Below are 506,218 nucleotides of genomic sequence, written 5' to 3'. Positions count from 1 at the left end.
TATAAGTCAATGATAGGTAGATAGATGGCATTGACCATGTGACAAAGGCTGTCTAAGCAGATTACATGCATCCTCACCATGACCCAAATAGAGGTGGAACTATAACTTTCCCACTTTGCAGATAGTGGAACCAAGGAGCAGAGAGGTTAAATAACTTGCCCAAGGTGACACAGCTAGTAAATAGCAATGCTGGGACTCAAACCACGTGGTCTGGCTCCAGAACCTGAGCTATCGGCCACATGTTACTATACTGCCACGAGTTCTTAACATCTTGGCATTTGAACACTGCTTGCCTTGTCAGATTTGCATTTTTAGATAACTTCTGGCAGGGAGCCCAGCTAATCAATGATCAAATGTCGTCCACTGTCTCCTTAATAGTTCCTGAAGCTGTCCACTTCTCTCCGTCCTCATTGTCACTGCTTTGGTTCAAGCCACCATCATTTCTCTGCTACATTATTGCAGTAGCTTCCTTAGTGACCTTCCCGCCTCTGGCTACAATTGAAGATGAAGATGAAAAGCCAAAACAGAAATGTAAAAGGGTGCCAAGCTCACCAAAGAATACAAATTCACCAGCCCCCACATTTTCTAGAAGCAAGAGCTGGAGAGAAAGAGCAGTTTCAAACTCAGATCCTAACAAATCTAGAGAAAGATGAAAGCAGAGCCAGTATGAAGACATTCAATAAAACCACGTCCTAAAGAGCAAGCTGCCTGGATCTGCCCTCGGGGACTGCGGGCCACAGAAGCAGCTGTCGACAAACATCCTCTGCTCCCCTCCCTACCTCCTCCAGCCTCCCTGGGGCTTGGGGCTCCTGATCAGAGAAGCTTGGCTGGTTCCAACCACCCTCCCTCCTGTGCTGGCCTTGCTGAGATGTGCCCTGGGCAGGGCATTGGGCAGGAAGGAGAGTCCTCACATGATCCAGCTTAATCCTTTTCTCCCTTCCCAAAGCTGCAGGCTGCAGTAAGAACACAGCAGAAATGCAGACAAAAGGGAGCCCGAGGTGGGCCAGAAGGGCTCTGCTGCTTGGCGCCCTCTGGGCCACTGCACACCTACCTCCCCCAGGTGCCTCCCTGCCCCAGCCTCTCCCAAGGGCCACAGGTAGGTGGACTCTGGGGTCAGCTACCCCTGCTGCTGCTGCTATATACAGATGAAGGGACAAAGAGAAGGACATTGTCACTTGACTCGCTTTTGCTTATGCTTCCTGCTATTTTTGCTCTGATTTTTAGCATTTGGAAGGATATCAAACACTTTTCCATCCCTTGAAGATAGCTTTGAAAGAATTCAGACATCATGAAGCAGGCCAGTCTCCGGTTTTTATTGCTGGAGACTTCATCATGGAAAAAAAACTTCTTTCATCCTAGAGACTCTGTCTGCTACAGTAGATGATTCTGTGCAGGCCTGTGGACAACTAGGGCTCTGAAATGAGAAAATGAAATTGTACAGACATTAGAAATCTTTATCATCAGAGATCTAGCTTCTCCTTGAGGAGGAAGAGGGTTTCAGAATTCCCTTTTAGAAATAAAGCAGACAATGCTTAATTTCATTAAAGCACCTCTTTCGGGCCCCAAAGACTAATTTTTTTAAGGCTCTAGAGCTACAGCATATTCAAAAATGCTTTATACATTTTCACCAGGGTTCTTAAAATTCCCCCCAGATATCCTACACTTAGAGTTTTCTCAAGGAATCTCTCTTTGTGGCCTTGGAATGTGTGACTCCAACATCCTTCAAACTTTCACCTCCTTTTTCTTACCAGGAAATAGCACCCAGTGTGTTATGTCTTCATCATCGGAGTTTCCTGAAGGGTTTTTCACGAAACAGGAGCGCGCAGAGGGAGGCATTGTCATCTACTTCCTAATTATCCTTTACATGTTCCTGGCCGTGTCTATTGTCTGTGACGAGTACTTCCTACCCTCCCTGGAAATCATCAGTGAATGTAAGTGTCTGGAAATCTCCCCTATAACTTTCCAGAAAGGTTGTGCCACACATATGTGTCTGTCTTTAAAACAGCTCAGCAACAATTCTGTCCATCTCGATTGCGGAGCACTGGCCTCTGCGTTGTGGGGTCCTGTGTGTCAACGAAGTGGCCTGTGTGTGGTTTTCAATCTTTAATTATCCTGCCTAGTCTAGCTCAAGAAACTTATGGTTTGTCTACTGCACTGCCTGGCTGTTAGTAAACTCTTTCGAGTTTTCACATATATAAACTTGGTATGTACTCCTAATACAACGGACTCCTAATATTTGCCATTTTATACTTTAAAAAACTTTTTCATTTTCACTCTAAAATCACTATAACTTTTTTTAAAAGGTAGATGATAAACAAATGCCATTAAGGACCACCCTCCACACTCTTCCTTTCCCAGCCTCCTGCCAGTAAGGAAACTAACTGATGCTTATGAGCCAATAAACAAATAAATAAGCCCTACATTCTAGGTAAGGTGACTTCAGGCATCAGATAATTATAAATTCGGTTGTTAAAAATTAAGCTCAGTTCCTGGTTTCTGAAAATAAGATCTGCCAGTCCAAGCCCCTCCATCCTACTCCTTCAGCCATGTACATTGTGCAGAATTCTGAGCATAGGTCTGTCTTTCAGTGGTGCGCTGGTCCCTAAAATCAGGGTATCAGTGATCTTCTATGCCAAATAAGCAAGAGTGCCAGTGTTTCCGGTGTTTGTCTCCTGCTTGGTTAGTTTAACTGGGTGAGCATGCTCTCTTCAGAGAAGGTCAAAGTTAAGGGTTAGGTTTCCTACTGCATATGCACAGGACTGCGCAGAAACAGCATCCTCTCCTGCTACCACACGCACACACACACACACACACGCACTGCTAGCATTTCTTCACAAAGGGAACGAGCAAGAAAGTAAACGCTCCCTTTACCCCTGGCCCCACCCCCCCCCCACCTCTGCTGAAATGCCAGTCAAGTTATTTTCTCTCCTGTTCACTGCAGGATAGCAGTATCCTAGGATCTAAAACAGGATCTGGCAATAGCGGAGGCACTCCACACATATTTGTTTAATGAAAAGAATTTACAGTATAGGTCAGCATATATTTATTGTAATTATTATTACTTACTTAAGTAGATGTAAATATATATTTTCTTACATTGACATTACATTTTACATTGACATTGCTATTTTTCCTTAATAGAGATTACATTACTTTAACATAGATTTAACATAGACTAATTGCTTTAGCATTTAACATAGTAGTTTTACTCAGATTGATGAAATACAAGAAAAATGGAATAAAAAAGTAAAATCACCTACATTTCCATCACCCAGAGATCCCCACAGTTACCATTTGGTGTGTTTCCTTTCAGTCTTTTGGAGCTTGCCATAGAGGCACTTTGAATGTTATCCTCATATTTTATTGTGCACATTTTCCTTTATCATTAAATAGTCTTCAAAAACGTGATTTTTAACGGTAGCCTGATAGTTCATGCTTCTGTAAAGGATTTGAACACCTAACACTGGTTTTTATACATAGTAGTTACCCAGGAGAAATTTACCATAATCTTAAAAATTATTAATCTCATTAAACATTTGATTTTTAAATGTTTTTGGTCTAAATAATGTTATGCCCTACTTTTGCAAAATCTTTGCAAACTTCTCTGATCATTTCCTGATAGAGATGCAGAGGTCTGCATGTTTTTAAGATTTATCTTCTACATTGCCGAAAGCACTTTGCAAAGGATGTGCCAACGTAAACCCCCAGAACGTGCGGTAACTTCCATTCCAGAAAACCACGAGTAACATCACTTTCAATGTCTTTGCTAATTGCTTTAAAATGGAACTTCACTTTATAGTATTTGCATTTATCTTGTTATTTGTGAGGTTGAACATTTTATATGTTTACTGAAATTTGTGGTTTTGCTTTTGTGCTTGTGTTCGATGGGGGGATAATTGTCTTTTTTATTGATTTCAAAGACTTTTTTTAATGTGAAGCATACGACCCCTTTTTCTAATACAAATTTTACATCATATGCTTTTTCAAGTTTTGTTGTATCCTATTGTATTTTGTGTGTTTATCACATTGAAGTTTAGATATTTTTTAATAAATTTATAAATATTTTCTTTTATTATTTCCTTTTGGTTTTATACTTAGAAAGACCTTTTTATCCCTAGGTGGGAAAAACTGTCATATTTTCTTTTACTTATAGTTTCTTTTTTTTTTTACATTTATTCATTTCTTCCACTAAGAATTTGTTTTGCTATAGAATACAATGCTATTTTTTCCAAAAGTTAATCAATTTTCATATATTAAATTCTTATATATGTGTGGATCTCTTTCTATACTCTCACCTCTGTTGTAATAATCTATTTGTTCATCCTTGTGTCAGTACCACACTTTTAATTAGAAAAACTAAATAGATCATGTCAATTATATAAAACTAAGACGTTTAAAATTCAAGGTACTACATCCTACCTAAAATCTCTCTTCCTGGAAAATAAAATCACTTTCTTTCTTTCTTGCTTTCACATTTCTAGTGATTTGACTGAAAGAATAAATCCATCAAGAATTTTATTTATAAAAAATTGTCTTGGGAGTGTAAATTAATAACTTTTCTAGCCCTGCAGAAGAAACGACCGCATTAAAATTTAGGTTGTTACTTCAGAAAAATCTTTATTAAGTGACTTCATAGAATATCTATAATAATGACTTCCACATGCCACTGGTGGAATTACTTTGAAACATCATCAGCAAACATGCATTTCTCAAGTGGATCGCTCTTTGCTCTGCAATTACGGCAGCTATTATGGATGTGGGATTGATGGATGCCCGCACCACTGCCAAATCTTCAGCTGCTAAGAATTGACCACGGTCTTGAGTGTTGAAAATACTGGCAACAAAATGAGATAGAAATAGTGCTAGCTTGATTCATTTTTAAATGCCTATAAATTAATTCTGTCATTTCTCTTTTCAAGGTCTAGCATAGTCTCATCCAAATGAGGACATCAGCAATAAAAAACAATTTCCCTGGAATTTGTTTACATCCATGGAAACTGGCTTCAGAAAAGACTGCAAATGCTTCACGTTGCCCCATAGTTCTTTGATGAGCATTGAGTTATTATAGTTCTACCCATTTTGCCAACTAATAATTATTGATATCATCCTCAAAACAGTTTACTGGGACATCTCACAATGTACTGGAGTGTTGTTATTTATTAGTTAGTTATCATAAAACAATTATGGAAGACCAAGCATGGTTCTAACTTGGAAATATGCATGATTTCTTTTAGTCTTCACAAAAACACTACAAAGTAGAGACTACTGGGTTGGTTTTACTGATGAGAAAATTGAGGCTGAGAGGATAGGTAATTTCTCAAAACTACAGAGCCAGTATATGGTGAGCCCCAGTCCTTAATGGCAAAACCCAAGAATGTTCTCAACGGCTGTGTAAAATAATTTTACATGTCCTTGTTATGGCAGACATTAGCCACCATAACATGGTTGTTTCAGAAGAACTGTTCTATTTGAACAATCTTAAGAGGTGTTTTCCTTCCAAGGACACCGGAAATTTAACCAAATAATATGTCAAGTACCCATCGTAACTATGGAGGAAGTATACTACAAAATAAAGAGAATCCAATGACGTACTTTAAAAAATCAGTTTAGACTTTTGGCAATCCATGGGGGTTGTAAATTAATGTTATAAACACTTACAATAATTAGACTCTGAGGTCTAAATATTTTGTCTAAGGTACACATGAGATCATAGTAGAGTACTGTGGGACCCAGTCATCATGTATGATGCAATGACTTTCTGTGGGGGACATGTTGGGAGTGCCAACCTAGAGTACCATGGTAGAATTGGGAAGCCTCTGGCCCACCCCTGCCCTGTCACCCCATTACCCCCTCCTCAAATTGCCAGCAGAGGTTCATTTGGTCCACAGAAGGGTCTTCAGCAAGGTGAAGAAGAGGCTCAGGACTGGAGACTCTGGGCGGAAGATGAGCTGGAGGTGGGGGAGGGCAGAGCCTCTTGCTGACACTCTGGCCAGGCCCCAGCTCAGCTAAGCAAGTGTGCTTTCTCTTTCTGTAGCTAAATATGTTGGTCTGGCAATTTCCTCTAGACCTGCCACCACATGAGGCTTCCAGCAAGGATCTTTCCCTTCCACTTGCTTTGCTTGTGATCATAAATGTCACACAACCTCTCTTGCCCCCTCAACACGGGGAAAGCAAGCACACACCTCTATGAGATAACCTGAGACATTTGCTGTCATCTTAACTGTGTAGAAGCAATACAAGAAAATGCTGTTGCTGTACTCCCTTCCTCTAATCCTATCCTCCTTTTTATCCATTTAGATTTTATAAGAAAAGAGGCTAATGATGATTCTTTGACCACAGAGGGCTGAAGTGAGATTAATCCATGTTATAGAGGGAATAGAAAATCACATCTTGAAGTCCAGGGCATTTTACCTTTGGAGATAAGACCTGGATTCTTTGGTGGGAAAGAGAACGAGGATTCAAGGGAAGAGGTTAAAAGATGTCAACAGAGGGTGAAAATTATCTGAGACCAAGTTACAGCTAAGGGAGCTAGAGGTAATGGGACAAGAATAAACCAAGGGGGAGCCCCCCCCCCCACCAGTTGTGCCACTCTAGACCTATACTGAGTGGACACTCTAAGCTCTGTGTGTGTGTCTGTGAGACAGAGACAGAGACAGAGGATTCCAAATGATGACAAGGAAGAAAGGGAGCTTCTATGGTGCGTGGTCTTTCATGTAAGCCTGACTTGAGCCTTTGTCTAAAATTCCCATGCTTAGTTTGTAAAGATAGTCACTTGACCTTGTAGTCATATCCGGTATTGTTTGCTTGGGACTTTTTCCACCTTGTTGTACATCTCTACAATATGGTTGCTGAATGGTATACCACAATGTTGAGAACCCTTGGAGGTGCTAGGAGGGAGAATGCTGTTATATGCTATAGTGCCATTCTACTATAGAGAGATGGTTGAAAGCGTCCACATGGAGGCAGACACAGCCTAGGTTCACATCCTAGCCCCATCATTTACTAGCTTGGACACAGTGCTGGACTTCTCTCTGCTCCAGCTGTCTCAGCTGTGCAACAAGGGTAGTTAGAGTTCTTAGTTCACAGAGCTGCGTGCCAAGTACATGAGGAAATACAAGAGAACTGCTTACACAAAGACCTAGCACATAGTAAACATTCACTAAATGTTCACTATTACATACGAACAGACTGCAGAGATTAGAATCCTTTATTCAGGAAAGGTGAACTTGGAGAAGGTGAATGATCAAGGTCAATAGGAGTATGACTGAGGCAAAGCTAGGGCACATCTGCCGGAGCTTGAGGACCAAGTTAAAGGCAAATAAAAGCAAGTACTACTTCACAAGGTAGGAAGTAAGTTCAGGAAATCCATTATTTTATTTGATCTAATAATCCATGCAGTAACTTTAAACTATACCTTAAATATCTCTGGAATATTCTGCTTAGAGTTCCTTCCATTTGTTTTACATAAAATCCCATACCATATTATTCCATCATTAGCAAACTTTTATTGTTTAAAAAGTTATATCTTTAAACTATATTTAATTTAACTATAAATTTAAAATACAATACAAACTATATTAATTTATAGCCCAAGTGAAACTATTATCTCTCATCTCTATAAGCAGGTCATTTTTGGAAACACAAAAGTTCAGTATACAACCAAAACAAATTTTTTCTACATGTCCTTCTGAGATGTAATGAGGATCTCCTAGTTATTTAATCACTGCGTGGAGCTGCTTTCTTTACCTTTTTCCAAGTTAACTACCTAGAAAAGTGAGACCCTCTTAAGATTGGTCACTTGCTAGAGTCCACAGTCAACAATGAGCTAGCTACCAAGCTTTTCTTTTCACATGTTACACTAATGTACTATTCAGTAAGAAATTCCAATCCCTCCACCATGCTGATCCTTTGAGAGATAACACGTCTTAAGTAAAAATGTTCTTAATAAGGTTTGGGGGAAACATAAAAACATTTTTATTTTTTATTAAAAATTATTTTTACTCACTCTGCTTTGAACTAATATTTGCCCGCGTTCTACTTTATATTTCAGGAACAGACAATAAGAAAGAAACGTAAGTTTGAATTCCAGGTAGAATTTGTTCTAAATTGATAAAATTGAATGGGAGCTGAGTAATTCTGTGAGCGCCGCATTTGGAGAGCCTACAGTTTCAGGGGCTTGTTTGATTCTTAATCCTCATGAAATTTACAGAGGCAGAGCCTTCCCAAAGAACAAAGAACCTAAGAATAGTGCTTCCTTTCTGCCACACGGCACTCATCCTCCTCTTAAGAGCATTTTCATCTTCTTTGTTTTTCTTTTCTCTCTGATCTAAATTGTGGACCCCTTGGATTGCATCTAAAGCTACCTCAGGCATATAGATCTAAACAAGTGCCAAGATGCTACTGCAGGAACGAGCATTGACAATCATAATCGTCATAAAGCTATGTAGTAATCTTTTCTCTTTACCTACATGGATAATGGATAATGGAAAGAGCAGTTTTTTGAAGTCAAAGAGATCTAGGTGCCCATCCCATCTCTGAAATTACCTCCTATGTGACCTTGGGCAAGTTATGGAGCCAAAACTCAGGTAATTGGGAGGTTTGGAGATAAAATGTCTTGCATATGCTTTATATGATAGGCTTAGGGAAGATGGCAGTGCACTGTCATGTTATAGCTGTTAGAGTGGCGGTGGGAGGAGTCCTTCTTTTTCCGTGGAATCAGGCCTTTAAAAGTGTGATACAGTGTTTCAGAATTTATTCCATCGTAGCTCAGACAAAATATGACGTGGTAACTATAAAGTACGCAGATTGGTTCTATTTATTGTTAAAAACATCACAGAGCATATCATACAGTTGTGCATTGAGAGGCTAGGCATTTATTCCAACGATGTTGAATCTACTCAAAATATTTCTAGAAATGTATTTGAAATTAATGTCAGAACCAGTTTTGCAAATCACAAAAAAAAACCTCGGTTTGCTGTCACACTTCATTTTGGACCCTGGAAGAATTACTCAGCCTGACTATCCAGCCTAGTTGCTAGAGTTGGGTCTGAATGACTTTTGATTGCTTGTAAAACTCTAATCCATTCACAAAGCATGAAAATTTCCCATCTTTGAGGACTTTTTAAAATTGTGCCACAGGATACCAAACTGCATATAGCCTATGGCTGTAACTCTATCAAAATGTGCATTGTGAAAAGGACTGGAAATACATTAAAATGACAGCAGTAGTTAAAATATAATGGTAAAGCGTAAGTGACTCTTCCTCTATTTTCCCCTCTGCCTTCTAAATTTTTAATAATGCAGTTTTTTATTATTATGAAAGGAATTTAACAATAAAAGGTGATATAGAGTCTTAAGGCATAGAATTCATATTCTACATTTTGAGTAAATGTTGTTAAAACTAGAAGATACCTTAAAGATTGTGTAGTCCAACCCTCCATTTTACAGATGACAAAATACAAGGTTTGTCTAAATGACTAGTCTAAAGTCTCATAGTAAGTTACTGGCAGGGCCAGAATCCAGGTCCCCATTTTAGTTTAAAACTCATCCTACTACATTATATTTCCAGAAGGGAATTTTCAAAACTGTTATAAACTTCCCAACATGGCATTAAAGAACACGCTTAAGAAAAAGCCTGATGAGTCTTAGTAAACAGTTCATTATCATAAAGTTGCACTTTACATAAACAATGTAATGCTATCTCAACCTATAAAGAAAACTCACCTTGCCCGTTTCTACTGTCTCCTGAAGGAAATGTGATTATTCCTGTAGAGTAATGGGCGGGGTGGGGGTCGGGGAGACTGAGGAGGAATAGCTCTGGGGAAGGAAAAAACCAGAACAATTTATCCTTAATCATAAACTATAGCAGAGAGAAATGCTACCTAAAGGTCAGCGAAGACAAAGCCAGTCTATTCTAAAGTTCAAAGGTATAAACCATTTTACAAAATATGCTTAGAAGCTTAAGATGTAACTTGTTAAAATTTCTTTGAAGTTGTATACATCGATCTACACAGAATCTTCCCTTTCATTACTCAGAGCCCAGTGAATAGCAACAAGCTTCATTGTTACCGCCTTTTGATAGTGGAAGTGTTCGAAAGGGCCACCTATTTTCTTACCTTGCAAAAGCCCAGTAGGTCACCTTTTCTCTCTGGGGATTGAACTTTTCTAATGAAGCATTCTTAGGCCAGCATTAAACGAAGATTGGTCATTCACTCTCCAGCTGCACCAAGGTTGGGCAGTTACTTCAAGATAAAGCATTTTGTTCTTGTTCAATTTCCTGCACATATTGTCTAGCCCTGATTTGATTTGAGAAGAGAATTCATGATAATATCCAATTTCACTAAATTTATACATTCTCTGGAATATGTTGGGAAATTTCCAAAGTATTCCTGACTCCTAGTAACTATTTTTTCCCCTAAGAAGAAATGGAACCAGGGTAGTCACATGCCAGTGCCATGAGGCAGGGAAGAAAGAACTCCACCACCCACCATGTTATCATTGGCCTGCCTAAGCGCCATTCTTATATTGGTTCTCTGTGAGAGGGAAACAGCACTGGGCTTAAACCAGTGGACTCAGGGTTTATGCCCTAACTCCTCACGTTTAAGATCCTTACTATCCGTGTGACTTTGAGTTACTTAACCTCCTGGACCTGTTTCTGTATCTGAAAAATGGAAATACCACCACTCACATCTGAGGATAGTTGAGATTATTAAATTACACATACAAAAGCGAATTGCTTACCATGAATGTAAGATATTATTTACTTCATTCCTAAAGTGAAAAAAGTCAATCATGGTGCAATATGCTTTATCTTGTTCTGTGTTAAATTTTATGGCAAATTGGCCAATTAGATCACAGAGTAGTAAGAGTTAGAGTGTAAGAGTTAGAATGTATATCACTCTAACCAGTAAATCTCACTCTAACCAGAAATCCAAGTCTAACCAGTAAAAGGAATGCTATGAAATATGTTACACAAAACATTACTTCTCTCCATTAGTCACTGCAGGTAGATGTTCATCAAGCAACATGACCAAGAGCAAACAGTGAGGCATGGAGAGCCTGGAGTGGGTCATTCCAACTACCCTGAGAGACAGCAGGAGTTGTGGAGGCGTAAGAGGTGGCAAAACAACTCAGACTAGAGCTGGTTGGGCCTCTGAGACCAAATAACCCCACGATAAAAAAGATGCCCGGGGTTGGTATCCTCAGCAGGCAGGATGTGGATGAATTTCCAAGCCTTTTGCATGGCTTTCAGAATAAAAGTCAAAATCTGTACTAGGATCCGCAAGGTCTTACATGATCTGGCCACCCATTACCTTTGACCTTATCACCTACTGCTATTCCTTCACACACTTTATTCCAGACACACTGGCCTTTTTCTGTTTCTTGAACACACAGGCTAGCTGCCACCTCACAAACTTTGCTTGCTCTCCTTCTGCCTAGAATCCTCTTGGCCCAGGTGTCTGTGCAGTAGCTCCCTCACTTTCAAGTCTTTAGTTAGGTTACCTTCTCTGTGAAGTGTTTTATGGTTAACCCATCTAATATGACAATCCTTCCTCCACAATATTTTACATCCCCCTCCTTGCTTTTGCTCCCTGCTCCTTCCCGCTGACATAACATGTATTTTGTTTATCTTGCCTGTTTCCTCTCACTAGAATTAAAGCTCCAAGAGAGCAGAAACATTTGTCTTGTTTTTTCTGGCCCTGATGGTCTAGTGGTTAAATTTCGGTGCCCTCTGCTTCCACGCTTTGCTTGCTCCCAGGCGCAGAACCACACCACTCATCTGTCAGTAGCTATGCTGTGGTGGCAGCTCACATAGAAGAACTAGGACTTACAACTAAAATATACAGCTACATACTGGTGCTTTGTAGAGGGAAAAAATATAGAGAGGAAGACTAGCAACTGATGTTAGCTCAGGGAGAATCTTTCCCAGCAAAAAAAAGCATTCCCTCCCTCACATGTCTGGTGCCTGGGATGGGAAGATTCGAAAGTCAGGGGCTGAAACAGTAGGGGTTCCACAGGCGTCTCTGTTTCTATATGGGCTCTTCATGAGGTGTCTCTAGTCTGGGAGTTTCAAGGTAGCCAGAGTTTTTGTGTACTCTCTTAGGGCTCTAAAGCAAAGGTCCCTAGGGAGAGAACCATGAGAAAGTTTTGTCACCTTTTGTCCTAGCCTTGGAAATATTATGGCTCTGCCATACTCTGATTGTCAAAGCAGTCACAAAGGCTCATCTACAAAGGCTCATCTAGACTCAGGAGGAAACATAAACTCCGCCTTTTATTTTATGATAGGGAATAATAAGATTCTGGAAAAATATGTAAACATAAATATTGTGGACATTTTTGTAAAATACAATCCACCAAACCAAGAAAGAAAAAGGAATGAGTAAGGTCAAAGGCAGATGTCCCTCCCAGCAGAGAAGTAGAACTTGGGGTGGCCTGGAGAGAGAGCAACAGGTAGTGGTCTCCACAGGCAGGCAGTAATAAGGAAATATTGAGCACAGGTGACAGGGACTCAACCGAGCACACCAGAGTTTGAGGGCCCAGGAAGACTGGGAGTATCAAGAATCAAGAGGTATGGTAAACAATGAACATCACCCAAGGGTTGCTATCAAGAGCCCTGGAAACCGGAATTTTAGGCCCAACTTTGACACTAACTTTGCGACCTAGGGTAAATAATTTAATGCCCAGCACGCTACTTCTATTGGCTATTTTTCAGTCTACCAGCAAAGCCCGTTTGGGGATTTCTGATGCAACCTTGTCTCAGCCTTCCCAGAGCAAGGTAGTTTCTTCAACGTGGCTTTCTCTTTGCCTTCCATAGACAGTCCCTTAGCTCTAAAATTGAAAGGCCCAAAATTTCTTAAGACTCTCAGCCTGTCAATCACTGAGGATAATGGATTTGCATGCTTGTGAGTTTGGGGGATATACACAAACTATTTGAATAGTATTTTCTTATATTTGTTACTCTAGAGCAACGTTTTAATGGTTCCACGTTTTAAATCGATAGACTATAATTATACAATAGTAAATCTATTTGGTTTTTAGTTAACTAATTTCCTCTCATTTGTATTTAGACAAGGTAGACATTGCCAATTTGTGAATAAGCTCCTTAATTCAACTTCATTTACAGATTATAAAAACTACCAATATTCACTTTTTCTCCTCTTTCAATTTCGATTAGGACTCCTGAATTACCTTATTTCCTCAGGTCCTATCGGAGCACTGTTGACAGTGTAATTTTAAAGAAGTCGTGTTGTTGCTACACACTTACAAGCCCTACAGCTGGAAAGCAATCTTTTCTGGGTCCCAAAACAGCCTGAATCTTGGCACTTAGGATACTGAGCTGCAGCATAGCTCTAATGGTCTCCTGACCGTCTCTTTCTACAGAAGCATTAAGTAACGAATTCATAAAGACAGCAGACACTGGACATCTCTAGTTTTTAACCTGTATGGGTTTTTTTTTTCAGTTGAAGCCAATATTAGTGCTTTTCTGTGACACTGTAGCTTTGATAACTACTGTAGTCATAAAGACACACTCTTTCATTTGTCACTTTACCAGGCATAACATAATTTCATTTGTCTTCAGCCCTTGGATTGTCTCAGGATGTTGCAGGTGCAACTTTTATGGCAGCCGGTAGCTCAGCTCCTGAATTAGTTACTGCTTTCCTAGGTAAATATTGCTCCTTATATTTTTTGCTTACTTAATGTGATTTTATCTTCAAGTCAACACTAACTTAGCTACTATCTTGCTCATAGGTGTATTTATCACAAAGGGAGATATTGGTATTAGCACCATTCTTGGATCTGCAATTTATAATCTCCTTGGCATCTGTGCAGCCTGTGGCTTGCTATCTAGTGTGGTATGTAAGTTTATACAACAAAATATATTGTCTTGACAAATTATAAGAACTGTTTATAGTCTACAATAAACAAGGCACTACTATTGTGTTCAATCAAATTTATTAATCTGTAGAAAAACTACATATATTCAATTCAAAGTTAACCCACAAATAGCTCTTGGTCAAATTTATGAAAATCAGAGTAGGTTTAGAAACACAACTTTTCTTAAAATTCCTTTTTCTCTTAGCAATATGCAAAACATAACAATATTTCGCTACAAATATACAAACAATTTCAGTATTACGCTAAGCATATACTTGAAGTTACAGTGTGATGGACACACAAAATTAACTATTTCACAGGTTTCACCGATATCGTGTTGGCCCCTGTTGAGAGACTGTGCGGCATATGCAATCAGCGTAGCAGCAGTTCTTGGCATAATATACGACAACCAGGTTTACTGGTAAGCTTGAAATAACCATTACTCTTATGTAAAACACGTACAGAGAGGATTTTGTGAAATTCTGATGGTTTAGTAACATTTTTTTCAGAAATGTTTCAGTCACTTCTCAATTATGTGCCACTTACGCACCATTTTCCAGTGGGTCTCTGAGCTAACTTTGTCATCACAACTGCTAGGTGGGTTCTTCTCCCTTCTTTGCAATTTCTTTTTAGTCATGTCAGTCTCCTTTTTTGTCTCACTAACCACTGGATATTACCTCCCTTCCTTCTTCTTGCTTACTACCTGTTCAGAAGGTCTCCCAAATTTTGTCGTCCCTTAAAGCCCCAACAGTTGGCTTTTTCATCTACTGGGTTATTGTTTACCTTGCCTCAGCTAGAAGTGGTTATGGTCACAAGACTGGAGAAAGAGGATGATGGAGGAAGTAAAAGAAGTCCCTTTGAATTCCTCCAACTTTCTCTCTGACGTTCATTTAGCAAAAGGAACTGTAGCCGCCCTCCTCTAAGAACCAACAAAGTTTAGCCTTCAATATTAAAAACTGTTTGCTTTCCTTATCATCTCCCTGTGCCTTGTTGTTCCAAGAAATGAAAAGGGGGTCACGTAGTGGACAAATAACTTTTTCAGCTAATAAACACCCATGTATCTATTAGGTGTTTATCACTATGCTAGGAATCACAATGGATCAAGAAATGTAAAACACACAGCCGCAGAGGTTGTGCATTGCACAATACCAGAGGACATCAAAAAATAGAAAACAATGTAAATGGCACCCTCTGGAGTACTACAACTTAGCAGCCTTGCTTAATACTGGCCATCAAGAAACAAAATCTAGCAGGGAGCAAAATTTCTAAATGAATCATCCTGAAATCTAGTCTGTTTCCCAAAGAAACACTGTTGGTTATAGCAGGGATCCTTCTGGGATTCAGCAGTTGTCTGCAAGGAGACAATGACTGGCCAAGTATGTAAGCTAATACTCCCTCCATTAGGGAAATCAAGAAGTCTGTGCTTTCAGCTGTGGCAGCTTCAATGGCTATAAAATAAGGGGTAAATGCAAGGTTCAAATGTGATGGCAATAGCTAATCAAAATTCTTTAAATAGGAAAGCAGAGTACAGGGAAACAGTTCTCAGTGTCTAAGGTAATAATTTTACTTTTGAGAATATCCGTGTTTTCTTGTGAATGCAAGCCCAATTCAGTTATTAACATCACCAAAAAATCTCTGCATTATCAAACTGAAAAGCCCCAGCAAAAGCCTAACATATTCTGAGTATTTTACACAAAATTCCTATACCAGAAAATTACATTCTTTTCTAATTATTACATATGTGGGGGAATGTATTCTGCCAATGAACTGAGGTGGGGGATGTCCGTTACTACTCATTAGTTTCACTTTTATTTTGAAATCTACAATTATTTTTATTTTCAAAGCATTGTTTATTCCAACCATTTGGAAGGAATCTACAAATGAAGACAATGAGTTTATCATCCTTTTGTTTTTTTCGGGGTTTTTTTTTTTTAAATATAGAAATTTTGAAATATTAGGCTTTATTAATAAGTTTATAATAATGCTGTAACCAAGTTTTGACACATCTATAAAATCAAAATATATCTAGAAATGTTGCCTTGATTGTTCTATTGCTGTATTAGAAAATTATTAAGATAGAGCCCAAAAACTATTAATTCTAAAAGAACTTGCATTTTTAATTTAAAAACACACAAATTTCTCTAATTTATAGGTATGAAGGAACTTTACTGCTTTTGATATACGGATTATATGTTTTGGTGCTGTGTTTTGATATTAAAATTAACCAATACATTATAAAGAAATGCAGTCCTTGCTGCACCTGTCTTGCCAAGGCTATGGAGGAGAGAAGTGAACAGCAGCCACTGATGGGATGGGAAGACGAGGGTCAACCATTCATCCGTCGGCAATCGAGAACTGACAGTGGAATATTTCATGAAGATTCTGGCTACTCCCAGCTTTCTCTAAGTTTGCACGGTCTTAGTCAGGTTTCTGAAGGTAATAACCACATCGTGCCCACTATTCAGTCTATTCACCAGAAAAACTTAAGAATTTCATTTCAATTCAGCAAACACTATATATTTATTATGTAAAAGACACTGGAGATTCAGAGATGATGAAGAGGCAGTCCTTATCCTAAGGAAGCTTCCAATACTGTAGGAAAAAAACAAAACAGCTAAAACATAAAGGTTGAAGCACTATAAAGAAAAAAAGTGTAACTGTGGTTCCTAAATAGGTGAGATTGTATAAAATTTGAAGATGGTTAGACAGGAAAGATTATCAGAGAGGGAAGCATTTAAACTGAGCCTTGTAGAACAGGTCACATTTTAACTGATGATCTGACTTATGACCAACCAGTAAGTAACAGCTACTGAAGTCTTTATTACGTAAATTATGCAGAGATAAGAATAAAGTATATTCTATGGATTGATGGCAAGGAATTAATATAAGCAAAAGGCCTGTTGAAGCACTAGCATAACTGGAGCACAGAACATGGATAGTAAGGGAGTAGAGGAAAGGTGGAAAGAAAGGAATAGGATATGAAGAGTCCTAAATGCTAGTGTAAGAGTCTTTGCAGGTTTGGAAGCAGAGAAATTATTAGAACTGAATTACGAGATAAAGACAAGAGGTCTGTAAGAGGCTACGAAAACAGCTGATGTGTTTGGTAGACGCCTAGACAGAGCGAAGGCAGTGGGAACGGAAGAGAACAGATGTGAGACAGTGCAGACAAAGTATCACTAAGACTAGGCAACTGAAGGGCTACATGGGGCCAGAAAAGGGAGCAGAGACAATTCTAAAGCTTTGATCATGATTAACTGAGAAAATGGGAATACTGCTTACAAAAACTAGGAATTGAGGTAAACGGGCTAGTATGGGGAAAAAGAAGGAAACAGCTGAGTTTTAAATATGTCATTTGAGCAGCAGCAAAACACAGTTAATACATTTAGTAGGAAGTCAAATTCAGCTATGGCCAGAAATATAAATTTATGGGTTACTGTTTTATAAAGTGGTTGTATGAAACAGATTCTAAATTTAATTAGGTATATTAGGAAGGGAACTCATTCTAATTTGCTACCTAAAAAAAAATTAAAACATGACATTTCCCCTTCTTACAAAAATTATAGCTTCTTGTCTTACAGGTACGAAAGGTATACATCTCTAAGTTAAATTTTACAAGAAACTCAAAAGAACAAGTCCAAATTTTTTTATTACACAATTTAAAATTATATCCAATATTACTTAATGGCCTTAATCACATCAGCTGAGGATTGGAAATTTTTTTTATGAATTATTTTACTAGCATTAGTTATAATGTGATTTGATCCAAGATATGGGCACATTATTTTGTAAATGCCATATAAACCTTAAAAACTTTTAAAGTGAATTCCCATTTTTATCCAATATATTGTCTTCCACTAACTTAATAAAGGAAATTGAATAAAGAAACATCTGTTTCATAAGCTACATTGGAGATTGTATACTAGTTCCTATTTTCTTAAAGGTTCTTTCTAAGAATTGTGGTGAATTCTGAATTTAGTAAATTAATGAAAGAAAATAATGAAACAAGCCCCTAAAAGTCACTTACAATGAGAATTAGAATGAAATATTCAACTTAATCGAAAGATTATGCTATAATTATTGTATACTCCCTAAGTATGCATTATCTGACACGCATGGCAGGCTAGACGAACATCAATATTGGGAAGTGGAGAGCACTAAGTAGCTAAGGTAGAAGCCAGATTACGCCCATAAGCAGAAAGTTTCTGAAGACCAACCACATTGTACAAAACCAAGAGAAGTCCAACTGACACTTCATAAACATTATTTCTAACACATTTAGCAAATGACCCAAGATATTTGATGGATTTAAGGCCCCAAATCAAGAAATGCTGAGTATCACATTTTACACTGTCTACTCTAAAGTCTCAAGTAGTTTCTTTTTGCCAGCAATATCAGTAATGAAGTATTCCAATGTTTTAAATGGCCTCTTAAAAACAGATACAGCCAATTTATTTCAATATAGCTTCTAAATGGACATTTCGAACTTAATAGGCCATTTGAGAAAATTCAAAATCGTTTAATTTTTTCTCAACAGATCCACCAAGTGTTTTCAACATGCCTGAAGCAGACTTAAAAAGAATTTTTTGGGTACTATCCCTTCCTATAATTACATTACTTTTTCTAACCACACCAGATTGTAGAAGAAAGTTTTGGAAAAATTATTTTGTGATAACTTTTTTCATGTCGGCACTATGGATATCTGCATTTACATATATCCTGGTTTGGATGGTCACAATAACTGGTACGTATCTTAAGTACAAAAGCACAATTTAAAAAGAAAACAATCAGTTTCATATAAGAACAAACTGCATATAGCTACCAAAAGTAGTCTAGCTAAGGAGCAAATTTCTTTTTCATCAAAGACTAAAGATTAGCACTATTTACAAAAAGATTAAATATTAAGATACAAACAAGATATTCAGGTTTTGTGAGTTGCATATTACGTATCAACCATATTCTCTCTATTATACAGCCCAGAGGTAAAGTCAAGGGATCAGATCATCTTATAAATGAAATCAAATGCATGGGATACCTTTCTATTATGCTACTAGATAAATCACATTGCATAGGGTCCACAATACACTCTTTATATTCAGTTCCATTTCATAATGAAAAATATAGCAAGGCGCCAGTGTTTTGGGAAAATGATCGGTGCTCACTGCTTAACTAGATTATATTTCATTTTGCTTTTTAATATGGCAATATAAATGTACTATGAAATGAGTGAAAAGGGTATAAAATAAGTTTCATTTCAGGTTTCTACTACCTTTATAATTAAGATTTAACTATTACTACTTGACCGTAATCAGCTCTAGTCCCACAGAACTCCTGGCCCAGAAGGAAGAACTGAATATAAACATAGAAAAAAAAATCAGGGATTTCTTCCAAAAAGGTTAACTTGAATGGACTTATATCAGAGGTAAGCAAACCACCTGTGTGAAGTTTGAATAGTCACATCCATCCATTTACATATTATCTATGGATGCTTTCACACTACATGGGCAGAGCTGAATAACCGCAACAGAGAGCATACAGCTTGCAAAGCCTAAAATAATTACTATCTGGTCCTTTACAAAGAAAGTTTGCTGATCTCTGACTTTTCCCAAATTAATAAGTGGCTTGGACTAGTATGCTAGCAAAAAGAAGAGTATTTCTTTCTTTTTTTTAATGAGGAAGAAGAAAAAGTCCAATTAGCTTGTATATTAAATCTCTCCAAATTTTCTCAGCCAGAACATATTTGACATTAGGAAAACATGAAAAGAGCAAAATCAAGTAATAGATCATAGAACAGCCCCCAAAATGATAAATATTAGTGTTATTTATGTATATATGAACTCTAGCAAACAGTAACAAAAATTAAAAACCAATTCCAATTCCAATATCAATATATAAGCATGCAATAAATATGCTTCTTAAAGTTCTTTTAATAGACATTTTAAGAAAAAAAGAAGAAAGAAAAAGGATTCTAAAGCAGGTTTCCAATTACAACATTAAAAGAGCAATCACACATACTTTTTTTTTAACTTCCCTCTGATTCTGTTTCCCGGAATAAATACATTTCTGAAAAATGTTGAACAGACACTAAATTTAACAGAAGCATTAATAAACTGGGACCATAATGTTAGAAAGACTCAAGCAGAACCCTATGTTGTTTTCCTCAGATCTATGGCCCTTTCCCAAAGAAAAGACTAAATTAAGGTATATCACTAAAGCAGGACGTAAAAAATATTTATACGATGTTAACAAACTTACAACTCTAAAATCGCTACAAATAATTTGCTTAGCTCTGACCACTTTAAGAAAATATTTTTAAAAAGAAAAGGAGAAAATGATCAATCTTATTAGCATCTATTAAGCAACAGCCTTGATGAGATAAGAGTGGACATCCAAAACTTCTGTACACATACCAGGGAGGGGAATTACTCCTTGGTAGAATTTTGTCTATTAAATATCTTTAGATACCTGTTATTAAAAATCTGTACTACCCAGGTTACCCAATTTATCAATCTTATTCAAATATTTTGCTAGAGAAAATCTAACTAAGCACATATGGTTCTGTAATCTAAACGTGCCTATTTTCTTTTTGTTCAGGAAGAAAATATCCGAAATATCTGCAGGGAACGGTTAGTGAATCTCTAAGATTTGCAACTTGTAATATCTATGTTTATTACAGGGGAAACATTAGACATTCCAGATACAGTAATGGGACTTACTTTATTAGCAGCAGGAACAAGCATACCAGACACAATTGCAAGTGTGTTGGTTGCAAGAAAAGGTAAGAACTAGCTCCCTCAAGCTGCAATGCCCATTCTTCAAGCCTGGCTGAAAATACACTGAGCAAAGGTAACTTTAAAAATATTTATTTCCTCAGTAACATACTTTGAACAAAAATAAAGAGTGACTCAAGAGGAAGGATTTACTATTTAATAGCAGATTAATTTTACTAAATCTAATCCCCCAAATAATATTCATCTGAAATGTGCATTAAATCGTAATTAACCACATTAAATTAGAATGAAAAGCAACAAGTAATCTACATACCTTAATGAAAAATGGTTTAATAAATAAAGATAATTATTAGATAAATAAATGTTAAGACTTTAAATACTAACCCCCCAAAATTACAAAATACAAATTCAGTAAGACTTTTGCTCTAATACAACAATTTTCCAAAACCAACAAACAAAAAAAGTATCCAGTGTTCTTTTTCACAAAGCTTATTAATAAAATACAATATTGGTATGCACATTTTAACAACATGCTTTTTCTTTTGCAGGCAAAGGAGATATGGCTATGTCTAACATTGTGGGATCCAACGTGTTTGATATGCTGTGCCTAGGTGTTCCATGGTTTATTAAAACTGCATTTATAAATGCATCAGCTCCTATAGAAGTGAACAGCAGAGGACTAACTTACATAACCATCTCTCTCAACATTTCAATTATTTTTCTTCTTTTAGCAGTTCACTTCAATGGCTGGAAACTAGACAGAAAGTTGGGAGTAGTCTGCCTATTATTATACTTGGGGCTTGCTACATTATCGGTTCTATATGAACTCGGAATTATTGGAAATAATAAAATACGGGGCTGTGGAGGTTAATATTAATAGTGTTACATGGAAAGTGTGAATGACGGGGAGGGGCAGAGAAGGAAAACTCCATTTCTTCATTTAAGTCAAATAAAAAATATCCTGAACTTTAGAATCTAAAGCTTACTTACAGTAATTCTTTATCACCAAAGAAAGGAATTTAAAACCAACTAAAATCACATCCTAATTTGTCTGAGCCATTTCTTCTCAAGGACAATTACATATATAAACCATAAGTTTTGAAAAAATCACCTATGTTTTACCTTACAATAAGTAGGTAACAGCTGAGGAAACTTGAACAAACTAATCTCACTATGCAGTACTGAAAACAACAACAAGAAAATGGCTTATTTCATTAAAAACAGTATAACCATTCATTTAAACTGAATGACCAGACTTGCTGTCTTTAAAAACCCAAACTTGAGATTAACAAAAATCACAGTATATTTAACACTATACTGTTAAAAGCTGGTGGGAGTTTTAAAAGTTCATTTTTACAGCTTTTGTAAGCATACAGTATTACTAAAAAAATGACTTTTACTAGGAGATTCAGCAAAACAGACGTAAGACTGTTCCAACCGTGGTTTGAAATTATGCATTACGATCCAATCGAACATCTATTTCTCTGCCACTGATTTTTATGCCATTCATTATTCTGCAGGCTTTTTCAGCTGATTCTGGGGAGTCAAATCTGACCGTTCCACAGCCTTTTGACTTTCCATTCTCCATTTTTATTTCTGCAAACATTACATGACCTGTAAAAGAAAAATTATAGGCTTACTTGTCAGTTTAAAGGGGTTCCATTTCACTACACAGGTTTGAAATTCCTCATAGCCAACGAAGTGATAAGTAACTTGGCTAAAAATGTTAACATTAATGATTTAAAAATAACACATCATATAAGCATTATTCTCATCATTTTACATTCTGAATATAATGCAATTCATTTAAAGTAATGAATATATGAATGTTAGAATATACAGAATTAGAAACATGATAAATTTCCTTAGGATTTAAAGTTTTCCAAAAAAAAAAAACATTTTACTTTTGATGTTAAATTCTTAGTTTCTCAAGTGAATTTTACAGCAATAAGGCAAGCCAGACAAAATGCCAGAGTCACCACGCATAATAAAAAACTTACAAATTTAAACAAAATTATTTTTAGGAAACATTGTTGCTTTCTGCCCAATCTCCCTAATCTCTCTTCCTCCCCTTTTATCCTCCATGTCACTCCTTCATCCCTGCAAATGGTAGCCACTACCTAGAAATTTAATGTTTACCAAGCCACAAAAGGCCCCACTAATTCTGCTTTTCAACCACAGTGCCAATCATTTATTCAATATCACAATTTGAACTCCAAATGTAAGAGAGGTATCAAATATGGAAATAGGCAAGGAAGAGACATTGTAGATTTAAATCAATATAGGTAAAAACAGTGATAATAAGAGCACAAAGAACATCAAAGAAGCTTCTAGAAGGAGGAGGAAAACCAGACAATTGTTCCGTATACAGTTAATATCATTGCTGACTCTAGAGACTGGTATTTGAAATAAATCAGTATCATTTATCCAACTACAAAGTGGTCATAAAAACCCATTATCCAAACCAGAACACTTTAGAGAGTAAAAGGGAAAGTTGTTAATAATTACACACAAACAACAGATGTAAAGTGAGACTTTACAGACAACTGGAATGTATGATCATCCATTCCACACAGATTCAGGTGTGAGATGTGTGACTACTTACCATAGTATTTCCCTCCCCTTGAATATTATAGTTGCCAAATCACTATGGGCTAATTTTAGTCTGGCAACAAAATCAGAGAGCCATACATATTTAGTTCTATGAAGGGAGAGAAAAGGAAGGGGAAGGTATAAGCAGAGGGCTTATCAAAACCTGCATAAGCCCTTTCCAGCTGATGGGATCAACTTTTCATCTTGATGCACGACTAAGATTTTTTTTTCCGGTTAAATTTTGATCTGAACGATTTCTTATCTACAACACCCTAGACTACTTGTTTACTTTTGTTTTTTCATTCATCTCCTGCCCCCCATTACTGCATTTTTAAAATCAACTGGTAGTCAATTAATCAGCCACTCAATACTAATTAAACGGTCCAAGTTAATAAATATAATGCTGAGCCAAAACCATGACCTTGTAACCCAGGCCAGGCAGTCTTTAACTATGTTCTAAAAGTCACGAAACAGACTAATCCCCAGAGAAATTATAATGATTAAAATAGATCCAAATAATATGCAACCTACAACTGGTGAAAAAAAACACACACAAGAATCACATTTTCTAACAAGCATCATAAAACGAAACTAGAGAATGTATCTATAAAAAAAAAGACTTTAAAGACAGATGCAGAGCAATTTCCAGAGTCCTCTTAACATCTTGAATGCTCGGACCTGAAAAAGAGCAAGTTTAATTAAAGAAGCATACCTTGGTAAATGACAGCAATTTACAGTGATTTTAAAGAGGCCTGTGGAGAATTTTCAAGGGCTTTTAAGATTGAAGGTTCTTCCTTATTCTAATTTCACCTAAAAACTTAGGGTTTTTCTTAACATAAGTATCCCATCATAGGGTTATTAGCAATAGCAAGGACAATATTCACTGATCTTGTGCGATTCCAAAAAAAACAAAAATAGGACTGTTATTTTAACAATAGTATAGGACAAAATAGTACGCAATGAGAAAACGGTACCATAGAATAACCAAACATATTGCTGTTTCATATACTAGTTACAAAAATGACTTAACCTGCAGTAAAAGAATGCTTTCCACCTTATTTAACCCAGCCTATTAACATCTTGTGTGGCATTCTTTGGGAAATGCTGATATAAAGGTGTATTTAAAAACAGACCAAATTAAAGCATAAATAATAAATAATTCAATAAAATCTACTTCCAAAGTGAAACTGTAATATAACCATAGGAGAAAAAACCAAAATCGGGTATCCTACAAGAAATAATTACATGAGGCACAAAAAACAAGGTTTTAGTGTTTCTTTACAAAGACAGTGATTCTATCAATGAACGTTTTTCATACATTACTTTTACTGCTGCACTGTTTTTACTAAGTTGTTCTAGAGTTAAAGTCCACTATGCATGTTCAAAGCAGCATGTGCTTTTTTGTAAATAAAATCTCAACAAGTCTCCACTTCTATGCAGTTAACAAGCACACTGATGTAGAAAACCAGAAAATGGAAATCTGTGGAACAAAGTTACATTTGTTTACACAGTTTATACAGAAATTATCAAGAATGGGCTTTCCATGCACTGCAGTACTAAAATGTCATGGTCCTGTGTCATACTAAGCCAGAAGGCTAAAGTGTATAGACAATGTGGGATTAAGTCTGAAAGATTATGCCTACGTGACCTCATTAGCACAACCTGAACTAACGCAAGGTACAACTCTGAATGGGTCAGTTAATTTATTTATACTTAGCCTTCTTAAAAATGCACATTACTAAGCAATCACATAGAGCAGGATAAGAAGAGATCTATTTTATTATATTCTCTTACTTCTCACCTTGTTATATTTGAGGATATCTGAACACCTTTTTTCCTGAATTATAAAGGCTGAGGAAATGTTGTATTGAGGGTCATATTACTCATAATACAACATTTCCTCAGCCTTTGTAATTGTGCCATTAAGGACAGTTAACCACTATAGACATTTAATAAGCAGAAGGCTTGCTGGTGTGCCATTTACTGGCAGATATTATCTGGGGAAGATGCATGGGGTATCACTAGACTCTTTTACTAAAACAACCAAGAGAATATACCTACTTACCTTGGGCTCAGGGGAAAAAAACAACAACAAAAAACTGCCTTTTACTGCAAAAGAGGCCATAACTGGCTCGAAGCAGGTTAAAAAGAAACTTCCCATACTAAGAAAGAAAAATTCTACAATTTAAAAATAAATAAATAAAACGATGTAACACAAAAATGGATGGTTCAGTTCATACAGGCCAGATAATTTCCATAGTAGTCAATCGCTCAACACTTAATCCTACATTATCATAACTTGTTTTCTTTCCCATCAATGCAGTTCAAGGTAAAAACAGGAAGACGGTAGGGAATTTTTTAAGTATGGTATTATCTTAATACAAACCTAAAAGTCAGAAGCTTTTACAACTAGAATTGAGAAGAAAAACAAAAATCATTATCTCATGATATAACTATAGACTGATCAAAAAGAAACATAAGAATAGAGTTTAACACAAAAAAATGGTAATTTAACTATTTTATTTTATTGGCTAAAATGTTGTACAAAATTTTTAAACATAGATTTGGATACTATTTTCTCCTTTCAGGAAATGTCTGAATTGCTGATGTCTTTCTGTCAAAACAATGCCACTCCAACAAGAAGCCCACTAAAAGACCTCAAGTTTGCCGCAAGCCTTGCTCATATCTGACCTCAAAAGGAAATCTGCCTACATAGGATAAAGAACAGTTAGTCAATATTGGTCACATTTTCATCAATGTCATTTGCTTGCCCCACTTTGTCCTTTATCCTGTTTCATTTCTACTTTTTAAAATAATATCATATCTCATTTGGAGACTTTTTTTTCCCACTGAAACAAAAGGGATTATCTATACTTGCTGCCACGCTCCTCATCCGACATGTTTCACTACGGCACCAATATATCCATTCCTCCATAAGTCTACGGGATTCATGGCCAAATGCTCATTCTGATAGATCTTATTCCTACAAAGACTACCATAGATAATAGTATCCACATTGATCACTATCACTTTGTGATAGTGGCCACAAAGGCTACTTCTGTGGGAGAATACTAAACTTATCCCCTTCAGGATCTCAAAAAATTAAAGATATATTCCCAATACTCTTAACTTTACATTAACTCTCAAAGGCTGAATGTACCACTTTATCCTTTTTTCATTATTATACGTCACCTATATAGCTTACTATTGTGATTATAGTCTCTAGGATACTATGCAGTAGCAGAAAAACACTTGCAGGAAATCTGTTACTTTGTTCCACTCACACTAATTCTTTCATCATCACAAAAAAGGCCCTCTTTCAAAAGTAATAAACCACCTAATCTTCTACAGACCTAATGAACATATTAAGGTGGTATAGGTAGTATCCTTATAGCCAAGAACAGTTCATAAAAGAATCAGAAGGGCCCCCAGAATGTACCTGTCTAAGGCATTCCTGGCAGTGGGTTCTATGCTATCAGCTAAGTTTCCTGTGTTGGACAGGCAATAGAGTGTACAGAATGCGTCCCATCTATTAACTCCATATCGTTTGGATGTCAGTATTTCATTGGGTCATGTTGACAGTGCACTGCACTACATTATAAAAAAGGAAATAAATATACCATTCATTAATATTTCCCACAGAAAAAAAATCTTTTTAAATGCAAGCAATGAAAATACATGAACTTGTTAACAATCATGTATTAAAAGAAGCCCTTTCTTTATCCATAGGAGACAATGACAGGCTCTACTTCAAATCTTATTTAGTAGTACTTTGCACTTCTCTAAGTTAGACAATAGCAAAGTAATTCATTTATCTGAAATGAAATTAGACCAATCATACTATCCAGGAACAAGCATCTGAACAGGTCAAAGTCTAAACACAGTGTTTAAAAGTTTAAAATCAATTTTTCCTCCATAATCAGTATCAACATATCTGCAGTCATTGGCATACTTACCACACTGACTGAATTTCTCTTTTAGTTTCTGCCAAGTCAAGTCAAAAGGCAGCTAGAATGAAAAAAGGTATTAGTAACAGATATATAAGGAAAAAAATAATTTTAAGTATACTTTGCATTTAGTTGCTTACATTTCTGACAAAGATCTGGTTGCCTTTGGAGCCTATTCTCTCTCTCATTCCACTTCCCATTGGGCCTGTTAGAAATCCTCGGTCCATATCGATGCTCCTCTCCAGGATAGCTCCTATACCTGGTCCCATTCTATCAAAGCTGGAACTCATCCGATCCAGTCCCATGCCCATTCCTCCAGTCACACTGTTCATGCCACCCATTCCACCACCTGGATTTTCAGGAAAGGGAGCGAGGGTTTGGGAGTTTTTGTTTTAAAAACAGACGGAAAAGGAGTAGGAAGAAGAAGGAGAGAAAGAGGAGGGAAGAGAATCATTTTTGAAAAAGAAAGGAGAAGAAAAATTAATTCATTTATGTAATTAGAACATATATAAACATAAAATTATTTTCACACATACAATATAACAATCTTCCAAGGAACAGAATTTAATTTGGTATACATCCGGTTAGTTGAATGTTAATGGCTAAGTGAATCTGTTAATTCTAGTCACTATGTAAATACATTATACATATACATTTCTATAAAATTATATTCTGATCCTAAAACACATCATATAAATTATATAAACTTTCTATTAATTACTTTATACATTAATGTCATAGTAGCTTTTATCCTCATTCTTACTTTTTAATAATTCCAGCTTAATAACTGCTAGAACAAAGATATATGAAGTCAATTCAAATTATTACAACTCCGAGAAATCAACTGTTGCTCTTATCATAATATTCTTTTCCTAGCTTACTTTCACCTCAGTATCTTCTGTTTCACATACAATTTCTCTTTTCATATCAACTCAATTTTCAATAACAGAAAAACCTAACTTTAATCTCAATATTATACAGAACTTGTGGAGATAACAAGAAAAAATGGAATCACATCCCTTTAGCCAGAGCTTGAGAATTTAGCTTACAGCACATACCCACTGCAATCTTATGCAGTGAGTCCCCGTTATTTCAATTCTACTCATTCTCAAAACTTATCCTTTTTTATCATACCTAATATCCCCAGACATAGAAATTCTAAAAATTAACATCACCCTCAAATTGGCTCTCTTTGAATAACAACTATAAAATTAGGGAAACAGAAGTGTTAATACTGAGGTGAAAAAGGAAGGTAGGGAAGTTATGACTAACAGGAAAATGGCCAAGGCTGAAAAGATGATGAAGAGAAGAAATAAAATGACAAGCAAGGTACAATGCAAGTAAGTATCTTTAGCTGACAGGATTTTTGAATTCATTCTTAGAATAGTTCAAGTAGGCTGTGTTTCCTATTTGTGAGATTTCAATCAGTTAAAGGAAATTAATAAAGCATGGAGAACTCAGAGAGACAAGGCTCTGTATTGAGGTCAAAGGCTTAATATAAGGCCCAAAATGTGCAAGTGGCAAAACATGGGAGATCTGGCAACTACTCGATTCTATCACAGAAAAGGTTTAGGAGGAAAGGAAATAAGCACCTCTTTCAACCTTAGCCCTCAATCTCAGGGGGTCTCCAGAAGTGTGGTGCCTGGGGCAATTCACCTGTGTCCACCAAAAGACACAAGATGTTCACAGATGAAATAAGCTAGTCACCAATAGCAGTTGTAGAGAATAAGCAGGGAAACAAAGTTGGTGCTAAAGCAAGAGTTATTCCTGACACATGGTCAGAGAAATTCCCAGATTCCTCAGTTGGAAAGGAGGTTCTTGAATTGGCTGACAGTTAACATACTCTGCTGTTAGTTTACAAATGTCAGAGAAGTAAAATTTAAAGTTAGTTCAGAAATTTCAAACAGTGATCAAACAGAAAAGCTCAATAACTATCAAAGTTTCTCTAAATTATGACAAGATACATTAACATATAAGAACAGAGTATTAACTATACTACAATAACTACTCTTGCAGAGTCTTTTGCAAGCACTCAAATATTACTGAATAAATTCTAGTAAAATTTAAACCTACTTATTCCAGATCCTACTGGACCCATGTTAGAAGCTCCTATTCTTCCTGCAAACCCTCCAATCATTGCACTGCCTAAACAAGGATGGAAAGATAATATACTAATTAATTTAAATAATCACACTTTAAAATTCCCAAGATACTATGCTCTCATATGATGTACAGTAACTGAAAAGTATAAAGTCTTCTAGAAAGAGGGTTTGAATATGTAAGATAATGAAAAAGCGAGCTAGTACATTAAAATCCCTGAAGTGTTTTCTTTCAAGTAATAAATTGTGTGAAACATGATAAATTTCCAATTTTTCAGCAAAAAAGAGAGAGAAACAAAAGGTTACGAAAAATATATTTGAAAAATAAATTTGAAAAATATAACCTGCAAAAAGAAAAGGAAAAGTATGCAGCCAGCCCTACCAAGTCTACCAAAGGACTCTCCAAAGCCTCGATTTAGTCCAATATCACCACGTCCAAAATCTCTCTCCATGCTACTAGTCATTGCACCACGGTACAGCTCTGAAAAGATCATGCAAAAAATTAACCCTTTTCAAGTACATTAATACATGGTAATCCATTTAGGAACATACTGAAACTAAAGTGAAAAGACAGCAAAAGTCAAAAATACAAAAGATATCTGTGATTTACCCAACTTACCTCACACGCCACATAGATCCCCAGTCCCACCGTGCCTGGTCCTATTCCCCAGTGCCCGTATGCCCTCTAAAGACACCTAGTACCCATTCCTTAGTGAAGTGGGAAATTTTAACAATAGGGAAAACTAAATGTAGAATACACATCCTACTGTATACATTTACCTACCTCCCATTCGGCCAACTCCTCCAAATCCTCCCATGCTATTCATTGCTTCCAGACCACCAAACCCAATTCCTATGAAATAAACATTAATTTTGAGATGATTGTCAGTTGTACAGTTTAAAGGTACATCTTGTGAATGTTAAGTCTCACCAGAAAGCTCTCCATCCACCCTACCTTCTGTAGCTGCTTCTTAACACATCACCTTCCATATCCCTTAAGTATGTACCAGGCTCAATTTCTGCTAGCAGCCTTTAGGACACGAGCCAACAATAAACCACGACTTTTTTTTCCCTTGAAATTCTCAACGCAGTTTCTAATTTACTAAAAATGGTGATGGGTACATCATACAAAAAAACAAATGCTTATACATACCTCCTCCAATTCTATTCATTCCTCCAAAACCTGGACCATCCATTCCCATACCTCAAATAAAATATACAGTATATACTTTCAGTAAATCTTATTTTTATGACTAAAGAATGACATAATGCAATACAGCAAAATAGATACCACTGGTCTAGTCACAATGGAACACAAGAGAAGCAATGAGGCACAGGTGGGACGGTTTACAGTGCTATGCCATAGTAGTTGTCTGATCATGAGCCTTCAAAAAACTCTCTTTGAATATTCATTAGACAAGACAACAAAATTCACTGGGCACACTCACATTCAGTTAGAGAATATTCAAGACTAGGTAATCATTCATTTTTTTTTTAGCACAGATACACAAATATCACTATAGCAGATTTAGAGATCAGGTCAGAAAGGAAGGACTCCTCTAAATATGGCAGCTAAGAGAGCAGTAAAAAATCAAAGAATAAAACTAGCATGTGTTTAGGAGGGTGGAAGGTCTAAGAGTAAGGGAGAAAATTTCCATCTGTTTGGCTCAAAGTGGTTACCATAACAACCCTCAAAATTTAAAGTGGCTATAACATCTCAACAAAAATAGGAATCTGATAGCATTTACTAGTCCATCAATTAAAACAGCAGTTCTCAAAGTATGGTCTCAGGATCCTTGACAGTCCAATAGGTCAAAACTATTTCATTCATCAGATAATACTATTTTATTTAACTGTTTTACTTTCATTCTCTTGTTAGTATAAGGTGGGATTTTCCAGAAACTACATGATGTATGATATCATAAACTGAATGCAGAAGCATTAAGCCAAACATTAAAGACATCTACAAAAAAGGTAAAACAATGCCACTCTTTTCACTAAGTTTTTTGTATTGGAAAATACAATTTATTTTCTTAAAAATTATATTTACGTTAACAGATAATGGGTTTATTATTGGTATTTTAAATAAATATGTAAATATTTTTTAAATTTCTAAGTTTTAATTTTTAATACAGTAAATATTGACAAATACAAACAAAAGCCCTTTGGGGTTCTCAACAAATTTTAAGAGTATAAAAGGGTTCTGAAACCAAAAAATTTAAAAACCAATCTTCAAAGATAAACTCTAAGTTAGCAGAGACAAAGAGCCAAATAGCTATCTGAAAAGCTACCTTCCCAGCTAGATATACAAATTTAAATTGCTTATGATAAGGTAGCATTTCAGCCATTCCACAAATACTGTAGATCCATGATACATAAGGCGCTATGTTGAACATTCTCCCTCTGCCTCAAAGACGTTTTAAAATCCAAAATACTAAAAGGCTAGCTACAACACAGCTGGCCTCACAGGAACCGTCCTGACCTTTGCCCATCTTCTTTCATGTTCTCTGCTACCAAGGTTTCATTCCTTTTTCAGACTGAAGTAACATCCTAAATATTCAACTATAAAATAGAGTCCTTTAAACATTATTACAAACTAGTAAATGTAAGCTTTATAATCTAGCAAATGTATCACTTACAAAGAAATAAGCCAGCTAGAATACTCACCACTGGGACCTAAATTTCCCATTACCCCTCCTATGTTCAGCTGGCTGGCACTAATAGGCTGTCCACCTGGACCAAGTCCCATTCCAATGCCTCCAAGACCACCTAAAATACAAAGAAGAAGAATATTACCAACTCATAGATGATAAACTGGCCCTAATTCTTTTTAAAAGCTGTATGGCTGTAGTGGTATTTCTACAATGTGTCAGATTTGTAAATAAGAGCACTGGTTCTTGTTTTCAATGGAATGCAGCACACTGAAGCCTCACTATAATATTCCTTATTAAGGAGAAGTGTTTTATGAAGCAGGTCTATCTTATATCCCAGTTAAAGGGATATTGAAAAGGACTAATGAAATCACAAGAGGATTTTGAAAAACACTCTATCACTTTATAAATGGTATACATATCTGAAAACGAGAATCTTACTTAAATTTGCAGAACCACTTAAAATCTAAGAATTACTTTTAAGATGGTTCAAATCAAACTAAAAAGTCAACGAGCATGAAAATATAACAAATATAGCAAATGTTACATTAACCAGTTTGATCATTTAGACATCTATTTACATTTATATGGCACCTTAAGTGTTTTCAAATCTATTATCCATCATGGGAAATTCTTGAGACCTTAAGTTACCTGTCCGATGCCATTTAGCTATGTGATTAAGCTATGGCTAGAGTTTAAGTCTTCTGTCTCTAAATCCAGTATTCTTTTTACTACCTCTCTTAAAATAAACTAAATTCATTGAAAATAGACTTTTAGAAGATAATTTGATGACCCTAAGACAGTAGAACTAATTAACATTTGAATGGGAACTGTTTTATTCTGCTAAATCGGAGTATGGTTTTAAAGTTCTTGGTAGTCAATGTAGCATTTAATAAGTGACAGGGGGTGAGAAAATGAAATACTTTTCTTTCTTTTTTAAGATAGAGTACAGAAGCATGTTGTGTTAAATTGGAAAGATCAACGTGATCTAGTAAAAAAAAAAAAGGATACCTTTTTTCAGCTTAGTCCCTAAAAATGGTCCAACTGAAAGCAACAGCACATTTTACTATCAGCAATGCTCATGTCCACACCTAGCACTCATATTTTCATTTTTAATATCATTCTTTACTAAAAGGAACCAGGACTCCTTGAAAGTAGGCCAATCTCATGTCTTAAAACAAGAAAAATCTTCATGGATCTGGGAAATCCTGTTTTTACCAAAAAGTAAGAATATCAGAGGCACAGAAAATGAGGAGGCTCCCATTTGCCAAGTTATATCAATTTGAGCAAAGAAAGGGAGGGAAAAAGGGAGAAAGAAAAAGTGGGGAGGTTAATAATGATTAACTTAACTAAAACAACAAACTGATTCCGTCAAAGTATTAGAGTTCATATCATACCTTAATAGAGATGAGCATATAAAATTGTAAATCTCAAAAAGAACAGATACAAAAGAAGTATAAATATAACAGAGATATATTTTTATTTAAATAAATAGAAGAGTATTATTAATAGTAGAAAAGGAAATTGGAAGTCCATACACAAAGCCGGGACCTTGAAAGATGACACCCTGAGTGATAAGGTAAACTTGGTGGAGGCGGTAAAGGACTGCCCTATAAAGGGAGAAAGGGCAATATTTAAAGACACATGAGCTGAGAATTTTCCAAAATTTATTTTGAAAAACTGAATTCTCAAACTGCAAAACCCCTAACAGAATCCACACATACACTGCAGTAAAACGGCATCTCCAAGACAAAGATCTTAAAAATCAGTGACATGGAAAGCACAGCTCATCTATAAGGAAAGAAAATTCAAGTGATAGCTAACTTAACGGCAAAAATGGAAGCCAGAAGACTGTGGAATATTTTCAAAACACTGAAAGAAAATAACTATTGATCTCAAACTAACCAGGAAAACTATCTTTGAAGACATTTATGGCCAAACCAAAATTGAGAGAATTTACTAACAACAGATCCTCGTTGAAAGAGCTTTCAACATATATGCTTTAGGAGAAAAAATTAGTGCCAGGGTCTGTAAAATCAGAGAAAAGATGAGACACAAAAATGGTAAGTAATACTAATGCCTAACTTGTGGGATTAAAAAAACAATACAGAACTAAAACACTGAGCAATAAAAGCATACAACTGAATAGGAGATTAGAATTAAAGCACTCAAAGGTCACTATACTACAGACTGAAAAAATAACTATATTGGGCCAGCCCCATGGAAAAGTGCTTAAGTTCAGCGCTCTCTACTCCGGTGGCCTGGGTTTGGATCCTGGGCATGAACCTACAAGCTCATCAGCCATGCTGTGGCAGTGACCCACATATAGGGTGAAGACAGACTGGCACAGATGTTAGCTCAGGGCTAATCCTCCTCAAGCAAAAAAAGATAACAGATGTTAGCACAGGGCTAATTTTCTTCAATAACAAAAAAGGAAAAATAACAATTACATTAACTTCAGACTTTATATAAACATATAAAAAATATCCATGATAACCACTAAAAGAGAAAGCAAGAGAGAAGAAAAATAAACATTTGTAAAAAGTAGAAAAACAGAAGACAAAATAAGATAATTAGAATTAATCCAAATAAATCAAGGAATGTGAATAAACAAAACAAAGCTATTGTATCTACATTAATATTACACAAAAGACTTAAAGGTGGTTACTAAAAATAAAATCACTCTATAATGATAACATTTTGATTCACTAGGAAAATATATCCGTTCCAAAAACTTGGATGCACTTAGTAAATTAGATTCAAAATATTTAAAGAAAAAACAGACAAACCCACCATTCTAGTGAGAGATTTTACCTTATATATTTCTCAGTAATTGATAGCACAAGCAGAGAAAATTATTAGTAGATCCATGAGACAATTTAGATGACTAATAAATTTGATTTAATGGACTTATAAAGAACACTGCACTCAGCAAACACACCTGGAATATTTATAAAAACATGCCACATTTTAGGCCATAATGCAAAGTCCAAATTAATTCCAAAGAACCACCATCATATAGACCGTCTTCTCTGACCACACTGCTGAGTTAGAAATAAGGAAAAAAGTACAGGCGGAAATTCAAAAATACATGGCTTAAGAAAAAAATCATAATGGTAATTTAATAAAAACTAAATCACAATAAAAATACTCCATAGTAAATCCTGTATACAGCAGCTAAATTTATAGTCATAACTACTTATAGTAGAAAAGAGAGTATGCAAATTAGTGAGGTAAACTTTCCACTTAGGGAGTTAGGACAGAAATAAGAGACTGAACCCAAAGAAACAGAGAGAAGAAAATAACAAAGCAAAGAGCAGAAATTAAAACAGAGAAAACAAAATTCACTTCTTTGGAAGTACTAATAAAACTGACAAATCTCTAACCAAAACTGACCAAGAAAGAAAGAGAAATTGCAAATCTTCAGAATTTAAAAGAAAACAGAACTACAGATGTGGTAAAAATTTAAGAGAGATTACTTTATGTTAATAAATCTGAAAATGGACAGAAACAGTAAAATTTTTAGAAAAATAGAAATTACCAAAACTGACTCAAGAATCAACAGAAAATACGAACAATCAGTAGTTAAAAATCTTGCCCCAAACAATACACCCAGGTCAGACAGTTTTACAAGTAATTTCTAGCAAACATTGAGAGAAGAGGTCATTCCAATAGAAAAAGAATACTCCCCAACTTAGTGTTCTTCCTAGTAACAAAAAATTAGAATAACTTAAAAAACAAGAAAATATATAAAATATGGTATTAGCAGTTAAAATGAAGGAACTAGAGCCACATCTATCAACATAAATGAATCTCGAAAAGAGCAAGTTGCAGACTACTATATACAATATGATGTCACTCACACCAAATTTTAAATCCAGCAAAACAATTCCAGATAATGTTTATGGATATATAAATTGTAGTCAGATTATTAAAACATAAATGTATTCATAAGTTGTTTTATCTGGGTAAGGCATCTGGTGGGAGGTGGGCAGGGGGTGGGAGAATCTCAATATTAACTGTAAGATTTTATTTTAAAGAAAAATCACCTAAAACAAATATGGCCTATAACAGCTACATGAGTAATTTTATTTTTGTCTGTGTATTTAAAATAGTTTATGATTAAAAAACTTTAATGATAACCAGAGAAGGTAGACTAAAATAGTAAGAACAAGAGCTAGCATTTATTGAATGTTTACATTATACCAGAACTGTTCTAAGTGCTGTATATATATTAATTCACGCAATACTCATGCCAACCCCATGAAGTAGGTACTATTATCATCCTCATTTTGCAGATGCGGCATTGAGACACAGATGTTAAGTACATTACATTGTTGTTTTACAATCCTTTGGAAAACAATTTGATAATACTGATCAATGAACACACCTGAGAATCCACAAATCTACTTCAGGATATCTACCTGAAGGGAATAACCAAAAGCATAACAAAGATTTGTATAAAAAAGACATGAATTGTTCCGTTGGTGATTAAAGGAAAAAAAGTTAAAACACCTAAATATACATAACAGTGAAGTAGTTATGGAACACCCATATGATAGACTATTATACAGCCAATAAAAATACTTGGTGGGGCTGGCCCCATCGCCAAGTGGTTAAGTTCGTGCACTCCGCTTCGGCGGCCCACGGTTTCGCTGGTTCAGATCCTGGGTGCAGACATGGCACCACTCGTCAGGCCACACTGAGGTGGCGAACCCACACGCCACAACCAGGAGGACCCACAACTAAATACACAACTATGTATTGGGAGAATTTAGGGAGGAAAAGCAGGAAAAAAAAGAAGGTTGGCAACAGTTGTTAGCTCAGGTGCCAATCTTTTAAAAAATAAAAAACTTAGAAAGAATTTTCAACATGGAATAATGCTTATACTCTAATGTTAAAAAAATACAAAATTATTTATATGGTAGTGCTCAACTACATAAAAAATATACACAGAAGACTAGAAGAAAAAAACAAAAATATTACAATGGCGGTTACTCGTGGGTGCTAAAATTATAAGGACTTTTCTCCTCCCTCTGTGCGTGAATGCACCAAAGTTTTTAGTATATACTGCTTTTATAATCAGGAAAAACTACCAAAAAGGGAAAAAATGGGACATATTTATCTTCTCAGTCTTCCTAAACAATCATGCCAAACTATCCCCACAATTTCAAACTAACCCTAAACTGTGGGCAACCTGGGATGTAGGCACAAAAATAAAGAGTTTTGCTTAGCATATAATGCAATTGAAAAAGAAGTCTAACAACAGCTTTTACTTACGGGGTAATTGTGGTGTTTTACTATCATGTGAACGGTAGTCTTCATGAGGGACAGACTTGTCATCCTAATTGCAAAAAAGTTTATTATATGGTTAATATATAAGTAAAAAGAGCTGTAACATAGAGGAGAGCAGATAAAAGATTTGAAGGTTGGAGGGTTGAAGTGATATGTAGGAACTCACCATTTTCACATGCATAGGTCTATCAAACAAAAACTGCCCATTGAACATAGCTGTTGGTTCAGTCAAGGAAAGCCAGTTAACGTGACTATAAAATTATGCTTGAACACAACACATTTTTAATAATCTTATTTAGAGTCAGGCTAACTCCAATATTTTAATCAATATCTTTAATATTTTACTTATTCGTATTAGTCTCTTCCATATACTCAAAGAAAAATCTTCAATTCTTTGCTTTATATTTTTATTTTATAAATAAAACACAACCTTTTAATTCAACCATTGAAACAAGAAAATTAACAAGGCTTCTTTTAAAGCAATTGCTTTAATGTACAATGGATTACATAACTGTCAACAGCATGTATACATACAATTAGTTGCGGTAGGGAGAGAAAGTAGAAAATGTTCATATCAGGCCTGTACAACACAGCTAATTCAAGTTTTAAGAGTGACTTTAGTACTTGGACATAGTAAAGGTTTTATGTGCTGGAGACTAAAGTCTAACACACATTTCTAAGCCATCCTTAAATTCCATGACCCCCACAACATGGTATCAACCTTCTTCAACCTCATTAAATAATGCTCAAGTGTAAATCAGGATACAAATTGCTTGAACTGCTTCAATTGCTTGTTCAAAAGTGACTGTGCCCATTCCTCTGCTCTTGCCATCTTTGTCTTCTTTAATATCTGCCCGCTTTACAGTTCCAGCTATGCTGAACACTTCCTTTAGCTTCTTCCAACCAACTTTGAAGTCAAGCTTAACATAAAATTATATAGTTACATACCTAATAAACCCCTTCCCCATTTATAAATAATACAAACAAATCTTTTCTAAACTCTCAACACTATAAAAAACTATAAGTCTTGTTAAACAGTGTATCAAGAGCATTCAACTAAAAACATCTTAAGCTGTTTAAAATCAGTTAAGCTACAATCCACATTGTTCCTCATCCTTAATTTTTTTTAATTCCCAAAACAGTCTGTCAACTGCTCAATCCTGCTTGGCACATTTGAAACTTGCACGTTTATTTTTACTGAAATTCAGATTTTGGAAAGTATGGTTGATATTACTGACTTTTGGAAGCTTAGAACAAATAAACCAACTACGACGTGCACATTCACAAATATCAAAGCTAAAGAAAGAACTCCATTTACCAATATAAACAAAAATCACACACAATAAAAGTAAGTGATTTCAAGAACTGCTTAAGTGTTTATAAAATCCACAGCTCTCTTTTAAAAAATCGTAACAACTTGTATTTACACTCTAACCTTATATATACAGACTTAAATTGGGGTTTTTACAATAATTACTGTTTTGCTTACTTTAGTTAAAAATAAGCAAAACGTTCTATAAATCTATAACCCATTCATCTAATTAAATAATCTCACAATTAGAACTAAATATCTGAATGATAAAAATTCAAACTAAAGCTTAAACTTACATTAGCAACAAAAATTGTGGAACCAAGTCTACCAGCCTGCAAATTACTGATAACCTCAGGAGGAATGTTTGGATTATTGAGAATGGAAGGTGGTAAATTCATCAACCCTGATCCCATATCAGGTACATGTCCTCCTGGAAATGATCCTCCTGTTCGTTGCAATGCCCTACGAGCATTTTCTCCATCAGGATCCTACAACACACATTGAACATTAAATGCCACCAGATACATCAGTAAGTCTATATCATTAAAACAACAACTTCAAATTCTACAGTAGCTATCCCATCTGGCTCAAATTATTGGCCCTCTTGAAGGGTGAACTTTTTTTTCTCATCCAGAGAATTCCGTCCCATAAAAACCTGCAGACAGACAAAAGATTTCAGTCTCCAGGGATGTCAATTAAACACCTCTTTCCAATCACTAAAGTCACTTAAGAACTTGAAATTAGTTTACTTTTGCCCTCACACTAGTGTACAAGTATATGGCACACCAACATAAATATACATATACATCAAAGAGGAACAAAATACTTACTGTGACTTGTCTTTTCAAAATGCAGTAATGGTGAATTTTCACCAGCAGATGCCCAATGCAATGCCAAATTCAGACTAATTGAAAGCTTTTCAACGTGAAGAGACTGTTATAAGACCCAGGAATACTGGGGTACAGGGGAACTATTATAAATGTATAAATTATGTTCCTGAACAAAATACAATTATCCACCTTCTAACCTCTTTCCTCCCTCAATAGCGATTATGATCTGAGACGGAGGGAGAGGGGAGATAAAGAAAGCTAAGTGTCCAAGTAAAGAATGAGACTAAACATTGCATTTTTAGTTCATTAACTTTACAAGAGAAATATTCTACCTTTAAACAAAACCAAAAAAGCAAGTTTAAACGTATTTCTCACTATCTTATTACACGGAATGGAAAAAACAAACAAAAAACCATGTAACACACTTATACACTATCATCTGCAATACCAAATGATTACGATAAGCGTAACCATCAACTCTATTTGCTGGCCTCAGTCTGGGAATACTAACAAAAATAAAGGTCGATGACTTTAACAAATTCTCTAGGAAGGCTGGGAGAACAAAAGGTGAAAGAGTGAGGGCAAGAATAAAGGTATTCTGGCTTCCAATGTATTTCTTGACCATGAAGGAAAAAAAGAACCACAGAAGAAAAGAAATGTTTTGAAGAATGCTATAAAACCTTTAAGTCAATAAATAATATATGCTTCGGGTCCAAGGTTTCAAAAACTTACACAAACACAAAATTTAGGATAGTGGTTACCTATGGAGGAAGGAGGAAGACACAGAAGGGGAGATGCTTCATGAACTATTAAGATAATTACGTTGTTTGTCCTTAACAGTCTTAACATTAAGAAAGCATACTGCTATGTTTTGATTTGTCGTTTTATGGGTATGAAAAATATATATAAATATATATACACAAAAAATATACATACACATATACATATAGAATATATAAAGCATATATAAAATACAATTTATATAAAACAAATTACCTACTACGTAACATGGTTTTTATTCCTCTTTTCCCCTTGGATGTCAGCCTGCCAGTGACTACGTGCTATTGCTATTGGAGAGCCTATAATAAGTTTACAACTGCTACTAATCCCCATTTAATTAAATGAAAAAATGCAATTCTAATACCTGTTAAGAAACACTGGAAATATATTTTTCTTTAGACTCTAACTAATAGTTCTCAGCATTAACCTCAGCCACTCATTTGTAAATCAGATATTCCCAGAAAAGGGACCTTTATGATATTAATCCAAAGAAGTTAATTGAATAAGGAACATCATTTAGCTAGGCCAAACTCAACCATTTTTTTCTTTTAAAAAAGTTAAAAATGGAAGTATCCTATATCACCTTGGATCACATAAGTCTATTCTAGGGTCTCCTAATTATTACTAAGGATCTATAAAGTACTAAAACTTAGAAGAACACAAAAAACATGGGCATGGCCTTTAGCATCCAATAAACGTTTTTTACAATTTAAAAAAAAAAAAAAGACAATGAGAATCTAGAATACTTGTTTTTTGAAGAGGAACAGGAAATATAAAACAGAAAATCATAATCCTTAAAATAATAATTTCCCAAAATGGTGGCTGTTCTACAAATGTCACCCTTATAGGAAATTATTAGGATATCAACACATTCCTGGAACACTGGTCCTGGCTTATGCATAAAAACTACCAATAAATGGCTGGCACAGACCACAACACTCTAAACTTTCTCTACTAATTCTCACTTTCTCGTCAAAATATTTAAAATAAGTAAACAAATCCTAAGGCTCAAGCAGAACTAGAGGAATTCAGAAGCTGACTCCAATAAATGGTTTGGGGATAGTTTATTTGTTGGTAGCATTGCCTCTATTTTAAGCTATTGTCACCTCATACGCAGGAACAAAAGATGAACAACCAGTAACATTCCCACCTTGGACAGGAAACAACAATCACAATTATTATTACAGCTACTATTTATTATGTGGTTATAATATTTTGAGCACTATGCTATGTGCTTTATATAATAGTATCACAATTACAACAAATAGCTAACATTTATTAAATGTTTTACCTCTATTAACTCTGAGTCCTTAAAACATTATCAGATAGATTCTAGTAGTATTCCCATTTTAGTGATTAGGAAACAAGGAAATAGAGAGGTTAAGTAATTTGTCCTGGGTCACACAGATTCTCTGATTTCAGAGCCTGAGTCCTTTACCATGTACCTCATTTAATCCTCATAAAAACTCTACTGGATGAGTGTTATCAGTAGTAATATTATAATTACTGAGGTTTAAAGAATAAGTCACACAGCTAGAAAGTGATAGAGCCTAGATTCAAATCACTATCATCACTAAGTTATATGTGACTGACAGTGCTGCTCTACTACCAATGATTTGCACCCACGTTGGTGAAGACTCTTCTGGGTCCCAAAGTTACATCCTCTAACCTTTTTTAACACCAGCTTTAGCAAGGATATATGCAAAAGTGATCTGTGATCAAACTATTCAGATAAGATTAACAACATGAACTAAAAGAAGACATGAAAATGGCTACTATTTAAGCTAATCATTTCCAAAGTCAATTACATTTAACTGTAAATAATTCTTTTATGTATCTTCTGATTATTCTTTTGTCAACATATTTATACTACTACAATTCCATACAAAGGAAACATCTCCATTTTAGGGGTTTCCAAGTTCCACTTATATATTTTACTAACAGATTTATAACTTTTCTTTCTTTTGTTTTTGAGGAAGATTAACCCTGAGCTAACTGCTGCCAATCCTCCTCTTTTTGCTGAGGAAGACTGGCCCTAAGCTAACATCCGTGCTCAACCTCCTCTAGTTTATATATGGGACGCCTACCACAGCATGGCTTGCCAAGCGGTGCCATGTCCGCACCCGGGATCTGAACCAGTGAACCCCAGGCCGCCGAAGCGGAACATGTGAACTTAACCACTGTGCCACTGGGCCAGCCCCATAACTTTTCTTAAATTCATTCTGGCACAGTTTCAGGTAAATTTTATTAAAAGTGAGTATCAATTTTATTCAAATCCCTAAGGTATTTGTATTATTAAGCAACCTTTAATTATCAAATACAAGAATATCCACTATATTTCTCAAATTAAACATAATCTAAAAACTGGAAATGTCTATACCAAATAAAATCAGCACCTAAAGTGTGTCATCTTTAAATTTCTGTGTCCTGAAAGTTTTTTAAATCATGTACCTCTGCTTATAATAACTTGGAACAAATCAAATATATAGGATAACTGTTTAAGGGCAAATAGGAAATCATGTACAAGCAAAACTACCATCATTATATAATGCTTTAATAAGCATCTATGCTAAAAAAAAAAAAAAAAATGTTGTTGTTAGATAAATACATTACCAAAGATGAAAATCCAAAGAAAACATGTTGTTATATTCAAATGTTTAAATTATTCCAATATAAGAAATCTTACCTCTTTAATATTCAGGGGTCTTCCACTAAGATCATATTTGTTCATAGTTTCTAATGCTTTCTTTACAAATTCTTCATCTTTAAATTCCACCACACTTAATGGGGAAAAAATTTATAGGAAATGTTTATGTACTAAGATTTCTTTTTTTCCAATCAGAAGTTTAAATTTGACTTAAGATACTTAAAAAAAATTCTTACCCACAACCCTATATCCAGGTAGATTTTGTCAATATATGCAAAAGAAAAAAAGTTTTAGATCAGTAGACAAAGTTAATGGTAGATTCTAACATTTAAGTCATCAAAAGCAATCAATAATACAATCATTTTTTGTCTTTATATCTCCAGAACATAACAGGCAAGTGACCACAAATTTTCTGTAAATTTTTAAATCTATGTATTTAAGATAGTAGAATCCAGCATTTAACAAGCTTGGAGCACATTTTTACTTTTAGATGACTCTTCTTTAAGTTAAAACTAAAGTAATGTAATTGCAAAAATTCAATCAAAAGTAATTCAAGGAAATAATTGAAGGCTACACTATACCTATCCTTACATTGTTACAAACATTGCTGAAAGCTGTATTATTATGCACAAATAGTTTTTAATGTATATTTTAATCTTATTAAAAGCAAAATAGGAAACATTAACCTCATTTTTAACAAAGTTCTCTGTTAGAGAAAACTGGCTGCACACAATTTAACAGCATCCAGCTTTAAGTATGTAAAAAAACCACCTATGCTAGAGAAACAAATCTGTAGAATCATTTTTTAAACAATTCTTTTTCATTATTCCTGTTCAAAGTGCTATTTGAATGTAATGACAAAAGTTTTTATTTTTCATACATCCAACTGGTTTTTGCTAATATAATTAAACACTGTTAAAAGCCTTCCATTGCATTCTTCAGTACATTGCTTTCTTGTTAAAAATCAGTATCTACTATCAACCAATTCCTTCTATGTCGATTTAATCATCAATGTCCTTCGTACCAATTGGGCAGAGCACTGCCTCTTATGTGGTCCTGCAGCCTACCAAATTAAGCTCGTCAGCGTAAGTTTCAAACATACATTCTGAATTAACACCTTTAAGCTATAGGCCTCTCATAGAACTCTTAGGGAATATTGTCAATTCAGAGACTTTTAAAATATCCTTGAAGACATCAAAACACAACAAAAAAATCCTATATTAAAATCTATTGGCTAAGAAGAAGCATTACCTTAGAGCATTAGAAAAGTGAATGCCTTTTATGAGCATTTACAAAACCCATCCCTTCCAGGTAGCTGGTTTGGTTTGAATAAGTGTCAGACTTGCTAGTATAAAGCCTCAAATCTTGCATAATAAAGTAAAACAAAATGAAACTTAAGTTTCCAAAAACTGGTACAAGTATTATACAAAAAGTAAACTGCTGAGGAACTTTTAAACCTCAAGCAGATTATCGCCCACAGCACTTACCCTTGATTTTCCTTCCGCATCCTTAAAGAGCTCCACGTATGTAACCTCACCAACTACATAAGACATACAAAAGGAAGATACCAAGAAACAATACATTTAAACACCAATATCTTGCTTTACTGCACACCTGTGCACAACTCTACAGAAAAGCACCTATTATTCACCAACAATCAAAACCAGACCAACATACCTCCTGTCAATGGCTATGTAAATTTAACTAATTTTCAGAAATGTACATCATCCACATTCTCTAAAAAAGCTAACAACCATATTAACCTAATTCATACTACAGATCATATTTTGGCCAGCATGATATAGTTGGTGAACAAATGCACATATACATACAAATGGTCCCTTAGCCTATCATATTAAAAACATCAACATTAACACTTTTCAAATAACTTTAGTCGCCTACACACAACAGCTGTTTTAAGGTGACTTTCTACCTGAATGTCTTCAATCATGTTTGCCATCAGTAAACTAAATTTACAAGTCATGCTTCACAGCAAGCCACACACTTTCTAAATAGAGTCAATGAATAAAACCAATCAAATAGTTGTCACCTTACAACAGATACACCAAGGCAATTTTTTTTATTTATTAGAAAGAATCAGCCTCAAAGCCAAGTACATAGTTTGCAGGACTGTTGAAACTCAATTTTTCAAGAGATAACAAAACTAACTTTTACAAGATCAAATATTGAAATTATTTTTCCCCAAAACCAACCATGAATATAAAATAAGGGTTTTCAGGTTATTCTGAAAACAAAACTGCAACAGCAGTGACGCAATTTTAATATAGAACTGCAGAGACAGCATCATGGCATTCATGACAATGCAAACAAAATGAATTCCACAGCCGGATTCCAGACTCCACCAAGATAATAACAAAACAGCTTTTGGAAAAAAAATAATCAGACCTTATTATTCATACTTTAACACACTAAATGTATTGCTTAACTAATGCAACAGTCCTATATAAAAATCTATAAAAACTTCAACTAGGCAAAGCAATCACTTTAAACAAAATTCTTGGTGGCATGCACATGCTGGCTCGCTACTATCCCACTAAAATGGCAAAAAAAAACCACTTCATTTATCCATACTACCTTGTAAGGAAATGGTGTCAAGTGAAAGAAGAGGAAAAGATTAATTCATGTGTCAAGAAACAAAACAAAAATCCATTTTTTGAGGCTGTGTGGCTCAGAGGAATAAAAGTTTGCTTAGCTCCCCCCAGCCCCTCTACATGAAGATTATCCAACAGTGGGTTTATCAGAGCTGGTTACCTTTTTCTCTCATTAGATCTTTAATAGCTTGCCATTTCATGTCATAGGGAATGTTGCTAATAAAAACTCTGTTACGATTTGGACCCTTCTTTTCTCCAGTGCCCGAATTCTTGTCTTTTGAATAAGGATGAAATCTATTAGCCTTCTTATTTCCTGTAGACTTTTCTTTTAATTCAGATTTCTCTTCTTTCACTGATTCATTATTCTCTCTATGAATTAAAAACAAAACAACAAAAAGAAAACCTCAGTCATGCTTCTAACAATGGAAGTCTACATTAAATATTTCATATTTACCACCTTATTTTACAAAACTCTCCACTAAGTTAGACCTCGGCAAAGCAGCTGGAGAGTCAGCCGCTGGCTCTGAAATTATCCAATGCCATTTCAAAGCAAGGATTTGGGCTTATGACCAACTTCTCACTTAACAGCCCTCCATTTTTTCCATATTAAATAGCTGCAGCATCCAAATAATCACCCAGTTTTTCCCATCACAATACTTAATAAATGTTATTAGAACCCAACAAGACGGGAAAACCAGCAATTTTATTCCTACAGTATGTAAAACTGCCACCTTTAATGGAGAATTAACTTTCTGGGCCCCATTCAGAACTCTAAAAAACCTAATTTACAAAATGATACCCTGAAAAAGTTTATCTCAAACATTAATGGTTTCTTTCCAGAACTTTTCTCCTCCACTGCTTAAAAACATAATTAAAATACATAGTAGTAGCTATTTATGTATACACTCCCATACGACTCTCGTAAGTTTTTTCTATTCCCAATTTTGATAAACAGAAAACTGATATAGTATCCTACTATTTTCATGCTCAACATTTTCTGCGTTTTAAGCTATAAGCTAGGATAGAGTACTTCATAGAGTCATGCCATTATATTAGTGCCTATTACCTATAAAGGAGGGGTGAGGTGAAGGGGGGAAGCAGTACTTAAACGTACTGTGAACCAGGATTTTATAAATCTACTTTTTAATGAGGCCCTAACTAGAAAAATATTTAATTTGTAAGACTGTAAGCACAATGCAAGTATATGATGCTATCCACTAACCACCCATAAAATCTAAGCATATACTTAAAGTAAATCCCATAAATAAAAATCTCGATATCTATTTTAAAATACAATTTACTTGTCAAAAGGAACCTTTTTTTACAGAAGTAACAATAGGTTTATTTTAAATCACTAATTACTCTAGTGAATTAACAACTAATTAAAACTTTGATCTTAAGGCAATTTTTCACAGACATATAGTAACAAAAAGCTCTGGGAATGACATTCAGGAATTCAAACCTTTTAAAGCTTCCTGGATTATTCTGACAACCAACTAGGTTTCCTTATCCAGGCTCTAAATTATCTTCTGAGCCAAGCGACTGTGGGAATCTCCACATTGCAGCGCACCACATACACCTCTTGCTGTAGTCACTCGTTCCAGGATATACTGAACTTTTTAGACACTACTTTTCTGCACAGGTAACAACACAGCCATAAACACAGTATGTAAAACTCTGTAAGAACAAAAACTATCTGTGTTGCTATCAGCAGCATCTCACATGATAACCGCACATGACATGCTCTCCATAAATATTAATTTTTGAATGAACGGTCAATTAAGAACCCATACTCATCTGAGCACAGATGGTGCTGCTGTCTGCCAGAAAAACTGCTAAAATCAAGACAGAGACATTAGGGCCAAACTTGCTTTACCACCTTTTCAGACCTTGACAGGGACACCTTCACTGCCAAACATCTTCCCTCATCAGAAATGGCACAGCCTGGAAGTGATCTCTCAAGAACCTACCTGTCTGAACAGAGTGGCAGCGAGCACTGAAAATGGCAACAAGGAGCCAAAAGGCACAGAGGCCTTTTCTCTGGTTTCTGGGTATAGTAGATACAAGAATAAACCCTTCTTTTTAATCCCCAAGAGAACCCATTGACATAGAAGGCTGAATTCAATGAATGTTTTTAAAATAACTAAGTCTCTGTTCAGGTGAGAAGACCTCTATATGGGCTCTAGCTAAATACCCTTTTCCCCTGCCTATTTTCTTCCTGGATGAAACCAGGCGTCAAAATTGCCCAAAGGTCTGAAGTAATCGCTATGTCCCTCTCTTCTTACACAGATGTTGTAAGCATTTGCTTACAACCATCTGACAATTCCATTAAAAAGCAGTAATATTATGTAGGATACCCTCTTTAAAATATTTACTCAAAGGATGACCAGAAAGAGCAATTTTTTCCAGCTTTCCCCAATTAGTGGCATCTTAAAGATAAACTGCTCACGTACAATGCATAAATTATCTATGGAAGGCAGATCAGTTTAGTGGTTAGAGGTATGGTCTGACTATTAAGAAACTATAATTACTCAATTTCTGAACTCTTTCTATGTCATAAATACACTGTGGAAGAGACAGTAAAAATACACATGAAAACCCTTAGGGAAATGATGCTACATAACATTAAAATACTGACACTATATCTAGAATTCCATGTAATAATTCCCAAACCATTCATTTAGGAAAACCACCCTGTTAATGCACTTGAAATACTGTGACTATTCTAATTCACAAAAACATTACCTACTCAAGACTAAATTATGTCTACCCAAATAACATATATTTCTGAAACATCAATATCCAACATCAAATGAGTAAACATAATTTATCACTTAAAAAAGCATAATGTTACAGAATGAGATCCAAAATTAAGCCCAGTTTCATTCTTTACTCCTAATATGCTTAAAAAAAACACTATTCTACTTCAACCACCTCACCTTGCGCCAATGCTTAATATTTTATACAAGTACCCTAATGTCATGTACTCCAAGATGTTACTATACCACATATGAATAAGGAAGAGCTATAAAAAATACTGCTATTTTTCCCGCTATCCACTTAAGAAAAGGAGTTAGTATACCATTTTGGCATAAAGGACTAGACCTAGGGAAAAATCTTTAATTTCTTGTCAAAGGATGTGAACATGCCAACTAAATCCTCTGTATATGAGTTTCATGATCCTAAAAGTTCACTTCTGCATTTCTTAAACAAATATTTACTGGGCCTCTTTAAGTATAAGGCATTGGGCATACAAAGATAAGACATGGTAGTCTCCATCCTGAACGACTATGGATTAACCTCAACACAAGTCACTTCAATCCTGATAACAAGTGGCACTGTGTTGACTTCTAAGCAATATATGTTTTAAGGCAATATTTGGTAATTTTTATCATGTCTATGAATTCTTATCATTAAAAACATATGGTAATCAACTCAAGGTTTACATTTTGGGTTGTTAACTATTCCAGTTGGTTCACAGGATCAAAAGAAGGTTGTTAGGGTGAGAGAGGTAAATGTACCTAGTTATTCAGTGAGTGGCCTGTGCTGGACCATTATGTGTTCTTACAGAACAGATAGTACAAAAAACCCCTGTGAGTAAATTGGCCTCTTAACTTCTGAGAAAAGAAGAGGGAGAGAGACAAATTGTAAGCAATATGAAAAGAATCTGCATTTGTATTTACTAGTAACATTTCTTAATTTCTTCACCTTTTATTTTCCTCTCCCTCAATTAGAAACGAAAGAAATTCTTTTCCCACCTCTGTCTTCTCCATCTAGCTAAACCACAAAGAGACTTTAAAAGGGATTAGAGACTTTTAGACCTGATGGAGACTTTTAGATACCAGCTTCACCTGTAAAGACACTACATTATTACACTAATCATACCCAAGTATAGTAGGGCTTCTCTCTGTAATTCAAGGCTGTACTATTTGTTCGGGAGAAAAGGGTGCAGACTCACGTTTAGACATAAATAAAAAGCACATATTTTAAGTTTATCAATCCAGTGGTTTTCATTCGTATCTATGATGCTAAATCCCTGAAAGCCCACATTTTGGTGGGCACGGCAGAAAGTGCTTCGCTCACTTTCTGGTTCCTCAGTTACCGAAGTGCATCACTTTCCACCCAGGAGCACAGTCCACTGAGATCGAATCTCATAAACCTGCACCTCTATTCTGCCTGGAAGATGCTGCCTATTCTACTCAAACCCAATTAAGAGCAAGAGTGTCATAAACCAGCTGGGAGAGCCACCTTATCTGCAATCAACTCTCACATAGACTGGTCCAGGTCTTACCATCCTTTTACAAACATTTTTATACAAAAGTAAGAATGATATTTCCCTTTCCTATTTTAATGTGAGCATATGTTCACTGATTTCTACTCTGAGGCATAATTGAGTGAAGGAAAAGGATATTTTCACTAAATTATTAACCTACTTTCAACTTCAGGTTTAAAGAGCTGGGCATATGAAAATAAATGCCTGACTGCATATCCCCCCCATAACAGAACAAAGGACAGCATAACATTTCCTTACACTAGAAATTATTAGGAATTCGAGTCGACTAGATTCTTTATAGGCACTGATAGCCGCAATCTTAAAAGTAGTGGATTTCTTTAATTAAAAAAAATCTTATTTTATCATGATACTAAAATTAAGAACCTACCATCATACTGCGTTTTTTAAAAATAGCCTGCATGGCTGACAAACATTGGGGGGGGGGGGGGGGCGGTTAGGCACCACGCATATTTCCCTTTTATTAAAGTACCTCGCCAATTCGAGAGGAACACAATGGCTTCGGTCTAACAGCACATTATTAAACTTCCGCCTGGTATATATCAGTTGGGAAATGATTATCTACTTTAGAAAACAACCACAAAACACTGAACTTGTAAAGCTCAGAAGGAGGCCGGGAGCTGGGAGGACCTTCCTCTCCGATCCGTTCTGGGTGCTTAAGGAGGAAATGTCCGATGATGTCATCCCTAGATACTCCCTAGTGATGGACACTAACTACTGGTCTTTCACAGCGGGACCATCTTATCGTAAACCGTGGCGGCCGCCGAGCTTTGCTCAAACGTTCTCCAGCCGAAGCCAGGGGAGAGGGGGTACCCCGGCGTTCTCGGGCTGGAAGTCGGGGAGGGGACCCCCGGCCCGCACCCCGGTTCCGCGGGCCCAGGAGCGGCCCGGCTGCACCTGCTCCTGCCGCCGCCACGGCCCGGGGGCGGTGACCCTTCCCCGAGGCCCGGCCCGGCCTCGCCCCCAGGCCGACTCCCCGCCCTCCGCCTCCCCCGGGCCCCCGAGGAAAAGACAATACATTTTAACGCCATTGGAGCTGCTGCTGTGCGGCGGCGGCTGCTTCTCCGGCTCCGGGGGGTGCGGTTCTCGCCGCGGCTCGCCCGGCGGCTCGGCGGGCTGCTGATGCGGGCTGTCGTCGCCAGCGGCCCGGAGCACCTCGGGCTTCTCGGCGTCCGCCATCCCGCCGCCGCTGCCTGCGCCTCGGCCGCCTGCGCTGAGGGGCTCCGAGCGCGACAATGGCGGCGGCCGGGGAAGCGGTAACGGATCCCGATTTGAAAAGGCCCCGAGCGCTCAGTTGCCCGGATCTCGCGAGAACCGGTCGGGGCTGGGAGACTGGGAGACTGTACGAGCAGGGTGTGGAGGGGTGGGAGTGCGGGGGGGAGGGGACAGGAGGGGAGCGAAGGGGTGGCGGGTCAGGGCTGCCATTGCCGCCGTCGGCCCTGCTCCAGCCCGGGAGGGCCTGAATTGCCCAGAAGTCCCTGGTGGAGCCATGTTCTGACCACCGGCCCGCTGGTCGCATGGCACCCAATGGGGTCTTCGCTTACAAAAGTCGTCTCTGGGTGTTAGAAACCCCTAGAGCTCTGAAACTCACTATTCAACTCCTTCCATGTAGGGGCAGTTTAAATTAGAGAGGCACGCAACACTTTGCGTCTTTAAAGACATCTACAAATCCTTAGATTTCCATTAGAAATCCTTTGAATAATACAAATAAATGACTTGCCACTTCAATGCCTAGGCACCCTGTGGACATTCAATAAATAGTTATTGATGACTGGTTGCAATTCACCAAAATGAATGGCTTTGAATTTCTTTGAGTTCTGGTTGTTCTTGAGAATGAGGCTTAGCTTAGAACTCAGCTATCAGCTTGCAAAAGGAAGACTAAAGTTTTTTAATTCTCCAGGCAACAATCAATGAGCAGAATCTATAATTTTCATAAAAAATCTTCTGCTAGATTGGCTAATAATGGACATTTTGGGTTTTGGTTGTGTTTATTATATGCTGAGGGAAATTATATTTGAAGCAGTTATAGGCTCTCAAACAAATTTAATTACCTATGGAGTTTTAAAATGTAGTCATAGATGTTTCCCCTAAGTATGAAAAAGAAACCCATTAAACTTTATCAACTCCCAACTCTTGAGTACAATAATGTTTAACATTGAAATAACCTTTTTTGGTTGAAAAGTTCAAAGACCTTCTCAAATGTTTCTTTTCATTTGAAACTAATAACATAATTTCCTCAATTTCCCCATTCTTTGATATTTCAATATGTAGGTTTCTGCCCTCAACAAAAAAATACCATAAAATATGCGATCCTGTGCCGGAAGAGTTGAGCTACTTCATCAAACACACACATACAAAAGTCAGAGCAGTTGTAATCAGGATGAATACACTTAGTAAAATACTGTGGTTTAGGGTGCTACTGACATTGTTTCATAAACACAACACATGCTATTGTAGTTGCTGCATAAATTGTTTCTCCTCAGTCAATCCCAAGACTTGGTGTTTGGAGTAGCAGAAAGGGCACTGGATTTCCACACAGAAAAGCTGGGTTAGAGCCCCAGCTCTGGCACTTTCTGCCTGTAAGTCCGTGGGCAAGTCACTTAACTTCTTAATCCTTCCATAATAAATAAGGATAATAATACCTACCTTTCAGGATTAAGGAGGATTAAAAGAAAGCACTTTATGTAGGGCAAAGTGCTATATGAATATAAAGTAATGTTACAATTCCCTCTCTCCGGGCTGGGCAGGGTTTCAGTCAAAGAGAAGTCAGATGATTTTCTCATAGAACTGAATTATAAGATCTTTCACAACATTTGTCACTCTCTTGTTATGCTTTTGCTATAGTTGAATTTAATGATGAAAATTTAACCCTGCAGTCCTTAGTACAGTATATTCTTGCAAAATCCTTCAATAGACTCAGTTTAATGTTTTTTAAGAGCCCTTTATGCTTAAAACAGAATAGTGGGTGAATACGAAAATGAATATGGCCCTGTTGGGAGAGAACATTTATGAAAAACATATTTGAGTGCTGTTATAGAGATAAATGTGAAGTGTGATTAAAAATTTATTTACAAAAATAGGAGCCTGGCCTGCATGCTGTATTGTGCTCATTAAAATATACATCTTGATGACTGAGTTTTTTGGCACCCCTTTAAATGTTGACTAAGACAAACAAGTCCCTCACTCTCCCTTAGTCTTGGTGCTGACGAATACATGAAGGGCAGAAGTTAACTCCTACAGAGGGATCAGTGAGAGCTTCACAGAAGAGCTGGCTCTTAAAACACGGAGAGAGTTGGGGCAGCTTCTGAAGAGAAAATGATTAATCCTCAGTACTCCATCTGAATGCTCTATAGACCGATCTTTTCTCCCTCTCTTACTATTAATATTGTACTTAGCTAAATCTGCAAAAACATAAAAAATAGTTACAAATATCCTATTGCTACATTCCTTTTCTATATTTTCCTTCCTTCTTCTCTCTCTTTTTTTTTTTTCAAGTCCATATCTACACACTGAAATATTCTTGAGTAACGCTTTAGTTTTTATCTTCTCATAACCTCCACTGCAAATGTTATCCTTTGCAATTGCACATGTTGTATTACTGGTACAACTTCAAATAACCACTTAGTTTTCTTTCTTACAAATTGTAATGTGTGTGTGTGAGAGAGAGAGAGAGATTAAGATTAAGAGGCCATTATACATATTTGGAAATTTAACCCTAATATTCCAAAATATTTTCAAGTAATGCTTTCATACATGTATCATTTAGGAATTGTATTCACCTTCTAGTAACAGAAACTAGAAACAATAGTGTCTTAAACAAGATAAAAGTCGTTACCCTCTTAAGTAAACGCAGTGCGGAGGGAAGATCCCAGAGCAGGTTTAGTAGCTCTACGGTCATCATGGACTCAGGTTCCTTGTATCTTAATCTTTCACCATCCTAGTGTGTGCCTTCCATTGTTAAGGTATCCATGTGGGCCAAGATGACTGCTGGACTTCTAGGTATCTTGTTTGCGTTGGAGGCCAGAAGCAGTCCAAAAAAGAAGGATCCTATCCAGAAGTCTCACTTGACACTTCCACTCATGGGCCAGAACTTGGTCACATGACACATCCAGCTGTAGGGGACATTGGCATGTAATTTTTCAGCCGGGTTCTCTGCCCAGGTTCTGCTACCAAAGAAGAGAATGGAATGACAACCAGGATGTGGTCATCCTTTTAATTTGCCTTTAAGAATTGAAGGCAAAGACCAACAATAGAAAGTCAAACAAAAAGTACAGTAAGATTTTTAAGTCAATTTGCTTGGCTTTATAAAATGAAATTGCTGTATTTGGAGCCACTAAGTTTTGAAATTTTAGAGAACTGAAACTTAAAAAGGAATTTATGACTTTAAAAAATACCGTGAGTTATACTTGAAATCTACATATAGTTCCCTTTTTTGTTAAAGAAGTTCATTCTATAATTAAAAAGTGGATGTTGGTTATTGTCACTAGAAAAAAAGGTATAGATTATTCTGACAATCAACTACTTACTATTTCTTCTCTCTCTTCCCTTCCTTCTATTGTGCTGCTTAATTTAGGAGTCTATTTTTTAGCATTTAACATTCTAAAAATACATCCTGAAGAAAGGTTTCTACCAGCCAAGTGAAGATTAGAATTAAGGCAATTATCTGAATAATCCAGGCAGAAATTCCACTTTCACCACAATTATTCAAATAATTCAGGTAATACCAAGGGTTTTGCTTGAATTCCTTAGATAATTGTTTCATTTTTCAACTTTTCAATACTAGGATCATTGCCCAATAACAGATTTACTTTTGATTTTTGTAAGCAATATTAGGGCATATTTTTTTTTCTTTGAGGACTAAAGACTCCTGTAATTCCTAGATATATCCTTGAGTCTCAATTTTTTTCACTTCCTAATTTCTTAAATTAAATCGCCCTGCCTTTTCCTCCATCTCATCCCAGTAACTGCATTAAAAGGTGGATCAGAAGAGCAAATTCCCCTACTTCCCTTCCTATAGACATAGTTACTCCCTCCTCTTAATAATTCCATGAACTGGGCTTCCTCAGTCCAAAGCCATGGATATCATATGGTAATATTTTTAACTATTCTGAGTTTGGTATCCTAACCCAAAAAGTACTAATAAAAAGAGTTACTTTATAGCAAACATTGTTTTTCCTTTAAATAATTACCCTTTTTAGCAATATCATTCCAAGTTTCCAGTTACAATATTTGGAAGAGAAAATAGGTTTCTTAACAGTGATTAATTACAAAGTTCAATCCACGTACTATCCTGCGTATTTGAAGAGAATTCTATAAATGGGCATGATAGAGATAAGAACTAACACAATCCATATTCCTTTTCTTCTTTGATAATAGAAATTTAATTTAAGGTGACTCTGTATATTGCCAGAAGTCCAAATTTCCTAGCCTCTCTTGCAGCTATGCACAGCCACATGACTGTGTTCTGATCAGTAAGATAGAAGCAGAGATGCGAGGACCAAGTAGGCGGTTCTTTAGAAGGAACTGACTTAATTGGAAGAATGGCCCTTTTGCTCTCTCTTGCTTCCTTCTGCTACTGGCTTGGAATGGAGAAATGATGTCTGTAGCAATAGCAACCATGTTGGAACATGAAGGAACCTTGTGATTGGAAGCTAAGTGCTGAGGATGGAAGAAGAGGAAAATAGAATCAGGGTCTCTTATGATACCATGAAGCCACAGTAACAACCCTCACATTCCCCCCCCAAAGTTGCTTTCAAGAGGAGGAAATAAATTTCTATCCTGACTAAATTGCTTCTATTTGGAGTCTTTCTATTATACACAACTGAACTTAATCCTGATGCTCATTGTTTTTTATTGAAAGTTGATTTGCTTCAATAGTTTCTTCTACACTATGGTCACACAAACTTTAAAAATATTTTTTTCTGAAGACATCATTTATATTTGTTTTTGTTTGTTCCTTTGCTTTATGCTATAGAACACTACAAGTTTCCTATCAGATAACCATTCTCCCTTTTTTCCTTAGTAACAGAACCACAATTTTGTTTAGATAGCAACGTGCCCAGCTAAAATACTGGGAATGGCCACAGAACAAAATTTTCTCCAAGAAGTTGTAAGGAAAAATATGCTAGGGAGTCTAGAAGGGTCATTCCTAATAAGTTCTTTGCCGCCTTCTTTCCTGTGAGGTTAGGGGATGCAGTATCCCTCTAGAAACCATGCGGCAACAGGTAGAGGACAAAAGTCACAAGCTAAGGATGATAGATCAGAAAATTAGGAGACTGAAACACTGAAGACCTCGCAGAGCCATTGTGTAAGCCCTAGACTGCTTATGTCCAAACTTCTTGTTTGGGGAGAAAAATAACTTTCATTGCCTTTAGATATTGCTGTTGGATTTCTGTTAACTCAGTTTCATGAAACTGAACAGAATTTTAAAATTCTACCATTTTGCAACCCTTTTTAACAAGGATCACACCACTCCTAATGGCTGCTCACGAGCCTAATTTGTTGGAAGCAATGGTTTTTAGTAGTATACAAATGTAATACATTATTTCAGGGTGTATTGCAGAGTGATATGCTGAAGTCATTTCATGTCATTATATTTCAATTCACAAACTATTTCAATGTGTTAAAAATATATATATATGTGCACATGTATATACATATATATGTATATAAACAAAATTGATTAGATATATTTCCATTTGTTACTTTATTCAGTAGTCAGTTAGGAAAAGAGAGAAAGCTTTTGACCCAGCCCAACACTGTAGATATTTCATGTAGGATTTAATGCACGAAGACTTAGAGGTTTACACAATAATTAGTAGGGCTTGGGGAGCAAAGGTCTAGGAGCTATTGCTAGGACTTGAAAAATTAGGAAGAGCAGGAGTCATGGAGAACTGTAACTAATGATCTTTGTTGCCTGTGGCAGCAGCATGAGTTTTAGAACTTCCTTACACCCGGAAGCTGCTGGGATAACACCTCATCTGCCATTTGCTGATACCCACAAGGTTACTGCTGCTGAGATTAATGGTGTCTTCTTCTTCTCCTTCTCTTAAATTTTACACCAGTGTCTCTCATGGGTAGAATTTAGGTTGGAATATCACTGGTAACAGAGTCTGAGAAATGTCTCATATGAGAGAGCTTAGAAAGGTTAGGATGATTCTGAGTATCAATAGGGTAATGTTTGGCACAGTGTCTAAGCCATTTGGCATACGTTCTGAGGTACCCCAAAACAAAGGAGAGAATCACTATATTCATTTGTGCATTCATTCATTCATCCATTGTGTCTGTTAGATTTAGGAATGCCTACACCTCAAAATAAGATTAAATATGCAAAAATACTTGTAACTTAGGTTATTCTCTTGACTCTGTTAACAAATCTCAACTGTTAAGTTCCTTGAGATAGCCTTCAGACTAGTAAGCAGACTGCATGGTAGTGTTCGGACACATGTTCTGACAATCTTAAAGTGATTGAGGAAATATATGCTTGCATAAGTGTCCATTTACTTCAACCTATATTTCTTTTTTTTTTTTAAGATTTTATTTTTCCTTTTTCTCCCAAAGGTGCCTGGTAGATAGCTGTGTATTTTTAGTTGTGGGTTCTTCTAGTTGTAGCATGTGGGATGCCACCTCAGCATGGCTTGATGAGCAGTGCCATGTCCGCGCCCAGGATTCAAAATGGCGAAACCCTGGGCCACCAAAGCAGAGTGCACAAACTTAACCACTCTGCCACAGGGCCAGCCCCCAACCTAGATTTCTTCATCTGGACTCCTAATATTTCTGGAAACTAGTGTCGAAAACACTTCTGAAATATCAGACCTTATTCTTCCCAACTGTTTGTTGCTTTGAGCATCACCTAAAGTCCTGGGACAGTCATATAAGAACTGCTGTGTATCTAGAATACTATGAAAAATTATTAAAATTAATCAGTCCTCAAAACATTAGGTTTACACTTTCTCCTTAAAATCTTCGCATTCTAAGTATTCTTTTATACAATAGCCACTAACTTCAACTTATTTTATACTGACTTTTAGGCAGAATTAAAAGATAAGGCCCCTTCATAGGCATTTTCAATTGTGTTCTGTAATTGCCTAAAGTGACTTTGTACCTTCCTAAACACTCATTTGGTTTAGTTTTGCTTAAAATATGAGACGTATGACTTTATTTGGCTAGCTTAGTTTTAGAAATCTGATATGAAGTATACAAGTGTTTCTTCTTTAACAAGGTACTCGTTCCTGTAAAAAAACTCACGTTCTACAAAATCATGCACTAAAATTAACTGACAACTTAAGAAAATGAAAAGACAAGTTCAGATAGGGATAAAATCTTTGCAAAACACATATCTGATAAAGGACATATATCCAAAATATACAGAAAACTCTTAAAACTCAATGATAAGAAAACAAACCATCCAATTAAAAAGTGGGAAAAGATCTGAACAGACCCCTCACCAAAGAAGAGATACAGATGAAAAATAAGCATAAGATGTTCAACATCTTATGTCATTAGAGAATTGAAAGTGAAAACAACAATGAGATATCACTACATAGCTATTAGGATAGCTGATTAGAAAACACTGACAACACCAAATGCTGATAAGGAATGTGAAGGAACAGGAACTCTCATGCCTCGCTGGTGGGAACGCAAAACGGTACAGCCACTTTGAAAGACAATATGGCAGTTTCTTACCAAGCTAAAAGTAATCTTAGCATACAATCTGGCAATCGCCCTTTTAGTTATTTACCAAAATGAGTTGAAAACTTATGTTTACACAAAAACCTGCACATGAATGTTCATAGCATCTTTATTCATAATTTCCAAAACTTGGAAGCAACCAACATGTGCTTTGATTGGTGAATGGCTAAACAAACTGTGGTGTATCCATGCAGTGGAATGTTATTAAGCAATAAAAAGAAATGAACTATCAAGCCATGAAAAGTCATGAAGGAACCTTAAATGCATATTGCTAAGTGAAAAAAGCCAAACTGAAAAGGTAACAAAGTCTGTATGATGCTATACATAAATTCTGGAAAAGACAAAACTATAGAAACAGTAAAAAATTCAGTGGTTTCCAGGGCCTCATGAGGGGTTTGGGAGGAAGGGGAGCAATGAATAAGAGGAGCACAGGTGATATTTAGAGAAGAGAAACTATTCTGTTATGATATTATAATGGTGGATACATAATATTACACATTCGCCAAAACCCATATCACTGAACAATAGAAAGCGTGAACTCTAATGTAAACTATGGACTGTAGTTAATACTAATATATCAATACTGGTGCATTGATTGTGATTAGTGCACCATACTAAAGCAAGATGTTAATAATAGATGAAACCGTGGGGGAAAGGGGAAGGATGTATATGAGAATTTTTTACACTTTCTGTTCAATTTTCTGTAATCCTAAAACTGCCATAAAAAATAAAGTCCATTCAACTTAAAAAAATAACTGGTAAGATTTAGGGAAAAAATAATGTTGGGGGAAACCCATGTAAAACCTATGCAACTTCATAACCAGATCACTACAAAAACATTTACAAATCTAATGAAAATACTAGCACAGTTAAAAATGCAAGTTAAAAATATACATTACAATATATCTAGAACTTCACAAAAAATTTAGTTAAGAAAGAATGATGAAAAAGTGTAAGGAAATTATTTGAATTAAATTGAATTATGAAAACAAGGAAAAATGCACAAAGATCAGGAAGAACTGTTCAGTATGCATTTTCAAGACAGAGCGTGTGGCCAAATTGAGTCAAGAGAAAGAAGGAGAAGTGAATGGGCACTGTGTATGGGACTGCTTTTCCCCAAAACTGACTGCATTCAGCTGTGTTAGCGGACTTAGGGTTAAACTGTTTTTACTTAATAGTCAAACACTAATGTATTGAGGAAAATCGTGTATAAACCAATTGATTTCCACACTCTATTAACATCCCTCTTTGCCAATTACGTATTAACAGATTCATACTACAGAAACATACACTGTAGCAGAATAAACTGCTTTTGTTTCTCTGTTTCTTTAACCCAGCAAAATAACTTACGCCAATTAAATATATTATACTGTGGTTATGGCTCACACATTCATGGCAATTGTGCCCAAGGTACCCTATCATATTCATTAGATTCAACAGTAAATATAGTAGAGGCTTGAAGTACACTTTAAATGAAACAATTTAAGTCTTATGGGCGGTAAAATTAAAGCCAATTAAATGAAACTTCATTTAAATAGATCACTATGAACTGAAACATTTAGTGCATTTTTTCTTTGCAGAAAAGTTTACCAGCAAAACATAACATCTCATTTTCAATGAGACTCATCAAATAGGCCACCACTAGATCGTTATCTACACTGAAGTGTCATCATGCTCAATTCACTTATGAGTCCACTTACTTAGATAATTTCTTTATTGTTGACAAAAATCCCACAGTCATTTTCTAATCAGATCTAATCATCCCATTACTGAGCTCTCTAATCCTATTTCAGCATATTCAGCATTGACCACTCTCTAGAGATCAGATGGTAAAATGACCTAGAGGAAGAACTCTAAGGAAAGAAAATAGAAAACTGATAGGGTGGTTAAAAAACATACAGGACTTTAAGCCAGTCAATATTTAGTTGCAATACTGAGAATGAGACCTTGGACCATTCATTTATAGCAGAAATTTTTAAATCAATCCTTGGATTACTTTGGGATTATAGAAATAGATTTTCAAGGGTCCATGAATTCCCTGAGTTGTGAGCGAAATTATCTACATGTATGTATTTTTAGGGAGAGAGTATATATTTTTTATTGGAATTTCAAAATCATTCTTGTTTCTCCAATAAGATCAAAACTACCTATGTAGCAGAAAAGGCATGGGTAGCTAAAAATAATACTCAAAATAGGTAGGAATGCAATTTTAAAAACTAAACAGGTGACTTTTGGATATAGCTAATTATTACTACCATCTAAAGAGAAGTAAACGTTGGATTAATTTTTTAAAACATTTATGACAGAAGTAATTTATATTTGTCTTTAAGATTTTTCTAAAAAGTCTTGCATTTGAAAGTTGTAATATCCAATATTTGAATAAATAGCAACATTTCAAATAAAAAGGCACAGCTACATTAAAACATTTTAGCTCAGAAAGAATAATGAAACTTTGGCCAGACAAGGTGTAGTTTCCACGAAAAGCTGAAGGTAACATGTTGGCCTAATAAATTCAAGAGATGATCTCACTGTAGAAAAATCTGGGAGCAAGAAGTCACCTGGAGCCAGAGTGGCAAGAATTCATAGCAAGCAAAATTTTCCTCTGAAGAGAATCCTGAGCTGGCTTGTTAGAGGAAATTTTTGCTTTCAGCTCGTTTGTGACACCCTCAGTCTACAATACATTCATTAGAGGGGGACTGTCCTGCTCTTTAAATTGCCATAGTTTCTGTGTCTTCTAACAAGACAGATAATTAACACTTTTTTTTTTTCTGAGCAAGATTAGCCCTGAGTAACATCTATGCCAACCCTCCCCTATGTTTTTGTATGTGGGACACCTCCACAGCCTGGCAGGTGAGTGAGTAGCTCTGTGCCCAGGATCCAAACCGGTGAACTTACACTGCCAAAGCACAGCATGCAGATCTTTACCATTTGGCCACAGGGCCAGGCTTGATAATTAACATAACACTTTTGTTCTCTGACATGACAAAAATCCCTAATCAAATAAGTGAGATTATTTAGAGAATAGAAAGAGAAACAGGGAAACAAAGTGTTTTGAAATAAAGCTGATCTATAGTTATATAAATTGAAATTTTGTTCTGCTAGCTTAACATTTATTGTTTCATCATAATAAATTAGGTTTTTATCTTCATAGCTAACTATATGATCGCTTTTTCCCATATTTTAGTATCTTGTTAAAAACAAATTTATAAAACAACCATACATATACACCCAGTAGTCAACATTTTTGGTCAAAAAGTATATTAATTAATTAAGTAATTAATTAACTTACTTTTTATTTATGTACTCCATTTCTGACTTTATGAGCACATTTATATGAGGACACACTTAAAACAGATGATTAAAAGAAAACAATACACCAATACCTGAAAAAACAAAATTGCAGTAGTCAAGGACTAGAGAAAGAACAGAAATATAAAGGCCTTAAAGTCTTGTATAGTTACTGTTTTTTAGCTATTAATTTGACTCTTACTATCCCTGGTAACTATAAGAAAAGGCAAGTGTGATCAGCTACAATGACATACATTGAATACAAGAAGAGAACCCACCACTTACCTTGGGATGGTTTAAGTGAGGAGGAAGGGTGTGAGAGTTCAATTCATGAACTTGATATTGAAAGAAATGTTTTTGCAAGGATGTCATATAAGAAATAGCAAGTGATGTGTTAGGCAAGTATTTAGTAACAACGCTATAGTAGACATAGAGCAGATTGTGGGAGCTGCGTATAGGGTTGTTTTATATAGAATGATTGTACATAAGCTGAATGTGTAATGTCAAAGCATAAAAAAGGCAACTCTGTTTGGAGGAGGTGTTAACAATGCCACTCAAATATTTACCTTTCTAATAATTTGTATTGCTCTGAAAATAAATCATAGACTATCGAGAAGTATAGGTTAACTATGTGTGCTTTAGAAGAGAATTCATATATTTCATATCTTTCAACAATTTTTTAATAGTAGTTGGCAGAAAACATGGACAAGGACCTGAAATACAGGTATTCTGGGTTTTATCTATTTTTCCATTCTTCATCACTTCTTTGGCAATGGAAAATAAAATATAAATTATTAATCTCTGTGCTTCTATAGATCTCTGCAGAACTTGTCATGTTGTTTTGCCATGTATCTCATCAAAAGCAGAAGCCAAATCTAATCTATCTTTGTATCCTAGCATCCAGGAAAGGAAGTGGAACATAATAGATTAAAAATCCATTATGCTTTTCTGAATAAGCCACTTGGCAGACTTACAGACATCACCACTGTCCACATAGCTTGAAAAAGGTCAAGGTCATATACCAACACCAAGGAACCTAATTTATAGTTAAAACTTTCCCTTGGCATCAATTCAAAAGCATTAACTGGAAGCACTGTATCAACTGATGTAAGGATGGATTTTTTAAAAGACTGGAAAACTGTCCAAAGGAACCTTCAAAATCTAAGTATATGTGTATTATGTCAATGACATGATGGATCAGCATACACTCAAATGAGCTATGAAACAATGACTCTATCCCACCTTCTAAACTGGGTGAAAATTAGATCTGTAACATTCAGGTTTTTTAAATCAGCATCATGAGAATTTACTATGGAGCCATATTTAAAGTCACAAAATGACAAATCGGTCTCCAACCATGACAACAAACTCCTAGAGTGGAGCCCATATATCAGCAGAAGAATCACATAACTTAGTTCTGCTTCCTTGAGCTGGGCTTGCAAAGAGAATGGGTGACTGCAGATCATACTATGGAAATATAGAGTGGAGTGAACTGTAGCATGTGTCCAGACAATGACAAAATCAAAATCAAAAGATCAAATTCATAAGCAGTTTGTTAACATTGTGCAAATAAAATAGTCAACCTCTGAATTTATTTTAATAGAATATTAAAAGAAGAATATTCTTCTTGCAACAGTCTAGAAACATATAGAGAATAAAAATAGAAGAAAATATTCTCCTTTCCCATACTCTAGGAATGACTGCATTGTCAGAATACGGTATCTCTAGACCCTAACTACTTGAAGCATGGTCCTGAGACCAGCAACCTCTGGCATTACCTGGGATATTGTTGGAAATGAAGAATCTGAGATGCAACCTCACACTTACTGAATGAGAACCTGCATTTTAGCAACATCCCCAGGGATCCCCAGCACATTAAATTTCAAGAAGCACTGCTCTAGCACGCAGTACAAAAAAAGGATGTGGCCCTTTGTGAGCTTAAAAAAAGAGTCAATAAAACTATGCCTAGGAACATGTTACTGGAGGAAGATACTTCTGCCACTCTCTTCCTTGATGAACAATTATTTCTCCTATATAATGGGGTTTAATAGTTTTAAATGAAAAATAATAACATTTTTTAGTTTAGTCTTGTATGAACTCCCAGACATACGTTGCCCAGTTTTTGTAAAACCATGAAATTTCCTAAATTAGTGAATACTCTTTACTTTATTATTGAACTATAACACACCTTTACATTATGTTTTCAGCATTTTTTACATGAACGATGACCCAGTTCTGCACCTACGTTTTCCAAAACCGTTGACAATTTAATAATTAGTAAGGTCAATAGTTAAGTTTCTGGGGAATCTACAGGTGTTTGCAACTTGTAGGTTCTGGATATAGTATCCAAACATGAATGGAATTGGAACCTTATAACTGAGTTTGAAGAACGACAAAACCCCTAAGTAAGGATGAAGAGACAGGTTTTTTGTTGTTGTTTTGCTTTCAGTTCTGTTTAGGTTTGAATTCTATATATTCAGCACTGTTTAGAAGACTTGCCTCACAACTGTGTATGGGCTTTATCAGAGCGTTCCTCGCTTGGTGGCTTCTAGCTCGTTTATGGGAGCGAGGTAGTACTACGCAATGTTTCAGCACTACGGACAGCGCCTAGGCGCCTACTCCTGAGAAGGGGAGAGGATCCGGTTGGGTTCAAGTAGAAGAGAAAAAGCGAAGAATAGGGGAAAATGACTCCAAATGACGCATGCAGTCCCCAGTTAAACCAATACACCTTTCAGTCCCGTCTTCCCCTTATCGGAAGAGAAGAAAGACGTAAGAATTTAGCGCCTGCTCTTCAACTGAGACTGCGGTTACCGAGTACAGCAAAACGCCCGCGGCACAGCCACTGATGCAGCGAGGAGAGGAAAACAAGGATTTTCACAACAAATTAATTAAACCCCTACTGCCAGAGAAAGCCAAATGATGATGAACTCCGATTGCTAACATACAGAGTGTGATATGAGTAAAAAGGAGCTCCTATTTTTTTTTCTTTTTAACAGAACTGAGGACTAGATCGAGCCTGTTGCTGCCGTGGTGGGTTCCCTTCCCCCTCTCGTTTACCCACCTCTTCTCGGTCACACATACACACACGATCAGACGCTCCCACATACACAAGCGCACTAGCGCAAATATTTACACACTGCCACATGGAAGAAATTCATGCACATTTTCCTGCAAATACACTCGCGCACGCACACGTACTTCGCGGGCGCTCACGTCCCCTATCGCTCACCGACAGATACAGACATTTACACACGTAGGCCAGGAAAGCGCTAATCCTGTGACTCCACGCAGGTTCCCAGGACACGCCTTTTACGTTGTTGCTGAACCGATCAGCGAACACAGACAAACCTGCCAACTTAAGTCTACTCGCTGGATTTCATCTCCATGGCAACAAGCATGGAAGGTGAGACATCGCTGCCTGCGAAGTAACTTTCTCCCCGTACCCTCCGCATTAGCTGACAGGATTCCAGTGCAGGTCCAGATGAAAAGCATGTCCTCTTGTATTTCTGAAGCCAGGGAGCGGGAAAGAAGGTGGGGGGGAAGGAGCCTGCTGGTCTGGTGAGTTCAAATTCTAAAGGAGAAAGAGCCCTAATGTTTCTGTTGCGGCGGCTGCTGCTGCTGCCAAAAAGAAAAAATAAAAAGAGGATGTGTTGTGTGTGTGTAGTCCGCTTGCTGATGCTTCTCCTATAATGTTTTGTAAGAGGTTTCCATGCTTCTTCGGTTTAATATGTCCAAAGAGAACTGGGGACAAACAAGACAGAATGATAATGACATCTAGGTTTCTCTAGTGAGACATTTTGAGAATTTTCAGACCAGGTTTCCAGTGCTTTGAAAGAAAGGAATGTCACAGTCCTCGGGGAGCCATCCAAAGACTCTATTAAGAGGAAAATTCCCTTAAGGTTGAAATCTGAAGAGTTGGGGGGTGGATTCTGGCAGACCCTAAGGTTTTGGATCCCTGGGAAGGCCTGCAATTTATGCACTTCATCATGATGAACACATCTGGGTTTGTAATTTAAGATTTTCCTTGGATTCCAACACATTCCATTCCTAACGGTTAACTAGCTCTGTGCAGATGTGGCCTCAGTAGTGCTTCTTTCTCCCCTTGACTTTTAATGGGATTTAATAACCTTGTTATTTGGTGGGGCGTGTGTATGGGAGAATTCATTATATTTTAAGCTTGGGTTTTTGTATATGTCTCATTTCATGAAATTATGAGTGTTCATATCATTATCATTAGACATTATTATATCTAATGACCAGTATCAAAATACTTTTCACACAGAACACCATATTCCACTATAATAGTTGTTATTTCAGATTTATTGTTTGGAATATCACTAATAGATAAATAAACAGAAGAAAAAAATCCTGTTGATTAAAATAAAATACAGGAGATACAGGGAGGTTCTTGTTTTTTAATGGGCACATACTTTTCAATATTGGTTTCTGCAATTGCACATTGTTGCATGCAAATTAAATAGCTACATGTTTCTGTATAGTGAATTTTTATATCTCCAAGCGGTAAACTTATTTCACAGAAGAAACAAATCACACACAACCTTCATGTACATGAAAGGCTATATATCAGGTAAAAATACTGTTATCTTTGCTTGACTACTGACAATGGTATGATTGTATGACCAATCATAGAAAGACCTTGTTTATTTATGGGTTACTAACTCAGTGAGATTTGGGCCTTTGCTCTCTCAAGGTATAGACTTGGCCCAATTCTATGACTCATCAGGACTTAGAAATCTCAGTTCCTGACAATTGCTATGAAGGAAATGATGTATTTTCAACTCCATTGCTCATTTCTAAAGTATCTAAATATTTATTCCAGTGAATATGGCTTGAGGTAATATTTTATCATTTGCCATAGTATTACGAAAGTGTACTTCAATACTTTAATCATAATATATATAGACACTGATATTTAAACTGTACAATGTTGACAATTTTACCCATTTTTTGGTAGTGTAGTATATTTAAAATAACTTTTACCACAAAATTTTACATTCTACTCTTTTTTTGAAAATTCATTTCTTTTTTCTCAACTATTTTTTTCTCACAAGACTTTATTTATTCATAGTCCTGTAACTTCATGGTCTAAATTTCTCTTATATTTCTTTCGGTTTTGGTTCCCGGTAAACAAGATAGTAAGATGATGTTTTCCTTCCGAGGTACACATTAAAATGTCTGTCATGCAGAACCTGCTGATTTTTTTTTGCTTTCCCATTTCTTCCAGGGAGAAGAGAAGGTGAAAAAGTATCTTTTACCTACAGTTATTGAGTAATTTTGGTTACCTTATTAATTTTGAAGAAATCAAAGTTGTAATTGAACTATTCATCCTTTTCAATATTTTGTTATTAACAATCCTTGTATTATGCTCTATATCAATAGAAAGGTACTAAAGTCAGCACACAGCAGTACATTCTCAAAAACTTTAGACTTGGTGTTGAAATGAGACAAATTGCTCATTTCACAGAGCAAGTAAAATGGAAAGTTTGTGCAAATATTTGAAAAATTTAGACCTGAAAATACTGGTATTTCAGCTGCTGCAAACATGGCTTAAATTACCAAGAGCAACTAATTGCTGAACATATTATTAGGCAATTGCTTAACTTTTTATTTATTTGCTTGTGTAGACAGAGCCTGCAGCAATGGCCAGACTTTTTTTCACCCTTTGAATATCACCCTTTCAGTTGCTCTCCTTGACCTCTGCTTTGTTTTCATCTTTAGTATAAGGTAGAATTTTAAGATGAATATAAATGTCTAAATTCTTCCTTATAAGATGTTATTAAACAGCTGTTTCTTCTCAGTCCAATTTTTTTGTTAAAAATAGAAATTTCATAGTTTTTTGAACTGCAAGTGAATTTACTTGGTTCTATTTTTTAAAATGGAATATATAGCACTGTCCTTATTATTGGAGAAAATTAGTCTAATGACCTAAACTTCTGCACTTCTAACTTTTGTGCAGGGAAAACTTTTCTGCCAAGTTTCCTTTCCTACCTGACTCCATTTTCTCATTACTCATCACTCTTAAACCCTCTTCAATGAAGTGCCCCTCCTGGACATTCAACTGAAATTTTTAAAATGATGAAAACATTCTGAATGCCAAACCCAAGAGCCTGTTTTTCAGTGCTTAGTTTTTATCACCCTTGCAGAATTTGACACTGTTTACCACCACCTTTTAGAAACACTAGGCTCCTTTGTTCCAGGTGAACTTCCCGCCACAGACTGACTGATGACTCTCATCACTCCTCATCCAACTCTCCTAGCAAATCCTGTTTTCTCTTTGTAAAGGAGGCATTCTTTGAGGCTCATTGCTAGCCTTCTTCCATCTCCAATCCTTTCTGGTAACTGCAAATAGAACCTTAATGGAATTACAACAAAATTGCCCTCTGGATCAATTCAGAACAAGTTAATCTGGCTTTCTACAGGAGAACACTTCAAATATTTGAATGCAGCTCTTGTCTTCCTTGGTCCTTCCCTTTCTAGGCAAAACTCAGCAATTCTTTCCTTCTCTTAAGTTTAGATCTGCAAATGCTTCTATGTACTGAACTCTCTCCATCCTGGATGCATTCTTCTATACAAACTTTGCTTGACAATAATACCCTTAAGATATTCTCCCCACAAGATGGACAAAATGATCTGGATTAATTTATGTAAAACTGCCCATTGAGTGTCTACTATGTGCCAGGTGTGAGTACCACAAATTCACTAAGTACAGAACTAAACTCATTTACTTTCTAAATTTACACTTTGCTTGAACTTTCTTTCTGTTAGTTAATGAAAGCACCATCTTTACACTTGTCCAGGTTTAATAGAGTGGAATTATCTTTCTCTCCATGGCCCACTACTTTCCATCAGTTGCTAAATCCTATCCCTCATATCTTTATAAATAGCTTTCAAACTGATGCCCTCTTCCACACATCTACTCCCTAGTCCAGGCCCTCATTGCTTCTCTGGACCATTTCTTTCCCACAATGTTCCCTCCTTGAAATCTATGTCTACTTCAGTCTCGTCATCAAGCCACTCGGCCTAAAGGCAAATAAATTTCAAACTCTTAGCCTGAGAGTTAAGATATTTCACATTTTGGCTTCAACCCACCTTTCCAATGTTTCATTTCCCATACTCCATTTGCTTGGGCCAAAATGCTCACTGTATTCTGAACAAATCTAGCACTTTCCTGCCTTCATATTTATTGTCATGCCATTTCCTTCTCCACATATCTAAACCCTCTGTCTTTCAAGACTTAGCTCAAATACAATCTTTTACAAGAAAAACTTTCCTGATTCCTAAATGTGTGAAGTCTCTATTCCATCTAAATTTGTTTTTCCTCTTTGAATCTCTTTTTTCATCAAGATGTTGAAAATAATAATATCAATCTTGTATGGTTGTTATGGGAATAAAATAAAATAACATGTAAATCAGTGTTTGGTACACAGTAGACGTTAAATACAAATTTATTTCCTCTTCCCTTTTATTGCCTTTGCAGAAGCCTACATTGTTTTATTCTTGTTTGTGCATAGATTCTCTCCCTTACAAGTTAGAATCTCTTTGAGTAGAGGAGTTCATGTTTACTAGAATGTAGTATCAACTCAATAAATATTTTTAGGTGAAAATATATTATTTTACATATATGGCCTGACTAATGCATAATAATAATGTTATTACTTTCTATCATTTGCACTCTACTCAATCTTAGACTTAGACAGCATTTGATTTTTCAAGAAAACACCTTACATCTTTGGCTCATACTGATTTTTGGTTAATTGCAGCTTGTAGATTTATTTCACATGAACTTCCAAGTCAATTCTCCTTCACCTGGGGCTGGTGCATCTCCCTCCCACTTAAACACAGGACTTCAGAAGTGTTTCTATTAGATTTTATGTTCTGGTTTCAATCAGGAATTCCAGTCATCAGAATTGTCTTGAATCTTGATTCTGTGAGCTATCATATAGTTTTCAGCCTAGCTTTGTGTCAAATTTAATAATCATCACTTCAATGTCTTCAACCTAGTAACTGTTCAAAAACACTGAAGAGGATGCAGATAGAGTCAGATCTTTGTGATACTATCCTGGAGAGCTGTCTCTATGATTACAGAACCCAATATTTATTAGGGCATTGCAGTGAACTGTGAATCTACATAAAAATGCTATTATACAGACATACTCAAGCAGAAGATATCATGGGAGACTGTTAAATGCATTGCCCAAATCACCAAACCATGACCATGCTATTTCCCTGATTGTCCATGTTAGTAGGACACTTTCAAAAAAGGAAGTGAATTTGGCATTACTTCTTCTCAAACTCATATTAACTTTTAGTGACTTCTTAAATGCCGACAAATTACCTTCAAATAATTAACTATGGTCTTGTAACAAAGATGAATTCTAAGTTACTCATATATAATTTTCATAGTTCCCGTTACCCTTTCTGAAAATTGAGACATTTGTCTGTCCAAATCCATACTTCTGGCAGCATTCTCATGGTCAGGTATTTCTCAAAGGCTTTGAAAGTTTTTTGCAGATGCAGGTTACAAATCATCCTATCCTGGGAGTTTTAACTCACCTAATGTGGCTAAACATTATTCTACTACATTCTTGTCCCCTTTTATTGTTTGATTTTTTTGTCATTTCTAAAGACCCTTCTACATTGATTAAAAAGACAGAAGTAGATCAAGTACTTCTGCTTTTCTTTGTCATCTGATTAAACTGTCTTGTGCAGTAGGACATTTAATCCTTAATTGGTCAATTTGTGTGTGTGCGTGTTTTAGGAAGATTGGCCCTGAGCTAACATCTGTTGCCAATCTACCTCTTTTTGCTTGAGGAAGATTGTCGCTGAGCTAACACCTGTGTCAATCTTCTTCTATTTTATGTGGGATGCCACCACAGCATGGCTTGATGACCACTGGTGCTAAGTCCGCACCTGGGATCCAAACTCTTGAACCTTGGGCTGCCTGAAGTGGAGCACATGAACTTAACCACTATGCCACTGGGCCAGTCCTTATTGGTCAATTTCTTGACCTGAACATACTATTTATGAAATCTTCCCACCTCAAAGCCTTTGCAATGACTGTTTCCTCAAACTTCAGTGCTCTTCCTCCAGATATTTTCACGGGTCCCTTCTTGACAACATTCAGACTTCGTGTCAAATCTTGTCTCCCTAGGGAGGCCTTTGCTGACTTCTTTAATTTAAAAAGTACCTTTATCCACCATCGTTCTTTTTTGTCTTAACTTGCTTTGCTTTCTTTCATAGCATTTATGACTACCTGACATAATATATAGAAATAGATGATAGATAGACATTTTAAAAAGAATTGTGTCAGTCTCCTCCATAGGGGTGCAACACTCATTATGGCAGCTGCACATTGTTGTCCAGTTCACCACTATACTCTAGCATCAAGACAGTGGTAACACATAGGAGATATTCAATACATACCTGTTCAACGAATAATTAAAATAGTATTGTTGTATTCATTGTAATGTATTACCCTAAGATCATTCCCCTGTTTAGACTTCCTGACGGTGTGCTTAAACTCTTTGGTCACTTCTCAACATTTGTCCTAGTTACACTGCATTTCTATATTTGTACTGACAGCAGAGAGCCAAATAAGTTATAAATTATGTTTAAATCCTTGACATAGCCATTTATCCATTCCTGCAAGATAGTATAAAAAATAGTGACTTTATTCACTTACTAACAGAGGCTATGTGTATCCATTCATTATTTGTGCCCCCACCTGATTCCAAAAGCCTTTGAGATACCCTAGCTTAGCATCTTTGAAGTATCTCACCCCTCTTAGCTAAGGATAACTGGAGCAGACAAGTAATAAAGAGGACAGGGGCAGAGGAAGAAGGGAAAATTATACAGTACCAGAAATTTTAAGCTAACCGAAGTTACTACGATTGAGTACAGAATTTAACTCTGTAGTTCCTGGGAGTCAATGACAAAATAATATGATGGCTACATACCTTTCCTTAGACAATAAAAGGAAACTCACAATGTTGTTAGGAAAGATCCACTTTCTCTACCTTTGAATTCTACAAATCTTGTGAGTCTTTCTGGGAATGCTATATTAATCATTCCAATAGAACAGAATGGAAACACTGAACTCTGAGATGCTGAATTTTGCTATTTATCCCTAAGGCTAAGTTTTGAAATTAAGTAAAAGTTTTCCTGTTCACTTCATTTTAACTAAATACACTTTCATGTTTTCTGGAAGTTTAAAAATTATATTTTTTTAAATCAGAACTTTATTCATCAAAAATTATATTCTTCAATAAATTTAGTTTAACTCAATTTAAATATTTATTGAATACCTACAGTGTGCCAGTAACTCTGGTCGCTACCTGAGAAGTAGGTATTTTTCCATTAAAAATGATAAGTAACTCATTAATTTACAGATTGTCTAAGATTCTAAGAACAAAGCATTATTTGTATATCTTAGATAACTTGTACTATAAAATATAAGGTATTTTGTATCTCTTACTAGGCATATACCTTGTTTTAATTTAATAGTGAAAAGTGAGTTGAGTATTTTATTGCTAAAGCTAGAAAATTCCTCTTTTTGTTTGTCAGGAAGTCTAAAGAACTGAATGAGCCTAAAGTAATATCATAAGGTACATATATAATATAAATATATATAAAATATATATATTTATCCTTCTACAAGATAAATATTACAACAAGAAATCGATCTTCAGAAAAATAACTGCGAACCACTTAAGTGATCCTTAATTTAAAAAAAATTTATATTCACCATACTGTACTTATTAGGGCAGAAAAATGATCTGGTGAAAAGAAATTCAACAGAAGAGCTTGAAACAATATTTTTTTCCTTTTATTAAACAAAAAAAGTCAAATAATCAGCATACCCTAGAATGTATTGAATATTCTTGACACTTAAGGTTTGAAAAAAGAGCTCTTTTGAAATCCAAAGCATTATAAAATAAAATACTATTTGATATTAACTGGCGTATTAGTTGGTGAATAATTTTGAAAGCTACAAGGCTTTTTCTTATTAATACTCCCTTTCTCCACTCCTTATCTCCCATCCCTTGTTCTGTCTCAGTCGTTTTCTGAAAATTGAATCCAAAAAAATCTGAGGGTCAGTCATTTTAATAAATATAATTCTTAGAAATTATCAGGAGAAGCAACGACAAAAACAAAAACACCAACAGTCTATCATTCTCAGTTATTGGATGACAAGCTACTTGGTGCCAGTCCTCTTAAGAAGGGTAGCTGTGGGTTAGTAATCATTTGATTTAATTAAGAGATTCTAATTTTTAACTGGGTTAGTAATCATTTGATTTAATTAAGAGATTCTAATTTTTAATTTTCTCATTTAATTAGCATTAAGATATCAAATGGGAAAAAAACTATTTTGTTTCAATTCAACATACACTTTCTGAACACTTTTATTGTAGTTTTAGAATCTCAATGTACTAGGAATTCAGAAATGGGAACCTCTTTGGGAAGGAGACTGGGGAGCTCATCTTTAAGCTGAACTTGCATAGAAAATATACTGTTTAACTAGTATTTTTGTGTTTTTTAGGGATGTTCTGAAAGCTAATGGTGACAGTAAGGAGGTGGCAAATGACCCACAGCTACTGCTGCTTGTTACTTGCAAGCTGCTATGTTGTGTACTGCTTTTATTAACTTAATTTTTAAAATACAATTTCTCTCTTTAAGAAATTGACATTTAGTGTGTGGAGTGTTAGTGAAAAATAAAATACAATTACATAAGTGTAAAAGCTAAGGGAGTGAAAAAGAGAGAGGATGTTACACCTGTTTAAAAGGATCGTATTCTGTATTAGATAAAATGGCGCTGGAGATAGACTTTGAAATATGAACTTTAGAGAGCTTGACTAGCTCACATCCTATGATTATTTATGGCATTAACTACATGTGCAAAAATGAAATGAAAACTAGATGACAATTCAGGTCAAAGAATCAGTGACTTAACCATCTCAAAATGAATCAAAAGCTTTTAAGGTTATTTGAATATTCACTTTCTTCCTTGATTTTCTACTTAGAGTATGTAAGTACAGTTTTATGTGTCCTTGAAGGCAATTCTTTAATTACTAAGTAGAAGTAGCATCTCCAATGATAATTTGATTCTGATCCGTATATGATGGTGCTTTCAAACATCTTTTGTGAGTTTGTGAGAGTTTGAAAAATGCCAGATTTTGTAAAACAATTACCTGCCCAATACCATACGTGGATAAAACTAAACAGAGTCCAATTTTGTATCTAGGCCAAGAGGCGACTCCAGCAGGAATTCTGAAGAGCCACAATGATGTGACAGTGAATAATGAGTAGTACCTACTGTGGCAACTCCTCGGCTAAGATGAGTGTCAACGAAGTATCATCTTTCTCATTGACTCTGGAGCAAAAAACTGGCTTTGCTTTTGTTGGGATTTTGTGTATCTTCTTGGGACTTCTTATTATCAGATGCTTCAAAATCCTCTTGGACCCATACAGTAGCATGCCTTCCTCTACATGGGAAGATGAAGTTGAAGAGTTTGATAAAGGGACTTTTGAATATGCACTTGCATGAGAGTACCAGCTTTATGATTTTTAGGGTTATGCCATTGGGACATGTGGTGAACACAATTGTAATTACCTTGAGTGTACTGGAGAGTGTCATTTCACTCATTGAATTCAATAAATGTGTGTGGTTAAGTTAACCACTATGCTGTATGATAAGCTGTTGTTGGGGTTCTTCACTTTCCTCTGTCCCCATATCGAGGTTTCTAATGAATAGAGCGTAAGGATTGCTCCAGCCATATATAACATCTCTATTCTTATCTCGAACATCTGCCTTGAATTTCTGCTTCCTTTTTGTGCCAATGAACTGCAATAGAGACTCCCAGCTTCCTCCCTTCTGCCCCTCTGCAATGCCCAGATACCCTTCCACATTCCTGACCTTGGTCCCCCAGCTTTAGTAAATCAGTTGTCTTAAACATAAGGGAACTTCAGTCCAAAGAACAAACAGAACATGATTTTCCTAGTAATAGCCATTGATCGAAAATGTTCACAGATGAAAGACATCTCGAAAAACTAACACACAAACCCTACAAGTAGGCACAGGCCCTAAAGTTGCCCAAATCTCTCAACTTGACCCTTCTCATTCTCCTGCTTCTAGGATCTCTTGCGATAAAATTCCCTAGCTTGGGGTCCATACCAGACTTGCTTCATACTAATACTCACTCCTCCTTCCCTTTTATAAGCAGCATTAGAAAGGGAGTGGAAAGGGTGCTCTACCAGAGTCAAGAAGTCCAGTCTCCACTCTGTCACTGTTAGAGCTTTGCAACCTTGGGCAAGTCATCTAATCTCTGTGGACTTCAGTGAGGAAGTTAGTCAGAGGATTTTAAAGTTCCTTTTTTTTTTTTAAGATTTTATTTTTTTCCTTTTTCTCCCCAAAGCCCCCCGGTGCATAGTTGTATATTCTTCGTTGTGATTCCTTCTAGTTGTGGCATGTGGGACGCTGCCTCAGCGTGGTTTGATGAGCAGTCTGTGCCCAGGATTCGAACCAACGAAACACTGGGCTGCCTGCAGCAGAGCACGCAAACTTAACCACTCAGCCACGGGGCCAGCCCCCAAAGCTCCTTTTAATTCTGTGTCCTATGAACTCTACAAACATATTTGTAAACCCAAAGATCTGGGATAAATGAGGATTTAAGAAGTCATGAAAAGTTTTTCAATCGAGGAGACTCAGAGATTTAAATTCTCATGTTGGCCTAACCAAGAACCAGCGTTATGACCTAGAAAGTAACCTAAGGGAACTTATTCTCCTCATCTGCAAAACAAGGATAAAGAAACCCACCCTGCTTATCTTGCAGGAATTGTTGAGAGGACCAAGTGACATGTAATGAATGTGAAAGCAATTTGAAAACCATCGAACACTGTAAACATACTTTGCTATCATTATTTCTTCTCCTCGTTGGTAACCGTAATAGAGATTCTCACACCTTAAGAAGCAACGGCTTAGTGTAAGTAATTCAGCCTCCCCAGTCTTCATTCTCTTCACTTGATAAGTGAAAAGATAGTATTATATAATTCTAAAATTCTTTCCAGCTACAAAATTCTGACTGTCCATTATCACTGATTGGAGGAATATAGCAGGAGATAAATTAAAACAAAAATATTTGCATTGTTTGAAAACACAGAACTGCCAAACATACCAAAAAGGAATGACTAATATTTACTGAGAGTTAGCACTAAATTAGATGTTTTCCATTTATTATGTGATTTGATACTCTTATCAATCCTTCAAGTTCAATACTATTATTTCCATTTTATTATCTCGACAATAAATGAAGAAGTCAAGGTGAGAGAGATTAAGTAACTTCCCAAGGTCACCAAGCTGGGGAGTGGTTGTCTCAGGGATTGAACTTGGGCAGTCGAACGTCAAAGTCCTGTTTTGTTTTTTTTTTTTAAAGATTGGCACCTGAGCTAACAACTGTTGCCAATCTTCTTTTTTTTTCCTGCTTTTTTTTTCTCCCCAAATCCCCCCAGTACATAGTTGTATATTTTAGTTGTGGGTCCTTCTAGTTGTGGCATGTGGGATGCCGCCTCAACATGGTCTAATGAGCAGTGCCATGTCCATGCCCAGGATCCGAACCCTGGGTCGCCGAAACGGAGCACACGAACTTAATCACTCGACCATGGGGCCGGCCCCATAAAGTCCTTGTTTTTAAACATCCTGCTGTACTCCCAGACACTATCCTCAGTGCTTTTACATATCTTACAAATATGATTGCTGCTCAGGTCTATGGCACTCCAAAACCAGCTGTCTCAGTGAAATTCCCTGATGCTTTCCATCTCCTAGTAGATTTAGAACTCTTAGTAGGCTATGGATTTTCTGGACCAAACCCATACCACAAGGAGGCTCTTTAAACCCCAGTAGGTACAGGAGTGTTGGCCTGGGACATCTCGTAGCCAGTTAGCAACTTGCCCCAAGAGCATCTCATTGAGCCAAGTCAGCTGGACACACTGAAAGTTGTATATGCTCAGGACACTAGGTACCTCCTCTATGACCCAGTCTTTTAAAGTCTTCGCTAAGATATACGTTCAAGTACCAGATGCTCCATTTGTCTCCTAGAGAAGACATCCAACAAGACCCTCCATTTTGGGGACTAGAATACAACAAGGCCAGATCTTTATTTCAAAAAGAAAAAAAGGCTCCCAAAACTGAAAGATAAGAAACTTTTATGAAATATGAGTATTGTTTCTGAAAGTTCAACACCCACAAGCTTCTCAGATGTCACCAACTCCACCATAATGTTATTTCCAATCCCAGTAAAGAGAAATTATTTTAACCCAAAGTGTCTTCATTCATGACATTTATTCATGGCCTATTGTGCATCTTAGACTTTTTTAGGGGGAAGAGGAGTTTTTGTTTCTGTATTTTCAGAAACAGAAACAATATAAAAGATACAAAGGACAGTTATAGTACAGATACAACATGGAAGTTTCATTAAGTGCTTATCCTTCTAGGAATAGATGTCCAATGTCATAGCCAGGTCAACCCCCAGCTGCTCCTTCCCAAGAGCCCTGTCAGGGAGGACAAGAGCAAAGGTAAAGGAGGAGTATACCTCCACACGGTTTCCCCCTCTTACCTTCTTCTCCTGTCTCAAAGGCCTAAATCAGGTTTACCTTTCAAGGTTGGCTTTATGGATGGTGCAATTTGCTCCATCTCCCAAAACCATCTCCCATCTGCCCCAGAATGTGTGAATCCCCTTAATAGACCAGAGACTTTCATTTCACAGTTAGAGATAAAAGGCTTAGAATGAAAAAGTCTGGTTGATGTAAGACCAGGACTAAAACTAATTCACACTACACCTCAGTCAGGCAGTCAGTCAGCAAGGAAAAAGGAAATTGACTGCTCTCAGAGGCAGGCATCCACAGTCTTTGGTCGAGGAAAAAGGTAAAAGAATAAATAGGTGGGCTCCTGAAAGGGGGCTGGGGTTCAGGGACTGATTCAAAAGGGGAGACTAGAGATGGCAGAAATAACTGCAAGCGAAATTCACAGTTGTTGGCCAGGGCTGGTGAATGGGACTTCTTTGGGGCCACAGCCCCCTCGTAGCTGGTTTGAATAACCAGCCTCACCCAGTTGAATCTAAAATGTGACTAATTCCTATGCCTGACCACTTTCTATATGGAGAGTCAGAAGCCTTTTTCAAACAAATGCCTTTTATCAGTGGCCATTAAGAGCAGAATGAGTTACGGTCACATACTGTAATTCTGTCTCTATTTCTGATACAGCCTCATGACATTAGCCTGACTGATTAGCATGGCATTTACCTAAGAGCATCAAAGGGGTTTTACTCAGGTACCGCCAGATCCCTTTCTACAATCCAGTATCTGTTCACCAACCAAACTTCCTCCCCATTTTAATAGGCATAGTACCTATTCCAATCTCTAATAATTCACCCAAGAATCATGGATATGTCTAAGTAAAAGTCACTAGTCAGTTGCAAACATTGCCAAAATAGTAAAAGCAAATGTTAAGTACAAACTGGTGCTATTCTAAATCCTATCCACAAATTAACTCATTTAATCCTCACGATAACTCTACAACAAGATAGGTAATGTTATTACCCACAACTGCACTGCACAAATGAGAAAGTTAAGACACAGAAAGTCTGAGTAACTTGTCAGACTTCACACAGATGGGAAGTGAAAGGGCTGGGCTGCGAATGGAGATTCCTGACTCCAGGGACTTGCTCCTACCCTCTCTATGATCCCACAACCGTGCTGCTCAAGCAACTGGAACTCACTTGGATAGTTTCTTATAAAACAGAAGGAGGACTCATTCAATCATCCTGACTGAAAACCAATGACAGAACCTGCACGCAGGAATTGTTTGTGCTGCCTTAATAATCACCACCACACAGATATGAGCAAAACCTTTCCCTCAACAAAACTCAAAAATTGGGTTGGATAAAAACGTTTTGCCAGGTGGAGAGGAACAGGTCATTTAGCAGTGCCGCTGGGAAACTTCCCCACAGCTGGAGTCCTGCTTGAAACATTTTCCTTCTAGGTAGAAATATTTTTAATAAGTCACTGATTCTACTCTCAATCTACTCACCTCCCAAGCAGAGAAGAGTCAAGGTAATATCTACTATAAGCAAGGTAAAATCATCTCAAATACCTTTTTCTAGTTACAAAGCATAGCAATCATCTCTGGAGGACTATGTTTTGCTGCACATACTGAACAATAGGAGATCACTAGGAATCACGTGAAATGAGATGATGGAATTCAATTTATTTATCCCCAAACAACTGAAGTGCCGCTCCTATTTTGTGGGATGATTGCTGTTGAGCAATCCAACTTCCCTTATGAATTAAAGAAACTTTATTTTACTTTCTGTCTAAAAGGATTAATGGTTTACTACTAGTTACTAGTTGATTTAGTACCTAAGGTTTCTCAGGGCTAATAACTGGGTGGAGCCTACAATATTATTCCAAGCCAATCATTGATCAGTGATCTCTCTCAAGGAAGATTCTAACCAATAAGAGGAAATCTAAGGCTCTAGGCTGAAAGCTAAGGGCCACATATATGCCTGGGTGATGCTGAAGCAGGTTACGCTTTCTGGGAAGGCTCCTGAGCGGTAAGTTAAACATTTCTGGGAAGGATAAAAATCACACTTAGTATTATGTCATAAAGTTGATTCTAAGGTGTGCAGTAAAGGCAAAGATGTCAAGGACTACAAAGCGAAGTGGGATGTTCTGTAAAAACTAGAGAGAGAACAGCTTCGCTTACGATTTCCCCAGGAAAGTTTATTTGAGAGTTGAAGTTGAGATTTTTTTTTTTAATTCAAAGAAATAGCTTTAATAACTACAAGAGAGAGGCAAGTTTTTGTTTGCGTTTATCTATCTTTCTAGAACTTTCCTTGAAAAGCCAAATTCTAAGGTATCAGTAAAGAGATATTATTCTAATGAAATACTGTTCTAAGGTGGGCTCATAATGTATATCATGAAAATGGTTATGTAGTCTGTTTATCTCACAGTCAAATGTAAACCTCTCAATGCATATTGAGAATATTTCATTAAAAGGAATCAGAAGAGCATGATTATTTTACTTAAATATAGCTTCATTAAGGGCTGTGACTTATTCCCTTACTCTGAATTCTCAAACTTCGTTTAAAGGTTCCATAACATCATTTGTAAAACGAACAAATGTATGAGCAAATGAAACATTTTGAAGGCTGGCAAAAGATCCAGGAATTTACAAAGACATCTTCTTGCCAGGACATATTTTTATAAACTAACAAGAACGTATTTTTAAAAAATATTTTTATTTTATTCATCATATAATATATTGACATTTATCATAAAATTCTTTGCAGTTTCAACATTTAGTACTGTTGATGAACTGTGTTTTAGGCTAAGAAAATTCTCCTCAGCTCTTACTCTACTCAATTAGTAGCTATATCTTTTCTAAAGTCATATTGACTCCAACTGCACTGAGTCCAGGCAAAGACTACAAACTCAGGCAACCTTTTAATGACTCCATTGGAAACTCTGTTTGCTGAAGCAGGTTCCCAGTTATTTATTATGGGATTTAATTGCTCAGGTGACTTAGGTTCTTAGACAGGTAATTTTTAATGAAATGAATTTAAATCGCACGTCTTGTGAAAGAAAACTGTTCCTCACATCCCCACCCCTACTTAAGTCTATTTATTTTACTTGAAACAAGTTTAATTTTCCTTTTCAATGACAGCTTTGAAGAACAATCTGAAGATTGTATAGGAGACAATACATCAAGAATCTATTGAGTTCTTCTAGAACAAAAGCTAGGAGAAAAATACATTAGTGTTTATTCTGAGGAGAAAATAGATTTTTTTTTCAAAAAAAAGAAGCATAAAGTAGAAAGCTTAGTAAAAAAAAATCCATTTTGGAAGATGTCACTGAACAACTCTTCCAGTGTATTTCCGGATTCAGTGCCCAGTAATACCAATCGCTTTCAAGTTAATGTCATAAATGAGAGCCATGAAAGCAGTGCGGCCGCGGAGGACAACGCCGACCCTCCACATTACGAGGAGACCTCCTTTGGGGATGCAGCCCAGAACAGATTCAGAGTCAGCTTTAGGCCTGGGAACCAGGAGTGCTATGACAATTTCCTCCACAATGGAGAAACTGCTAAAACAGATACCAGTTTTCACGCTTATGATTCTCACACAAACACATACTACCTGCAAACCTTTGGCCACAACACGGTGGATGCCATTCCCAAGATCGAGTACTATCGCAACACTGGCAGCGTCAGTGGGCCCAAGGTCAGCCGACCCAGCCTGCTGGAGATTCATGAGCAATTTGCAAAGGTAAGCTTAAGGCACAGGCAAGTATCTTCTCTTACTCCTTCAGGTGAGTTCCTGCTCTTTAGTAACACCATGAATGTACAAGCATCCAGTGAATAGGTCTATTCCAAATGGCTCATCTTAATTACACGACAATCTCTAGTTCCCAATAAACAGAAAATACACAAAAAGCATTCCACAGATGTCTACTGACTGAGCACAGGAAACTAAAGAATTAACTCTAAAAGTTAGGCAATATGTTGTATCTTCTTTACAATTATAGTCTATTCAATTCATGCTTGGTTAAAGATGTCAAACTGAATACTAAGCTGGTTTCCCCTTAGTGTTAATGCCTCCACAACAGTGGTAAAAAAAAAAAAAAAAAATCACTGTTGCTTACATCATTAATACTTGGTGCCAGCCTTTAGAGCACATGGGTATTTTTTATATTCTTTAAAGCAAGAGAAGAGATTTATAAGATTCAGCATTTTATCCCTTCCCTTTCAAAACTTTGCCTGTGGTTCCTGAATGCACTTAACCATATAAAAGTAACAAATTAAATTTAAGTACAGAAGCAGCAGAAGTGGCTAAACTTTTCATTATTTAAGGAATATAGCCAGGGTTCCCAAATGAGCTAGAAGCGTGAGGCAGCACTTTTTCCAATCATGTGGCAAATCATTTATGAGCTAAGTAGATTTCTTCTTCCATAACTTGCTCTAAAATACATTGATGCACTTTATCTTCCTGCTCTTCTGGAACACCGTTTGGAATGAATATCATTCTTTATAGAATATAATTACTTACTGAGAAGAATAATTAGCTGTCACATATCCAAATGTAGTTTACTCTTGTCCAAGTTTTGAGGTAAGAAAAAAAATGGATTGGAGCAATTTCTTTCATATTCGTTCGTTCATTCAACACATTTATTATTAAATAATTGCTCACCCTGGGGATCCTAGGAATACCGCTCTAACAAAAGATGCTAATAAAGGTGAAAATCTCTCGTTAGTTTCTGCTCATCCTTCTTTCCACAGGGAAACCCGTCTCCAAAGCTTACAGCCCTTGGCTGCTCAGGGTGCTTGTCTCTGGGTCCTACCACCAGAGATTGAGTGACTTCCTGAGGAGAAGCCCAGGCTCTGTTCCCTTATCTTCTCTCCCCACCAAGTTACTTGTCCTAGGTACTATATAGGCAACACTGTTAAATGGCTGGTTTCTTTATAGGCATAAGATTTAGACTTTTTCTGGATATTTGGTGCTTTAACCGAAAGAAGTTAGCAATGCGGTGATTTCAGACACAGTGGCAGCTCCCATGAAGATTTTTGAGAAGGGGGCCCATTTGAAGCTCCTGAAATCAGACTGAGGTGTCGCTTTCCTTTTCTGTGTAAGGGGAGAGGAAAGGAGAAGCAAGAAAAGGAAGAGGGGAAAAAGAAGGTTGAGAGAAGGGGGCACAAGGAGCTTCCCAGATGTAGGAAAGGCAGAAGGAGAGATTTAGGGTTTTATGAAGAGATTTCCATTTATTCTGAAGAAGGGAAAGGAACCCAAGTCTTCTAAAAAAAGACCTGAAATTCGATCCCACCATACTCTACCTCATTACACATGGTAATTTTTAAAGCTATATCCTTTGTTAAAATTGTGATCAAAACAAATATTCTCTCCCTCTCTCAACTTACAAGAAAGGAAAATAAAATTTTAACTCCTTTAAAAAGGAAATGGAGTAAACTCACATTGTTCTTAGGACTGATATTCTAGAGAGAGAAAAGTAGCTGACATAATTTCTAAAGCCATGACTTCTATAAATCTTTATGTAAGGGGAGAAAAGCTCTGTGGGCCCTATGTGAGGAAGCCATCTGAATATCCACACAGTAGGAATGCAATAGCAGCATTTGACAGATTTGACAGCTGTTTGCAATATCATATTATTTTTGAAAAGATAAAATGCGATTAAGGACTTAACCCAGATTTAAAGCATTTTTTTTTTCTCAGATACAAAGGAACGGCAAATTAAATAGATTGAAAATTAGGTTTAGGCTCAATTCCCTGAATAATCATTCTGAATGAGCATAGTAATAAGTTACTCTTTTTTTTATGAACTGGACCCTTACTTACCTAGGATACTTCATCTTGATTAAATCATACAGATGTATCCACACGGCCAAATTGGGAGCAGAATTCAAATACGACCACGGAATCTACAATGGGCACATTCCTACAGCCAGGACCATTCGGTGTCACTAAAGTTGTAGGGACCAATCCATCACATGTTCTACGTCTGTGCCATCCTTCAGGCATTCACAGTCCGGACCATGTTCAGTTCGCTTCTTTCTTCCTTCCTAGTGAATTTGATACTGCTGTTCCTCCTGCTTTCCCCCCCCAAATAAAAGATGAAAACCTTTAATGTGAGGTAGCTATGCTGCCACCTCCTTGTGGCCCTTGACACATTACGGTAGTTCCTCAAATCACAACTAGAAATGATCAGTAGAACAAACATTGTATTTGGACACATCACAGATTTTGGATACAAAAAAATTATAAATAACAGTGTTTACTTAATTTAAAAGTAGAAAGTAATTGACATAGTACAGGTTAGGCGATATTTTTTGTACCCCTGATTATAATGCTTTAAAAACCATATAAAAATGATACATTCATACTAAATGACAGAACATATTTGTCAGAAAGCAGTTGGATTTTGTGCAAATCCTGGTTATAACTTCAAAGACAGAAAAAAAATTACATGACAAGGTTGTCCTAATAGGTAAAATGAAAAATAGGTTTGAAAGACATTATTTTAAATCTTTACCTTAAATGAAACTCTAGGAGTGATGGATATTGACAGAATTTGTAATCTCAATGATTTGAGATCATAGTTGAAGAAATCCTTTTCATTTTCTATGTAGTAAAGAGCTAAATGCCTATACTAGTGACTATGAATTACAGATTTCTGAAGACTCTAGTTAAAAGCAGAAAAAAGTGACACCATCCCTTACATGCTCTGCAATGTTGTACAAGCTATATAACTTTGACTGATTTTGCGGGATGCTTGTGAATATTAGAGTTTATATTATAATGTCTAGCACATTGCCTGCAATGGGTAGGAGCTCAATAAATGGTTGTTGATGATGATGATGGTAATATTTATGCTAGCTAATTTTTGTTTAAAAAGTAAAATATACACTGATAAAATATTTAACAAGTGCTAAAAATGTTTATAAGGAAATGTCTCTTACCTAACATAAATTTTCAGTTATTCCCTCTGGGGCAATGTTACTGACAGTTTCTTATAAATCCTTCCAGAAGTTTTCTATGCCTATACAAACATACATGTACTTCTATAAATATCTATATTTCTATCTGTCTAACTTTTTGTTTGTATCCTTTTTCAAACACATATTGGGACGTGTTTTACAATGTTGCTCTGCACTCTACTGTTTTCACTAAACAATATGCGTTAGAGATCTTTCTATATCAAAACATGTATAATGATTATTAGACATCTGGCAAAAATGAATCTAGTATTTTTACTTTGTAAAAATAATTCTACTTTTAGTATCCAGCCTAGTTCTTGTGGCTACCTTTTTATACACAATTCCTAACTACAGGGCTAACCAAAATGGAACTCCTTTTCAGCCTTGCTAACTACCATTGTTGCTAGCATTTCAGAAAAATGTAATTACAAAGGAATCAGGAAAATATATAGCCTTTCTATCAAAGTCAGTGTTCTGATGTCATTGAAATAAACTGTCTATGAAAAGTATTGAATGCTAAAAAAATTAAGATGCAAATATGATTCTTAAAGAAGTCAACTGTTTAGAAACTGATCCAAAACAAAATAAAGAAATGACTTCATATTTGGGTCTTTAGCCTGTTAGCAACTAAAAATAATTTGTAAATAAGAACATTAGGAGTGACTGTGATATAATAAAAACTTTTTATTGAGAATTTTTTATGTGTCAGACACAGTGCTCACACCTGACAAATTCTCATTCAATCCTTATAACAGTCCTTCAGGGTAGGTACTGTTACCATTGCTGTTTTATTGATGGCGAAAGTTTTGTAAAATCCTATGGATCATTTAGAAGAGAAAATAATGACTTAGAGAAGTCAATAAACTTCCAAGGCCAAGAAGCCCAGGTCACATGGCTAATAAGTTGAGCCCATGTCTGCTTGACTCCAGAGTCCATGTTCTTTATCACTATTTTCCATTCTCAGCCTACTCTCCCACAGCACTTTGCCTCAGTTTGTTCAACCATTATAGAAAATGGTAAGAAATGGCACCCCCGTCACAAGGCACTGAGCAGGAGATCCCAATTCCTTTCTTGTTTTGGGGACTGTGCCAAGAGATCATGTTGCTTCTCCTACAGAATTAATTGTAGGTCTCAATTATTTTCATTGTCGTCATCAAAAGAATTTATTAGCCATTTATTTACAAGAGCTACCATATAAAGTGAATTAAAGAGATTTGACCTCTACTCTCTAGAATTTTATATTGTAAGTCAAATGTCATTGTTATGGGTAGAGCTAAAGAACATGTCGTCAAGTTAACAAACATTAAACCACATAGATCAATGTATAAATGCTTACCTTCTGTAAAAAGATAACCAAAAATTTACAAATGCGTTCTCTAGAAAATAATCCTTTCTAAATAGTTTCAAAGCTCAAATTTGGAACTTTAGCACTCAAATTGGGGATATCCAAAATTAGAAACAGTCACCAAGCTAAATAAAATAGACATTAAAATTGAGGCAAGAAATGCTTTGAAGACCATTGATGATCAGAAGCCACGCCTAAAATATTGGTTGTAGTGAAACTCTGCAGCTAGAGGGACATTCTAGTGATTGTTAGAGTTTTTAGCACCCAAGGCCACATCTGGGAGCTCATACTATTAAAATAATCTGTAGAAACAAGACAAAAAACAAAAGAAAGATTAATTTTTCATTATAAATAGTTCAGAGATAGATGGTGAGTAGAGTGAGATTTCCCTTAAAGTATGACTTCGAAAATATTAAGAATCTTTTAGTTTTATAGTCTTAATGCTGGTTTATTACACATAGCTACCTTTTGGCCTAAGTTATCCAAAATATAAGCCAACTTGCATGTGAGCTATATGTTTTCAGATATAGTGAGAATACTGCAATTATAAACTGTGACCGTTCGTAGTGATTGAGAGGCACGGTTTACAGTAACTTTTAAAACAAGAAAAAAAAATCCTCTCTTTTTCATTATTTAAAATACTCCCCCTTATAACAAAGGGTTAAAAATGTGTGAACGTTGATCAACAAGAAAGACAAAGATGATTAGAATCATATGTTTTTCATTCTGAAATGAACCTTAGGAATTATCAGGTTCTGACTGGGACTGGCTTTAAGATAATCCAGTGGCATGGGTGTGAGAGGATTAAGTGGAATACTTTTGACCCATATGTTGCTAATTGTTGAAGCTGAGTGATGGGTACATGAAATATATTTTTCTCCCTATTGTTACAACTATTTAAATATTTCAATAATAAAAGAAAGTTTAAAACAATGAGGAAGGGATCATCTAGACCTAAATATTTATGGAACTATGTCTTAATGATGGTCTAAGATTTCTACCATGTTGAGATTAAAGGCTGAAAACTTGAAAACATGTATAGTAGCAAGTATCATCTAGTTGGAACTTAAAAAATAAGTACATTTCTTTTCTTCTGCTTTGATGATAGCTAGAAAGGCATTTGTTATTTTTCTGGGATTTGAAAAATCATATATTTTATGTTAAATAAAATAATTATCTTTCATTATCTAGAAAAACCCATTAGGAATTTACCCCTTAAGCCTTTCTTTTTCTTCCTTCCTTCCTTTCTTTCTCTTTCTTTCTTCCTTCCTTCCTTTCTTTCTCTCTCTCTCTCTTTCTTGCTCTCTCTTTCTTTCTTTTAAAATGCACTTTATTTTAGCTTCTCTGAATGCTTAATGCACAGGTGAAACTCTTGGTAAATAAATAGCCATTCCCTAAAGGTATGAAATTTAAAATGCATTTATGAAAGGTTGTGGGTCATCATTTATGGTAATAGAGTGTGTACCAACAAATTAATTCAAAGTGGGAATGAAAAAACTGGTTTCAGGCAGCAATCATAAAACTTTTAGTCTTTAAGACTTTGGTCCCAAGAACATGCATCAGCCAGGAGTCTGCCAGCCGCTGGTTATAGCTCACAGCCATCGAATCACCACAAACTCTCAACCCAAAGTCTTGTTCAGTACTTTGATGATAAGTTGGCTTTATAATTGCTGTTTGGGCTTACAAAGGAGGCATTTATTAAAGAGTGAAATCAAGTTTTGCTTTGCCTTGTTAGAAGAGGAAGATGGCAAACATAGAAAAATGATTTTGCCTTAGAGTAAACTGCTTCAAAGGAAGATTTTCAGAAAACCTATGGGATTTATTCTCATTGGCAGTATCCAGGGAAGCTTAAGTCATTTGTTGCAGGACACATCCTGAACTAATTGCATAGCCAAAACTAGAGTCCAAGACTCCTAGTTTATGTCGTGTAGCAATTCTTCACATCCCGACGAGAGTATGCAATAGAAACAGATTTGTACTTGTAAATTTACTATCAGACCTATATAGTCAACAGAAGAAATATACATTCACGAGTTTTTTCCCTCTATGATATAAATATATTTAAATTTTTGAAACTGTATCAGGTTGAACATATTTACCTAAGGGAGAGTTGAACATTAGACATGGACTCTATTTTTGAATAATTTAGAAAATTATTGCCTTACTAATTTCCATGTATAATGATTTCCCTGACATGCCCTCATAGAATATTCTTTTTTGCTTCATATTGTGATGTCCTGGTGATAAATTGAAGAATTGTGAAACCGTGACCACAAGGGCATTCATCAGATAGAAATGTTGATTTAAGGAGAAATTTTAAATATCCTATTCATCCTTTAGCCAACTGTGTAAGATGTTTTTTACAGTCATTGGTATTCTCATTCATCTAGATCTAAGGGTCACAGTTACCATCAGAGTTCATCAGAGGGCAGATCAATTTCCTGGACCAAACCCTCAAGTTCAGGTTTAATCAGAAAACATAGATTTTATTCCCAAGACTGCTTTTAAAAAGCAAGTGACTAAGGCTCTGTCTCACGAGATCCCCAATTAATTCAGGAAAAGGAAATTGCCTTCTCCCTGAATGAGTAGCTACTGATGGCCGTGGGATGTTGATTAACTAGAACATTGTTTTTTACAAATTACAAAGTTTTTCTCAAAGCAGGTCAAATAAATGAATCTCCTAACAAAATAATCTCTTCAACATTCATGGACATTTTAACACTTCCCTACTCTCACTGTTTTTCAGTTATGGAAAATGAAAGTTCCATTTGACCCACTCAGCTGCCTTATGTGTGTAGAATCCTTTCAAACAAAAGTAGAATTTTTAATTGATTGGAGAACGACCTCAAATGTTTCACCCATCTGTAATTGGCTGTATCGTGTAATATGTACCATCCAGTATGGTAGCCACCAGTCACATGTGGCTACTGAGCACTTGAAACATGGCTAGTCCAAACTGAGATTTGATGTCAGTGTAAAATACACACTGGATTTCAAAGACATAGTATGAAAAAAAGAAAGTAAAATATCTCATTAATATTTTTATAGTGATCATGTGTTGAAATGATAATATTTTATATACTTAAGTAAAATATATTATTAAAACAGTCATGATTCAGGTCCCTCTTACAAGATGGGGTACCGTTACTGTTAATGAATATTTACATTGCAAATATTAGAAATACGACATTCTACAAAAATTTAATATATGTTCAACATTTAAGGGTCTATATCTGTACCCAAGTTATTTCACTAGCTTCTTTTTACTTTTTTTAAAGTAACTACTGGAAAATTTTGAATTATATACATGATTTGCATTTGCGGCTGGTATAGATGGCCACTTTCTGCCCTGCTAGTTCAGCTTAAATTTCTATGGACTTTGTTTGTCCATATCATACATTGATATGAATATGTGATGTCAGCTTTCAATTATCTGTGCAAATAGGGACTGACGATGCGTAAGATTAAGATATTCCGCAGGTAATTCAAAACTAAATTTTAACTATTAATTTCAGTTTCCTTTGTCATTCAGTTTTTTCCCCAATGCTGTTAGAAAATAATAAGATGATCTGGGTTGGGATTCCTTCTCTTCCTTTCTCTTTTTTAATGTGGGCTGCATAGAGGAAACAATGAGAAAAAGAATACAAAATAAGGAAGGGAGGGAAAAGAAATAGGAGGCAAGAATGGATAAGAAACTAGGTCATCTGCCCCTAAGTGGTATTAATCAGGTGGCCTTCAAGTCCACTTTATGGATTTAATGTCGATTATCAATGACCTGCTGCATGGCAGGCCCTTGGTTGGCATTGAAAAGTAACTTACACCCCTGTCTTCCTCCAATTCAGCTGTCATACTAGGACTCTTTTCACACTATATTACATTGGTTACCCAAGTGTCACACTGTTACTTCACAAAATTGGGGTTTTCTGCCCGAAGCACGTAAACAAGTCAATTACAATGGGCGTGCTAATAGTACACCAAAGCCCAAAGAAGCAAGAGTCCTTCAGTGTGGCAAGGGCAAGAACTTAGACCCTCCCCAAATAAAGTCCTTATAATAAATACCGAATATTTATTTTATACCAGTTTCATTTTAGAGGGGAAAAAAAAATGCCTTGCCCAAGACCTCTTACCCTAGTAACATCAGAACATCTCATTCTAGGCTTAAACCAATGCAGTCCACTTAAGAAAAAGTTGTTCTTTAACAGTGATAATTGAATGCTGAATCTAAGAGACTTCCCCAATGGTTTCAAAACCCTTACTGGAAAAGATGGCTTTGGGGGAGCTCAATGGGGTGGAGTCTAACCATTGACGAGTCACATTGGTGCCAGATAGGCTAAATTAAGTGGGTACTCCTGAAATTATCCAAAGTCATATCTAAAAGAGAAATTAGAGAATTGTTCTTAACTTGAGAGAAACAGCTATTTCCTCCCCCATTGAATTCAGAGACTATCTCACTGAGAGGAAAAGGAGGCTACAGAAAAAACTAAATAAACATTTTAACCAATTTTTAATACTGCTTAATTCTTTCTACTCTGCCTATCTTTCTAGTGGTCAGTCATAACACTTACTCCCTTCTCTACAATACTACTAGCACATCCAACAACTCTCAGGCAAATTCAAAACTTTTTGAATCTGAAAGAAACTTCCCCTACAGGAAGGCACTTCTGTAGCCACGCAATGCCTTTAAACCTTTTTAGAATACTTTAAACTTTTTTTTTTTTGAAGAAAACGCTTCTACATGATCCTTCTTAAAGATACTCTGAGGTGAGTAGAGAAGTTTTATCATCATTATTTTAGATGAAGAAAATGAACACCAGGGAGGTTAATGGAAAGAAGACTAGACACTCTGCGTTAGTGAGGAAGGTTAACTTTCTGGACCACTTATCTGCCTTCTAAAAGACCCTCATTCACTCTTGACAGGCTTTCCTCCCTACCTTGCACCCCTTCTTTTCTCTTTTGTTCCCTTTGTGTTCTACACTTATCCAAATCCGACCATTTTCCCCTAAGGTAATATTCTCATGCTGGAAGGATTGACCAAGCTCCTTCATCACCCCTGCAGTCTTAGCAGTGCCTAAAATTACTCACAACACAAACCCATCGGCTCTCAGGGCAAGAAGTACTATCTTATTAAAGTGACTAGAACATGCTTTCTTTTTTTGTCTAAAGTTTTATGTCAATTGTTTTGATTTGCCTTTAAAAGTTTTATGGAACCATGTGTTTGTTGACCAAGTACTGTGCTTTTTTTGCTCTCTGTGAAAATGCAGAGTGTGGCAGTGGCCCCGGGTTCAGCCGACAGGGTTGCTAACGGTGATGGGATGCCTGGAGATGAACAAGCTGAAAACAAGGAAGAAGAAAATAAAGGCGGTGCCGTGAAGTTCGGATGGGTGAAAGGTGTGCTGGTAAGAAAGCTCCTGTGTTTACCAATGAGAACTATTCATTCAATGTTCTGGTGAACTAAGTGTTAGCAAGGCCTGAACACCAGAGTTACAAAGACAGCTGGGTTTTGCCCCATTGTCACTTCTCATGCCCCTTTCCATGATCCTTTACTCCACAGGTAAGATGCATGCTGAATATCTGGGGTGTCATGCTCTTCATTCGCCTCTCCTGGATTGTTGGAGAAGCTGGAATCGGTGAGCATTTTTTCCCTCCTATATAACTTTCGAAGGAAACTCAATAGGCAGCTCATTTTCACCATTAATGCTGAATGTGAGATGAAGGTCACAGAAATGGTCTGCACTGAGGCTCTTTTACTTGGCCTCTTGACAATGTTTGTCAGAGAGTAAAGGTGAAGCGTTAGCTCCCAGGAGACTGGAATTTTCCAGCTTGCCAACCAGAGGCAAGCTCAAGTAAATATTTCTCTCTTTTCATAGAGTTGTACATGTACAAGTATATAGAGACATGTTCATTTTAAATAATAGTATTCATATTTTGGGACATACTGACATTTATCAGAGTATCTCCCTTATGATTATCGGCAAAGCTTCACTAAACAAAAATAACTTGTGGGAAAACTAGTGAAAATGTGACCTGACTGCTAAAAATGCTGAATGGTTGAACATTTTCCAAAGAAAATAACTGTGTTACTTTCAGGTATCGGCACTAAGAAAACAAAGGATAATAAAGTATTGCCAGATAGACGCTTAAAATGATAGATAAGATGACTAAGATAATTTTTCTAAATGGAAAATGGATGATGTTGAAATTATTTTGAGCAGTTATTTAATGTTTTTAGATAGTATATTCCATTTAAAGTATTATTTCCTGTGGCAAATCTTTGTTGTTAAGAGTATATTAGTAAAATTTGTATGAAAGATTTATTTGAATTTTATCAATGATCTTGATTTGGTGTGATAAAAATGAATGATGTAGTGCTCGATCTATGGAAAATACAGTATAGATTCACTTTTAGGGAAGACATATAAATCATTAGAATCAAGAACGGAGATTCAGATATGCCAGAATGTATTTCAATTCACACTGAAAAGGTACTTGGCCATTATTTACTGCCTTCGTTCCTAAACACATTCAGAATCACTAGAAGACTAACTCGCAAAAATAAAGGGCTGAGTTGTAAATTGAAAATCTGGAACCAGTTCCCATAGTTTTTCCATGTTTCGTGTTTGGCAACTGCTGGGTTCCTGACAAAGGGCTGCTTGCCGGCTTTATGGTGCATAGCAAATGAGTGCTCACAGCCGCAGGGGCCAAAATAAGTATATGCTGTTCCGTGGAAAACCTGCAGCTTAATATTGCCAAGTTTTAGCTCCAGGGTTTCATGCAAAATTAGGTTTTTAAGGGCAGTTTAGTAACTTATTGAGATCATCAAGAAACATTACTTTGTTTGGAGGTGTGAGCATAGCCAAGGGCAAGAGTAATTCTTTTTAATGCAACTTATTTAACATCCATATGTTTGGGCAATAATCTGAAGTTTAATCAGATCCTACATTACTCTTCACAGTCAATCCACTTTCATGTTTATTGCAAAATTGTGAAATATGAAGAATCCTGTCTTCTGCTACAGTGTTTATTGAACGTTCAGAGATCAGTATTGTTTTAATAAGGTCCTTTTATTTAAGCAGTCAAATCCTACTTTAGAAGGGTATAGAGTTCTACCTAAATGAGTGTCCAGTGGGTTTCCTTTGAATGGAGATATTTGTTGTTGTTTTTTAAATCTCAGAAAATAAACTTTAGTGAGTAGTAGAAACTTGCTACCACCCTCACTCGGTTTTACTGGCCTTGGCTGTGAACTTAAAGCTAAATGAGTTGACTGAGTTGCCATCTGGGTCTCGTTTGGGTTCTCTTATTAGGTAAGAAAAGAAACAAATACAAATAGCTTCTTCTTGCTTTGGGGCTAGTTTGGGGAAGAAAGCTGAATACACTTTCCAGCCCAGACCCTGGAAACAAAGCCAGAAGGAAGCTGGAGCCAGGAGTAAACAGTAAATAGTAAATGGTCACAGCCCTTGAGTAACCATTCTGAGGCCATGGGTTTTGGTTGTCTTGTCCCCAAAAGCAAATGGTAGAATGAATCGATAATGCCGTCTAGTTGTTCTTCTCTGTCTTGGAGCAAAAAGGTTTCCAATAAACTTACTCATCAGACAGGGATGAAGGGTACGAAAAGCAGGTATGGCCTGAAGTAAGTCATTTATGCTCCGTGAGTTTCACTTTCTCATCTGAAAATGAGGGGGCTGGATTGTTTCCCAACCAATTCTCTGAAGATAAATCTAAAGAACCTTGCTGAACAGGCAGGCACAAACTGAGACAGGCTGAGAGCAGCACAATAGTCTTCACACTGTGGGGTGCATAAGAATTATCTGGGAAGTTAGGTTATGACACTGCAGAATCCTGGGATTCACTTGGAAAGATCCAAACTCAGTAGGTCTGGGCATTTTTAAAAAAGACCCCAGGCCTTTCCCGAAGCAGGTGGTTCGAGGACCAAACTTTGAGAAAACTATGCAGTGAATGTTCTCTAAGCTGCCTTTCACCCCGGGAGTTTATGTTTGGTTGTGAGAGTGAAGCAAATCCCTTGCTATTTAAATGTATAAAACTTTGTTCCAGGATTTCAAATGGTTTACAAAGATGTATACAATGCAGAAGGATAAACTAAGAATTACTGGGAAAATAGAGGCAAAGGGAAAATAAGGGTGGGGAAATAATAAAGTCAGAGTAGGTTTGATGTCCTGAAATGCAAACTAAATGATTCTGTACAGTTGCTGGAGTGAGCTAAACATTTGATATCAAACTTCTTCAAAAGAAAGTCAAGAACAAAATAGTGTGCAAAAAGTAAAAAGAAATCACCTTTAGGGGTACAAAGAACTGAGGCCACGTGGTAATGTAGAGGTGATGCTCACAACAGGAGCCCTGCAATAGATAAGAAGAATTTACGGCAACTATTTCTTACAACACCAAACTTTTAAGAGTCCATAGGGGCCAAAGCAATGTGGTCCAAGTTTGCACCTTGTGTCCACAGTAAGCTTCTTCCTAATTGTGAACTTCCCTGCACTTTAACCTATAAAATAGCCTAGAGATTTCCTCTAGAGCCAAGATATAGCTGGAAGCAGCCAAAGAGCCAGCCTCTGGTACCTCGTTCCCATTTCTGTCCTTAATCTCCCTCCACTTTGCCTTCATTCAGGGGATGGCCAGAGAGATCACAGCCTCTCCTGGCCAATTACCCTTCTAATCATCCTTTGGATGAGAAGCCTACCAATAACAGTTATGAAGCATCCACTTTATGTAGGAGAGCATACCAAACAGGCCCAGGCAAGAGCATTCCGGCTGGAGCCAGGGTGATTTCAGTGCCTGTGACCCCACAACTTCTCCCTGAATTCTGGGTCAGCCTCCATTGAGGAAGCTATTGTAGGAGAGGTAAAACTGTTTTCTTTCTACCCATATTAGGCTCATTGGCTAAGGCCCCATGAATTAGACTGACAGAAGACAGATTAGCAAAAGAAAAACAGTCAGAAGTTTATTAACATGTGCATCATGCCTACACATGGGAAGACTGCAATAAGTAACTCAGAGTGGTTATTAGAACTTGGGCCTGTATAGCATCTTAACAAGATAACAATGCATTTTTAGAGAAGTGCAAGGCAGAGGAAAAGGACTGAGATTCTAGGGCGACAAACCCTGGGAAGGCAAATAGATGGGAGAACTAATGGAAGATAAGTAACGTTCGTTACGTAGGTTCCTCTGGTGCTGTCTCCAGCTGATAAGGGTCTAGAATTGTCTCTGGTGACTAACTTCTGTTCTTCCTGGTATAGGGAAAAGGGAGACACCTTTATAAATTTATGCCCTGTTTTTAGGCAAATAGGGGGAGGTATCTACTTCTTTTCAATTCCCTTTAACTTAAAATAATCTTTATGCTAAGGTGGCATATTTTGGGGTGGTATATTCTTCTGCCCCTCACTATCCTCCTGGCTGTGTATTTCTTGAAGCTAAAAGCAGCCTTGCCCACCTCTGAATTCTGGCTTACCACTTTCTCCCTCCCTCTCACAATCACTGACTTTCTACACATAAGATCGTTGAGGGCAGCTTTTAAAATTTCATTTTGTCTGTTCCTTGCATTTCTCATACTACCTAAACACATAGCTGGATATGTAGTAGGCTTTTAATAAACAATAGCTGTTATGACTATTGTGGATATGATAAAAAAAAAAAAAAAGCAGTGCCACTGATAATGTACTGTGTTTTATCCGCCACGCTAGCCACTTTACACATTTTCTTTCTAATTTCATTGCCAGTTTTGGCTCAGAAAATAAGTAACTTGCCAGAGGTCACATAGCCAATAAGTGAATGTAGTTCAATTTGATTCTTTCCACTTGAACGATGAACAATTTGCTATATTGTATGTCATTTTCCACTCCTACACAACCAAATGTACATAAAAAGATAGTTACCTGGAAGGATGAACATTTACTCTCTAGTTATATTAACAGCTTGGAATTCTATAGCCTAATTATTATGTTTATAGGTGTCTAGAACTTCATCAAAAATAGGGGGTTCGAATTAAATTTTGACCAGCCATAGTTGCCCAGTTGTGTGCAGCTTTGCACTGCACATCTTAGCCCTTGAGTTTCTAGGATCTCTGATTCTAAGGGTAGAAAACTTCGAAGCTGAGCATTTAACTCTATGGTGATTTCCAGGCCATCTTGTTAACTGAAATGTGGCCCTTTGGTGATTACCTTAGACTTGCTGGCTTTGATGTAAACCACCTAATGGATTGTTCCACTGTTTAATTGCCTTTATTTTTCCTCTCTCAACTGAGGTCTTGGTGTGATTATCATCGGCTTAGCTGTGACAGTGACGGGTATCACTGGTTTATCCACCTCTGCTATTGCCACAAATGGATATGTCAGAGGAGGTAATTAAACTTGGGACCCGCACAATCATTTGTAAGGTAAAGGCAACACAGGCTCAAATAGTTCACCATTGACCTTTCTGGAGTGTTTTCAAAGGTAATCCAAGTTGGTTCCTTTTTTTCCTCCCCAGGCAAGAGAGATGCAAGAGAAATGGGGAAGGATTTAACCTTTGTCAAACCCTCAACTTTCTTATTCAGGTTCCTCTCAAGCAAGAGAGAAGGTCAAATGCCATGTTTTCTCTTTTCACAGCCAGGGTATTTTCTCTCCCAGGACACCAGCACAAGTCAACTTTTCCTTTCCAGGGCTGCATTTCAGATTGTGTTTACTTTTGGAAACCATCCTTCATCATAATGAGCAGTTCTCTGACTTGATCTTTATGCCAGGCACGCCAGTTTCTCCTTAGCACAAAGGAACTCTGTGGGGACCCAAGGCATGGACGTGAAAACTTAAATTAAAGGCAGTATAGTTTACAGCAGTAGGGAATCCAAAGAAGAAAAGTAAAACATAATATCTTCTATCTTTCATTACCAACAGGTCTTGGAGTTCTCATAATTCTTCTTTCCACCATGGTAACTTCTATTACTGGGTTGTCAACTTCTGCAATAGCAACTAACGGGTTTGTTCGTGGAGGTAAAATTTCTAAGATATCTAATGCTCTCATCACTTGCTACGGGTAGGCAAAAACTTTTTATATATTTCTTTTTTGATTGGAACAAGAAAGTAGCCCAATGTTTGAAGCCTGGCTAACTATTTGGATGAGCTGGATGCAAAAGGAAGCATAAGGTACTGTGAGTGTGGTCCTGGTCTACTCTGGTCAGATATGGTCTCTTTTGTAATGGACCTTTCTGGCACGTTGCAGGTCATGGTTTCAAGATGCTCAAATTCCTTGGGTAAATGTTTTATTTTTCAGGCTAGTCTGCACACCTCTTGCTCGTGTTTCCTGGAAAATGATTCCTGGACATGGCTTTAATTTTACAGTTCAGTACATTTCAGGTGCTTCCTAGACCTTCACGGAATGAGATCTTATAGAACATTTCAGGTTTTTCGTGGGGAGCCTGATCTTTCTATGACAAGATTCAGACTGCTGCCTCCTGAATTACTGGTGACTTCTTGAAGTATTGGAGCCAAACACCTTTCTTGGGGGATTTTGCAGGTCTTGGATTCGTCATCATTGGACTGAGTGTGGTAGTGACAACACTCACAGGTATTTCTATGTCTGCTATTTGCACAAATGGAGTAGTAAGAGGAGGTAAGCCAATTCATTTACTTATGACCACAAGCTTTGATTATGTGATAATGTCTAGAGTTGGTTTAACATTGAAAGTAAAAGTTTTATATTGATAATTACTCCCCAAAACCTGAAAATAGAATAAAATAACCCAAAATTTAGACAGCAAGGCAAAATTCTTCTCAATGAAAATTGAGATCTCCAAAAAGGACTTCTTTGATCCATTTCCTGTGATTCAACACGTTTATAAAGTAGAGAGGAAGGAATGTGTCTAGAAGGAAGGCATAGAGTATTACAGTAACATAAATGGTTTCTTTGTGCCTTGGACGGGCCCCATTGGCTCTCTCCCAGGCCCCTCAGCATGGGTCTTCTCAGTGCCCCGGCTGACACTGCTGACACTTCTACTCAGCAACCCTCAGACTTCACCCCAACACTGTGGTCCCGGTGGCCAACAAGCAGGAGAAGATCCTTAAAAAGAAAATAAAAATAGACAAAACAAAGAGTTCCTTTCAGATCATCCAGGAACAAACAGGACTAGGCAGAAAATGAAGTGGCTGAAGTTAATTATTGTTCTAACTTCCTTTCTTCCCCCTTGCATTCTGCTTTGGCTCCTCAAGTCTCTACTTGGGTTACCTTATCCAGGTCTCCCTGCCCTGGGCCTTCTAAAACACCAGCCTGCCTACAACATATGCCTCTCACAGCGTCTGCCTGGCTCTTCTTTTGACCAAGCCTGAGTGACTGGCTAACTAATTTGTTGAATGTAATCTGGACAGAGGAAATAATGGGATATGCCCCACCCAAACAATAGGTTACATTGTTAGAGAGGGCTTTGACCCTTTAACCCAAAGGCATGTCTATAGTGGAGGAAATTCGTTTTCAGTAAAAGATAGTTCTGTTTTGTTTTCAGGTATTTTTACAGTGTCATTTGCCTACCAACTCTGTCCACCTCTAAGACTAGCTCAGTATAGAAAGTCGTTAATTTACTATGGTCTGTGATGACATCTAGCTATCCAGGCCTCTCAACTTCTAGTCGTTTTTACCTTCAGTAACCTGCTCAGTCCACTCTAGGCAGTTAACGAGCCCAGCTCAGTCTTTCATGTGCACAGAAGCACACAGCCATGTATAGAACGGCCTTTTCAAGGTCCAAGGGAGAAGCAACTGTTCCAAGCCCTCCCCACCTTTCTTCTATTTGCCACCCCCATACGCGTATGGGTATTTGGCAATAATCATGCTTTCTTGAACTAAAAACATAGAAAACCAAATGTGATTTATAGGATGGATAATACAAAGCACTATACAGATACCCTTTATATGTAGCTAATATATACTAGACAATTACACCAGAAAAGAAGTTAGAAGAACAATGATAAACTTCACCTGCTGCATTTTTTACCTAGGCCTGCCTGTTCCTGGAAATTTCAGAAATAAAATTTTATTTCAGTTACTGTATTGATTTGAACTCTTCAATGAATTTTTTTAAAGACAAAGCATTTTTGGGGTAAAGTTTGCTGTATTCTTATTTGTAGCATTTGTGCTCAATTAAATTTCAAAAACTTGGATTTTATTAAGTTAGGATCGTTCTATTGCAGATTATATATAGAGTACAAGGAAGGGCTAAGTTATTTATTCAGGTGACACAAGATTCCTAAAATTATTAGGAAATTATAATAGAAATATTAGAATAGTTAATATTTCAAATGTTCTCAAATGTTCAAAGTTATCTGATCATATAAACTAAATCCCTTGGCAGTTCCTCCCTGTAAAACATGTCCATTTCTTGTTTCAGGTGGGGCCTACTATCTAATTTCCAGAAGCTTAGGGCCCGAGTTTGGTGGGTCTATAGGCTTGATCTTTGCTTTTGCCAATGCAGTGGCTGTTGCTATGTATGTGGTGGGATTTGCTGAGACTGTGGTAGACCTTCTTAAGGTAATTGAAAGCTTTTCTTTTCTTCAGCCAAGCAAGATAATTTGGGTCAACTTGCTTTTTCAGGGCACTAGGGGATATCGTTATGACAAGATGAGAGGAAATAGATTTATTCTGCAGAATGTGGAAGTTGAATACAGTTGAAGGAGCCCTAGGCTTGACATCAGAACTGACTTGGAATCCTGACTCTCAAATTTGCCAACTGAGAGGTTTTGGACCAGTCCCTCTATTCATCTGAATCTTGTTTTCCAAATCTCTAATATGGGCTCATAATACTGTTCCACATATTTCATGGAAATGTGGTGCAAATCAAATGAAACAATGTACATGAAATACTGCATAAAATATGAAACAAAAGAGAAATAATGGGCATTATTATCAGCAGCAATATTACTATTATGGTTATAGATTTCCAAAGGGAAGGAAAGTTCAAATATTAGAATAACTCACTGCAGAAAACTAGGTGTTTCTTAGTTTATGTGCCCCGGCTAGATGGTATACATGTGAGCACATTAACTGACTGGTATATGAACTACCTTCTAGTCCTCTTCTCCTGGTAGTGATAGCATTCGCTGAATTCTATTGGTAACAGTACCTCTATTAGAAAGTTAGGTGAATAAATGAGTGGATTGTGTAGTTCATAAGGTATGTTATCTTCAAGACATTCATTATCTGGTTTGTATAGTTTGTTCTTTAGTTGGATGGCACTTATTTTCCAATGTTCACATTGGAAACCACTCATTTGTGTTTCTCTGGGATTCCTCTTGACACACAAAAATACCTAGTCATTCTTCTGAAACAAAACATGATATGTGTATGTACACATACTTTTACTTAGTGCTACAGTAGCTTCAAAAGCTGTGACTAGAATGAATCTCTAAAATTTCCAACTCATAATCATGGCTATCAATGGCCTATTATCACAGTAGAAAGTAATGCTAGCTCCTTATCTTCTCAAATTTATGAGCACTTTATTTTTCTATTATCCTGTATGGTCCCAGATGTTAGTAAACAATATCTCTTCTTACTGTTAAATGCTATAATAAGACATATAGGCATAAAAGCTCCATCTCTAACTATTGTAGTAATTTTTTGTTCCAGGAGACTGATTCAATGATGGTGGATCCAACCAATGACATTCGGATAATAGGTTCCATCACAGTGGTGATTCTTTTAGGAATTTCAGTAGCTGGAATGGAATGGGAAGCTAAGGTAAATTTCTCAAAATGATGTTACCAACAACTGCTGGTCAGGTCCTGAACAAATTGCAGGAATAGAAAGAACCCTATATTCGGAAAGAATTGCTGTTATTACTTGCTATAGTAAAAGTTGCAGGTTAGTGCTAGGTAGGACATCAAGCCCTCAAAGCATGAGGTCCAGGCAGTCATGACTCACAGCTCATGTGTCACATGATCAGGCCTGTGCTTTGTCTTTCTTTTGCTACCATCACAGTGACACAGCCACCAAGGTTGCTGCCATATTCACTCACAGACCCCTATGATGAGCACATGCTGGAAGCCTGTGTCTCTCAGTCACATCCCTGTATCCCCTGTCAAGTTGGCTGTGGGTGCTGAAGCCCAAAAGAACTGACAAGTGTGTTGGGAGAAGGTAATAGAGGCAGGAACTATCCTTCTCCTCTGAAACCCAGTACTTCAGCAACAAATTTGAGGCCATATCATAGGCCCTGGAACTAGAGAATATCTGGATTTAGCTAGTAGTAATACCGTCAGTAAATTTCTGAGGGATGGGGAGCATGTCTTCTGCTGGCTTTGTAGTTCTCTACAGTGACTCGTGCAATTGAAACTGGTCATATGTGCCTGGAGATGCGGTGACTAGACCTAAGTGGTCACCAGAAATGGAAAGATGGGCGAAGGCTCCCACCTGTGTAAGGCGATAGGAAACATTCCTACATGGCACTTATTTGTGGATTATGCATTCACACATTAAACAAAAATTGATGACGTGCTTATCATGTGCTGGGCATTCTGCCAGACGCTGCATATTCAGCTGTGACGAAAATAGGCCAATCCCTGTCCTAGTTGAGCATATGGTCTATGTGGATATGAGTAGTAATCAAGTACATAAACTAGTAAATATAAAATGGTAAATTGTAAAGGAAATAAACAGAGCACTGAGATAGAAAATAACGGGGAACCTAGTTTTGGTGACTTTATTTCCTTAGGGAGAAAAGGTCGTTTCATGGCAGTAGGGGGTAAAGTTTAAAGCTCCAGGTTTGTTGTTAGAGAGCCTGGATTTGAAGATGGTTTATATCCATATGACCTTCAGTAAATTGGTTAACCTTTCTGTGCCTCAGTTTCTTTATCTTTAAAATGATGATAATCATATTACCTAATGCCTGTGGTTATTGGTGGTATTATTTATCTGAAAGAATACAGTAGTTCCCCTTTATCCACGATTTCACTTTCTGTGATTTCAGTTAAGGGTTCTGTGGTTCCTTGGTCAACAATGGTCTGAAAATATTAAATTGGAAATTCTAGAAATAAAGAATTCATTACTTTAAACTTGGGCACTGTTCTGAATACTGTGATGAGATCTCTCGAGGTTCTGCCCCATCCCACCCAGGATGTGAATCATCCCTTTGTCCAGCATATCCACGCTGTATATGCTAGCTGCCCACCCGCCCATTAGTCACTTAGAATCCCCTGTGAATAAGGAAACTACTGCACTGCTGAAGTTAAATCTGCATCTGTCATATTGTAAGCCCTCAGCGAACATTAGTTGCTATTATTTAAATTCAGAGGTCAGGAAAGGACTCTCTGAGGAGATAACTAAGACTTAAAGGATGAGAAGGAGATAGTTATGCAAAGAGAAGGGAGAAGAGCGTTCCCAGCAGAGAGAACGGCATATGGCAAGGCCAAGCCATTAAACTCCATGAAATGTAGGAGGGACTAAAAAAAGATGATCTGGCTGGTCAGCCTTGCAGACTGCTTGTGCTGGGCACACATTGGTAACCCAACATCTGATGCACTAGGCATCATGGGAATTCTATGAATCGTTCTGTGTTCTTGTACTCCTTCTGCAGTTAGCACTTAGAAGAGGAGGAATCCATAGATGCTTTGCCTAGAAAAGAAATAAACTCTATTAGTGTTGAAACTTTTGGCTTCATTTATATTCCTGAGGACACTGCAGTAGGTTACCCACCTAGTACTTGGAGTGTTCTTGAAATGTCACCTTCAAGTGCCCAACCACATGCTCTCATTGAAAATGTAACATCTACTCTCAGGTCAAGTAAAGCTTATTAAGACGCCATTCTATAAGGTTACACTTACTACCTACTCTGGATAGTAGAATCTTAACTAGAATAATCGGGTAAAGTCTTTCTCCAGTGGACATATAACTTTTATAATTATATAAAAAGTAGTTAAAGAAATCTAATTTGGCCTCCTTTTACTTTGCCATTCCAGGCCCAGGTGATTCTTCTGATCATTCTTCTCATTGCTATTGCAAACTTCTTCATTGGAACAGTCATTCCATCCAACAATGAGAAGAAGTCCAGAGGTTTCTTTAATTACCAAGGTATGTACGACAAATTAGTTGCAATAAATGATTCTCCATTGTCTGCCTCCATTACCACCCCTGTGACCCCCATTCTAGCCACTGGAATCCCAGTGTGGTCCAGGGAATAGCCTCCATTGGTGTCAGGAGATCCAGAATGAGTCTAAACCCTGATGCTCATCAGCTAGATGGGTCACCTAACACGTTTGGGGCTCAGATTTTCCTGCTAAAGTGTGGGTGATAATAATTACTTCCTGAGGGGATTTTTGAGAAGTAAATAAGATAGTGGATGTAAAAGTGCTTTGAAAACCTTGAAGTCCTGGACAAATTGTTGTCACTGTCAAATAGTAGAAGTAGAGTGCACCTGCAAGGAAAGAGAACACAGCTCAGACAATTTGTTCAACCATTGACAGCACTAAAGTCAAACACAGTCATTTTTTTTCCTGCTAGGCCTTTTTGCACCTTGCTTTCCTGTAGCATCACCTAGTTAAGCATCACTGTCAGGTTTTCAAGCATAAAAGATCATAGGAGTTACTTAGTGTAGCATCCTGTGATAACATCACTAAGCATGAAATCTGACTTCTCTCGCCCATTCTCCTCCGCCTATCCACTCTTTCCTAGCTTTCCACTCTAGCTTACCCAGAATCCACTGCTGAGATTTTTTTATATTTCTCTTCACTATTTAGTCAGTTGTGAGTATTTCTTTCCTTTTTATATCACATCGCCTCTTTCTTCAATTCTTTTTCTTTGTAAAGATTGTCTTTTTTGCTTTGCATGTTAACATCCTTTTCCTTTCTATTCTTTTCCCTCCTTCCAGCTCCTGTTGTATTTTTTCTGATAATTTAAATTTTCTTTCCCTATTTTTGCATCATCCTACATTCTTTTGATCACATTTTTCTTCCTTCCTCTTCTTTCCTTCTTCTTTTCCCTTTCTGTTTTTCGTCTAGATTATTTCCTCTTAATTTAAGTAATTTGATGACAGCCTGTGGGATAGTATTATCTTATGACCAAAGCTTCTCAGGATATTAGTCTCTCAGACGTAAGACATTGGTATAAGGATTTAAGATCCAGTCTCTGGAAATGAGGGGCGAGGAGGTTAGAACGTTAGTAGCAAAACTCACCCATGAGGTTCTCCACCGATCAAAAAAAAAAAAAAAGCATAGAAAAGCAGTGTGTTGAAAGCAGGTATTTATGCATGTGAATATGTAGTTGTATGTGTGTAGGGCAATTATGTGTGTGGTATTTTTATAAGTATGCCAACATGGTCATGAGAAAATTCTCCATTTCCTTCTTTTTGAATCTTCTAGATTTGAAGAAGTCAGGCAGCCTGGGTCTCTGTTGGCACAAAAGTAACTGAATTTTCAGAGCTATGTCCTAGAGATCTAAAACCTTGTGATACATGTTTTTGACTCTTGGCAAATATTAACATGAGATTCATCGGGAGTACACCAACATCTTCAAGTTCTTTCCATTTAGAATATAGGGACACATTTGCATTTGGGGCTATAGAAGCCAAAGGTAACTTTATCTCTTACTCTGTAAAGAAAGTCTACATGATAATTTTCTCATTATTTGTGTTGCAGCATCAATATTTGCCGAAAACTTTGGGCCAAGCTTCACGAAAGGCGAAGGCTTCTTCTCTGTCTTTGCCATTTTCTTCCCAGCAGCTACTGGGATTCTCGCAGGTGCCAATATCTCAGGAGATCTGGAGGTATGTTGTTTTCTCTGCATTTGTATTAATAAACATATCCATAAAGGACCTTCTGTGTGTCCAAGGCACTCTGGGAGGTGGTGGTATGGTTGGTGAGCAGCACACGGAGCAGAAATATTGCTTCTGTTAGGATCGATTCCAAATCCCTTGATTTCCTCAAGGAAGGAACTTTTGAGCATGACCTTAAAGCAAAAGCTAGATGCTGCCAATTGGTCAGGAACTGGAAGAGCATTCCAGGCAGAGAAGACAAAAGTCTCTCACGGTTTAACTGGAAAAGGCCTGAATGAGGCTGGATAACCTTATAAGGCAAAGGGAAACAGCCGTTGGAGGGAGCTGAACGAGAGGTGCTTGTCCTGGATTATCACCCTCTGAAAGAGGGGACTATGCCTTTGGCTTCGTTTGTTGCTGTATCCTTGGAGGTAGCAAGGCTTCAATCCATATTTATTGAGCGAATGTATAAAGGCATTTAGATTTGTTATATTAAGGACCATAGTGCCATGGCAAATTCTTGAGCAGAGATATGGCATAAAAAAGATTATTCTGAGGCTCAGAAAAATTAAGCAACTTGTTCAAAATGATTCAAGTGGTAAGTATTACTGCTTAATGAAATTTAGCTATAGACGTTGAGCTTCCAGTTTCTCAGATTTGGAAATGTATCAGGGGTCATTGATTTAAATTTCTGCAAACTGTAAGCACACATTTAAATAAAGAATATTGTACTTTCCTTAGACTCCTTACAAACAAGTTTTTATTATTAGGCGCCTCGTAGTCAGTTCAGCTCAGCCAATACTTACTACTGACACCAGGCACTAGAGAAGCAAGGAAGAGCTCGATCCTTCCTTCAAGGAGCTCATGGTCTAAGAGGGAGACAGACTAACCCCATATGAGTCATAAGCAGCAAGAACAGAATCATGTGCAAGGGAGAGAGGAAACAGTAATTGGCTGTCCCCAGAGAAGTAAGAGAAGGCTTTCAGAGGAGGGGAAACTCAGTCTAGATTTCAAGGGGTGAATAGAAGTTCATCAGCAGAACAAAGAAGAGAGGGACATCTGGAACAGAAGGCGTGGAATGTAAAAAGTCACAGAGAAAGATGCTCATGATGGAAATTATTTTACATGTGGTGTGGGGTATGCAAATCTTTTCATCACTGTATTAATAAACATATTTAGAAAGGATCCTCTATGTGTCCAAGGCACTCTGGGAGTAAGCAAAGAACTAGAAGATATTCCTATCTAAAAAGACAAGACTTAAATTTCCTTTCTTCCAAGGTAAATGCTGACCTACTTTAGGGTTGCTATATCAGTAAAGAATTTTATTTTATCTATCAATTAGTACTGAGACATCTCTGATTCTGAGTTTACACGTCAAAAAAATGCAGAATGTGTCCTGTAATGATTTTCAGGGCACATGTGCTCATAGAGTTATTGTAAAAAGTTACACTCTTTCTATCTAGAAATACTCTGGTGATTTTGCAATTAAGCTTAACTTTTAGCACCTACACTTCTATACTATTGAAAAGAACTCAGAGATCCTTTAAACTATAGACAATGGAGTTTGAATATTACCCCAAAACTAGCCAGAGACACTAAGGAGGTGAGATCAGGGAGTACCAAGATGAGATATGTGTTTTAGAGAGAGCCTGCCAGCAGCTTGTGAAGGATGGATTAGAGGGTGCAGGGTGATAGGTAGGGAGACTGGAGGCAGAAGGATCAGTTAGAAGATATCACAGTAGTCTGGGCAAGAAATGACATGAGCCTGAATTAAGGCCATGGCAGGGGACATGAATCAAAGCGATCAGCTTCTGTTACAGTTAGGAGAGGAAATGGAAGGCATGTTTTTTATTATGCTCTGCAGTAAGAAAACATCATACATCACAACCGAGTGAACACATACAAAATTTTCCCCAAATAGTTCTTTACTTTATTACAAACGATGTCTTGTGATATTTTCACATCAGTTCTATTCCATTGTATTCTTTGAATGCTGGTTGCAACCTCCTGAATTGATTGCATGGTGTAGTAGATGAGGAAAAGGAAGCTTGGATTTGGCCATTGAGGTTGAAATGGCAGAACGACATCAGAGTGGAGATGTCTAGTGGGTAGCTAGATTTGTGAGTCTGGAGCTCTGGAAAGGAACTAGGGCAGGACTAGAAGGCATGGCATGGATGAGTTTATCCAGGTCTATGCAAGAGGGAGGAGTGAAGAGGACTGAGGCAGTAACCATGGAAAAGATATTCAAATATTAATGGTAGAAAAGGAGTCTAGAAAGAAGAAAGAGAAAGAGCTCTCTAAGAGATAGGGGAAACCAAGAGAGAGTGGGATCATGAGAGTCAAGAAAGGAGACTGCTTTGGGAAGTAATAATTAACATGATTGAAAGCCAGAGTGGTCAAGCACGTTGAGGACTGAGAGGTGACCACATATTGGGAAGTGACAAGGAAGCTTCAGTATTTATGGATATTATTTCTCTCTGAGAGTGAAACTAGCAATAATCAAAACATAATTGATTCAGTTCAACTTAGCAAACATTTATTGTTTACATACTAGGGATATGCAAGGTGCTACCTCTGCTCACCACCTCAGAATCCTTCCCAAGAGGGCACTTCAGGTTGCCAGTGACAGTCGATGAGGGTTGGCACAAGGGGGTGCTGCAAAATTCCTGAACCTTCTGTTTGTTAGCACATCAATTGATGATCTGTAAACATGTGCCTGGGAAAAGATTTGGGAGATACCCAAGTCTAATCAAGAGAGTCAAGATGCAGTTTCAGGGATGCAAGATTAGGACGTGATTGACATGAAAAAGCAGCAATCTAATAGGTTGCTTATGAAATCAATCTTAAGAAAAAAATATAATATTTAGTGAAGAAAGATGAAAGAAAGTTAGATTGTGTGTTACTGCTGGGGAGATGGAAACTAATATTTAGAGTAAAAACGAAGACTTTGTCAAAGTCCTGAGCTCTGTCTAGGGGAGACATAGCCAGACTAGACAACGTGAAGATATGATCATACAGTAAGATATTGGCATCTCAATTTATGTTGGGTCAAATTAGGCCCTCATGTGTGTTCTAAAAAAGTAATTTTAGAGCTTGCAGCAGATAGTTGTAAATAAAAATGAAGTTTTTGTGTTTTAGGTACAAGACTGCCTTCCTTCTTATATTGCTTATCTTTATATATATTTCCTTTCTTCCCACTTAAATGAGTTCTTCATATTTCACTCAGATCCCAAGAAACCCTTAATCAATAAAATAAAATTTGAAACATATCATGAATTGGGAGATTGAGCGGACTTCATTGCAGCCTCGATTGCCTTCTTTTTCCTTCTATGTGCTGCTCAATTGCACACTTTCAGAGACAATAGTTTGGAAGGAACAGGCTGGGCATGTATGTATCAGAACAAACCCCGTGTGCAGGTATTCCTAAAAGAGTGGGAAGGAATTAATGATCACACAGTGGCTCCACAGGGCTGGCTTACTCCCACGTGAGGGCAGATTCGCTTGGTTTAGTTATCATTTCTAGCTGTCAGGTTGAATCTACATTCAGCATGATTTGACCTTTCTGGTGGATTTGAGCAGCAGATTTAAATTAAAAAAAAAGAAGGTTCAAGCTTTGTTTGACTGCATTGATTGCTTCTTTGTATTGATGAGTCTCATGTTCTCTGGTGGGGGAACTAATGCCTACTGAGATTGTGCTTCCCTCAATACAATATTTATTGACTCCTACTGTATGCCAGGCACTGTCCCGTATAAGCAATGAATACATTAAAATCTCTATTTAATAATCCCCATTAAGTTAACTTCAGTTATTCAGAAGTTATGCTCCTTGGAAATTGATTATGATACCATTTAGCCCCCAAGATAGGATATAAAATGATATATTATATATGATATGAGCTCAGTTCAGTGAATTTATATATATTTATAAGCAAGAGAAAAACCCATTTTCTGGTATAACCTTAAATTTGCCTCTTTCTTTATGCCTGTTTATGGAAATTAAAAAGATCCCATTGCAGTTATTCCTGAACCGGATCTCAAATGGGAAATTTGAGGGATTGGAGAATTTAGTAGGTCATCCTTTTTGCTCAGTCAAAAGTGATTTTTTTGTAAAGGCAAGCGTAAGCTTAGTAGAAAACAAATGTGTACACACAGATATCGTCAATGTGCTGGGTATGTTGGTATATTTCCCCTAATACTTTCAGGTCTGACATATCTGCATGAAATTCACAGGAGATAAAGGGAAGGGAGAGAGGTTAGTGAGTGAACTAATTCATATATTTTTCTATAAAACCTCCCTCCTGGACAGTTAGAGATCTCTTCTATTCAGTGCCAAGTTCTACAGATTTGTTTATTCACTTTAAACACCTTGTCTTTGTCCAAAAAGAATTCAAGCTCACCACTGTCATTTGCTTCTTTTCTTTAGAACTTGCCTCAGGAAGGGTAGCCTAAAAATTTGAAAATATGGAAATAACTCCAAGTAATCTCTGTTTCTTATCCTACCCTGTCTCCTTGTTCCTCCACATTATTTTTTTCAAAGGATCCCCAAGACGCCATCCCCAGAGGAACCATGCTGGCTATTTTCATCACCACTGTCGCCTACTTAGGAGTTGCCATTTGTGTAGGTGAGTTGTATGTGTCCTGGTGTCAAAATGCCAGAATTATAAGAGGTGCAGCTGTTTTTTATGTCCAGTGGGCTTTCAATGGAACAAAAGTAGAAAGTATTTTAAAAGGCAACAATTTTAATTCCCTTCTTGGATGCTCTACGTGTTTGAATGCAATAAAGCTGTAACACAGATGTCTCTGGATCTGGGCTAGGGTAGCACTAATCAGATTGTCATTGTACCTGAACACAAAGAGGGTCCCATTTTGCTACTCTGGGTGATAAATCCACCGCTAAGGAAGCCACCATTTCCAGCACCCGCCTCCCTTGCCCTGGGAGACAGGTGGAAAACAGAACAACAGGAAAAAAAGCCCAAAACAAACAAAAACAACCAAAAAAGCCCTAGGAAAGTATGAAAGATGTAGAATTGATGACTGTGCCTCCTCCTTGCACTGCTGTCCCTAATATGGAAATGTCACTGCCACCAATTGGCAAGAAATCAGAACAAGAACCAGCTGCCAGCATTGTGGGCGGCCAGCCCCCACATTGCTCAGTGAGCAGAAAATAGAAGGATTTGCCTGCTGTTCCTAAGCTGACTTTTTTTCCACCTGCTGCCTGCAGCCACACCTCCTCCTAGTTGGGGGTCACCTCTTGCTTATGCATTATAGGAGAAAAATAAATGTGGAACATTCAGACAAGAAAACTTCTTTCTGTGCACACTAGGGAATACAGCTCCAGGCTGGACCACCACAGAAACCCGGATGACCATTTTACCAAAGGGCACATCCCAGTGGTCCTCATCTTACTCTGAAGGAAATTGGGAAAGTACATATATCTTGAGTTGGTTTCTAGAGAAAAAAGCAAAACAATTAACTTAGATTCTCACTTCTCTCACTGCTTCTTATTTGAGGAAATTGGATAATGTTGTTAACTGTATTGTTATGCATTTCCAAGTTGAGCTACAAGTAAAGAGATTTTATTTCAATGCTTTAGGAAATCAACACGTTTTTAAATGACATTGAAATCACCTAAAGTTAAATTCCCCAAATGGTTTTCTTTCTCGCAAAAAGTAAAAATGAAGGAATAGGTAAAGTTATAGGCTGACTTCAGAGATTCTTCTAGTTTTTGCCCCTGATGGGTGCCAATAATGGCTTCATGGGAATTTGGGGAGTTCTATTATGCAGAAGTCAAAATACATAGTTTAGAAAACTCAGCTCACCGTGAATCAAGAATGCAAAAAGGTAAAATCTGGAATGGATAGTTTTGCTTGGTAACCAACATCTATAATTTCTAGTGTTTAAGCAGAGGCTTGCCGACCACGTCTCAGGGCTATATGAAAAGGATTCTTGCACTGATTATTTTAAATGATTCTTTCAACTCGAAGATTCTATGATTTTTAGGTCTTCCCAAGGTTCAAAGAATATGAATTCCATAGCTAAAGTTGAGGGTCCCTTTAGTACTTGTCGCTGGGACCTCTCTTAAAGTTGTCAGCAAGAAATGAGAACTCACCCTGGCTGGAGTTTGAAAAGCAAAATAAACGGTTTTATTGGTTGGCATTTAGTTTGTAAAGTATTTATCCTTCAGGTAGTTCAGAAAATTTCGTATACATTTCACACTTATATTCATATATTTCAATAATCTTATCAAATACATAATAGCAGAGATTGCAGTTAGAAAAATTCATAAGGAATGTCAGTGATTAAAATATATATCAGATCTTTAAAAAGTTCATAACTCCATTTCTGGGAATCTATCCCAGAGAAATACTTTGAAATACAAAAGAAAAATTTTATGTACAAACATTTCATAGAATGCCTATAATAGGAAAATAACAGAAATACCCAAATGTATAAAAATAATGGAATAAACTGAGATAAATATTTGATAGAATATTATTTGACCATTAATGTTACCTAGGAAATCTTAATATTTTATCCCAAAATATTTTCTGTAGTATTTAAACCATTAAAATGTTATGTAAAGTGGAATTATAACTGTTTAAAAAATTATGCAAGGAATATCATTAGTTGTAAACAAGCATTCAGTTCTCTTAATTGCTAGAACTTAATAATGCTATCTCGTTGTTCTTTCATAGATGAGAAAATAAATTATTCTACTTGAAAAACACCCAGTCAGTAGCGCTAAGCCAGAAATATGAATTGAGTATGTATTATGTGCAAAGCGCTGAAATGTGTATTTGAAGAGATCAGAAAGTAAGAGGGTCCCAACCCCCAAGTGTCTTACAGAGGCAGGCAAGAGTTGGGACCGAAACCACCCAAGGCAGCAGAAGTGGCAGCCTCTTAGAGACAGGGGGCACTCCCAGGCCTCAGAAGATAGGAATCTCCAGGTACCACATCCCAGGAAGTGTTAAGAGTGAAGACACAATAGGCAGCGGACCTGCCCAGACTCAAAGTAAACCCTAAGGGAGCAGAATCCTTCCTATAAAGAAATGACAAGCCATTGTTATTTCCCCAGGAGCCTGTGTGGTCCGCGATGCTACTGGGAACCTGAATGACACCATCATTTCTGGGATTAACTGCAATGGTTCAGCAGCCTGCGTGTTGGGCTACGACTTCTCAAGATGTCGACATGAACCATGTCAGTACGGGCTGATGAACAATTTCCAGGTTCGAACTGCAAAAAATATAAATATATAATGTTTATTGCTGTTGTTTCATTTTTAGAACATCATATATAATGAAACTTCTGACTTGGCAACTGATTGATTATTAATGGATTTGAATTCAGCAAGGGGTGATTCCCGTGGGAGGGAAGGGAATCATTCAGGCATTATGTGGTAGCACATCCTGTGGTTGCATTTACTGTGATGGGGAGAGAATAGGCAGTTGTATGAATTGCATCACCAGGGAAAGATTACTGCCCCACATTATGTAACTTCCAATCAGTTGTCCAAGATTTCATGGTGGGAGGAAGGAGAGACTTAGATCCATTAGCACTTGGAATGCATTTCGAGCTCGGGCTTCAGCTTAGGAAAAGCCTGAGTGGTGGTCCTGGAGCTCCTATAAGGCCAGGCCAAGAGGGAAACTGTGAGCGGTAGAGGGGGAGGTAAATGAAGGGGAAGGAACAAGGGAAGTTGGGAAAACTGTAGGACTTGAAACATATTAATTTGTCTGAATGATTGGTGAGCAGAAGGAGAAGCAAATTTATGTGAAGGCTTCATTCATCTATTTTAACAACCAACAAAGAGAAATTAACTCAGCTGAAGTCATTACTCCAAAATATGACTTAAATTGATAGAATCTCATCATGGCTCAGATCTAAAATTGTGTTTAATGAGCACAGAAAAAGTAAAGCTTTGAAAAGCCTCTGTGTGCAGGAAGAACCAGAAAGGCTAACGCCTTCAAAAAGATTAGTAAACAGCTGAGTCCCTCCTCAAACCTTATTAAAATAACACTTTCTGCTGGATAGAATTTCCCATAATCAAAGAAACATATGCCACAAAGGACAGAGGGGGAAAATGTTGTCAGAATCCTTGAAACCATTTCCTTCTTTATTCTTTCCAGAATCTTCTGGATGTATTGTGGTGAGCATTTATTATTTTTATAAACAACAATAACAAAAAGGCCATTTCCATTTTGAAGAAACAAACATTAAGAATTTGAGAATGAAACAGGGGGAAAAAATCTGGTTTGAAGCGAATTGCTTATAAAGGAGATTCCAAATCACAGGAAGTGGAAAGGGAAACATTTGCATAAAAATTTGGCTGAACTTTTTTTTTTAATCATCTGTTGGATGGGTCTTCTTACTTGAACCTCTCTTCTCAAGGTCATGAGCATGGTGTCAGGGTTTGGCCCCCTCATCACTGCTGGCATCTTTTCTGCAACGCTCTCCTCGGCCCTGGCCTCCCTCGTCAGCGCACCCAAGGTGTTCCAGGTGATGCAGCCACAAGAGCGTGCGCTCTCCCCACTGCCGTTGCCGCTGAACAGCCATCAAGCTGAAATACTCATTCTCACCGGCAATCATTTTCCATCATTTTCTGAAACAGTTTAATGTTTGCATCTGGCTCAAATGCTATGTCTGCCACATAGTCAAGATCGATTCGAATGATCAAAGAGTGATGCACTGCGGTATTAAGTTGTGCCTCACATTGTGTATCACTTCATCTTTGCCCAGATCTTCTCGTTTGAATCACCTAGAGAAAATGACTATGCATAGACAGAAATGACGAATCTCTCCTCTTCTTTTCCATTAGGCGCTGTGCAAGGACAACATCTATAAAGCTCTCCAGTTCTTTGCAAAGGGCTATGGGAAGAACAATGAACCCCTGAGGGGATATATCCTCACCTTCGTCATAGCCATGGCCTTCATTCTTATTGGTTCGTCGTTGTCTTGTTCTTACTGAAAGCCAAAGAATTCTTCTGATTACTCATAGGCTTTTTCTTTTAGCTTAAGAAATTACCTGTTTTATGTTTAATGTGCCATTGGGGAATATTGGAGTCTGTCTAAGAAGGAAATGAGAAATCCTGGTGTGTAGAGGGCCTTTGAGGACTCAAGGTAGTCTTCGAATCTGAATCTTGGAAATCCATCCAACCAAATGCAACTGAATCCTTCCTCCAGCCTACCTGATATTGTCTAATAGCAGAGTACCCCTTAGCTGCCACCTGTCTTTACATCTCCTGGCCTGGCAGCCAGCAGGAGAATTGAAGTGTCCGTTCTCAGAATGTGGTCCGTTGACCAAATGTGTCAGAATTCATATCACCTGCAGGCCTGTTAAAGTGCAGATTTTTCAAGCCTAACCCCAGAATTAGAATTAGAATCTCTGGGGATAAGGAATCCACATTTTTACAGGTTCCTTGAGAGTTTCATAGACCACTAATGTTGGAGAAACACCTACCTAGACTATAATCTCAGGCTCCTCTCCCCAAGCAGTATAGAAACTGCTACATAATCTTGGAGAGGCACCTTTATCAACTTTAGCCTGCACATTCCTTACTTCTCCCTAAGGTACCACCTTTGTTGGTGAGCATAGCAGAGGAAAAGAAGCAATAGGCAAGGACGATGGGTTGGTAATTACGCACAGGCAAGCAGAGCCTTCCCCAGCCCGGTGGTGCCAAACAATGAGGACTCCTCCTCATCACATACATTCAGGAAGTGATGCTAATTCATGAATCCTCATGAAATTTCTACAAGGTTGAAGAGGGAAAAACATGACTCCCTATGTTTGTTAGATTTTTAAGAGATGATTATGTACAGATAAGTTTCAATTATGTAATTAAAGCTTTAAGACTTCAAGTCATTGCCCCATACTGCATTTAAGTAATCAAATAGCCCAAGTTTCAAAAGTTTTATAAAATAAATAATATCCTTAAAAAAAATCACTCTTTCACAACAACACAGATTAGCTTCACGGCACCAGCTTTGTGGCAGCTATTTTTGCCTACGTCCTTGCTGGCATCCATGTTCTAGAATCACACCCAGCTGCCATCTATCTGCATTTGCATCACTGAGGTTAATAGACGTCTGACCTTCAGATAAATAGGAAGGTCTCTAAATCATTTCTTATATCGCAAAATAAATAATCCAACTGGGATTAAATCATCCTGGATATTTAGCTCCTGAGCTAAAACTTTCTTGGCAAATGTTGAGAGGTAGAACTCTCTAGAGATGTAGAAAAGTGTAAATGACTAACAAGAGTTCTGAAAGTCAGAGAGAGCAAGTTGTTACATGCAGAGAGATTTCCAAGCAGGTGTTCCTGGTGCACCAGTATTTAATGTGTTGCCCTCCAGAGCCTTTTGCTTGTATACATAGTAGATGAAGAACACAGCATTTGGTGCCTCTGGAATAGCCATAAGGGAATTTATCGTCTGCTCAGTCCCCAAACCCTCTACCCACTCCACTAGAATTTTTTGTAGGTAGAGCTCTTGTCTATTTTCTGATTGGTAGGTTCTCTTGCTTCTCACCTTATTGAAAAGAAACTCTGGCTAAGAATATATTTTTTAAATGAATGCATCCCCAAAGAAAAATCACTAATTTCTTAAACTTTAATAGATGCTAGCTGTTTTTAATTTCCAAATAAAGTCAGGTTTCCAGGCTGTAACAGCTGTTCAGCCCCTAGTCTCCTCACTCATATCTGCATGCTCAATTCTGCTTTGTTCACAGCGGAACTGAACACCATTGCGCCCATCATCTCCAACTTTTTCCTGGCCTCATACGCACTTATTAATTTCTCTTGCTTCCATGCTTCTTATGCCAAATCTCCAGGTAAGTTGACTTTTCAAAACTAAAGTAAGCCTAAGCAAACAGTTACTTTGTCTCAATGAAATGAAAGAAGTCCGTCAAAAAGTGATCAATCTGTGTTTATTGTTTCCTTATATCCTCGTGGGCAGTGTAATCCACTTTATTTTGGTGAGTTGGGGGGGTGACTTCTGAAATAGAAAAAGAATCATTTGAGCAATGGCCTTTTTGACCAACCGTAAAGTCAATTTTCTCCTGCGGCAATAAATTATTCATTGCAAGAGAAACCACATTTATTTCAGCAGTAGAAAAACACCTCTATTTATTTCCAGGGTGAAAGTGACCACAGAAGTGGAATAAATGTATGTATTTGAAACTTCCTTACTATCAATTTGTTTTCTGTCCGTGGTGCAGAAGAGAAGGATGAGTAGTTCCCATAATTACCTGCTGAGTGTAGTCGATGCAGATTCACATTGAAGCTGGCGGCATTCCTGCACTCTCAGGCTGTGGTTTCAAGTGGTGCAAAATTTCACACCAAAGAACCTTCACCTGTCTGGTCACCCCCACCTCTTCTTTGCTTCCATTGGCCAATAGAATTTCTTCTGCCTTTTCACCAGAATAGAGACTTGTCATTATCGACCTTCAGAAAGTTCTTCACCATGAGGACTTTTATCAGGGATGGAAACGTTGCCACTCTTTGAGGGCCTGCCGTGATCTCGAGCTTCCTTTGGAAAACCTGCTGCCAATAAGGCAAATACAAATGGAAGGGAAGCCTTTGTTCACCCAAGGTCACTAGGCTCCAGAAGATACTGAGGACTTTTTGTTTCTGTTTTGTTGTCTTGTTTTAAGCAGAGAACAGAAAGTTCTAGTTGGAGAATACAACAGATCATAGAAATGTGTGCCTCCATGCCATGTTATGTTCACTTTTTAAAAACAAGGTGAAGTGATAAAGTGGGCAGAGGAAAGAGTGAAAAGGAAGACAGGAAGAGAAAAAGAGAGAGGAAAGATAGAACAACACACAGAGGGAGACACACAGATACACAGACTCAGAAGATGACTCTCGCTCTCTTTCACACACACAAACAGAGAAAGACTCAGATTAAAATACGGGCATTTCCACTGATGTTCTCGAAATGCTGTTTCCATCTTGTGGCCATTTAGGAAACTGCTCTTAAAGATTCTGAAAGCTCTGTTGTGTTTTGGCAACTCCAGTTTAAAACGTACTTCCCCCACAGACCAAACGTGCCCTTTAAATCAGACCCTCCCCATCCTGACCGTACTGTCTCCCAGCTTCTTTCATTTCGGGGAACTAATAGGACACGGAAACCCCCAGGCATATATGAACCTTGAGAGAAATATTTTCATTGCAAAATGCATGACATATTAATGCATCAGATTTAAGAAGCCATTGCTGAAAATTGTCTCCCTCTTTTCACATAGATTATTATTTCTGAAAGGGCAGGCACTATGCTCTAAGGGTAAAGGAAGAGCCAGCAGGAGGTCAGTGGATGGACTTTTGATGACTGTGATGACCACTCTGCCTCCTCCATGGGAACATAAGCCCGTCGTCTTAACCTTCTCTTTCTTGGGACACCAAGGAGTTCTTTCCACCCCTCCCTGCTAGACCCCACTCTTTCCATCCCTCCTGCCTCCTTTCAACTCCTGATGGCATAGGTATCAGATGCTTAAGTTTTCATAGTTTGAGAAGACCACCAGGGGCAGGCAGGAAGTGTGGAGGGGCCACGAGTGACACATTTTCTATATTTCTCAGCATAATTATTTGGTATAATTACAGCTTCATAGGCCAGGGGCCCAAGATCACAGAAAACTAATAACAGAGTTAGAAACTTGACCTAAAAGTTCTGATTTTTATGCTAGAAAAAAACATACTGCCTGCATTCTAATAATATGCAATGATATGATAGTGGTAGTGTGGAAGTTTTCCTGTGCACACAGTATTTTTTTGTTTTTTGGGTTTTTTTTCCCTTCAGGATGGAGACCTGCGTATGGAGTTTACAATATGTGGGTGTCTCTCTTTGGAGCTGTTTTGTGCTGTGCGGTCATGTTTGTCATCAACTGGTGGGCAGCTGTCATCACCTATGTCATTGAGTTCTTCCTCTATGTCTATGTGACTTATAAGAAGCCAGGTAAGATAAGAAGGACTGTATAGGAAGGGGCTTCCAAAGCACTCCAGCCACCTGTTCATTCAACAACCATTTATTGAGCAGCTTCTGTGTGCTTAGGTATGACATGTGGGTGGAGGATAGTAATAATATAATGTCATATAACAATAACAATAGTTAACCTTGTTGAGCACCTATTATATAGCATGCACTCATTTAATCCTCACATTAATGCTGTATATTAAGTGCTATTAGTCCCATTTTACAGATGAAGAAACTGGAGTTCGAAGAGTTGACCACTTGCTGAGGTAACAGTCAGGATGTGACTGAGCCAACATTTTAGTTAGAGTGTGTATGATACCAAACCCCACAAGCTTTCCAATATATCACCTTCTAAAGTCTTATAAATGAGATATCATCCCTGTCCTCAAGGAGTTCCCAGACCCACACAGAAGCAGCTAACTATAATACAATATGGTAAGCACCACGAGAGTGACATGAATGAATTACTGAAAAAAGGAGAGGGCGTGATTAACTCTGATTAGAGTTGTCCGAGAAAACTTTCCTGGCTCATGGCTTGTCCCTGGGCCACACACTCAGTCAGAACTTAATAAATATGTTTTGAACAAACAAATAAGCTATTTAAAAAAAAAAATAAGGCAAGAGGCTAGGGTTGGTTAATTGGATAGAGCAGGGAAGGTTATTCTAGGCAAAAGGAAAAGCATGAGTGAAATTAGGAAGCATGCAAGTGCATGACATATTTAGGAAGCTTCAAGGCCTTTAGCATGGAAAGAGTTCTTGAGTGCTAAGGACAATGGGCAGGAGGTGAGCCTGGAAGGGTAGGTTGGGGCCAAATAAGAAATTTAAATGACATGCTAAAGAAGGAAGAGTTGGTGTATATATATATATACACAATGGAATACTAGTCAGCCATGAAAGACACAAAATTGTCCCATTTTCAACAACACGGATGGATCTTGAGGGTATTACGTTAAGCGAATGAGCCAGACAGAGAAAGACAAACATGTATGATCTCACTCATATGTGGAAGATAAACAAACACAGATAAAGAGAATAGATTAGCAGTTACCATAGGGGAAAGGGGTTAGGGTGGGCAAAAGGGGTAAAGGGATCCATATACATGGTGACGGATAAAAATTAGACTATTGGTGGTGAGCACAATGCAGTTTATACAGAAACTGATAAATAATAATGTACACACATGAAATTACACAATATTATAAACCATTATGACCTCAATAAAATAATTGAAAAAAAAATCAAATCTGCTAGAACTAGTAAGTTAATTTAGCATAGTCAAAGCATACAATGTCAATATATAAAAATCAATTGTATTTCCATATGTGAGCAGTGAATAATGGAAAATTAAAATCTAAAAAACATAACATTTATAATAGCAAAAGAAAATGCTCATCATAAGAAAAAAAATTTGTAACTGTGTATAGTGACAGACGTTAACTAGACTTACCGTGGTAATCATTTTGCAATATATACAAATATCAAATCATTATGTTCTACACCTGAAACTAATATAATGTTGTATGTCAATTATACCTTAATAAAAAAATGGTAGTATAAAAAATATATATATATTGGTGATGGTAATAACAAAAAAAGATTCTGGATATTGTGAGCAACAGAGAGCTGCCATAGATTATTCAACTGGATCTGAACTTTGAATGTTAGCTTTAGAATCAGTGATAAGGATGGATGGAAGCTGGGAGGGGCTAGAGACCACAGAGTGTAGCACAGAGAGGTCCAGTCTCAGGAGCCAGACAGGTGCCGAGCCACCCTCCCTCTCCTCTTGCGTGTAGTCTGCAAGTAAAGTAGAGAAGGCACTAACTACCTCAAAGTGGCTTCATTGTTGTTTTTCTTTATCACTTTATGCATTTTTAACATCAGGCACAATTTGCGTATGGTAAAATTCACTCCCTTTATGTGTACTATCTCTAAGTTTTGACAAACTTACGCAGTCTTGTAACCACTTGTAATCAAGATAGAGGACATTTCCATCATCGCTAAAAGTTCCTATGTAGTCAACCTCTTTCCCCAACTTAGCCCCCAGCAACCACTTTTCTGATTTCTGTCCCTATAGCTTTGCCTTTTCCAGAATTTTATATAGAATCATATAGTATGTAGCCTTTGTGTGTGCTTCCTTTCACTTAGCATGATGCTTTTAGATTCATCCGTGTTGTTGCATGTATAAGTCGTTTGTTCTGTATTGTAGTGGAGTAGTATTCCATTGTATGAATATATCTCAAATTTCTTAAAAATATCTTCACCAGTTGATTGACATTTGGGTTGTTTCCAGCTTGGGGTGATTACATATAAAGCTGCTGTAAACATTGACACACAGGACTTTATGTGGACCTGTGTTTTCATTTCTCTAGAAGTGGGATTTCTGATTATATAATAAGTATATATATATATATATATATATATATATATATATATATATAAACCTTATAAGAAACTGCCAAACTGTTTTCCACAGTAGCAGTATTGTTTTCCATTCCTACCAGCAATGAATGAAAGTCCTAGTTGCTTCACTTCCTTGTCAGCACTTAGTATTGTCAGTTGATTTTTTTAAAAACATTGTAATAGATGTAGAGTACTATCTTACTGTGGTTTGGTTTACATTCTCCCAATAACTAATGATGTTGAACATCTTATTTGCCATCCATATAGCTTCTTTAGTCAAGTATCTGTTTAAATGTTTTGCCTATTTTTTGAGTTGTCTGTTTTCTTATTATTCGGCTGTGAAAGTTCCTTATACATTCTGGTTGCAAATCCTTTAGCAGTACATGTTTTGCAAATATTTTCTGCAGCTCTATGACTTGTCCTTTCATTTTCCTTACAGTTTTTTTGAAGAGCAGACATCCTTAATTTCCATAAAGTCTAATTTATCATTTTTTGTCTTTCTTTAATCCAAGGTCACAAACTTCTTGTAGAAGTTTCAATGCTTTAGATTTTAAATTGATGTCTATTATCCCCCATTCTGAGTTAATTTTTGTGTATGCTATGAGGAGTGGTTCAAAATTTATGTTTGACACGTAAATATCCAATTGACTGGTAGGATTTTTTTAAGAATAAAACAACTTAAAGTATGCTAAATGCCTCCTACATAGTCAGCACTTAATCAATATTAATCTTCTTTATCTCCAGATCATTATCCCACATCATTTCCCTGACTCTTCTAAGCAAGACTGGGGAGATGGCTCTGGCTGCCATCTGGGATGAATCTGCACATTCCCACTGGGGACTTTCTCTTAGAAGATTTAGAGGATCCATCTAATATTTAATTTGTTTTAAAAAATGGCAGAGAATGATAGTGCTTCCCTTCCTTATTATGAAGATTAAGTTCTAAAAGATGGACTAAAATGCTTACTAAAGATTGACCCTCTTCATGGACATCCAGAAATAAGAATTCCTGAGCTATTCAGTTTTACTATTGAAAATACTGCACACTATCTGTGTATGCAGAAATGCGTCTTTTCTTTTCAGATTAGGTATTTGTGAAGACCCCTTGAATTTATTCAGGGGCTGACCATTTTCCCCAAGTCTGTCTGCCTGCGATGTCGTTATCACACAGCCTCTCTCCACAGGCTAGATTTCTAGAGCTGCAGCTTTATAATCCTTAGCTGGAAGGAGAGGTCTCACTTCCAAGAATTCACGAAGTGTCCGTAGAAGGACACACACAATGCTCTTTCCAGGAAATACTACATTATGTTTTCTCTAATTCGGGCACTTGTCACTGCTGACATAGCCAAGAAAAATCGTGGAAGGGAATGGCTTATAAAAATTATTCACAGTATACAGAAGGAAGGTCAATGCTTTTTATGCCAAATTCCTCCTTCATCCACAGATGTGAACTGGGGCTCCTCCACACAGGCTCTTTCCTACGTGAGCGCTTTAGACAACGCTCTGGAATTAACTACAGTGGAAGACCATGTGAAAAATTTCAGGTAAAATTGGCTTCTCAAGCATCCTGTGGTGTTCCACATTAGAAGTGGCTTTCCTTTATGGGACACAAATGCATTAGAGTAGTTATATGCTTTATGAGTATCTTCTAAGAATAAGCAGTCATACAAAACTGCCACATTTTCATGATGAGTACTTCCTTGCTTCCACTCTGAGCTATGCCCACCCCAACTACAAACCCTCATAGTGCTGGCAGTCACGTTCCATGCACAGAGATAGAGAGGTGATCTAAGTGACATGATGTCAGGGTGATGTCCCCAAATCCCCACACACCTTAATCATCATTGCTGTCTCCATTCAGCTTTAGCTTGGTGGTTTATTGAATTCTCTCGGGAGAAGTTACGCTTTAAGCTCTTCATTAGTTATATCTCATTTTTTAATGGAAGCTCAAAACACAAGATCTTCAAGAAGGATAAAGGAAAATAACATAAAAATACTGGTTGGAGAAGGACAGGTTGTGTTGGGGATTTGGGATAGGGTAGTGTCCAGAGAACAAAATACAGGGAACTACCTTTTCCTTCACATTTTTGTCATCACCAACTAAACTAAGAATACAAAGATGGACAGGCAAGATGATTCAAGACTTCTGGTGAGAAACCCAAGAAATATTTAGGGGAGAATTTGTCTCATTTTGCACAACTTTCTGTGCCATTTACATGGGGTGGTTTTAGGCTCATAGGCTTCTTGCGATAGCCAGTTCTCACATCTTTTCTCCCCTTCCAGGCCCCAGTGCATTGTCTTAACAGGGGGGCCCATGACAAGACCTGCTCTCTTGGACATAACTCATGCCTTTACCAAAAACAGTGGCCTTTGCATCTGCTGTGAAGTCTTCGTGGTAAGAGCCTCTTCCTCCCAGTCAGGTGCTTTTTCCTCCCTGCTCACCTTGTGTTGTTTTACGTGAGCCAAGCAGCTGCATGTAGTGATAGGAGACCGGCAAGGGAGTGTGGACAAGAGCGCTTTTCCTTGATTCATACAGCAAAGACTAGCAAGAGCCCGTGATCCTGAATTTAAACGAGTGGATAAAATGTGTTTCAGATTTCACAGGAGACCAACTAAAAGTGATAAATATTTCCAAATGATGGTCTTTGAGTCAAGAAAAAGAGAACTGGCTCAGAAATAAAATGAAGGCATTTGGGGTGATAACCGTCTACAGAAAGATAAAAGGATGGGCTGAATCAGAAAGCACTATTATATGGATTAACTGATGAGGAGTGAACTAGACATAATGGCCTTAAATGACAGCACGTAAAATTTAGATTAAATATTTGGATAACCTTGATGACACTACAGATATCTAGGTAATTCAACCAAGTTTTCCTTGCCTTAGATAAACATCCAGAGCTGAATGAGTTCCTTTTTGTTCAGGAAATATGTGGTAGACTTTTAATAACTTATTGGTGGTTTTCCCAGGAGGTATTCAAAATAGATGCTAAAAATTTAACCATAATTTAGTTGACCAATCTCTAAAGTCAGGAGAAAGTACTAAAATTATAACAAAACAATAAGTCTGAGTCCTCTACACCAGCCTACCTCTACTTATATTCCCATAACTTTCCGTCTGTCTCTCTCATACACACACACCCCACTCAAAATCCTCAGCTACTTAGATGTCTTTTTAGAGTACTTAGCTATTCTTCAAAGCATTTTCTTACAGTTTGTCTTAGTTGATCTATGTAAACAGCCTAGTGAGGCAGAAGGGAAAAAGAAATCCTGTTCTCAATTTACTGATTGGAAACGTGAGATTCAGGAAAATTAAATTATTGCAAAGGGTCACATGACAAGAAGGTGCCAGAACCAGGATGTCGGTCCAGGTCACCCAATTGTGCTGTGTTAAATCATAAGGAGAAACCCTTAGCAGACTCATAGCCCTGGAAGCGCTGTTAGAATGGGGTGCCACTACCTAAACTTCTAATACACACCAGGGAATAGGGCTGTGAGGGAGCTGTGTAACCACGGGGCCAGGCAACTGTGCCATGATGAAAGGACTAATTTACTACATGTCATCATGACCAGCGCTTAAGCATCTTTTACACTTGGCAACACTCTAAATGCTATATGAGGCAAGTTGGTCATATTCTCTTTCCTCTCAGTGCTTATATGATAGTTACGCAGACGACATAACTCAATGCAATTATCTGATAGGAGGTGGCGGGAATCCTACTGACTACATAAGATTGACAGGTTAAGTAATAACCAACTATGACTCCAGAGAATTTTTTAAAATCTTATCAAGCACCCTTCCTTCGTATTATCAACTTTGGTGCCCTGGATTAGTGGATTTCATTTTGGCCAATATAATACAGGAGCGAGTTTTGATGGAATAAGCAGTTTGGGGTGTTTTTCTTCTCTAGCAATTTAGAGAAAACTTAGTTTAGCAGGCAATAAAATATCTTTAGGACAGGAGAAATGAGTCAGGAGTATAAACAGTCATATACTGGCAAAGGAGAAAAGGTCTTTTTATAGAGACAGGAGATATTGCTTTTAATTAACCCTTGGCTGCTTTAACTATAATAAAAGAGTATGATTCTGGAATATCATTTCGTGTGAAGTAGGTACTTAAATCTGTGCCTCCAATGGCCTGGTTATTTGACATGTATATTGACCTGTTATATAGCACTGTGCTGGTCTCCCCAAATAAGGCCCAAGAGTCTTTCTCCCAGGCGCCGAGGTTCTCTTGGGGGCAGAGAATAGTTACTGCATCAGTTAACGACTTTCCAGTTAGTTCCTTTCCGTGAGCTCCCAGGGCTGCAGATGCTGTCAGCATTTTTCACCTCCATGCTCAGTCGTCAATCATCTTTGCAAAGAAACAGATGGAAGGGGATGTGGGGAAAGTTGACATCCCATTAGAAAATGTTTTCCAAAAGCACAGTAGTTGGTGGTTAGGCCAACCTGGTGGAAAAGGTTAAATAGTAACTATGGTGTTAAGAGACGGCAATTTAATTTTCAACTCTAGGGAGCTGGTGCTCATGGGCTTTCAAGACACACAGTCAAGTTCTGAATCAGTTTTGCCACCTATCAGCTATGAGTCCCTTAGGCACATAATTTAGTTTCCCTATGCCTCACTTTTCTCAGTTATAAAATGGGAATAATAATTATAATAATAGCACCTATGTTACAGAGTTGTTGTGAGAATTCCTTAAGGTAAGCTTGCTAGTGCTCAGCTCAGTGTCTGTCAAATAGTAAACACTCAACTAATTTTAGTTGTTATTTTTGATATTGCTATTATCATTATCATTATTTTTGGTATTCCCTAGTTGCCATTTTCATTCCAAAAATATATCCCCTTCAACAGAACCCTAAAGCACCCTCTCTTAGAGAAACCAGGTCCAGACAGTGGATCTTGGACTTTTTAGGTATCCAACAGCTTGATCATGATGGAGCAGTGAGATAGGCACTCCTGTGCGAGTAATCACAGGGCAGCAGGCTCTGTGCTCTGGCCCTCCGCTGGCCTTTAGTTATCTGAAGTGTGAGCTTGCAGTGCTGTTACACTTAGAAGGAACGAGCAAAACTCAGAGCTCACTGGCATTTCAATGCTAGTGGGTAGATGAAAAACATGGGGCTACAGCTGCCACCTCCTGCAACAGAGGTCTAAAGGACTAGATATCATGGCCCTCAAAGTTGTTGAAATTGAAACTGAGTTATTCTTTCTGCTTGGCCTCCAGCCCACACTGCAGCCTGCCGGCTATCCAACGAACTCTTACCCTCACCCATCAGAGACTCTTCCTCCCTCTTGCCTTTTTCCTACTCAGCCTAAAGATTTCAAATGAGGAACCCTTTATCAAGACAAATTTGGGAATCCTTTTTAAGGAATCCAGTGTGGTAACTTAAAATAATGTCTATTCTTCTCCTTTGAATTACCCTATAATAAGTCAATGACACATACTTATATCCCAAGAGGCTGTACGTTCACCACCTAAGTAATTTTCTTCTTCTTTTGTGCCTCGTTCCCACCATCGTAGGAAGACTAGAGGGAGGAGGACTCTACCTTCTGGTACCCTCTCATATTTCCAAGCACAGCCAAATTCAGTGTGTTCAGCAAAAGGCATGTATTAAGGGTTGCAGTCTCCACCAATTCTTATCCTGTGTACCATGGCATAAAAAAACACTGCCTTTCTTTGTCAATCAGTTTCCAAATTTATTCATAGCAGTTGGAAAGATAGTAAAACCAATCATTGCAGATAACTTAGTTTGGATTTATGTCCTCTTAATTCTCTGAGTACACTGGGTTCTGTTCTAAAATCTCATGGGGCCAGTTCATACTTATCTTTCTCAATAGTCACTCTCTCATATACTTCTCAACTTTTTGTTTGAAGGCAGGGTATTTTTTATTTAAAACAAATCAAAAACAAGTGTGCTTTAAAGATGGAAAGTTGGTCCAGTTGATCTGGGATTTAGAATGCAAATTAGATAAAGCCATCATTGACAGAAATGCAACACATACCTCTTTTCTAAATTTGGTTTGTCCTAAAATTGCAAAAGGCTTTCAAGTTTATAGCGTCATCTTTTATTAAGTACATTGTGTTGTGCTGGTGGCTAAAAAATAAAGGTTTTTTTTAGATTGCTTCTCTTGTTTATTTTGAAACATTAAGAAGAACATGAGGCTGAAATTTATACTTTTGTAGGTCAAAAACTATTGAACACTGGCAATTTCATGTGATCAAATTAAATCAAATAAAATGACACCCATATTCTACTTCTCCTAAATAATAACTGTTAATATTTTTGTCATAGTGGCTTCCACTCACTTTTTAAATGAAATAAACCATTACAGATCAAGCTAACGTCTCCTTTATAACCACCTAGCTCCATGGCACTCTCTCTCTCCAAAGGCAATGTTATCTGAGTTTTATTGGGAGTACAGTCATTTCACATACATGTACCAAGATGTAGATCTGTCCTGATTAATGTTTTCCTGCTCTTTTGTTCTTTAAATCTTGATTGTCCTGTCCTCTCCTCTTGTTGTAAAGGAGGAAAGGGGATAGCTTTTGATCATCTTCCTCCTTTTAACAAAATTTCACCCTTACTGTTTTCCTCTCTCTTTTCCTGAAAATTTATAAAGTATCTTATAAAACCTAAACCTTCTTTGAATACAAAGAAGCTCTAACTCCTAACTCTATGGCGCAATGGAGGGCAGTTCAAGCAGAAACAACCCAGAGAAAATGAAAATTCTCATTTTTTTCTTTTATCTTCAACCTCCTCTTTTCTTTTGTTTGTTTGTTTCGAGGAAGATTAGCCCTGAGCTAACTACTGCCAATCCTCCTCTTTTTGCTAAGGACGACTGGCCCTGAGCTAGCATCCGTACCCCATCTTCCTCCAGTTTATATGTGGGACGCCTACCACAGCATGGCTTGCCAAGCGGTGCCATGTCCGCACCCGGGATCTGAACCGACAAAACCCAGGCCTCTGGGAAGCAGAACTGCAAACTTAACCGCTGCGCCACTGGATGGGCCCCCAACCTCCTCTTAATCTCGACTTTTGTGTCTACCAAAAGGAAAATGCATTTTCTTTTAGATGCATCTCTTCTTCTTTAGTCAGTGAGTCTCTGTCATGATGTTAATAAAATAGTGACATGACCAAATACAGGAAGAATGAAATGAAATGGGCACTAGGATGCCTAGTGAGACCAACTCAGAAAGGCAAAAATTCTCTTTCCCACAGTTCCAACCAGAACGGCAATGAAAGCAAAGACAGAGTCTTAGAAAGCAAAGACAGAGCAGTAAGACTCAATGTTTTGAAGAATAAAAGTTGGAAAGAACACTGTCCTTGGCCCAAATTCCTGTATTTGATCCTAATGATTATTGGAAGTCCTTTGCAAATTCTTTTTCATAAGATTCATTTATTTGAAGTAGCATCATATCAACTTCTTCCCCAGACTAAATAATTAGAATTTCTTTACCCCACTCTCAATCAATGTCAAAGTTATAATATATACAAGATTTTAGAGCTTCTTTGTTCAAATCCTGAATTAATTTATGTACTCATATTTTGAATCTTAACTGAGCTAATCTCTACAATATTTTAATTGAGTGGTAAAGTCCAGTGTTGTGACTATGGCTACTTGAGTGTTGAATAATTATATTCCAGTATGCATCCCTTCTTTGTTAGTTTACTTTTTTCTTACCACATTTGTATTGCAGCCTTGCTCACATTAATAAATGTGCTATAAGGATATTATAATGGCTTTTAGCAAAGAGAGATTCTGCATGAAATATTTTTATGACTTCTCAATATGGCAAATTTAGGCATTAAAGTAAATCTCTGTCACAATTAATGTTTAATCTGGATTTTTGTAATACTAATAAACATACATTAGACTGTATTTATTTATATAAATGCCACTTTTCCTAGGGTTTACAGTCAGTGTGGTACAACTCAATGTACTGACAGTCCTATACCTTTCCTAACTGTTGGTTATTCTTCTGTCTCCTGGCTGTTGTTCCCATTGAGCTTCCTTGAACAAAATACTCCATCTTTCTGTTGCAGTTGATGAAGTCTAGAATGCTCAACAATGACTAATGGTTCAAAATGCATTGACGGTCTAGAACCCTGAGCAAAATTTGATCCATAATGATGTATCTTTCTTCAGGCTAGATCTGCTGGTTTAATAACTACTGTCTCTGTAACTTTACCTTCTCCATCTTCATTGAAGGTTCTTGTTTTTTAACTTTAATGTAAGTCATCCAAACTGTTTTGAAAAACCTGCAGGCTCTAGAAAATGTACTGGTAAAAATAAGTGCATAAAGAATATGATCCAATTTAAATATAACATTAAAATAAAAAGATCTCATACAGCATCTAGTATTGTGTAATAGAAATATAATATGTGCCACATATGTAATTTAAAATTTTATAGTAGCCAATTTAAAAAAGAAATAGGTAAAGTTAATTTTAATAATATATTTTATTTAATGCAGTGAATCCAAAATATTATTTCAATATGCAATCAATATAAAAATATTAATGAGATATTTTACATTATTTTTTCCATACTAAGGCTTTGAAATCCAGTGTGAATTTTGCTTTTCCAGCATATCTCGATGTGGATCAGCCACCGTTCAAATGCTCAATAGCAATATGTGGGTAAGGGCTGTCATAGTGGGCAGTGATGACCTAGACAATTTCCTTATTCTTATAAATGTAGAACCTACATCAAGAGAGGACAAATGACCCTGGGTATTAGCTGATCAATGCCAGAGCTGGATCTAAACTCAATACTCTGGCTCCAGTCAGCGTTCTTTTAGCTCTGTTGTAGAACAAACACAGTGGGAGAATTAGGTCAGGGGCTTCACTGAGATTGTGAGCATTCATTTAAGATGACAAAAATTGGGGCTGACCTGGTTATATAGTGGTTAAGTTTGTGTACTCTGCTTCAGTGGCCCGGGGTTTGCTGGTTTGGATCCTGGGTGTGGACCTACACACCACTCAACAAGACACGCTGTGGCAGCGTCCCACATACAAAACGGAAGAAGATTGGCACAGATGTTAGCTCAGGGACAATGTTCCTCACCAAAACAATAATAAAAATCAACTTTGGATCACTACCTATTCCAGATACCGAATTCAGCACTTTCTTATGACTACTTAAAACAGCCTTCCAGGAGAGAGATTTTTATCCTGTTTTCAGAATAACATATCAAACCTCAGAGATAATCAATTACCTCCAAAGTGGCCAAGCTTAGATTTGAAACCAGTTTGACATCTTTTCTCTTCAGTCCAACATCCTCTAAGACTGCAACTCCAAGCTTGGTTGGCAACCAGCAGCATCCATGTCACCTGGGAGTTTGTTAGAAATGCAAAATCTTGAGCCTTATTCCAGACCTACACACTGCATTTTATCAAGATCCCAAGCAGTTTGTAAGAAATCTAAGACAATGCAACAAAATACCAAATCTTCCATGAATTGAAAGAATTTCCCAGGAAAATAGTAGATTTGTGCCTGACAGGTACATGGTAGATAATCAGAAATACCTCTTGGATTGATTTGAAATAAACAAAGAAAAGAGCTAGATTGGACCTTTAAAGAAAGAGAGAAACGAACGGAATTTTTAGTTAAAATTGAGTTTCCGGAACTCAAATCTTGAAATTATAAAACGTGTCATCTAACACCACAACACCTGCCTCCTTCTCTCTTAACCTCTTCTGTTCTTCCTGCGCCATAGGTATATGAACTTTTGTTCCCACCAAATGAGTGAAAGGGAAATGTTAATTTATTTGAATGGGAATATGTCAACCTTATACAACAAAAAGTGGTGCAAGGGTATTTTGACCACACACAAAAAGCAAGGAATGGGCCTAATAGAATTATCAAGATGTGGTAGTTCATGGCACGATTTGCAGCTCTCCAGGATGTGGTTCCCAAGAGTGCTGTCCATTTCTTGAAATTGGGCTCTAGATTAGAGTTCCTTGGTCATCCTAAAGGTAACTCTCGCCGTTGAGTGAAAGGTTGATTGTGTATTTATCCTGAACTTTTTCAATCACATTTTCAGTATTTTCCTCATGTGCCATGATGCCCTCAGCTCTTTCTTTCATTCAGCATAAGGCAGTTCATTAAGCAGGTGTTAACACACCTAGACATTCTGTGTAGAAAGTGAATAATGTGAGCAGCACAGGTCCCCTCCAAAAGGTTGAATCTGCATGAACCCTGTTTAGTGAGGTGTGTTTCCCTCTTTCCCAGTTCTTAACCCAGTGGGGCATTGCTGGCTATTTGTGTCCTTTAGAAAACAACAGCAGTGCGATGTATAATAGCAGGGCATCTAACCAATATTTCATTGTGCTGTACAGGGACCACGCAAGCTGTGTGTTAAAGAGATGAACAGTGGCATGGCAAAAAAGCAGGCCTGGCTTATAAAGAACAAAATTAAGGCTTTTTATGCTGCAGTGGCAGCAGATTGTTTCCGAGATGGTGTCCGAAGTCTCCTTCAGGTAAGGCTGGCATTGAGGGAATGAGTACGGAGGCAAAGGCAATTAGCACTCCATGTTAATAAAGCTCCCGAAGTGAACGGCTCTAGTTAGGCAGTCCAGCGTCAGAGATCAATGCAGATGATTAAGGGATTCATTTTGAATTCCTAGGAATCAGGCAAAGCTAAAACAAGAGCGGAAAGGTTCTATTACAATGAACTGTGAGTGATACACTGAAAATGGAAAATAAAGTTGCCTTTGGCCACCAGCATACATTCTGTCCCCGTACTTATTGAAATGCAAATTTGTTCTGATGGTTGGCGACATTCAGGATCCTATTAAAACCTCAAACTATTTTTGCATCTCATATTGCACATGGCAATGCTCAAGTCAGGCATTCTTTTCCTTTTTTCTTTTGCAAATGGTGTGAGGGCGGCTGCAAGACTCGACTCAATAAACCTGTGATTATCTGGGCGACAAATGCCCATCCTCCTAAATTACTTCCAGAATGTTAAATATAATGTAATAATCTCTGTGGTTCAACATGAAAGCCCACAGTTCTCCCATCTTTTCTCCCTTCTTCGTTCCTTCTTCCTCCCCTTCTATAGTAAGCACACAGAATCCTTCCCTAGTTCTGATCTTCGTAATTTAGAGTGCCCGAGAATTCTTAAAACAATCCAGGAGACCCTCAGAAATTGTAGGGCTTGGCTTTGTAATCATTTGGCTTTAATATGGTTGAGAAGTCCTGATTCTATGTACTACACCGGATGATGCATTTAGCTTTCACAGTTGCTATATACAGGTTATGTAAAAATTCAGGACTGCATCCAAGTAACTCTGATGTTTATGTAGGTGGGAAAGGAAAAATATTGATTAAGCTGTAATATTTTGGAGATTAAGAGTATTTGATTCATTACTGTCTCTAATATCCCCAAAGAACACTATCAAAGTAGCTGCACACGCAGAGAAATCATTTCTGAAAGACCTATTACCTCCAATGAGCCTCTTTTCATCTGTCATTAATTTTCTAAACCATGGAAATACATGTCATTGCAAGATGCTGATTTTTCTTTCAGTAGTCAGTTACTTTTCAGTAGCTCTTTGGTTAAATACGTTGGGAAGATTACAAGTTTAATGTAAAATTATCATGGGACATTGGTAAAATAATAAAATTTTCAACTAGGAATGGGAGGACAGATATAGAATAAGAGCAGGGAGAGAAAAGACATAGGTATAGAAAACAATTCTTATATTAATCCAAAAGAAATTGTAAAAAAAATTTGACAACGCATGAAGCTTGAATTTCTCCAAAGAAAAGTGGAGGACAGGAGTGTCATGGCAAAAGGGCAGGACAGAGTGGTCTTAAAGGGAAGCATTGACAGTTGCACCATTTTGGATAAAGGCTTCTTTGCATCTAAGAAGTTATGGTATGAATGACCACATCCTCAAACCGTAGTCATAGGAAAGACTGCATCCACACTGCCGTGTATCTGCCGACAGCAAAATGACAGCTCTAAAGAGCTGTTTTCTGCTATCTGTGCACTTCTAAGAGCAATACACCAAATGTAGTGGAAGCAAAGTTTATTTCAGGAACCCTCCATCAATACCTGTCTCCTACTTGCTACTGTCCCCTCTAAAATGTCTGACTCTGGTCATTTGTTTCACTATTCCTATGACCCAGGATATCTTTCCTTCACTCCCACTGCTCTCCTTATCTTTACTTGTCAACATCTAACCAACCTGAAAGATCCAGAACAAATGCCACTTCTCCCATGAAGCTGTCCATGAATCCTCATCTGAAATTCAAGTTTTCTTCCTTTATGCTTTCATATGAGCTCCTACTGCATTTGTACTTTAATTATAATTATTTGTGTATATTTTGTCTCCTTTGCCTTATTCTAAGCTCCCTAAGGCCAGAGAATACGCCTCACTACTCTCCCACAGCACCTAACATAGCACCTTGCAATCAATAGGTGCTCGATAATATTGCCGAATTAAATTTAATTAACTGGAAGCCATATTCTGTCATCTAATGGGGATGGGGGCATGAAACTTCTGACATGGAAGATGGCTATTAATGATACTGTCATGTAGGATTAGGTTCTGGAAACATAGCTCAGTTACTCTTCAATAAATAATATAAGGAGAAGTTCCAGTGATCCTTGTATGTAAGAATTTTCCAAACATGGATTTTATTGCTAATGACATTATGGATATAACAGGTGGAAATGAGCTCTGAACCGCTAAGTTACAACATGTATGCCAACAGTTAAACCAACCCTCACTTGATTTTAAATTATTGAACCATTTTAATGAGTATGTCAGAAGAAATGCAAATGACTGCTAATTTAGAAAAGCTACATTTCTGTCATCTAAAATCCATTTATGGCTGAGATGATTTAGAACTAATCTTTCTATTTTATGCTTGGGTACGGGCATGAAGGACATGCACGAAAATGTAATCTAATCTTCAGGAGCTTCAGAACATTACTTCAGTGCTCTTCTGGACATTATTTCTCATTTGCAGTGGTGGTTTCCCGGTATGGTAAGGATTGCCTGTGTGTTTCTCTCCTCTGTTTAGGCCTCGGGCTTAGGACGAATGAAACCAAACACTCTGGTGATTGGATATAAAAAAAACTGGAGGAAAGCTCCCTTGACAGAGATTGAAAACTACGTGGGAATCATACAGTAAGTGACGGCTTTCAAGACGTGTTTGTGTTTATAAAGCATTAACCAGGGCAGTACATAACTGACACTGCTGTACCAGATTAAATTGCCTGGATAGAGGACATTCCCCTGTACTCTGAATTCTAACAAAGTGAAAAAACACTGCCAGTAATAGAACTTGAGGGAATCAGAGTGTCGGGGGGTTGGGGAGGCGGACAACTTGGTGTCAGAGAAAGAGGGGTAAATATTAAGAGTTCAACCTTAAAACCTATCTATAAGATTAAAAGCAGATGACAGCTGGGTAAGGAAGGAATTGTTCTTTCAAAACATGTGGAATCTTGGGTTGGCTGGTATGCCCAATTCAGTCATTGTCATCTCCTGAGCCTTGGCTAACGTGGTCGCTAGCCCAGAGCCTCAAATCTCCCTTTGCTGGTATGAGGATCCCATATTCCAGGTGCCTCTGACATGTAGCAGTGTTGATTTATGCACAGAAAGTGAGTTTTAAGTGGTACATGACATCTAATAGCTAAATATTGGAAAAGTCTTGGGATGGGATAATAATGGTAGTCTTTAAAGGACTCGTAGGCACCAGGCTAACATCCTTAAGGTGAATTATCCCATTTAATTCTCCCATTTAAAGAAGGCTTTGGAGTGAGTGCTATTGCTGTTCCCAATTTACAAGACACAGATATTAAAAACTAAGTAACATGCAGAAAACGACAGAGTTTTGTAAGTGACGGAGCTGGAATTCCCAGGACCATCCAAATTCAAAGTTTGAACTTCTGACCACAATGCTATGCTGCCTCCAAAAGCACATACATACCCAAAGTATTACCTGCCTTGAGTCCTTCTGAATAAGAGGAAATAAATTCTACGCTCTCGGAGAGGCACAGAGTATCCTTAGTGATCATTTTAGAAAATGGAGCATTTCTTCCAGGCTTGAAAATACTTAACCAGAATTGTCTCAAGGGGAGCAATGTTAGCTAAGTCCATTTGGGGGAGATTTAGGGAACATAACGAAAGCATTCTAATATTACTTCTATTGATTGAAAAGAAGCATAAGAAAATAATCTTTTCATCTTCTGAAATTATATACATTACTGAACAAACAGAAATTCACTTAACAGTCTTCCCAGCGTAGGAAACCTATATGTTAAGTGCATTCTCCTGAATTGTGCTCCCCAGAGCCTGGATGCCACATGCTGCCATCTGGCTCCTGCTGTGCTTTCAGTTCAGGAGGTGAAGGCTAAACCAGGTGATCTGGGTCAGAATTTTGCCAAGCTCAGCAGACAGCGTTTTAATATATTTAGAATCACAGTCAGCTGCTGACCAGACCTTCTTGGAAATGGATTAGATTTGCTGTCTCTTATTCAGATTCTTCAGTAAAATTTCATCTTTACCTTTGGGGAAAAAAGAGGTGGAGGGGGAAAAAATTCACCTTCACCTTTGGGAAAAAATAGGGGTGGTGCAAATAGAAAGAAATATGTAACTCTTCAGAGAGTCCATTATTTGGCACAAAATTACCTAGGATCGTCTCCCAACCTCCCCACCATCCCAAACATTCTAGAAATCCAAAGAGACCAAGATAATCAAACTCAGTAACATGGATCTGAGGAGACTTCTGGCTTTTATACCAAATTGATAATTGGTCTTCTTGGTAATAAATTTCAATGTTAAGGTGGCTCAAATTTGTACTAGTATAAAACTTAGCTGGCTTGGTAAAGTTAAATGACTTTCCTGCCATAACGATGGGGTCAATACAGAAGGAAGACAGTCATAACAACTGTACTGTATTTCTCTTTCTGAATTTTTTGTTTTGTTTTGTTTTATGACTTAAAGCAAAGCACAGTATTATTGTTAATGTAGGGGTGTTATTACAATGGTATAGTATTTACCATTTTCCTTTGAATAAAATATTTTAGGGGTTGGCCCTGTGGCGCAGCAGTTAAGTTCGCACGTTCTGCTTCGGCGGCCCGGGGTTCGCTGGTTTGGATCCCGGGTGCGGACATGGTACTGCTTGGCATGCCATGCTGTGGTAGGCATCCCACATACAAAGTAGAGGAAGATGAGCATGGATGTTAGCTCAGGGCCAGTCTTCCTCAACAAAAAAGAGGAGGACTGGCAGTAGTTAGCTCAGGGCTAATCTTCCTCAAAAAAAAAAAAAATTTACGTATCTGTAATATTCTTGAGTATGGTTTAATTTTAATTAGAATCTGTATTAGTTTTGCTGGCTGCCATAACAAATTACCTCAAAGTTAGTGGCTTAAAACAACACAAATTTATTAGCTTGCAGTTATGTGGGTTAAAAGTCTGACACCAACTCACTGGGCTAAAATCAAGGTGTGGGTTTGGCTGTATTTCCTTCTGGAGGCCTGGGGAGAGAATTCTGGCCTCACTTTTGCTAGGTTCCAGAGGCTGTCCACTGCTCATGGACCCCTTCCTCCATCTCAAAGCCCCTGATTGATCAAGCTCTTCTCACATCACCTTACTCTGATCTCCTCTCCTTCCTCCCAATTTCACTCTTAAGGACCCTGGTAATTACACTAGGCCCAGGGGGATAATCCAGGATAATCTCCATAATCCCAAGGTCCTACCTAATCATATGCACAGAGTCCCCTTTGTCATATAAAGTAGCATATTCACATGTTGCATGGAATAGAACGTGGATGTCTTTGGAGGTCCATTATTCTGCCCGATACAGAATCCAGATATTTTTTTTGTGGAACACATTGTCTACATTTTATATTCAAGGACAATTAGAAACAAGATTTATCAGGAATTTACTTGGTGGTAACTTTTACGACAATGCATCTATTTTGTTAAATGAAGATCACTATGGTTTGAATTTTGAATAGATATTCATATAACATTGAACTTATTTAAATCGTTATTTGAAAATCCAGGTTTACTTTGGCTACTGGAAATGTGTCTGTTGATGATATATGATGAGACAATCACAAACTGCATTGTTTCTGGGGGAAGGTCACCACCCAACGGAAAGGGGTCTGGGCTTTAGGTCCATGGAAGATTAAACAGAGGAACTCCCAAGAAGAAAATTTTAAATGAACTCAAAGTATTAATTGATTTGGTTCCATACTTAGGGCCAGAGAAAAAATATTCTACAAGAACAGAGATAAAAGAGAGGCTTTCTCTCCCTTCCAGATAATCTAATTCCATTGGGTTGGGTGTGGAGAAGGCACAGCACCCAACTTCAACTGCTTAGGGTTGCCCTGAAACAGTGTTGCCTGAAAGGGTCTGTCCACAGTCAGTGGCGAAAGTTCCCTGGAGGAGCTGGGGACATTTTTAAATGGGAACTTATCTCAAAAATGTTGTAGGATTTCTCCTCAAATCATGGGGAATTTGGCTGATAATTTCAAAGGGTCTTTGCAGCCTGGAAACTCTCTGTTCTAAATATTTCAGTGACTGTTTTGTTTACATAAGAAAAGAAGCAATTATTTTAAAATTATGTAACAAGCTCTTAATCAAAATTCTAGTTGATAGTATTATTTGAATAAATTGCTTCCAGAGTAAATGAGCTAGTTACCTTTACCCAGAAAATGTTTTTAACAGGTGTAAAGGGAGAACAAACAAACTAACAGAAAAGGCATCAGTTCTTGGCTATATTCTGAAGTGAATTTTTATCATTTAATTACATTAAAATCCTAGAAGCAATTTAATATTAGTCCAAAGCTTGAGGATTAAAGAAGTCATTTAATCACTAACCACTTTTCTTCCACTTTCAGTGATGCCTTTGATTTTGAGATTGGTGTGGTCATAGTCAGAATCAGCCAAGGGTTTGACATCTCTCAAGTTCTTCAGGTGCAAGGTATGTACTTTCTTTATTCAACCAACAAATATTTACTGAGCACCTGCTGCATGCCTGGCATTGTTCTAAAGGGGGGGGGGGGAATGGAGCAGTGCACAGTGCAGACCAAGCCCCGTAACGATAGAGCTTCTGTTCTTTTGCTGACCTGAGGTGTGCACCCTCCCCCAGTGTTGTCCCCGTTGCTAACACAAGTGGCCTTTGTCCTCCTAATCAGAAATATAGAATGATCCAGGGCAGTCATCAGTTATTCTTCTTATCACAAAAACACAAAGCCAGCATCACTGAAAAGAAACAGCTTTGGTAAACTGAACTGCTGAATTAATTTCTGCAAGATGTTTCAGAAAATGAAGATTAATTCTTTCCTTGGAAAACTATGTATTTTGCTTTTAAGAGACTATGATCTGGTTTGCAGCTAACGTGGAAATGAGTCTGAATTATCATGCTGTGAATCACTAATCTAAGTCGGAGGCAGAAACACTAATTCAGATGAGTGGCTGTGTTTTTTCCCTATAGAGGATTTAGTATACTTGTTTAGTCTTAGAGTTGAAACACACCCTCTTGTGTATAAAATAAAAGACACATCTAAAGAGTCACTGATATACTAGGACAGGACTTATGGCTTTAGCTGAACTTCACAATAGAGTCCACTGACAACATGACACTAGAACAAAAGGATAATTGGGTACGTCTTATGTACCAGGCATGGCATAGGTGTCAATGCCGGATAGACGATGACTAATAAGAGTCGGTCTGTATCCTCAAGAGACTCACAGCCTAGTAATGGAAATGGGCATATTATTAGTGTAATAATAGGTATATCAATAGGGCCTCATGGGAATGAGAGAAGGGGCATTGAACTCCAAGAAGCTTTCCTGGAGGAAATGATCTTTGGTTTGAGATCTAGTGGATGAGTAGGAGTTAACTAGGCAATGTTGGGGGAGAGAAGAATGAGAGAGTTTGGGGAACAGCATTCCTGGCAAAGAGGAGAGCGTTAGCAAAGATGTGAAGACATGGGAATACAGAGGAATGGGATGTAGGGGCAACCAACACTAATGTGAAATTAGTGTTACTGAAGTGAAAGGTATGAAGCAGACAGTTGTGAAATACGAGGCTGCTGATATAACAGCCTGATTTTAAAAGTCTCATTTGTCATGTTAAAAAGTGTAGACCATATTCTATAGACAATGAGGAGCCAATGAAGAGATTTAAATGAGGGAGTAATATGGTCGTATTTGGGTTTTAGATCTTATACTCTTTCAGTTACACAGGGCATGGACTCAAAGAGGACCAGAATGGAAATAGAGAGACAAATCAATAAGATTTTATAATAATCAAAGCAAGAGAAGGTGACAGCCTGAACTAGAGCTAGGGATGGAGAGAAAAGGACAGAAGTAATTTGGAGGTAGGAAGAGCAGCATTTGGGGGTTGGTTGGATGTGTGGAATATGGGAGAGGGAGGAGTCAGCCCTTGGCTGGCTAAATGAATGGTGGGGCTACCAATGGAAATGGGAAGCAGGAGAGGAAGAGTAGGTTTAATGAAGAGATGCCTGGTTCAGTTTTGAACAATCTCCTGTGAGAAATCCTACAGGGAATGTCCAGTAGGCAGTTAGACAGTTCCGGTCTTAAAGAAGAAATGTGAGCTGGTGATGTAGATTTAGGAGACGTTATGGGTCAAATTGTATCCCCCTAAAATTCATATGCTGAAGTCCTAACTTCCAAAGGTGTTTGGAGAGAGGGTTTTTAAAGAAGTAAGTAAGGTAAAATGAGATCACTAGTGTGGGCCCTAATCCAATGTGACTGGTGTCCTTATAAAAAGAGATCAAGACACAGACAAGCACAGAGGAAAGGGAGAAGATGGCCATCTACAAGCCAAGGAGACAGGCCTCAGAATGAACCAACCCTGCCAACACCTTGATCTTGGACTTCTAGTCTCCAGAACTCTGAGAAAATAAGTTTCTGTTGTTTAAGCCACCCAGTCTGTGATATATGTTCTGGCCGCCCTACCAAACTAATACAGGAGGAATCATGGTTAAGGCGAAAATTGGAACCATGACGCTGGAAAATATAACCCAAAGAGTGTGTGTAGTCAAGAGCCTCAAGGCACAGGAATAGGGCCCCAAAGAAGGAGCAGGGAGGGAGTGGTCGGAAAGGAAAAGGAACCAGGAGTCTGTGGTGTCGTGGAGGCCGTGGGAGCAGAGTGCTCAAAATGAGAAGAATTATCAACAGTATCAAATACAGCAGAGAATACCAGTAAGCTTGTGAATGACATGTAATTGACATGGCACAGACAGTCTTAGTGAGAATGATTTCTGTTGAGCAGTATTGACAGAATCCAGATTGCAGTAGGTTGAGGAAAGAATAGAGATGATGAAGCAGAGAATGTGGATGTGGCCAACTATTATGAGAAGTCTGGATGCCAAGGAGAGGAATGAAATTGAGGAGATTTACTATATGGAGAGCTATAGACCTTGAAAAGGGAGAGAGAGGCTTGTTTCTGCACTGAGGAAATGGGCCCAAGAGAGTGGGAAGGACTGAAGATGAAGGTAACCATGGAGTAAGATCCTGGAGGAACAAGAAGAACCAAGGTAAGGGCAGGGATGGGAGAGTTGGCCTGAAACAGAAGAAAAATGCTTCATCTTCTGAAATTAGAGCAAAGGAAGTGAGGATTGATGATGAGGTCTGTGGACTTGTAAACGTGGAGCCGTAAACTGAGGCAGATCAGGCACAATAGTCTCAATCCTCTCTCTGAAGTTGGAGCAGTTTCTCTAGTTGTCCAGTTTTTCTTTAGAGGCACTTGGTCTCCAGGGTAGAGGAAGACCAGTGTTTTCTGGGTGAGTTCAGCAGAAAGGAAGGGCCTGCGAGGGATTTGAGAGTAAGATGCCCGATAGGTCCAGGTTCTGTTTCAGCTTGAAGAGATCTACATAACATACAGAGCAAATGTGTGATCGAAAGACAATTGGTATTTTATGTTCTCATTTTTTAGATGGAAAACATTACAGCACAAAAGGCAGAAAAAATTAAGGTAAACTGTAGAAAGTTAGCAACAGAAGAGGTTTCTTGATTGTTTCCATCATAAGAGAAGGGAACATGAGTGTATTAGGAGGATTTTCTGATGCACCCATTCTGGTGTGTTGAAAAGGAGGAGAAAGAAGAAACTAGAGATCAAGCATTGGCATAGGATAGAGAACCACTATCTGATACAAATACTCTGTGATTATGTATGAAGAACTTTAAAAAGTAAAACTGAGAGTAGAACCCATCCTATGCAAAATTGTAGCATAAAGGTTAGTTTTGGTGCTTTCAGCCTTCCTTTTTTATGCCCCCTTTCTCTTTTATTTGACCTTTTATATCTCCCGATCAGATATACTAATTCCCACTTGGTATTAATGGTTAATTTGTATTCCTTCCTGGTATAACATAATACATTAATAGTAACAATAGCTAACATCTTTGAGCACTTATTATGTGCCATGTATTAAGCTTCATGTTCACATTATGACATTTATCATCCCAACTACCCTGTGAGGAAGGTACTGTCATTATCCCCATTTTACAGGTAATAAAATGGAAGCTTACCCAAGATTCACAAGGCTAGTAATTGGTAGAGCTGAGATTCAAACCTGTGTCTGTTTGAAGCCACTCTTCTACCATTTAAAAAGGAGAGCTTGAGAGGACAATGACTTGCATAATGAAAGGCAATGGTGAAATCTGAGATATGGGAATGAAACAGGCTATTTTTATCCATTCCTTTAAAAACTCAACATACGGCCTGCCCGTCTACAGTATAGATGTGACACTGAGACAATGACAAGAACCTCGTATTAAGAAACCTGTTCTGTTGCTAACTTTCCACATTTTGCTTTAACTTCTTTTGCCTTTTGTGCTGTAATGTTTTTCCATCTCAAAAATGAGAATACAAAATATAATTTGTATTTAGATTACACATTTGCTTTGTACGTTGTGTTGATCTCTTCAAGATGAAGGATGTGATGTGGCTGAGAACTATTATTTCCACCCCTCGCTGCCCCATCCGCCAAATGCACCATCAATTTAGTTCTATAAAGCAATGCAGCAAGCAAATTCTGTGTTATTTCTGAAAGAATCCTGGCAGTGAACTGCATCCCCTTTTAATTTCCCAAGGGATGTATCCAATTTATATCAACTTTGATGTTTGAAATATTTCTGCCTCTTCGTCAAGAAAGGGAAAATACAGTGGGATGCTAATAAAATAATTGTAAGTACCAATTATCTAGAGTAAACAGAAAACAATATTGCACAAATACATGAAAACATGCAGAAAAACAACAGCGTGATGATAGAAATTAACTTTCCGCCACATTCCCATGCATTGTTTTGAAGTTCATGTAATTTATGACACAACCCTCATATTAGATTTTGAATTGGAAGAAATAAGCTTCTGTTTCATTATATTATACTGTAATATGGAGCTTAATAAGAGCCAGATAAATCTTAAGCATTGCATTACAACTGTGTTAATGATTATCATCACAGCTTTTCCAACACAGGCACCACAGTGTCATCACAGATTATAATGTAAAGGAAATATTAGCAATTCAGAGTGCCCATATACTGTAGTTAATAAAGCAGTGAATAGAAATCAGCTTTATAGGTAATTTACCAGCTAAGGACAATTATTTCTATACTGTGTCACAGGCTTATGTGAGGAGAATAACTTTTTATATAAAGAAGATCGATGCTCATAACATTCTAACTTGTATACTGCAGCAATTCATCCAATATTGACGGCTGATAGTTTCTCTTAATAAATTAATTTATTGCCTGACAACACAAAAGACGCAGTATTTCATATTGTTGACTTCCCAGGGGTATTTAGCAAGTTTGCCAACTACAATAAAGAGTCCAAATTGTACTGGTAGGAAATAAAGCAATGAAACGTGATTCGCAATATATTGCGGTCAAGTGTTCCGTGTAAGTACTGCGCGATTTATGACCATCTCAGAGCACAGGGATTCTGCTGTGTCTGGTGGAGTGGCTTAGCAAAATAAAGACAGATGGCAGTGTAGTAAATAATTACTTGATTGGAAGGCGACCACTGCAGGCTTGCTTCCTGCCTTCAATTCAACTAGACTTCACCTGGGGTTCAGCACATTGATTCATGTGAGCATTTACAGCTTTGAGTTGATTGACCAAGGAAAGAATCATAATTTAATAATTAATAAAGAAAAAGGATGCTGTGAAATGGGAGGGGATGCGAGTCCTCAATGGGTTCCCTCGCTCTCCCTTCTGTTGTCAGATAATCGACTACCCTCTATCGTTAAGATTCAAAGGGAATTGTAATGTGTAGACTCCTACCTATTTCTAAAAGACATCTTAAAAAAAAAAAAGGTTGGGGTAGAACATTGGAGGCAATCTTGACAACTAAATTGAATTTCAAAATATAGTCACTCCTGTCAGTTACCATACAACCAGTTTATAAAGCACTTGAAAGTGGAGTAACTACCGTTCAAGTAGTTTTGGCATTTACATGAAGATACAGCTCAGGATTCACTCTTTGTTCTTATTATGAGAACTCTTGGGGGATACGTATGAAGAATTGGTTAGAAATCCACTCAGCTGAGAGAACCTAAAGGTCTAAGCTTTTTTCTTCCATCATTAGAACCTCAGGGATTCTCTTAATCTTGGGACGTGAGAAGGGCAGGCTTTTACTCTCTCTCTAGCATTGTGGCTTCGTAAATCATGACAGACTATGGAATTATCTAACACGGAAGACATGGATTCGCACCTAATGCCCAGGTGGTGGCCCTTTCCAGGGAAAGGACCCCTCTCTTTGCCTCTCATTCTTCTGTTAATCCTGCCTGTCCTACCTTCTGTCACATTCCAGCCTGGTTTATACCATCAACCCCTCTTTTTTTAACTCTAGGTACAGCATTAACTCCACTCCTTGCAAACATTGTCTTTTGCACCTAGCCCCACACACATACTTGACACACCCCCATCCCTGACAACGATTCACTTGTTTTTCTTCCTTCGTAGAGATAATACTCTCAAATGCATTGAACAGCATTGACCTGTTCTTTTATTTCAACAAACTCCTCTTGAGCGCTTATTATGGTGGGAGGCAAAGCAGGCAGGTGTGGGCACAACTAAGGCTGGGAGAGGGAGTATGTGAAGTGCCAGCACAGGCTTTGGAATCAGACAGACCTGGGTTCAAATTCCACCTTGACACTTTTTGGCTATGTGACCTTAATCAAATTACTCATCCTCTCTGTGTTTCACTTTTCGCATTTTTGAGTGGAATAATTCTAGTACCTGCCTCACAGATGTATTGATTTGGATGAAAGGATATGATGGCTGCAAAGTGTTTAGCATTGTACTTTGCACAGAATAACCTCTCAATCAATGGTAGCAATGAAATATGACAGAAGCTACTCTCCAGGAATTTGCAGTCTGGTGGGGATAAAATAGACATGTATCTTAAAGCTCTATTCTGTGTCACACAGTTATAGTTACTGGGATACAGGTTGAAGTAGAATATTACAGAAGTGTAAAATATTATGGAAATTTCTCTGATTGAGAAATTTGGGGATGGTTTCTTCAAAAAATGCAGACTGGGTATTCCTTCAACAGGCAGATGTAGGCAGGCAGAGCACAGCACTGAAGAAGTGGGGTGAAGAGGGAGGAAGACAAGATTTGGAATCAGAAGACTTGGGTCGCCAGCTGTGCAACCTTGGACAAATCGTTTGAACTGTCTGAACCCTAGTTTCCTTCACAGGAAAATGGGGAGAACACTACTAGTTCTGCCTGCATCCCAGTATTGGTGTTGGGATCAAACAAGATACTATGTGGAAAGGGCTTTATGAATCCTGAACATCACAAACGTGGTGGTGGTGGTGATGGTGGTGGTGGTGGCCGTGATGGAATGAGTAATTTTTAATCTCAGCCTCGTGGAAATCAGTTTATATCTATCCATTCATCCCCCTTGGCTCACCCTCCTGGCAGCTAAGGGTACACGTTTGCAAGTCAGCTAGCCAGTCCTCCTGTTGAAAGAAACGTTTTGACAAAGTCTACTTTTGATTGCACGTGGAAACAGAGGCGAGCAGTACGCCAGACAGATAATTCAGAAGAACAGATAATCAAAACATCGCTTCTACTTAGCACTGAAATGAGGAAAGGAGAGATGCACAAAAGGAGGCCCTAGATCACCCACAAAGGGAATAATTAAGAATTAACTCTACTAAGAATTTGCAAAATCTCTGTGCAAGTGATCATACCACTATGTGGATCTGAAAATCCGAGGTGGCCGTGCAAGCTGCTGTTGGCCTTTACAATGGAGTCTGTCTGCGGCCTGTCTCCGCCGTCTTGGAGGGAACTGCTGAGTCTGACTCATTCCAGCACAGTCTGGTTTTGTCTCTCAGGCCTGAGATTTTGCAGTTTGCTCTGTCTGGGACAGACTGTGTACATACCTTCAAGCAAATTGTTGGAGTAGCTCCCGGTTGACTCAGCCAGCTGACTCTCTTACAAAGGAGGATTTATCTTTTTTCCTCCTTTGTCCAAACTGGAAGACAAAGAAGATGGCAGCTCATGGGTAATCACAGGGTGTGCTGGAGCCTGCCAGAAAAGGAAGAGCAGAGAACTCCCTCCCCAGCGCAGCCCTTGCGGTGGCCCCCAAGAAGCTCACAAATAATGTACTTTCCACAAGACTGCAAAGTGCAGGACACTCCACAGCTGACCCCTGCAGCACCCCAAAAAGTGGATGCTTCCGATGCTGTTGCTCTGGGGCAGCCTGCTTCACGTACCTGTATCTTTAGGGTTCTCCCTTTAAAATGACGTGTTTGAGGGGCCATGGTTTGGGGGAATTAACTTGGCATTATATCAGGTGCCATGTTTAGGTTCATCTGATGATGAAGAGTTGGAGCTTAATAAAACAACTCTGAAATAAGAGTAATAAGCCAAAAGCAAAAGGGCTTCAGGGGCCAGCCTGGTGGTGCAGCTGTTAAGTTCACATGTTCCACTTCAGTGGCCTGGGGTTCGCCAGTTCAAATCCGGGGTGCAGACCTAGCACTGCTTATCAAGCCATGCTGTGGCAGGTGTCCCTCATATAAAGTAGAGGAGGATGGACATGGATGTTAGCTCAGGGCCAGGCTTCCTCAGCAAAAAGAGATGTTAGCTCAGCAGATGTTAGCTCAGGGGGCTAATCTTCCTCAGGAAAAAAAAAGTCTTCATAGTGGGGAGCATACAGGATTTGAAGTTGAGCAAACCTCTTTACATTTGAACGCTGTTATTTGCTGGGTGACATCAGACAAGTTACTTAACCTTTCTGAGCCTCAGTTTCTTCGTCTACAAAATGAGGATAATAATAGTAACCATTTCAGAGTTATTTGGGAAGGAATAATGTGCAGCACAGTCCCTTGCACCCAAAGAGTGTGCAATCCATAGTAACCACTAAGATCACTCCCAGGCTTCTCAAAATACTCAATTTCCTTTGCATGACTAAGCCCATTTCCAGACGTTGCATAAATACACTGCCTATAGAATGCACTCCTTGCTTTCTCCTTTAAGAAGCTCCAAAGCACTTTGCAGGAACTGTTGTTTATTCTTTTTGCAAAGCTAGGAGGGTGGGAAAGGGGAAGGGTTACCATTTCCATTTCACAGATAGGAAATCAGAGGCGTAGAAAAAGTAAATGACTTGCCTAATGTCACATAAAGCCAGTGGCAGAGCTATAATCGGTCATGACCCACCGTGCGATGCAGCTTATGTTCACCTTTCGAAAGTCAGGGATAGGCAACTCCCGTCCGAGCTTTAAGACCATCAGTCTAATTTCTCAGATTTTCTATAGCTGCTGATCTTGAGAACCTTTGAAGCTTTGGGGAAATCACATGGGTGATTTGACCTTAAATCTCATGCCACTGGCAAAAGATTAATTGCTAAGACCTGGAAAGGGGCCAGACAATTCTGTGTAGCTGAGTAACAGCCCCGTCTAGGGATGTGACTGTCCTGACAGATTTAGTTAGTACATAATTGATAAGTCTAGGGTTTGTATAGCTCCGCTTCTCAGATAGATAAGGCAACAGCCTTGGAGGGTTGACATTTACAGAAGCCCTACCAGTGTTTTCTAACAGTGAATCTAGCTTTTCTACTCTCTTCCTCAGAACACTGTTCATTTTCTAAGGCTCAATTCTCAGCAGGCAATAAGATAAGAGGAGCTGACAAGAGTGCCACCTTGCCTACTGTAAGCAGGAATGCCCATCATTCTGTAGCACTGTCATACGACTGCTTTTAAAGTCTTATTTACCCGTGCAGGTTGAGGTCAGAGAGGAACATGAGGCATTAGGTAGCAGCTGGGAATTTTTCATCACTATCAGAATCCAAAAAAGATGAAAAGCAGCCAGATGCAACCCCAAAGCTTGGATGGTGGGTCTACACCCTGGACAGGAAATTTCGCACCGCTTGACTCTTGTCCCAGATTCCAGTGTCGTGAAACCCTTTTTAGCACTTTGCGCTTTGACAGGCACGCTCAGAAATGGCAGGCACACAGAAATCTCGGCTTTTGTTTCCTTTGCTTTGGTCACTCACTCCAGAAAATATTTTGCTTCTCAGAAGGAATTGTTGGTGGATATTTTTCACGGTAATTTGTATTCGGAGCCCATAAAGTTTTTTAGAAGATTTGGTTATCTTTCCTTAATTCTTGCTCTCTAGTTTTATGTCTCAATTCAGGAGGCATGGTTGTGTGTCTGATACATACCCATATACTTCTGTAATTTTGTCCCTTATCCTTGTAAAATATCTGACCCAGTAGCTTAGGTCAGTAAGTCACTGGTTTACAGTGTAAGATCTTATGTACGGTGGATCTGCCTTTTTGTTTTTTTGCCAAAAGTAAATAAAGATGGCATTACATATCCCCCTTTGCCCTCACAAATAAAAACCCAGTGACTTCATGGATTACAACAACACATAGAGCTATTTTCCTGAGCTAGTTATTACTTTCTGAATACAAATCCTGGCATACGTTACTTTTAATAATCACTCAGAAAAATCCTATTACAAATAACGATTTTATGGCATATACACCATTTTTAGCATTAAAATAGTTTATGGGGGCCAGCCTGGTGGCGCAGTGGTTAAGTCCACATGTTCCACTTCAGTGGCCCGGGGTTCACTGGTTTGGATCCTAGGTGCAGACCTATGCTTGTCAAGCCACCCTGTGGCAGGCGTCGCACACAAAACAGAGGAAGATGGACATGGATGTTAGCTCAGGGCCAGTCTTCCTCAGCAAAAAAAATAAGAGGAGGATTGGCAGCAGCACATGTTAGCTCAGGGCTAATCTTCCTCAAAAAAAAGAGGAAAAGAATAGTTTATGAGAGTGTTCTTAAAAACCTTGTCACTCTGAGTTAAGTGATTTTGTCTTCTTTCATCAGATGAATTAGAGAAATTAGAACAGGAAAGGCTGGCTTTGGAAGCCACTATCAAAGATAACGAATGTGAAGAAGGAAGTGGAGGCATCCGAGGCTTATTTAAAAAAGCTGGCAAGTTGGCCATTACGAAACCAACTCCTAAAAAAGGTAAGTAATTTTAAAATTTTCAAGAAATATTGAGAGATGAGCCATTACTTGAGTATCTAGGGGTCAGAAGTCAGCATCTGAGATGTCAGGGGCACTGAGCGTGGGTAAGGACTGGAAGACATTTCCCTTGAGAAGGTGATATGGGTAAAAGCTAGAAGCTATTGTCATTTATCAACAATGTTAAACCCTTTGTACCATCTTATGGTAAAAACTTTATTTTGAAGTATAATATTTGGTTTGGGAGCAGATTGAGTGCCATAAAATACAAATTTCTTAGTTTCTATAAGGAAAGGGATAGAATTTTAAGATTACCCAAACTAATTTATCTACACACACACCATACATATATACCTTGCAGACATTTCAGGAGATTGAAAGTAGACAAGTACATGTAAATGAGGGATCCAGCTATAATTCTTATTTCAAAAATGCATCTTTATCACAAACCAGAGTTCTGGACTTGGCACTTCATCCATACTAGTTACCTGTAGATTTTGGCTGAGTGATACACTTTTCTCTGAATGTCTCGGTACATCCAGGGAATGGAGACCTAGAGAATGAGAAAGCTTCTTATAAGTTTTATAAACAGGTGATTCAAAAATCTGATTTTCTTATTTTTGAAAATCGCTTTCTTTCCAAAACACTGCAGGTTTGAGTTTAATGAGGTCCACAGCGACCTCTGCTGGTGGAAAGTTGGAATGTTAACATGCATTTCCTTCATGTGCAAATAATCCTATAGTTACTGAAGTCATTCGCTGGTGTGAGGCTCAAGAAACATCATTTCTCTGGGAGGGTCTCCAAGTCAAATAGCAAGATCCAAATCGAGACGTAGTAGGCTCCTGGTCTAGGCTGACAGAATCCAGTCTTTTAAAGAAGCTGTCTGCTACCCTGGAGAAGGTTTGGTGCTGTTTGCTTATTTTCCAGCTATAGACCAAGGATGAAATTTCACGTGTGATATACTATTTTTATATATTTACATAGAATGATGGATACTCCAAACATTTCCCCCCTTCAAATACGAAAGATGCCCTCAGGTACCTGGAATATTCCATGGGCTATAGGAGAGACTGCTATGTATTACCACCCTTAAAATGACATTTTCTAGGAAAATGATATGTTTGAATCTGAAGTTGGAGGTACCTCAGGAATTTCAGGGTGTAAACATTAGAATAAGACCAGAATAAAACCATCTGTGTGCTAACTACTATTTTCTTTCCTTTCTTTCCTTTTTATTTGTTTTATTCGTGAGAAGAGTTAACTATTCATTGAATTTGCTCTCTTCACTGGTACAGTCTGGAAAAGCAATGGAAAATGCAGAAGTCATAGCCCAATACTATGTTCTAGCTGATGGGGAGGAGGGAAGCATTAATGTCCTTGCTAATGAAAGGAGGACTTGTTATTTATTCTGGAAGCCTGTTTTGCGTCATAATACTTTTGGCAAAAATGTACTCCTCTGAAAGTCAATATGTTTCATTATTCAGAAAAACAAAATAATGCTGTTTTATTTCCAACACCTTAAGTTTCAAACACAGCTCTAAAGTAGGGCCATTTACTGCTCTGGGCTTATCGTGGGTTGACAACTTTTGAGTTCTAGGTCAGGACCGACTCTGCCTCAGGCACTCATACACAGTCCTCTCGATGCTTTGGTTTGCATGTAAGTGGGGGCAGGGTTTGGTCCATTTCCTAAATGTATTTACTTTCTACCTCAGCAGTCCTATGGAGCTAGAAACAATATAAGATAATTGCTTCAGAATTAACAGACCTAAAACATGGAAACAGGGAAAGACAGAACAAAGCATCTTTAGAACCTCTTAGATCAGAGAGGAAGCTCTGAGGAGGCTGTCAGCTCTGCTCTAAGCACTATGATAACACCATTTCTTTGAAATAGAGCAATGAAGTCACTACTTTCAAAGACGTGGAAATGAGAAATAACATATATAGTGTAGCAAAGAAACCCCTACTGACAAATGGGAGTAAGGGTCCAATTCAAACACTGGCATAGTTCCCTAGAACACTTTCATTGTGTCATGTTAGGGTGGAAATTGCATTAAAAAAATCTTTTTTAAATATTTTATGTGTGCCCTTAATTATAACTCAAGTAAAGGAATTTTGTCCTTCCATGTTTCCTGGCTTTTTCATCTCATTCACCAAGATTGAAATCGCTCAAATGGCTTTTCTTAGCTTCACAAGATTCCTTAAAAAGAAAACAGGAGTAAGCCAGGCCGACATTAGGACCACAGAGAGTGAAGATGTATATGGTCCTTGGCAACCTTTATAATCTAGACATTCATGGAATTGACACCAAAATTGTGCTCAAGTGAATGAATTGTCTATCAAAGGAATATTTCTGATTCTATTGCTTTTCTCTAGAAAACTGATCACCACATGTACCACTTTCAAGTAAATCTGAAAATATGATTAAGTTGAGTTATATCTGAAATTTGGAAAAATTGGGACATTTTGACTATTGTATCAGATAATTTTGCATTGTTACTTTGTCTAAATATTCATTTCACTGAAGAGAGAGATTACTAAGGACCTGAGGAAAGCTGTAATCATAAAACCAATCTCAAATTTCTTTGAACTATTGAAGGTCATCTAGATTACTGTGGGGTTCCACCTTTATCTCCCCTTTTTGGAGAATAGAGCTCGCTATTTACCTTTAAGTATTAAAAACTTTACAAGTTCATGACCCTTCCTCTATTTTCCCAAATAGATTTATTGGAAAGTTGTTTTGTTTCTTTCCTCAAAAGACAGATATACTACTTTCTCTCTCCTTACAGACAGCAGCATTAACACGATCCAGTCGATGCATGTCGGGGAGTTCAACCAGAAGCTGGTGGAAGCCAGCAACCAATTCAAAAAGAAGCAAGGAAAAGGCACAATTGATGTTTGGTGGTTGTTTGATGATGGAGGTAAAAAATTCCAGAATATACACTAGGGAGCAGAATTTCTATGTTGATAAATCTAACAAACTGCTTGGGAAGGTATATGAAAATGATACCAGTTAAAGAGTAACATTTCTGTGCTCTCCAAAGATTTTAAATTATTTAGGAGCTATGAATGTGGGAATGAATAAAGATGTAAAGCCATTCATTTCCTTTCAGTCAGATATACTTATCCTTTCAGTCATAATTTATTCTTCTTTCAGGGTTAACACTCCTTATTCCCTATATCTTGACTCTCAGAAAAAAATGGAAAGACTGCAAATTAAGAATCTATGTTGGAGGGAAGATCAACCGCATTGAAGAAGAAAAAATTGCGTAAGTAACTTATCACTCATGTGTTGGAACATTTTGGATGTCTGCTGTTTTCATGCTTTTATTTTAAAAATTCTAGGTGTCTTTGAGGCACAATAGATTTAAAGACAAAGTCACCGTGGTCGGCCTCATGTGTACTTGGTTTTCTGGTCAATAAATTATCTGCATAATTTTTCTAATCACTGCTTCAAGTCTTGTACCCCCTGCCACAAATGCTTTCAAAAAGGGATCTGGCATTGAAGCTTGACCTGACATCTTGAATGAGAGTAGCCATATCTTGTATAACGTTTATTTTGTTCTGACTAGTAAATGTGTCCAAGAAAGGAAAAGCCTTAAGGAGTTTGTGTCCAATAGTTTCTTCTGGGAGATTCAAACCTGTTAACATGCAGCAGCCCCTTGAACATGCACACTTAACAGGGAACTGAGAGGCTGTGGGGACCAGGTCCTAGTCCCAGCCCTGCCACCAACGAGCTGCAGGAGTTAGCAACAGTCCCCACACACTTCTGGGTCCCCAGTTTCTCATCTGTAGTTGAAAGAGTTTAAATGGATGGCTGTTGAGAAAACTTCCAGTTTGAAAAATTAAACTAAAAAGTCCCACAGTGTAGGTGCGTATCTTTTTTATTAATTTAGTCGTGGAAAGCTGGACACACATGGAGAGTGTGTAGTTGTGAGAGCAAAAAGCATGCTGAGAATGTGGTGCCTCCGAAGGTCTCTGGTGGAAATCTGGAGAACAACCTTCGGCGGCCCTTGGTCCCCCATGGCACGCCTAAGTTCTGAGCCCTTCCTGGAACCACTGCTTCCGGAAATCACAAAATAACAACAGGCTTTTATTCAGTAATTTTTCACATTTTTCTCCCCCCTCTTAGGAGGATATTATATATTGTCAATTCCATTTAAAGAGTCAGATTAAAATGGAAACTAACATGATGTCTATAAGAATTTATATTTTCTTAAAGTGTCCAGTATCTTATTGGGACATGTGATAAAATTTTAAAATGGTTGGTGGATTAAATGATAGTATGGCATCAGTGTTAAGTTTCCTGATTTCAAAAATTGTGCTCTGGGGGCTGGCCCAGTGGTGTAGTGGTTAAGTTCGTGTGCTCCACTTCAGCGGCCTAGGGTTCACAGGTTTGGATCCCGGGAGCGGATCTAGCACCGCTCATGCTGTGGCGGCGTCCCATATGAAAAATAGAGGAATACTGGCACAGATGTTAGCTCAGCAACAATCTTCCTCAAGCAAAAGGAGGAAGATTGGCAATGATGTCTGTGTATAGAAAACAATGTCTTTGTTCTTAGGAAATATCCACCGAAGTATTTAGAGGTAAAGGGGCATTATATCTGAAACTTACTTAAAATGGAAGCTAGGTAGGTAGGTAGGCAGGTAAGTAAGTAGAAAAAAGAAAGCAAATAAGCAAGAAAGCAAGCAAGAAACAAAAAAGGAAAGAAAGATGTGCATAGATAGATGAAGATATATATAGATAGATGAAGTTATATATAAAGAGAGAGAATGATAAATCAAATGGGGCAAAATATAAGCAGTCGGTGAATGTGGAATTTCTCTGCACTATCCTTGCAACTTTTCTGTAATTTTGAAATTGTATCAAAATTTTCAGTTGCCAGGGAGAAAACCTCCAAAATATAATCTATAATAATTATTAATTTGTCAGTAACACTATAAAAATTATCAGCAAGGTAATAATCAATCAGTACTAAAACTTGTTCTCTCTTTTTCAAATGATGAGCATGAACAGCTCTGCATTACCTCCCCTGAAACCTGAATGCAGAGCTGGGTTTGCTGTTTTCAGTGTCTGCACCTACAGGAATCACTCTTTGCCTTCAGTGGAATAGCGTGGTCTACACTCAGCGAATCCATCAAGTGCGATGATGAAAATCAAACAGCAACCAAAGCCTTTGTCTGAAAGCTAAGCTGAAATAAGACAGGATTGCTTTCAATATCTTAAACCCAAAACTGAAAATAGTTAGATATGCGATGATCAGGTGTTTCTCTCTTGTTTTCAGAATGGCTTCTCTTCTGAGCAAATTTAGGATAAAGTTTGCAGACATCCATATCATTGGTGACATCAACATGAAGCCAAACAAAGAAAGGTACGAAACATTTAACAAGATCCATTGTTTACCTGTGGTACTCATTCTCTTTTGTGTTGATTATTAAAGGGTAAAAATGGTATGTATTTACTGCAGTGGCTTTCTGATAAGATATAATAAAAAGGGACTTCAATTAATCATGACATACAGCTATCAAGCATGTTCTAATGGAAGGAAAAGTTTTTACAGTGAAGAGGAGCTTGCGAGGGAGAATTGTGGAAACACAGGTTAGTTACCACTTCAGAATTGTGCTTCAATGTTCTTGGCTTCTGTGGTAGTAAGAGTAGCAGGTTCAGATGACTCTGACGTGAGTGATAAGGGCAAGTTTTCATCATTTAAAGTTACTGGGAGGGGCATCCTGGATGGGGAGCTCTGATGGAGAAGATGTGGAAACAGCTTGCGTCTTCTCAGCACAATGACAGAACCGACCCTCCATGGCCATTTTAGCTTTGGGGCACTAAGGACCCAACACTTAGAGCCTATAAACTTTTCATGGGTGTCTAAAACTATCTGAATCCTGGCAAGGAAATGTATTCGCTCCAAAATTTTTAAATGGCAAAATGGAAATAATCGTTTATAAATGTCTTTAAATCATGACATCATTTTAACCCTCACTAATTGTTAAATTTGTCAAGTTCATGATATTTGGAAACAATTTATAGATTAGAGATTCAAAGGAGTTCTCAAAGGTATAAGGAGATTGTCTGGAAATTCTAGCCAACTGTAAATTAAATTAACTACTTAGAGCTATAGTTTAGCAATTATAAAATGTTTTCAATTGTTTACAGTTCAAAATCATATTTACTGTTGCATCTGGATGCAATTTAATGCATTTGGCTTGGTGTGCAGTGGGGCTTCCAAGGGTGAGAGTACAGAGGGACACAAGGGTCTCAGAACGGCTTAGGTCCTCGCTGTCCCATTGGACGTCTTCTCATTTCTGTTTAAGATGCGTTCTTACTGACCGAACAACCACCTCAAATTTCCTGTCGTTTGAGGGTATTCATGATTCCTGCAGGGCTGTGTTAAAAATGGCTTTACAAAACACCTTAACTGTGACAAGAAAGCTATTATCGAAAGAGTTGAGCTGGGTTGGGTTATTACCATGTGATATTTCCTCAAATCACATATACCACTAATCCCTTGCATTCCCATATTTCTACAGTTATAAATATTTCAGAAAATTAAGAACAGATTTCTAATTCTCCTTGCTAAGTGGAATTAGCACTCTGTTATGAGCTGGGTTGTCATGTAATGATCTCTGGTAGCCTTCCACGTTTCATTTAAAGAAGTTTAATTCCTAAGTTGGTGCCTCTTGGCATTTGTAGGGATGTGAGCAAACAGGCTCATCTTCTGACTGTAATTGGTGGACATGCATTCTCTTTCAAAACACAGCAGATCCAATGCTTTCCTAGGATGTGCCACTTAGCAACAGGCCAGAGCCTGCCAGTGCTCTGCAAGTAGAGGGCCATTTACTCTTGTCTAGAGGGTAGTTATGGTGTCCCCTACTACTTTGGATTTTCTGTAAGTCCTGGCTCAATGCCGGGCACACATTAGTCACCTACTTCTTGTAATAGAATTCATCTTGCTGTTGTTTGTCTTCTCAGCAATTAAGGACTGTCTGTGCTTGCTGATTAATCTGTTCCTTTATCCTTTGCCTCTTCATCCATCAATCTGATTTTCTGTCCCCAAGTCCTTGTTCCTTCCCTTTCTTTCATGCTAGTCTCTGCCCAGCTGCCAGGGTCACCCCCTGGATCTCCATCCTTCCTATCACCACGGGTGTCAACGGACCTCTTCCGCTAACCATTCTCTTTATTCTTGAGTGCCTATCATGGTCTAGACACTCATCTTACTACTCCTGACCTTTGTGCCATGGTGTCCCCCTTTCAGGGAACAAATTCTATGGACAGTAGTTAAGAAATGAAGGACCAGGCATTTTTGCTTTTGTCCTGGTATCTAAGTTTGATTTTAGACACCATCTTAATTTGATGTTTCTTGCATATCTTCATGATCCTGCAATGAGAAGTTCTACTTTCTCAGGAAAAAAATGAATTACTTCTCACAGTTTCGAAGATTTTCTCTCTGATAGTTCAAGGTCTTGAGGAAGATGTAGAAAAAAAAAAATCCATTCTTACTGGAATAAAAGAACCCTTGCAGTTACTGTACCCTGGTGTGAAGACAAAAGGCCACAAAGAAGGGGTGTGCTGAAGTGCCATACTCCTCTCTTCAGCCTTCTGCTATAAGTGATGCCGTGTTACCTAATAAAACAGTCACATTTCGAATGTTGGCAATGGCTGTTCCAATATATGAAGGTAAATTTTAGAACAGAGGATGGTCATTCAGTAAATCTCACAGATGGCCACTGGTAGCACATCTGGCACCTTTGTGATGATTTTAAAAAGGCAACTCCTCTGAGCGGTTCAATTAGAGAAAGAGAACTCTTCCTCTGGGCTGTTGCAGCCCCAGGCCCAGGGCCCAAAGCTCAGAGTGCTGGCTCAATTTCGGCTCCCACATGGGCCTGCTTGGCCAGACAGCCCTTATCTACCATTAACAACTATCTCCTGATCACTGTTCTTTCTTGGTGGCCAAGTGACATTATGTGGAAAATAGTTTGTCAATGATTTCCATGTTGGAGGCTAATGTTAGATGCCCTTAAATTGCCTTTAATAAATCTTTCAACTACCCATAAAACATTAGTAAGTCTTGATGGAAACATTTTCTCATAGAAGCATTATCTATAAAGATGGTGGGCCAAGGGTGAAAGGGAGTACAAAAGCAAAGTTAATGAGAAAATAATTGAGCTAGGAGAAACTAACAAGCTCTTATGGTTAAATTTCATTTTTTATTATATAGACTGAATTAAAAGTCATAGGCCAAAAAGACAACAATCTTTATACCGAAATCAAAGAGAAACTAGAAGCAATTAACTAGATAATTTATCTTAAAGATGCTGGAGTGGTCACAAAAACAACTAGTACGTTAATCTGAGAGAAGAAATCTTACATGAACTTAGGGGGAAAATTTTATGCAATGAAAAAATTTTTAATCTTTATTAGTATGAGGAACAAGGATGGGGAAGGCAGGGCAGCTAAAGTTAATTTTTTAAATTGAATTAATTCTCATTTATATTCAATAGCATGTAATGCTTGGCCTATTCTAGAGTCAATTAAAAAATGTAAGAAAAATCAGATTTAATGAGAATCAAAATAGAAATCTTGAGTTACCTTTGGGTCACCTAGTTAGGAGAATGGAAAATGGCCAGCTCAAGGATGAGCCTTAGGATGAAGAAATCAAAGATGAACAAGGAGCAGTAAGAGTTCAGAGAAAATAAATGGGTAAATACAGCCTCATCAGAACCTACTGTGTCACCTAGCACGTTTCAATTGCAAGTAAAAGGAAAATTAACTGAGAGTGACTTAAATAATGGAAATTATTATCAAACATAACTGAAAAATCCAAGTGTATTTTGGCTTTCAGGCAAAGATTGAAGGTTAAATTTGTAATTAAGGACTAATTCTCTTTCAGTCTCTCTACTCTACCTTCCATTACAAAATCAGCAATCAAAGTTGATTTAGCTTATAAAAACAAGATGGTTGCCAATAGCAACTAAAACTACATAGTTGCTCATTTATGTTTGGTTGAGAGAAATTTTTCTCTTAGTCTTGAACTCAGGTTCTGGGCTCCATTCAGGTTGCACAACCTGAGCCATTCATTGTGATCAGTGGAACACTAGCTGCCTGTTGACCTACAGGTTGACACTAGGTGTTGACCAAGCTTGCCTGGGTTATGTTCCCATCCTGGCCAATCACTCTAGCAGAAGGAATAGAATTGTGCTGATTGGCTGATGCTGGGGATGGAGTCATTCCACCAAATTACAGTGGGGTAGCATAGGTTGGATGCCAGGGAGACAACCAACAACCTTCACTCCACCTTCTATTTCTTAGGAAACTATTTTTTGAACTGGTCTTTCTAATAAGCACCTGGGCTGAGATGCAAAGAACTCTTGTCCTGATCAAAATAATATACGTAGAGCTTACACAGATAGCCTCTCAATTGCTAACCTTACTCCTGTGGCTGTTCAGTAAAATGAATGCCTTGTTTTACAGGGCACTGCACACTTTTCAGAGCACTGTTACCCAAATCATCATACTGACCCTCACACCAATCCCCACACCAGCTCTGAACAGCCATCATTGCCCCCTTTTATGGGCAAGGTCATCCAGGTCAAGAAAGACAATGTATGAGCTGGAGCGAGAACCCAGGTTCTCCTCTCCTAAGTCAGCACCTTTGCACTGATTACCACCAAAGGTCTCTGAAGGCATGGCACTGTTGGAAGGAATAGCAAATAAATGTACTGTGTGGTTGGAAGCAGAATAGGGCATATCAGTCTTATTCCCTGCCTATCATTGTCCACCGTTCTAAATAAGTCAATGCCTCAGAAATCTACTGCATTAAGTATCTCTTCATGCCTTAACAAAGGCACAGTGGTAGGGACACCCTGCTCCTTTGTAATCTCTGCATTTTGATCTGCAAATCCTAAATCAGGCCAACTGATGAAATCATTGAACTCATCGCATCGTATTTTAATTTCTTAACCTAACAGCACATTGTTTCTAATTATCGCTCTTTCCAAAGCTACTAAATTATAAGTAAACTACATTATATAAAACCAAAGACAATTGTTCATATTTGACATTATCTTATAGTAGCATTCCGAAGACAACTAATCTCATAAATTATAAGCCTTGTTTGTACTTTCATTTTAAAAATAAATCTTATGAGAGTCTTATGAAAGACAAGAATGAGATTTCTCAGCAATTTTCAAAATGTTTCACAACTCTGAGATACTGCTGCTAGTTTTCTACTCAATGATTTCTTCTTAATTGCTCTAAAATGGCCTCCGATTTTTAGACATTAAAATAGTAATGATTTTTATTCCTCCTCTAACGTGCACCTTAACAGTATTCACTGAAAATCTCAAGCAGCAATAGCAGACACCAGAAGGACAAAGGCTGCATTATTTGCAGCAAACATCCAAATTGTTCTATAGCCATTAGACTTGCTGTTCTCCTTCTCCCTGCGCACAGCCTCCTGCTATAAGTAGGAGCTGTCGTGTGGACTAAAGGGGAGGAGGGCAGCCCTAGCCAATTCCCAAGGAGCCTAGTTCATCTCCCACGTTCAGTCACGAATGTCTCCCTTAAAGTCTGTACAGTAGGCAGATGGAAACTCATCTCAGCAAATGGAAACTCATTTATGGGCTAAAGTGTCTACATTACAACTGTGTCTTTGACTACACTATGCAGAAAATGCATTTGCAGAATGATTACTATCTATACGTTTGTGTGTTTATATTGAGGATGTAATACCTAATAAGCTGACAAGGCCTCAAATGTGTTAAAGCCTTTCTTTGGCAGGGGGGCAGTCCTGTAGCCATGGTTTTACTCACAGTAAGTCCCCAGCGAAGATAATTCTTAAAAGATTTGCATGACATTCAGCTCTGATTCTGCAGCCAGCAGTGCCAGTCATACCTGGAGTATCTGTGAAATAATGAGTTAGTTTCCCACTGTGAAGCTCCTTTATAATTCCAATTTCAGCTGGAAAGTCTTTGAAGAAATGATTGAACCATATCGTCTCCATGAAAGCTGCAAAGATTTAACGACTGCTGAGAAATTAAAGAGAGAAACTCCGTGGAAAATTACAGATGCAGAACTGGAAGCAGTCAAGGAAAAGGTAAGGACTTGTCCTCCTTAATTTTTACACTTTTCTCTCTAACTAGCTGAAAAAGAAAACAGTGGTTGATTTAAAGATCAAGAGGTAATGTTCTATTACAGAATTTCATTATTCAAGACCCAGGATTTCTGCATTTTTCAAGTGCTTTTCAATCATATTACTGGATATGAAGATTTAGAAAACTTTTCATTTTTTTAAGATAAAATCGATTCTTTTTTAAAAGGTAAGAAAAACAGGTTATTGATACATATTGTGAAGTCTCCTTTTAAATTTAATTTTATAGAACAGGAGACAGACCCATCAGTCTAAAATAATTTAAGTCAAGTCAATATGTGTGCAAAGTAAATAAAGGTAGATTGACTCATGATTTAACCCAAAACAAAGAATTTTAGCCTGGTGAAGATAGCTATGAACACTAACGAAGAGATCTGAGAAACTAAGTAAATGGGACAATGAACATGAAAGTTGGATGGACACACTGTAGGACGGATGTAAAATGGTGTGCTTTTCACGAGAGCCCGTAAGATGGGAGTTACCCTATTCTGGCCTGAGCCGAATGAAGTTGTGATAGTGAGGATAATGAAAGGGGCAGGGACACAAGAATTAGACAGAAGAATTGACGTCTGAATTGGATTGGACATTCAAGGAAAAGGACCTCAAGAACCCCTGTGGGGGCCTGGAATTGGCGACCCCAAGATGTGTCTCTTTGGCATGAGGATTGTTTGGGGCTGGTTACTTTTAATAAACTGCAGACAGGAAAGCAACTGAAAAGTAGAATTTACTTACCCTTTGTTAAGAGACATTTACATTTGTAAGGGAAATCTCCATCTGTAAAAGTGTCTCCCTCTCTGTACCAGGAAGAAGGGGGATGACCTTATCTCTAGAAACTCTTATCAATGCCAAAGGCAAGGACTTAAATCTGCATCTTTTTTTACTGTACTTGTCTGATAAACTCCTGTAACTGACTCCCCCCACTGCCAACATCTTCCTGTGTCTTTAGCTGAGGAGGATATTTAAGGCGGTGGCCTCAGCCATTTTGGCGAGTTACCCAGGTTGCCTGAGCCTCTCCCATGTATACATGTTATAAAGATTTGTTTCATTTTCTCCTGTTATTCTGTCTCATGTGAATTTAATTCATTCTCCAGCCAGAAGAACCCACAGTGGGTAGAGGAAATGTCTTCCTCCCCTACACCCCTAAATTACAAAATTTAAATAAACTCCATTAGGAGCTGAACTTGGAGCAAGAGATGCTAAAAGCCCTTCAAATTTAGTGGAAAAAATACTGAGCTAAGAATCATAAACTCTGTGTGTTATAAACTGCCCAGTTCTAACAAAGATTTTTCATGTAATTGAGCAAATCACACATCTGAGCCTTGGTTTCTGAACCACTGAAATATAATAATAAATATTACTCTCATCACAGCAAAATAGTTAATGTAGTTATTTTTCCAAGTGAGTCTTTCGGTGACTTTTTAGTCGAAACCAGTCCCTGTGCACATAAAATATTCAAAAAGCTTAAAGAAAGGTAGACTAGGATATGATCTATGTTCTTAGAATATCAAATTGGTGTCAAGATGAGGTTAGTTTTCTTCAGCTACAAACCTGTTCCCCAGAACTGGACATTCTCATTTTTTTACTGCTATCCATGTTGTTTACTTGTTTTTTCCCCTAGAATTAATAAACCACCATAGCCCAATGACAATCTGGTCTTATTCTTTACACTTCCAAAACTTCTTCTGTGGGGCCAGCCTGGTGGCATAGTGGTTAAGTTCACGTGCTCTGCTTCAGCAGCCTAGGGTTCACGGGTTCCAATCCTGGGCATGGACCTACACACATCAAGCCATGCTGTGGCAGCATCCCACATACAAAATAGAAGAAGACTGGCACAGATGTTAGCTCAGGGACAATCTTCATCAAGCAAAAAAGCGGAAGGTTGGCAACAGATGTTAGCCCAGGGCCAATCCTCCTCACCAAAGAAAATAAATAAATAAAATTTCTTACGAATTTTTAAAGTACTGTAAATTTACAAACCTGAATGAAATAATTGTCATTTTGTTTAAAAAGTGAGGTTTTTCTACTTGCTCATAATTTGAGGGAAGATAAATTGTCCTTCATAATTCTGGGAGAACCACCCTCAACAAAATCTGAATGTCCTCCACAGAGTTATCGCCAAGTTCGACTAAATGAACTCCTACAGGAGCACTCAAGAGCTGCTAATCTCATTGTCCTGTAAGTATCATTGCAGACATTTAAGAACGTTACAAAGAAATCTTCGGTGAGTAAGTTAATCAATTTAAAAGCTCACAACTATTCAGGTGGAAGATTTTAAAAATTTAGAAGATGTGGGATTTTAGACAGTGAAGGAAAATAAATATCACCCTCAGATTCTGACGACTGGGGCCCAGGGGCGTTAGAGGGCATCATTTGGACTTTCCTCTAAGTGTGCCCCACCCACAGAGCCAGGCACATGTGCCCACCTAGAACCCCAACTCCCCTATGAGCGTGGAACCTCACGCTCCAGGAACCTGACTCTTGAATTCACTGCCTAACAAGCCCCATGCTGGCCACCAAGAGGCTCATGGGCCCCTTCCCCAGGTGGCTGCTCCTGAGGTATGAAGTTCATAGCACATTCATGAGGGTCCTTACCACGTGGGAAGAGGTCTAGGTGGGAGAAAAATTCAGTGGGCTTTTCCATTTCCACTCTTTGCCCTCCATTCCACAAATATTAGGGGTGCACCTCCTGAAAATATTAATGTTTGTTTACCCAAAGATTGATAGGTAAGCATGAAAACCTCCAACCATTTCACACTTATTCTCATGACCTGCCTCCTAGGTATGAAGGTAAACATGCCTTTAGCCGGGTCTAGACTGGAGGACTATCCAAGACGTAGAAAGCTCTCCTGAACCGGGTGCTAGGATTCAAATAGCTGTTTTCTGAGCTTTCTCCCAAATATAACAGCTTTAAACTATTGGGGAAAATAATTTCTGCCAAAAAAGTGGGGAGAGGTATTGGTTGATCAAATTTTCTATTTAAAGAGGAGTGAACGTTTATAGTTGTGTTTTATCTCTACTCTATAGTGTCTAAGTCTGTTTTTCTGGTTTATAGATATTTGCATTATCTGAGAAATACATCAGTTTAATATCTGTTTCAAAATAATTTCAGTACTTTCATTTTGGGGGAAGGGGTATAAAAGTTTCAGACCACTGGTTATTAAATAGCCCAGATGTTAGTGATGTCAGTGCCTGTAGTCACTTTCGTTTTTTGTTTTTCTTCCATGCTGTCAGGAGCCTTCCAGTGGCAAGAAAAGGATCTATATCTGATTGGCTGTACATGGCTTGGCTGGAAATCCTCACGAAGAACCTCCCTCCTGTCTTGCTAGTTAGAGGAAATCACAAAAACGTCCTGACATTTTACTCTTAGAGCATGAAAAACTGGAACACATATTAACTTAACATGTGGATAATTAAGAAATATGTTCCAGTACTGTTAAAAAACAAAATATTCCACTGAGTAAATCTGAAGATCTCATTGGCTTTATTCAACCATCTATGAAATGGGCAGCATCCCCTCTAGCAAACAGCAGTGCACCCTGAGGAACTGTACAAAATGGAAGGTTTTCATAGGAAGGAGGGTGGGGCAAGGAAGTTATTAGCAAAAGAAAGGTTAGTTTCAGGCTAGGTCATTCCATTTGGCAGGGAAGCAACTGGGGGCGGGGAGGGGTTGGATTTTGTCATGCAGATTGCCTCACTACTGCTAATCAGGAAATTTCAAGTTGACTGTTTTAAAGATTACATTTCTGGGAGGGGTCGAAACTGCAATTAAGTCTTGGTTTGCTGTTGTGGGGGCAAATGACTCCGTTTTGGGCCTGCTGCCTCTTTTTAAACTGTACTTTATGCTGTAAATCTGATCTATGCATATGCAAACCTCTGGAGACTATCCTACAGGATTCCACATAAACTTTCACTTTTTTTTTTATTAGTTAACGGATGCTTTTTTCCCTATCAGCTTAAGGGGGTGTCAAAGCCAATGCTAGCACTAGAAAAACATTTTTGTCATTACTGTTAATAAACAGGAAAATTAAGCAAACCCATGCCGGCTTCTGCTCATGAAAACTACCAACTTGATTGTAAGCTTCTCCAGGCAAACCTAATCTTTTGTTTGCTTCCAGGCCCTGGTACAGGTCTCAGCCCCACAGCAGGTTCTCATTAATGCTTATTGACGGGCTGGTATAGTCACCAGGGGCGGTCATCAAAGGAAAAGACCAGCTGGGCTGGAAACGTGATTATGCTTGGCCTTCTGAGAGGCTTATACCTACAAAGAAGATTTGAAAATCAATAACTGAAAACTTTAAGAAGTACTTGAGTCTACAAAATGTTTAAAGCAGTTACCTAAATAAGGTAATTTAATGTAACACAGATTATATACTTAGACTGATCTGTGCGATCATTGATAATGTACAGCTTTAATTTGTTGTGGACTGAAAACTATATCAGTTGGATTAGAAGGTGACATATATTCCAACTAAATGAAATATATTCCACTCTTAATATATAAACTTTAATTGTCCGTCCCACTAAATATTTTGAAATTTCCATCATGGTATTACTTTACATATTTTTTCTAATTAAGCGGTTAGCACAGATGAAATCTTCGTAGGCGTCTAATTGAAAACTGAGTACCACAAATTTTCAAACTATTATATATCCTGAATCATATACTTAGTGACTTTATATGGTGATCATATGGATTTAAAAGAATAATTAAAATGTGAAGTGGAGAAACTTGCAAAATTGGGAATATGCAAGTATTGATTTTTTTCATCTTTGTTAGTATTCCTATAATGCTTAATCACATTGAAAAACCAACAAAATTTTTTTCTGATGGATGGTTTGATTTTTTTTTCCTGCTATGTTTTGACTGTTTATTCTAACTGATAAAATATAAGAGAAACAATAAACCTAAAATAAAAGCATTCTTTAAATTTGTTTGCTTTGGCCTAGTTTGTACTTTCTTCACTTTTCTGTCACCCAAATCACAGTGCGATGGTACAGCAGATGTGAGCCTGAAAATTTCAATTAGTTACCTCATCTTCAGGTTGTCTAAAACTGGGATTCAAAATTAGGACTTCCAAGCACAGACTCAGCTCAGAAGGATGACTAGGGAGTAAAAGGGCAACAGTCAGCAAAGTTTAAGCAGCTGGCTGTCCCTAGTCCAAATCCTGGCCCATTTCACTCATCTCAGCCCTGGATTAAACCGTCTCTCTTGAGCCCTATGTACCTGAAATCCAAATGACTAGACACCATCCTGGTGACCAGGGGAAGGAGCACCCAGCTTCATCTGGGCCTGACATTTCTCTCCTTGAGGGGGTTTCTGGGAAATATGGGAAGTAATATGACTTCTGTCAGAGGAAAGTCTGGCTCTTCTTTCTCTGAGAGGCTGTTGCAGGTTGGGTTCCCTAGGAAACAGACCCAGAGAGAGAATTTAGCGTGGAGCAGAGTTATTAGGGAGTTCCCTTGGGGTCAACACCTGTGGAAGGGAGGGGCCAGAAGCAGGAAGGGTGAAGGAAAAGGTGAGCTGTGATGCAAGCCCAAGGACAGCCTCAGCCGACCCAACAGGGCGCTCTGGATATAGAAAGTCCCTTCAGAGTAGTCCCAGGCAAGGCCAAGAGGGCCAGGCCTTTATACTCCTGCACTGATCCATCATTGGATGCTGGCTGCCCAGGAAGGGGTGGGAACTTGGGTGAGGCAGCTCTCTGCAGCTGAGGCATCCCTGAAGGGCCTGAGTGTGCACATCTGTCTGCTGACAGCACTCCCAGCTGCTGGAGCAGGAAGTCCTTCATTAAACAGGGTCTGGGGGGAACATCACCATGTCAATCTTACATGGTAGTGGTAAAATAACACCTCAGACTGGCCTGAGTTCAGATCTTGGTCTCACCATTTATTACTGGTTTGACCTTAAACTAGTTACTTAATTTTCTGAGGGCTACTGGCAAGAGAGTGACTGAAGCGATGTCCCTTGGGTTCAGGTTAACAAAGGAGGAGAACATGGACTGAGAGAAAAGGGATAGGTGGCAATAAGGGACTGGAGATTCTGATGTCAAGAGCAGCTGTATTGGGAATCGGTTAGGGTTGCAGAAAATTGAAAGGATAGGGGCTACGGTCTGATACAGCCAATTTTTGTGGCCCTCAGTGTCCTGCCCTTGTCATTTGCTTCACCCAACTCCATTAACCAACTTCCTACCATCTCCGTGTCTGCACTCATCTTTCTGAGCAAGAAGGAGAAAGTACATTGGTGTCCAACTTTCTTTGTCCCCTCACTCTGTGCACATTTCTCATCAGCATCCCCACCCTTTCCTCACAACGACTTCAAAATCTTCATCACTTTTTCAGTTGATGACTGTAGGGGAGGAAGACATTTCCTCTATCGTCTCTGGGTTCATCTGGCCGGAGAACGAATTAAATTCACATGAGACAGAATAGCAGGAGAAAATTAAACAAAGCTTTATCTAAAATCTGAGGACCATGGTCCGGGGCCTTCCTTCCCAAAGGAAGAAAGGGTACCGAAGAAGTGGGGTGCACAGAGTGGTTATATACCCCCAAACAGGGTGTTTCACATATGATTGAAATGTCCCTCCCACAATAGTCACAAGATTGCCCTGTTGGCACAGCACTTGATGGACACAGCAGGTAGGGGGTCTGCTATCTCGGAGGGTGTAACAGGAGGCAAGTCTATTGTCTCAAACTGGGTGGTCACAGGTGAGCGCAGCAATCAGTTCCTAGCCTAAGGAAAGATGCTTAATCCTTAAGGAAATGCCAGGAGGGAAGTTGCACCTTTATCTCAAGGGCCTTTGTTCTTGCCATAGTAAATGTTTTAAAGCAGATATACAATGTGTGCCCAATGGCCACAGTCAGGCCCTTTTGGAAAAATAGCAAAGTCAGGCCAAATTAGGTTTGCACCAAATGGCTTCCTCATGTACTCCAATATATCCTGTTGCTTGCCATTTCTATTTGTTGATGTATAGATGGGAGTTGCTCAGGCAAGCTGAGCAACTCGCCAAAAGGGCTGAAATCACCACAGCTGAAATATCATATCCAGCTGAAGACAAAGGAGGATGTTGGGGGTGGGGGGAGTCAGTTACAGGAGGTTACCAGACAAGCACAATAAACAAATGCAGATTTAAGTCCTTGCCTTCCCCATTGATTAAGAATTTCTAGAGATAAAGTCAAAGAGACATATCTTGGGGTGGCCAATTCCAGGCTCCCACATGACCCTTCCTCCATCCCTACAACATATCCATGTACATTTCTCTATAAATAGGACCATGCTGGGAGTATTGTCTTAAAAGTTCTTCCCTTAATACTCAATTTTAGAAATCTTTCAATAGAAGCTTTTTAAAAAGGTTGTAGATTCTTGGAAATTAGCATAGGCCTACTAAATTAGAATCTCTGGGAGAGACTGATGAGCCGCAAGGTTTTGGAACTACTGCTCTGGGTGATCTCGCCTGTTACTGTGAGTTGACTTTCACCACATGCTGATGTCTCCCAAATTTATATTTCTAACTCAGATCTTCCCTAAGTCTCAGGTCTATATATTCAATCACTAATTTTCAGAGTGGTTAAGTTCGCGTGCTCCTCTGCAGGCGGCCCAGTGTTTCGTTGGTTCGAATCCTGGGCGCGGACATGGCACTGCTCATCACACCACGCTGAGGCAGCGTCCCACATGCCACAACTAGAAGAACCCACAATGAAGAATATACAACTATGTACCGGGGGGATTTGGGGAGAAAAAGGAAAAAAAATAAAATCTTTAAAATAAATAAATAAATAAAAAATAAAGTCAAATTCTATTTTATCTGCTGGCATCATATTCTAAATTATATATTAAAAAGTTTAAAAGCAAGGGGCTGGCCCCGTGGCCAAGTGGTTAAGTTCGCGCACTCCGCTGCAGGCGGCCCACTGTTTCGTTGGTTCGAATCCTGGGCGCAGACATGGCACTGCTCATCAAACCACGCTGAGGCAGCGTCCCACGTGCCGCAACTAGAAGGACCCACAACAAAGAATATACAACTATGTACCTGGGGGCTTTAGGGAGAAAAAGGAAAAAATAAAATCTTCTAAAAAAAAAAAAGTTTAAAAGCAAAAGAATAAACAAAATATACAGAAACATTCAAACAAAAGAATAGAGTTGGCAATATTAATGTCAAAGTTTGAGACTAAAAGAATCAGGAAGGACAGGAGAGTATCATTTTATATTTATAAAATATATATAGCTATAATAATGGAACTTTATGTAAACAAATAGCATAGTATTGACACAAATAATACAAGAATTGTTAGACACAAAAGGAGAGAGTCACAGAAAGTCCATTTTCTTGGGAAACAGCTCACCTACCTCACCACTTGTGACAGAGCAAGTATAGGAGAATTCAAACTACGTTAAAAAAAAATGGGTTTAGTAGGTATAATAGTACTCACCCACGGAGAATACACTGTCTTTTAGAAATCTATAGAATGTTTACAAAAGCAAAGTATATATTAGGTAACTCAAGAAATTCTTTTTTTTTTTTAAAGATTGGCTAAGCTAACAACTGTTGCCAATCTTTTTTTCTTCTTTCTGCTTTTGCTCCCCAAATCCCCCCAGTATATCGTTGTATATTTTAGTTGTGAGTCCTTCTAGTTGTTGTACATGGGACACCGCCTCAACGTGGCCTGATGAGTGGTGCCATGTCCGTGCCCAGGATCCGAACCAGCGAAACCCTGGGCCACTGTAGCAGAGCGCGTGAGCTTAACCACTCGGCCACAGGGCTGGCCCCTCAATAAATTCTAAAACGTAGAAACAGTAAATATCACATTGTCATCACAATAAACTAACATCATTTACGAATATATAAACAAGAGCATCAAAATAACTCAGGTCACAAAAGAAAGAAAGAATGCAATTTTAGACTATTTAGCAAAAATGACACCGAGAACTTCACATAACAAAATGTATTTCATGCTGATAAAGAAGGACTCAGAGGTAGAGTTACAGAATAACTTCATTATTTATTATTATCCAAATAAGAAGACAAACGAAAGTTAACATTCCACTCAAGAAGTTAGAAACTGTGCAAAGTAACTACAGGAAAACGTGAAGAAGAAACTAAGGGAAAAAAAGCAGAAAAGTACAATTAAAAGCTGAGGTTCTAGAGTCAGAGAGAAAGATGGTGAGTCTGTTTCCCTGCTGACTAGCGGAGGGCTCATTACCCAGCCTCCTGAAGAATCTATTTTCTCCTATCTGACATGAGGATTATTAAGAGGATCTCCCCGTGAGGGCTGTTGCATGGAAATGAGCTCATGTGTATTAATAGCTGAGCACAGTACCTGGCTGAGCACTTTATGGTAAATACTTAACTCAGAGTTAGACATTATTATTTTCAGAAAAGACAACAACAGTACAGCTGATAAACTCAAGTGCTGTTTGCTGCTATTGCTTAAAAAAAACATAGAAAAAGGAACATCAAAGGATAAAATATAAATCCTCAAATTTACAAATGAGCAAGGAACTATCGTACAACTTTGGAGAACAACGCCCTTTAAAACTCTAGACTGGTAAATTTTTAAATTCCAATGAAATATATCAATTTCTAGTAAAATACAAATGACTAAAATTAACACAAGAAATAGAATACCTGATAAAATCTAATACTTCAGAATAAAACGCAAAGATTGTCAAAATAAAACCCAAAGAATTTTTTCTAGGTGACTTCTTTTAAATTTTCAAAGAAAAGATAATTACTATTCTATTTAAGCTATCGCTAATCAGAGCAAGATAAAACACTTTCTTTTTCTTCTTTAGTTATTCTGCAAAACTAGAATAAGTTCAATACCAAAACATGACAGACCAAAACACTGAAAAGTACAAATCACTTTCTTGTATGAATAAACATGGAAAAATCCAAAATAAAATACTAGCAACTCAATAATATCAATATATTCACACAATAATCCACCGTAATCAGGAATTCAGATATTTCAGAAATACACATGTATCTTATTATTAGAAAATCAGTCAATCTAATTAATCACATTTAACTCACAGGTGTATGAGAGAGAGAGATTTAATTTTTCCTAAATACCAATAATAATTACTCAAAAATATTTTTAAAATTAAATCCATAAATAAATAAACTCCTAGTCTCATAGGGTGTTTTTAATCATTAACTCATGTTTGAAGTGACATATATTGTCAAGGTCATATGTAACAACTTTTAAAGTTTTATAAAGTGCTCAAAAATATAAGATATCATACCATTATTATATTCTGTTGCACTTATTTGTAAAATAAGTACAATATCTCTGTTAAAAAAAAGGTGATCCCATCACACACCCACTGGTAAGTTTAGTTTTGCTTTTTCAAACATGAGATTTTTTTTTTTTTTAACATATGATTCCCCCCTGAATGAAAAAAGTGATAAAGAAGAGAAACGTTGAGTTGGATTTACCACTACAGCCCTGCATATTTTGTTTGCTGAAGCTCAGAAATGGACAGGTATAATCTTAATAGGCTCTGGGGTTTTATTTCCTGGGCTGAATAAAACTCAGAATTGATATTATCCATAGCAGGATAGGGTAATCGTAATCAAGTTATTAAGTTTGTGTGAACCCATGCATTGCAAGTGCAGTATGCTCTTTCACCCTTTTACATACAAAATCCAAATAGGATGCTCTATTAATTTTCTATCCCTGTACAACAAACTAGCACAAACTGATCAGCTTAAATAATACCCATGTATTATCTCACAGTTTCCATGGGTCAAGAACACAGACATAGCTTAACTGGGTACTCTGCTCCGGGTTTCACAACACTGTAGTCAAGGTCCTGGCCAGGGCTGTGGTCTCTTCTGGGGCTCAGGGTCCTCTTCCAAGTTCACGTGGTTGTTGGCCAAATTAATTCAGTTGCTGCTATAGAACTCACGGCAGCTCGCTTCTTCAAGGCCAGCAGGAGAGAAAACCTCTTACCTCTAGGCCCTCTTTTAAAGGTCTCTCCTGATTAAATCAGGCCTGCCTGGGTCAACCTCCCTTTTGATTAACTTAAAGTCAACTGATTAGGGTCTTTAATTACATATTCAAATACCTTCACCTTTGCAAACGTGTAAGGTAACCTAATCATTGGAATGGCATCCCATCATACTCATAGGTCCTGCCCAGACTCAAGGGGAGGAGATTTCATGGGTATGAACATGAGGAGGAGGGAGGCATGGGGGCTATCTTAGAATTCTGCCGACCACAAACGCTATCTCACATTTCTGAAGATCACATATCAGCTACTAAGAGGCAAGTGGGGAATCAGATAATAAGTTACAAAACGGTCTGTGAAGCACCCAAATAAAAGCCCATTATCTATGCACAATAAATCACGCCCATTTTTCAGAAAATCTAGAACCATAAAAACAAGTTAAAGCTGAAAAAGACCTCAGAGATCCTCTAGCACTAAAGCAGGGCTCTCAGACCATATATTTAACAATTCTGGTTACACGGTTTTTCAGCCAGTGTTTTCCGGCATGTTAAATGAGCAGTAACTAGTGATAAATGACCATAGGGATGATGGAGCAAAACATCAAAAACACTTTTTAAAAGGATACACTAGCCTCAAGAACAGTCTGAGGTCATAAGTGTAGGAGGCATAGACTCTACATACCTCACTAGAGCCTGAGAACATCACCACTGTGAGAAGACAGCCTAACGGCAGAAAAGTTCAATTCTGTTCTATGTACTCTGGTTAAGAAAGCAAGAGTATGTTCAGCTCATCCTCGGAAAAATTCTCCTTCACATGGTTGACATCAAAGGACAGCTGAGCTTCAGTTATCTGGAAAATTAATTTACGTGGAATGATTCCGCCGTGAAGCAGAGTGTATGGCGCTCTTGCGTGAGACTTAAAGAGTATTTTCAGGTCGGGTGGTTCAAGTGAGGAATATGGAAGGAGAATGCAGAGGTTGGGGCTAAGATCCACAGTATGAATGTCATTGCTTCAGAGAAGGTGACAAGCAATGACATGTGGAGCAAGGAGACTCTGCTTGCCTTCTCTGCCTGCACTCTCTCTCAGCAGAGGGCTGTTTGCAGCTGAAGCCACGGAGTCGACTTTTGAGAGAAAGACATGGGTAACTGCCACCCTGTGGACTCAGCTGCAGAGCCCCGAGGCCCAAAGCACGGGCCTCTGTTCTGATATGCAGCTCTTCTCCCAAAGCTGGTGGCTTTCCCGAGCTTCTGAATGCAGTTCATCTGCTCTTTGAGATGCCCAAGAGATCAGGAAAAGGAAATAATTCACATACGGACTTCTCTATTATTTTTTCCAAAGCAATTGTGTACTTAGATTTTCTAATTTTCCTGTTGAACTTCTCCCAAAAAAGAAGTGGTAGAAATATTCTCAAATAAGGTGAGAAGCAAGCTGTAACAGGTCTTGAAAGATGTTAAACTACTCTGGCCGCTAATAAAACCAGCACATTGGAGAGATGATCACCAGTTCTATGATTTCCTAACGCTCACAGGTACATTTAAAAGATGAATTCTATTTAAAAAAAAGCATTACCTGTGCACTTTGGACTTAACGTGTCCAAACTGAGCTCTTGATCTTCCTTCCCAAAGCTGCTCTTTTAGTGCTCTTCCAAACCTCGGTAAATGGATAATCCTGGCCATAAATCTAGGACTCATCCTTGACTTCTCTCCCTCACCTCACATCTGACCCATCAGCAAATCCTACTGACTTCTGAATATGTCCAGACTAACCCCTTCCCACGCTCTCCCCTACTACCTCCCCGATTTGCTCTACCACCATCATTTCTCAGCTGGATCCCTGAGTAGCCTCTTAAAGGGTCTTCCTACGTTGGACCTTGATCCTTTTCTGTCTCATTTCAGCCCAGTAGCCCAAGCAATCCTGTTAAATGAAATAGAGCATGTCACTCTTCCTACCAAAATCTTCCAATGGCTTCCCATTTCACTCAGTGCAAAAGCCACTTTCCTTACAAATACTTACAAGGACCTACAACTACAACTCCCTCCTCCACTTCAGTGACCTGATCGCCTACAACCGTACACCCTCTCTGTCACTGTGTTCAGACCAGCCTGGCCTTCTGACAGGTGAGTTTGCACCTTGGGACCTAAGTGTTTGCTGTGCCTTTTCCCTGAAATGCCCTTTCCCAAGATGTCACTTCCTTCAAATTGGGTTAAAGGCCTCTGCCCCTGTATTCAGGAGGGGAACGGCCGAGGGCTGGACCACGGGGCTCCGGAGTTGAAAACAGATGCGCGGAGCCCATAGCAGTGTAGACATGCTTTATTCTCTTCGGTCAACAGCAGGAGGGAGCCCCTGGTGGCTTCTCTGGCTGCTTTTATATGACTTCCACACAAAAGTGGAACACTGCCAGTAGGCAGGTTACATAAGATATGTTTACATACATGGTTCAGCACAAGCGCTGCCTGCAGCAGACATGCTGAGTCATATCTGCCCAGAAACTGCTTTGGTCTTATTGTCCATAGTGTCTCCATTTCCCTTCAGCCCCCCGTCCCCACACCCGGCAGAGAGCATCTTCTCACTGAGGCCTTCCCTGGCCATTATCTATAAACAAGCCTACATTCCACATCTCACACTCTCCTGCTTTGTTTTTCTCCTTAACCCTCAGCACTACTTGTTTTGATCACTTCTTCTATTTCCTGACTTATTTTTGTCTGTTCTGTTCTCTGCTATGTCCCCAAATTCTAGACCAGTGTCTGGCATATGGAATGCATCCAACAGATATATGTTGAAAGGACTAAAGAACGCAGGCCACTGAGGGGAATAGGACTTATAAAGCCCAGTCTCCTTTGGGGTCTGGTCTCTGGCTCACTGTGGAGCCTCACCCCACCCCTCTCAGAACCCATCCCACACCAGCCATGCCCCACATTCCACACACACTTCTGTGCGTCTCTTAACATGTGGGTCCTCCTGCCTGGGATTTCTGACTCTCTTTTGTTTATCTCACTGTTATTTGTCTCCTCGTTTATTTCAATACCAATGAGGTAATTACTAAACAGTTTCTCATGAGTTTATTGGCCATCTGGTATTCCTTTTTTTGTCAATTCAGCAAATATGTACCAGGCTCTAAAGATATATTGTTCCAAGCTCTTAAGATAAATAACCACCATATTCCCTGACCTCAAAAAGCTTATGGTTTAGATAGACAAGCAAACAAGTACACAAAATAATTATGGATTATGAAAAATACTGTGAAGGAAATAAAGAGGAAACAATGACAGAGAATGATGGAAAGGGTGGCGCTCAGATAGGGTATTCAGGGAGGGCATCTATGAAAACATATTTCAGGATGAGAAGGTACTGACAATGCTGAACTTTACCTGAGCCCTATGCTCCTGGAAAACAGCAATGGTTAAGAAATCTCTCCAACTTCTTTTCCAAATCCCACAGCCTCTTGTAATCTACAAAAAGGCTAACTGCAATCACCCACGATTCCCCACATGACTTAGACAACACTTGCTGTCCACTCTTTCTCATGACTCCCATAAGACGTGTAGACAACTCCAGTGTTTACCTGCAATAAGGCCAAACCCAGACTGTTCCCTTTTTATCTGAATCTGCTGACAAGGCCAGACATAGACCCTCCACCTTTGTTCTTTGTCTCATGAATGATTAGCTGAGATTAGAATTGTTGGTCTCCCTGAAACTAGCTAGACACAGAAATAAACATTTCCTATTCCACTGAAACTTCCTTCGATTGAAAAACAATCCCAACTGCATATTATCCCACCTGTAGTTTGTCTACCCTCCCTATACAAATCTAAGGCAAAACCACCCTGCTAAGACACACTATAGTAGGCTGAATAATGGCCCCTAAGAGATATCCAGGTGCTAATCCCTGGAATCTAAGAATCTTATCTTATATGGAAAAAGGGCTTTTGCAGATGTGATTAAGGAGCTTGAGACGGGGCAATTATCCTGGATTATCTGGGTAGACTCTAAATATAATCACAAGTATCCTTGGAAGAGGGAAGCAGAAGGAGAAGACTACAGACAGGAGAAAAGGCGGCCATGCGATGGAAGCAGAGAGAAGCAGAGTCAGAAAGAAGATGCTACAACACTGGTTTTGAAGATAGAGGAAGGGACCAGGAGCCAAGGAATTCATCTCTAGTTGTGGGAAAAAAACAAGGAAACAGATTCTGTTCTAGAGTGTCCAGAGGCAGTGAAGCCCTGCTGACACCTCACTTTTAGCCACTTAAGACTCATTCCAGACTCCTGGCCTCCAGAACTATAAGAGGATAAACTGTTGTTTTAAGTCATTAATGTTGTGGTAATTTGTTACAGCACCCATAGGGAACTAACACACACTCCAACCTTCAGAGCCAGAGTGCTTTCCCTATTGCAATAGCTTGAATAAAGTCTATCTCCTTACTGAATTGGTTTTTGTCTTTGACAGTGCTAACCATATGAAGAGTGGGTAGCAGAGCAGTCCAGGCAGAGTGAACAACATGGACAAAGTTCCTCAAGCGAAAAAGAACTTGGTGTGTTCTAGAACCTAGGAGATGATATGATTCAAGATGACGTTGAACAATGATAAGAGCCTGCTCATACAGGGCCTTGGGCCATGGGAGGGAATTTGGATTTTATTATCTTTGTGATGGGAAACCCTTAGGAGATTTTGAGCTATAAAGAGAGGAAGTAGGGAGATTAGTTAGTACTCCTGTAAGAGATGACAGTGTCCCCAGAATGCGGGGAGAATTTAGATATAGGACGGGATGAACCAGATTCTATCTCTGTACGGGTTGTAATATGAAACAGAGGACAGTCACATTAGGATAATTTGAGGAGAGTTTACTAAAGGAGCTATTTATAGAGGTGTGGGCAAAATAAAGGGAAACCAAAACCACAAAGGAGAGTGCAGTACCCTGAAACCAATAACGGTGCCAAGTTACTTCCTTCCCCAGGCCTGAGGGGAAAGGAGGAGAAACTAGTTTCAGAGCCTGGAAAAAAGGCCGATCTTGACGTAGAGCAGTGGCTTTTAGTGGAGGTACATAGTCAGCTAGAGGGGCCCCTGACCTTACCCTCCCCTCTCCCTCTGACCTCCTGCTGGGGCTGTCCATTGTCCAAACCCAAATGCAAGCCAGAGGACAAGAGAGCTCATCAGTGAGGTCCATACAGGTCAGCCTACTGGGGCAGACAACATGGCAAAGAGGGATGGAAAGTGGGTCTGGAGGGAAAAAAGAAAGATTTGTAGTAGAGACGTTCGAATTAGTCCAATTTATTAAAAGTAAACATAGAGACTTGACTTTTCTACATTATTTCCTGAATACTCAATTTCACTAGCCAAGGCCTATAGGCACAAAAAGAATGGCCTTTCACCCTCCTGACTTTTCTCTGAACATTTACAACTGCTCTTTTGTGCTAAAGGTAATCAGGGAAGACAGTGATTAAAACACTTATGAGGACTATTAATGCTATCTTCAAAGTTCAATAAAAACCCTCTTTTGGTAAAATTGTAAAATTTGAGGAAACGTTGCTACATGAAAACTGGGTAATATCCACTTGATACTGAAGAGAATCGGGTTCATGCAGGCTAGTACAACAAGGTTGCTTCAGAGGGGCAGAATATTGAATCACAATCACCTGAAACCACAGCGAGCCTAATTCACACATCTCTCTGCATGGATACCCATATTTTACCATTGTTTCGCTTTTCCCTTTTTTTGTTATTACTCGGGAAGATAATTCCATTTGCATTGCACATTTCCCCACAGAAACTTTGAATCCTATGAATATAAAAACCATGGACTTGGCCCAATTTTATTTTAATCAGTTTTTCTGTTTCCTAATTCAGGATTAACTTCCCAGGATATATGCAGAGATTTAGTAGCAAAAGTGACAGTGTGCACATTAAAATATGGAGAGTTTCAGCAGCAATTTGAGTTATGGTAATTACTGGGTTTGTTTACACAGACAGAGATGAAAAGCATAACCTTTTTGTTCCTGTCTTTTTTTTTTTTTTAATTTGGAAAAACTGTGTGCTACCAACAGAAAAAGTCATACAACAGTTGTTAATGTCATGGAGGAAATCAGGTGCAACCAATGAGACTGAGAAATAAAGAGATCAAAGCTGTCTGAGGTAGTGTCTTAACTAGGCATTCTTTCTCCCGGAGCCACCCCCGATGGTATAGAAAGGCTCTCATGCTCACATTCTGCTCAGAATGACTGCCCCAACGTTCGCCTGCACCCAAATCAACTACCCAGTGAGCGTCCACTCACATACCAATTACAGTGTGGCTCCAACACTGGCTTCTGCTGCCGCAATCATTCTCCCTACCTGCTTCCTGGCTCCATTTGCTCATCCAGGAAGTGAGCCTGACTGAGACAGGGCCCATATCGGGGAAGAAGAGCAGAAGGAGGCAGATGGTCCCTGGTAACTGGGAGCCATGGGAGAGGCACCAGTGCTGTCAGGGAAGGCGAGAAAATAAGCCTATCCATGGGAACATTCAGGAACAGACCAGGCCTGCTTTTGTAAGGTTTGTTGGTCCCAGATCTAGAAGCTTCCCCAAGAAATGCATGGTTTTGTGACTACAAGGTTTTTCCTCTTAAAGGCAGCAGGCAGACAAAACTTCATGTATCTTAGAATGGTTGAAAAGGAGTAAAAGCACCCAAATGACTAATGCATGATCTCAATATCTTCTTCTACCTCTTTGACCCCATTTCCACACCAAATTGACTTTATGGACCGTCAACCCAGCTCAAAGGGAGGTCCTATTAATTGCTTAAAATATCTATTCTAGGTGTTTATGCTGGACATAGCAATAGCCCCCAAAGACATCCACACCTTATCCCTGGGACCTGTGACTACATTACCTTATATAGCAAAAGGGATTTCGCAGAGGTGATTAAGATTCCTGACCTTGAGACAGAGAGATTATCCTGGATTATCTGGGTGGGACCAATCTAATCACAGGAATCACAGAGAACCCTTCCCAGCTGTGATCAGAGACCCAGAGAGACAGCAGCCTAAGGACTCAACCTGCTGTTGCTATCTTTGAAGATGGAGGATGGAGTCACAAGGCAGGGAATGTGGTCAGCCTCTAGAGGCTGCAAAAGGCAAGGAACCGAGTTCTCTCTTAGAGCCTCTAGAAAGGATTGTAGCCTTGCCAACATCTTGATTTTAGCTCAGTGAGACCTGTGTCATGCTTCTGACCTAAAGAACTGTAAAATAATAAATTCGTATTGTTTTAGCACTAAGGTAATTTGCTGTGGTCATTCGTTACAGCAGCAATAGAAAACTTATAGTCTTCATCACCTCAAGCTTGGATTAGCACAATAAAAAGTTTCTAATTTCTCCAGCCTGTCCAGTCTCTGGGTCACCTTAGAAACTCTTATTCCACCAAACTCTTGTCAACTGTCTCTCTACTCATTTGACTCCCCTATTCAAGGGCCTGCAAACGGCAGTTTTTTCAAACTAAGCTCCTCCGACCATCAGAAAATCTGAGGTGCCTCCTCTGGACTGGCCAAAGGTCAGGCTGGAAAGTTAGTGAATATTGCTGATGACCTGAAAAGATTCCTTGGAGACTGGTCAACAGAATTTTCCAGGTGTTTCATCAACAAACATGTTTAACAATAGGAATACACTGGACGGTTTATGAAGTCTTGCGGTGTTTGCCAGTTACACTGCCCGACTGATAAAAACAGTCGGTGTGCTGGAGTGAAACCAGTTCTGCCACTCTGGTCACAGTGGGTCACACAATCTCTGAAACAGGGATTAGTCAGTGCACATGGTTACACTAAAATAAATTATATGGCTAATTTTCAGTCCAGTCGGATGCTTCTCAAAGATGAAAGAGGGAGACATGATTTGAAAGCGGTCATGTGAGCCAGTAGAGATGGTGGAAGTCAAGAGCTGATTAGTTCTTGAACAGCTTTCCAGTTTAGTCCATATAATCCCCCTCTCTCTAATCCTTTTACTTTTGTATAGTCTTGCAATGAAATCTGTCAAATATATCAAGTTTCTTATTGCTCCAAATTTCACTTATGCTCTGCAGTAAGTTTCAGCCTAACTGTTGGCGGGACCACATTTTGTGACTTGCTTTAATTGTCTCCATTTGGCTTAACCAAGACATAAGCAGATATTGTGAATGCGGCCCCGTCTGCAATTATTCTTAGTAAATTTATATTACGAATGTATTGCTAAGAACAGAGGCCCTGGATGCCTCTATATTTAAGGTAATGGAGTCCAGAGTATAGTGGCTTTGGTAAAGCTGGTAATATTGGTTAAATGTAAAAGAATTCTTTCCAGCTTGTCTTGACGCCAGCAGCTTCTCTAGAAATAAACCCCCTAAAGCAGTGGTCCTTAACCAGTGTGGGCAATAAAAACCACCCTGGAGAGTCCGAGCAGTCAGTTTGAAGGGGGGTTTGGACATGTGCATTTAACCAAGCTTTCTCTGTGATTCTCATGTACTCTGGCTCTGAAGCCATCTGCTTTTATTTTCTTCCTGAAAACTCAATGATTCTTTAAAAAGAAATAACAATGGCCCTTCTCTAGATTGTAATTACAGAAATTTCACCTCCTGGTACTCCTACACACTGGCATAATTCAGTCAGCTTTTCACTATGACTATGTTAGTTAAGAGACTGGATATTCAGTGCATTAGTGAGAACTGTAGTCCTGAGTTTGTATGTTAACTATTCCGATCCCCTTGACCTTCTGTAGTATGATATGGCAGTAATTTGTGAGTTAGTCCAAAGTAGTTTTGTAGCAATAAATGCTTGTTTTGTTGACTGTTTGCTAGCTCCTTACCTGTTTAACTGCTACTCAACTTAGTGTCAATCTCCTGAGCTACCTGTCTGGTTTACGATACACGTGCTGCTCAGAGGAAATTGAAAGGCCACACATATTTCTCGGATCTTTGTGTTATTTCCAAAAGCCTGGGAGGAACATTCTGCGGGTTTCCCAAGTTGTATGCTACTTTAGTGTTTTCAAATTGGCCTACAGATACTCCTGGGGAAACAGAAGACATTTCAGGAGGTATCCTGATGGTATTCTGGACTAAACGACTTTTAAAAAATGAACTTTCAACATGCATATATACTTTTTACTGAAATTGATCTGGCTGTGTGGTAGTCCTCCTTTTCTATCTTTTATTTCAATTGCCCTTTTACAAAAGATGGATATACTTCTCATCCATCCTCAGTCTTATTCTGGTGCTTTGTCCATGGTGTAAAAAACTCTGGGCTTGAAACAAAGGAGAACTTCTCAATTTTTACGTCAGAACTCAAAGTATGGCTTCTGTCTTTCCTTGGCTTACACATATATCCGGTAAAGGTAAACTCTGGCATGATAAATGAGGCAGTTTGGCCCATGCTGGAAGGTTCTGAATTTAGATACAGTACAACCATGCAGTTATGGGGAATTATGATAGTTTTCCATCAATGGTCTCACCTCTTCCATACTTGAATGATTGTCAAAGAATGCACACCCCCTGAGGAAAACCTCAAGAGTTTTGTTCAAACTGACAAAAACTGAGAAAGTTCACCTACTGGAGAACCTCTCCATAGGAAGTCTGGGCAAAAGGACAGCGTTCCCAGATATAAGTTTGAGTTGCAGAAAGAAAAGCAAAGAAAATGACAAAAGTCTGGGTAAACATTTTCAAAAGTGACTGCAAAAAGTAGTGATAATAAAACTGCTTATTGAGATTCAAAGAAAAGATACACTTAAATACCAGACAGTAACTGCGTATATAGCAAAAGGTTCATGGACTTAAAGGATTCTAAGGTCCTACATTATCCAGGAGAAAGACAATAATCTTGTTTTAGATTTTAGATACTGATAAATTCAGCATGCATGTTTCAATTTATCTAAAACAATAGAATCAGAGAGTAAAACTTCTAAGTTAACTGAGGGAAAAGTGAAATAAGATAATTAATTTAAAATAATAAAATTTAAAAGAAGGCAAGAAAAGGTAGAAAGAAATGCAGAACATCTGAAAAGAACCCAAATAAGACAGATTTAAGTCCATCATGGAGCTTATGTGCTAGTGGAGGAAACATAAAACTAACAACTGAAACCAGTAAGTGGTTTCATGCAGCAGTTCGTGCTGTGAAGAAAATCAAGTAGGGTAAAGTATTAGGTGGTGCCCAGGAAAAGAGTGTTTTCAAATAAGGGAAGATTTGAGGGAAAGAGAGAGGAAGTAAGACTCCAAGGTTTTCATCCTGAGCAAGTAGAGGTTGAGAAGGGAAGAGGAAACTAGAAGAGACAGCCAGTGAGGCGGGAGGAAAACCAGAGCGTGGCCTGGTGGAGATGGATTTCACAGACGGCGTGATCAACTGTGAAACTAAGAAAGCCTGGTTAATTTACTACAAACATTTTTCCTAGACCTGAAGGACACCGCCAGCAGCAGGCTCAGTCTTAAGAACAGTTATCACAGTCTCAATAGACACATATAAACCTACAGAGTAGAGTGGCTAAGTGCAAGGACTCTGAAGCCAAATTACCTGAAGTTGAGTGCTGGCTCCATCTCTTTCTAGCTGTGAATTGTGTGATCTTGGACAAATTATTTAACTTCTCTGTGCTTTGGTTTCCCCATGTGTAAAATGGGGATATTTGGCACTTGTTCCCTCTGGCTGTTGTGATTAAATGTGTCAGTATTTATAAAGCACTTAGACTATACCTGGCATAAAGTAATCAGCACGTCTTTGTTAAAAGGAGAGAGAAAAGTCCCTATAATGGCAAAGGTAGGAAGGACAACTTTGCTTGTAAAGTACCAACTTGAATTCTTAGCAGGTGCAAACTGGCACTAGACTTACGTAACTGAACTAATCAGCACGACTGATAGCATAACTATATTCTGATAGAGAAACAGCATGAAATAAACTATGGGTGGAACATGTCTAGTTCTTTCTTACTATAGTATCTTGAATTTAAGGTGTATTCTTAAATCAGATTATATTTCAATTATCATAAGGAATCTCCTATTAAATGCTTACTGGTTCAGAACTCTAACCTTATACTCTTTTTTATTTTATTTATTTTTTTTTTTTAAAGATTTTATTTTTTCCTTTTTATCCCCAAAGCCCCCCGGTACATAGTTGTGTATTCTTCGTTGTGGGTTCTTCTAGTTGTGGCATGTGGGACGCTGCCTCAGCGTGGTCTGATGAGCAGTGCCATGTCCGCGCCCAGGATTCGAACTAACGAAACACTGCGCCGCCTGCAGCGGAGCGCGCAAACTTAACCACTCGGCCACGGGGCCAGCCCCTCTTTTTTTTTTTTTTTTAAGGAAGATTAGCCCTGAGCTAACATCTGCTGCCAATCCTCCTCCTTTTTTGCTGAGGAAGACTGGCCCTGAGCTAACATCCGTGCCCATCTTCCTCTACTTTATATGTGGGACGCCTACCACAGCATGGCTTGCCAACCGGTGCCATGTCCACACCCAGGATCCAAACTGGCGAACCCCAGGCCATCAAAGCAGAAAGTGCACACTTAACCGCTGTGCCACCAGGCTGGCCCCATAACCTCCTACTCTTTTCCAGTTGGATTACGCCCTTTTCTCTTTTTCATGTAAAATAACCTCAGATGAAAAACAATAATAAACACTTTCTGTATTCACCTTAACAGAAGAAATAGCTGAACACTTCCTTGGTGTTAGATATTATATGGAGCCAAATGCATACTCTTTGTATAAAACACTAAATAAAATGCTTTGAAGCCGTCATAAAAGTTTATGACTCACTAACATGAAAGATAAAATGTGTACACATGAGCCGATTACACAATGGGAGTATATGGCTAACGAATGATACGGTAAGTGTTATGAGAGATAAGGCAGAGCTCATTACTGGTTGTAAAGAAGTTTCATGAACAAAGTGAGAATTTTTATCTGGGTCTAGGTAAAGGGAGTCATTATTGTCATTCCACTTTAAGATATGCAAGGACTCAAAACAATTTATAATATCAACTTATAAGGAAATTACTAGAGAAAGCACTTCAGCAAAATGAGGGCGTAAACTAAGCAGAAGACACTAGATCCATAAAACCAGGATTCCAATACAAGAGAGCGGCAGAGGGAAGTCCCAGGATGACAGCTATCTGGCAGGACTGCAGGGTCACCGCACAGATTGGAGCAAGAGGCTAGAGGAGGGAGGGAGAGGAAAGACGGAACTGATGCGGGATTTGACGTCTTTCATTTGATGTAAGAGAGGTATTGGGTCCACTGGAGGAAGTGAAAAAAGCAAGCAATAGATGAATTAAAAACACCAGTACTAAGACAAAGACAAAAACAGGGCAATTATTAACTTGAGGGGGACAGGTGTAAAAAATAATCACATCACACTACTTTTCCCAGCAGTGAATGGTATTTACAGTCATGATAAAGTAAATACTAACTGCTAACTTATCCGAAAACCATTACAAACCTATTTGCAGAATGGGGTAGACAGAGGGGTAAGAGACTTAACCCCCAACTACTCTAACTCAGAAGATAATTTCTATGCCACGTAAAAAAACAACATATAACGTAGAAACAGGGAGGTAAATTCCAGCTGAAAGAGCCAAAGAAAGCTGGAAGTATTGCCCGAGGAGTGAGACTTAGGGGAGGCTGGGATGGTGGACAAGGAGGGCACGGACTGCTGCATTTCACTGTAGGTCTTGAATAAGCACTATACGGAGAAAGCTTTTGATTAAAAATTAAAAGAGTGGACGGAAATATCAAAAGACTTTGCGAAGTGATATATACAGGGGCAGGATGGAATGGACGAGAAGTCTATCATTCATTCCTATAACAAATAGCTATCAAGCACCGTTCCATTTCCCAGCTAGGCACTAAGCTAGGCCCCAGGAATACAATGGTGAACGAAGACATACACGGTCCCTACTCTCAGGGAACCAATGCCTACTTGAGCAAATAGACAATGAACAAGAAAATAAACACATAAAAGCAGCACAGATTGTAGTAATAAGTGGTGTGAACAGAAAAAAATTAATTACTGTGATAGAAAATGGTGCTGAGGGGAAGACAGGGCAGCTACTTAGGGAAGGCCTTTCTGCGAAGAGTTGAGACTAGAAACACAAGAAGGGTAAACCAAGAAACGATGTGTATAGACTCATAGGCAGGAAAGTCTGGTGAGTCTAGAAACTGTTAAATGATGGCTCTCGGTGAGGCTGGAGAAGTACCAGGGATCCTGTTGTTAGAGGTATCAATATGGGGAGGCCTTAGGGCATACATATTTAAAGCCATGGGAAGACAGTGTAAATAGAGCATAACCCATAACCTCCTCTAGAGGAATTCCAACATTTCACAGGAGCCAGTAAAGGACACTGAAAAGGTAGGGCCTGAAAAAGAAAGGCACAGCAAGGAAGTCCAAAGACTTCCCAACAACTCCCTAACATTTTTATGTGTCATTTTTCTAAAACTGCCCTATAGTGTGTATTTAAACAAAGCGCATTACAATTTGGTTTCCAGATTTTGCTTCAGTTCTGGAGATATCTGTATCCCGGAAAAATCCAATTACAATTAACTAGAAGGTTACTCCCCCCGACTCTAAGTTATATCAGCGTGGCCCAGGATGTTTCTTCGCATCACAGCCACAGGGGTCCCCTCTGTGCTTCCGGGGGGTCATCCGAAACAGTGCTAGGATTGCAACTGAGTTGTCATGGCGACTATGCCGAAGACCCTGCCCCCCGCGCCGCTTTAAAAGGAAACAATGCACCGTCTCACGCTCTCGGCGTGGTAAGGAAATCGAACACGCTGCCGTGCCTAGGGCGGAGCACGGAGCGCAGGAACCGTCGCCGGTAGCGACTGTCACCGGCAGCGTAAGTCGGTTCCGTTGCTTTGAGGCCGCTGAGACTAGAACCTGGGGCGTCATGGCGGCGGGCGGCGCGGCCCCAGGTAAATCAGCTGAGGGGCAGGGCCGGGGCCGCGAGCCTCGCCGACAGTCTCGGAAAACGCGCGCCAAAGCAAAGATGAGAGTCTCGGGAGGGATGGAGGGATGCAGAGGCGGCCGCGGCGGCGGCATTCAGGACGCAGGGCGCCGCGCTCCGACGCCCCAGGCCTGCGCCGGGGGGAGGGCGGCCTCTGCGCGCCCCTGAGCGTCCGGCGGCTGCCGGGACTGCTTCCGAGGTCACCGTCCCGGACGCGGCTGCAGAGCGCAGGCCCGCTGCGCGCCTGCAGGAGGGGACGAGCCCACCGGCGCTCAAACCTCGGGGCCCATGCCTCCCCTCCGCCCTGCTCCCGCACTCGGCCGTCTCCTTCCGTCTCTGCTCCGTTCCGTGTTTCCAGACGCGCCCGGCGCCCGGCCGAGGGCCCACGCCGCGGGGCTCTTCCGGCCAGGCCCGCCCCTCGCCCCAGCTGCTAGAGGCCCTGCGCTGTTCCGGGCGCTCCGGCAGCCGTCCAGCGCGCGCAGCCGGAGCCGAGGCTGCCACGGCGCCAGTAACGTCGGGGCCCGGGCTGGAGGACACTCTTCCCAGGGCATGGGCAAGCGGGGAGGCCGGCCGGGGTCCGCGCGCCCGCCCGAGGCCTGGGACGAGACGAGCGCAACAGGCGGTCCCCAGGAAGCCGCGCGGCGTGTGGGACGTGGGGATGCGAGAGGGCGCGCAGCCCCTATGGCGCGGGAGCGAGTCCATTTGGGCTCCCTCGTTGGGGGGAGGGAGCACGGTGGCTTTCTGTTGTATGAGGGGGAGGCCACCGAAGCTGCCCCCCTACATTAGACCCGTGCGCTGAGTTTGGAAAGGGTAGAAAGTCTCAGTAGTTTGCCACCGCAAATCTGCTTTCTGAGAACGATTTCCAGCCCCAAATTTGAATCCTGCCTCCCCTTTCAACCACAGCTGTGGGCTCGTCCAGGAGGGGGTGGTGGGGCGGGAAGTTGCTGGCGGGAAATTTAAAATTCGTTGAGATTCTGAACCCACGCTCACTCTGCGCTCTCTTGTTCCCTCGCTCTCGCCTCGGCTCCCGTCGGGTTCTGCCATGCCCTGCTCTGAAGAGGCCCCCGCCATCTCCCCCAGCAAGCGGGCCCGGCCCGCCGAGGGCAGCGGCATGCGGCTCCGCTTTACCCGGCTGTCGGAGCACGCCACCGCCCCGACCAAGGGGTCCGCGCGCGCCGCGGGCTACGACCTGTACAGGTGAGTGGGGACCACCGGCTGCCTGCGCCTCTGCTATCTCGGTCCCCCGCTGAGAAAGCCCAGTTCCCTAGTTCTAGAGCTCTCAGCCCTGGTAGCTTACATTCAGGCCCTCTGCAGCCACGGTTTGAAACGTTCTCTTCAAAGATCACAGAAACAAACGCTTTTTGATATATATAGGATTTCTGCCCTTTTTGGTGTTGGAAATTTTAGCATTCCTTTTTAGCATAATTCAATAGGGATTTGGGCAAAGAGTGTAGACCGGTAGCTAAATATCAATAAATGTGCACTGAGACGTGGTTAGTTTTGCAGCATGCATTGTCCCCTTTCCACGCGGAAGGCGGAGATGAGTAAGGCCCGCCTTGGCCTTCAGGGAGTGGCCAGAGGGTGATCCTGTGCTCAGTAGAAAGAAAAGCCACGAGTAGGAAAATACCTCAGCTGCTTCTGGCTTCAAGGATTAGTAGGATTTCTCTATATGTCCATATTCAAGTTTATCCCAAGGACTGGGAATTTCAAGGGATCTGACAATGAAAATCGGAGATGTTGATAATACCACCACACCCTTTCATTTGTACGGCACTTTTTACGTGTACTCAAAACTGTCCCATATAGTCTTTAGTTTAATCCTCGCAACAATCCTGAAGAAGATGAGTGTTACTTTTTACAGATGAGGGAGTTTGTGAAGAGTTGAATTGGTTGCCCAAGGCTGGAAGGTAATAGAATTTTTGACCCTGAATTCAGTGCTTTTTCCTCTTGGCTACTGTGCCCAGTTCTTAGAACCTTTAACGTAGGTGAAAAGTGATAATGGAGAGAGAAAGTGTTTATTACATGACTAAATCCTGAGCCTTAGGATGTATTTTAAAGCATGTCAGGTAATGCTAATGTGAGAACTACCGGTCTAAGTCAGAAGAAGGAGAAAGGAGTGTGTGATGATAGTAAGGGAGACAAGAAAGAAAAACAAAATTGAGCTAAAGGCTATTGTGGCTGAAAGGGGTATAGTTCAGTGCTGTAACTTTCATGGATAAACGTAGAGTGATGGAATTTTACTACACCATATCTGAACACTGTTGTGAGTCTTAGGAGAGTCTTTGATTTAATGTGCTTTAAGGATCCTCCTAAAAACACAGGTGCCTTTCTGCATACTGAAATAAACATGATAATAACCGGTCTTTTTAATAAGTTAGGATCTAGCTATTTGAAGAGAGGAAATTCTAACGAAATAAGTAAAAATATAGTACCCCTTTACTAGTCTTAATTAAGGTCTCCAAAGTAACTTCGAGTCCTGCCTTTTGTGAAATCTCGTACGTTTCTATCAAGGAGGGGCCTACAGTAATAGCACTGGTAGCAGCATTTGCTGGGTGGACCTTAGAGAATCAGTTCCTCAGCAGTGTCCGTCTCCAGGGGTTCACAGAGACCCACCCTTCCTCAGCCAGTGAAGTTCATGGCCACAGCATGGTAAGCTTGGTAAACTACAAAGACCAGCAGAGTAGACGCAACACGCTTCTCCCTCCCCTTGTGTTGTCCACTCATTTTCCCCTTTCCTTCTGCAGTTTTTCCCTAATCGCTTAGAGGATTGTTGTGAGAATGAAATGAGTTATATAAAGCAGTTAGAACTATGCCTGGCACATGGTAAGGGCTTAATGTTAGCTATTATTAGCAATTATTTCCCCTTCTTTCTTGGTTCTTTCTTTATCTTCCTCTTTTCATACCATGTTAGTGAAGCATGCACCCTTTAAAAGTCTGCCTCTCTGCCCCCTCCTGCAAGATTATTACCTCCATTTCCCAACAAAATTTTGTGCAAGGGAGAATACATTTACATGTTGACACCTTGTTCACCCCCAAATTCACAAAGAATTAACTATATCTAACTACCAATTATTTTCTTCCACTGTCTTCCTAGTGCCTATGATTACACGGTACCGCCTATGGAGAAAGCCCTTGTGAAAACCGACATTCAGATAGCTCTTCCGTCTGGATGCTATGGAAGAGTAGGTAAGTGATTTAAGATACAGGTAACTATGTGTCAGGCTCTTCCTTTGTGATATATTCCTTCAGCTTAGTTTCATTTCTGCTATAAAGGAAGGAAGGGATATGACCCTGCCTGTGTCCTAAAATAAAGAGGTGTCATCTGTGATGGCAAATGCAGCCATCTGAAAACTTTCATTTATGTGTTTGCTTTTGCTTCTCTTTGCTTTTTTTCCTTCTGATTACTTACTTGAGCTTTCAGGAGGCTCACATTGGCCCAGGAGGTTGTTCTCATAACTCCTCGCTGTGAGAAAAACTGCAAATATAAATAGGTGATTTTTAACTGGAGCTTTTTCCAGTGTTAACCACTAACTTTCCCTTCAAGAATCAGATTGCATAAGAAGTCAAATTTCTTTGTGAAGATGGTGATGAGAATGGCTAATGTTTGTTATATGAGACTATAGAGGGCCCCTCCCCATGGCTGAGTGGTTAAAGTTCCATGTGCTCTGCTTCGGCCAGGTTCACCAGTTCAGATCCCAGGCACAGACCTATGCCCCCACTCATCAAGCCATGCTGTGGCAGCATCCCCCATACGAAATAGAGGAAGATTTGGCACAGATGTTAGCTCAGGGCTAATCTTCCTCAGCAAAAAAAAAAGAATAGACACAGGCTTAGGATAATGGCACATGGCATTATGTATCACAAGAGTAAAACTTCTAACTGCTGTGGGTCCTCCCTGGGGTGTTGGGGAAGGGAGACTCTTCAGTGTGCTAGCTCCCTCAGAGTGGGAGTGGCCAGGACAAAACGGAGTGCACCTCAGTAGGTTTGACTTTTCTGGAGCGAGTCAGTTGTCTCTGGCGAGAGTGTTTAGAACTTCTTTTCAAGGGTGTAGTTTCTAGCTAACTTCAGAGTAAACGTAAAGGAGCAAATGGAACTGTGAGCCGTGGGGGTGGGGGTGCGGCTAGACTACCACTGTCTTGTTAGCCCCGAGGGCGAGAACTGCTGATACTTTGGCCTTTAGAGACACAAGATGAGCTCTCTCTTCGTATCTCTTTGGCAGCGTTGACCGAGTTTTTAGTGTCTCTTGCCGGGGGTAATCAGAAGATGGAGTGAAATAAAAGTAAAGGCAGGAAGGGGCAGCATTTATTGACAAAGTGCCTCATTTAAGTTATCCCGTAATAAAATACTAGAAGTTAGGATAATTAATGGTAGGCCCAATGCTCAAGTCAGCAAGTATCAGTTATAGATTTAGCTTTTTATTTTTTTCATTTTAAGAATAAAAAGCATAGTGGAATTGGGGCTAGCCTGGTGGCGTAGTGAAGTTCATGTGCCCTGCTTAAGGTGGCCCAGGGTTTGCAGGTTGGGATTCCAGGTGTGGACTTGGCACCACTCAGTCAAGCCACACTGTGGGGGTATCCCACATAAAATAGAGGAAGACGGGCACAGATGTTAGCTCAGGGCCAATTTTCCTCACCAAAAGAAAAAGTCATAGTGGAATTGGGTGTTTAAAGTTGAGTTTTTGGCATTTTGCTTGACTGCTTTTAGGCCTTTTCTCTTCTGCTTCATTTGTTTCCTATAGACATGTCTTTTGGCGTCTGAATCATGAGTAGGGGTCCCAAGTTCTAGGCTAACCTCGTGGTTGGGTTTGTGCCTGACTGTCTCTGACTTCTTCCCATCTACAGTGCAACATGCTCAGAACTCCCATCTCAGAACAAAAGTCCTCTTCCTCAGTCCTGTGTCCCTGCCAGCCACAGTCCTCCCTTTGTGGCCAGCCTTCTGGACAAAGCTGCCTAGGCTTGTCCTCCCTTGCTCACCTTTCAGTTCATTCCAGAGTCCACGGCTGCACCACCTTAGATCCTCCATCGACTACAGCCATGGGGGAGTGATTTAAGTTCCTTTTGAATTAAACCTTGTCAATATTTTCTAAACTGTCTTCTACTTTGATGATAGATTGTGATAAATACATTCTTTAATTTGGAACCACCTGCTAAAGTTAAGAAGAAGACATAGGTGTTACAGGAGATGAGAGTGACACGCTTAAATTGTCTCATTTGGATCCAATATCACCATTCCCCCTTAAGAGCCAATTTCTCCTTTTTGTTTTTCAGCTCCACGTTCTGGCTTGGCTGCAAAACACTTCATAGATGTAGGAGGTAATACATTTACATTTTTATTCTGGAAATATTTGTAAGTATTTACTTTATCTTTGCTTAAGAGGTAGTAATCAAGTGACAAACTTTATTTTTATTTTCAGAAAAAGGAAATGATTTTGTTGTATCTTAGCTTTTAGAAATTTCCATCTCTGAAGTAAGACAATTATGATAGAGTTTTAAATGCTATTTGGTTATGTCTAAATTTTAAGTGACCATTATGTGACATGCATGTTATTTTACTGATAGGCTAACTAGACACTATTCGATGGGTAAGATTTTTAGTCTAGTGATAATCTGCATTTAGTCCAAAAATGACTATTCATGGAAGAAAGTTGTTATTGTAAGGGAAGAAAAAGCTTTTATGTCATTATTTAAGCAATTGTGTTTTCCTTAAGTAATTATTAATAATAGTAATTAATTATTAAGTAATTAAGCAAAAGGTTCTAGGAAATGCAGATTTATGTTGTAAGAATTTTCTTAACTCTAAGAAAGCCAGCCATGTTTGTCAAAATATAAAAGGAGAATCTTTCCATAAAGTCAGGAGAGAAAACTGTGCTTCCCTATCTACATTTCTTTTTTTTGTTTTTTTTCTTGAAGAAGGTTAGCTCTGAGCTAACATCTGTGCCAGTCTTCCTCTATTTTGTACGTGGGACGCCTCCACAGCATGGCTGATGAGTGGAGTAGGTCTGCGCCCACGATCCGAACGTGCAAATCTGGGCCACTGAACCAGAGTGCGTGGAACTTGAACCACTCGGCCACTGGGCAGCCCCCATCTCCATTTCTTGCTGAGCAAGTCCTCAGTGGCTCTTATTTCCCTTATAACAAGCCTTTCTCCTGTCTTCCAGAGTTTACTACTTCCTCACGGGGTCTCTTTCCTGAAGGAGTCCCAGCCTCCTCTGCTAGCCACCCTTGCTGCAGGATCTTGAACTGCCCTTACTGTAGCGAAATGCTCACCTTCCTCATATGGCTTCCTTGCTTCGGATCCCCTCCTTACTGGAGTGTAGACCCCACTGATGGGGTCCCCGTGTCCTGACGCTTCTTTATCCTCATTGATGGCAAGTGCTTCACTAGCAAAACGTCTTGGCCCTCAGATAAGTGGCTATGCTAGATTCTCTGCCTGCCGCTGTTTTTACAAAGCTATTTTTTAGCAAATGAGGAAACTGGCTGAGAAATGAGCCCAAGTTGACAAGTTAAAAACTGGAATCTCCATGCATATGATTCCAGCCCCCTGGGTCTTTGCATTGCAGTTGAGGGCTGTGGATCACCCTGTCCTTTGGCTCCAGCAGTCAAGCACTGTCCTCAGTTAGCTCCCTGTAACCTGCACTGCAGGGATTAAGCACAGGCTCAGGCCTGTCCTGGGCTGTCTCCAGCCTGCCCTTCAGTCCCCCTATGATGTCACTAGGTGGTGCTATGGGGCAAGACAGGAGGCCAAAAGTAGTTCTTAGGGGCTGAAGAGGGGCTGAGTTTGACCCAGCAGGGATGGTCAGCCCGCTTGGGTTGAGCATCGCCAGGGCTCAGTTATGCTTGATATTCAAAAACACTTTTACAAGGTCAAGTATGGTAATTTAGGACTATAACTTAAGGATATAAATGATTGTATATATTTTTAAAGAAATTTCAGAGTTGTAAAAGGAACATGGACTTTGGAGTAACAACTGGATTGGAGTCCCAGCTTTGTCACCAACTAGCTAGTTATTACTTAACTTTTCTGAGTCTCACTTTCCTCCTCTGTAAAATGAAAATTAGCCTGCTTGTCTCTGAAGGGCAGGAGGGTTAAATGATAATGTGGAGCATCTAACACGGCTTGACACATAGTAGACCCTGTAAGTTGTATTTGCTGTCCCCTAGGGACTTCATGGATTTTTTTTAATGTGGAAACTTTTTTTCTGACCTTGTTACTAATTTTTGCTCTAAAACAACGCTCTGCAAAAAATTCATGTAAAATACATGGAAAGTTAGTTTGCCTGGTGGTTGGTGTGGTATTATTCATAAAATCGCCCTGTGGTGTGTTCTTGGATGCAGAGTATCTTAAAAATGTCTCTTACGCACAAGTTTATCATAGTTGGCCCCAGTTTTTATTTCAGAAGAGAGAGGTTAGGAATCCCAGGCTGTAAATAAGGGTCAAAGGGAAAAGTTGAGTATGCAGGATTCTGTTCAGAATTCACATCTGGTAGGTGTGGATGGATTTCACTAAAGAAGGTTTCCAACAAGTGACATGCCAAAGTCTTGACACAGTAAAACTTTTGCCTGAAGTCAGTTAATCACTCTGCCAGTTCCAATGCATGATTTTTCCAGTGATAACTTCAAAATACTTTCTGCTTTCTCATGAAGAGAAATATCCCTGACGCTTATGCCCCTTACATAGAAAAAGAATAAGCCTTGGGTTTTTCTGGAAGGTCAAAGCACCTTTGAGTAATAAATGAACTTGGAACTATTGGATTTTTTATACTATTGGCATTCATGCTAAAAAAAAAAAAGTGTTAATTGAGGGCCTTTTTTTCTGCCATACATTTTAACTGACTTCAAATGACTTCGTTTCTTTTGGTTAAAAGTTTTTCACCTTTCTGTGTGCCAAGCATAAAATCTTGGTAGATCACCTGGCTTTGCAGAATTCAAGACACTCACCCATTTGAGTACTCCGGATAGGACTGCTTTACAGATTTATAGCAAAGGTCTCTACAGAAAGGGAGTGTTTTTGTGTGGTAGAAGATACCATAAAGTGAAAAAATAAACACTTGCAGTCATGAAAAAGAGTCAAATACCCAAAGAGATTTAAAAAAACATAAAATCTAGAAGAGGACATGCAAATGTGCAACAAATGTATGGAGGGAAAAAGTCCAGCCTCACTAGTCATCAGGGAAATGCAAAGTAAAGCCGTGAGATGCCCTTTTTCCCTCATCACATTGGCCAGAATTAAAAAGATCACTACCACCTGGTGCTGGCAAGGACTTGGGAAATGGGCATTCTTAAATATCGCTGATAGAAATGTGAATTGCTACCCCATTTTTGCAAAGTTATCTAGCAATGTCCATTAAAATTTAAAATCTACATACCCTCTGACCCAGCAAAGTGATCTTTGGAACCTATTTGATGAGAATAAAAAGCACTGATACACAAGGACATAGGTAAAGGGCTGCTTTGTTTATGATAGCAAAACGTGAAAGCAACCCAAGTGTCTGATAATATGTAAGAGAAGACGTACACGGAAATGTTGGTACTGTGTTTCCACATCTTGCATCTAAAAAGAATGAGTAAGATTTACATGTAGTAATCTCAAAAGGTGTTTATGATAATTAAGTGAGGAAAGAAAGAAACATCATTAGCTTTTACTTTACGTGTATTTCCACTATTTGGATAATCTAACATTTTTCTAATAAAGTAGAAAAAGAAGAGCTCAGAAGTCAGTCTTCCTCTAACACATTCCCGGTAAATGAGTACTAGCTGTGCTTCCGCTCTCCCAGCATGGAGAGTCCATGTCTTCTGTGCGTTTGTTCCAGCATAGAGTTACGTGTTCTGCTGAGGGCTTTCTTCCTTGAATCTGCAGCCAGAACTTTCTCCATATAGATAATGTAGAAACCGCTGGTCTCTTCTTTATATCAATTCTTTGAGTAAATACGAGGGACTAATTTAATGGTCAGTGGGCAGTAGGGAAAGGAACCAGGCTTCAGTATTCTTTGATCGGGAAAGTGTTGTTGCTCTGCAACTGGAAAAGAATAGACAGTTTCCTTCAGTCTAGACGTGACAGGAACCACCTCTGCTGCCCTTCAGCCGCTTCCATACTTGCCCTTCTCACTGGGAAAAAGTTATTTATCTTTTTTTTTTTTTTTTTTTTTTTTTTAAAGATTTTATTTTTTCCTTTTTCTCCCCAAAGCCCCCCAGTACATAGTTGTGTATTCTTCGTTGTGGGTTCTTCTAGTTGTGGCATGTGGGACGCTGCCTCAGCGTGGTCTGATGAGCAGTGCCATGTCCGCGCCCAGGATTCGAACCGACGAAACACTGGGCCGCCTGCAGCGGAGCGCGCGAACTTAACCACTCGGCCACGGGGCCAGCCCCAAAAAGTTATTTATCTTTAACTCAAACTCTTAGCTATGTGTCAGGAACCTTTTAAGAAGTGCATACATTCAATTTCACTTATCCCTAGTAATTCATTCATAAAGCACAGGTGTCCCTTTAAACTTCTACTGTAGTCCACTGGAAAAAATCTGAAATGATGGCTTTTCTGAGTATTTTTCCCCACGATAGACCTTTTTTTAAAATTTGCTTTTTTTCCCTATATGAGAAAATTGAAAGGGAGTACTTACCCTTGTTCTGTAAAAAGAAAAAATTTTCTTTTCACTTGACCTTCAAATATGAGTCTGGCCGACTAGCATTAGTACCGGTTGAGCTAAATTCCTGATTGTTTTTATTTCCTTCTTTTTTTTTTTTTAAAGATTGGCACCTGAGTTAACATCTGTTGCCAAGCTTTTCTTTTTTCCTTCTTCTCCCCAAAGCCCCCCAGTACACAGTTGTATATTCTAGTAGTGAGTGCCTCTGCTTGTGCTGTGTGGGACACCGCCTCAGCACGGCCTGATGAGCAGTGCCATGGCCATGCCGGGGATCTGAACCGGCAAAACCCAGGGCTGCCAAAGCAGAGCGCACAAACTTAACCATTTGGCCACAGGGCCGGCCCCCGCTTTTTTTTGATAAGGGTTTTTTTTAGGAAATGGGGTGTTAATAAGAAGATGTAACATGAAGCTACATTTACTTAGTTTCACGTGAATCCTATCCAGCATTTTACAAACTGAGAGAAAAGCATTGACATGTATGAAAGGAAATTGGCAGTGGAGGAGAGGGGCATGAGGAGTGACCCCTAATAGGTAGAGGGGTTCTTTCCGGGGTAATGAAAATGTAAAATTGGTTGCACAACTCTGAATACACTTCCGTTGAATTGTGAATTATGTCTCAATATTAAAAGAAATGAGAAGCCCTGGTGCACCTCTATTATCTGTGCTTCTGTTTATGGAAACATTTTAAATTCTTAGCACAAAGGAAAATGCTAACAAGTCTGGTAAACATACCTCGCTGGGCCAAGGCAGGGCCCTGGCTCCAGTTTCTCTCCTGCAAAGAAGTGCTGCCCTTGTGTTTATAAACTCAAGCAGGTACTAATAACACGCAGTTCTATAAGTGCACTTGTTATTAAGCTTTGTGCTAATGTCTTCTGAGAGATCATGCTCTAAGAAGGGATAGTGGCTCAGATTAAAAGGAGGGGAAGAATGTGAACTGAAAAGTTCAGTTCCATCTTGATTATAAAAATGAGCGTTGTGATACTCGCCAGACTGCTGCTTAACAGTGTCAGCGTTGACTTATTCCAATGCAGATCTCTGGTCTTCGGCAGGTGCGCAACAGATAGACAGTAGGTTTAGAGAGAGCAATTTGGGGCAACCGTCCAAGATGAGAAGTGCCTGCTCTGGGTTTAGGGTAGGAAATGGTCACCATGTGTAAGAATGACAGGTTGGAAAATTAGGACCATTTTCTAAATTCTTATTTGCATTTTAGTAATAACATTTCTTAGCTTTGAGACTTTACATAGTACAAGAGCAAGATTCGCTTATTCAGTTGTAAGGATGAAAATCTTAGATAAGAATGATTTTGAGGTAATCTTACACCGTCAGTGTTTTGGTAGCATAAATCAAACTAATATTTTTCTTTTCCCCAGCTGGTGTCATAGATGAAGATTATAGAGGAAATGTTGGTGTTGTACTGTTTAATTTTGGCAAAGAAAAGTTTGAAGGTATGTTAAATACGTACAGTCATGTAAACACTGAGTTTTCTGGGTTGTGTATCTGTAGACCACACATACTGACTCCTAATTCTCATTGCACAAAGCAGAATACAGAGAATGCATCAATGAAGTGTCACTAATAAACTGTTTGGTTTTTTTTTCCTTTCAAGTCAAAAAGGGTGATCGAATTGCACAGCTCATTTGTGAACGGATTTTTTATCCAGAAATAGAGGAAGTTCAAGTAAGTATCTTAAAGCTGAGTAGGGAATGAACCACGCAACGTCTTAAGGGAAGAGAAAAGTATAATTTTGAGGATTTATATGCTGTATGTAAGTAAATAGTAGTGTATAGGACTAGTCCTATTTTAAGCAAAATTAAAATCTTAGTTTTAGAATTTCTTGAAATGTTTTTCATAGCTATTGTATAGTATTACTTTGGATAATCATTTATACTGTGAAATTGTAGGATTTCCCTGGCTTCTTTGAAAATTATCCAGTATTTTAATTTCTGGAGCTTTTTAAAAATTTAATTTTCTTTTTGTAATCTCCTTTTTGAAAAGATGATAGCAATAGTAAAAGTCTTACAAATTAGGCCCTGGGGAGAACTGCAAGAGGGTCTGGAATTAACTCTATGGCTTACCACCTTTATGTCTTTTCAGGTTCTGGATGTCACTGAAAGGGGGTCAGGAGGTTTTGGTTCCACTGGAAAAAATTAAAATTCCAAGAACAGAAAATGAGAAAACGTACTTTTTTCTTAAAGCGTTTTTGGTGTTTTGTACTTCTGTAGACTTAATAGCTTTAACTTCTAAAGATATTTGTTCTCTTCTTTTCAGGGAAGGGGCACCTCTGTTGGAATCACAGAGAAACTTACTTTCTTGTGTTTTTCTGCATTTGGTTGTTGTATGAATCTCTGTGGCGACCTAATGCAGACAGTTTTGTTAATCAGATGTACATTATTTACACATCCAAAAAAGACTGTCTGATTTAACTCAACTGAATGCTACCCCTTCACTTCAGCAAGCTATTTTATTTCAATTGCTTTATAAATCATAAGCAGTGCCTTTCATTCAACAAATTTGATTTCTTTCACAGATGCAAATTATTGCATAAACTGAACTAAAAGATGACAAAAAGAAGTTAAAGTTATTCTTTGTTTTTCTCTTCATTGGTCTAAAACAATTTTTGTTATGTATTTAAGATGCTTTGTGAAGGTGGGAGGAAGAGAATCCTCAGTGTATTTTTTTAGTGTTCTCTTTGTTTTTTTTAATCTTCCTTTCGGTGGACCCCGGGTTGACTGGTGGAGAGGTGTGTTTGTGAAAGGAAATGTAGTTTGGGAATTTGCGGTTGGTTTGTTCCTCTGAATTTCATTCCATCAAGTAAATTGTACAAGTTGTAGTTGTATGAGTTTCCTTCACTGAAGTAACGATAATAGGCTGTATCCAAGAAAATATTGAATTAGGGATTGAATAGGGATAAAATACATGTAATGATAGATGTTTAGGCCACTAGGTATGTCGAGGCCAGCTACTTTTGAGTAAATATGTCTAAGCAGCATTTCATTGTGGATAGGGGCTGATTCCCTGGATTAGCTTGATTAACATCTGTTATCACCTTCCAGGTGTGCTTTCCTCTCCTGTATTTCCCAGACCCCTTTGCATGGGGCTTTGGGCATCACTAAGGCTTTGTCAATCAGATGCTCTAGTGTGAGACTCCTGAAGCATCATTTTGCTAGTGTGGGTCATGAAGACTCTACTTCTGGAGCTGGCAGCTCACTTGGCCACCCAGTTCCTAGAAGCACAGGCTGGAGTTAGTGTCTTCTGTGCTTCCAGTGATTCTTGGGCCATTTAATATCCTGCAATGTAGTATTTTCCATCTGTGGGTCACAATTCATTAGTGAGTCATGAAGTCAACTCAGTGGGTCATAACTAGCATTTAAAAAAATTGAATAGAAAAAGCAGAAACATGTCAGATGGGTAAATACTGTGAAGATTGTTTGAATTAAACATTTATGTGTGCCCGTGTGTACTGTCATGATGTAAATTATTTCTGAAATCAATAAAATTTAAATAAATTCTTTTCTGCTAAACTAGCCAGAATGATTCTATTCCCTGAACCCTGACCAATACATGTTAACAAATGAGTAAGAACAAATAGTCTGATCAACTACCGAGAGATACTGCCTTAGCTTACTCTCTTAGTGTTAGTTACCACTATTGAAAGTCGACTACCTTAAGCACTTTTACAACCTGCTTATTTCTTTCTCATAGTATACCTGTGGGAGAACAGATAAAACACTTGTTTTATAGATGACAAAAATGGGCTCAGAGACATTTGGTAACTTGCTTCACATTTCAGTTAATGATGGTCACTATTAAAACTCGGATCCCATGGCTTCAAAGCCCATTGTATTTGTGGTATCTTCAGTTTTCCAAGTGGTAGAGTGAATACAGAATGGAAGTGATGGTTAATGAAAGTCCTCTTTTGTTCATACTTGGAATATATTTCCATCTGGGCACCATACTTAAAGGAGGATGCTCTGAAGCTACTCTGAAAGAGGCTTGGAACCACATCCCTGGGGGATAGATGAGAGACCTGGATGGGGTTTGGGGGGGGGGGGATGTTTGGAGAAGTGTGTGCGTTGGGAATCCAAGGAATATGGAGGAAGGGGTGGCTAGAGAAGGTCCCTGGGATATGACAGATGTTCTTAGATATTAAAAATCTGACTCGGAATTGTCATTGTCATTTGTGACCTGAGGGACTGGAACTAGGATCCTCGGGTTTAATCAACCAAGATGGTGGCAGTGAGAATAGAAAATAATGTAATGATCTCTGCCCCTTGTTCCTGGCACAGCTCCTAAAGCCCCTGTATTTCCTTAAGTAAGTGACGAGCACGAGGACGATCTCTTGTTCTAATATTGGTCGTTGACCTCTGTTCTGACACAGAGCTCCTGAAACCCTTGTAATTTCCTGGACGATGGGAGTGTTGTCCTAATGTGGTGACTAGGTGGGTTCCCGGTTGGCTCCTGGATGAGGACTGTTTACCAGAAAGATCAAGCCATGATTAGAACCTTGGAATTTTCAGCCCTGGCCCCATTTTCCTTGAGAAGGGAGGAGGTCTGAAAATGGAATTGATGATCATGCCTACATAATGAAACCTCCATAAAATTTCAGAAGTACAGGGTTCGGAGAGCTTCCCGGTCTGAATGCATGGAGGTGCTGGGAGAGAGGTGCACCCACAGTGCACAGAAGCTCTGCGCCCCTTCCCACCTACCTTGCCCTACTCATCTCTTCCATCTGGATGTCTAAGTGTATCCTTTATCATGTCCTTTAATAAACTTGTAAGTAAGTTTCCGAGTTCTGTGAGCTGCTCTAGCAAATTAACCAAACACAAGGAGAGGGTGTTTGGAATCTCCGATCGATAGCCGGTTGGTCAGAAGCACAGGTGACAATCTGGACTTGGCAGCTGGCATCTGAAGTGGGGAAGGGAACAGTCTAGGACTGAGCCCTTAACCTTTGGGATCTGACGCTATCTCTGATAGATAGTGTCAGAACTAAGTGAAATCATAGGACACCCAACTTGTGTTGCAGAAAATTGTTTGGTGTGGAGAAAGCCTCCACACATTTGGTGATCAGAAGTGAAATGTTTTATATGAGTAGTATAGGAGATTCACAGGGAAGAAAGACATAGTAGGGAAGAATTGGGTTTTTCTCTACAAAGGAAGGAAAAAAGCTGAGTTTTTCCTTTACAGTGGCATAAGGACAGACTCATGGTTCTCTAAAACAGCAAATTCAATGAAGAAAAGCAAGACTATGCCATATGGAAGAGAACAATACAGTCTGCTGGAGTGCGATTGTTGGAAACTATCTTCTATGTTATATATGCAAAGTTTGAATATTTTATAGTAGTTTTACTCGTTTTATTGGGAAATATAACATTTAGGAAAGTATGATGTAGTGAATAACTACAAAAATAGAAGCACCTAGGGGCCTGCCTAGTGGTGCAGCAGTTAAGTTCGCACGCTCCACTTCAGTGGCCCGGGGTTCATCAGTTCAGATCCTGGGTGCAGACCTATCACCATTCGTCAAGCCATCCCACATAGAAGAACTAGAAGGCTGTACAACTAGGATATACAGCTATGTCCTGGGGCTTTGGAGAGAAAAAAAGGAAAGAGAGGAAGATTGGCAACAGACGTTAGCTAGGGGGCAAGCTTCCTCAAAAAAGAAAAAAAAGACACACCTAAATAGTGCTCTAGTTTGGTTTGCCAGGAGACGAAAGCCTTACGCTGATAAGCTTTGTTTTCTTCCAGTCCGCTGGAATCAGTTGGTGGTAAAGGGAAACCAGGGAGCATCCCTATACAAGGGCAAGTTCTTCCTCCCCATGAGAAAGGAAAACAAAATTGTTTACCGATGGCCAAAGAGAAGCATCATTTTCACATGTAGGCTGCACCTCATGATTTCCAGATTAACTACAAATTGAATAGCAATTACCACTCTATCAGTTTAGTAACCTCCCAGGCAGAAACCAGGCAGTTTTCCTGTTCCTTGACAGTTCTGCCTCACTCGCTAATGATGCCCACTGTCCACTCCTGTCCTTGCTACTGTGTACATCAGAAGAGAAATAATCAGGGAGACTCCTACAAACTAGCCTGGTGCTCCATCAGTTAATTTAGCTTGGTGGCTATCTGCAGAGGAAGTCACATACTAACCCTTGGCCTAGGTGGATGGGGGGCCTGGGTGCCTTCCCTGCATGGTACTTCATGCCACATGGCTTCTCCATCCCACCTGGCAGGAGATATCAAATGATAATTTCCTCAAATTCATTTTCCATTTTATGAATGGCAGAATGGCAGCAGGCTGGAGGGCTAATCTCTGCAGGCACTTGGAGTTTTGTGAAGTGAATATATCAGAGTTTCGGGTCAAGGGGCCTTGCACTGTTGGCATAAGTACATGAGTACTGAGTCCAAGTTATCACATAGAACGTTCTCAGGAAGGCTCGAACCCCAGTGCTCTTGCTTTGACTATCCCCAGATCTCCCTCGGTCCTGTTTCTCTTTGCACTTCTTTTCCTCTGCATCTTCAACTCCAGCGGCGGCTCCAGTTAGGAGAGTACCAATAGTCTGTACTTACCTCCGCCTGCCACTTCCTTTCCCTGCTGCTAACGTCTGCTGCATGCTCTGAGGTAATGGTGACAGACTGTCGGTCACAAGGACGGCAGCTTGCAGAGGAGGATCGAAATCACATGGGCCGAAATTCAATGATAAACATTCATCGTAATATTTATAGTCAGAGAGTATCCCTGGAGATGGAGAAAGCTGTTCATGCAAACCCCATGCTTAGAGGGATACAATCATTCTGGTAACGATAATAGTGTGGTCTTTGATCAGGCATTTAAAGCCATTTTAGCTTCTCTTCAGTAGGGTAAAATATGCTATTTTATATAACTGACCTGATCCTTTTAGCTGAGAAATACCCGCTATATTGTATAATCATCCTAAGAAGAAAGGTGAGATTGGCAGGAATAACTTCTCAAAGGTGAAAATAAAATTTCTCTTGCTGAAAAACCGCATTTCCATTTGGAGATGGATTATGTACACAGTGTTTTGACATTGCTCTTTTCCTTATTGAAAGGAGAACGAGAAAAATATATATAAATGAAACTAAAATTTCCACTGAGGAAATAGTCTCAAGAAGTATATGAAGAAAAGATAAAGAAGTATATTAAAAATGATTCCCCTTATTAGCAACTAAGCATGGTTAAATTGGGAGAATTTTAAAAGATCCAGAAGGGCTCCTAAACAAAATATCTAATTACTATTTATGAAAGTAAATTATAGAGAAAATTTAAGATTAACAAGTTGCTAAATTATGTCTTGGTTTGATCGTAATTTTTAAAAATGGGTCTAGCAGATGAGTAAAGAAACCTCTGAGAGAATATATGCCAAAATAATGATTATGTCTGGCTGTTGGAATTACTGGTAATTTTTTCCTTTTTGCATTATCTATAACATTTTTTAACATGAAAACTATATTACTAGGTTAAAAAAAAAGCTTAAAATTTTATGATAAAATGTTTGTTTAATTTTGATCACATTCACTATCTTAATAAGTATTTTTAATATTGGAAATATGTGGGAAAATTATTACTATAAATTATAAATTTTGAAGAAAACATATGCACATTGGTATTATGGAAAAGCACTAGCTTTGGGAATTTTAGACCTGAGTTGAAATTCTGTTCTTTTACTAACTAAAAGATCTTGAATAAATAAAATAACCTTACAGAGCCTCAATTTTCTTAAAATAAGGAGAGCACATCAGATAATCTCCAGGGTCTTTTCCTGCTCTTCTGTTCTGTTTTGTGAATTTTAAGATCAGACTTTATGGCTGTAGCAAACTACTGCCACCTAGCGGCAGTTATCTAACATGAGGGGACTGTATTTGCGGTCTAAAATCGTCATTTATTCATTCATGTTTATATTTGCCTAAATCTATATGCTGGGTAAGTGCCAGCATCATCATTCATTCAGTTTAGTGTTTTTCTACATGATAGAGGTGAAAACAAATAAGATGTGAGCTGTCACATGCTAGTTGCGTGACCTTGAGGACATCGTTTAGTCACTTTTGAGTCTCTGTCTTCCCATCTGAAAAACAATATCCATCTTACATTATTGGAAAATCTAGAGATGGTGGATGTAAAGTATCTCACACAGTCCATGGCAAAGAACATTTGGTCAATAAATGGTAGCAGTTATCTTCAGGAAAGTTACCATCCAGTAGGGGAAATAAGACAAATACAGAAATCTGTGCAGTTTGTGATATGCCTTGAAAATACAAACAAGGCACAAGCATGTTCAGAAAATGGCAAAACCAAAGTTCCAACAAACTGGAGTATAAAAGACATATGTTTTTAGGAAGTTGCTGGTAATTATTCTGGAATGGTAGGTTGCAGGTCCACTCTGGAGGGTCCTAAATACCAGGGAAGCAATGGCCGACCTTAGACGAGTTTGGGGCAAAGAGTAACATCACCAGAGCTGACCTTCGGGAAGATTGATATTAATCTAGTGTCTGTGCCAATGAGGTTAAGAGACCACCATCAAAACAGCCAGGTAATGAGCACAGAAGATGGCAAAGGAAAGATGCGTGGAAATGACACTGAGAAATGCAAAAATGAAGCTGAGAATGCATCTAAGATGACTTAAGACATTGTTAGATTACAAATGAACTACCTGAGACAAAGGGAGATGAAGATGTGCTTGGTGTCATGAACACAACCAACCACAGCAGTTGCAGGACTGGACTCTAGGGTTCCTGAGTCAGGGTTTAATACGTCTTCTCCACCCAGGCAACGTGTTAGCCTAAGTTTCCACTCAGGTATGAACCCTGAACCAAATATGAGATTGGCTTTCTCATCACTCCATACAAGTACATAGGCAAGAAAAACTTTTTGTGACTATTTTCTAATGTGCCAGGGGCTAGAGGGGACATTTTATGACAATCCACTCTTCTACAAGTCCACTCACTTTGAGTGTTAGAAACTGCATTTTACTTAGAGGAAAATAAAATCCCAAGGGTGCCCCATTTTGAAATCCCCATGGGATTTATAATGGCTTAACTTTTAGTTGACATAAATATTTTTTTTCTGGCATCTTAGAGAAGCAGGCAATTTCAGAGGTGATGTTTTGACAAATAGTAGCATAGATCAGGACAAATGACAAGAAGCTCTCATAAAACATACTTTGACTAGAGCAAAGGCAAATAATGATATAATCCCCTGCAGCTCTATGTTTGGAATGGAAACATTATATTGTTGGGGATGATAGGAAAATAATATCAGAAAAAGACTAATGCTGTACAGGGGTCCTGTCTGATCGGGGAGAGTAAGATAATTCCATGATAAGAAGAATAATACGGTGCAGAAAAAAGAAGGTGCCTGCTGACTGAAACTGTGTTTGGTTATCACAGGAGAGATGAAACACTTTTTCATAGTCAGAAAAATCAATATACAGCCAAAGAAGAGAAGCTGTTTGATGATAAGGCAATAAAAACTTCAAAGGGTAACTTAAAAATGTTTCCTGATTCATTTCAGCCTAAACTGATCCCCGTGCCCGTCTCACGCTGTCCGCCAGCTCTTTCACTGGAATATGTTACCCAGTCTCCTTGGAATCATTACCGGGTCTCCTTGGAATGGAAACTGTGTCAGACTCCGGGGGTGAGTGGGAGGGAAAATGGCGCTGGCAGAAAGAGAGGAAGTGTTTTTTCAATTTAGAGCCAGAAGTAAGCGCTGACATCTTCTCACATGTGTTTGGGGACAATGGCACATGCCAATGGTAACACGTCCACTTTTCCGAGTCCCTTGCTCAGAGGCATTTGGCAAGTGGCTGCAGAAGCCACAGCTACTACTCCCGCCCCATCCCCAAATCTCTGAATCCTTTTTCCTCACTCTTGGGAACATGAAAAGGGGACAACAGGCGCAGTTTCCACCTTTGTTTTATTAGCATAATCATCCAGAGAGAATTCTCTTATTCTTCCTGCACTTGTATTTTGAAGTGAAAAACCTTTTTCCTTACATAACTTCACTTCCTCTCCTCTTAAGCACACATTTTAGGGGGTTTGAACATTAACATCAGCTGACTTGAGAGCAGCGCTCGCTAAGCCTGCATTTTCTAGGCCAAAGTAGACAAAGTCAAGTTAAAGGAGCGGTTGCCAGTTGATGCTGACTGAGATAGGAGCGAGGCGGCTTAATCACACTGGGCTGCGTGCCCGAGGGCCTCCCGCTCCCCGCTCCCCTCTCCCCAAGTTCATAGTGTTGGCGGGGTGGGGAGTGTGACTCCTCAGACTCCCAGCGCACCTCCTCCGATGAGCCAGCTGTGACAGCTGCCGGCCCTTGGCTACTGCAGTACGGTTGAGTAGCAGAGAGAAACCTATATGTTTATTTTTAAAGATACTTTTATTTATGTATGACACAATGTCTACATGGAACATCTTTTGTTTAAAAGGCAAATGTAACCACCTGTTTGCCACATTTTGCTTGTGCTTTCTCCCCGACTTGTTTGTAGGCATAGAATATCATCTTTTAAACTGCTTTGCCCTGAGATAATTATCTGTGTCAAATTTTGTTAGAAGCGAGTGTCAGAACTGCAATTAGCATACAAATAGTCGGAGGAGGAGAACTAACCTGTTGAAATGCTCTCTACTCAGGGTGCTATGCTAGTTGTGTTGTTTTTGCCTTGACAGAATATTTTGTAAAGCTGGGGCAGAATCCCTCTTGGGGAGAAAACTAGTTTCTTTTTTAGGGAGGCAGCCAGCCATTCTGATGGGCTACTCAAGAATTAGAGGGGGCCCCAGAGCTCAAGGCTTGCTTGGGCAGCCTGAGAACAAGGAGAGGCAGGGCGACGCAGAAGTTGTGGGAAGGGGTCCCAAAATGTGGTAGGAGGCTCCTCCGAGAAGGGATGAGAGCCAGTGAGGAATTTCCTGCGTCAGGGATCGCCAAGGAACTTATTCTTTTAAATATTTATTATGCAAATTCCAATCATGTATGAAAGTCGAATGCGTAAATGACGAACCCCATGTGCTCATCACTCAGCTTCAACAATGATAAAATTCATAGCTGATTTTGTTTCTTCTATATCCCCACCTCCTCCCCCATCCCCAACCCCCCAATGAATTATCCTGAAACAAATCCCAGACATTGTATCACTGCATAGATTACATTTTAATCTCTTTAGTGAGCCATCTGTGCTGTAGCTTCCCTCCTATTACCCGAACTTCAAAAAAGTTGATGACACACACTGCTTTAGTGTCAGTGGTACTTTGGAGGGGGACTAAAAGCAAAAAAGTTTGCATTTGGGCCAAAGTGGGTAAGAACAAGACAGTAGTATGAAGCTTGATGCAGAGCTGAGATTAAGAATGAGCAGAGCTCCCAAGAATTCTTGAAATGATTGGGGGAATGGAGAAGGAGAGGATGTTAGATTTTCTTTCTCTTTATCTCTCTCTCTCTTTTTTTTTTTCACCGAGGAAGATTTGCACTGAGCTGACATCTGTTGCCAACCTTCCTCTTTGTTTTGAGGAAGATTAGCCCTAAGCTAGTATCTGTGACAATCTTCCTCTGTTTTATATGTGGTTTGCTGCCACAGCATGGCTGATGAGCGGTGTAGGTCCATGCCCGAGATCCGAACCCACGAACCTGGTCTGCTGAAGTGAAGCACGCCAAACTTAACTACTATGCAACGAGGCTGGCCCCAGATGTTAGATTTTCTACAGGATGTTGGAGGAGGGCTCATGCAGGGCTGTGTGTGTGTGTGTGTGTGTGTGTGTGTGTGTGTGTTTTATTATTAAAATGAAGAGTGACTCTAAAAGACTGGAAGACTTGGGGACAGCCAGACAGCTGGCATTTGGGTTACAGTTGCATATTCCAAGTTTCCTTTCCTTGAAAGGGAAGAAAATACTAAATTTAAACACCATCTTTCAATTTCTCAGTAATTTCCCTTTCTGTCTTTTTGACAAATGCAGTCTCGACACATCAGTGCCTCCAAGACACATGGAATCGCTGGAGAGGCGTTGTTATGCAATCCCAGTCCCAATTAAGTTTTCAACTCTTTCTGAGTAGCCCTGGTTAAGTCACTGTTCTTTAATAACTTGTGGTGAACCAGCAAAAATGACCAAAGGTCATGGTAATTGGACCTAGATAGTTGCACAATTCTCCCACAGCATTTCCAAGGGAAATTGGGACATAGTTGGACTAAATATAGATTCATCAAATTAATAATGCTCTTTAAGTTTATAGATAAACAGAGGAATTTGGGACTTGAAATGTCATCTTCTCTTAAGAACCATCCGCACACTTGATAATTGCTCAAATATTTCCAATGTTAGATGTACTATGAGCTTTTTTGCACGTTTATGAGTTACAAGTGAGTTATTTCCAAGATACTTTATCTTGAGAATTGTTATTCATATGCTAATGAAAGAGATTTTTTCCCTTGAGAACAGAAAATGACACCTTTCCTGTGTGTCTGATAGGATAACTTGTCTTTCTATCTGCGGAAAAGGCAGAGACACTATCTGGGAAACAAAAATTGTCAGCAATCTTACGACAATATATTGTTGAGAACGTTGCTATTCAGAGGCCTTAGAAAATAATATCCAGACATCCACTAGATGTCACTTGATGTTTGCTTTTTTGTAAAGGTAACATATTTCTTTCTTTTTTTTTTTTTTAAAAAGGTTTATCTGCAATTATGAATCCACAACTCCCAGTGGGTCCAAACTGGCAGAAAACAAGATGCAACAATATTTGAGTGAAAGCAGGCAAAAGTCATTAAATGGGAACAATGATTATAACTTTAAATAAGATTTGGGTGGTTTCGGGGTTTGCATAATCCCTCCTGGCATTTGCAAGGATGAAGAGAAGCCAGCAGCTTTGCCCTCCCGCTGTGTTTAAACAAAAAATGGAAAATTGTAATGAACAGCTAGATTTTTCCTATCTTCCATTTTCTTTTTTCTTCTTTCTTGCTCCCCATTTTTAGGAGAATGCAAATTTAAAATGATTGCCCTTTTAATGAAGTTATTTTGCAGCATTCTAAGACCAATTTTTCTTTGTTCAACTATCTACCCACAATTAAAATTGTTTTCATCCACATTATCTCTGTGGAAGGCATGTAACAAAAGGAAATGGGGAAGATGTCTAGAAATTTTGTGAGGGTTCTTGGGGGTTATCCACTTCCTGTAGTTGCTAAAAATCTAATAATCAGTTCCAGTAGAGAGCATATATCCTGGGGTTTTGTTTTGTGGAACAGCCATTTGTTTATTTTTTTTAACTGTCATTGTATTTTGGCTTCACGATGGTTAAATGCGTCTCAGTATTAAGTAAACTTCTCTGACCTGCCTATTTCCTGTCTTGTCAAACCTCTCCTTGTAAGAATAACAGTGTTCTTTTATTTGGTAGTGTGCGGAGTGATGTTTTTGGCATGCTCAACATTTTTGACTTGCAAAAATTTGTGACCTCAAGTGTGAGAGAAGTGAATGCTTGCTTTACTGCCTCATAGGGTCCCAATCTTGAAAAGGGTCCTACTGCATACATGTTAGCATTGCGAAAGAATTAGCAGCATGTTCGTTCCCCAAATGTCACAAATAATAAACTGGAAGAGATTTTTTACTAAGTTACTAAAATTATTAAACAGGTGAATACTTGGTGACCATTTTGCTTCTACTAAACTTACATAATTTCTCAAACTGACCTAGCCATACAAAGACGTATGTGCTTTTATTTACTGTGTTCTATCTAAATAATTCATATTTTAAAAAACATATTTTCAAACTAACGCACATTATGTGGCAGAGATGGTGTTGCTATGGCAAGTAAAAGAAGAGAAGAAATATCTGTTGCCTAATCTTTACATGTCCAGATCTAAATGGTTGTCAAACGATTCTGCAACATAAGAACCACCAAAATAAAAAATCTCAAGCAAGGGTCCCCTTTTTTTCCAAAAAGATGGCTATTTGATGGCATTTTCTCTGTCTTTTGGTTTAACTTCTATTTTTCCATAATGTATTTTTCAATTATGAGAATAAAAACCTCGCTGAACATCTCTTGCTTTTAAAGATCGACAACTGCTAAATATTTATCTTGAAATTTGAGAATAGGAACCCGAAGAGAGTAGATCGGGTTGATTTGAAGATGTCGTAGAATAAATTTTTATAATCTCAGAGCACTAATTTTGGTAATTTTCTGAAAGTCTCAGCTAATGAAAATTTTCTAAATATCTGGAGTAGACGGAATTTGATAAAAATACTACCATCAAGTAGTTCTCTGTTCTTTTTCTTTAGTCTAGAAACATTGTTCTAATAAAGAGCCTGTGATAGGCAGTAACAAAGAAAAAATTGGGGACTGAAAAGACGCATTCATCACCCTGATCTGGAATACTTTTTCTCTAAAGGTCTGAAACACACAGCTATAAACTCAGTTTAACATGGTTATCAAACTTCCCCCTATTGCCCATTGTCGTGAGATATTCCTTCTTTTCCAGGGTGGAATCTAAAGAGATTTAAATAGCATTATCAAGATTTATTGCATTTATATCACACACATGTTCTTTCCTATACTGTAGTCCAAAACGCTATTTTACTGTCTTCCTTTTACAGAAATAAAAATGAAGTACAGTAATACTAGAAACTGATTTACCACCCTTTCCACTTTTTAATATAAAGCTATAATACAATATAATAAAATGAAAAGTATTAAAAAATTAAAAGCCAGCATGTTTTAAAGAAACACCCTTCAAATGAAAAAGATGAAACTCAGAATAAAACCCATAAGTTATGGCAGTCTTGGCTCTATTGTAGAGTAGTTGTACGTATGAGCTTTGAGTTCAGACTGCCTGGTTCAAACCTTAGCTCCCTCACTTACTAGTTGTGTATTTGGGTAAGTTAATTAGCCTCTCTGTGCTTCAGTATCCTCTTCTGGTAAAATGGAGGAAATTATATAGCTTCTGTTACTTTTTTTGGAAGAGTAAATAAATCCTCTTTGCAAAATTCTTAGCACAGGGCCTAGTCCCTGGTAAGCGTTTAATAGGATCTACTATCATAATCATCATTATGAAACCAGACAATTATTTCCTTAAAATCTTTGGCCATTTTTATATCATCTGTCATATTTATCTGATGAGAACTTTGCAAAGAATTGAATATTTGGGGTTGATTTGCTATGTCACTAAAGCACCTGAAAATATATCTTGAATTTAGTCTGTGATTAGTCCTATCACCTTAATACAAACCCGAGAATCAATGAACTTGCTTGTTATAAATTCTTCATATTTGTAATAGGTATAAAAATATTTTAAAATTTCTTTAGAATATCTATTAATCTAGAGGATATTTTGCAAAACAATTGTTAAGCATTTGCCCATTTAAGAGAGACTACAAGGGGATATTGGGCAAAATGAAATGTATTCACTTGCCATTTGTTCTCTCCTTTTTAAAAATTAGTCTAAAATATCCCCATTATTTTGTAAAGCATTGACTAGTGATAAATGCAACATACTCCCAGGACAGCCTTGTTCATTGCTACCATATTTGAGATTGCCTAGCAGTCTTAATGCTAATGGGTTAAAAGGTCATGTGATTAATATAAATAATCTGATTAATAGTAGGGCAAATTAAGTGCTATGGTTCTACTGCAGCAAGAGGCCAGCCTAAACAACAGGGGTACTAGCCAAACACTCAGTGGCAGTATATACGACAAACACATTCACCAAAGTAGTGCAAACCAAATAAAAATGACAAAATTCAGACATCTTAAAATGATCACTCAATCTCTCTTGAACACATATGCACACCAGAATAGTGTTTTTTCGTGTTTGTTCAAATTATCGAATCCTTCTGTGTTTTTCCTCCACTGTGTGACATTTTCCATCACCCATTGATTTGAGTTTGTCAGGCCAGTGTTATAGATATGATTTATTTCCTGCTGGGACTAGGGTTGAAATTCCAGTGGACCTCGGATAGATGCAGTCGTGCCCCTTGAAATAGTGTGTCAATGTCTACACAGGCAGGCCTGCCTCAGGAGTGATAAAAGGAGTCAAAGGTGGTATAATTTTACGCTCAGTTACACAATTTTACATTTCAAGTGCCTCATACTTACAGCTAAGTATAACATTTATCAGACTTCCTACTATATAAAAAATAGAGAGAGATCCTAAACTACGAACTTAGCTTTTTCAATCTTCAACAGTTATTCATATTCTCCTCATACCTACTCCTCATACATACTTAAAACAAATAATATCTGTTTTAATCCTCATGACCACTATGTACGCTGGACATTATTATCCCTTTTTTTTTAATATAAATAACTCAACCTAGGAATCTCAGAATCCAATCCTACATCTTTTGACCTTTTGAACAAACTGTTTCGATTGTGCCATAACTACTCTTAAGTTATGGCTTGATATGCATGGTTTTCCCCCAGGCTGAGTTGATTTAGGGACTTTCTTAGGGTTTGCCTATTATTCTGAGATCACTAGATCTAATAAGAAAAACCCAAAGCCTTTGTTTTACCATAGCATTACATTATCCTTGTATTTATTTGAGTATGAAAGACACGCTCTTCCCTACACACAGCTTATCATGAGAAAGTCCCCATTTGCCCTTCCAAACATTTTGCTCTTCTTGACTTTCTCTTCAAGTTTCAACAAGAATTTTAAAAATAAGAATTTTGAGGTAGCGATATATGGCCTACATGGCAATCTTAAGACAGTCCATTTGCAACTGCCAACACATCCTGAGCTTCCTTCCCTTTTTAAGTACCTTTGGAGACATTTATGGTTTTTCCTCCATCTCACCCCTCCTTCTCTCCCAACAGCTCTTGCTTTCCATTGCACATCAACGTGGCTCTAGGGAGGTTGAGTCCACCTGGCACTCCAGTGCATTTCATCTCTTGGCCAATGATTGGTTCAACAGTAGGCACGTGACCAAATCTTGTCCAACGCAAGCAAATTTGAGACTTCTGCAGGGAATTATCAAAGATGCTCACTCTTTCCCAATGGACTTAAACAAAGAAGCATCAGCCCCAGCAGAGAGTAGCAGCCATCTTAAAACCAAGAGAGGTGCCAGGCTAGGATGGCGCTGACGCTGTGGCATGTGAAGCAAAAAGTAAGAGAAGGAAATTGGATGCTTGGTGACGTCCTTGATGAAGCCTTGTCTGGTATCTATCTCTGAGCATTTTAGGTGAATGATTACTCTTTTTTTATTGTTTAAGCCACTCTGAGTTGAGTTTTTTGGTTACTCGCTACTCTTAGCCTCTTAACTAACACAGTACCTATTTTTTTCCACATTGGCGCCTCTAATAGGCCCGCAGAAGTTGCAAGACTAGCTCCTTCTAGGTATAGGTTGCCTTGTTTTAGAGGGACCACGCTCCCTTTAACAGAACCTATTTTTTTTAAAGCACATTTAAATTGCACAGTCAGGATTTCAAATAGAGATGAAAAGTGATTATGTCCCAAAATTCTAAAACCTGGTACAATATTATCATACTGTTAGCTGTGACAGAGCCGATAGCCAACAGAACTTATTTTTTTCTGATGACCTTGTTTTCTTTGAAGTAAATACCTGGCATTGATAGAGTTTGATGTCCCAGCTTTTTGGATCCTTAAAGGGATTACATCACCATTTTACAACTTCTCACAAACCCCTCCTCTACCAATGAAAATTACTAGGGACTATAAATGTGTCTTTAAAAAAATTAATTGGAATCAAAATGTGCTTGGAAATGAATTATTTTATTTTAGATTTCTTAGTGTTTTCTGAGAGTCTTTTAATTGCTTCAGCATGGTGCTGAAATACTTTATGATGTGGCTTTAGAAGTCAATGATCTAACAAGGTGCGCGATGAAAAGTAGCAGTCCTCTGCCTACCCCGTCCATCTTGAGTTAAAGCACTTTCAACTGTGTATGATTTTCTTTGCTTTCATGTTTCTAAGTAATATGCATGTGCAGCTATTTCCTTACTTTTTTCTTCAAATTTAGGCCCTCTCTGCTGGTTTTCTTCTGCAGCTGATCGGAATTCAGCTTTCTCACCATATCCGTTTACCACACACTCTTCCCAAACCACTTTCCTTCTTCCCATCTTCCCGAAGCAATTGTGTAACAATATTTTGGCTAAATGTATAGCTCAGCCATATCATATACTATGGTAAAATGTTTCTGTAACTTTTTTCATTAATAATAGCTTCTTTTTTTGTTGTTGCTTAGTTTTTCATGTGTTTATCATTAATTCCTTCCCAAATTCTTTGATAGAATAGTAACACTCTCTTGAATAGAGTTGAACACTAAGATAATCTATCAGTTTCTTTTCTCTTTCCTTTTTTCTAGACATTTCTCTCTGATTCTTCTGCCTCCAACTCCAATTGTGACTGACTGCTGTCCGGCCTCCTGTGCAGCTGCCATCCTGGGAGTCACCATCTTCTTAGGAATTCCTTTCATCTCGGTCCTCTGGGGGATTTCCTATTGCCTGGATCTCATGCTTTCCTACTTATGGCTTATATCCTCATTTTGGTGAATCACAGAATCCAGTAGTTTTTTGGTTTCCATTGAGGTATAAAAAACATTTAGTAAAATGTACTAAACTTAAGTGTCCAGGCCAACACATTTTTGTATACATATACATTCATGTAAGCACCATCCAGATCTAGATATTGACGATCTCGAGCACTCCACAGGGCTCCCTCATGCCTCCTCCCAGTCAATACCCTCCACCATCCACCACCGCCAACAAGGTAATCACTGTTCTGACTTCTATCTCCATCCGTTAGTTTTGCCTGTTCTTGAACTTCATATAAAAGAAACATAAAGTATGTAGTCTGTTATATCTGGCTTTCTTTTACTCTTCATCATGCTTAGGAGAGTCATCCACGCCGTTGTATGCACCAGTAGTTTATTCGTTTGTTTGTTTTTTGCTATAGTGTGTGTATGAATGTAAAGTATTTAGATATGAGATACATAACTGCTGCCAGGAGTCTTGTACCTGTCTTCTCTTGGACATGTGTACTCATATATCATCTATGAGTAGAATTGCTGGGTTATAGGGTAGCCATTTCTTCTTGAGAAAGGGTGCAGTCAGAAGTATTTTTGGTGGGTTGTGTATTAGGTTAGGCTAAACTATGCTATGGTAACAAACAAGCCTGGCATCTTAATGGTTTAATATGTCAAGTCTCTTTTGGTTCACACAGGTCTGCTGGAGGTCGGGTAACTCTCCAAGGCAGCTGTCTTTCATGTGGCGATTCAGTGACCCAAATTGCTTCAATCCTGTGGCTCCACCATCTCAACATGAGACCTCTGCAGAAAGCTCATAACTCTCTCTTCAATGCTTCTGTGCACCAGGAAGGAAAGCAAAAACAAATACTGGTGAGCGTAAGTAATGTCTACCACACTTGACATATCTGACGATACCTCTATTCTAATGTCATGGAATCTCAAAGTCATTTCTCTGTTGTCTTTTAGGAGACAGTGGGACTTACTGACTGGTGAACCTCTCTGTAGTGTGATGAGGTAGGACCCAAGCATTTTTCTGGGTGACTCCCATGTCAATATTGGTAGGAGTTTTATTTTGAGGCTGATCACTTTCTGCAAAGAAGACCTTCCTGTCTCCTCCATGGGGAGTATAAGCTTGGATGTCAACATTCATGGAGCTAAGGGAAGCTTTCCAAATCTCACTCTGCAGAATGTGGACTTTCACTTAATCCTGTTTCTGTCTGGCTCCCCCATATCACTGAGTTTAGAACCCTTATGGTTCAACATCTCCAGAGAGCAAACATCTTGCTTTCTACCAGGGCAAGGGGGAGACACCCACCCAGCTGTCGGGCAGAGGGAAGGGTCTATAACTATGCAGACTTTCAACAAATTCTTTGTTTTCTGCTCCAGCCATTCCCTTCATCTTCACAAGCACCAGGGACCATCAATTCTTGACCTTTCCAAAGTTCTTTAGAGCAACACATCTTGCTGCTTCTTGGCTTCCCCTTCTTAGATTTTATTAGGCTTTTAGCTTTTATTAGCTTTCTCTCCTCTGCTCAGTCAGCTACTCCTCTTCTCTCAGCTTCCCATCTTCCAAAATGCCGTTGACAATTCTTGTCTGCTGTCTCCTCTACAGCTCTTTTTGTCCTTGGGTTTACACCTTTATTAATTCTCTCCCTGTCCTTTTCAGTAGGTCGTATCGAGAGTTAATATAAATGCCTATTTTTAATTTTTCATGTTTAATTAGAATCATAATTGTTTGCTGAAGCTAAAATATAATCATATCACTCCCTTTTCTAAAATCTGTTCATAGAACCACACCACCTACAGCATTAATTCTAACCTTCTGTTAGCGCACCAAATTTTTCACGATTTGACTCTTGGTAACTTTTCTAATCTCAACCCAACTCAATGATGATAATTCATCATATGAGGTTATTTGCTATTTTTCAAACATACCTGCTCTTTCTTGTTTTCAAAGCCATGCATAGACTATTTCTGTTATTTAGAATCTACTTTTCTTCTTCCTATGAAACATTGACTTATTCTTTGCCTCCCCTATGAAGCATTCTTTGCCTCCTCCAGACCAAAGTCATTCTCTTCCTGTGTGTTCACATAGCACTTAATACACTTGTATAAAATCATTTCTACTTTCCCAGTCCTACCATGGAGAATTTAGATGTGGTATTTCTCAGTCTCATAATAGAGGACTACTGTACATAATATCCGCCCTCAAAGGCTACGATTTCGTCCTCTTCTTTGAACTTTTTAGCACTTGGCATAATGTCTTCCATATCCCAGACATATATGTGACCAACGAAAGAATAAGGAAGAGATCATGCAAGACCCCTTGGGTGTTATAAGCAAGTGCATCAAAGCACAAAACATTCACCTGGGAGTCAGAATTTCCAGGTCCTGGCTTTTGCCTGACTTGGGCTTGCAATATATAATCTAGCATAACTCACTCCCATCTTTCTGCTCTCAATTTGCTGCCTTGTAGCGTAGGGCTATCTCACAGAATGTTATCATTTTTTGGAGAGGGGTTAAAAAACTGCTTTGAGCTGTAAAGCCTCTTGACCAGCTATGATAAATCCATGGGCATCTGTGTCTCCAACTCTGTAGCTGAATTGTTTTCCTAATTGTGCTAGATAACATCCGCCCTTTCAAATGCCTAGAAAGGAAGGACACCTCCACTGATGAATGTCCTACATCCGGACACTGTAAGCTACCCACCACCGAGGCTGTGCTGTTCTCATTGGCAGTTTCCTCTTTTGCTAAATATCACCAAGGCTTTTTACAAGATGCCTCCTTTTTGCCTGATCTTGTTTGCTCAATTCTGACCTCAGATGAGGCTACATGCAAGTCCCACCCCACAGCTGTCTCTCTTGGTAATCATGTCCCAGGCCAGGATTTGTTTTGTAAAAGATCCAGCTGTGTGAAAAGTCCCAACAATTGCGAACACTCCATCAACTAGAATCCTCAACTCTTTGTTGCCAAGACTTTCAGGTGGGAAAACCTGCTAACGATCAGTCCCTCCCAGGGTACTTTATCTCAATATGCTTGAGCCTTTTCAGACAGTTGCCCGATTGGAGACTGTTAAGACAAACACGTTTTTCCTCCAGAGCGTTCCTTCAGAGCATCAGCTCTGGAGCCAGCCAGACATGGGATTTTGTTCCTTTTTGCTTTCCAACTTTGGCAGGTTACTTAAGTATTTTGAATTGTTGTCTGCAATCCTATAAAATAGGACTGGTTATGAAAATCTAACAAGATAATGTGCATAAAGCAACCAGCACACAGTAGGTATTCCTTTTGGCATTTCTCCTCTCAGAAAGAATGTCGGAGTTCTCTCCAGTTATTTTCTTTTACTGTTCACTCTTTTAAAAAATTTCAGTCTTTTCCTGTTCTACTCTTCTGTCCTCTTTTATTCTTCCTTTTTTTTTAAGGGGGGACATTTTTTAGTTTAAATTGTAACTTTAGAAGTTTAAATTTAACAAAATTTAGTTAAGTTTTGGTCAGATCTCTTACGGCTAGTTTATGATTACTTCCTTCTTTTTCACTTATATTTCTTTTCTTCTTTTTTTGGCTCTTTGTATTTCTCTCAGTTTGGTGGCTTTAAAGGTAATCCCAGACAGTGTTTGAGAGATATTTTTTCAGGCATTCGTCTGCGTGGTTGGAAGGAATAGAGAGCAGGGCAAGCCCGCTCACAGAGGTGGTGGTAGTTTGGAAGGAGAGTTGTTGGGAGTGGTGGCAGGGAAGCGTGATGATAGGAAACAAAGAGTTCCAGGAACTGACAAATAAGAAAGGAAGTAGTGCAAGAACTCATGGCCTAGAATGTTACTGGAAACCCAATCCACTCTTTTTAGGAGTATTCTCCTCTCCTCTCTCTCCCCTCCCCTTCCCTTTCTCTACATCTGTTTTATTCTCATTTAGCACATGCCCCATAATGGACATCCAAGCCCCCCATTCTACATGACCTTCTTATAGCTAGGAAGTCAATATCTCAGTTTCCCAAGTCCAAAAATCTCAAGAAAGGAATCTAATGGGACCAGTACCTCTTTTCTCACCAGACCATAGGTCACTGGGCTGCCTGTGGCTGAGCTGTCCTTAATCAGAGTCCATGCTGGTCCAACTGGACAGTGGCAGGGAGTGCCGCACCACTTGGAACTTCTGTGGCTTCCTGGGCCTGCCACTACCAACTAAAGGATACATCTCTTAGGAGGCAGGTAGACCAGGGTTTATAGCTCCAAACTCAGCAGCACACTGGGTTTGATAAAAAAATATAAATATTGGGATGCTTATTTTAAATGAGAAATTTAAAAAAATACAACTAATATGTCCGAAAAAGATAATATTCTATGATATAAAGTGTTCTTGGAAATTTCCTCTAGTGAAAATTTGGGTACCTGAGTGATCACTCTCATTCCTTGGGAAATTTTCCTGTATGTGATAGCTGTTGGCAAATAATTCTGAAGTGACGTCATCCCAAACTTTAAAATCTCTCCTCTGGAAGCTCCTAAGATATGGCAGCACAGTTGTTTCCCCAGCTCATTTAAGAGGGAGCTGCCAAGGGTCACGTGCCACAATGGAGCCATCTTACCAGTATATAGAGTTTGATGAGCAGCAAGCTTCAGGCGTGTCACCTGCATACACCCCACACACAGGCACAATCATGCTTGACAAGGGAGCTCCCAAGGAAAGTAGACCAAGACAGGTCTTGCCCTCTATTCCAGGGATCGGGCATTTCCTCATCTGTGTGACCAAGCCAAATTATTGACAGAAACATTAAACATATTGTCTGAAATTATCTTTTCTCAGATTGTGTGTCTCATGTTTCAAATCATGCCTAAAATTCTACACATATCCAGAAGAGAGAGAGTAAAATCTCTCAAGCTTTTCTGAGTTCTTCCCCTCCAATTCTCTCAGCAATTCTCTCTCATCATCTCTCCACTCTCCTTTCCTCCTCTTCCCCAAGCTCCCACTTCCACTTGGTCATGGTAAATCCATGTTCTCTAACTCCCCAAGCATGGCTTCAGGAGTCACCTTCCTGGAGCCAGATCTCCATAAATCATCAGAGTCCTCCCTCTGGGAACATGAAAGTACAACTTGTAAGACCCAAATTGACAATGTGGCTGCCGCTGGGATGAGACATCCAATTTCTCCTTTTCCTTCTCTTTCTAAGTATCGAATGACAAGTCCCTCAGGTTGAATAATGAAGATGCTCTACTACGCTTCTTCTCCCTTCTTTCGTGTTTTTTTTTGAAGCCAGCTTTTGTAAAGAGTAGATGACTAGGCACAGGGAATTTGGTTCTTATCACAAGCATGAAAACTGGGACTTAAACCTTCGTTACTTTTCCCCGCCCATTTTCATTATTAAATCTGAAATGTTACACTTAGCCTTCCTATCAGGTTCAATGGGTTCTTTAAGAATCAAGAGTTCAAAGTACCACTAGCGTCGATGACAGAGAATTATTTTACTACACTTTAATTTATAAAAAAATAATTTACCCAAAAGGACAGTATTTAAACAAACTACGTGACAAATGTCAGACCCAAAAGAGAGTTATTTATTCTTTTCAGCAACTTTTCTCTTTTTTGGCAAGAATGCTTTGAAAGAAATGAGTCAGTTTCACGCTGCTATTGAAAAACATCCCAAAGCTGGTGTTAGAGTTTTAGTCTGTTTTCTACAGAAAGAGTGTTTCGTGAAAGACCCGCCCGAACAGCACAAGACCAGAGCTTGGGAACCTCAATCTGTTCCAGGAACCAGAGTTCCCACAAAACTACATAATGTGCTGCTATCAGGTTACCGGCTTGCCACAATTGCCTAATGTAACAGTGAGTTCCGGGCGCTGCCGTGGGGAGGTGTAATTACCAGGGGGATGACTTAGGCTGAGTGGTTGCAGTACTTGGGGATTAACATGCAGAACTCATGGGCAGACCAGGGCTCCACCTCAGTATTCAACCCCAGGCCAAGGATACCCAGGATTGAACTTTCCAAGGTCTTTTCCTCCTCTCCGAGGTAATATTGTATATCAGCTGTTGCTTCTGTAATACAAGGGTCAAGGAAAGGATAGCATTTAATTACTCTGCTGGTCTTGTTTTCAAACATCTTCATTTCAGAATCCCCAAAATGATTTCTGACAAGATCTCTGATTTTTCCTTTGCAGTGAGAATAATTATTTGTGGACTTGCTATAACAGGTTCAGGATGGTGATGATGAGGGCTTATGATTAAATTTAGTCATTTTTATATCAAATTTCAACCTGTATCCATTCTTGTTCCCAATTCTTCACCCAGTCCCGGATCCTGACTAAAATGAGCCAGGCTTACTAGTAGAATTTAAGGAGTTCAGCAAGTCTAGCTGGATGACAGGGTCGAATGTTGATTTCACACATTTATGGAAGTGATGGGTAAAAGTAGAATGCGTAGAAGACAAGACCCAATTCTATTTAATGTGCTTGGTGGTGTTTCCCATTGAACTTAGCGCACTGAAGCCCAACCTGGATCATAGAAACTAGTAGAACTCTGGAGGAGATATGAGAAAAACCTGGAATCTGATCCCCTACATCCATTTTTCAGTTCCTATTTGCACCAACACTGTCCCCAATGTCATCCTACTCAGTTCAGATTTCCCACCATCAGAGCCTCGGTGGGCCACCTCCTCTGGCCCTGGATGACTACGTCTCTTTCGCTTCTAATCCTACGTCTTAGCCTGATCATCACCCCAGCTCCTAGCTCCCTCTGTGTCAGTTTAGGTTACAATTTACCTCTTTTAATGGCAAATTCCATGGCTGAAAATTTTCCAGATGTCCTGAAGAACTGAACGGGCAAAAGGTTAAATAGCCCTGTACAGTGATGATTTTCAAAGACTTTTCCTAAGGAGCAGAATGTTTTTTCTTCAAATTGAATCTTATGCAGATGCCCAATATGTAAAGCAGATGAACATGGCACTTTGGAGATGTTCCACCATGCTGTCATGTTAACCCTGAGGACCCTTCACTAACTCAAAGACTCCTCAGGACATGGATTGGAAACTACTAACACACAGGATTCGGAAAGGGAAGAGGAAGCCAAAACGTTTGTGGCTCATTTCAACAGCTGTTTCACTCAGTAATTATAGCTTTATTCCCATGACCTGCCTCTGAACCCAAGCTTTCTGGATCCCATTCAGAGCAAGGGCTGGGGGTGACCTATAGTAAAGCTAGCTGCCCATCCCCTTACTCAAATTCTTCTCTAAGTTTTTCACCAACTTCCTGCTCTTGTAAATTCTGTGGGCCTCTAGTCAAAGGATGTAGATTCCAATTCCAGGTCTGCTTGTCTCCAGCTGTGTGGGAGGATCATTCGAACTCCCTAGGACTTGATTTCTTCCTGAGTTGATAGAGATAATAATACCTACCTTGCCTGCTGTGAGGATGAAAACCAAAATACACTGATTGTATAAAAGAATTGTGTAAAGTATGTCAACTACGCATTCTATATACTTTTTAACTTATTACTAATTTGTACACTAGAGTGCTGGAGACAAGAGATATCTCACCAAAGAAGTTTGGCTGGACTATAATCATCATCCTTAAAGCCTTCATGGCTCTGGAGGCACACAGAGAGGGTACAAATTTAGGAAGAACATGACTGCTTTTTTTCAGCACCTTCCCAGTGCTATGGATGCAGAGTTGACTGTAACCTATGGTCACGAATCTCAGCATATGGCAGAAGGAAACTTAAGAAAGACAGACATCTCCACCGGTAATGTGCCACAGAGCAGAGGATGGTCACCAAACTCAGGTCTCTGGAAGCACTGGGAAAGAGTGAATTTCTGGACAACCAGTGTAGCACATTTGACTGAGCACCTAGATGAGGCTGCAGACAGCCAGGCAATTTTCAGCATCTCTCCCGGGGCCGCAGTGTGAAAGTTGCCATAGAGCCCATGGCTGCTTCAGTGAATTTAAGCAGAAGCTCTTAAGATCCTGGAAAGAAGGGTGATGAGGACTGGCACTGGCAAAAAAGGACACCTGTTAGGACAGTTATTGAATGCAGGTCACTGCTGAAATCGCTCATACATTATTAGAGTATTCAAAGAAAAACAAGAGAGAATTTAGAGATTATTTGCTGCAGAAGTCCGAAACCCACAGTGCCTATGCTGCCTCTAACTTTTCTCAAGATCATGGCAGGCACCACCAATCAAGATTTTCTGTGATTACCTTTATCTACAAAATGGGATAATAATGAGGCAACTCATGTAAATCACTCAGAACGGCGACTTTCACAGCATACTCAAAAAATTGCTCTTATTCCCACTGAGCCATATTAGCACTTTCTCACTTGGCTGTGATCTAGTCTCAGAATCTCTTTCACCACAGCACTATAGGAAAATACTTCCAAGATGTGAGAAGAAACTTCTGAGCCATTTCTGACCTAGTTCAATATCTACTGCCATGCTAGCCCAATCGTCCTTCTGTAAGGAAACTGAAACTGAGGGAGAAGGAGAGGTTCCTGTCCCCTGAACTGTGCTGCCTTTGAAGACTTGTCATGACTGGAAACAATGCTCATAACATCTACTTTCCCGAGTGTTACTGTATAGTGTCTCACCTCCCTTTTAAGTAGTCCTTCAAAGGCAGGGATAGCATCCTCCAAGATTTTGGTAAGCTCACCCTACCCCTGCTCAAGTCATTGGCCACTTAGTCAATTACTATGAGGTAAGGTGAGGTGAAGTGAAGGGGGCCAGCCCTGGTGTCTAGTGGTTAAGATTCCATGCTCTTGGGGCTGGCCCCATGGTGTAGTGGTTAAGTGCAGCACACTCTGCTTCAGCAGCCTGGGTTCACGGGTTGGGATGCCAGCCACAGACCTACATAACTCATCAAGCCATGCTGTGGCAGTGACCCACATACAAAATAGAGGAATACTGGCACAAATGTCAGCTCAGGGCTCATCTTCTTCACCAAAAATAAAATAAAATAAAGTTCCATGCTCTTAGCATTGTGTCCTGGGTTCATTTCCAGTCAGGGAATGACACCATCCATCCATTGGTTGTCATACTGTGGCTGCTGTGTGTTGCTGTGATGCTGAAGGCTGTGTCCCCCGTATTTCAAATACCAGGGTCACGCACAGTGGACAGGTTTCAGTGGAGCTTACAGACTAACATGAACTAAGAATAAGGACCTGGCCACCCATTTCAAAACAAAGGTGGCCATGAAAACCAAATGAATAGCACTGGAGCACTTTCTGATATAGTGCTGGAAGGTGAGAGGATGACACAAGAAGATGAGGTGGGTTCCCTTCTGCTGTCCACAGGGTTGCTAGGAGTTGGAATCAACTGGACAGCACTAACAACAAAGGTGAAGGGAGGATCCAATTCCATGGAGAGCAGTATTAAAGAAGGGAAACAGCAAGGCTTTAGAGGGGAAGAAAAAAAGAATGACTTAACAGACTGTGTGAGTTGTCAGTAACAAGATGGACTCCACAGGGCTGAACAGTGACTATCATAGCATTAATCATACAAAGTTGGCAACAATTGCTGGCTCTACCCTTAATATTTTTGAGAACTTCTAAATTTGCTAAGCTTCTTGATGATCTCAAGTAGTTGTACAATCCAGGGACTGGGCAGCAAGTCTCCTGCATGAGGGACCGTGAGTCACTGCTCAGAGGTTCCCCGTGTGAGGCCATCTGGACTTGCTCCATCCTTTCTTGTCTCCCAAATCTCTCCCTAGATGGACTGTGAAGTCCCTTAGGTTGGTCCACTCCCTGCCTGTCCCCACTCTTGTGATTGCTTCACCTTCCCCAGGCTGCCATTATCTGTGTTGACCCGCCCTTTCGGTGTCTCCTCCCCTCTCCACCCAGCATCGCTTTTCTGTTCCTAGGCCTCTTTGTTCTCACTCCCACTGCCTTTCCCGTAACCATTTTTTCCCACTCTCCTTGTTTCCTGAGTTCCACCCTCCCTTAGTCATCTCAGTTCTTGTCTTTGATGTTTATTCCTCTAGCCATCCTTCCCTTTTTAAAAATCACAATGCTGAGATCTACTTTCAAAGGAAAGTGTCTCTTCTCTATACTGCCCTTCAGAGCAGATCTTCTCAAGGGGCTGGAATCTCTCATCAGGAGCTGCATGGGAACTACTCATTCTCTCTGGTCCACTGATAGACTTTCTTCAATATCATGTAGCTATAAAGGCTAATCTATTTTTTTTCTTTTTCTTTTACCGGAGGAGGGCAGGAGGAGGAAAGAACAGTGAGCACACGAATCTCGAACCTGTTTTACTGGATGATCTCTGTCATTCCCATGAGCTGCATTTTACTTCACCATTTGAATTCATATCTCTTCACATTATTCCTATGAATATACTCACTCCTTTGTGCATAGAAAACCTGATTTGGAGTAGAGAGAGGGTGGTTTCCCTAACGAAAATCTTGGGCAAGTTACTTTTTGTTTATTAAATGAGGGGAAGTAAAGGGACTGGGATAAAAAGGAGTGGAAATAGTATAATCTCTTTTTCTGTCTTTCTCTTCTAGCGATCTGCAAAATGAGGAGCTGGAAGGTGAGCTATGGAAGTTGGACCAGCTTTCTGGTCTGGTTTTCAAAGGTTGAGTTGAATTGGGTCTCTTGATGGCACATCACTTGTTAGCAGAGAGGGCCTTTTAAAAACTGTAAGGTGGCAATTTGTTTTCTCTGCCTTGTCAGCTTGACTTCATTGATCCATAGGTCTCCCCAAGCTGTAGGTCCAGAGCCAAGCTAACAATCATGAGCCCTATTTCAAGTGTCTGTGCCTCATGTGCATGAAGGGGGGCCTCAGCCTCTCCCAGGTATTTCTGGGTATCTCCAGGGGTACCTCACATGTTCTCACACTGAATTCTGAGCCCCATCACGGGTATTTGCCACTGAATGGGGTACCTTACCGTGGCCCAGGCCTCTGTGAGAATCCCTCTGTATAGCGCCAGTTCCCTCCCCAAGGTGCTGTTTCCTGGTGCACCCAAAGCTAGAACCCGGAAGGTGCTAGGATGACAGCAGGTTCCTCTGGATCCTGTCTGCACTGGGACATTTTGTGTTCCCAGCAGGTAGGGTAGAAGACTCGGGTATCTGTCATCTGTCATCCAGGCCCTGAAGCCTCTCAGTTCAAGGAGCAAAGAAAAGGAACTGAAGCACCTGGAGCTCTCAATGCCCTGCCTGCCCCCAGGTGCTCTTGTCCAAACAGCACACTCTGTCGAGCGCTCCCTTCCCCTCACCCACACCCTCCTTCTGAAAGTCAGCGTGTTCATGGCCTTGAGGGTGGTCACGCTTTGATGGGTGCATATTTATCCCCAAACACATGGAGTTGTGCACATTAAATATGGGCAGCTTTTTGCATGTCAATCATACTTCAATAAAATGATTTTAAAAATATTAGCTTAATTAGCTCATAGATAGGCAGAACTCTCTGCTTTTCTTTCTGAATATTGATATAATTCTCTCTGAATAGTGATATAAATGTGTTAATCAAAGTCACAAAGGGAGCCATTAGAAGAACCAAAAGTAGTAATATAATTATTAAAGATCTGGAGGATAGGAGGGAGGGAAGAGAATATTCTTTCCGAATACTTCCTCTCTTCTTCCCCTCATTTCTTCTCTGCCTCCTCCCACACGCCCAAGGTGCTACCCTTCCTCTGGCCCTCACTTGGCTCCTGTTTTCTTGTTGTCCTTCTCTCCCATCCCAGTCTAAATGTCTAATTCCTGAGTGTTTGCAATTCCCGCATGTTGGAAAGTACCTGGGCATTCCAAGTCAGCGGGACAGTTTCAAGGGTGGGAGGGAAACTGTCCACCGTTAGGCCCACAGGTGGAAGAGAGCTTGTTAGATGACACCGTTACCTGTGGTCTCGGAGCAAACACTTTCTGTGAATGGGCAGAGGCAGAAGTCAGAATCACAAGGAGGTTTTTTTGAAACTGCACTTTTTCATTTTTGATGAAACTCTGGGGAAGTAGGCTTATGAGAGTATACTCATAACTCTGCCTATGAAAATGTTTCGAGGCTGAGGATTTTGAATCTTGAATTCAGACAAATTATCCAGTAAGCGTGAGGTCAAAATAAAGGTCTTTCCAGACAAGCAAGGGCATCCTTGCTTGAAGTTGTTTAAGGATGCATGTTAGAAAAAAATTAGAAAGAAAACCAAGGAAGAGGCAATATGGGTTCAGGACCATATTCAGAAGCTCTATCCCATGAGTTCAGTCAGACAGCGGTCTCAGATGTCAGTCATGAAACCAGAGGATGCACTGCTTGGAGAGGCAGCCTTGCAATCAACAGCATGACTGAGGGATGAAAAAACTGGAGGAAATTGTAAAAGCACCTTATTCTATTGTCAATAGGAAAAAAAGCAAAAGCTGTTAGAATTTCCAGGCAAAACAGAAATCCAGACGAGAAAGTCTTGCCCAAACATGACAAAAATAATAAAGAAGCATGATTTTAAGCAATTGATAATGCGTAAGAAAAGAAAATCCTTTTGGCCTTGGTGGTAAAACTATTTCCTGCTACACAGCTAGGGAGACCTGCTGAGAAGAAAATATAATCCTCGTATGCTACTTGGTTCAGTGGTGAGCAATATTTACTCACTCACAGGATAAATGCTATGCATTTACTTTCATCTTTTGAAATTAATCAATAGACAGCACACATGTGCCTGGCACCAGAGGATAAATAAATGTTAACAGCTTTGGTAATGCAAAGCTGATGTCTATAGTTGTAATTTATTTTACGAAAAAAGAAATTAAAATGTCAACTAAGGTTGATGGAGGATAAAATAGTGATATAAATGTGTTATTTAAAGTCACAAACAAGGCCAATGAAAGAACTGAAATTAGTAATACAATTATTAAAGATCAGAAGGATGGGGAAAGGGAAGGTGAAGCATAATATAAAAGAGCTAAATTGTCATTTTAAGAGTAAATTAGGGGGCTGGCCCAGTGGCCTAGTGGTTAAGTTCAGTTCTGTGCACTCTGCTTCAGCAGCCTGGGTTCGGTTCCCGGATGTGGACATATACCACTCGTCTGCAGCCATGCTGTGGCAGTGATCCACATACCCAAAATAGAGAAAGATTGGCAGAGATGTTAGTTCAGGGCAAATCTTCCTCAGCAAAAAAAAAAAAAAAGGTAAATTAGTATCATTTAGAATTGATAAATCAAGAAATAGAAATCTATGCTTATTACCCAGGATTATGGATGTTGGAGTGGTTGCTTCTGGGGCATGACATGGGGGTAAGTTGAGAAGGGTGTAGAGGAAGACTATTGCTTTAAAGCTCTTCTCTATTTTTTTAAACTATGCTTATTCTTATTTTAATTAAACATGAAATTAAAATGAAATCATGCCCCATTTTATAAATTTGTGCTTATTCAGGAAAGAGAGCACTTGGAACCACTAGGGATTCACTTTCTCACTTACATTTACCACATGCTACACATTCATTTCCCTTTTCCTTATCCCCATTGCCCTCGGATTAAAATGGCTGAGGTGGTGAGTTATGGCACTAGAATGTCATTTCTTGGAAAATAAACATAATGGTTTCCAAGTTGGGATTGTGTGACCAACTAGAAGAGCAGTTTATTTACCAGGTCCAGTGTGGCTGAAATTGGACAAGAGGGCCAGGAAGCATGGTCCCAAGTGCCCACATGCCTTCGTTTTCTTTTCTTGGGTGATGACACTGAGAACGTTCTGTTTTCACAGCTGGCCTCCTTGCTGAAATGTGGAAGGAAAACTGTAAACAGCAACTCACAACCTGTTGACCTGTGTTTTTCTGTGCCCTAGTACCCTTGCATGCCTGTCCGCCTGCAGGAGAATATGGAAGCAAGGGTGATGGCTCCCCTCTTCTCACTCCCAGGCACCAACTTGGAAGGGTGTGAGGTGAGACTTTCACACTGGCCAGGGAGTGCTGGCCTCAGTTCAGGTGCTTGGAAACCATGGAGGAGTATCAGAGAGCCTGGCCACCCTCCCAAGCTACTGAAGTTCACGGATAACCACATAGTGTAACATCTCCCTGTTGGGTATGTCCACAGCCCAAGTACTGACAGCCACCTAACCCATTCAACCAAAGCAGTAAGGTGAACTGTGGGCATAGGCAGAGCCTTAGGAAGCCAGGGGACAGGCAGAGGACAGGCAGGCACTTTCCGAAACTCTGAAACAAAGATTTAGTCATTAGTGTCCTAGTAGCTCCTAAGTGTTAACATTGCTTCCACAGATCCCTAACTTCCTCTAAAGGAATCCTTTCTACACTTAGTTCAATATTTCACAAACCACAAATGAGAAGCGCAGATTAAGTAAACTGATCTTGTCTCCTTTGAAGCCATCACAAACTTCTGGGTCACCTCATGTTGATGTGTACCTGTTGGCCAAAGAACTTAGAATGCCGTAGACTGCATTTCATATCAAATGATTTCAGACTTTGATAGTTAAACCCATTCTTAGAGGAGAGGAGAAATGAGTCTGGTTAAAAAAACAAATTGTGAGGAAAACAACTACAGAACCACAGACCCAAATAGGAATCTAGTTTCTGAATATTAAATAGAATTGAAGTCCCAAAATAGTATCTGGTTATGGGAACTCCTAGGGGCAGGGGGAAATGGGCAGCAAGTTGAAACACAGTGCAGTGGAGCTCCTGCCCATCCAGGGGCTGCTTGGAGGAAAAGCAGCCGGGGTGAGAGCTCGGCCAGAGAACAGGACAAGCCTGAAGAGCAAGAGGAGGGCAATTCTGCTTCAGCGGCTCCTCCACGGCCAAATGGCAGTCTGACCATAGTACTGGCTTCTTCACCCCATAATTTAATTAGCAAGCGTAATTCATGTCTCCCTAGAGACTGTCACTAGGGTACTATGGGACACTGAGCAATGTGCAGTGTTCAGACTCTAGAAAAGTACTCCCCTAGCATTTCTGGGAAACCTCAAGAGGTATCTTGAATTGCTTCCACTGAGTGACAGGATTCTGCTGCTTGTCACTGACTAGATGCCTTGGCATCACCAGGGGCCTGTAAGTGCCCACTATACCACCAGGGTCTCTGTGTGTCATGTTATGAGAATTTCTATTGATGTCCACTGAAGCTGGTTTCTCTGCTACCACCGGTGTTGGAGCTGGCCTTGTGTCTTAGTTCGTTTGGCTGCTATAACAGAATACCATAGACTGGATGGCTTATAAACAGCTAACGTTTATTTCTCACAGTTCTGGAGACTGGGAAGTCTAACATCAAGACACTGGCAGATTCAGTGTCTAGTGTGGCTGCACTTCCTGGATCTTACATGGCCATCTTCTCTTTCTATCCTCACATGGTCAAAGGGGCAAGGCAGCTCCCGAGGTGTCTTTTATAAGGGCACTAATCCCATTCGTGAGGGCTCTGCCCTCATGACCTAATCACCTCTCAAAGTCCCGACCTACACATACCATCACACTGGGGTTAGGTTTCAACATGTGGATTTGAGGGGGACAAAAACATTCAGTCTGTTGCATCTTGAATATGGCTTCTTCTCCTTGCCCTTCCAAAGCTGCACTGTGCCAGGGTGCACTTTCCCAAGGCAGCCCCCCTTACAGAGCTGCCTGATGTTCTCAGCCCCTTACAGGTACTTTGTGCTTAGATTCCCCTTGTTTTATGTTAACGGAGGCATGTTCACTAGACAGAGCTTGTGTGCCCGACCTGCCCTCTTAGGATGGTTCTTTCCTGGAAGACTCATCCTGGCAGGACACCAGACATGCTCAGAAAGACCTAATTCCAGCAGTGAACCTGGCTTAGGTTCCAACAAAAACCACCTTGCTGATGGTGTTTATTATGGGCCTTGTGTGTGCCCAGAACTGTACCTAGTTCTGTGACAGAAAATAAGTGGAGTACATTACTCTTGCCCTTGAGAAGCTTAAAAACATGTTGGGAAAACAAGCTATGCACATAAAATGGTTAAGTAACAAAGCCAAGAGAGATAGGGGTAAATACTTGAATGGACAACGTAGAAACTAAAGGAGTAAAAGATTGTGAATTGCACTGTATTGTGTATTGGAGTGGGGGAACACTTATAGAGGAAAGACTTGAGCTTGATCCTAACTAATGCTGTATTAGTCAGGTGTCTTGGTTGTAAGCGACAGAAACCTAATTCAAATTCCCTTAAAAAAGGAAGTGTATGTCCAGAGATCATCTATCTTCAGGTATAGCTAGACGCAGTCATCAGAATTTAGTCTTTACTTTTGTTTTATGTTTAAACAAAGGCAGATTAGTGAAGATTTTCCTCAACAGGACCAAAGCATCATGTTAGTACATTTCCTTTGTGAACAGCATATTAGATAACAATAACTATGATTTATTGAGTCTTTACTAGGCGTCAGACACATTCATTTTGTAGATAAAGAAACCAAGCATCAGAAGGATTGTGTTACCTCCCTAAATTACCTTAGGGAGGTAATGCAACCCCTCTGACAGAGCTAGCAAGGGGCAGGGCTGACAGTGAAGTCTGACACTGTAGTGCTCTAACTCCTGAGCTTATGCTTTTAACAACTGTGCTCTTTTCAGCAAACGCACTGTTGTGTCTTGTCCACCTTCATAGCCTCACTAATGTCTGTCAATGCCAGGAATGGCCATCTGAGAGCTAGATATCCACTGAGTGGGCCCCTTGTTGGCCCCACCCTGTTCTGAGACTCTCCCCAACTCATAGCTCAGGCAACTTCTGGGGCGTGTGAGGTGTCCATCAAGAACTTGTGTTGCTATTGTACCCCATCTTCCTCCATCAGGCACCACAAGTAGCGGATCCCAGTGCAGCAACAACCTAATGACAGCGCCAGTAGAATGCAGAAAGGGCAGCATTGTACCTTCTCTCTCTGACCTTCTCAGTCGAGTGGACTGAGACCACTGGGGAGTTGCACCATGGTGACTACATATAACCCAATTTCTTGGTTTCTCTGAATGTCAGGGTCCCGGTACAAAAGAGCACATGAGACAGAGCAGAGTGACATGGTGAGCTCAGAATGGATGAGATATGGTCTTGAATTGGAAGAATAAAAGAAAAAACCTATCTAAAATGGTTCTCATAGTGCCACACGCAAAGTAGGTTCTCATAATTGTAAGACAGTATTGGCATTACTACTATTTTTCCTACTCCTCCTCTCCTCCTCCTTCTGCTATTATGATTTTACTTTTTATAAAACAGCATAATGATGTGTATTATGAAATATTGCTTAATGATAACATCAATCAGGATGCTTTTGACAGTAAGTAACGAAAGACCTACCCAACTCCAAATGGATTCAGTCATAAAGAGATTTATTATCTCACATAAGAAGTCTAGTGGTGAGGCAGTTCCTGGACCAATCCATTCAGCCTCTCAGCCATGTAATAAAGAACGTAGTTCTTTCCATCTTTTCTGACCTGTCAGGCTAACTGTGTTCATTTTTATCCTCATGCATATCCTCTAATGGTGAGGGATGGCTGAGGCAGCTCTAAGCATCATATTCTCATACATCCATATTTAAGGCTGAAAGAAAGAGCTCTCCTTCCCTGCATCCCTCTTTAAGAGTGAGAAAAAAATTTCCCAGAAACTTCTCTGCAGATTTCACCTTCATCTCAGTGGCCAGAATTATATTACATGATCACTTCCAAACCAATGACTGGCAGAGGAAAACGTAATTCCCATAACTGGTCTGAGGGAAGGGGCCTGGACTCCCAGGAGCACATGTATTTCTGATACCTGAACACAGTCAGGGTTTAGTTGACAGGAAAGGAGTTGGGGGGCTGGCCATTGGGTGTACAACCAGCAGCCTCAGGCACAATGACATTGCTAGAGCTGTCTCTCAGTGTCAACAACCTGATTTCAGCCTAAATTTTTCACAAATCTATGCTTCAGACTCTTTGAGAACAGTAATAAACTCTTATTTATCACTAGATTCCCCAAAAAGTGCTCAAAATGGAATGATTTTGTATTTGAATACAGTGAAGCAATCATACATTTTTTTCCATAGTATGTCTTGTTTTCATTGCAGGAACTGAGATCTCACTGAGTTAATGAAAATAAGATCTCCAGTGGTTACTGGTTCCCCAGTGACTTTTTTTTACCTCTACACTAAGTTAAGAAAGCCTGGAACTGTCTCATTAGGGTTGAACATTATTGTGAGAATACAGGGTAGAGAGCCAAGAAAAGCATGTCATCAGAAATGTCTTCTTTCCAGTCTTTAAATATATTCTTATCAGAGTTTCAAATGTCAGGGAAGTAGTAGGAAGAGCGAAAACCTTTGTTTGATGGAATCAAAACACAAAAAACAATTTTTAATAGAACTGGCTATTGGACCAAAAGATTAAAACTAATTTGCATGAGAAAAACAAATATAAGTCCCTGAATCAAACCCCAAAACAAATTATTAAAATACAAAAAGGTGGTGTAGGGGCATGCGTGGGGTGGTAAATCTGATTCTACTTATTAAAAAATAACTTATACATTGAGTCAGGAAAGTTTAGTTTATATTGCAATAACAAATAACCCCCAAATCTTGTGCATAATGCAACAAAAGTTTATTTTTTACTCAACCAAAGTGTGTTGTATGTCCAGGCAATGTGCCAGGGTATCTGTCCTCCGTGTGTTGGCTCAGCATTCCAGCTTGATTCAATTCATGACACTTCCTAACCAATACATGCGTTGACAATTGCTAACATGGGAAAAAGTGGGCTGAAAAGTTGAGAATGAGTACTTAAATGCCTCAACCCTGAACTGACACATGAGACCTCTGCTCATTTTTCATTGGCCAAAGCTGGTCACATGACCATAGCTTAACTTGAAGGGCTGGGGACACATACTCCTTCCTCGGGAATAGAGAATAACTGGCGACTGATGACCAGAAGTATCATTAATTTGCCTATCACACAAATTTTATTGGGAAGTAAACTCATGAATCCAAAATACCATAAGGTTATTAGAAACATGGACATATGAGGCTACATTAATGAAAGTAAAGTCTCAGAATGATGGAGCTAATAAGGTTGTTATTTCCCATCCCTGGACGGAATATTCATTGAGGGTTGTGCTCGTTTGAGGGACTATACTTTAAGAGGTCCTCTGGAGGCATTCACAACAGAAGAGCTAAATGCAGTATGATCAAGAACTTTTTATGTTTATACTGGAGAAATCTTCTGAGGACGAAATAGCCATTCATCCTCAAAAATAGGAATATTTGCCTTGCTTTAAGAGACTGTGGGCGGTAATTTATAGGGAGAAAGATTTTTGTTCAATTTAAGAGTATTCTGCAGTCAAAATATATGGATTGCCCCAAGGTAAGGGGAGTTCCTTCTCAAGGGTGGGGTCTGAGCATGAGCTGAACTTCTTTGGCACAAGGGTTGGGGGAAAAGGAGAATTCAAGCATCATTGGCTCATTGGACTAGATGACTCTTAAAGATGCCTCCAGCCCCAAATTTGATAATTGGATGGTTCCTAAGTTGCCCACAATTCCCATTGGTGTGATTGCCCCTGGACCTCCAAAACCACTGACACTTTTCTGACTTCCTTCCAGGGTCCTGGAGCCATACATTTTGGGAATCTGGCTACACAAATAAGAAACTGATGACTTATATCCCAAAGGTGAAGAGGAGGGGGTGTGGTTCTGAGCCCTGGGTTGCTGTCCTTTATCCAGAATAGTATTCACAAGGCCGCTCCAAGTCATTCCAGAGCTGGCTGTGGAAACAAACAAGAAGCCACACACTCTATTGTCTTCCTGTAATGAAGCTGGAGTGAACTAATGCAAACCAAATTTGATTTAAGCAAAAATATCAAGAAATTCTTGTTAAGTGGAGCCTTTTTATGTTGTTTTATCCTTGAGTGAATTGTTACAGCTGAGTTGGAAACTGGGATGAAATAGGGATTAGAACTTCTCTGCCCACTCCTGATGTCCATCTTAGCCAGGGCGTGTGCACGGCCTATCCAGAGCTGCCCTGCTCCCCACCAGGGGTTAACTGCCTTCTTCGCTCAGCAACAATTTCCTGACACTCTCCTGACGACACACTCACACACACACACTTTTGTTTTTCTTTTTTCAATTCATGAGTTGCACTTTCTTCGTTACTATGGCTGCAAATTGTTGATACTGGATTCATAGACAGGTTTTTATTCCTTTTTGTCATTTTTTCCCATGAACTAATGAGCCACAGTGGAGTTAAAAGTGCGAGTAAATGTGAACCTTACACAAAGCATTTTTATGTTCTATTGCCATTCCCTTCTTACCCTGAAGCATTTAGAGTTAACATAAGAAAATGAAATCTTCAGCCTGCTCCTTTCCTCCCCTCCTCTTCCCTCTCATTTCCCAAGTTTTAGAGGGGGAAGAACCATCAGCCATTTCCCATCAGGGCTGTTTGTAGAGTAACACGTGTCCTCAATTACTGGGATCAGAAACTGAAGCCACGTTTTGTGTTGGTGATGGATGACTGGTTGGCATCTGCTGTCTGTTGGATATGCACCACCATGGACGCCACAGTGAGAATGGCTTAGCAGACTAACATTTTTCTCTCCTGTGATTCAGGCAGCTTTTGTCCTGGGCCATAGACCTAGTTCTCAGTGGGTGTGAGCCCAGTCTTCTTAGCTTGTGTGTGAGCCACTGGGCAGGAGAATCCAAGCTCAGAGCTCATCTCATGGCGAAAAGATCTCAGACTGAATCAGGAGGAGAGATACATAAAGAATAACCTTTTATACGGCAAGAGAATAGATTCTAGAGTAAGATTGCCTAGGTTTGAAACTTGCATTTGCCACTTGCCAGTTGTGTGACTTTTTGCCAAGCCATGTAACTTCTCTCAGCCTCCTTTTTTTCCTCTGGGAAAGGGAGATTAAATATAATAGTCCCTATTGGAGCCGGCCCGGTGGCGTAGCAGTTAAGTTTGGGCACTCCATTTCGGCGTCCTGGGGTTCGCCAGATCGGATCCCAGGCATGGACATATGCATTGCTTATCAAGTCAGGCTGTGGCAGGCGTCCAACATACAAAGTAGAGGAAGATGGGCACTGATGTTAGCTCAGGGCCAATCTTCCTCAGCAAAAAGAGGAGGATTGGTGGCAGATGTTAGTTCAGGGTTAATCTTCCTCCAAAATAATAATAATAATAATTAATAATAATAACAATTAGCCCTATCTCATGGAGTTGTCATGAGGGTTAAATGAGATAATCTAAGAAAAGGACTTAGCACACTGCATGGCACTAAGTGTTCAATAAGAGTTAGCAACTGTACTAGTCTAGAACCTTTTGGTAGCAATGGACCAAAAAACAGTTCAAAACAATTTAAGTACAGAAAGACATTTGTTGATTCATATAAGACCTGATGTTCCAGGGGCTCAAACAGTGTCAATAAGATTGAATCTCCCTCTCCCTGATTAATTGATTCTGCCGTTGTGGTAGCCAGCCTCCCAGCTGGACCCAGTGATCTCTGCCTTCTGGTAATACCCTTGTGTGGTGCCCCACTATATTGTATCAGAGTTGGTCTGTGTGACCAAAAGAACATGGCGGAAGAGATTGTATATTGCTTCCAAGTTTAGGTTATAAAAGACACTGTGGCTTCCATCTTAATGTCTCTCTCTCTCTCTTTGTCCCTCTCTCCCTCCTATCAGTCACTCTGGCGGAAGCCTGCTGCTATGCTGTGGACAGCACTGGGGTGGGGCCCACATCGTAATGATTTGAAGTCTCTTGACAATAGCCTCATGAGTGCACCATTTTGGAAGTGGATCCTCCAGTCCCAGTCAAGCCTTCAGATGACTGCTAGTTGTCCCTGATGACAACTTGACTGCAGCCTCATAAGAGATCTTGAGCCAGAGCTACCCAGTGAAGCCGCTCTTAGATGCCTGACCCTCAGAAACTGTGTGAGGTAATATTTGTTGTGTTCAGCTGTTAAGTTTGGGGGTATTTTTTGAATGTAGCAATAGATGGCTAATGCAACTGTCTCCTGTGACGGATTCACTTGTAGGCAGGTCTCTCTGATGCAGCTCTCGGCAGTCTCAGACTTACCCCATCCTCCCAGCTAGTAATTCTGTAGAAATCTTCCTCTTCCCCCAAATTATAACAAACTCACTGGGCTGAGTCTCATTGGATGGATTTGGCTAAGTCTTCTTCCCTTAACTAGTATTTTCCACAAAGTAAAAAAAAGGTCTTATTACCAGAAGAAGGAGGAGTTTTCCTGGGCAGCAAACACAATAGCCGTCTGCTGTTATTATTGCTAATCACAATACAATCATTTTCTCTTATGTAGGGAAATATGTTTCGTAGTAACAACATTGGCTAAACTTTCCTGAGTGCTTGCTGCGGGGCAGACATTGTTCTAAGAATTTTGTTTCACTCATTTAATCCTTGCTACAAGTCTACGAACTGGGTGCTCTTATTATTTCTATCTTCTGAAGAGGAGAGGCACAGAAAGTTTAACTTTCCCAAAGTCCCACAGCTAGCAAGTGGTCAAGCTGGGATTTGAACTAAGACAGTTTAGTTTTAGGACTCATGCTCATAAACCACTCTGCTAAGACACCAACACCATGAAGTGTCATGACCTTGTTCAGTTTTGATTTCAGGTGTTTTGTCCTCTTAGGTCTCGATTTTTCGTTTATAGAACATGTCACCACTGAAATGGAAATGGGAATGACTCAGCCTTAACCCTGAAGTAACAGATGGACACAGTTTAATGCCTGATCTTATGTGGGGGAAATGCGCACACACTTTCTAGTGTCGTGCAGTGTTCTGCAGCAAGGCCTCCTCACTGAGAAACCATTCATACAAAGGGAACCCCTCTTTCCCACCATTGACGGAAAAGCGGATATTAAAAAAAAAGGGATCTTTGGAGTGAATATTTGGGTAGAGAGGTGAGTGGGGGAAATGTCACTAGAGCAACCCTTTTAACCAATTTAGGTGCACATCTGTCCCCTACATTTTTATTTGTTCCAATTAATTATTTGACAGCTTTCCCCACCCGCCCATATTAGTGGGAAATTTAGTGTTTCCGTCTGAAGACTTTGCCCATAACTTGAAATGTACAGAAGTTTGAGGGACCTGTTCAGTCTAAATGGGTTGGTTCAAATTTCAAACTACAGATTGTTTGTGCTGCTTCTGCCCTGCTGTGGTTTGCAGACTGTGCTGTGTTCCTGTCCACTGTGGTGAAGGGGAGCCTCATGAACCCTGCGCTGGCTCTGGGTACACCTCACCCTTGGGCTTCAAGGTTTGGGTTCTCTTTGGTTATATGCAGAGAATCAGCTATTACTTCCCAAACACAGCAACCATGCAAGGGTGGCTGGTCTGGGAGGAGCAAGTAAGATAGTAACCCCAGCTATACTCCTGAAACTAGCTTTTTCTACCAAACAGTAGCCCTGTTCACTGATCCAGACTCCTCCTTCCTGCACGGGGAGTTCCTCTCTGGAGCTCTTGACGTCCCAGTGAACCTCTAAGAGGACCATCTCTATCCATCGGAAAGCCTGAATCCTGCCAAACTCCACAAGCATCTCAATGGTTCTGAGACTGGAGTGTGTAACACACCCTTCTCCCTGGAGAGTGGCCAAGTCCACTTAAATGACACCATTCAAATGTGACAGGGAAACATCAAGGGTAATCTGTCCCAGGGTGACTTTTTGCATCTACTTAGGCACAAAAACTCTTGGCAGCTTTTCTTGCTAAAAATGTATTCAACTTATGCTTCACTGGACACCCTGCTAGAGAAATATGACGACTTCTTAGGGTATCAGAACCTGGGGCAGACTCGCAGGTGGAGCCAGCCTTTCTGTGTCAACAAGATCTACATGGTTAGAGAAGTGGAGAAGCAGTTGCCCAAAGAGAGGGCATGGCTATTCCTGGAAAAAGAGAGAGCAACTAGGCAGGCTGATGAAAGGTGACCAACACATTTAAAATTGTGTCTGTGGCTGGTTAGTTCTGGGCTTGCAAGAGGGAAAAAATAATCTTTTCAACTCCAGCTGGTCCTGTTCCCACTGCAGAAAACTAGGTATTGCCCACCCTTTATGTCATTTTTTTTTTTTTAAGATTGGCACCTATGCTAACATAAGTTGCCAATCTTTTTTCTTCTTCTTTTCCCCAAAGTCCCCCAGTACATAGTTGTATATTCTAGTTGTGAGTGCCTCTGGCTGTGCTATGTGGGACGCTCCCTCAACATGACCTGATGAGCGGCGCCATGTCCGCACCCAGGATCTGAACCTGCAAAACCCTGGGCCACTGAAGCAAAGCGTGAACTTAACCACTTGGCCATGGGGCCAGCCCCACTGTCATTTTTTTTATAGGAAAATTAATTTTAAGCTGGATGAAATTTGAGACAACTATATGGATTCAGAGTTAGGCGGAAGATAGGAAGTTACTAAACAGATTGGTGTCACTGTCTCAGCATCTCAAAACTCTTAAGTACTCAATCTCTATACCCACTTCCACTGGGAATAGAGGGCATCAATCCCATCAGTTAAGAATATACAGGTGATTTACATAGTGGGCAGTGTCATCTGAGAAATAAGAGGGCACGAAATAAAGCACCAGGAAATGCCAAAATTATTTGGATGACCAGAGCTGAGAAGAGAGAACTCACCATCTCTTGTCTCCTCTTTTCTCCTCTTTGCCTTCCCCACCTCCCTGCTTTGAGTGAACAAGTTGCTAAGGATTAAGAATGTTTGACAAAATCATTTCCCTTTGGAGCTGGGGGAAGTTAATAATTTTTTGGAGGGGGTCGAGAATTGGAGGAGGTGCAAGTATGAAGCCAGGTGTCGATGATTTGCCTGCAAATATGAGAATTTCTAATTAAAAGCTGGCAGCTGCACCAAACAGCTTGCATCCTGTGGGAAAGCAAGGACTAAGAGGTTGGGTGGGATGAGGAGGCCTGATGTAATCACATTCCACTGAGTGCAAATCCTTTCCTGTGGGTAGATATTGTCCTGGGATCTCGTGCTCTGTTCCTAATAAATTTCAACAGGCAAAGACATAGACATATCACCTAAAAAAGGTCTTCAAATGACAACAGTTTCTGCAAGCCAGGAAATAGAGCTGATTTCCCATTAAAGTAGGTCTGTCTGTTCAGCAGGGTTCCCAGGTCGCTGTCATGGAGAAATTATTTGCTGACTCATCTTGAAATTGGAGAATTTTCAATTTTCCATTGTACACAGTTCTGTCTCTTTCCAGATGAGTATTTTTTTAAAATAATTTTATGTAACATATGTGAACTACGTTTCACTGTTTTACATTCTAACAAGAAATGTTACTTGTTCCTAATTCCAATAAAGGGGGAAAAACACAGTTTTTTGAACCCTTCTCAATTCAGAGTATAAGAAAGCATGAGCCATGGACAATTAGTGGCCTAGTTTTTTGAGACAAGCTACTGAAAAATGCATCTTTTCTTTAAGCCTTGACAAATGTTAGTAATACATTTTTTTCTTTTGCACTTAAGAGGTTTAGATTCTGTTTTTTTGTCACTCGCTTGAAGCTGATTTACCTCTGCAACCAGAGAAATGTTTCCAAAAAAATTACCTTTTTTTCAGTAAGAAAGAAAATGGCTTCCGACAACTCTTCAGTTACTTTTAAACAATTTCTTTCTCTTCAGATATGGGGTTCCACTCTTCCTGTCTTGAGTCCTGGCTTTGGTCAGGTGACTGAATCTCAGGATTTGGGGAGAGGAAAGAACTTTAGAGGCCCTCTCTTCCAGATCACGACCAGTGAAGGATCCTGTCTACACCCTCATCCCTCCAATTTGTCATGAGGCCTCTGCTTGGACACCCAGTGGTGTCTATATTTGTGAGGCTATTTTCTGGAGAAGATGGGCTTATTTTTTTATTTTTTATTTTTATTAATGTGATGATAGATTACAACCTTGTGAGATTTCAGTTGTACATTTTTGTTAGTCATGTTGTGGGTACACCACTTCCCCCTTTGTGCCCTCCCCCCACCCCCCCTTTTCCCCGGTAACCACCGATCAGATCACCTTGTCAATATACTAACTTCCACCTATGAGTGGAGTCATATAGAGTTTGTCTTTCTCTGACTGGCTTATTTCGCTTAACATAATACCCTCGAGGTCTATCCACGTTGCTGTGAATGGGCCAATTTTGTCTTTTTTTATGGCTGAGTAGTATTCCATTGTGTATATATACCACATCTTCTTTATCCAATCATCAGTTTCTGGGCATGTAGGTTGGTTCCACGTCTTGGCTATTGTAAATAATGCTGCGATGAACATAGGGGTGCAAGGGACTCTTGGGATTTCTGATTTCAGGTTCTTAGGATAGATACCCAGTAATGGGATGGCTGGGTCATAGGGTATTTCTATTTTTAACTTTTTGAGAAATCTCCATACTGTTTTCCATAGTGGCTGTACCAGTTTGCATTCCCACCAACAGTGTATGAGGGTTCCTTTTTCTCCACAACCTCTCCAACATTTGTAGCTGTTGGTTTGGGATGTTTTTGCCAATCTAACGGGTGTAAGGTGATATCTTAGTGTAGTTTTGATTTGCATTTCCCTGATGATTAGCGATGATGAACATCTTTTCATGTGTCTATTGGCCATATTCATATCTTCTTTAGAGAAATGTCTGTTCATGTCCTCTGCCCATTTTTTGATCGGGTTGTTTGTTTTTTGTTGTTAAGCTGTGTGAGTTCTTTGTATATTACGGAGATTAACCCTTTGTCGGATAAGTGGCTTGTAAATATTTTTTCCCAATTAGTGAGCTGTTTTTTTGTTTCAGTCCTGTTTTCCCTTGCCTTAAAGAAGCTCTTTAGTCTGATGAAGTCCCATTTGTTTATTCTTTCTATTGTTTCCCTCAACTGAGGAGTTATAGTGTCCAAAAAGATTCTTTTGAAACTGATGTCAAATAGTGTACTGCCCCTATTCTCTTCCAGAAGACTTATTGTTTCAGGCCTAATCTTTAGGTCTTTGATCCATTTTGAGTTTATTTTGGTGTGTGGTGAAAAAGAATGGTCAATTTTCAATCTTTTGCATGTGGCTGTCCAGTTTTCCCAGCACCATTTGTTGAAGAGACTTTCTTTTCTCCATTGTAGGCCCTCTGCTCCTTTGTTGAAGATTAGCTGTCCATAGATGTGTGGTTTTATCTCTGGGCTTCCAATTCTGTTCCATTGATCTGTGGACCTGTTTTTGTACCAGTACCATGCTGTTTTGATCACTGTAGCTTTGTAGTATGTTTTGAAATCGGGGATTGTGATTCTGCAGGCTTTATTTTTCTTGCTCAGGATTGCTTTAGAAATTCGCGGTCTTTTGTTGCCCCAAATGAATTTTAGGATTCTTTGTTCAATTTCTGTGGAGAATGTTCTTGGGATTCTGGTTGGGATAGCATTGAATCTGTAGATTGCTTTAGGTAGTATGGACATTTTAACTATGTTTATTCTTCCAATCCATGTGCATGGAATGTCTTTCCATCTCTTTATGTCGTCGTCAATTTCTTTCAAGAAAGTCTTGTAGTTTTCATTGTATAGATCCTTCACTTCCTTGGTTAAGTTTATCCCAAGGTATTTTATTCTTTTCGTTGTGATTGTGAATGGGATTGAGTTCTTGAGTTCTTTTTCTGTTAGTTCATTGTTAGTGTATAGAAATGCTACTGATTTATGTATGTTGATTTTATACCCTGCTACTTTGCTGTAGTTGTTGATTATTTCTAATAGTTTTTCTATGGATTCTTTGGGGTTTTCTATATATAAGATCATGTAGTCTGCAAACAGCAAGAGTTTTACTTCTTCGTTACCTATTTGGATTCCTTTTATTTCTTTTACCTGCCAAATTGCTCTGGCCAAAACCTCCAGTACTATGTTGAATAGGAGTGGTGAAAGTGGGCACACTTGTCTTGTTCCTGTCCTCAGAGGGATGGCTTTCAGTTTTTGTCCATTGAGTATGATGTTGGCTGTGGGTCTGTCATATATGGCCTTTATTATGTTGAGGTACTTTCCTTCTATACCCATTTTATTGAGGGTTTTTATCATAAATGGGTGTTGGATCTTGTTGAATGCTTTCTCTGCATCTATTGAGATGATCATGTGGTTTTTGTTTTTCATTTTGTTGATGTAGTGTATCACGTTGATTGACTTGTGGATGTTGAAACATCCCTGTGTCCCTGGTATAAATCCCACTTGATCATGGTGTATAATCTTTTTGATGTATTGCTGTATTTGGTTTGCCAAAATTTTGTTGAGGATTTTTGCATCTATGTTCATCCGTGATATCGGCCTGTAGTTCTCCTTCTTTGTGTTGTCCTTGTCAGGTTTGGGGATCAGAGTGATGTTGGCTTCATAGAATGTGTTAGGGAGTACTCCATCTTTCTCAATTTTCTGGAACAGTTTGAGAAGAATAGGTATTAAGTCTTCTTTGAATGTTTGGTAGAATTCTCCAGAGAAGCCGTCTGGTCCTGGACTCTTATTTTTGGGGAGGTTTTTGATTACCATTTCTATTTCCTTACTTGTGATTGGCCTATTCAGACTCTCCATTTCTTCCTGATTCAGTTTGGGGGGATTGTAGGAGTCTAGGAATTTGTCCATTTCTTCCAGGTTGTTCAATTTGTTGGCATATAGTTTTTCATAGAATTCTCTTATGATCCCTTGTATTTCATTGGTATCTGTTGTGATTTCTCCTCTCTCATTCCTAATTTTATTTATTTGCGATTTCTCTCTTCTTTTCTTGGTGAGTCTAGCTAAAAGTTTGTCGATTTTGTTAATTTTTTCAAAGAACCAACTCTTTGTTTCATTGATCCTTTCTATTGTCTTTTTTGTTTCAATATCATTTATTTCTGCTCTTATTTTTATTATTTCCCTCCTTCTACTGACTCTGGGCTTTGTTTGTTCTTCTTTTTCTAGTTCTGTTAGGTGTCGTTTGAGGTTGCTTATGTGAGCTTTTTCTTGTTTAGTGAGGTGAGCCTGTATTGAGATGAATTTCCCTCTTAGGACTGCTTTTGCTGCATCCCAAATGATTTGGTATGTCGTGTTCTCATTTTCATTTGTCTCCAGATAATATTTGATTTCTTCTTTAATTTCTTCAATGATCCATTGTTTGTTTAGAAGCGTGTTGTTTAGTCTCCACATTTTCGCACCTTTCACTGCTTTTTTCTTGTAGTTGATTTCTAGTTTCATAGCGTTATGATCAGAAAAGATGCTTGATATTATTTCAACTCTCTTGTATTTATTGATGTTTGCTTTGTTTCCCAAAATATGGTCAATCCTTGAGAATGTTCCGTGTGCACTTGAGAAGAATGTGTAACCTGCTGTTTTTGGATGAAGTGTTCTATATATATCTATTAAGTCCATCTGGTCTAATTTTTCATTTAATTCTATTATTTCCTTGTTGATTTTCTGTCTGGATGTTCTGTCCATTGGTGTTAATGGTGTGTTGAGGTCCCCTACTATTATTGTATTGTTGTTGATGTCTTCTTTTAGTTCTATTAAGAGTTGCTTTACAAATTTTGGTGCTCCTGTGTTGGGTGCGTATATATTTATAAGTGTTATGTCTTCTTGGTGGAGAGTCCCTTTTATCATTATATACTGTCCCTCTCTGTCTTTCTTTATCTGTTTTGCTTTGAAGTCTACCTTGTCTGATATTAGTATAGCGACACCTGCTTTCTTTTGTTCATTATTAGCTTGGAGTATTGTTCTCCATCCCTTCACTCTGAGTCTGTGTTTGTCTTTGGGGCTGAGGTGTGTTTCCTGGAGGCAGCATATTGTTGGGTCTTGTTCTTTGATCCATCCTGCCACTCTGTGTCTTTTGATTGGGCAGTTCAATCCATTTACATTTAGAGTGATTATTGAGACGTGGGGGCCTACCACTACCATTTTGTGTCTTGTTTTCCGGTTTTCTTCAGTTTCCTTTGTTTCTCGTCCCATGGTTTAATCTGTTCTGATGAGGAGCTGCTACTCTCTGTTGTTGTCCTTCTACTTATCTCCTCTGCTCTTGGTTTTGTAGCCCCTTTCCTTTTTTTGATTTTTCAGGAATGAGGGTTTTCCTGAGGATTTCCTGAAGAGGAGATTTTGTGGCAATGAACTCCCTTAATTTTTGTTTATCTGGGAAAGTTTTTATTTCTCCATCGTATTTGAAGGATATTTTTGCTGGGTAGAGAATTCTCGGCTGTAGGTTTTTGTCCTTCAGATTTTTGAATATATCCTTCCACTCTCTTCTAGCCTGTAAAGTTTCTGCTGAGAAATCTGCTGATAGCCTGATGGGGGTTCCTTTGTAGGTTAGTTTCTTTTGCCTGGCTGTCCTTAGTATTTTCTCCTTGTCGTTGACTTTTGCTAGCTTCACTACTATATGCCGTGGGGTTGGTCTTCTTGCATTGAAAAAGTTTAGAGATCTATTGGCTTCTATCACCTGAAGATGAAGATGGGCTTATTTTTAAAGATGGGCAGGACAGACAGACTGGATACAAAGTCATCTGTTCATTCATGCATTCACTCAATCCTTTGACAAGTATTTTTTGAGTACCTTCTTCATGCCAGGCAGGCTTTGTGTTGGCTCTGAGGACAGAGGTCAACAGAATGGATGTGGTCTCTGCCCTCATGGAGCTCCCGGTAGGGGAAATAGACATTAAACAAGTGAACTCTTACAATGATGACAAATGGCATGAAGGACAAGTAGAAAGGGTAACAAGGGAAATCTAATAGTAGGGTGACATAACCTAGACTGGGGGTCAGTGGGAACCTTTAACTAAGACTCTCTTCATTTTTCTCCCATCATCTAAATGAAGCCTGGGTATGAAAAAAAGGGTTAAAATGTCTTAAAATAACTACTTAGTAAAAGAGACAAGTGTCATAAATGGCAGAGTATTGATGCAGCCCAGATGTTCTCAATAAGGGAATAATTAAGTGTCTACAACATATATACTATTTGGCCATGTTATATAGCCTTAAAACCAACTTAGAAAAGAGTTTTTATTGATCTCAGAAAATCTCGATGTTCTAATGATAAGTGAGAAAAGTTGCAAATGGAGAAATAATGTAATATAATTATCAAATAATGTAAAATAGTTCTCTATACATATGCGTATGCCTATAAAATGTGTAAAAATCGTACCAAAATATTTTCCTTTCTATTTTTATCATTAAATACTTCATAAATATGCAGATAAAATATATTTTTAGTGGATGTGTATAAAGCAAACATCTATAACCACAGGCAGATAAAGGAATAGAATGTTGCCAGTACCCAAAGCCCCCATTTCCCCTGCCCCCTCCCCTCACATGGTGCGTATCATAATCCTCTCTCTCTCTTCTCTAGAGGTAAACACTATCCTGACTTTTATGATAATCATTTTGGGTTTTTATTTTTTAATATGTAGTTTTATCACCTGTGTGTATTCCTAAGAAAAATAAATTAGTTTTTCCCAATTTTGAAATTTACATGCATGGAATCAGGCTTTTCCTGCTTCTTTTGCTCAACATTCTGCTTGTGAAATTCATCCTTGCCATTTTGTACAGCTGTGGTTAATTCATTTCCTTGCTTCAGTATTCCTTTGTAGGAACGAATATAGCCCAGTTCCTTTATCCATTCTACCATGGATGGGTCTGAGGAGTCTCCAGTTTGGGTCTACTACAGAGAATGGTGCCACTATCTTTCTTGTACATACATATTGTACACAGTGTATCGAGCGTCTTTACAATGTAAACCTCTAGGTACACTTGCTGGGTCAAGGGAGGTTCTGGTTATTTTGTTTCTACCTTCCCACTCCTGTTCTAGTTTTATTTTTCTCTGCCTTGTGCTGTGTCCCTTTATGAATCATAGTACCAGACTGCCTTGCCTCCAGCTTTTAGTTAGGTTCAGCGGGTGGGAGGCAACAGTGTGAGCTTGGAGGGTGGGAAAGGAGAAGGTCTGGAGTCTTAATTCCCCTGACTTCCTCTCTGCCTCCCCACGGTTCTGGCAGCAGCTGCATTGCATTGCCTCTTCAGTTCTAGCTCTCATAACACCCTGGGAAGCCTCTCCTCCTCTAGCTGCTTCAGGCCCAGCAGTGGTGAAGGCCTCCCATTGTTAGGTCCCCGTGGTTTACCATCCTTGTAGTTCTTTCAACCCTGCTCACATCTTTGTAAACAATCCCTTTATTAAACTCTCTTCACTCAAACTCTCTTGAGCATGCCATGTCTTTCCTCCCATTTAAGGTATACAACTCAATGACTTTTAATACATTCATACAGTTGTACGTCCATGACCACAACCATTTTAGAACATTTTCATTTCCCCCAAAAGAAATCCTGCAGCACTTAGCTTTTATTCCCAATTCCCCTACACTCTCCCAGCCCTAGTCAACTACTAATCCACTTTCCGTCTCTATAGATTTTCTTTTCCTATATACGTCATATAAAAGGAATCATGCAATATGTGGTCTTTTGTGATTGGCTTCCTTCATTTAGCATAACGTTGTATTTATGGTTCATCTAGATTATAACATGTATCAGCACTTCATTTCTTTTTATTGCCAAATACTATTCTATTATATAGATACAGCACATTTTATTAATTCATTCATCAGTTGGTGGACAGTTGGGTTGTTTCCACTTTTTGGCTGTTACGAATAATGCTGCTGTGGACAATCATGTACAAGGTTTGCATGGACCTAAGTTTTTCTCTTGGGTGTCTTTTTCTTATTGACTCATAGAAGTATTTTAGCTATATTCTGGTTATTAGCCCTTTGTCAGGCATACGTGTTGCAAATCTCTGGCCAGTGACTTCTCTTTTTAGCCTCTTACTGCTGTCTTTTGATGAATAGAAGCTCCTAATTGTAAAGTAGCTGAATTTGTCTGTCTTTTCCTTTCTGGTTAGTGCTTTTGGTGCCTTATTTAAGAAATCTTCCCTCCTCCAAGCAATTGAAGATATTCTCCTGTATGTTTCCTATAAATTATGGTAGCTTGGATTTTAGATTTAGATTTTTAGTCCATATGCTTTTTTTTAATGATGATGATGATGATCTTGAAAGAGAGATCTTCCAGAAGAAAAGATTTAATTTCTTTTGCCAAATGGCCATCCAATTACCATCATCATCACCATCCATTTCCCAACACCATTTATGGAAAAATTTGTTTTTCTCCATTGATCTACAGTGTGACCTATATTATAAGACTAGTTTCCATGTATACATGAGTCTAATAGAATATTAAGTTGATCCCTGAGTGATTGCCATTTTCTTCTCTATACCTCTCTTGCATTTTTCAAATTTTCTGCACTGAGGATCTATCATTCATACAGTTGGAAAAAAATGTTTCTAGAGGAAAAAATTAGAGTTTGAGGATCAAGAGACAGCAAAGGACACTTGGAAATCTTCAGACTCCTGAGGAAGACTTCTTTTTTGCTACTTTTCCTACCTATATCCCATTATTTTCATTATTAGTGGTAAGTAGCCAAGAACCTCTTGTTTCTGCAAAATGGAGCAGAGACAGAGCCTTCTGCCTAGCCCCCCAAGAAACCTGAGTCCTAATCTGAATTCTCATACCCTGTTTCTCCAGCTTCAGGCTGAGGTTAACTTCCCTGTCCACTGGAGCTGCATTTCTTTTCTTAGCTTTGCTGTGATCCAGGTCCAGAGGCTGTGACTCTAGGAGAAAATCAACCTCTTCATGAAATAGATCATTCTCTCACTTCCCAGATTCTATTGACCATTTAATAATCCATCAGCCTCTCTCATCTTCTTCCCCTCCTTCCTCCATCTTCTGGAGTCAGACTGCCTGGGCTCAAAACCCAGTCCTATTAATTGTTACTTATCAGCTGTGTACCCTTCAAAAATTCACTTTACCATTCATTCAGTCTCTTAATAGAGAGTTTCCTAGTCTATAAAATTGTGATAGTTGTTAGGATAAAATTAATTACTCTATATAAATTTCTTAATAGTGCCTGGCACATGGTACATTCTCAATAAATGTTAGCTATATTTATGGTTATTATTTGTTGCTCATATAAAAAACCCATCCACTGACTGTCATGAAAGAGATATCACATATTTAGGCACATGTAGTAGCAAAGTGTTCACTCTTTGAAGAAGTCCAAAGCAAGCAGACATAATAAGAATAAAACATTGCCACCTATAACGATTGCTTTACCTCACCATGATGAATGCTCTCTTCCCTTTAAAGTCTGTTTTGGAAGGGGGGAGGGCAGAGATGTGTAGAAATTGAAGGGAGGTCATTCTATTTGATATCTGGGTCAGTATGGTGCACAACAGAGTACAACATGCTGGAAAGTAGACGCTTAAATGACAGAGGAGACAGTGATAATATTAGCCCTCAGGAATTCATAGAAACCCAAGAAAGAGTGTTAAATTTCCACAATCTAGGTTGGGGTAGTGATGGGGATAGGATTCAAGCCTCTTGTTCCCAGATTTAAGGGGCAGAAACATCCCATTTGAATTACTCAGGAGGTAGAGTAACTCTCTGATTTCTCCCAGAATGCATTGCTGGCATCACCTCTCCCAGTTGTTGGCTGCTAAGCAAGGTGCCATGAATCTTCCACTCCTCTCCTTCCTGCTGTGTTCTTTCTTGGCAATGTTCCTTATGGACAGGCCAGATGGGCAGCTTTGGATCCTTTATTTGCTTTGGCTTCGAGATTCGCCGCTTACTTCCTGTTAACATTCCTCCACCCTCACCCCAGAATGTGGGTCTCTTTCAGAGCCACCTGCTCCTTCTCTTCTCTCTACCCATAGCCTCTGCTCTCTGATTTCTCCACCAGCTATTTGGCTGTTGCCCGAGACCCAAATCTAACTTCTGTTTAAATAGTTTCCATCTGAACTTCTTGTTTGGAGCAGATAATGTTTCCCCGTGGTGGGCCTTTACTGGGATAGAAGAGGGTGCCCAAGGGTGGTGCTGGAGAAGTCAAGTTCATATATCCAAATGACTTTTAAGTGAGACCAGATAAAACCATTCTTCCCGTGTGTTTCTGTCCAAAAAGCCTCAGACCCAGTGCAGAGGCAATAGTGGCCAAGGAGTCTAGTGCTGATTCTGAGGCCAAAAACCAGCCTAGGAATGGACAGAGGCTCGTAGCTGGCACACATGACTTTAGATCTCTCACATTTACCGTCCTGAGTCTTCCTAACCCAGGCCGTTGGCCTAGTAAGAGTGCCAGGCCAGGCCACAGTCCAACACCAACACGTGTGCTAAACCGCCACACCCCACATGTGGCATTACATATTCTAGCTACTCACAAACTACTCGGGTGTTCGTCTCCTCCACTGGAGTTCAGATAAGGGCTTTCAGCTTAGCTGACTGCACATGATTTTCCCCAGGTCCAGGGGCTCCACGAAGAGACACATTGACCTACTTAAGGACCCTCTTCCCTTGACTTTGATGGATGTCACAACCAAGAACATTTTAGTGAGATGGGACAGGGCTGTGTTGTGAATCAGAGTGTGGGTTTAAGTGCCAGATCTACTATTTGTTAACTTCGTGACCTTGAGCAATTCCTTAACATCATTCTACCTGTTTCCTCATTTGTGAAATGGAGCTATTAATGCAAAGGCATGAGAGAATTTAAAAAGATAACCCACAAATAATAAAGTGGGTGATTCCCCAAAAAACATGCTAGTCACACTGAGACAGGAAATTGGAATGATGTTATGTGTAGAGAGGTGGTCCCGTCCCCACCATTTAAGAGATGAGATCCAAGCTCAATGGAAAGTACAATGGGTAGCTGAGTCTGGAAAAATAACATTGTGTGTGAACTCAAAGTACTGTATGTAAAGAGCAGAACTGTGCCCTGCACTTGGTGTTGGATGTCTAAGGGTCCCTGAGCAGAGGTGACATGGACAGAGGACAGTGGAGCATAACAGGTGCATGTTCTGATATCCACAGTACTTTTGGACATGTTCTCATTGCTGGAAATGGCTGTTTGAAGGGGTCTGGCTCCTGGAATGGGCAGGGGCCTCCTCAGACACCAGGCCATCAATTTCATTAAGGGGCTATCTCCAGGGGGGATTTTGGGGCTGCTGGCAGTGGCAAGCAAAGCCGAAAAGAATGAGGTTCCTTGGCAGACTAGGCAAGGTTTGGGGTTTAATGCCTTAAGGCAATGTTAATCTGGACTGACCCTTTGGACAGAAGAAGACTTCCTGGGGCCTTGGCACTCTTAACACAGACATAACGCGGACGCAGAGGCATTTAATACTCATGTTTGAGAGAATGTGACCTCATTTTATATCCCAACCTGGCAAATCGGGTACATTTGTAAAGTGGTTAGCACGCTGCCTGGCACATTTTAAGGGCTCCATAAATGACACTCATTATTATTAAGCACACGTGCCACAGCAGCCAGAAGGCACAGCAGTGCTCCTTGGCAGCTGGAGCTCCCTAAGGGGAGGGCGGCAGCTTAGCATCTGGGAGAAGAGAACTGAGTCATTACTAGCTGACATGTACCCAGTCATTCCAAGGAATCTCCCATCCCGGCACAGAAGTCTGACCCAATTTGCTCGGCCCTTCTGAGACTCTCTGGCTCTCACCACAGATGTGAGGTGGGAGCATCCTTCTTCTCAGCTGGCTGTGGTTGGGAGGCAGGGAGGGTGGCCCGGAGCTCACCCAGATTTGGGAGCCTTGAGCACTAGCTCATCTCCTCCAGCACTCCCTGGGGGTCGAAAGGCTGTGAGAAAGGGAGGAGAGAGGGCGTGGGGCACCTCGCGTGGTCAGGAAGGCCTTCCCTCCCTTGGAACACACAGCAGCCAGATCATGGGCTCATTGGGCTGTTTACCGTCCTCAGCCTTGGGGAGAACATGCCCACATGACAGCGCTTTGTAAGTTGGAAAGTACCTTCCAAATGTACAAGACCTCAGCCTGAGATTTAGCTGTAGGGCTTTTCAAAGCTTGGAGCACAGGATCCTGTGTCAATTCTTTCAAAAGAGGATTCACATCACATAAGTCACATTGGGGTGGAGGTGCCACATTAGCCACTGCAGTTTTCAAGACTTGGGCTCCATATTCTTGCCACGAATCTTTCTGTATCCCTAAAGAAACCAGAAGAACGGAGAGTAACTCGGGCTGGGCCATCCCAGGTATTGATTCTCACAGAATCTGAGAGCTGGGAGCACAGAGGGTGGACTCGGAGCAGAGAGGGAGGAGAGCAAGTGGACATGGGAGGTCCTCAGGGTGGCTTTCAGGCACAGCCATACCATCTTCCTTCTATAGATGTGCCAACCGAAGCCTAGAAAGGCTTACCTATTCGCCAGACCCACGGCCCAACCTGCTGCCCCTTCCTGTTGCACCAGATCTCCTCCTTTTGTCCTGGTGCCCTTTTATAAGCTTAAATGAGTTTTCCTTTTCAGTGTTATTCTTTTCCAGCCACCAAAGCAAAACCACATTCTACTATCACTAGTTTCCCACACACGTGATGAACTCATTTGTTGTCCTTTCTCCCGTCTTCCCACAAGGTCCTGTATTCCATGGCCTCTAAGGCACTCACTGCTTTAAGATGTCACCCAATCCAGTGTCTTTGAGCCCCTAGTCACACTTGCTTCACCGTTTTTTTCTTCTAACAAGGTCTTATACAAGTCCTTTTACTTTCAGTCTTCCCTAACCTCTTACATAATTCTCTCTCCTCAGTGTGCATATGCAGGGGACAAGGGAAAGGTGAAAAAATGGAGACAAGGAGGGAAGTGACTTTCCTTAGGTTGCTCAACAGAACAGCAGAGCAGGGAGCAGGACCGCTTGCTTCACGTGTGGCTCTTGAATCCGTTCCCTCCCTTCTAGGCCCCAAACCGCCACCTTACTGAGACCTCCTGCCTGGATTCCCACAGGGTTTCATTCTTTCAACAAATGATTGAGATAGAAACAGCTCCTGCCTTCATGTCTAAAGTCCCAATGAGATAAGTGGGCATTGGCCAAGTGGTTGTGAAAGAGCCATGAGAAAAGGGAAGTCAGACGCCTCCTGAATTGTTCTACTGCCTCAGCCTCTTGGCTTCCAGGACAATCCTACACACTCCTGCTGGATTAATATTCCTAGTATTACCAAAGCAACCCACTGTATTCCAAATGACTCCAGGCAGGCATTCTAACCCCGCCATGACCACAACCTCATGACCCTACTCCCTTTACACGCTGTACATGCCAGCTGGCACTACTGCCCCCTCTGTTCTTGCCCACTTCAGTGCCCTTATCCAGAATATTCTCTCTCTGTGAAAGTCCAGCTTGGCTGCTACATCTCCAAGAAGCTTGCACCAATGCTTCTGATGGAAATGATCTTTCACCACCTCTACTATATACTCCCTTACCAAATTTTAAGACTCCTTTTGCAGAAAAGATATATGTTGCAAGATTCCAGGAATTTTCCACGCCTTTTAGGTAATGAAAAGTTCAATAGTAAATGATGAAACTGTCAGGCCTTCGCTTCTCCACCTCTCAGCTGTTTTTGAAAGCCCACCTTTGTCCGTAGAACATTCATTATTCTGAGCAATTTATCATTTCTGAGCAATTGCTAAGCTCTGGGTGCTGAATAGCAAAATACAACATCCAAAACGTGATCCTTGTCCTCTCGAGTTTGCATTTGGAGAAGATCCTGGGAAGGCTGCAGTCTGCATCAGCTGAAAGCACTTACTAAGCCCTATTTTTTAGAGAGTTGCCCTCCCCCAAGGACTGAGCCTCTAATGGCTATCACTGCGTGTGATACACCTCATAAAGATATCTTGTAGCATGACTGCGAGTGCATCATTATCTTCCCAACTTTGCATGTTCACTCTGTTCCTCACAGCCAGAAATGTCTTCTTCATACCCACTTTTCAGCACCCTACTCAGGTTCCCTTCTTTCTGCTCCAAACTTGTGATCTCCCATTCCTTTGAACTTCCATCAGGAACTTGTAATTTAGCACCACATAATTTAGCTTTTCCTCATGTGGTTCAGAAGTGTGACATTTAGTGGCTTTGGAGTTTGTAACGGAGAGAGCCAGCTGACCACCAAAGAGATTTGCTCCCCTTTCATTAGGTCAAGTTGTTTCTGGGACACAGCTCCCCAGCCACTTCATTTCCCAACCCCTTTTCATCTTACTGGGGCTATGAAACTAATTACGGTCAATGAAATAAATGTGATTTATTGCTTTGGGGTGGGGGTTGTTATGGCATGTTGTGTGCCATCATCGCTTGCTCTTCTTTTCATGGACGATTTTGGATGCCAGACACTGGAAAGAGCAGAGCTTCAGGATGGAAGGGGCATGGATACCTGAGTCTCCACCTGGAGAATAATCTCCTGGGAAAGTCAACCAGGACCATCTTCAGACTTTGGGCAAAAAATAAACTCTTTTTAGATTAAACCACTGAGATTTTCCCTGGACCAAAACAGAGTTGGATAAATTTAGGACTGCATCCCAGCTCTGCCACTTGTTAGCTGGGTAAGATTGAGAAGATTCCTTACCCCTCCTGGGCCTCCTATTCTCCATTGATAAGAAGGGTTTGATAGTACCTAACTTTGCAGCATGGTTGTGAGGCATAAATATGATATTTCTGAAGTGCTTGGGACATTGTAGAAACCAAATAACTGCTGTATCTTTGTCTGTGTGTGTGTGCGCGTGCATGTGCTCCCACACAATGGCTTCATGTGTGTCAATCTTGCCACTAGATTGTAAATCCCTTGAGTAGTGGTTCAATGTTGTAGACCCCTTCTGTATTTGCCATAATGCCCAGTACGGTGCAAAGCACATAGAAGTTCTCAAATATTTACTAAGAGGCAATACCCGTCTGGGTTTAAAATATAAGCAAAACTAACTTCCTGTGTTGCCTCTGTGATGATCTGCCCCTCTGGCCACCCACCACCCGCCCCATTGCACACCTTCCTTCATCCTCTTCCACCTATGACCCTCTCCCACTGGTCCAGTTCCCTCTGCTTCCCACTGACCCACCCTGTAAAGTGTATTTTCGTGCATACTTGTTGCTCTGTATGTGAGTAAATGGGTGTATCTATTTGGATAAAATTGTTTTTGTGGTTTGCGACCAATGAAGCAGAAGCCAGACAGGGAAGGGTGGGGCCGATTATTGAGCTCTTTGGAAATAGATAGTGAGGAACCATGCTGGAGGTGACCTCGTTTCATGTTTGTCTAAATGAGCTGTAGACACGAGTTGTGTGATGAAATCTCTCCATTGGAAGATGTTGCTAAGCACTCCTGCGCAATATGAAATATCGAGTTGATGAAGATCAGTCATCTCATCAGGTTGGTATGTTAAGACTTTGGGGATTATGTCCATGTATTTTTTCAAAGGAGGACACACTTTTAAAGAATAAGAGCAATGAAGAAGTAATGGATTATCCAAAGTCCTTTTAAGCCAACACAGTTTAGCTTATCTTAAAAAAAAAATCAGACTCTGTCTTCCACTATTGAAGAGGCTTTGAAGCTTTATGTCTGACAATGTTTGACATGATTTTTACATATGAATATATTTCCCAACCCCTTCTGACAAAAGCTTGTAAGAAAATGCGAGTAAGACCAGAGTATTCTGATGATAGAGAGTAAAAGCCCAACCAGTAGGAGGCAAAACTTTTCATGATGCCCCATTCAAGGAAAATTTTCAAATATTTGGATTTCATTTAAAGGGGGTACATAAACACACACACACGTGCACGGACACACACACCATCAGGAAACATAACATCTACTCCTGTAGTAAAGCATTTAAAAAATTATTTCCCTGATACAGGAATTTCGTTTAGAGACAGCTAAAATTTCTGAAACAAGATATATACATAGTACACATCCTAGCATCTTCTTGAAATTTTGGGTTTTTGAACACATTTTATGCGAGATGAGAACTGGTGGTGTGGTGTGGCGGCAGGCTGGGAGGTGTCGCAGATGGATTTGAAAGCGAAGGGTGTGCGAACCACTCACAGACCAGGAACAATGAACTAAGAGGCAGTCCACAGGGATGTCCCTGCTGGAAGTGGGTTTTGCAGGCTGCCGAGGGCCAGGATGAGGGCAGGGCAAGTGAGGCCCCCTTCTCGACTACACCAAAACCACTCAGCAGCCAAGATAAATTGTATTTTAAAAATTCAGACTGCAGACTACAAACTGTGGGCTGGCTACCTGGTTTTTTGTAAATAAAGTTTTATTGGAGGCTATGAGCATCACAGGGGTGTTTGTTAGAGATGCAGCATCTCAGGCCCCACCCCAGACCTTCAAACTCACCTGGGGATTTAACAAGATCTAACGAGCGTGGCCATGAGTCTGAGAAACACTGCTCTAGATTTCGAGGCAGACTAAACTGACACGTGGCTGCTCCAGGCAGGCTGAAAATTTGGTGCCTTCCTCTAGATATTGTTGAAATATTATTATTTCCTTAGTAGAGAGAGGAAGAAATTGATTTTCTTCTTAACTAAAATGGATCTTAATTAAAAGTCCCTGGTAGCTGGACTTGCCCAGGGGCCCTCTTCCCATCTTCCACACCCAGCCCGATCTGCAGTCTGCAAGGGGGAGAAAAAAGCATCACGGAGGAGGTGCAGTCAACAACGTGGCAACCCTGACCCCACCCCACACATCCAGTTGACTCCACATGAGGCCATAGTAGAAGCTGACTGGCTGGGTCCTCATTCTCTCCACCTCTGACTCAGGCTGCCCTACCTTTGGACTCGGTGACCACGGTTTAGTCGTGTCTTCTGGTGGTGACCAGCTCTCCCAAGCTCTCTCCTGATGCCTTCCTCCTGCCCACCAGGATCACCCAGGTTCTAACAAATCAGTCGTTCTCTACTGCATTCTCCAGGTGGGCAGGGCTGGGCATTCTGAGGCAGCCTAGAAAGACAGTCCCCATTGCAGGAAGGCTGGAGCAAGACGCTTGCCTCCTTGTCTCCTCCTCTGAATGGGGGATGGGAACCTGCTGCCTGCCCTGCCCTGGGATCCTGCAGAGCATTTGAGCAACAGGAGCCGGAGCATTTGGGCCTTGCTTTCTTCCTGCTACTGTCCCAAAGGCCCCCCAGCCTCTTGGATCATGATTAAACATTTTGACTTAAAAACAAAAATTCTTCATATTCAGCATAGGGAACTTATTACATGCATTGAATGTAACATAACATTTAAACTTATTTGGAGGGATTTTTTATTTCATATCTTTTCCATCATCTATCATTGGATAGTCCTTCACATATGAAGTACATGGCAATATAATTGAGTGTTCTTATTCAATATATATTTTAAAGCTCCTTTTACTGATTCTCATATTGGCACAACATCCCACTTTTCTGTAGTCCTTGTTTTGTCTTCAGTTTCTTTTTTGTGGCTTTGTGAACCAGAAAACTTCTTGGGAGGCATGTTAGAGGTTTAAATTTTAGGAATCAGAATGCATCACGCATTCCTGGTAAATGGCACCAGACTGTCATTTCAGCATTTCAAGGTCGAGTGACGTGAGCCTGGGCTGGGTGGGGGCCTGGCCCCATGTCCCACCGTGTAACTTGCGCAGTCTTAGCAGAAACTGAGCATTTCTTGGAAAGAAAGAGTTTTGATTTTCACTCCAGAGAACTATCTGCTTCAAAAGAACTAATTTATATATTCCAGTTTTGTAAAGGTGGTATGAGGAAACTTGAGTTAACTGGACCATACTTCTAATTTTGATATTTTGGGGGGTTTCCTCAATATTTTGCCATGAACAGACTTCACAATGGACATGTTGACTCCCTGAGAACTATCCAGTATTGGGGCAAAAATCTAGCCCCAAGGCTAGTGCAAATGACAGTCACAGGGTAGGTTAATGAGTTTGGGTAATCACCTGGCAGCATCCACACCTCGCTGCTGCTTGCTTGTTCCTTACCGATGCCACATCCCAAACTCTAGTGAAAAGATACAGTTTGCAGAGTTGAGAAACGTTAAAGTTAACATTATAACGTGACAACACAGCACCTAGAGAACTGCAGTGTCAACAGTGGATGGGATGCACATCAGAATTACCTGGTGGATTTTCCCAAATTGCCTCATGTTCACTATGGGCCTAAACATTTAGAGCAGTGGTTCCCAGCCTTGGCTACAAATTGAAATCACCTGCAGAGCTTTTGAAACTGATGATGGCTGGGCCTCAACTCCAGAGATTCTGAATGCATGGGTCTGAGGTGCAGCCTGGATACCCAGATTTTTAAAAAACTCCCTGAGTCATTCTGACGTGCAGCTGAGGTTGAGAACCATTGATGTGGAGTCTTTGTAGTGAAGAGAGTGGAGATACATATATATATATAAAAATAGCCTGGTTAGTACAAATACATGTATATATTAATTACCCTAATACAATTGTTTGTATATATTTATAAATATATATATATATGACTCTAGACAGCCTAGACAAATATATATATATATACAAAAATACATTTATAAATATAAAAAATACATAACAAATAATCCCAAAATATCAGTGGCTTAATACAATAAAGCTTATTTCTTGCAAGTATGGTGATTGCATCTGCGTTTTTTTGGCTAGACCTGGAAATGGCATATAGCCACTTTTCATGACAGTTCAGTGGTTAGACTCCCTCAACAGGCCCCAATCTGACTGCAGAGGAAGTTAAGAGATGCTGTCTTTTTGTGGGCCCAGGAGGGAAAAACAGGGTTGGTAAGCATCTAGTCGGTTTCTGCCATATATAAATACTATGAAAGTGTTTATAGCTTCCTTATTTGTTGTTATTATGATGTTTACAACACCCTTATTTAAGAACCCTAGGCTTAGTGTTTAAGTGTCAACATTTAAAACTAACTTGATAAATCATATTTGTTTTACATTTGTAGAATCAATAAGACTCTAAAGGACCTTTCAGTTATAATTTTCAATGAGAATTGTCCTGGAGGGAGTGAGTAGAGAGCCCCCAGGCTGTCTAGCTCTGCCTTAACCTGGGCAGCTCTGCCTATATTTTATGTTAGTTTTCTGGGTGTCATTTTAACGTAGGAATCTGACTCTAAAAGTGAACTCACTACTGAAAATCACCACTTTTCAGCATTATATGGGGGAGATATACTAGAATGGTGTTTTTAATTTTTGGTGATAAAGATCTGGACGTGGGGCCTTGTAGATGTCAAAGGTGAATTTACCACAGAATCGTGTCTTGCCCCCTGTCTCCTCCAGCTGTGAGAAGTGAGGACCTCTATATCCTGCCACCTCTTTCAGGAGTCTGCAAGGTCTGACATGTCCCCACCAAAGATACAACGGGAGAGAGCTGCTCTGTCAACCCTCATTTTAAAGTTCCTGTAGGCTAGGTACCTGGCTTCATTCATCTTTGTCCCTAGGGCTTCACGCAGGTGGTACAAAATATTTGTTGAGAAAAACAAAGAAAAGGAAGGAAAGGAAGAGGAGGAAAGACACAGAAGAAACGGGTTGCTCTTCTGCATAGGTTTTTCCCATTTTCACTTATATTTTTACTTCCTCCAATCTCAATCATTGACCCATTCAACACATACTAAGTGCCTACTGTGTGTCAGGTACCAAAATGGGCAATGGGGCTATGAGGACGAAGCAGACTCTTTGCCATCAGAGGTCTCCCATGACCGAGGAGAGGCAGCAATGTGTTACAAGAGTGTGATGAGCATTTACTAAGGGTCAAGGGAGGTGTGGCGATGGTGAAGCAGGAGGGCTGAGCAAAGTGTGGCTCATTCTCTCCTCCATCTTCGTGCGGTTACTGGAAGAGCAGAGAGGAGGCTAGATCTTGAATCGCGAATGCAGTTTGTAGCTTTCCAGGTTCCTATTTTGCTTTCATATACTGCATTTTATTTGTTCTTCTTTTGGAATGCACAGTCAATTGAGTACATGCTGTGTCGTCAGAAGGTCTGGGGTTTTTAGTCTCAGTCCTACCTCTCTAAGCTAAGAGACCTTTGACAAGACACCTGAACTCATGCACAAGGAGGATTATAATTACCCAGGATTGAGATGAGATGCAGAGGGACTCTCACTCACAAGTGCTTTTTAAACTAGATGTGTTAGATTCAAAAAAATATCTATGGTAGCCAACACGAATCCTGTGAGGATATAGGGAAGGTGTTATTATGAACCCCAAAATACTGATGAGGAAAATGAGACTCAGGGACATCAAGGAGTTGCCCTGGCCACATACCTTAGAAAGGGAACTAAGACTTGAACACAGGCTTTCTGACCTCAGCTTCCCTGCAGCGTTAGGATTCTGCACCAGGCGCTCCTGAGGACCTCAGGACGGGACTGAAATCTCAGCAAATTTTCTCTACCAGACAAGGAAAGGTCAAAGCTCTGTGAACTAAGGAACACAGACCCTGAGGGAAAACCTTGAGAACGAGAGCATCAGCCGTTAGGAATGGTGCGCTCAGCTCCCATGTCCTCTCCCAGTGGGTATGAGGCCTGTGTGGGGGACATGGACAGGGTGGGCATGATCAGGAGCCATTTTCTCTGGGGGAGCTGGTTTTGCAGCAGACTGATTCTTGGGCTCAATTACTGTGAATGACCCACAAGTGAGCCTGCTAGGGTCAATCCACAAACACGCAGGAAGCAGCAGGCCTCGGAGAAGCTGGCAATCCTGCCTGAGGCACAGGATCACTGGAGTTGGACACTGGACTGCCCTAAGAGATGCAGCGGACATGCTGAAGGGGGATAATCGTGCTGCAACTGAAAACAGAAAGGCTGACCAGCACATCATGCTGACTTCATGTAGCAACAAAAATACACAGACACATACACAATGTTGTAAGCCAATATGACCTCAATAAAATAATTAAATGAAAAAAATACAGAGACAAAAACCCAATCCAGCCTGCCATGCTTTTGAAATTCTGATAGATCAACGTCCCATTAATCGTTTCTGACAAGTCTGGCCTTCTACACAGCAGAGCTGTTGGGGACACCCAGAGCAGAGCTCGCCGTACAGACACAACTACACAGGCCTGTGACCTCTTTCTGTCAATGGCTAGTGGGATGGATGAGATGTGTGATCATCACCAGGATGCTTTCAAATGTCTCCCATTTCCAGGAGAAGAAAAAGCCAAATCATTCAGGTTTGATTTAATTTTCCCACAGACAGAATTTATGTTAAAAAGGAAACAGACCTCTTCTGATTTCTGCAGCTCCCACCATAGCTGCAAAGAACACATCAGGTGGGTGTGGAAGGTACCCAGAAACCGCTGAAGGGAGCAGCTGCTTTCTGCTAAACATCTCTACCTTGGTGTTGCTTAACTTTGAACCTGAGCCAAGGATTGTAGAAATACTGAGTGTGACGCCTTCTAGCTGACACTGTAACCAACCCTTGAAGGGTAAAAGGGAGCAGAGGGGGTAGTGCGGCATTGATTTATGAAATGGGAATAGTCACAGAGATAAAAAATAGCATAAATATTACTTTGTGTGGAACAAAAACAACAATGGATAGAGAGCAGAGAGTTGAGCTAGTGGGAAATCACACTCACTTACCTGCTATGACTTGGTTTGATTAAAAAGGATGCACCTTCCACTGTCCAATAGTAAAAATGAAACTGACATCATTTGTAGAGGTCATAGTTCAAGCTTGGATCAAGGATGCAAAACAGTCCATATCCTAAAAAGAGGTTTATGACTTTGTTTGCCAAAAAGACCATTTTGGATTCATTAGCAGTTAGTTGAAATAATAGATTTTGTGTTATTGCCAGGTCCTGCCAAATGTACGTTGGTGTCAAATATACAAGACCGTCCTGTTTTTACAGACATTTGTGAGAATGTCAGAACGTTTTATTGAAACCCAGACCTGTAAGTGAACCCAGTCGTGGATACACATGGAAATTTGCAAAATCAAATTCACAGCCTTCTTGTTTCTCTCTCACCTCAAAGTCAGAACAATACTGAGAGTCCTTTTCTAACAATACGTACGCTCACGATGGGTTTCGAAATGTTTAATGAAGTAAATTGGTTTGCTTTTTTTCCCTAAGTTTATTTAAAATTGGCAAGGGGGAAATAACTTTGTCTTCAGCTATGTATGTGAAAACTAATCTTTCTTCTAGTAATAATCTTCTAGCATTTAAAAACAATGTCCTTAAACCATTCAATAATTACATTTCTAATATATCTCTAAGAACTACAGTTAAAATCAGAACAAAGTACCTTCTATGGACAAAGCTGACTGTGATTTTAAGATCTCTAGCAGTTTAGAGGTATATAACTTTTAAGTATACTAATATAGCATCAATCTAATTGTCCTTTATTTTGGCTTATCTAATTTACAACATGATTTCCGAAGTTTAACAGTATTTGTAATGGCAATGTCTGAAGCAATTTTGGCCGAGTAAAGTGCTATTTGTTGAACAAAAATGTAGTTGTTTGTGCAAGTTTAAACATATCACAAGGCCAGCTGAGTTCATTTCAACTCTACTTACAAAATAATTATTGGCAAATGAAATGGACTGAGGGGTAGAGACGACGTTTTCAAGCTTCTGAGACTTTTACAAAACCAAGTTCTTGAACCATTGAAAGTAAAATTGAAAGGTCACAGACAATTAGAAGGTACAGGTTTAAATCTCAGAATTAAAAAGGGTCTCGACAAGAGGAATATTTACAATGGAACAATGAAGAAAATGTTTTGTTACAGTCAGAAACATGGAAAATATGCTGTTGGAAATTGTTGGCTCTGAAATAAATAAAATCCAGACTGAGACTATTAAAAATATCAAAGTGATCTACCTCGTGCCAACTCTATTTTCTTCTGTTGTTTGTTATAAAGAAAACCCATTATTGAATATACTGCAGTTCTGGTTAAATTATCAAAGACACTTTCTGAATGCAAATTATTGTTTACCATATGCTATATAGTCTTCTCCAACAATTTCAGTAGACTAGCATCATAGAAGTAGAGGTGCAGAGTTAAAAGGAAATTTTGAGTCATATTTTCACTTCCTAACCAAGGTACAAATCCCTTCCAAAATTGTCATTTGACTCATCTCTTTTGAGCACCTATTAAGAGCAAGATTTTTCTGGATAGCAAAATAAGAGACACAGAAAATACTTCAAGATGTTCACGGTCTGTTAGGTGGAAGAAAGCATCCTTGTCCACCGGCTGCCATTATGCCTAGACTGAAACCCTCTAGCTAGTGACCGGGAGCTCACACATTGCAAAGAAACCCATTCTCTCAGTGGGTGGCCTGATAATTAGGAAGGTATGTGTAAAACTGAGCTTTCCGCCAACTGACCCTGGTTTTGTCTTCTGGAACATACACACTCCGTCTTCTTCAGCCTAGCTCTTTGAAGATTTTGAGAGGACTTCTCTGTGTCCTGTCTGGTTTCTTCTCCCTTCATGAAGCAATCTCATTCCATCTTTATTTTTCACTACTCTTTACTTTACTGCACTGAAGGATTTTAAAAATTATTTCATATCAATTGAATGAGTTTAACTTGTAAACATTCAATGTTGCACTTAAACAGCATTTTCAAATTATGACATTCAGAAAACAAGAGTTAAAGCATTCAATTGGATTCAATTTGGGATTATCCCTTTGTAATTAGACTACCATTGACTAACAACAGATGTTTAGGGGAAAAAAAGGATGGAACACCTAAGACTTGCCAACACTGTGTGTATATTTAAAGGGAGGGGGCATAATAAATCTTTTATAATGAAACGCACGTGCTCTAAGACAACGACTGAACTTGTTTTTTAAGGTAACTTAAATGTAGTAGTTTAAAAGTCACAGGACTAATTAGGTCATGTTTTAGAAATGACGCTACAATCTAAATTTTTTATTGGTGAGAGATAACTCTGCCGTCTTTAATGAATAAAACAAAGGACTGACTCAAATATGCTAAATTTTCTTCTAGGGGTTATACATTTGGCACCTTTAGAAGCTAACAGACCCAGGATAACTATATTCAGGAGACTATTTAGCCTCCAGAATGGCCCCTCCAATCCCACATCCATGCAAGAACACAAAGCCAAGGGGTACACTAAAAAAAGAAGAGACTGTTTTATTGTGACATTTATGACATAGACCCCTTGTTGACAGGAATGACCGAGGGTAATCTTGGCATATTGCACAGGTGGGATGAAGGATGCACTGGTGGTCCTCTGGCTGCTGAGGCTATTTCCTGGTCCTCCCAGACCTCCATACATGTGTGGGCCAGTCACAGAAATTTCATTACCACTTGGTGTATACATTTAACAAGTCTTTGGTCTTAATAAGCACCATTACAAACCCTCACATTAAGGGCATTATTATTCTAGTTTATAAATGTTTCAATGATAAAAAATACGATTACAGTATACACACACTTAATTTACATGTAAGGTATTATATTCATAACTGAGATAAGCTACTGAACTAACTTTGGTTGATTGAAATTAATGAAGTATTTGAACTGAATACTTGTAATTTGGTTTCTAAGTTGTGTAAATATTACAGTGCATTTATAAATCTAGTTTGAGAATTTACTAGCACCAAATAGATATTATAAATGGCCAACCTAGTACTTGTATTTGGAGAAGCAAAGTTTAAAAATTTGAAAAAATAGAACGGTCCATCAATGGAAAGCACATTCCTGTACGTGTGCTAGAAGGATGGCGTGTCAGCACGAATGGCCAACTCCCAATGGAAATACATGACCCAGTTTTCAAGAATTAACACATATAACAAGGTAGCTTAGCTACACACATAAGAAGCCTGAGAAAGTGGTTGTTTCGAACTAGGGTAGTCACCTGTACCTTGCTTTTGTAATACAAGAATAGTGCTTATTTATAGAAATTTATGTGGTGAAAGATTGTACCTATGATATGAAGATTCTGATTGGGGGAAAATTCAGTTCTACCTATCTATCTTTGTTTTTTAATTATTTGGTCTCTGGATGGTGAATTAATGAAGCAAAATCTGAATTTTCATCTTCAGATTATCACCCAGTTCACCACTGAGGTAGTCTTTGTCATATTTATCTTCTAGCTGATTAAGTTCTTTCTTTTTATAAAGTGGAGTACTACTGATTTGTAATGAATAGGTTCCAGCCACTGGCTTCTTCTTTGTGAAGTGGAGGTAGCTGATCCCTTCCTTTTGGTTGATTTTAAAGAAACCATTTTCATTTCCTGATTCAATCAAGTATCTGTTGTGATTCGTCAGAGTCGTAAGGGCCGGAAGGAGTTCTAGGATTCGGACCTTGTTACTGATGTGGGAAATATTGAAAGCGAACATGGCGGTCTTCTCAACGTCCCAACTTGCAAGACTCACATTGGCTTCTATCTCAGGCTGATTCTGGAAAGACACATGGCAACGTGTTAAATAAAATGTAAATATGTCACTTATTTTCCATATTAAAGAAAAAGTGACTTGAATCCCACACTAATACAACTTTCTTCTCATGTTGTACATACTATGTTGAAAATGCATATTCATAAAACACTTGGTTTAAACCACAAACATGTCAAATTGGCACATGCTTCTTATATTAAAAAATATTAAACTTATATCAAGAAGAAAGTCGAGTTGAAATCACTTGTATTTGGAGGTCTTCTAATGCAGTGGGTTTCAAAGTGTGGTTCCTGGACCAGCAGCCTCAGCATTACCTGGGAATCTCTGAGAAATGCAAATTCTCACTGCCACTTGACACCTACTGAATCAGAAATGCTGGGGGTGTCTCCCAGAAGTCTATATTAACAAGCCTTCCAGATGATTCAGATGCACACTCAAGTTGGAGAACCACAGTTTTAATAGATTATTTTCCTTCCAAAGACTTATCTCATTCCCAAACCACAGCAGATGGGTTGCAGCACCGATGCTTTGAAAGGACCAGTCTATTTCAATTTTGTGTACTGACGCAAAACCATCCCCTCTGAAGGACACACCTATGAAGCTACTTCCTGACTCTGATGATCTGCTAATATGCAATGCTTTTCACCTGGCTTCTTGCTTGCCTCTCTGGGACCACATGTGCCGGATTCTCCGGGCCCAGAGCCAGAGGTCTGGGTGAATATCTGTATATTTCTGAGTTGACTGAAAGGCTGCAGCAGCCGTAGGCAAAGAAACCCAGGCTGCTTGAGCTCCATGTTGTTTTTGTCTAGAATCCAAGTCCCTCACTCTCCACATGCCTCTTTTCAGTAGAGGAGCCTCTAGCTTTCAGAACTTGGCGTCCCTGTGTAGGGAGCACTATGTCACTTTACTATTCTGCCCACTTGCTGTCCTGGATCTCAGACCTTGTCCTTTCAGCAGACTTTGGGTGGGTGTTTGACTTTCTTTTTGGCGAGACAGAGGAAATGAGCAAGTATGTGAAAACCTTCGATGGCCACTCCCTAAAAGCAGCAAGAAACTCCGGAGAGCTCCACAGCCTCTGGTAAAATGCAGCCTAGAGCTCAGGGAATGTCTGGATTTTCTCCCCAGGGAGCTTTTTCACACTTTGGAGCACCCTCGGAGGAAACCGCAGGAATCTGGAAAGCCTTTCCGCAATAGGAGACATCAGGAGAAACGACCTTCTGACCCACCTTGATGTTGGAGGCATCTGTCTCGTTTGTGCTTCTCCGTTTCCTGCCCCGTTTGGGATAGCCGTTGATCTTACACTCATAACAAGCCTCCGGGGAGAGTGAATTGTCATCCATTTCACTGCTGGAAGGTGGCTCTGTGCCTCCTCGGCCCATGCCCATTCCAGAAACACAGTGCCTGCAGTAGAAGGGGAGCATAGACGGTTCTCATCAGAAGCGGGAGATCAGGGAGGGGGTGCAAGAACTCTGGTGAAGCCTGGACCCTGCCTGGTGACGGGCAGCCCTTGATTATTTGTCCACTGGATGAGCGGCTGGTTCTGAGGACTACCCTGACATCCTCTGTATTTGCCCTCCAATTCCAGTTCCCTGAGTTTATTGATTTCTTTCTCTATCTCTCAAGGCCCTGTTTTGCATATTTATTTGCCCCTTTATTTCCTAATGTGGCAGGCATTTTGCTGCACTCATGCTGGGGAGGGGACTTGCAGTAGAAATAAGAGAAGAACAGGGGAGGAAGGAGACCATGTGACTTGGGAGGTTAAAAAAAAAGGCCTTTTTATGAAGCAGGCTCCACGGGATTGTGAAAGGTGTGCGACATCACCGTTCATTTCCTTGCCCTCTTCCTGCTTAGCTGCTACCATGACTATACCCGCTATCTCCACCACCACCACCGTCACCACCCTTCAGGACTCCAGCTTCTGAGCAATCTCTCCTGTTATGTGACCTCTCACTTTGGCTGAAGCTACTGAAGATGGGAAGAAAGCTCCAGGTGATAACTGAGGTTGATGTAGAATTAAATTGTGAAGATATGCAACATATAAACTACATGTATCGGAGCTTGCCCAACTGTGGGAAATTGTTTCAAGTCATTCAAAACCGCTAGGGCCATTGGCTCTGACTCATGTGAGGCTGAAAAAACAAACCCATGCCCAAGAGAGAACGAGTTCAGCTGTTTTTCTTTGCCTTTCAGTTATCAAAGCCAAGTTATGGAGGGAGCCTTGCGTGTTTCACAAGGACCTTGTTTTGTTATTCTGCTTACTATTTCATAGACCACTTGGAATGTATTTACCAGGCTCCTCTTTCAAAATGTGTTGAAATATCTCAATGACTCTAAGAGAATCTTTATTTTGGGTCAGGGTCCACTCTATTGATTCACAGAGAAGCCCAAACTGCTATAAATCAGTAGATTTCTACTCAGGGCTCATAACATAGACCAAATATTATTTATCTCTTTTTCTGTACTAGTTAGCCTACTGTTTATACCTCATTTTCTTTTATGCCCTTAAGATTCAAAATACAGCACCAATGAGAATATATTTTGTATTTTTCACCAATTTACAGGTTCCTACTATTTTCTGCATCCTGCCAGAGCCCAGGACATTTCCTTTCTTCTTCCTTTATCTTGTAACATGAAATGTGTAGAAACAACAAAATGGATGAAATGATGAATGGTCACCCTATGTGTGTGTATCCATTCACATGATGATTAAATTATGGGAAGGCAAATCCCAAACTTGCAGGCTTTGGTTCCTTTCTCAGAAGTCCTTTCCAATATTTTCATATCCCTGGAACACCACTTACAAGAAGTGTGACTACAAAGTCCCACTGGCCGGGAGCCAGTTTGGAGTGTCACAATTTTTGCTGGGAAAACGGTTCTGGCCTTAAACTTATAAAGAATGAGTCTACTGAGAGCCAGACACAAACATCTGGGAATTTGTGTCCTCTTGCTGGCATTGTTAGCTTCCCATGAAACATTCTCTTACCTTCAAGTCTACACAGACCCAAAATGAATCACTTGACATTTGTGTGTCAAGAAATCAAAGACCACTAAATTCATAACTTGACATATACATGTATGTGCATGTTATAGACTACGTAACTTTGTGTGTGTGTGTGTGTGGGGTGTATATGAGGGGGAGTTAACCGCTGCGTGTTCCTAATTAAAAAGCTAAAATTCAAGATCCTTCACAAGATAGCCAAAACTAGATAGACATGCAAGTCTAGATTAATTCAGGAGAGAAAAAGACCTAAATTTTGAAAACTTACCACTGAACTTTTAAAACACTAACTAAAATAAAAATATGTCTTCCCTGCCCCAATTCTTATACACACGCTGCAGTGAAGTACTCTACCTGGAAAATATAATAATTATTTTAACTTTCATATTTAATGCTCTTTCGGCAGTTTTTAAGGTAAATTTAAGTCCAAAATGTAAAATATACTTTAAAACTGTAAAGGACTCCACAAAAGGTATCCTTTTGATTTATCCTAAGAGGAGCCAGATGAGAAGGCATTTTAAGTCAAGACAGAACCCTGCTTGTCTCAGGAGAAGGGTGGATCAGCAATGCGCAGTGCAAGTCCCGTTCTGCCATGGGTGGCTCCTGGATTTCCTGAGAAATGAATCACTTTCCAACAAAATGTGAAGATCAAGAGAATGAGATAGAGAAGCCCAATACTGAGGTCTGTACAATGCAGTTTCACTATTTTGTCTGATGTTCTATGAATTTCCAGAAATCGAGACATCTTTTAAATAAGATAACCTAAAACCTTTGCAGAGCTAACTGGAATTAACTCAAGGACTATAAAAAGTATGGTTCTCTTCTACTAGGACAGGTCATTGTGAGTTAAACATACTTAATCATACTGTGAATGAGAGAGCCTCCAAGCAGGACCATGAATAGCAGTGCTTACCCTTGGCCTATTCGGAAGTAACCAGGTGGGCAGGCACACAGGTAGCCGCCCTCAGTGTTGGAACAGCCGTAGCTGCAGGGGGCCTGCGAAGAGCCACATTCATTGATGTCTTGGCATCCTCCGCTGAACTGTTCGTACTGGAAGCCGGCGGGACACATGCACTTGTAGCTCCCCAGGGTGTTGTGACAGGAGGCTCCTCCGCAAATGTGAGCACTGAGGCATTCGTTTTCATCTGCAGGGAAAACCAGAAGACGCCGCATATGTGACACTGGCCAGAGGTTTCTGTTGAGGAGTCTGGGTCAGGCCACTTGCCGCCAGACAGCTGGTCATCGGCTAAGCTCTCAGGACGGTAAGGCAGGCAAAGGTGGCTCGGGTGGGGAGAGGAACAAGAGAGAAAGATGTGGAAACAGATGTAGCCTGCTGCCATGTGGTGAGCAAATGTGGTTGACGAGGTCCAGTGCCCCAGGCAGAGTACATTAGAGGATGGTACCCTGAGGACCGACAGACTCCAGTTCTCATCTGAAGCCAACACTAGTATGTTCTGCCCCACATGAGCATCCTGTGAAAGACATGGAGCTGGTTTGCAGCTAAGGGTCAGGGTTCAGGGCGGGAGGGAAGGAATCCTGCAGTTCTCTGTGCAATGGCATGACTATCTCCAAAGCAGGGACAACCATATTCCCGGAGGCTGCTGCCCTAGTCTGCCTTTTCAGGATGTGCAGGGCTGGCAAGGGCTGACATCCTGCAGGAAGCGTCTGCCCCACTTGGACTTCCTTTTCAAAAATTTTCAAAAGCCCCCAGGTGCTTGTCCTGGGGATAAATAGTGCCTTCTGGTATGTCTGCTCCCATCTCGGAATGGGCCCCCCTTATCCAAACCAGCCTCCTGCCCAGAGTGTCTGGGCCGTGACTAAAGCTAAGCATGGCTGGAAGAGATTCAGTGCAGACGTCATGAGCAATAACTGTGGAAAACCCACAAGAGAGACAGATGCTTCAGGACCGGCTACCCATAGGGACCTGCCAAGTCTGATGGTAATAAGCAGGACAAAGAAATCTAACTTTAAAAGATCAACTCAAAGAAAGCAAATCTCAAGTTTTCTCATTATTTCTGATTTATACTCTCTTGAAATCTCCAATGTATTTTTATAGACCTGACTTTGTAGGGTATGTTGGAAGCTTGCTGGTAAGACATTTCTGAATTGCTGCGGCTCATTTTCAGCCATATGTTTATCTGAATGCAGGTGGATTGGCCTCCTCCTCACGTAGAAAACTTCCAATGGAAAGGAGGAGGGAAAGATAATTAACATTTATTAGATGCCTACCGCATGACACATGGGATACTAGGCCCTTCTCATTCATTTACTTAACCTCCTAACAATCACGGGAGGCATTATAATCCCTGCTTCACAGATGAAGAAAGTAAGGCTCAGAAAGCTCCTGCGAGATCTCCCTGCAGAGCAGAAGGGCAGAGATGCACATACCACATGTCTCCCAGGGGACTCACCTCCCTTTCAACTGGTACTCCCTTTCTCCTTTAATTAGTTTTACCTTATTTGCTAAAGTTGATTCATTTGTAAAGAACAAAATTGTTTCTAAGAAATTTAAATCAAGAAAACAGGTGGATAAAAATGGTGGGGGCAGGGTGCTTGCATATATATATATATTATATTCATATTGCCTGCCTGCCTTCCTTCCCTCTCTCCCTCCTTCCTTCTTTTTCTCTCCTTTCCTTCATTCCCTCCCTCTCTCCTTCCCTCTTTCTTTCGTGTTTGTGGTTACAGGGAGAAGAAGGAGTAAGATACATAATACGAAAGCCATTCGTTGAGCTGCCTGCCATGACTCAGTGCCCAGCCACGGTCTGCTTGAGGATCCTTTATATACATGGACTCTCAAGTACCCACCCAGGGTCACTTAGGCTCCAGGGTTCCTAGAAATAATTAAATCTGCCATTGTCTGTGTTCTTTCCCCCTTATTTTAAATGAGAGATGAGGTATTTGATAGATACCAATGGAGGCCAGGGGCATCAAAGAATGAATGAAGAACTGACAGTGTCTGCTTTGGTGGAGAGAATCTCCCTGGGCTGGATGTCTTCTCCTTGCTCCTTCAGGTCCACCTCCAGACTTTCTACCTGCTCTCGTCCCCAGGAGGCTGACCTGTCTGGAGCATCGATAGGCTCCTCTCTCTTGTCCTGACCTTTTGGTTGGGCTCAGCCATCTGTTTCCTGCTGGGACTCTGACTGATAAAACCTCTAAGGCATGGATATATGTGGGCAAAGATATGTCAATATAGAGCTTAGATTTATTTCGTTTGTTCCAAGGGGCAAAAATAGGACCAATGGTTAGAAGTTAGAGGGAGAAAAGTTCATTCTCCATGAAAAAGACATTTCTAAGAATTAAAGTTTTCTGTACATAGATTGGGCTATCTTGGGAGAAAATGAGTGTCCTTCAAGCTGGTAATCCAGTCAAACTTGGGTGACAGGGAAGTTGGAGAAGGATTTACATATTAGGAATGTGGTCAGACTAGATAATCTCTAAGGTTCTTTTTAATTTTGAGCATCTATCTATGCTGCCATAAATATCTACTCCAGTCAAGAACTCTCCCCCTCTCCTTTCACATTCTTTTCTATATTATTTTACTTTTTTTCCTTCCTGAGAATCTAATAAAGTTTAAATTAAACTTGCTTATCTGGGTTGAAGAGGTGGGGTGGAGTAGAATAAGGTTTAAGATAAGAAATTGGCAAATGTTCCATGTTTACAGCTTGAAAACAGTCTGTTTGTGCACTCACCCTTTTTATCAATATACAAACGCCATAATTTGTTTAACATGTTTTGCACTTTTCCTGACCTTTTTCATCCTGTGCGCCCTGAAGCAAATGGCTCCACAGGGAATTTTTCTGTACTCCAGAATCTTTCTTTTATTCCTTCAGTTGGTGCTTAATTTGGTGAGGGTTTTGTTCTTTTTACAAAAAGAGGACAATTCTAATATTATGGAGATTGCATTGGAGTCTCCAAAAAACAGTCCTTAAAAGCAGATGAAACCTGTCCACTCTGTCCTCCACAAGCCAGGGTTTCAGCACTAGGCTTACAGAGGGTGTGTTAGCAGAGGCAGGGAGGAAGAACCACTAGCAGAATTCCAAAATGTACGATGGGCTTCCTTTTACTAATTTTCTCTAGGTCAAAATGGGTCAACTCCAACTGCAAGCTGGAAGTTTGATATTTTTCAGAAAGCAATAAAACCCAGTGCCCCTCACCCCAAACCCACCCATCTTCTAAGCGTGAACTTCTGGCTGCTGAGGAGTGAGGATCAAGAGAGGGCTGGACCAAGAGATCTGCTTTGCTCTGCATGGCCCTGGGGAAGCCATCCTGGCCCAACGCAATGCTCATTTTGGATAACTATAATTTTCAAAAATTATGAGCTCTGTTTGGACTGGCATCTTTTGGGCACCAAAAAGCCCCCAACCTTTTCCTACGTCTTAATTGACTTACTCTTCTAGGACTCCTAACCAGATGATCTTCATGAGGCCAAAGTAGACTCTCCAGACAACTAGGGCATAACCTAGTCTACTATCCCCAGACTGAAGACAGGAAGAAGAGGGTGAGGCCCAGGAGTAGGAGACCTTATCTGTCTTTTACTTTGCCCCACAGCTCCAATTTCATTCAAAGAACCTACATAATAAGTGCAGGCAGGCTTATACACTGGGTATTGAATCAACAAAGTTCACTCTGGAAGTTCTGTGAACAGTGTTAGAAACTGGTGATTAAAACCCAAGACCTCCCTGGGCTGATAATGAACAAAGGCATTCATATTAAGACTAGACAGCTAGTCAGCAAGTTGTTCAGTCTAAAGTGCTCTAGCACTGGGGTCATTTTAGGCAACCCTACTTTACTTCTGCAAAATTGTGTCTTGCAAAGGATCAAACAAGATGAGAAGTGAGACACAATTCTGGTAAATAAAAACACACCAAATGTGTCTTCATTTGGAGTAAAGCAAAGCATTGCAATGCGGAGCAGCCACCCAGGAAGCAGTAATTCTTTGCGTCTTTGCTAGGGAGAACTCTGTACCCAAGAGGGTGGCAGCTAGAACACGCACCCGAACACCAGGCTTGCTGTGGTGCTCGTAGATACTTGCTGAATGAAACAATGAGCGAACGTTGATGCTTCCAAGGCCGCCCTAAATCAGGAAGCTAAGAGTTCCAGGCATGTCACAAAGGAACTGGGGAAGGACAGATTACCTTTCCTCTCTTGGCTTCTGGTTCTTCATCAGGAAAACAGAGAGCTTGGGCTAGAGGGATCTGGGGTCCCTCTAAACTCACAGTGTTTGGATTCTCTGATGTTCATTAAGAGTTATTTTCCCATGACATTGTGGAATCAAACATGACATAATTTCAATTTAATGAGAGAGTCTGTGGGTCTCCCTTAATTTCCAAAAGAATTTAGCAATCCTAAAAAAACTGGCCATGTCTGCTGCTTGTACTCTGCCACAAGGATGAGTAGAGCTGAATGGGACCACTTCTGTGTCTTCAGGCTAAAAGTGCTCATAATAGCCTCTGGCTGGCTGATATTTTCAGTCAGAAGTAGGATTTTGTTAGCTCCCCATGGGAAGAGAACTCACGTGTGCGTGTGGGCTGATGACTAGCAAAGGAATGGAAGGGCAGAGGGCTTGGGGGAGCCAAGGAATTCTAGGGGCATTTCAAATACCTTCAAAGTATCTTTTATCATAATTTATTTCTTGGTTTGCTATTTTGCAAAGGTTACAACTTCCCTCTGGTTTCAACCAGGTAGGGCCAATTTTAAATGAGTAATTTGTTGCATCAATGACAAGTTTAAAGTTTTCAGAAAGGAAGCGGTATTTTGCCTCATAGAAGCTTACAGCAATTCATCTGTTAACAAGGAAAAACTACTTGCCAACACACTGGTTCCACTGGTAGTGCTGGAGATAGCCCTGGGGGCAGCTGCACCTGTAGCCCCCGATGATGTTCTGGCAGCCATGCTGGCAGCGATGGTTTCCTTCGCACTCATCCACATCTAAAAAAGACGGTAAACTCAGCTTTAAGCCACATCAACACTTGTCTCAGAGGCATTCTCTGAAGCAACATTTATATGCATGCTAAATGAAAGGCAACCTTAACAAGAAATCTGACCCCTAAAATATTATTCTACCACCACAAACCTCAAGAATAGCTACTCTGGAGCTTTTGATAAGTCCAAGGAGAAAAACATTCAGATGGCCCTGGTAAAGACTACAAATGAAAATGATGACGAGATTAGTGCAAGGCACAGGAGCAGTCTGTGGGACAGCTGTGCAAATTATTTGTATTTGCTTATTTGAGCCAGAATTAGAAACCAAAAGATGTCAAAACAAAAATAAAATTCAAAAAAAAATTTAAACTTTTAATTACATATTATCAGAAGAATTATTCCTCATATATTTAATCTACATCGGGGGAACCTTTTTATGACTCTGGATCCAATGACCAGAAAATTAATGAATCAAATTCAGAAATCTCACTATTTTCTTTCCTTATTAAATTAATAACTGAGCAAAAAAAGCCTTGATACATCTAGGAATGGCATGTGTTATAGACACAATCAAGCATGAGACAAAAGATAAATCTCGAAGACATGGGACCTCTGCAAACCAGGCAAAATATTTCCCATCTTCAGTTGGGTGTCCCCCTCTGTGCTTCAGTGCCGATATCTTGTAGAGGACGATGATGGTGTTGATAGTCCCACAGGCCGCCTCACAAGGATCCAATAGGAAACCGAGGGCTCTACCCACCTTCACAGCTGGCGCCACTCTGATCAAGTGAGAATCCTCGCTGGCATTCACAGGTGAAGCTTCCAGGAGTATTCTGGCAAATTCCCCGAGACCCGCACAGGTTGATGTCAGAGGTGCATTCATTGTTATCTGTAAGAAGTTGTGGGGGACAAAAGGGGATTAAAAATTCCCTGAAGTTCTCTTCGTGTTGTTTAAAAGGAAGATGGAGGGATGATGCACTTGCAAAAGGCCAAATAAGGCCAACAACTTTCCACATACATGTGTGCACATGCATACGCACATACATGTACTCATATTTCTTTGAGTTTTTGTCTTCTGATTTGAACAGCAGAAGAACTAGCCAACAATCTCTTAAAGGAATAGCTACACTCCCTGTGGGGTTTCTCCTCTTCCGCTTACCAATGCAGGAAGTATGGTGTTGGGTAAACCCAGGAGGACATTTACATGTGAAGCTTCCAATGGTGTTCACACACAGGAACTGGCAGTTGTGCTGCTTAGTTGCACACTCGTCAAGATCTATAAAAAAATTGCAAGATAGGCATTGGAATCGAGCAGACAGCACAGGTACTGATAACGGCTCACACAAGGTTGACATAGGGGAAGCCATATTGTAGAAAAGAAACCGTATTGTAACTTTGAATGACCTCTGATTAACCAACTCAGACATGCTTTGTAGATTTTATGACCCCTCCCAGCTTCAGTAAATTGATGACTTTGTTCTTTTGAGTTCCTTAGGAATGTGATGACCTTTGGGCAGAGAATCTATGCTGACAGTCATCATCAATGACAACTGAAAGATGAGAGTACAGAGCGTTACTCTCGTCTTTGATGCATATCCAGTAAAACGAAAGACTATCAGGAATTAGACTAGATGTCTGCCCCCACCTGGGATCAGATGGATGCCCCCACCTGGAGACGAGCCCCCTATATAACTGGCCTGTAGTCTTTTTTCTGTAAGATGACTCTTTCGGATGTTAGTCGGCCATCTTCCCCCTTGCCCATTGCTCCCACCCCCCACCTCCCCCACTCCGCCGCTTGGGCGGAACTAGTACCTAGATGCCGCCCTAGGAAGCAGCTCTGAGATTTCCTTTCTATGTCTCAAAGGACCCTGGCCAGAACAGAGCCATAGCCAATGGCTAGGCGGAACCCAGGAAATAAAGAGTTTGAAAGATAAAATGTGGTCTCACTTTAGACCAAAAACTGTAGGTCTTTGGGAAATCAAAAGAAAACCCAATTCCCTTTAGCTAGAGGAATGCAGGAATTTCCCAAGAAAGGAATTTCAAATAAACTATAAAATTTTAAATAAATTATAAAATTAAGTAAAAGATCAAGAATTCTCAAAAATTTCCAGAGCATTGAAAAGATTTATTCAAGTTGAAATATAAAAAGAGATGTTGAGGCTGGAAATGAATTGGTTCACTTAGTTCTTTGCTGTTTTTAATCTGCTCAAATGAGATAGTCAACCAAACCAAACCAAACCAAACTGACTTCTTTGTTTAGAGATTCTCCCTTGCATAAAACAAAATTGAGCAATCAGGAAGGAAACAAGGAAAGAAAAAAACTCATTCAGATAAGCTAATAGCACTTTTAAAAACTGCCTACAGTATTTATCCAAATTATTTTCCATGTCTCAATAAAATCCTCTGCTTTGACCAGGTTTCTTTCCTAACTGCCTGAACTTCTAGGCTCATTCTCAACTCCACTGCTATCTAAAAACATCAAGAGATACAAAGTGTGTCCCAGCCTCTAGCTGAATTTTAATAATAATAAAAAAAAAATCACTGTGAATTTAGGAGCCAACCTTCCTTCCTTCCTCCCTCCCTCTCTTCTTTGCTTCTTCCCTCCTTCCCTCCCTCCCTTCATTCTGCCCTCCTTCCCTGCCTCCTTGCCTCCTCCAACCCTTCCTTTCTTAAGACCTTCTTTTATCATTGCACACAGATGTGCTTGGAGCTGCAGATCAGTGCCAGTTCCTGGCTAGAGTAACATCTGGAGTGGACCTAAACTGAAAGAACTTCACTGTCATTCTCCCAGTGCTGACTTCTCTTAAAATGGAGCCAATCCTGTTCTCTTTCCACTGTTGAAGGGTCGCTGTTTCTGTATTATTGACAGCTGAGTGCCTCCTGCCGGCAGGGTGACCTCCCCTCTCCATGCCCCAAGGGGCTTTGCTAGAGCACCATCACGTGTTTGCTGAAGCTTACCTGCAAACAGGTGAGGAGACAACTCAGGGATTTCTTACCACACTATTTTATAACTGCAACGCATCAAGAACAGCAACACTCGCTATTCTCACCTCCATGAAAGTCTGTTCTCCTCTTCTCTCCTCTTATCTGTACCCTCCCCATCCCTTAGGAGGGAAGTGCTGGTCCCACATTTCCCCTGGCACACATATTTGCACTACTCATTTTGATATTTAGTCATAGATGCCAAGTATGTGGAAGAATTTAGACCTTATGAGAAAAATACGAGAAAGGAACTTTTGTTCTAAGCGGATCTGCAAAAATCATATAGCTGCTTTTTGCATTCCTAAAACCATAGAGAGCATTACTGATACTTTTTATATATTGTGAAAGAATATACTTATTACTATACATTTAATTTCCATTTTTCACCTCTTAATTGCTGGAAATCTTTGAGGATTTTCTGCCCCCATAGGTTAGAAAAATGCTGTAAATTTGTTTTGCTTCTTGCAAATAATATACGCACAGAGAGATATTTTTTCCCCTGAATTTGGTTCTTCATTTATATGAATAAGTTTAGCGCTCTGAGTTGTAGCCTCACACTGCCCAGAACTCACTGTGATCCCCAGATGCAGAATAAGTTCTAAGTTTGAGAAAAACAGAGCTATGAGTAACTCTTCATTTAAGATAGTCAGAATTTTTTAGTAGATCTCTCAACTTCCTCTCCCTAAACTACAGGATTATATAGGATTTGTGCTGCACAGGAAAACCTCAGGCCATTGTCCATTATGTCATCCTGTATTACCTGCCTCTTAACTCTCTCCCTTCCAGCAGACATAGGAAAGGGCTTGAGGGCCCGACTTCCCTCCTTCTCCACTTTCACTCCATCCCACTATTTAACTTCCTTTACTTTCCTTTTTCTCCTTCAAGCCTTCATGACACACACTCTGACTCTTGTTCTGCCATCTGGTGTACCTTTCCTTCTCCAAATCCCTTGTTTTTCAAATTACTTTAAGTCTGACTCATTCATGCCATTCACTCAATATATGAAGTTCTTACTGTTGAGGAAGACGTTTACAAGAGTAAACCTACAGCAAAAGAATTTTGCAAAGGATAACTTCTGGCTAATAAGGGATTTCTGCATAGAATCTTGCTGTTTCCTAATTCTTTGTTTACATCTCAGATGAGCTCCTGGAGGGCAGGAATGACCCTATTTTACAGAACAAAAACCTACACAAAATGTTTACTTCATTAGGCATAATGTCCTCTAGGATCACGGCACTGACTAGTCTGAGGGAGAACTCAGCTGGAGCCCTAGGCTATATAATTGTTAGATAGACTGACTATGTAAATGCAATTGAGAGAAAGCAGAAAGGACACATATGTATGGTGACAGATAAAAAACTAGACTATTGGCGGTGAACAAAATGCAATTCTATACAGAAACTGATATACAATAATGCGCACCCGAAATTTACACAATGTTATAAGCCAATATGACCTCAATAAAATAATTAAATTAAAAAAAAAAAAGAAAGCAGGTCATCTGTTAGGAATTCACACACCTGAGCCTTGTAGAAGTGGCCCTGCTGTCTCTGAGACCCCCATGGACAGCCCCCATGGATGCCCATGGGACAGGCAATGAGGATGGCTGCTGCCGCTGGTCCTCTGCAATCTCCCTCCATCCAGCATAGGAGGTTGGGTCACAGGGAGCCTCCATGGAGGCACTAACCCCAGGGAAGCACCTTTTGCCTGCAGAGAAGGTCTTTCAGCTTGCCTATGAATTTCCCAAAGGCACAAGGAATGCAACCACGTGGCCACGGGCAGGCAAGTGGGCGATGGCAAATCCTACTTTACCTTTACAGCTCCTTCCATCCTCCTGCAGAATGTAGCCTTTCGGGCAAGAACACTGGTAACTCCCTTCAGTGTTTTTGCAGATAAAATTGCAGGGTTTGGGAGCCTGGTTGCACTCGTTCAGATCTACGATCAAAGAGATACAGTGTGATTGCCCATCTAAAAAGAGGCCTAAATGCTCAATACCCACAGGGTCTAACAAAGAATTTTAGTTTTGAGGAAAGAAAATGTAAACTGTATGTAGTCTTTGATCTTTGTCTTTTGTTTTCTTGTGAAATAACATAGGCTTTTTAGATTTTTAGTTTAAGAATTTTAGTTTTTTGCCATAATCTACAATTTCCACTTGGGAGTAAACCATCAGAAATAGAGTACTCACCGACACAGGAAGTCCCAGTTATATCTGGAGTGTAGCCAGTTTTACAAATGCAATGATAGGATCCCCTGTCATTGACACATTCTCCGTGTCGGCAAACATCATGAATAACCTTGCATTCATCAATATCTATAATGTAATAAATAGAAATTAAAATAAGAAAGACATTATAAAATGGACAACATTCATATGTAGTGGTCACTTCAGAATAAATACTAATAAACTGTGTTACTATATTATGGACCTAAGAAATTAAACCAAGGGGATGATGGCATATATTTTATATGTAATGGTAACTATGTTGAAAGGCAAATGAATAACTCTATCAGACTTTAGTGGTAAACTAACCAGGCTAGGGGAAATCTTTAAAAATAATTTGTCTTCTGTTGATACTGTTTTTTTCCTCATATTTAGCTCCTTGCTTCATCTCGTGCCATCAAGCCTGCCTCCTGCTGACATCTCATAAATGAATCACAGCAGTGGATCCTTTTGACAAGGAAATCCCATTTTTGTCCTAATATTGCATGCCCAAAATAAGAAGGAAAGTTTTTTTCTACTTTTTTTGTTGTGGTTAAAGTTAATCCTGAAAAATAGCAAATTGCATAATATTGGAGAAATGGGATCAAACCTCCCTCCTTAGGTGAGGGAGGCACCAGGGCTCTGGGGTGGATCACCAGGCTGGATCTTTTCAGCCTGCTAAGGAAGAGAGACTCTTACTTAAGGTTCCAACACAGAGGAGAAGGATTTGGTCAATATGCACTATGAAGCATTAAAGCCACTGTCCTCCCCATCTTGACCTTTCTATCTCCTTAATGCTTGGTGGGGTGCCAATACCAAGTGAGTTCTTAGCCTTTGATTGCCAAATAACCATTTTATACCAAGAACTGTTATTTTTCCTGATTTCTCCAAGTTTACTCTGACATGCAATTTAACATTCTCTCATTGGTCTCAAGAAATTAGTCTGTTCCCCAATATCATTTTCACATCCTCCAAAGAACCATGAATTGCTTTTGGTCACTCCATGTAATCCATCTAGTTCTGTCTTTTACCACATCCAATTCTGTTAGTCCACCTTTAGCCACATCTTTTTAACATGAACACAAATCCTACTTAATCTCTTTCTTCTCCTCTCACTTTCAATTCCTTCCCAAGGAACTCAGAAAGTCTCTCTCCTTTCTCTTTTATGAAACTCAAAACAATTTCAGTTCCTGTTGATAGGGCTGGAAGGCTTCTTCAGAGCTGCCTCAGACACCTTGACAGCCTCCTCATCCCTCTCAAGTTAAAGCATCCTGCACTTTTCCAGAGGCAATTATGTGTTACTGAATATCAGATTGTTTATACTCCTTTCAGGTAGTATATTTCAGTCAATTTAAGAGTTAAAATACATATTGGTAGACTAGGAATTTAATGATCATTTATTTCAAAATTTATCTAAAAATTATATTCTGAGTAACCAAAAACTGTGGACTTCTGTTTAAAAAGTTGAGGACTCCTTGTAATGCAAAGACAGGGACGCAAGCACACAATTTAATCAGGTGGACCAAGAACACTTTGGCACCACGGCCTTGAATGTCTAAAACATCACAATGAAGAATTTTTGTTGACCTCAATTATGCCACTCAGCCTAGGCCCATATAGTAGATTCCATCTTCTCATTTCTTTTTCACAATACAAACACACAGACGAACAAATTCCCTGTGCAAGTATTTTTGGACCAAATGAAGTACCTGCTCCATTGGTCCTAAAGCAGAACAAAATGAAGTACCTGCTCCGTTGGTCATAAATCCTCGGCCATGGGGGCAGAGTTTTTTGAAAGCCACAGTACCCTGAAAAGGGCAGATCTCACAGTGGGGACCCCAGCCTCTCCCTCCGTCACAGCAGCATTCAGACTTGGTGACTGGGTTCCTGTTGCTCGAGCCGATCTGACACATGTTTTGGAGCACCTCTGTGAAGCAGTACCCTTCCCGATTGTCTGGAAGGGACATTATATTAAAAAGAAGATTTTAGGGAATTTTACGAGCATAGCAAGGGATTAAGAATTTGGTCAGATATAAAACTCAAAAGGGATGTAACACTTTACCCTGGGTGAGAAGGAGCAAGAAGGGAAAGCTGGAAACAGCAGTAAGAGAGAAAGGATGACATCTGAGGGAAACAAATAAGACAAGAAAGTCAGTAAGTAGTCTGAAAGGCATTGGCCTAGACAAGGTTATAACTCCCAGAAATAAGGGGGAATAGGTGTGCTATAGAGAGAGAAAGGGGGGCAGAGAAACACATGGAAACTGATCCTGAGCACCAAGGGCTTAAAAAGGCAGCTGAGGAAGAAATTCCAAACAAGTGATTCAGTGATATAATTCTCAAAGGAAGAATTTAGCTGCAGGGTGGTGCTAAGCCCAACGGACAATCAGTCATTGAGTCACCTCCAAAACATGACCATTTTTAACACTTCCTCACATTTTGACAATTCCTATTATTTCAAATCAGAGATCTGGGTCTCAAGCATCTCAGAGAGGAGGCTGGGGTTACGAGAGTGTCCTGCTGTCCATACTCACCCAGGCACTCGTCCTGGGCGGGGCTGGCTGTGAAGCCGTCATTGCACTCGCAGGTATAGCTTCCCCGGGTGTTGAGGCAGCGCCCATTCTCACAGATCCCCGGCTTGGTCTGACATTCATTCTCATCTGTGTGGTTTCATTGAAGGACGGAAAACAAGAGGAGGCATCTGACCGCTTTGTACAAGGATGGATTCTTTCCCTTTTTTTAAAAATGTAGCTTGTGAATAGGTAATCTATTCACATGGTTCCAAATTCAAAAGGTACAAAAGAGTATTCAGGAAAAGTCTCCCTTCCTCCCCTGTTCACTAGCCATCAAACTGCCTCCCAGGGAGGCAACCAGTCCTACTGCCATTCGTTCCTCAGGAAACATCCCGGAGGTGGATGATGCATATACAAGCAAATTCATACACACACGTGTGTGTGTGTGTACCTCCACCCTTTTAAAAACATAATCAATAGCATTTTTATATACTCAAACATAGATGATAGCCTTTTATGTACACTTACATTTTTCAGTTAATAAAATTTAAAACTTTCCATACCTGTACATAAAGAGAATTCCCAAAGAATTACTTCAAGTGAAGGAAAAATATTTAAGATCAACATGTGAAAGAATTATTACACTATTTCATCAGAACAATGTCTGTGATGGTCAGTTTTGACCTGAGGGAGTTTGTCTAGACTAATCTTCAGATTCAATATAGAATACATTTATCGTAATATTTCAACAATCTTATTAAGATATAATAAATCATAATTCAGTCTCCCAAGTCAAAAAAAAAAGCTTTAAAATAGCTGCAGTTTCTTAGAATGATCGGAGGATTATTTAGAAAGGTCATCAACAATTTGCCTCGGTGCTTCCCGATGAGAATTGTTCTGAGCCAGAGGCAGAGATCTTATCAGAGGAAGAGGAGGTGGAAGGTGACTTCTAGAGAAGCATTAAAACAGATTAAAATCCCAGTGCCCAGGCCACTCCAGACCAATTAAATCAGAATATCTGGGGTGAAACTGGAGCTTTCCAAATGATTCCAATGTGCAGCTGAGGCCAAGAATCCCTGATCCCAGAAGATCCAGTGTGTGATCATTAATCCACCTACTTTTTCTGTGCTTTTGAAGTCTGGTCTTCACTTACTGTTTAATTCTGTATCTTACAGAGTAAGGGGATAATGAGGCTCTTAAATTTCTTGACTGACAACACAAAATATATGTTTTCTAATGTCACTGATTATTAAGAAAGAAAAGAATGCATGTTGGAATTTTCTAATTTTCTCTTGTATTTACTGTCTAAAGCTGAGGTCAGGAAACTTTCCTATAAATAACAGTAATATTATAGTATCACTATATAACATTTGGTAAATATTTTAGGTTTTGTAGGCCATATAGTCTCTATTGCAAATATTCTATTCTGCTCTGCAATAGTGGCATGAAAGCAGACATGGACAACATGTGAGCGAATGGTTATAGCTATGTTCTAGTTCAACTCGATTTACAAAAACAGGTGGTGGGCTGGCAAGCTGGATTTGGCCTTTGCGCTGTGGTTTGCCAACCTCTGGTCTAAAGCTGTGGTTTTCAAAGCTGGATCCAAATTAGAATCACCTGGGGAGCCTTAAAATACCAGAGCCTGGGCCCCTCTCTAGACAAGACCGGTTTCTGGAGGTAGATCCCACTGATTGAGTGATATTCCTGGTTCAGAGGGACCTGGCATCAGTACTCCATGTCAGGATGCAAAGTTGGGTCAACAGGGAGGCATTCCAATGTGCTGGAGAGAACTGATCCCAAAACAACAAAGAATGATAAAAAGTAAAGGAAGGGAATAGAGGAAACACCTGGTATTCCAATCCTGGCAGCAAAATGGGCCAAGAACGTAGGTGAAGGCCAGCTCAGAGGGAGAGAATGACTGTGCTCATGGAATTCATAGATAATCAAGAGGCAGTGGACCGTCACAGAATGTCGTAACATGAGGTAAGAGGTGCAAAATGGCTCTAGCTGAGAACACAGTGCCCACAAGGACTCAGAGCCCAAGTCCTTGGTGGCCTTTGTTACTTCTGACTTAGTCAGAGCTCCCTGGACAGGGCTTCTCTTACCGACACAGCCTTCTCCGTCAGGTCTCCGCTGATACCCAGGTCCGCAGATACATATGTACGTGCCGATGAGGTTCTTGCACTCCATTTGTTTTTCAGCACAATCATGCTTCCCCTCTTCACACTCATCCTCATCTAGAAAGAATGTATTACCACAAATTTATAAAAGAAGCTGCACTGATTTCCTGCCTTTTAAACATAAAATGGTATTAAGTAACCTATTTCCTTTTGCATTGTCGGGCGCTGGCCTCTTAAGAATGAGAGGGAGTCTTCTAAGTACCTTTGAAGTTGATGAAGAAATCACTCCCTAACTAACTGGTACCCTCTTTGAAAACACGAAGCATGATTTCTAATTCTTTTTGATGAATTGAGGATCTCTGTCTCAACCTCACCATACTGAACTTCTTGAATGTGGAGAAATGTCCTTTTTTCTTTCTATTTTCACATTTGCAGAATGGCTGGCATGCGATGTATAGTGAATTAAAAAGGATCTGCAGTGCAGCCCTCAACTCAGCTTGATGATGTTTGAAACTACAGTTTAGGAGGAAAGGTAAAAATGACAATCCTTATATCATCCAGGGACTGTAGCAGTGTGCCTGATCCCCAGCCATCCTCTAGTATTGGAAACTTTGGAGGGACATCTCCCATAACAGATAGTGTTAGAGCTCCCTGGCTTAGATGACCTTGAACATGGATGTCTCACCTTTGCACATCCTCCTGTCTTCTCTCAGAACATATCCAGTGGGACATTTGCATTCATATGACCCATAGGTGTTTACACATCGGAAAGCACAGAGCAGAGGATTCTGGGCACATTCGTTTATATCTGCAGCAGAAGGTAGGAAGAAAATAGTGGATCAGGGACAATAGCCAAAAAAAGGAATCTGAAAATTTTACCAAAAGCTGACATGCTTCATTGTCATAAACATGGATGGACCAAGCAGTCTCTGATTTTCAGGAAATTATAAGATGAGTTGATTATTTTATAATTGGTATAAGCAGGGTGACCATACATCCTGGTTCTCTCAGCACAGTCCCAGTTTATGCTTCTGGTCCTTGTATAATTATTAATGGTGATTTAGGTGGATGAAAAATTATAGGTCACCCTATTTATAGGGAGCTTTTCTGAAATTCTGACTTTGAAGCCTCAAGTTGACCACTTGCCACTCCCTAAAGCCACATAGGGTGGTGATTAGTTTTACCCTATTCAGCCAAAACAAGGCAATTGTTGTCAAAACAGAAGCAGACCCCTCCAGCATCCTTAACCACCTCCCTTTCCCCATATAAAAGAGGCTCCTGTGAAATACCAGTGATTCTTATCCCCAAGCAAATAGTGTTCTGAATTATTTTACACTATCAGAGATACTTAGTTCACACTCATGCCCACATTATAGCCTTAAATAGATGGGAATGACTTTACTATTAGTGGATAAACGTGATTTCTGTAGATTTCATAGTTTGGAACTATCAGAATATGTTTTGGAAAAGCAGGCTTAAAACAGACCATCTTCATGATCATGTTTCTCCCTAAGGCCAATGATGCTGACTGAGAACATCAGTAAGAACCCAGATCATGATTTAGTCACAGTCTTTAAAGATTCACCAACAACTCTGACCATGGGTCATACTTTAATATCAACTTTACTCTCTACCTTCACCTCCCCTTCATCCTTTTCTTGGACCAGTTGTTCTCAACTGAGAAATGCATCAGAATCACCTGGGGGGCTGCTGTGCCCCTCTCTTAGAGTTGCTGATTCAGGAGGTCTGGGATGAAGCCTGAAAATCTGCATTTCTTATAAGTTCCCAGGTGATGCTGATGGGGCTGGTCCAGGGACCACCTTTTGAGCACCACTGTTCTAGGCACTCTTTCCCCTTTCCCTCTTTCCATGCATCTTTCCAGGCATACTGACAGATGCTTATAGAGTACAGGCAAGCTCTTTTGCTGTGACAGCTATAGGATGTCGGTGGTTATCTCAGAGTACAGATGTTTCAATAATAGAAAAGAAAAAGGAAAAAGAAGAGAAGAAAAAGAAAGGGAGCATGGAAGATGAAAAAAAAAAAAAGAAAAAAGAAGGGGAAAATGGAAAGTAAGAAAAAGGTAGAAAACAAGACAGGTGTTGTACCCAAATACTAGTAGGAGGGAGACATCAACAAGAATTCTGCGTGATAAGCAGTCTAACTTGTGCTAGGAGCCACCTACATCTTTTTCAGATACTCCCTGCAGAGAGGAGGCCACACAGAGAAGAGATGATGGAAGGGCCCATCAGGCCCAGATGGTCTTTATTCTATACTCTCTGAGTGGTATTTAATACCAAGAATTGTAAGCAACCAACTGTGGTCCCCATGATCAGAACACGTAACCAACAATTTTGTGGTTAAGAGGCTTACCTTCACAAGTCATCATTGGACCAGGCTCAAATCCCTCCTCACAGGTGCATTCAAAACCTCCAATCACATTCTTGCAGGTTCCATTGCCGCAAGGATTGCCCACAGAACATTCATCAATATCTGCAAGTGACCAGGAAAATATTCAAAACATGAGGAATTGAGAGAAAATGGCTTGGACTCAGCTAATACCTTTTTTCTGTCAGAGTCCTTTGACTTGTAACGTCTTGTTTCATTCTCATTCTGTCCTTGCAAGAAAGGAGTGCACGTGTCTTATCACCACAGGTTTATAGCTGTGAAATGTGACTTGCTAAGTGGCAGTGGCAGTGACAGGACCTGGGCTGGTAGGCCTTATAGCGCTCTTCTCCATGAGTTCCTCCAGTCTCCTGCATGATGAAGAAGTGAATCTTCTCCCAGGAGTAGACGCTTGAAGGGTTAAAACAAGGCTTCTTGCACAAGTCAAAAGTTTGTGCTTATTTAAAACTAGAACTACATCTCTAGTTTGGCCTTACATTACATCACTCTTCAAGAAGCCTTAAACATGATGGATTTTTGCCAGATATAAAATAGAAGACTAAACTTACGCAAAATAAGAGAGCAGAGGTTAAGCAAAATTAATACACTGGATAAAATCAAGATTCAAGTAGATTTTGTTGATTCCGTTGAAAACAGATGGTTTATGTTAGGCAGAAGACAGGTTAGAAAGAAATATGTTTAGGGTATGATCTCTGTAAACAACCATAGAGAGAGAATAAGTCTTAACAAGGAGGTCTAAAACTATCTATGCCTCCTAACCCACCCACCTACAATACTGACTGTTCTGATTCTGACACATCTCTTGGGGAGAATATCTTCCTTTGGGAAAGGAAATTTTTGAGAAATAACCTTGTTATTTTAACTATCTAGGGCACAGAAGAGTAACGGACTATCATCAAGGTTTATGTCTTCTGTTGGGTTCTGAAGTCGGAAAGTGCAGGCAAGAGGGTGTGGCAGAGAGGCCCTGGCTGAGGAGGCTCCTTTCTCTCATACAAAATAGCACTAACTGAAGATTCCAAAGAAAAAACATTGACAACTTGGCTTTTGTTCTGCTATGAAATTGCATTTCACTCTCAAGAATACTATATCTCCTTCAAGTTAAAAATCACAATATCATTAGTTTTTAGAGCTCCAAGGTAATGAGAAACAATTTAGTCCGTCTGCATACTACTATATTCTAAAGCCTAGAAAAGCTACAGAGCTTGCTTGAGCTCCCGCAGCCATTGCTGCAGAGGAACTCCTCATGCCCTCATTCCTTGTATTGAAAAGAATACTTTCTAATGTGCACAAACTTTCAGCATTTATGCCATTATTAGTCCAGGATACACTGAATTGCTTTGAATTTCCTGATAAACTGACATAATACTTGGATTCAATTTGAAGTTAGTGTGGATTGAGAGGTCAAATGTCAGCCATAGGAGCCTTTCTTTGAAATTGTAATAAGAAGGTTACAATAAGAGGAGCTACACTGGGTACATAGCATTTCATATTACTAAATGTAATATAATCTGGAATAAATTTTGTATTTTACATATTGAGAGAATAAGATCATGACCATTAAAATTTTTTTTTTTAACTTCACAAAGACTTTCATTATAATGTTGTCCTTTCCAGTAGCTCTTCAAACGTGTCTGTCTTCCCTGTTGGACTGTAAGGTCTGTGAAAGGAAGGCTTGGTTCACTGCTGTAGCCACAGAGCTTGGCACAGTGCCTGGTACATGGTGGGGACTCAGCTAGTATTGCTAAATGAATGATATATGAATGAGTGGACAAAACTTATTTCTGTCCCATCTTGGTACTTAAACAACTTAGTGTGAATACTGTGTAGCTTAATTTCTTTCTGTTTTTAAATTTCTTTTTTCTTTTTTTTATTTTCAGATGTACATCATATTTCGAATTCTGTGTACATTACATCATGCTCACCACCTGAAAACTAATTAGACATCCCCTCACATGTGAGCCTAATCACCCCTTTTTCCCTTACCCCCCACTTCCCCTATGGTAACCACCAATCCAATCTCCAATGCTATGTGGTTTTTGTCGTTGTTTTTATCTTCTACTTATGTTTGAGATCATATGGTACCTGACTTTCTCCCTCTGACTTATTTCACTCAGCATAATACCCTCAAGGGCCATCCATGTTGTCACAAATGGCTGGATTTCATCATTTCTTATGGCTGAGTAGTAGTCCATTGTGTATAAATACCACATCTTCTTTATCCATTTGTCCCTTGATGGGTACCTAGGCTGCTTCCATGTCTTGGCTATTGTGTATAATGCTGCAACGAACATAGCTTTATGCCTTTGTGTTTTCAAGTTCTTTGGATAAATACCCAGCAGTGGGATAGCTGGATCATATGGCAGATCTATCCTTAATTTTCTGAGGATACTCCATACTGCTTTCCATAGTGGCTGCACCAGTTTGCACTCCCACCAGCAGCGAACAAGGGTTCCCTCCTCTCCACAACCTCTCCAACATTTGTTGTTTCCTGTCTTGTTAATTATAGCCATTCTGACCGAAGTAAGGTAATAACTCATTGTAGTTTTGATTTGCATTTCCCTGATAGCTAATGATGTTGAGCATCTTTTCATATGCCTGTTGGCCATCTGTATATCTTCTTTGGAGAAATCTCTGTTCAGATCTTTTGCCCATTTTCTAATTGGATTGTTGGTTTTTTTGTTTTGAGCTGTATGAGTTCTTTGTATATTTTGGAATATTAACCCCTTATCTGATATGTGGTTTGCAAATATCTTCTCCCAATTGTTAGGTTGTTTTTTCGTTTTGTTGATGGTTGTGCAGCTTAATTTCTAATTCATAAAATCCCAGTGGAAGAAACTGATTTATTACTCACCCACACATTCGTTCCCTTCTAGAATATAACCAAAGGGACACTCGCAGCGATAGGAGCCATCTGTATTGATGCACTGCCCATGTTTACAGACATCAGGTTCTCCGCATTCATCCATATCTTAAGCAAAGAAGGAAAAAACAGCGAATAACAAGGTACTTTTTTTAAACACAAAGGTAAATTGTGATCATTTCAGTGCCTAACCAATGAAATATCTAACACTACAATACAATAATACAATTGGTCTCTAAATGAAAAGAAAAAAGTAGAGCTTAATCTTTCAAGATAGATGTGGAGAAATAAGAACAACTGGAAAAGGGCAAGAAAGAGGCTGTTTGAGAATATTAAGAAAAGCTGAGAATCCAGCACAAGCGACTCACCAACTGCTGAATCATCAATTGCCACAATGATCCCGCTTCCATAGGGACAGATCTGGCGGAAGGCCTCTGTGGTGGAGATGCACACTCGTTAATAGATAGACCTTCGGCAACTGGCTACAGGCTCCTCCCCAAACATTGTGTAGTGGTCAAATTGCCACATGCTGCACGTATCCAGAAACAATGAACAAGACAAGCCCAGAAACCAGAGAAAGTCAACAAGGCTCCCAGAGCTGGTGCAACTACTACTTGGGCAGCTCTGACTTAGTTCAGAAGAAAATAACTACCTAGCTCCCAAGATGAAATGATTTTAATGAACATTTTAGTTAGACTCACAATTAAATTAAGTTGTCTTATTTTCTTGAAGGCCTATAATCGTACTTATTTCATGGGCAGTCTGTACCTTGAATGGCCCAAAGAAAAATGCAGATGGCAGACATACCGTCTGGTTCAGTGGGGCACAGCTCACAGGGATCGCCCCAACCTTCTCCCTTCAAGGCACAGCAGCATTCCTGTTTGGAGTGATTTTTGGATTTGGGTGACGAACACTTTCCTCCTTCAAACTTCGCATAGCAGTAGCTCGTTCGCAAATCTGCAGCACAAATTCAAAAGACCCTTTAGTGGCTTCCCTACTAAATTGTCACTGTATAATAGTGAATAAGAAGCATTCCATCCTATTAAATGTGTTCTCTTCTCAATGCTATATTAATACTCCTTAAGTGATTCTAATAGTAACAGAGCTGAGATCTTTAAAATCGTAGGCAATTTTTGTAATGAGATCTGATGAACAAACGTATGTGGTTTTTCACCTTATTATTTCTCATTTTAGCCAATTTTCCAAAATAACCTGATGTGAACAGTAAAAACTAACATTGTTACATATCAAAACTGACATCATCAGTGACTTCAGGATGGGGACATTCAGAGATGGAATCATTCACAAGATCCCTTCATTGATAGCTCTACTTGCATGTGTTTGGATAACATTGAGCAAGCACACTGGGTTAGGGTAGACCTCCCAGTTCTAGTACTTACTGTGATATCACACTATGCTGTTTATTCTGTGTCCCCTAAGCCCTGGAACCAAAATAAAACCTCAGATTCCAGGCACAGAACAAATAAAGATGCGGCAATTTTATGGAATGGCAAAAATACAATACAATAGTCGTTCACTGAAGCAGCTACTTATGGAGTTGCTCTCTACAAAAAGCATGTAGGGCTTTCTGCAGATTTTACACACACACACGCAGACACATACACATACACACACACAAGCTTGTTTACCTCAACAGGACAGTGAAGGTAAAGAGGAGGGCAGGGAGATAGGTGGACGAGAGGGAGAATAATCTTTCTTTTAAAGACTAAATTTCTTTAATATCAATTATTTCTTGGTGACTCCAACATGGAAGATGGGATCTAGTTCCTACAAAATTCTCCAACATTGCTTGACATAATTTTGGAAAGTGACTTTTCCATTTCTTATAGAGCAAATTGGGTAACACTAAAAAGTGAGCTCATCCAAAAGCCTGGAGTGTGTTTTTTCTCAAACTTGACTTCCAAAACCTTGCAAACGCCTCTTGAGTTACACAGAGGCTAAAAGCTGTAGGTTTTAAGGAAATGCTTTCATATCCATTTTGCACAATTCCCCTTTCTTTATGTCTGACCAGGTCTGCTTTCTTCTGTTTTCCAATCCCAGTAGCATACTATAGCCACCTATGCATTTCTGTTAAGACAATTTCACCAGCTTTTATTTCATGACAAAGGAGACAATGAAAGAATAGCTGAGTTGCCAAAGACCACAGCAGAAAAATTTTCATGAATTAAAGTAAAAAATATCTGTCTATCAATCATATTTACTAGGCTATGGAAAGTCAAATTAAGTTGGCCTCCCCAATGAACTTGTTCAACTTTTTATGGCTACCAACTGTTCTGGATAAATTATCTCTGGTTTCTACTCTACCTCCACAACTGCTATAGCTAGGACCTAGCAGGCACCTTCAATGAACCACTCCTCTGAAGGCCAAGAGCAATAAACGTCAGTCTTTGTCCTGAAGCATGTCTGCCATCCAAATGTCTGCTTTGCTGAGGAGCTTCAAGATGTAACAAATGATAGTTTCTTGAAGGGCACCTTTAATTTAATTTATTTCAAGTTCACTGTCATATACAATGTTTTGCATTTATTGATCTTGTTTTTATTATTTATGCCTACAACTGTCTTAAGATATAATTTATTTACTACAGTCATGCATCACTTAACAATGGATATGTTCTGAGAAATGCACCGTTAGGTGATTTCATTGTTGTGCGAACATCACAGTGCGTTTTCACAGACCTAGATGGTATAGCCTACTATACACCTAAGCTACATGGTACTAATCTTATGGGGCCACTGTCGTATATCTGGTCCACTGTTGACTAAAATGTTGTTATATGGCGCATGACTACACACACAAAAATGTCTCCACAAATGTATTAAAACTTAATTCTCTCCTATGTCTTCCAGCTTGTAATGTTTCTTTTAAACCTGGATACATGCAGGTTCTAATAAATATTTGTTAAAATTCTCATTCTGTTATCCTTTTATCACAGATAGTACTCCACCCCCCAGCCCTGCCTCCCCAACACCACTCCACCCCCACCCCTGGAAAAAAATCTAGGCATTACACAGAGGCTCAAACACATGAAGTTCAGAGTGAGCCTAAATGATGAATTCCCTTCACTGAACTTTGTAAATAGGAGTGGCTTATTTACATGTATGGCCTTCAGGTGCCAGGATCTGTTCACCTGAGTCCTATCCTATTTGTTCCTTCAAAAACACTACCTGTGGTTCTGTGGAATTTTCTCATTTCCTGGGCAAGAGAAGTCTGACTCCTAATTTGTCATCCTATAAGAAAAACCCAGTTCTTAATCCCCTGGCTCCAGCAAAATCTGTGCTCTGTGGGAGATTTACATTTGCTTGTGGTGATTCTCTAGAATTGGTTTATTAATCAAAGGTACCCTGCATTAGGAAAGAGAGCTGGGCTCGCCCACATCCTTTAACTAGGGCTCGCTAGGGTGCCTGTTTACCGGTCCATCTGCAAAGAGGCCTTAATGACCTTTTAAATTTCATCAGAACTACACAAGTCACTTTCCCTGCTTGCATTCCTCAATTCTGGCTCTGCCTCTTGGAGCTGAGCATGTGGCAGGACTGCTCACAGCTGGGCTGACTCTTCCTGCAGCGTTAGCTTGCTCTCTGACAGGCCAGTGCAAATTGAATTAATAGCCTATGAGTTTCCTCTGGCCTGCCACATCGGCAGATTCACACCTGGTTTCTCACTGCTCTCCTTCCAAACTCAGGCTAAGCCAAAGGCACACAAAAACAAGGGAGTAGGAGTTAGAATTTCTCTGGCTGGTCTGAACCATACAGACAGAATATCTGCTTGAATCAAGCACTACCCCACCCACAACCCTGAAATTCACATGGGCCTCTGACAGCTATCTACAAGAGCAAACCAACCAGAGGATTCTCAACTCTCCTGCTTCACATTTCTAAAAATTGGGTAACAAAACGACCAGGAGAAACGTAAAGAGTGAATCAATAGAATAACTATAACAAGAGTCTATGAAGGACTGAGAAACTAACAAAGCTTTGTTACATACTCAGTGATTTCTTGGGCAGGTGATTCTTCTGTAAAATGTAGAAATTGACTTCCAAAAATTAAATGCCTTGTCCTAGGCTAAAAATGGCAGGGCTGAGACCCCAGACCCAATTTTTGGAATCGCAAATGATATCCATTGCCTTATTTGGTAATATGGAAGCAAAGCAAAAGAAAACAAAACAAAATGACCAAGAAAAAGAAAACTGAACAATAAAACAACACTGGGGGGTGGGGCGGGGAATTGTGTGTATGTGTGGGGGTTTTTTGGTTCTGAATTCATTAAAATAGTTTGTATAAACAGATAGACACACACAACTGCATTGTTTAGTAAATCTATAAACAGTTTTCTGGGACATAATACACTGTGTTATGCTTAAATTCAGGCTCCCTTCTGATTTTTTTTTTTTTGTGAAAGTTCACAAGTATTATTCCTGAAAACAGACGATGGCCCAGCAAGAATTCTGGTCAGTTTAAATGTATTTTTCTGCTTTCTTAGAAAACTTGTGATGTAAGGGAAGGGCACATTAACCTAGGGGCATCCTGGTTAATCTGCATTCTTCTGTCTGAAAGTCTAGGTTTTGGCTCATATTTATACAGGTTACCTCTTCAGAGGCAGAGAATCTGTAGCTGAACTTCCCCCAGGCTTTGCCATATTCAGTGGCTCAGGGCTGATCCCCCTCAGACTGACCTGTTTGCATCACTGTTCTTAGGGGCAGAGAGAGGTTTAAGTGCCAGGATAGTTGTTGTACAAGCAACCATAACTTGATGGATGAGTTTTTAACCTTAAAAGTAAAAATGAACTTTCTGACATATGGTAATCATTAGACCTCTGGGTGAATGAAAACTCTCCCTCTTCTCTTTCAAAAAGAATCAAAGCTTTGCCATGTTTCAAACATAAAACCACAACAAATAAACACAGAGTAATGAAAGTCTAAAGCCTTCAAAGGCACTTACCTTGGCACCTTCTTCCAGTGGAGGACAAGGAGAACCCATCTGGACACAGACATTTGAAGCTGCCTTCTGTGTTACTGCACGTGCCCAAGGCACAGATTTCTGGCTCTTCAACACACTCATCAATATCTAAAAGAATTACATGTGTCACACAAAGGCAAAACTAAGGAGACACCATCAAGTACCAAATGCAAAATGTGGAAGTACAAAGTGCAAATGAGTTTAGAACTCTTCCAATAATGAAAATATTTTCCTGTATCCTAATGCTGCGAGTGAACTTCTAAGCTGTGATGACTTCTAAAAATTAGTTTTGACGGTTCTTGTTGTAAAAAATGGAATCTGCAATTGCCTTCTAAGGGATGCAGAGAAACATCTCTTACCCAGACTGAGTTGTTTGGCTAATTAGAAAAGCTGGAGTAATTTCATACCACCCCAAGCTAGGAAAGAAGCAAGAGACTCCAGAGTCTGACTTCACCACTGCACAGTAAGTAGAAGCGCTGAAACTTGAAGGCTGTTGACAATGAGTTACTAAGTGAGAGATCTAGGCTTTTGGACCAAATTTACTCGCCTCCACTCATCCATGATGCTTTTCTCAATACCCCATGCTATAGCTGTAAACTATGAATTTCATCAATACTGTGAAAACAATCCTATGCAGTACAAACTAAAGATATCACGGAAGATGAGGCTCCGAACTCTCATTTGCAGGTTAATTTTTCTGAAGACAAAAAAATCTTCCCTGTATAGACAGTTTTCCTCTCATCATACAGATAACAGGAATCTGATACACTTAGAATTGTGCCATATTTATATCTCAGCTACTGTAAAGGGGTGACTGAGGGGGGTCTGAGATAAAGTTCGAATGGCTTGGGTAGCCATATGCCCTAGTTTACCTGGGAGAGTCCTAGCTTATGCCTGTTGACCTGGCCTCATTATGAATGGTGCCCTCCTCAAAAGTGTGTTGGTTTGGTCAATAAATTACATGATCACCCTACTTATGGAAAAAATATGGTCACTCTTTCCAACAGACTTACTCATCTTTCCCCTGACTTTCAGCAGGAATTTGTAGTGAAAAAGAGGTAAGTTTTGATTCTGAGCCATGCTATTTTTATGGAAATACATTTTTTCAACAAAGCACACATCTCTTGTATCTTGAGGCTCTTTATTTTCATGTTTGTGCAAAGAGTTCTACCCACACCAAAATGTACTCACATTACACAGCTTTATTGCCCAAGTTCCAGCTAAAAGGAACTTAGGAAATTAACTCTGTTATCTTGACTTAATATTGTAAATACCACACAATAGATATTCCAGCAATGTGCAATGCAAAGTGATTATCTTCCTGTACAATGCAAAACCAACCTCTTTCTCACTCCATGCTACACATTGCATTTATAATTGCATCATGCTTCCTGTGGTTTATTAACTAATCTGAACTGCTGCTGCTGATGGAACTACTCCATTCCCACACTCCCTTCACCACAACATCCAACCTTTTCTTAAAAGAAAAGCCGACTTTTGTAAACATGCTCAAATATTTCTTTTTGGTTGTTGTAATTCTTTTTCTTATAGTAGAAGTTAACCTGTAGACACTGACTTCCTAAGAGTGGGGACAAAGACTACAGAATGGGCACATTTATTGACTATTCAGGAAGTTGTTTTTCTTTCTATACATTTCCATTCTGTTCATTCTAGGGGAATTTTGCATTAATGATGTATTGAATGATGCTGGGTTTTAATAAAAGTAAAACAACACTTTTAATAATTTGCAATTAGGCCCAATTTTGATAAAATGTTTCCATTTAGAATATTATCACTTGACTGCAATTTAAATTGGATATATAATGAAATTTCTCATGATGATATTAAAAGTAGAGAAAATTCTTACTCATTATGCATTAGATGTAGATCTCTTGAAAGGTGGGGCATGGACTAGGTGCCTTTTTAAAAATCCTTTCAACCCTAGTTATTTATGAAGGTCTGGAAATCAATGTCCTTCATTTAATGCAAGGACATATGCAATGAGGAATGCAGTACTACAAAATTTGCTGAGAAGTTATTTGTGGTAACATATTTCCATTGCTCTCTAGGTCAAAACAATATAAATTATATAGCCACATTCACTCAAACTTGAATCTGGTTACTTAAAGATTTTAACTGGAATCAGGAAGCTATTTTCAGTCGCAACCTATTGGTACGTAAAAACATGTAATCCAGGATTTTTTACAAGTTGTATAAAACACATTGGAAAAGAGGGTCATATGACCACCCCATGAACAGAGCAAAATAGCTTCATCAGAGATCAGCATGAGAATTAGATGTCCTTGTCTCACCATCTAAGTATGAGACATAAGTCACAGCCCCTGTCGGATTTGTTTTTGATTAAGTATTCTAAAATAAAGACATTATACATACCATCACAATAATTTTGACTTTGATAATGCCAATGCATTAACCAAAACTGCTCATTTCCAAATATCGATAGCCCTCCTACCTTCACACTTGTCATTGTGCAGACTGTATCCAGGTGGACAAATGCATCTGTAGGACCCATCCAAGTTTTGACAGGTGCCTGGTGCACATTTTCCAGGTTCTAGAAGACATTCATTGATATCTGCAAAGAAAAGGGAAAAAGAAGATAGAGGTTCTCACTGGCATGATTTCCGTCAAGCAATTAAAATTCAAAGAAATTGGAATCAAATCAAAGAAATACATAAAACTAATTAAAGTCCACAAAACTCTATCACGGAGAAAAATTAATGACTCAATAAAAATAAGCTTTATTGGCTTTCAGAAGTGTGTAATATAACAGCCATATTTTATTTGACCTACCACAAATTAAATATTTCCAGAAAAGTGTTGCATGTGAAAAGGCAATGGATACGAAGATTTTTGAGAGCACCCAAAAAATTACATAAGAGTTTACTACAAAGCTATTTTGAAGAAAAAAATATAAGAAAGGGAACTACAGTTGCTTATAGAACAATTTAAGAGTCTAACTGTGAAATTTAACAGTTTATCTGTTCTCTGTGAGTACGACAAGTTAATTTTTAAAGATAAGGGAGAAAGCAGTATGTGTGTGTGTGTGTCTCGGGCAGGATTAGTGTAATCCTACTCCGATGTTTTTCCTTCAGACTTCCAGAAGGAAGGGTTGTGATAGAGACTGCACCTTTCTTTGAGTGGTCTCTGGGAGCGTTCTTTGGAGGGTCTTTCTGAGGCAGCACTCACCCACACAGGTTCTCCCATCTGGAGCCACCTCATAGCCTTCATTGCACTGACACTGGAAGGACCCCACTGTATTGATGCACTGGCCATTTCTGCAAAGGTTCCCATTTCCAGTTGCACATTCATCAACATCTGCCAAAAAAATATCCGTTGATATATTCCCAAAAAAAAAGTCATAAAACCATTAAAAACCATTAAAGGGAAAAATACTTATTCTGAATCTCAGCAGCTTTTGCTGGCTCGACTAAACATAAGAAATGCCAGTGAAGATCTAGTTTGCAATAACACACTTGGCTTTAAGCACCTATCAAAACCTAACAAGATCACACAATTCTATTAATTAGAGATTAATAATTTACATTAGAATTTTATATGAGTTTACCTTGATCTTCCTTTAGGTTTCCTTTTTAAAGGCTAAAACTGAATTACTAATACACAATACAGCTGAGGGTATTAATAAATATTCTCTTAATTAGCAGTATATAAAACTAGCCTCTAGCACAATATAAAATTTGGTTTATTACCCTTGCTTATGAATAATAGAGCATATTTTATAAGGATGATTTTATAGATTCAATAATTTACTTCTTTTAAGAGAGGCTATAGTGAAACATCTGGACAAGTAGATGTCCACATTATTCCTGAACTATGTAATTTCTATACAAAGAATCACTTTTGTACACTTTAAAATATAATCAATTAATTGTTTTTTTAAGATTGGCACCTGAGCTAACATCTGTTGCCAATCTTCTTTTTTTCTTCCTTTCTCCCCAAAGCCCCCAAGTACATAGTTGTATATTTTAGTCGTAGGTCCTGCTGGTTGTGCTATGTGGGATACTGCCTCAGCATGGCTTGATGACCGGTGCTAGGTCCGCGCCCCAGATCCAAACCAGTGAAACTCTGGGCCACCGAGGCGGAATACACAAACTTAACCACTCGGCCATGGGGCCGGCCACATAATCAAATTTATTTTGAAATTTGTTTAATTCACAGTATGTAGACATAAAAATTATAGCTGCTCATGAGCATCTGAATAAAAATAATGTATGTAGTTACTATATGTGACATTTAATTAGCATATTATATTTAACAAGTCTTTTAAGCAATTGTCATGCATAAGACGGCATATATTGAAAAAAGATAGCCAGTACACTGGAGATGATGCTAATTACAAAGAACACATGCAAAACTGACTGTCCTTGGTGACTGATTATTTTGCACACATACCTATACAGTCATTGTTGTGAGAAAGGATGAAACCATGGTTGCAGCGGCAGTTGAAGGAACCAATTGTGTTTCGACAAGTTCCGTTCCCACAGGCATCTCTTTCACACTCATTTATGTCTAGTAGGAACAAAGGACATAGAAAAACATGATTATTAACGGAAGACGAGACTGCACGGGTACCTGGGGTTAAAGGGCATTTTTGGGTTCACAAAGTGTCATACGTAGGCTGAGAACTTCTTGATGTTGGTATTAGGTCCAGCAGTGGCCGCTCCCTGTGAGAAATCAGCAAAAGGCGAGGTTCTAAGCCTTAGGAGTAAATCGTTTCCTTGGTTGGCATGTGAAAGGAGGCAAGCTAAGGACATGAGAACTGGACAAGAATTATTTTATTCTATTTACTTCTAGAATTCTCCACCCTTGCCACTTTTCTCAAATATTTTCACTTGGAAATGGAAAATTCTGTGCGCATCTGGATCTTGATTTGCTGCCACCTCTGGCAAACTTCAGCCTTTAAGATTCTCACTCCAGATTACCAAAAAGCAGTGAGTCACCTGATATTACCCTGAAATCAGCAACAAAATAAATTAGCTTTCTAACTCACCTGACATTTTAGACATCTTTTCCTTTTTCCCAGTCCACTTCTGAAAACCTATAACCATTCTCACCACATGGTGACTTACCTCACTCTTCCAAACTCTCCTAATGTGATGGCACTTAATTTGGCTCTTCTCATACACTCTTGCATTATTTCTCTTTTTATTGGTCTTTGACTTTTCTCTTTGACTGTTTTGTAGAGCTATTTTTGCGTCTTATAAGTCTTTGCTTTTCGCCCCAGCAGCTAACATCTTTCTTATAAAGAGTAGGTGTGCATGATATTAAGGAGGAAACAAGTTAAAATGAAAGAAAGTTGATGCTGCTGGTTTTTGAGAGTAAGGCAGAATGAGGAGGGCAAGGACAAAGGGAAGGAGAGGGAGTGGAAGTTAACACATCAGATTCTCAAAATGTAGTGTTTAGAGTTAGGATTTCCTTTCCTTTCAAATTTTGGACATGAAGATAAATTATCTGTGATCCTAAATCAGGAAGCTATTGCTGACCCCAAAGTGACTCCAGTGTGTGTTTGTGGTTGACTGCATCCAGATGAGTCATCCTGCCAGCAATTAAAAGCTTCTGCCTTGATTCATTTCTAGCCAAGCAAGTGGAGTTCTTCGGTAGGGCAGGTTCTTTGGTAGAGGGTTCCAGATAATTTAGATGCAAGAGGGAGAAAGTAAGTTGGACAGGGTCTCATTAATATGCTGGGGTTCGCTCCCCACTGATGAGCAGGCTAATTATACTCCTTTAATTTAAAACTTATCTGCTCTGAAGAAGACAAAACTTTATGAGAATGTTCCCTACTGGATGAATCCAATTATAGACAAAGGCAAGCACTTCAAACATTATTCTATTGATTGTTCTTTATCCAGCTGTGAAACCGATTCATGTTCATGAAGTCCCCAAAAGACTTAATGGATGTTGCTTTAAAGTAGATAAAGAAAGGAGGAAAAGAGAGAAAACGATTGATTACATATTTGAAGTTGATTCTAAATTAGCATCCTGACTGAGTACCAAAACCAAGGAAGAGATTTTAAATCTTGAGTTTTTTTTCTCCTAGGAAAATGTTTCTTTACTTTTTTTGCCTTTGTAGGATCTGTAAATTTGCCTTTGAGGATATGGTACAAACTATAGACCCTTCTCCGAAAATGCTCACACTCAAACGTTCAAAAGCTGCCAATAAGGCAAACCCACCTAAATATTAGAAAAGAATAAACGGCTACTAACATCATAAAAAGTAACTTTTTGTCTTACTATCTTTCTCAAGTGATCCCTTAGTCAAAAGTTTTTCTGAACTTACAGCCAAATGAATATCAAGAAAGAGGTTTATCATGTTGAGATTGCCAAAGATTAAATACCAAGAGATGTTAATGCTACATGCCTACTGTGTTTTTATTTTATAAATAGCAAAACAACTACTGAAAGGTCTGGAATTAACTTTTATGTACATTCAGATGCAAATGAATTTTTCAATAGGATATGAAGGAAGAATGAAATGATAATCATATACTCACCCAAACACATGGTTTGATCAGCATTCGTTTTAAAACCAGTGTGGCAAATGCAATAAAAGCTTCCAACTGTGTCAATACACTGTCCATGGCTGCATATATTGGGGATTTCTTGACATTCATTGCGATCTGTAGATAAAAAGCATCTTAAGTTGGAGCTTAGAAGACAAAATCAAATTGACTAACTTACTTCCAGATATTGTTCTCAGGAACAATTCTAGCTCTAAATTAAATCAGTAAAACAGACACAGGCATTGTATTTATTTTTGCCTCAAAATTGGTTAAAACTTACTCTCATCTACTGGGCATATTCAGAGTATGTTAGCAATACATGAGCAATATCCAAAAAATGTTCTGAAAAGTGAGAAAACTTAGAAGTAGAATGGGGAAGAGGTTGGGAGATAATCCATCTGATCATCTGCCTTAGCAGCATCACAGACTGTGGAACCGAAGTATTTTGTCTGGTCAAGATGCGGTGCCTCAAATCATGGGCCGTTCACAGCTTCCTCTGGAAATTTATAACAAAGTCAAATAAATCCCATTCCTAAGATAGGTTTTCCTGATGGACAACCCACACTTTCCTTGTTCAAGTTTCACCTCATTGTTCTGTCTTACTTCCACAACCTTTTGTTCCATCTTAACCAAGTCTTCATGTCTACATACGGCTCCTTTTAGCACTTGACAATTCTAATGATGTTTCTTTCTTTTCATTCATACATATTCAAAGGAAAGCCCTCTCATCTTGTTTCTGCCAGTCTTTAAGCTCTAAATTATATTTATCCTCAAGTGAATATTTCTTGATCTCCTGAAATCTGATTATCAGAGGGGCAGAATTTATTGCATGAATCCACAAATGACATAATTGCATGCCTACTTATGTCTCTAATTTAATTTTTTAAAGCTCTCAAAATTCTTTGTTTAGGGCGAATGTAAGTTGAAGAGCACTGTATCATTCTGATTTTCCTACTGTCACAAAAGAATGCAAATAGCAGATAGCCACCTGGGGTGTAGACGCTGTCTAGCACAGCAGCACCTGCTCTGAGGTGTATAACCCAAACTTGCTGTTCGCCTGCCCTGTTTACTGAAAAGGCAGCAACCGGGAATGGGCACTTTTTGCTGCACAGAGCAGTTGTGCCCATGCCAGAAGAGAAGATATCCCTTTCATTTCATGTGCTCAGGCTGCCATTTTTACAATGACTTCCTTCCAATATACAGAACATTCAGAGTTGGTGAATCACTGTACCATTTAAAAGTCTCAAGTGGGGCTGAGTATATCATTAAGAGGGGAAATTGGGATAGAACAGTTTAGGACCACCGCTGGCCTATGCAAAAATGCTAGTTTACTTAAATTGTGATTATTCCCATTGGAAAAAAATGGATTTAAAATGAGCAAACTGCTCCCTGGGATAGGCAGAGGAAATTCATTTCCATTGCCAAGCTCTGTGAAGGGAGCTGATTTGAGGAATGGTACCTCAGGGCCTACCACAGTTGGCCCAAACGTTGGGCGCCCTCAGGCAGTACTGGATCTGGGACTACACAAGGGACCAGGTCTGTTTCATCTCTGGGGCCCACAGGAAATAGAGAGATTAAGGATCTTCTTAGAACAGGATCCTCAATTAGGAATTTTCCTTCCTACGTTGCCTATTTCATGATGGTTTTAAGAAAATGAAACATGGAGTACTTTGGGGTTCTATTGGTGAAACAGAAAGATATAATTCTAAAGAACTTGACTATGAAGTTCACTTTGTCTTGAGACCAGAAAACTGGGTTTCTACAAGCCCCAGGATTTGCACTCCCAGGAGATTAGGTCTGAGGTTGAGATAGGAGATCTAAACAGAGAGTTTTGGAGGAAAAAACCCACACAGTGAGTGGACAGAGAGGAGACCATGAGGAAGTGGTTGGGATGAACCTACCTTTCATCTGTCTCTGAGCAAGATATTTCAGAAGGAGGCTGCATTTGCTCTAACTCTACAGCTCCTGAAGTCAGACTAGTATCCTGGGCTTAGATAACTAATTGCCCCCTCAGATCCCTCAGGAATAATGTGGGTATTAAGGCCAGCTGTGATTTGGGGTAGGAAATGATGTACTTATGAATTCAAATAAAAATATCATGACAGAAAGAAAATCTTAGTTCTTTTCATTTTAAACACAGAAGGAGAGGAATATTTTGCAGTACGTGTGAAAAATGCCATGTATACAATAGCATTTAAAGACATTTTAAAAGATTTTTAAAGTAGGATGTAACTGAAGACATTTCCAGAGTGAAGTCTTCAACTCTAGAGCCTGAATAGTTGCAAAACTCAAGTACATTCCTTTTCTTCTAAGGATTTCCACGAACGAGGAAAATTGAGATTTGGTTACAAATAACACTCACTCAAGTACTTATCTCTGGTTAACGCCTGATGAGTTTTATTTATGTTAATGTTCTACAAGAAAATATGACAGGGCTTAAGCCCCAGCAGGCCCTGGCTGGACATGCTGTCTTGATGTATAAATAACTTCGTGCCTGAGGGTGAAATGGTGTGAAATGACACATTCTATATTATCAGCAATTCTTTATTTTGATTGGAATTATTTCACCCAGTTTCAAAGAAATATAAATTAAGAGCAAAATGCAGGGAAGTGGTATCGATGCCAAATTTCACTGGGGTATTGTGGTTCCTATCACAGACGTCCCCGCTTTTCCTGTCGCGTTTTTTTAATACGTGGACAACAACGGTTCTGTTGACAAAATGCTAAACACTTGCACATGTTCCTTTAAACTCAACAAAACAAGTCCTGCTTCTCAAAGTGAGTTTTTGTTTTGCTATTACACCCTTCTCACCAAGGTCTCATGAAACAATGCAAAACATCCTACAGAGAGCAGTGCATTTCCTACCACTTAATCACTGGTGGCCAAGGGAAGCGAAGGAAAACCTGACCGTGTTCCCTGGTGTTTTATTCACAAATGCGTAAAATATCCAGGAAACTCCCTGTGAAATGAACCATAAGCAAAAGAACATTCTTCCTGACTCCTTGCTAAATATATAATGATTTATAATTACTCAAAAACTTACATGAAAATCATTCTGAGGTATTATTTTGTTTTCTGGGCTGAAACACCAGTGTTTTAAGTGTGATCCCACTGGCTACCATCAGATACTTAATAACTCGATCAATTTCAGTGGGTAACACTCATCCTTCTTACTTCTACCACATCCCTGGCGAAAGGGAACAACAAAAGAACCTCAGCTCTAGAGGAGAGTTTCTCATCTTACTGTGGGTGACTTTCTAGCTAACACATGCTGTTGAGGTGTGCTGCCCTCAGTGAGTGATCTGTCGTCTGTAAGATGTTTAGGGGGAGGAGCAACGTTGCTGGTTCTCTTTGTTCGGTTCATGCAGGTTAATGTTGCACAGCTAGAAGGGCTTCACTGTCCAGATTTGGGGTGTGTGCCTGGGATGGTGACAACCTCACCTGCCTAAGGGCGATTATGGGAAAGGAAAAGAAGTATTTGGTCCTGAACACTGGCTGAGGAAGTGTGTGTGTGTGTTTGGGGGTATGGGTGTTTGCAACAAGGCAGCAGATAGCCAACTATGAACTCATGTACGTACATGATTTATTTCTTGTTTTGAAAACATTTCATCTATAAAGAGGGAAAAAAACTAAGTGTTTAGACATTTCAACAATTTTCCTTTTTTCCAGTTTACTAGAACTCAGCAGTCTAAGTCTTAATTCATGTAGTCTTCAACCTAACCATCTCAATGGAAGTCCAAGTATCTGAAGCTTGATGGCGATAACCATTGGGTCGTCCCGACAGGGGTTGGGCTGGGGGAGACTACTTGCCATTGCACTGCCCCGTGGACGTGAAGCGGTAGCCGGGCTTGCAGTCACAGCGGTAGCTGCCAGCGGTGTTGATGCACTCGGCATTGCGCTGGCACACCGGCCCGTTCTGACACTCGTCAATATCTACAAGCAGAGAGAATTTAATTAGAAGGAGAACAGAATCTGGTGTCAAGTCCATGAAGCCTCTCACAGAAAATAGATCTATATTTTCTAATTTTGATTGGTTCTATTGAACAGACAACGGAAGACTGGAAACCCATTTTCTAATTTTTCTGCTTTACTAATACTTTTCATAAATGTGAGTACTTGATTCATGACCACATATGGACTCCAATGATGCTAATCTCTGAAAAAAGTCATGAAACTCAGCTGTTAGAGCCCAGGACTTGATATGGGTATAGACTAATATCCTAGGAAATCTTGTATTTGCTCAAAGCCCCAGGGTTTTATGACTAGTCAGGTTACTTTTGTCTGGAAAGTTGTAAGGTCTGGAGAACAGAGCATCTCAAACCTTAATGTGCACACAAATCACTTGGGATCTTGTTGAAAGGCAGATTCTGACTCAGCATGTCAGGGAATGGCCTGAGATTCTGCATTTTCAATAAGCTCCCTGGTGATGCTGGCGCTCCTGGTCCACAGACTTGCTCTGAGCTGCCAGGCTGTAGGGGCTCCTGCTTAAATTACTGCCACATGGCAGTGAAACCAAGGAAACTTAACATGAGAAGTTGCCCATAAATCTACTGAAAACAATCCAATTCTCATTATGAAAGAAAAGAATAAAATGGATATTGTGTGCTCCAGAGCTTTGTCTATGCTTGGGCTATGTTTGCCTATCTTTTTTTTTTTTCTTAAACACATACCTAATATAGTTCAAACTCATGGCATTGCAAAAGTTACTGCACAGTCAAGGCTATCCTGTGGGGCAAAATACAGCTTCCCTGCCCCTGCTTCAATGAAATAATGTAATTCAGTCTAAGTACAGTAAAGGGAATAGCCTGTAACAATGGTGGGAGTCAGCCCTCAGCACCGGTGCTGGAGTTTTACATAGAAGTTGGCTCAGCCAAAGAAGTTTCCACAAGGGGGCGGCAAACACATCAACCTATGCCTCTGAGGCCTGTGCTTTTGTGGCAGAAAAACTCAGGACTATAGCCAGTGGGAGTTTCTGTCTAATGTGTGGTGGGGTGTGCCTCTCTGTGCAATAGATACAAGAGCAGAAGTATGCTTGCCTCGGGTAACAATAGGCCCAGCGCCCAGCACCACCTCCCCCACCACGTCTGCATTGCTCTTAATTCAGAGTATACAGAAACACAGAGGGTAGCTTGTGTGGGAGAAGCCAAACAGTGTCACAGACAAGCATCTCTGTGATGCATCAGATGCCTAACATCTGATTATATGCATACTTGGGGAGAGCAGACGCATGGATGCTCCCTAAATCACGTCTCGAATCCATTCCAATTTCAGTGTTGCTGAGGCATGTACTAAATCAAACTTTATTTCTGGTTCTGAGAGCTAAGAGTGTGCTGGGAAGCAGCTGACCCTGGATTAAACATTTACTCCAAAGATGAATATTCTGTGAAATGGAAACCAAAATTTGGAGCACTTTGTAATCTCAGTATCCACTGAATGCTCCCTCACAGCAAAGTGCCTTGCACTGGTGAAGCCATATATTTTCAATCTCACGTGTGTAGCAAGGTCGAGGTTGATATAGTGGTCATGGGTGGCCTTGCCTATGGGTTCTGGCCAAGGGCTGCTGCTTCAGCAAATACAAGTACCAAAGAGGCACCTAGGTAGAGTAACCATCAAAAGGATCTCTGAAGGGAAGAGAAGGGGAGATGCCAGAAGAAGGTGTCAGTCATCTTGAGCTATGCATGAAAGGTGTGAGACTGTGGCTAGGAGGAAGGCCGCCACTCCAGCACTGTAGGATCATCTGCTGGGGGCTCCTGTCTCCTCTCCCCTATCATGCTTCTTCCTCAGACACCTGATCCTTGATGCCTCCAAAAGCACAGGGGCCAGGCCAACGCCAGAAACGACTATCGCCTTAGGGAGGCTCTGAATGGCTATCACCCCATGTCTACTCCCCTGCAGCAGGAAGAGTGAGGGACATGTGCCAACTTGGCCATAGTAACCGAAAGCCTGGTGAGGAGAATTTAATAAGCATGTGCTTGGGACTATAATTTTACTCCTGGTCTGTAAGTTGTCGCCAGGTTAGATGATGATTTTTTAATGTTAAAAGGTTGACATACGTTCTCTAATACATACTCTAAGGGGTAATAACCCTTTCTAACATGAACAAAAACTCTGCTAGAGGCCTCAAGTTTAAGTATTAAATAGAAAATTATTCCAGCTATCCTAGGGCACATGGTATATTTAATAACCAGGAATGTCCCTTTTACTCAAATGTAAAAGAAGACTATCTTCCCCAGATGTAGGAAAAATATGAAGTGCTGTAAGGAATGCGCAGAATCACAGCACATACACACGGCAAGGGGAGGTAATTTGAAAATGAAAAAAGTACCATTTGCATGCATGCCAACATTCTTCATATAAAATCGAATTTGCTGTTCTCGCCATTTGGAATTCTCTCATGCATTTGGAATATTTGCATTAACCTTGTTTTCACTTGGGAGTAGCAAAGGTTCCATTTGGAAGAGAACACTGATTTTGAGATTCAACTCAAGATGACTGCCCACCACTCATGCTCACTTGCAAGCAATGTGAAACAAAAGCAATCTATCTGACACACCCAGGAACTCAAGGCTTTTTCATATCAGCTGGAAAAATCTAATACATTGTGTGTGGGGGGCGGGGGCTGGGGAATGTACGTCCTGCTTTTTCCACTGGGAGTTAGGGATTTTTTTTTACATGAGATTTCATGTTGTTCCACACGGTGCCCTTCACTATTGCTTGAGCTTGATGAATTTCTGAAATTCCAATGTTATGAAATTGGCCAAGCGTGTGTGGGTAAGCAGCTCATTAGTTGGCTCATTTCTGGACATGATACAGTGACAACATCACTTACCTTCACAAACCAACAACTTGTCATTATAGAAGAAGCCCACCGGACATTCACATCTGAAGCTGCCAACCATGTTGATACACACTCCATTTTCACAGACCCCTGGGATCTCCCGGCATTCATCAATATCTAGAAACAGAGCAGTCACGTGTGAGTTACAGCACAGCACATGGTCCCTGGGCAGGATAAACTGGGATTGAAAGTCAGCTGCCTCTAACTTGACATTCTACGTAAGGTCTAAAACCAAAGAAGAGAAAGTGCGGTGTATGTGTATGTGCGCATGCGTTTGCAAGTGTGTGGGGGTGTGTGTTGAGGTGGTGATGACGGAAGTGGGGGACATCAATAAAAAGCAAACTGAAACAATTAAACTGCTTTTCGGACACACATATGTCTATCTGGATTTACTGTCTGTTTTTTTGGTTTTGTTTCAAAACATCAGCTTTGCCCAGGTAGCAGCCATCTTTGCACCCACTGGGTATGCACCAGATGAGCAGAATAAAAGCGACTGCTGAGAGTAAATGGCCTCTCTACCCAAAGTGTGTGGTGGTGTTTGACTAGAATGGGAAAGGAGAGCTGGTGAAGAACAGAGAAGGAGCCCATGGTCATAGCCAACTCTGACCTTTCAAATTCCACTTCCACACTCCCTTCCTCCTGGGACGTATTGATGATGGACATGTTAAAGAGAGCTATAGAAGTTATGAAAAAAGACCCAAATCAAACTTTTAGAGATGAAAACTACAAGGAGGAAGTCAGGTGTGGGGATGGAAGCTGGGCCCAGGTTGACTGTGAAGACTGAGCCAGGATTGAGGAAGGACTGTCACAGTAGACTGTGGCTTCCTAAGGCCAGAGGCTGGGCCTGGCTGCCACACCACTGTGTTACTGCTCCCTACCATGCTGTCTGAGAAATATTAAGTGTCAATTAAAATGTGTTAAATTAAGAACCAGTTTTGGAAGTGGAACTGGTGAGTATTAAAACAGGACCGATGTGGGAGCGAGAGCAGCGTCAGGACCTGGGCCGCAGAGCTTTGGTCTACATCACCCATCTTTCCAATTCACCAGGTTTCTGTTACTGTTGTTGAGGGAGTGTCGTTTACATGTTATAGTCAGGAGCCTCTGCAGAGCACAGTGTTTGCCTAAGCTGTAAGAAGACGGCCACAGACTTCAGCGGAGCCCACAAGAGCTGCCGCAACTTCAGAAGAATTACACTCTAAAACCACCCTGTTTTAAAAGAGAAACTTGACAGGCCATCGATTCATTTTAGAACTTTTCTGAAGGGTTTGATTTTGTTTGAAGGCAAATTGACCTCTTTAATGGAAAAAACAGCTTAGAATCTCAAAGGCTATATTACTATTTTGAATACAGGCAATTATGGTTTTAGATTTTTCACACATTTGTCATTCAGGGTGTTACAAAGTTATGCAAAGTAACATGACAACTGTGTATCATCAGCAAACAGAAAAACAATTCAGATGACATTCTTTTGGTATGGGTTAAAACATGAAATATTATACACATTCCTTTGTTTTAAATATGTGATGTATTATCAAGTTTAACAATAACAGGCTGGGTCAAATTTCTAGCCATTGTTAGGCATAAAATAGCAAAAAAGACATATTAAAAATTATATTTTCTTTTCCTGTCTGGATTTCATTTGAACTTCAACTTGGAGAAGTTTATATTTTAAGACAAGATTAATAAACTTGCTATAGTTTTAACCCCATACGAATGGGCTCTGTATGCCAACAATCTTAAGACCTTTCAGAAGGAGAGTATAAAGCTTAAATAAAACAAAGTTTCTCAGTCATCTAAATATTTTGTCATGGTGGAATTTGGTAACAATAAGGATATTGCTAACTATCACATTTCCAGTTTTCAAGGGCTAGAGGCAAAGCAAGCTGTGAGTCAGGACTGGATTCTGGTCCCAGCTCTGTTATTAATTAGCTGGTGACCTCGGCTAAGTCCCTTCCCCTCTCTGGGCCTCTGTCCCCTCAACCGTAAAGCAAGGCATTTTGGCCTAGATGATGTCTGAGGCCTTTCCAGCTCTACTAGCAGACGATGTTAATGCTGTTTCAAGTCTTTGCCTGCTGCCAACCTTGGAGGGCAGGCCTTGCTGGGGTACACGCCTGGTATGTCCATGGAGAATCATTACCACTAAAGACCACTTATCTTCGGATCAGAGATTCTGGGGAGATTAAAAGATCTGTTTTGGGAAGGGGAAAAACAAAGCAGCGAGGGCCAGGTGTTTCATGCCAATGTCATTTAGCAGTTTTTCTTTCCAAACCATGAAGTTTCTTTGGACGTTGACTAGACTGCGGAGCCATATGGATTTGGCACTAAGCGAGCCAGGCTGATTGCTGGACCAGACCCTTGTTTTCTTAAACAAGGTCATTGGAAAGGCTGATGTGGATTTCAGTTTACTTATTAGGAATAAGGTGGAACAAAGCAAGTGGTGATGTTTGCTACTAGACACAATCGCTCAGACTTAAGAGGGGCATCTAAGGATGCATATAAATCACGCTAGGGAAAAACTCTGAGAATGCAATCACTTTCCATCTACTTTTATGTTATTTGGTTTTAAACCACAAAGGCATTGCCTCCGTTGGCTGAATGCTGTGCAATACTTCTGAAACTTGCACAAGCATCTCTAGTACTGTAGTGGTCTCTGCTCCAGTTACCAGACGGGGCCTCAGATTGGAAAGATTTTTTTTTTATTCCACAACTGAAATTCCCAAAGCAGATGACCTGAGGAGATTCCATGTGAGATAAAACTGATCCCCCAAAACGGTTTTATGTGCACAACCTACACATAAGGATTGGTATGAAAAGTCATATTAAACTCATGTCTTAGTCAGAAGGAAGGACTGGGAATTATAGTCAAATCAAATGTCAACTGGCCCTACTCCCAGAATTTCTCTCTTTGTTGATGCCTAGGGTTGGTTCAACTAAGCTTGATTGTAATTTTGTGAAAAGCTTTCCAGTCCCCTTAATCATGAGCAAGAAATGCTGCTGCCAGTTAGGTGGAGCTACACAGGGTGTTTGCACACTGTGTTTCAAACTGAGAATCAGTGTTTCAATAAAGCTAAATGGCATTGTTTAACGATTTGTCCTTCTAAGAAAAAAAAAGCAAAGCGAGAAAATCACGGTGTGTACTCCCTTAACACAAAGGCAACCAGAAAGTTCCAACATGGCATCATAACTCACCAACAGGCAAGCCGGTGTAAATGTCAATGACGAAGCCTGGCCTTTGACTTCCACACAGTGTAGCAAATTCATCTGCAGTGATTACACGAAGGTGGGGTGAGGGAAGTGGGAACAGTGGCACCAAAGAGCAATGAGTAGGCTGAAAGACATTACTTGTAAACATTCTTGAAAGGTATTTATCTGTATTTTGAAGAATTCAAAACAAAAAACAAATCTGAAAATTCCTACAGATGTTGCAACCTTGTCCTTAAGACAAACCCTGAGGGAAAGCGACCTCATGTTGATGTAACAATGAGGGAGAAGCAAAGATCTCCACATCCTATGCCACTCTTTTGTATGAGCTTGCCTGTAGGAATTTGGGTTTCTACAAGGATGTCATTCAGCTCTGAACCCAGGGACAGACAAGAGTGCCTCTTTCCAACTCTGCATTAAGGGATCTAGGATTTGAGGAATGCTTACAAAAGCCATTTCCTCAGCACACTGGGGGAGACCATAGCAAATCCAGCCAAGTTCTTGACATCAGGTCTATTAATGACTAATTCGGGTCAAACAACCAATTTAAGTCATGACTTCAATTTTTGGAGCTGGATTTCTTTTGGTGCAGCTAGCTCTCTTGTTCTCTAGAACTTCTATCTTTCTCTCTCTCACCTGAATTTATCAAAGTTGATAATAAAGGATGAACTAAATGTCATCTGTGGTCCCTTCTAACTCTGAGATTCTGTAATTCCAGATCACGAATGTAACTTATATGGCATGGTATCAGTTTAAGTTCAAAATGGCCATTGCCTTATTGGTCAAACCCAGTGAAAATTAGTAAAAGTTTTCTAGAAGTATTTTAACCAAAAGGTAGCATGTTCTTTTCCTAGTGCTTTATTTTCTTAATCTAGAGTGTCCACTTCAAACAATTGTCGTGCCAGCTAACACTGTCATCCAGGCAAATTTCAGGGACTCCTAACATGTGTGCAGATTGCATAGCTAATGAAAAGCCATGACTGGATTTGGCCAATATTCAACATGAAGAACAAATCTTGCATTTTATATTAGGAGTATGCAAATGCTTAAAACTCAGACAGACATTTCTGAAAGTAAATGACAGTCTTTATCAGGGGTCTCTAAAGTGGTCTCCAGGGGAAGATACAATGATTCATAAGCTAAAAAAGAAAATACTAGGACTTCTATCTATCTGTGTAAAATTCCTTCAAATTAATTTTGTGTATATTTTATAATAGAAGTGTTCATGAAAATAATAAATGCACTTTTCAATATAACTGAAAACAAATATAAAGACATATACACATATACTTTTACATGTAAATGCACACACCAAGTGTATGTAACCCCCAGGTTTTCTGCTGATAGGTATGTATGATTAAAAGATTTGAAGAGCATCAGTCAAGATCAGGGGCCAGCAAATTTTTTCTTAAAGGACTAAAGAGTAAATATTTTAGGTTTCGCAGGCTGTGCAGTCTCTATTAAAACTACTCAACCATCTCATAAAAGCAGCCATGGGCAATATGTAAATAAATTAGTGCCTGTATTCTAATAAAATTTTATTTACAGGCACCAAAATGTGAGGTTCATATAATTTTCAGGTCATGACATTATTCTTTTTCCTTTTTGCAACCATTTAAAAATGCAAAAATCATTCTGAGCTTGAGGGCAATACAAAAATAGATGGTGAGCTGGATTTGGCCCATGGACTATAGTTTGCCACCCCCTGGTCTTGAGACATCTTGCAGAATGGAGATAATTCATAATTCTAAGTGATGGTTATTACATTATTTTTAGAGTAAACAATGGATGAAATGGTATATTTCACTAAAAAAGGAATCTTCTGTTTGTGAGTTGTCAGGTAGCACCAGACAATATAGATTTAATATATTACAGATCATGGTGGGGAATGGAGTAGACACTACAGAATACTCTAGTCAATACATGCATGATAGTGCATTCAATCTAAATTAATAGCCTTAGTAAGTGATGTCATCACGATATACATGATATACATTATCCACTGTAAGCTACAAGAACAGTGCACCAAAGTCTTCACTTTATTTACTCCAAGGATGTAAGCTAGACCTTTTTTTAAAAATAAGTAACATTATATAGATTTTTCTCTATGAGGATATAAGAAGAAACTTCTCTCAGGTCCCATTACCAAGAAGATTGTACTTTCCTTTAGTGTTGAGTTTGCAGTATGGTCACTGAGACTGAGACTGGATTGTGTCTCTCTCTTTATGCGAGCTGCTAGAAAGTCGACAGCCAAAGTTATTGCTCATCTCTGGCCAGTGTGCAGGAATCCCCAGCTTGGGTTTTGTGTGTTAGCCTCACTCCTTGCTCCAAGTTGCTTACCCTTGTTTGCATTTGCCTTAGGCCTTCTTATTTTACATTTGAATCTTTGTGGGCTGCCTTCAATTGTTTTTGGAACAAGACTAGTTATAAATAAGTAAAAATAATAGGAACATAGTTCACTTATTTGTCATATTGCTTTGCCTAAAGTTTCCAGTCTTTTAGTTACATGGTGAACTCTGTAACAATGATAACAATGTTTATATTTTTGTGATATGCTGAGTCTCTAAGTCTGGTGAATGAACTAGTGTATAAAATAGAAAGCATAATCTGTGACTCAATTTTCAGCTGGAAGGACCAGGATGAACTGTGAATTTAAATCTTTGCCTTTGTGAGCTCATTTTTTCTTATGAAGACAAATAATGCACCCTTTTCTTCCCTTGCTGAGACTCACTTCCCCAACAAGTCATGGGTAATTTATCGACCTATATTTTTGGTAATGGTGAAACTAAAATTCACCTGTGCTTGGGATGGGACACTGTTCACAGGGCTTATTCCAGGCTCGGCCAATGTTGTAGGAACAACAGCACATCTTCTTGGTCATATTGAATAAGAGTTCGCCATCACAGGTCTGGTTATCAGCGTAATAGTTTCTGTAGCACAAACTTCTTCTCATATCTAGAAGAAAAGAGGAAGAAAGGGATTGGTGATGCCATAGGGAAATCAGGACAGATTTCTAAAGGGATAGTCAAGAAGCGAATTTCTTTTGAATTGTATTGTAACTTGACTTTGATAAGGGCAGGGAAACCTGCTCTTACATAACTTTCCATCTACCTATGCTGCTACAAGATAAAAGACTTTGAGAAATGTATTCCTGGTATTTTGTGCCACAGAACTAAGTCATTCTGTAGTTGTAGCATTAATAAACTTTACACGACTCTCCACCCAGTCTCCTAGTAACAGTTCTCCACTGCTATTTGGCAGTAATTTTCTCATTTCCCACTCATGATGCTTTAATACTGTAGGTCAGTGCTGTAAATATAATTGTATAAAGATACACCCAAAGTCAAACAAAAGAAGTACTATTAAACCGTTGTTTGGGATTTTCCAATATTACATTTTAAAGAAAACTCCCAACCACCCACATGACGTGGTGAAAAACGCCAAGCTTATGGTTTACAGGGGAGGAGGCTCCCACAAATGCAGTGAAAGGATGGCAGCACTGGGTCTGATGAGTAACAGAACACTAGGGACTAACTGCTGGACCTATAACCTCTTTCTCTCTTTGCAGATGACGACCAAACAAGCATTATTAAGAAAAGCTTGGACTTACCCATGCAGTTATTCCCCCCATTCACTTGCATGTAGTCTGGAGGGCAAATACAGGTGTAGTTGCCAACAGTGTTGTAACACGTCCCTGGACCACAGATTCCGGGAGTTTCACATTCATTCACATCTATAATCCAAAGAGAAAGTGGTGGGTGAATATGGAAATTTCACTCTTTGGAATGGCCTGGTCCTCAGTGTCAAGATAAATGTTGACAATGGAGGAGAAAATCCACAGGGATCTCTGAAATCTGGATAAGAGAAATCCACGTTTAGTTTATCAGTGTCCTTTATCTGTGCTAATGTGTGCACTTTCAGAACAGGAGGTTTTAGAAAAGTGTTGCCTTCTGATATGAGTTCCTAGTAAATGACTCCATAACACCCTCAAGGCATGCAGAGATGGAAATGTGGAGAAGTTATAATTCTCAAATATTCTTCAGAAAGACAGCTGTGTATGTCACATGTTCACAAAATCTGTGGAAGGAGATGATATACCCTGAAGCCATCAACATCAACAACGATGAGGTTGCCATTGTTGAGGTCACCTAATAAGCCTTTTGGAAAGCCAGAGGAATATTTGTCCTCAGGATGCAAGGAGGTCTCTTCCCTAATCAGTCGTGTGACTCCTGTATGTAGATGAAAACCATCTCTCCCACCCTGACCTATGGTCCAAGTGCTCTGAAAGCTAAAAGTGGTCAGTATTCTCCATTTTTCCAGTAACACAGGATGAACAGGGGTCATCACTTACATCATGAAACCAAAGAGCCTACCTTTAAGAGAAGCTCATTTAAATGCATTAGTGCAGATGATAAGTGGTGAAAGACAGGAAGAAGAGGAGCCCAGAAGTGCTCAGAACATAGAAGTCACTGAAATGAGACCTGTGCTACTTCAATACAAATGGCTTTTCTGAAGAGCATGGAAAACTCTTTGTAGGCATAAATGGGACTATGGCCCAAGATAACCATACTCTATTTTCCTCAGGAAAAGAGGAAGATTTAGGGCATCTTGGCATTATGACAATGACATTATGTCAATAACATTAGTTCAAGTTGTCACATGTGTGCCATATTCACCTGGCTATGTTCATATTTAGACCACTGTGCTACATGGCTAAATTTCAGTTTTCCTGGTAACTGTATGCTTGTTTTTGAGGTCGGTTCTCAATATTTGAAAGGACTTGTCACCCTCTAAGGATCATTTACCATCACACACTCGGGTATCTTCATTCAGGTAGTAACCCGTTGGACAACGGCACTGGAAACTACCAAAGGTGTTGATACATTTCCCGCCTTGGCACAGCCCTGGAAGCTCCTGGCACTCGTCAATATCTATCAAAGTGAAAACAAGAGCATTCCTTCAGCACTGTAAATAAACCCAAAGAAGTTCAAACTCTACACACTTTAAGATAAAGGAAACAGAATTACCTTCCAAGATAACAGTGATGGGGTTGGGTCGGAAACCTTCTCCTCCAGGGCAGAGAATTTTGTACTCGGCTATTGAAACAAAAAATCAAATTGAGTTCTTTTGAATCTAAAACTTTTAGAAATAGTATCCTCAAGAGAAATACTAACATATACAACCGAAAATATTCATTTTCAGGAATCTTTAGCGGTTACCCCACCCATCTGAAGTGAGTTAATCTCTGTGTATACTTGTCATTTCCAAACGGCTTTTACTCTGTGTACCAAATGTAAGGCCACTGTCCTTGGTCTTTGAACCCTCCACCTACTCTCCTGGCCTATGTTCTTGTGAACTATTTTATTCTCTATCTCCATCATTCACTCATTCTTTCTTTTTTTTGAGAAAGATTAGCCCTGAGCTAACTACTGCCAGTCCTCCACTTTTTGCTGAGGAAGCCTGGCCCTGAGCTAACATCTGTGCCCATCTTCTACTTTATACGCGGGACGCCTACCACAGCATGGCGTGCCAAGGGGTGTCATGTGTGCACCCGGGATCCGAACTGGTGAACCCTGGGCCGCCGAGAAGTGGAACGTGTGAACTTAACCTCTGCACCACCGGGCCAGCCCCTCCATCATTATTTCTTTTTAAAGATTTTTCTTTCCCTTTTTATTTTTTAACGAACTCCTCCATTTTTATGTTTTGTTCAGCTTTACTTCCTGCGAATTACAGCTTCTCTGAATAATATTAATCAGCCTGTCTCCGAATCCCTTTCCAAACAGTCTTAGGAAAAGCTGTTCTTTCTTCATTTGCATCTTACTCCTCTCCTTAATGATTAGAGATCTTTCTTGCCCCTCTTTTCTGCCAGTGGCAATACTGATACCCCTGGCTTCCAAAACCAACTTTTCAGGGTTCCTTTGATTCCCCTCATTAATTCTGTTAATCAAGCATTTCATTCAGAAACACTTATTTTAGTGCCATACACCAGCAGTGTGATGCATATAGGAACATGCGAATAAGAATGACCCTAATCTGCTGTATCATCGTGGTGAGCATCTATAAGAATCAGTTCTTTCATAATGATCATGGTCTTCCTACATCTGATAATCCCTCTCCTAGATTTATGAAACTCTACGTATATATACACAAATGTATATATGAATGTATATATGTATATATTCCAGTTTTAGCTCTGATCCAGTGTGGGGTAGGGTGGACTTCTATTGCTTTGCTAATCATTCTTAATGAATAGAGCGGACTCCCCCACTTAAACATCTTGGTTTGCTTCTTTCAACATCAATGAAATGAATTAGCCTCCTCTTTGACTTTTACTCTCCTCCTCTTTCCGCAAACATCCACTCTTTTTAAGTCTCCTCTTTCATGTCACACCCTTCCTTCAAGGCCCAACTGAAAAATGCACAAAGTCATCACTACCCTCTGCCAATCAGAACTGACTTTTCTCTCTGAAGAGAAGAGGGAAGGAGGTGCCTGCTCAGTATCCATCCCTGTGCTGAGAGCTTTACGCAAGTGATTTCATTTAATCCTATGAGGCATTTTGTGAATGAAGAAATTCAGGATTGCTAAGTAACTTGCCCAAAGTTAGGTGGTAAGCGACAGAGTCCTAACTGGAACCAGGTGTGCTGTTTCTCTCATTCATGGCACTGTGTCTGCTCTTCTTTTTTCCTTTATGGAGGCCAACATTGAATTATAGCTTTTATGTTTGGGTCAGATTTTGCTAGACTGTACATTTTTGTAGGGCAGGATCTAGTCCAATTCATCTTTGCACACCTAAAACATATACTCTAGGTACTCAACAAACACTTTTGGAAAAAAGTGAATAAATAACCCTTCAGCAAGGAAAGAATCAATACCGATCCCAATAAACCCTATAAGCAGCAGCCACTGACCTTTGCCAAGGAAGCTACATCTGACTCTGAATCATAATACAGGGCCCACTTAGAAAACTGGGAAGACTTTTATTTATTTATTATTTTAATTGAGGTAACATTGGTTTATAACATTATATAGATTTCAGGTGTACATCATTATAATTTGACTTCTGTATGCATTACATGTCTTTTATCTTTCAAGAAGACTTATTTATGTCCTTACTGTCATATTCTAGAGCTTTCTTTCAAGTCATACCAAAGGAATGGAATAAGCTTCCATCTTACATTTGCTTAATTAATTGCTTCTCTTTCACCCAGGGACACTCAAGTCTGTCCTAAAGCTTCTGAAGCTAGTCAGTAGATGGCAAGAAGAGAGATCAATCACTGTGTCCTTGGAAGGTAAGCAATATAAGTAACCCAGCCTGGAAAGTCTTTAAAATCATGCGATCTGCTTTTCACTCAGATGGAAGCGAGATGTCACCTGCCCCACCTGGATTTTCAGTGCAAGCCAACTGGTGACTCTTTCTGGCTCCCAAATTGGGAGTAGGGTCCCTCAACAGGGCTGAAAGGATTGATCTCCCTTCTCTGATTGAAGAGTAGAGAATAGTGGCAGCTCCCTCCCTCTGTGGCTTCTGTTCTGTGGATCTAGAAAGGAGAATTGGCCTGAGACAATAAGTAGGAGGATGTCCACTTACATGTGTTCACAGGAGGGCACAGCTCACAAGGAGTACCCCAGGCTTTACCCAGAGAACAACAGCAGGAAGCCTTGGAAACACCAACTCCAATTTCATTGCTACAGGCTGTATCTCCATTGTCTCCCCGAGGTCGAACATCCAAATAGCAATTTCCAGAGCGGGTATCTATTTACCATATACAAACAAAAAAGTGTCAGGCAGATTCTTTCTACGTGAGGGTTGAAAATTCAAATCCATTTCAGAAACTGTTTCAAAACCAGAATTTACTCTTACTAAGAAAATAAAAAGTGCCCAAACATACATCCTGGGAATTTATCTATAGAAAGGGTACCTGAAAGTATAAACCAGATTTAGGAAATGTTTAAATTTTCAAATTATTACTTTTTTAAAATTTGAGAATGGAATGTTCAATGCTGCTTTAAACTAACAAACAGTATGCTTCTCTGATAAGTTTTTAAGATCTTACCAACACAGCCTACTCGAGTTGGATTCAGCTCAAAATCGGGTGGACAATCACAGGTATAGCTGCCTGGAGTGTTGACACAGTTCCCGCTGATGCATGTGGTTGGATCCAGACATTCATTAACATCTAAAACCAAACAGCAAGGGGCAGAATTATCACCCAAGCCGATGTGGGGCAGACATCACCCATAAAACAGTAGCACCGAATCTAGGGCTCCCAACAAGAATTCTTAAGAGTTACTAGTTATAACTACACTTAGAAACACAGTCTTCCACTTCTGAAATAAAACCCCTCAGGAAGGAAATATGTCATAGTCTTTGGTCTTTTTCCCCTGGAACACATTTAGCATTCAAATTTGTCATCAGAAGAAAATATAACTTTGGAACTAGGAAAAATATTCCAGTCAAGGTAACTGAAAGCAAAACACTACTGTGACCTCGGTCAACCAAAAATTCAGACACAGGTTTTAAGAAAATATATTTAATATGTGTGGCTTGTTATTTCATCAAATTAGAGCAAGATGTCCCAGGGAACCCTCAGGAGCAGGCAACTTCTGCTGCTTCCCCCACTGGGCGTGCTGCCTCGATGCAGCCAAGTGCAAGCACAGACACGTGCACTAAGCTTAGCATGTTTCTTCAAGCTCACTAAGAGTCTCTCTCCCATCCCTGATGCTGGATTGAATATTTCCCTTTCAGTTTCTATTCTAAAGCTATGTACAGAATTCCAGATATTCAGCACATGGGTTTTGGTGAATTCTAACCCTGTACAATCCTTTTGCCTGTTTTGAATACTCATGAAATACTCAAGAACAGACAAACTGATTCAGAGAGGAGACTGGAGAATGAGGATGATACCTTCTCCTCTGGTTCTCCCCCTTGGACCTGGTAGCCCTCCTGTAGGTTTCATTGCAGAAAATTCTTTTGCTCAAATTGTATGTGAACTTGGAGGGACAGGGCAGACTAACAGAAACGAAGTTAGATGGAATGATGCTGATGGTGATTTGGGGCACTGAGGAGGGGATATGAACCATGGAGAGGTAACTTCCCGAGATATGCTAGAGGCCTGGCATGGTGTCATAATAGTTTTTAGAAAAACAAAGAGACTGTGCCTGGGGACGAATACCCTATCCAGAGCAATTTCGGGGATGTGGTGGTGGTCATTATAATCTGGAGAGCCGCAGAGACATGGCTGGTTTAGGTGGCTGGAAAAATCACTTTTTTCCTGAAATCCTGAACCCAAACAGAATGGAACTTGTTTCCTCAGTTTCCTTGAATGGAAGGGTGGACTAGGATGGAGAACTTCAAAAGGCTTTCAGAGTCTTAACTCGATCTCAAAGGGAGCACAGCGATGGTCTACCAAGCGCCTATAGCTTTTCTAATTTTTTATCTTATGTTTTCAGAGAGTCCCTTGCACTACAAGAAAATGATCTACACACTAGAAATGAGTAGCTGAGTTCTACATACCATGTTCTCTGGTGACCACTGGTAGGCCAAGGGTGGGAAAGAGTGGGTATTGAAATGGAGAAGTACAGAGAGAAAACCCATGATCCCAAGGCATGGTCTTCAAAAGGAAACTCTCTGAAAATGTACCCAAGGAGAAAAGGAATGGCTGGGAAGCCTTATAGCTGGAGCCCCCTGGAACATTATTCTGTAGACATAGCTTGAATCTAAGGCTATGAACTCTGCTCCTTCAACTGTCTTCAATTGTTTCCTCTGTATCCTCACACCGAATCAGTTCCTGGTCTGAGGAAATTTATTTTGTGATTCCTAATACTTCATCTCTGCTTTTCTTTTGTGACTCTGTGAATATCCCTGGGTGGTCCCCAGGAATACCTGGGAGCAGATTTTGATGCAAATGGACGCCTTACCTGTGCAGTTCCCGCCACTTCTGTCCAGTTCATAGCCTATCTCACATTCACAGCGGAATAGGCCGGGAAGGTTGTGGCAAGTTCCAAAAACACAGATGTTTGGAAGGGAGCACTCATCGATATCTTGGGAAGGAATAAACAAGGGGAGAAATTAAATTTATTTTTTGCAAAGAAACTGCCTAACGTAATTAGGCAAGTGAAGTTATTAGGACGTGAAGAATATCTGACATCAATCTAGACGCTTCTATAGACTTTTAGATGATTTGCCATGTTAAGTTTCTCTTAGGTGAAAACTTGCTTTTTCTCACTGCCTAACACATGCCGAGCAGTGGGCTAAGCATTTTATATATATGTATCTCATTTATGGTGCTTCACACAAGCCCACATCGCTTTTGTAAAGTAAGAGCCAAACAAGCCACCGTATCTAAATTCTCTGGCTGTTCTTATCTATAGAGTCAGTATTGCAGTTGTGGGTTAAAATTTTAAGAATCACAAAGGCTTTGTGGTAACTGTTACGAGCAGTTTTATAATTCCCTCTATCCCTGGTTCTACCGTGTGTGTTTGCTGTTGTTGATGAAGATGTAAAAACTGCAGACACTTCTTCCAGGTCTCTGTCCCTGCCTCACGTTAACTTTCTGCTCCTGCAACTGACACGCGGGCACATTTCAAGCCTTGAGACTGGCTTTAAATAGCCATGACCACTCTGCCAGCGATGATTTATATTAAGAACAAACAAATAAACAAAACCTTCCCTTAAAGCATTAAGAGAAGCAACACTTTCACTGTGACTATTTATGTTACTGGAGGTGGCACAGTACCTGTTTTCCTTGGATGTTCAGAGCAACAAAAGTAAACAAGGCATTAGGCACAGGATCAAGAGCATAATCTGGTTTCTTGACTCAGAGGAATTTTATATCAAAGTCTGCATATTTAATGTAAACTGTATAAAGAACACCCAATGGTTCCACAACAAAGAAACGTATTTACATAGAACTACATGAGGGAATTAATATACATGTCACAGTTAAAGACTGGTTTTGAGTTAATGCCCTATTAGCAAGCAACGACTATTAGTTAAGACATTAATCAGGGTCTTGTTTAAATTTCTACTGTCATTCGCTATCATTTGTTTATTTCTGCTGAAATCATTTTAGTTCACTGTAGCCACTAATTCTCCTCGATGAGGGATAATGTGCTTACATTTGACAAGTGTGGGTAAAGAGAAGAATCTTGTGTTTCCTAGTGGGATCCATCCTTAGCCAACAGGCTCCCAGGACACTTCCTATCTGACCAATGCTTCTCAGCAAGACAGTCTTGTGCTGAGAGACATCATGATGCATGGCATTATCCCAAAGCGTCCTCTACTGAATGGATTTGCATGTTCCATGTTGGTGTATACTAGATATCTGGAGACCACGTGAGGCATACCCAGAACATTATTCTATATATGGAAAAGGCTATTTGGCCTGCCATTATTTTCAAGCCTTTATTTCTAGAAACCAAACCATAGCAGGGCTTAAAAACTGTGTTTCCGTATTTAAAGAGAATCCTTCAATAGGACATGATCAGGGGACCAGCATTTTGAGTTCTTTCCCCCAGCAATAGCCATAAATAGGTTACACTGAGTTAACCACACTCGGTTATCCTCTCTCTCCTACGACCAACGGGTGTCCTCTTGCTGACCATCTGGCCAAGGGGGCATGTGCAGCTTATGGGCAGAGAGCTGAGGTTTTCTCTGCATGAAGAGAAATGGTCCAGCTGGAGACCTAATGCCTCCACAAACTGCACTGACCAGGTTAGATGTGAAGCCAAAACACACCTCAGTAAAAAGAAAAAACCCATCGGGAATGTTTAAATAACCTAACCTCATCAGGCCCTGCAAGGCCCCCGGCAGCTTTGCCATCAGTTACCTTCACAGGCTTTCCCGTCAGCACTGGGCACAAAGCCCATGTCGCATTCACAGCGGTATCCTCCCGGGGCATTTAGGCACTGGCCGTTGCCACACAGATTCAGATTCTCGGAGCACTCATCAAGATCTACAGCCAGAAAGAAACACAAGTTACTCTTCCACAGGAGCTTTCCGTTTCCTCAGGTCCGACAATTTTTATAATTGTCAATTTCCTGAAGGTAGTGGTGTTTCGTCATAATTTCTATGTGACACATTTAAACTCATTTTTCTGTTTTGAATTCTCATACTGAATATTCAGTGAATAGGAGGCTGCAGAATCCTGAGTGCTAAATTATCCCCAGTGATGTAAAATGAAGAGGCTAAACGAATCACTCAAACTAAGGCTTTTTCAAGCAGTGTCATCCAGGTGTGGACACATTCATGACAGGAAATTACATGCCAGGGTTGTGCCTATTTCTCAAGTTTCAGGCTCACCTCAGATGGGCAGCAAAAGAACCAGAACAGAAACTACAGAGAAGACTAAAATAAAAATCCTAGGGGCCAGCCCCGTGGCATAGCAGTTAAGTTCGTGCATTCTGCTTTGGCAGCCTGGGGTTCGCTGGTTTGGATCCCAGGTGCAGACCTACAGGCTGCTTAACAAGCCATGCTGTGGCGGCATCCCACAAATAAAGTAGAGTAAGATGGGCACGCATGTTGGCACAGCGCCAATCTTCCTCAGCTTAAAAGAGGAGGGTTGGCAGTGGGTGTTAGCTCAGGGCCAATCTTCCTCAAAAAAAATAAATAAAATCCCTGTCTGCTTAATCTCTACCAAGTTTGTTAATCACGGGCATTAAACATCAAACACATGAACCATATATGCCTAATACATGAAACTTCCAATATTTTCTAAAAAGTGATGGGAGGTTTATGATGACAAAACTTCACAGGGTAATGCAAGAACAATTTCAAATACGATAAAACTTTCAGTGAGTTAAAAAAAATTACTTAAGTCCTAATATAAAAAGTGCTGTCTGTGCATACAAGTTCATGTAAGTATATGTATCATTTATTTATACAATCATGTTTCCAATCACATATATTAAATATGTGTAGCAGTTCATGTTAATTCTATGATTATTAGTTAGAACTGAGAAGAAAATGTCATTAATATATTGCAAAACTAGAAGTGAATGAATTCCTTACAAAACAGGAAATTCTTGCTTATACCAATGTGGGATGGCAATGATGATGGACAGTGGGAGAAAAAGATATACTATTGATCTGACCCAGAACATCTAATCCCTTTTCTTTACATAGCTGCCTACAGCAAGCCCACTCTCGGGTTTAGTATAGAAAACTTCAACAGTGAGAAATAGGCACAAAAATATAAAGGCTAAGGATTATAAAAGGAAGTGTGACTTGTTTTAAACTAATGACAGCTTACATACGGTGAAATATATATATATATATATATATCTAATAACTATATACATATATATAGTTAGCTTCTAAGGTCTCCTTAACTGACCTGGCTCCAAATTTCCATTCCACGACGACAAAGTTTCAAATAACGAATCTTTTCTGTCAAAAGTTGTCTATAATTGACCCAGCCTTCAGAAAAGAATTGATGGTCTGAGAGATGTGGGACAGCTTCTTCTCTGCCTGACATTTCCAGGGTTGTTTCCAACCTGAGCCTACCTGTACAAGTGAAGCCATCACCCGTGTATCCTTCCTTACAGAGGCAGCGGTAAGAGCCCATGGTGTTCTTGCAGTCTGCATGTTGGCTGCACATGTGGGTCCCATTGGAGCATTCGTCCAGATCTTAAGGAAAAGGTCACATCATTATGGAAAGAAAGTGTGACATTTAAAATTGATAACAGAATTTTTCTTTACAGAATTAATATTTTCATATTTATAATCTATGTAGTTCATGAGAAGCAATTTCTGTCCTTTTTCAACCCACCAGTGCACTTAATGCCATCTCCAATCCACCCGGGGCTGCAGCTACATTTGAAGCTTCCTGCTGTGTTGGTACACACGGCATGTCTGTCGCAGTTGTGTGCTCCGATTTCACATTCATTGATGTCTGGAAAAATAACCAGCGGTTTAAAAAAAGTTTAGCACAGATGTCTTTTTTGGTTTTTTTAAATAACGTAGCAATATTCAAAAGGTGACTTGCTTTCACACCTCCCAGAGTATAACATGGGTTTAGCACCCACATGTATACTCTACATATATTGAACAGCTTTAAATTTCAATTTATAAAGAAAGAACAATATGATGCTCTTTGCTATTTTTAACTTTGATTATTTTCCATTATTTTAAGTGGGTGTCCAGTCACTGCTAAACAAAATGAACCTCTTTCTAGTTGAAGACCTTAAAAAGTGAGTTGCCTAATGTTCCATGGTATTAACATTCATGGTCGTATGTTTCAATTCCCAATATTTTTATTAAGCCAACTGTAGAGTAATGGTGCACAGTGTTTTCATGTCTCATACAAAGGAATACAATGGGGATGGCATAGTGGAAAACTTTTTCAATCATATTCTATATATTAGATATGTTTTATTCTTAAATGTAAAATACTGTTATTTAATTATGCTTTATTGCTATTAAATTTTTACTTTAGGTATTGCTAATTCAAGCATTTGCAGAGAATTTTCCTTAAAGCAATGTGCAAATCATCTTTTCTCTAGCTTCTCAGAGTCCTAGCATGTTGGAGACCCAAGCCTTCTTGTATATTTCATGTAAAACTCAAATCAATCCAATGGAGATTTTCCAGCAAAAGGAGTACCAGATAAGGGTCACATTACTAAAAGACTCCAAATTCTCAAAAATTCTCCATTCTGCAAAATTCCATTTCCAAATTTGGCCAAGATTGATTCTATAACATACAACTGTTATAAAAAGAATATAAAGTATAAAGTGAAATATGTTTTGTTTCCTGTGATATTGTGATTTATAAGAAATATGTATTTGGTCTTTGTCCCCATTTCTGGTAGAGCTCCTAAAGCTCTTGAAATTTCCCAAGTGACAAGAGTGAGAAAGGTGTCTTTCATTATGTTAATGAGGTAGCTTTTGGACTGGACCCAAGGAGCAGGGCCGGTTGCCAGTTGCCAGGAGAACCAACCAAGTGATTAGGGGGTTAGAACTTTCAGTCCCACCCTCCTGATCTCCAGGGAGGGGAGAAGAATTGGAAACTGAATCAACTGCCTGTGACCAATGATTCAATCAATCACGCCCCTGTAATGGAACCTGCATAAAAACCCAAAAGGATGGGGTTCTGAGAGCTCCCAGGTTGGTGAACACGTGAGGATTCAAGGAGCATGGTGAGTTAACAGAGGGCATAGAGGCTCCGTGCCTTTTCCCCATAACTTGCCCTATGCCTCTCTTCCATTTGGCTGTTCCTAAGTTATATCCTTTTATAATTAACCAGTAACCTAATGAGTAAACTGGTTTCCTGAATTCTGTAAGTCACTCTAGCAAATTAATCAAACCCAAGGAAGGGGTAGTGGGAACTTCTGATGTATAGCCAGCCAGTCAGAGGCACAAGTCAAACCTGGACTTGCGGTTGGCATCTGAAGTAGGGACAGTCTTGTGGGACTGAGCCCCTAACCTGTGGAATCTGACACCATCACCAAGTGAACTGTAAGACACCCAGTTGGTGATCAGAATTGGAGCTGGTACCAGAATCTTACTTCCCAATTATATATTGAATTGAATTATATATCGAAAATGAATTATATATTGAAAATTAATCCATTGTATATTGAAAGATAGTCATTAACCTCATAATCAACTTTCTCATTAACTAAGAACAGGAACTCATAGATACGGATACTATGACTCTATATGGAAACCAATGTCTAACATGAAAGACCTCAATAAGGATAATGTTGGCACATGAAATGTTGCAAGAGTTTTCAGTGATCATAAAAAAGAAACTGGGCAAGCAACTTATGTTTACCCTTTCGTTTACTTAAGAAGCCTAATTAAATGATTTGAAAGCGTTTGGAAACATGCTGTTTGCCAAATTTCCATCTGAAGCTCTGAAATGGTCCTGGGATCCTTGGCTTCTCCGTCACTTCCAGAGCAAACACAAAATAAAATAATGACACTTTTCCCACAAAGATATTTTGTAATATCACTAATAATCATAAAATGAAAACATGCCTGGAAGAATGTTCTTAAAATTGCAACGTATTGTATAGGTCAATTTTAATGTAGCCTTGGTAGCCACATGACCTATTGAGTTATTAAGGCAGGTCAAGGGAGACACATACCAGGTAGCCTGAGAATTATGACTGCGAGCTTTAACAACTGAATAATTGAACACAGCACATTCCAAGGAAATGAGGAGGAAGGCCAGTCCAGGGATAAGTGTGGTAAGTAGGCACGAGAATTCAAGGAAGTAAGCCTGACCTCCCCGGCTCCCAAGCAGGGCCATCCACACTCCTTTCTTCCTCAGATAATCACTCCCCTCAGAGTTAATGCCACAAACCACCACTCTTGCAGAGTTCTGCCTTAATTTCCCTCCTTTCTTCATCACGATCTCTGAGTTAGGTAGAAACAACGAGCTTTGATTGTCTAAGTATTAAAGCTTCAAGATGTTATAGAATCAAGGAAATTTCTAAGTGGAAAGAACTTAGAATTCAACTTTCCTAATCCTCACTTTCTCAGAGGAGAAAACAGAGGTCCCCAAAGGCATGGGGACATTCGAGGGCCCTCAATGAGGGGCAGAGCCAGGACCTCCCGGAACTCAGTTTCCCTGTGCAAGGCTTGGCGCACTTTCCGTTGGGCCACAGCTGCCTAATCAAGCTGATTTCTTTAGCCACATCAGCACTTTATTCTAAGTCCTGCTTAGAAGTCCTGCTTAGAAGTCCTGCTTAGAAGTCCTGCTTTCAAACCTCAGTGAGTATTAACAGATTTATAGACATATTCACGAACCTTTTCTACTACACACAATTTTCAGAGATGATCGTAGGCTGTCAATCTAGTAATTCTGTCATCCTTTTCTTTCCAATTTTCTAAGGACCAAAGATACCTTTATTTTCATATGGATTTTTTTACGTTTCATATTTAATCTTGCATTAGGAAAACTACCATTTCTTTTTAAAAGGAGAGTCTCCTTCCTTTTTATCATTAATAATATGTTAACATAAATTTCTAATAGAAGAAAATATTTTAATGCAATGTTTTCAAGGTGAAAAGAAATTATATTTGCAGGAGGCCACATATCATAGGCTTTGGGATACCAGGAGTAACTGAGGAGGCAAGATTCAATTCTCCATTTCATGACTATTTGTAGAAGTCATCATCTCAATGCTTTACACTCTCAGTATATAACAAGTGAATTAGAAAGACTTAGTCATAAAGTGTAAAAAGCATCTCTGAATAAAAGGTTTTTGCATGAGTGTGTGCATGTGCGTGCATGTGCCAACTATTATTCATTAATTGTTTCCATGGCAGACTTGGGCCTAAGACTGCACCTCATTATAAAAGCAAACAGGAGGGGAAACTGAGCCATAAGGAAAACAAGCAAACAAAAACACTGTATTCACTCTACTCTTCAATTATGTGAAGGAAACATAGCACATGTTTGCCAAGAACATCTCTTTCTGTACAAATGTTCTCTTTCCCCCACAAGTTTGCTCCAGACAGAAAATTCCTTTTTAAGATTAAGAATAAGCACAAGCCAAGAAAAGCAAAGAAATTCAAATTTAGGGCTGACACTGCAACCTCCTTAACCTCACCAAAGCTCCCTCACAAAGACTCAAAGGTCCTATTTGCACAGCTCTCTTGAAGGGCAAGGGCGTGGTCTGAGCAGACCCCACGCACAGGTTCTTGGTTTGTTCCACTGAGTCTGACATTTGAGTAAGGACTGTGTTCTGAGCTGCTCTGGTCTCCTCCGACAGTCATACAGGGAGAGGCTGTGTCACCCACACAAACACCTGCCTGCCGGCCATCTGGGCGTCAGTCATGTGGACCCTACTCCTGCAGAGCTGGCACACTGTGAGATGTCCTTGATTGGGCATTGGGGAAGAGGGCCTTGGAGTGGCCAAACACGAAGGCTACTTAGATTTCTTAATTTGGATCCCAATTTGAGCCAAGACTATTGAAATGAACACCCACGGAGTTTTCACAGGCTGACAGCCAGCAGAGGATAATTAGCAGTGATAAGAAGCTGGAAGGAAATGGGTGCACGTTCTCACTGAGTGCTGGTCGTTTTGAAGCATATGATTCTCTCTCATGGACTAAGACTTACCAGCAACATTTCTCATGTGAAAAGAGGCAGATAGTTTGAGAAATGGAATTATTTAACCTGCTATTTTAACTGAAAACAATTCTGATTTTAATGGTATACCTTACTCACTAAGTGACCGAGTGGGCACATGATGGGAAGTAGGTTCTTACAAATTAGTTTGTGAAAACCAGGACCCACCAAGGATGGCACCTAGCTGCAACCTAGTTTTTCTTCTTCTCATTTGCTGTCTAATTTCAATTATGAAGAATGAGAAGCAGAAGCCTTCTATGTAGGCCACAGAATAGCAGTAATCCAGCCCCCTTAAGCCAAGGATAAAAGAGCTGTGTTACAGATTTCAAGCAAATGTACATTCTCCCTCCATTAAATCGAATAGTCCCCTCAGTAATACCCATGCTTTGGACAAAGCTTAAGGAGAAAAAAGAAACCCTTAACATCTGTGTGGGCTGGGAATGTAAGTCAGTGGGTGGATTCTGAACACTGCTAAAGTGATTGGGAGAAAAAAAACATGTTTATTTGTTAAAATGGAAACAATCAGTAATGACAAGGGAGCTGAAATTTTTAGACAAAGCTGTAATGGAACCCAGAGGACAATTTTTCAGTTCTCATGAAACAAAGTGCCTCACTATGAAATAGTATACATATTTTATTAATTCCTTTACAGGAATTCCTTTACAGGAATTATAAAAATATTTATATAACATTTTAAACTCATTTAAGAAACACCTATATGTATATTATACATATTATGTATATACATATTATATATGTGTAGAAACGTATGTAGATATATTTATTTTGTCTGTCATCAAAACATAGCTCCAGATCTGTTCTTCACTGTTATTTGTTGTGTGGCTTGCTTATCCCATTAGGCAAGATACATATCTCTATTTACAGTAGTTGCCTGGGACATTATAAACACTTGTCTTTAACACGACTATCACCAAGGTAACCTGACGATATTCGAAGTTGTAAAGGACACTAGTTTTAAACTAAAAGCAGGCTAAAGGAGCCCTAGTTACATGGGATTGAAAAAACATTTTGGCTCAGATTTTTAAAAACTCGTTTTTAAGTATACCAAACTTGCTGCCAATTCCTGTTTATGTAAGTCATTTCCAATCAAATGTGATACCCTTGGTTGTTAATAGCAGTCTTTGCAGGGCCCTCTTTCTCTTCCTTCCCTAATGTACCCCTCCTTTCACACATCCCTGCAGGGCTGCTCACCTAAGGGGAACACTTGTGTAAGTACAGAGCACCCTGCTGATTTCTTCAAGCTCGCCAACCAGCGGAAGAACTAGCAGTCAAATCCAGAGTTCTACTCCTTTACAAGAGAATATCCCATGCCATGCTACTATGATATCAAAGGGGCCGTGAAACTCGAATTTCCTCCCTACAGTGCCAGCTGGGTTTTTTGAAACTGCAAAATCATTTCAGGCTACAATTTAAAAGTGGGGGGACGTGGCCCTTGGGAAGGAGTAGAGTACTTCTTGGACTTCAAATCTACGTTTCTGTTCATGTGTTACTAAAAAGACTGCAGTGCTTAACATAAAACTGGTGTCATCTCATCCAACATGGAGCGCACAGCTTTCATCACCACAATCTTAGTTATCTGTGCAAATTCAATTATGAAAACCAAGCCCTTTAATATACAGAGTAAGATTTTCCTCTTTAAACTGATTTCAAGCATGTATCAGTAAATACTAGTATAGAATTTTGCTAGACTAGAAGTTATGTCTTTAATTAAAATGGCTTCTAGACACTGTGTCTATATGTCTTATTCTATAATGACAATAACAGCTACTATTTATTAACCAGTTACTGCATGCCAAGCACTCTGCCAAGGGCATTATATACATAATATCTTATTTACCTCAAATGATATTAATATTGCATGAAAATATAAGCTTTCTTCATGGTAAAAGGCCTAAAACAATCAGCCTTTCCACATGCCTCTGTTAGCTGGAATTTGGAGCATGAAATTCTAAAGATCCTATTCTCATAGGGCATGAAGACTGTCCCATTAGATTAACTTCTCCCTTCAGAAGCACCTCAGTTCTCTGGGTTGAATTTCAGTGAGTTCAACTGAGCCAAACAATGGTCTTAGCCTCTATTAGGTAAAATGCAATACAGAACTGTCCCACCTTCCCCTTCATTACTGCCAGACCACCACTCCTTACCCCAAGTCCTATATTTATATTGGAAGCTAAAAATAAAGCTCGAACCATAGGCATACTGAGCTAAGCATCATTTGTACCCCAGAGACCACAGGGGGAGTTGAGATTTTAAATACTGTGCCATTTATCAGAAGGAACCCCTAGCTATGCTTCATATGAAGAGTAACACAGTGAGCATGAAAGCATTCTAGCTGCATGCTTCTTTTTATAATTTGGCTAGAATCTGTCATTTTTGAACCAACAATAATATTACTGGTGTTATCCTATATATCTATAAATTTGAAACTTAGCAGTATTGGAGAGTTTGAAATAATAATAAATATACTGGGGGGCTTTCTTGAAAAATGTTGATATAATTAAGAAAAGGATCTATACATTTACCACACTGCCAACCTGCAAATATTTTAATGTTCGTTTGAAGTCACAAGGGCTTGCCAAACTGGCTTTTGTAATTAAAGTTTGCTATTTGTAAAGAAATTATGCAGTTTCCTAATTCAAGCTCACCATGGTCTCCATTATGTTTTAAATTTTGTTATATGCCATAATCCGTTATATTACTATAAATAACTACAGTAAAACTTTATTATACTATTTCACATACTTAACATCATTGCCTCAAGTTTTGAAATACCAACTCAACTCTTGAAAACAAGATCATTCACACAGAGTGACTTCTTTTATTTGACATTTAATAGAATAATCTCCTACAAGTATCGTGAAAAGATTTTCTTCTGTGCTATTGGTATTAGACAAAATTACAAATGGCTTAATTATCACTTCACAAGATTTGCAAAGTCCCAAGAATAAAGACTTATTTGGGCTAAAGCAACTCAATACATCAAAAGCATGCTAGTTTAAGGGACTGGAAGACTGATGAGAATTGATGAAATGTATAAATTGTAGGATGGGTTTCCTTAGAAAGCAACCTCAGTTATAAAACTTTAAATGAAGTGTTGGCAACCGAGGCTGTTGGGAAAGGCTGCTTTCAGATAGGGATATGAATGTTTGGTAATTAGCATGTTAATTACCTTGATTTTAACCTCATAAAAATGTGATATTTATAGTGCTATTTGGCATGGTAATTTATCCATTATGCCTTTTTTTCATAGATAAAGGAAAAAACCCTCAGCTTAGATCTGATTCAAAGTAAGACAAACTTCAAAGGACTACAGGCTAAGTTAATTAAAAATACTATACAAAAATCTGTATCGTACAACTAAAATGTTAATGGTTTAAAAACTTGTACTAATCTATAATTATGGTAGTGGTCTCTTAACCACTTCATGTTTTATGGTTCAATTTGAAAACACATACCTGTACAGCCAGTTTTTCCTTTTTTGCCTGAATATCCCATATCACAGTGGCAGATAAATGAGCCCTTGGTGTTTTCACAGGTTCCACTTAGGCAGATATTCGGATTCAGGTCACATTCATTGACATCTGCAAAATATAGATATTATTAATACATACAGCCATTTGTTTGATATCATTGAAAACTTTTTCCCTGAGATAAGACAACTATGACAAATAAATTAGAAAGAGCGAAATGTTTTCACTCAAAAGAAAATTATCATACTTACCCAGAGCTCAATTCACATTTGCTTCCTGTATTGCACACTAACCATGTAGACTGGCTTTTTATCTGGCCCATAAGCAAGAGGTCCAGTAATCAACTGAACTGTGACTCTAGGCTGCTCGTGCCTGTCTATGTGACAGTCTAGAAAACTTTTTAAAACAGCATATACTGTTGCAAGATGAAACTTTTAATTCAGTCTGCGTGATGCCAGCATTTTAGTTCCCATATTTTAAAAGAAAGGATGGATGAACTAGTGTTCTTAGTGCAGGCAGTTACAAACTTTACTTCTTTCCAAAATTAAAAATTATCTATTTTTTTATGATATTCACTTTAATTTCTAGGACTTCACAAATATTTCCTAAGAGTTTTCCAAAGATATAAATGTGATACAACTTAAGTATTTCCAATTCTAGACTCTTGCTTTTAGCCAAGATGGAGTAATAGGGACAGAATTTACCTTCCTACCTGAAACAACAACAAAAGGACAATATAGGCAACAAAAAACAAGAAGAGAAAATAAACAAGATGCGTACTATGAATGCCTCCATATTACTGTGTAGGGAGAGTTTTAAGGTCATGGCAGAGGGAGGTGGGTGACAGATGGAACCAGACAGTTCCCTGAGTTGAGGAGATGAAGCTGGAAGTCCTGAAAGGCAAGATATCTAGAGTTCATAGGGCAGAGTTAAGGACAGAAAAGAGACGTACAGAGAGAGAGAGAGCTCCAGAGAGCCCCAGAGATCTATCAGATGAGTAGTGATCAGGGCATTCATGTAAGGAAACTACTAGAAGCTGAAGGAAGTTCTACCCAAAAGAATTGGAGGAAACAATTATCAGAGTTCAAAGAAGGCCCGGAATTGTGCCAGTTCCTACCAGCCATACTGGAAAACCTCATAATTCACAGAGAACTGGGTAGAATATCCAGAAGGGCACTCAGTAATGGAGCAAAATTAGCCCTAGACTAACTGCTGCTTAAAGGCTTAAAAGCAAGACTTTGAAAAGATCAATCTGTTTCCAAATAACTAACTATGTTCCAGCAGAAAGCTCAAGAGTATTTCTAGGAATATAAAAATATTCAGCACCTAGTAAGGCAAAATTTACAATGTCTGGCATCCAATCAAAAACTATCACACATTCAATGAAGCAGGAAAATATGACTTATAATGAGGAGGAAAGTCAATTTATTGAAATAACTCAGAATTAACACAGATGATAGAATTAGTAGACAAGGACATTAAAGCAGTTACTATAATTGTATTACATGTGTTCAGAAAGCTAGAGGAATGATTGGACATGTTAAGTAGAATGTGAAAAAAAGACCCAAATCCAACTTTTAGAGATGAATACTATAATGTCTGAGATTAAAAATATACTGAATGAAATTAAAGGCAGATTAGATATTGGAGAAGAAAGGTTTAACAAATTTGAAGACACAGCAATAGGAGCTTTCCAAAACGAATAGACTTAATTCTAGAATTCACTGAATTCTTGTCAGAAATAAATTTTGCTGGCCTTTGGTCAAAGATTTTAAAAGCCTAAACTCTAGGCAGAGCAGAAGCAGGGTTAAGTGGACAGAAATACTACATACACATAAAAGAAATGCCATCTGGAGTTGACCAATGTTTAGCTCAGTCCATATGACATATCTGACATCACATCACAGTCACAAGAAAGTTGCACTTTGGAATGTTAGCGCTATGCCCCTAAATATCCTTACTTCTCCCAAAGGATCTGTCTGTCAACTACTCAAACTAATCTTTATGTATTTGTAAATAACCAAAAAAAATTGGAAAATTCTGTCTTTTTTGCTTACCAACACAAGTCTTCATGTCTTCAGATGCCATGAATCCATCATAACACAAGCATCTGTATTCTCCAGGTATGTTTGTACACTGACCGCCATCACAGATATTGGGGTTATCTTCACACTCATCAATGTCTGCAGAGAATAAAACCGACAACGGCATGTTGTTGATATTGGTTCTATTATTCATTGATGAAAAAGTTAACCAACCCAAGTCAACTAAAGATTCTCATAAGACTACTAGTTCTCAAATCCAGATGAAGCTTTACCCTATCAGGTTATCCTGGGTAAAAAAGGTGAGAACCATTTTCAAGATTCATAGCATACTGTTCAGGATCGAGGTTCACACCCATTTAAATGTTCATCATTTAATTAGAACTTTTATCTCTGATATAAATTTATCATTCAAAAATGATTGTGAATCTTCTTTTTCTAATTGCCAAATTTAAATGCCTAAGGTCTATCATCTTCTGTTTTACTCACATGTTAAGGTAAAACTTGCTTGAAATAAGCATATCTACTTAGACGTATTTTTAGTAAAAATATCTATTTTCAACATTTAATTTTTATAGCCAAATTTATATACAGGACTTTTTAGGGAGATTTTTCTAGGTCTGATAAAATAATTTTGTTTCCTAAACCTAAGTTCTCTTCTCAACCCGAGTCAAAATCAAAACCTATATCACTCACCTCGTTTCCCATCTCTAGCTGGCTACGTGGCTCTTGTAGCCCAGTGTGATACAACAGGAAGCATAAATTAGACCAGAGGTTCTCAAATTTACCTTGCAACCAAAATCACTGGGAGGGCACGTGAAAACAGATTATTGGGATCCACCCCCAGGAGTTTCTGATTCAGCAGGTCTGGGGTGAGGCCTGAATTCTGCATTTATAACACATTCTCAGATGATACTGATTCTGCTGGTCCAGGGAACACACCCTGGGGAGGACTGAAGTAGGCCAAAACAAAAGATTCTTCAAAGTTCTGATCAATGAAGAAAATGTATTTTATACTCCATTTATTGAGCATGTGCCAGGTACTATGCTGAGTGCTGTATACACTCCTCCACACAGGCAATCTGAACCCCATCTTATAGATGAGGCATCTGATGCCAAGGATCTAAATCAAGGACACACAGCTAAAGTATGTGACAAAACAAAGATCTGAACTCAGGACTGTCTGACTCCCAAGCCTGGGCCCTGAACCACTCCTACAAAGGGACCTGTTACTGAGAGATTTCACAGGTGCCTAAAACCTACTTACCGGTGCACGACCTCTGGTCAGGCATTAGTGCGAATCCTGGCTGACAGCTACATTCATAGCTGCCTTCAGAGTTTGTACAGAAGGTCTCGCAACCACCGTTCATTATACTGCATTCATCAATGTCTAAGAAAAAGGAAAACAGTATCACATTCCTCTGTGTTTATGATCGTGGCACATGTTTAAAGTTTCCAGGGATGGGTCAAGAAAACAAACAAAGAGTATACAAAATTTAAAAAAGCATCCTAGGGCAAATGGAAGTCACTGCATTGTTTGGTTCCTTCAACAAATATTAACTACATACCTACTATGTGCTAGAGATGAGAATCTAATAGTGAATGAGATCAACACTATCCCTACTGTCATAATGCCTCAGCCAGGGAATTAGATGAACAATTAAGTACACAATGGTGTGCCACATGCAATGTAGAAGTGCTAGGTGTTAGGAGAACATAGCCCAGTTACGACAATGGGCACATAGGTGAAATTCTCTGGGTCATGGATTCAGTTATAAACTTGACATTCAGTTTGATTGATGAGGTTCCAACCCTTTTAAAGGACTTGAGTTAGAGTTCTGAGTTGTCATGGGCCATGTTTCAGAAGAATTTGGGCCGATTTATGATTTTGGGTGGAAACCATGTGAGATCCGGCAGTTCTACACAGGGTACACCACGCCCAACCAGGCCCAACCTGGCAGTTTCCACAAAGTTTCACTTTGACTTCGGGCACAGAGCTTTCTGTGCCACTCTTCCCAGCACCACTAAACCTACCGAAGACCAGCCACAAAGAAAAACGTTTGTCCCTCAAAACCGCACGTTTAAGGAATGCCAGACCTGGCCTCTATTTCAACGTAAGATGTGAACATAGCATGGTCTTCTTCCCAATAATTCTTCTTTGAAATCTTTCAGCTGATCAAAACTAAGGGTAGAGACTGCACCCTATACTTTTTGTCATTTTCACGGCACACACCATTCTTCGTTTACTTCAGGTGGTCTGTAATCACTTGCTGATCTGCCTGGGTATGCGTGTGTATAAACAATGCATGTGCTACTGTTCACTATGCAAAGTAGCGTGGGTCAAATTATACTTGCTAGAGCTAGAATATTCTATATCCTGAATTTAACTGGTTCTTTAAACAGACAAGGGAGGTGAGATCCATAGAGCATGAGCTACCATGAGAAGAATTTTACTTACAGGAAAGCAAGAAAGATTAAGTAAAAATAACTAGTGATGGAAACAGAACTCCGAGGACATGGCTTGAGTATTTTAGAAAGAGACTGAATAAAATAAAACATAAAATAACATAATATATAGAACTTACCAACACAAAACAGCCTGTCGGGAGTTGAATGATAGCCAGGGTTGCAGGCGCACTGATACTTCCCGATGAGGTTCACACAGCGGCCATGGGGGCAGAGGTGCGCGCTCAGCTCACACTCGTTGATGTCTGTTTACAAAACAGAAATAGCAAACGTCCAGCCATAAGCTTCTGACTCTGGCAGGATGTGGGTCGAATAACTGACTAAAAGTAAGTGAACTTCCTCCTTACCTATACATGCTGAGATGTTGGGGGACAGCTGATGACCAGCAGGACATTCACAGCGGTAACTTCCCTCGGTGTTTAGGCAAACGCCTCCTCGGCATAGGAGAGGATCTCTCTGACACTCATCGATATCTGCAAAACAGAAATGACCCGTGCTGAAGATGTTGGTGGTGTCCTGCTCAGGTCCCCATGACCCGGCCAGTGCACTCATTACCCAGTTGCTGGGAGTCCTGGCTGCGAATGGCTCACAGGCTCCCTTCTCGGAGAACTGCTGTCCACTTCACTCAGAAACACCTGGGAGGTGAGAGGTTAAACCTCCCTCCCATGCTGTGGGCTGCCCATGGCCAATAAGTGACTGAACTGACATGAGAGTATAATATCCTGGCCGCCTGGCCTCAAGGTGGGACAACTCTCCCCATTCACCCTCCAAGTCCCCTGTGGGATCAGGTTAAGGCTGAAATGCAGCTGAACTCTTGGCTTCTCTTCTTCCCCTGCCCTAAGCTGCTTCTCTCACTTTCTTACAGGTTCCTCCTGAGAGCACTCTCTCAAAATAAAAACCCTATCTCAGGCTTGTTTCTAGGGAACTTGATCTAATGCATCCACCTTAATCAATCTCCTTTGCCAGAAATGTTGGAGAGAAACTTTATAATGTGACCCCTAAAATGGCTTATGTTTGAATTGTTCTCTCTCCCCTGGGGTGTCTATACCAGGTGTTAAACTTACTTCTTAGGGACCCATAACTGGTGTCTGAGCCAGCTACCACCCCACAGCATGAATTCCCTCATTCTTTCCACATGTCAGTCTCCCTCTGCCACAGACAGATTCCTGACTCACTGGTCAAGAGACGAGTGCACTGGTGGAGCAGGAAGAACCTGGGACATAGGCTATGAGTCATCAAAGCTTCTTGGAATCCTTTCTTCCCTGTGCTGATGAAATGGTCACACACTTACCCATGCAGTTCTTCATCATCATGAACCCACTTTCATAGCCTTCGTCACACTTGCATTCAAAGTCCCCTGGGGTGTTCACGCACTGGCCTCGGCCACAGAGGTCGGGAGATATGCGGCATTCATCAATGTCTGCACAAAAGCAGCAAGTGGCAGCAAATGAGGATCAGGACAGCTTTAATTCTTGTGGCAACATGTTACAGATGAAGAGATCTATATTGTCTCTCCAAGGTGAGCCCCTTCACTGACCTGTGCAGTTCCTTTCTTCAGAATCAAGAGCAAAGCCACTGTCACACCTGCACTTAAAGCTGCCGATGGTGTTTCTGCACTTGCCGTGGGTGCAGAGGCTGGGAATCATCTTGCACTCATTGATATCTTCAAGAAAAATAAAACACACAAAAAATTCATGAGCAACCAATTGGGAGGTCTCAATGCCCACCATTTAAATCCAGGAAGTTAGAAGGTCTTGATTTAAGGCCTTGGTAATAGCTATTTTAAAGAATCTGTGATGATCCATGAGAAATAAGACTTTGTAAACATTTCTAGTCTTTTAAACGTCTACATTTTAGAACGCATTATTAGATAAGTAAAGAGTGTCTTTATGCGGACTTCTAGAGCCCAGCACACTGCCTGATACACACTGAACACTTAACTTCTGCTGAATACACGAGAGCTTTTCTAAACCACTAGTGTCTATACTTAAAGCATGTAGAAGACGATTGGAACATATTGTTCACAGCAACTAACTGTGTGTATAGCGGAATGAGATATTCACTTATTCGTTTTGGATATACCTAAATAAGAATTTCGAAGATTTCATTTATAGTTTAATTATTTGCAAACAATGGATACTACATAAAATATTTTCTTAAATAATGTCTACTGTTTTAAAATATTTTCTCAATTAATTTTAAGGTTTCACTAATATAATGAAGAGTTTCCTGTATACTAAGAGAGTGCATACGTAACATGTGATCTGAGATTCCTCTTCCAGAAGCTTTTCCAAAGCAAGACCTAAAGCTCAAGAAATACAAGTTCATTTCTAAAAAATGTCATGAGAGCTAGAGCTGGCAGATTAAATCTGAAGGACATGAAGTCCCTCTGTGGCAATGGATTGCCACAGCCTTTGGAAGCAAATCATTCAAGCTCCTTTGAATTTACTTAAGAGACATTTAAGAGGGCCTTCTAGAAGCTGTCTCTCTAGACAGTACAATTTTAACCCCCTGGGCTTCTAGGACCAAATGCTCAGTAGAAAAACAGGTCTACACTTTTTAATATAAAGATAATTAAGTGATATTTATATACTCATTTTCCATTTCTATAGGTTGATTTAGTTATGAAGTATCATAACTAGGTCTAGACACAATGGGCAACCAACACAAAACTATACCAGGAACATAAGCTGGGCCTTTCTGAATAATTGGAATTCTGAGTAACCAATTCTGATTTTTCCATACGCTGAAGTAAACAAGTTCCGTATCGTATGTAAAAAGTTAACTCAATTTTGGAATTAGGTTAAATCTGTAACTTCTTATTTTTTACATGGATTTTAGATTATAGCATAATAAAATAATATTTTAAATATCCTAAGCCGCTGGAGCGTGTCTGCCACAGGAATTAATTTTGCTGTATTTGTACAAAGAAGACCTGCCACTGGGTTTCGCACGCCATTCACTCTCCCATGTCCACACTCAGGTGGGCCACAGTGGCACAGATGCTTCAAGTCAGCAGACAAGAGAGTGTGTCAAACGGCTTTAGCAGACGGCATAAAAATTTCCCAAAAAGGTTTTCCTTTCATTTACATTTAGCTTAGGATAATATTAAAATCTACTTTAACAATTAATAATGACGATGGGGGAGGGAAGTGATTTCAGGAAGTCCTGAAATGTAGAAAAATAAAAATCTGTTATAGGTGAACATTTTGCTATTTAGGATTCAGAAAGCAAAGAATGCATACTGAGATGATCAAGGGCTGACCACATGGATGTTATTCATTGTAATTCTGTTAGTAGAACTCTGGGCTCCCAAAAATGCATCCTGTGGATCTACAAAGAAGAGCAGTCGACCACTGAAACCACCGTACCTTTGAAGAAAGGCTTTCCGTTTGTAATTTCTTTTGTGGCGAATCCGGGTCCTCTGGGACAGAGCTCCTCATACTCAGGTGTGTTTCTTACAGGACACTCCTCACATTCCTCAGTACCCCAGGCTGCCCCGACAGAGCAGCAGCAGGCGTCCATGCGGTGGCGGCCAGCAATGGGCAGAGTGCACTCCTCGTCCTCGTACCTCAGGAAGCAGGTTTCCAGGCGGATATCTGCCAGAGGGAACGGAGGGAGGCTGAGGAGAGCTACGCTGTTTGCACTTCCCCAAACTGCCAATATTGTGTTAGGCAAAGTGCAATACACATAATAATTCGCTATATACCTATTGACTAGAATTCAATTTTTTCCTCAAAATGACCTTAGGCTTTGTGGTGGATATTCTCGCCTAATAAAGACTCTCTTCTCTTTGGCAGCTCATATTTACTTGCACCTCTTATTTGTGGAAAGTTTCTTTTCAACTTTAGGCATCTTCTGATATTGCTACATAAGGACAATATTCTGAGGAACCCTGCCACGCTCTTTTGGGAGATGTTTTCTCCCTGTACAGACTGTGACTATTACCACTGCATGCACTCCATGATATCTTGGAGTCTCCTCTCTAGCGAAAATCAAACTGCAGTCTCTGTTGTTGGAGAACATCTGAGCTAGTCCAGCAGCTTTTCCTTGGATCCACTTCATTTCTGGAGAGGTGGAATGTTAACTCTGAAATGAGGACTGCCCTACTTGAGATTAGAGAGGAAAAACAGCACAGAAAAGCCATTCACTCGTCTTCTCAAGTATGTCTTTCACTCAACATGTGCTTGTTTGCATATTCTTCTGGATACACATGGGAGCCTGAGCTTACTTTACTGGTAGAAAACTTCTGAAGCCTTCTGGGCAAGTTTACATTCAGGTTGCCTATATTAAGATGGATACCTTTTTGTGTGTGTGTGAGGAAGATTGTTCCCGAGTTAACATCTGTGCCAATCTTCCTCTATTTTTTGTATGTGGGATGCCACCACAGCCTGGCTTGACGAGTGGTGTGTAGGTACACACCCAAGATTCAAACCTGCGAACCCTGGGCTGCTGAAGCGGAGTGTGAGAACCCAACCACTATGCCACTGGGCAGGCCCCAAGATGGATACTTTTTAACCGAATTCCTTTTTTTTTTCTTTTGAGGAAGATTAGCCCTGAGCTAACATCTGTGGCCAATCCTCCTCTTTTTGCTGAGGAAGACTGGCCCTGAGCTAACATCCATGCCCATCTTCCTCTACTTTATATGTGGGACGCCTACCACAGCATGGTCTGACAAGCGATGCCATGTCCGCACCCGGGATCCGAACCAGCAAACCCCGGGCCACCAAATCGGAACGTGCGAACTTAACCACTGTGCCACCAGGCCGGCCCCTAAATGAATTCCTAATTAAACATTGAAGCATCTTTCAACTGGAGAACTTGGAAGAAGGTTCTCATTAAATGCTGATTCCTTCTAAACAAAGACGCTAAGACTCAATGAGATTAACTGACATCTATAGCTACAAAAAGACTCTAACCTTTGAATTCCAGCTTTTCTATTCCATATTGCTTACATCATAAACCATAAAGTTCTACTTTTAAAGGTTTGTTAGTTCTAATTTGTAAGTGATCCAAGTCTGTTAACCACATCCTAATCTTTTAACCACCTAGAGTAGTCCTTCACTAAGGATGCTCTTCAGAGTAATAATACAGTTTTAGATACACAATGTGGCTGAGCATCATTTCCAGAGTCATGGACTCAGAAACCAGCGATCCAAGGGACATATTCCTGGCAGTCAGAAGCCATAGCAGTAACACCAGAATAAGTCTGCCAGACCCCACAAGTACGACTGTGTGATCTCAAACTTGCTGCCACTGTGAGTCCACAAGGCAGCTTTCTAAGAACTCAAGGTTCTTGTCCAGTCTCTTCCTCATCATTGTCACTTGGGCTCTCGCAGTTGGCATGGAGAATCCCACCATGACTGGGAGTGACAACAGCCCTAGGCTCCCTCAGTTTCACTCTTCAGGACTATGGTGCTCTTCACTCCTGAAACCCACAAGAGTTTCCGGTAAGGACCTGTTCTTCTGGCCAATGGCATGACATACCTAGCAGGCATGGGCTACAGTTTCCAGTTAAGTGAAAATGTTCTCACCAGAATTCCCCTTGTACTCTACAATCCATGACATTTAGGGGGCAGATTTAAGAGCTCTGGAATAACTGTGATGGTAGTGATTTAAAGAATAGTTACATATCAATAAAGGACTAAAGTTTCTCTTCACTAACATGTTCTCTATTCTTTTTATAAAGAGTGAACAAAGAGCTGAGTCAGGAAGGCTATATGTCAAGGAAACCACCACAGATCCTAACAGAAATGCTAAATTTGCGGGGGATGGTGGTGGGGGGTGTTTGTACTTAGAACCAAATATTCAGCTATCTTGTTAAGTGAGTTTTTAATAATCTTTAAAAACTGTTCATTAGAAAATAATGAGCTCAGTATTTACCTAAGCAGATCCTCCCTGTAGCATCCAAAGTCATTCCACTGGGACATTCACACTTAAATGATCCCTTAGAGTTAATACATAAGCCATTTTTGCATACTCCCGGGAACACTTCACATTCATCTATGTCTATGAAGAAAAAAAAAGCATGAAGTAAATATATCTGTACAACATCATTCCACTTTATTCCATTCATGGAGTCATAATTATTCTCACAACAGAAAAGGCCATTTGGAACCTGATAAATTCACAAAACTACTGTGCCTCCAAATAGCTCATGTAGAATTTCTGGGATGTTTGAATAGCAACCAGACTGAGGCCACCAACTACCAAAGATATAAGAGTTTTGCCATTGGTCCTCAGGGAGTAATTTTTGAGTTTCAGTGACAGAGAGCTGGTATGAGTTCTTGGGGACAGCTCCGGGTACTGTGGACATCTCAGATAAGGCCCCACAGGCCATAAATTAGTTTTATGAGACCAGATGTCTGGAAGTAAGTAGAGAAACAGAAACTCGGTCTTTCAAATTAGCAAAGAAGGAATACCTTGAATGTGAGCATAGAAAAAAATCCCACTGAGGAATACGTGGGGCCAGTCAAAGGAATCTCTTTTGAGAAGTGCTGAGACATTCCCATAACTAGTTCTAACTCAGCAGTGTTCTCAGGACGGCCTGTCAAAGGGTTGGTGGTCCCAGCTTGAGTTGGGGAGCGTCAAAAGATGCTCATGTTCATTCATTCAGCATTCACCCAAAGTCTCTCAAATGTACCAGCCCCAGTCCTTCCCAGTTTGCTTAATGGAGAGCAGTATGTTCACTTAATTTGGAAAAATATTCACCATCAAGTTAATCCAAAGAAAGGCACTTACTTGCCAATGCCAAAAACGGGGAGTGTTAGTTAAGAAACTCACACACTGTGTCTCTATTTAGAAGAAACTTTCCAAGCCAGGGATGTTTAAAAAAATATTCTAAATCTTTCCTTGCAAGAGAGATAAATGGGGAGGGGGAAATTTACCTTCTGGGATTTTTTTGTTGTTGTTCTGGCCACTTGTACATCAAAATATGCTGCTGAGGTCAGATAAGTTATTAACAGTGGGTCTGGACCAGAGAAAGGCCAAAGGATTCAGTCATCATTTGGAAAGCAAGACCTTGGGTGGGGGTTGTAGCGTTCCTCTTTATTTGAGCAGGGAAAAAACTTCATTTCATCCCACATATGGGACTAATTGATGTTTTTAAAATTTTTCAGCTGCTGTGTCATGTCAGGTTGTGTTAGTCACCCTGACCTATGTCTATCTGGGACTCCGTGAGAAAGAATCACAGCAAACTGGAGAGAGTCCATGCACACTTTCAAAAACGAGTCAATAGAGTTGGTCCTTCTAAACCATCCGTGACCAAGAAACAAACAAGAAACAAGAAAACCAGGACAAACCAAGAAAAATACAAATGGTATAGCCTCATCAAAAGCTTCCTTTTTTCTCTTCCTGATGGATAGCACTTCGAAAGTACAGTCACTCTACACATGGTCAGCCTAAAACATTTTCAGCCACCCTGTCCTTTGGCCACAGTGGTCTGACACTGGCAATAGCATATATATGCTTCTAACGTTAACATCTGTTATGTTTTGCACTTCTCATTATTTTTTTTTCTCTGCCGCATATTTCTCACTGTGAACTTACATGACAGCTTGATCCAGTCCAAGTTAACACAAGCATTCTTCAGCACACAGAAATTTATGGTTTATAAATAATCATAAATACCTTCACATTGTGTTCCTTTAATTCTTGAATAGCCTCTACCACATATGGGATCTGTAAAAAAAATAAACAAAAACCAAAAAACAAATTTGAGATAACACTATCCAGACTTTGTAGTTATGACATAGTATAAGAAACATGAAAAAGGACCTGGAACATGAATTAGATTTTGTTGCTATGAATAAGTCTGAGATAAGAAAGTGTTTCTGAGATTACATAGATGAAGAAGAAGAATGAAACGTCTCCTGAATCAAGCACAATTCCTCTGAGATATCCTAAGAGATCCAAAGGTACCCTAAAGACCATGCTAAGGTGATGACTAAGAAGGAAATGGACTAGATTTCTCTCTTGCTATTAGCCCTAAAACAGGAATCGCCCTACAGGATTTCTGTAACATAAATATGGAAAACGAAATCCAAACCTTGAAGGTCTCATGCACTGCAGCATTCAGACTCTATAAATTCATACATTTATATATCCAAACATCAAATCAACAAAATCATCAGCAAGGCGCTCAAGCCTCAGCCTCACAGCAGACTCAGAAATTTAGTCATGAATACTGGTGCCTTTACATCAATCGGTGTTTTGGAAGAAAATTTGCGCCTATAAAAATCTTGGGACCCCTAATCATGAGGTTCCTGAGAGAGCCAATAGGAATTGCTGTTCCAGGAAAGCACCACCAGCTAACCACATTACAAAGAGCTGATAAAAAACAATAAATTAACCAAATCCCATAAAATGATTGTCCTTGACACTCTTCTTGGTTTCTTATTCAGCAACATGTTTCATTGAGGTCATCAGAATTAAATCTTCTAAAATTCCCATATGAACCTAAATGAATAAATACTGGGCTTCCCCTTTTCTAAGAAAAATGATCAGTGGAATGGGCACAAGAGCCTCAGCACCCGCTTCTCTTACCGACTTGGCATTTGCTACATGGGCTTCCCCAGGCAGCACCAAGGGAGGAACAGCACTGGGACTTTAAGATGGCTCCATTGATGTTGATCTCACACCGTCCATCGATGATAGTCTGCCAACATGTGCCCTTGGTGGTTTCTGCAGAGTGGAAGAATGATATTTAATAGATACTTAATAGAATCTATACCAAAAATACAAAGATGCGCACTGGAATTACAGCAGGAATGGCATCATGAAACAAGAAACAATGATCATTTTTAATTTTTTTCATCCATACTTAAACTCTTCCGCAGTAAAAGCGGACACTAAATAAATATATAAGTAAATAAAACAGCAGCATTGATAAACATAAGAAAATCATTCTCAGAAAGATAAATACCTATGCAGATGGTTTTTGTTGGATCCAAGGAACTTTCAGAAGTACATTCACAAATAAAAGAGCCCGGGCTGTTCTTGCAGGCTCCGTTAATGCAAGGACTGGATTCACATTCATCAATGTCTGGAACAACAACAGATCTACATTACTGCTAAAAACTAACCCTGGGCACGAATGAATATTTAAACTTTGGCCTCAATTGTTGCCCCGCAGTCTTCACTAGATTGTGAAGCTGACATAAATAGACTTTTTTTCTACAGTAGATAGAATGCCAAAGACAGGAATCGAGCGCATCTCTACAGTACAGAATCTGAAACACGACTGAAACTTTTCATTCAGAAAATCTGGAGCAAATGTAAGTGTGACTTCTGAATTACTAACGCAAATAGCATATATGCAATATTTTCTTCAGCTATTAAATGATGGCAAATAAAATGCCAATTGCAGACAAACGCAAAATCAACACTTTTAAACGGCATTTAAATGTAAAATAAACAGCAAGTAAAATGCCAGTCGCAGGCAAGTACCGTCAGTAGCTTACAAGTGCCATTTGGGGTCACAGAATCTCAACTAAAGGAACATAATTGTCTAAAATAGGAGACTGTAATTTATCCTCATGGTTTTCTAATGGCATTTCCAAAAGACAGCAAAGCACATGGTAGAAGAACAAAAATGCAGTTTACCTTCACAGGTTTTTAGGTCGGGTTTGTATATAAATCCCTTGGGGCAGGTACACACGAAACTTCCCGGAGTGTTTCTACATTGTCCATTGTCACAAAGTAGACTGTTTAATACACATTCATTAATATCTGGAAAACCAATGAAAAGGAACTTTTAAAAGAGCCCATCCCTTGCATACAACTTCTTTGCTTTCTTAGGTTAGGTTTTTAAGTTATAACGATATGATCAATTCAAGCAAAGAGGCAAACTCTTGTACCTTTGCTTTTTGTCTAAATTACCTAATTTTAGGAGAATATAGGCTTGACCTGATTATGTGTACTAGATGTCTACAAAGTCTAAAGTCATCAAACATTACTCATTTCACTTTTTTCTTTAGCAGGAAGAAAACCTGGATTTGCGGGAAATCATTCATCTTTACTTTATATAATTGTTTCATAGCGCCAGAATTCAAAGGACTAATCCTATTGATTTAAGGAACTTAGTAAATATTTAAAGAGTATGGTCCATCTTTGATTTGTGTTAGTTCCAGGATAGGTGCTTCTTCCTTAGAATAATTTAAGGAATTATATTATTGTCTTAAGGAATTCAGACTTGAGATTCAGAGAGCTAAGGAAAGGTCCATGCTTTTAGCTGAATAATAGCCCTGTCTGATGCAAAAATCTAACTTTTAGATATGTATGACTTAGATAATTTAGGAAGTGTGGAAATTACCCAGTTTGTTATACCCCTTTGGGCTAAATTACATCACACAGCCTACAGAATAGGCTATACATTCACAAGGAATTTTTTTTTACACATTGAGAGATCCTGATTAGATTATCATTTGACAGGCTGGTAGCCCTAACATAAGGGAGACACAAATTCAGCACTGGAGAGCTGCAAGGGGTTCACAGAAGTAAGTACACTTAAATCAGCAACATACTTATAAAGCACTTAAAATGTGGGAAAATTGAGTACAAAGTTATGTTATTGTCTGAGCAAAGAGCATGCTTAGAATTCCATCAAAAAAAAGCTAACACTTCGGGGCTGGCCCCGTGGCCGAGTGGTTAAGTTCGCGCGCTCCGCTGCAGGCGGCCCAGTGTTTCGTTAGTTCGAATCCTGGGCGCGGACATGGCACTGCTCATCAGACCACGCTGAGGCAGCGTCCCACATGCCACAACTAGAAGAACCCACAACGAAAAATACACAACTATGTACCGGGGGGCTTTGGGGAGAAAAAGGAAAAAATAAAAATCTTTAAAAAAACATATTTTAAAAAAAAAAAAAAAAAGCTAACACTTCTCCAAAGGGTCAATATTGCAATTCTTAAGCTTTGATGATGTCAGAAGAATCTGGAACTTTAAATTGAGAATTGATGGTTAAGATAAGAACAGCCAGTCTCTGGAGTCCTGTATGGGAAGTGGCTGGAGTGGGTCTTTGATCCCTAACTTCATACCTCTGAGCATATTCTGAAATATGAACATACTTCTGACCTGATGCCAACAGGTTCAACTTTGGAGCATATACTAAAGCATTGAAGGAGGAATCCTTCCTGCCTCCCAATCTCTCCCTTTTGCTTCCCATGGGGGGATTTTTGGATGAAGCTAAAACATCTCCGTATCTTTCTGACCAGCCCAAATAAATAATGATTTTTTCATGTCTGCCAATGAAGAGAGGCTCTTGTAGAAAAATGAAATAGTAAAACCTGTTTTCAGTTGAGTCTACTTTGAAAGGACCACGTGTACTCAAGTAACAACTGTACCCTAAAAAGGGGCCCTAACGTTAAGGGCGTGAGAGAGGAAAAATTCATTTCTCAAAAGTCAATGTAGACCACAAAGAAGGCCAGGCGAGGCTTGGGCCAGCAATAAAAGTTAGGGGGAGAAAAAGAAACCTGTAGTCGAAAGAAGAGAGTTCTGTGATAAGATTGTAGCTCCCCTGACCTGCTTCCATGCTCTGTTTTCTTAGGTACTGGTTTAGCCTGAAACTCAGATGAAAGCTGATTTAAATGGGGGCAGATGATGCTTTGCTTTACTGTTAGTTCTTTTTATGTGTGTGTAACCGCTACATATTAAGAAGGAAAGCAGGTGAAAAGATTCAGAGTAAGATTTCCACTTTTTCCAAAATAACTGATATTTCTACCTTGCCCATAATGACAATTGTCAGTAGCCCTAACAAAAAAGGCAGCTATTACGTGTGGAACTCTGGATCAACCTGCAAAATTAGAGAACTGTACATTGTACAAGAGGCGCAGTATCCTTACCATGTTGTCTTCAAGTGGTTAAACAGAAGACCAAAAGTAAAAATTATTTACAAAAAATAGTGACGTATAGGAAAGAAGAAGAGAATGTTAGAGAGTGTGAGCACAGGAGACCTATAGAAATAACTCAGAGAGGTGCACACAGAGCCAGAGGGGCAAAGACATTCAGGGCTTATTATAAGATGTCTGAAGTTAACTTCCCACTTCACTTCATCGTCTCTGGAATCCACTCCCTTTTCTCCATTTGTACAGAGATAGAGACTAGACCTTCACCGTGTGTCACCAAGTAAAGCTGCCCACATTGTTGTAATACTCATATCAGAGTGTTAATATAAACACAGAATTTTGTAGGAGGAGGAAGTATGATAAAAAAGAAAGGAAAAAGAAGAAATGGCCAAGTATAAACAAGTTGAATTTTAATGAAGGCCTTTGTAATAGATTAAAAGAACTGTAGAGAACCCTGTACCCTTTTGTGGTACAAGGATTTCTGAAGGAGTCAGAAATATACAATTAGGCTGGAGGAGCTCTGGAAAGATGTGTACAATGATGAGAGGTCAGGGGACAACTTACGGATATTTCAGAGATGGTCATTTTTTTAATAGTTCAATATAGTATTACAAATTTTTTAAAAATATTCCATTGATATGGCCATTTTTTCTTGTCCAAGGGAGTAAAGTTCTATATGATATAATTTAATCTGATTCCTTTTATAAGATAAGGTGTCACTTGTCCAATCAAAAGCAACAAGTTTCTTGGGAGACGTCCAACTATTTCAGCAAGCTCCGCAACACCAGAGGACTTCAAACGGTAAAGTAAAGGACCATGATAAAGTGGCTTGATACCTGGGGACATATAGGGGAAGGAACTTTCTTTTCTTGGGTCAGAACATATGATGACTCTCTAATGGCTGGATGGGAGACAGCTAAGTCCAGCACCCAACAAGTAGTTGATACTTGCTAGACTATATGTTGAAAGAATGAAAAGTAGGACATTCGTGTTTATTTCAATCTTCAGCATCTCTGAATTATTATATGTTCCAAAGACTGACCACCTTACAGCAGTACTTTTCAAATTCTACCACTAAAATATGACTAATGGCAGAAGAGGGTAAGCTCCCACCTCTAATCCCTAAATGGCTTTCAGAAAGTAAAAATATATTTGAAGCCCCCTTTCTATTGTAAAGCCTATTCATTTTCATCTTACTCCATGAAAGTATGCTTGCTTTGACATAAAATGTGTTTTGCCTCCAAATCAAAAGATGCACCATCTTACATTTTGGTTTTGCTACACTCTGGCAAATTCCCACAAGTATGAATCTTCCAGTTTTAGAAGCCCAACTTTAGGAAACTTGAGGTAGTATGCCACTACACTACAGAACGGACAATACATTTCAGAAAACTAGTCTAGGCAACTGGAAAAAGATGAAGAAAAAATACTGGTGCCCACATTGACCATTTTCTTCCAAACCTAAGGATTTACTTAGTTATTGGCTGATACCTTCTTTAAGGATTGTTAGAGCATCAAAAATGGTGTTATTAGAGAACAGTTTTTACTGAAAATAAACTGAGTTTTCTCTGATTAAATCTAGTAAGTGGTTAGGAGAGAGTTGGTTTTATCAAGAGTTGTGTCCTGATAAAAAATAGGGATGCCTTTGTAGCCACATGAGAATGGCTCACAATCTTTACTTTTTATACGTCTAAGGAGCTTCTCTTTTACGAAGTGAATATGATAGATGAATACATGCATAAATTGTCAAGATTCAGCTCTGCAAATTTTAATCAAGACATGTATGTGCCACGCTGACACTCAAAGTGTAGAGCATCCACTTGCCCAGTCCTTTAAGCTACTCAAGGGCAGCTCCCTTTTGAGCATCAAAGGAAGGAATGCATGATGCATGAAATGTCCTAGAAAACAGAAGACACTTCTTACCAACACAGTTTTTCCCAGTTGAATCTACTTCATATCCTGAATTGCATATACATTTGTAGGTCCCACGGAGATTTTCGCAAATTCCATTTGGGCAAATATCAGGATCCAATGCACATTCATTTATATCTGCACCACAAAAAGAAGTTAAAAATCATTAACTTTCTAAAGTAAACATCAAATGAACTGTCAAAAAAAATAACGTCGCAAGAAATGTAATGACCTTAAGACCTCGTAAAAAAAAAAAAAGTTTCACTTTGATGAGAAAGCATGATCCCTTTTTCTCACTACAAGATATTCTGGGTGAGATCTTCCTTCCATCAGTCCCTGGAAGGAACTTGGCATCTGAGCTGGAACTACAAAATTACCAATCCTTAGTCAAATTGAAGGAAGTCTCCTGGACTTCTCCTTGTCCAAACATCAAGATGGAAAAGTGGATCAACTGCAGAGCCCGAGTCCCTATAGCTGGTCTCCCTGTACCAGTCCATCCCTCTTCAAACTACTTTCCATACTGCCACCAGACTTAACCTAAAAACAAGACGATTGTGTCATCGTCATGGTTCAAACTCCTGTAGGTTCAAGAATATCCTCAAGATTAAATTAATATGAACTCTGTTTACTCACTTTAAACTTCTCACTCTTCTGTGAACTTATAACACTCTCTTCACTCTATGCTGGGCATGTCTGGAGCGGGCCCATGCATCGATCTGAAACCCATTCAAACACCACCTGCTCTGGAAAAGCCTCTGCTACTCTGCCCAGATGAGGCTGGCTTCTCCCTCTTCTGTGCTCTCATAGACTGAGGGGAGCTCTAATAGTCAAGGGTGATGCACAATGACACTCAGAGAATAGCTAGTCTCAAATCTTGGTGCCTGGTTCTTCTCCAAATCAGGGCTGACTTTTTTTTCCTTTTCTAGGTCCCTATTACAACTTACTTATTCCTCACTAACTCCTCATCCATCATAAATTTCCTTACTTTCCTTCTTTACTCCTTCAAATATCTCCTCCCCATCTTCATCCACACATAAGAATGAAATCAATCAAGCTGAAGGAACTGACAATCAATTCAGCCAGTCCACCTTTTTTCAGAACTCTCCTGAATCAAATCATTCTGTTTTATATTAACAAAATATAAACCCTTCCTCTTTCTTGTCACTTATTTTTACACTTGTTCCAATTCTCCCTTTTAACTTTAATTCCTTTTATGGCACTGATATTTTTCTAGTTCTAACTCCTACACTTAAATATTTCATTCTCTGCCAGCTCAGTTCATTGCTGTCACTGCTTGCTACAAAATATAAGATGGCTCCCAATTGCCATCTTACAATGACTGAGCACTGATAATGACTGAGAGTTAAGAAGTTGTGCAAAATGTAGATGGATAGCAGTTCAATTGAGCTCATAATCCTGAATTGCACTTGACAGTGGAAGATCCAAAGGAGGCCCAGGCTGCCGCTTCTCGTGAACGAGCAGCCACACTCATTGTGTCTCATCCACAGTCCTCCATCAACCGCCCTGGGACAGCACCCAACCCTTCAGTATCAAGCCCCACACCCACATCCAGCAATCCCAGGACCCACTGTGCCATAGTTGCTCTGCCATTGGAGGATTCTAGCCAACCCAAGTACATCATGCAGTGATGGCCAGAGAGTGGGTCAGACCAGACTGGTGTAAAGGGGCCAACTGGAAACCCACAGGAATGTCCAGTGCTGCCTCTGCACACGCTCAAGGTAGTAAATTTCAAAATAAGTCCTTACCACTGCCTGCTGACGTCATTCCTGGCCCACTGCTGCACAGTGCCTGATATTCCGCTGCAATAAATTAACAGATAGTAAATGATTCCCTTGTTTGCAGAACAGGTCAATCCTGCCCTTAGCTTTACACACATCATTTCCTCCAAAGTGAGTGGAACTGAAATAAAGTGGTAACGGAAAAGGAGGCATCTCCCAGGGGGGTCACCATTACACCAGGCTCCCATTTAAAAGGCTCCGCATCTCTGAGAAAAACCACTTTTAAGGACACAGGCAAGTTACAGCAACTCCTTGTGCAAAGCAGTTTCGGAAAAGGTGTTTTTCCTATAACTCGATTTGGTTCACCAGGGAACACTTTACACTTACAGTGAAATGTGCCTGTTAAAATGTGGTTTCTTAACTGTTAATAAAACTTTCTCCCACCGTCTTGGGATTAATTTTGTTCCTAGTGAGAGCTGTTTTTTTTTTTTTTTAGTACAATCAAGTTCTTAATGTTTTCTCATTTCTCTCTGCAAATTCTCCAGCCTCCACTCACAAAAAAAAAGAGTATCTATGCTTGCACTGAAATGTATTTTTAGAGTTAATTTCATCAGGATACTAGACTCACTCTATATAATAGGTCCATCAGGAAAATATTGCATAATGTTAAAACTGTGAGATCTTATTGAAGAAACTGAGGTATATAGGATACGTTACCAAGCTGTGATGGAATCAGATTTCTATTTCTTAAAATTGATAGAATGTTTTATATACAATCCAACAATATTTAGATGAATATGAGTGAATGATGAAAATGGAGAATGAACTGGAAACACACTTTATCCAAGGAAAAGAAACTACAGTGTCCCCTTAGTTGCCCCTGGTTTCTGACAACCACAGAGTCTCGTGGCCAAATGCAAATCATTTGTGCGTAAGTGGCAAGAGAACTGGATCCTAGAGATGGGCCTTTTTACAGGGGTCATCTGCAGCTCACAGCTGAAGCAATACTATACTTTTGCATACTAGAAAACTGTATTCCTGATGACAGTGGATGCAAATGAGTTATAGAGACAAAAATATTAAAGTTGGTGCCTTCAGAGCCTGTGCCTTCTAGCAAATGTACATTTAGAAAAGTGATGAAATCTCTTAATTTTTTAATCATCTTAAAAGGGGCCAGAATAGGAACAAATAGGAAGGTGTCTGTCATTGCGTGTTTGAAAGGCAGGAACTGGGAGCAAAAAGAAATACATCTTTATTCTCTCATGTCAGCAATTAATTAAAACATTCATGAAATACTGTAAGTAATAAAACAGGAAAAAAAAATCATGCCAGTTTTATAAAAAGCACTTTTACAGTTAGTGCTAAATTAGCTGATGCTTGGCCTGAGTGCGGGCAAATTATTGTCATCACTCTTTTCCATTTGGGCAGGATCTCATACTAGACTATTCTTTGTAGTGAATTCAGATCAGCATGAGTTTGAATGCTGATGACAATGCTTATTGCTGGGGGTCTTGGGAACAAGCCCTTCCCCTCTGTTAGTTTCCTCTTTGATAAAGTGGAGATAATGACACCCAACCCACATGGTGGTTCTGTGGATTTAATGACAGGACATGTAAAGTGCTCGGCACAATGCCAGGCACAGCTCAGGTACTTAATCAATGATAGGTGTTGCCGAGCTAACTCAGGGTTGTGCCATGGAGACAGTGGCATGGGAATAGATGAGAAAATTCCTAATAATTACACTTCCTTGAATTTAACGGACTGATTTTCTGTGAGGAAGAATGCTCAGCAGCCAGTGAGAAATAGCTTCATAGTAGCTTGCTTGACTTCCAGACCACAAAGATGAGCTTTAGATGTTGCAGGGTTGGAGTTTTTCATAAACTGACTAAAGATATTCCTCTGGATATTTTCAGTACCTTTAAAAATCCCCCCTCTCTCCAGAAACGAAGGAAATCCTACATTCAGTTCCCTCATGATTTGGTATTTTCAACTAAAGAGGTGAAGAAACCAAACCGAATGAAACCACTTCCACATGTGAACCTCTTCTGTGCAAATTCATTCAAATATAAACAGAAGCGAGTGAAATTGGGCCTCAGTTTAACTCTATTTCAGCTTTACTGCTTAAAGTAATCTGGTCTCTTTTGGTCATCTTTTTATAAGCCCTCTTCATTTTCCTATGTATCATAAGAATTCTTTGGGGATATACTTGGTCCAGAGGAAAAGGTAAAAACAAAGAACTGTATGCACCAAGGGTCCTGGATTCTAAGTTTTGGCTCCTCCACTCATCCAATAGGAGAAGAAATCATCTATACTCTTGTGCACTGGTTTTCAAGATACCTATCTATCCTGTAAATTCAAAGTATGTAAGAAATGTAATTTGGAAAGCTAAAGTAACATACAAAAGGCTGATATTAATAATATACGACTATAAAGCTACATGGAAGTAATTTTGTTGGATAAAATTATATTTGTACACAATGTAATCCAAGTATATAAACACATCTTTAACTGATGGTAATCATATATAAAATGATCATTTGTATATTATTCACTGGGTGAAGTAATCAGCCAGAATAAAGTTTTCTTTCTTTAATTGGCATCCCTCATTTCTTTTAAAGTCTTCCATTGAACTTTCACTAATTTCTCATAATCTATTTTAATTTCTAACTCTGTAATTTCCAACATTATCATTTTCAAAATGACAAATGTTTAAAAATTGTGAGTTAGTCTTTCATTGATTGTATCTAGACTAGAAATGAACTGACTGACTCTTAGATGAAACCAACCAATCAGAACTACATGGTTTATATATTAGGTTTAACTCTATTTTTTTTTTTTAAAGATTTTATTTTTTCCTTTTTCTCCCCAAAGCCCCCCAGTACATAGTTGTATCTTCTTCGTTGTGGGTCCTTCTAGTTGTGGCACGTGGGACGCTGCCTCAGCGTGGTTCGATGAGCAGTGCCATGTCCACGCCCAGGATTCGAACCAACGAAACACTGGGCCGCCTGCAGCGGAGCGCGCAAACTTAACCACTCGGCCACGGGGCCAGCCCCAGATTTAACTCTATTTTAAGACATTAGAAGTCAACTGCCAAGCTACCTTAAAATTACGTTCAAATGCTGACAGTCTATTGCTTTAATTTCAACAAACTATTTTTGCCTTACAAGTAGAAATAATTTATAATTGGAAAGGATCTTCTGGATTACCTAAGAAACTCATTTTGTAGAGGAGAAAACTAAGGATCCCTTCTCCATATTATTCTATTTCATAATTCTGTTTACTAATGTAAGCCATCTCAAATCCTTTTGAAAGCAGGTGAGAAAAATTCCTAAATAAACAAAAATCCACAAAGACCTAAACCCTCCAATTAAGTAATTTGTCTGCCTGTGGCTGGGGAGCAGAATTGTGACTGACCAACTGGTTTTCTTTTCACTGTGCCATGTCACTTCAAATTGAGAAAAATACTTTTTCCCTAGGGTTGAATAAAATCATTTAGGAAAAGCACACCTAAATCAACATGAGGGATTTGAACAAAGCTCAGAAATGGCCTTTTGGAAAAAAGCTGGAAATATTCAGGTAACCTGAAAATTATTTACTTTTGCACTGTGTAAAATTCTGCTTCTATAATAGTTCCTGCAAAACGCAAGCACTGTGAAACTACTTTAGAAAACAAGGCAAGCTGCATGTATTCCAAAGTGCACGAATATTATTGAGGTGGAGGAGCTCAGATGGGAGGCACAAATGCACTGCCTATTCCAAATGACTGTTAGGATTAGTGAGTAATGCGTGATCAGACTCTGACTAGCCCCTGCCAAGACCCCGGGAAGGTACATGATGTACCTGGAAAGCACAACGTAATCTTTCCCTGTGACTTCCATAAATGCAGACGGTGGCAGAAGGCTCTCAGTATGAGGGCATCTTCATGATACTACATACCTGAATTCTGTGCAGGACACGGCTGGCAAGGTTCCCCAAATGCATATTCGGTGTTGGCGCAACAGCATTCAGACTTAGTAACAGCACCAAACAAGGGTTTGACACACTGGCCTCTTTTGTATCCACCATAGCACGTGCTCCGCATGTGTGTGTCTAAACAGGAAGAAACATCTGTCATCACACTATCGCTTCAAACAGATGAGAACCCTCCAGGTCAAAGTTGAAGCTGGCTTTATTTATCCATTGTCCCTGTTCTAACTCACAGACAATGCCTCTGGTATTAGGTCTGAATAGAAAAGAAAAAACAAAGTAAAGCACATTCAGCTTCCAAGCACTGGAAACCAATGACCAGACTTTTTCAGTTTTCTAGGGACTATCGTGGTTTACCCAACTGCAAAGCCCTTAAGTGCTGGGATTATATCTCATTCATTTTTGTCTTCCCCAGGCCTGTACAGAGCAGGCATGTAATAAACGTTGAATGAATGATGGATGACTGTTGAATCTCACTCCATGATAAATAAGATCTTCATTAGTAATGTGGTCTACCTTAACATAAATGTGCAATGATTGAATGTCTGAATTATGTGTACTTTTATAAAGGAGGAAGTTTAATCTGTAAAAGGTTCATTATCTACTTCTGTAGATGTTGGTTAACTAAACAGTGTCATCTTTACCACCAGGGAGGAGATTTCCAGCTATGCCCAATCCTCTCCCAATTCAAAGGGATACTGACTACCTTTCTTAAAAACAATTTGGATAAAATTTGTATCTATTTCTCAACAAACCTCAAACTCCTTATAAAGCCACATAAAACTATTATCATGCAAGTTTCTTGATCATGCATATCCTCCCTTGCATTCTATACTTTCCTTTGGACATTAATTCTCTACGAAAATGTTCGCCATGAGATAATGAGCATATTCAGGCCAATTTCAAAGACCATTATCAACAAAGGAGGGTTGGAGAAAATTGAGGAAAAAACAGGGAAAATTGAGAAAGAAAACAGGGAAGGAGAGGTGGGGATTCCCTTGGTTTTCACTTATCTCAGTTCAACTTTCTATCCTATAAATTACTATCCAACTTATGCAAGAAGAGAACTGATCCTGTTGTCTTCTTGCTCCACAAATATTAATTATATCAGGTCTGCTATGGTAGAGTGCATTTGTTACTGGCGGGTTTTACTGACTGACAGAGGGTGGATCTATCACACATCTAGTCATGGCTTAATCTTACCAACACACACACGTCCATCCAGACCCACGGCCAGTCCAGGAAAGCATTCACATCTGTAGGAGCCGTCAGTGTTGACGCAGCGCCCGTTCATACAGATTCCAGGTGTTTCACACTCATTAATATCTGTGGTGGGGAAGAGCACTTATTAAAAATGAGGTGACTTTTATCTGAAACTGTAACACGTTTACAATTCTGTTACAACACTTGAAAATGGGGAATATGCAAAATTACATATAGCATCAATAATAGCTCAATGAAATGCATTTTCATTTCTCTGTAAGAGAACAGTAACAAAAATTGAGAGAGATAAACTGTCTGAGTTTATTTCTTTCCCATAGAAAGCTATTTTAATAATATTATCCTGAGAAATTTTTTATCCAAAATAAGAATCACAAAGGCAAAAACAGAATCAGAAGAAGGAGGAAAGTGACAGATAAAAGACAAAGGGTCTTGTGTAATGTTTCACATGGCAGTTCTTCCAGGACTGCCAGAAACCCAGCTTGATAATAAACCGCAATTCTGACCTGGGCAGAAAGCTTTTCCTTTTGGCATCCAATACCCCAGACTGGTGTCCATTCCAGTATCACCCATGCCTTTGCTCTCTGGGACAATTAGCATGACATTAAGAGACATAGAACTAAAGCCTTGGTGGAATGCCATAGAAAAGGAACACAAAATGAACACAGACGATTTTGATGACCATTCCTGGCCAACAACAGCACTGTAAGCAACTGGAACCCAGCAAAGAAAAATCTTTCTTAAGCATTACAAATATTTTATAGTATCATATGCGTATAGCTAGGGAGGTCTGGTAAAAGACTTTATTGGACACATACTAATAAGAGCAGAGATTTTTTTCCCCTCCTTAATATGGGGAAGTAGAAACTGTATCAAAATTGAGTTTTGGAAAACATATAACACTTAGCAGCAAGTCATTTTATAACAACTCCTTTTATAATATACAACTAGTGTATGTGACTATTTCCTTTCTTCTGACCTTAAAAAGGCAAATTGAGACTGAAACACCTCTGTGTTTTACTTAGCTTGTGTTGTTTGGCAAAAAATATCCTCAGATGGTCCAAGATTCCGTGTACAGATTGTATTTTGAAACAGCAGTTATATTTAAATACATGAACTTAAATTGGTTCAGTTACTTGTGTCACCTTTATGTTCAACTTGAGATCTACAGTGAAACAGTGGTGACTACAGCCTGAAAAGTAACACATAGGCTTTTCACTGGGGACAGAGATGTAACATAGACGCAGAGGGCATTGCTCAAAGTGAACGGCCTCAACTTTCAGAGAGTGATCAGGGACCCCATGCTGTTCATCAGACTGTTTAATTGTAGAGATTAAATTAGCATTGTTTATTCAGCTTTGAACAGTCCCATCTCTGTGGGCTCCTAAGTGCTCAGTGAAAATCTTATCCCATGATGTCAAAAGAAAAATTATAGAAAAGAAGAAATTCAGCATACATGGGATTTCTTTCTTTCTTTCTTCTTCCTTTATTCTTATTACAGTGTGTGTATTCCATGTTGTCTATACACCAGTAAAAACGAGACATAGGTAAGAATATGGAGCATTCTCCCTCTCTCCTCCTCTCTTTCTCTTTCTCTAGCTCTGACTCGTAAGCCAGAATGCTAAAATCAGAACAAACCTTTCAAGTCATCAGGTACTTTCAAATGAATGGGACAACCATTTATTGATAAGATACTATTTTACTGGTTGCAAATAGTTGCAAAACCTAGTTTCATCTATGAGGTCACAATGTCTTCTGAAATAGTTACATCAGCATTATCTATCAGCCACACTTAATGCTGAGAGGCTGCAGCCTGGGTCACCAGCAGCCCATTGGCACTGAATGTGCCCTGTGGATAGGTAGGAGGAATATGTGTTCTCCCAAAAGGTCTGCTCACAAAGGGGCTTTCACGTTTCCTTCTGTTATTTTGTTTGGAAGCCTAATTCTAAATATTCCAGCAATCATTCCCTTCCCCTTTCTTTTTTACTCGTACAACACTTAATCTGCACAATTTGGCACTTTGTTGTATGCTTTCTTACATTTTAGAATATTTCCAAGTGTTAATCTTGTCTTCCCAACTGTAAGTTCCTCCCAGCACAAGGCTCAATTTCCTACTTCAAATTTGAAAAATTCAAATGTTTTCTCTTCCTATGAAGGCAGATTTGCACAATATTAAAAGCCGTTGATGGGAAGGTCATAGAGAATGCAGGTAAACAACCAAAGGCTACAAGCTCTTTTAAGCCCAGGGAAAATGCACATCTTGCCAAAGGCTTAATACAAAGTTTTCTTCCATAACCCCTTTACCAAAGCTGTCCACTGGGGGCACTCAGAGAAGAGGCACCACAGGACCATCCTGCTTTCTCAGTCTTGAATAGCCTGATGTTCCATACTTCTGTGCCTGAAACTATGAGCAGAAGGCATTGAGTGCAGTGTTTTAGCAGATTTCCTGGACCTGTTTTGAGTATGAGGTTGCTAGAGAAGTCTGGTTCCAACTCAGATCTTGGACCCAAGTACAATAATCACTTATCCCTGGCTACATAAAGCAAGAGGCATTAACCACAGATTTATCTCTGATGACTTTTCTGAGGACCCCAATGTTCAACACCACAAACAAAAATCTTCATTTTTACTTCAATACCTGGAGTGATGAGATTATTTCAAAAGCTACCAAGCTAAACAATAGCTCTTGGTCCATTTATTTCTTCTGCCTAGTCTTGTTTCCCTTTTTGCTTATGTGACTTGATGAAGTCTAAATAAACTGTCCATGAAAAATTTCCTGTTTCTTATGATATCTGAAGGATATTATGAAGAAGAGATCACTACAATAAAAGGCTACAATATTCTGTCCAGGTGAAGATGTAAGAGGTGGCAAATGACAGCCATTAAGAAGCCTGTCATTATTCCCCAACTGCAAGGAAGAGAGAGAACTCAGCTTATTTAAAAAGATGTTCACATCTGTTGGTAGACCAATTGGTAGCCTTTCATTTTCTACATAGCCTTTCAGGCCCCTTTCAGAAGACCCCAAACACTCTTTTTGTAATAAAAACAGTCTTCTGGGTATAAACTGTTGCTCTCTGGATTGCTGGACTTAAGAAGGTGTTCCAGTCAGGTTTCCTAAGCCAGAATTAGGGGTACTTTAAATGAGGAGAATCAATAAGGAAAAGTGGTACCTGTAAGCAAGGTAGAGAGGAGAAAAAGCAGGTGAGGAATATGATTTACAATTTTATAGCACGAACCTTTGCAATAACGCCCATCTGACGCCAGCTGAAATCCAGGTTTGCAAATACATTTAAAACTGCCATCTTCATTGATACACATTCCATTAAGGCACATGTTTCTTATGCTGCATTCATCCATATCTGAAAAATGCAAAAGATATATTTTCTTACAACCAGAAGAGTAAGCTTACAAAGGAAGCCAACCTGAATGAATATAATTCTGTTTCCCCACATTTCTTTTTTGTTATTAAAGCCTAAGGCTAATTTTCATCCAAGTTACAGCATACAAAGAGAAAGGGGGCCATATGAAATATTTATCTCAAGTTCTCAATTTTTGATGAGAATGTGCATGCAAACTATAGGGCTAAATTTATTTTACGACATATATCTATACACATATACATGTATGCACATGTAGATATATGAATATGTACATGTATGTATATATATGAAATTCATATAAAATTACATATAATTTTATACATATTTATGAAAGTTAACTCAATAAAAGCTATCAGGACTCTTTTTTAGGAACAGCAGTTTACAAACTGAAAAGTGTGTTAGCCTAATGGTTATATTTACTTCAAAGATCATATTACCTCTCATATACTGAAAATAAAATCAAAACTAAGAATGATGGAATTTGAAAGGTATTTAGGCTACTTCTTGATTCTTTAAAAAGTGGAAACCAGAGGACAGCTTGTCGTTTGAAGCAATTTTAAATAGGAGTGGGAAAAAATGTATTTTTAAAAGGCAAGACTTAACTACGGATTATAGCCCTGCCAGCTAACCTTTAGGAGACCTTGATCACAGGGACAGACCTTTAAATTCATCAATATGTTATTTTATGTAATATTACAGCTGTCTTGGGAGGCCCCTGCTCTTCTAGACATGATGTGTTTTCACTTACAGGCTTTAGTCAGACCAATGTAATTTATGATTTTTTTTCTTTTTTTAACAGGATTCTATCCCAACTGAGAATTTTGGCATTGAGTCTTTGAATTGAATCACTGAGATAATATTCTGCCAAAAATGTTTCTAAGAACAATTTTGAAATTCTTTTAATGTATGAATAGATTCTTGGGATCATTCCCAAAGACGTTGGGAAAGACGATAAGAAACATTCTTCATTTTTTGCTAAAGGTCTAAGAAGTGGAAACTCATCAATAATTGTCATATTTTCAACTCAGGAAAAAATGGCAGGGGAAAAAGACAAAATGTTTGAAACAGCCCAATTCAAAATGAGGTGATTAATTCAAGAGGCAAAATAAAAGGCTGGCTCTCAACAGTCAATGTTTCTCTCAACAAATTTTACATTTTTGGATACTCATTACTAGTATTTTATTACTAGGCAGACACTATAAACAAAAGGATTATAAATGATTAAAGAATATATAGGATTAGGTGGACACACCTAATTCTATTTTTAAAAAATCTAATATAAAAAAATCCTAATCCTATTTAAGTGATGCTGTATTTTTAATAAAAAATGTGCAAATTCTGGGGCTGGCCTGGTGGCGCAGTGGTTAAGTTTACACGTTCCACTTCGTTGGCCTGGGGTTCACTGGTTCGGGCCCCAGGTACCGGCCTGCACACCGCTTGTCGAACCATGCTGTGGCAGGCATCCCATATAAAATAGAGGAAGATGGGCATGGATGTTGGCTCAGGGCCAGTCTTCCTCAGCAAAAAGGGGAGGATTGGTGGCAGATGTTAGCTCAGGGCTAATCTTCCTCAAGAAAAAAAAGTGCAAATTCTGATTGTATAAAATTAGGAAGTAACGATTTATGCTACGAAAGTTTCATCATCACAGTGACCTTTAAATGGCAAGCTCTCCTCATGTATTTGAAATGTTATTGGACTCTCAGAAATGCGAATTAAAGGCACAAATATGGTTGAAAATTATGCTTGCCTCCCAGATAATAATATGTGAAATATATTTGATACTTTGAGCTTTCACTCAATATTTGGCTTGGTCTTATTAAAGACTTCTGATACTGAAACTGCAATGGAAGGAGGGGAATAATATTAATACACTATTATTATTGTCAGACTGCTATTACCTTCACAGTTCTTCCCATCCCGTGTAACGTGAAAGCCTGCATTACACACACAATGGAAACTGCCATCTGTGTTGATGCAGCGTCCGTTATTGCAGATACGGCCATTCTGCAAACATTCATCAATGTCTAAAATCAAAGTTAAAACAGAAAAAATGACTTTACTTAGGGCATTTAAAATTATTTTCTTTCTCTCTCCCTCCATCTCCAAACTTGTGATCTTAGTGTCGGGTTTTAATTACATACTAAATAATATTCTTCAAAATAAACTTGATATCAAATAATGTGAGATTTGGGATTACTAATTAGAGTTTGCAAGACATATGACAGAAAAAAAAGCCAACATAATAGCATTCAATCTAACTGTAATTTCTAATAAACTCCTTAAATCTCTGTTCTGTAAACAAAACAGATTCTTCTTTACCATTTTCCTAGCTAATTTAATGAGCCAGTATATATCATTATTTATATCAAACTTTGGCTGGAATCTTTCAACACACGCTTGAAAAGACAGATCTTAAAGCTATATCAGAAGAATAAAACAGAAATGCTACTTAAAAAAAATAGTTTAATTCCATCTGAAAACCATCAATCATATGACTCTGAAATGTCTACCTTCCTCATGGCAGTTCTGGTCCAAGTACGGTTTTATTGTTTACATGTTCTTAGTCTCTTTTATAACTTTGTGAGCATTCCATCTACCAGATAAAATACTGGTACTGTGAGGGTATTTTCCCTTTTTCTATTTGCATTTAATATTGTGCCAAAATAAACCACAGTGCTTGCTAGGGAAGTGTTAAAAATGACAATAACTCAAATAACTTATATCTGATCTCTCATTTAAATATTAATAATTAACCCAAAATGGACAACATGGTACTTTGGATTATCTGTTCCTTTCAGCTTCTAGGCTACATACCTGGATGAACATCAAAGAGGAGGAACACGAACTGCCTTGTCTACATAGCAAAAAATCTTTGCCAGGGCTTATTCCCCAGAAGACAGAGACTAGAGAACTGTGTGGAGTTGGATGTGAGCAGATCTATCCATGCAGAGCTGAGGCCACATGTGCCTGAGTATAAGCATCCGAAACATCCTCTGGACGACAAGAATGTGCCTTCACGGCATATCGGTTATTCTGACTGTCTCCCTGCGTCTGCACGGTGTCTTGTGGTTGACCCTCAGACGCACTTTCTTTCTGGGCAGATCCAGCAGCGGTTTCCACACGAGTCATTGGACTAGCCGAGGCAGTCTGGGCTCCTCTTCTGTCTGATCTTTGTGCCAACAAGCTACGATCTTTTTCTCTCTCATTTATTTCTTAATCCTTGCTAAAATCTGACTTGCTCCACACTCCAAAAAATAGTAAAAGCCACATATTCTTGAGCAGACTTTTTTTTAGGATTCTATAATCTTTTGAGGCCCAAGGATAAAATAAACAGGATAAAGAGTTCGGCTTTTTCTCTCCTCACTAATTTCAGAATGCCATCGGGCTCCCCACTGCCTCACAAGATAAATTAAAAGCTGGGCATTCAAAGTTCTCTACTGTGTTTCTGTCTCTTCTGTCCCCTTCTATTCAGCCCATCAAGTACTTCTCCTCAGCTGAGTATACAGCCTTTCTGACTATTCTGTGGTGGCTTTCATCTACTCAAAACTGTGAGCACGTTATCAATTTCTTATGTTTGGGATGAGCTTAGCACCAACCCTTAAAGACAATGTTTGAAGCTTTTTGGGAATCCTCAATCTCTAATAAATTAAGTCTCAGATTGAAGAAAATAACATGAATCTACACTGGCTGGCCCTTGCCCCAGCTGAGTGCTCTCAACGATCTCTTCTATCTGTTTATCTAATAGTGCAGCCTTCTAGACATTGGTTTCATTTTATTTTCTACTAGTGCAAAATGCCTAGTACACTGTACCTGTTAATTATTTAAACAATAGTTATCATATTAAGAAAGTTCTAAACTCAGTTTAATAGTCTATTCATATTTATAATTCAATTAAGCAGGCCATTAATAGAAATACAAGCAGGTTGAAATGCTGAGCTCCAGTTTTCTTGGCTCAAAATTGCCATTTATAAGTAGTGTACTAAAATACACCGATGGTAGGAAATCTTTAAGTCAGAACCACATTCAAAGATTTTGAAACCAATGACAGATAAAAATAAAAACTTCTGTACGTCTTCAACTCATGTGAAGAGCTTTTGCGAAAAGAGGCAAATAAAACTAACCCATTAACAGTTGACAATTTTTTTAAGTAAAACAAACTTCCCTACCTTTCCTGGTATTTAATTTTAACAGAATTGGCTCGCCTTTATCTGGCTTTACCGGGTCAACGGTACAGCTCATTCTGTGCCAGATTCATAGAGATAGAGAGAGAGATTTGAGTTCTCTGAGGGTGAGCAATACATCTTACTTCTGTCTCAGAAACTTAGCTCATCAAAGTCATTCAGTAAAAGGCATCGTGGGTGGCTTAATAAATTAATTAATAAAACCTGAAGGGAAACTTTTGCGAGGTAACATTTCTAGCAAACTTTACTGTGCACATAGATCACTGGGGGATCTTGTTAAAAGGCTGATTTTGACTCAGCAACTTTGAGGTGGTATCTGAGATTCTGCAATTCCAACCAGCTCAGGTGAGGTTGCTGCTGACCACGCTAATAAGCAGCACAAATGTACAGGCTACTTCCTCAACCTTTAGACCTTTCCATCAAGAAAGTAATCGCATACAATTTCACCTGAAATTTTCCTCAGTTTCTGTGTCAACAAAGGACAATGCCGTTCCCCAGCTCTCAGATTAAAAATTAACAGGTAATAGTGACGAGGTGAAAAAAGTAGTGAAAATAAGATGTTCCCACAAGCACAGAAGCAACTTTTAAAATAATTTGAATGTTTGCCAAATTTTGTGATGCTGTCCTTTGGAGGGACAATATGTGGAATTAAGTACAAAAAGTGACAGGAGCATATCAGCCTCTCCTGGCAAGGGTTATTTAAACTCCACTGAACTCCTTTGAAGCAAACCCCTCCCTCGGCATGCACGCCCCATATTGCAAGGCGGGCCCTACCTCGGCACTCTGTCCTGGTGAGCGTGCTCTGGTAGCCGGTCCGGCACTGACAGGTGTACGAGCCCTGGTTATTGATACACTCTCCACCAGCACAAGGGTTTTTCTCACATTCATCAACATCTGCAAAACACAGTATATTTTAGTAAGAAATTAAATAGCAATAACTCATAACTCTGAGACCATTTATTGGTTTCCTTTACATGTTAAAATACTTTCCTTTTAAGAAATAAATAACACAATGAAAGGATCTTTTTTCTTTCCACTACAATATATTGTGTCACCAGCCACTTGAAGGCTGGTTGAACAGTTAAAGTGTATCATTTTCCTGTGTTGTTTTTCAGAGAAAAATGCTGAACACATAGCAACTCAACACTCTGAGCTAATAAACATTTTCTCCTCCTTGAGCCCGGCCTAAGGGAACCAAACAGGCGAACATTTCAGAAGTGGCTTATGGATGGGATTCTGAGTGTCTCTTGAAGCTCTATTTTTCAACAAAAAGAGGCCTAACCATATCTAAGCACCCCTTGCTGAGTTTCCCAAAGAACATTAGAACGAACCATGAAGGAGTTGCCATTTAAAAGGCAATTCTCACCCACCACAGAATCTGCCACCACTCCCCACCTCATCCCTAGACAGGCTCCCACTAGTTTTACAGTCGTTTAGAACTATCAGTCTACTTTGAGGTAAACTGGCTTATATTCTTCTATTTGCAAAGATGAGGAAGCCAAGGCTTACATTAGATAACCCACTTGCACAGTTACATGCTTCTTGCGGCAGGCGCAGTCTGATTTCACACTCCCCACCCCCAGCAAGCTATTCCCTTTTCTACTCGGCTCTGGATGACCTCTAAGGACTGGAGGACTCTCTCCTAATATGCTGCTAGCGGGGCTTTCCCATCACCAGGAAACTACATAGCACGAGGAAACCAACAACTGCTGATTTCTGCCTGAATCATAATTACAGAGTTGGAATTTATAACAGAACTAAGAGAGAAGTTTATTTTTAAAAAATTAGAGAGCAACTGGGTGTTCTTATCTAATCCAACAAATAGCTTATTCTTGCATTACATTTCTTCCCTTCACTAGCTCAAATGCCTTGTGAACAACTTAAAGTTTCTCTCTTCAGTGTTTAATGACTAACCAGAGAGAGTTGGTTAAGTTATCCATTTAAATTAGTAAAATGCGCAAAATTTCATAGTTTGGGGGTACTTTTAATGCTTTATTTTAATGGTCAGGCTTTTGGTAAGATGACTTAAGTTGGAGCTACGAGCAATGACTTGAATCTATTTTACAACGAAAGTTAAAGGTCACGGTAGTAGGCAGAATAATAGCTCCCCAAATATGTTCATGCTCTGATCCCCAGAACCTGTGAATACACTACAAGGCAAAGGGGAATGAAGGTTGCTAATCAGCTAACCTTGAGATGGGGAGAATCTCCTGGGTTATCCAGATGGGCTCAATGTAATCTAAGATGCTACACTGCTGGCTTTGAAGTTGGAGGGAGGGGCCCTAAGGCAACGAATGGAGACAGCCTCTTGAAGCTGGAAAAGGCAAACAAATGGCTTCTCTCCCAAAGCCTCCGAAAGGAGCACAGCCCTGCACACAACATGACTTTAGCCCAGTCAGACCTGTGTTGAACTATAAAAGAATAAATTTGTGTTGTTTCAAGCCACTTAAGTTTGAGGTAATTTGTTACAGCAGTGGTCGAAAACCAATGTAGTCCCATGACAGAACTGGAATAGCCTCTTAGTGCCAACCCAGAGCTCTATCACGTACCAATGCACTCCCCACGGAGGTCCAGCTGGAATCCTTTGTTGCATTCACACCGGTAGCTCCCAGGAGTTGGAATGCAGCGTCCATTTTGACAGAGATAGCGAAACAACTGACAGTAATCAGTGACATTGACTGGCAGCACCCCTAAAAGAATAACATTAAATCCCATTAAAATTATTTATAACTAGGGCATCTTTCATCAGCACTTAATCTAGCAATATTGGGCAAGCTACTGAATCATAAAGGATGGAGGAGACTCTGCACAAAGGTCCTCTGGTGTCAATAGAGCATCTTTCCATTCCTGACTACAGAGATCACGTGCCACCTGCTCCTCTGCCTGCTTCTCCTACTCCTTTCTCTGCATCACTCTCAAGCCTCCAGTTTGGGGGAATAACAAAAGCAGTGAGTTATCGGTATTTAACTACTTGCAAAACTGCTTTGCATGATATATAACCCAAAGTATAATCTTGTACCTCTTCTATTAATCCACGCTGTGAATCAGATTTAAATCGCTACCACTACTCTCCCACAGTTGGCTGAGAACGTCGATAACAAAAGGACATTAATCTCTGGAGAATATGAAACTTCTCATTTTTCCTTATGTGACAGGCAAACAAAGAAACTTACAAAACACTATGTAAACTAAAAATTTAATCTAAGAATTGTAAATTTATTCAATGACTAAAGTACCATAAATGACAAAAAGAAGTTAAGCTGATTAACACAAGAAAGATAACCAGGTGACTTTTGAATTCTTACTTGGTGGTTCCCGAGATGGATATGGATATTCCACTGGTGGTCGAGGGGCCGGAAGTGGAGGTCCAGGAGGAAAGCCAGGAGGAACGGGATGAACTGGAGGAACAGGGCCAAGGGGCGGAGGAGGATATCCTGGTCTCTCGGGAATTACCATAGGGACAGAGCATAGCTTGTTGAAATCCTCTGGAAAAACAGAACACAACAGCTGAGCTGTAGCATATATCATAGGCTCACGGAAGTCATCTTTACTTTTGAAAGAAATCTTTGAATAAAACTGATCTTCAAACCATATAGAACAATTGAAAAAAAGGAAAAAAATACAACTGACTTCATTCTTTTTTCTGATACCTACAGCAGCAACCATATTGGAACAATAGTTCAAAGCCCAAAACACACTCGCCAGAGTGTGTACCACATGCCCCTGCCCAAACCTAGGACATCTCTAACTATATCACAATTTGCCTCAGGGAAGAATAAAATGCCACTTTCTCCATCCAGTGCCACCTGTGGATCCCACAGGGCTCTAAAGAGAACACTAAAAAGCCTGGATTTTATTTTACGTGCAATGGGAAGCCACTGGAGGTCTTCCATGGGGGTGGGACATGATCAGATGAACATTTTCAGAAGATCAGTCTTACTGACACATGGAGAATGTACAGGAGGGAGGCAAGACTGTGGCAGGAGACCATCGGCAAGATAATGATAGCTGGATGAGGGACACATGCTGGAATTGGACAGAAGTGGACAGATTTGAAGCATATTTTAGAGATAAATGGACAGTGCTTGGTAAAGGAGCGAATGTCAGAGCTGAGGGAACAGGAAATCAAGAATGACTTCTAGTTTACTGGTTGAGCAATTGGGTAGATGCCATTTACTGAAGCGGGAAACACTGCAGTGGGGCAGGTTTTGTGGGTAGAAGTCAAGTCCCGTTTTGAACAGATGAGTTTTGAGGTATCAAACATCCAAGTGGAGATGTTACATAGCAGTCATATAAGAGCGTTTGAAACCTAGAGGAGAAGTCTGGGCTGGATATAAGTTTCGGAGTTATCAGTAGAGAGGTGGTGTTTAAAGCCATGGAGATGGATGAGGTCGTCTAAGGAAGGTGTGGAAAGTGAAGAGAAGGGAGTATGGAGACAGAGCCCTAAGGAATACCTGTTTGTAAAAGACAACAAAGTGAAGGAGAAGTAGCAGCCCAGGGGGCAGAAAGAATACCAGGGGGTGATGGGTCTGGTGGTAGTGCTGCATAATGATTCCCTGAATTTGTGCACTATTTCCTATGATTGCACATATAGGCTGATTGCTATTTTTCACAATGCTAGGTCTTTGTTAGAATAAATCATCTTTAGATTTGTGGCACATTTTTTCTGGGATTCCAAAGGTATTTTTAAACATTATCCAGGTTTCCAGGGGTGTATTTACTTAACTACTCATTTTCATGTCTCCTACAAGTAGCCATATTTTGTCATAGTTCCCTTCTATAAGTAAACTAACCCTGTCATTTTTTTAGTTCTTTTTTTCTCTCTTGCCAGAATGTTAATAATTTTATTATCACTGTCACACAGGAATTTTCCCATAGATATTTTCTATACTTTCATCCATTAATAGAAATTAAGCTAATATTTTTCTTTTCCTTGTGGACTAAAATCCAACTATTCTAAGACACAGTAATATGTCTTGCTGAAATGCATTCGTATTTCAACCTCATGGGACGTTCTGCCAATATACATGTGGCTAACTATCCCTAGCTACCTTGTGCCTTGTTGTTATTTGCTAGTCCAATACTAAAATTTCTTCAGTCATATTTTACATTTCCAACCCAGATTGAGTCCATGTTTTCAGAGAATTCTATTACCACATTTCAATTATTTTATACTGGGAATTTCAACCCACAGAGATTCTGTAGTACCTGACCGTATTTGAAAAGGATTATATACCGCTTGTATACATGCTTCCTTGAATCAGGATGCTACAATCACTCTTGTCAAACTACAGTGATCCTTGTTATAGAATTACCACCTGGACATGCCATATCCATCATTTCCTGGCTACCTGCTTTTCGTCAAATTTCTACCACTAAGACTATGACAAGGATCTTTGAAGTCAAGGATCATATCTAACTCATGACTAATCCCCGCTCTCAGCCTAGCCATGCAAACTGCATACAAGAGGAATTCATTAACTATGTTGGATTTAATTCAATGGCAATTATATTAAGGAACTCACTTTGCTTCTAAGCATCAATTCAGCCTTTCTCCTTTTTTTTGGTTTTTAGGACTTGTATGAAAGAAGTTGGATAGCTCATCAGCATTTCTGCTAATCAGATGGGTATATTACTTTAAGAATGCCATTAAATTCATCTTAATCTCTCCAGAAAAGTGTATCAGACTGAATTCTGTATTCTTCCCTACTTTCTTCAGCTTAATAACTTTCCCATGAGACCTTCTACATTCAAGATCAGCAACCTGTGGCTAATTTTGTTTAGCATCTTTCTTATCTCCATTTAACCCAGAGATGATACTGATTTTTTTTTCTTGAGTGAAAAGCTGACCAGCCTGAAATAATCCTTCCTATATCATCACTCTCCATTAGTTAAGAGCCCAGAGCTCTGTAGCACTGGTACTGGAATATCCGAGCAAACCCACACACACCTACCCGCAAATGAGTTTGCTCTAGCGGTCTTCTTTGCCTTGGGCCTATCTCAGGGCTGTGCATCTTTCATTGGTACACATGGGAGAGCAGCTCCCTGAAAAACCGCACAGGAGAAACAGGCTTTCTGCTCCATGTGTCCTAAAGTAGGTCTTCAGGCACCTAAACCTGCTCTAGTCCTCTCTCCTCTATTCAAGGCCTCAGCACAGGAAGGAATCCACATCAATGCTGCTGAATCCTAAGTTAACATATGTATCTAAAAAGCGATTCTCCTGGTACCCAAGCCACATGTCTTAGTAGGAAGTCATGTGTTTATAAATGTCGACCTACTAAATGGTTCCCTAGTGAACTAACGAAGGTGGATTATACTTTTAAGCCACATTCAATAAGCAAATCAGGCAGAATCCATGTCTTGTTATATGTTAAAATACAAGGAAAGATTTTATTGCTTTTTTAACCCACGTGTATAATTCTCAGCAAAAAGCAGAAATTTTACAGTAACACCTGTGAGCAGGTCTATAGCCCATGATGAAGGCAAACTCACATTCTGTGAACAGCACGCTCTGAACTATTTCATTAACTCTGCATTTATCCATCTCTACCTTCATTTTCTCTCCTAAAGTTCCCTGATTTAAACATACTTTTCGGAAATCAGATTGGAAGGGAGACGGGACCCCAGTTTTCACTTAGAATTGGTGGGAAAGATGTCACTTAATAAGCTGTTCACTCTACTTGAATTCCTCCTATAAGCAAGATTTTCTAGGTACTTCGGAAGTGTTAAAAAAAAGTATAAGAAATATGAATGGGATCTCCTAATGAGACTTATCAACTAGTAAAAAGACAGTACATGAACACACGTAGGCACAAAGCGGAGCAGAGGGGATTTGTGCCGCAACAAAGCTGGAGCACTGAGCAAAAAGGCAGTGTTTCCAGCTGTGGTTATGTTGGGATGTTCATGGATCAGGTCGTGACTGAGAGGATCCTTAACAGACAAGAGGGGATGGCAGGGATGAGGAGGAGCGAGTAAGGCCCTGAACTGGGGAGATGTTTTAGAAAAAAGAACATTTGAATTCAGAAATGCTAAGACTGGGTTCAAGTAAAGCTTGATCATATAATTTAACTAGAAAATAAAGCTACTATAAAGAAGAATTAAAAGATGAACTTGGATCAGATTTGGGGACTCCCAACGCTAAGCAGTAAAATTTTATTTTCAAGAAATGGAGTGACTTGGACCACTGGATATTGCCTGAGTTCATCCTGGGAAATGTTTTCTGGACGTCTTTCTGTACATTTTCCCCAGATATAATTCTAAACTGGACGTCAGAGGAGCTCTGTTTTGGGAAATGTAGGTGGCAGCCGTGGACTCATGGAGACCAGTTAGGAAACTACGGCAATAGTTCAGAAGAGAGAAAATGAGCTCCATGTGGAAATGAGAGGAATATGACAGATAAAAGAGATACTATGAAGAAAAAAACCCAACAGAATTTGACAACATGGAAGAGGAAAGTGTGCCAAATGTTAAGGAAGGAGGAAATGCATATCCAGAATAACTTACCTGGAAGGGTCTGAGGGAGTTCATTTTTATTCTTCTGAGCTTTTGAGGGCTACATGAGAGCGAAAAGGAATATAGGAGAATAATAGGAAACAAGTGCTTCCTGAAAAGGCTGCTATTCAGTGGTAATGGGCAAGCGAAGTAAGCAGCAGTAGCTAACACAGCATTGTATGCACAGACCTCTGTATTTTCCCACCTCATTATCTGGGGAAAGTCCCCTCAATGTCATCTCTTTTATTTTCTGGAATCTTTTGTACTTACCTGGGTTTCCACTATAGCTGCATCATGCACATTGCCCCTGGGCTTGTGGGGGTTGAACTGGGATATTCTGCAGATAACGGGAAGGGCTCTTACCTGTTGCTCTGATGGGACACATCTCAGGGGCGATGGTGGCCCCAGGAGACCAGCATCGGCCGACGTCACAGCAGCACTGCATCTTGGTTATGGACTGTGGCAGCTGGTTAGAACAACGCCCATTCGCCAGAGCTGTGTAACAGTATCCTGGGCGAACATCTGAGAGAACGAAGAAACACACACATAACATCAGCGAGATGCAACTTAGAACAACACTTTCCAGCTCCAGCACCTCCAGACTCGGCACTTGGGCTCTAGCAGGATGAACAGACACTCCTGCCCCTGGAAGGGAAGCTGCGTGCACCGCTCAGGAACAATGCTTAGTCAGAAATCCTTTGTCTCACACCTTTCACCCCTGCAAGCTGGTGCATTTGGCCAAAGTCCCACATTCCATCCCCAAGGTGGGAAAGAATGATCACAACCACGTGTGCCATAGGATAAGAGAGACTAAGAAAATCACTGGCAGTGACCGTTAATTAGGTATGAAGCCACATCTCTATACTGAAGGGAGAATGTGTTGTCCTTGGTTTCAAACTACTTAATTAGAGCCACTTTAGGCAAATATTGACATCAATCTATTTTAAAACAACATTAAGTCTGCACTATAGTCTACATTTCTAAAAGATCTTTCTTATTTTTCAGTCTGAAACTGTGAGTCAGACTTGTGAGATTTTTTTTAAAGGAGTCACCCACTGTGTAGTCGGACCCAATGCTCGTTAATCAAGATCTCCTTTCGTCCTGGGGCCCTGAGAGATTTTATAAGGCACTAATTATGGATAAGTTCAAAATGTACGTGATTCCAAGTTCTTAGTCCTACAGGATACGATGGTTCTTGAAATTTTTTCTTCCGGCAGAAAGGTATCTTCTCAAAGCAACACTGGAAGACACAGTTCTCTATATCGCTTTTATTGGGTTACATCATGTCTGACTGCCATGACAACACTGACACACTGAAGCACAACTCTGGGCTACCAAAAAAGACCCTGTGACATAGGAGAAGCCTGACTGCTTCATGGACCTTGAAGGGGTACCATGAGCTAGAGGAGGCAGGAAGCCAGGTGCAGAACACTTAGATCTACCAACATGTGTTGAGATTGTACCTCTCTCCACGTCAAATATATCTCTGTACAGTCTATATAGAATCAAGTTGTGAAAAATAAACAATATTTTAAATATGCTTGTCATGTGGAGGACTATAAGTGTGAAATCCTTTTGTAAAGTGATTTCATAGTCAACACTCCAAGCCTATGCTTCCTGTAAATCTAAATTTTAAACATCAAATCTGATGAAAGAGGGTCATACCTATAATTGTTTTCATCTACATCATTCTTAGGAACACAAAGCCTTCAAATCTTGAGGGTTGCCATAAATTTAAAAAAACGAAATAAAATAAAAAACAGACCTAACTTAGAAACGTTGAAATTATTAACATCAAGTGAAGAAGGCTACAACAAACCTAGACAAACCATGAAAGAAAATTATAGGTCAGCTTTAAAGGATGCAAGATTATTTCTGAGAAGTACTTAAAACCACTAGCAAGTATAAATGTGCTTTCTAGAAATTTTTTGTGGTCCCAGTTCCTGAACCTCTGGTCAGACTAACAGTCTCAGCAAAGAGGCAGGACAAGTTTTATTCCAGCCCGGTCCAGGGTAAAAGGCTAGAGAGAGAAGTGCAGACAAGGTATGCTCTGTGAAGCCATGGGTGGCACCTCCTCTATGAAGAAGGGGGAGAAATAGAATTTTCTACTTCCTAATTTTCATTGCCTTAAAGCCACTAATACTTTATATATTTGGGGATTAGTAAATATTTTGGGCATGGAAACCAAAGGCTGTTAAGAATGGGAAGAGATGTTCAAAACTGGCTTATATCCCAGCTTCAAATGAATTTGGTGGTCAAAACTCAGCGTAAACTCTTGACCAAAGTTTGTATATATAATTTCCAGCGCGGGCTCTATCTTTCAGAGCTGGGACCTACGGCTGCCAACAGCAAACTCTTAAAGGGCTAATGTCTACAATTTTGCAGATTAACTATGAACTATTTTGCCGCCCATCTGGCTGACCTGTATGTTAAATCAATGAGTTAGAGACTCTTGATCAAAATGGTAAATGCTGGGGCTTAAAAAATTACCAGCCTTGGTTGGGCTGCGGGCAATCTCCGATTTACAAATGGCACCTGCACATACAATAATCATCTTGCTAATTTTTTTTTTCGCAGAAGAGCTTTTGTTAAAAATACATACATTAACACAAATTATAATTTTAAAGAAACCTAAGGGCTAATAAGTAAAGGGTAAGGGAAAAGTTGTGAAAACCAGGCACCATTTGGAGGCATTGACCCCTGGGCACACCAGCCTGAAGTTTTCCATGTCACCAGGTAGCGGTGGCAAAGGAAGCAGGAAGGAAACCATTCTGGTGCTGCATCACTTTGCACAGAGTGTACGGGGTGGCTTTAGGATAATCTGAAGACCTATGGGAGCCAAGGGAGAAGAATATTAGGACCTGGAGGAGACAACGGGAGGTAGGAGGAACCACAGACACCTTCACCTATTTTAAATTTACTCTGGCCAAGACATCTGGCAGAGAAAGAGAGAAAACTTTCCATCTTTATTCTCTTCTGAATCACTTGGCACTTCCTCTCAGGACCCAGAAATCACATTGTATCAAAACAAATACGCTCTGGACTAAATAGGTGTTTGCAGGCCATCCTAGCCTATCAATAGGCCTCTCCTAACCAATCATAACATTGTTGTGTCCAACCAAGAGCTAGGAGCTTTGAGGCCCAAACTGGGTTCAGGACATCTTTAGGACTCCCAAGAACTGAGACAGAACACACTAATATGAAAAGGTCATATGAAAATACTACACAAAGCATTATAAAGTACTAAAGGAAGACCACAGAGCAAAAATTAAAAGAAAATAATACTGCAAGACAAAGGGAGTGTTGGGGCTGGGGCGTCTGGGAGTCTCAGAACAAGGGAACAGTTGGAATTTCATGACTAGAAGAGTTGTATAAGGAAGATACTGTATCTCACTATTAAATATGGGGTTTCCTGTTGGTTAGATTTACTAATTCCAAACAACCAACTTACCAACAAACCTTGGATTTGTTCATAAATTGGAGACTATATGTATTTTCTTGCCACGAGGCATAATTTTGGGGGTCTCTGTGGTTTACCATAGCAGGAAATATCAGCATCAGGGAAGGGAGAAATGTCATTTGGGTCATTTTCTATAACAAGTTGCTAATTATGGGCACAGTAAAGTTCTGAGGAAGGAGAAACAGTGCTTGCCTAGGGGTACGGGCAAGCACAGGTTTTCTGCATCCGCTGTTCATTTGGGAGAAAGCAAAGGGGGGAGGCCGCACTGAGGATTCAGGCCCAAGTTGGAATCCCTACTCCCTCATTTATTAATTAGGCCAAATTCTTTTATCTAAACTCTCTAAACCTCAGCTTCTTCCAATCTACAGTACTGCTGTAAACGTTAAGTCAGATAACTTCCATAAAACACCTCACACCTAGGAGGTGACCCATGAATCTCAGTTCCTTCCTTTGTAAAAAGTTAGGATGGATAGATTTGGTAAAAAGAAAAGAAGTTTAAAAATGTAAACTATCTACTATGTAAATATGTTTTAATCATTTAATGTCATTTGGGGCTCCCTTTGAGGGTTAAAAAAAAATCTCCCTATTATCTGGCCAAGGAAAGAACTTCTGATCTACTTCTCTGCTGAGCACATCCACTGGAGGGCACGCACCCACTGGGACAGTTTGGGTAGAAAAAGGAGCTACATGAATCGCCCTTGCCATTCTTTCCCTGCAGTTCCAATGTCTATGGATAGATCCTGGAAAATCAGGCAAGCCAGGCACCACCATTGTTTCTAAGGAAAAGTCCAGAGATGCTTCCTTCACTCGTTGTCTTTATTCAAATATCAACTGTAAGAGACTGCCCTCAGCTTTTACTATAAATTACTAAGTAAAAAGGAATTCAGAATTTCAAGTGCAATTCAGTTTTGGTCTGCAATTCACGGCTTGTGGTAAGGATGTGACACAGCTGAGTGTCTGAAAATATGGGCCAGAAACAAACATCAAAAGATAGCTTTCATTTTTCTCCTAGGTCGTGTGCCACAGGCTTCCTAGCTTTGCCCTAATAATAAGGAATTACTCATTTTGGTATTCAACAAATACTTATTGTTCACCTATGACATGCAAGAGATTGTGCTGAGAACCACAGAGGATGTAAGGATAGCCGTTATGAGTCTTCCAGGAGACAAAAACATACGGATGCAGAATTTCCCTATAAGGCCATTTATGAGAAGCATATCCTCAGGTAAGGGAGGAATGGTTTCAGGCAAGCTGATCTGGGACATCTTCAAAGACAGAGAACCTGAGCAGAAGTGTGAAAGGTGCTTGAGTTGGGAAGCAGAGAAGTCTGAGTGGTGTACCACGCACGATGAAAGGCACGACAGAAGCGCCATGAACGGCCTGTTTGGGGATGAGAAGCAGGGACCGTGCTGACAAGTTAGCAAGGTTGGGAGGGGTCAGGGTGCGAAGCCCATTAACTATTAGTCTGTGCACTCTAGAACTTAAACTTTATCCTAGAATACCAAACTTTGAAGGTAGTGCAGGCATTGTTAAATCCAGCCGTTGTTAAATCTATTCTTTTAAACAACAGAATCCCTTATTTAATTGCTATTTTACACTGAAGCCTAACACCCACACAGACAAAAGCAGAGTTGTCTGGAGTGTGTGCATGGGGTGGGGGGAGGCAGGAACCCTTTCCACTCAGCCTCCCCCCTTTCACTGCCCTCCCACCCTCGCTCCAACCTCAGCAGATCTGGAGGGCTTCCCAGCACCTAAAGGATCCATGGGCGACACACCAAAACCCATTAATTTCCAAGTCCTAACGGAAAACTACCAGAGGCTTTTGAGTAAGAGGGTTATTTAATCAAAGCATATTCTAGGAAGATAAATTCAACAAGATGGTTTGTAGAGAAGCCAGGAAGCAGGGAGATCAATTAAGAGATTATTGCAAGGAAGATGGGCATGGATGTTAGCTCAGGGGCAGTCTTCCTCAGCAAAAAGAGGAGGATTGGCAGTAGTTAGCTCAGGGCTAATCTTCCTCAAAAAAAAAAAAAAAAGAGACATTATTGCAAAATTTCAGACCTAAATTGACAGAGGTCCCAGGAAACGACTGAAGTGGGGGTGGGGTAAAAAGAGAGAGGAGTCAAGGATGGCTTCAAGGTTTGACACTGGCATAATTGCAAAGTTAATTTATAGACTGAGGATGTCCATAGGATCTCCTGGATCATTCCTCTGTATGGGAGGCAAAAATCCCCAAACAAGACCACAAGTTGCCTCTGGTCTTTAGGAGGGAGCTCAACTGCTTAACAGATTTCATAAACATACACTTCACATCAAGTGAGAAATGTCCCCCTTAACAATCCTGCCCAGAGAGATGTTCTTTATGGAACTGGTTTACAGAAACCATGCACGCTGTTGATAATGAAACCTACCTATGCATCTGGTACCATCGGGGGAAGTGTAAAAACCGGGGGGACATTTGCAAAAGTAACTGCTGACTGTGTTCGTACATTCACCTCCATCACAGATTCCAGGAATGGTGCTGCATTCATCAATATCTGGAACATAAAGAAGAGTTTCAGTGTTCCTGGAACACAGTATAATACGGTTCATCATTACATTCTATAACGAAACAGCGATCCTTACAGAATAACACTGCATGTAAAGTAGTCAATTCAAAGGATGAGGGCTTCTTCTCTCAACACAAGCTTACCTAAAGAATTTACCAAATGCAAGAGATTAGAGCAAAACAAAAGAAACTTCTTTAAAATCTAAAAGTGTGTGCTGTTGCTTCACCAAGTAGCTATAGCTTGCTAATATTCCAAATGTCATTTATTTAAAATTTTGTTTTCCCCGTCCTCTCCATGTTTTGCATTGAGTGAAGCTCCCTTTCTATTTACCCTGTAACTTAGAACATTTCTTCTCCAGTCTAAGTACTGCTCTTCACTTATAAAACAGAATAGAGTTCTAAGTGGACCAGATTCAAGTGTCTTCTGACTCAGGTTCACCCTGTTAGTCAAAAAGGCAGCAGTGACACCGTTTACACGCAGTTTAACTTTTTTAAAAGCAAAATCCCCATTATTCTATGCTGGGCTAGAGGCTAAACCAAACAATATTTCGCTGCTTATATTAGAGTCAATGCTAACATAAACAGCACTGTCATTGCGAAGTTGTGTAACAGTAAAGGTGCATATTCTATTCTGGCAGATGAAAATTTTATTGGAGTCAGTGAAAGTCAGGCAGAGAAACAGCCAAGGACAGAGCCTGAGGTTCTAGAGTTGGCATAACACCTCAAGGCACATTTTACGACAGTTCTTTAACATCCATCCTCCTATATGTACCAAGCACATTCCTATTTCAGACCAACAAAAAGGCAAACAAGCATATCAAGGAGCCTGGAGGATTCAATAACCTCATTTAAGGATTAAGGAGGATATAACAACGCACAAATGTTAAGAAGACTATACCTTTCTCAAAGTGTCCTTAAAAGTTAATGTCTGAGTCATATAACGCCCATCAAAGATCATGCGAGAAGATAGTGTCTATTAAAAGAAATATTTTTCTACCCGTTAGTATAAACGATTGCCATCATCCTTATTAAGGCCACTTAACATACATCAATATCCAAAGAGGTTATTTAAGTGACAGAATATATCAGAAAAAGTGATTTAGAAAACAGAATTAACTTTGGCAGGATGAAGGAAACACCTTCTTTCATGTGCTGGTTAGGTTCCATTTGGACACTTTACTAAAGATTATAACAACAATAAGAAGAAGAGTTAATGCGTTGAGTGCCAGGCGTTGTCTAAACACTTCATATGTGTCAACTCATTTAATCTTCACTGTAGAGGTAGGATCATAGAACATGATTTTTATAATTCTGGTGTCCAGGAGGTGGCCCTGGCATGAGGGGCCCACCCGCTGGCACAGTAGTTAAGTTCACGTGTTCCGCTATGGCAGCCCGAGGTTCGCAGGTTCAGATGCTAGGTGCAGACCTACACACCACTCATCAAGCCATGCTGTGGCGGCATCCCATATGTAAAATAGAGGGAGACTGGCACAGCTGTTGGCTCAGGGTGAATCTTCCTTAAGCAAAAAGAGGGAGATTGGCAACAGCTGTTAGCTCAGGGCCAATGTGCCTCACAAGAAAAAAAGAAGAAGAAAATTGGCATGAATAAAACCCAAAATAAGAGCAAAGAGGTTCATTTATAAAGTAATATTAAACACAGGCCTCCAACTGCCAGGGGCTGGGTGAGGGGAGGGGGCAGGATTTCCACTTAGGTGCGTGCCCTCAAAGTCCACAGGTCAGGAAATACACCGTTGGTGCACACCTCCCTAATTTTCACACAAAGATAAAACTACCAGGCCCAATTGTTCAATTTGAAGAGCTTAAATGGCTCTCAATTCCCTTCACTGTCCTCTCCTCAACGACACACCCTTTTTCCTTCATGTGTCTACGGCCTTTCTACTTTCCTGAACCACCTCACTTCTCAGTCCCATTGCTTCATAGTGATGGAAGCAAGAGTTCTGATTTCAGGACCAGGCTGTGGTGGAAGTCCCTGAGAGTAAAACACTGCAGTAGAGCGTTTGAATTAGAATCAGTTACACTCTGAAACTCATCCATACTAATATATTATTTCTCCAGGCTCTTACCACTCTGTGGTTATCTCTTTTCAATAACATTTCAGGGATCCCAAGTAGGAGAGAATTTGAGAACAGTGGCTTTCTCAGAGTTTCTGTAAGTCAGTCTGTATCAACGCCAGCCATAAAAGGAAATCAGTTTAAGGGGCCTGGTTGGGAGAGCAGCTGGGCTGGGAAGAGCTCCTTCTGGGCTCTGGACACTTCCCCGTGTCCTTGGGGCAGGAGGAAGACACAGAATTGCTGGGAAGTAGCTATCCCTTGTAGCTGCCCGTGGCCTCACTGGCTTCTTGCTGTAAGCCTGAGAAGGGGCACAAATGGTAGGTCCCTTCCCTCCTGATTTACTGCCCCTGTCCTTCATTCTTGTTCTTCCTTCTCATCCCTCTATCGCATCTGCTCTTCCTGAGCGTTCCTCTTATCCCTTGGCCACTTCCCTATCCTGGGGCTCCTCCAGCAGGAGGGGAGGAACGAGTGTTGGGGGCAGATGGGATGGAGCGTGGTCTCAGTTCTGGGACAGGCATCACCGGGACGCTCAGCCATTCAAGAGCTCCCTCCAAGATCATGGACGTGTACCACGAATGAGACGGAAGCCAGTTAACCTGATCTTGACTGTCTAGGATTACTAATAAAGAGAGAGAAAAAAATAAACTAAAAATTGTGGCAGCTGTTTAAAAGGAAATGTGACGCTCATAATTATGAATGCCTCCAAGCCTGTGAGATGAACCTTGCTGTATTATCTACACGAAATCCAGTGTAAAATGTGTGACTGAAACATAAACAAGCTGATTCTTCAAGTCACATCAAAACAAACATCAGCCAAACTCTTCCATAGTCACACCATCTACACCAGCTTGCATGGTTTCTTATTCATGCAGCACCAGCTGTCTGATCACAACTGGAAAATAATGAGAAACGTGAAGATGGGGTCTGGGTTGCAGAAGTGGAAAGAACCCCAGATACCATCTTGTTCAACCTCCTCATTTGAAAGTTGAAGTAACTCAGAGATGGTAACCGACTTGTCCAAGATCACACAGAGGATGAGGGACATTACCTGGATTAGGGCCAGGTCTACTTATTCCCAGGGCCCTTATGCCTCTACCACAGAGATTTTGTTCAGCAAGTGTATAGGGAGCCAGAGACCTTGAAGTGGGAGGGTCAAGGGCCAGCAAACAACTGCAGACGATGGAGCCCCATCTATGGCAATGGGTTAAGTAGCCCCAGGAATTCTCCTTGGTGCCTGAGAGGATAAGAGCCGCTAAGAGCAAGTAGCCAACAGATAAATATGTCATTATTTTAGACAGGGGAAGTCTTAAGGTTTTGGACTCACACATTAGGGAGTGCATGGACTTAAAAGCTACATTTTTAAAAATCCTTTGCATCATGCAATGCTATTATAATTGCCAAAGGCTGGGCTGGCGATAATCTAAATCCCAAAATATTAGTGGTTAATTAGGAATCCAAGGGACTTCTTCCAGAAATAAAATTTAATCCTTTAATTAGACTTTTTATTTCTTAATTTCCTCCCACAGTAACCTATGCAAATACGGGCTTGGTTTCCAAAATGAAAAGGCTCATGTGTTCTTTCAGTGTGCACACTCGAGTCATTGGAAAAATCAACAACGAAGGTGGGCATGAACTCTGTTTCCCTTTTTCTCAAATCACAGCTATAAATCTCAATCTCTTTCATCTTAAATTCATGAAAATTTAATAATTGTTACTTAATCGCTTCAGCTTGTTAATTTACACTTCAAATGTTCCTAAATTGTATGTGTTGAGATAAAACTTAGTCTGTGACTTTTTTTAAGTTTTGGGAAAGGGGGGTATTTTAAGAAGTAAGAGAGAATTCTGCAAAAAGAAGCTCTCACGAAAAGCTGCTTTCACCAAAACTGAGGGGGTGAAGGTTAGCATCTTATAAATTTGCTAAAACCAACTTTTTATTGAATTGGTTTTTTAAAAAAATTACTGCGGGCTCCCAGGTACCCACATCCTTTCTCTCCAAGTCAAGAGGAAGATACACTTAAAAAGCCACTTGAAGTAATGGCAAAGGTACCAGAACAATTTTCACAAGGGCACAGAATCCCACTGTGGCCTGACTATCTTTCTAGGGCACAGCGGTGGTCTCTTCATTCTTTTAGTGGTGTAGGCGAGATTTTCCAGAATTCCTTCTATGGACCATCTAGAAATCATCCCATGCCCAGAGTTATGCCATCCCCATTTTGAGGCGCTGGAGCAGGAGAAGAGCAAGAGAGTTGACGGAGGGGACCCAGCTCACCAAGCGTTCTCAGAGAACTTTTGACCACTTTCCTCCCAGAGTAAGACAGGGCAACAAGGCCCAAACCAGCCTCCAGGCCAGAGTACAAGCAGGACTAACAGGATATTTTCTTCCAATATCAATTTTGCATAGAAAAATAAAAAGGTAGGGGAAAAAAACCATCATCTGAATTTAATGTAACAGTAGATGGCAAAGGGGGAAAAAAAAAAGGTCTAGTCAAAAGTATTCTGTTTTTATCTTGCTACTGACTTCAATATGTAGCCGGGAAAAAAAAAAAAAAATTGTGGAAAAGGATTAAGTAATTCTCAGACTGAATTTTTGGTCCATTGGTTACACCACCATAATAGGTTTCTTAGCATTAATAAAAGGATTTTGAATCATTTTTCTTTCAGTCTGAGTATTAAATCTGTGTGTCTTCTGTCTAGTTCACAACCATAGAAGGTGATCAGTCCTGAGTGATGTTAACTGACTAGTCTGAGTGAAAGGCAAGGAATGCAGGAAAGCAATTCTAGCCCAGGTGCAAAGCTTTAACAACTCCAAAAAACAAACACAGACTGGACAAGTCATATGGACCATGTTGCCCAAAATCTTAAAGCTGATTCTGTCTCTTGAAACTGAAAATATGAAGCTGAGACAAAGGCTCAAGATGTAAGACACACCCCACTGTTCATTGCATTCGATAAAACTTTATAGCTTATTAATGTCATAAAAAGAGATGTATGACAATGCCTGAAAATGCATACCATAATATTTTAAATCTTTTGAAATATTAGAAAACATAGTTGTTAAAGTAGAGGTAACAGCTTATATCTAGGAAAGAAGACAATGTAAAATGGTACAATAAGTGCCTGAGTTTGAGTCAAAAGATGTAAATTTGAACATTATGTGAATGACCTCAGACAGGGCACTGAAAATACCCAAGACACAGATCCTTAATTTATAATGTGAAAGGGTGGCACCAGGTAAGTCCTTTGCTTCTTTCAGTACCAAAATTCTCTGCTGCTAACTTAATCCACAATATAACTTCTAAAATACACTGGCCTATAGAAAGTCAACTTTACTGTTCTTTGAAACTTACTATATATATATATTTTTTTTATGCTTTGTTGGTGAGGAAGATTGGCCCTGAGCTAACATCTGTTGCCAACCTTCCTCTTTCTTTTTTTCTCCCTAAAGCCCCAGTACATAGTTATATATCCAATTGCAAGTTGTCTTTTGAGTTCTTCTATGTGGGACCCTGCCACAGCATGGCTTGATGAGCAGTGTGTAGATCTGTGCCCAGGATCTGAATCAGCAAAACCCAGAGCCACCGAAGTGGAGCACACGAACTTAACCACTCGGCCATGAGGCCGGCCCCAAAACTTACAATATTTTTAAGAAGCCCTACTTCTTTAATAAGAACATAAATTTTTTCCAGCTACCTCAACTGTTTATAGCATGTTCAAGAACATATCATAAATTCTATGATGATTAAAAACTTAAAAACAACTCTAACTCATAAAGATAATTCTATCAGAGTTAGATTATTCAGTTTCAGGGTAAGTAGATATTAAACGTCTTATATGTAATTTATGAATTGCACTTCAAATTTTAAAGCTGTCTTTCACATGCGTGATATACCGGAGCGATCAACAAAGAAAGATTAATGATCCAAGCCCAGGCAAGTGACTATTCCTCATTGCTAGGGTTTAGGGATATAGTGCACATATCTAAAAGAAAGTGTATCAACAAAAGTGCACATATCTAAATGAAACCTCGTATCACATCAGATAGAGTGAGTCATGAAGGAAGAAAAAAGTTTTCTCTGCTGAGCTTGATAAGAGATGTAGTGTTGAGAAGGCTGTTACATTATTGTCAGACATTACACATATAAGGTACACGCACTCACCAAAGGAAAGAGAGTTTAGTGTTGCCCACTTATTTCCTGGATGTTTTCCTCTCATGAAAAAAGTATTTATTACACTTGGAAGTCAAATCTCTTTTTGGCGAAAGGCAGTAGTGGTGGGTATGAACACATTCTCTGTATATGCATTTTTAGAAACTTAATCTATAAACTAAATTCAAATATATAAATATACCTCAAATTATTTTCCTGTTTGATTAATATTAAAAGGAGTCCATTTGATGGGCAGAAAAGAAAACCCTAAACTTGCACTAGGAGCATAAATATAAGAGTTAATAGCTCTCTCAGAAAAAAATCAAATATACATTTTAACTAAAAAAACATCAGGAGATATGTCATTCTGAATGATATGTAATGATCACATTTAAATTTATGTCTCTAGAACTATGCAAAAACATGTGTCTTGAACATTTTAACCCAAATATTGGTTCAAAAATATTTCATGTTTTAATATTTAATTTGATTCAGATGGATCTCTTATTTTGGGTCTATAAAAGTGGAAAAAGCTGCAGGGTTTTTCTGGTTCAATAGCACAAAGGCATATTATTCCTGGTAAGAATATTATATTTACACATTCACAGGAATGACAAAGACAGAAGGATTTAGGAACAATTTGCAAAAAAGCTTGTCACTGATTTGGGTTTTGCCTGTACCCCCCACCCCTTAACTACAAACCATGATATTTCTTACCTTCACATTTTTGTGTCACTTCATTAAATTTGTGTCCAGCCGGGCATTTGCACTCAAAAGACCCAACAGTATTAATGCAATTTCCTCCTTGACAGAGCCCAGGGATGGCCTGGCATTCATCCACATCTGTCAGATTTTAGGAGAAAGAGAGAGAGATTCATATAAAATTCATTGCAGAAGAAAATGTGATAGTTTGTCCACAATTATATTACTATAGTTATATCAATGAGTTATTTGTCCTTCATAATATTTGGAATATAATGAGAGAAACTATTTCTCACCATTATGTTATATAAAATAAGTTGAGTAATATAATTTGGTCAATAATGTTCTATTAGAAGTCACAAGAATTCTTTATTGCCCCACCTGCCATCTTTTCTCACGTAGAAGAGAATATTTGTACTAACTTTTGTGGGTTTTATTATGCCTGCTGCAAAGTACAAGGATACAATGATCAGAATGTGGACAGTAATAACTACAATTATTCAAGAAATCTTTAGACTCAAAATCAACACATTTCTATAATAAAACTGTGTTTAAGAGTTGTATTGAGTGATTCAGTTAAAACACAATTTACTTAAGATCACTCAGACTAAACAAGACAGCTAATGTTTTTATATAAATGAAATGGAAAATTTTCACCTTACATTCTGAAGAATTGTCTTACGCAGTAAAAATTAACAAGCCAGGAAATTAGGCCCAGAAGTGAGCGATATCCTCAGACGAATGTGCAGACTTACCTTGCTGGCAGGGCAGCTGCCAGTGGGAACCCTTTTAAACGTAAGTCAGATCATGTCCCTCCTCAGCTTAAAGTTCAAGTCCATACTAAATCCTAGAAGAGTCTACCTCACCCCTCTACTCTCTGACCTCATCTCCTAACCTTTCCCTCTCTCACTCCTCTCCATACACACTGGCTTCCTTGCCATTCCTCAAGTACACCCAGGATGCACTCTCCTCAGGGTTTTGTAGCGGTGGCCTGTCTGCCTGAACTATTCCTCCTCCACAGAGCTGCACGGTTCGTGCTGTCCCATCCATCAGGTGTCTGCTCCACTGTAGCAGTGGACCCTTCCCATCCCAGTCCAATAGCAACACCCCAGTCCTCTCTCTCCCCATCACTCAGCTAACTCATCACTTACTTACTCTGTTCATTTTTCCCCATAGGACAAATCACCAACTGACCTAATAAATATCTGTTTGCTTTGTTTTGTTTTACAAGTCAACTGTCTTCAATATAAGTTTCCAAAGAGAAGGTTCTTTGTCCATTTTGTTCACTGCTAAAACCTTACCACCTAAAGAATAACTGTGATCCTATGTGAAACCTCAAATATTAACCTTCCAGGAACAAAAGTAATCATTCCAGGCTCATTAGAAAGATCGTAAAACTGCATGTACATTCTCTCCATCTCTTCAACCATAACACACAGAAGTCTGGTTTAATAAGAAGCCCCAGGGAGGCAGTCTAACTTTTCTTCCTCTACTTGGGGAATTTTATAAGAAATTGTGAAGGCTGGTGGACTCTTTAGCTTTACTCTTCATGTGTGAAGCGAGAGAGCAATTGCCAACTGTAAGATTTCTAATAATCTGTGTTCTTGAGAGAAGTTGCCACGCAGGAAAAGGGGTGCTAAAGGAACAACAATTTATTTCGGTATAAAAGTGTCACTTACTGTTTTAAATGGAATGTCCTGGCCCACAAATGAATGACTAATATGTGAAGTACAATTAGATTATGTTTTATAGCTGATCTCTATTTGTCTTAGACCAGAATTTTCCATCCTCTTGATATGTTCAATATGTTTATTAAAATGTTATTTGAAATTAAAATTGGACATTAAGCAAAACTAGATAGTGTCATTGATTGTCATTTTTAGCCAAGAGGAAATATATATGAGGGCGTTTCTCTGCCGGCCATACATTCCACAGCTGAAGACAGAATAATCTCCTTTATGAACCCATTTGCCCACAGCCCCTCACATCTGGCCTAAGGTCTAAAAACACCAGCAAGGAGACAGAGCCCCAAGCTGACAGCAGAATCTCTCCAAAGAAAATAGCCAAACCTGGAGAATTTCATCCTCAAAGTGGCAACAGAACTGCCATTTTGATTGCATGGGTTTTCACAAATTTTCTTAAAAAAAACTTTTTTTTCCCTTGAATGTTGAATAGTAGAGTCAGAAAGGGACAGAAAGAAAATGCTGGAGAAGTTTAGATTGTATGAAATGAATAGTAAAGCTAAAGAAAAGCAGCTCTTCCCTCTCCCTCTTCATTCTCTTTCCTCCAATTCTCATAGCACCTCCACTTCTGACAAGGACTCATGGACAGGCAGCCGGGCACTGTCACTGTCAATGAGTTCATGGGTATTAGCTGACTTCAGAACACCAAGACTAAGAATTTCTTCAAAACTCACTCAGACTTCTAAAGATGAGAAAAATAAGAAGGCACCAAAGAAAAGGGGAACTAAACTTACTCTTTATTTTATAAAATCATACAATCTACCCCTTTGCAATTCTAGGGTTTCCAAGTGACTTCTTGCTGCTCCTGACATTCAGAAGGATACACTCAAGAGCATACAAAGGAACTGTATGTTGGACATAGAAGCCAGGGGCCAGGACCAACAGCATTTATCAGAAGTGAAATTTACTGAAGCATAATTTAATAGAGACCCACAGAACTGTGTGATTAAGCTCAAGTTCTGTTTTATTGCATATTATCCTTAGAACGAACACATAGAACAAAACCAAACTAGTATCTATTTGCCTCAGAAAAGCATACCCTGAATTTTCTGAAAATACCGCAGTATGCTAAAAAAGCACTGAAGATGTCGAAAGGAAACAGATACAGCCTGGGAGTTTTCAGTCCCATCAGTTTAGTGTGGAGCTGCCTCTGTTCACTTCCTCCTGTTTCCTGCCAGACATCCAGACAATAAAAGAATTTGTACAGCTGGAAGAACAGGAATAAAAGCCAAAAACAGGGTAAGGGCTTCTATGGGAGGCAGGAGAAGAAGTAAGCAGGCGACATCTGGGGATATTTAAAACTATGAAACAAATCCTAATTTATTTCTGACTTGTGAAAAAATAAAGCATAATGCAGCATGTAAAATGGAGAGAGGAACAATTTTCTTCAGGTCAACTAAGTACAACCCATGAGACAGAGGAACTCCAACAATTTCAAATGAAGGAAAAAAAATTAAGAAAAACAAATTAACTTGTTCACAAATTTTGCTTTGTGTTTATACCCAGCATTACTATAATGCACAGCATTGCTGTAAACAGAATCATACCACCCCATGGAAACAACTCTGAGGTCAGGGGGGAGAAACGGCTGGCAAGGAAAAATCCAGGGAGACCAGCTGCTCTCTCGTGAGCCATGCTCCTAATGCCTAAGTTGGACATCATGCCGTCAGCGAAATCGTGAAGTTATGTCTCTGACACTGCTTTTCCATTCTCTCCAACTCCATTGGAGAATGGCTCTCCAGAGCAAATAAGATGAATCCATTAATAATTCCATCAGCCTATGGTTTACCTTGACAAGCTCCTGTGCGGATATTTGGAATGAAGCCTCGGCGACAGGGGTGGGGCTGGGCAGGGCACATCTCACAGGGGTGGCCCCAGGCTCGGCCGACTGTGGCACAGCAGAGCGTTTTTGTACAGACAATCCCGCTGAGCTGTCCCTGGCACATCTGGTTGCTGATCACAGTAAAACACGGGCCTGTCCTGTAATCTGAAAATAAAGAAGGAGAATTCCATGAAAGTCCAGAAAAAGCAGGAATCATCACACGGAGGAACAGCTGGGCCCATCTTCCTTGACTCCATTGGGAAACAGTCTTCATGTGAAGCTTTGGGCAGACCACTCTACCTCTGAACCCCATTTTCCTCACCCACAAAATGGGGATAAAAAAACCAGTTCCTATCCACTTTGAATAGCTGTTGTGAGGATGAGATGAGGATATACTTTACCATTGTGACGTGTTATACAAATATAACATGATATTATTACAGATTCATTCACTCAGGAAAATATATCAGCGCCTACTACAAATCAGCCCCGAGGCTTGATGGAGATGCTTCAGGGATTAAAAGAGACCACAATCCTGCCCTCACGGAGCTTACAGTCTATCAGTACTTAGGTTGGAGACAGCAAAGAATTTCAAACCTTGCAATGAGGCAAGTCCTGCCACCGTCTTCCCAGGAGTTTCTTGAACAAAAGAAACAGTTACCTGTTTCTTTTGGATTGTGTCCATCTTATTTCAAACACAAAAAATAAGCTAACAAATCAAAAAGTTAAAAATTAAAAAAAAATGTTAGCCATGCAAAAGATATTAAGTATTTAATATAAAGAGGACATTGATCTGAGATCACTGTAGCCCTTGGGCAAAAAGGTCATCTTAAAGCAAACAGAGATAAGCTAAGACCACAGGACAATTTCCAAGGAGTCTCACCAGATAACAAAAGTTGCCTCCATCTTTCTTTTTTTTTTTTGCTAAAGGGAGAAAGTCAATCTAGATTTAGCAGCCAATAAACAAGAAAGATTGAGATGTAGTGAGCACAAAGGAGCAAGGTCAGGCTGCCCTTAGCCTCCCTATGAGAGGAATCAGGGACATAATACCCCCTTTCTGTTCCACAGTGGTCTTGAAGATAAGGAAGGCTGGGCTGTGGCAAGACCATGGGTCCTATCCACTACCCAATACTGCATGCTTCCTTATGTCATTTTTCAGAAGCACACAGAGGGTTTCCTGTGAGTCTAGGGATGGACTACATGACCCTGGTAAGTTCCCTTCACCACTGAATTCTACAGTTTTATGAAAATCACTGGGTGTGCTGATGAAACCACTGGGTTATGTTTTCATTTTTCTTTTCTTCTTTCCTTCTCTAAGTAGCTCATGGGACACAGATATGTAATTCACTAAGGATAACTCTTTATTACAATACCAGCAAGAGTGAACAGGCTGGAGCCCGACAACGTTTGGAAAATAACTGAATCTTATCCACTGGTGTCCCTCTATCCTGTGTATTCTCTCCTGCTTTCTCTCTGCTGCATCCTCACCCAACCCCTCCCTTGCAGTTATGACCCCATCTGTTCCCCATCGCCAAATGCTCTTCCTCATTCTCCCTTCTATCTTGCTGGAATGAGCCACCTTTGGTTAATGGCACTGCCCTAAAGCCCATGCTGCCCTAATGCCCATGCTGGAAGATGAGTCTTCTAAGAAATTCCAAAAACAAAACTCTACCCAGTCAAGTACATCAAGAGGACTAGGCCCAAATTATGGTAGCACTTGAGACATGGACAGAATAGCCAAATGTCGAGTTCCCATCTCCACATCTCCCTCTCTCCATGCCAGTGCTCACTAAAGTGTGCTGTGTGTATTACTGATGGGATGCCAGATGATTTTAGATTGTCTTGCTTTAGTAGTCATATATTAATTGTAATTTGTCTTATTAAAAAATATAAACATACCAGACTCATGGATTTCATAGATATGTTCGCTATGATGAGAATGAATAAAAAACTTTTAATTCATTTTAAAGAAAAATGTTAAGTAAATACTAGTATGGGATATGCAAACAGGCCAAAATTGGGTAGGTGGTACATAAACACAACTAGCATTAGCTTTCCAAAAGACTAACCTTTGACCTTTGCTCCCCTGCAGTCTCTACATGCTCTGGCTGCGCCCACCTTTCCAGCCCTATCTCCTGACACCTCCTCCGTGTATTATTTGTCTTTGTCCTTTGTTTATGCATTTTTTTACCCTACTATTTTTTACTTTTATACAGTTCAATTCTAGGTATATTTTAATATTCTTCATAATGTGTCAGATCTATTCAAAGTCTATCTTTTTCCATAAATCCTGAACTCAAACAAGAATACAAAATTTTAAATGTTTGAGCTGTTGAGTAAAATCTCTGTCCTCTTTTCATTCTGTCAATAAAGAAAAAGTCACTCAGCACATGGCAATTTGCAACAAAATCTCTCTTAAACGCAGTAACTACGTAGACAAAGTCGAATGCTGAAGTCATTGTTCTTTCTTTGACTCAATTCTTCCAAATAGTACCTATAGGCATTTAATAAATACTTCTCTGACATATGGTGTTTCTTTTCTATTTTAATATTTTATCATATATTTTTCTGATTTGAAAATAAATAATTTCAGGCAACTCAAAAAATCAGTAACACATAAAGAAGAAAATAAAAATCACACGTAATTGCACCTAAAGAAACACTTGATAACATATTAGTCATATTATCTTACATAATTTTATGTGCATGTGCTTTATTTTTTACCCCAAAATAGGAATTATACAAAATATACAATTTTGAATCCTGCTGTTTTTTCACTTAACATTGCCAAAAGCATTTTCCCCTGTAATTAAATACTATTCCAAAATATGATCTTGATTGCTGCATGATTTTCCATCGTTATAACACCATTTATTCAATAGTTTTATTACTGTGTGTCATTTAAATTGCTTCCAATTCTTCACAATTACACACAACACTCAATGGTATATTACTGATGAATTCCTTTTAGGATGAAAAATGTTTAGTCTCATGCAACAGCCATCAAGATTTTTATGACTATACATATCTTACATCTGAGACTAGAAAGATCACAGCAACATAATCTTTTATTTAAAAAACAAATAAAACTTTTCACATTAGGTAACAAGGAAGGAAATTTAGGTTTGTTTCTTTCTTTCCTCTTAATTTACTGAGACAAGCGCAAATGCTTCAATTAGACAGATTCATGTTGGTATGCCATTTTCAATCTTTAAAAAACATAATGGGCCATGACTTTTAATTTACAATCCTCTCTTCCATGCTGCTTGGATTTGGTTTCCCTCTTCATTTTGGCAAAATCCTCTACAGAATTATCTTATACGTGAGGATTGCAAGATTCAGGGTAGGTGCAAATATGGTGTTTTGTGAGTGACACCAGCAAATCAAGGTGCACCATAAAATGCTAGGAAAATCTGATTCAGTTTGGTCTAACACCGGCTCATGACTGGAGACATGAATTCCTCACTGGAAGGCTTCATAAAAAGAAAAACAACCCTTAAGACTTTTCCAGGGTCCACAACTTCTTGCCCTCATTTCAATATGAAACACATGGAATAGAAATGGCACTTGTTAATTCTGACAGTATTCATCAGGCATCTCTAGAGCCCATTGGGGACCCCTCTTTATTAAATATACTGGATGTCTGGCAAATAGTTTGAGTATGTGTAAGAGAATCTACAGACTTAACACATTTCCACACTAGATCCTTATCACCACGGTCAAAGAACCAGCCCATTTGCAGATTAGTAAGGCACATAAATGTATTTGTAGAGCCATATTTTCAAAAATAATTGCTGATTACAGAGGGAGAGGTATAATCTGGATGAAACAGAAATGGATCTAAAAATCCCTTGGAAGGTAACTGCTGCATTAACGTGGCTTTTAAATGTCATTCTGATTTGGCAGCATGTGCTTTTTGCCCTATGCTTCATTTAGATTGCCAAAGTTATGCTGTTTTTAGTCCAATACTCCAACCACAGAGAAAATTCTGCCCACACTCCCAATTCCTTACTAATAATCCAATTATTTATAATTATTCCCATAGCACTTATGTGATACTAAGCTAAATTTACATACTCTTTTTTTTTTTTCGGATAGTCCCAGCATTAGACAGGGAATGAGCCTAATTCAATGCTTGGGTAATATCTGACACATTCTCTCAATCATTATTCCTAATGCAACTAAAATATAGTATTAAAAATACTTTCTGTTTACAAACTTCTCTACAATCACTTCCTGATAAGACCTCTGTGAACTAGGGCAACAGGCCAAGCCTTCCCCAAATTAAAGTGCAATTTTAATTGTTTTTAAGTGGGTAACTCTACTATGGCTAGTTCATGGGAAATTCCGCATCTACATGTTCCCATTCTGAGTGGTTACGCTCAACAATTGTTACCCAGTCCCGAAAGAGCTGGCCTCAAGGCTTGGGATCTGACCAACGTGTGTCTGCAGCCTCTGATCCTCAGCTCCTTCCCAGCTCTGCAGTTCAGAATGCAGTGGCCCACAGCATCATTTCACTTTCATTTGTCATCAGACTTCACCCTGAAGCAAATGCATCATTCACAGAGAAAGAATATTCTGTGGTACAATGAATTCTTGTCACTCTTGCCCAGTCACTAAACCACAAACTGCAGGGAAGGCACAAGGATATAATTTTGGGCACTAGGCTCCAATTATTTTAATTCCTTCTTTTCATAAAAATTACCAACAAAAGAATGAGATATCAATTCATCCATGACAGAGAGGGTCACAGCATGCTTCTCCTTCCAGGTAGGTTGGGCTGGGACACATTAGGCTCCTAATGTGACGAATTTCAATATAACCTTCTGAGGAAGGAGTTTAGAGAACTTTCAGTGTGAGGAAAATTAAAGCAAAGAAGTTCCATGGTCGTAATCAGTTTCAGAATTGCTGCTACTTCTTATTCCCATCATTCTTAACCTTAGGACATAACCAACTCACCTGGGGAAGTTTTGCAAAATACAGATGCCTGCATCTTACCCCTCTCCTCCCACAAGCTCTCCCTGCAATCCAATTCAGTAGATGTGGCATGCGGCCTAGGCATCCATATATTGCAAAAGCTCCCCAAAGTGATTTTGCCCTCTAAGGCTCCAAGTTGTACGTCTCTCTCTTTTTTCCCCTTTATTGAGGAGTGCTTATTTTCCATTATGAAGTGGAGTTGTTGGTAAGATAGCTGACTGCTTATCTGAAAGTCTAACCTTAAGAATGTGACAGAGCCCATAAACTGGGATCACCGCCACTCAACATAACCCAGTATCTCTTAACCAGGACATTCTATGACAAAATAGGATTCGTTTCCATAGTGTTGACGGATTATGAGGCACTTTATTATGTTCTTTATTATTATACTAACCACAAGCTCACTAAAACAAACAACAAATCTAAATTTAAGTAGGCTCATCACCTTCTACTCCAGCATCCTAATACTCAACTGAATTCACATTTCCAAGTTCTCCCCTCCCAGTGCTACAAAGCACATTCATATGCATGACATCCCTCCATTACCATGAACTCCCACTTCCAGCTTCCCTATCCAGTGCTGGAGCTGGTACCTCCAGGGGGTGAAATTCTAGTTGGATTCTCCAACTGGGACCCAAACACACTGATCAACCTTAGCATTAGTAACACCAAAAGTTAACTCTTAATTTCTTCCAGAATGTCACTATCACAGACCATGCTGAAATCCTTCCACAGCTCCTGATTTGATAAAATATAAAGTACTAAACATTATCTATGAAGTTTATGCCAAAAATAGTCAAACTTTAATCAATCGAGATTCTAGACCTAACTTCCATCCAAGAGGGCATACAGGGATAGAAGAACAAGATGAATGACACCAGGAGGAAACAATCAGAAAAGCCAGAATCCATGATTTTTCTAAGGCAAGTGTCCTGAATTTTTCCCAAAGTAAATCACCCTCCTCCCCAAAAACAAGGTAGACAGTTTATTTTAGATTAAAAAAGCATAATAACTAAACCTTAATTGGATACTGTTTCAAAAAGAGACAACTGGGGAAATTTTATAAGGGCTGGATATCACGTGATGTGGTGGAATTGTTGTCCTCTTAGATGTGACAATGGTCTTGTGGTTATATACAAGGATGTCCTTATTGGTTAGAGGTGAACTGTCACAATATTATGCAAATTAATTTTCAAATGATGCAGCAAAACAAACAGATGACAATATATATACATATATATTTATTTACATATATTATATACAAATATATATATTTATATATACATTTACATATATAGATAGAGAGATATGAGTGTAAACGTGAAAAAAGTTAACAAATATTTAATGTAAATGGAAGGTATATGGGTATACTTTATACTATGCTTTGTTTAATGTAGGTTTGAAATTTTTCATAATAAAACTTCTGGGAGGGTGGGAATTCCTTTCAGGGCTGCTTTTCCTATGCAATATTGCCTCTCCCATTTCATTTAAGCTATGTGGTTTTTTTTTAATGACAGTAAATTTCAAATATACTTTCCCATCCATACATTTCTATAAAATAGTACACGCAGGATTACCTACTGAACATGGTCTATATAACCTTATTTAAAGAATATGACCTTTTGGCAAAATTTATTAAACTACATTATGCAAAATGTTTATCTTTAAGCAACTGTATTTGAGGTACAACTTAACTGTAAATAAACTTAAAAACATTTTAGAAATAAAGCATGAGAATAAGCACAAAACTATTTCTGTGAATATTTTCCTTGACTTTTAACTTCTTTAATTCATAAGTTAAAAGTCTTACCATAATACATTTAAATATAAATACCATTCCAAACTGCAGAAACAAGGCGATCTGCTGTACACCTTTTAATCTAACATGCAGACGAAGCAATTCACCAAAATCCAGGCCATCGTTCTGTGGGACCCAATTATGTGCGGCAGCAATTCAACTACGGAAAATTGTTACCACATTTTATTCTGTTCCATGATGAAGAAAACAGTAAGCAATCTTGTTCAGGGAAGAGAACAGCTCATTTCCAAATAATCATTTACCTGACATTATTTGTTCCCTCACTGTACGTCCTAAAGTCATTACTGATTTTCATTTTCCCCCAAAGTTATCTCTAAACTATCTTTACTAGAAAAAAAGCAATGGGTGGGGGCTGGATAGAAGTCAAATTCTGATTTGGGTGACATATTTACCATCAAGATAATAAAATCATAGAGAGTGTGTGTCTTCACTTCTAATGGTCTGCAAATTCCACTTTAAAGAACCAGCTGGCTCTGATTTATTCGCTTTTAAAATGTCTTGTACGAGTGCCACGTTAAACCAAACTGCAGTTTCACCACAGAGCATCAGCTATTGAACAGCAAGACAAAAACAATAGAATTATATAACAATTTGATTTATTTGTTCTTTTATATTTTCTTCAGAGCCACCAAGTATAAAACATTCTCCACAAGCCAAAAGCAAGATTAACAACCTAAGAGTAAAGGGCCCTATGATCAATGATATTAAATATAAAAATTTCCAGGGCCAACATATTCTTAAATCAACTCATATACCTTAAGAGTTCCTCGTAATATTATTTAGTTTCCAAATATAGGTTCTACAGAAAGTGGTTTAAGTTTCTGAAGGATCCTAGTAGAATGTTTCATCAATAAAATGGGACAGCTATCATTATAAATGGGATTTTCATATATAGAGGATAAAGGTCTATGTTAGTAAAGGGACAGTTAAAATGAATTGGTTAAAAATATCCCACTGTATATTCAATTCATAGAGGCAGAAAGTAGAATGGTGGTTGTCAGGGGCTTGGGGGAGGGAGAAATGGGGAGTTATATTGTTTAATGGGTACAGAGTTTTACTCTGGGAAGATAAGAAAGTTCTGGAGATGGATGGTGATGATGGTTGCACAATAAGGTAAATGCACTTAATGCCACTGAACCATACACCTGAAAATGGCTAAAATGGTACATTTCATGTTATGCGTATTTTACCACAATAAAAAAAAAACCCGCATCAAATAACATTAGGCATTCTGACTTCAACGATCAGGTTCAATGAGTAAATTTTACAGTTGTAAAATATAATCAAGGGTTTCTTTATTCATTCAACACACATTTATTGAGCTACTGTGCTCTATGAGTGAGCAGGATGAGATAAAGCCCCTAGCCACACGGAGTTTACAGTCTGGCAAGAGAGATAGTCAATAAAAAGGGAAACACATTAAAAATCATCTTCGATTTGAGGTTGTGATCTAGTCTACAAATGAAGTAAGAATGCTGCTGTGATAGAGAGTAACTGGAGATATTACAGTGGTAAGAGTTACCAGGGAAGATGTCTTGGAGGAAGTGACATTTAAACTGAGGCCTGAAGGATGAGGGCAAGCCAGCTGCGCAAAGTGCGAGTAGGTGCTTTCCAGGTTTAAGAGACGGCGAGAAGAGTGGCTCTAAGCTTGGAAACGGTCTGGCTTCTCTAGCACAGAGAGAGAGAAGGCCACTGTGACCAGAGCTTAGAGAGCAAGGGGAAGGGGCACGCCACGAGGTCGGAGCGTTGGGCAGGGACTGGCTTACACAGCACATTCCAGGCCACGGGAAGGAGTTTGGATTTGGCTCTAAGTTCAACAGGAAGCCACCAAAAACACAATGTGTTATTTTTAAAGAGCTCTCCTTAGAGGGTGCAAGAGTAGAAATGGGAAGGCTTACAAGGAGGCTACTGAAGGACTTGGGGCGAAAGAAGGCGGTGGCTGGACGAAGGCGATGGCACAGAGAGGGAGCGAAGCCAGCAGGTGGAGGATGCCCTTGAGTGGTAGAAGCAGCAGCACTTAAAGATGAACTGGACGTGAAGGGTGAGGGAAACAGAAAGGACAAGGATGACTCCCGGGTTTCTGGCTTCAGGGGCTGGCCACGGGGCCAGTCACTCACTGAAATGGAGAATCTGAGGGAAGACCAGGCTCCACCCGCTGGTAATCAATATACAAGTTCTTCACACTTTCACCATCAAGTACCTGGTCTAGGACAGGTGATTTGAATTGAAAAGTGTGGCCCTGCATAAAACAATATTATCTGTAAATCCTGATGCTATATGTTGATCTGCGTATTTTAGCTTTTTTACGAAACTTCTCGTCCTTCCCTTCCTCTTTGTGAGCAGGCAGTTAGTCACATCGCATTCAGATACTTATATATAAACTTTATGGTCGAAATTCTTACTTCAAACACGTTTGGCCAATTCTCACAGAAACCTGAGTGTTAAGTACACATGGCTCAGACCAACAATATGTGACGGAATCCTGGCGTGGTGGGTGGGATTTCCTCCAGAGGAACTTCACTGCTGCTTCCATGAAATGACAGGGCAAGGGAATCCAAGACCACTAGCATTCTAGCTGCCAGCCCTAAGATCATTCTACAGGAAACAGATACATACCACATTCCAGTGATAGTATCAACTCTCAGAGATCTGGTGAAAAACTTAAGGCAAGGACAAAAGTTCAGCCATTTAACCACAGCTGAGAAATGCCTTGTATAAATATGGACTTTCTGTAATAGCAAGACAGATGAATGACAGTGAGATAGTTTAAATACATTGGTTGGAAAGTGTTATTTCTAGAACTGGCTTTTTATCAAGTATTCATTTGCTTATGGGTGTGTGATGCATAGGTTGCTCGTGCCTGTCTGTCTGTCTGTCTCTCTCTCCCCCCTACACCTCTCCCTCACACACATGTGTGCATACACACACACACCGCTGAACTATGCTAATATATTATCAAGTAGTTCTCAAGGTGACCCTCCTATTCTCAGAATTTTTCTTTGGAAGAAAATATCTGATGAATGAAAAATTCCTGAGACTGTTTCCAGCCCTGGGTCTGGCGCTGAACTCAACTGAAGAAAGACAAGTTGGAAGAAAGCACAAGCATTACTCAGAACACGTGAGTGAACTGTGCAGAAGACAGACACGGAAGCTGAGGGAATGGGAGAGGTGGCAGTACCAAAACCCAATTATGTAGATTTAATTAATCAACAAAAGATGATTCTTGACAAAAATCTGTGCATACTCAGATATCAAAAAATGGCAGAAGATTGATTTTCTGAGAAACCAAAGACTAAATACATTGGAACCCCGGAACTGTGTTTTTGCCGTAATTTTATGGTCATCCGTTGTTAAGACCTACCACATGGATTGAGAATGTGTCACTAACTGGACAATCATGGTGGCCTCTTGGCAGCTTCATTGGTATCATACAGGTTTTCATGTTCTGGGACACTTGTGTGTTTTACAGGTGACAACTGTTTTATATAAGAGAATAACAATTACACGAATAAGGCATCACATTCTTTGGAAGTAATAATTATCTCCCAGGCATCCCAGGAAAATGATCTGCAGAGCTATATATTAATATTATACTATACAGGCAGATAGCCCAATCTAGTGGTAGCTAAGTTTTGCCTAGCACAGCCAGTGGGACAAGGGTATATGGCTCAAAAGTTTCCATTCTATAGAACTGGTGAAAAAAACCTGAAGTTGCTCCTGAGACTATGAGGTCTACAACTATTAAATCGTGTACTGTCTGAACACTAACAGGGCACTGTGTTACTCTGTTCTTTCTCACCACTTACTAAAGATTTACATCAGCTTGGCCAGACATTGGGGTTTCATCTGAGGCAGCTAGTTAGATACGCGGAAAGAGCATATGGTTAGAAAATAATAAGAGACAGCATTAAAAGTGGTTTAACATGCCCCAGGAGGCAAGCCGAACACCACAATTTTCTCCAACTGTGGAAGAAAAAACAACTTGAGCCAGATTTTGGCTCTCTGGATGTATGAACAGGTCTATACTGTATTCCCTTGGATATTTACGAAGCATGTTAACAATAATTAAAATTGAATTTTCCAAACCTTTAAGGGTAAAAGTTAGGAATATAATATCAACGACCTTGGAGAGTGTTATAATTCAATATACATCATATTCACCATCCTGGGATTTAACTACTGATATCCAAAATTCACAACTCCTGCCTGGAGCAAGTGTTCTTAGGCTCCATGCTCGTGCAAATACCCTCTATTCAAATGTATGTTCCATTTCTGCAGTAGTTTTATGGCTAAAAAGTAGCGCTGTTAGGCTATCAGCATTCAAATCCCTCTAGTCCAGGGTTCTTAACTTGAAGATCACAATTGGGACTCAGGAGGTCCAAGGTGCCCTGCAATTGAGCATTAATCACATGTATGAGTTTGATAGATCTGGACACAGTCAAGTGGACCCCGTATCTGAGTGCCAGATCCAAGTGGGGCAATCACATGTTTTCTTCAAGAAATTTGGAAGTGGGATTGAGAACACTGGTCTTCAGCTTTCAGGTTGGCTGGAACCTCAGGTGATGTGACCCCAGGAGCTATGGGGACTATGTATTTGAAGAAGCACAGAGCAGGCCATTTGCATGGAGGAATAGGGACAAGGTCTGCAGGGAGGAGCAAAGACAGAGACCACATGGCCCCAAGGAGAGGCTGAGAGAGCATCTGGATCCTGTGTCCAGCCCTCAATAAAGCCTTGCTACACCCCTGCCCTTGAGTTCCTGGCATACTCCAGGCTCCTTATAACAAACTCTCTTTCTGCTTAAGCTAGTTTCATTACTTGCAACTAACTGGATTTGACCCAATATAGCGTGTGCATTGTACCTTTTTGGAGGAAGAGAGTCAAGCTTTCATCAGATTCTTAAAAGTATTTGTGGCTGAATAAAGATATAAACCTCTGCACTACTTAATAAGTCATTAATAAGAGTGTGACACTACTTTGGTAACTTGTCCAGATTTATCAGGGTTTCATAAAATATATAACTTTACATTCTCAAAGGAAAGTGAAAATATAAAACCTCTCCCAGTGAGCAACACCAGCCCAAAGAAAAGCCACTCCAAGCTATCCTCTAACCTCACTTATAACTCAAGAGGGGGCCACACAGAAACACACAAACTTGCAGGAAAGTTATCACAGCCATATACAAATTGGTAGTTAACTCTTAGTAACACACAAAGTTCTAGTTGATTTTCCCCAAAAGGCAGCAGGCATTTATGGAGGATTTTACCTGATCTGTTTAGCAGAATTCACAGCAGAGGCAGAAATGAAAGGCAGTAAGCCTAAAAAGTTAGGAAACCTACTTTCCAGTCTCGGCTCAGCAACTAATTTGCTGTGCACCCTAAATCAGACACTCCACCTGTCTGACGGACTTTAAGGGGCTGAGTCACGAACCATTCAGACGCCCTGGTGGCCTTTCAGCTGGGCTGAGCCAGGACAGCAGCAGCCAGGTTAGAGAGAGAAGGTTGTTTTCCATCACCTAAGAAGGGACAGCGTGTAGAAAGATGTGTCTGACAGAAGCTCGTTTTGCCACCAGACTTGCTCCTCCCACACTTCTCATTTTGGTGAAGGACATCACCATAGCCCAGATCACTCAGTTCACAAACCTGGGTGCAGGTGTCGCAGAAGCCCTCACACCCCACACTCAATCATCCCCGCAAACCCTATAAAATTGACCACCACAACAGGTTCCTAATTTGCCCCTCTGCTGTAACCCAACTGTCGCTGCTTTACTGTAGACCCCATGTCCTGTAACCCCACAGGAGTGAACTTATCTCAGTCGGGACCTAACGCACTTTGGGAAATGGTCCCTACCCACTTCACCTCTTGCCACTCCCCGAGTGCAGTCCCTCTCCAGAGCCACTGAGTGAACTGTACTTCAATTCATGGCATTATTTCCAATCCATATGTCTTTGCAAATGCTGTTCCCTTTGCCTGGAAGGCTCTTCTTCCCTCTATTTTTCCAGCAAATTCCTCCTTCGGAAGTCTTCCCTGACCACCTTCCTCTTCTTTCCTCTGTGGCACTAATTAAACTCCACAGTAATCACTGATTTATATGATTGCCTTTCATCAGATTGTGAGCCTTAAGGGTAAATAATTTATCTCATTAAACTTTGTATACCCAGAGCCTAGAATAGTTTGTGGGTCCACAGTAAGAACTCAAGTACTTACGAATGAATGAATATGAAAATTAGATCCCTTCCAAGTTAGTCTAAATCCATAGCCTTTTGCAATATTCATTCCCTATGCCCAAGCCACAATTAACTACTTGTGATTGCCTGAATCTATCACATTTGATTTGAATCCTAAAACTCTGATTATCAATGTGGCAGGGAGCAGTTACTCTCTGAGTCAGTTTCCTCTACCTCCCCGGGTTGCGTTGAGTAGTAAATGAAACCATGTATATAAGATAACTACCAGAGTTCCTAATGCTTCTATTTTTCCCTTCCTCCCACACATACCATGGTTACAGATTACTGATGTATTATGCTACTCTTAAAAACAGAGAATGCCACTGACTGACAGAGGACAGAACATATACTTCTTAATCTGCTCTGCAGGGCTGATAGATTTGTTCTAAGTCATCTCTACTCTCTTGGTTGGCCCCCTCTTGTGACCGACAGTTGGGATTGGCAAAATAGAGCAAAGGTAAAGGCTGATGTGCAGGTCAAGTCCAAGCCTGGATTCATGAAGCCCTTGCTCTGAGCAAGTTGAAAAGCACGGGTGGAGAGCTGATCCACCCCCTCCACACTCCCTTTCTCTTGAGCCACTTTCCAGCTAGCAGCAGTCATGTGCCCAGGTCTGGTCAACATGATGCAAGTGGAGGCCTAGCAGGATGGGAAGTCAAGGAAAACTTTTCATTCCCTGATAAAATGAAACACACTCATCTGGATTACCCCCTTGTCCTTTATCCTTTTCACCCTTCTAGAAAGATGAGATGCCTGGAAGTCCATCAGCTAACCTGCAATCACGAGGACAAAAGTCCATGCACTAAGGATGGTAAAGCAGGAAGAAAGAAGAGCCTCTGTCCTTGACGACATTTTTGATACCACCAAATTCACTTGTGACATAAAAAAACTTAACCCCTACTTGTTTAAGCCACTGTGGTTGGGTTTTCTATTACTTCATCCAAATTCATTCCTAACTGAGACATGAAGTGCATGGATTTTGTGGTCATTTGACACATATATGACAATGATCCAAGAGTAAGATATTGCATTTCTGGAATTTTTATGTAGCATGTATTTTAAAGATTGAGAGCAAAAAGATTGAGCAAAGCAGGTCAAGTGCAGACATAAATTTCACCCAAATTCAAAAGAGAATTCCAGATATTATTCCTTCATGAACTCATATTCTAAAACTCAACTTAATTTTCCTTCCTGGCAACTGGATAAGGCGTCTAATGTTGAGACATGACTAGCCTCTGGTAACCTGCCTTAATACTCTGCTCTCAGATGGACACACATTTTTCAAATTAATCAACATAGAAATGGTCATGTGTATCATCATCATCATAAGAGTTACTGCCAGCTCTTATTTGTAAAATATATTCCATTTTTTAAAAATAAGCTCACTAATACCTCTGTTTGAAGACCGTATTTCTCTACTCTATTTTCTAAACACTTAAGATATTTTTTACTGTGACATGCCTCATATACCATCCTTAACTGAAAAGAAAGACCACTATCCCCTGCCCCAAGTTCCCAATTGTTATATGTATTTGATTTGTTACCATAACAATCATAAAAATATAACTAATACAGTGGACATCTGGAACTAATGGAATTCTGGAGCTGTTCCCAAACAGTGGCAGTTTCAAACTATATGTCAATAAGAATGTACTGAAAAGAAGGCAAAGAGCTATGTAAATGCCAAGAAGGCTTGTGGGTAGGGAGAGACTGGAAGGGCATTGAAAGGTAATTATTGCATTCCCATCAGCACGGGGAATTACTCGATCCTTAAATGGGGTAACAATGCTGATACTTTATGCAAACACACACAGTCTATACAACCAATAAAAACAAAGTCTTAGCTTTAGAATCTATTGTTTTGGCTCAGGGAAGGGGAAGGGAAAGGTGGTAAATGAACTTTTATCACAATTTTCTTTCCACTCCCTCCCTCTCACTCTCGTGAGTGTGAGAGGAACTGTTTCTTTTGTTTTGTTTTAATCCCAGATGCTGTTGTTAATTTGAAAAGATTCATCTAGACCTTGGAAAGTCTTCTGATGACAAGCCTGATTTGAGAGAAATGCTTAGCCCTTTAATACAGGAAATTCCATAATTATGAGCTGGTTGTGCCTCAAAAGTTTATGTATAAGATGAACTATGGAATCTCTCATTTTAGAATTGGAAAGAAACTTATAGAAGAAGGAAAAGAAAACAAACTTTTACGGAGGATTGTGCTGGCTACTTTTACATGCTATCTCACCTAATTCTCACAATTCTCTGAGGGAGATTTTTTTCCTCCTATTTTACAGAACAGGAAACTGAGGCTCGAGAGTAAAGTTAAGAAACTTGCCCGAGGCTACACAAAGATGAAGTGGCAGAACGAAAACTCTAATTTTGGTGTTTTTGATTCTAATCTGTGCTTTTCCCACTCTACCAGTTTAACTTTCTCAAAGCGATCACACAATTTATACAAGGATAAATTAAAACTCCAAGAGGTAAAGTAATTTTCTCAATGTCACAAAACAGATTAATGGCAGATGGAATTAAGACCTAGGTCTCTCAAATCTTGGATCAGGCCCTGTCTGTTAGTTCATACCTCCTCTTAGGTCTCATTTCTTTTTGTCTTCCTGTACCCCGGAATTAAATCACAACCCTCAAGATTAAAGCAATGTTTATATTAGTGTCAGTGTCCTACTCTTATACTCCTAAATCTTGTGCTATATTAAAACCCTCAGTGCAGTGTTGAAGTGTCTGCGTGAAATGCAAATTATTCCAGTCTTGTTTTCATAAATATATTCACCCTAAGCCATGACAACACAGAAGCAATTCTGGGTGTCAGCTGAAAAATATATATACTAAAATTTACAGCAGAGGTACTTACTTCTGCAGAATGAAGCAGGAGATGAGATGGGAAAGCCCAAATAGGCATTGGCATTGTTCTAGTACAAATGTTGAGCGGTGTATAGTCTTTTATTAGCTTTGTAGCTAACATACATATGACATTTATTCTTTAAATGTGTTATATATTTCATCAAAAAGTATTATAAGTAGAAAGGCTAAGTCACATACATATACACACATTGTATCTACAAACTGATACGGAAGCACCATAGACACCTATGTGACCACAAATTATTTACTCTCGGATCTTCAGTTTTCTTAATTATAAACAGAAATAATAATAGGGTGTTTGTAAGAACGATATGAAATAAAGTACGTAAAATATTTACTCTTGTGTCTAATAGCAGCTCTTTTTTTTTTTTTTTTTTTTAAAGATTTTATTTTTTCCTTTTTCTCCCCAAAGCCCCCCCGGTACATAGTTGTGTATTCTTCGTTGTGGGTTCTTCTAGTTGTGGCATGTGGGACGCTGCCTCAGCATGGTCTGATGAGCAGTGCCATGTCCACGCCCAGGATTCGAACTAACGAAACACTGGGCCGCCTGCAGTGGAGCGCGCGAACTTAACCACTCGGCCACGGGGCCAGCCCCGAATAGCAGCTCTTTTTTATCCTATGACAATGATACTGTGAATAGAAGAGATCTTTTTACACAGGAGGCATCATTTGGTTTCCTCTACATCAGGTAGAATTGATACTCATTTGTACACTACTCATACATAAGGCCATACATAATGTGCTGTGTTAATTTCACCTACACACATGGTATTTATGTTTTTATATAAATTTCACACACCGTTCCTTCATGTCTTATTCCCTTCCTTGCCACTTTCCCATGTTCTCTCCTTGATCCAAGACTAAAGGCTCCCAGCACTGAAAAATCTGTGCCCAGTTAAAGGATGTCATGCTAATTCTGGCTGTTCATTATTGAGGAACGTGCACAATCCTTGTTAGCCCAGCTTGAGCTGCTGCAGCTCTGATCCACCTCCGCAGACTCACCCCACCCCACGTCTACACACAGGGCAGAGATCTGGGAAAACTATTTGGCATCGTCTGTATTATCCAAGAACATGTCTGGTTGTCTCATCCCAGAACGCCCTTCCCCCTTCAAAAGCCTTCTCATCCTTTCAGCCCAAACTTAAACACTTCATTTTGGGGGAAGCCTTGCAACTTCATCAATCAAAATGAACATCATCTTCTGAGCTCTCCTGGTGCACTGCCTTTACACTGTCTATTTGGCACTCACGCCACTTGGCCTGTGGTTCAGATAGAAGCATACAGGTCATAGTCTACCAGGTGGTAAATTCCCTGGGAGGAGGGACAGTCTCTTGTTTGTCTCTGAACTCTCATCCTCTAGCCCCAAATGCCAGGAAGAGAAAACACTCAATACATGTTTGTTGAACTGAACTGTTAACAAGGTACAAAAATTGTTCTTGTTTCCCTTTGGGTCATGCACAACTACCAACAATTATACACATTCCTTAGAGGAACTCATGTGAAGTTAATTAATTCTCCAACTCAGCAGGTTATCAGAACCGAATGTACCCAACTCATCTACATGCTAAGATAATAAACAGGCTTTTGCCTTCTCCATTTCTAATGGTGGTCTCTGAAAGAAACTTTCCACCAGCTGTATAACTCAAGTATCTCCCAAATAGAAGATTCTAAGCTAAAAGGCTTTTACAAGGTAGTACTATACCTGACCTCCACAGCCTTATCTCTCAAAGACAGTTTTACTCTAAATCATTTCAGGAGAAAATGCAGCATCTACAAATTTAATTTTTTACCATCATAGAACATATCTATGCATACTTCAACAGCTTAACAGGGTAAGGTTTTAGGTGAGTACAATGAACCTCAAAGGTTAGTGGCTTTCTTTTCATATCAGTGGAATCTTGGTGCAGTTTTGGAAGAGTCTTTATGACTCACCTTCAATTTTCATCCACTCACAGCATGAAACCACCATGAAATAGTGGTTGGAAAGAAGGATTTAAAATCAAGCTTCAACCATGGCAGATTCGAAATCCAGCCAATGCCAGCCAAATATGAGCTCGAAAGTGCTCATAAGAAGAGGCTAAGGTTTACAAAACAATCCTCTTTGATGAATTAAGTACAAGTGAATCAGAAACATATGGGTTAAATTCCCCTTGAAATACCCATGGATTTAAAATTAAGTGGAAAAGTGCTTGGCAAAGCATAATTTCCAGGCATCTGAAATGCAGTTAGAGATCATTTTCTTTGAGACCTTAACAAGAGGGGCTCCCTGAGATCTCTTGAACAAAACGCCAGTTACTTCTCATGTCAATGTCAGATACTTCTCATAGTGAAGAGAGTGGTTGAGCTCAGACTGTGGACACCAAGTCTGATCTGAATTCCAGTCCCACCCATTGTCAGCACTGTGCTGCTGTGTAACCTCAGAGAGCCTCGATTCCTTCATGTGTCAAGTGGAGATAATAACAGCTCCTTTTAGGGTTGTTAAGGTCTAGGTGAAATATTACATGTAAAATACCTAAGAGGTGTCCCAAGCACATAGTTTTTATCAGTGAGATTTTTGAAATCATCACCCAGGAAGGGGCTAATAACGGAGTGATTTAACTTAAGAAAAAGCTTCTTAAAGCAATGTAAAACACCCAAGAGACACAAATTAATAAGCAAAATCACCTGCCCCAACTTACAGACTTTTCGGATGCCCTTCTTTGTAGCAGACTGCACCAGTGAAGGAAGGGCTTTGAGGTTCCTAAGCCCCAGACTAATAGGTGGCTTGAGCACACAATACACAGCTACAATGGAGAGGGTCCATGTTTTGTGGGAAAACGCAATGTGGTAAGCAGAAAGATCAGCACGTGGAACAAAATCTCCATTCATTCAAGTTTGTTAACATTACGTGAATCTCTGACTTTTAGGATCAGAAAGGTCCTAACTTTTCTTTACAGATGAAGAAACTGAGCTAAGGAAGAGAAATGATTTGCCCAAGGTCACATGGCTCTTGAAAAGCACCAGAACTCCATTTCCTGCCTCCTCGTCCAGTACTATTCTCACTAAATCATGTTACAACTCTGGATGCAGGCCTGATAAACTCTGGTGCCAAGTAGCAGTTGGTTTCCCCTCTAGCAGAGCAATGGAAGGGGCAGCAGAGTCCTTTTTCACCTTGGAACACGCCAGAGATGGCGTCAAGAAAGCCAGGTTTAAACCAGGTCAGCCAGAAGGGTTTGTCTAAAGCACAGCTGAGCAAGCTCCATTCAAGCCAGGATTCCGTCAGTACAATGGGTGTGTCAGCGACAAAGTTGAGTGAAGTAAGTTCAAGCCAAGTATTCATTGAGAAGGCTAGGCAAGATGAGGCCAGGTTGGGGAAGGGAAGAGAAACGGATCAGGTGGAGGTTGAAGGAAAGGTACTAGACCACTGGGCTTTCCTCTACAGCATCTTTCCTCCACTGGGTCTACGCTGAGCATACTTAGCTGTTTGTGGAGGGTCTCTGTGACATTGGCTATCATTTGATACATTTGCATTTGCAAGATTCTCATTTAAAAATAAAACTTAACACTCGTTGAAACACTATGTCTAAAATATAATTAAGCCACCACCAGGAGATGAATTCGCCACGACTAAGGCTTTGAGGTCTGAATAACTAGGCTTCCCTTTTAGTGGCTAAGTCACAAGTTAGAGTGGCTTTTTCTTCCCCCACTCAAATATGTTTTCCTATAAAAGAACTCTTAAACAGGCTGAGCACAAATAATAATTAGCACCTGAGGTCCTCTCAGCTTGGCAAAGCTACTGGCCAACCCCATTTCCCACCCTCCTATTTGAATTCTCTGTGCTCCACCTAACTGCTCAATCTTCAATCCAACACATTTCACATATTTCTGTTTTATTTTTAATTTTTTTGTGAAGAAGATTGGCTCTGAGCTAACATTTGTTGCCAGTCTTCCTCTTTTTGCTTGAGGAAGATTGTCACTGAACTAAAATCTGTGCCAATCTTCCTCTATTTTATGTGGGACGCCACCACAGCATGGCTTGACAAGCAGTGCTAGGTCCATGCCTGGGATCCAAACCTGTGAACCCCAGGCCACCAAAGCAGAGGGCACAAACTTCACCACCACGCCACTGGGTATATTTCTAAGCATACATCTTTGCTTCCTTCAAGTACTTCTCATGTCAGAATATCTTCCCCAAGTTTATCAAAATAATGTAGTCCAAGATATAAAGAATTACAAATACTTGAATATCATTTTGAACATCACTTCAACATTATTACCATGAGGCTTAGTTTTTTTGGTATCTTGGTAATCCCAGGAGGGAGGCTTAAAATTATTAGATCTATTGCAAGCCAGGATATAAAACCCTTTCTAAGCAGGTACTCCCTAAAGTGTAGTCTTAAGGGAAGCATAAATTATCTAAGTCATCTTATAGCCCAGTCAAGCAAAGCATAAAGTGATTTTGCTAAAGTAAAGGCTATTTTGGCATACTGACAACTAGCTTTGGAAATTCTATACCTAAGAAAATAGGTAGAGCTGTGTAAAGGCAAAAAAAAATCATATATCTGGCCACAGTATATACTAATATAAAAACAGAGATACATGAATAGTAGAGGAATCAGATTCAGAGAGAAGATTAAGTGGGAATAGACATCAAATATGTTTTCAAAGAAGCAGAGCCTGTGGGGTGACATGGCTGGGTCTGATTTTCTGACTGCCAATTTTTATAAAGCACGGCAGTCTTTGAAGTAATGTGGGAGTAGCTCTAGGTGCCATATAGCTCTGACTTTTTGGTTAGAGATTACCCAGCGAGCTAGGGAGCACTGCATACATTCATATACACACCCTTGTAGAGAAACCCCACTTACCTGATTTTCCATAAAGAATTCTGTTCAGAGCCCTTTGAATTCACACTGGGAACAAGAAGTGCTGATTATCTGAATTTCAGACTAGGAGGCAGGTGAATAAAAAGGCCTGCCCTCCCTCACCATATGCCCCAAGGGTCTCTGTAAAGGCAAAGAGCAGAAACCAGGGCTCTGCTGAGAAATATTCTTTATTTAAAGTCACTGGAAATATTGACTACAGAGCACTACAGAAGGGAGTAAGAGGACTGTGTACTGCAAACCATTTTCTCTATCTTAGGTATGTGTTCCTTTGACAATTTATTGGCTGGAACAGCCTGGTTCTTTTCTTAACAAATTGTAGCCACAAATATATTATGTCTAAGGAATTTTGAGACCCCTTCGAAAGGGAGCTCGATCCAATCCTCAAGGCTCCAGGCACTTTCAGCATCGTCAGAGAGCTCTCCAGGAAGTCTGGCGGGTGGAGGCTGGGTTCCCCCAGACTGAAACCCAAGAACTCTCTCATTAGAGGAGTCTGACTCGAGTAAAAGGCCTGCTGAGGACACAGACCAAGGATAGGCAGGCAGACCTCTGCAAGGAGCCAGGGTCCTGAGCAAAGCACAGATTTTACAATCCTCAAAAACTGTCTGCCAACCCAGGCAAGCTATGAACCTTGCTGTGTCCATGAGAACTAAGGAGACGATGTAAACTCCAGTCACTTCCCAGAATGGCTGGGTAAAAGCTAAGACCCTGAACTGCCAAGAGGTTTCTGCAGCACTCAAGTGCAGAATGGATTTACTCTGGCAGTGGGGAAGTGGTTGAAAGAGATGATGGCATTTACGAAGATAGGGATGATAGAGGAAAGTTTTCATATCGAGTAGCAGAAAAATAATGAACAAAATATATTGGGAAGGAAGACTGAAAGTACTTTATTCACAAAACCCTTCTTTTACGGAGAAGACAAGGCCCGTGAAATTGTTCAGTATGCTCATCATTTGCCTTCGGTCATCTATCATCTGTGAGAGTAAGTTTGTCTATTTCTACTTTGCACATGTATGAAGCAAAATGAAGTAACAGATGCTACACAGGAGAAGCCAGGCTCATATAATAAAGAGTTTTGAGGCAAGAATGCAGGATTCATGGGCCCTTTGTTCCTGATGGACACACTAAAGGTGACTTAAATTACCATTGTATGAAACCAAGCTTGCCCTGGGTTTAATGCAGGGGTCGGTCAAATTTTCTCTACATCATACCCTTATCTGAAACCATCCTACGTGCATTCTCAAACATGAAGATGAGACAGGCAGAGATGAAGCTCACACACCCGAAACCAATAAAGGATCCTGGTTAATGACCTGGTTCTGCCACCTACAAGATAGTTATTCAAATCACTTGATCTTTAAGTCTTGGTTTCCTTATCTACAAAAGTGGATAATATTTAACAACATTTTTCTCAGAGGGTTGTGGTAAGGATTAAATGGGATAATATATAACAAACGTTTTCCTCAGTGGGTGCTCAAAAAGTAGTCACTATTATTATTACTTATGGAAAGGAGGGGAGACTCAAACATTATTCCCTGGGAATTGGGATTCCCCACCCTCTTGGTAGGTAGGTGCACAGTTTGTCCCACGTGATATGGGAATTTCTAGTATAAGGATAATTTGCATTTGATACATACTGGACTTGTAAGTATTCCTTGGCCTTCTTCATGTGAGCATGTTATGATACTCTAATTACAAGGAGAGCTCCTAAACTTGAGGATCCACGGCTTCGATTTCTTTTGGATTTCTCCAAAAGACTTCAACAAAAGTTGACTGAGCCCTGAACAGCTCATATACTCAAGGATTTTAATGCTGGAAGCGGCCTTGGAAATTGTCTAATCCATGCCACTTCATGTCACGGTGAAAAGAATCCAGTGGTGGAAGTTAGACATCCCACCCTGTGTGACCTTCCTAAGCCATGTAACCTCTTTGGGCCATAATTTCCTCATCTGAACAATAGAAAAAGTACCATACTACCCACCCCCTAGAGTTGTTTTGAAGGTTAAATAAAATAATGTATTCAGAAACAGTCGGCAAACTGAAAAGCAATGAGTTGTCATGATTATTATCACAGACTGGAAAACTAAGCCTCAAGAGGGGTGAGTGATTTGCCCAAGGTCACTCACATTCCCAGTGATGAGTGGTCTGTGGAAGAGGAGCCGTAAGATCACGGGCATACGTGCGAAATCACAGTGACTTATCTTTTCAATCCAATTAGTGATTTCCTTAAAACTAGCTGAATCTGCAGTCTTTCCCTTCCTGGCCTTGATCTTTAGAAATGCTAATTACCTTCTGCTACAGGGAGATTTAGGTTCCAGTGCCTACGTTCATGTAGCCTGGGCAGAGTCAAAGCAATTATCTGTTAGGGTCCTGCAGTGAATGTCAGTGCTTTAAATTTTTATATTACTTTAAAATTCGGAACAATTCCCAATTGGTCCATGCATTCAACAACCTTCAAATGAAAATTTCATTACTGTTATACTATGGGAAATTATCTTTGTCTAAATTAGAGACTTCACCTCTTAAATAACAGTAATGTTCTTAGGTCATCGAAGTTCATCTTTAAGTGTTTTACACAGTCAACCTACTCAACAGAGCAAAATATGAAGGCAGGACATTCTTCTGGGTATGTAGGTTGCTTGGTGTAAGCCCACCTGAGGAGCCTTGCAAATTCCTGGACTGAAACCCAAATGGTTCTGATTTCCGTTGGGGACCAAGAATCATATTTTTACTGAGCAAACTGAGCAATTATGATGCAAGTAATTAGCAGACCACATTTTGGGAAACATTGGCCCGGAAATTAGAAGACTGATTTCACATCTGGACTCCCATCAGTTCGCTGTGTGACCCTTGGTAAGTAACTTTGCTTCACTGGACCTTCATAGCACCCTCTAGAAAAGGCAGAGATTGGGCAGAAGGTCATCAAGCGGTTCCTGCCTGGAGACTCACGCTGTGATGCTGTGAATCTTAGGCAACTCTGATGAATGATACACCACAAAGGGACCATGCATTACTGCGATGTGTCTACCTCAGAGAAACTTTACATATTCTTTACATATTCCGAAAGAGCATGCAACACAGTAACTTACAGGTTTCTTTGCTTTAATAAATTTATTTATTTATTTGCCAAATGGTGGCCAGATTGTGTATTACAAATAGAGAATTGGGTCAATGTCAGGAGACTCTAAATGGAACAACCCTTCATGCATGGGCATGAAAGTTTTGTTTTTTGCCATCAGCAGAGTGAAATGTGCGTGCCTTTAAACAAATCCAAGCCTTGGATTCATTAGAAACAGAAACATATTTCTAAAACCAAAGTATTTTCATTTTCAAGGATAAAGTTCTGCTATTTTTAGAGATGGCGCTTAGCTGGTGATGGCCCACTGGTGGATCACCACTCACACACTAGCCTGCCAACTTGCAAGTGGGCAGAATAGCTCTGCCCCCAGTTTGGGGAAAGCATCTTCCCTCCAGTGGGGGCCCCCAATCTAAATCAGGTAAAAAGAGCAGCCCGCACAAGACCTGTGCTCATAATCTCTCCATTTAAGTGAGAAGGGAAAAATTTATTTATTGTTTTAATCAATATTTTGAAAGACTCTAATTTTTTTTTTTTCCCTGAGGAAGATTCACCCTGAGCTAATATCTGCTGCCAATCTCCCTCTATTTTCTATGTGGGCCGGCATCACAGCAGGGCCACCGACAGACAAGTGGTATAGGTCCACACCTGGGAACCAAATTTGGACCACCAAAGTGGAGTGTGCCGAACTTAACCACTAGGCCACTGGGGCTGGCCCTAAAATTTTTAATGAAACATTTTAAATCCAGCATTCATTAGTTTGTCCTTCCTTTAATGAAGAGGTTGTACTGCATTATAGTTAGATGTGTTTTTATCTATTTGTAAATTCCTTTAGAGCAGATTTACCCAGTAACTAGCTCTACAGTTCTTGGCACATACGAAGTCCTCGATAAATGCTTGAGGAATGAATAAATGAATGAACAAGGAACAAATAAACCACGAAGAAGATCTTTTCCTCAGGGTCCTGTCTAGAGTTCCTTGATGGACCAAGTCTATCATCAATACTTATGGAGAACCTACTGGCTGCCAGGCACTGTGTCAGGCCCTGAAGACTCAGCAGAACACAGGCAGTCAGCTCCTGCTTTCCGGAAGCTAACTTTCTAGAGGGAGAGAGATAATTTTAGGTTAAGTGTTTTTAAAAATATAGTAATGTGATAAAGAGGGACTGCAGAAACATTAGATAGTTGGTGAGAGAAAATAAAGGGTTAGGATAAATAAATTAAGGAATGAGTCTCATATGAAGAGGATTCCTTCTAATAAATCACCTGTCCTGGGTGGGGTATTTAGGGTGAAGGAGGAGCCACATCTATTAAACCTGTTTTGAACGAACTATTGCAAGGCCATAGACCACCAGGTGAAACCAGTGCAAAGCTGCCAAATGGCCTAAGACCCAAATATATATTCATTTCCAAAACATGTGTATAATGAAGCATTTTTAAAACTTCCAAGCAATTAGGCCTTACCATCTAAGTTATCTGTACTTAGCCAGTTCTCTTCTCCCATTTTGCAAATGGATGCTCCACATGTCTCTGGTACTCTGTCCTCATGGTTATCACTTGCTTACATGGTAGTCTCCACTCTCCCCTACTCCGCACGTCCTACCTGTCTTTAGAGCTCAATGTGTGTACACATCTTGCAGTTTGTTTCTTCCCTGTTCTCTAGAGAATACTGAAGAGAGGCACAAAGCAGGAAAGGCACAGAGACCCTTGAATCAAGTACAATCTTAAAAATGCATATTTTGTGTGATAAATTTAATCTTGATTTATTTATTAAAAATGCTCTGTAAAGGAGACTTGGAGATGAAGTTTGATCTCTCTAGTGAGCCAGCTATGAAAAAACAGTCCTCAAAATCTAGAAGGGCAAATGAGAAGGTATCACGCGTGCTCTACACTTCACCCGTTCTCTTTCTGAGCATCTGGATCCTTTTATATACTATATTGTTCCAGTGGGTGGTCTGGAAATTTTAGGGGAAGGCTGTAACGTTTGGTATGGGAGGCAGGCGTTCAGAAAGCTCAAGAGTGACGCTGCGGCTGCTGGGCCGTACAACAATAAACCTGTGATTAGCTGAACTTTACTCACCCATCCTCCTCGTCATCACACAGACACCAACACCACCCTGACTATTAAATGATCTCCCAAGAAGGCTCTTTATTGTATAGGATTATTTGTTGGACAGCGCCCCTTACAACCAGATCAATAAAGCAAACTTATTAGAATCATCTGCTGGGACAAGGAAGCATTTCTGTGATATAAAGCCAATGGGGTTTTATGTGCACTTTGTTGTGAGGTCAGAGAAAAGACATTTTTGGAGGCAACTGAGTTGAAGTCTCTGGACCCAATGTCTTCATCTGAACTGCTTTAGAGGATCCAGCACATTTTTCTTAGTTATATCTATGTCTTCTCAAATGCTTATTTTCTATTAATAATATAAAACTGATTTAGCTTATTAAGAGGCAAAAACCCCAGGTGGCCCTCACATGTCTACAAAATAACTATTTATAGTTGCATAACTACAAAATAAATCCTAGTTTCTCACTATCCCTCATGATATATAAAGAGACGCATTGTCAGAAAAATCCCAACCAAAACTTGGCTTGGAAAGAACTGAGGTAATAGCCCAAACTGCTCATAGTTGGTATTAAAAGAGATGCCATGTGGAGCAGCAACCACAGCAATGAGGGAGGCTCCTCAGAGACCGATTCTACCTGGGTGCATAGTCTCATTTTCCCCCCGGGCTGTCTAAGCACAGACTGAGCTGACTCTGAAGGTAACAAGGTCCCCTTCATCATGAATATTCAAAGCACAGTAATCATGACAAAAGCTTCTTATGTGCCAACTATTAGACTAAGCACTTTACATATACAATCTCAATTAATCCTTAAAACCCCAAGGGGAGAAGCATGGAATTGGTACCACTTTATGGTGATAATAATTTATCGGGAGGACCATTTATTGGTCTCCCCGACCATACTTTGGTGAGATGATAAACTAGAGCCTGAGCTCCTCCATGATAACAGCTGATTTCTCGCCTGCCTTATTGCCCTAGGTTCACCAAGAGACTGGCATATACTAGGTGTACCATATATGTTAAATAGATACATGGAAAGTTTCCTTTCTCTAGAGACAAATAAGCTAGAAATTCCTAGATTTTGTTACTTTCTATATTTGTAGTCTTTTCTATTAAAAAAAATGGCCTCTGTAGAACATTCAAAAAATACAAAAATTAGAAAGCAGAAAATAAAATTCAACTACAAGCTCATCACCCAGAAAGAACCACCATAAAACGTTTTGATCCACGCCTTCCTAACATTAATGGATGTGTCTTAGCATATAACACAATAAAGGGTTGGTCAATTAAAAATAAAAAGGTCTGCCGAGCTGACCCCATTATTACTAAATGAATAAAAGGAAATCCACCAAATAAAATATCTTGCAGAGAAGCCAAGAATAACAGAAATACAGTTAAGTGTATTATTCAAGTGATGTTCAATGTGTTAAATGAAAAAAGAAAAAGAAAATTCTAACTTTCCACTAATCTCCTAAGCAAATAAAAATTCATATATTTTGGAGACTTTAAATCTCTTCAACAGGGGAAACAATTGCTTAATGGTATATAAAATTAAAATATAATTGCTTTACAGTGTGAGGCCACACTGTAACAAAATAGATACTACTTCTCTTCAAAATACTAAACAACTACTTTAAGAAAATCCTGAGGGTAGGAGTCTGTTTTTGAATTGCATAGTGGCATCTAATTCATGATTTGCATTTGAGGGGGAGGAATTAAAAATTTAATAGAGCAGCTGAGTATCTGAAATCTTTTGGAAGAACTGAACGAGGGATGTGAACTCTCACACACCCCGTAAGCCATAGTTTTTTTTACTCAAAGAATATGTTATTCATGTGCTCTGTACATTAGGTCAATTATTAGTCACTTTCTTTGGAGGTTGACCAAGTGCCTCCACCCTTCATTGCAGAGTTTGCTGCAATCATCTGTAGTAAGAAGAGCAGAATCATGCTAATATGTGTTGAAGACTGAGGATACAGCCCCTGGAGGTTTTAACAACACATTTCTAACACTGATTTACCACCCTTTTCATTTGCTTTTAAGCAATAGGGGAAAAATGTTTCAAGTATCTCAGTAAATAAAATGAAATATAAAGGAAAATGAGATCATTTCAACTTGGCTGAAATTGAAGCCTTTCAGCTCTTTTGTGTCAACTTGAATTTCATAATATAAACACCTATTTTACTTGTCTCTCCACAATTTAGGCATGTCAATTATTTTTTAATTGAATTTCCAACTATAAGGTTAAACGAGACCTCCACCCACTTTTTTAAAACTTCAACACGGAAAAAATCCTTGAGTGTTGATATTAATCTTTCTGTATCATCCAAAATTTAGAAAACCATGTTTACTGTTATTTTTTAACATCATGTTAAGAACTGTTGTAACATAAAACTTTGAGTTCATGTTTTATTAGGTTTATATAAAAAGACAATGCAAATGCAGCCATAATTCTCCCTTGACGTAGATGCTTAAAATGACAGACTGTGAGATCTGGAAGGGACATCAGAGATCTTCTAGTTCAGCCCCCCTGATTTAAAGATGAGCAGTTGGAGGCCCAGAAAGGTTAGAGGCCAAGAAAAACAACTGATATCTAGAGGATCACAACTGTTGAGCAACAATCCAACAACTTTTGAAAAACCAAAATATGTCCCAAAGCAACTTATGACAGGGTTATAAAAAATATCACATTTATTTTACTATCTGCATTATATTTCAAAGCTTTAGTACTCAAAGTGTGGTCTGTGGACCAGAAGCTTCAGCATTACCTGGGAAATTGATAGAAATACAGAACTTCAGGCCCTGTCTTAGACCTACTGAATCAGAATGTGCATTTTAACACAATCCCCAGGTGGTTTCTATGTACTGTTAAAGTTTAAGAACCATGAGTCTACACCAGTGCTCCTGAAAGTTGGTTCACAGATTTTGAGAACTATTTGTGTCCAGTCTGTGATGAGGTAAGTACAGAAATTAAGAGTAACAAGCCTTTAGAAACTTTTGTATCAATTTGATAGAGAATTTTATATAAGCTGAATCAATTTTTAAAATGGAACTTGTATTTGTATATTTTTGCACCATTTTTCTAGTGATTTATTTTTATTGTATTTTATAAAAGTATCAGTTCACAAAAGATTAGAAGTGATTTTCAAATGGAATTTCACCATAGATAGAGTAAGAAACACTGTTCTACATCATCCCTCCTTTCTCCTGAGACGAGTTGGAAAAAACCCATCAACTGGCTCACTTCTCAACTTATTTTACGAGCCAGTATTACCCTGATAACAAAACCAGACAAAGACATCACAAGAAAAGAAAATTACAGACCAGTATCTCCTAGGAACATGATACTAGCAAACTGAATTCAACAACTTATAAAAAAGATTATCCACCATGACCAAGTGGGATTTATCCCAGGAATGCAAGGTTGGCTTAACATCTGAAAATCAATTAATATATCATATTCATAGAATGAAGGACACAACCACATAATCATCTCAATGATTCAGGAAAACCATTTGACAAAATCCAACATCCATTTATGGTAAAACTCAACAAAATAGAAAGAGAAATAGAAGTTAACTTTGTCAACTTACAGCTAACATCACAAATAATGGTGAAATAATAAATACTTCCTTTCTAAGACCCAGAACAAGGCAAAGACATCTGCTCTTGCCACTTCTATTGAACACTGGGGGCTCTAGCCAGTGCAATAATGCAAAGAAAAGAAATTAAGAGCATACAGTTTGGAAAGGAAGAAGTAAAACTATCTTTGTTCCTAGATAACAACTTGTATCAAGAAAATCCTAGGAATCTACAAAAAAATTTACTAGAACTAATAAACAAGTTCAGCAAGGTCAGAGAAGACAAAATCAGTATACAAAGGACAAATATATTTGTACATACTAACAATGAACAATCTGAAAATGAAATTTATAAAACAATTCCATTCACAATTACATCAGAAAGAATAAAATTTATAGGAATAAATTTAACAATACCAGTGCAAGATCTGCACACTGGAAACCACAAAATATTTCTGAGAGAAACTGAAGAACCTTTAAATAAGTTGAGGGACATTCCATGTTCATAGAACAGAAAACTCAATGTTGTTAATATGACATTTCTCCACAAATTGATCTGTAAATTCAATGCAACCTCTATTGAAATCCCAGGGAGAGGATTTTTTTTTTTTGCAGAAAATGACAAGGTGAAGCTAAAATTTATATAGAAATGCAAAGAACCCAGAATAGCCGAAACAATTTGGAAAAAGGAGAATAAAATTGGAGGACTTCAAAATTCACTATAAAACTATAGTAATCAACACGCTATGGCACTGGAGTTCAGGATAGAGATATAGATGAATGGAACAGAATAGAGAGCCCAGAAATAAACCGTTCCAATTATGTCAACTGATTTTCAACAAAAGTGTCAAGGAAATTCAACAAGAAAAGGATGGTTTTTCAACAAATGGTACTAAGAAAATTGGATATCAACATGAAAAAAAAAAAATTGACCCTTACCTCACATCATTCACAAAAATTTATTTTACATGGATCATAGACTTAAACATACTCTCTAAAACTATACAATTGCTAAAAGAAAACATAAAAGAAAAATTTTAAGATCTTGGGTTAGGCAAGAAGTTCTTGGATAAACAATTCCAAAAGCACATACTGTCAACCGAAACATCCATATACAAAACCTGACAAGTCTGCAGTTAGATGTCTTGGTTCTATCTTAACTGTATGGGCTTAGTACTCCTCTTTTTGCTTTGTTTTACTTACTGGATGAGTAAGCCCTATATTTCTGATAACATGGGACACATAACAGATTCTCCAATCATATTTTGCCTATATTTTTTAGAATTCATTTTTTCCAAACAGACCCTATAACTTAAACATTGGTTTTGGGACTCTGCTACTATAAATGTTGGGAAAACTTTGAGAAAAACAAAGGAGGTAGGAAATGAGATGCTCATACAACTTTAGAACCTCAAGGTGAGAACGTTATCCTCATGAAATGCCTAACTTCTCTGTACACCATTTCCAAAAATATTTTCCTGTCTCTGTGGAACACTTTGGGTGACAGAGAGCTCACTGCATTTAAACTGGGTAGCTCCAAAGGCTGTTTTATACACAAAGTCTTGCTTATTCTCCAGTCAATTCTTGATCAGTTATTGAATCACTTTCCCCATACTCGTTCCTTTAAACAAAAAAACAATGTTGTTGCTATAAACAGAATTTTTGTTTATTCTGGAGCAGTGGAGCTAAAAAAGAAAGTCTTTCAGCCAGCTAAGGAGGGAGAGCTGGCCTCGACGTGCTGGCCAGGCTGCAGGAGATGGGTGAGCAGGCCCCAGAGGAAAGGTGACTGGAAGGGATCCGGCCTGCAGATGAATGACCCTGTGTTTTAGACCTTCCAGAGCCTAAGGAAAACGGGTTTGTTGACTAATGCTGAGTGTGAATTGTCTGCTGGAAGGCAGGGTTCACAAGGCCAAAGACCTAGCATGAACTAGCTGGAGGACAATCAGAAAACAAGAGCAATGCACCCTTCAGGGACAAATGCCAGATTCCTACTGAGCCACAGAAGTGGGCACGGGTATGGGAAGTCCAAGGTTAACCCACCATTTTAGTAACATCTATCAGTCTGATTGAAATAACACTTCTTTAGGAGTCAGGTACAAAAAATTTGATATGAACCCTGGAATTTTTCTACCCACCACTGCATTTATCACTGGTTTAAACAAGGCATGGTAGAGCAATGGTACTTCAGTGGCATCTGTCCTAAGTCCACAATGAATCCATGGTGGACTAAAGCATCAAATATATTTAATAATTAAACCATAAAAAAACAAAACATAAATCAAAATATTTATCAAATCTTTGGAAGCAGGAGGACTTTTTAATCTCAAAAGCCAAAGATGAAATCACAAGGAAAAGATCCACATGTAACATTAAATAAAAATATCTGTATACTAATAAAAAATAAAAATATCCGGAGAAATATTTAAAGTAAATAAGATAATCGAAGAGTTAAGAACTTAATTCTTTAAAGAGCTGATGCCTATTGATAGGGATGAGCAAGGATTTGTTTTCTTTTTGATTATTTAAAAAACCCATTTGTTGGCAATAACGAGGAGAAACCAGGACCCAGACACTCAGAAGCACATGTGCCCACACTGGCAATATGGATCAAGAGCTTTAAGTGCCCACAGCCAGGCCCCAGTAATTTCACTTTATTCTAAATGCAGAAAAAGTGCTATAAGCAAAGGTGTTACACATGGTGATATAAGAGGAAAAAATAAAAACCAAAAGGAGAGCCCAAATGTTCAACAAAATGGGAACCCAGGATTATGTAATATTGTTTCAACATTTATGTGTGGATAAACATATAATACAACTGAATTTATGTCATAACTGCAAAGTAAATGACTATGTAAAGAAAACTAAAACTAGAAGGAAATAAAGTCAAGCAAAGATTAACCATGATTTTATTAGTATGGTAGGTACTTTTTCTTTTGTTTCCCCTTGGTTAACAAATTTTCTTAAATGAGCATATTAAATGTCAATAGTAGCTGCCCAGGGATCTATGAGAATTTTTTCCAACTGCTTTGCACTTTTCTGACTTTTAAAAAAGTACTTTTCACATTGTCTATTATGAACATTTATTACTTTGATATCAGAATATTTTTTAAGTAAAGACTTCAAATTTTAAAGGGTCTTCAAGAAGAATTTTAAACACTATAGTGAAAGATTCTCACTGCTAAAGCTCCCAAGTTAATGAAAAAGCAATATGATTTCTGTAAAGAGAAATTATGTATAATTAATCTCTATATTTGTGGGGGAAGAGAGATTGGAAGAGGAAAAGTCAACCAACCTTCCAGTACAGTAGAGAACCAAATTTAAAATTTACAAGACTGACACAAAATCTGTAAAGAAACTCCAGACCAGAAATTTTAGAAAATTTTTTTTAAAATAAGAAACAATTGAATTTGTTTGTTAAAAAACAAACAAAGCAAAGAACCCTCGAACCACAGGAAACAAAGAACTCCCAGGGGAAGCACTGGGTTTAGCATTTTCTTAAAAATCTGGGAGAGAAAGTATACAGCAAATCTACACAGTTATAAATGGCCATGAGCTCTTCTGTATAGTAAAGTGTTGAGACAAAAAACTACAGGACAAATTCATGATGACAGCTGCCTCTGGAGAGAGGAACAACAAAGGAAGCAGGAGGGAAAAAAAAGACATCAGCTTTATCTGAGATGTTACGCTTTGTTTATTTCATATAAAGGCAAAATTCATAAAGTGCTAACATGTGTTAATCCCAGATGGAGAGTTTACATATGGTTGTCATATTATTCTCTGCACTTTTCCACGTTTCAGAAATTTTACGTCTCTACATTTAAAGTACATTTACACACCCTGAGATACGTGACAATTATGGCCCAGAATATACAATGCAACTCAAATTATATGTTGGAACTGTGTATCTGTAGCTCGCGAAATGAAGCACATTTATCTCATATGGCAAAATAAATGACATCTAATCATGTTTCTGTACTAAACCCCACCATTACTCATTATATGTTAACAGAATCTAGTAAATGGCAAATTAAACAATGTGGCTGATTACGTAATAAAAATAAAAAGCACAATGCCTATTATTATAAAACAGAAACCTTTTACAAGGCTAAGTGGATGGGCAGTTAAGTATTGAGCTTCAGCAAATATAAAATCATAGTTCTAAGGAAAATAATCTATATTAGGCTCCTAAGACATGGTTCCCAATTACGATTTGCGGCCCAGCAAGAAGATCTCGGACTCTCATCAGTCCCTTGAAGTCTGTCATACTTCCTTTAGCCAGATGCCTGGCAAACAACTAAAGGAAGCCTGAGAACTAGACTTCAGTCTTCTGACTGATCTTGATCTCTCGGGAAAGGCTGTGTTGGAGAGGAACCAAGGACAGCACCGTTCAAGGACTCTTCTCTGAAGAGAGCCAGCTGGGCAGACAGGCCAGGACCCCACAGCTTTCTAGAAGCTGGCAATGGCCACTCCTCCCTACAGATACCCTGGCTCGGGGGTAGGCTTCCTCAGCCCGCTAACCCTGTCTGCCTTGTCTCGATTACAGGGCTCCTGTCCTCATGGTGTGGAGCAGGGGCTATAGAACTGGACGATCCTCAGGCCCTGGCACTGGCCTAATCATCCCATTTATTCATTCAAAACACATTACTAAGTCCTTGCTATGGTCAGAAGCACAATATTAGACCCTAAGACACAAGGTAAATAAGACACAGCCTCTGTCTTGAGTATACAACCTAGATGAGGAGATAAGTACATAAAATAAAATGACACAAGGGGAGTTATCATGGAAGTACCCACAAGATGTTTTGGAAATACTGGAGAAGTTATTCTTCTGCTATAGGGCCAGGGAAAACTTTCACATGTGGTGGATCAGTAAGAATTTGTCAGATGGAAGGGAAAGAACAAGTAAAGGCATGAAGCTGTCCATGCATATCGCAGAACGTGAATTGTTGGTTGTGACACCAAGAGATAAGGTCTAAAAGGTCCACCAGTTCCAGATTGTAAGTGGCCTTTGGCTCTTACAAAGGAGTCTGGACTTTTTCCTGAAGACAGTGAGAAGCTGCAAATGATCAGATGTATGTTTCAACTCTTATTTGCTCATTCAACAAATATGTACTAAGCATCTACTTTGTGCAGGCACCATGTACAGATACAGCTATATCCGAAACACTGGCCATTCTTCTTATCATTACAAAACAAGTTCAATATAAATGTAACAAGCTAGAAAATATTCCAAGAAATGTTAGTAAAATGATTAAGAAGGTGGGAAAGATCGAGAGGGTGCAGTAGCTTCCATATGACACCAGATCAGGATGAGTAAGAGTCTCCCACTTAGAAACTAAAGTAGGGCACAAAATAGCATCCAATTTTATAGAAAAAAATCCCGTTATTTTCTTCATTTAATTTTAAATATGAATTTAAATGAACAAATACTGATGATGAACCCATCACAAATTAAGATATTAATACTAAAAACGACTAAAATTTGGAGGTTGTATTAAATCAGATTAACAGAGAATTATGAATTTACTCAACAGCTACAAATTCGTAGAGGCTAAACATAAAAACAGGTTCCAGAAGAGAACATTTGTAGAGTAGAGATTGGAAATAGTTCATGGGTAAATAACACGGAAGGCAAGAGCATTGTCTCAGAGATAACCCAACGCACGATCACAGATAACAAAATGAGGCTGAAAGGGCCCCTGTCCAATCATAGACTTCACAGCCTTGCAACCATTTGTTATAGGCAAAAACGAAAGTCTCCACACTCCAAATAATGCGATGGTAGAGATGGCCAACCCTGCTTTAGAGCTCTGCTCAATTCTTAGCCCAGGGTCTCAAGATGGGAAGGGGTAAGTAGGAAGCTAGGAAATGAAAAGGTAAGATGACCAATGATGACTGAGTGGTCTCACCTATTGGTGTGAGGTATTATGAAGTCTCAGTACATTTGACTCCCCAATGAAAACACTGAAACACCTTGTCCAGACAATTATTTTTAAATGACTCTCCATTTTTCTTACTTCCACACTCCATTTGCTCTGGTTTCATCTCTCCATTCACAACAAGCTACCTACAGTCTCCCTGATAATGCTGTTTTGTTTTTCCAGACCTTATGCTTTCATCCATCCTTGTGCTTTTTTTCCCATCAATTCACAAATCCCTCTAGATTCTAGAAATCCTTAATTTTCCATTCCTCCAAAAAATTTTCCTTGATCTCTCAGTCTGATTTAAATGCTTTCTTTCCTATTCTATCACTGCACCTTGTGCCTGTGTCTATCACAGCACTATCACCCTGTGCTGGACTCCCTCATTTACTCATTTACTCCCTTGTCTACATGATTTGATTCATCCCAATAGACTGTAAGCTCCAGGAGTGCAGGAATCTTGTTTCACTGGTCCTTTTTTTTTTTTTTTGGTGATAAAGATTGGCCCTGGGCTAACACCTGTTGCCAATCTTCCTCTTTTTGCTTGAGGAAGATTGTCATTGAGCTAACATCTGCGCCAATCTTCCTCTATTTTGTACGTAGGACACCACCACAGCATAGCTTCATGAGCAGTGTGTAGGTCTGCACCTAGGATCCCAACCTTTGAAACCTAGGCCACTGAAGTGGAGCATGTGAACTCAACCACTACTCCACCCGGCTGGCCCCTTGTTTTACTGTTTTTTTTGCCCTGGCATATCCTACTAAGTACATGCTAGAAGAAAGAAGGGAAGGAGGGAGGGAGGAAGAGATGAAGGAAAGACAGACTAAAATGAATTTTAGCTTAAAGTTACACCATTCATTCTTTCATTCATTCAACCCAGTTTTATTGAGAGCCTACCTACTGTATCAGACACTCTGGTAGCTGAGGACACAACAAAGTAGCTGTGGAGGAGGGAGCAAAAAAGTCATCCCTGTCCTCATGAAGTTTAATAATGTAGTGGAAGAGCTAGATAATAAATAATCTATAAAATGCGTTAGGTGGAAGAAGTGGCATGGAGAACTATGAAGCAGGGAAGGTGGATAAGGGGTCTTGGAGGAAGGGGTTGCTGTGAAGAACAAACCACCATGCTTCCCATTCAGTGACTCACCATCAATCTTTATGATTTTTATTTCCCTTCTTATAAGGAATTCATGCTTTCCTGCTTCAGCATCCCTTCCAGGAGGCAATTCTTCTAAAGCTCATAATTCTCAAGTCATTTTTTTAACCTCAATCTTTTTTTCTGATGCCCAGCATCAATTGGACTATAAATCTGTCATATACTACTACTAGTTTAGGCCTCTCCAAGTTATAACCCATGTGGTCCAGCCAAGATACAGAGATTCCCAAAAATGCTTTCATCATATCCCAGCTGGAATCTCTTAATTCATTATCTTCAGGTCTAGCCAGTACCTCCTATGAACACTTGCAGTACGGGAATAACTAGGTCACAGTCATGTTCTCAAGATTCTGAATCCCTAATTACAATTCTCCCATGATAAAGGAATCTGTGTATAAATTTATGTGAACCAAGGTTTTTCTTTCTCAAGCCAACTAATATTTTCTCCTGCGTAACTTGAGTCAGAAACTCAGTTCTCAAGATAAAAAAGTATTTTAGGTTTATGAACCACGATTAATTCCAAGGGAACATTGAAACATCTACCACCACTCTGTCCTGACCCACTTAAATTATACTTTATCTTTTCCCCATTTTATCCATCGTAATACACTCTGGCATTTTCACAATAAGAACGCAATCAGGAAACAGATGAACTAGCCTCTTAAATAAACAAAGCCTGTTGTTTCTTGGATTAACTGGTCCAAAGAATGCTCATTGCCCCTCCTTCCCTGGAGATTCTATGGTCAACAGCTTGTGATTACTCAACAGTGCCATTTTTTGCTTTCATATTTTGTGTGTTGGTGACTCTCCATAATGCATGAATTAGTTAATGAAAGTTAGGAAGTGAGCTAGCTAATCAACATGACCATCCTATTTGCAACCCCTTCCAGAGGGTCTGCGGTGGCACACATGATTGAGATGAGTATATTTATGACATAAATTTTGTTAAAAAGCAGTCTTCAGTTGTCACCAAATGATTTATTTGTGCAGCTTAACAATTAAATCCCCAAAGAAATTAAGCTGTTACTACATAGTTCTTATTACTGTCATATTGCTCTTTACACTAACAAACAATCTTGGAACACACTGTCCACAAGAAGAAATTGAAGATCAAATGTGTATTTTTGGCCAGGGATGGGAGTGGAGATTTGAAAGTGATGCTATTGGTTCAAGTACTTGAGAAGAAAAAAGATTTTAAAATCAAACCTTCTAAAGTTGGCAAATGGTTCAAACTCATTTTTAGCTCATTCATTAAAAGAGAAGAATAAGCAAGAAAATTCAAATCTCCAAGGTAAGAAGCACAGGGTACACACATCCACCTGTGTGCTCAAAAAACATGTTCACAGGGATAATGACTGAATGGTATGGATGAGACAATAGTTTTGCTGGTAAGAATGTTATTTTTTCAGGCTTATGTGGAAATACTGTGAATTGGATCAAGTAGAAGTGTCTGTGCTTTGATGTATCCTATGTTAATGTTCCTTTCTTAGACCAGTATTCTCCAAAGTGCATCCTGTGATGCATTTTTAAGTGAAAAATGTCAACTGCATAAATGAATCTCCAACTTGCTCAAGCTTGTAGACACTTTCAGTGACCACGTACACAAGTGATGAACATAGCTTTGAAAGCAGGGCAGGCAGGGCAAATGCAATGTGAGAAGCAGAGATTTCACCAGGGGGACTGAAAAAGTCCTGTGGAGTGTCACGATAAACGTCTGAATGTGGCAATTATAGTAGAGAACGATAAGAAGTTATTCTTCACATGCTCATAATGGATACTTTCCTGGCAAAAATCAATTCTTAAAATTACCATAATATTGAATTTAGAAATGATTTTTATGAAGCAAAATAGTTGTTCATTTACTGCTAGGTTTGCAGCTTAATTTTAATAATGCCCTTCTTTTTTCTTTTTATATTGTGGTTTCAACTACATACAGTTGAACATATATTTCTATCCCCTCTCAAAAAAGCAGGAAAGGGAGTTCGTATTTTCATTTTTTGTATTCTATAAAGTCTCAGCTTCCCAGAAGCTAGCTTTCTGAAGCCTATGAACGTCTGGAGTAGCTCAGGACTCTGAAGAACAAGGAGGAGAAGACTTTTGGCAGTCTTCTGACTTAGACACGGTGTTCTTTTAAGTAATCTATAAATCTTATCTCAATCCACAGCAATCCAGAGAAAAACTACGTAAGAAAAGAGCACTCTATGTCCTATCCCCTTCACAAAGTGCTAAGGGAAAAAAAATATGTTATAAATCAGGCTCTTTTAGGCTCCTACGTCCTAGAAAGTGCTCCTAATCAATGAATAGCTCTTCCATACTTGCCCAAACTTGCACACATTTAGACTCAATTTATCTAAATGGTCCTAAGCATGGTAGAATACATATGTTTTTTTAACAACCATTAAGACTAAGAGAGTTATCATTAGTGTTAACTTCCCAAAGTCAAAAAAGGAGCCCATTAAATAAATAACTTATTTATTCTAAAATCAGTTAGTCCTGTATTAAGATAAATGTTATTCTATTATAAGGTAGAATGAATTAATGCAAGATAACAGGACAAAACGAGCCTAAATAATAACAGACTAAGGATAAATTTGTGATGAGAAAGGAGCAAGTTCTTCCTTGTTTCTCAAGGCAGTAATTGGCCTGCCCTGTAATTTCTTTTAAATATTTTGGATGAGAATACTTGCTGTGATAGCGTAACCTCATGTTAACATTTTATACTTGTTTAGTGAAGAGGAAGTTTCTGAAATATGTTTAATATTGTATAATTAGAGTTTGAAGAAGAAACAAGAGTCAATGGATAGCTACAAAATGTAAATTTTGAAATTGAAGAGACAGATTATGACATTTACATTTCTTTCTCCTCCTTTTTTTTTTTTGCAGTTACTGAAGTTCAAAAAGAAAGGCTGAAACATCCACCCTTCTTGTTATTTCTCAATCCAACGTCTTATGTTAATTTTCTTTTTCTTCCTCTCCAGTTTTCCCAGTTGCTCTTCAGCCAACAGATCCTCATACCTCCCCATACCATGACGTTACCAAAGAAAAACATACAGCCACTACACACGCACCATGGCTAAAAGAAAACACAGAGTCTTTTGGACCATTAGTTCCTGAAAATCTAAGAAACGTGACATTTGTATTTCTTGGGGCAACTGAAAAGCATCTGTGAAAAGTCTGCAGTTTCCTAGCAATATGAATATGAAATATATGCCCTGCCCTTCGGAGCTCCATTGATCAATCAATCTCTTTCTCATTCAGTCTCTCCTTGAAAATTCCACATTATATCCCCTCTGACATTAGATTTTTAGGCTTTCTGAGATGCTTCGCGTAGTATTATATACTGCCCCAAGTGCACTCCATAAACTTGCTCGTCAATGGGACTTGGCAAGATAATGAAGACAGACAACCCTACAGTCAAGAGAGAGGATTGGGTCTTTTTGAGCAACCATGGTGAGACATGGGAAAAAAGAAACAAAATCTACTTAGACCATTCCAATGATGCCAGACTATGCCAAAAGCCACACACCCAAATTTGAATTTCTTCTGAAAGCCAGATCTCCTTGTGACCAAATGTTTCTCAGGGGAAGAAAATTGATAGCATATTAATCAATGTCACTTCAGGCTACCCAAAGCAATCCATTTCAATTCTTTTCATTCTTATCCCCCTATTTTCAGCCACAGATTAGCCACAATTATTATTATGTTCCATAAACCAAAGTTAGTTATAATTTCATAATCAAGTATAGTGAGTCAGAGGGGTAGGAAGCTACCCACTGAAACAGCGAACAGAATTGCATGCACTGGTACGGTGGGATAGACACGATTCAAACACCAGCTCCCACTTGGCTTGAGTTTACTGTCATTGAGCAACTGAGGCAGTTAGCTCAGTATATCATTGCAACAACACACTGGCAAATCATTTGGTCCACTCGGAACCTAGTCTGGTTGCTAAAAGTGATGGGCTCAATGTATGCCAACAATACATTATTTTATCCAATAAATATTTATTGAGCATCTGCTGTGTATCAGGCATTATTCTAGGCACTGTGACAAAACAGGCAAAAATCCCTGTTCTCGTGGATCTCACACTCTAGAGGAGACCATTCTCCTACTCCAACTTCCCAGTGGTTTTTTCAAGAATGCAGCAGCCAATCTCCTGACATGTGCATCAAGAAAACAAACTGATCATAAAAGAAAACCAATTCTCAGCCCTTCTCAGAACACACACCCCAATACACCTGGTCTAACTTCACACTTACAGAAATTACACCAGAGCAGAGCGACACAGCAGCAGTACATTCATTCATAAGTCCAGATCCTCTGTGCCTTTGTGTTCTTAGTCTCCATCAGGACCACATTCTCTTCCTATTCTATTCACAGCTCAATTTCAGCTAAGCTCCCACATCCAGCACTATATTCATCACAGCCTGGGAAAAAGTGTTTTCAACATACAATATCCACTTACAGTTAAAGACAAGCTGTCCCCAACAAATTCAATCAAAAAGATTTGCCTAGTCGCCTAAAATTTAAAACTGTAGAATAATATATTTACTGAGAGACACAGAGAATGGAAATAGCCAAGGGTCAACAGCTCAACCGAGCATCCAAGGAGTGTCTGAGATGGGGAGGAAAGAACAAAGCTAGAGTTAAAATTAAAAGATAATTAATAATAGCTCAAAATAATGCTGCAGAGTACTATAGCTCTGAAAGCCAGACAAATATTTGTTGGAGACTACGGATGCCCCATAGTCTGGGCTGAGTTAGAAAACAAAGGTCTCATTCCTAGAGACCTGCCTTAGAACAGACACAGAGGGTCCCTCCACCCTCAGTTTCCTTGACTATAAAATATGAGTATTCTCACAAGATTGCTCCAAGGACCAACTAAGTGTATCTGTCTATAAAATACTGCACAGATGGAAGGGAACACTTAACGTTGGCTTCTCTGAGGTATTAACACTTTGCAGAATTCACTTGGCTATATTTGACACTGTTCACGATTTAAAAAGGTCAAGGGGAAAACTATCCATTAAAAGTAGAGATGGTATATCACTCATTTCTTATTTGACTTACAAGAAATTCCAGAAATAAACTATGCCTAAAAACTATTCATTTATTCACTCATCTGGTCTACAAACACTGAGCTACAAGGTGCCCAACATTGGAGATAAAATGGTAAACAAGACAGATACAGTCCTTTTCCTCATGGAGCAGAAAAGTACTAAAAACTAGCCAAAAAACATCGATGTGTCATTCTTACATAAAGCCACACACCATGCAGCATGATTTCATATATTGTAAACACTGGGCCTCCAACAATATTTGCTGTTTAATTTTCAAAATATACTGGACTCAGTAAGTTTATCCATCCAAAGCCCACAAAACCACATGTGGTATTATAAAAATGACATGACTAAACAGTATGTTGCTAGGTGGTTGTTGTTACTGTTCACACAAACCATTACAAATGTATCTAGTGACTGAGGTGGTGGCCATGACTTGTCCAAATAGTAGATGATTTATTGATACCAGAATTGCTATTATGACATCCAAAGGCATTCCCCAGTGACAGGTCTGTGTGCGTCCACTCCAAAGCATGCATTATCTCAAAATGCTTGATGCCTGAACAAACCATTTTCATAGTGTACTTGTTTTATGTATTTTAAGGGCATCTAAGTTCCAGTTTAATCACTTTCCTGAGGGGAAACTAGGGGTCAGAGTCCTCCCAGAAGCATAAGGATTACAGGAAAAGCAATATAAGTCACATCAAACTCAAGATCCCTCTGGTTTTGAAGGGCGTTGTAAACCTACAAGAAGAACTCTCCCACCTTAACTGAGTCAGTTTTGGGGGCTCTTTAGGGCAGAGTCTCATGGACAACCTGAGCTTTCAGGCTTCTAAAGTACCATAGAAAAGCCTGCAGCACTCATTTTTCTCTAGTGCGGGTGTCACGGCCTAACTGCACACGTGTTAATGTGCTGCATGCAGCACCCCTACAACATTCTCTTGACTGCTGCTCCCACCTCAACTCCCACCACTCTCCCTCACTGTCTGAACCCCATCCATAAAGGCTTTGCTTCATTTCCTCAAATACATGGATGTTTGCCATCTTCGCACCTTTACACATAATTCTTCCTTTTACCTAGAAAGCTTCTCCTCACACGTTACAAGGCTGATGACTTCTCATCCTTCAGAGAGGCTCCCCTGACCATCAGTCCACATGTGTCATTTTTCTCTGCCTTCATACCTTCTATTTTCCTTCCTGACCTTCGCCACATTGGTATTTAGGCGTTTCTGTGTTTACTTGTTTAAGCTCTGTGTTCCCCACTAGAATGTAACTCCAGGAGGTAGAGGTAAGTATGTTTCATGTAGTATCATACATCTCCAGTTGTTATCATGGTGTCTGGGAAATAATTGATGCATGATGTATAAATTCACATCTCTTCTCGTCTTAGAACAATTTCTTTTCAGCTCAATATCATACACCTTTTTATGGATACACTTAACAAAACTGAACTCTAAGGATTGAGGCTTGAAATTTGTGGGTTTAAAATATCCCAATGTTTTGGCTTTTCTAGCTTTAGTCCTCTAGGACTAACACTTTTAGTCCTTTGCAACTAAAGAAGGATGGCATATGGATTCTAAAGAAAATGTACCTCCCCACAGACACCTAAATTGACTATGCCACACACACTTATAGACACAAGTTCTCAAATCCACCTAGAAAGCCGAATATGTACTTCGTGTAAGGGTTCAGTTTACTTTGCTGATGGATAAGTTCTCATTACATTTCATTGATTTCAGAATGCCACATCCCTAAAATAGCTGAGTACCTCTTACATTTCACCGTGGCCTTTTCTGAAGAGACAAGTTCATTTCCCTTCTGGATCTGTGCATGTGTCAGTATTTTTAGTAATCTCTGATTGGTTGCTGTGAAAACAAACGTTTTTTAAGGCTACAGTCATCAGTACATTTTATGGAAACAGTTGTCAGTCACCCTTTACTTTCTCCTCCCTTTATTCCTATTAGCACCATTGGAATTTTAGCCTTTGTTACAATTGCAACAATTGGGTGTGTATTAAAGAAAAGCACACGGTTGATGTGATATCCAGATAAGAATGTTGGGCTTCATCTGAATAGGAGATCCAAAAAAAATATGTTGTTCCAGTAAAATAACAAAACCTCTAACTGCAAAACATAGTCACAATGTCTTCCAAGTTTAGGTCTAACTTGGGTGGCAGCTGAAAGTTTCATGATACTGTTTATGAAATAACACTTTCATCCAAGATTATGCTCACTTTCATGAGAATAAGAACGTTAACAACAAATATTTATTATGCATGTGTTATGTAGGTGCCAGGCCCCATGTTAAGTGATTTGTGTATTATCTCATTTAATCTTCTGACAATCTCACTAGACACGTACTATTGTTATCCCCATTGCACAGATTAGGAAAATGTGGCTGAGAGACGTGCAGTAACTTCCAAGGCCCCACAGCCAACAAACGACAGGATTTTCTTCAGAATCTGAGCTTCTTACCAGTTTTCTAGGAATGGTCAGACAACTTAACCAAACACAATGTCTCCTAACTGGGCATTTTAAATTCAAACGTTAAAATTATTGGGGCTGGCCCAGTGGCATAGTGATTAAGTTCACGTGTTCTGCTTTGGCAGCCCAGAGTTTGCAGATACTGATCCTGGGCGTGGACCTATGCACCACTCAACAAGCCATGCCATAGCAGCATCCCACATACAAAATAGAGGAAGACTGGCACAGATGTTAGCTCAGCAACGTCTTCCTGGAGCAAAAAGAGGAAAGTTGGCAACAGGTGTTAGCTTGGGGCCAATCTTCCTCACCAAAAAAAAAAAAAATTAATAATAATAACTATTGTCATGTGATATTGACAAGTTGGTATGAGGACTCCTTTGTTATAAAATTTAGTCTTCCAAATAAGTTCCCTATCATTTCCTCTCATTCAAAAATTAAAGAATAACAACCCAGGAGTCATGAGCACAGGGGCGCCCAGTGAACACTTTAGGCTGGCTCAGCAAGGCCTGTAAAGACTTCTCAGAGTCACTGCCTTTTGTTCGGTTTTATGGTACTTGTTCTGCCTGGCAGTGAGGAAAAACACTGTGGAAAGAAATAAAGCCTAAATAAGGTCTGAAAAGAAATAGCTCTATCCAACTCCAAATTATGCTATTTTTAAAAAATTAGAGAATTTTCTATGGTGTTTAAGGGTTGTTTTGCTCAAAGAGGGGATTTGAACTTCTATTACATACTGCTTTCCAAAGCCAATTTTATATCATTAAGATGTATGTATGCCTCTGCTTTTTATTTTCCCCCAGTACAACCAGAAAGTTCCAAAATATTCCCCACATCACAAGTAAATCTTACAAATCATTATACAAAGAATGAACCAAAATTTACTTCTGGAGGGTCACGGCTTTGCCTTTGTCTTTTAAAGTTCACCAGTTTTAATTTAAAGAATTTATCACTGGAATCCCTAACAGAATATGAGCTTTTTCCACTGCGATTTCAGGGAAGAAATGATCCCTAACAGCTAACGCATATTTATAAAAACATTTTCCATTTGGGTAAAATTTGCCCCAAACCTGCAAGCCTTCTCTTGGGCCTGGTTGAGTGTCCTACAACAGTGAAGGTCAACAATGTCTCCCATGAGAAGGCCGGCAAGAGGATAAGGGCTCTCTAGGCACAGGGAGAGAAATGGGCCTAGGTTATGAATTGCACCATTAGAACATTATTTCCTGAGGAAATAAATAGCCCAATCTATTGTTTACTTATAAAGCTCTTCTGAAACAGTTCAGAGAAAAGTGACTGCTGCTGAGGGAACATGGTAGCAAAGTTGGAGAACACGTCCTTTCATGTGCTGCACAGAATCCACTTCCACACATTTCAATTATCCGTATCTACACTCACATTTCCATATGAAATAGAAAAGTATGTGTTGGTATGACTGTTCAGAGTATCTTTTTAAAAAATGTATTAAACAAACATATTTAATATTTAAATACTATCTCTCATGAACCTCAAGATCCCACAGTTAAATTAAGTAAATCAACAAAGATTCACTAAACATCCACTCTCTTCACGGCACTGGGCTTGGTACTCAATGACAGAGAAGTAGCTGACATAATTTTTCTTCTTCAGTCTACAGGAAGCACCACAGCCGGGCAGGAAGACTGTACATACATCAGCATTTTATTAGCCCCCAAACTAGAACTCGATTAGCCAATTTTACAATTCCCAGACATGGGTCTGATAGGCCAAATTAACTTTTTAAAGAAAATACTGAATATACATTCATATATATATATATATATATATTCACATATATATTCATATTTGATATATATTCATGTTTGTATTTATACAGATATTCATGTTTTAAAATTAATAGGTCATTTGTGTTTCATTTAGTGAAGAAAGTATTTTTAAGAAAGCTTAAAATATTATAACTTGTTCATAAGGCTTCCTAAAAGCCATGAAACAAGATTCTAGATATTTTTATGCTGATATAAGTGTTTCAACACAAGAATCAATAAATGTCCATGGAAAAAAGTTTTTTGACAAGGTGAATATGCTCATCCCTCACCTCTTAGTCAACATCACTAAAAACCATCAGTATATATCCCCAAAGACAAGGACTGGGTCACCCAATTATTTAAAAATGTAATCAAATACAAGAAAAACAAGAATCCATTAGAGAAATAAAAATACTAAAATGGCTGATGTAATCCTTAAAGTGAATTACAAAGAGCAAAAGTTTAATACATGTATTGACCATCAAATAGAAATGTGGATGGGGTCCAGGTGGCCAGAGGTGGTGATGTCAGCAAAGTTGAATGAAAAATGATGGGGTTGGCTGGTAGAGCTCCTCATGGTCAGGAAAAGATCAGGGAAGGAATAAGCCTAAAACTTAACCTTGAAATAAAAGAATTTAACCAATCTAGAAAAGCAACCTCCAGCTCCAAGAATGTCTGATACTCCTAGTTCTGGTAAGTAGTACCCCCAAAGGCTGATAAGAACCAGAGGGCATGCGTGCCAACCACATCAAACCATTCAGAATCAGGAATTCATCACTACTTAATGAGATAGTCCAGCTTGCCTAGGTGATACTTTAGAGTACTTGAGAACCAAACCCCAGGGCATGGGTGTTCCATACTGCACTTCAATTTATGGTCTAACGCATCCTCTTAGGAACACAACAGGTGCGTTACTACATGATGAAGATCTGCCTCCAAAAACCTTTAGACTTTTAGACAAATATTCATTTTCAGATGACAATCATATATGGGTTTAAAATGTTTATCTAGAATATGAAGCCGTTGTCACAGAGATGTCTAATGTCTTTAAAAATGACTGTCACAATAATCAGAATCCAGATCTTCAGGATAAGGATGTTAAAGGTGTTATGGGGGAAAAAGGAGGGGTCTGGATTCTAAAATTAATGGATTTGAAAGTGCTGGGTTAAACTAAGTAAAAACAGTTACCTTCCTGTCGACTCCCAAGAGCTAAGATGCTAATATACCCGGTACCTCTCCAAGAAGAGGACATGGTATAAAGTTTCCAAAATGCTATTGACCATGGAAACTTCATTTCACGGCAACCCCATGGGACTAATGTTCTACAGAAAGTACTTTGGCACATCATCTGGACCATGAAGTCCCATACATTCGTCTAATATACATTCACAAACCAAAAACAGCATAGACTCTCTAGAGGCCCTAACTACTAGGGAATATAAACACCAAGCGTTCTCAAGGACTCTCAATTGAGCATGTAAAACGGTAAGGGTCTCCAGACTGCCATCCGTAGGATTAAGCTAAAATCGTTTCAGAAATAGACCAGTCTCCCCACTAATTTATACATACAAAGGAGAATTTTTAAAAATCCCAATACCATGCCTCACATAGATATTGTGCAGAAGCACAGTTCAGTAGAATAGAAGGGAATCATAGAGAGATTTGAAATACACCCTTCCTTCTTTGGAGTTAAGCAAGTTGACATTACACCTCCTCCTCTTTCTCATAGGAGTTCTCCAACACTGAGAAAGCTGGCATAGCAGGGACCCCCAAGGGTGACTGTGTCCTCTCCTTTCCCCTGGTCTGTTCCAGCCTCTGCATCTTTGTACTCTCTCTGGCTTTCACCTGTGGTACTTTCCCTCATCCCCTCTGCCCAGCTAAATCTTTGGCCTACTTGATTATTTAACTATTTCATATATGCATTTCTATCTTTCCAGAAAATGATTTTAAGCCCCTGATGACAAGAACCATATACTTCTTTCTGATTCCATCATAGTACCTAGCTTAAGGTCAAGCCTCATGTAATATTTGCTGAAGTTGTTATATCTAATTGACATGACTGCAGGAGATTTGGCTCGTCATTTATATTCGAACAAAATTCCACTTAGACAGATATCCTGAGGACTCTAATCTGAGGCCCCTGGTTCTGTTTTTTTTTCAAAACTGGTTTACTTTTAAGTATCAACACAAGCTCTGATTCTCTAAGATGCTGCTTTCTTAAAAGGTGAAGAAGCAGAAGCAGGAAGAAAAAAATTTGCAAACCTAACAGAGGCCTTAGGTGAATTGCTGATATTACTAGAAGCAAAGATCTGGAGCTGTGCTGTACAATATGGTAGCCGCTAGCCACACGTGGCTCTCAGGAGGTCCAAATTGAGATGTGGCATAATATACGCATTGGAATTCAAAGACGTAGTTTGGGAAAAAGAATGCAAAATATCTCATCAATAATTTTTAATACTGAATATCTACTGAAATAAAACTTCTGGACATACTGGGTTAAATAAAATGTATTATTAAAATTAATCTTATGTTTCTTTTTACTTTTTCACATGGCTATCAGAAAAGTTAAAATTATAAACGTGGCTGGTTAGTGCTGCTCTAGTGTTTTGAACGCCCAAGACTAAAAAGTGGTCCAAATATTAAATGTGGCTACCAACTTATAAAAACTAGTTTCATCTTTCTTTTTTTAAGTTCATAAAAGCTAAAAAAGAGAACAACAATAAAATTGTGAACAAAGTGTTTTTGAAGATGAAACCATGATACCAAATCTTCTATCAAATTTAATAGTTGTATTAAATTATTTGTTTTGATAATATAAGAGGATGTTAAAATGGACATTTCAGTTGAAGCACCATGACAACAGATGCCACATCCTAAGTCAAGTGTGAGGCTATGATTAGAATTTGAAAAGGAGGTGACAACCATCTGGTCACGGGGTCCTTAAACCCTCAAGCATAACAAGAGTATCAAAGTGTGCAAGGTAGTAAGAATGGGAAAAGGCTTACTTAGGAGAGGGCTGAGCTATCACTAGCTCTCTCTAGGAAATCAGGGGAGGACCACATTATGATGACAAGGCATGGGAGGGGCTCAAGGAGACTGCTCAGACTGCATGAGATGTATCTGCTGCAGCCTGGAGGACACTATGGACTGGGGACTGTCTAATGCATGGAAACTGGATGGCCAGATGCTCAAACATGGTACAAGGAAGAGGCGGCTTCTGTGTCAAAGTTGGTTTGTACTTTGACAATTTGTTGTGGCAAAAAAACGGCTGAGTGTTTTCTGCCAACTAGTTGTGGGCTCCTGCAAGGGAAAGCTGATGTGCAGTGGGCCTAGATCCTTTCTCAGAGAGCTACCCGGAGCAGCAAAGAGGCCTCAAATGGCTGGAGGTGCCACCAGACAAAAGGAAATGTCAACAACCATCAAAATTTAGACAGCTTTGCTTGCATTAAGGAACCCACAGGGGAGAAATTCTGAAAGGGATCAGAAAATTTCACCCACCAGCGGAGGAAAATCTAACTCACTGAGTGGGCTGAGAGGGACAGTGAGTGGGAGACAAAAGCTGAACTGCTTCACGATCGCATCTTACCAGTCCTGCTCGTTCATACCAGGCATGTGCAGCCTTGAGAGCTATGGAAGCATATGTTCCCTACGTGCATACAGTTACTCAACCACAAAAGTTGAATGTCTATGTCAACAGATGTATTTCCTGGAACTAGTCTAGGAAAATCAAGTTTGTTCAATGACCCACCAAATGTTGCAATACTACTTTAGATGCATAGTAACATTTAGGGCATTCCGCCTCTGCTATCTATGCATTGGTTTTTACTTTCTTTTTAGACTAAATAGCAAAAGTAAGGCTCACAAAGGGTTTCAACATATTTTAGTAACAACAGTTTATTGCTTGTTACCTTTTAGAAAGAAGAAAATATGCATAGTTCACAGAGCTCAGCCTTCCAAAGGCACTTTGAGAATGCGAGCTGGCCTGTGGCATTTATTCTGGGAACTTTAGTAATAGCCACCTAAAATTTAAAATTATGTAAAATTAGTGTCAGAAATGCAGTTCTGGAAAACTTACTTCCAAAGGGGGGAGTGGGGGGTGGGGGCAGGGAATAAAAATCTACATTTCATCAATGCCTTTCGGAAAAAAACAGGAGAAAAATTAGCTCCTGATTCCATGAAGCTTTCTAGGCAGGCCTGAGAGCTCAGTTTCTTCTTTCTTTTTCTGAGGTAAATGTATTGAAAATGCACTACCTGGTTATTATGTACTTGGATCATCATATGTTAATATCTTAGTCCTTTCCATTCATTAGACACACTGCACACACTGCTTTCCTGGATTTACAAAATAAATGCTTATCAACTTATTTCAGGCTCGTTTTTTGAAAAGTGTTCAAATGAAAGCATTAAAAGAAGATCTCTGTGCAAAATCAGTTTTGTATTATCAGAGACACTAAGTTATGAGGATAACAGAGTTTCTCAAATCCCAACTGCACATATGAGAACGCAGTGGAATTACAACCAACCTAGCTATCCTCTGCTCTGTTCTTCCATTATTGTGCAAAAAAATAAAAATAAAAACTTTTTCCAGCTCCCTTAACAGTGGAATTGCCTAAAGGAGGCAAGTACGATAAACAAAGTTAGTTCACCTTCTGTTGTTCTGCTTCTCTGATGGACTATGAATTATCGCCATACTTGCATTTTTATTCTATTCCATATTTGCCCCCCATTGTTCCTTTTTCTTAAAGCTATCAGTTCAACAATGCTTTCCCCTATACTTTATCTACGCACAGAACAGCCAACAGACTTTCTTGATTTGGTAAAAATCCAAGTATTGTCTTCAGAGTTTAAACTCGGGTAAGAAACTAACACCAAACAATGAATCAGGATTTAGAAGAATCCATGTCCATGCTTACATTCAAACAGCACATGCTGAAGATCGCCAGAAAGTGTAACGATAGAAAACTTCTTATTATTAGTGTTTATGCTTCCAAAAGCGTTCATCCCACTGGTTCACATACATTTTGACATTAAAATATTAATCCAATTCCACGTGCTTTAAGAACCATGCAAGACAATACTTTTCACTGGTTTTTAATCTAAGTCAATTTTTGACCCCAAATAACTCAAATGTTTGACTAACCACTGTGGTCACTAGAATTGACTCAATTATTTTAGACTGTTTCTAAAAACTCAAATACCTCCCAGAAAGGAAAAAAAAGGGTCACATACTCATTTGAATGTATTGCTGACTCTGTAAAGGTAATTCCAAAAAAGAGTTTCCAAATATGCTTTGAAGAGTTGTAATACTGTAGGAAAACTATATAACCTTTCATGGTAACTGCTCTAAACAATATTGATTTTGTATATCTACATTTAAGGATATTAGCTCAGTCATTTGAAGTCCATTTGTATGTACTACAAATAGACAGGAATCACTGTCTCTCCAAGAGTGGATTGTTATCTTTAAAATATCAAACTCAATCAGAGAAATATTCCGAAACCCCGTATCAGATACACCCAAGCAATACTCAGGACTCCTTTCCCTTGGTGTTTTTTTTTTTTTACCAAAGAAGATTCGCCCTGAGCTAACATTTGTGCCAATCTTCCTCTATTTTGTATGTGGGTCACCGCCACAGCATGACCACCGACGAGTGGTATAGGTCAGCGCCCAGGAACAGAACCCCGACTATGATGCAGAGCATGCCGAACTTAACCACTAGGCCATGAGGATGGCCCCTCCCTTGGCTTTAAAAATGATTTAAAGCAACTTAGCTCAACTCTACCAGGGAGGAAAACCACCTACTTAGTGAACTTTCTTGAGGGGCTTTTAAAAAATCTATTACTTCCACTCTAAAACTCAAAATTCTAGGTTTCTTCTTATCATTCCTCAGAACATTCTCTGTGGTTATGAATGACCTCTTCGCAGTGAAATCCAAGTATAGCACAGTGGTTACGTGCACAGGCTTATAAGCCAGACAGGCCTGGGCTCAGCTTTTGATTCCACCACTTACAAGCTGTCTGGCCTCTCTCTGCCTCTGTTTATTCCTATATAAAATGAGACTCTATGGATTTTTCTCAAAAGGTTGTTGCAAATCACCAAAGTAAAATGCTCAGAGCACTGTCTGGCATACTCCAAGTACCCAATAAATGTCACCTATTATTACATGAAAGGGCCTCCTTATGATTCTCATTCTCTCTTGACCCAGTGAAGAGTCTATTTCTTCATCTCCTTCTTTCCTTTAGTTTCTCTCCTGGTTCTCTTGCTTCTCTTCACATCTTTTTAGTGTCTTTCCCTTGTTCTCTTCTTCCCCAAGCCTATTCATCATTACCTCCTCCCCATCTCCAACTTCAGGTTTATCCCCATCATGCTTCTCTCTTTTTCATTACCTCGAGAAGTCTCACCCACTCACATGATTCACTATGTTTAATATAAGAGCATTTAACATGATTTTGAATGATCTGCATTCTGAGGCAAGATGGCAGGAGGAAGTGTGATTCCACATGGTCTTGTTGGCAGTAACTATGGTAATACACAACTAGGTTATGTTGTCATTGCCAAAACAGGCACTGACCTCATTTCAGTATTCTAATAACAAATGCTAACATACTGGACCACTGAGCTTAGGCAATGATAACTTTCACTGGTTGCTCAAGGCTCAAGCAGAGAGAAGGCAAAATGGGGGTAGGGGAGCAATCAGAAAAACCGTAAATGTGAATTTACAGAAAAAAATATGTAAGAGGAAGAACAATGAAAGAAACTTGGGACATGAAAGAAAATACAAAGAGATGTGATCTTTGATAGATAATGTAACAGGAGGTGGCAAACTCAAGTGCCCACAAGGACTAAGAAGCAGACTGAATGAATGAAGTGAACAGAGAGTATTAATTGAGGGAGTGGTGGAGACTGTGGCAAACTGGAGAACATAACTAAAGGTCCTCACATTTGGTTTTTAAAAAGTAAATATTGCAGGCCAAACAAGTCACAGGGCTCTACTTTTCTTTCTCTGAGTGTAGAGAGACAGGCAATAGTGTCATTGCTAGGTGCCCAATTAGGCTGACTAGCCAAGAATTTTTTTAAAAATCATATTTATTTTACTGGCTAAAAGCTGCAAGTAAGACAACTTTGCTTGATAATCTGATTGCATTTGTTGAATGAATGTTATGATTCATATTTCAAGCATGGATCCACAGCTTTCTCCATCACAAACCAAAACACCATGTTCATGGATTATTAAGATTCACTTATTGACTTAAGAGTGATCTAAATCCTGGCAGTATCACCCCCCAAGGGTATTTCACACTTGGATTGGCTCTCTGTGGTAGTCACAGATGTATGAAAGTTCTAAGATCTCTCAGGGACAAAGCTGCTTACCCTGAGAAATACTTGTGACTGACATTTTTAATGTTCCCTTCCATGTGTATTACATCATGATAGGAAGTTATTTGTTTGTTCGTTTATTGCCACCTGGTTTGGGTCAAAACACACCTTCTTTTCTGCATCCTTGCCAAGTGAAAAATGACAGCCTCGTGGCCCTAAAAGATCATATTTCTGAAAGATGGGGGCAAATTCAATTAGGTATCAGCACTGTAGGCTCTGCTTACAATGAAACCAATGCAAAATACCCAGGATTGTGACAAGTAGGCAAATAGCAATGATCCCAGGAGATATTTGTTCATATGTGACAATCAAGCCTCCAGATTTTCTGGTGCTTTAAAATAAGTCCAATTCAACATTTATTGGCCATCTACTATGCATCAGGCATTGAGCTCAGTGTGGGAACCAAATAGAGGATGAAACCATCATTGCTGCTGAAGAGCTTACATGCTAGTGGGGAGATGGACATGGAAACCTGCTGCTTTAATATACTGTGGTATGTGCTATGAAAGAAGGCGTGGAGAGATGCTAAAGAAGAATGCAGAGGGAGCACTGGGCTCAGCCTCCTGGAAGGGAGAAAGGAAATTAGTAAAGACTTCCTTCAAGTTCATTTTTAAAATAAAAAGTCACATCACAATTAACACATAATGCAACTACCCTAAGTAGTTGAACTACTAAATAAACTAGCATAGGTAATAAACACCTGAATAAGTAAACTAACCCACCATCAGGAAAAGGCACACTGAACACTTCCCTAAGTTTCAGGATGGATTTGTCCTGACTCGGTCCTACATTTTTATTAATCACTCTTGAAATCACAAACATACATTTGAGTAAAAGGATATATTGCCTCTAACTCTTTACAGAGGTAACCAGATGGCTTGCATAAGAGCAGAAAACAGGGAAGCCTCTAAAAATGGAAATACAATTCCGGAATCAAAATGCTCCCCTCTCCCATTGGTGAAGGAACTTAACTCACGTTTCCCTTCTCCCACTGAAGGTCTGGGACTGTGTTCATGGGTGAAACAGGCAAAGGGTCACAATGAAAGGGAGACTGCTTCCTGCTCCCCAATCTCTGCTACTGCAAATGCCTGAAAATCCACCCTTCGGGGATTAATTTCATTTAGATAAGCACCACTGTGAAGATTCTATGGAACCAACATATACTTACACCTTAGTGCAAATTTCAGGATAGTCTTCATGGAGGGGACGGAGACACTTCCAAAGTCGGAGAAACTCAAGTAATATGCCAGTTTTAATTAGTAGTTTAGTAACTTAACCCATTCATGTCATTTCTTAATCTTGGTCAAAGATTAAATCTTTAAAGAAAGAACTGTGGAATGGTGAAATATCATGCCCTCTTTATTTTAGACTGTGTTATCATCAATACCTGGGGATGGGTATCAACATGGTTTGCAGAAAATTATTATCCACCTTCTTAGAGCTAAAATGCCATATAACATCATCTTATTAGTAATTTTTCTAAAACAAATTGAACCCAGTATTATCATCTGAGGAATTATTTTCACCACTTCCCAAGTTACATGCTAACAATTTTAATCTCAACAATTTAAATCCTACAACATCTTCACTGAGCAAATAATAAGGAAACAGAAGGATAGGACCTAATTGAAAGAGTGGTCTTGATTATTCTGGATACCATTAGGTATATTTTAGCTCAAGTCCATAAAAATATATCCACAAGTTGTAGAGAGAAACAGTTTTAAAGAGGGACTCCAAAATGATGCCAAATGCAATGAAAAGGCCAAGAGTCCACGATGCATCACACGTTGATATCACGCAGTGGTCTTAGGAACAAAGATACATTACAATTTGTCCAGTAATAAAAATAATTGGTCTAGAGTTACTTGCTGTAATACATACTGTTGCTTTATCAGCTAACAACCGAATTTAGAAGTTCAGTTAAAAACAGAAACAGAAAACAATTTCTCACATATCACTCTCTGCTCTTTGATTTTTAAATGACATACATTCAACATCTGCTACTGAATCTTTACTTCCCATCTTAGAAAAAAAAAGATCTCTATACAACTTTGGACAAAAGTGAACATCGCAGTTTTAAAAGTTCAGGAGTATTTTTTCAACGAATATTTATCATGAGCATTTTTGCAGTTTTGTATGAAATGAACCTGCTAGACCTTCCCTATGAAACTATGAACGATGAGAAAATGGCTAGGAAGGTACTGACAAGATGATCAACACAGCCAAAGTTCGGGGAGGGGGGGATTAAGAAAATTACACATCGACATACATCTCAACATTATATTTGCATTTACAGGTAGGCAACACAGGTAGAACATTTCTTTTAATTAAGAGCAGTGATAAGGTTTAGACTTGAAATCAGAAAACTCACACTCAAATTAAAGCTTATTATTATGCGTGTGACCTCGGGCAGATCCTTTGACCTCCCCAGCCTCGGTCTCATCGCACGCAAACATGAGGATGACTGCACACACTTCAGTGGGGTGAAATGAGTACTGAATAAACCACACACGGCAAAGCACAGTTTCTCAGCAGACACTCAACATTTCTACAGTGAATTCTGAATGCTCAGTTTATAGTCACTACAGCCCCCAATAGGTCCTAACAGATCTTTAGGAGTGTTTTTCTTCACTCTAAATTTTTCCCTTTCCATACAGATGTTTTGTTTGGAGCCACTTCTCTAATTTACTAGGATAATAATGAGCTCAATCCTTACCCTTATGGAAAATTCTCTTCTTTTTATCTTGATGCCAACCAGTGCTTATGCATACGCTCACTGCTGAGTCCCACAGTCCACTGGTAAGAATTACTGAATAACATGCACAGACTGAGGGCCACTGTTTTCTCATCCCAGAAACCTTCCCAGTGACAATTAGGAAACTCCCTCAAAGTTCAGCAAAATTCACGAAGTAACCGCATAAACCCAATGAGTGTAACTCAATAACAGCGTTAGCCACTAGAATATCTTGATACTAACTCATTAAAAAGAAATTACCTCTTTCACACTGGGGTCCAGTAAAGCCGTAAGTGCATGCGCATCGATTTGGGGCCACACACCTGCCTCCGTTGAGACAGCCACTTTCACAGACAGCTGTAAAACAAGGAGAGAGAAGCTGAGAGACTTCACCTGAGAGTAGATGCTAATATAGCAACACTTACCCTCATTGCAAGGACAACCAGGAAAAATCTAATAATCACCCTGGTGTTTGTTTTAAACAGTTACAGTATAGTTCCAGCTCCTCAGATGTTCCTCAGTCAACTCTTAGGGAAAGCTGCCTGGAAGAGGTGAGTTTGTACCTGTGTCAATGCTGACGGTCTCATTCCATGGAGTATGAGAGCAATGCTTCCAGTTCTGCATCGAAATTCGTGGTTTATAAGAGACCTCCCCTGATGGGAGCTGCATTTTGCTTATGATTTGTGTTTAATTTCCAGAGGCCTCCCATGAGGAGAAACATTGGCCCCTCTTCAGAAATGCAGTATGTTAAATCACACAATTAACCGCAAATGACAAAATGTTGATACTGACATTCAGTAATTTATGCCCCATAAGGAGGACCCAGTTGAGTGTTACAACATTATCTATGGAAACAATTAGTGAGATAGGTCCAGATGCTTGAGGGAGGGACATTTTCCTTGTCAGGAAAGGCATTAAAATAAGAACTGGAAGCTCATGGCCTGAACGACTCTTCTCTGTACAATTTCCCGTAATTCTTTTATGCGTGGCCTCTTTCTGGGCATCTTTATCCATGGGTAGTAGCCTCTTCCCTGCCCAATTTGCCAGTCCCACCCACTCTTCAAAGCGCAGCTCCAATCTCCCCCCTCCGCGAGGCTTCCCTAATACCTCCATTTAAATTAATTCCTCCTTCATACATTCCCCATGCATTTGCCTTGTACCCCTGTGGCAGTCCTGGCGTTGAGCCACTCAGATCTCCCCAAGAGAAACTACTGTGAGGAGCTTAGTTGGCTGACAGCCTCCAGCTGCTGCACCTTCAGATCTGCTGCAAGGTTGATGGCACTGACACACTCTCCTGGCTGCTACCACCCAAGAACTAAGCACAGCGGAGTACTGGAGACTGGAGACTTCTGCCCAAAGTGGAACTCTTCTATGGAGCAATCTTTGCTCTGGGCTCCCCATCAGCTTAGCCAAGACTTTCCTGGGGCTGCACTATAGTCTGAGGCCCCTTCCACACAACTGTCCTTCATTCCTTCTCTCCTTGCACAGCAGTCAGAGCTACATCGTGGTCAGAAAGCCCTCCCCTCCTACTCCTGCTTTATTCTTCACACATCTTTTCCACTATAAATCTCTTGTGCATCTAATTCTGTCTTGGCATGTGCTTGGCATCAGAGGACATGCACTGAGACAACCCCTTACAACCAAAAATTATGGCAGGGGTCCATTTCTTATCACAAAATTAGAGAGGTTTATGTATATTAATTGTTCTGATTTGCCCCTTAATTTATAGTCAGGAGAGAATGAAGAGATTTTAAACAGAAAAGAAATTTTGAGCTTGCCTAAGCCAACCCTCCCATTTTACAGACTAGAAAACTGAAGTCTAAGAAAGGTTTTCCAATTCTGTAAGTGTTAACTGAGCACCTGTTGTGTGCTCAGCTTTCGAGTAAACTCCCTCCGGGAGCACCAAAAGGAGCAGAAGACGCACAGCAGCTCCTCCTGACTCTCCTTCCTTTGAAAATGCCTTTGAATCCATCCCATTCCCACCTTCTCTGAGGCCAGAGATTCAGCGCTGGTCTTCCAGCTTCTTCCCCCTCCAGTTCAACCTCCACCCTATGGCCAGTGAGCTTCCTCACTGTAAACCTTGTAAGTGAAGTGCATAAGGCCAATATTGCTCAGCACTAAATGCATGCGCTGTGAAGTCAGATTGCTTGGGTTCAAATCCCAACTCTGCCACTCACTACCTTATAGCCTTAGAGAAGTTACTGTGCCCCAGTTTCTTCATCTGTTAGAAGGTAATAAGGGCCTCTAACTCAAAGGACTGTTGTTACATTAAGTGAGTTAAAACACATAAAGAGTTTGGAAATGTGCCTAGCACATAGTAGGCATAGAGTAAGGGACTCAACAGATGACCGTTGCTGTTGTTGGCTGTAGTTATCTCACTCCCCTTCCCTGGATCTACGTTGGATGTCAACATGGTATGCATAAAGGCACTCAAACCTGGCCCGACTTTCATTCCAACCTTATCTCCCTTCCCATCACTTCCCTCAGCAATTGAGTTCTAGCAACACCAAAGCACCTGCTATGTCCAACATCCATGCTATGTGACATTCCGGTGCTTTGGCCCATGCTGGCCATCTGCCTAGAAGGCCCATCTCCCATCATCTGAGAAGTGAACTTCCACCCATCCCTCAAAACTCAGCTCAAGGGTCTCCCGCACTGGGGAGGCTGTCCTGCCTCCCCTCTCTCCACACTCCTGCTGTGAGCTGCACAAAACTCAATCATTATTCCTACCACACTGCAGTGTGTGGACAGTCACAAGGGCATGATATAAATTTTGGTTTATTTATAATACCATTATTCATCATAGCAATGATACATATACAATGGCAAAAACTGGAAACAACATGAATAAATGCTCATCATTAAGGATTCACTTAATAAACAGTAAACATCCATAGAATGGAGTATTAGGCAACCACTAAAATGTATTTTAAAATGTTTAATAACATGGAACATACCTCCAATAAAATATTAAGTGAAAAAGAAATCTGAAAAATTATGCATACAATAATATCTCATGTACCAAATATGCATTAAAAGACTAGAAGGTAGTATCTGAAATGATGAAATTATGGATAATTTTATTTTTTATATTTTTGAATGTTTCCAAACTTTCTGCAGGGTGCATATATTCATCTTAGTGTAATAAAAAAATAAGCTTTTTAAAAGGAATTTTTGTCTTCTGCAAAGCATAAGGACTGATAGAGAGTAGACACACAACAAATGGTGTTCATGAATGAATCAACAAACTGAACACCATGTGACAAGTACTACAGTACCAGAATCTAGACTGGACAACTAGAGAGATGCAGATACCATAAACCAAGAGGAAGAACATGTTTGGGGAGAAAGATGAGGTTGAGTTTGAAATACTTTCTTTGAGATGCTTCTTGAAAATCCAGGTGGAGATGTTCAGCAATCAAATGAAAGACATACATCTGGAATGAACAAAAATTCTGCGCCTTGGGTGGTGATTGTAAATCAAAGGGATGAGGTAAGCAAGTCAGTGAAGATAAATGAGAGGAAAATTAATCAAACAACCCATTCCCAAGGTTCCAACTGGAAATCTGGTGCAAAATGCGTTGAGTAAGTGATCTGTTCACGAGTAAGAGTCACTTGGACTTTTGTAAAAATGCCACCTCCTAGGTAATCAAAGAAAATCCATCAGCACTTCTCTCTGTATTCTTTTGGCCTACATGTCAGTCTACTTAGGTTAACATCTAGAATACTTACAACTATGGTTTACTTACGTTGTCCACAGTGAGTCCCTATGTATCCTTTCTGGCATATACAGTGATCGTCACTGCAGCTACCTCCATTCATACAGCGGATATTACAGTGTTGGACTTGAAAAGGAAAACACAAACAAACAATGATTTACTTTTGGAATTTAAGTACATGAATTGCAAGAGTTTGTAAGAGTTGATTTGTAGTGATTTGAAGAGAAAATAAAATGGTTTATCAAGACATATATTTATGCAGAAATAATCTAATTGACAATGCTAAACATGTTATCATTCGCATGTATAAGAGATTTACAAGCCAATGTAACTGTTTCTTTGATATTTACTTTAACAGTATTAAATAACTTCCCTAATTTAGCAGAACTCACCACTCAATGTCATTTCTATAATTTATACCAATCAGAAAATATGCCTTGAGTACAAGACAAGATTATGACGGCAATTATTTTCCTGTTAAAAGATTTAACTCCCATGTAGGTGGTCAGGAAAACAGTTAGAATGATAAAGTCCAAGGAATTTTGTTAAAAGAAATTTTGGAGGCAGCAGAAAGAAAAAAGAAGATGCCTACAACGTCATTTAATAACAAGACTGCCTGACAATGGAGACCTGCATTTGGCTCAGAAAGACCTGCTTGTTTAAACTGTAACCTTAAATCATCTAAGACCCAAATAAGACCGAAGTGTTTGGAACCCACTCTTTATCACACTGTCACCTACAGAAGTGTGAGCTTCAGGGCTCAGGGCTAGAAAGACCATGGGCTGACAGACTTAGACCTGAAACAATGAGACACTAGAAGAAGCTGCCCTGAAAGATGCCTGCAGGCTCCATTGTGAAAAAGGATGACAACGTGGGCGTGTGCTCTCATTTCTCTAGTGTTTAGGCTGTCTCTATTTCAGTAATTTAGGCATGCTAATAACACTTCCAAAATCCCAGGCTGTCCCCTAGTTCTCCAGAAGCAATAACTACCCTACTTGGAGAAGACTAAAGGCTTGCTTGAATTAATCATTAATCTTCATTGACACACCCCTATACAAGGAGGGCAGGATTGGGCATTGGAAGTTTGGCTTACTCTGCCCTTTCCTCCAAGCTGTGGGAGTAAATTCCTTAGGAAAAAGGCTCAACAACTTTACAGAGGGAGAAGAGAACCCCTTCTGTGTGCAAGAGCAGAAATCAGCTGCTTATGCTTGCTCTTATGCTCAGTCTTCCCGGAGCACAGGGGCCAGCTCTTCCAGGAGCAGAGAGGACTCCTCCCAGCAGCCACCTTCTTCAGTATCCCTTGTTAGGATGCTCAGTACAGTATCAAAAAGTGGTTCTGACTTGAGGAGAAAGGGCCATTTTCATAAAGAGCTACGGCAAATCTGAGCATGACAACAGGAAAAGGAAGCTGCCAGAACTCAGTACTTACCGTGTCCTCACAGAGCATGAAAGAGGCAGGTCAAGTGGGAAGTGATGCGCCTTTTCAAGAACATGTCACACACTCACTGAAACACCATCAAAGGCTCCCCATCTCTACTGTATTATGCTCCATCTCTCAGCATTCAGAGCCCTTGTCAGCATGGCCCCATGGGCCTTTCAGGGTTCCCTTGGACACTCCTAACACATCCTAGACTCGGTCCCCAATCTACTTGTCAGTCAATCATTCACTCAACAAATATTTCTGAGTACACACTGTGTGCCATACAAAATGCCAGGCACTTTGTGCTAGTCTCTTCGTGGAATCTCCTCTTTAACCCGTCTCTCTGTCTCTTTACCTCCAACTCTTAACCCCACCATACAGCACACACAGCTCTCAGCCAATACCGAAATTCTACTTATCCCCAAGACCTATTACAAACATCTCTTTCCCTTGACCCTTTCTGATTTCTGCTCCCCGTATGCTCCCCCACTAGATATGAGCCCTCTTTCCTCTGTATATTTCCTCCACTGTATATTTCCTCCGACTCCAGTGTACCTTATACTTCTCTTTCGAAATGTATATTATATAATCTAAGCTATTTTTCAGTTATTTCTCCTGTCCCAGTCCATTTGTCTAAAAGCTTCTTGAGAGTGGGAAGTGTCATGATTATTAATTATGTCCCCACATGCCCAGAGCTGTGCCTTGCCTATTTGGAGTTGCTGTGTGGAACTCTGCTAAATTAATTCCTATTTACTTAATTCATGCTAGCTGATAATGACATCAAAAGCCGTACTCAAAAACTGAGACGAAAAAGTTGCCCACTGTATCCTAAGCGCTTATACAGCCCTAAGTAGGCTGCTATTAAAAATATTTTTATCTTAGTTTCCCCATGAATAAAAGCAGAAATAGCTCCTTTGTGGGAGCATTGCTATAGAAGTCAAGCAACCCGGGAAACATTAAAACAGTTATTTGAGGCTCTTATGATTCTACCAACATGTCTCAGCCCAAATGCTTTTTAACTAAAAAACTATCTACAAGTATACAAAAGAAATGATCCGGTGAAAAATTTGGATAATATTCTAAGTAGGTCAGGAAAAGTTGTATAGTTGCTTTAAAATTCGAAGTGAAACTTAGCTTCATCCTATCTTAGCAAAACAGTGAGGATTGGGAAAAGCACAGGAAATGATGTCATCTGTCAAGCAGCATAGGAACTCAACCCACAAACTGATTTCAATTAAACTGGTTCATGCCAAGAGCTAATTTCCATTCCCACATGAGCAACAAAGACATTTAGCTACTTTGCGATAAAAAAAGCTAACGGTAGTTTTAATAGTGACTTTACATTATTTGTTCAATTTGAAAAATAGAATGAATTCTCCTTCGTGGAAGAATGATACATTTACACTTAAATGCAATATAATAAAAACCTCCTTGCTATCCTTTTACATTTTTCTACCCTGTCTATCAGGTGAACCATTTTCAGCATAAAGTATTCTTTCTCCTTTAAAAAATAAAGACACTTGGTCAGACTTGTGAAGCAGTAAGCTACAGTTAGTCCAGTCTCCGGATAAACCACTGAGCCCTGAATCCTCGGGCTGGGGGAGCGAGCTCATCAGCAGATAACAGGCTCTACATCACCTGCTTTGCCACAAACACATTTACCATAAGAAGCTTTACATTATTTGTGACTCTTAGATCTTTAGGGGAAAAAAGTATTTCTTTAAAGGTAGGAGCAGTCCCTCAGGATTTCTGTGGAGCAATAAAGGAACTAGATATTCAGTTTCACTACAGAGCAGGAACAATTTAGAGAGTACATATATACGAATTGGTTTTAGTTTTTATTGAGTCCTGCCATTGATGCATATTCTAAATTTACTCTGATTTGAATAAGTATTCCAGATGTCTGGCAATTGGGAGACTAAGTTCTATGTCTCTAGAAAAAGTCAATTGAAAAATAAGGGCTCCACTGAAACCCATAAGGATGTTCCAAATTTACCGGATGCTCTAAATACCTCGTCAGAATATATTCCTAAACTCAATTTGTGTTAAGATTTTACCAGAAACTGAAATTTCTAGGAGAGCCCAAGTGTCAGCGTGCAGGTCTAGGCTATCACATGCAGTTAGCCCTGAGAGTTTTGAGGTCCCAATGAGGACTTGCCCTTGAAGATGGGAAGACAGCCTCAAAGGGTTTCAAGTAAGGTTCAACATCCTAGGACTAACAGAAAATGTTGCCATTAACCTGTATCCATATCGGATCCCAAATTAATTTTATGTTCATTCCAGAAGATGTCCATCAGTCATTTCAGTCATTCAACAAACAGGTACTAAATGCCTTCCATTTGCCAGGCATCAAGGAGAGTGGAAGAAACTTTCTTTAGATTATAGCTCAGTACAAATTAACTCTTAAAATGACCAACCAGAAGAGAACAATGTGGGTGCACTACTGGAATGAGAGAGATGCAGAGTTGGCACTTAGGTCTAAAGACCTCAGGTAAGGACTTTCTTTGGGATGCATTAGGTTGGGAATGATTTTGAAGACCTGCCGTTATCTTGGCAGGCAGAAGGGGCAAAAAGAAAATTGGGAACAATTTTCAAATAAGCATCTGTATGATAAGTATGTGATTTTAATTTAGGCACTAGAAAAAGCACACGATAAATAAATTAAACAGCTGGACTAACTTCTGGACCCTACACCTAAGACAACAGTCCATTGGGGCAGCCAGAGTCCTGCAGGACAAAAATGATTTTCACTGGGAGAGATAACAGCAATGACATTTTCCTTAAGTGCATAAATATCCTGTGGAACCCAAAGACACACCACTCAGAAGAGCAGCTTCACTAGAGTATCTCCAAAAAAAAAAAAAAAACCCAACCTAGCAGAGCTGGAAAGGGAAAGGGTCCAGAGAAAGACAAGTTACATGATAGCAGTGATAAAGGCACCTCCATAGAGGGCGGACTAGACAGCAAAGAACTCAATTCTTTCTGTGGGTAAGGCTGAACAGATTCCACCCATTCCTCTCTCCCACGTCTATATAAATGCCACACTTCTCACAAAAAACCTTTCCAAGGGTTGCTTCTTCCAGACTAGCTACAGCACCACCTTTCCATCCTCTGAGTGACCTCACACTTTCAGCAGGGGGTTCTACCACACTCACTCAGACTCGCTAACACACTGCTCTAGAACTGTTCCCCCGGCCTCCTTACACCTTTAGAACCTGGATTCGTGTTGGGAGTACCAGCACTCTAAATTCTCACCAGTTAAAGTAAATTGAAAATAACAAAATTTTATCTGAGGGTAAAGAGTTCCACATAATAAAGATATTAATACTCCCCAAATTGATATACAGGTTTAACACAATTCCTATCAAAATCCTAGAAAGACGTTTTTGTAGATATAGACAAGATCAATCTAAAACTTATTTGGAAAGGTAAAGGAACTAGACCAGCTAAAACAGTCTAGTTTTAGAAAAAGAAGAATAAAGTGGGAGAGATTGGTCTACCCAATTTTCAAGACTTATCATTCTAGCTCAGTAACCAAGACTATATGATACTGGAGAAGGAACAGACATATGGATCAATGGAATAAAGTAGAAAACCCAGAAATAGATCCACTGATTAGAATAGAATACGCCCAACTGATTTTTGACAAAAGTGTAAAAGTAATTCAATGGATGAAGGATAATCTTTCAGAAACAAATGATGCTGAAGCAACTGGACATCCATAGATATTAATTGAACCTAGACCTTAACCTTGTACCTCATACAAAAATTATCTCAACATGGATCACAGATGGAAATGTAAAACATAAAACGATGTGACTTTTAAGAAAATACTGGAGAAAATCGTGAGGATCAAGGTCGAGACAAAGAGTTCTTAGACTTGACACCAAAAGCACAGTTCATTAAAGGAAAAATTGATAAATTGGACCTCATCAAATTTTAAAACTTTTTCTCTATGAGACTGTCAAGAAGATGAAAAATTAAGCTATAGAGTAGGAGAAAATGTTTGCAAAACACACTTCTGACAAAGGGCTAGTATTTAGAATATATAAAGAACTCTCCAAATAGTAAAATAGCAAATGACCGAATTAGGATCAGGGCAAAAAACACGAAGAGACATTTCACTGAAGAAGATATATGGGTGGCAAATAAGCATATGAAAAGATGTTCAACCTTATAAGCCAGTAGGAAAATACAAATGCAAAGTTAAAACCACAATAAGATATCACTATATACCTACCAAAATAGCTAAAATTAAAAATAGTGACATCACCAAAAGCTGGTGAGCATGCAGAGAAACTGGGTCATTTGTACTTTGCTGGTGAGAATGTAAAATGGTACAGCCACTCCGAAGCCAGTCTGGCAGTTTCTTAAAAGGCCAAACCTGGGCCAGTCCTGGTGGCCTAGTGGTTAAATTTGGCACCCTCTGGTTCAGTGGCCTGGGTTTGGTTCCTGGGTGCAGACCTACACCATTCAACTCAGTGGCCATGCTGTGACAGGGACTCACACAAAATAGAGGAAGATTGGCAACAGATGTTAGCTCAGGGTGAATCTTCCTCAGCAAAAAAAAAAAACAAACAAACAAACAAAAACTCGAAATTATCATACAACCCAGCAATTGCATTCTTGGGCATTTACCCCAGAGAAATGAAGACTTATGTTCACACAAAACCTGTATGTGAATATTCATAGCAGTGTTGTTCAAATAACCAAAAAACTGGAAACAACCCAGATGTCTTTCCACAGATGAATAGCTAAACAAACAATGGTACATCCATAGCATGTAATACTACTCAGCAATAAAAGGGAACAAACTACTGACACACACAACAACCTAGATAAATCTCCAGGGAATTATGCTGAGTGAAAAAAAGCCAGTCTCAAAAGTTAACATACTATATGATTCCATTTATACAACATTCTTGAAATGACAAAATTTTAGAAACAGAGAACAGATTAGTGGTTGTCAGGATTAAGGAGAACACAGGGACAGGAGGAAATGACTATGAAAAACTAACATGTGGGATCCTTGTGGTGATGGAAATGTTCCATATCTTGACTGTATCAATATCAATATCCTGGTTGTGATATTGTAATATAGTTCCATAAGATGTTAATATGAGGAAAACTGGGTAAAAGGTTCCCAGGATCTCTCTGTATTATTTCTTACAACTGAGTGTGAATCTATAATTATCCCAAAATAAGAAACTTAATTTTAAAAACATTTTTAAAAAGCATAAATAATAACACAGGATGAGCATCAAATCTATCTCCAAATTCTAAAACATAAAATTTAGGGAAAAACTTCTATAATAATATTTTATATATTATTTACGAAGATAATAATCTACATATAATTATAATAAGAAGAGTTTGAGTGAAGACATGGATCAGTAACATGGTAGGTCTTTATGAGAACTGGGATTGCTCAGGATCCATCTCCAGCCTCAGAGGCTGATAGAGTAAAGAACAGTCCTATGGATCTGGAATTAAAGTCTAGAAAAAACACTGTTCTGACTCTGTCTAGCCAATCTTCTCTTTTTGCCCTGGTGCCTCAATGACTAGTGGCAAGACTCCCAATAGGTTAAGGGAAGCCACGTCTTCCTTGTGCCCAAAGAAATTGCTGGCTGGCAGTTTAGACCTTCTGGAAATGCAATCTCTCATTCAGGCCACTAAGAGATCATTTCCTGTTCTCAGAGTCACAGGGCGCTCAAGTCAAAAGCAACCTGAAAGAACAACCCTCTATTCATTGTTTTCATTTTCAAATGAGAAAACTAAGGCCTCAGAGGTGCTACAACTTGCCTAGACCTCCTTAACCCCTATCACATAGCAAATATAAAATTTCTCATAGGAAATATTGGTGAAATGATCTAAATTTACCCCCTTTTAATAAAACCACAGGTAGCAAATGCAAACATTCACTGAGTTGTGTTATCCTTCTGCTAACAGGAGAGTCAGCAAAGTGATCTATCCTCATTTATTGTCTACCGAACTATGGCCAGGAAGTTCTATAGGACGGCATAGCTATTCCCTAGAATCTCACTTCAAAAGATTAGAAACAATTCTGATCATCCCCAGCTACCCTTAGTTTAAAACATTCTGCCTCTTCAATTTTGCAAGCTGTTTAGACAATATTAGTTCAGGTAGAGTCCAGGCCAATGATTTTAAAGGCTCAAAATGCCTCAAAGATCCTGAAGAAACCAGATCCTCCTTCTCACACCACTTTCATTCAAAAGCTACCTGGGGGGGCCAACCCCATGGCCTAGTGGTTAAGTTCTGTGCACTCCACTTTGGCCACCCAGGTTTTGTTCCTGGGCACAGATCTACATCACTCATCGGTGGCCATGCTGTGGTGGAGACCCGCATACAAAATAAAGGAAGACTGGCACAGGTGTTAGCTCAGGGCAAATCTTCCTCAGCAAAAAGAGGAACACTGGCAATAGATGTTGGCTCAGGGCAAATCTTCCTCACCAAAAAAAAAAAAAAAAAAAAAGAGCTACTTGGGGACTTTGTCCAATGTCCAGGTACACTAGATAGACTCAAACCTCTTCAGAGATCACCACCCACAAATCTTGGGGCTTCAATCTGTAGCCTAAATCTGGCCCACAGGACCTTACCACTATAATCCTCCCATCTTGCTGCTAGCTTAAAGACTATTACCACCATAGCTTTTCCCTCTGGTCTTGTTAACATCCTGTCTTCATAGCTCATGATTTTTACTTGACAGAGAAATTATTAGCAGCTCACACTATCATTAAAGACCTTTCCAGCTGGGCACCCAATTTTGCCATCTGGATATATTTTCTCCCCTACTCCCCCAAAGGAGCACAGTCTTGTTGGTTGGTTGGTTCAAGAACCAATCTGAGAGATGGGGTCTGTTCCCAACTTGATGTCTAGTCTCTTTCCCCACCCCAGAGGCTCTCACTCCTCAGCAGCAACCTAGAGATCATCCTGATGGAGATGGAGATGTCTGACATCTGGAAGTCCTGCCAGCTGACCTCTCTGCCTCCTAGTCCTCCAGCCCAGGTGCCCTTGACGCATTGAATGAACCTGCTGTTGCTTGGAGGACGCACATTCAAAATCAAGCTCAGATCGAGTAAGAATATGCGACACTCAGTGCAATAGGCAAATGAGCCCAAGTTCATGGGGGGCTTTCTATTCCAATCTCCAACTGGCTGTATTTAGTACTACGCTTTGTTTGGAAGGAGATTGTGAGACAATAATTTAAATGCAAGTAATTTGTTTCAGAAATAATTTCAGGAAACACTGGTAGGAGAGTGGGGAAGTGAGGCAGGGCAGAGGAGAAAGCTAATGACGTACATGATTAAGCCTATTACAACTGTGGGCAGCTGGGGCTCAATTCTGCCAGGGAACGTCAGGAGACAATGCAGAACACACCCCATAGTTATGCAAACTGAGAGGCAAGGAAGCTGGGGCCCTTATCCAACATTCTCCATCTGTCACTGGTTAAAAGTTGCTTCTAGGGCCATTAACCCTCCAGGACTTTCAGCTTGCCCTGCATGCAGACCTGGCATGCTCCCTGGCCAGGAAAATTTTATAAAACTCTCAGGCAGAGTCACCTGTGTTCACCCATGAATGGCAAGGTATGTGAGTGGGCCCCAAGAGGGTCTGCTACCCAGGATTACTTGCCCTCTACTGCTACTCGGCTTGAGAGCCATGGTTAAATATTAGGATGCTTAACAGGTAATGAACCCCGACAACGCTGAAGTCTCTACTTTAACAGACAAAAGAGAATGCACTTATTCCATAATACTTTTCCTTAAAACCTTGTCAAAAACAGAACACATGGTAAGCGGAGTGTATTTTCTCATAAGAAACAGGTAATGGAAAAGGAACCTACATTTTTGGCCTTGGTGATAATCAGGGCATTAAGGGACTGCTTATATAGACATGAACTTCAATGTTTTTAACAACTGATAGTGACTCCCCTCTTTCTCAGCCCCCTACATTTCCCCGACTTCACTACTGAGGACCCCACACGTGAAGGGAAAAAACACAATAGAATAAGCAAGCAAAGGCTCTGAAGAATGAACTGTGGACATTTATTTGGCATCACAGAATGAACAAAGTGGTAAAATTCTGAAAGGGAAAATATGTTTGTGCTTCATGATAAAATGCCCCCAGAAACTGCCATAATAACCTCTTATATTTTCTTCTTGCAAAGGCAGGGGTCTTGAGTTTTAAAAACATATTTAATCAGATTCATATTTCAGTACCATAAGGAAGAATGCCTAGGTTTCTTGAGCCAACAGTGTTCATTAAACAATCATTTCATTGAGCATCTTTTATAGTGTTTACATTGGAGATACAAAGATAAATAAGGCGATGCCTACACAGAAGGAGACCATAATCTTTATATTATTCATAGTAACTATGTCCCATAGGTAATTTCCCTATAAAGAGGGAAGAAGGGAAATGAGAGGCCAGATTAAGGAAAGCCATTCCAAGTATTTTGGGCAGAACAGAGAAGGCAGATGTTCTAGTGAAAAATGTATTGCAGGCAAGAGAAAAGCCAAAAGCAAATTTAGGAGAAAATAGGGCGTAACCACATAAAATAATATTATATATAATAACATGTTATACTCACTGGATCTGGAGCCACAGGAAGGAGCTATCTGACCAGATGGGCAAGTGCACATATTTGGCCTAGAACAGAATCCATCCCCACAGGAATGCCGGCAAATGGCTGTGAATGAAACCAGAGGTCTGTTAGCATATGGCTTCAGAGCACTGGGATGGACAGGGACCCAGTCCTCAAATAAGGAAACCTGGGCTCTCAGGCTCCTCGTTAATTCTGTCATCACGACTTATGTGATCTTAGGCCTCAGCTTCATTCATTTACAAAACAAATCTGTTGGACTAAATAAACTCTGGCTGTAAAATTCAGCGACTCCCTTCTTCCTATCAGTGGTTCTCAGCTTCTCTTTGCTTCTCCACAGCATTCAATCTATCAAAAGTCCAGGACATCCTACGAAGGGAAAACAAAACAAACAAAAATCCTGCATCTCAACATATTTATATGCCTACAAGAATTCTGTTTGTATACTATCTTTAGGATTTAAGGATAAAAACAAATTGCAGCAGTATTCTTGGGAACCTATTTTATTATAAAGGCTTAACATTTAAGAATTTTCCTAAAAATACTGTGCCCTGCTAAGACAACTTCTCTAGAGCAGATCCTGCCAGTTGAGAACATACGATCTAGGAGCAGCTTTTATCCTACATCTTAGTCCTGTTCGGACTTACACAGACAGTCTGAGAGGAGAAGTTTGGATCAACTGCAAAAGTACTGATTCCACAGTCAGGAAGACGAGAGAAATATTAACATTTTCATACTACCCAGAGATTAACATCATACTGGTACCAAGGGCTCTGCTAGTGGCCAAAACAGTAACTTTAAATGGCAAATGCTTTATATTTAGCAGAATACTAAGATTTGGTCACTACTCTTGATATTCATAGGCATGATTCTTTCCTCACACTCCTATACAGCCTTGCAAGATGGAAACAAGATGTGCGAGGCTGAAAATAACACACTTGATAGAAAGTGCACTGATGAAAGAAGCTTAGGATTGAGATTCAAAACTATTAAGAAATAAGCTGTCAAAGGATCCTAGAAACATTTATTTAATACCTGAAGACAGCATCTTTCAGAGATTCTACAGAACACCAGGGAAAGTGTTTGTCATCAGGAGTTCATTCAGAAAACTCTAAATACCATTATATCTCTCTCTTAGTGATTCCATTTTGATCCTGAAATAAACTACAATCTGCCAAATGAGTAAGTTGCTTTTAATCAAAATGAAAATTGGGAAAGGGATTAACTTTTTCAGGTCACCAAGAGAATGTTGGTTGAAATAACGTATTCTCCACAGACCACTCTAGACCAAGTGAGAAGAGGGATTAAGGAATTCCTTAATGTCCTTTAGCTCTAAATCTCTCTGTTATACTAAAGGAATTTTCTGAAAACTGAAAATTATTTCTAGGTATGATGACTATAAGAGTTCATGGAGGATAGATGCCATAACTAATCTGACTTGGTAACTCCATTAAATAACATGTTGTCTGGCATGCGACTTGTCGCTCAACGCTTGTGGGATGTGATGAGAATCTGGAGGCTTGCCATGGCAGCAGAGTCAACAAAGGAATCTCTGGTACTCATTTGAGCTCTTCCGTAGTCTTTCCACTCATCTTCCTCTGATGCTCTATCTGCTTCCTTTCCTCTTTGTCTAAGACACAGGTCTGCCTTTGGCCTCGACCACCCAAATTCAACAGACAAGGTTTGGGTAGGCTTGTGGGTGGCCAACAAAGTTAGAAATTACAAGAAGGAAAGCAGCAATAATAAACTTTTTTCAATACCCCATCAAAGTGATTATATAGAGTCTGCAGCCAGGCACGACATACGTAATGATATGCAACCTTGATCAAAGTATCCCTGTGGCTCTGCTCCCTATATCTCAGAGAAATTCTAAAGGAAGTCACTGAATTAAAATATAACAGTGGTTTGACCAAGTTAATGTATTTCCCAACCTGGATTCAGAGAAAGTAGGAAAATCTTAGAGCTGGAAGGCTCTGCTATAAACATATTAATGCTATGCAATTACAAAGGATCAAATGCTAAGAATCACCATGCAACCAAAACAGCAAAGGAACATGAAGAATGATAAACTGTTTACTTACGGACAATACACTGATTTCCACCTGGTAAGGTTTTCCATCCAGGGCAACAGTAAGCATTATAACGTGATCCACAGACATTGGGTCTAAAACAAAAACAAAAATATTCAATCACAAGAATTCTATATTTTTTTAAAAAAGAATATATGACCAAATAAAAGAAAAAAAATCCCTGAGTTATTAGAACAGGATGACTCTTTGCAGACAGAGAAGAGTAAACTTACGGGACTCAGTGTTGGCTTCATAATAATGAATTCACTTCAGTGTAATGATACAAATAAGGATATGCCTTAATATCACCTATGCATACAGGAACATCAACCAGAGATGCAAAGTGCAGTGCTTCCTATCACAATGCATAGATATAAAAATCTATGGAGCCATATGAGTCTAATTTAAACAACAAACTTTCTACCAATCTAGTTAAGTCTTCACAAAATCTATTGAATGTAAGGTCTGAAATTTCTACTCATTGAAGCAGTGTGTATCTTTTTCGATGGCGCAGCTCACCTCTAAAAGGTGACCACATTCTTCCTTTCACTAGAATTATAGGAATGCAAATTCTGACGTTAGTCAGAAAAAAAATAAAAGCCAAAATATGTAAATATTTCTTTTGCCAAAGTTTGGAAACACAGATGATACCGGCAGTTACAGGAAAATAAAGTCAGTGTCACTCTGGGTATCTTGTTTACAGACAGTTCATCATGCGTCTTGGAGAAATCCTCCATTCAGAATCCAGATGATCCATATTTAACAATTTAAGGGAGCAGCTGGGTAAAGATCTAGATAATTCTATACTGGAAACTAAGTTAGAGGACAGAACACGGAGACTCAAAAGAAACCGTTGATTTTACCATTGCATGTGAGCACCTAAACATTGATGCTAGTTCTTCAAGTTCAGGGGATGACGAGGAAGGTCAAATGTTTTGCAATCAATTTCACAAACTAGGAGCTATTCCAAGGCTTGCTGGTATAAATACTGCAGTCCCATAAGCACAAGCCTTCCAAAACAACTGCATAGTTCAAATGTATTTTCGTTTGGGGTGCAGTCAAACATTGTCCCTATATATGCAAACTTTATACATGTAACAGCACAGAACCCTCCTGCGTTTCCTCTGAACTCACTGCTTCAACCACAGGCAGGACTGGGGACCAAGCCTTTGCCCTGTCCTGTACTGCTTTATAGCCCCAGAGAACCTGAAACACTGTGCAGGGCAAAATGCATACCTCAGAATGACTGATGCTGAGGTCAGAAAGAGAAGTAGGAAGAAGGATGGAGGAGCCAAAGAAAAGGTTCAAAATCCATACCCAAAAGCCCAGGGCTTCTCCACAGCCAGACAGAAAATGATTGGATAGAAGCTGAAGATGTGCGTGACTTTAGGGCCTTTCTGAGCCTTGGTTTATTTCTCTACGCATTGGGATGAGGAAATGTGTGCCTTGTCTACGTGATGTGTGTGTGTACATCAGATGAAATAACAGACATGAAAAGTTTCATTTAGGAAAAGAACCATGAAAAAGCAAGGCAGCATTATCATCATGATGGAATCATCTTCTGACTTAAATCAGCCTCTTAGCCAAAGGAAACGTAGCAGATTAAGGAAGAGAGAAAGACTTTATTAAGAATTCTAAGCCAATGGCTCTCAATCCTTTGTTCCTCCTGTGACAAAGTTCGGTTCAGGGTGCCCAGAACTTCCTGGGGTAACTCAGAACCTTGGAAAGGAGAGTGAGAGGAGAAGATAGGGTGGAGGACTGGCACTGAAACCTTCCAAACGTCATAAAAGTTCTCTTGATGTAAAACGCCCATCCAGGCCAAAGTCAACCACCTCAAACCTTCCCCACCAACAGCCCATTACAACAAATCCACTGGATCCAGTCCAGCCCCAAACTAAATCCTGGAATAGCTTCAGAGGACCCCTGAGCCTTTGGAGTGTGTCCTGTAGTTGGAGTAACTATGTTTTTCAAACAAAAATCAGGACATATTGTCTGACAGGAATGAGTGTATTTATGGAGTAACAACACATATAACAGGGTGAAAAAGCTAAGAAAAGAGCCCAGAATGAGTCATTTCAGTCCTACAAAGCAAGCCATCCAAAAGGTTTTCCAAGGTATTTGAAAAATCACAGTAATATAGACACCCTTTATTGTTTTTTCAATGTTTAGACTCAACCTACAGACAAAACATGGAATATGTCACAATTTACAATGGTTACACAACAAAATGTAAATGTTTTAAACCTTCACATGTAAAAGCAATGGTATACCAGCCGTAAATCAGAAAACAAGTTGGTAAGAAAGGTGTGGAGAGAAAGAAAGCACCTGATCCAAGAAATAGAGGTTTAAGTATATCATATCATGTTTTAAAATAACCAATAGACAACTAAAAGTCATAGTTAAAATTATTTTAAAAATGGGAAGGAGAAGAGAGAGAAAAGATATAGGTATGGAAGGGAGCTATGGCCTCATCTTCCTGGCAAGGAGTCAATAGGCACTGTTTAAACCTAGACATGGAGGTATGAGTGTAGTAGATGGTGTCATGGAGATAAATACAGGAAGAACTAAAAATAGAAATGGTTAAAACTGCTTGCCTTAAGAGATGAGGATCTGAGGAAGTAGACAGAGAATTCTTTTGCTTTCTCACTTAATCCATCCGTACTGTTCATTTTTTTAAAATTTTTTTTTTAATTTTTTTGAGGAAGATTAGCCCTGAGCTAACATCTGCCACCAATCCTCCTCTTTTTGCTGAGGAAGACTGGCCCTGAGCTAACAACCATGCCCATCTTCCTCTACTTTATATGGAGGACGCCTGCCACAGCATGGCTTGACAAGCGGTGTGTAGGTCCACACCTGGGATCAGAACCAGTGAACCCCAGGCCACTGAAGCAGAAGGTGGGAACTTAACCACTGTGCTACCAGGCCAGCCCTTAACTGTTCATTTTTTAAATGTGCTGTTATACTTTGATCATCATCTTTTATTTAAAGCAACAACTTTAAAAGTATGAACACCTTATCCCATAAACAGGGTACTTTCTTCTTCATTAGAATGAAAGAGTATGAACTGTCTTACTCATTCACAGTTCCCTTTCATTAGCTATCACATTTTCAGTTCACTGCATTTCTTAAAATTCCATATAATGTTGAGTTGCGATTCATTTTGTTTGCATGCTTTAACTTTTTTGAGTTTAATATCTTTATCCTTTATAATAAGTAATACATTATTTAATTTCAGTTGTTTCTGTCAACATCCTCAAATGACAAGTGTTATAATCTTGTTGCCATTCATTCTTTAATGACACTAAAAACTACTATCTTATATGGCTTAATGCAAAGCATTAGAAAGATGGAAGATTTCTCCTCTGCTGATTTGGGACTTGAGAACTGCAAACTAATAGAACTCGTTCAAACAAGCTGGGTGGCATTTGTTCTACTCACACACAGAAAAAACAGCTCTAATTCTAGAAATAAATGCAAGTCTTATTTACGTTGGAAAGCACTAAGATATGTAAAGTCTAAAGCAGACATGTTGGATTATGTCCATTATAAAAGAGTTTAAGCGTTCAGCACCAAAAGCATTAACAAAGAAGATAAATCTTTAATGAAGTTACTTTTTTGTGTAAGTGAAAGTGTAGCCTTCATACCCCTTTCTCTTCCTTTCCACTTCATCAGCCATACCTACCAGCCCACGGCCAACTCAGAGTTAAAACTCCATGCAAGTGGCAGTAGCGTTCAGCAAATTAAAGGTAAAATTCAAAGGGAAAAGAATTTTATGATATGTGCAAAAGATACATTATTTCATCCTCACAGCAACTCTTTGAGGTAAGTTGTATCATTATTGTCTTTAACATTAAAGAAACTATGGCTTAGGAAACTTAAACACACTAGCCAAAGTCCCACAGCTTAGAAGAGAAGGGGGATTTGAACTAAGGAAGCCTCACTTGGAGCACACTGTCTTAACCCCTATGTTAAGGCAAGGTGATATTTAGAGGACAAGACAACATTTCACCCAATACCAGTCCTGGTGGCATGGGTAACAATAATCACAAAATGTCCATCCATGGACCAAAGAGAAAGCACAAACTGTTTTTACCTGTATTCTAGTAGTTCTTGAAGGAGAAGAGGAAATATGTTTATATTCCACGTCACTGCTGTATACTCCCTTTTGAAAAATTGCTAAGTCTTTATCTGTTACTTCTCTTACCAGTTGCTTTGAATATTGTGCTCTGCAACAACCCAACTCCAGTCACTCTGGGGGATGGGTGAGCCTCAGCAGCCTGGATATTTGGATCCAGTTCAGACACAGCACTCTGAGATTGTGTGGGCTAGCTAAAGCCCCTCTCAATGGAGCAAACAGCTGGGCTCTACCAGCTCTGACCACATCATTGCAAGAATTGGCCTCTGTGCAAAATGTCTGCAGTGTGTCCACATCCCTTAGCCAGAACCTACTTCTGCGAGTCTGGTCTCTCTGACAGCCAGATAGCCTTTCTGATCCCAAGTGCAAACTCCTTTTCAGACAAGATTGGAGCAATAAAAACAAGTTCAGGGGGGTCTTATTGCATATGCATGAGTTTCTCAGCCTGTAAAGTGACTCAATCCTTGAGCAAGGAGAATACTAAGCACTATGTAAACGTTAATGAGGTGGACCCTGCTCCATGAGTTGAATGCTTTTTTGACCTTTGGAGAGAAAAAACTAGGATTTAGTCCCCTTGAGTATAAGTAGAGAGGGGTAGGTATCAAAAGGCATATGCCCCCAACTGCCCACGTAACATGCCTCAAGGTAATATCCTAATATCCTGCTGTTCCAGAGTTTAAAAATAATTAATTTTCACTGTCAAAAATGTGATAGATCATGAAAAAATTATAATACACAAATAAGCTATATTGTGAATCACACATCGTGATTTTATTAGTTCTTTTTGACAAAATTTTTATCAAAAAGAAAAAAAAGAGAAAAACTAGGAGTACTATCTGATGAAGGGACCCACTGCTACTTGAAGAAACTTTGTAAATGCTCCGCCCTTAATATAGAGCTGTTATTCTGGCCCTCTTCGCTGAAGGCAGAGGTCACATCTCCCAGCAGTGATTTGAATACCACATGTGACTGTTCCAGCCCATCTGCCAGTCACAACAACCCAAGTAATGAAACTTCAAACTCTGGTAATGAAAACGGCTTCCATGGCCTCCTCAAGCTTGAGCTGGGCTCTCCAGACCCAGGGACTCATTTCTGGATCGTCTGGGTCAACACTGGCTGGGACACGGACAATCCTGGTTTCCTTCTTTGAAGACGCAAGCCAGCCAACCTCTGTAACCTACTTCACGCAGTTTTTCTTAATAAAAATAACCTCAAAAGAAACAGAAAGAAGAACAGTTTGTATTCTGGGGTGCAAGACTTTTATTCCTTTCTTGCTTTCTCCCATCTCCAGTAGATCAGTGACTCTATTATCTTTTCCTCCAAAGCCAATATCTGTTTCTCTCTCCCTCTTTCCTTCCTTCCCTCTCTCTCTCCCTCCTCCCTTCTTCCCTCCCTTCCTTTCTTCCTCTCTTTCTCTTTTCAGTTTCTATTCTAAAGGCATTTAGAATTAAACATTCTGTTACTACTTCCAACTCAATGTACCAAAATCACACAGCTCATCTTCCTATGTAGCCAGTGGGTTCACTGCTGGGCACACACAGAGTACCTAAGCAATCACCTTGCCCAGAAGTACAAAGCTGCTCAACAATATTTAGGTGAGGACCTATTAGTTGCCAGTCTCTGTGTTAGATCAGAACTAAAAGTGACAAAGATGAGCACACCTAACACCCAGATCTCGGTTTCTGATACCATTTTCCAGTAAAAGGAACCAGGTTTCCTGGGACAAATGGCTGATTCTATAACTGGGCAAGAAATATACAAGATGAACCTGGAGCATCTTGTGGTGACAGAAAGTAAGAAAGGGCTAAAGAAACAAACAAACACCCCCAGCAACAGGGGCATGTCAAGAGACAAAGGAGCCAAATGAAAGAGCTCCCAATGGCCAAAGCTAGAACCACGTGAGCAAGAAAATAACGAAAGTAACATTGGATTATAGTCCAAAGTATAAAACAAATGTCCGTGAGTCCATACTGATAAATAAAGATTGGATAAATAAACAAATGGGAGAGAAGAAATAAAATCTCCTGTGGTAGAGAATTTCAAATAATTTATGTAGATACTCTGCCTTCAAGGCGGTGGAACCTAACTCCCCACTCCTTAAGTGTGGGCTGGACATAGTGAGGTCCTTTCAAGGGAATCCCAGTTAAGGGACAATCTACAAAATTCCTGACCAATACTTCTCAAAACTGTCAAGTCATCAAACACAAAGAAAGTCTGAGAAACTGCCATAGCCAAAGAAGACATGACAACTAAATGTCATGGGCTATTCTGAATGGGATCCTGAACATAAAAAGGACATTCAGTTAAAAAACAAGGAAATATGAATAAAGAATGGACTTTTAACAATAATGTATCAATATTTGTTCATTAATGGTAATAAATATATCATACTAGTATAAGATGCTAACAACAGAGGAAACTGTGTCCGGGGTATATGGGAACTCTCCGTATTATCCTGGTGATTTTTTTGTAAATCTAAAACTGTTCTAAAATGAAAAATTTGATAAAGAGTAAAATATAGTAATGCTGTAACCATGCAATTATAAATAAACTGTTACATTAAAAAAATAGTGTCTAAAGACACACTCTTTGCTCTCGAAAGAAGATAGGCACGTAGGCCAACTGTCGATACAACAGGTAAAACATTGATATCAAAGTCAGCCTGGGGAGCTAGAGGAGTCCAGAACAAGGGGGCTTAGCATGCTCATCCAAGCTAGGCTCAGAAGGGGACTATCTGAGCTATGACTTGATGTTTACCAGTTGCTTAAGTTCCTTCTGAAATTCTCTAACTTTATAAGCAAATCTCTTGTCCAAATGTTGGCGTTTCACTGTTGGACTGATATCACATTCTTTTTTCCTACCTTCCAAGTCCCTCTCTGTTCCATTAGGACAATGTAGCTAAGTATCTTTCATGTTCACCATGATTATTTCTGTTCTCCTAGGATCCAGAGATGGACTTTTACCCTCCATAAAATGTTAAACATCTCACCGTAGCTTCAGAACTCTACCAGGTAGGCCTTCTCGACCTGCCCACTCTCTTCTCCACCTACACCTTCAATTCTATCCTCCTGCTCCATTCCTCCTCTTCACCATCTCAGCCCTCAACCATGTACACTCCCCCACCCCCGCCACACACACACACTAAATCCAGACCCTTCTTCCATCATTCTACTAGCTCTCCCATCTTTCCCTTTTAATGTATAATTCCATCTTTCCCCCATAGTAACAAACCCTTCCTCCCTGATTAATAATTCCCACCTTTCAACCTACCAACACAATTCCAGACACACCTCTCAAAAGCCTACATCTACTGTCTTGTAATCATGTTTTAAATAATTACACGTCTAGATTCTCATCCATGAAACCCATCCCCACACCCTCTGATCCCAGACTAATAGTTCTTCAAGCACAGAGACAATGTCTGTTATGCCTAGAACATCCTAAAGCCAATTTGGAAGCACACAGGATAACATTGACTAAAGGCCTTAATAAGTATAAAGCACAATTAACACACATTAATACCATCTCTTTGGCATCATAAATAGGCCAGCTGTAAATGCCACCAACTTGGAAAACCATCTAATAGTGAAAACTATTTCTTACAAATTAATTTCAAAAGGCTATAGGCGGTTAAACAGCAATGCATAATGGTTTCATGCCATGGTTATTTTGCTGACATGTTGATAATTACTCTAATCAGTGATGTTATCAATGTTTACAATTCAAGGATCAACATATTTCCTTCAAGAAAATGCTAAATCAAGGTAGACAAAAAACTCACTTGAGTATCTGATTCTATTCATTTCTTTAGCAAAAGAAAACCAAAAACCCCAAAAGCAGCTAAACAAAAGTTTTCAGTTCACCAATCGGTGCATATTTTATTGTGACAGTTTGCTGCCACTGATCAAGGCCACAGATGGAGCCAGGCATATGTGGCCAATTCCTAAAACCACCATCACGAAGTTCACGGGGTGGCCTGGAACGGTCTGTCTGGACGTGCTGCTTGGACGAAGGCTTTCCCACTGCTGAGACGAGTCACTCACAGCACAGGCAGCACAGAGAGGGTGTTACATCAACAGTTTCACTTGCTGTGTACTCTACACTGTAGTTTTGTGGGGATTTTGTGTTGATCAAAAGCAACAGCCCAAGAACTTAAGAGTCAAAGAATTTAGGTCACTACATCAGGGACACACACACACACACATGCACACACAAAGAAAGCTGCAAAGGCTCTCCCCCAAATCCAGGAGGTCATTTTAGACTGGCAGCCAATTTAAATCCTGTTCAAGTCTTTTTTTTGTTGTTGTTGTTGAGGAAGATTAGCCCTGAGCTAATATCTGCCACCAATCCTCCTCTTTTTACTGAGGAAGAGTGGCCCTGAGTTAACATCTGTGCTCATCTTCCTCTACTTTATATGTAGGATACTGCCTCAGCATGGCTTGATAAGCAAAGCACAGGTCCACACCCAGGATCCGAACTTGCAAACCCTGGGCCGCTGAACGGAGCGCACAAACTTAACCACTATGCCACCGGGCCGGTCCCTCTGTTGGAGCTTTTTATAGGTGACTGGAACATGTGTGTACGTGTGCTTTTCTCCGGGGGTGGGGGGAGAAAGAAGAATTTAAAGCCACAGGGTGCACTGCACCAGGAAACTGGACATTGAACCATGAAGACCAGAAGCACATTGCTATGTGCAGCAAGTCTTGATCCCACTGAAGCACTGGGCACTTTCTGCTCCTGGTACTCTGAATTAAACCACACTGAGAACACAGAAGTCTGCACAGACTACTAAACCATCTGAGTGGCCCCCCAAACTTCTAAAAGCAATGATTTAACCAACTTGCTGTCACAGTTTGCACTGGACCTGCTGCTCTCTAAGGAAGGGTACGTGTTTCTGGCCTGCTGGTATCACACCCCTGGGTGGTTGTATAAAAGATCCTCCCACCTAAACATGGGGGGGTGGGGAATGGGTTTTGTTTATGAAGTTGGAACTTTGCTATTTGACTCTATAAGGATGAGGAAGGGTTTCCTCAAAACAGAAAAACCAGCACGTCTCACATGTGCATCTCTCCAGCATCTGCGAGGATGTGACCAATGACACCATGAAAACATGGTGCTCTAAAGAACTCCTTCCCAGAACTCCGCAACCCCTTGACTTTACCTATGAATTCAAGGACTAGCATGCCGTTGTCTTTGACTGCAATTTCTGCTTCATCTACTCAAGCCAAAGCTACATTGTACTTTTCCAAAGGGTAGGCAAATTATAGAAATGACTGAAACACAAACAAGTAAACTAAGGAGGTGATCCAGAACCTGTGAGTGCGAAGCAGACCCGGGGTAGTGTCTATAGAATTCACTGCTCCCTACAGCTCCAACTATTCCTTTCTCTCCTCTTTATCACTCGCAGAAGAAACAGGGGGCTGAAACATGATTCTCCCCACTACCCAGAAATTCTCAAACCAAGAGCACGGTCCAGGGACATTATATCTTCTGAATGTACTGGCAGCCCCAGGAAAACCAGCCAATGGGGTGAGGCTTAGGGGAAAGAATGGGATCCTTCAGGAACTGGAAGTGCACAGTGATTTGATGCTCTAGTTCCAAGAACCGGCAGCTCCCAAAGGACAAAAAGGTAGCGCTCCAAAATGTCATTTCTATGTTGGTATTTAGAACTTGGAATGGCTTTTCCAATAGAAACAATGCTAATAGATGGTGGTTTGGTACCCAGGCTAGTCAAACAGCAGTCTTTCGGCTACATGATCAGCTAAACAGGCTGGTTTGAGAACCTGACCACAACTTAAAATGTTGTTTCTATGGGAAAACACATTCCACGGCAGGCAAGCAGAGGGAAATTTGGCCACTCAAACCTATGGTCCCTGCAGCTCTAGTGAGCTGCCCAGTGAGCTGTGAGAACTGAGCATCTTAAACTCAGCCACTCCACACAGGCCTGAGAGGGCAGCCAGAATCAGAGCTTTCCTGGCCCCAGGTCCAGCGCCATCCCCCACCCCCAGCACGAGACCATTAGGGCCAACATGTGATATTTGTCAGTGCATAAATTAGGGATTTAAAAAAGGGGGAGCATGAATATGCTAATCCTTAATATACCTGATTTCTTTTAGATACCAGCAACTATGAGGTAAAATTAGTTACCCAGGACTGCTTCACAGACCCAGGGTTCAGTGAGCCATTTCCAGAAAGATTGGCTTCCAGACAAAGTAAGGAAGCAGGTCAGTTTTGAACTCATTTAATGGCTTTAATCTCGGACTCAAGTTATTCAAACATTTCAGATCCCCTGGAACTGAATAATCACCCTCTCTTTTGCACTGTGAGCTGAGACAGAGAGTTCAGACTTATCTCTATAACCCCACCATCAGGCACAATACTTGAACCTTAAATGGTCAATGAAGGTTTGGGGTTTCAAACGTACTTTCAACTAAGACAACATGTTAGAGAGAATTCTGTCAGAGTAATGAGTATTTAATTTATTGAAAAGGTAAATATGTTTATAAGAAATTAAATAAAATTAAGGAATGAAAAAGATAATTACTACTAAGAAATCAGTACCATTTCATCCACTATGTTTAATTTTTAAAAATTAAAATGAAAAATCGAATACATAAAAGATACCCACAAATAGAATTCATGGGGAATGAGAGTCAAATTTTTCCACGTTTCAGATGCATCATTTAGAAACATTTTACAACTACAAAAGCTTCAAAGGTCTTGTATCTCAAACTCTATTTCATAGGTGTCAACAGGCAATGGGTCTTTTAAAACGTTTCTCTACCAAACCCTTTCATCAGAAGAGAGACAACATTGTGGCTAAGGAAAAAGGAAAAAGAAAGAAAGAAAAGAACTCATTGATAGAGTTGAAGTCTCTCAAAAGTCAGAGGAAGTTAGCTAAAAGCATGCAGCTGTTGAGATTATTTCATAGAAATTAACAATTCACAGTATTAGGGATCAAGAACTTAAGTTTTTTTTAACCTTTGTAATTGAGGCAAAGTTGTAGGCATTTATTTCTAAACATTTAGATAGCTGGAAAACTTTGACTAAAAATAGTCTAATTTAAAATTGAGGGCATTTGACTAAATCAGGAATTTATCTAGTCCATGAGGAGACACTGTAGAATAAAGACAATAATTAGCAATTTTCGAAGAACTTTATAATTTACCAAATGATCATGTGATTTTCCCCAAAATCCTATCAAGAAAACGCATGGCTGTGCTCATTTTCAGACGAAGAAACTAAAATTCAGAGGAGCGAAGTAATTGTTCAAAGGCTACAGAACGGAAACATGTCATAAATCACTAATTAAAAACCAAAAGAATTTATTAATAAAACATTCCAAGGTTAGTACTAAAGATTTTCAGATTAGAGATTAGAAAGATGTTTCCATAAATACCCTAAAGAGAATGTTTTCCTTTATCTAAACGAATTTGTGCATAATTTTTTTGTGCTCTGGGTTTCTTTTCTTAGGCCTGCAAAAACAGAACTTTTAAGACAGATCTTCCAAAGTATATTGGAAAAGGAAAGCAACAGGAAAAGGAATGCATTTTAGGAGCACTCACTCCTATAGATGGGTTCTTCTGTTTCTGAAATAGCTTCTACAGGGTGACTATCCTGTCCTGTCCCCTCTGGTCAAAATCTCTCTCAGCTCAGGGCCACCCTGGTGGCACAGTGGTTAAGTTCGCATGCTCTGCTTCAACAGCCCAGGTTTGCCAGTTCAGTTCCCCAGTGCAGATCCACACTCTGCTTATCAAGCCACGCTGTGGCAGGCACCCCACATATAAAGTAGAGGAAGATGGGCACAGATGTTAGCTCAGGGACAGTCTTCCTCAGCAAAAAGAGGAGGACTGGCAGTGGATGTTAGCTCAGAGCTAATATTCCTCAAAAAAAAAAAAAATCTCTCAGCTCTTAACATGTTTACTGTTTAGAGGGATGGATGGGTGGGGAGCAAGGCAGAGATTCAAAACATGGATAATTCAAACCCTACTCATAGCTACCATTGGAATGTGTTTTGTACACACACTTGAACATGGGTGTGTCTTGTCTTTTGAAAAGTAGATTTAAGCAAAACTATCAGGTCATTCTGTCCCAGCTTAGGAAGACAATGAGTTTCACAAAGACCAGGGTGACCCAATGATATTCTAAAAGACTTTCCAGATTCAGGTCTCTATGACTTCATTCAGAGGCAGCTGGCACGCTGTCCATTACATGGAAAAAGTGTCAACTCTCATTTCAACTGCCAGCACGGCTCTTCCCTGAAACCCAAGATCCGAAAGATTTCCCTCTCAGCCTGAGTGATCCCTGCACTGTCCTCGCAACACCTTTTGAGCCCCGGGGAAAGGGTGACGAGATTAGTGTTTCAAGCTATATTTAAGCAGACTGGGCGCTAAACGCCAGCACAAATGTTCAACATAGAGAAACCTCTGAGCAGCAGATGATGCTGTCAAAACACAGAGAAAGACATGCACCCCTTCCACCTCCTAACATACCTAACAGGTTTCCAAATCTATAGCAGCTCCCAAAGACAAAGCTTCTATTCTAAAAACCTGTCAGTTTACCTGGAAGTTTGACATCACCTAGTAGAAATACAGCAGGTCTCACAGAACAGCATCCGTCTTTCACTGACATGAAACACACAGGAAATACAACTTGCGCACGCGTGCGCGCACACACACACACTATCCTCCACAAATCCTCAGAGTGAAGCTCCTGGCACAGCTCTTATCCCTGCATCCCCTTCCCAAGGGGAGCTGGATATGCCAGGGTTTTTCAGAATCTTTCATTTGAATCGCTGAAGCTGTACTGGTTCCTATTTCTTTTCATTTGTTCCTTCCAGTTTTATTGAGACATAATTAACACACAGCACTGTCTAAATTTCAGGTGTACAGCACACTGATCGGACTTACGTATGTTGTGAAATGATTACCACAGTAAGTTTAGTTACAAGTTCCTATTTCTTAAATAAAAAGAGTGTTCCTGAGAAACTAATGCTGAAATGAGGGTACAAATGCTCATTTCTGAATGTTAAAATATCTGCAAACATCGTCCTTACACCCATAGTCCAAAATCTTACCAATTTTTCATAAAGCCCTTGCCTGAAACTCCTACCGTAAAATAAAAATAACACATTGAGTGTTTCCATGTTGACCCTCACGAAAGATCGTGGGATGAGGGAGAGGAAGGGACCCTTGCAGAAACATAGCCTTCCTTGCCTGCCTCCTCAAGTCCCAGCTTCCTTCTGTGTAAATTTTCCACAATTTTATAACTCATAATAGCTAATCCTTAGTATTAAATATTAAATAATTTTTCCACAACCCTCAAAGTTGTAGGTCAGTTTAGACAAGCGTGGAAAAAGCAGACCTGGCAGCATTGCAGACAGTGCTGGCCATGAAGCATTGAGTGTAACTTCAAACCTAGGTGTAAAACTTTACAATGTTAACAAATGAATAGGAAATGACAGAATTGAAATATTTCCTAGTCTGCTACCCTAAAGATTAATGGATCCAGACAATGATCATCAATGGCTGATAACATCACAAAAAGAAAGACTAGCAGACATGCTGCGCCTCCCAATGGAAAATACATATACCACTTGCAAAGTCTTCTCGCCAAAAAAATTGATTCTGAATTGCATCAAGCCTACAGCTCTAACTAGCAAGTCACAGCAAATACAGAGGACAGAGGAACACAGTAAGTACCACCACCACTGGAATGCAGTCGTCACTAGACTGGGAGAAACTCTACAGCACTGTACTCCAAGTATGCTTAGGACGGGCCAGTGCTAGCCCACATACTATATATTACTAATCTAAATTGAGATAAGGAGCTTAAACTGGAATGTCAATCATCTCACTGCTTCCTTCATCCAGAATGTCTTGCTATGAAAAAAAAAATCAGCTGAGCTAAACAGTGTGCTTAGTGCCATACTAGATTTACATTCTGGCACATGCTTCTCATCTCCTCACAGACTGTTAACACGCAGCTCATGGACTGACATTTTAGTAACAGTGCTCTCTACAGGACATGAACCAATTTCTTTTTTTTTTTCCCAGCTTTACTGAGATATAATTGAGAAATAACATTATGTAAGTTTAAGGTGTGCAAAGTGTTCATTTGATACATTTATTTATTGAAAAATTATTACCACCATAGCATTAGCTAATAGTTTTCACCCTGTCCCATGGTTACTGTTTCTTTTTTGTGGTGAGAACATTTAAGATCTATTCTCTTAGCAACTTTCAAGTATATACTACAGTATTATGAGCTATAATCACCATGCTGTACATTAGATCTCCAGAGCTTGTTTATCTTATAACTAGAAGTTTATACCCTTTGACCAATATCTCCCCATTTCCCCCACCTTCTAGCCCCTAGGAACCACCATTCTACTGTCTGCTTCTCTGAGGTCATTTGGCTTTTTTAGACTCCACATATAAGTGATATCATGATAGTATGGACTGATATCTTTAATAAATAAATTACAAGGAAAACAAATAACAGAGGGACAATCTACGTATTTAAAAATATTTCAGACATACCAATCAATTATAAAATATGAACTTTATTTGGGTCCTGATTTGAACAAACTGTAAAAAAACAAATAAATAGAATTTATAACCTAATCAAGAAAATTTAAGTCTTGGCTATTTGACAATATTTTAAAAGTTAAAGCTAATTTTAAATGTAATAGTGGTATTGTGTTCATGTCTTTAGAGTCTTTATCTTTTAGAGATATATATTGAAATGTTCACTAATTAAATCATTTTTCAGGGATTTACTTCAAAATAATCTGTGGCACAAGAAAGAAGTAGATAAAACAAGATTGATCATTAATTAATAAATGCTAAAGCTGGAGCTTCATTGTCTTACTATCTCTAGTTTGGTATATATTTGAAATTCTCCATATTAAAAAGTTCAACAACCACAACAACTTTGCAGCAGCACCTGGCCTAGCTCATCCTGATAACCATACCCTCCTACATACCATCATGACACCACATTTTTGTTTTCTTTTTTCATTCACCTGAAGAACCACTTTTATCTGTTATTCAACTCAACATTCTTGAGAGGGATGGGCCTCTCCATTTAGAGATAATAACAGCCCCATCCCAACATGTTTACCATCTTAAACAAGGGGCAAGATCCAACCAAAGTGTTTCTATCAATCTCAAGCACGCAGCTACCAAACAAGGTTAATGTTCACTAGACGAGGAATCCAAGAACAAATGACTAAACCACACTTGTGCAAATAATTAAGCAGGTCAGCCCAGGGGATGGGTTCCCTTGGGCATTTCAACCACTTTTTGACACAATTCATTTTCATAAGGATACCTTATCCTTCTCTATGACAAACATAAACCCATCAGTGAACAAAAAATAAATCTGAAGGGAAAGGGATCGATCTGTATCAGGTCCATAAAAGTGCTAAATTCTGGCTTTTCTGTTCACAAATGGAAGAATTCTTATAGTCATGGGAACTATGAAACGAAAGGAGGAAATCATTTAGCAAGGAATGCTGGTATGTTTTCTGATTCTCCAACGTGTGAGAATGTGTTTTAACCTATTTTCAGGGAAGGGCCCAAATGCAAATGAGCAGTTAAGTCAACCCAAGGTCAAACGAGACCCTGGGGTCTAGAATTCTGTCAACGGTCAACAACGTCTGTGTTAAGTCAGAATTGCTGACAAAAAAAAAAGAAGGAAAAAATGGCTTGCATATTCTTGTAAAATTCCTGAAAGGTTTTCCAAACTTTAAAAAGAAAAGTTTATTCTGTTATTTGAGGTTTCTTTCTTTCCTGGGAAGTTAGGAAAGCTCAGAAATTACCTGATATTTGTTTGCTTGTTTTTATATTTGTGCTTTTTTATCAACTTTGATTGTATTGGTGGTAGTTTGATTTACCTCGAGGGGATGGGAGATATTAGGTCATCTGAACATTTTTAATGAGAAAGAGAAAAATAACTATTATCTGTTTAATCCATTCCTTATTGAAAGCATTCTTATTTTTTCTCATTTTTATAGGCTGTGAATGAACATGAAGCAGCCACAACTTTTTAGAGTTGACTGCCAATCAGTTACCCAGAGGTTGGTACGCAAGGGTGCAGCTATAGGCACTCTACCAAAGCTTTGCCTAAATCAAGACAATGTATGTTTTGTTCCACTTTCCCTGATGTCGATTAGGTTAAGATCTCTTGAAAGCCAACTCTCATTAAAATCAAAATGGAAATCACTCAAAGAAAACGAAAAAGACAAAAAAAATTTCAGTTTCTCAAGAGAAATAGGCCACCAAAGAAAAACAACAAATAAGAATCCCTTTGTACGGAATGAGCATTATGTGGCCGCACAGCATGAAGCCAAAGGAAGGGAATGCTCAGTTGGAAAGAGGAAGCCATGGCTCTTCTCAGGGGTGGCCAATCTGAGTCAGCCTGGCCCCAAATCGCGTAAGTGAGGCCTGCCCACAAAGCGCCCGGGAACAGCAGTAATGACAGTGTACACTGGAAGAGTACTGGCTCTATGGAACAGGGAGCTTTCTCTGTTTGGGTGCAAATGTGTTGTGTTTCCCCACCCTGCCTCCCTTCCTTTTCTTTGCTAGCCGAACTCTTCTTTCCTAAGAGGAACCCACTCCACATGGCTCAGGCCTGGCCAGCCCAAGCGCCCCATTCCTTTGGCCACAGTGATGGGCATATGATTAGAGCCATGCCAGAGTTCTCCACAAGAACAGATATGTGGCAGCTGGGAAAGAGTGTGGCTTGGAATTACCGGTGCTCATCTTGGCTACCCAATCTTAACCAAACCCTTATTCTGATAAAGTCAATTAAAGCACATTTCAAAAATGGCCAATCACCTCACCACAAAACAGTCTTAATTCCCAGGGTATCTCTTTGCACTGCTGCCAAAGAAAGCGGTTTCAGGCCAGTCCTTCCATTTCCTAAAATCGAACTTACTTTTACAAAAGTTCTTGAAAACAAAGTGTTCATTGGGAAGGAAACAAGGCCTGTTTGCCAGATCTGCCAATAAAAAAAATGCAAATGTCTTTGCAGGAGGTGGGGGGGGGCACGTATTAATAAGGAATGATACTTAGTAAGTTTCTTTCCCAATAAGGGCAACACAATTTGAGGGAAAAGGAAATTGAAAAATAAAAACCTTATCCACTTTAGGTATCACCAGATCTCCACAGGCAAAGCAAGTTTCCACTCAAATTATATTTTTAAAATTTTTGAAGTTCAAGTTTGCTTTCTATGTTTCTGAAAATAATCAGTTCCAAGATGAAAATGTGGAGAACGTGGTATCCAGATACTAAAGAGTATCTAACTTTTTGCATTGGCCATAAAAATCCAGCCTCTTTGTACCACTCCACCCCCTCATTCTCCTTATCTGTAACAGAATTATAATCATCCTCATCACCGTAGCTCAACGCATCAGGTGCTGTGCTAGGAATGTGTCATGTGTTACGTCATTCAATCTTAGGACAACCCAGAAAGGTGAGTATTACAACCTTGTTTTACAAGTGAGGAAACTGAGGCTCAGCTAGATCAAACCACTTGTCTGAGGTTCCTTCCCAGTAGGTGGTGGAGCCAAGATTTGACCCCAGGCATGTCTATGTCCACACTTCCAAGCCTCCCCGAAAACATGACCAATATTTATTAGTGTTCATTGAAAATGACTCCTCAGTCCTCTAAAATCCAGTCCCACAAGCAATACCACTCTACCCAGCTACCCACAACCAGGCTCAAATAGGAAACAGTGTGAGGTAATTATAACGTATACCCCAGCCACTAGCTCTGGGTTTTTATGACTGAACTGCCAAATCGCTCCTAGCCAACTCTTCGGGAAAGGTTCAGACACTTTCTCAGATTCCAGCTAAAACATCAACTATGTGGCCCTGGGGAGTACAGAGCTCACAGGGTGGTAATGGGATATAAAATTTGCAAACTTGAGGTCAGTGGCCTAAACTCTGGGGTGTGAAGCAGCAGTAGTCCACAAAAGACGAAAGACTATTTGTCGACTTGAAGGTTGCATATCAAGTTCTTCCTTGCAAAGCGCTTGTCCACATCACCTCAGACATTAACCCCATCAGTAAAGGGAGCGGAAGATATTCCAAATGTAGTTCTGCCTGGAATCATTGGAAAGAAGATAATAACATCAACCTGCTTGAGACAGGGTCTTCATTCTGAGAATTATTCATTAGGTCCAATTCAAACAGTCAATGCTCAATAAACAATTATCACTTGGATCAGGCCGATGTTCTACAAAATTCTATTGACACAGAAGAAAACACAAGAATGTAAGATTTTTTTCTTTATTGCAGACTTATTACATGAAATCTTCATGTATAAATTAGTAGTTTGTACAAATGAGTCAGCAAGTTATGAGACAAGAGTCTGAGCTTCGAGATCTAGAATTGCCATGGCCCATCCCAGGGCATTTGACCTCTAATTGTTAATCAGAAGTGTGATTGCGGGGGGCGGCGTGGGGAGTTACCCTTCAGACCCCCTCACTACTACCCTCACTGGCAACTAACTCCCTTTAAAAGCCCATTCCACTCAACCCCCCTAATCTGGAGGCTTCCACTGACCGCAAGGTAGCACTGAGGAGCTCAAACTCTAGCCCCCAGCCTTCCATCAGAGTTGACCATTTAGAGACTGATCACCCTGCTTAAGGCCAAACAAAGGAGACCAAGAAAAACATGATGTCCATATGAAGCAGGGTTCTTGTCTGCAGCCCAGTCACCCTCTCAGGGTACGAACGCAAAAAGGAGGCACAATCTCCTACTCAACAACACACATCTACTTAAATCGGCTCTTGCCACCGTGTGGCTCAGCTCCCACATCTATGAAGTAGAGAAGAAAATAAGTACTTTCAGCACTTTTTAATGACCCTTCTCTGGGCCTCGGTTTCAGCATCTATAAACTTCTAATGTCTGTCCCACTATCATGCTAATTCATGATATTTTCATAAAGATGGACGATCTGAGTATAGAGTAAGATCTGAGTCACGACTTCATATGCAAAAAAAAAAAAAAAATTAAAAATAAGAAAGCCTTTAAAAGTAATTCACCAAAGGCACCAACCTATTAGGGTCTGTTTACATGATCTTATAAATGAGCACCCAGTGGGTAGGGGAAATGGTAGACAATGCACCATTATCCATAGAGAGTGGGGATGCACCAAACTTTACATAGCACCACATACATAGGTGCATAATAAATGATGGATTAGCCTGCTTTCCCACTATATTCCTGTAAATGTTTTTACAGAAATCTTTTCTGGCAATCAAGTGTCTTTCTTTCATGCCCTGACTATCCTCCAGAAACCCTCTGTCCCCTGAAGAGGACACAGGTCGTCTGATCCCAATGCTGCCAGGAGTGAGGGAGTTGTCACCAGTGTCTGTCAGAACCCGGCACCTGCTCTGTTCAGCCCAGGACCACTGGCTGACAGGATTCTTCACTCCAGAACTTTCTCCCAACTCCCTCCTCCTGCCTCCTTCAATCTTTCTCCTTCCCTTCCCTAACAAAAACCTTACATCTGCCTTTCTTTTTGAACATTCCAAGACCCCCAATAAAAATTTAACATTTTACTTAAAACTTATTTTTCTTAATGTTTTAACCCTTATTTGGTATTCCTATTATTCCTATTTTATTGGTAGCTCAGTTTATGAAGTTACCTACAAGAAGAAGAAAAAGATGAGACGATAATCATGAAGAAGAAAAAGAAAAAGAGGAAGGAGAAGATGTCAATGAGAAAGAAGAAAAAGAGGAAGGGGAAAGAGAAAAAGGAGAAGAAACAGAAAAATAAAACAAAAACCTGTCTCTAGAATACATTCTTTTTATTAATAGAGATATTACCATACTTCAGTTCAAAACCAGGAACTTAACAGCAGACATAATGTGTCCACAGGGCTGACATAAATCCTCTCTCCCAACACCAACATCACAAAATGGCTGTCCTATATTTGGACTTAGATGTGTTTGGATACTTATATTTAAATGTAAGTATGACTGATGGTCTAGGAATTCACGATCCTTCAGAACACTGACCCAATCACTTGTCTAACGGAGCAGCTCTCCCACTCCGAGCCTGCTTGCTGTCTGGAATACATCTTCGGCTGGGAATGGTGGAGATAGGGAATTTTCCTTTCTCCCTTCCGTTCTGAGGGGGCTGAATAAATAGACTCAGCGATAACTTCAACAAAAACGCCACTTGAGAAAGTGGTAAAGTCACAAGAACTTAAAACTAGGATGTGATATAATAGAATATTGGATCCACAATCCAAACTTGACTATATTCCTAATCCAATTTCCTTCAATTAACAACATAGCTACTCCATTTATGACAAAAATAAGAGTTCAGCTCTTATTATGGAATATTAATAGAATATTAATTCTATTGGCAATTGCACATCTATTTTTATTTTTGACTGATTCCCTCCCAAAATGTTTTTAAAAATGTTTTAAAATATATAATGTTTCTGTATATTTAATAAATATATAGAAATGGGGCTATTAATAGAAAGTAAAATTCAAAGCAGAAGGAATGAATAAGATATCAAATACCTAAGTTAATAAATTAAAGTGACTGTGCATTAAATGTGTCCCTGAGTTTCTTAGAAGCTAAAGGAAAAAGGAGAAAAGTTGGGAGTTTCATAATTCTTATACATATATATATATATATATATATATATATATATATACACACACATTTTTTTTTTCTTTTTTTTTTGCTGAGGAATATTCACCCTGAGCTAACACTCACTGCTAATCTTCCTCTTTTTTTTTCTTTTTTGCTTGAGGAAGATCAACCCTGAGTTAAGATTAACCCTGAGTTAACATCTGTGCCAATCTTCCCCTACTTTGTATGTGGGTCGCCTGCCACAGCATAGCTGGCAAGCAGTGTAGTTTCGCCCCCGGGATCCGAACCAGTAAACCCAGGCTGCCGAAGTGGAGCACCGCACTTAACTACTAGCCCATGGGGCCGGCCCCCTATAATTCTTATATTTGCAAAATCAGAATTAGCCCATTTATTATGAACTATAATCTTATTCCTGGGGCTTGTGAGTTCTTTAAATGTGGAACTGTGGACGAGCTAAGAACAATGCCCTTAACATTTATCTAACAGATCATGGAGTCACAGTACTCATGTTGCATTTTTCATTCTGAAGCATCTTCAGTGGGGAACTAAGTCCATCAGACTCAATCAAGTTACAATCAAAACATCTGATTAACCTTCTCAGAACCCATTGTCTTGCTGTGGTGGCTAATGTCTAAAGATGTCCCCCCAAATTCCTCCCCTCCATGCAGACACCTGCTGCTCCCCACATTAAGAGGAGGCGTTATTAGTCCACGCCCCAGAACCTGCTGAGGCCTGTGACTTGCATGAAATTCCAGGCCATGCCATTCCAGGCTAAGTTTGAAGAAAGTCTAGTAGCTTCTACTTCTGTGCTCTTGGGAGCCTTAGCTGTCTCGTAAAGTCTGGCTCTGCTGCTGGAGAGTCCACACAGAGAGGCCATCTGAAGAGGGAGACAGTCTGAGACCATCTGGAGGAGAACCCAGAAACCCAGCCAACACTGATAACACAGAGCCCATTTGAGCCCTTCTAGCCAGCCCTCAGCTATTCAAGTCAGCTCTGTGGTCAACATATGGGTTAAAGTGTGTGACCAGGGTCAAGAAGCTATTGTTCAAGATCCAGTCCCAACAGACACTACCCTGAGGAAGGCCTGGTCGCTGCACCTGGGGCTCAGTTTCTCCACTTGAAGACACACACACAGTGGCTCCATCCCCAGGGGCAGGCCCAGGCAGGAGACCACAGAAAGAGAGCTTTAAAATCTGGAAGGCCCCAAGCAGAGCCAGACAAGTGGCTCTTTGCTTCCTTTATTCCCTTCCTCTGTCCGTCCATTTGGATAAACCACACCAAAGCAAACAGGGCTGCAGGCGCCATTCCACAGAACCAGAAACACAGGTGAAGAAGTCATCTTGCTCATTCCAGCCCCAACAGACATTGTGAGGAGCAGAGACAAGATTCCCCACTGTGCCCAGTCCAAATTCCTGGCCTAGAGAATGACGAGAAATAGTAAAATTGTTGTTTTAAGCCACTAAATTTGGATTAATTTGTTACGTAGCAATAAGATAACCAAAACACTCACAAATGAAAGTAGTTTGTTTCACTGTAGCAGAGGAACTAGGAACGATTTTGTTTCTCTTTAGTTTTTCATTCACGGTGCTATAATGTTTTTATGTATAATATGTTTTACTATCTATGGAGGTGGGAACATCCTGGGTGCCTCCCCACCTTTGCCTCTCACAACCAAGTAGTCAAGTACTGCCCATGTTACTTCTGGAACACTACTGGAGCCTCTTCTTCACCCCACCACTGCCATTGCTCAGGCCATCACCCACTCTCACCCTGACTCCTCCTCCATGAGTCTCCCAATCTCCCTGCCTCTTGTCTCCCTATTCTCTAAACCATACACCTTTGACACCCCCACCAGTGGAAAGATCTGCTCACTTCCCCATCTGGGAATCCTTCAGTAACTTGCCATCCTCACCTTTCACAACAGTCAGAGAGTAACATTATGTGTCCTTTCATCCCTCTCCCACCCCTGACGGTGTCACCACCTAGGAATAGGAACAAAAGCCTGCATACTGCATAACTCCAGGGGACGCTACTTTCATAGGCTACACTGTGAACTGTGCTCCTTGGAACCCTGCCCAACTGTACTGAACGCCCCTCGATCCCAAACACTTCATATCCTTTTCACTCCGTGCCTTTTTTGCTCCCCTTTGTCCTTTCTTTCTCTGCTATATTTCCTCCAACTTTTAATTTATATAATTTACCTTAGCCAGTCAATCAACAAAAATTAGTCAATTGATAATTGTCTACTGAACACCTATCATGTGCCCAGTTCCTGGTTATCCCTAGTGATAAAGAAAACAAAAAAGAACTCTGCCTTCAAGAAGTTCTCAGTCCTAGTAGATAGTCATTTATTTATCACCTCGACGAGAGGTCAGCAAACAATTTCTGAAAAGGACCAAATAGCAAGTTTTGCTGGCCATACTGTTTTTGTCTCAACTATTCCATTCTGTCTCCGTAGTGTGAAAGCAGATACAGATAATACATAAACAAATGGGCATGGCTTTGTTTCAATAAAACTTTATTTACAAAAAACAGGCAGCTTGGTCCACAGTTTGCCAACCCCTGATAGACTTTCTCTGTGAAGTCTTTTCTGATTAATCCCATTCCTACAACGATGCTTCCCAGTCACGTGATTGCATCTGCCTTCAATAAATGTGAGTGTTTCCCCACAGCAATAACAGGGGAAGATTCTGGGGAAATGAAGGTATCAAGAGTATGGAAGTAAGAAAGAAACTTTCCAGGTATAAGATTTATTATAACTAAGGAGCAGTAAAATATACTTATTAAGAGCACCAACTACAAAGGTAGATTTCCCAACTCCATATCTTAATAGTTTATGTCCCTGGAGGAATGATTGCAACTCGGCATCCTTCAGTTTCCTCATCTGTTAAACGGGCAAGTAGGTATAACCTTCCTCATAAAGATGTTGTATTAAATGAATTAACATATGTAAAGTTCAATAGTGAGTGATATATCAGAGCCTGCTATTCTTTACCATTATTGCTGCAATTTAATGTAAAAATTACATTACACTAATGGCTCTGAGCTTACAGGCAACCAAGGTAAAAAAAAACAAATGAAACAGAAAGAATTAAATAACTCATCATATTGGTAAAAACTTAAGACATATACCAGTTTCCCCTGAAAAGACAAACATCTCTTCTAACTCTCTTCTGAGAAAAATTTGTCACATGGGACATAAGAGCAAGGATTCTAAATGAAATAATAAGGAACCAGCTCAGAAGCCCGGGCAGTGCAGAAGGACGGTGTCTGTGATGGTTACCTACCACCCTCCACAAAAGTTCAGGGGATAATACCAAAATATACCACACGTGCCATCCAAAGACCTCAGCAGCTCTGACATTCTATAATTCTTTCTGTATTTTATTAGTGTCTTTGCAGAAATGTTAGAGAAAGTTCCTTATTTGACAAAATATTACTATGCTACTAACTATACCTGGGATGTGTGAACTAGCACGAAGGAATATTAGGAATTTTAAGTGGAATTTTACCAATGTCTTAGTCCTGCATTTTTGTCCAAAGGAATGAAAAACCAAAACCATAACTAAAATTAATGGAGAAAGAAAATTTAATGCTCAGAATTTGTCTTTAAAACTTAACCTTTGCATACCCTCGGCTCTCACAGCTGTAAAAGGAAGCTCATAAAAGGACCCATTTCATAGAGATGCTGTGAGCATCAAATGAGTTGCCGTATGTAATACATGAGGGCAGTGCTTGGCACATAAATGTCATTTCAAAGTTACCTAACACTACTATGATGGCTACTATCATTTGTTTTTACTTAATCCTAGACGTCACGCCCTCTGCTACTTTTCTGTTGATTGCTGGTTCTTATAATGCATCTGCTTCTCCTACCAAATATTAAGATTTTCCAGGCTAAGGGCTGTATGTCTCTGGCATTCCATAGGGCTATATTCAGGCTGGCATTCAATCACGGCTTCCTGAATTAATGAACTCTTTGAAATCCCATCTAATGGTAAGTTAGTGTCAAAATGCCTATGATGGGATTCTTGTCTATGATGGTTTTACAATCTAATGGGAAAACCAAGCTTAACGAACTTGAAACATTAAACTTTCATGTGCCTGCCATAGAACTCAATCCTGATACATTACTGACTGCAGCTTTCTCAAAAAATTTCATGGAAAAGAAGGCTAAGTTGCTTGAATAGGCCTATTTGTTGGTTTAGTTTCTAGAAACAAGAAGTTGTTAATACGATTTATTTCTATTTCAAGAAAATGTATTTAACAACTTATTTCACATTGAAAATTAAGGCTAAAATTCACAAATTGGCTAGGCTTGTTGGTCGGCTTATTATAGGAAAAAGCAAACAAACTACTGTGAATACCCTAATAATCTGGCAGTATATTGCTTGATTAGAATCATTGACATAATGCTATCATCTTTTTAAGTATCTGCTCCACAAGAAGACAAAGGAATGTTTCAATATTCTTTAAAACTCCAAATAAGCTTGGAGAGATGTCTGTACTTCCATTTCCATCAACCCTGATCTCATCTCATGTAGTTGATGTATGTTTTAATTAGTTTGTAATACCAACAAGTTATGCATTTTTGTAAACAACCTCTAAGTTTTAGAATGTTACAAAATGAGTCACATAAATATTTTGTCTCCATCTTCTTGTTTAAAATGTGGAATTGCTGAAAACTTCTATTTAAGAATATCTTTTTTTAATGGTGTTGCAATATTTTACCTTAATCTTTTCAATAAACGCGAGGACAAACCATACCACTGCAGGCATCTTTTCCCCATACTTAATTATTAGCCTATCTGACTTCAGATGAAATCTTAAAGTCCTCTTTGTAAAGTCAAACGGACTTTATAAAGTGTACAGAACTTTTCCTGTGTTCCCTGTTAAAGTTCTTTATTTTAATAACAGACTTCTGTGTAATTAATCCCTCGGACTCTGCCGTCACATAATCTACCCTGTGTGTGAACTATTCCATGTGTATTTTTCTGGTAACAAGACCTCTAGAAAAAAATAAACAAATAAACAAAGACCAAAAGGAATTACACACAAGGGGACAAACTGTATGAAACATAACCAGTCTCGTACACTTATAAACCAGGCAACAAGGATAGAAGTTCTCAACCCATCCTATCAGAGATTTAGGAAAAGGAGGTTTAAATCTAAAGAATTTTTCCCTTGAACAGGAAACTGTAATCTTCCTTATTTGGGAGCTAAAGCAATAATGCAATCATAAATAAGTGGTACATAACTACTGCTATTCAAGTAGAATACTGTGTGTTTTTTTAAATTGAATTGTCTCCGACGCTGTTTGTCTAATCACAAAAGTAAAGAATCTAGCTGAGAAAAATTCTTGTGAACTGAAATTCAAACAATAAGGCTAGGATTGCATTATTTCTCATAAAATCTTTTCACACGTTAAGCAATGCACAAGCAAAGGAAAACTACTATACCTTTATTATTTGAAAACATTTTTGAAACTTGCAAAATTCTCATTTCAAAACAGAGAAAAATGCAATTTTTGCAGAGTGAATGGGGACCACACTCATTCCACAAAAAAAGGATTTCCTGTAAAAACAGAAATTGGCGATTTAGTCTAAGAAAACACAGTGAAAGCTGGGAAGAAACTTGAGGATGCTTAAATTTCCACTGTGGAACAATTTCTGCTGCCCAGTGGGAAGGAAAAAAAAAAACCACCTGCAACAGGATGGGAGGAGAGAAAGACAAGCGAGGACTACACACCCAGAGAGGGGAAAACCAGGCAGGTCCCTAGTTGGTGAAGCAAGGGAGGTGACAGGAAAGGAAGGTATATCCCAAGAATGGCAAGGCAAATTCTGTAGTCACCTGTCACATCAGAGAAAGACAAGAAGGCAGCATTTGTGGGAGAGACTAGACCAGCACAGGGCAGACACTGATGAGTCTCAAGTACCTTTTAACTAGAGGAAATATTAGTGAGGTGCTGAAAGTTGCTGCCACCAACTGGGCATCAGGCAGACTTGGGGATTACAAATCACTTTCACTTCACAAACTGTGCATTTCCATCAAAATGGTAAACAGGTTTAACTGTAGTCAAAGAGGTTAGTTTCGAAGCTGGTAATATTTTAACTAGCAAAAATAGAAATTTTAAGCAATAACTGGAAAAGACCGCTTTTCCTGATGATTTCTACAGCAGGGCCTGGTTAAAAGACTTATTCATGTGCAACTGTAATAGCAATAAGCAGAGAGAATACATTTTAAATGCTATTCAAATTTAACGTAAGAATTGGTGTTCGTTTAAAATCTATCGGAAAACCTTTGATCCAGCAATTCTACTTTTACTAATTTACAGCATATATAAATTTGCATATGTATACACAGGGGCACGCAGAAGAACATTGGTAAGAGCCAAAAATTTAATACAATCTAAAGAGCCATCATTAGGGAACTGTTTCAGCCACATTGTGGGACTCTACACACCAAGAGAATGTTTGAGGTAGATCCATGAGTTAATAGATGGATGCACTAAAGATATACAAAAGTGAGCAACGTTCAGAAAGGTATGTACAGTATATTCAATGTATTAAAAAGGATACACACACATATACGTTGTATAGAGATAATATATATATTTGTGTATATACATATTATGTATATATATTCGTATATGTGTGTGTGTATATATATATATATATATGCCTATAATATTTCTAGAAAAATACACAAGAAATGGTCTCCGAGAGGTAGGAGAAATACTTTTAAATATATATCTTTTAAATTATTATTTTTTACTTCCCCAAATATACACATAAAAAACCCTGCAGATAACATGAGAATTACAGAAATAAAAATCCTTATATTATAAAGGTTCATTATATTATATTATACTAACATATAAATTATTATACTATAAAGATTAATTATAATTATTTTTAAGACCTTTATATATATATATAAAATCTTAAAGATAACATGAGGATTAGGAACACTCATAACTACTGTTTTGTTCATATCATGTTTTTAGGAGGGCTTTATGAATAGCTTGAGATAGGGTAACATCTGTTAGTGACCAAGTACTGTGAGGAACACAGAGAGCTCTCTCTCCCTAATCATGAAAAATGTAAAACCCAGCAGAAATAAGTGCTAGTGTGAGTAAAAGTGTGGACATCCCGTTAAGCAACAAAGCTTAGTTTCTGTTCGCACATTGAGTCTGTGCCTCCCGAGGAAACAGGCCGGTTGGTGATAACACACAGAGATGAGACAAATGTCTGGCCAGGCTTAATGTCTCCCTGCAGACTTTCATCCACCGAATCAAACCCCCACTTCCTTTCTCTCTATAGGAGCAATGGCATCAAGCTTAGATATTAAGATAATATTATATAACAGAAATATTTTTTGAAGGAATAATGCAGGACTAAATCAGGTCCTTTTGAGAACGTACGAAAATCAGAGTTTTAGTCCATCTATTGAACTTGCCATGGGCCTTGCACACAGGGCAATAAACGTCTGCTGCCTGATCAGGATCAGGCTTACCATGATAAGTAAATTTCCTTTCCAACACTGTCAGAATCCTGGATTTATTTCCATAGAGGCCAAAATGGAACTAAATTAATCATAACTATTTCCTGGGGTCAGAAAATCATGCATATTTTACTACGGCCTAAGTGCTTGGCTCTAAGAATCATCTTGTTCCCAGTCTAGACCAGGACTCAAAAACTAGTCTGCTCCGTTCGCTGCACTTTTTCTTCCCTCCCTGGGCGGTACAAACAAAAAGTTCGCTACATATATAATTAAAAGAGCCCATCACCACAAAGAATATGTGAAATGTTCAGCCACAAATCCAAGTGGACAACATCGCTTGGTCACGCAGGGCCCTGTCATCAAGCTACAGAACTACTCAAAAAAGAGCAACAACGAGAATCGTAAGACCTTCACAGAAAACCTCTATGTATTTACTGTCTGGGTTCATTTAACAGGCTCCTCCAAGGAGATAAAATGGGTCATTTACAGTCTATCCTGCTGCATCTATGGAGGCCTGAATTTAAACAATCTCAGAAAAAGAGATTTCTCTTTCAATCTGAGCAATTTGAAGGGAAGTGGATTCCCACCCTTCTTCAACTCGGGGAACTGACAATCCCTATACAGTCAACCTGCCTAATTTCAATATTTCCTGCTGAAACATTTTCTGTAACAGGGGCATAGGGAGCCGGTGAAATGCTCAACTGCATGTACAGAACACATCCGCTGTTGGTTAAAACACCCATTTCACGCCGGCCACAGCAGCATGACTGCCCCAGTGAAATGAAGAGCTCCTATAACCCAAAACCAGGTTCTCGGAAACTCTTGCCCTGCTGTGCTTCCAGCGTAGACATCTGAAAAGCAGTATCACCCAGAAAACTCAGGGTTTCTTCTGAGTTTTCTCTGCCTGTGTCTTCTCTGACCGTCACCGGAATCCCTTCCTCTGGTAGCTCCCTTACAAATAGCGCATCTGCAAAGATGCCAGCAAGGAAAGCACTTTCCCCTCAACACAACCGGAATTGGTACGGAGGGAAAGGAATGGGCTTCTCTTCTCTCAGTCGCAGCTCCTCCCCTTCTTCCTCAAAGAACCCTTCTCGCCTCCCAAAATCTGCCTCGACAATGGCCCAAGATTCCTTTTAACCATAATCTCGCCTCTGGGGCAGAAATCCTTAAAAAGTAGGAGCAAGGTGGTTTAGCCTCGAACGTGGGGAGGACTAAGTAACCACTGCACCTCGAACGTGCCCCCAGGAGGTCGTCTCAAAGATCCTTCTAGTGTCGTGAATCGACTTGGTCAGTTCCTCTGGATCTTGATACTCCGGAGAGGGGGGAAGGGAGACCCACCCCAAAAGACCTGGCCCGTTCCATTACCCTTTAAGCGCGTCGTGTCCTCCGCCGCCTCTTCTCTTGGCCCGGCTGGCTCTGGTTTCCTTCACGTTCCCAGCCTCCAAATTGGCGTCCGCCCCATGGCTCGTGTAGGACGCTAAGAGCACGGTAAATCCCAGGGCGACCTCCAGCAGCCCCCCTCGCCGCATGATGCCAAGCGGCCGCCGGCTCCCGCCGCCTCTCGCCGCGCCCCGGGCTCGGTCCGCGGCCGCCGCTGCGCCCTTAAGCGCGCCGCGCCGCCGGGGTCCCGCTCTCCCGCCGCCCGTCCCCCGGGCCGGGCTCCTCCCGCCTTCTCCAGGCGCTGCTCCCACTTCAGGCGGCCCCTGCCAGCTGCAACAGACAAATCGCCGAGGCGGGGAGACATTCAGGGCATCGGGATGCTGAAGCTTCGCGGTCCCCATTCCCCAGCCCAACCCGCGCGCCGCCTGCGCGTGGCGCAGTTACTTTGGGTAGGTGAAGACCGTTCGGTCCACAGCTGGCGGAAAAGCCCGGGCCCCCGGCGGCAGCCGCTCCAGCCAACCCCTCGGCCTCCCCGACACCGCCTGAAAAGCGCGCCGCACAGTACCCATGTCCCGAGCGGTCCTGAGCCCCGGGGCGAGCTCGCTGGGTCTATTTTTTAATGGCACGAATTGCGCGCCAGGCGCACTCTGAAAGCCCCAGCTCCCCAGCCTGTCCTCTCCGCCAAGCCGCGGGGCTGGAAGCCCGCCGCGCCGTCCCCGGCCGGCTCCGGGCGCTGCCACCGCCCCCCGAGCATCTGACGCGGAGCCCGGCACCGGGAGCCCCGGGCCAGGAAGCTGTCAGGCAGGGGAGGGCCAGCGCCAGCTGTGGACGTTCCGGGACAGCCCCTCACCCCAGTCCCTGTCCCTGCCCTCAGCGCGGCGCAAACGCAAAAGCCTCCGTGGCTGGAACGCCAGCCCCGGTGTCCGCCCGACCCCTGTCGGGACCCCGGCTGCACCCACTGGAGAAGCGGCGACTCCGGCTCCCGAGGCGGCGGCGGCTGCTCCTCGGTCCTGGCCGCGGCAGCCGCTGCCCCGCTCCGCCCGCAGCTGTCCCAGCTGTGGCCGCCTGTCCGCCTGTGGCACCCACAGTCTCTGCCGCGGCTCCCGCGGCCCCCTCCTTTCCCCACCTCTTCAAGTATCGTCTGCGCAGCGGTTTCTCGCGAGAGAAATACTTTTTTTAAAAAAAGAAAGAAAAAGAAAATGACACCCCCTCCTACATCCCCCTCATCACCACCCCACCCCTCGGCCCCATCCATCCTCCCTTTCCACTCCCCTTTGCCAGCCACCGCCTCGGCTCGGGGGCCTCCCTCGCTCGCAGGATTAGCGCGGCGGGAGGAGGCAGAGGTGATCGGGTTCTGCCCGGCCTGGGACTTTTCGTTTTGGGGTGAGGAGTTGAGTGACTGGGGAATAAGCCGGGTAGCGGTTTAGCCCGCTCTGCGGCTGGGAGGTCTAGACCCGAGATCAGCCTCTCCCGTGATCCGGGAAGCCCGGGGGCGCGGAAAGCTGTGCCACCTGCACCAAGAACGCGCGCTGGAGGCTGCGGCCCCGGAGGCCCCGGCGCGAGAGGAGACCGTCTCTGTGCCCGCGCCTCCCCGGCGCCGCCTGCCTGAGCCTCTCGGGCCGGGCACCGAGCGGAGGCCAGAGGCCCGGAGGCTGGGGCAGGGCGCGTCGCGGGCCGCGGGCGCCGCAGGGGCTGATGTGCGGGCGCGGAAGGGGGCTCCGCTGCTGCCGCTTGCCGCCGGCGTGTCGAGAGCCCACTTGAGGCGCGGCTCTTCGGAGGTTCGGTTCAAGCCACCCAGGCTGAATCCGGGATGGTCCCAGAGTCTGAGTCTGATTCCGACCCAGAGGCCTGTGAATGTTGGAACCTGGGCTTTGCGATGGGGCAGTAAAGGGATGGTCCTGTTGCTAGCCTACAGCTAAGATTGAGCTTCTCCTAAACTACTGTATTTCAGCTCTCCAAACACAGACACACAGACACAGACACACACAGACACATACACACACACACGGCTGCCTCCCCAGGACAAGCAAGGCACAGTGATTTTGGAGAATATAGTGTTTATGACATCCTTGTGTGGATAAAACTCAGGGTTGCCTGAACCCTATAGTGGTTTAGGAGGGCAGGAAATGTCACCCTGGGCCCTGGCCGCTGGGCCTGGAGACCTCCCAAAATCCCCATGCAGCAGCTACCAGCTGTCAAGCCAGAAATAAGAACTCAGTGCAAACAGGAATCCTGTTGAAGGGGGTTTTCCTTATTTGCAATTGTTTGTGCCCAGATAATAAAGTATAGGGACCTGGGCAAGTTGTTTAACTTCTTTCCAATTGCAGGATGGAAATAATACTGTTGACCACACGGGGTTATAGTGGTGATGATGAGCCTGCTCAACACTGAACTTGAAGATGAAAACAGTAAAACTGTCAAAAATATGAGCCCCTTTAAAGTCATAGTCCTAGTCTCACCTGCAAAACTTCTCTTAGCAGATTCAAGAATTGCAGCCCAGGTCACACACCCTCAGTTGAGTAAGGATATTATACGTTCAAGATGTATTTACTGAGCACCAACTATGTACCAGTTGGCGCCTGGTTGAACGGGCCTCCTTGGTGAGCAAGACAGAAGAATGTTTCTCCCACACAGCAGGTGGTCTACAGGGAAAGGCAGATGTGAAACAAATAATGACCCAGTTGTTAAATGCCAAGAGGGAGAAGTAGTGGGTGCTTGCTTGGAGGATAGATAATAGGGGTGTTTGACCTAGGTTGGGGCTGATCAGGGAAGGCTTCCCTAAGGAAGTGGTGTTTAACTTACGTCCAGACATGTGACTAGACTTTCCGTAGGACAGTGGCCTCAACCCTGGCTGTACAATAGAATGACCTGGGAGCTTAAAAAATATATATGACCCCAGGACCCAACCCCCGGGGTTCTGATTTGAATAGTCTGGAGTGGAAGCCCTGACATGGGCATTTTTAAACACTCCCCAGGTAGGGAGAGAGAAGGGGGTTGTTCAGACTGGGAAAAGGGTCTGAGCAGAGGGACCAGGCTCAGCAGAAGCAGGACTGTTGGCGATCCAGGAAGGCCTTGTCCTGCCCACCAGTTTTCTGAACTGTTCTGCACCCTCTAGAAATATGGAAATTCTGCCTACTTTCCCTACACTCCAGCAGCAAGTGAACCACTCTGTACTCTCTCAGAAACTTCCACTTGGTGACATGTTGGACAGCAGCAACTGAACACAGGGCTTTTCTAAGGTTTTTGCCCACAAAGCAAAGAGCAAACCCTGGTGCCTTGCAAGGTCCCCCTTCTAACTCCTGACTCAACCCTAAACTGCCTTCCAGGGTTTCACCACTAAGGGAGAGATTTAGATTAAATGCTTGCTTCTGGCCTTTGTCCTCTTTCTTCCTTGGCCCCTTCCTCCAGTAAAGACTTTCTACTTTCCCTTTATGTTGGGTGGGAGCTCTAGGCCATATACTCCCTTCTTTGGGCAATAGGTCTCATGGCTTAACCATAATGGTGGAAGATCTGCAGGGGAAGGGGGAAAAACCCTGATTACTGAAAGGGAAATGCACTTTTAAAGATGTGGGAAATATTCCCATTATCCAGGTGATCAATATATGTTACAGCAGCATGCTACCAGTAATAAAGGTCAGTAACAAATAAAGAAAATCCATGTCTTTGCAATAAGATTTTCTTGATGCTGGATGATTCAGGAGCCAGCCCTCTTTAAACTTATCACCATTTACAACACTGTTTGCAAAATAAGTCCATGGGACAGAATTGTCTTGTTCCTCCTCTTCATTTCAAAGAATTCTACCCATCCTAAGAGAATCGGCTCAAATTTCTCCTTGTTCATGATGAGTTTTCGCTCATTATATCTCTCTCTTATTCAGACTTCATTGCACTTATTAACTGAATCATTACTTTAATAATTTATTAACTGTAGTACATAATTGTAATATGCCTCCTATGTGCCAAGCACTATGCTAGGCACTGACAATCAGGAAATTTATTATATTATTATGGTGAACTATGTTTTTTTCTGTAATCGTTCTTATTCTCATAGCCGGATTATGATTCCTTAAGGACAAGGTTGCATTCCTTTTTCAAGGAAACTTGTACAGTGTCCTGAAAATTGTTACAAAAGATGACTAGTTTGTTGGCTGTTGTTTGATCAGTTGGAATCTTCTGGCATTTTAGCTTCAAGACCACTCTCATCACTTTATATCTCCTGAATAAATATGTGTCAGCAACGGTTCTCTGTCTACAAGCAAGAAAACAAACTCTGGAAAATTTAAGCAAAAAAAATGTTTAAAGTATTGTCGGGTTATGAGACGGCTCATTGCACCTGACTTTGGGATAAAATGGGGACTGGTGCAGCTCTGGGTAGGGGCAGCAGAAACAAATGGAAAACCTTTCCAGGGTGACCCTATGTGGGTGAGTTGATTCCAACCATTGTGGTCTTTCTGCCACTCCTCTCAGGGTCCAAATTCAAAGGCTAGGGTCCAATTGGCCTAGCTAGCTTAAGGAACCTGCCCACAATCCTGGCCAGGAGATCATGGAGATCTTGATGGATGGTCCTAAAAGAATGCATGCCATGGAAAAGGGATTACTCCATAAGGGATGACCAAAACACTATTACCAAAACTTGGGGGCATACATGCTTGTCAGACACACAAAAAAAGTCCAGATGTCTCCTATACCATCTCAAGAACTTTTGAGGATGTTAGAGTTTACTAAGATAAAGCATTTCAAGCGCACAAGAAGCATACTCTAAAATCAGATTCTAGGTCTTTCATGGCAAACTAAAGCATTACTTCACGAAATGAGCTACCTGGACTCTCATGTAGCCTCAATTCTCTCCATTGAGGGTGGCAAATAGGTCATTCATAATGCAACCAACTATATCATCAAAACTAGCTTTGGGCTCTTAGTGTTGTAGAATTTTTCAGTTTCAAAATATAGTGCATATATGACAGCTACCAGAAACCATATCTACTTATATCAGAAAAACAATACCTTCACATACATAATCTCATTTAATCCTCACCACAATCTTATAGTATATTGAAAAATATGGCCACAGTATTTATCATCTTCCATCAAGAGGTGGAGTCTATTTCCCAACCCTTTGAATCTGAACTGGTCTTGTGGCTTCCTTTGACCAATAGAAATTTGGTGGAAGTGACATTATGTGACTTCCAAGGCTAGGCCTTCAGAGACCTTGCAGCTTCCTCCCTCACCCTCTTGGATGTTGCCCTGAGATAGCTAGTGCTTGAAGAAGTCTAGGATGAAAAACTGTCCCAGCTAAGCTGAGACCCTCATCGAGCCACCAACTAAATGCACCCACATGTGTGAGCCCAGGAGATCAGCAGAAAAATTGCCCAGTGAACTCACAGAATAAATATATCTCTATACTTTTAAGCCATTTAATTATTACGGTGATCTATTATACAGGAATAGATAGCTAATACAAATTTCTGAGGGAAAATATTTCTTTCTCAGTTTTATAGTGGAATAAACTCACATTCAGAAAAGTTAAGAAACTTGCTCAAATTCATAAAAGTAGTACTAGAGGCAGAGCTGGATTCAAAATAATGCCTTTGACAAGTCCAAGATACTTTTCATCTTGTCCCTGCTACCTCATCCATCGGCCACAAAAATCTCAGTCAAGATCTAGGGTTGCTGTAGACCAGAGCCACTCCCAGTATCCATAACATCTCTCTGGTGTCCTCTGGGAAGCTAACGTTTCACCCCTTGAGCTTCATTGCAATCTGAATCCACATTGCTTCCAATTTGAGAGCTCCGTTTATTCCACATCTCAGTTACTAAGATCTCCCCAGGAAGTGAAGGGATCATCACAGCTGCTGTGGTCAACTTCCCTGCCTTTCTGCTTCGGTTTCTAGTTCCCAGTCACATCCCCATCACACAGAACAATTCCTGGTACTTAACAGGTTCTCAATGAATATATGTTGAATGAACAGATGAATGAATTAACTTCTTTTGAAGATGGTAATGTGATGGCAACTTTAAAACCTCACCCTATTCTTCCTTACCACTCTATGTGCCAAGGAAAGCCTAAAGCTGTCCAGCCATTGAAGGAGCCCTGGTATGTCGCATTGCCTGGTTGTGCTTCAGTTATTCCATCGCTCCCTCTTGGAGGTGACCTGAATGAATGGTTCTTGGCTTTGAAAGAGCACTGAAGGTGGAATTAAGTTGCCTACACACTAGCAAAGTACCTCTATGTGTGTCCCTTTTATTATTGTTACTATTGTTTAGTTCATTTATTCATTTAACCATTTTAGTTGAAAGCCAGGCACTATGTGCCAGACACTGTGTCAGAAGCTGAGGATTCCACCATGAAGGCGATGCCATTTCTGCCTGTAAGAATCACAAAGTCTAGGGCATTGGAAGTGGGCCTTACAGTGACAACTACCATTTATTAAGCCTTGGTGTGCAGGCACTGTGTTAAGCGGGAGGTTAGTAATATTCTTCCCACTTTCAGTTTGAGAGAATTTAAGGTTTAAGTAAGAGCAGTTGAAAATGACATAAATAGATTTTTCTTTTAGGGAAAATTTATACATGTTTGTGTCTGTATTTATACTCAGGGTCCTAAGAAATTCCCACTCTAACGTAAAATTCTGGTTTTGTGAGGGCAAAAGGTGAAAAAGAGAAAAAACACAGGTAAAAATTTGTACATGCTGGAGAAGGAATAAGAATTCTTTCATTTTAATCATTTTCAGAAGTTTTATTTACTGTAGAAATATTTTAGCTACTTTTAAAAAAGTTTAAAAGAATGTTTTCCCATAATCCTACTGCCCTAACACAACTGTTCTTATTTTTCTGGTTCCCCTGCTAGTGTTTGTCCAGATGGTGCATCTTACATAGTCTAACCAAGGTGTGTAGACTGTTTCGTGTTCTGTTGTGTTGTGAATTTGTTCAGCCCTTGAGTGTTTAACCTTGGCGTTTTGCAGAGGGGTCCCTGGGTGAGGTTTGCCTAGCTGTACTTCTGGCGGAAAGTGTGTACAACTGTTAAATTATGTTATTGAAATAACTTTCATTACCTCAATCCCCTAAAGCAAACAGTTCCTCTCCACCCAAAACAAAACCTCTGGTTCCCAGACTTCATTTCGTTTGTGTTTTCCATGAGTTCTGTGACCCACCCTGGTATTCCCTGTCATTTTTTCGACCAGACATAACAGATACCAGCCCAGCAGCAGAGGGGAATAAAGAAAAGGCCTGGACAGCAAGAAAGGACATAGCACTGTATCCATCACAAATTAAAAACACATTCTCTCTCGGCTCCATTCAACAGTTTTTACCAAACACTAGCTCTGTGCTCCAGGCTATGGTAGACCCTGCAGAAGCCACCAGAAAGTGTCAGTACTGTGTCCTCCCCAGAGGGTTACACCCTCTCTCAGGAGGGAGAAGTCAGTGCCTGTAGCAGAGGTCAGCAAAGCTTCTGTAAAGAGACAGATACTAAATATTTTAGGCTTTATGAGTTGAGAAGCAAAAGAAAGCAAATTTCCACAAGCGTTTTATTGACAAAAATAAAACTTTATTCAAAGACATTGAATTTGAATTTTATATATTTTCACATGTAACAAAATACTATTCTTCTTTTGAGTTTTTTCAACTTAAAAAATCCAATAACCATTCTTAGCCTGCAGGCCGTATAAAAGCAGGCAATGTCATCAGATTTGCCCCACGGGTCGTAGTTTGCCAACCCCGGATGAAGAAGCCCAAAGTAAGCACAGAAAATGGCTACAGATTAGTCTCCAAGATGGGTGGCACCAAGACAGGAGTGCAGAGAGGAGAGAGGTGGGGTGGGGTGGGGTGGGCTGGTCCAGTCAGGAAAACTTAATGGAAGAGATGGGAGCAGAGCCTTGAAGGGAGGGTAGAATTTGGCAGCAGAAAACAGTCTGGGGAAAACATTCCAGGTAGAAGTGATGAGCATGAGGCAAAGGCCTCCAGAGGCAGGAAAGGTCATGGACCAAAGGAGACATATGAGGTATTTCCCCATCCTTCACTGTGACGTGCTTCTAGCTCTGTGAGGCTTCTGGGACACGCCCTGGGCTGGGTGTTTAAGAAGAGGAGGGATATTGTAGGCCTGTGGGAGTTGGCTTTTAATGACTATGATTAATCATATTATATGAATATTTATAATATGCATCACCCAAAACTTGTTGGAGACACTGAGATCCATTGGGTCTGTAGTTTAAAACTGATGGAGGACAAAGTAGACTTTATTTTTCTTCATCAGGAGACTTTCCAGGTTTGAATGTTACCTATTTTAAGGAATTTTTATGGAGAATGAGCTTTTTCTCAGACTCTTAACAATTTTTTACTCATACCAGGAAATGCCACATGCCCTAACCTGAATTTTCACTGCCAATCTGAAAGTCTTAAGTTACGAGTGAGTGACAAGGAGCTTCGGTTAGTGACATTTATCTTATTCTACATCTGTTTTTGTTTTTACTTTCAATTTGAATTTCCTCTAAGAAGTAAGTAATTAGTGGATACCAGTAATTAGTGGATACCTTAAGAAAATGTTCTTCCTGGGGCTGGCCCAGTGACATAGTGGTTGAGTTCATGCACTCCACTTTAGTGGCCTGGGGTTCACAGGTTCAGATCCCTGGCACGGACCTATACACTGCTCATCAAGCCATGCTGTGGTGGTGTCCCACGTACAAAACAGAGGAATATTGGCACAGATGGTAGCTCAGCGGCAATCTTCCTCAAGCAAAAAGAGGAGGTTTGGCAACAGATGTTAGCTCAGGGCCAATCTTCCTCACCAAAAAATAAAGGAAAAAAGTTCTTCCTGGCTGACTTTATCTATTCCCATCATTTCACCTCCTGCTCATAACATGCTACTAACTCCCAGATCTGTATCTGCAGCCCACATATTTCCCTAGAGCTTCAAATGCAGGCGTCCAAGTTCCTGCTGGGCGTCTCCACCTCGTCTCCCACAGGCACTGGAACTCAACTGAAGCAGGCAGTCTCCAAGATGGCCCTCAGAGATCCCCACCCCTTGTTACTCACACCCTTGGGTAATTCCTTTCCCCTGAGTGTGGGCTGTACCAAACGACTCACTTCTTGTAGACAGAGTGTGGCAGAGGTAATAGGATGTCAGTTCCCATGCTAAGTTGCAAAAAGACTGGCTTCCATCTTGCTTGCTCGCTCTTGCTTTCCCACTTAATGCTGCTGGAAGCCAGCTGCCATGTTCTGAGCTACTCTATGGGGTGGCAGCATGACAAAGAACTGGCCAACAGCCAGTGAGGACCAAGGCCCTCAGTCCAGCAGCACTTGATGAACTAATTCTGCTAACAATCCACAGGTGAGCTTGGAAGTCTTCAGCTGGGACTGCAACCCCAGCCAACACCTTGATTGCAGCTGTGAGAGATGTTCAGCCAGAGGCACCTAAATAAGCAGTACCTGATTGGTGACCCTCAGACACTGTGAAATAATAAGTGTGTGGGGTTTTGAAGTTGCTAAATTTTGAGGTAATTTGTTCCACAGAAATAGCTAGTTAATGTATCAGCAAACTCCCTAAATCTGTTCCTTCCTCTAAATTCTCAATTTTAATTCCTAGGACCGCCATGCATCCACTCACCCATGCTGACAACAGGTTTGTTAGAGGTCCTTCATTTGTGTTTCTTACATCTACAAAAGCTCAAATGCTTTTGTGTTTTTCAATCACAATCGACATGACTAAGTAAGCTTAAAATTTGTCCCCTGTGAGTTCCATCTGGAAATCAAGTCATTTGTGCAACATAACATGCTGCAGCTTGAACTTTCTCAATTTCTGCCTGATTCTGCTAGCAACAATATTAATGACATCATACTGGATATCTTTCCACAGATAATAAACCCTTGGGAAGTGTCCAGAGTGATAGAATAAGAGAAGGGAGAGTCTGGGAAACTCTAGAAAACTATACCCGTAGCTTGAAAATCAACCACATCCCAAACTAAAGGTGGGATGGAATGAGCATGGGACCCAGATGACTAAAGATGGGGGTCCTGGTCTGGGCTTTGCTACTAATGTGCTGTGTCCACAGCCAGTCATTTTGCTTCTTCAGAAGTCACTTTCCTCTTCAAGAAAATGAGGGGGTTAAATTTCAGTGGAAAGCAGAGCTGTGGGTGGGTTACTTCTGGATGAACTAGGGAGCCTGTTAAACCTCAGATTCCTGTCCCTGACACTCAGCCATGCTGGTTCAGTAGGTCTGAGATGGGGTTCTAGGAATCTGTATTTCTAAAGTGACTAGCTCCTTAAAGTATATCCAGGTATGGAAATCTTGAACTACAGCCTCTCAAAGGATGTTTCAATTCTAATACTGTAATTGCCAAGCAGTTTCTATGATGTCCGAATTCTACTTGGCATGTACATTATAAAACATACCAAAAAATAAAATTTTAAAGATGATTTTGTGTGTGTGCATATATGTGTTTGAGGGGTTTTTTCATTTTATTTTCTTCCCAAACCCTAATAGATCTCTTTGTATAATCACTGGGACACATGCATCTCTTTGGGAGACCCACTGGAGACAGGACAGGTCTACTGGAATTGGGTGAAGAGGGGCACAAAAGTCCAGGAATACCAAAGACAAACAGCTTAGCAGGTGGGCTTCTTATATTCATGGTACTGCTTGGCATTGCATGGGATACAGAGAAATAAAAGATATTGTCCCAAAAGAACTTATGGACTAGATGAGAATGTGTGTGTGTGTGTGTGTGTGTGTGTGTGTGTGTGTGTGTGTACAAAGTTAGCCCTTCTTGTCCTCACCTGAAATCCTATCGCAATACAGTGTCACGTTGTGTTAGTCTGTTCACACTGCCACAAGGAAATACCACAGTCTAGGTGGCTTGGGAAACAGACATTTATTTCTCACACTTCTGGAGGCCGGGGAAGTCCAAGATCAAAGTGCTGGCCAATTTGGTTCCGGGTAAGGGCCATCTTCCTGGTTTGCCAACTGAGGTCTTCTTGCTGCTTCCTCACGTAGCAGAAAGTGTGTGATCTCTCGCTCTTGCTCTTCTTCTAAAGCCACTAATTCCACCCTGGGCACTCCACCTTCGTGACCTGCTCTAACCCTAATTACTTCCCAAGGACTCCATCCAAACACCATCACACTGGGAGGTTGGGGCTTCAACATACGAATCTGGGGGGAACACAAATATTCAGTCCATAGCACACATAAAAAAGAAACAGAATCTCACTTAGTAAAAAGCATTTGACACAATCTTCAGTAAAAAGTAATGTAAATCTTTACTGAAGGTCTCTTGGGGAAGTGTAAAGGGAATTTTGTGCCACACTGCACACAAGACTTTCTCTCTTGTAGAAACTCTTCCTCTATTTTCTGTCTTTCCAAATTTCTCAGATCAACCACTTCACCTGCCCTCACCCTGGTTCTCTTCCCTTACGCTCTCTCCTAGGATTCGTTAGCCTACATCCCAGCCCACGGCCCTTTGTTAGGTAGAGTTACTTCCTCCTTCTTTCAGTTTCTCTCAGGTGTTCCACAAAAGAAAAGAATCAGCATGGCATCCTCTTTCAGTTGAAGTGTCACAGTTACGTCTGATAAATATTTTTAACCCTGTACACTGAGAAAATGGAACTAAAATATAAGGCAATACATACTTAAATATTAAGTAGACAGAGAATTGGATTCCTAGATGTTTAAAGGAGAGAAAAAAATCTCTACGCCAGAGAGGCCATGGAGAACAGAGGAGATGAGCTGAAGAGTTGAAAACTTGGGAAAATCTTTTTTAGGCAAAGAGTAGAGCCCTCCTCTCCTATGGGAGGAAGAAGTCTTGTACAAGGGAAGGCCAAAGACAGGGAGGTCCACAAGCTGTTTGGAAGGTGAACAAAACCAGGTGGACCGTAGAGGGAAAGAAGAGTAAGAGACAAGATTAAAAAGTGGGCTGGGGCCAGAAGATTGAGGACTGCAAGGAAATACACCTCCATGAAATACACCTTTAATACACATTAAAGCATTTAGAGCATGGGAGTGATATGATTTAGAAAGTTAATTTTTTTGTCACCATGCCGGAGGGACTGCAAAACAGAAATCATCTAAGAAAGGAGGTCAGAAAGCTAATGCAGCCTCTGAGTCTCAGTGATGAGGGTGTGCTCCAGGGACTTGGCAGGACACAGTGAAACAGAATAGAAAAAATGACTGCATGAGTTCATGGCAGAACCATCATGGCCCGGTAAAAGATTGGATATGAAAGACTATGGAGAGGAGGAAGCCAAAGATGACACAGAGATTTGAAACTGGTTGGATGGGGTACAAACAGAAATGAAGAACGAAGGAGAGAAGTGGAGACTGTGGGAGGGAGAAGACGGAGAGCGTGATGCTTGTTGTATGTGGCAATTCTGACGGCAGCTCAGTCAAGGTGGAGTAGCCAGAGGCAAAGGAGATGCAGAGGGCTGTTTTGGAGAGACTTGGGGTTTCGATTTGTGGGCATCTGTAAGAAATTATATCCTATACTAGCTAATTAAAATTGTGTTTTCCTATAGTTTAGAGTTTTGATTCCAAATAAACCTGCAAATCAACTTGGAAATGGTAACCCTCCTGTTAACCAGCATTTGTTCTTTGGGTTTCAGATATATTCTTGGGAAGAGATTCTGAAGACAAGCAGAGTGGGAATTTTGAGTAGTTAAAGAGGAAAGGAGCGACACCTTCTAAACACCAGAAATGGACTCTGCTCCTGGCAAACACCAGCAGAAGAAAGACTTACACATCTCCATTTGGAATGGTGGTTGGAATTTGGGAGGATGATTAAGAAACTACATTCATGTATTGCATTCACTTCTGGATGTTTTATGAAGGACGAATATTGTAATTGCATGTGGATACTCAAATAACATCAATTAAAGAAAGCTTTGCAAAATGTTTTGTTTTGTTTCAGTTTTTTTACTCTTTTAAGACAGGAGAATTCTTTCTTTAAAACCTGTCTACAATAGGCAATGACAAATTTCCATTTCCAAAGTTAAATTTGTAGCTCTGGACTTAAGATTTGAGAATACATTAGAATTACGGTCTTGGTCAGGAACCTAGAAATATATTTTTGTTGCTAATTTAAACCAAAATGCTTTCACCTGATGCTCCAGGACAGTAACCTCCAACATTTTACCACCAAAGGCTCCTCCTATTAATTTTACACCAGAGACCCATGTTTTGAAAGATTTTATTCTGTATTTGCTGAGTAAAACGAATATCTGTTTCCATTAATCTCGGTGCCCATCAGTGTAAGATAGCCAGCATTAAAATGGAAAGTTGATACAGTTCATTGGGCAGACTTACCACTGTTTCTAGGATTGACATTACTACTTTCCTAGGCCCCTAGGAACCCAGGGAACCCAAATTAGTGGGCATTGTTTGGGGCCCTCTCCACATCTACTTCTCTGGCCCCTGGCCCTCACTGAGCCAAATTCCATATTGTCTCTGCAAGTCTCTTACTATTTAACACCCTGCATTTGCTCAAACTTTATCTCACACTCAAAATGTGTTTTCTCTTCCAAAGTGGATAATGCTGTTCTCTGCCAACATCTCTTCTAGGCTGATGCACCCATCCCCCAGTAGCTGGGAATGTTAACTGCTAACAGCTCACAGCTGTGTCCCTAACTACAGGGAACCCTTGCCCTTGGCTACAGGGAACCGCCTAGCCCAAGGTGACACCCCCTCCCAGGGTGTGGTCCTCTATTTTCAACATTCCTAAAAGCCTACTACGGATAATATAAGTTCAGCGCTATTCAAGATAAAAGGAGAGAAAACACAAATTGCTAATATCGAGAATAAAAAAGGGGACATTATTAAAAATCCTATAGACATTAATAGGTTAAGGAAACGTTATAAATAAATTTGTGCCAATGAATTTGGCAACTTAAGTGAAGTGGAAAAATTTCTTGAAAGGCATAAATTAAAAAACTGTATGTAAATAAAAGAAAAACTGAAAAGACTTTATAGCTATTAAAGAAATTAAATTCATAATTAAAAATATTTCCACAAAGAAAACACCGAGTACAAATAACTTCCCTGGTCTATTTTATCAAACATTTATGAAAGAAATATTAACAATCCTACAAACACTCATTCAGAAAATAGAAGAGAAATGAGCAACTCCCAATTCGTTTTATGAGCTCTTCATTCTCCTGATACCAAAACCAAACAAAGACGTTACAAGAAAAGAAAGGACAGGTCAATATCCTTTAGAAATATGGGGGCAAAAATCTTCAACAAAATTTTACCAAAGTAAGCCAAGCAATATATAGAAAGGAAAATGTGACAAATGGAGAGTATTCCAGAAATGTAAGGTTGGTTTAACATTCAAAAATCAATGTAATTCACCATATTAACAGATTGAGAGAATCCTCATATGATCTTGCCCATAAGATGCAGTAAAAGCATTTAACAAAAGTCAATACCAATTATAATAAAAGCTTTCAGCAAACTACGAATAAAAGAGAATGTCCTGATAAAGGGCATCCATGGAAAACCTGCACTAACATCACCTTTAATAGTGAAAGAGCAAATGTTGTCATTTTTAGATCTGGAACAAAGGAAGGATTTCTGATCTTGCCACTTGTATTCAACATTGTATTGGGAGTTGTCATCAGCATTAGCAGGTGAGAAAAAGAAATAGACACAGAGATTGGAGAGGCAGAAGTAAAACTACAATGGACAAAATGATCATGTATATAAAATACACTAAGAATCTACAAAAAAGTAACCAGAACTATAAAGTAAATTTGGCAAGGACACCGAATACAAGGTCCTTATACAAAAATCCATTATAATTCTATACCGTAGCAAGAAAAATTGTAGAATGGATTTTTTAAAAAACTTTAAAAAAATTTCATTGGGTACTGTGATTTTCGTTCAGCTGAATAGGCTCCTACTGGACTGATCCTTCCACCAATAATAACAATAAACTCTGGAAAAAATATAGAAGCAAAACAAACAATAACAACAAAATTATCTAAAGGACTGGAGTGTGAACAAAAGTAGGTAGGTTCTGGAGTGGAGCTAACACCTAAAGGAAAGGAAATGGGTAAGTATCTCATTTCTTATAGCTTTAAGTCTGAAGACAGGCTGCAACCAGCATTGTGCAGGGTGACTAAAACTTTGAGGAAAAAATCCAGTTTTTCTAGACTGAAGAAACAGAGTACAAAGTTTGGGGCAACATGGCTGCTGGAAAGTGACTGTGGAATCCCAAAAAGAGAAGCACAAGAAAGAGGAAGCAAAAAATTTTGTGTATATACCCATCCCAAATATCTGCCTAACCTTTGAATTTGCACAGATGGACAGGCTTCAACCAACTCAGTTAAGGATATAAAAACTGACCTGTGATTTGAACTACTGCTCAAGAGATCGAGTTCATAGTTTGATGTTAATTGCCTGTTAAACAAAACCACAAGTCTCTTTGGAGAAGTATAACAAAATCAAAAGTCTTCACAACTTAATGTTCACAATGTCCAGGATACAATCCAAAATGTTCAATGTATAAAGAGACAGAAAAATGCAAGCAATTTTTGGGAGTAAAGACAATGGAGATAAACCCTAAGATGATCCAGATATTGGAATTAGCATATAAGAATGTTTAAGGGGCTGGCCCCATGGCCGAGTGGTTAAGTTCGCGCGCTCCGCTGCAGGCGGCCCAGTGTTTCGTTGGTTCGGATCCTGGGCGTGGACATGGCACTGCTCATCAAACCACGCTGAGGCAGCGTCCCACATACCACAACTAGAAGGACCCACAACGAAGAATATACAACTATGTACCAGAGGGGCTTTGGGGAGAAAAAGGAAAAAAATAAAATCTTAAAAAAAAAAGAATGTTTAAAGTAGGTGTTATAATTCTGATCAATGAAGTAAAGGAAAATATGTCCACAATGAATGAAAAGGCAGAGAAATAGAAATTATAAAAAAGAACCAAAGGGAAATTCTAGAACTGATAAACACAATATCTGAAATTTTAAAAGTACTGGATGAGCTTAATAGGAGAGTTGAGATGATAGAGAACAGAGTCAGAGAACTTGAATATCGAGCAATAGAAATTATCCAATATAAAGAATATGAGGAAAAAAGACTGAAAAATATTAACAGAGCCTCAAGGACCCATGGGACACATCAAAAGGTCTAATATGTATGTATTTGAAATTACATAAGAAAAGGAGCGAGCAGAGAACATAAAAAATTTTGAATAACAGTGAAAAAATTTTCCTATTTTAGGGAAAGTTATATTTACAGATTGAAAATGCTCAGCAAACCCAAAGAAGAATAAATATGAAGAAAACTATGCTTATACTGCTGAAAATCAAAGATAAAAAGAAAATTCTGAAAGGAGACAAAGAAATGACACATTATATACAGGGGAACAATAACACAAATGAATATCGGCTTCTCATCAGAAACAATGGAGGCAAGAAAATTATGGAACAATATCTTTAGAGTGCTGAAACAAAAAAAATTGTCATTCTATAATTCTATACCCAGCAAAAACATCTTGAAGGCTAAATAAAAACATCTTCCTTTAAGAAAGATAACATTTAAAATAGCATCAAAAATATAAAATAGAGAGTCAGCCCAGTGGCAGAGCAGTTAAGTTCACGTGCTCTGCTTTGGTGGCCCAAGGCACACTGGTTGGGATCCCAGGCATGCACATATGCACTGCTTATTAAGCCATGCTATGGCAGGCATCCCACGTATAAAGTAGAGGAAGATGGGCATAAATGTTAGCTCAGGGCCAATCTTCCTCAGCAAAAAGAGGAAGATTGGCAGTGGATGTTAGCTCAGGGCTAATCTTCCTCAAAAAAAAATGGGGCCAGCCCTGTGGCCAAGTGGTTAACTTCACACACTCTGCTCGGTAGCCCAGGGTTTAGCCCATTCAGATCCTGGGTGCCAACATGGCACCACTCATCAGGCCATGCTGAGGCAGCATCCCACATAGCAGAATCAGAAGGACCTACAACTAGAATATAAAACTATGTACTGGGGCACTTAGGGGAGAAGAAGAAAAAAAAAGAAGATTGGCAACAGGTGTTAGCTCAGGTGCCAATCTTCAAAAGAAAAAGAGGACTTACACTAAAATGAAGTCATCAAGACAGTAATCAAGACAATGTGGGACTAATGAAAGGATATCCCCTAGATCAATGGAATAAACAAGAGAGTCCAGAAGCAGACCCACATGTACATGAGCCATTGATTTCTGATAAAAGTGTCAAGGTAAGTCAATGAAGAAAGGATAGTCTTGTCAATAAATGATGCTGGAAAACTGATAGCCAAATGGATAAAAGTAAACCTTGACCTTTATCTAGTACCACACAAAAAACTTAACTCAAAGAGGACCTATGTAAAAAATAAAAATTTTAAAGTTTTAGATAAAAATATAGGGGAATATCTTCATGAACTTTGAGTAGGCAAAGATTTTTTAAACAGGGAAAAGAAAGGCATTAATCATAAAGGGAAAAAATTGGTACATTGAACCTCATCCAAATTAAAAACTTTTGCTTATCAAAGACACTTAAGAAAATGCAAAGGCAAAAGGAGAAATGGTGGTAATATATATATATATGACATAGGACTTACATCAGAATTTATTATGAACTCTTACAACTCATTAATAAGAAAATAACCCATTTTCTAAAAATGTACAAAAATATTTAGTTTTACAAAGGAACATATATAAATAGCACATGAAAAGATGTTCATTATCATTAGTTATCGGGGAAATGAAAATTAAAACCACAATGCGATTACTACACACTGGAGGAATTAATTCATTTGATTGATAAATAGTCCTGTGAGACAGGGCTGGTCCTGCAGCCAGTATGATACATAGACACAGATTTGGGATCTGAAACTTCCAAGATCAACAAGGTCCTGAAGTTGCAAAGATAGCAGAAACCTCTAGGGGTAACCTAGGTTCCAGATGCCACATACTCCTCCCCTTAGTCCCTCTTATAAACTGCTAGTGATGAGATGTATGGAATCCAGCAGCTGAAAACAGACGAGAAATAAACTGTGCCTTTTAGGACCATCTTAACCCATAGATACCACAACATAATGTTCTTTTCACATCACCTCAGCTCTGTTGGCTGCTTCTCAGGAACCAGGAAGTAAATGAACATGAAAAAGAAACTGTTTTTTCATATATAGAAGTGTAAGCCTCAAGAGAATGAGAAGTCAAGCCACAGAGACTGGAAGGAAATATTTGCAAAAGACATATCTGATAAAGGATTGTTGTCCAAAGTACACAAAGAACTCTTAAAACTCCACAGTAAGAAAACATACAACCGGATTAAAAAATGGGCAAAAGTCCTGAACAGACATCTCACCAAAGAAGATATACAGATGGCAAATAAGCACAAGAAAAGATGCTAAACATCTTATGTCGTTAAGGAATTGCAAGCTAAAACAACAATGAGACACCACTACACACCTATTAGAATGGCCAAAATACTGACAACACCAAATGCTGGTGAGGATGTGGAGCAACAGGAACCCTCATTCATTGCTGGTGGGGATGCAAAATGGTCCAGCCACTTTGGGCGAGAGTTTGGCAGTTTCTTATAAAACTAAAAATACTCTTATCATACAATCCAGCAATCACACACCACTTGAAAACTTACTCCACACAGCTTTATTCATAATTGCCAAAACTTGGAAGCAACCAAGAAATTGTTCAGTGGGTGAACGGATAAATAAACTGTGGTACATCCAGACAATGGGATATTATTTGTCACTAAAAAGAAACGGGCTATCAAGCCAAAAAAAGAAATGGAGGCACCTTAAATGTTATTACCAAGTAAAAGAAGCCAATTGGAAAAGGCTACCTACTGGGTGGTTCCAACTATACAACGTTCTGGAAAAGGCAAAACTAGGGAGATGGTAAAAGGATCAGTGGTTGCCAGGGGGTGGGGGGAGGGACGGATGAATAGGGGGAGCGCACAGGATTTTTACAGCAGTGAAACTATTCTGTGTGATACTATAATGGAGGATACATGTCATTATACATTTGTCCAGTCCCATAGACTGTACAACACCAAGCGTGAACCCTAATATAAACTACGGACTTTGGGTGATTATGATGTGTCAGTGTAGGTTCATCAGTTGTAACAAATGTCCTACCCTGGTGCAGGATATTGATAGTAGGGGAGACTGTGTAGCAGAGGTGGTTAGGGGCTATATGGAAACTCTCTGTACTTCCAATTCAATTTTGCTGTAAACCTAAAACTGCTCTCAAATATAGCCTTTTTTTTTTTTTTAATATTAAGCCTGAGCAAGTAGCATAGCTATTCCTGATATACTCTGCCTGGCGCATCCTGCTAGCCACTGCAAGGCACATTCCACCTCAGGAGAAGTAAGTAGAACTTAAATGGTAAGCTGGAAGAGCCAAGAAAATAATTCTTTTTCAAAATTTCTTTCCCCATTCTTTGCCTTGGTTCTGCAACCCTCTGTCCTAACTTTTGGTGTCCCCAAATCACACGATTAGAGATCCATTTATTTGTAAATTCTTAGGGAGAAGTAATACCTTAAACCTTTCTAACAAATACTTTTCTTGTTTGAGGGTATAGGTTCAAGTCCATTGCTGAGACTAGATTTTGATAAGGGATCCCTGGTTGAAACATTACAGATAGGCAGAGATGGAAAAAAAGAGGGAAGGAGAAAAAGACCACAAAAATGAAAGACTGTCCATACTGAAGATAAATTTTGAGGACTTCACCAAACGTCAGCACCAATTTAAATTTTTTTTA

The 506,218-nt window shown here is 39.6% G+C and overlaps 6 protein-coding genes and 2 long non-coding RNA genes across 12 annotated transcripts; 6 read left to right on the top strand and 2 right to left on the bottom strand.

The window, feature by feature from the left end:
- Positions 1-365: 365 nt before the first annotated feature.
- SLC24A5 (solute carrier family 24 member 5) lies at positions 366-22,231 on the top strand. Its single transcript, XM_008513802.2, has 9 exons — positions 366-1,096; positions 1,752-1,931; positions 13,580-13,663; positions 13,750-13,853; positions 14,196-14,296; positions 16,028-16,311; positions 18,410-18,616; positions 20,549-20,650; positions 21,152-22,231. Exons 1-9 carry the CDS (start codon positions 976-978, stop codon positions 21,472-21,474), a joined length of 1,506 nt encoding a protein of 501 aa, XP_008512024.1. The 5' UTR covers positions 366-975; the 3' UTR covers positions 21,475-22,231.
- Positions 19,782-51,016, bottom strand: MYEF2 (myelin expression factor 2). Of its 2 annotated transcripts, XM_070624573.1 has the most exons (17): positions 50,678-51,016; positions 45,529-45,737; positions 44,244-44,296; positions 42,993-43,000; positions 42,796-42,889; positions 38,796-38,987; positions 37,954-38,107; positions 37,354-37,403; positions 37,173-37,236; positions 31,909-32,010; positions 30,395-30,445; positions 30,026-30,094; positions 29,624-29,722; positions 29,216-29,287; positions 27,283-27,491; positions 27,152-27,203; positions 19,782-22,217 (listed from the first exon to the last, which is right to left on the bottom strand). In XM_070624573.1, the coding sequence occupies exons 1-17, from the start codon at positions 50,836-50,838 to the stop codon at positions 22,054-22,056; spliced, it is 1,803 nt and encodes a 600-aa protein (XP_070480674.1). In that variant the 5' UTR covers positions 50,839-51,016; the 3' UTR covers positions 19,782-22,053. The 2 variants fall into 2 exon arrangements, with proteins under 2 accessions (XP_070480674.1, XP_070480683.1); XM_070624582.1 differs by lacking the exon at positions 29,216-29,287.
- Positions 51,017-64,905: 13,889 nt separating this feature from the next.
- On the top strand, positions 64,906-74,352 carry CTXN2 (cortexin 2). Of its 2 annotated transcripts, none has more exons than XM_008513801.2 (2): positions 64,906-65,041; positions 73,901-74,352. In XM_008513801.2, exon 2 carries the CDS (start codon positions 73,958-73,960, stop codon positions 74,201-74,203), a length of 246 nt encoding a protein of 81 aa, XP_008512023.1. In that variant the 5' UTR covers positions 64,906-65,041; positions 73,901-73,957; the 3' UTR covers positions 74,204-74,352. The 2 variants fall into 2 exon arrangements, with proteins under 2 accessions (XP_008512023.1, XP_070452539.1); XM_070596438.1 differs by lacking the exon at positions 64,906-65,041 and adding an exon at positions 65,068-65,196.
- A 4,838-nt stretch (positions 74,353-79,190) lies between these two features.
- Positions 79,191-163,194, top strand: SLC12A1 (solute carrier family 12 member 1). 2 transcript variants are annotated; one of them, XM_008513799.2, is made up of 27 exons: positions 79,191-79,262; positions 80,375-80,975; positions 90,803-90,937; positions 91,093-91,168; positions 96,425-96,520; positions 98,905-99,044; positions 100,143-100,253; positions 102,467-102,578; positions 104,141-104,268; positions 108,794-108,878; positions 111,332-111,483; positions 112,643-112,750; positions 113,070-113,193; positions 114,977-115,078; positions 117,043-117,198; positions 121,061-121,160; positions 121,900-122,011; positions 129,958-130,098; positions 132,656-132,762; positions 136,485-136,567; positions 146,965-147,108; positions 149,892-150,023; positions 150,260-150,371; positions 152,388-152,474; positions 158,066-158,201; positions 160,363-160,430; positions 161,487-163,194. In XM_008513799.2, the coding sequence occupies exons 2-27, from the start codon at positions 80,556-80,558 to the stop codon at positions 161,620-161,622; spliced, it is 3,303 nt and encodes a 1,100-aa protein (XP_008512021.1). In that variant the 5' UTR covers positions 79,191-79,262; positions 80,375-80,555; the 3' UTR covers positions 161,623-163,194. The 2 variants fall into 2 exon arrangements, with proteins under 2 accessions (XP_008512021.1, XP_008512022.1); XM_008513800.2 differs by lacking the exon at positions 96,425-96,520 and adding an exon at positions 95,797-95,892.
- A 19,605-nt stretch (positions 163,195-182,799) lies between these two features.
- Positions 182,800-196,273, top strand: DUT (deoxyuridine triphosphatase). 2 transcript variants are annotated; one of them, XM_070624542.1, is made up of 7 exons: positions 182,800-183,080; positions 184,171-184,309; positions 186,207-186,298; positions 188,380-188,424; positions 194,120-194,194; positions 194,356-194,426; positions 194,844-196,273. In XM_070624542.1, the coding sequence occupies exons 1-7, from the start codon at positions 183,056-183,058 to the stop codon at positions 194,898-194,900; spliced, it is 504 nt and encodes a 167-aa protein (XP_070480643.1). In that variant the 5' UTR covers positions 182,800-183,055; the 3' UTR covers positions 194,901-196,273. The 2 variants fall into 2 exon arrangements, with proteins under 2 accessions (XP_070480643.1, XP_070480640.1); XM_070624539.1 differs by lacking the exon at positions 182,800-183,080 and adding an exon at positions 183,141-183,620.
- A 63,613-nt stretch (positions 196,274-259,886) lies between these two features.
- FBN1 (fibrillin 1) lies at positions 259,887-487,600 on the bottom strand. Its single transcript, XM_008534321.2, has 66 exons — positions 487,443-487,600; positions 486,469-486,813; positions 456,852-456,934; positions 454,759-454,857; positions 444,761-444,856; positions 441,273-441,368; positions 384,998-385,195; positions 381,482-381,607; positions 374,411-374,536; positions 368,903-369,061; positions 364,354-364,533; positions 363,598-363,738; positions 361,823-361,942; positions 358,766-358,891; positions 356,724-356,846; positions 353,470-353,592; positions 352,237-352,389; positions 348,328-348,381; positions 346,574-346,699; positions 342,411-342,536; positions 341,731-341,850; positions 341,352-341,489; positions 340,437-340,487; positions 338,691-338,816; positions 336,179-336,406; positions 334,345-334,470; positions 334,099-334,227; positions 333,155-333,280; positions 332,927-333,052; positions 331,609-331,731; positions 330,357-330,482; positions 328,285-328,410; positions 320,498-320,620; positions 320,233-320,355; positions 318,557-318,682; positions 316,647-316,769; positions 314,783-314,905; positions 314,317-314,481; positions 311,759-311,827; positions 311,537-311,662; positions 310,342-310,464; positions 309,528-309,686; positions 306,720-306,791; positions 303,522-303,647; positions 300,503-300,625; positions 296,683-296,808; positions 294,584-294,700; positions 293,360-293,488; positions 292,626-292,745; positions 290,135-290,260; positions 285,985-286,134; positions 285,546-285,611; positions 285,169-285,285; positions 282,285-282,404; positions 280,600-280,722; positions 279,900-280,031; positions 277,816-277,941; positions 277,032-277,238; positions 275,270-275,395; positions 274,897-275,019; positions 271,262-271,378; positions 270,863-270,991; positions 269,989-270,108; positions 265,091-265,322; positions 262,406-262,580; positions 259,887-261,182 (listed from the first exon to the last, which is right to left on the bottom strand). The coding sequence occupies exons 2-66, from the start codon at positions 486,630-486,632 to the stop codon at positions 260,793-260,795; spliced, it is 8,616 nt and encodes a 2,871-aa protein (XP_008532543.1). The 5' UTR covers positions 486,633-486,813; positions 487,443-487,600; the 3' UTR covers positions 259,887-260,792.
- Positions 337,783-343,678, top strand: LOC139084009 (uncharacterized). Its single transcript, XR_011541269.1, has 3 exons — positions 337,783-338,257; positions 339,926-342,082; positions 342,785-343,678. It is a non-coding gene; the product is annotated as an uncharacterized lncRNA (long non-coding RNA).
- Positions 487,601-496,957: 9,357 nt separating the features above from the next.
- Positions 496,958-499,356, top strand: LOC139084010 (uncharacterized). Its single transcript, XR_011541270.1, has 2 exons — positions 496,958-497,087; positions 499,070-499,356. It is a non-coding gene; the product is annotated as an uncharacterized lncRNA (long non-coding RNA).
- The last annotated feature ends 6,862 nt before the right edge of the window (positions 499,357-506,218 follow it).

The sequence above is a fragment of the Equus przewalskii genome, chromosome 1 (assembly GCF_037783145.1).
Source record: "Equus przewalskii isolate Varuska chromosome 1, EquPr2, whole genome shotgun sequence".
Lineage (NCBI taxonomy): Eukaryota > Metazoa > Chordata > Mammalia > Perissodactyla > Equidae > Equus > Equus przewalskii.
The sequence above is the reverse complement of the archived record's forward strand: the minus strand, read 5'-3'. Positions and strand labels throughout refer to the sequence as shown.

Excerpts from the sequence above, each read along its gene's own strand:
- SLC24A5 (XM_008513802.2), top strand. The coding sequence starts at position 976 with ATGCAGACAAAAGGGAGCCCGAGGTGGGCCAGAAGGGCTCTGCTGCTT. Across the intron at positions 16,312-18,409 it reads TCTTAGTCAGGTTTCTGAAG|ATCCACCAAGTGTTTTCAAC; the intron begins GTAATAACCACA and ends TTTTCTCAACAG. Across the intron at positions 20,651-21,151 it reads TGTGTTGGTTGCAAGAAAAG|GCAAAGGAGATATGGCTATG; the intron begins GTAAGAACTAGC and ends TTTCTTTTGCAG.
- SLC12A1 (XM_008513799.2), top strand. The coding sequence starts at position 80,556 with ATGTCACTGAACAACTCTTCCAGTGTATTTCCGGATTCAGTGCCCAGT. Across the intron at positions 96,521-98,904 it reads TAACGGGTTTGTTCGTGGAG|GTGGGGCCTACTATCTAATT; the intron begins GTAAAATTTCTA and ends TTCTTGTTTCAG. Across the intron at positions 150,372-152,387 it reads ATTGAAGAAGAAAAAATTGC|AATGGCTTCTCTTCTGAGCA; the intron begins GTAAGTAACTTA and ends TCTTGTTTTCAG.
- CTXN2 (XM_008513801.2), top strand. The coding sequence starts at position 73,958 with ATGAGTAGTACCTACTGTGGCAACTCCTCGGCTAAGATGAGTGTCAAC.
- MYEF2 (XM_070624573.1), bottom strand. The coding sequence starts at position 50,838 with ATGGCGGACGCCGAGAAGCCCGAGGTGCTCCGGGCCGCTGGCGACGAC. Across the intron at positions 45,738-50,677 it reads AGCTCCAATGGCGTTAAAAT|AGAGAATAATGAATCAGTGA; the intron begins GTATTGTCTTTT and ends TTTAATTCATAG. Across the intron at positions 38,108-38,795 it reads CCACAATTTTTGTTGCTAAT|CTTGACTTCAAAGTTGGTTG; the intron begins GTAAGTTTAAGC and ends TTTTATGTTAAG.
- DUT (XM_070624539.1), top strand. The coding sequence starts at position 183,401 with ATGCCTCCCCTCCGCCCTGCTCCCGCACTCGGCCGTCTCCTTCCGTCT. Across the intron at positions 188,425-194,119 it reads ACACTTCATAGATGTAGGAG|CTGGTGTCATAGATGAAGAT; the intron begins GTAATACATTTA and ends TCTTTTCCCCAG. Across the intron at positions 194,195-194,355 it reads TGGCAAAGAAAAGTTTGAAG|TCAAAAAGGGTGATCGAATT; the intron begins GTATGTTAAATA and ends TTTCCTTTCAAG.
- FBN1 (XM_008534321.2), bottom strand. The coding sequence starts at position 486,632 with ATGCGGCGAGGGGGGCTGCTGGAGGTCGCCCTGGGATTTACCGTGCTC. Across the intron at positions 311,663-311,758 it reads CATCACTGTTATCTTGGAAG|ATATTGACGAGTGCCAGGAG; the intron begins GTAATTCTGTTT and ends TCACTTTGATAG. Across the intron at positions 285,286-285,545 it reads AATTGATGATTCAGCAGTTG|ATATGGATGAATGCGGAGAA; the intron begins GTGAGTCGCTTG and ends TCTTTGCTTAAG.